Raw genomic sequence first — 557371 nt, forward strand, 5'->3', positions numbered from 1 at the left:
AGTGCTGTTTACCAAATATTTCTGGCTTTCTATCTTCTGGGCACATGGTAGTGTCACACTTCTGGTTCTCTTGTGGTGGGTACAGCCGTGTCACTGGTTCTGGCCCATGATTTGTGACTAGAAGTGATATGAGTCACTTCTGGGCCAGAGCATTTAAATGCTCATGCCAGACCCAGAGTGCTTTTGCTTGGTCAAAATGGCAGACATTTAAGATGGTGGCTGCTCTGTCATCCTGGGTTTCTGAATGACTATGAGGGGTATAAGGCCTTTGTGACTTCAGGCCACTGAGATTTGAGATTGGTACTGCAGCATGATATGGCCTACCCTGGTTAACATGTGAATTGTTGTTCATATTTCTAGGATATGCTCCTCAAAGCATTTTAGTAGCTCTTTTGAAAGGTCATCAGCGGGACTTGGGACTTGACTTTCAGGCAGGTGACATATTATCCTCTCTGCACCCTCACCTGTGTGGGGAAGCCCCCTACTGGGTGCTCTGCACTCCAAGTTTTGTCAGTGTGCCTAGATAGGTCTCATTTTCCTAAATGGAAAGTAATAATGTGACTCAAAAAGCAGATTAACCGTCTTGCCATTAATTAAAAAGTCTTTGAGGGCCGGCCCAGTGGCTCAGGCGGTTAGAGCTTCATGCTCCTAACTCCGAAGGCTGCCAGTTCAATTCCCACATGGGCCAGTGGGCTCTCAACCACAAGGTTGCCAGTTCAATTCCTCGAGTCCCGCAAGGGATGGTGGGCTGTGCCCCCTACAACTAGCAACGGCAACTGGACCTGGAGCTGAGCTGCGTCCTCCACAACTAAGATGGAAAGGACAACAACTTGACTTGGAAAAAAGTCCTGGAAGTACACACTGTCCCCCAATAAAGTCCTGTTTCCCCTTCCCCAATAAAAAATCTAAAAAAAACCTCTTTGAAATCAGAAATTCCGCTTCCTGCTTACTTTCCGCTGCGTGAAGGAGAAGTAGCATAGGAATGAGGCTTCTTTGCTGAGGGTCTAAAGGGGCTACAGGTGGCCGTGTTTCAGGCCACGTGCCCAAGAACTCTAACCATGACAGAGACCCCCGATGGAGCCCACAGCTGGGAAGGATGGGATTCCCTCTTCTGCAGGCATCCGGTACCAATGGCTGGGTCACTGTTCCTCCCAGAACACCCACATTTCCGCCTCTGCGTGGAGTGGGAATGCTGGTGTTCTGCTCCCTCATTCAATTCCAACAGGAACTCGGAGGGTGGGGGACCTCACCTGCTTATCCTCACGTGCCCTCCCTCACCCTCCTCTCCCACTGCCACACAAAACTCGGTACCTGATAAGGCCCAGGAACTGTTTGTGAGATAAAACAACCTCAACTTAGGGCACTGGTCTTCCACCCAGGCTGCATATCAGAGGTTTTAAAAAAATATCCCAAGTTGGGGCCACACTCCAGGCACTTTCGGGGTGGGCTCCAGGCAGTGCATCTGAACATTTTCCACGTGATTAGAAAGTGCAGCCAAGACCCAGAACCATTGCACTCGAGGCTGTGACCCTATGTCGGGGGTGTTCAAATAAAATACTAATGTGCTACCCTTCTTGAATAATGTCTAATTTTATACTTGTATAATGCTTTGCAGTTTCCAAAGTGCTATGAACTTTTAACGTTTAATAGAGCTCTTGTAATCTACTGGGGGATAGAGATATGCGGCAAATAATACCAGGAAGTCAGCTGTGTGTGTGTGTGTGTGTGTGTGTGTGTGTGTGTGTGTGTGTGTGTCTAGGAAGGGGAGCGAGGTGGAGTCGGGGAAAGTGCTGAGCTCATCATTTGATGCAGCAGCCACTGAAAGGAAGCCCAGGGTGGCGGAAGGAAGCAGCATGAGATGGGTGTGTGTGTGTGTGTGTGTGTGTGTGTGTGTGTGTGTGTGACAGGCTCCTGCAGTGTCCCCCTGTGACTTGGGAGAGCTGTATGTGCCCATCTGGAGAAGGGGGATAGCACTTCCTGGGTTATGGGGTGGGGCATCATTGACTGCAGATCACACGGATGTCCTAAGTGTGGTACTGTGACTGAGGCAGGGCCAGAGGCTATAGCAAGGGGAATTAACTACTTGGGGACCCTTCCTAGAGCCCAGGCCGGGGTCTGGGCTCTTGAATGTTGTAACAACTCCTTGGGCATTGGTTGGCACCAGTATGAGGAGGTCCAGATCCTTATTTTGGAAAGGAGGCCCCTCCCTGATGGAGCCCTACCAACAGCCCCAGCTTCCTCTTCTGCCATTTGTCTCTGTGTCTCCCCCAACACTTTTAGCTGCAGGAAGACCACGCGTTTGCAGCTGCTGGGATCTGCTTCCTCCTCATTCCTCCAGCATCAGCTCAGGCTCTACCCCATCCAGGGTCCCTTCCCTCTTCTGGGCTGCGGACCTTCACCTGGGTCCGCAGCCTTGCTTGGGAACAGCCATGGCACTTCCTCCACGCGGTCCCTTTCCGTCCTCCATATCGCAGTAGGTACCCGCGCATCTTTGTGTTCTCAGCGCCCCCCTGCCTGACGCCCAAGCGGAGCCAGTGGACTGTGAGTGGGTGGGTGGAAAGCAAACGATGGAATGAAGGTGGGGGGTAGGTAAGCGAATGGATGACTGGCTGAGTGCGGATGAATGAATGAGGGTGAATGAGATAACACAGGATGCAGTGCATGAATGAGCCAGGGAGTGCGGGACAGGTGCGTGCGTGCGTGGGTAGACAAATGAGGAAGTGGCGAGAGAGCGTGTGCATGAACGAATGAGTGAGTGGGAGGGAGACTGAGTGAGGGCAGGTGGGGAGCGAACGAGAGCGCGACGGGTGCGGGCCGCGAACCGCCGGGAAGAGCTGCGCACGCTCGACGATCGGAGCGCGGGCTCCGGGCACGCGCCTCTCCTGCCCTAGACCGCGTGGCCGGGGCGGGGCCCGAGGGCCCGGGCGTGAGCGTGGGCGTGGCGAGGCGGGGAGTGGGCGTGGCGAGGCGGGGAGTGGGCGTGGCGAGGCCGGGCTGCGGCCGGGAGGGCGGGCGCGGAGGAAGTCACGTGGAGCGCGCTCACATGACTGGCGGTGCTATGGACCCGCTGCCCGCGGCGGCAGTCGCGGCCGCAGCTGACGAGGAGGCAGACGAGGAGGCGGATCCGCTGGCGGCAGGTAAGGCGGCCACCTGGGCTGCCCCCCCGGTGACCCCAGGGCCCTTGGCTCACTTCCTGCCCCCGGCGCCCCGCGCCCCGCCGGGTCCCCTCTCCCACTCCCAGGAGCGCGTGTGGCTCCGTGGGCCGGGGGCTCGGTCTGCTGCTGCGGGCACCTGTGCAGGTTTGCGCCTCGCGACGAGCTCCTGTGCGCGTCTCCCCGGGGTGGTCCAGACCCCTCAGGTCAGGGGGCCCGTCCGCCTCACGCTTCCTGCGGTGCCTCCCTGTCCTCCTGCGTGGGGCACATCCCCTGGACCTGCGGGGCTTCGGACAAGTAATTTGGCCGCTCAGGACTTTTGTGTTCTCATCAGTAAAGCGGGCATATTGTTTGTAAGTGTTTTTCTTACTAGATGAGCGTAAAAAGCTTGCAGGAGGCTTGGTTTTTGTAGGCTGCTCCTATTTACATGTCCCCCCTCTAGTCCTCTAACTGCAGAATAGCTGTAGGTGGGTGTCGGTGTGACTTACTGTTTCTTCTTGGAAGGGGAGCGCAAAGGTGGGAGACTCCTCCTGGGAGTCTGACTGGTGTCCCTGAGGAGGCCACGCTCAAAGTGAGACCTGGAGGGCTCTCAGGTTATTCATTAGGACGAGAAGGGAGGCGGGAGTGGGGATGAAGCTGCTGGGGTGGGGTGGGGGGAGGGGAGGGGGGAGGTCGTTGCATTGGCCTAATTGATAGAAAGACCCTGGGTGAGACCGAGTCTAGACAGCTGCCCCCACCGCCACTTGGTCTTTAGTTATTTTTCCTTTCACTTGGAGCTGTGTAAGGGGAAAGCATGTGATGGCTCTCACTGTTGATTAGAACATTGTGTTCAAGAGGTCCCCCGTTTGAGCCCACCTTAAACGGGTGCCAGACTGGACCCCTTGGCTGGGTCACACTTGGAAATGGGGGATGGTGGCTGGGTGGGAATACTCCTTCCCCTGGATGGCAAAGCAGTTCAGAGTCGCTGGATGTGGGGTCCCAGGGGTCTCTGCAGGCATAGGGGCTGTTCTAGCTGTTTCCTGCAGGACTCACCCGCCAGCTGCCTTGTAGAGTCATTCCCCGTCAGGACAAGCTCTCTGAGACTGCCCTCCCTGGACTTCCCGCAGTTGGCCTTCCTGGGGCCGCTGTGATTTTAGGCGTACTCATGGTATGGCAGTGCTGGCACGTCTCAATTTACAGAGCGCTTTCCTACAGCCTGAGGAGCCTCAAAGCGGGGTTCACACACGCACAGCGGATGTGGCCTGTCATTTCATTCCATTTAAAACCTTTCACCCAACCTGTGAGCCAGCAAAGTGGCAGAGCAGATCTTGTTTGTTTACACTGGGAAAACTAAGCCCAGAGGCGACTGACTTGCCCAAAGTGGACACGTTAAGGGGTGTGTCCTGCTGGGGGTCGAAGCCAGGTGGGCTGAAGTCAGAAATCCTGAGCCTTTGAGAGTGAGTATCTCCAGGGATGATGATATGTGTGTATCTCACACTTGAGCAAAGGTCGGTTTTGACTTGTTGAAGGTGTAATTGTGGCTTCTCCTCGTTGGTGTCATGTGCACACAGCCAGTGTCCACCGTGACTGTTAATTGTGGGGCCCATGAGCTCTCGGTCTTTGTGCTGCCTTTGGGACTGTCAGTAAAAAACCTCTCTGTTCACTGTGCTGTTCAGCATTAGGAGTCTTACAATTCTTTGAAGTGTAAGCTGTGAATGGTAACTACTTTCCTAAGAATTTAACTTTCAATTATGCAATACATGGACAAACACGTTTTCTTAAAAAAAAAAAAACCACTATAGATTAAGTTAAAATCTCCCTCCAACTGCAGCCGCCCCTCTTTACCAGGGGACACCATTGTGACCAGTTTGGGATAGATCCTCTCAGTTCTGTTTTTATGTTTCATGCATATGTGTACTCAGAAAATATACACCTCCTTTTGCACACCACCCGTGTATCCCTAGGGTAGAGTATTAGTTTCCTACTGCTGCTGTAACAAATTACCACACATTTAGTGGCTTAAACAACACAAATGGATCACCTCCCAGTTCTGGAGTTCAATAGTTGAAAAAGGTTTCCCTCGGCTAGAATACAGGTGTGGCCAGGGCTTGCTTTCCTTCTGGAGGCCCTGGGGGGGAATCTGTTTCCTGGTGTTTTCCAGTTTCCAGCAGCCTCTTGGATTCCTTGACTGATGGTGCCCTTTCTCCAGTACCCCGAGCCACATCTTTCTCATGCTGTCATGGCTCTGGTTCTCCCCTTGTCCCCTTGTCCCACTTGGAAGAACCCCTGGGGTTACATTGGGCCCACCTGCACAATCCACAGCTCTCACCCTGGTTTCAGGTCATGGGGATTAACAATCTGAATTTCATAGGCAACTGTCATTTCCCCATGTAACCTAACAGTCACAGGTTCTGGGGGTTAGCACGTGGATATCTTTGGGGAGCCATTATTCTGCCGACCGATAGTAGATGCCCTGGGAGTGGAATTGCTGGGTCGTAGGGTTTGCACACTCTGTTTAACGGGTACTGACCAAGCATGCTCTATGGAGGCTGTTGCCGATTTGTACATATAACAGCGATGCAGTGAAAACATCCTTTCCCCATAACCTCATCAACACGAAGTACCAACTTTGTATTGGTATTACAAGAAACTAAACCTCAAATACAAATTAAAACAAATACAAATTAAATACAAATTAAAACAAAAATGAAACGCTTCCTTAATTTTTCTAAGCTTCCTTGATTATCAGTGAGGTTTAGTTTCTTGTAATATTTTCACCTTGGGCGGCATCTCTGAACTGACTGTTGATATCTTTTGCCCATTTTCTTATAGGATTGTCTTTTTTCTTCTTGACTTGTAGCAATCCTTTTTGTATTTTGGACAGAAACCCTTTGTGGATTTTATATTGAAATGATAACTGTTGAAATAGCTGACTGACCAGAACACTGTGTTCCTTGACTGGGAAGGATGAGAGTTTATTTCAGGGCCTGTTTTGAAGTTATAAAGCTTAGTGATTGTGACTTAAAATAAGAATGGCAGAGAATGATCCCAGATAATAAAAAGCTCAAAGAGTTCATTACCGCCAAACCAGTATTACCAGAAATGTTAAAGAGACTTCTTTAAGAAGAAGAAGAAGGAATAAAATAACAAAAAATATGAATAAAATATCACAAAGGAAAACAATTCTCACCGACAAAGGCAAAACATAATAAAAGCAGTGGCTCACCCAACACTAAAGCTAGGACAAAGGTTGAAGGGCGAAAGCAGGAAGATCATGTGTCATTACAACAGTAAATCAAGGGATACACACACAAGAAGTAAAAAAAAAATGACAGATGTGGAGGGGGTGAGTAAAAATGGTAGTGATTTTATGATGTGTTGAACTTAAATGAACAGCAACTTAAAATAGACGACTGTAAACATAGCGTGGTGTGTATGAAGCACATGGTAACCACAAACCAAGAATCTACCTGACATACAAGAAATAAAGAGAAAGGAACCAAACACCACACCATGGAAAGCCATCAACATGCAAGAGCAGAGAGCAGGAGAATAAGAAAGGAACAGAGAAGAACTACAAAAACAGTCAGAAAACAATAAAATCAAGAATTTCTATCATAACTATCAATAATTACTTTAAATGTAAATGGATTAAGTGCTCCAATCAAAAGATGAGTAGACAGCGGCGGCCAGTTAGCTCCATTGGTTAGAGCGCGGTGCTCTTAACAACAGTTCGATCCCCACATGGGCCACTGCGAGCTGCGCCCTCCACAGCTAGACTGAAACAACTACTTGACTTGGAGCTGATGGGTCCTGGAAACACTCACTTAAATAAATAAAAGTTAAAAAAAAAAGATGAATGGATAAAGAAGAGGTGGTACATATAGGCAATGGAATATTACTTGGCCATAAAAAATTATGTCTTACCATTTGTGACAATGTGATGGACTGAGAGGGTATTATGCTAAGTGAAATAGGTTGGACAGAGCAAAACAAATGCTATATGATTTCACTTATATGTGGAATCTAAAAAACAAAATAAACAAACAGAAACAAGCTCATAGATTGCAGAGAACAAACTAATGGTTGCCAGATGCGAGGGGGATTGGGGAGCAGGGTGGAGAAGGTGAAAGGATTAAGAAGTACAATTGGTAGTTACAAAACCGTCGTGGGGATGTAAAGTGCAGCATAGGGAGTATGCAATAATGCTGTGATAACTATGTGGTGTCAGGTGGGTGCAAGGCTTATTGGGGGATCACTTTGGAAGTTAGAAATGTCTAACCACTCTGCTGTACACCTGAAACAAGTATAATATTGAATATCAACTGCAATTGAAAAATAAAGAGTGAAAAATAAAAGAATGGCTAAGAATGTGTGTGATGTGTGCTTGATTGTCTAACCTGATTTTTTTGGATTGCATCATGCACTGATAAAATATGTGCAGGTTTCCACTATGTACCCCAGCCCAAGCTGGCTTCCCTGACCTAAACTTGGCCTTTCCTTCTTTAGAGCAGCCCATTCTGTGGCTTTCCATTCATTCCATCTGGCTTCCTCCACCAGACCCATTTGTCTTTGCAAACCCTGGGGATGCTTCCTGGTTGTCTGTGGGAGGGTGGTGGGGGGTAGTGTAGTCGGGGGGTCTGGGGGGTGTCAAGTCAGAACTGCCTGTCACACAGCCCCCGCCCCGCCTGCATGCCTGGGTGGTCTCTATGCCCTGTGTGCTCCAGCTACCACCTCTGGCCCGCTGCTCTGCCCTTACACATGTCAGAATTCACCGAGCTGTCACTTAAGATGTATGCATTGGGCTGTGATTGAATTATACCTCAAAGCGGTGTTTGCATTCAGGTGAAAGACCTTCACGACCATCCCCCTCCCTCTCTTACGCACATTTCCCTTGTGAGCTCCTCACGGGCACAAACTGTTATCGTCTTCCTTTACATCTAGTATCTAGAACAGTATCTGCCATGTGGAAAGGGCTCCAATGTTTGAATAGAATTGCATTTTAATCACAAGTTTTTTAGGATGGTATCACCCTGTCATTTGGTAACAATGTGGCTATGTGAATATTAAGTTTGTGTTACTGGGCTTTACAGTCTCTCTGCTACACACACACTATTTGCAAGGTAAAATTGTGTCAATTTGAAGAAAGAGGAACTAACTGAAGCACTATTACGTAGAACAGATTTTGGCAGAATTTGTGGTTAGCAAGAAACTGATGTTCCGTGTGGGGAATTCTGGTTTGGTGTGTGTTGTCCTTCCTAAGAAAAACGCAGCACAAAGAGATGTTTTGCTCATCGTGTTTGCTGGGGTGGCGGCGAGTGGGGAATCACAGGGCAGCTGTGTGGGTTAAGGGGAGTCCACCCTGTGACTCAGGCCTCGGGGTGTGCAGGTGGGAGGCCACCCGATGGGACGCGGGGATCATGGTGCCCCCTGAAGAACTGTAGTGTTTTCGTCCTTTGCCTGTTTTTGTTACAGACTCCTCACGAAACCATAGCCAGGCTTAGGGTAAACGTTTTGTGTGAGAATTTCAGGGTTACAATGTCATGTGGGCCGGTGGACTCAGGAGGCTCAGGTAGGTGTTCTGTTAGTTGAGCTCGGAGGGTTGGAGGCCACACTTCCGGCCTTTCCGTTCTCGCTGGCTGGCTTGGAGGAGAACGCGATTGCTGTTGGTGTGTGTGGAGCAGGTGTTTGGGGCGTCTCTCAGCACTCTTCACCAGCCTGGAGTGTGTCTGCTGAGCAAGTACAAAGTGAAGTTCTGTGCTGCTTGAGTAATTCCAGGGAGGCTGGCAGGGACTGGAGAACGTTGTGGGTAGCACTGCCTCCGAGAAGGACACTTACAGTATTTTCCAAGTATCGTCCCTAACAATGTGTGCTGGCCGAGTTGTCTCCTAAGATGTCTTAGGAAGGAGGTGTAATCAAGCCCATGCAATTTCCTTTTAATGTGAATCGGTGCTTTGAGGAGTGTTGTTTGTTACATAAGTAATATGACCATCAGTACATTTGATAATAGAGAAGTCAACCATAATTCCATCTCTTACACAACCACTGTGTTTCAGTGCGTTTCCCTTTTCGTGTGCATGTACTATTGACAGAGCTGTCCTCATAGTGTATTTACACTGTGTGCCTTTTCTACACTGCTCAAAACAGCTTTCACAATTTTTTATTTAATGTCTGCATAAGAATGCATGGAGGAGTGTAATACATGTGCTTCTAAAGTGCTAATGTCATAAATGAGAGTCAAAAAAAAGTGTCAAAGATACTCTTGCCACATGTTTTCCAGAAAATGATTCTTTCATGGCATCAGTATTAGAAATTGTCCTGATGCGTGCGTTTGGTAACAGTCTCTGTCCCCCTAAAGTCGTTCCCCAGCCGAGAGGTATCCGCTATTACCAGCTGTGCGTGTGAATCAGTTTTAGTGGCGCAGTTATTAGGCGTAGAGCTAGGGAGGAGGCCTTGGGTGATCTTTGAGATGTCCTGCTCAGTGGCTTTGCAGATACAACTGAGTCTCTTCACCCTCCACTGAGGGTGTTGACAGAAGCCAGAGAAAATACTGTGTGGCCCCAATGTGTGTAAAGTTCAAAAACATGCAGAATTACCCAGGTGCTAGAACTGTGTGATGGGCGGGGGCGGTGCCACGACAACAATGCTGTGGTCCCCTCTGGTAGGGGAGGGGTTTCGAGCTCCAGGGGAGACAGGGCAAGGAGGCTTCCAGGAGGCTGGTGGTCTTTTAATGTTTGACTTGGATGGGGGTACCCCGTGTTTGGTATGTGATTTGTCAAAGTGTCCAGACATTTATAACTTACAAAGTTATCCCTTTGTGTATGTGGACTGTACGTTTCACAGTAGAGAATGTCGTGGGAAAGCCCAAATCCTGAAACAGTAAGTGGACTTGCCAACAACACAGCTTGGCCAGCAGAGGTGGGTGCAAAGGGTCTTGTTTTAAAATAGCTTTGTAGGAATCTGGGGCTCTCTTTGTTGCCACTCTCTAGTTAATATTGGAGGGATATTTATAGTGAAATACATGTTTCATCCCTCTTAGTGGAGACTCCTACACTTAATCAACAGGAGTCCCCTGTTTCTGATGTCTGAGTGTCGTTGACGCTGGCCCAGGGCACCCATGCGTCCAGCTGTCTCAGGGCCTCTGGCACCAGCTGGAAGCAGGACCCAGAGCCTGGGTGCCTCTGGCTTCTGTGTTGCAGCAGGAAGGATGTTTGGGAGCCTCGCCTGCTATTACAGTATCTCTTCGGCAGAGGCCATCTCCTGTAGAGGACAGTCAGGGGACACTCACTTTTAGCACAGGTAATTATCTGTAGGACCAGGATTTCACCTCCCAACTCCTGAGAAATTCCAGCCCAGACTGGTGGTGGGTCGGCCTTCCCAGAGGAGGCCCCCACCGCGGCCTTGTGCCCAAAGGGGATGGAAGATTCCGCTTTCAGCCCCTGAGAGTCTGAGGCTGGTCTGCAGGTGTGGCGGCGTGTGCGGTGCTAGTCGTCCTTCTTAGACAGGGAGGTGGGGACTCACGGAAGTCTGCAGAAGTTTGAAGTTAACTGTGTCATGTGCAGTGGCATGTGCCCCTGAGATGACTGTGTAATGCGTGTCAAGCATCCCACCTCCTGCCTGCTTGGTGGAAGAGATTGCCGTGTGGGGCGGGCTCTGCAGAGTACAGTGGTGGGGCGGCCGAGCTGGTAACTAGTAAGCCTTTTGGAGCACTGGCTGTGTGCCTCGTGTATAAAAGACCGTCCTCACAGCATCCCGTGAAGGAAGTGGTCGTATCAGCCCTACTGCAGATGGGGAAACTGAGGCATGTACCAGTCCCATCACTTGCTCAGGACCGCACGGCTAGTAAATGGTGCAGCTGGGTTCACATGCAGGTGTCTGACTTTAGTTAGGAAGTGGTCGGTGTTGTCCCTTTGCTGCTGTCACTCATCGGAACCTCACTTAAGGGTTCCCGTATCAGCCATTCCTGGACACGGAGCTGCCTCCTTTGATGGCTTTCTTACAGTGAGGTTGTTACATGTAACGACTGTCCTCACAAGCACCACCTCAGACCACTGTGCTGTGCCGTCATTCTTTTCAGAAAGGGAGTGCCCTTTACCATGACGAAGGGGACGTAATGAGAGACCTGTGGACCCGGAGTATGTGCTCTAGGGGTCTGGGGGGGCTGTTTACCTGCCTCATTTGAGTGTGGGTTTGCATTCCGCACCATGTCTACAGAGAACATTTGATTCAATCTGGGGACCTGGGTGTCAGGCTGAGTTTGTTTCCAGTCGAGTTCAGGGTCACAGCTCTCACAAAACACATCGCTTTGCTAACTCAGTGGAGCGCAGGCTGAGTTCCCTCATCTAATGACCCTAGTTAACCGACTTGGGAGTTTTGGGGCGTAACAGGCCCCAGGTGAGGATCTCTTCTTCATTGCATGGAAAACCAGGCCTCCGAATCCAGGGCGGATTTAGTTGTGGGGGAAAATGACTACATATTTTTCTTACTGTGACATTTTTCACAGTTCCTAATTTGCTCATGCCAGTTTCCAAGGCATTCCGTTTTGTGGTCGGTTAACTGCATTGCTGGGTGTCTATGCTTCAGGCAGCTGCACGGCAGGGTCCCTGTGACCCAGTCCACAGGTCAGTAAATGCTTGTTTAAATGGATTTAATTGTATCTCACTTGGCTCCTAACACTGGGTGATTGTTTCAGACTTTACTATAATCGAAGGAACCAATTTGGTTGCGAATGCAGCTTTTCCATTTAGTCTTCACTGGGATCAAGACAGTTAATCCTGTCAGCTATTTTGGAATATTTTCACTTTCATGTCCAAAGATCCTAGAAAACCTGAGTCACTTTCAGACTGAACAAAGCAGACCCAGGATGAGAGTTTAAAAAAAAAGAACAAAAACCAAAAACACGAGGATTTTTTTAACTTTGAATTCCTTTGAAAGTTATTCCAAGATTCCCCAGATTAGTTAAAATAGTATTTCTTTTAAACTTTGGAAAAAGTCATTGGGCCTCCCCACATATAAGCATTCCAACACGAGAGACCCTGGAGGCTTTCTGAGGAACTGACTCGTTGAATGGGCCCTTTCAGAAGCAGGGTCTGGACGACTTATGGGGAAGCAGCCGGCCTTGGCCCCTCTGCTGCTTCCTCTCGCTCCATCGTGAGTCAGGGGAAATCATCTGACAGGTGTTGGTTTTCGCCCTTGACTTCGGGTTTTCTGATGTCTTATGGAAACAAGCCAGTGGTGTTGTCCCTTCCCTTGGTCATCGGGATACTATCTGCGAACAAAATAGAGGCCTGCAGTCCTGGAGCCTTTGTTCTCACACTGGGACGTGGACAGCGTCCAGTGGACATAATGAGTAAATGACAGGCGTTAGAGCGCCGTGGCGGGAGGTGGCGATGCAAGCTGCAGTGGTCACTGAGTAAATGTCACCGAGAGAGTGATGTTTGCACCAAGATTCAAGGGAGGTGAAGGAGTCGGGCAGGAGGGTATCTGGGGAAGGAGTGTCCCCGGCAGCAGGGAGCAGGGACATCGGTACTAAGGCTCTAAGGTCAGCAGGTGCGCGCTCTGCTCTGTTCCAGGAGCAGCCAGGAAGCCAGTGCTGAGGAGCAGGGAACGCAGGGGAGCGTTTGTTGGCTGAAAGGATGAAAGAACATTGTGGGTGGCAGTGGGTTTGAAGAAGCCTTGCGTTGAATGCTTGTCCTTCCGACCCTCAATCAGGGAGACGTACATTTTTAGCTTTTTCCCTTTTTGATGCCACTAGGTGACCGCATGGCTCTCCGAAGAGAGTTTCTGAGGAAAGTCTGCCTCACACGTGTCTGTCAGTGATGTAGGGTTGTCTGTGTGGAAATAGAAAAGCCATTTGGGGAAGTGTCTGTTAACAGGAAAAGCTGGAATTCTCCAGGAATTGATTGTAAGGACTGGATTAAAAATACATCAGAATAGCTTGTGAATGAGGATATTATTCATGCTGTTTATAATAGCAGGAAACAGTTAGTAGGAGAAAGGCTGAATGATTTTCAGTTCCGTACCTAAGATATCATGCAATCAGTGCAGATAATAGTCTTACTGCGTCTCAGGCACATGGAACAGTGGTTGTGGTGTAAAAGGGAAAATCAGGATAAAGTGGTGAATTAATTGCAACCGTGTTAAGGAGGCAAACGGTTACAGGATGGCGAGGGGAAACGGACAGAAAATACTGAGCGTTGGCCAGCGTGTGAGGCAGCGGGAACCCTCGCTGATGGAGTGTAAATGAACTCAGTCAGCTTGGAAAACTGGAAATATTTCCTAAGCTGAACATATGAAACCCTGGGATCTAGCACTTTCCCTCTTAGGCGTGTGCCCAGCAGGAATGTGTCCACGTGTCCACGAAAAGACACGTGCTAGAATGTTCAGGGCAGCACCGCATGTAACAGGAAAACCCTGGAAACTACCCAGACGCCCAGCAGCCACAGAATGAATAGCTAGATTGTGGCCTCCTCACACATGGGTCCTGGCAATGAGAACGGACTGCCTGCGTGCAGCTCTGTGCGGCACACGGGTGGGTGGCACAGGCACGCTGAGGGGGAGAAGTCAGAAACAGAGGAACTCATGGTTTGAGTCCACTTAGGTACATAGAAACAGGCAAAGACGACCTGTGGTGATAGAAGCCAGTGGTCACCCTTGGGGCGGGAGCGATGTGAAAGGGACGTGAGGGGTGTGGGGCACTCCTGATGTGGCGTTTCTTCTGGGTCCTGTTACACTGCTGTGTAAATTCACTGAGCACAACAGTTTCGATATGTACGCTTTTCTGTATGCTCTATTTCACTATGCACAAGTTTTGAAAGCCAATGGGAGAAAGAAAATAGTCACATGTTTCCTAGATATAATCAAATATAATATTTGCATGTGTTTTATGGGTACTTATGTAGTGAAAATGCAGAGACCTGCCTGGAAGTGATATCCGTCAGATTTACGACACTGGATACTTTTGAATGGGGGGTGGGGATGGGGAGGGTGCCTCTGTGACATTTTAGATATTTTCCAGAAACAATGGGGCAGAGTGTCATCTTCGGTGAAATCTCCTGGGTTCTTAAATTGTCCATCCTTTCATGGATGTTTTGAATATTTACAATGAAACCAAATGTAAATGTTTTTAAAAGACATATAAGGAGAGTGAGTGGGAGCAAAACAGTCTCACAGTGATTATTTGAGTGGCAGGCGCTTAGGAGGTTCTTGCTTCACAGAAAAGTTTAAAGAAAAATGCGGTTGTGCTGAGACATGCTTGATACTGAAAAAACCGTCTGTTATAACCCTGTCTGTGTGAGAGTAATGTGCAAAATTGTAGGGTCAGAGTGAGTTTCCTCATTTCAAAATATTGTAATGTTACATAAAATAAGGTACTGAAAGAAAGAGAAGCCTTACGTTTCATGAAATTGAGGCCAGAACAGTTTGTGTTTCATTGAGTTGCTGAGTTGGTTAGGGACAATCAAAGGATTGACTCATGACGGGTCACGTTGTAAGGAGCGCTGCCTGCAGATGTGAGAGACAGCCCCGTTTTGCGTCTTGTCGGGGGCATGCCTGCCGTCCCCTAGCCAGCCAGCTGCTGAATTCTCATCTCTGAGGTCACGGCCACGCTGGGGACCAGGAAACTTGTGCTTCCACTTACTTCCTGAGAACAGTGTGTTCACTTCAGAAGGACAGTAGCTTACAGACGTTTTTAAATCAAAGGTAGAAACCGTTTCATGAGCCTAAGCAGGAACATTGATGTTGAAAATGTGGAACAGCTACTGACCCCATTTCATGTTGTCTTGGTGGGAAAGCTGTCGTCTGACAGGTCACCCTTCAGTCCCCCGTCTGTGACAAACACGAGCAGCGTTAACGTGCACCTGGTTCTTGTTAGATTTGGGGCGTGGATGTGGCGGAGGCGCTGTGTCCCTTCCCTCTGCTCGCCCTGTGACAGTGCTTCTCAAGCTGTGGCCCCTGGGCCAGCGGCCTCACCTGGGAACTTGATAGAAATTCAGACTCAGTCCCTACCCAAGACTCTGGGGGTGGGGCCTAGCAGTTGGGTTTTCTTTTTTCTTTGTTTTTAATTGTAAAATACACATAAAATAAACGTAACCATTTCTAGGTGTGCAGCGCAGTGGCATTAGGTGCATTCACGCTGCTAAATAACCGTCCCCACCGTCGTCTCCAGAACTTTCCATCTTCCCAAACTGACACTGTCCCCATTAAGCCCTGTTTCCCCTCTTCCAGCCCAGACACCACCTTCTACTTCCTGTCTCTGTGACTGTGACCCCCAGGTCCTCATGTCAGTGGGATCACACAGTGTGTCCTTTGTGACTGGCTGGTTTCATCAGCACAGTGTCCTCAGGGTCCATCCACGCTGCAGCAGGTGACAGTGTCCTTCCTTTTAAGGCCGAGTAACGTCCACTGCATGGCTGGACCTCAGTGTGCTTACCCACTCACCTGTCAGTGGACACCGGGCTGCTCCCGCCTCCTGGCGCCTGTGCACAGCGCTGCTGTGGACGTGGGGTGCAGGTATCTCCTTGAGTTCCCACTTTCAGTTCTTTTGGGCCCAGACCCAGAGGTGGGATCGCTGGGTCACGTGGTGGCTCTGTGTTTAGCTTTGTGAGGACCTGCCAGGCTCCTGCACAGCAGCTGCACCACTTTTCACAGCCGCACCAGCTACACAAGGATTCGTTTCCTCCGCGTGCTGCCAGCAGCCCTCTCCCTCCTTCCTCTTCCTTTGATGGTGCGGTCTTACCGCCTGTGTTTGCACAGCCCTCAGGTGAGTCTCAGGACACTGAGTCTGGAGACTTTGGCCCTGTGGTTGTGTCATGTCTCACTCGTCCTTGTTATCCACACGTTCTGGTGAACCTGCTCCGAGGATGGTGGTCGGGTACCTCTGTGTGGCATTGAACCCTGAACGTGCAGTGCATCAGAAGACACGTTCGACCCCACCCTGCCACTGATGGGGCGATAGGAACCTGCCTCACTGGCTCCTCACGGTTTGAAAAGCACTTTACACTGGGTTGGGGGGCTCTCTGCCAGTGGGGAGAACCCAGGGAGTGCCTGGGCCGAGTGGAGCTAGGGGACCTCCCAGTGCTTAGTGCAGCCCCTCCACTGGGGTCAGCATGAGTCCTGGGGGTGGCTACTGGGTGTGGCCGCCAGTGAGTGGCTGGCCTGTGCCCACTCTGCAGGGGGTCCCTCAGTCTGTGACTTCTGCATTCGCTAGGATTGGCTTAGATAAGGACACGCGTGACACTGGGCGAATCCTGTTTCCCAGCGCTTGGGGCTCTGATGAGTAAGAGCCCCAGTCGTTAGCACTGACAGACACGTGCAGCTGGACCTCTGGGTGTGAACTGGCTTGCTGCTGAAAGGCTGTGACGGACGCGTGTGGGGAAGGACCGCAGCTTTGTGTGCATGTGTTTGAAGTTTCATCGCTTCTGATTCATGACTTGGAGAATGACAGGATGTCGGAAAGGAATAAATATGAAATACTGCTCGTTGGTGGCTCCCTTCTCGTACTGCGGAGAGGCAGAGACATTTACGTGGCTCAGGGTGCGCTGGTGGCTGGCGTGGGAGGGACACGGCTCCCCATCGGCGTGTAGGTTTCTGTGACGCCTGCCGGAACCGATCTGTGGGCTGATGGTCCTGAATACTTAGTGTCATGGGTACTACGTTCCAAATGTTAGTTAGTGGGTTTCCAACATCTGTTTGGACGGCAGCAACATAAATCTGGAACAGGGAAGGGATTTCCTGAATGTTTCCTAGTAGCTAGTTGCTTTCAGCTCTGCGGTCTCACTCAGTTCCCACGATGGCCCTTTGTGCAAGGTGGTGTTACCCGAGGCACGCAGCCTGGGGGTCTGAGAGCTATGTTCTTGCCCAGCGCCTCCCGGATGTGAGTGGCATTTCAAGGCCAGGGTCTGGGTTGAGTCTGAACCCCACTGTAGAGTACTTTGTGCCACAAGTGTGCGCGCAGAGCAGGAAGGCTGTTAGATAGCAGGGGCTGGCATCCTGCCCCTTGTTTTTCTGATTATAAGCTCAGAGGTGGTCACTCACTAGGCCACACAGCTAGAAAATAACAGACTGGATTTCCGCCCCTGTCAGAACCCGCCCTCTGTCCCTGGCCTTCCTGGACGGGGCTTCCCCCTCTGATCTGTTCTGTCTCTGTGGGACAGGGAGGGTGGGCGGAGCATCGTCCAGGCACTGGTCTACGGGGCTGCGTCAGTTGGCTTAAGAGGGTGTCTGTCCATCTTCTCAGAGTATCGAAGTCCTCTCGGTGAACTTTAGTTACTCCGTAGCAGACCAGGCCCTTCCTGGTGTAGCCGACCCTTCCTGCAGGGAGCAGTCCATCGCGTGACACTGCAGCTTGTCTGAAATGATCCTTTTTCCTTTTAATACATATTTTTTGGAAATATGGCTGTCCTAGTTTAATTTAGTAAATTGATATGTAGAATCGTAGCTTTCTTATGACTGAAACTTCTCCAGAGGGGTGATTCTTAAGGTGGTTGAGACCAATTAAGGGCAAGAATAGTATCTTTGATTAAAATGTGTCGTTTGAGTTGTGTCTTTTAAATTCTCCTGTGATCAAAGTTCAAATTCTTCAGTAGCAAGAGATCACTTGGTAATCGTTACTGGGTTTACATTCTGTGTTGGACTATTATTTCTATCAGGAAAATCATCAAAATTAATACATCCTTAACAGAGCAAACCGTCTTATTTAAAAGTTTTAATAGAGACCTCCGGTACTCCGCCAGCGAGCTCTGCCCTACTGCCTCGCATTTTCCCCTCTACTCTTCCATTACTGCTTTACATTTTTTTTTTTTTTACATTAAATAGGTGTTTTCTGGTGTACCGTTGAATTCCCTTGTTGTCTCAGTTACTGTAGTTTTTACTTTCTTAGCGGTCACCATGGGAGTTATAGTGAATATTTAGAGCAATCTAGCTTGGACTCATAGCAGTTTAATTTCAGTAGTTTATAAATCTGCTCCCGCACGGTTCCTTTGCTTCTCTGCCCCTGCTGTGATCCTCCTATGACTTACATCTGTGTAAATTGCATGCCCATCAAAACACATTGTAATTATTACTTTATACAGTTGCCTTTAAAATCAGCTAGGACTGGAGTTACAAATCCAGATACATTTGTGCTGTCTTTTCTGGTTACTCACGTACTTAGTTACTGTCACTGGTGGTTTTTGTTGCCTCAAGTGGGTTCATGTCTTGTAGGGAAGGTCCCTGGTGAGGAATTCTCTTTTTGCCAGATGTGGGCTCCTTGGTTGACCCTTCTGTCTTTGGGCACTTCGCACAGGTTCCTGGTACGTCAGCGGTTGACCTCATCGAGGAGACTTTGCACTCGATGAGTCCCTTCTCTCCTGATGCTTTCGAGATTTTTTACAGTTTGAATGGTTATTATGGTGTGTCTGAGTGTGAACTCTGAGTTTATCCTGGTTGGGAGTTTTTTTGAGTTCTTGGATGACTTATATCAAACTTGGGGAAATTCTTGCCATTATTTACTCAGATATTATTTCCAGCCCTTCCTCCTTTTGGGATTCTCTTGGTGATCATGTGGGGACTCTTGACGGGGGGCCCACAGGTCTCCGAGGACCTCTTCCTTCATCTTCATTCTTTTCTTTCTGTCCTTTAGACTGGGAAATCTCAACTGACCGATCTGCAAGTCTGCTGATTCCTCTCTGCTCACTCAACTCTGATGTGGAGCTTCTTGTGAATTTTTCATTTCAGTTATTGAACGTTTCAATTCCGGAATTTTTATTGTGTTCTTTGTTATAATGTCTGTCTGTTTATTGATATAACCAATTGGTGACACACTGTTCTCATTGTTTCCTTAGTCCTGTACAGATGGTTTCCTGTAGTTCTCCGAACGTATGTAAAATAGCTGATTTAAGGTCTTTGTCTGATAAGTTCAAAGTCTGGGCTTCCTCAAGGAGTTTCCATTGATTGTTTTGTCCCGTGTTTGGCCATACTTCCTTGTTTCTTTGTATGTCTCATAAACTTTTGTTGGAAACCGGACAACTTAAATAATATAATGTGGTACCTCTGGAAATCAGAACTCCCCCAGGTGTTGTTGCTGTTTGTTGTTTTTTGTTTAATGACTTTTTCTGAACTAATTTTGTAAACTCTCTTGTATGAGCTTCCTATGGCTGCCGTAAGAAAGCACCCCAGATCAGGTGTGAGTAGGGGAGGGGCTCAAACCTACAGAAACATGTTGTCTCTCAGGCTGCAGACCAGAAGTCTGAAATCAAGGCGTCGGTGGGGTCATGCCCCCACTGGAGACTGCAGGGGAGGACCTTTCCTGCCCCTCCCAGCGTCTGGCTCCGGCTCTTTGGTCCCCAGGCTTGCAGCTGTGGCCCCTCATTCTCTGCTTCCATTGTCACGTGGACTCCCCATGTGTCTGTGTCTCTGGGTCTTCATGTGTCTTCTCTTATAAGAACTCCCATATGACCTTATTTTTAACTAAATGAATTATTACATCAATAAATGGATCCTGCATTGCCACAAACCTTTGCTCAATTTCCAGTGTTCTGAAAAAGCTGATTCTGACAGTTGTTGCCAGTGTTCTTGTTTTTGTAGAGGAGAGGGGTTTTGGAGGTCCTTACTCTGCCTTTTACTGATGTCAGCTACCTTTCATATATAAAGGGTTTCTAGCAAGGTCATTTATGTACCATACAAGTCACCCGTGCAGTGTGCAGCGCCGTGGTGTTTGTACATTGAGGTGTGCGCTCCTCAGCACAGTCGATCTGAGAGCGTTTCACCTCCTTGGAAACAGCCCCTTATTCTTCAGCGCTCGCCCCCCATCCCCCCCCCCCCCAGCCTGGCAGACACTGGTCTGCCTTCTGCTCCCGTAGATTAGCCTCTTCCAGACGCCCGTGTGTGTGGCGTCGTCCCATATGTGGTCTTTTGCGCCTGTGTCCCTCATTCAGCGTCATGTTTTCAGGGTTCATCCACGTCTTAGTGTGAACTGTCCTTTATGTGTTGTGATGGCCGGAAACTACTCCATTGCGTGGGTGTCCCCTTTCATTTCCCCATTCATCAGTGGGACGTTTGGGCGTTTCGTGTGTGGGCAGACATTCTCAGTTCTCTGGGGGATATTCCTGGGGGTGGAATGCTGGGTCCCGTGGTAACTCCATGTCTAACATTCTCAGGAGTTGCTGGGCAGTTCTGAAGGCAGCTGCACCATTTACACACCTGCCAGCATACGTGAGGGTTTCCCACATCCCCACCAACTCGCATTATAGTCTTTTAATTTATTTTTTGATTGGAGCCATCATAGCGGGTGGTATCTTACTGTGGCTGTGACTTGCGTTTTCATGACGGTTGATGATTTTGAACATCTTATGTGCTTGCTGGCCGTTGGTAAATCTTTACAGAAATGTCTTTGCAAATCCTTTGCCCATTTTTAAATGGGGTTATTGTCTCTCTCTCTCTCTCTCTCTCTCTCTCTCTCTCTCTGTCTCTCTTTTTTCATTGAGTTGTAAAAGCTCTTTATGTATTCCAGATACAAGTTCCTTACCATGTACATGATTTGCACATATTTTCTCTGATAAAAATATTCTCCCCCATCCCTTTTTAGTTGTATTATTTCCTGTTTTCCCACATAGTCAGTGCTCTAGTGAAAAGAGACTTTGCTTTTCCCTAGAGATGGTCTTTTTCACTCCTGAAAACACAATGGATGTCACTAAGTATTCATTCAGCAAGTGTACCTTGAGCCCCCTACTATGTGCCAGCGCTCCCAGCAGCCGGGGTGCATCTGAGAGCAGCCAGGGAAACCCCTGCCCTCCGAGTTGGGATTCCGGTGCTTGTGGGTCAGCCCCTTTCTCTAAATCTCAGGGTGCTGGAGAGTGGTGACGGTGACTCCCCTCCCCCTGGAGTGTAGATATGGACACCCTGTGCTTGGCATGGTCTGTAACACAAAGCAGCTCTTAGCTGAGTGGGCAGAAGATTCATAAGCTCAGCCACCGGTCCTGCCCCTCACTGCGCTCGGGAGCGGCTGCGTAAGAAACGCTTGTTGGCTCATCGCGCATCTCTGTGGTGCCTGCAGAATCTGTGTAAACACAGTTTTCAGGCCGTCACAACATTTTTACACAGAAAGGGGCGGGGTCCTTGGGATGGCTTGGGAGAACAGGTATGTTCTAGAGCTGTGGTCCCACACATTTTTGACCATTAGGATATTGGGCACTCCTAACACACACACACACACACACATACACACCCTGTATACACATATGCACACACTCATGTGCTCACTCATACGCACACTCTTGTACACACATACACATACACTCATACATATACTCTTGTACACACACTCAGACATACACACACACTCATACACACGTTCATGCACACATGCTCATAAACACACTCATAGATGTGCACACATCTACCCACATCTATATATATATATATTTTTTATTAAATTTATTGGGATGACAATTGTTAGTAAAATTACATAGATTTCAGGTGTACAATTCTGTATTACGTCATCTGTAAATCCCATTGTGTGTTCACCACCCAGAGTCAGTTCTCCTTCCATCACCATATATTTGATCCACATCTATATTTTAATCAGTTACATGCACGTGCTACTCCACTACTCTCTTACGTGCCTTATAGTAATGCCACAGAATAGAAATGAAAAAGGAAGAGATCAAAATACAGAAAGAAGTGCTGCTATTTTCCTGGTACCCTGGTGGTGGATTGTGTGCCCTCACTTGGGAGCTCACCATTTTCCAGCACTTGCTGCTTAGTTTTTGTGCGGGCTCTTCACGAGGCTTTTGGGGCTTCCCTAGTAAACATTGAGGCCTTAGTTTATTTTCTTTTGTAAACTTTAGGTCAGTTAAAGACAGCTACGTTTTAAATCCTCCAATGCTAAGGAATTTCACAGATGGAAATAGCCTAGTCATTAGTTCTGTTTAGGATGTGAGCTGGACTGTTGAACTGAAGTGTTACTTTCAGAAGTAAATTACAAAAAGCAATACAATCACATTAGAGAAAATTTGGTAAAAAGAGAAAAGAAATCTACAGTTTGTTGGACTTATTTGGAATAAGACTTTCCCCCCCTCTGGCACACCTTCATTTTTAAACATTGAAATGAACTTTTTTCTCTTTAGAACTCTTTGTACTAAAAACCAAACTGACTTTTTAACGTGATTTTCTTGTTTGTTTGTTAAGCATAAAATCTCCCTGAATTGTCTTCTGCTGCTCTATGAGTGACACATGGTGACTTCTTGTGTATAAGGAAGCCGAAATTGTTGGGCTTAATGCTTTGATTTGTAGGATCAGGAATCCTAGCTCTAAGCAAGCGTGTAGCTGTTCTAAAAATGAGACTGATTGTTTTGGTACATTAAAGAGTAGGTGTTGTACAAACATGGGGACGCGCAGAAAATTATACCAATTTGTTTTGTCTTAATCCCCTTTCTTGACTAGAGAAAAAGGAAGACTTCTTTCGCACGCAACGTGTAAATATGTCACTTCTTTTTCCTTCCCCATGTTGAAAAGGAGTTGTGACTGGTCCTAGAAATGTGAGTGTATTTACTGATTCACAGGCAGGTGGACGCCTCCTGGCGTAGTGATTTTTAGGAGCAGGGGCACTTGCCCCTAGGCATCCAGTCCTCAACCTGAAATGTGACCTGGCCTGAGTCCACGTGCTGAGCTAACCGTGGAGAGACGGAGAGCTGGTGGGGCCTCCACCTTCCGAGCGGCTGTTTCTATTGAGCACCCACCCTCTGTTCTCCAGACTTGCCAACATCCCAGGTCAGCGAGCGGAGGGACCCGGACCCCAGGCGAATGCAGATGCCGCAGGGGAACCCGCTGCTGCTGTCACACACCCTGCAGGAGCTGCTGGCCAGGGACACTGTGCAGGTGGAGCTCATTCCTGAAAAGAAGGGCCTCTTCCTGAAGCATGTGGAGTATGAGGTTTCCAGCCAGGTAACGGGCAAACTGTGTGTGTGCGCGGGCGGGTAGGGGAGAGGAATGGTGTGAGAAGAAGGGCCAGAGGGCTGCAGACTTGGTTTGCTCAGCTTAAAGGTAAAACCCAGAACTGGATGTCAGAGAACTAAGCTGCCCACCTTCATTTCCATGGCATGTGGCCTGCATCTTGTGGCGGCTCGGCCACGCCCCCAGCTGGCTCAGCCACGCCCCCAGCTGGCTCAGCCACGCCCCCAGCTGGCTCCACTGTTCCTTGCCATCCCTGGGCTCTGGGACCCTGTTTCTCAGGAAGCTCATTTGGGTGGACGGTCTGCAGAGCCAAACCTGGACAGGCCATCCTGGTGTAGTTTGCAGTATTGGACACCCCAGAGGATTAGAATGTGGACCCCAAGGACATGCATGGCCTCCGAATAGCGAGTCCAGTTTGCGGTTAGGGTGGCGTGTGTGGGTCTAACCCCATAGTAGCCTGCCTTCCCTGGTGGGCACCCTGATTCTGAGTTAATCAGGTGCCAGACAACTGGCACCAGGGTTGGCCGTGCATGTGCAGAACCGAGTGGCATCAGCAGTGCTGACCTTTCTGTCCCTTTGTCTACTATCTTTTCATATCCGGGTTCAGTTAGAATAACTGCGTGTGGGAGTTTTTATTCTTGATCCTGGGGCTTCCTAATTGATGAACTAAGAACACCTTTTGGACTGTGGCGTCCCGCTGTGTTTGTGGGGGACTCGCAGAGCAGCGCGGCCACAGGTGGGGCAGAGTGCCACTGTCACAGCATCGTCAGGCAGACAGGTTTGGCTGGAAGGTCTCAGCCCCCATCCCAGGTCAAAGGGCCGCTCTCAGAACCTCATGGGCAGCTGTCCCCTCATGCTTGTGCTGTGCCCAGTGACAGTCAAGCATCACGGGACTTGTGCTTCACTGTGTTTTCAAGCAGCAGTGACAAAAGCCTGGGGCTGTCCTAATGCTGTCAGCTGTGAGTGCTGCTCCTCGGTGCAGTTCTTTCCTCCAGTTAGTCCAAGGACGGCGCTGCCGACTGGCATGGCCGTGGCTCGTGGCCTCTGGGCTGCTGAGCAGCATGAGAACCAGCCGTGCCTGGTGGGGCACGGCTCTTCCTCCTGGGGCCTCATCCCCCGAGGGCGACGGGCTCCAATGTAGGAGGCGCTGCTGTCCCTGTACGTGCACCCGTGCTGGTCTTCTCTTCAGTCTCCTAAAACGCCCCGTTCCTTAAGTTAATTGATGGCTTCACAATGAACATTTTTAGAAGGTGGTAGTTTTGCCCAGGTTACCTCTGGAAACGTGTTTGAAGGGGCGAGCCTGCTCATGTGTGAACAGTGGGGCAGCCTCCGGGGCCACGTATTGTCACCATTCTCGCCAGAGTCTGGAGTAAATACAGCGTGGCAGAATGCGTAGGTTCCCTAACAGAAGTGCACACACCTGACTTCTTGGTTTTTCTTCATGTAGCATTATTTAATGTTTTTTGTAGACTTGCTGGTTTGGGGCAGTTTTATGTCACGGCAAAACTGAGCAGAAGGTGCAGAGATTTCCGATTCCCCCTGACTCCACACATGCACAGCCTCCCCCACATTGAACACCCCCACCAGAGTGGGGTACTTGTTACACCTGATGCACTTGCAGCAACACGGCATTGTTACCAGGGCCTGTAGTTGGCATTCCGTGGGTTTGCAGCAGGGCATGTGGCCATCATGACAGTGCCACACACAAAAGTTTCACTGCCCTCAAAATGCTCTGCGCTCCACCTGCTCGTCCCCCTGAGCCCCGGGCGACCCCTGATCTCCATGTCCCCATAGTTTTGCATTTCCAGAATTTCCTGGAGGTGGTGTCACTGTGTGTAGAATACTCAGATGGGCGCCTTCTGCTCAGGAATGTGGTCAGTAATCCATGTAGCATACTGAGTGCTAAAGACAGCTGCTCATGCTCGTTGCTCATGTGAGCTCTTCGGGTTCACCCAGACCAGGTCACTCTGTGCACAGCATGCTGGTCTCGTGGAGCTCGCAGGGTCATCAGTGATGGGTCTACAGGGGATTTGTTGGCCCCTTTCACTGGAGTCCACCGTCTTCTGCATTTCAGTCCATAGTCAGGGTTTGTCTGAGTTTAGACAGTCATTGGAGGAGGGACAGGTGCTGCTGTGTTAGCCCTGTTTGAGGGTGTGTCTTGAGGATGTGAAATGAAGTAAAGTGCTCCCTTTTAAGGGCACTACGGGCGCCCACCGCAGCAGCCGACAAGCCTGTGCAGTCATGTCTCTCAGAAGATCCAGAACAGTAGAGCTGGTCATGAGACGAGCTGTGCAGTGTTTAAAGGTTGCTAGCAAACCTTAAGGCCTGGTGAGAGAAGTGCGGGCTTTAGCAGTCCTGTTGCCGTGGGTTCTGGTTAGAGGTCGAGAAGGTGAGGGGATGGCGACGTGTGCCGGGTGTGGTATCGCATCTGAGTGCTGAACCTTTCCCTCATTTTCTTCACAGCGCTTCAAGTCATCCGTGTACAGACGCTACAACGACTTTGTGGTCTTCCACGAACTGCTGCTCCACAAGTTCCCCTACCGCATGGTGCCCGCCCTCCCACCCAAGAGGATGCTGGGAGGTACAGCGGGCTTGCTGGAGGTGGGGGAGGGGGCGACGTCCGGGAGTTCCTGGCTCCGGGATGGCAGCGGGGCTGCAGTACCAGCCCCTCGGTTATCCTGGGTCACAGCTGTGCCTTAGCACCCAGGCCTGGTGTGGGGATGGCGACGTCAGCTGGTACCCTTGACCTACACGAGTACTCTGCTTGGTAATGGATGTGTAGGGAGGCCCCTGTTGTGCCAGGGAGAAAGAGCATACCCCAGTTCTCCTTCCTGGCCACGGCTCCTGAGTCCCCACTCCCACCCCCGAACCTCACCCAGGTGCATGGTCTGTTTTGCCCGCTCTTGCACCTCAGCAGAGGGCAGCACCATGGCATTTGGTGGTCTCTCGGGAGCACGGAAGTAAATGCAAGTGAGGTGACCTACCCTACCCTGCATCTGAAAGGAGATGGAAAATGCCACATGTTTGTTGCTTCACCTGCGGTTACCGGGGGCAAAGCGAGACCACAGCTTGCAGGCCCTCTGGCCTGGCCTGCTCCTCCCAGGCCTGCAGCGGTGGGGCGAGGGCGGCCCTTCTCGCGCTCTGAGCGATCCTGTCCCACTGCCCTTCTCCCAAATTCTAAATAAAACTCAGTGAGAAACGAGTGCCTAAAGCCGACCAGTTGATTTTTCTGCCATTTTCCCAACAATCTAAGGAAACGATGTACTTGAACCGGAAATAGCTTGGGATTTAATGCAGCAGTCCAGTTGTCAGCATTCTGAAATGTCTTAAAATTGTATGTAAATACCTTTGCCTCTCACTGGTCACTGGCCAGCCCAGTCTAGAGAATGCAGTTTTCTTACTGGCCCACGTGAGCACCACAGACAAATAATATCCTATTGAAAGGGGAAGGAACGCTCAGGGCAGTAGAGATAAAAATGTCTTGGGGTAGGTGCCTGCTTACTGAAACCCACATGTTTTGGACCTGGAAACGGGGTGCAAATGCTTCACTGTGTGGCTCAGGGTTAATGACAGTGCACCTTCTGTAGAAGGGTTCCTGCTGGTCCCGAGGGGCATTTTTCAATAACTTAAAAGTAATATTTGAAATACTATTTCTGTTTGTGGTCGGACTTAAATACCCTTAACGTATCAGTATACACTTCTACCTTTTTTCCTTGAAGTGAAAATAAGCGACCCGAATGAAAGCAATTAATAATCGGATCCATTGCAGAGTGAGTTCTGAGTAATGTGAATAGAGAAACGGGTGAAACAATGGGTGCAGCAGAACCCACTTGCTTACAGAAGGCTTACAGCAGACCTCTGTAATTGAGATGAGCCGGGTGGGACTCAAACACTGTTGATTGAAACAAACGGGCTGTGTGGTTTTCCTGGGCAGTTCCTGACTGGTGTGTCTGCAGGGCAGGGCGAGGAGGTGGGGACTGTCTCCCTCGGGAGTGTTGTCCGGGTCCCTGGGTGGCTGCCTGGTGTGCGCACAGCTCCTCTCAGCGTGGCCCACGTCCGGCGGAGGGGCGCGTGCACCAGGCAGTCCGGTGACCGTGCTCCGTCCTCAGCCGACAGGGAGTTCATCGAAGCGCGGAGGAGAGCGCTGAAGCGTTTTATCAACCTGGTGGCCCGGCACCCGCCCTTCTCCGAGGACGTGGTCCTCAAGTTGTTCCTGGCCTTCAGCGGTCCCGTGAGTACATGAGAGCCGTGGGTAGGGCCCGGCTTCCCTGGGCTTCTGTTTTCCTGATGTTCTCTTATTTCTCTGGTTTGCTGCCCTGGAGTCTGTTTTGCACGTGACTACCATGAATAAGATTTACTGTCTTCCCAAACAGCAGGTTGAGTATGATTTTCAGAGGCACCCAGGGCTTGGCTTGGCAGGTCTCTGCATCCATGTGGGGGCTGGGGTGTCAGTGTAATCCCGTGGGAAGCCGGTACCCAGAAGGCCGCTTGGTGTGGAGGGTTCCTGAATGCTCTGGAGACTGCAGATAGGAATGAAAGTTTACTGAAAAAGACCACACTGGGCAACGTGCCGCTGGAAACACAGCCAAGTCTCTTTAGCAGAGCTGGAGGCAGAGGCAAGGTCTGAGGAATGGTCTCTGCACGTACAGTAATTTCAGTTAGAAACTAGAGTGGCGGTCTCTGCCTCCAAATTGCTGTGACGCAGCTGAGATGCGAGTCAGGAAGCTGAGGCAAAGCCTGTTCCCTGTTGAGGAGGAAGACACCACCTTGGCAGGCAGCTTGTCCCCAGGACTGTCAGCTCTTTCTTAGGAAGAGGTCTTCTCCTTGCGAGGTGGGGTGGAGGGGGCTCCAAGGGCCCATTGCCGGTGGGACCTGGGAAGGGGCGGGGCCCGCACCCTGTCTGCACAGAGGCCAGGGTCAGAGGCGGAGCTGGGCGGGCACTGCTTCCTTTCCCTCTCACTTCCTAGAGCAGAAGCGGCCTCTGACCCTTAGAGAAGGCTGCGGGCTTTCCCACTGTGACCCCCGGGGGGCTGTGGGTGCTGCCCCCTTTAGGGGACCCATGCCAGGCTTTAGCGAATGCTTGCTGCGACCCGCCGGTGAGCTGGGAGTAAGTGTGGGGCTTTTGTTCCCTGTGGTGGGCAGGTTCCCTTAGAACAGGGAACTTGATTGCCAGAGAGGAATGTGGAGGGACGTGGAGCTGAGCTATAAGCAGCTCAGGACAGGCAGGGGAGGTGCGGCGGGCGCAGAGCTGGGCGACGTCCCGGTCAGGACGCGTGGGGCTCCCCTTACCCCTGGCCGTTACACAGACAGGGCGTCCCCCGAACCTCCCCAACTCCATTGTGTTTTTTGGTAAAATGAGAGGATTAGGACAGATGACCTTCACGGCATCTCTGCAATTCTAGGTCACTGACCCATAAACAGCTGCCTGTTACGGTCTCTGTAATTCCCGGGGCTCTGTGTGGGGTCTTCTCTTCTTACACCACGACTTTCGGGAGGCTGGGCTCAGGACCCCGATGCCGCCCTCTCTGCCATCAGCTCTCCCGGGGGCTTGAGGTCGCGGAGGCTGGGCTCAGGACCCCGATGCCGCCCTCTCTGCCATCAGCTCTCCCCAGGCTTGGGGTCGCCTGTCCCGTGGGGCTGGTCACAGGAAGGAAGAGACCTCAGCATCCATCTGTGTGTCCCATGTGGACCTAACAGGACGTAATGAATCGGACATCTGTCTGACGTCCCGGGTCTGTACATGGGCTACCATTTTCCTGGAGAGAGGGCGCCACTCAGAGCTGGGGTTAAGTCAGGCTTTCCCGTCTACAGACAACCACCGCCCTCAAGCTTAATTAAGCTCAATGGAAAAAATGTCAAACCAAAGACAGTGAAGAGATTACTGAACACTTACGTTAAAGTGAACACTTGGAAACGCATTTTTCTTGGGGGAGGAGTGGATCCTGCTTTTTACTGACTGCTGTGGTGGAGGTAGAGGGTCAGGTTTTCCTTTCTTCCTTTTGCAGGATGTACAGAGCAAGTTAAAGGAATCAGCTCAGGGTGTTGGCGATGAATTCATGAACTGTAAGCTGGCTACTCGGGCCAAGGTATTTGTCCAGTTTCGGTTATGACTTCCCCTCTTAATCAGGGCCGTGATCACTTTCACAATTAACAGTGCTTGCTTGGTATCTTCCATGTGCCAAGATTATGCCCAAATCCTGTCACGTTCATTTATGTCAACGGCTCTGTAACCTGGTGGGTGTCGCACCCACGTGCAGCCGACGGGACAGGCGGGGAGGCTGCCACCGGCCAAGGCTGCAAACTTCTGAGCAGGAGGGGCTGTCTGTGCATGGAGCCCACTGGCTCTCCTATTGCGTCTCGATGCTCTTGGTGACACAGGTGCACATGTGCTTGGTCACCAGCTTTTCAGGTTTCAGGGGATCGATTGTTGCATTAATTATTTTAAAATGTAGTTAATCTGGTCTTTTTCTCAAAAAGATTAAGGTAGCTATTGTTTTTTTCTTTCTTAAACTGCTTCTCCATATGAAAATACAGACTCCTTTTATTTATATCTTCATTTTATTTCCTACGCTTTCTGTTTTCTAAGCATGACACAGTCCTAGTTAAGATTGAAGCTGGTAAGAAGTCATTCTTAGGGTGTAAATGAGGAGTGGAGGCCTCCCCTCGGCTGGAGAGCCTGTCAGAATTCTGCCTCACCCTTGAGAGCTGGAAGATTATTCTCTGCATGTTTCTGGCAGGGCCTCCAGTTTGATCCAGGTTCAGTGGACGCTAGAGGCGTAGCCTCAGGGACCACCCAGCTTAGTGTCTGTGCTGTACACGCCGTGATGTTTCTGTTTCTCTCTTAGGTGAGGAGGGAGGTCCAATGTAGGTATTGGAGGAAGAGCAGTAGGGTCACAGGCTGGTCTCCACACGACCTGGACTTGGGATTCTGGGCTCGTGACCTGGGCTGTTCAGTCGGATGGATCGTTCTGCCTGTGGGCCTTCCTCGCTGAAAGGCGTTTCCCGTGTGGTGATACCCAGTTTTCCTCTCCTCACCCGTCAGGACTTTCTCCCAGCTGACATCCAGACTCAGTTCGCAGTGAGCCGGGAGTTGATCCGAAATATCTACAACAGCTTTTATAAGCTTCGCGATCGGGCTGAGCGGATTGCGACGAGGGCCATCGACAATGCCGCTGACCTTCTCATATTTGGGAAGGAGTTAAGGCAGGTGGCCCTGCTGGGGTCCATGGGCGGTTAGGTGGGGAGGGGTCTTCAGACTGGTGCTGCGCTTGGAGCAGACTGTGCATCTACCATAATAACCCTCATTCTGACCTGTTTCACTCCAAAAGGGGAAGAAGAGGGTTGGACAAATGGGAGATTTGAAGAAAAAAGATGGAGAATATGGGCAGAAACATGTGGCTTCCCAAACACACAAATGCTTGCCAATTTCTCCTGTCATTTCCCCCATTGGCAGGATTAGACATAGAAAAGCTTGATTTGACCTAGGCAGGGACACTGCCCTGGGGGAGAGGCGGGGCCGTCAGCCAGGACTCTGCCCTCCGGAGCAGTCTCCCAAACGTGCTGCTCAGACCTACCCTCGCACACACATCAGTGAGGGTTTTGTGGAGAAGATCGGGCGCAGTAGGTCTGGGGGCCGAGATCCCTTCGTCCTAGCAGGCTTTCAGGTTTCCCCTCGGGATAGTGGAGCTCTAGGTCAGGAGAGAGTTGGTCACCCTGGGATGACACGGTGTTCGGGCAGAGGGAGGTGTCAGTTGGGCCGCTGGTCATCTTCGAGGCCTTGAGTGGGTCGTTCCATCTTCCTCAGTGCTTTAGGGTCTGACACGACACCGCTCCCCTCCTGGGCCACTCTGCACAGCAGCACGTGGGGGTCCCTGAAACATGCACTGAAAGGCCTGTCTGTTGAATTTGCACTGCTCGCTGACAAGGCTGCACAGCAGGTGAGTGAGTGTGTGTGCGTACCCGTCCGGAGTGTGTGTGTGTACCCACGGGAGCGTCTCCTCCTCACATGGTCGCTCTCAGAGCTCTGAGTCCTGAGTGCGTGGACCGCTGCCCTCAGGTTGGGACTGCACGTCCCCATCTTTCCAGGTGGCTCCCCACGGCCATTTACGCACTTCAGAGGGTTGCTGATGACAAAAATAAATGGGGTTCTGGTCTCTTGAGACTTTGCTGAGAAGTTAGAATCCGCCCTTGAAAAGGTCATCTTGCACTTGACTTTTGGGTGGACCGGATCAGTATTTGGCCACTCAAGCTCCAGTGCTTGAGAGGCTCCCTCCCTCTGTCACACTAGGTACCTGATGACCTCTGCAAGCGCTTCGGCCGGATGCGTAGGTGCTACTTGTAGAAATCTGCAAAGAGCCTATAGTCACCCGTGGTTGATCTGAAGGCAGTGTTTCCTCCAGGCAGGAGGGTTTGTCTGGGGCTTGTCTGCTGTACAGCTTACCTGAGTCTGAGAGTGCGAGTTGGCTGCCTGACTCCTGGGGAAATGGTCTTTAGGCTGCTAGTGGGTGGTTTTAAATGGATCCCACCAATGTGGTGGGAAGCCCTTGCTGCTTGCCTGAGAGATAAGGCCGCTCAGTGGCAAGTCTGAGAACCACGGCAGCAGTGCTGGCTCTGTGACTGGGACTGGGGGCTTTTCAGGTGCACGTTGGGGCGCGCCAGTGCCCAGGACGTTTGTCAGTGCTGAGAAGGGAACGTGAGCTCATTGCTGGTCTGGAAAGTCCTGGGTCTTCTTTCTCTGTGGTCCTGGTGCCTGTGTGTTCCCTTCAGAAACAGTGTGGTGTGGTGTTGGCGTCAGAATTGGCGCTGGACCTGGGTCATGTCCAGGTCTGACAGGTGCCTGTGTTTCCATGGAGGGAGACCGAGGCTGTAGAGAGCGGCGGGCGAGCTCAGGGCAGCCTAGTCTGTGCTTGGCAGTGTCTTGTGCTGGGACCTCAGGCAGGTTACTGTGGTCCCTGGGCCCGTTTACCCATCGATGAAGAGCAAACGGATTGGACTGGATCATTAGAAATCCTTTCAGTTGAATCTGTTGAATCTGCTCAAAGCTCAGTCTGTGAAACACGGAAATGAAGCTGTTCTGGTTGCAGCCCCTCTTCCTCCCACAGGGAGCCTGTGGGGCTGGGTCAGGTGGCCAGTCCCCACGCGTGGGAAGCCCTAAGTGGATCGTTTCCAGGGTCTTTTCTAGAAGAAGATTCAGTTTTGGATGGTATGTGTCCACTTTGATGAGGCGGAGGGGTCAGGCTTGTGATGTAGCACAAGTTTGCAGTTTGCCAGGTTCTCTGGTCTGATTTTCATGAAGGCTGCTTTGAAATGAATGTCTGAAGAGCAGCCATTTCCCAAATATTGAAATGGATAGTTTTAACATGAAACTGGGTCAGACAAACGAGCCATCAGGACTTCCTACGCAGCTAGAGTTCCATTTCACTCTTGCTGAACAAATAAAGACACTGAGGGCACGTTTTCCTAATTCTGTTTTCACGTGTCCTGGTTTTCTTCTCCCAGATCTGTTAGGAGACCTAGATAACGAGCCTGGCCAGACAAATGAGACTCACGTGGGGCTGTTTGTTCTATGGTGACAGGATGTGTGATTTTGGGTTGGCTTAGGGTCTTGTGCAGCGTGAACTAGAAATGGGACTTGTTAGCAAATGACATGAGCAGCGGGGACCCCTGAATCCCCGCTGCTACAGACCGGGGGCCGGACCTCCATTCTGTGCCCCTCTGTCCAGTCCAGAGGACCTAACGCACCTGTGGCCAGTGGGGACTTGCCTTAACCTTATTGGATAGATTATCTGCTGTGGGAGTGGGGTGGAGTGGCCTGGAACCTCTGAGCTCAGTGGGCCTGAGGGCCCAGGGTCCCCGAGTTGGTGCCAGAGCCTGGGCAGGAGCACCTGGCTCCCAGGCCAGTGTGTGCTCCCCCCTCGGACTGGTCCTCTTCGTTTCTTCTCGCCTTCTGCTTTCTTCTGGCTGCCCCCTTCCTGTGGTTCATGGCCTGAGCTTTCTCCGTCTGTCATAGCTGGAGCTCTAGGGCCTGTGAAATGGACCTGGCTTCCCAGAGGAGCTGGCATGGTACTTGGGAGAGGTGCGCGCCAACTGTCACATCTCTGTCCCCAGGATGCTGTGGGTGACTCCAAGAGGGTCACCTCACCAACTCCCTTCATTACCAGGGACACACATTCCACCCACAGGGCCCCCACCCCCACCCCTTAATCCACTTTGGGCCTCTGTGGTTTCAGAAATGAGCTGTGCGGCTCTCCGCACGCACCTGTTGGTTTGTCTCGATTGCTGTGTCTGTCGCCTGTGTGCAGAGGCATATGTGGCTCCAGACGCCAGCGCCTGTCAGGCCCTCCCCTCCTGTGCCATGCAGTGTGGCCGCAGGTGGCCCCTTTTTATCTCCTGTACCAGCCTAAGCACTAGCACGTCTTTGTTCACTGTGTCAGCTGTCATCTTTCACGTGCACTCCCTCTGCAGCTGTAGATTGTCCCCTGTCCCCTCTGGGCCTGTGCACCTTTCCCTTGTTAGAGCTGCCATGACTCCCTCAGTCCCACAACAGCCCTCCCGTTTGCTTCCCCTTTCTCATAAGCTCCCAGCTTCAAGTGGAAACTTGGCTTCCTGCAGTGTCGGCAGAGCTGCTGGCGGCCACGGGGGTGGGAGTGCCCCGCTCTCCTGGCGTGCGTGTCGGGGACATGTTGCTTCGGAACACTGGGAGGTCATGCACGGCGAGCACGAGTGGGCAGGTGGCCTTGGGAGCCGAGGCCCTTGTTGTCGTCACGCTGCCGGGTTCTGTGTCTTCTCTGCCTGGTGGCCGGGGGCTGTTGTGTGGGAGGGGTCTGTTCTGCAGGGCTCGCTGGTGCTTGTGGGGAAGGGCAAGCCGTGGCGTGTGCTCCCGGCGGGGTCTCCGTCCTGTGTGAGCTTGGCCTTGTTCGACCCGCGCTCGTTTTCTAGGGCAAACAGGAGGAGAACGACGTGGTGGAGAAGTTGAACCTCTTCCTGGATCTGCTGCAGTCCTACAGGGTGAGTCTGGCTGCTCCCTGGCAGGCGCGGAGCTTCCGGGGTCCTGTGATCTTACCGGGTGTGGCGCCAGGGCAATGGCACAGGACTCGGGGAGACGGCCTTGTGCAGTGTCCCCGTGTCATCTCCCCTGGGCGGGCGCTGCGCGGTGCTTTGGGCTGTGGCCCTGCCCACGCAGATTGTTTCACGTGGGGTTTTGGTTTGTGGCGCCAGCTCGCACCGCGACCCTCTCCGGGTCAGAGCCTGGGCCCGCTGCTCCAGGTGCTGTGCCACGAGCACGTCAGAGCGTGCAGCGAGCAGGGCTGCGTGTGAGTGGGTTTTTAGGAGGAGCCTGTCCCAGCACCGCCCCTGCCTCCCGTAGGACCTGTGTGAGCGGCACGAGAAGGGCGTGTTGCACAAGCACCAGCGGGCCCTGCACAAGTACACCCTGATGAAGAGGCAGATGAGCACCGCCCTGCACGGCCGCGAGCCCGAGTCGGTGGAGCAGCTGGAGTCGCGCATCGTGGAGGTGCTGGGGGCAGGGCACAGGGGGGCGGTGGCCTGGGACCTGTCTCCTGGGGGCCTTTCCACTCCTGGCTCTGCTGGACTCTGGAGCTGGAGCCACACTGCGGCTGCCCTCGGTGCCTCTGGACGCGTCGCTGGGCTGTGTGGCAGTTACACAGAGGGAGGGCTGGAGCCCCGGGGCCCCGGAGGACAGCAGTGTGTTGGCCGTGACTGTCTACCAGGCCGGGAGCAAGGGAACCTCTTTGCTTTGCAGCAGGAGAACGCGATCCAGACGATGGAGCTCCGGAACTACTTCTCCCTGTACTGCCTGCACCAGGAGATGCAGCTGGTGCACACGTACCTGCCTCTCACCTCCCACATCCTGGGGGCCTTCGTCAACTCCCAGATCCAAGGGCACAAGGAGGTGGGGCCCCTTGCCCCCCCCTCGCCCCGCGCCCCTCTCTCTGCGCTGCCCCTCCTGCAAGCCTGGCAGCCCTCACAAGCGACCTTGAAGAATGACTTAGGAAAGTTGGTGGGGTTGGGCTGAGCACGGGATGGAAAGCATCGTCTACATCTAGTCTCACACGTGGCCAGAAAGCTGACATTGAGGTAGTTCTCATGGTCCAGGGGGAGGGGTGGAGGGAGGAGCAGAGCAAGCCTTGGCAGGAACCACTTCCCATCTGGAGGAACCCCCAAAGTTAGGTAGAGCATGCAGGATCCCCAGGAACTGGGAGAAGTAGAGAGGAGAGACGGTGGGAATCAGAGCGCAGGTAGGGGACCATAGCTGGCGTGTCCCCCTGAAAACCCTGGCCAGCCTCACCACATGGGGGCTCCTGAGCCTGTGGGGACAAATGAATGTTGTCATTGTCCTGAGACGTTGCCGGCTGCAGCAGCACTTGCCTAGCCCGAATTATTGGAAGCCATCCACTCTAGCTTCTGTCTCTGGGTCTTGGCTCGCCCTTCTCAAACAATGACGTGTGTCCATTGCCAAACAGCCTGGGGTCCTGTGTCAGGCCAGGGCTGGAGAAACCCTCACGAGATCCCTGTCCGGTCCTATGTTTGCTGCTTCGGTGCATTTCTGCACTCTCCCGATTTCTGTTTTGGTCTATCCTGGTTCCTTCGTGGTAACCTTGGGGTCACAGTCACCTTGTGAGAGGGTGCATCTGCTGGTTTCCACCTCCAGCTCCCTGACACAGTGTGGGGAGCTTAGGCTCAGAATTTCTAAAACCCTGTTTCAAATCCCAGCTCTGCGACTCTTGTGAGCTCTTACGGCTTTGGTGGGGCATTTAACTTCCATGGCCCAGTTTCCCATTCTGAAAAATGGCATGAAATACAACCATCCCAGCCTCCCCGAGAGGCCTGGGGATTCAGTGGGAACTGGGCTGCACGTAGCCAGTCTGTGACAGGTCTGTGGCTGTGCTGGGAAACCCTGACTGGCCTGCAGGCTATAGAGGAACAGGCTTCTCATGTCCTGACGGAGGCCTGGGCAAGGCCTGGGCAAGGCGGGGCAGGGCAGGGTGGGTCTTCCATGCTGCAGCTCTGCTTGGGAGCCAGGGAGCTTTTTGTGAGCAGTGCGTGGAAGGAACTCAGATCTGTAGTTCAGAAAGGTCATTGGCACAGCTCGGAGAGCGTGTAACTGGCTAGGAGATGGAGGTTATCAATCCAGCCGGGAGGCGGTTGTGACTGACTGGGTCAGTGGATAGCCGAGACTCTGGTGCCACAACCACCTGAGTGTTCATTCAACACTCAGATTATGGGGTACAGATCCTGCCATAGCCCTGACTCAGACTCCCTGGGGGCCAGGATTCAGGAAGCTGTGCTTTTAGTGGGACACCTGGTGACCGGGATGGGAGGAGCCTAGGGGACACCAGGTGACTAGGATAGATGCCTAGGGGACAGCAGATGACTGTGTGTCCCACCAGGGTCACGTCGTTAGGACCCTGACCCTAGATTATCTGTTGTAGATGACTGACTAGTCCCGTCTCGTAATGTGGACACGACTCTGCTTCATGTGCACGGTCGCAGGGCCACACTCTGCTTTTCTGTTGTCACATGAGCCACTCTGCCACCAATGCTGATCTCGGACACGCCGCCCACTGCCAGAGCCTCCCTGCTCCTCTTGCCCATGGTCTCCCTTTGTCAACCTGGGTACTGAGTGCTCGGCAGGCGCTGGCGGCATGTCCTGTTCCTGCTGCATTTCGTTCGCTTGTGTGGTCACTTGGTGGCGGTTGTCTTGGTGTCTGTCCTGCTGAGCCAGAAGGCCAGCGCTTGCAAAGCTGTTGGAGAGCGTGCTGGAAATGATGCAACAGTGATTCTTAAGATTCCCGTCTAACAGACTTGTGCCCCTTTGGTCTTGCGTGCAGGGGCCAGAGGGACCTCTGGTATTGGGCCCACCCCTTATTTGGGCTTTGCTGGAGGAGTGGGCTGCAGAGCAGGGCGTGGGAAGGGCGGCTCTGCGGGAGGCGACACACAGGTCTGTGGTCGCATGTCCCCTCCCACCCAGCCACTAGACAGGCTGTCTCGAAGCATGTGGTTGGTGTCGTGTGAAGAACTGGTGCGTTAGGGGTGGGCCTAACGCCTGCCCCACCTGGCTCACCTGCTCTCCTCTGTCTCCTCCAGATGAGCAAGGTCTGGGACGCCCTGAAGCCCAAGCTCCACTGCCTCTTCGCTGGACCCAACAGCACCCTGACTCCGCCAAGGTCCCCGAGGGACGGCCTGTCTCCTCACTAGTGCTGAGAGGACCCCGGGGCGAGAGCTCCCGGTGCCCTCACTAAAACTTATTTCCAAATGGTGTGTCCCTGTTTAATTCCCTTTGGGTGGCGGCTGCCCCCCCATGCCCCTTGGGCTGCCGCCCCTCGAGCAGAAGAGCTGACGTCAGGCCCTGGGGCCAGGTGCCATGGCTCCCCTCCCCGTGTGGGGTGCAGGGCCGAGGGCATGACCCCAGGCCTCTGAGTGTCCCTGCAGGGTATGCTGTGGTTGTCCCTGACCCTGGACCTTTTTAGTCTGCTGGTGAGAAGTGTTAAGGTGCCCTGGGTTTCTCCCCATACCCAGAGGGCAGGGTGGCAAGGGTGGCTTTCCCAGCAGATGGTGTTGGGGGTGTGTGCTGGGGTGGTGGGAGGGGTCTGGATTAGCTGAGCCAGGAGAGGGCTGCTGAAACCCTATGGACACCATGGGCAAGACATGTAACTGGTCAGTGAGGCCAGCAGATGGCCCAGGGTGGGGGTGCGGCTGTGTGTGCGTGAGTGGCAGCAGGAGCCAGAAAGGTGGGACCTGGGGCTCTCTGGGCGCACAAACCCTGAATTTCCAGGGGATGAGCTCTACTGAGTGCCCTGGGGGCCCTGGTCTGGGACTGGCTTCTAGGGCACTGTCGCATGACCCTCCCTACACGTGCGCACGCGTGCACAGGCACACTGTGCCCTGAGGGGTGGGAGACAAGGTGACCTGCTGCTTCTGCTGCCGGTCCACGTGCCAGCAGCTGCTCTGTCCTTGTTGGGTAGATGCCCTTCCTTGACTTTGGACGGTTAGAGCAGGGGAGGGAGCGTGCCCATCTGTTGCTGTGGGAACACTTTAACGCGACCCCACTTCTGGGCGAAGAGAACCCTCCTCCCAGCCTCTCTTCCGCACTTGCAGGCCCAGCCACCTGCTTCAAGGGGCTGAGGGGACCTGCATTGCGGCAGCTCCGGGGGTTCGAGTCCCATCTGTGTGAATGTGGAGCACACTGGCCCCTCGGGTACCCTGGAGGGCTCTGGCCGTGAGCCAGGAGAGGTGCTGGACAAGGTTGACACAGGGTTTTCTGTCTGCTGTGGGTCTGACTTCTGCATGTGTCATCTGGGGGCATGTAGGACCCTGAGATGCAGGCGGGGGCTCTGGGGTGACTGCACCATGGATGGGCTGACGCATCTGTGCCCAGCACAGTTTGGCTGTGGGGCGAGGCCAGCTGTGCCGCCCAGCCTGAGGCCCTGCTGTGGCCATGTGCCTTCCTGGGCAGGGGGGCCGGGCAGCGTGCCCCCTAGAGCCCGACAGGCGGGGGCCTTTCCGGGGCTGTGTTTGCCTTTGGATCCTTCTGTAGAAACGGGTTCTCAGCTGCATTGAGCAGATCTGAATGGCCCCACAGGGCTGGTCCCTCCCAGCACCGCGTACACTTGAGCCATAAAGCGTGACCTACAGGCTTCTTCTGTCCTTTCAGTGGCTGCGGCTCATCTGCCTGGGGCGTTGTGGGTGGCAAGGGACAGGCCACCACCGGATAATGAACTATAGACACTCCAAGCAGGCCCTACTGTGGGGGTCGTGGGGGACAGGCACGGCTCACGCTCTGGGGGCAGCAGCTTGGAGGGGGTGACAGGCAGTGTGTCCCACGCAGGCTAAGGCACTACTTACAGGTCACTGGAGAATTCAAGCAGCGAGGGCTTCAGTTTTTATAAAGGGAACTTCCTGCCAGCCTCTGTTCCTGGTGGTGTCTCCCTGCGGTGCAGGCTTTTGGGCGGCCCTGGCCACATTTTCAGAGGCTCATCTCGGTGGGGGTGCTATCTAGTCTAACCCATCCCACCCTGGGCTCTGTACATGTCAACAGGAAGATGCTCAGGAGTGACGTAGGGAAGGTCGTGTCAGCTGGGCACGGCAGAGCCCACCTTTTCCCACAAAGGCCCTAAGCTGGGGCTGTTGGTGGATTCTCAGCTGGAGGCTGGAGTTTTCTGCTGTTTCGTCCTGGGGAGGGTGCGGAGAGCCACTTCCAGCTGCAAGGTGGAGGCTGGGAGGGCGGGTGGCGCTGCACGCCTCCGCCCTCCTGCCAGCACTGTCCCATGTGCCACCACAGCCTTTCCTTGCTTGGTGGAAAGGACACTGCATTATACCAATGGGAGCCTTCCTGCCACTCTGGGGAGGCTGGAGTGAAACTCAGCGCTGCCTCTGCCAGGCCTGCGGTGTGGGAACAGCCTGCCCCCAGCTCCCTCAGTGGTGACCAAGGACACACTCGTCACTGGCCGAAGATGCAGAACTGGAAGGGAAGACGGGATCTGAGCCCTGAGCAGCTGGTTGTCAGAGGCCTTTCCCCTGCTTTGCTGCCTTAGTTTTATGTGTGAAGCACTTTATCAGGCTCAGGAACCAATTATGATTACGACAACACCCAATAAACTGGAATTGTTTACAGACAGTCTACATCCCAGATTTTTCATCAATAAACTAACGTGGACTATTAAACATTTATAAAAGTTGGGTAAAGTTCTTAGTTCTTTGTGTCAGTGGGTGGTGCCTTTATCCCCCCAAACCCCCACCATGGTCAGAAATCGGGACCAAAATGGCCCTGTCCTCTCGGGCTAAGGGAGGGTGGCTAGGTTGCGATGTTAGCCTGGGCCCCGTGCCTCAGTTTCCCCTACTATAAGATAACCACAAAGGGGGTCGTGAGGACACACCCGCTAGCCCACCTCCATGATCCCAGCCAGAGTCCATGGCAGTGAGCAGAGCAATGCTGGCCACCCCTCCACCAGCAGTCCACGGAGGGGACAGTCAGAAGAGCTGTCCCCTTTATCTGTGGGCCTGTATCTCCTCGCCTCCCGTTTCCAGTGGCGTGGGTCACCCCAGCCTAACTAGTAGCTTCCTGAGGACGGGCCAGGCTGGCTGTGGTGGGGCTAGGTGAGGAATGTTGAGAAGGTAAAAGTGGTATTTATTTTCTTTCCCATCTGACCATGTTCCAAACTGAAAGTCCTAGGCTGTGTTTCGGTGCTTGGGAGCTAAACAGGGTGCCTGCTCGGCAGCTGGTTCTCTCCGGAGTGGGGGTGGGGGCGGTTCTGCCTGTACACGTGGTCTGCCTGGCGCAGAGGGGGTGGTGGTGGTTCTGCCTCTACACGTGGTCTGCCTCACGCAGCGTATAGTGCACGATGGTGTCCTGACCCTGGAACAGGAAGTACCCGTGGAACCTCTTCTTCTGAAGCAGGAGGGGAAACCAGTAGCGGTCATCTGGCCACATGTCAGCGAAGGGGATTTGGTCCAGTGGGAACCACTGAGGCCGCATTTCTGTAGCGGGGGGCAAGGAATAGCAGGTTTAAAGTTACTTTATGAGCAATGCACAGGGCAGTTCTGCGTGAGGAACGTGACAAACTTTTACACTTGATTGTCGTGACTCACGTTGCACAGACTAGAAGGGCTCAGGGTTGGGTGCTGGCGCGAGGCGGAGCCGGCCTCTCAGGCATGGGGAGGAGGTGGGGCTCCTCACCGCGGTGGAGAAGGGACAGGCCTCGGGACTCACCCTCGCTCTCTGTGGGTGTCCCCTGGACGCTGTCTGTGCAGAATATGTGCACGTCCATCCGCTCCGGCTCACCCACGAACTCAAACACAATGTGGCCCATCTTGGTCAGTGTAGCCGCGGTCAGACCGCTCTCTTCCTGCAGCTCCCTGCAACGAGCCAGTTGGAAAGGGGACAGCTAGAGAGGTGACAGCTAACACAGGACCCCCAGAATGGTGCTGGGAGAATGGGGGGGGAGCTGTACATGTGTGGGGCCAGGGAGCCGCAGAGCGAGAAGCCTGGGCTGGAAACCCACGGGCTGTCATTTGGACAAGAGGGGATCCCCACTCGGCAGAGCTTCGTGTTATCTGGGACCTTTTTAGAAGCTGATTTGTTCAGAGGTTCTGTGGAGGAGTCAAGGTTGTGACAGCTGTTGCTTCAGGGTTCACAGGCCTTACCGGTGAGCACAGCTCTGGCCCACGCAGCAGGCCAGGCCTGGCTGAGCTCAGCTGCTTGGTGGTCTTGTGGGAGGTGCTGGTGGTAGAGCTGGGGACCCCGCAGCCCGTCCGTCGGCTCCTGCTCTCCCATGGAGGCCCTGAAGGGAAGGCTTTCTGCCCAAATAATCGTCCTTGCTCATCCCTGCGCTCCGCACAGGATCACACTGCAGGTTCCTACTGTCTCTTTCCGAAGGCGGAGCTGTTGTTTTAACTTCTGTTCCACCAACGAGACCCCTCACCCCTCCAGCCAACTCTTCTGCGGTTGGTCCTAGGGCACGGCGCTTTGCCTTTCTCCCTGCGTCCCCCATTCTCAGGATGGCTGTGCGTGGGGGAGGGGGAGGGTCCGTCTCACCACCGGCACAGCCAGGATACCCCCTAAACACGCCGGTGCCGTCACCTATTTAAAAACATTTCTAATTAGATGTTCATTGCAGACAGTCTTGCGAGCACTTCTGGACTCATCACTCAGAAGGAAACTTGTTACCATTTCAGCGTTTCTGCTTTGTACACCTCTGTAAACTGCAGACACATCACACGCACTTTGGACCTGTGTCTTTCACACACAGCTGAGCAATACTCTGCACCTCAAGGAATTCAGCCAGTTTCCTAATGGTTGTGTGCTGCGGAATCAAGTTTCCGCTCATCACGAAAGCCCTGCCATGAGCTTTGGCAACACACCAGGTATCACCGCCTCCTCACCCTGACAAGCTACGGGGCATGTGCTCCCCTAGGGCTGCTTGTGGGTCACTCGGCAAGCGCTTTCTGGAAGACCTGTGCTTGGGACTCTGGGGATCCCCAAAACCGCTGCAACCGTGAAACTCAGAGTCTGCGCCTCCCTTTAGAGACTCTCACTTCCCCACTGCCCTATATTTATTTCTGTTTCTGTAAGTGTTCTAATTATATCTGACCATTTATAGTTGGATATAAAAGTATTTTTAGCTTTGATCTCCACGTGAGGTTAGGAGCACGATGCAGTGACTTTTGGGGCCTGCAGCGAGCAGTCAGGGAACCACTCTGCATTAAACACACACTCTTGGATTAAACAGTCCAATTTAAGCAGATGCCCTCAGCTTGGAGTCCACCTTGACCTTCCTGTGAGACCTGGAACCACTTCCGCCTGCTGCCATTTCAGCTGGAATTCATTCACTGAGATGGTTAATTAAAATTAGACTTGACCTAAAGGAAACTGAATGTGTTATCTTCACTTGGGGGTGGGGGAGGCAAATGGCTCCCCAATTAAAGTAGCAGAAGTGCTTGGTGGGGCCTCGCTCACCTCTGGCAGCAGGCTGCTGGATCTTCTTTTTAAAAATGTCACCTCCTGATTCAATGTTTGACTATCTTGGGTAACTTCCCCAAGCACAAGGCAGTGTGTGAAATGACAATCTCCTCAGTGGCAGCTGAAGCTCCATTTCGCAGGCTGGATGACTCGACAGCTGGAGGTGACAATGCCGCCATTTTGGTCATGTGTCTGAGTGCCGTCTCCTGGACGGCAGATGTAGAACAAGATGTACAGTAACACATTAAACTGAGCAGCACCCCAGTGCTGGTGGGCGTGGGGCATGGTGGCCTCCTCTGGGAACGCTGGGCACATTCTGGAAGGGATGACCACTCGCCCACGCCACCCTGAGCCCACAGTTGAGTGAGGCTCTTGAACTGGGGCCACTTTGGGTCCGAAAAGGGAAAAAGGGCATTGCAGTGGATAAAGCAAGAGCCAGACTCACTGCTGAGGCCCCAGAGACTCACTTGCAGGTCGGCAGCGGGGACAGCAGGGCCTGGGGCTGATGAGGCCTGTCTGCTGCTGGAGTCCCGGGGCCTGGGTCTTGTCTCAGCCTGCCCTTTACATTTGAGTGCACCGTCCGGCCTGCCCCTCACCCCGCAGGGAAGGGGCATAACGTCCGTGGTCCGAGGGTGTCCTAACCCTCAGCTCCATCCTATCCGTCCTACACTCCGGGCTGGTTCCCCAGTGCCCCTTGGGAGAGGACACAGGGGTCCTGGAGAGAGCTCCTGGAGCTGCCTAGAACGTCCTGGGGTCAGCGTGGTGCCATGCGGTCCTCGGAGCGGACTGGTCTCAATCAGGAGGGCAGTGTGAGGCCCTGGGTGCCGGAACCTGGGGGTCTGGCTCTCCAGCTGGAATCCTTACCCCCTGCAGAAGCTGGTCCCTCCCTCACCTCTTGGCCCCGTCTTCAATGGTCTCTCCTTCTTCAACTTTGCCCCCAAAGCCATTCCACCGGCCGGCCCCGAAGCCTCGTTTCTTCATGCCCAGGAGAACTTGCTGAGGCTGTAGCACTAGGACCAAGGTGTAGAGCCTGGATGCGCCCATGGTCACCTTGAGTTCTAGGAGGAAGGCAAGAGGGCTGGGTCAGCCTGACTTAGTGCGACAGGGTGTGGATGGAAGCATGTGTCTTGTGGTTGCCAGGGGCCAGGTGGACCAGAAGTGTGCTGTAGAAGGCGGGCAGGGGAAGCCGGCCAATGAACAAATGACCTGGGGTAGAAAGAGGCCTGGCCCTCAGATCGTGAGGCAGCAGATCAGGCGATGGCTACACCTTCCCTTCCCCACTCCCTGGCACAGGGCTGGTCTAGCTCTGTGTCTAGCCTGTCTGCACAAGCCGGAGGACAGACCAGCCCCCGTGTCTAACAGGCACCAAGATACGCATCAGTTTATCCAATGGTTCTGGGGCAGGGTTTTGGCTTTGGCTTTTTCCTTCCTGGGACCTGGCTCCCGCCTCTCTGTGGTGAGCTGCTTCCTTATCTTCAGGAAATGCAGAGTTAACCGGGCGAGGCCCACAGCAATTCATGTGCTCACAACGGTTGCTGCTGTGGGACCACAGGGCCCTCCCGCTCCAAAGAATGTGCATGGTCCAGAGGAAGGCTCAGGAGAGGCCTGTGTCACTGCTGCAGGACAAGGGTCAAGTTCCTGTCAGTCCCTTCCTGTCCCCGCCTGGGCCCACTGAACATATCTCATGCTCTGAGGGCCACAGGGGGTGAGAGGCAGGATTCAGGACCAGGATCAGATCCTACGGGGTCTGAGAAAAGGGACCTACGGCTGGGTCCTGGGGGTGGGGTAGGTCACGCAGGAGAAGTGGGTCTCTGATTGAGCCTCCCTTCAGGCCTGCGTTCTTTGTCTGCACACTGACCTGTACCCACCCAAAGTGCTGGCTTCCTCAGTAAACTGGGATGGTGAGGAGGAAGAGGATAGGAGGAACGTCAGCTCTCAAATATAAGAATTGACCATATACTTCTTTCCAAACACGATCCCATGTACTAGACCCAACAAGTCCATGAACTAAGACTTGCCAACTCCACTTTCTGGCGAAGAAATTGAAGCTCAGAGAGTCTAAGTTTGACCCTGGATCACACAGCGGAGCCAGGACCCACACGTGGCTCGACTGGATGTCCAGTCTGGTTGGCCCACAGCTCCTCGGAAAGCCTACCTGCAGCCGGGCCGGGCAGGCCCACCTGTTAGCCTTGCGACCGCTGAGTCGGTCATCTGGAGACTGAAGCGCCTTTCCACGGGTGACAGAGACCATATCCGGAGAGCACCAGGCTCGTCACGCAGCCCGCGGGCTTGGCAGATGCAGGTTCCCTGGCCACCCGGGCCCCAGCGCCCCCGCCCCCCGCCCCTGACCTGGCTGGTGCCCGCGTTCTCTGCTCCTCTCCCCGGCTCCCGGGTCTCTCGGTTCAGCCCGTCCGCGTTCCGCGCGCCTCCGGAGCCCGCGCGCCGCTTCCGGGGGCGTGTCCTCGGGCCGAAAGCGAAGCCGGCACTTCCGGCGGCGCGAGCGGGTGGTGCCCATGGCGGGGTGAGCTTTGGGGGGCGAGGGTGGCGGCGGTGCGCGCGCGGTCGGGAGCTCAGCTGCTGGCGTGCGGGAGGCGGGAGTGGAGGGGGCGGCCCGCCCAGGCTTCCTCGTCCGAAGGGGCGCAGATCCCACCTCCGTCCTGGCTCGGACCCGGTCGGCCGGAGAGGTGGCCGGAGGAGGACTGCGAACACGAAGCAAACAGCCGGCGAGGGTCCGAGGAGCGACGAGAAGGCAGAGCTGTAGAGGGTTTTAGGAAGAGAGGGGCAGGTGAGGGGGCGCTGCAGGTAGAGAGGAGGGGCAGGTGAGGGGGCGCTGCAGGTAGAGAGGAGGGGCAGGTGAGGGGGCGCTGCAGGTGGAGAGGAGGGGCAGGTGAGGGGGCGCTGCAGGTGGAGAGGAGGGGCAGGTGAGGGGGCGCTGCAGGTGGAGAGGAGGGGCAGGTGAGGGGGCCCTGCAGGTGGAGAGGAGGGGCAGGTGAGGGGGCGCTGCAGGTAGACAGGAGGGGCAGGTGAGGGGGCGCTGCAGGTAGACGGGAGGGGCAGGTGAGGGGGCGCTGCAGGTAGACAGGAGGGGCAGGTGAGGGGGCGCTGCAGGTAGAGAGGAGGGGCAGGTGAGGGGGCGCTGCAGGTAGAGAGGAGGGGCAGGTGAGGGGGCCCTGCAGGTAGAGAGGAGGGGCAGGTGAGGGGGCGCTGCAGGTAGACAGGAGGGGCAGGTGAGGGGGCGCTGCAGGTAGACAGGAGGGGCAGGTGAGGGGGCGCTGCAGGTGGAGAGGGGGGGCAGGTGAGGGGGCGCTGCAGGTAGAGAGGAGGGGCAGGTGAGGGGGCGCTGCAGGTGGAGAGGAGGGGCAGGTGAGGGGGCGCTGCAGGTGGAGAGGAGGGGCAGGTGAGGGGGCCCTGCAGGTAGAGAGGAGGGGCAGGTGAGGGGGCGCTGCAGGTAGACAGGAGGGGCAGGTGAGGGGGCGCTGCAGGTAGACAGGAGGGGCAGGTGAGGGGGCGCTGCAGGTAGACAGGAGGGGCAGGTGAGGGGGCGCTGCAGGTAGACAGGAGGGGCAGGTGAGGGGGCGCTGCAGGTAGACAGGAGGGGCAGGTGAGGGGGCGCTGCAGGTAGACAGGAGGGGCAGGTGAGGGGGCGCTGCAGGTAGAGAGGGGGGGCAGGTGAGGGGGCCCTGCAGGTAGAGAGGAGGGGCAGGTGAGGGGGCGCTGCAGGTAGACAGGAGGGGCAGGTGAGGGGGCGCTGCAGGTAGACAGGAGGGGCAGGTGAGGGGGCGCTGCAGGTAGAGAGGAGGGGCAGGTGAGGGGGCGCTGCAGGTAGAGAGGAGGGGCAGGTGAGGGGGCGCTGCAGGTAGAGAGGAGGGGCAGGTGAGGGGGCGCTGCAGGTAGAGAGGAGGGGCAGGTGAGGGGGCGCTGCAGGTAGAGAGGAGGGGCAGGTGAGGGGGCGCTGCAGGTAGAGAGGAGGGGCAGGTGAGGGGGCCCTGCAGGTAGAGAGGAGGGGCAGGTGAGGGGGCGCTGCAGGTAGAGGGGGGGGCAGGTGAGGGGGCCCTGCAGGTGGAGAGGAGGGGCAGGTGAGGGGGCGCTGCAGGTGGAGAGGAGGGGCAGGTGAGGGGGCGCTGCAGGTAGAGAGGGGGGGCAGGTGAGGGGGCGCTGCAGGTAGAGAGGGGGGGCAGGTGAGGGGGCCCTGCAGGTAGAGAGGAGGGGCAGGTGAGGGGGCGCTGCAGGTGGAGGGGAGGGGCAGGTGAGGGGGCCCTGCAGGTGGAGAGGGGGGGCAGGTGAGGGGGCGCTGCTGGTGGAGAGGGGGGGCAGGTGAGGGGGCCCTGCAGGTGGAGAGGAGGGGCAGGTGAGGGGGCGCTGCAGGTGGAGAGGAGGGGCAGGTGAGGGGGCCCTGCAGGTGGAGAGGAGGGGCAGGTGAGGGGGCGCTGCAGGTGGAGAGGAGGGGCAGGTGAGGGGGCGCTGCAGGTAGAGAGGGGGGGCAGGTGAGGGGGCCCTGCAGGTAGAGAGGAGGGGCAGGTGAGGGGGCGCTGCAGGTGGAGAGGAGGGGCAGGTGAGGGGGCCCTGCAGGTGGAGAGGAGGGGCAGGTGAGGGGGCGCTGCAGGTGGAGAGGAGGGGCAGGTGAGGGGGCCCTGCAGGTGGAGAGGAGGGGCAGGTGAGGGGGCGCTGCAGGTAGAGAGGAGGGGCAGGTGAGGGGGCGCTGCAGGTAGAGGTGAAGCTTGTGAAGAGCACCACAGGCCTGAATGCTGTGGCACAGGGTTTCAGGGCTTCGGGGAAAGGAGAAGCCGATGAGGTGAGGGTGTGGGATGGGGCTGGAGGGCAGCTGCCCAGTCAAACTGTGTAACGCGTTTTCATCCTCTCTGACCTGGGATTAGCCCTGGCGCCCACAACCACTCTGTGTCCCTTCTTCCATGAGACCTTCTATGCCCTTTGAAGGCAGAAATTCCTGAGTTACTGTCTCCAAATCCTGTCAACATACTTTGGTGTTGAAAGGGCTTTGGCCTGGAGCTGAGGGGATAACAGTGGCTGTTTTCCCATCCGAAAAATAGATCTAGAACTTATTTTGCAGGTCTGAGTTCAAGGAAGGGAGGTATGGATAGCTCCTGGCAGTTGAAAAACTGTTAAAAACCTAACTTCCAAAGAGACTTGGATATTGCCCTTCAGCTATCCACACAGGATGAGTTCCGTTTTGTTGAGAAATGTGACAGGTCCGGCTCTGCTAGCCCCCCACCTTGCTTACTAGGGAAGGGCCCATCTCACTGGGTTTTCTCACAGTCTCTCAGAGCCCAGTGAGAATTTGTACCAGGTGAGAGAGTTACTTTCTTCACTTTATCAGTACTGTTAAGCAGTGCCGGGAAAATCTTGGTTGATACAAAGAAGGTGACTGTCACTGATGTCAGAGGTTTCCTTCAGGAGAGAAAAACACTTGGTGACTGAAGGGTGGCTGCCTGCTGCGTTAGCTCAGTAGCCATGACAAGGCGCCAGACTGAGTGGCTTAAACAATAGGAATTTATTGTGTTGCTGAGCTGGCGGGTTAGCTGTTGGGATCAAGGGCTGGCAGGGCTGGTTCCTCTTGCTGCCGGTCCTTGACTTGTAGGTGGCTCTCCTTCCTTCCTGTGTCCGCACGTGGTTGTCCCTCTGCTCGTGTGTGTCCTAATCTCTTGTAAGGACACCAGTGCTACTGGATGAGGGCCTACCGTAATGGCTTTGTTTTACCTTAATTCCCTCTTTAAACACCAGTCACATTTTGAGGTCCTGGGGGTTAGGACTCCAACATGAGTTTTGGGGGTTTACAGTCCAGCCCATAACACCTGCTTTCTGGCTGAGGCCTTGTCAACGTGCCTCCCCTCTTGGGCTTCCACGCCCACCCCTAAGAATGCCCGGGCTGTACCAAGGCCCCCACTCAGCTCGTGGCCTGTGGGTGTGCGTGATGCCATGCGGCCACCTGCCTGCTCCCTCGCTCTCTCATCAGCTCCTGGAAGCTGCTGGCCTGGGCTTCCTTTCAGCGTCAGAGCCTCCACACCGCTGGGCGTCACTGCAAGGCTAGGAGCGGCGCCGAGCACCTGTGGCTGGCGCGGCACTTGAGGGACCCGTTTGTGAAGGCTGCCAAGGTGGAGAGTTACCGGTGTCGAAGCGCCTTCAAGCTTTTGGAGGTGGACGAGCGTCACCAGATCCTGCGGCCTGGCCTCCGGGTGTTGGACTGTGGAGCGGCTCCCGGTGCGTGGAGCCAGGTAGCGGTACAGAAAGTGAACGCCGCAGGCACAGGTGCGCCTCTTGCTGCTCTTGGGGCCACCACGAGTCTGGAGTCTGCAGATGGCAGCCAGCAGACAGAGGGCAGAGGGCACGAAGGGGTTGGTGGTTTAGTAGTAACAATGATAAAAATAGGACACTGGCATCTTCAAAGTGAAAGACAAGGTAGAAAGGCATCATGAGAATTAAAACGACCCAAATCACACCACATGGAGAGGTACATGAAGGTGCTGGGGTGCGTCCTTCCAGAAGAGGCTTTTGTACACGTCCTGTCATCCATACCTTCTTTCAGAAGGCTCTTCTCCCACAGTCTCGCTGCTGGGAGCCATATGAGCTCATGGCACATAGACAGCTTTCCACGGCAGTACCCCTGACTCACCCCTCAGGTCTCCAGGCCCAGGTTCTGCTGGGGCCTCTCAGCCCTGTGGTTGGGGCTCCGGATTTCCACTCTGGCTCAACCTGAGGGACTCAGCGGTTATCTGTCTCATATTTTAGGATTTTGTTTATCAAAACAGCCCCCCCTGGTTAATAACAAACCAGCCTCCCATGCAACTGGAAAGCGGTTTCCTTTTGAACAGTTGCATGGTGCTGCAGATGATGGCGCTACTGTGTTGTTGGGGAGCTTTCCAGTCTCTTGCCAGCATGCCCAGTGCTGCAGGCGGTGTCCTTGACACCTGGTACCTTCTGTAAAGTCTGAGGGTGCTGCGTGTCCTGGTGTTCTGCGACATGTGACAGTTCACAAAGACCTCTCCCAAACACCTTAGGGTGGGGACATTTATGCCCATTTTCCTAATGAGAAAATCGAGGCTCAGAGTTTGGTGACCTGCTGAAAGTGCTGGCCTGGGACCTCCGCTCCGCTGGTTCATGCCTCGGCCTCACCACGTGGCTGGGGGGCTTGAGAACAGCTTCGAAAGCTTTTAGCTCGAATGTCCTTGACTAGGTGAATGACTGTCAGAAACTTCAGTTCCGTTTGCCACCGCAGCCTGTCCCTAGACCTGCTAACGGCTGCTTTCAGTGGTCCCTGTTCCCCAGTTGCCCTTCAGGAAAGGCAGGAATGGGCCAAGTGTAACTTGTAGGGAGAAATGGCAGAAGCAAAGTGTGCATAAAGTGACTCGGTTTCTTCTCTCCCAGAAGTTGCAAAACTGCACCCCATTTGCCTTTCGTGGACACCGGAGGTTGTAAAATGGGGTGTTGAAGGAGAGGGTGTAAGTACCTGAATGAGATGTCAGATGTCCCACTGAACAGGGCTGAGAATGGAGGGTGTGGACCTTTGGAAAATGTGCTCTGCAAAATACCTAGACTTCTAATCTTTAGATAGAAATGAAACACACATTTCCCTCCTCCCCCAGTGGAGCAGCCTTTTTACTAAACAGACTGAACTAGCGAATCTGTGACTGTACCCTTATCAACCCTGAGGGGTATCAGCAGAGCAAAGCCCTCAGTGCAGGGAAGTGACGCAGAGAGTGGGTGCCAGGGCCTGTGAAGACTGAGGCCTTGAATGTGGGTCAGCCTGAGAGGAGGGGAGGTGGAGTCTGGCGACAGCAGTCGTGCAGGCAGCAAGCTGCTTTAGGTAAGGTGAAACGGTGACCTTGAATTTCACGACTGTTATTACTCAAATACGGGCAAGGTAGCAGTGTTTGGACCTTAGTTTGCATCTCCCCTTTCCCCCCCATCTTGGCTTGTTTCTAGCAGTTTCTACATGGAAAGAAATTGGATTAAGCTGAAGAATGGATTTGTTGATTTAGTCCAGAGGCACTTTGTATACTAGTTTGTCATTATCTGTTTTAGTTTATCAAGAAGCGCACTCAGAGATAAGAACGCTTAGGGAGAGCAGCCTCGGGGAATGAAATGAAATCAGAGTTGGAGTGGAGTCCTGGGGTGTGGCCCCAGGTCTGCATTCCGCTCTGGGACAGTCGCTTTGCCTCTCTGGGCCTCAGTTTCCTCAGATGGAGAGTGAAGGACCATCATTCCTCCACCATGTGTTTTTGTAGGATGTATAGAAAGTGGGAAAAGGCCTGTGTCCACATATTTGCACATTAGCTCTTTTCCTTGCTCCTGACTTTATTACTTTGTTGCATGTATTTTTGTGGGAAGAGGCAGGGTGTAGATAAATAATGCACTCACTGTTCCTTCCTTAGAGCCCAGCGCTCCTGTTGGCTTTGTGCTTGGGGTAGATCTTCTTCACATATCACCCCTGGAAGGAGCAACGTTTTTGTGCCCTGCTAATGTGACTGACCCAGGAACCTTCCAGAGAATCCAAGAACTGCTTCCTGGTGGGAGAGCAGATGTGATTCTGAGTGACATGGCACCCAATGCCACAGGGATCCGGGGCCTCGATCACGACAGGATCATTGACCTGTGCTTGTCCCTCCTGGACATGGTCCCGGACATCCTGCTCCCTGGGGGAACACTCCTTTGTAAAACCTGGGCTGGAAGTCAGAGCCATCGCTTACAGAAGAGACTGACACAGGAATTCCAGAACACGAGGACTGTGAAACCAGAAGCCAGCAGGAAAGAATCATCAGAGGTGTACCTCTTGGCCACACAATACCGGAGAGCAAAGGGGTCTGTGAAGAACTGAGGCTTCTTCTGCCATTTCTGGTCCTTTTCACTGCAGATGTAGGCTGTGCGCTTTCCTGAAATGTGGCTGGGGTGGGGCGAGGTCCGAGCTAGAGCCGGGATGCAGCAGGCAGGACAAGTGGGGGACCTTTTGTAAAACAAAAACATAGGACAGACTATGTTCAGTGGCCATGACAGATGATAAAAAAACAGACTGAGGGAAGGATAAAAATGAGTGTGCTGAGGCAGAGCTGGAGATAGACATGAACACCTTCATGCCACTTGCTCATCTTACAGACTTAGCTAATTACAGAGAAGCAGGTTTCCACCATTGCTCTGAGAGCACAACACAGGTTTCCAGTTGTTGTTTGGCTATACAGTATTATGTGGAAAAATGTGAAATTTCAATCTGGGGATTAATTTCCATCTCTCTAGTGAATGATCTGGAAACACATCAGTTCGTTAAGCAGCAAGAATTCCCAGAGCAATTAGGGCAGACATTCGGTATGAATTTATGCGTGGGGCGGGTGCGCTTTCATTTTGGCTGGAAATACACATTGCTGTACTACTCCAGGCTCCCTAGACAGTAAAGGTAATTGCCAAAGCAAGCAGCGATGTGGTGTTGATTTATTTTCTTTTACTCTTCCAGGAACTCAGTACAGCTTCATAAAAGAATATAGATTGTATTATCTTAAGGGATTTCCTAGCTTTTAGTTTGTTTGTTTTAATTTCTGGTTTCTTCATAGCCATTTCCTGGAGGTGTGCTCATCCCTCTAGTAGTTTATCAACTATGATGCTGATTGAATCCCAAGGAGCAGAGGGGGAAAGGATACCCAGGAGTTTCCGTCAGGGTCCCAGCTTGGTCCAGCTGCCTGGAGCACACTGCAGGCAGCAGTTTTTTGTTTTTCATTTTCGGTTGCAGCCAGCTACTTAAGTCCAGGGAACACTCTGTCCTGCCTGCACCACAAGCTCTCGCCATCCCATTCATTGTGGGCCACACAAATTTCTTTTGTCTTCTGGAAGAAGGGAATTCAGTGAAGACACTGGGCAGGTAGTCTGTAGCCCGGGATGGGCAGGAAGAGGGGATGGAATTCAAAACCGGGCGGGACACGTGCTCCCGGACAGACCGAGATGCAGTCATTCCAGGAGGGGCCCCTGGCTGTCGGCTGCCTGTGCCCTGGACAAAGGGGGACCCAGACGGGAGCCCGCGCCTCGACGTGGGAGGGCAGTCTCGTAGCATAGCAGTTTGCTTTTCCCAATGGCTCCAGATAAAAGTGAAAGAACGCATTCACTCAAGTAAATACTGTGCTAGCAAGATTTTGGGACTCGCCAAGTCCGGACAAAAGTTTGGCCCTACGAGGACCCTGGGCGGTGCTATTCTACAGAATACGGTGCGAGGCAGCTGCCCGAGTGGAAGCCTGTCCTGCGTGGAGCGGGGGCAGCCCCCTGCCCCGTGGGCCGGCCCTGGGTTCCGAGTCCTCTCGGACCCGGGTTCCCAGGCGGGGCGCGGATCCGGGAGCCTCCGCGGAGCCTGCAGGACCCGGCGGCGCGCAGCCCCGCAGCATTACGGCCGGCCGCGCCCAGGTCTCGCGAGAGCTCAGCCTCACGTCTCGCGGTGCGCGGGAACGCGAGCAGAGGAGGGAGATCCGAGCGGCGCCGGCGGCCGCGAGCTGACGGGGCCGGTGAGGTGAGGTCAGGTGAGGGGCCGGGCCCGGGTGGGCGCCCGGGAGCCGGCCGAGCCGGGGTGTGGGGGGTTGTGGAGCGGGGCGGCGCCGAGGCCCGGGACCGGCGCTGGGCTGCTGGCCGAGGTCAGCCTGGGCGCCGCCCCCTGCGCCCCGGCACCGGCCGGGTCCGGAGCCGGCGCCCGTCGGCGTCCCCGCTGCCCCGCGTCTGCCTGCCCGCGCCCTCGGCCTCTGCCCGCGCGGCCTCCCCGCTCCGTGCTGTCGTTCGGAGCCTCTGCCGGGCTCCGAGCCCCCGCTTCCCTCGGCGTCCCCGCGGCCCCCAGGCTTCCTCTCCGGGAAGGAGCAGCCGGCGCGGCCGGGGCCGGCGGGGCCGGAGAGGGCGCGCGGGAGGCAGCCACGGTCGGGGGCTCAGCTGCCCGGGCCTGAGGCGGCCGGCGGCCTCCCCCGAGGTGCGCTTCCCTGGAGAGCGGCGCCTCAGCCGCACCTGCGCGGCCTCCGGGCCGGGTGGTTTCCCCCTTCGTGCCCGTGGGAGGACGGGGAGCGAGCCGCCCAGTCCCCGCGCCCCAGCCGAGCGGCAGCTTGCACGGCGTCCGAGGCAGAGGCCGCTGGAGCGAGTGGGGACCGTGTCACAGCGCAGGGGCCCGGCCGCGGGGAGGCGGCGTCCTGGTCGGCCTTCCGCCCGGGGACACGCGCGTTGACAGGCGTGTGTCCAGACGCCCCGCTCGGGGGCCCGCGGAGAGCAGTTGACATTCAGTGGTTGGGTGGCCGGAAGGTGGGAGGCGCGTGGTCGGGAGGCCGAGTGGGAGCTGCCGCCTTGTCACGCCGGCCGAGCCTGAGCTTCGCGGTTGGAAGTGTGTGCGCGTTTCACTCTGGTGCTGCCTGCGTCGTGCTTACGGGACACGCATCGCGAGAAGAGCGTAGATTGGCGGCATGTCCTCCCATCAGGGCGAGGGAAGCGTGGCCCGGCCTAATGGGGCGCACGGCGGCGGGAGTGCTGGCTTTGCAGGGCAGGCTCTGCTGTCCCCGCCCCGCGCCAGGCAGGCTGCGTCTGCGGGGCGCCCGCACTGTGGCTGCCCTTGTGTTGTCTCTTCCCGTCGGTTTCCGTTTATAGTAGGAATGAGAGGGGGACGGGACAGGTGCGTTGTACAGGGAGGGAATACAGCCTGTGGAAGACGCGGTGCAGGAGGCCAAGGTGCTTGTGAAATGGGAGATTCAGAATCAAACTGGCGTTCCTCACCTGTCTTTTGGGAGGGAGGTGTTTTCCACGGAATACTCGGGGGGATCAGAGAGAGCCAGCTTTTCCTAAGAGAAAAACGTTGTCACCTGTAGGAATTCACACCTTTGGGCTGTGCCTGGGAGCCCCCCTCCATCCGGCAGGGCTGGTGGACAGGCTGGTGTGAGGCCATAAGCTCAGGTTTGGGGGTGCAGGTTGTTTGCTGGTTCTTGTCCTCAGCCCTCCATGCATTGGCTGTGGAGCACACTCGACCTTTGGAGCCACAGGCCCAGGTTCCAAACTCAGTTCTGTAATGTTTCGAAGCCTCGTTTTGTCTCATCTCTAAAATACGTGCAAAAAGACCTAATTCATCCACCTGTGGTGAAGATTGAGCTGTCATATGTCAGATTACAAGCAGAATGACAGTCAAACGGTGTCAACAGTTGCACCATCTGCCACTTGACGACTTCCTACGGACACTGCAACCTTCACAACTACTTGCAAACGTGGGTTTCATGACCTCAGTTACAGAGGAGGAAACAGGCTCGAGGAGCCTTGCTGCCCTGTATATGTCAGATACCTTTCTGTTGGTACATGGGTGAAAATAGTAGTATTTTATTAACGTCATTGTTAGCAGATAGTTAGCATTGCTGTGCTCATCATCAGCGTTATTGCCACGGTTGTGTGCTTTGTTTCTGATTCCCAGAAGCTAGCTTTTTGTGAGCGCTTAGTGGGAGATGTACCAGCTGACTGCTGACCGCCGTCTCCTGGGAGCTGTCTGTCTGTTCTGCTGGTGTGCAGGTCGTCACTGACAGTCAGCGGCTTGGTGGCGTGTTGCCTTTTTATGCCTCAGTTTCCTCTCTGGTACATCAGCAGTATGGGCTCCCAGTTAACCCTGAAGAATGTGCTTACGGACACTGGACTGTTTTAAGGGCTCTGAGAGAGCGTTGGGGTGGGGTGTCTGGGCCGCTGGCAGAGCTGAAGTTGTACGGAAAGGCTTGCTGTGACCCCTCCCTTCTCTTCCTCCACAAGGGACGTGGCCATGGAAGACCTGGGGGAAAACACCACTGTCCTGTCCTCCCTGAGATCTTTGAACAACTTCATTTCCCAGCGAGTGGAAGGAGGAGTTGGACTGGATGTTTCCACTTCTGCCCAAGGTTCTCTGCAGATGCAGTACCAGCAGAGTATCCAGGTGAGTGCCGTGTGTCGGGGTGGGGGCTCTGGACCAGGACACCTGTCCTCTGGTGGGGCGTGTTCAAGTTCTGTGTGGTGCAGGTGAGTGCCGTGTGTCAGTATAGGGTTCTCTAAGTGTTGGGACTGGGGTCTCATAAGTAAAGATGCTTCCCCTTAGGTAGGAACTGTTCAAGTTCCATGTAGTTTAGGTGAGTGCCATGTGCTGCAATAGGGGCCTCTAGGTAAAGAGTCCTGACCTTAGATAGGCTGGTTCAAGTTCCATTCACAGCAGGTCCTCGAATAATGTCGTTTGTTGTGACATTGATGAAATGTCGTAGGAACTTTTGTTTATATCAGTTAGCTTGTGGTAAAGCTGGCTGGTTTCATTACGAGTCGTTTTGCTCAGTCTCAGAACCTGTGGATGACGTGAAGTGAGGACTTCCTGTCGCTGAGGCAGGCCAGTGTTTTCTCAGCCTGGAGGCCAGCTGGCTGTTTCCCAGATCTCTAATGTGGGGATTCATAGTTTGGGAAGAGAGTTGGAATCCGTTGTCTGGCCCTGAACTGTCCTACTTAAAAGTCTGATGTATCAGCACCCAGAGTGGGTCTGGCGCTCAGTGTGGCATTCACATTCATGAGCTCAGACACTGACGATCGGATCAGAAGCCGGTTCGTTCATTTAATTGGGGGAAACCCAGACTGCCTGACAGCATGACCACTGATTTTCCAGCCAGCTGCTGGTTCCCCTGAAGGGGTAACACAGGGGAAGGCTGTGTTGTAAACACCGGTCCTTGGTCAGCCTGGTGGGAAAGCCATGGCCGTGAGCGAAGGATTGGGTATGTCATGGTCTCAGACTGTGGGGGCCATTTGCAGATCTTGGCTTCCGTCTGCCATGGGGTGATTTTTACAGTTTTACTCTGATTCTAGTTTTCTTTCACTTGGTTCCCAGTTCTTGGCAGTGCTCAGTGTAGACACAGGTGTACGGGGTCAGGGCTCCTGAACCACTTCCGGGTCAGGGCTCCTGAACCACTTCCGGTTCTAGAGAGTTGTCAGTCCCAGTGGGGCGGCTCACTGGGTCTGCGCGGGGCCGGGTGGGGTCTGCAGCCTTGCCAAGGACAGCTGTGGAGGTGGCCCTGCTGTCTCTGCTGCGGTCCTCCTTTCCTGTCCACCCCACTTGTGCTGTTGGAGCCTTTCTAGCTGGTGTCCTCTGTTGGACATGGTTTCCTGTTGCTCCGGGAGCCCCGACGAGGCCCAGGCAGAGCGAAAGCCAATGTGTTTGTACGCATCTATAGCATGGAATTACCATATGTTTGTTAGTGGACTAAGTTGCTTACCACCATTTTTTGGCCAGGACTGTTCTTTATTCTGAAATTAGGTCTTTTACTTTTGCTTTTGGTGTTAAAAAGCTTTTCTGTAAAATGATAGTGGTAATAGATTGTAGTTTTCTTTGGATCCTTGCTCACTGGTCCAAAAAATTTATAATTTTATTGATGCAAATGCCTGGGAACGTTTGGCCTGTCTGTTAGCACTACAGAGTCTAGAATTTTGGAGGTCACAGCTCTCACTCAGCTAGTAGTGCTCGAAGGCTCCCCCAGGAGGGGGTCGGTGAATGAGTGGCAGAGCCAGAGTGAACTGGGCAGTCAGGCTGCCCAAGTACCTGCCCCAGGACCCTGACCTGTCCCAGGACTTTGGTCAGTGGCTCTGGCCTTCCTCTTGTGCCTTCCCCAACTGGCAGGTGAGGGAACTGAGAAGCTGCAGGTCTGGGGAGCCTGGAGGCAGAGGTCAGTATTTCTTGCCCACCAGGCCTCTCCCCTTCCCATTTTTTAAGGTTCCCCTTTCCGTTTGATGGTGTTTATTGTCTGCTCTGGTACACATCAGTGTTTGTGCAAATACACAAATAATGTTTCAGTTATTTTCCTTCAAATACAGTCAAAACACAGCCCATGAATCACTGGCTGTGTCTGTGGGACTCCTGGTCCCTTTGCAGCGGTGCCCCCTAGAGCTGAAGTCCTAGCTGCAGACACAGTGAGACGAGGAAGGCCCTTGAGTTTGATGAAGTGTAGAGCTAGGAACCTCCACCAAATGTCAACAGGTGGGCATTGAAATGAGCAAGTATCAGAGGGTAAAGGAAGTGTGGACTTGGATCCCCAGCGAATGTGGGGGAGGGGTGGAGAAAATGCCTCTTCTCTGACCGTGATTTCTCACCCTTGGCATTGTTGACACTTTGGGCTGGATAATTCTTTGTTTTGCAGGACTTCTCTGTGCATTTAAGGGTGTTTAGCAACATCCTGGACTCGACCCACTAGAGGCCAGTAGCCAATACACACGACCGCCCCCTCTTGTGCCCAGCAGCAGTGTCTAGACGTCACCAGGTGTCCCTGATTGATTGGAGAACCACTTGCTCTAGCCCAGGTCTTCTCAAATTTTAATGTGCATGTGAATCCCTGAGCATATGTCTGAAAGGAAGATTCTGGTTTGGTATCTCTGAAGTGCAGCCCAAGTCTCTTCCTGTCTGTTAAGTGTCCAGGAGGTGCTGCGTGCTGGGCTGCAGACCATTCTTGGAGTGGTCACACTCCAGCCTCTGAAAGTTGAGGCCCTGACAGACAGTGATTCTGTGTCTTCTGAGGCCCTTCAAGGCCGGAACTCACCTATATTTACCTGCCGGCCGAGGGAGGCGGACTTCTCAGATGGCCTCTGGTGGGCCACACTCTCTCCCACTTAATCAAACAGTTACTAGGTGTTGTGGCAATGGAATTTGCAAAGATAACTAGGGTGATAAATCAGTTAACCTTAAGGTAGGGAGGAGCTGGGTGTGCCTGCCTCCGCAGGCGAGCCTCTGCAGTCTGGGCTGAGAGATCAGACCACGAGGTCAGGTGCAGAGCAGGAGAGGGACTCACACGTGGGAGAGTGTCCCTGTGGCTTTGGAGCTGGAGAGGGCCACATGGCAGGGAGTGTGGGTGGCCTCTAGGAGCTACAGCAGCCTGTGGCCGACAGCCAGCAAGGAAATGGGCCTCAGTCCTAAAGCCACGTGAGTGTGGATGAGAATCCTGAGCTCCGCGGAGAATAGCCTGGTGACTGCCGTGAGCTTGGCCTGTGAGACTCTGCTCAGGGAGCCTGGCCGTGTGCGCCAGGCCTTCAGGCCACAGCTGGCGGCTCAGATTGCGGGTGTGCTGTGCGGCTCAGTGTGGTCATTTCTTTCACAGCAGTGGGAAGCTAATGCACCCTCTTTTTAAAACCAAGCCTACACACTGTCATCTTGGAACTTGCCCTCGTCTTCTCCTTTGTCATCCATGCGCTTGCTGCCCCCCGGGACCATCGCCCAACTAGGAACCCAGCTTCTTTATTCTTCCCCGGGGCTGGGCGCCGGCCTTGTTGGGAGCAGGTGCCCAGGAAGTGAGTGCTGAGTGAGCCACTCACCCGTTTGACACCTACTGAGGACTATGTCTCTCCTTTGGGTGTGACCCACCAGCTGGAAGAGCGAGCAGAGCAGATCCGTTCGAAGTCTCACATCATCCAGGTGGAGCGCGAGAAGATGCAGATGGAGCTGAGTCACAAGAGGGCTCGAGTGGAGCTGGAGCGCGCGGCCAGCACCAGTGCCAGGAGCTACGAGGTGGGTGAGGCCAGCCGGCCTGGGAGTGGGAGTTGCGCCCCAAACCTGCCCCTGCTTGAGCCTGAGCAACGAGCTGTGCTCTTTAGGACATGGATGTCACTTCAAGGGGGGAAGACACGTGCTGGTAGCATCTCTCTGCGGGGCCTCCTGCTTTCCCCTCCCTCTGAAAGGTCTGGCAGAAATACCGGTGGCACGGGGGTGACAGGCTTAGAAAGTCACCAGGTCGCACAGGGTTCTTGGGTCTGCTCACATGGTTATAGGGCCTCAGAGCGAAGAGCCCCAGTCTTGGGGCTGCATCACGTTGCCCCCGACTTGCGCACAGCAGGTGGGGAGAGCCAGCCCGTGACCCAGAGGGGTCGGATTGTACCCTGTGTACACATCCCTCCTCCCTTGCTTTGAGTCACAGCACTTTGCAGGTTTGTCAGTAAGTGCTGATGCGGTGGGCAGGGTGTTGGGCCTCAGAGCCTCTGGCCTCTGCGTCCCCGAGGGCGAGGCTTGACCCGCTCTTGCCTCACGTGGCACATCGGCATGCTCTCCGGGTCCTCGAGGGTGTGCTGCTTGTTGGCTGTGTGTGAAGCTGGCAGGCAGGCTTCTGGCTGGGGCGCCTTGTGATGCGGCCTGTGGTGGGGGCCGCAGCCTCGGCACTGGCCCTGTCCCTGTGTGAGGCGGGCTGTCACTGAGGTTGTGCCTTGTCCTAGGAGGGACGCTGCTGGGCGGCCCGGTGTGGGGAGAGACCTTGGCAATCTTGCAAGTCTCGGAGTGCTCTATTAGGGGTCGGGAGGCGGCACGGGCCAGCGGACTGCGGGAACTAGTGTTGGTGGCGGGTAGCACTGCCCGGGCTCCCAGGCAGGTGGCATGGGATGTGCAGCCGTTGGCATTTCCTTGGCCCGCGAGTCCTTGAGGACGGGGCCTGGCCTTGCTGCCTTGGATCCCCAGTGTCCCGCGTAGGCTGCGGCACCTTTAAGGTGCTCAGAAAACACCTGAACAGCGAGGAAGGCTGCAGGGTCGTTGAATGTCTTTCTCGGGGAAACCCAAGGGTGCAGAGCTGACTGAGCTTAACCCTGGGGTCCCTCACTAACCTGGGCCTCTGCCTGAGAGGCCTTCGTTCCTTGCCATAGACAGGGCTGAAGGCAACCCCGGGGCCACTGGAGCCAGTGATTTTCAACTTATTTCTGTGACTCTGGGGCGTCTGTAGTGGTTTATTAGGAACTGTCAGTTTGGCAGTGAGTGGGGAGGACAGTGAGTGGGAATCTCAACCTTCCCACCTGGAAACACCTAGTAGATGGGGAGACGTGGTGTCTGGGGACCCGCCTGGGCTGCCCAGGTGTGCTCAGCCGGGCAGGCCGAGTGGAGGCGCCCTGTTCCTCCCCAGGAGGTGTGGAGCTGGGCTTGTGCAGCTCCCGCATTGTGGACGGCGCCTTTGCTCGGGGCCACCTCACTGCTGCGCTGAGGTCCTGGAGTGAGCACTGGCTCTGAGCACGGTGGGCCCTGGCTGTGCCTGGTGGTCCTTGGAGGGAGCTTCTGCAGGTCAGCTCCCTGATGAGAGGTCAGAGGTCAGCAGGGGCTGGCTCCTGCTTTGTGGTCCCTTTGCCCCTCATGCTGACAGTAACCTTCTCAGTGGCCCAGATGCCTTTATGACCCCCAGGGGCCCCCAGGGTTCATCCGAGTGAAGAATCTCAGCTCTGCCCTCCCTGCCTCTGAGGGGACGAGTGCAGGGGGCTTGGAAGGTTTGTAGGAGATGCCGTGCCCTCATGGCAGATGGGGGCCCTGGGTCAGCTGTGCCTGCCTGCAGGCCACCTGTCTGCACCCGCCTGGGGCATGCTGGCTCGTCGTAGTGTGGCTTGTATGTGGTCAGATGAAAGCTGCTGGTGCTGCCACAGCTTGGACCTTTTTCCGAGGTCGAGTCTGAGTTTGGGGTTTTCACGCCCCAACTCCCTGCAGATGGTCAAGTTGGCTAATGACACTGGGGTGATGCATCTAAGTGTCCTCCCCGATCTCTGGGCAAGAGCCGCGTGTTATTGACTTCGCTCCTGGCTCCTGGGCGGGTCTTCTCTGGGCCTTGGTCCTGGCCTGAGGGCGGGCGGGCGGGGTCTCCTTGCTCCCAACTGCTCTCACCAGCTTCTCCCTCTTGGCAGCGGGAGGTGGACCGCAACCAGGAGCTCCTGACGCGCATTCGGCAGCTGCAAGAGCGGGAGGCAGAGGCAGAGGCGAAGATGAAGGAGCAGCTGGAGCGCAACAGGCTGTGTAAGCAGAGCCTGGACACGGCCAACAAGAAGCTGCGGGAGAAGGAGGACAGCCTGGCCCAGGCCGGCGAGGTGAGGGGACGCCTGCAGGACGCCAGAGCACCACGGTGTTGTCCGTTCTTAACCCTGCGTCCCGCGTGTGCGCCCACCTTTCTGGGCATAGCTGTGATTGTAGCAGAGATAGTCGTTTTCTATTCTATGGTTTTCAGCTAAGAACTTCTTTAGTCTTTGTAATTATGATTGTTAATGGTCGGTGAATCCATTTTGTGACCTTTTCCAATGCTTTGGTTTCCTATACACACACTCCCTGCCGTGCAAACGTGTGTGTAGCAGATGGCTTCATGCATGTGCCTCGGTGACGCAGGCTCATCCTAGGAGCGGGGCTGTCAGCACCAGCCACCTGTTGCTGTCGTCCTGACGCCATTGCTGAGTATTCTAGTTCCCCGTGGCCTTCCGTGGCATGGTGGGTGGTACCTTCTGGAAATACTCGTGTTGTTTTGCTTCCCATGAAGATGTAAGTAGGTGCCTCTGGATTTGCATTTCTCTGACTGTTAGCCAGCATCTGAGAGTAGCTTGGAAACCAGAGCCCAGACGGACTGTAGTGTCCTACTGTCTCTGTCAACTGAAGGTTGTATCAATTTTAGAAACAGAACCCAAACGTTGATGCTGGTGGAAATTGGACTCTTCTGACCTTCCCTGTCCCTTGCTGTGCAGTTCGAGATCACAGGTGCTGCAAGAAGAACGATGAGCCGCTGCCGGGGGGCAGGGGGCGTGATTGTTGGCATTCTCGTCTGTGTGGCAGAGCTGCGGAGCGGACCCCAGGTTATTTCTGCCTTGGCAGCACCGGAGAGCATGTTAGGGTTGTTTCTGCATCTGTCTTGTGCTGCGGATGTTGGCAGGAGAGGAGCCGGGATCGGCCTCAGCACAAGGTCCCCTCCCGTCCTTGGTGTGCTCGCCTGTGCTCATCCCTGCCCTGTGTCTGGGGCCCACGGGGCAGATGAGCCCTGCACGCTATTCAGTGAAGGGCAGGAGGGGGTCCTGACCACAGAAGTTACAAAGAGGATGCCGAATGGGGCCCAGGGTGGGAAAGGTCATGGCCAGTTGGGATGCAGGATGACGAATGGCGCTTTCCTCCTCCTTGGAGAAGCCTTCCCTGGTCTCTCGGTCTAAAGTCCTAACCCTGCACCCCTCCCCCCAAGTGCCTCTCTTGTCACGGTGCCCTGGTTCCTCTGCTCACCACTCACTGAGGTCATCTCGTGATGGCCTGGCCTCCCCATAGCCTTTGTCCTCCCTGGGGGCTGGCTGGCTGATCCCGGTGTCCCACCCTGCACAGCGCCTGGTGCCATGTGCATTTTCTGAGGTCAGGAAGGCTTTTTGAGCACTTGCTCATTGTTGAACATATTTTAGTACCTTCGTTCTCTTTTGGTTCCCAGATTGGGAGTCAGTGTAATAAAGCAATAAAGCAGACTGTACAGATGGATGGGGTTGGAGGCGTGGACGCTTGTGTCAGCCTTTCTGGGAGGATGTGGGGTGGAGGGTGCTCATGCATTTAAACGAGTCCCGGGTTGGACAGGTGAATGAGTGCAGTGGCCTCCTTGTCTGCAGAGGGTGCCCCCAGGGACTGCCAAGTGTCACTCACTGCGGTGAGTCATCAGTCGGTTTTCTCGCCCTTGCTTGTAGGATCCCTCGGGTTGACTTCTGGCTCCCAGAGGCGGATGTGGCAACATCTCCGCAGAGTAATTGACATGTCCTTTCTGAGTGGGCTCGCCTTTCCTGTTGGCTTGACCGGTGTGCTCTCTTCCCCTAGGAAAACCACAACGGCAGTGCAGTCCCCTAAAGGCTGCCTGGTGGGTACAGTCCGAGCTCAGGCTGGCGGTTCCACCTCCGAATGTCAGTGGCTCGCTGTCCTAGAGGCTGTGCTCTGGGATGGCCCCCTGCGCGTTGGCTTTCCTTTCCAACCGCTTCCAGCCCGGGAGCGCTGGAAGCGCTGGAAGCGCCTCTGGTAGCTCCTCCCCATTCTGTGTGACTTTCGTGGCATCGTTTTGAGGATATCCTCAGTTCCCCATGTCTGGCTTCTTGGGGGGCACCTGGCTGTGGCGTACAGGTGGCATCGTTAGCATGTAGCTGGAGTGGTGGCATGGTGTGCGGGGTTAGAGCAGGAATTCCAGGCTGAGAGATGAGAGCAGGGTGTGGAGGGAGAGCTGTGCAGAACACGCCAGGGACGTGAGTGTCCACGTGGTGGGACATGGGGTGTGTGGATGCTCCATGGACGGGATGTCATGGGGTGTGAGGCCCCGGCCCGTCTTAGCCAGCAGCAGTTCTTGTTTCTGCGGCTGCTGTCACCATGACCCGTCTCCTGTTACCTTGTGGGAGACGCAAGGAAGGCTCGGGCTGCTGCTCTGGGGCTGGGCTGGGGGTGGTGTCTGGTCATGTTCCCAGAAGGAGCAGATGGCTCTGTCCCTGTCCTCGGGAGTGGGATGGGGGGGGGGAACGACAGGCTCTTGTGAGGGCGTTTGTCCTTCTCTGTGGGAGGCGCAGGTGCGTTCGTGCCCAGCAGCCCCAGTGACGGGCCTCAGTGATGGTCTGTCCTGTTTGCTTTCAGACCATCAGTGAGTTAAAGGGCAGGATCTCGGAGCTGCAGTGGACTGTGATGGACCAGGAGATGCAGCTGAAGGGCCTGGAGTCGGAGAAGCAAGAGCTGCAGGAGCAGCTGGGCTTGCAGCAGCGGTGAGTGCGTGTGGAGGTGTGTGGTCCCCATGCCACGGGCACCTGCCCCCCTCGGCCCTGGAGTTAGCCTGTAGCCTGCGGGCGGGAGATCAGCGACATGGAGAGCCAGGCTGGTGCTGTGCCCTCTGCCGGGTGAGCGCCCAGCCTCTGTGAGTGTCGCTGAAGCTCCGAGGTTTGGCAGGTGTCCTCAGATGCTCTCCCCCCCATGCACAGACTGGCTGGGTCGGACTCTGAGGCCTCTGAGGCCAGGACCGGAAGTGCCAGAACAGAGAGGCATTTAAAGTCCTGCGACCAAGAAGGGGGGGCAGTCGTGGAGAGAGCTTCCAGAGCAGATGTTAGCTTTGAGCGAGGTTGTTGAGACTGTGTGTGGCTGACGTCTCCTGCGGCGGGGGAGGTGGGTGGTAAAGGACAGCCCCGGCAGACAGCATTGTAAGCAGCAAAGCACAGGAGTGGGAAAGGACCCACAGAGAGGAGGTCGGAGGACGGAATACTCTCCTGAAGAATTCGGCCTTTGTCTTGGCAGATGTTGTCCAGGGAGAGTTCTGGCTGCTCGGTGGAATCCGAGGGTCAGTCACGAGTGGGTCCTTGGCTGTGGCTGTACCAGGGCCAGCCGAGGCTGCAGCTGTGAGCAGCTGTGGGGAGGGAGGAGAAAGGACCGTGCATGTGGTCTGGACTTACCCACCCACCCTGTCCTGGTGAGGAGACCAAGGCCACAGAGCCGCTGGCAGGGACTAGAGTCCGGGATCCTGGAGCTGTCCCTGCAGGGAGTGCGTGGTGGGCGTGTGTGCATGCGTGTAGGTGTGAGTGTGTGTATGTGCGCATGTGTGTGAGTGCATGTGTGGATGCACGTGGGTGTGAGTGCGTCTGTGTATGTGCGTGTGCACAAGGGCATGTGGGGGCGCATGCATGTGTCTACACTGGAGAACTTTTAGTGTGACGGGAATTGTTGGCCTCACCACATACCATATTCTGCACGTCATACGCATTTCTCTGAATAGAAAATGGCAGGAAGCTAATCAGAAGATTCAGGAACTCCAGGCCAGCCAAGAATCAAGGGCAGACCAGGAGCAGCGGATCAAGGTGAGTTGCTTTGTTGCACCCCCGGCCTGTGTCGTAGGCATCACAGCAGTGGTCTCAGCCCTCCTGCCATCTGTAGGTGTTTCTGAGCTGGGTATGCGTGGTGGCATGTGGGGACAGTTGCTGCCTGTGTCCATTGTGCCATTTACACTGATCGTCTCCTCGTGTGCCAGGCCTGTGCTAGCTGCTAGGGTTACCACAGTGAACGGGGCATGTTTCTGCTCCCAAGAAGTTCACGTTCTAGTGGATGAAGACCAAAGACACACACACACGAAGAAGAAAGTAAACATGACAATTCGAGTAGGGACGAATGCTGTGAAGGTGATAAAATCGGCTTGGAGAGGCCACGCAGCTAGCGTGTGACTGAGCCGTGTCTCAGAGCAGGTTGACCTGACAAGTTCTGGCTGTGCTGCTTCACTGAGGGAGGAGGATGCTGCCAGGGAGACCGTGATGCAGGTGCCTAGGAGGGCTGCCCACTGCCCTGCGGCATAGCTACACCTGTGCCCCCCAGAAGCTGGCTGCTGTGGCCTCCCAGCTCCATCCTGCCCACCTGCCTTTCAGCTGTGCTCGCCGCTGTGTCAGTTTCTAGACTCCCCTCTCCCTCTGGCCTCTGGTCTTTCATGTGCTGGTCTGGCTGCAGTGCTTACCTGCCTGTCCTGGGCCTTCCCTGCTGGTCCTCGCCACTTCACATGTCCCCGTTACACCTTCCCTGTTCCTTGTCCTGTCTGCAGCCCTGGGCCCACTTCTTAGGGTTCACGTGCCTGTACCCCCTGATGAATGTCTTTTACACCAAACTGTAAGCTCTTTCTTGCAGAGACCTCATTTGTTTTCTGTGTCACCCTGTCCTTTCTACTTGACCCAGTCCCTGGTACAGAGAGGGACTCCATTAGTGTTTGTTGAATGACTAGTCAGTCCTGCTCTCATACTCAGCCTGTTCTGTGACCTGTCACTAATGGATGCCAGCTGTCTCCATTGTATCCCAAGGGGACTAGAGATGGTACGGAAAAGGCCGTCCTCACTATGGAAAAGACTCTGTTGTCACATGTGCGTGTTAGAGTGACAGAAGCAGGTCTTGCATGGGGAGGGGTGTTTTACTGGTGTGTTTATTCAGGCAGCCTTCGCTGAGCGTCCTTGTGCCAGACGTGCACTAGGTTTCTGCCCCCAAGGGCCGCTCCGCGCAGCGGCATGACGCTGTCTGGGGGTGCACCGTGGGCGCTGTGCTGGAAGTGAGTGCTGAGGACAGCACAGGCATGGGGTGAAGGCAGGGCAGGCTTCCTGGAGGAGGGGATCTGGAGGTAACCAAGGACCTGGGCAGTTGGCGGTCCACGACTCTTCTCTGTCCCTGGCCTCAACCAGGATTTGGAGCAGAAGCTGGCGCTGCAGGAGCAGGAGGCTGTGATTGTGAAGAACATGAAGTCGGAGCTGGTGCGGCTGCCCAAGGTGGAGCGGGAGCTGAAGCAGCTGAAGGAGGAGAACGCCTACCTGCGGTGAGGCCGCGCCTCCTGGGGCTAGAGCTTGGGTGTGTGCGTGTGCGGCTGGCACTCCTGGGGCTCGTGCTCGTCCCCAGGATACGTGGCTGTTTGAGTGACTTTATTTCTGGCCCTGGCAGGGAGATGCGAGAGACCAACGGGCTGCTCAGGGAAGAAGTAGAGGGGCTGCAGCGGAAGTTGGGGCGTCAGGAGAAGATGCAGGAAAATTTGGTTGACTTGGAGCTGGAGAAGGAGGTGAGGGCCTGAGCCGCTGAGCTGTTCTCTGCCGGGGGTCCTGTCGTCCAGAGGACTCTCGATGTTTCAGTCCTACGTTCCAGCTGGTCCCCTAAAATGTCTAAGTGCTGTGCTCGTGTGAGCAGAATGGTGGCGCCCAAAGATGCCCATGTCCTGATCCCCAGAACTATGAGTCTGTTATCTTGGGTGGCAGAGGGGCTCAGCGTGCTGGTCAGCTGGCCTGTGGCAGTAGGTCGGCTCCCAGGCTTTGCCAGGCGGCCAGTGTGATTGCAGGTTTTCACATGTGCAAGAGGGCAGTGGAAGCCGTCGCAGTGATGTCATCATGGGAGAAGGATTCCACCTGCCGCTGCTGCTGCTGGCACCGAAGGTGGGGGAAGGGGCTGTGAGCCCAGGCACGTGGGCACCTTTAGGAGCTGGAAAAAACAAGGAAAAGATTCTTCCCTTAGATCCTCCAAAAGGCACCAGCCCTGCTGCCACCTCACTGAAGCCCAGCGAGGACCTGGTGGTTGGACATGTGACCTGCAGAGCTGCTAGGTAGTAAATCTGTGCTGTTCTAAGCCACTCAGCAGTAGGAAGACTGATACAAATGGTGCCTGAAAGAAGCATTGTTCCCACGGGGGCCCCTGAGATACCGTGTTTCCCCAAAAATAAGAGCTAGCCAGACAGTCAGCTCTAATGTGTCTTTTGGAGCAAAAATTAATATAAGACTTGGTCTCATATAATGTGATGTAAGACCGGGTCTTATATTAATTTTTGCTCCAAAAGATGCTTTAGAGCTGATTGTCCAGCTAGGTCTTATTTTTGGGGAAATACGGTAAGTTTCTCCTCCCTTTGTCTCCCTAGGATTTCAGGTGGCATTTTGTGGGACAATGCAGAGATGGCCTAGGATGTCAGTGCTGAAAGCGTCCTAATTCCCCTGTGGGCACCTGAGCCTGAGGTCAGAAAAGCCCTCTGTCTTGCCCAGGACACATGAGTTGGACCAGCACTGAGGCCTCTGGCCAAGGCTGTTCCTGTCCTTCTGTACAGCTTCTCCATGGTTGCATTCTATGGCCTCGTGTCTCTCTCTGGTTTGCCTGGCACGAACTGTGTCACCACTCCCCAGTTGTTGCCAGAGTTTGGGAAGAGTGTAAAGTTACAAGTCATTCACCGTCTTCTGTGCTTGTCAGCTGCCCGACCCATCGGGACCGGCTGCCTCCTTTGAATGGTGCCGAGTGCTGCCTCCGTTTCAGAGCTCCCGTGCCGCTCAGGCCCTGTTTGGCCCTTGAGCCCTTGTGGCTGTGGCTGCAGAGTAACCTAAGCCCACGAGGAGGCTCACTGTCAGCCTGAGGCACCTCAGGCGTGAGCAGGGTTCCTCTCAGATGTTGGCTCTTGTAGGAACTTACCTGAAAAGATAGCTCTGGAGCTGAGCAGTTTCTTCTCTGGACATAGTGTGTTTTCAAATTGGTTAAGATTTTGGCTGTTAAGAATCACTCTGCCTAGTTTAAAATCCTGCCATGGATGTTTGCTGGCTGTGTGACCCCGGGCAAGTTACTTAACCTCTCTGTTCACCTGTGTGATCAGGAATAAGGAATAGCAACATCGGCTCTAGCGACAAAATTACTGAGTGTGTGCCTGGCACTAATAGGGGCTCAGGCGCTATGTGCTTGATGGAATGAACGCTCTCAGAGCACTGTGCCTGGCTTGGGGTGATGGGGACAAGAGGCACGTTGCTTATGTTCTAGAAGCAGAGACTCTAGAAGTGAGACTCAAAGGGCTTCCTGGGAGATGGGTCAGTGTGGGCAGGTGTGTGAAATACAACGGTGGGCCGACCTGCGGGCCTGTTACCACCACCCCGCTCTTCAGGGCTGGCTCCCCCTGCCGTGCGGCCACGGGGACTGGTCAGTCGGCCATGTCAGTGGGACGAGTTTGGCTGTTGGGCTCCATCCATCTGCCCTAAGGTTTGGTCCTGAGGAGCGCCTGGAAGATGCATGAGTGGCAGCCAGTGCTTGTGGGCCCAGACGACTGCAGGACCAGCCAGAAGGCTGGTTTCTCCCCCATTCTCCCACATTCCTTTCAGCATCCTGCTGGGATCTGACAGAATTATGGCTCCGGGAATGAATGAGGTGTAAGCTGCCGAGACTGGAAGTGACCTGTGTGCTTTGGAGCCGACTCAGCTTTTCTGTGTCACCCCAACTCAGAGAAGGGCTGGCTCCTCCACAGCGCTGGGGCGACGTAGGCGTCATCGTCATGGCAGTTCCGTGTGATGACGTTGGGCGTGAGGGACAGTTGCTGGTGGTGATGGGGGTGAAGCGGGACAGCGGGAGGGCTGTGGGGTCTGTGCACCGGAGGCGATGGGGGCACGGTGCTCTGTTCCACCTTCTTTGTGTTTTCAGAGGCTGCTCGCGAAGCTGCAGAGCTGGGAGAGACTGGACCAGAGCACGGGCTTGAGCATCAGGTAGGCGGAGGGCGCCTGTGCCTGGGTGTGTCCCCCAGAATGGGCCCTGCCCCCCACTCTCCTGGTGGCTGCTGGGGAAGCTTCCTGCGCAGGCCAGGCCGCTTAGGTGTACTGAGGTACTTTCACAGTGGGAGGGAAATGAAGGCAGTGCCTTTCCCTGCCCATGTCTTCATCACCTCCTCATTTGAAGCGGAAGCAGGGGAGGGCCGGAAGCCTGGGGTGTGCGGGCTGAAGGGGCGCTGAGTGCTCTTGGCCTGGCCCAGCGCCTCCTGCCCAGGACTGGTCGGCAGCAGGCCGTGGCATGAAGGCTGCCCCTCAGCAGCCTGTCCTCACGCGGTACACTTCCTTCGCACTCCACCTCCTGGCCCTGTCTTGAGTCTGCTGAGCGAACTGTCAGGCCCACTGGCAATAAACGAGCTCTGCTGGAAGACACAGCAGAGGGTTCGCAGCCTGCTGCGTTGCTGGACTTTGCAAAGGACTCTGGGTGTCTGAGGAAGCTGTCTTCTGGGGGAGTCACTCCTGGGAGGTACCTGAGATGAGTGCCGATGAACTGAGCTGTTAGGGGTGAAAACAGGATGGTGTCCCCGTCAGGCGCCTGCAGCAGCCTCCCCAGCTCGTCTGTCGGTCTTGTGCCAGCGGGTGTGGCAGGATGCAGAGTGGGGCGCCTTCTTCCCTGGGGGCAGGATGGGCATCTTCACACCACCTGTCCTTCTGGGGGCCACGGCCCCTCTTTCTCCCGTGTCGCTTCACTGCTCCCAGCGCCTCTGATCCCTGCAGTCTGACTCCGCCTCAGCAGCTCTGGCTTTGCCGGGTTGCTCCAGGGTGGGGTGCGGTGCTGGGGAAGGCTGATCGTCCTGTCAGTCCTGGGGCCCGGGGCTGTGGGGTTTGGAGGGCCTTTTGTTGTTTTACCTGCTTGTGTGGCTTTAAGACTAGCTTCTTGGTTGTCTTTCCTGGAAATGGGGCCAACAATGAGAACGTTCTTTAAAGAGCTGTGCTGTAATTACACCGTCGACTGCTGGTTCTGGAGCCTGTGGCTGTCCCAGTTGGCATCGACTCCAGTTGTCCGTCACTTGGAAATGCCTCCTCGTTTTCCTGCTGCCTCGCTGAGTCACAGACGACACATGAGGCTCTGTTTCCTCCTGAGCTGCACCTGCAGAACCCCGACTCACGTCGGGCGGCCCCAGCAGGGCCTGAATGTTTTGTGCTTCCTCCTGTTCTCTGGGCTTATTAACTCCCGGGAAAGCATGCGTCCTGCTCCCAGGGAGACTCGTCAGAAGAGGAACCTCCGTGACTTCTTTCTTGTGTGGAGATCAGAGACCCACTTATGCCTGATCAGTCGAGCCTGCTGGACTGTTTGAGGGCTGTGTGTGCCATAAGCACTCGACCTCTGTCAGGCCGTCAGGCTGGTGCACAGCCTGTTGGAAAGTGCAGCTGCTCCTCGAGCCCTTTGGGTCCCACTTGCAAACCTGAGCCCCTGAGCGGGGTCGGCATGTGGGTGAGCCGCGTTTGCCGACTGCCCGCCAGCCCTGCCAGCTGGGGTGGGGCGTCTCCCAGCCAGTGTTCTGGGTGGGGCCCTGCTGGTACGTGCTGTGTGCTCACTCACCCTGCCCTCAGCGGCCAGGCCCTCCGACGGAGAGGAGGAGGGTGGTCTGCAGGTGGGGGTCGGACAGGAAAGGAGGGGCCTGTGTTTGTGGTGGCAAATAGGACAGCAGAGGCTGGGGTCCCGGCCCACCCTCACGTTAGCGAGGGTTCCCCTCTTCACGTCCACACTGCTCTGGGCCAGTCTTCCCATCATGGGGAAGGGAGTGCCGTGCTGTCCTCACGGTGCCTATGGAGGTTAAACATGACCGTGCACTTGGGAAGTGCCTCATGAACTGTAGGGCGGCGGTGGCGGCGTCCCTCTGGCAGCCAGAGGCTGCCTTCCCGAAAGGCAGGTGGAACGTCCTCGCAGCCCTCGGCTCCCGGGGCCTCTGTGAGGGCAGGTTTTCTTTCTTGTGCTTTGTGGTTGGTTGTGCCTGGGCCACCTCCGGGGGCCTCTTGGATCCCAGCTCCTCCTCACCTTCCCCGTCTCCACTGGGACCTTGGGGGCAGTCCTTCCCCTCAGGCCACTTGTGCTCCACTGAAGTGGGTACGTATGTCGTATCACGGGTGGTAGGTCTCAGACGTGTGTGAGTGTGGCCGTCAACGGCATCATCTAGAGCAGGGTGTCCAAACTTTTTTCAACGTTTTTTACCAAGGGCCATATGCGGTAAAATACACAAACAGCCGGGCCACTCACTCGAGGTGAAGTACGTATTGCCTCACCTGGTTTATTTAAGTAAGCTAAATATATTTTCGGAATTTGCTGCGGGCCAATTAACAATGGATCATGGGCCGCAGTTGGCCCGCGAGCCGCAGTTGACACCCCTGACCTAGAGAGTTTGGCACAAATGCAGACTCGTGGGCTAAACCCGGGCCCGGTGGGTCAGCCTCTCCACACCCTGGACTTGAGTCTTGGGTTGACCTTAAATACTGTGAGGGTGGGGCTGCCTGTCTGTCTTTGCCATGTTTTGGGCAGTTCTTAGAGCTTTCTGAGCAGGGAGGGTGACTTGGAGAAACGCTTGTTTAATGACATTGGAAGTAGGGGTGGGAAATGGGCAGAGGGATACAGGACGCAGGGAGAGTTGGTGGGCACTGCTGTAGCACGGGGTTGTGGCAGGGAGAGGTGGCGCTGTTTTGGGAGGCGATGTCCTGGGTGCCTGGGTGGTTGGAGGGGGTCTGTCAGGAGTGGGTGTAGGCTGGATGCTCCTCTTCATCCTTGTGGGGTTCAGTGCAGCAGGGGTGACAGAGGGGCTGTCTCAGACCCTCCTCAGCTGTGGGTAGACATCTGTCAGGCCCCAGCTGGGCCCCAGGTGTGTGTGGTCTCTTATGCCTCAGCTTCCACATCTGTAAATGGAAGGGCTTTTCTAGAACACTGGTTTCTCACCAGGGGTCATGGGTCTCCGCGAGCCTGATGAAAATCACAGACGTTTTCCTCATGAAGGAGTATGATCGTGTGTGGACACACGACTGTGCTAGTTCAGGGGCTACTCCCCGAAGTGTGATCAGCCAGCTCTAACAGACAGCAGTTAAGTTTGGGTCCCCAGACACCTGGAAGAAGCCTGGCCTGGTGGGCCTGAGTCTGGTCGACCTTTAGGCGGAGGCACTGCCATTGTTTGGGGACTGAGGCACTCATTTGGGGCACGTCCGGACTTCAGGCTCTGGCCTGTGCCCAGTGTGTCTGTTGGTTTCTGAGAGCTGCCACCACTAGGTGGCACACGCCCCTTGGTGATCCTGGCTCCCTGCCACCTGGGGAGCCGTTGGTTCCTGGAGCTGCACAGGGTCCCCCTGTCTGCATTTCTGGGTTTAGCCCTGCTGCCTGCAGCTCTTCCTGGCTCACTTCCGTCCCACCATGGGACTTCCTTACCCAAATCAGGGTTTGGTTGTGCAGGGGTGTGGGTGTCTGTGGTCTGACAGTTCCTGCCTGCCTTAGGGTGGCCAGCGAGCCACTGTTGACTGTTTCACACCTACTCTGTTCTTGACCAGACCCCTTAAACCCCTGGGGTCTGTGATCGTGTATGTTCTGCCAGGGTGCTCCTCTGTGGACAAGACTGGGGGGTCTCCCAGGTTCCCAGGGGTTCTGTGGGAAGAGTCGGAACAGAGATCAGTTCTGTCACCTGGAGAGACCAAAACCCCCAGAGTCCACGTGGCAGGACAGTGGTCACCCTCCTCCAAATTTGGGGTTTCTGACACCCCGAGGAGCCTAGAGATAGTGGGAGGGGGGGTGGGTGAGGTGGCTGGTGGGTAACCAGTGGAAGCCGATAGCGAAGCCCCTGGGCCGAGTTCCCTCATCTGCCAGAGAAACCTGTGCTCCCTGGGGATGCCTGTCACCTTGTCTGCGGCACATAGGCCACGTGGGTCGGAGGCAGGTCGACTCTCAGCACTTTGAGAGTCTTGGGTGCGAGGGAATGCTGGGCGTGGGGTGGGGCGAGTGGGGGCCTGTGTGCTGGGCAGGACACTGGTGGGTGAGTTCAGTGTTTGGATGGTCTCCCAGGGCTTTGAAAGGTGGCCTGAGGGACTTTGTAGCAGTGTGGGGAGCTGTGAGCAGCGTGGTCAGCCTGGGGATGATAAGAAGGTACTGAGTGAAGGGGGACGCCAGGAAGCACCTTCCATGCGTCTGCCAACCTGGGAAGGACACCTGGGGTGCTGAGAAAGAAGGAGTAGCAGAGAGGCCGACTGGACAGATGGAGCCAAAGTGAGTTCGTCTCCGGAATGCAAGGATGCTGAGCCTCACAAAATTCATTAATGCAACTTACTGTTTTAGTAGAGGAAAGGGGAAAACACGATGGTGTCAGCAGATGCAGAAGGAGCATTGGTAACAACTCAACAGCCGTTCAAGATGAAAAACTCTTAGCAATCTAGGAGTAGGAGGGGACTTCCTCAGCCAGATGGAGGTCATCCACAAACGCCTACAGCTAGCACGAGACTCTGCTGCAAGACGCGTGCTCCCCCAACACGGGTGAGATGAGGCTGTGTGCACGCTCCTGGTGTGCAGTGTCAGAGGTCCTAGCCGGTGCAGGGAGGTGAGAAAAGAGAGACCCGTGTCTCTGTTTGGAGATGACGTGATTATGTAGAAACCCCCAAAGAATCGATAAGAAGCCACTAGAACTAAGTGAGTCTAACAGGTGCACAGGGTATGAGCACAATGTACGTAGAGAGCGTGGCTTCCTACATACTGGTAACGAGCAGTCGGAAGTGCATGCTGGTTACAGTAGCATCAACAGACATGAAGTCCTTGGGGATAAATGAGCAAGAGATGTGTAAGATCTCTCCCTTGAAAACTAGAAGATGTTGCTGAGAGAAAGTAAAGATAACTTAACAGGAATATAAATAAATGGAGAAAGACATTGTTCGTGGATTAGAAAAGTCAATGTTGTTAAGATGTCAGTTTGCTAAACTCAATCCCTACATTCATTGCAGACCCAATCAAATCCCCGCAGGCTGCTTTGGCACAAATCGGCCTCAGCTGATTCTGAAATTTCTGTGGGAATGCAGGGACCTAGGAGAGCTAGAACAGTTTGGAAAAGAACAAGTTACAGGGCTTCTAAGGGCTGGGAAGACACTGGGCTGTGCATTGATCAGGCACGCGGCAGGAGAGACCGCTCACTCAGCGGGACAGAGAAGGTTCAGGAATAATCCAAGAGTAGAGAGTCGATTGTTGTCTGAGGTGACACGGTGTTTCAGTGGGACAGTCTTTTCAGTCAGTGGTGTAGAAACAACGGGTGTCTGTACGCAACATGCAGAGACCTTGTGCCGTACACCGAGCTTGACTCAGTGGTGCTTAGGCCGAAATGTAGAAACCGAAACTTCTGGAAGCTTTGGCAGAGTTCCTAGGACATAACAAACCTGAACCGTAAGGGGGAAAAAAAATGATGCGTTAGTCTCCATCAAAATTAAAGTTTTGCCCTTAAGAGATTTAAGAAAAAGAAAAGGCAAACCATGGACCAGGAGAAAATATTTGCAATGCATATGTGTGACTGAGGCCTTATATCCACAACATATAAAGGATTTTTCCAAATCAGTAAGGAAATGACCAAATTAGAAAAAATGGGCAAGAAACTTGGAGCAAATAATTTTACAAAAGCAAACATACAAATGGTACCATGTTTCCCTGAAAATAAGACCTAGCCAATCAGCTCTAATGCGTCTTATGGAGCAAAAATTAGTATAAGACCCAGTCTTATTTTACTATAATATATGACCCAGTCTTGTATAATATAAATATAATACAATACAATACAATTAGTTTTTGCTCCAAAAGACACTTTAGAGCTGATTGACCGGCCAGGTCTTATTTTCGGGGAAACACGGTCAATGGAGAGTGAAAGCTGCCCAACACCATTGTCATTAGGGGCCTACGAGGTAAGATTACGGGAAGCACCACTGAGCCTGCAGGACGGCTGAAATGAGGCCTGACCACACGAGCTGTTGAAGGTGTGAGGCAGCTGGGAGTCTCCCCCGGTGCCGGTGCGTGTGGAAAACGACACAGCCACTGCGGGGACCGTCGGCAGCTTTCTGGGCATTTACAGTATGACCCAGCATTTGCCCAGGAGAGATGAAAACGTGTGACTCGCAGCCTTGCAGTGCATGGTCATAGCGGTGTCTTCAGAATCACTGCAACGCGAAACATCGGGAGTGCCCTCAGCATCGGGAGGTGAGTGCATCAGTGGACCTCGGTGTTCCTCCCGTGGGATCTGACTCAGCGGTAAAAAGGGACAGGCAGCTGCTGCTGCAAAGAAACGCGACTGAATCTCTTTTGCTGAGTAGAAGAAGCCAGACACATTGAGTTCACACCATATGGTGCCACTCACCTGAAATCTTTAAAAAGGCAAAACTGACCTGACGTGACAGAAAGCGGATGGAAGGTTCTTCAGGTCTGGGGCTGGGGTACGAATGGGGCAGGAGGGTCCCTCATGGGTGCTGGAGGGCGCCTGGGCCTGCTGGCAGCAGCTACAGAGGTGTCTGCACCCTGCACCCGCATCACTCAGCCAAGCCGGGCCGAGAGCCCTGAGCGCTCTCTGAGTGGTGAGCTGTGAGGGGGAGGCAAGGCCTCGGAGGCGGCTTGGACGAGCGCAGCGCATGGGGTACTTTTTGCAGCCTTCATGGTGGGAAGGGACCCTCCCTTGAGCTTGTCAAAGGCCTGTGGGCAGCAGGGACCAGCCAGACTGCCAGTTTGCCTGGGCCTTGGGGACTTGGGGAGTGCCAGGTGTGGGCTGCGGGAGGTCATAATTTCATGGGGTTGATGATGACAGAAGGGAGCAAGTGTGGTGGGCAGGCTCCACAGAGGGGGCCTCGCCCAGGGGGCCCTGTCACAGCTCCCTGGCCATCGCCATGTGCTCAGTGCTGCCTGAGGGGCCATTCCCTGAGAATGGGACTGACGGCTGTCCCCAGAGGTGGGCAGCTGGGTGAGTCGGCTCTCCCCTCGTCCACCCTTCTAGGCAGTGCCTGGTAAGTTCCTGTGTATCTTTCTAGAATGTGGGTGCACACACGAGTTTTTGTGCACCGCTTTGCGGTGGCAGTCCTTCTGGAACACTGCTCTGCACGTAGCTTTTTCCCATTGGTTCCTGACAATGTTTTGGCTCCAGCACAGACAGCTGTGTGCAAGGATTTTAAAGAGCCATGTGGTGCTCTGTAGTGTGGATGACCTCGGACTTTCCTCAGTCCCCTGTTGATGGTTGTTTCCAGTGGGTGTATATTTTCCCCCAATAAGCAGTGCTGTATTGGCTGGATAAATTCTTAGAAGTAGGGTTTTTACCTCCAAAGATACATGCCTTTGCAGTTGACAGATCGTGCTAAATCGCCTCCAGAAACGCTGTCCTCCTTCCCGTCCCCATCAGGCTTTGGGCAGGCGCTTGCAGAGGTCTCGCAGAGGATAGGGCTGTCCAGTGCTTCGGCCTTTACAGCACTCATTTGGCAGTCCTTCTGGGGGGGCCTCACTAAAGAAGCCTGGAGCGCATGTTGAGTCCCTCTGCAGGCGTCCTCTGAGGTCGGAGAGGCCGTCACTGGCTCCGGGTTGGGCTTGTTCTCCGTCCCTTGGTGCCTGAGCCTGGCCTGGTTGCAGTCAGGCTGGGAGGGTGTAATAATGCCTGTCAGGATGAGTGCAGCTTGGATGTAATTGAGGGGTTGTAGAGGGGCTGGCGTGGGGGAACTGAAAGGCAGGCGGGTTCTGCTGGCTCTGAAGCCTGCCAGCTGCACCCCCTGCCTCCCCGAAACTGCTGACCCATCACCTGGAGTGAAAGTTGGGAACTGACAAGTGCTGACCGAGACATTTCCCCAAAGCATTGTAGGCTGGCCAGATGACAAGTCTTGGGGACCGCTTTCCCCTGATGTGTGAGGCCAATTAGGATGACAGCGAGGGGGAGTGCACGCCCTCCTCCTAAGAAAGGGTCTTATTGACCCGCCTGGACGTTTGATTACCCCAGTGCCTGTGCTCCCGATTTCTCATTAGCTGGATACGGGCTGATCAGTCCGCGAAGCGCTTTGGTGCTTGGGAAGGTGGCTGAGCTGTCAGGTGCCTCGGCCTCTTTTAATTGGTCGTGTTTGCTATTCTTTGGAGGTACGGGGGAGGGGTCGGGGGGGGTGGAGGGGAATGTTGTACCTTCCGGGCACTGTGAGCCTGGCCCTTGTGGTTTGTGTGCTAGTGCCTCGGTGGTCTCAGCCGAGTGCCTTTTTGTTGCTCATTTGTTTATTCACTCATTCATTCATTCACTCACCATGAGCTGTCATGGAGCCGAGGGGCTGGAGAACTCCATGCAGCTCTCCCTCAGGCCTGCGCGTCTGTGTTGTGTGGGTTCCCAGGCCCCTGCCGCCCCAGAGGTGCGAGGTTTCCTGCCCCCAGGGCTGTGCCAGTAGGGCCCGGACTGCTGCAGCCCTTCCCGTCCCCACGGAGGCTAACAACAGAAGCAGCTGTCCCCATGTGTTCACCGTCGTCCTTGGAACAACCACGCCTTGTGGTGGCTGAGGACCGCTTCTGCCTGCCTTGGAAGTTGTGTTTTTCTTTACTGGTTGTTCTCCAACTGAAGACTTGTGAATGAAGAGCAGGGGTCCAATGGGCATTTTATAAACGCTTGGTGAGTGAGGGAGGGTGTCACGACTGCTTTGGTGCATTTGTGTCTAGTTGGTGGTGACTTGGAGTGGGACCTCTCTTGGCTTTGTGGCTGCTGTGACAAGGCCCCTGTGTTACCCACGCTGTTGTGTCCCTGTGGGAATCAGAAAACAAGCACAGCAGAGCGCTTCCTGATGGCTGTTGTTTTTCAGTGGCAGCCCCATCCGGGGCTCGGAGCAGTCCTGTCGTCGCTGGCACATGGTTGAGGTTTCAGTGCGTTAGCAGCCATGACAGCCGGCCTCTGCCCCCTGGCAGCAGCGCATTTGTGCGGTGGCACTGCTTGTGCCCATTGGCCCCTGCGGCTTTGCTCCAGGTGGATTTGGGCGGCCGCAAGCTCTGTCGGAGACCCCAGGTGGGACCCCAGCAGTGCCGTCTGCTCTGACTGTGTACGCTCAGAGCAGGCCCTGTGGCTGTCGGCTCCATAGCATTGTAGGGAATATGGAAGAGAAGTGCTTTCTAGAAGACCCTCGACCTGACTTGAAGAGTAGTTTCTTTGAAGAAGTTGCCTGGCTTCTTCCTTTCTCCCTGCATTACTTCGCAGTCTCTCGCGGTGCCGGGTCCAGGCTCAGCTGCTCGTCAGCCCCTCCCTGGAGCCCTTGGGTGAGTCTGGTTCATCTCATCACTGGGCCTGGTGCATTGAGCCTCATGAATGTCCGTCGTGGGAGCAGCCAGCTGCCCTGCAGGAGGTGGGTGCATGGGCAGCTGCTGTTTGATCTGGCTGTCCCTCCTCAGGCCTGAGTCCAGAAAGCTTCAAGGTCAGGGGCCTGGAGGTGGTGCCGGGGGAGCTGTTGGCTTCTCACCAGTGGGTGCTCTTCTCAGGCTGCTTTCTATGTGTGCTTTGCAGGGAGACCTGGCTGTTGGCACCTCCTCCGAGGACCCTGAGCTCCTGGGACCTGCCAGCAGCTGGGGCTGCAGAGGGTGTGTCTGTCCTGCCTGTTTAGACACTGCGGCTTTTTCTGAGACTCCCCAGTCCTGTGGCCCATGGTGGGAACTAGGTCTGGTCCCTGCGCTTTCTGGCCTCAGAAGCTTTGGGCAGCCCAGACCCCGTCTCAGCAGCCCAGCATTAGAGCAAGATGAGGGCCGCGTTGAGCCCCGCGCACCCGCCCCCACCGCCAGGGCTGCCAAATTTCAAATCAAGTGCATATGGGAAGGGTTTTATAAGGTGTCAGACGCTCTGACGACTTTCGGAACTGACTGGGCACAGTGCATCCATCCCAATCCGTCCCTTTCCTGGGGGTTGAGCAAGGCATGGGACCTCCTTGGCACAGTCTTGGTGGCCAGTTGACTGAGGCACGGGTTGCTGCTCCTTCGCTCTCATGAAAGGGGAGAAGGTTTAGCTGTCCAGGGAAAGCAGTGCGTTGTATGGTCTTAATTGTAGCTGGCTCAGAAGACCTGGGCATTTATTTTAACGTGTGCAGCCTTTGGGCATTGGAGACTTTCAAACTTAACTCACATGGGAGAGTTGGGGAAGCTTTCCCTGTTAAATGGATATTTTAAAAGAATGATCAAAAGGGGCTACTGGTTGGCTATTAAAACTACCTTTTTTAGTAACTGAAGAGCTTTTGCAACAGTCAGTTAAAAAAGTAACTTTTGGAAGTAGCTGAGTGCTTTTTTATAAACCAAGAAGTTGCATATGCTCTTAGCACTGAAATAGCGGGGCGGGAAGTGGTCTGAGTGGGTCTTACTTCTTGGGTCCTCAGTGTTGACACTCCCACACTCCCACTTGTCTGTACGTGCAAGTCCACGGCAGTGGAGATGAAGGGGCGCTCACTCCTAATCCTGAGGCAGGCGTGGCCTGAGTCCTGCTTTGGCCCAGGCTCTCTGAGGCTGCGTGGTGCTGGTCGCTGTGCCCTGGGACCTTCAGTCTAGGAAGCAGAGGAAGACGCCCTGAGGGCATGGCAGCCCATGGCGCCCTGTGGGGAGCGTGGGCGGGGCCGTTGTAGCTGGGTGGCAGGGGTGGCGGTGGCGCGCAGGAGCACTGCAGAAGCAGGGTGGAGGTGTTGAGGGCAGGTGGCGTGTCGGCGAGGGCGGTGGTGGGGTGGGAGTGGGTGCTTAGGGAGGGCATCCTGGGCAGGAAGATGGCATGAGCCGCACTGCGTAAGGGAAGTGTGCTGCCCGTCTGGGGGGCAGGGCGGTGTGGGCAGTAAGAAGAAGCCTGTCCGGATTCTGGGCGGTAGAAGGAGCTTGAACCTCCCGCGCTCTCCTGTCTGGTTTTGTGTAGCAGGTGTCACACTTGGTGGGGAGGTAGTGTCACGTTCCCACCACCTGAGGCGGCTTAGTTTCCCAGGTGCTCTGCATCTGCAGTCTCACTGTTTGTGAAGGTTGTGTCTTGAGCGTCCCCTGCTGCTGTGCGTGGCTCTTCATTGGAGGGCACGTCTGTTCATGGACACGGCACTGGCAGGCATAGTCGGAGGCCAGGCATCTTCGGATGCGAGTATGATGCCTTGGGGTAGGGAGGCTGAGGGGTGTCCTCCGGCCTTTGGGGGACGGTCATGGGAGACTCGGAGCATTTCAGGTCTGTAAGGGCTGGAGAAGCTGTTAGCAGGGGAGGCGTTCACGTGGCTTGGCATTCCGGAGACACGGCCTCCTCTGCCCTCCGCTACCAGCCTCCCTTCCGCAGGTGCCGGCGTCACTAGTCTCTGGTGCGTTTCCCAGGGGCTGTGTGCATCTCTCAGCCTATGTGTGTGCCGCTGCGCTTCCTCCTTACCCCCACTGTGATGCTTACATGCGTGTTCTGGAGCTCTTTCTGCGTCACGCGCTCCACTCTCCACGCCAGCAGAGAGCTCACTTGGTAGCGGCACTCAGTATTCTGTGGTATGGATAGTGTTGAGTTAGGGGCTGGTGCAGGAGACTGCCCTCACACCTGAGTTTGGGGGGTCCCCAAGCCACCCACCATAGGTTTGGTGATTCAGTCACAGGGCTCGCAGAGACAAGCTCTGTGCTCACAGTTACGGCTTGTCACAGGGGAGGGCAGAATCGTGTTGGACTTTGGGCAGACCCAGCTCAGGTGGGCGGGGGAGGTGACTCGTCTTCGTTCGCACCCTGAATTTAGTGCAGTCAGCTGCACTTCTAAGGAAATAAACCTTGTTCCAGCCAGCTCGCTTTAATGACTCGTTCATTAACACCAGGAGAATGAGGCCTTTTCTCTGGAAGCCTGCTTTTTATTCGTCAATAATTCTGTCTGCTTTATTGGCAGTGTGTTTTCTTCTTGCCTGTGGAACGGCCCTAGAAGCCTTTGCTGGAAGTTGTACTCCTATATCATGTTAGTCTGTATTAATTGGTGGTAGGACTCCTAGGCCACAGGTTGTCCTTGCGGAGGGTCCCCAGTGTCTGTCCCAGCACACTTGACTTGGGGTTCCCATGAGCAGAATGCTTGCTGGGCCTGAGGAGGTCTGGCTGAGCCTGGGCCTTACAGGGCAGTGGATGTGTCCTGGGCACAGCCAGCCCTGGCACATGGTCCTTGCCCTCGTGGGAGGTACACGCTCTTGAAAGCATCACACACACGTATGAAGCGGCAGCCAGAGCCAGGAGAGAGGTGTCCTGTGCTCCAAGGGCTTTCAGGGGGGCCTCACCTAGGGGAGGGGGTGCTGCGGGATGTCCCAGAGCAGACTTCCCTGAGGACAACACCGTGGGCTGAAACCTGAAGGGCAGTGTAGATTGGTGAGGAAGGGAGCTGCCTGAGGGCCGTGGGGCGAGCGGGAAGGCTGCGCATAGCACAGGACAGGACAGAGGCCGCCTGGGCAGGCCGAGAGGCGGGGACAGCAGTCCAGGGGCCCACCTGCGCACTCGCCTGGGCGCCATGCTGCGGTTTGTCTTCACTGACGGCCATTGAAGTAGTTTACCAGCTGCGGCGCCGTCAGCTTTGGGACACACACTGGGCACGCGCTTCCTGGGAGGTGGGACATCGACTTTCTTTGGGCCGAGCTGTGTTCCCTCTGGATAGAAACCTTCCTGCCTGTTCTGTCACTTACCTGTGTCTTTGAAGGTTGGAGGTGTCGCAAGGCGTTAGGGTGGGCCAGAGAGCAAGTGGGCCCACCCCCAGAGGAGGGCACTGAGCCTGTGCACAGGCTGGGGGCTGTGGCAGTGACATTCCTGAAGGCTTGGGCTTTGAAACTCAGAGGGAAGGTGATAAGACCCTAATGGATTTTTGGGTTTCCAGCACAACCTGGGGTCAGTTAGCTTCCCCGTGGAATCTTGAGAGCGCTGACCTCAGCTCTTAGCATGCATCTAGCTAGCAGGGCTGTCTTTTAACGGAGGAGCATTTCCCAGGGCCTGGCGTGCGTGTTTGTATGTGTGTCTGCGCGGCTTAGGGGGTGGCATCCCCAAGCAGGGGCGGTGGGACATGCGCCTGAGCAAAGTGTTGGGAGTGTCAGTCGCATTTAGGGACGATCAGAGTGGAGGTGGTGGCTCTCCCTGCCCTCAGGCCGTTGGACTTGGCCAGGTGTGTGTGTTCAAGGCCAGGCTCTTTCCAGTCTGTCCTTCCATTTCCTCTTCAGGCAAATGCCTGTTCCCTCCTGACCCCAGTCCCTTGTCAGTAGAACTGCGGTTTTGGAAAACGTCATTCACATATCCATTCTTTGAACATTTGCTAGAGGACCTGCCGTCTGCCAGACATTGGCCTGGCTCTGAGGATGGAGACTCAGCGCAGCTTCTGCCCTCCCAGGGCGTGGACAGACGGGCGTGAGGAGAATAAAGCAGGAGCCTGGGGCTGGGGAAGTTGAAGGTGCTCCAGCAGCGCTTTGAGGGAGTCCCTAACTTAGGTGGAGACAGGCCTTGGCTGTACCTTTGCTGGGTGTGAAGGATGCTGGTGGGCAGGTGGCCAGACGTCTTCTCTGGCCTGGACATCAGTGGCTGACAAGAGGCTCCAGAGCTTCCTTTTTTAAGGACATTCCCGGTTCTGAAGAGGCCTTCACCTGCCTGACAGGACGGCTGTGCGTGAGGCTCTGATCGCCCTGGAGAGCGATGGAGAGCTGGCTAAACCCATTCATGCTTGGTGTCTTCCTTGCGCTTCCTCCCAACTCGGGGGGTGAGGCCGGGAGTTAGCGCCACTTGGCAGAGGGGGCCCAGAGGTTCCAAGAGGAGCTCACTGGCCAGGGTCATCTGGTGAGCTTGTGGCACCTTGGTTGGATTGCTTGGCTGGTCCCGGCGCATGGGGGGCAGTGCCCTCCATAATCTCCATCCACCTGGCTGGCTGCATGGTGCCATGCGGCTGGAGTCCTGCGGTTTTGTGAGCAGATCAGCCTGCTGCTGGCACGACGGTCTGCTGTTGGGGCGCCGCCCGTCCGTTTAGCCGGAGCAGCATTAGGCGCATACACGGGCTGGGAGCCCGTCAGCTGATGTCAGCCCTTTGAGACCTGATGGCGGCTCCCAGCACGACTTCGCAAGGAGGGCCTGCCAGTGCGCTGGGGGGCTGACACGTCCCGCAGGCCCTGGGGTTCGCTGTTCAGTGGGGGAGGCTCTGCGAGGGAAAGCGAGGCAGTAATCACTTGGGAGGGGAGGGTTAGCGTTGGAGGAGGCAGGCAGCTGAGTTAGAAGATTAGCAATTAGTTTTTTATTATGTGCAAACTACACTTCAGTTTCGTGGAACCAAACAGCCCTCCCACAGCGGGGGTGGGGCGGCTCCTCCCTCTTGTAGTTTTCCAGACTCTGTTGTGGGTCTGCTGTGGAACTGCTTATGAGTCTGTATGGACGACATGTCGACAAAGTTTTCCGTTTTCCCATTTGCTCTTTCTGGCTTCTGCTTTTTCTGTATTGCTGGAGTTCAGTACCCTTGGGCCTTGGGAGGATGTTTGCTTTTATTAGGATTGCAGTCACAAAACGCAGCTGTCACTCATCCTGTAGCACAGGGAAGTTGTAGCATGCTGGTTTGACAGCAGTCTTCTTTAAATCAGAGCTCTTTTTTTATTGACTCTTGAGGGAAGATTAGACTTCATTTTTTTACTAAATTGAGTTGAGAAGAGTCACTGGTAGCTATTACTGGTATTTCTTGTGGTTTGGGCAGTTTTATTGTTTATTAGAGCTTAGCTACAGTGTCATTGATGTCTCAGTAGGAGGTGCTACCAAGTTAGGTTTGATCAGAAAATACTATGGTGAATATTTATTTATTTATTTATTTATTGAATATTTAAATAAAAAAGATTTGTTGCAGTGAAAGACACATTGCCATCAATCCCCCTCAAAATACTCCCCCTCACTTCGATTGCACTTATCTCTTCATTCTTACCACTTTCTGAAGCATTCTGGAAGACCTCTTTCATGAGTGTCTCTATTTCATCCTCCATGATGATAATGCTCTGTGTCACTTGTCGCTCTGGTACAGCAGTTTCTGTCAAATAAAAACATTACGGTGTGTCCTCTTCCACCTTACTGACCGGATCTGGCACCAGGCAACTTCTGGCTCTTTCCAAAGTCAAAATGATTCAGGACATCGAGGCAGCCATGACAGCTCAACTAAAGACACTCATGAAAGAGGACTTCCAGAGCTGCTTCAGGAAGTGGCGAGAACGATGGGATAAGTGTGTTCAAAGTGAGGGGGAGTGTTTTGAGGGGGATTAATGGCAATGTGTCTTTTACTGTAATAATTTTTTAAAAATTTAAACACGCACCGTATTTTTTGATCAAACCTTGTGTCTAAGCCTGAGTCTCAGGCTACAAAGACTCAAGGACAATGCACTTTGTCTTGTTTTATCCATTTAGTGGGCTAGGTTTGCTTTCTGACTTTTCATAACTAAACAGTAGGTACCTACCTGTGACAGGATGGATAAAGGATAAAGGCTGGCGAGTTTTTTTCCATGGAGGGTCAGGGAGTGAATATTTAGGGTTTTGTGGCCTGTCGGGTCTCGGTTGCATGCACTCAGCTCTGCTTTTGTACCTTGGATAGGGAGACCAGTCCTCCCTTTTGGCCTAGTAGTAGGACTTTTCACACTAAAACTGGGACCATCCAGGACAAAGCCAGGACCTGGTGGAAAAGCTGCCTCAGGCAGTATGCAAATGAATGGGTGTGGCCATCGGCCAGTAAAACTTTATTTTTAAAAACAGGTGTTGGGCTGATTTGGCTCAAAGGCCACATAATGCTGACCCCTGCTTCAGGGTATAGGACTGGTCAGCCAACTCAGAGCCCTGCTCTCTCTTCCCTACAACTTGTTTTCCATGTGGCTTGCTGCACACACAGGATCGTGGCAAATGCTTTCTTTCCTCTTTCCTGGTGCGGGAGAATCTGGTCGCGGATGTGATCTTATTCGAGGGTGGTTAGTGGCAGTGAACCTACTACTTGATCGGGTGCGCGAGTCACGGGTTTAGCGCCTGCTCCGCTGGTCTTGTCCTGCAGTGAGCCTTACTTGCTGAGGGCCCTGGAGGCGTCTGGAGGACCTGACTCAGAAGGAAGAGGCACATACAGACGTTCTCCCAGGGCTGAGAAGGGCTCGTTCCTGTCTTCCCTTCTTTCCGGTAGCTGAGAGTTCCCAGACACGGGTGTTGTGCTTGTATCTGTTCCATTGAACAGATATTTGTTGAGCAGTCATGGCCTGGCAGACCCCGAGTTGGAGATGTCACAGAAAACAAGGCAGTGTGGTCCCCGCACGACTGACCCCGACAAAGCATTGTTGTTCCAGGGTGCTGCTAGGGACGGGGGTTGGGGAACCTTCCAGGAGGGCAGGCAGTCTTTCCAAGGTGGCGGGCCACCTGGTTGCATCCCCTGATGGCTGCGTGGGTGAGGGAGCTGGAGTGGGACCAGGTGCCAGCGACCCGTGGAGGAGCAGAGCCGCACGTGTGCAGCACTCCTCTCCTGGCTGCAGCCGGTCAGCCTCGGCCAGGCCCCTGGCGGCCAGGCCGCTCTTGGAGGGGGTGTGAGCCTTACTGCTGCCCGGCGCCTCTTCTCCCAGGCCACCCAAAACGTTCTGACTCTGGGGTTGCTTCAGAGCCCGTCTTCCTGCTTCTCGAACAGTTACCACTCCTTCTCAGTGAGCGCTGAACCTCGTGTCTGTTTGTACAGTAAAGGAGCTGCTTTTGTTTCCATCAGAAACGACCGTGGTTTGGAGCGCTTCCATTAACTGACAACCCTTGCCAAATTAATTTTATTTAATTATCTCCCAGGGCCAAGCTTGAATACATTTTGTGTTAAATTCACAGTTTTCCCCCTTTCTAAACGAAATGGACTTAATATCCTTGTTAAAATCTGATTAAAACTAAAATTGAGTTTTTTGAAGTCTGATTATTCCACGAAATGGAATTTTTAAACCTAATTACGGCTGGATTTGCATATACTTTTCAGCACCATTGAAAAGAAAGTTGAAATAAATTTATTAATGACATCCTTTTCTCTCATTCCCTTGGGGCATGACATTCGTGTAGGAGCAGAGGCAGGTGGGAGAAAAGCGACCCTTGTCCCTACCCTCCTGAGGAAGAGTTTGTTTTAAACTTCCCTCCGAGGGGTCTGGGCTCAGTCTCACTGTCATTCTGTCCCTTGCCGCTCCCCCACTTCTGAGGGTGCGTGAATTCCTCAGCTGTCTCCCTCTCCTCAGAGCTCTTACCTGAGGAGGAGGATGCAGGCAGGGAATGATTGCAGCCTCTGAGGACCTCCCCTGTTGGCCCCAAGTGTGGATTTGTAAATAATGAGCTACCTCCATCCTAATTCTGGATTGCACTGGTATTATTAAAAGTGAAAACAAACTCACTCTTTATAACCACCTAGAAATAAACAGGGGATTTTCAGAGGCCCGCCCCCTTATTCTTTGAGAAACACTGCTGTTCCAGAAAGGATGGTTTCCTGTGTTGTGTCGGATTCATACTGCCTGTTCCGACTTCCTAGCAGACCCCTCAGCCTGCCCTGTCTTCAGGCGGCCCATCACCGTCGGTACCGCCCCTCTGTCTGCCCTTCACATGAATACTCCACGCCTCGTGGGTCTTCTACCACAGTGGACGCTGGGCCAAGCATGACTTACCCACGTGGTCCTGGGGACGGTAGAGGGATGAACTATGGCCAGGCGTGCCAAGCCCCAGCTGGCGGGGCTAGCGTGAGATACCCCAATCTTCAAGAGAAGCTAAGCATATGGATTTTTATATGAAATGTCCTGATTTTAAAAACACTTGCCTGAGCCCATTAAGCCATATTCGAAGGTCACCCATTTGCAGTTTGGTGAGGCAGCGTGGGTGCAGCCTGTGTTTCAGCCACGGCATTCACCCCTCCCACAAGCCCATGTTCTAGCCACGTGCTCTCTGGGCCTTGTGGGTCCTAAGCTGCCCTGTCTCTAAACTGTTACCCATGCTCTTTCCTGCTGGGGACACTTCAGTCTTCCTTCTGGGTCTGAATTACCCAGGGACCTGGGTGACACTTCTCGCTATCACAGGAGTTGAGAAGGAAGCCCAAGCTGGACCCGACGGGATCCGAGCTTCCTTTGCCTCTCTTTTCAATGTGCTGTAGCTCCTAGTGGGGGACTGTCCGCAAGAGCGGGGGCCGAGGCCTGGGGCCTTGCGTGCTGTGGTGGTGAGGGGATGCGGGTTCAGGGTCTGTATGCGGGGCTGCACCAGCGAGGATCGCATCTGCTGGTCCGTTTTCAACTTGACCTCTTGGAAGTGCCTTGGGGCTTCCTGGAGAGTGAGGCAGAGTGGGAGGATGGGCGGCCTGATAGCAGGCCCCTGGGGGCTGAGTTCATCCTCTGGAGGGAAGACGGCAGGAATGCCACTCCTTGCCTGGCTTCTTGGGGGACATTAGACATGACGTCTCCGTCGGAGTTACCTCTGCTGTGTAACAGGTACCCCCAGACCTAGTGGCCTCCAGCAGCAGCCTTCGTTACTTCAAGTTTCCGTGGCTCACAGTCCGCGCCCGGCCCGGCTGGGTCCTCGGGCTCTGGGTCTCAGGCTCGGCGGCAAAGGCTGCGCTTCTGGCTCGTGCTCACACGCCGGACCCACTTCCTGGTGGGTTGGCACCGACGCCTCCCTGAGTGCCTGGCCACGTGGGCCTCTCCATGGAGCAGCCTACAACACAGCAGCTGCCTTTTTCAGAGTTTGCGAGCCAGGGTGCTCCAAGATGGACGTCAGTCTTGGTTGGCTGATCACACGCGAGGCAGCCTTTTGTCAGTGCTCGTTTTACTGTTCTCGTGGGTGTGTTCTCGTGGGTGTGTAGCCATATTTCACTGTGGTCCTCATCCTCGGTGACTGTTGAATGTTCTCTCATGTGTGTTCTAGTTTCATATCTATGTATTTCTTTTGTGAAATAGCTTTTCAGTCTTTGGCCCGTGTTTAAATTGGGAGCCTTTGCTGTCTGTCATCTATTATTGAGTTGTCAGAGTTCTGTGTATGTTCTTCTAGAACTTGCCAGATGTCTGGTGAGTATTTTCTTCCAGTATGTGGCTTGCCTTCTCATTTTCTTAACAGTGTATTTTGAAAAATAAAAAGGTTTTAATTTTGAGTCTGATTTGTCATTTCTTTTCTTTTATGGTTTGTGCTTTTGTGTCTGCCTAGCTCAAGCTTCTAGAAACTTTCTAGGTTTAGCTTTTATGTTATTTTGGAGTTAATTTTTGTGTGTGGTGTGGTTATAGTTGAGTCATTTTTTAAATATTGTCGTTTGTCCTTTGAGTTACCTTGGCACTTTTGACGATCATCAGTTGACCTTATATACACGAGTCGGTTTCTAGACTATTTTTTTCCAATGATCCACATGTCTGTCCTTTTGCTAGTATGTTAGTGTCAGAGTTACTGTAACTTTATAATAACTTTTAAAATAAGACAGGAAGCCTTCAACTTTTTCCTTAAAAAATTGTTTTGGCTCTTTTAGTTACTTGGCATTTTCATATAAATTTTAGAATCAGCTTTCAGTTTTTTTCTTTCCATATGCTTTTTATTTCATTCATTCGCTCATTTGTTCATTCATTCATTCCTATTTAATTTTCTTTCTTGCCTTACTGTACTCACTAAGACCTCCAGTACAATTTTAAATAGAAGTGGTGAGAATAGCCATCCTTGCCTTGTTGTCAATCTTAGAGGGAAACGGAAAGCCTTCAGTTTTTCATAATTAAGTATGGTGTTAGTTTTAGATTCTTGGGAGAAGGTGTTTTTTTCCAGTTGAGAATGTTTCCTTTTGTTCCTTCTTTGCTGAGAGTTTTTTAAAAATCATGAATGCGTTTTGAATATTACAAGATGCCTTTTCTGCATTATTGGGATGATACGGTTCTTATTCAACATTCTGTTAACATAGTTAGTATGTTGATTGATTCTTTTTTCCCCAGTGCTAAGCCAACCTTTCATTCCTGAGATAAACCTTCCTTGATCATAATATATTATCCTTTTTATATAGTAGATTTGATTTACTACTATTCTAAGGGTTTCTTCTGTGTTTATGAGGCACATTGCTTTGTGGATTTCTTGTAATATCTTTGTTTTGGGTATCGGTAATCTTGGCCTCATAAGATGAGTTGGGAAGTATTTCCTCTGCTTCTATTTTCTTTGGCTAGTTTGTATATAACAGGCATTATTTTTTCCTTGACTGTTTGGTAGAATTCACCAGTGAAGCCATCTGGACCTGGAGTGTACTTTTTAGGAAGGTTTTTACTACAAATTCAATTTCTTTAATAAATATAGGACTATTCTGGTTGTCTGCTTCCTTTTGAATGAGCTTCCTTCTTTTCCTTCTGTCTTCCTAGTTCCTTTCCTCCCTCCTCTCCTTTCCCTTTCTCTTCCTTTCTTCTCTTCAGTGTGGTTATGAGACTTATTTCAAGTAACAATTAGGTTTACTTTCTCAGTTTGCTTTTTACTTTTAGTTATTTTTTAATTCCCATTCTTATTTATTGAATTTAACTTTTTGAATATATAGAAAATTGATATGTTTTAGAGTGTCAAAACTATACAAAAAGGCACATGCGAAGAAGTGTCTTTCCATCCTGTATTTCTCTAGTCTATTCCTCCATTCCCTTGGAGGTAACCAGTTTTATTTATTTATTTATTTCTGGTCTATCCTTTGTTTCTTTTTGTAAAAATAAACAGAAATATGTATGTTTCCCCCCCTGCCTTTTTTTTCTCACGTAGAAGATACCATACTATATATACTATATATACTTTATATACTCTTTGACACTTTGCTTTTTCACTTAGCTCTAGAAAATCACCCATTGTGTGTATATATTATAATTTATTCAGCCGTTCTCCTATGCTTAGATATTTAGATTGTTTCAGATATTTCACAATTATAAATAATTCTGCAGTGGATAACCTTGTACATATACATTGACGTACGTATTGGTGTTGTATCTTCTGATTAAATTCTTAGAATGGGGTTGCTGGATCAAAGGGTATACCTCATATGTGTGTGTACTTTTGTTAGTTGGAAAGTTCTCAACGGACTGTCCCATTTCCCGTCCCTACCGACAATGTCTGCAAGCGCCTGTTTTCCCACAGCCAATGGAGTGACTTTTAATAGGCTTCTCAGGTCATTGTGAGTTCGTCTTCGGTGCTGTTCGAAAACAAGTTGTAGTTTTTCCCCCCCTTTTTTTATTCTGATAAAATATGAGTGACATAAAATTTACCATTTTAACTATTTTCAAGTTCTGTGGCACTGAGTGCACTCACACTGTTGTGCAGCCGTCACCACCGTCCATCTCCAGAACTTGGTCATCTTCCCAAACCGACCCTTTCTCCCCCTTAAAACAAGAACTTTCCACTCCCCCAGCCTCTACCGGCCACCGTTCTACTTTCTGTCTCTGAATTTGCCGACTCTGAGGACCTGGTATAAGTGAAATCTTCCAATCTTGGTCCTTTGTGACTGACTGACTTCACTTAGCATACTGTCTTCCAGATTCATCCATGTTGTAGCACGAGTCAGCCCGGGCTGCCTTTGTAAGGCTGGAGAGTAATATGTTGTACGGATGTGCCATGTCCATTGTATGTGTAGCCGTCATTTGTTTATCTGCTTATCCGACGGGACACTGGGCTGCTTCCACTTTCTGGCTGTGGGGAATAACACTGTGAACAAGGGCGTGCGGTGTCTCTTCCAGACCCCACTTTCACGTCTGCTAGTGGAACTGCTGGCTCCTGCAGTCGCTCTGTGTTTAAGTTTGAGGAATCACCACACTGTCTTCCTCACTGGCCGCACCACTTTACATTCCCATGCGTACAGCACAGGGTTCCATTTTCTCCACAGCCACACTGATCCTTATTTTCTGTGTTTTGGTGCTTTTGGTAGTAGGCATCCTGATGGGTGTGCGGTGGCGTCTCAGCCCATGTCCCTGATCAGTGACGCTGAGCAGCTTTCCACGTGCTTATTGGCCAGTTGTCATTTTGTTTGGAGAAATGTCTATTCAAGTCCTTTGTCATTTTTCAATCGGGTTATTTATTTTGATGTTGAGTTATGAGAATTCTTTATACGTTTTGGATACTAGACCCTTATCAGATGTGTGATTTGCAGATTTTTTTCCCCCATTCTGTGGGTTTCCTTTTCACTTCCCTAATAGCGTCCTTTGTGGAAAAGCTTTTAGTTTTGGTCAAGTCCAGCTTAATCTGTTTTTTCTTTTGTTGCCTGTACTTTTGTGTCATGTCCAAGAAATCAATGCCAAGTCGAATGTCAGGAAGCTTTGCCCTATGTTTTCTTCTAAAGTTTTAGTTCTTATGTTTAGGTCCTTGATTCATCTTGAGTGAATTTGTGTGTGTGATGTGAGGTAAGCATCTGACTTCATTCTTTCGCACGTGGACGCCCAGTGTTCTCAGCACCGTTTGTTGAAGAGACTGTCTTTCCCCACTGACTGTTCTTGGTACCCTTGTTGAAAATCATTTGCCCAAATGTGTAAGGGCTTATTTCTGGGCTCTCTGTTCCTTCCGTTCCACTGGTCCATGTGTCTGTCTTTGTGCTGGCACCACACTGCACCTGATATTGGGCTTTGTAGGAAGTTTTGAAATCAAAATGTGAGTCCTCCAACTTTGATCATATATTTCAAGATTGTTTTGATTATTCTGGGTCCCATGAGATTTCATATGTCTTTTACAATGAGTTTTTCTATTTCTGCATAAAACATCTTTGGGATTTTGATAGGGATTGCATTGAATCTATAGATTCCTTTGGGCAATATTGTCATCTCCACGATATTAAGTCTTTCACAGGTGGTAGTGTCTTAAAGGTTAATTGTAATGTGAGATCTGAAACCCCATCAATGGGGCTTTTCAAACTGTTGCATTAAAACTCATTGGTCTGTCTTGCACTTTAAGTGGACTTTTTATCCATGCATGGTTATGTAACCTCATACATTGGTCATTTGAAAAATACTGGTTTACTGAGGTATGTACATTTTCCAAATGTTATCATATTTTATTATACATTATTAAACAATCACATGCGCTAACATCACTGCCAGTTATTGAAAAATCTTTTACTATTAGGAATCTGTCAAGCTTATGGTGGCAGATACACATTTGTACAAATTTAATTTATGTTTGAAAGCTGGAGACTATCATTGGCAGTGAATATTTTTGGTGGTTTTCTTTCAAGTAAAAATCTTAATTCATTTTTGAGAAAGTGTCTACCAAATGTCCGAGTCTGAGTAACTGTCATTTGTCAGCCATTTTTTCAGGCAGAAGCTTTTCTGTAAACAGTAGCTCGTTCGGTCCCCACCTCAAACCTACAAGTGCTTTTCTTCAAGACAGCTGTCACCCCTCGGTATGCAGCAGGAGCCTTTTATGTGCACTTCCTGTCCCCACAGAGTATTGAGATGACGGCATTTTTTTACTGCTTCATCGAGGACATTCTTAACTGAAATGCCCTTTGTTTTTGGATTTTGAGTGTGTGGCCATGAAGAATAAAATGGCTACTAGTATATCTGGTGCCACTGGTTGGGTTCACCAGCATGTTTTACCCACCATCATTGCTTTTGTATCTTCAGTGCAAATGTCAGCACAGGAAAAAAAAGATAGTATAATAGCTCTGTATTGTTCTGGAATTAGTTTTGAACTTACCAGATTGCCTGAAGGCGTCTGCAGGGACACTGGGAAAGGTGTCCTAGCAGTTAGTCTTTCATGGCAGAAGGAGAAAGCTCAGGAATGGAATTTAAACTCGAATGCGATCACAGTTCTGTGCCAAGTTCTAGTTCTACGACCAAAACTGTACAAGTGTAATATGAAAACATGGTCACTGTAAAAAAAAAATTCAAACAGTAGAAAATTAAAGTGAAAATTACTCATATCTCTCTGCTTTGTCAAATTCTACTCAACCCCAGAATTAACGATTTGATGTAAGTCCTTTTAGATAATTTGTGTGTGTGGGAGGGCATTTTACATGAATAACATGGCTTACGCATCTCTGTTGTTACATGATTTGTTTTCCCTTGGGTTGGCCTAGGAAAGCTCAGCATTTACACATAGGCGTATGTTCACTAGCTGTTATTCCATCATAGGAATGAATACCCATATTTTACTTGACTGCTTCCCTATCAGTGCACTGCAGTTACTTCTGGTTCCATTGATGTGATCCGTGATTTTAACTTTTGCCCTTTGCACTTGAAAAAGCTGCTATATTCTTAAATCTCGGTGCTTTACAGGATAGCTTTAGATGGCAGTCCTCAAATACTTGGAGCTGCCGTGGTAGCTCTCACGCGGCCATGTCAACTGGGACCTGAGGCTCTGGGAGAGCTGTCCACCTGGCCCAGGGCCCCCTGCTCTGAGCAGCAGGTAGGCTGGGGCGGAGGCAGGAGGCCCAGCTGCTGCCTGGTGAGGATGGAAGTGCCCTGCAAGGGAGGCAGACACCTCTGGCCTTTGTTGTGTTAAGGGCTCCAGTCCCCAGTCCCACTGGCTTCCTGGGGTTAAAGGTGACCTCTGCTTTGAGGAGCCCCATTTCAGAAATCCACAAACATGCGGATGACTTGGAAGAGGGCCTTTGTGTGGCAAGGTCTAGTTCACTTACTCTGACAGCGGTGTTCAGTGTGCTCTTAAACAAAACAGAAATGAATGACACTGATCTCCAGTTCCTCTGCATTTTTGTTTGAGGTCATCATTACATGCAGTGAAATGGACAGGCCTTCCATTTTGAAAATGTGCCCCTGGTACTCGTCGGGTGAGTTCAGTGGGAGGAGGTCCCCATCGCCTCAGCAAGTCCCCCGTTGTCTCTTCCCCAGGAGACACCGTCTGCTGCTCCCTGTTCGTGCAGGTTAGTTCTCTCGTTCTTCAGCTGTAAATCAGTGGATTTACTTGGGCTGTGTTCACCTCCTTCTGTCGGCGTTTGCCCGGGGCTGAGATGAGGACACGGCCGGCCGGAGAGGCTGGGAGCTGCCTGTGCAGCAGCAGTGAGGTTCTCGGCTGAGCGCCTTGGGCTTCTCCTCCCCTCACCCGGTCCCTGCCTTTGCCCAACAGCACACCTTTGACATTCAGCCATGTTTTTGGTTTCTCAGTTCATTCTTTTTTACCGCTGAGGGGTCGCCCTCTATGTGAATGTGCCTGTTTGTTTCTATCTTCTGTTTGTGGACATCTGGGTTGTTTCCACAGCTGCCGTGGACGTTCCTGTTCCTGTTCAGACGCAGACGTTCCTGCGTCCTGCCTGTTTTCTTTGTCTTGAGTCAGTGCCTAGGAGTACAGCTGCGTACTCTTTAGTACGCCAAACTGTTTTCCAGCAGGTTCGTACGGTGTTACATTCCTGCCTGCAATGTACACGAGTTCCTGTTGCACCGTATCTTCACCAATTTTTGCTGTGCTGTTTGAAAACCTTATTTGATTATTCCAATGGGTGTGAGATGGTATCTGCTCCTGGTTTTAACGCTCATTTCCCTAGTAACTACGTTGGACTCTGTTTCATGTGTCTACTGGCTTTGGATATGATATTTGGCAAGTGTCCGTTCTAAGAGTTTTACAGTTTTGTTGGGTTGTTTTCTCTTTGTTATTGACTTTTATGAGTTCTCTGTATATTCTAGATACATGTTCTTTACGTGTCCAAGTATGTCTTGCCAATATTTTCACCTAGTCTATGGCTTGGCTTTTCATTTTCTTAATTAAAAAAAAAGTTGAACTATCATTCACGGTCCATAAAATTGACTGTTTTAAAGAATATAATTCAGTGCTTCTTAGTATATTCCCAAGATTGTGCATGTGCACTACTATCTGATCCCAGAACATTCTCATGACTCCAAAAAGAAGCCCTACAGCTGCGAACAGCCCCACCCCAGTCTCCACAGCTCCTGATGTGCGTCCTCCTGTGTGGATTTGCCTGCTTGAGTGTTCCCTGACGGGACCTGAGCCTTTGGGTCTGGCTCCTGTCACTTAATGTTGTAGCATGTCTCTGTACTTGATCCTTTTATGGGTGAATAATAATCCGTGGGGTGGATGTACTGCATGTTGCATAGTCATTCATCAGTTGAGAGACATTTGGGTTTCTAGTTTTGGCTATTGTGAATAATGCTTCTGTGAGCATTCGTGTACGGGTTTTTGTGTGGACATGTGTTCTGGATTCTCCTGGGTAAGTGCCTACAGTGGAATCGCTGGGTCATATGGTTATCTTTATTTAACGTTTTGAGGGACCACCAAAGTGTTTTGCATTGAGAAACAACGGCTTGAACCGGAGTAGGGTGGGGGGAGACGGAAATAAGGGGAAAATATATACATAAAAGATCAGTTGTACTTTCTTACATCAGCTACGAATAATCTAATAATGATTATCCTTCGAGATACTTTGCCTAGTGTTTTAAATTGCCTTTATACCCTTGTTTTCTCATCAGTTGTGTTATTCTTTTGTAAAACCTCACCAGACCTTTCACATTTGAAAATTATCAGTAATACATTACCCATGACCGTTAAGTCTCTGATGTCTTAATGGCGTTTCTTGATTTTTGATTAAATCCAATTTATCAGATTTTTTTCATTTATGGTTAGTGTTTTCTGTGCTCTAAGGAATCCTCTCCTATTTCATGGTTGGAAACTAATTTTCCTGTGTTTTTTTCTAGAAGCTTCTATTTTAATTTTTTATGTACAGGTTTATGATCCATCTGCTGTTTGGTCAGAGGCTGGAGTCAAGGTTCATTGTTTTCCCCTCTACTTTTATCAAGTTCTAGCACCATTTTTGGAAAAGTTTCTCTTTTTCCTTTGAACAGCTTTGTCAGTATTGTCAGATAAATTTAGCGTTTATGTGGTGGTCTGTTTCCGGGTTCTGTTTTAGTCCTTTGATGTGTGTCCTCATGCCAATTCTAGACTTTCTTAATTGCGATACCTTTATAGTAAGTCTTCAAGTCTGGTATTGCAAGTCTTCTAAATATGTTTTCCTTTCTTAATATTGTTTAGCTGTGAAAGGTTCTGCTTTTCTATACAATATCTATTTTAGAAATAGATTATCAGTATAAACACAAAGCTGTTGTGATTTTTGTTGATTTTGCATTGAATTTGTAGAGCAATTTGGAGAGAATTGAAAGCTTAGCACTATTGACCCCTCCAATCATGGTACATCTCTTCATTTAATTTTTTGCAGCAATATTTTGTAATTTTAAACATAGTGGTCTTTAGGTTGTATTTATTTTTGTCTAGAGGTGTCAAGTATTTTATTTAACTCATTACTTAGTGAAGGAACTAGTAAAATCTTGCAACTGGTCTGAAGTTGAGTTCAAGTTTGATGTATTTCTCAGCGGAGAGACCAGTGTCATGAATTCACAGGTAGCTGCCAAGTGGGGGAAGCTGTCAGTAAGCAAGTCCTTTGTGTGGCTATCAGCGTCTTCTCCTTACCAGTGCGTAAACTAGCTTAAAGGTGGCAGAAGTTAGAAATAACTTTAGTGGGTAAGCTGGACAGGACACCAAGTCACCTTTGTTTGCCCATTTATGTTTTCTTTTCCCACCCTCTTTGTGATTATAACAATCTCAAAGGAAGGTTGTTCTTGACCACAGAATAAGGCTGGTCTCAGTGGGGTCACCCAGTTATATTTATGAGGTGTACTGAGAGTATCCACTTACCATACAGGCCTTCTCTTTGGCTTTGCAGAATCTTAGAGCCATACCGTTGTGACCAGTTACAAAATTCACTTCCCTCTGGAAATTGACATGAGGAGTCTCAGACTGGACTTTTAAAAGCTTTTATTGTTTGCTGTCTCATGGTTGGGAAACCAAGCCCCGTAAATCCTCTCCACCACACTTCACCTGCAGTACCTATAAATTTGGGTGACTTCCTCGCTTCTTGAGGTTCCCCCCAAGTATCCTAAGTTTCCTGACCTTCCTAGAAGTGTTCTTACCACCCATGAGGTTGGAACCCTGTAAGCCTCAGGGTGCTTTCCTCTGGGTTTGTTGGCATTGGCTGCATAAGTACTGTGTTTCACCCGAAAATAAGACCTAGCCAGACAATCAGCTGTAATGTGTCTTTTGGAACAAAAGTTAATATAAGACCCGGTCTTATTTTACTATAATATAAGACCAAGTCTTATATAAGACCGGATGTAAGATAATACAATACCTAGCCTTATTTTACTATAATATAATATTTTACTATATAATTTACCATGTACTTTACTATTATATAAGACCCGGTCTTATATTAATTTTTGCTCCAAAAGACACATTAGAGCTGATTGTCTGGCTAGGTCTTATTTTCAGGGAAACACGGTACAGTTGTCCTTTGACCCGTAAAGTGGTTTGCCATGCTCTGTTGACTGAGCATTGTCAATTATAACAGTCTAGGTAAGGCATAGTTGGTACATGTTGTCAAAATCTGTCCTCTTCAAAAGGCGGGGAGAGTCTTGGTGAGCCTGCAAATAATGGATTGCCACCGAAAACCAAGAGGACTCAGTAAGAGTTTTGAATTCTGAGTTGTCAGTGAGGGTCAGATATCATTTGAAAATGGTTTATTTCATTTTCATCAAAGCTGAGTTCTCTAAATTGTTGTAGGTGAGATGTCTTATGAAGAAAGAGTCTTAACTTCCTTAAGTATTCAGAAAATAGAACTTACAACCAACATCCACAAAATAACCTCAATAAAACGTCCGTTTTTAGTTCATTAGTTCTGTGTAATTAATTCTTCCCCTGTGAGATCTTGGGTTAGCAGACGTCTGAAACCATCTGCTTCTGGACTAAAAGGAAAGAGGAAGTCCTTCGTCAGTCTGTTGGCACGTCTGAGCTCCTTTCTGAATGCTGTCAGCTCGAGGCCTGTCTGTGCCGTCTGCACACTGGGGGCCAGTGGTTTGGGATGTCTGGTCCATTTTTCCTTCCATGAGCCTCTGAGACTGTCCTCCTCTGTTGAAGATGCAAATTGTGGCCTGTGGTTTATACACAGCTGCCAGGTAGGCATCGGAGTAAAACAAAAACTACACACAGACGACAGAGACTTAATGGCTTCAGTTAATTTATTACCGATAATTTTCAAATGTTAAATGTCGATGAGGTTATTATAAATGATAATGCACCTGCCGAGGAAATTGGGTTGTTTCTGTGGCACCCAAAGCAAAGACAGAAGGAATTTAAAAAATCAGACAAAATACCTGTCAAGATAATGATTGAGCCTGCTTTCAAAGAAGGCAGTGGATGTTAACATCTGATTCATCAAATGGATGAGCATAATTTTTATAGAGGAAACAATCATGCTATAACATACAGTAATCCTGAGATGAAATACCCCAGCAGTGTCCCAGAGACGCTCCATGAAGAGATGCGGTAAGTCTGGAATAGTGCCAGCCATCTTTGTTCTTACAGAGCCCCGCGGGCTGCTCTGGCCTGCACCCCCAGTGAGAACCACTGGCCTGGAAGGCTCTGGATTCAAACGAAAGAAGCAGTGTGTGGCTAACCAGCATTTTCCCTGACAGCTGAAGCCGCGGCCTGAACACTGTCATTAGCACCTGTAGGGCTCCAACACAGAACAGCTCGGCAGAACTCTGACAGAAGAGTTTTGATCAGGGTTTCTCCTGAGGCGAGACCTGCCTTGGAAAGTAGAGGCATGTCAGATCTGCACAGGGACTGTCACTGAAGCGTGCGGTTTCCTGGGTACTTACTAATAACATTTTACTTGTACAGACTCAGCCTGGAGAATTCTGGGCAGCTCTTCTGTTTGGACAACTTGCCACGCAACTCACCAAACAGTTATTTCTAGCATATCTTTTTATAAAGAGGTCTTGCACCTCTTTTTGATAAATTTAATCTTAAGTATTTTATATTTCTGATGCTATTTTGAATAGAAAGTTTTGAAAATTTCACTTTCTAATATTTGCTGCTAGTTGTTATACTCTGTGTTTCCCTGAAAAATAAGACCTAGCCAGACAAACAGCTCCAATGCGTCTTTTGGAGCAAAAATTAATATAAGACCCAGTCTTATGTTACTGGAATATAAGACCCGGTCTTATAATATAGTGATTAAATGAACGTATGCACAACTGATACCAAGGTTACCAGCCTTCGTGCCCCATTTGGCTCTGAGTCCTGGCAGTGTGACCATTGTCTTCTAAGCTAGAGGTCAGAAAGCCACCCTGGGGGCGCCTGGTCTACTCAGGAAGAGACGTGAAGGCACTGAGATCTGAGCTTCCCAGCTCCTGCTGTGGGGAGCTCATGGTGAACACGGCCCAGTCATTCGTCCACAGCCCACCAGACAGCAGAGGAAAGTCTCTAACAGGGAGAGACCAAAACAAATGCACGGATAGAAGCAGCTCAGAGGAGGTGCAAATCGTGTAGGAATAAAAACTCTCAGAAGCATCCTCAGGTAGGAGTGGCTATTTCAACCCGTAGCAAGAAAAGGATTGTGTAGGAAGCTCATGCAGTGGACAGGAGACGCTTTGGGAGGTGAGGCTGAGCAGCACAGGACAGACAGTCTATGAGGCTGGGGAGGCCGAGGAACTTGCCCAGAAAAGCGAATGGACCAGAGAACATCAGAAAATCAGAGGACCAGTCCGTGTGGACCATCTTCGAGTAAGAGGACTTGCCAAAAGGACAGCAAAGGCAGAGGGAAGGAGGTTGTGAGACGGTTCACACTTTTCCCCAGAACTGAAGACATTATACTCTGGACTGAAAGTGGTCCAGACAGTGGATGAGCGTGTGCGCTCACTAGGGCAAGTGGCTGTAGAATGTTAGAATTTAGGGCAAAGGTACGAATCTGCAAGTGCTCAGAGGATGAAAATAGATTTATGGGGAAATCAGGAATCAGAAAGTCTTCGAACCTGCGAATAGCAGCATTGGAATCTAGCAGAGAGCAGAGTTTTAAGGAAAATAATTTTCCACCTAGAATTCTATAACCAGTCAAACTGACAGCTCTGCAGGAGGGCGGACTAAGGGCATTTTGGGATTTACAAAGTCTCAAGGTGTATCTTCCTTGTCTCCTTTTCCTAGAAAGCTACTGGGGGATGCATCTGACTAGAACAGAGAGAGTAACCGCTGAAAGAGGAAGAATTTGGACGTAGGGCACCAGGGCATCGGTAGCAGGAAGCACGAGAGAGCCTGAGGTGCCATTGTGCCCTAGGGAGGAGGGGCCTGGGGCCTGTAGCGAGAAGGAAGTTTCTGGGAGTCCTTCCGGAAGAGGAGTACACAGGCGGCCCCGTACATGTGGGCCCCTTCCGAGGAGAGCTGCTGAGTGTACTGAAAATCAGGCAAATGAAAGAAGGGCCGCTCACGAGCCTCAGGGAACAGAGCAGTGCAGCAAATGGGAGCAGGGGTTTCCTGCACTGGTGACCTGTCAGGAGCGTGACTGCTAGATGGTTGGTCTAGCCAGGCTGGAGCGTGAGTTGCACTGGAGCTGTGGGAGAGTGAGAGCCACAGGTTGAGGGGTGGCGGGGAATCGTAGATAACACGTCAAACGGAAGGAGTCACGACAGCTAGCAATATAGGCCTGTTATCTAGACGTCATTTCGAAATAATTGGCTCAAATAACTCGGAGTGTTCTCCTCTGGGGCCCAGGGAAGTGGTTCAGGGCCGAGGGCTGTGGATTTCCATGTCAGGCCCTCGAGGCTGACCGATGAAAGGACTTTGAAAATGGGAGGAAAGGACAGTCTCCCGAGAGGGTCAGGGCTTGCTGGCAAGTGCTGGAGCTTCACTGCAGGCCTGTGTGCCAGCCCTGCTCTCCGGGCACGCAGACCACAGTGCCCAACAGGGCGGCCTTGTTGCGCGGCTGACCCCTGACCTCCCCCGTGGCCCAGCCACATCCATGCAGAGATGGGACTGTGGCCAACCAGGGGGTCTCAGCTCTTGGGCTGCTCATTCCTGGGCCCCGTCACACGAGGCCCTCCTAGGTGCAGGTGAAGGCTTCCCCGTGCTGTGCCGGCAGGTGGAGCTGCCCCGTGCCCGTGCCCCAGCTGCAGGCATCCTGACTGGCGGGCGGCTGTGCCTTCTCGTTTTCTCTTTGGGAAGCACATGACTCACACAGTGTTTGTGCTTTTCCCAGAAGATCCTCTTCCCCCAGGAGGCAGGAGTGTTCCCTGTGGAGGCAGCTTCTGCTGAGGCCCGGGGTCCCTTTGCAGACTCAGAGTCATGCTGGGGTGGGGGTTAGCCTGAGCTACGTCTAGAGCTCAGACAGAGCTTCCTAGCCGTGTGGCCTTGGGCAAGCTGTGCCCCTCCGACCCTCTGTCACGGTTGTGTGGGAGGCACGACCCAGCTGGCAGCGCTCCCCAAGGCCTGTGTGTGCTGCTTGCTGCTGTGAGCACTTCTGTGTGTGAACTCGCTGGACCCTCCCTACAGCCTTCCAGGCGGTGGGTGCTGGTGTCAGCCCGCTTTATGAGTGAGGGCTGAAGGCGGGAGAAGTTAGCAGCCAGCCTTCTTGGGGACACACAGCCAGTGAGTGGCCCAGGTGGGGTTTGAACTAGGGTTCTTGACTAGCGCACCTGGCCCGGTGCTGGCCCCAGAGCCAGAATTCACCGTGATTCCTGGTTACGAGCTGTGCTCACAGGCCCTTGCCACCCTCAGTGACTTAGGACACGAGCGAGGCCGCAGGAATTCACAGGGACAGTGCTTAGAGGGCGCCCAGTGCGGCATCAGCTGGCTGGTCAGTAGGTGCAGCATAGCAGCGCTGCCACAGCCTTTCCTGCCTTCTGTATCTTGAGGAGACGAGAGGGCGTACTGTGGCCTGCCGGGCCCTGACTTTGGCCAGGTGACAGAGTGCAGACAGGTCAGCGCGATTCACGGTGGCCTGGGGAGGTCACCACGTCTGCCGCTCACAGCCTCGCGAGGCCGCTTTTGTTTGTTTGCGGAACGTCGGGTGTGTGGGAGATGAGAACGTGAAGCCAGGCCTGGGACCGGGCTGTGGGAACAGCAGAGGGAAACACAGTTGCACCCCAGCGTGAGCCGACGGGGCTCGCTGAGCCTGCGTGAGTGTCCTTGTCCTCAGGGGTCGGGGACGTGGCCATGTCCTCACTCACCAGGTCCCTCAGGACAGAATGAGCAGCGTGGCCTTTCTGTGCCGTCTGCTACTTCCCGCCCTGAGCTGTGGGACTCACACCCTCACAAGGAACAGAACATCATCAGCCCTGCTTTCAGGCCTGTGGAGGGACGCAGACCAGGGCCCAGGTACACTTTCCTCCAGCTGCTTCCTTCCCTCCCTCGTCCTCCCACGGGGCTGGGTGAGTTGACTGGCGGTTTGGCACTGTCTTGGAAGAACTTGGGAAGGGATGGCACCTCACTGTCTGTTCAGAGGACAGCTGGGCCGGGGAGGGTGTGGTGAGAGAAGCCTTTGTTTACTGTTAGGAAGGAGGACCCTGCTAAGCAGCCACTGGTCACATGGCTGCCCAGAGACTCAGTGTTCTCATCTGTGAAGTGGCCACATCATCAGCCATCTTTCCTGCTTGAGATGTGGAGGCACCCATGATTAGTGGTTCTTTGTCCCCATTAGATGTAAGTTCTCATGATATAATTTGGGAGGTAGCGGTTTGCTCTTGGACCCTAAAGGTTCCTTGGACCATGCACCTGAAAGTGTCTGGTCAGGGAGGTGGGAGGAGAGGAGAGTGGCCTTCCAGATCTGAGACCACCCTCCTTTCTGGAAGCCTTCTACGAGCCTCTCCTGCCCCAAACTGTATTACCTGCCTCAGGTGTAAACACCCCCACGGCCCTGAGGCCCCCATTATGGCACTGGTACCAGTGGCTGATTGTTCTGTGTCCTTGTACCCTGATGCCGTGGGGTTCCTGTCACCTGTCCTGTGGTTGTGGGGTGAGACCTGGCCTGCTGGGAGCCCCTGTGTGTGTGTGTCTCTTCTAGCCTGTGTGCTCTCTGCCTTATTGCACAGGAGACGAGATGTTTTCCAAGTAAATACAATTTATGTTCTGAAACATTTGGTTTTCTTGACAACAAAGTGGCTGTGGAACTTTGATCCTAATTTTATTTCACAACTGATGTTCTTTACAAAGTAGTAAGATTCAGATAAAAAAGAGAACACAATTTCTTACAGTCCCACCACTGAGAGGAACCACTCTTAAGAGACTGCTCTTATCTTTCTAGATTTTCAGCGTCGATATGTGGCGTTGAACAAATAGCCCCATGCACGTGGATGTGTAGTCTTGTCCCGTGTGTCAGAAAGCTTAGTGTACTTCCCTAGACACGCGTGTGTGGCCTCCAGGTGGGCCGTCCTCTGGATGTCCTGTCATCCTTGCCCTGCTGTTGGGAGATTTAGGTGGTTTCCAGTTACAAACAACACCGGGGGAACGTTTGGTACGCACCTCTTTGTAAAACACAGTTTCAAAACAAATCAGCAAATACGCCCGTCTTCTGCTGCTTACCCGCTGTAGTAGCTTGTTCTCAGACTTAGAATAAACCCAAGTCTGTCTCGGCCCGGCCGCACGCCCGCTCTGCTCTCTGCCTCCCCTGGGACTTGCAGTGTCGTGATGTTCCGAGAGTCCCCTGGCGGGATTGTGCCTCAGGGACTGCCTGGCAGTTTTGCGTCTGTCACTCCTCACTGGGCTTCTCCCACACTGTTCACACCATCACAGGGAATAGGTTGTTAGGGGACTTGGACTTTTAGAGACAGTCCTAGCTCTGGATGAGAGCGCCAGTTCCCCCAGGCACTTCCTCTCACTTAAGGATGGGTGAACCCAAGTTCAGGGAGGGGTGGCCCATGTGCAGGGCCACACAGCCTGGTTTCCCACCTGCCTGCTGCTTTCCCAGGTTCTGAGACCTGTTTTTCCCAGTGGGAGAGCATCTTCCTGGGGAGGGCTGCCTTCTCCGGGAGTCTGTACCCCAACAGCCCTCTGTCCCTGTGCCGTCTTTGCTGTTTCCTGGAAGCCGGCTGGCGGGATCCATAACCTGCGTTCTCTGCTGAAAGGGATCCTTGGAGGTAGGCGAGGAGGGGCAAGTGGGGGTGCTAGATGATCGCCTGAGGGCTTTTCTAGTTCTTGCACACTGAGCATAGGTGTCAGGAGCACCTCTGAGGTCGCCGTGCGACTGCTGGGAGTGAGCCCTGATTGGCCCCGCGGTTCACAAGCCTGCTTCCAGCACACCTGTTGCCCAGGTGAGATGCCCGTGTTCAGTCTGGGGTACCTTCAGCCCATGGCGCTGTGGCTGTGTGAGCTGCAGTTGCTCCTGGGTAACGAGGTGCTGTCTGTTGGCACGCATGCGCGCCCAGCCCCCACAGCCCTAGGCTGCTGTCTGGAAGCGTGCTCTGGAGTGCAGGTCGGTGCAGGCGATGGCCGTTCCTGAGGCCAGCAGACCTGCCCATGGTGCACCATGTCTGGGCCTCTTCCTGCTGGAGGCCCTCATGGGGCCACCTGGGGCTTGATGGTGGACGCACAAACCTGGCGGAGGCCCTCAGCCCTGCCGGGCTGGTCTGCTTGGACCCCTCCCTGCTCAGCCACTTTTGTCCCACTTCTGGTGTGGACATGCCCCTCGTGGACCCAGGCCGCCGTGCCCCTCTCCTCCAGGAAGGTGGCCTCTTTGTCCGCTTGCATCCCAGGCCCTCTGCTCACTGGCCTGTTCTGAGCTCCTGGCTGAAGTTGTCTTTGGGGCCATGATCCAGCCGCCGTTTTGAGTGTTGAAAGTGTTCACAAGATCAACTGTTCCAAAGAGTGCGTGAACAGGGAGAGAAAATTATGGCGTTTGTTTGAAAGGTTCTGAGCTTTTTTTAGCTCAAACTGTTCAAAGAGCGCCTCTTGTTAATCAGAAGAATATTCTAGCCTCCCTGGGGTGGTCACACGGCTTAATTGGAACCCAGGCTGCTTTGAAGCCCTTTTAATCCTGCCTGAGCTGGGAGAAAGAATTTGAAGGCAGCAACTGTAAGTTTGAAGTTTCTTCATTTTATTTTATGCGTCTGGGGACCCGTGCAGTTCGTTTTCCTGAGACAGTTAAGCCGAGTCGCTGGCTGGTGGGCAGCCGGCTGAGATCTGGGCTTCGTGAGGCTGGAGTGGCCACCAGTCCCTGGCAAGAGAGACGGAGACCCAAGACGCCTGAGTCAGGGCTGCGGCGGCATCCGGAGCCTGGATGGCACGGTTGGTGGCCGGCCCTGCTGACCACGGCCAGGGCGTGGTTCGCTGGGGCGGCCGTCCTTGTGGAGATTCCACATGTGGGAGAGCTTGTGGTTGTGCACGAGTCACCTAAGGGTGTCCTCGTGACCCCAGCAGCCCCGACTGAGCCATCAGCATGTGGACTCAGGGCCTCCTCTTCCACAGCGGAGCGCAGAGTTCTCCAGCCACAGGCCTCACCGACTGGGGACTGAACTGGTCACGGTTACAGGTGTGTCTGTTAGGCTGACCTGTAGGCATGCGTGCCGGCCAGTGAGCCCGGTGCAGTTAACTGCAGGTCCTCGCCTGACCTGGCCCTTAGCCCGTCCTCTCTGTGCGCAGGGACGCTGCCCACTGCCCTACAGGGCCCTGGGTGCCCTTCCCAGACGGCCGCTCTCCACACCTGCTCCAGGGCTCCGAGATGCCTGCGGCACAGCGGGTGCTTGGCCTGTCGGCTCACCTGAGCTTTCCCAGTGTGCACTGCATTAAACAGCAAAGGGTGTCTACAGAGTACATCAGGCCCCCGTGTCCCCATGTCCCCCTCAAGCTGAGAAGAGCCGTTCCTTTGGAAACCTGCAGGCCTTCCCCAACTCCATCCCATTGCTCCCCCCACCTCCCAAACCAAGCCCTGCAGCTGGTAATCTTTTCGGAAGTTGCTCACTCAGCCGCTCCCAGGAGGCGCTGTCGGCCCATCCGAAACGCATCTGTTTCTGCCAGTTGCACATGTCACTGTAATTACATAATTTAATTAAATATTTTAGAGGCTGATGAAAAATAAATGTCTGAAGAAAGTAATGTTTCTGAGAGAACAAAGTCAGTGCTTTGGAAAGTCTCACAGGAAGATTGTGTAAAAAATTGCTGTTGAGTAAAGCTATTGACTGTAAAAGATTAAGAGGAAAAATTGTTACATTTAGGAGGATTGAAGGTATCCATTTTAAAGAAACAAAGCTGAAATCATGGATTATGTTTTGTGGTTTATGCAAAAAATTTAAGATGGAACGCAAGTTAGTGGACTCAGATTTGAAGAAAGTTTGCAGCTTGGAGAATGATTGTGTATTTGTAATATTTTAAGTTAAAATGTTTGATATATAAACATTTCATTCCCCACTTTCGCCAACTTTTGGGGTCAGTTGCCAATCTTGATTCTTTTACGTAGGAAGCCTTTTACTAGTATATTTGTGTTCCATTTATAATGTGAATTATTCTTATTGTGATGCGTAATAAACATCACTTAGGAATGATATATGTTTGTTTTGTTATAAGTGGTTATAATTACATTTGTATGCATTAACTCATCATGGAATAATTATTTTCTTTTTAAAAAATTTTTCTATAATAGCTGATTCTGCACTATAAATTTATAACACTAAGCTTTAAAAAATCATTTTCTGAAGAGGTATATTTCCTTGGTACAAATATTAAAGCTTTTAGAAAAGGTGCATAGTGACAAATCTCCTGCCGCCCACGGGTAGCCCGTTTTTGCCTTGTTCATCCTTTTAGACATTTTTATGCACACAGAAACCAGTATAGCTATGCTTATTTATTTCCCATTTCTTTTATACAAATGGTGGCATAATATACTCGTGTTTCTTTTTTATTTAGCAATGCATTTTGCAGATCCTCGCATATAAACATAAAAAGATTCTTCATGCTTTTCCCTTTATTTTAAACATTCCATTCTATGTATGGACTGTGACTTATATAACCAATAATGCTAAACTTGTAACTAATGGTTGGAGTTCAGACTTTGGTAGAATTTAGTTGCATAGATATTGCTCTGGAAAAGTGTTGTGATATTCTGTTCACTCAATTGATATTTATTGAAAGCCATCTGTTGTGCCAGGTAATATTCTAGGTTCACGGCCAGTGAAAACACAGAACAAAATAAAAATCATATCTTGTTCTTAGGAAGCTCGCATCCTAGTTGAGGCAGAAAGACAACAAATAAGTAGGTAAAACATGTACGCGTGGCATCTGAGAGATGATATGTTCTACGAAGGAAAATAGTGCAGGGAAGAGTGACAGAGGGTTTGGGTGGGGAGGGGGCTTCCAGTTTTAAACAGGATGGTTGGGGCAGACCCAGTGAGCACCGCGGTGATGTTGGAGCTCCATGGAAGGAGTCCCTTTCTTCAGGAGAACGCCACTGCCTCTCCTTGTGCTGGGGTGTGTACCAGCTCTTATCTGAAGTCAGTCCTTGGTGACACGGGTCCCTCCAGACCCCAGCTGAACCTCCCTATACAGCTGTATCACGTGACCAAGAAAGACGGGGTTATAGGGACAGCTGTCGCCCCTGGGACTGCATGGGAATGCCTGCCCTCCTCTTGGCCTTCAGCACTGAGCTTTGCTATCGGATGTTGTCTGGTCCTGGCTCTGCACACTTTTTATAGTAATGAGCCCTCCAAGAAGCCCCCCTCGCTTGGGTTGTGCCCCCTTCTTGCAGGGTCTTCCGGCTGAAGCCCACCCAGGGATGGTGGCCTGAGCCCTGTGGGCTGCTGTTCTTCGGCGAAATAGCCCCGTGGGAGAGAACCTGAGGCTTCTTGGTTGCTAGTTAGTTTGTGGCTGTGGCTGTTTCTCTCCTTGGAAATGGGAGTCCTCTGCACCTCGTGGTTCCGATCATCTGCACGGCGCTTGGGGCTGCAGCGAGAGCCTGCACCTGCTCTCAGGAGCCTCGAAATAGCTGCTGCTGCTGGGCTGGGGCTGCCTTTCCTTCGAAATAGCCCCGGGGGCTCCACTCCCCCGAGCCTCGCTGTTCTGCACGCAGCTGAGATTGAGTCAAAATTCAGCTGCAGATGGAACACAAAGACTCACCCCCCCTTTAAAGCCCACTAGTTAGAGTCCAAAGGCTTCGCAGCTGAAGCCCGAGTTTTAAACAGCAGATGTCACAGCTTGGGCTGCAGTTGGAACTGTCGCTTTCCTATCATCTCCGAGTTGGCTGGTCCTGCAGCCCTCTGAAGGCCTTCACTTGTGAGGAGCGGACGTTTAGGATGCGGTGTCTTCCCATCCGAGAAGCCTGTGCTATTTCGGGCTGTAATGACACTTGGCCTGACTCCTGCTAGCCGTCAGCATTTAGCTAATCCCCAGAGCACCTTGGTAAACATCTCTGAGTAGCTCTAACCACACTATAGGTCGAGAGGTTTCTGGAAAATAAACACTCTTCCTGCCAGTTGGAGGTACTCTGGCCTCTGGTCGTTGATTTGATGTGTGGGGAAGGCTGCAATTGTTTAATAATCCTCATGATTCAACAGCTCTTCAGGAACTTTCCTCCATTTGCACTTGGACTCACGACGGGCGGGTGGAGGTGACGCTGCAGCTCGCTTCCCATGGGGTAGAGCCCGAGTCCAGAAATGCAGGGCTCTGGCCTGTCCCTCCTCCTCTTTGGGTTCGTGCTGCGCTGCGCCCCGTCCTGTGAGCAGCCCCGCTCCTCCCAGCCGGGAGCGTTCACACAGCGTGCTGTGTGGGGCGGGGTTCTTAGTTTCCGTTTGTGCTCGTCCACGTGGTCCACTCACTTGTGCAGGAATTTGCGTCGCAGCGAGTTCAAGTGATGCACATGGAACTGAAGACCCTGGGTCGCCGCCCCGTCTCAGTGCTGACCTGTGGGTGCTCGTCGGTGCCAGTTTTGGGTAAATCTTTGTTCTTTACACTTACATATATTCCTTGTACCTAGAAGTAAGTAGTTGTAGGTCAGCTTTGGGTATGTAGCTGGAAGCAGGCGGTTGCACTTGAACCTTTCCCCACGCGCCTGTGCGACTGTTCTTTCTTCTGGGTGGGGGCGGTGTGCTTCGTGGCGCTGGCCGAGGCCCTGCCTGAGGGGCCAGGTGCTCCCTAAGGTCTGAATAAGTGAACTCCCTACTCGTGGCCCAGAAGTCAGCATCCAGCCTTCCGGCTCCCTCTGGCCTCCTCTTGTCCAGGTGTGGTCGCCTGTCCCCTCTCAGTACCTCACACACTCACCTTTACCTGAAGCGTGGCCGTCTTGCCGTGCCTCTGGGGGGTGCTGTCCCCTCCGTGTCAGCTCAGCCCGTGTAACGCGGAGAGCGTGGCATTGAGAAGCGCACACAGCATATGACGCACAGCATTTGTACACACCTTCGTCATCAAGCCAGGAGGCCGTGAGGAGCTCCCCACACGTGTCTCGTGAACTGTGCTGCGTGCATAGAACGAGGCCAGAGCAATTAATTACGTCGGTCCCAGGCTGTCCTGTGCTGGTCTCCCTGTGGCTGCGGCGCCACGGCATTTGGGGGCTCCTCGTTGGAATAGCCCACAAAGCCACTCTGTCAGCCACATAGCATATGTGGGGTCACCCTGTTGGAACTGCGCACTGTGGCCCCCAAGTTTCCACACCTAGAATATACAGTTTACAGGAAACTGTTGGTGAGAAAAGTTCTCGCAACAAAATTATAGACTTTTTGAAACAAGAAAAAATATTAGAAGTTCTGTAACTGTAACGTGACTCTTGTTTGTTAATAAACATTTTCTTCCAGTTCTTATTTCTATGCTGATATATTTTTAATCTAGTTTCACTTAGCCATTTTTGCTGGTTTTGCTTTATTCAGAGAGAGAGAGAGAGAGAGAGTGAGAGAGAGAGACTGACTGTGTGTGTGTCGTTAGAGCCAAATGTATTAGCATTTAGAAATATTTTTTCATGTCACTTACCATTTTAATGGCATTGCGTGTCTGTCACAGTTCGTGACACTAGTCTGAACTTGTTGGACATGACAGCGTGGCCTCAGAGCCTGGCCATCTGGCTTTGGGTCCCGGCTCTTCCAGCTGCTAGTATAACTGCACTCTGGGCTCGCTGCCTAACCTTTCTGCACCTCAGCTTCCCCATCTTTAAAATGGGGTTAAACAGTGTCTACTTCATAAAGCTGTTGAAAAGATTAAACTGTGTAATCCATGGAAAGTGCTGGCAATAGCGCCTGTCTCCATTGTGCAGTAACTTTGTGACGTGGTGACTCCATCTCTGAGGAGTAACATTCCGTGAACAGTGGACGTCCACCTCCTACGGCCATGCAGTGCAGCAGCCCGGCCGTGCTGTGTCATTACTTATTTGTACTTTTTGTATTGCGTTTTGCGTTGTATTATTTATTACATTTATATTTGGAAGATGTTTGATTACTTATCAAATTGGCAAGAAGTCTGGTAACCTTTCTTGCATAGTAGCCAAAGCAGTCACTTCATTTTAAGTGTTAGTTTCCAGAGTTCTTGCGATGACATTTGTAGGCAAATCACTTTGACTTGTCTTCTGGGATTCTTTTAGCTTGGGACCAAATTCTTGAACCTAATATTTGTCCACCAAATTGACAGAACCTCAGAGAATGTTTTCTTTGTCACACGTACAGTAGGTGGTGTGCTTGGTGGCACAGAGAAAAGTTTCTGGGTGACCTTCCCTCCAGTGCTGCGTGATTACTCACTGCTTAGGCCCCTGTTTTATTCCTGCAGCTCATCAGTGGTTCTGAGTGGAGCCCCGGGTCCCGTGTTCTCAGGCCCTGAGCCCATTGAGAGGTGGGTAGGTGGTGGTGGCAGTTACTCCAGATGATTCTGCTGCAGTGTCCATGGATCACTCTCACTGTGCTAGACATGCCCCCACCCCGTCCCCGAATGCCCCGCTGTGAAACCACAGGTGTGTGTGTCTGCTCTTCTCTGCATGGGGGTGGGACGGGAGTATGGGAAGCCAGTTTCCCGCTTGCTTTGTTTGACTGTGGAGCCAGGCCCCTTGATGCTGTGGCCACTTCAGAGTGGCAGTCAGGTGCCAGCTGGCCTCAGTGTGAACATTAAACTGAAGGGCGTGTGAGGCCCGGCGTGCGGGGTGCGGCCAGCACTGCGGCCTCCTGTGTGCACTGGCCTGGCAGGTGCTCCGAGCCGTCAGGGAGGAGAGCATTTGGAAGCATGGCGTATTACTTCATTGTTTTCTTCATTTGAATGGTTCCCAATTTCCCCCTCATTATTAAATTGTTACATTTCAAATGATCTTTGCTTCAAAGGAAATTGGAGAGCTGTGGTTTACAGTGAGTCTGGCTCCCAGCTTTGCAGGGCTAATTTGTACCTCAGAGCAAGACTCTTGTTTCCAAATTGGTACCACATGCCCCTGAGTCTGCTGAATGCTCTCCGCATTCCAGGAGGGACAGCCGCCATCTCAGAATCCTCTAGAGATTCTGGGGTTGTCTGTCTGACAGATGTCTGTCCGTGGGTCCGTCCCACTGCCTCAGGCCCATACAGATGGGGTCTAGCCATGAGGAATGGGGCGGTCATGGGCACAGCTCTGCGTCACTACTTGGGCTGGTACGGGGCCCACGGGAGCGAGAGGCCTGCAGCTGGGGACAGGCACCATGTTTTGTTGATTTCTTTTAAATGAACTCTTCCCATTGATTTAGTAACAGTTTACATACCCCTTTGACTAAGACAGAAAAATACAAAACAACTTAAGTATCTCTTTAAAATGTTTCAGAAGAAAATAATCTCTTGGCTTGGAAAGATATACTTATTTTGCTCAGTTATTTTTCCTCCCTGATGTTGGAAACTTTAGGCGGCTCTGAAAAGAATGGGAAGTGGCATTCAAGGCTGGTTCAATCCCCGGCTGCATTTGAGTTTCTCCAAAGGTCTTTTACTGATGAGCGTCTTTTCAATGTAACCATTTTCTCATCAGCAGAGCTGCCTTGTATTTAGGGAGGAGTTTGGGTAGAAATCTCCCGTTCAGTGATGGAGTGGTTGAATGGCAGTTGCCCCTGCGCGGCCCTGGCCTGGGTCCTTGGGGCTGGTCTGCAGGGCTTCAGGTCGCCCACCAGTTGGCCACCGTGCCAGTGAGCCATTTGCTTGCCCGTCCCATGCTGTGTTTCTGGGAATGTCCTTTCCACTGAGTGCTTTCTTGAATGACATTTCTGATGTGTGTTCTCCCGAGCTAAGGTGTAGAATCAGAAGATGGGCTTCAAATTAAGGATCAGTGCTGCTCAAAGCGGAGTGGACTTTGAACCAGCCGTCTGAGTCTCAGTTCCCTCATTTGTGAAGTGGAAACTGTAACAGGGCTGCTCTGAGCATTAACTGAGATAATCTAAAATAGTTTTAAAAGTTACAAAGCATTATACATGTGGGCATCTGTTATGATTACTTTTACTGTTATGCTGTTGTTTATGTGGGCTTTGAAGGAGCAGTGAGGAAAGGAGGCGGAAACGCACCGAGCACCTCCTCTGTGCCACGTGCCTGACAGGTGCTCTCGAACGTCCTTTCCTGGCCTCTGCATAGTGACAGACACTTTGTTGCATAGCGACCCTATTTTTACAGGTGAATTAAAACCAAGGCTTGTAAAAATCATTTCCCTGATGTGCTGTAGCTGGTAGCGGGCTGTGGTTTGAACCCGTGCTGTGTGACAGTGCCCTGGGCACCTGGCCCGGGTCTGTGACTCATCAGCTGCTGGCATGGCTTTTGGCGGCCACCCAGTACGCACAGCCAGGTCCCCTCCAGGAAACCACTGGCGCTGAGTATGTGTTCTTGACCCACAGGACCCCGGAAGACCTCTCCAGGTTCATTGTTGAGCTGCAGCAGCGAGAACTGGCCCTGAAGGACAGGAACAGCTCCCTCGCCAGCAGGTAGGCCCAGTGCCCGCGTGGCACGGGGATGCGTCTGCTTGGAAAGCTGGGTTGGGGGAGTGTGTGCCCCTGGCTGGGTTCAGGAACAGCTGTGCCTCCCATGCAGTCGGCTTCGGCCTGAGCCAGCGGCAGCTGGGGCTGCAGGGTGCACGGTACCCCCTGTTTCTGCCCTGTGGCTGTGAGACTCAGCTGAGGTGGCATGATGCTGTCATCCCAACAGCGTGCCAAGTCCCGCTGGATCCCTGGTGGCCGGCTTCCTGGTGCGCAGGGTCTGAGAGAGGACATGTGTCCCCATCAGAGCGTTTCATCCTGGCGGTGGTGTGGGCTCCAGTGACCCTGTGGTGGTGTGGAAAGCTGGCCTGGGCCAAGTATGTGTGCTTGTGTGTGTGCACGTGTGCACTCCGGGAAGGTCCACAGAGACAGGCAGAACCGCCGGCATGCCCTTGGCTTTAGCAGTAAAGAGGTTTTTCCCTTCCGAGCGGGAAATCCAGAGGCAGGCAGCTGCGTGGCTTCTTCCAGGGCTCACTGTTGCTTTTTTCCTCCTGACACCCAAGGTGTGCTGCGCTGCCAGCACCATCTGTCCAGCGCCCAACACCAGCCGGTGTCCTGACACTAACTGCCCGAGTCGGCCCAGGCCCCACAGGCGGACGGCTCAGTCCCATAAGGCCGTCCCCGCTTAGGCTCCAGTCACGTGTACCAGGTTCCCAGGTTACCCGCACTTCTGACTGACTTCACATTTAGGGTCCCCTCATTCCCCCACCCCCCATTTGATAATTTGCTAGAATGACTCATGGAACTCAGGAAAGTACTTTACTCAGGAATGTGGGTTTATTACAAAGAATGCAGCTTTGTGCGGCAGGTGGGAGAGACGCTCTTGGTGAGGCTGGGGGGAGGGGTCCCCGAGCCTCGTGGGCACACTGCCCTCCCAGCACCTCCATGTGCCCACCAGCTGGGAAGCCCTCCGCACCTGGTTAGGGCTTTTTACGGAGCTTCCATGCCTGATTCAGTTATTGGCTGTTGGTGATTAACTCAACCTTTAGCCCATCTCCCCTTCCTGGAGGTTGGGGTGGAGCTGAAAACACCAACCCTCCCATCATGTGGTTGGCTCCTCTGGCATCCAGCCCCCCTCTTGAACCTGCCAAAGGACCCACCAAGACTTACTGCGTGCGCACAAACTCAGGTGTGGTGGGAAGGGCGTGTGATGAACACCAAGAGATGCCCCTTTTCCCTAGGGGACCCCAAGGGTTTTAGGAGTCCTGTGCCAGGAATGGGACAAAGACCAAATACGTGGTCCCCCTATCCACAGGCAAGACATTCCAAGACCCCCAGCGGATGCCTGAAACCGCGGATAGCACCAAACCCTGCGTATACTGTGTGTTTTCCTACACGTGCACACCTGTGGCGGAGTCTGATTTATAAACCAGGCACAGTAAGAGATTAACAATAACCGAGAATAAAATAGGCTCGTTATAAGCACGCCCTGTAAGGAGAGCATGTGAATGGCTTTGGGGCCATTAAGTGAAATCAGGGTGACTCGAGCACAAGCACTGTGATCAGGGACCGTAGACCTGATAACAGACGAGTCCAAAGTGACCCACGGGCGGGAGTGTCTGCAGCGTGGAGATGGCGGCCGAAGGGATGAGTCACGTCTCGGGCAGCAGAGTGGGCCGGTGCAAGATGTCATCACGTTACTCAGAGCGGCGCGAAATGTAAACCCTAGGGATTGTTTATTTCTGGGATTCTCCATTTAATGTTTTCGGACTGCCATTGACTGTGGGTAACTGAAAGTATGGAAAGTGAAACTGGTGCTTCTTATTAAACCACATTTGGGCTTTCCTGTGTCATCTTCTGCCATTCTCTGGTTCTCAGGCAGGGTGGCTGCCTGGGTTCTGGGCGTCACATCTGCAGGCAGGAGAGGCTGCCGTCTTGGGTTTCCTTTTTGGAACAAGGAAACCTCTGAGGACCCCACTGCCAGCAGAGCCCCCCTCAGCCTCACTGGCCCAAACGGGGTGGTCTGCCGACAGGGTGGGGTCCGCGTGACGAGCTTAAACTAGTCTGACTTCCACTTGAATCACTCTAGGAGGGTGGACAGCTGAATGAGGGCGGCTTCTTTAGTGACAAGGGCTGGGAGGCAGGTGACAGCAGCGGGGCCCCCGGGTGCTGTGCACGTCCTGACCGGCCTGGGGAACTTGTGGCTCTCTGTTTACGCACTGCAGCTACAGTCCCTGCAGATAGTGTGTTCATAACTTATTAGTAGCCAGGAGGAAGGTTTTCTTGTTTGGGGGCTTGTGTCATTTTGGAAATTGGCTTTTAGAAGCGTCTGGTTACGTTGGACGTAATCATCAATTTAGTTTAAAAACCTCACATGATGAAGATTGCGTTTGCTTTCAAAGCTCCTGTCAGATGAAATGGGCATGAAAAGTGATTTAAAATGAAAGTTTTAACGTTTTTCCAGGCGGCCTTCTTCATTTTACATTGAATTTGAAACAGAATGAACTATTAAGGGCATGGAAACTTGTCTGGATTTTTGTCCCGCCCAACTGTGAGGTACCTCCTCAAATATCCGTTCTGACCCGCGCAGGAATATCCGCCTGTGTATCCAGAGATCCACGAGCCAAGAGCAGCTCCCTTCTGAGGTCCCCCAACCATTCTGTCGCTTGCAGCTGAATGTGTCAGCCGTCCCACCCCTTTTCTGGGGTTGGCTTAGGAATGACCTTACTCTGCCTCAGGAAGTGGTCCTCCGCGGCAGGCAGGTGGCCTGTCTGCATGACTCTGGGCCTCTTGTCCACCTCTCAGGACCCCTGGTTTCCCTCTGGGAGCTGGTGGTGCCAGCCTGGGATCAGGGGTGAGTCTTGGGTACCCCTGAAAGAGTGCTGTGCTTCACCTCTTCTGCACATGGTGCCTGCCTGACAGCTCTCAGGAGGTGAGTTGAGGTGTGATTGCTCTTGGTGCTTAACTCAGCCTCTAGCCTTCCTTTGGCATCCAGCCCCCATCACGAGTCTGTCCAGGGACCCGGCTCAGCTGAACACACATGGCACAGGGCCTGGGGACACACGCCTGTCCCTGCTGGGGCCGCTCGGTGACTTGCCCTGTCTGGTCTGTGCTATGGGTGGTACCTCTGGGTCTGGCCACTTCCTGGTAGGACTCTGGGCTGTCTGTCACTCTGCCTTCCACCCTGTGTGGCATTTTAGCCCGCTGCCCGGCGGCTGGTGTGAGACACTCCACGGAGGAGAGCCTGCCAGTGCCCGGGGTGTGGGGGGCCCCGTAGCCTGGCTGCTGCTCTGCTCCTATTCCCTCCTCTTGGGAGAGGAGGGCGATGCCTTCGGGACACCATTCAGTGTGAAGACCCCCGGCTCCCCTGAGTGTGGGTAGCAGCGACTTCCTCTGACTTCGGAGTCTCGTCCGCCTTTGTGCCTGTTCCCTGTCCCTCTCCCCAGCTGGACAGAGCTGCTGGAGGTCTGGACTGTGGACAGTCACTGTACTTCCCGTGTCCAGCAGAGACCCTGGCCTGGTGTGTGTTTAATGAACGGGGCATCAGACCGAGGCCCCACACCCCACACAAATGCTGTCACGCCACCTGTGCTTTCCGAGTCCCGGGGCCCATCCCCCAGGGCCCGGGGCAGCGTGTGCTCCTTCTTCATGACTGTGAAGCCCTCTGCTCCCCACGTACTCATAAATCTGCACCCCTCTTCTGTCACTTACACTCTTTCCTTCAGATGACCAGAATTTGTGTCACTGTTTTTGTCCTCCTTCCGCCTCCCCCCCCACTCTGGTTCAAGCCGTTGTGTCTCAGTCTAGTTGTGTAGGACACAGCTCCCTGGCCCACACTGGGGGTATTGTGAGCCTTGCGCTCCCTATGGCTGGGGCAGTCGGTTGCCAGTCGTCGGTTGGCCGCTCATGGCAGCCCACGCGACCTCCGGCTGCTCCTGGCAGCCCAGCTCCAGGGAGAGCTGTTGTTCACAATCTTAGCTGTAGAGGGCGCAGCTCACTGGCCCATGTGGGAATCGAACCAGCGACCTTGGCATTAGGAGCACGGCGCTCCAACCACCTGAGCCACTGGGCCGGCCCCTGTGTCATTGTTTTCCGTCTACTTTCCACTAAGCTGTCTGAGGGATTCTTGTTGAAATGTCAGCCAGGTGTGTTGCTCTTTACCCAAGCCCTTTTGTGACTTCTGGTCTCTCAGGAGTGATCCAGCCCCTTCCCTGAGTCTGCAGAGCCCTGGGAGTTCCGGCCCCGCCTAGTTTCCAGCCCCATCTCATAGCGTCTCCGGTTCCTCCCGCTTCTGCTGAGTTGGCCCCCTAGTCCTGGACACCTGTCCCCATCCTGACATCGTCTCCCCTGTTGGCACGGGCTCTTTGTTCAGGTCTTGGCTGAGTTCACATTTCTCAGATGCCCTGCCGACGCCCATGTAAATGAGCCTTCTCCTTAGGTTTTGTGTGATTGTTGTCTTCCTGTTACGCTAATTCCTTCCACTTGTCTCCATTAGAATCGGGGACTGTATCCGGGCTACGTATTCACCCTGTGATTCGGACCACAGCATGGACCCACGGCTGCAGCAGACACTCAGTACAGGCTGCATGAGTGTGCGAGGGCGTTCAGTGCCCAGTGCGTGTGTGAGGGCGTTCAGTGCCGGGTGTGTGAGTGCGAGCACGTTCAGTGCTGAGTGTGTGAGTGTGCGAGGGCGTTCAGTGCCGTGTGAGTGTGAAGGCGTTCAGTGCCGAGTGTGTGAGTGTGCGAGGGCGTTCAGTGCCAAGTGTGAGTGTGAGGGCATTCAGTGCCGAGTGTGAGTGTGAGGGCGTTCAGTGCCGGGTGTGTGAGTGCGAGCACGTTCAGTGCTGAGTGTGTGAGTGTGCGAGGGCGTTCAGTGCCAAGTGTGAGTGTGAGGGCGTTCAGTGCCGAGTGTGTGAGTGTGCGAGGGCGTTCAGTGCCGAGTGTGAGTGTGAGGGCGTTCAGTGCCGAGTGTGAGTGTGAGGGCATTCAGTGCTGAGTGTGAGTGTGAGGGCGTTCAGTGCCGAGTGTGTGAGTGCAAGGGCGTTCAGTGCCGAGTGTGAGTGCGAGGGCGTTCAGGCCGAGTGTGTGAGTGCGAGCGCGTTCAGTGCCGAGTGTGTGAGTGCGAGCGCGTTCAGTGCCGAGTGTGTGAGTGCGAGCGCGTTCAGTGCCGAGTGTGTGAGTGTGCGAGGGCGTTCAGTGCCGAGTGTGTGAGTGTGAGCGCGTTCAGTGCTGAGTGTGTGAGTGTGCAAGGGTGTTCAGTGCCGAGTGTGTGAGTGCGAGGGCGTTCAGGCCGAGTGTGTGAGTGTGAGCGCGTTCAGTGCCGAGTGTGTGAGTGTGAGCGCGTTCAGTGCCGAGTGTGTGAGTGCGAGGGCGTTCAGGCCGAGTGTGTGAGTGTGAGCGCGTTCAGTGCCGAGTGTGTGAGTGCGAGGGCGTTCAGGCCGAGTGTGTGAGTGTGAGCGCGTTCAGGGCCGAGTGTGTGAGTGTGAGCACGTTCAGTGCCGAGTGTGTGAGTGTGAGCGCGTTCAGTGCCGAGTGTGTGAGTGTGAGCGCGTTCAGTGCCGAGTGTGTGAGTGTGCAAGGGTGTTCAGTGCCGAGTGTGTGAGTGCAAGGGCGTTCAGGCCGAGTGTGTGAGTGTGAGCGCGTTCAGTGCCGAGTGTGTGAGTGTGAGCGCGTTCAGTGCCGAGTGTGTGAGTGCGAGGGCGTTCAGGCCGAGTGTGTGAGTGTGAGCGCGTTCAGTGCCGAGTGTGTGAGTGCGAGGGCGTTCAGGCCGAGTGTGTGAGTGCGAGCGCGTTCAGTGCCGAGTGTGTGAGTGCGAGCGCGTTCAGTGCCGAGTGTGTGAGTGCGAGCGCGTTCAGTGCCGAGTGTGTGAGTGCGAGCGCGTTCAGTGCCGAGTGTGTGAGTGCGAGCGCGTTCAGTGCCGAGTGTGTGAGTGCGAGCGCGTTCAGTGCCGAGTGTGTGAGTGCGAGCGCGTTCAGTGCCGAGTGTGTGAGTGCGAGCGCGTTCAGTGCCGAGTGTGTGAGTGCGAGCGCGTTCAGTGCCGAGTGTGTGAGTGAGGGCGCGTTCAGTGCCGAGTGTGTGAGTGCGAGCGCGTTCAGTGCCGAGTGTGTGAGTGCGAGCGCGTTCAGTGCCGAGTGTGTGAGTGAGGGCGCGTTCAGTGCAGTGTGTGGGAGGCGCTGTCTGCTATGAATAACACCCCCTCACTACTGGGCACGGGAGCTGACTTAGGGCCCCTCTTGGCTCTTGTCCTTGCCGTGCTCGGTTAAGGCACAAGGACCCCACCTGCAGGGTGTGCCCACACCTACACTGTCCCTCCCCCACTGATCCCTTGTCCCCCTGATCCCGAGGTCACCCTTACTACTCTCTGATCTGCTTTTGTCCCCACAGTTGGCTCTCTTCTGAGCACTGTCGTCTGCACCTGGGTCCCACAGTGGCAGGAGGAATCCTTTTGAAACGTGTGTCAGGTCATGTCACTCTGTAGGCAGAACCTTCTGCTGGTGTTTCATCTCACTCATTTTCAGTAGTGACTGTGTTCTCACCACAGCCCCACCAGGATTGGGGCAAAGGTGGCCTTGTCACTCAGTTGTGACTGTCCTGCACACAGCCCCACCAGGACTGGGGCCGGCGGGGCGTCATGCAGTGTAGACTGCTGCTTCCATTTCTGCACGTCCCACCCAGTGCCTCCCTCTCCTGAGGTTGGCTTCCTGTTTGCCCAGGTGCACAAGCCGTTAAGGTGGATGAGTTGGCACATTCGGTTGCCTGTGGCTGGCCTGGCACCAGTGCCCTGGCTCCTGCCACCCCCTCCTGGCTGTGGTGCCTGTCAGCCCCCTGTGGTCAGCCCTGCCTCACGCTGTGGCAGGTTGATGCCTAAAACCGGCTGGACAGTGTCCTGCTCGAGAGGGAGGGTCGCTGTCTGGCTTAGTACCTGAGACACGTCGCCTAATCTTCCTGCATGTGGCACCTGGAAGGAAAGCTGGTGTCCAGGTCTGTGACTGGTGCCCAAGTGCAGACGCCCGGTGTTCTCAGTGTGGCACCCGCTAGCGGGCATCTGTGACATGGAGATTCATGGCTCTGCAAGTGTTTGTTTTCTTACCGTGGTTCTGGAAACCTGGACCATGTGCCTGTCGAGTGCTGTGCGGTGAGTGGGACGCAGAGCACGGTCCATGGGCGGGGCTCGGCGTACACACACACACACACACACACACACACGCGCGCACCCCCCCCCCAATATGGAAGTGCTGAAGAAGCATAAGGGTGTTCGGTGGGAGAGATGTGTTTATTTTCTGGCTCCAAAGTGGATGAGGGAACATTTCTTAGAGGTGCCATTTGAGTTTAGATCTGGCCAGAATTGTGAAAAAGAACAAAAACAAAACCAGAAAATGGACCTGCTGGCCCAGAGGTGGGACGTCTACGAGAGGGTGACTGCTTGCACCTGGGTGCTTGTCCTGCCACGTGCTGGCTCGTGTCCGTCCTGGGAAGGACGCACATAGCAACGCCCGGACCTTGGCTGTGGTCTCTTAGAGCCGCGGCCACACAGCTGCGGCCGGCTGCTCGGCCCTGCGGCGTGTGCGGGCGAAGCTCCTGGCCGTCCTCTCTGTGTCCTGTGCCCCCTGCCCTTCACACTCACACCCAGCAGCCTGTCTGCCCCGTAGTGGACACGTCGTGTGTCTGCTGGGGCACAAGGCGCCACCTCTTTGCGCCAGGCAGGCTGACGACCAGAGGACACAATGCCCGTCTCTGTCCACGGTGCAGCCCCTGCCTGGGGCGGGGCTCCCTCCGGCTTCCTTTTCTTCGTCTCCACAGCGGGTCCTGAGTGTCCACTCCCCAAGCTGCTGCTGATCGTGCCAGCTCCGAGCTTAGTGCCTGGCCAGCGGCCACAGCCTGTATCAGCTTTTCTAGCCGAGAGGGTTTCCTTCTCTATAGAACCTTCAGGAAGCTGCCCAGGGCCCAGTGGGCTCACTGTCCATGTCTAGTGTCAGGCACACGTGTGCTGACATGCGCCTTTCAGGAAGTCAGGGTTCGTCTCCCTCACCGGTCACATGGGAGGACCTGTGACCGATGCCCCAAAGCTGTGTCACTTGGGACATCAGAAAGCAGCCTGTTGGGGCTGATGCAGAATTGCTGTCCTGCCGTCAGAGTACTGAGTGTGGGCACAGCCTCTGGGGTTGCCCAGGGCTTCTGGCCATCTGCTCAAGCCTGCCCTTCGCTCCTCCTCTTCAGCCTCCTTCCTTCTGCTTAGCACTTGGGGCAGGAAGAAGAGAACCCAGCAACCCCTGTGACCTGTGACGGAGTGGAGGGACGCTGGGCCTTCTGTGGCTGGCAGGCCTGGAGGGCGCTGGCCCCTGCCTGCAGTGCCCGCGTTTGGACGTGAGGTGGTGCTGGCAGCACTTGAAGCCGTTCCTCCTGCTCAGTCCTGGAACTTCCTCTGCGCCCTCCCCAGGGTAGTGCTGTTCCCAAGGCTGTAAACTTGGTGGCCAATTAGACAGCGTGGGCGAGGCAGGAAAGCAAGAGGGCAGTGACTGAGGGACGGGTGAGTGGTTCTCTTTCCCAGATGCTTCCCTAGAAATTGCGTTCCCGTCCTCTCCTTAAGCAGGCATGTCTGGGTCCTCCAGTTGCTTCCTAACCACTGCTGCTGAGACCCTGCAGACACGCCTGCCATACAGCACTGGCGGTCTCTCCAGCATGACCCAGGGACCTTTCGAGTTGCTCTCATTTTCCAGACACTAACCTTCTGGCTCTGTCCGCACGCCCCTGTCACCCCTAGGCAAGAACGCAGTCCATCCTGGGGCCCAGAGGGAAGTCTGGGCCCAGATTCACCCCCTGGCAGTGCCTCGTGTGGACGAGTGGCTCCTGTGGGGAGAGCCTGGACCTGGGTCTCGGGACGTGACCTATGGAGACTGTGGCTTCAGAAGGCTGGTCAGCTGCCCTGTGCCCCGTGGAGGAGAGCAGTACTGCTCCCAGGCTGGTGTTGAGAAGAGAGAGCTGTGTGTGGACGTGGGTGGCCACAGTGGGCGTGGGGGGTTTAATTTCCTGAGGTCGCTTCGGTGCAGCTCCCCTTATGGAGCGCGGACTTTGTTGGGCCGCTCGTCGTGTGACTGCTGCAGGGTGAGCGCTGAGTGTCACCTAGCCCAGCACTGTGCAGCTCAGGAGCAGCACCTGTTGGACACGCGATGTGGGTTCTGGTTCCGCGGGTCTGGAGTAGGGACCAGGTTCTGCATTGCCAACAAGCTCCCAGGTGGTGCTGGTGGTTCAGGGACCACAATTTGTGTAGCAAGCACTTCGCAGGCCGTGTGCCACAAGTTCTTGGCAGATGGAGGGAGGCCTGGTCACTCCTTTTCCCATCGATACCTGGCAAGAAGGTCCTTAAACCCTGTGAACTCCCTGGAGGGAGGGTGGCAGAGTTCCCTATCAGAAGACTGGCTTTGTCGTGCTGGGGGTCATTGGCCTCATGCTTTTGGGGCTCTCACTTCTGGTGGACCCGTTCAGAGGTGCTGGTCCCTGGAGGTGGCATGTGTGTGACCCACTGCAGGGCCTGCCACCTGAGGTCTTTGGCTGACCTCCGGGTCCTTCCCTCCACATGCAGAGGAGGTTCTGAGCCTCTGGACGGGACCAGTTTGATGAGCTCCTGCCCAATTGGCCTCTGACCCAGGAGGTGTCACTGGGCCCACTGCTCCAGGGCCCACGGAACATCAGACTCTGGAGACACAGCCCCATCCTTGCTGGGCTCCCGGTCCTGGCGAGGGAGAGGAGGGTCTGAGCTCTCTCTCTGGTGCCCTTCCCCCCACTCTACCCAGGGCTGGGCTACTGGCCCGGTGTCTGAGGTCGCACTGGTAAGGACACTTGATTTGATCCCTGTCGCTCTCCCGCTCTGGAGGGGAGAGCGTCGGAGCAGAGTGGCCAAGAGGTGGTGGCGGGCGGAAGCTCCCTGGGCAGCCAGCACAGGGCAGGGCAGTGACGGGCCTGGGCTGGGTTGGGCCCTGCTCCTCCTGACTAGCCCAGCCGGCCTCTGCAGCCAGCTCCTGTTGTCTCTTTTCAGCAAGATGAGATGCCATTAATATTTCACACCCAGACTGTTTTCTTGCATGTTTTGCATTTCCATATTTAAAACAGCATTTACATATTCATGGATCTTTTAAATAAGTTTTTATTGTTAAGGGATGTGGAAGTGGATAAAATGTGAAACTCCCCCTTGTATTCAAGCACTGGGAAAAAAAAGTTCATCCCCAAAATGAAATCAATTCCTGAGTGGTTAGTTCTGCAGCATTTGCTGTAGGAAAATTACTCCGGAAGGCCAGGCATCCCAGGGTTCATAGCTGTCCCTCTGTGTGGGGACACACTGGGCTGGGTGGTGTGTCCGCAGCTGTCCTGGAGACCGTCACTTGTCTCTCGGCTGTTTCCTCACCTCCCGCAAAGGTGTAGGCCAGCTTTCCGGGGCGTCTTCGGAGGCCAGGCAAACCCCGCGTGTAATAGGTGTCCAGTGAGCAGAGGTATGTTGTCCTCTCAGCTCTGATGCAGCCCTGGGGCTCGGCGACTGCTGCGACGGACGGAGACATGAGGTGACAGCTGGCTCTGTGGAGGGGCTGTGAGCTTAAGGCTGGTGTTTGCCCCACGTCCCTGCCTTTCATTGGGCGTCGGTTCCATTTTGCAGTAAAATCTGTTTTGAACCTCTCTGTGCTGCAGTGCTTGTCTCCGCGAGCCATGTGGCCGCTGCTGCTCCCCTCCCCTCATGGGGTCGAAGGGGTTCTGGTGTGTGGCTTGTGCAGGGGACCGTCTCTGCCTCGAGTTGGTTGAAGACACTGCCGGCTGGCAAGCAGGAGCTGGGAGGGGGCAGGTGTGGGCAGAGATGGTGAGCAGGGCGCTGTGGGTGTGTGTGAAGAAAGACGGGGGGCGTCTGTCTGGGGGAACGTTCCCATTTCTGTTCTTCCTCCCAGGACCTGTGCTAAACTGTCCTGCTCTCGCATCCCTCTGTGGCACGTTTCCTCTCATCCCTGGAAGTCTCACAACAGAGTCGCTTCGGGAGGCAGCGTGGTGTGGTGGTGGCACACAGTGGGGCAGAGGCCTGGGCGCACGTTCCGGCTGTCCCCTTGCCGGCTTTGTGACAGCAGCACCAGCCTGCCCTGCCCTGCGTGTGATCATGGACGCAGAGCACAAGGGAATCTCCTAACGGTGGCTGCTGTCATGGCTGTCACTGCACTGAGATGTCACTGTGTCCCCAGCACGCTGCCTGCTTGGCTTCCCTCTGTGGAAGCTCCAGGGACCGGTGGGGCACAGCTAGGAACGCACTGGCTCAAGGGGACTATCCCCAAGGGGGCTCCCGTTTTGGGCTGCAGGGGTCAGGGGTGGCTCTGGGTGTTGGAGCCCAGCACAGCATGGCAGGGGGACCCAGAGACTGCGGGAGAAGCTCGTCTCTTCCTGCCTGAGGTTTGTAGATGTCACCCCATCACTTGCCCGTCCTCACCGGGGGGAGATGGTATTGATAAGCTGTCACTGTGGTTTCGGGAGCTGGGTAGAGCAAGAGGGGATTTGTACAGGGCGCAAAAAGGGAGGGTAAAGGACGTGTGTGGGATTCTCAGGTCCTTCGTCTACTTTGCGGGGTTTCCTTGAGAGAGCAGAGCACGCCCAGTTTCAGCACCCCAAGTGAGAAAATGCCATCTGGGGAGCCAGTTGGTTGAAGAGGCACCTATCACCTCCATCCTCTGGAAGAGACAGAATCTTCTTTATTGGCCCCGGAAGGGAATCTCGATCTCCCCACACATTTGAACAAAAGCGGAAGTGAGCCATATCTGAACGCTTGCTGTTGACTGAGGGACGTAGTGGAAGAACCCTTGGACGGGCTCTGCATCTCTGGTGCCGTGATGTGTCTGCTCCCGGGTCTGCGTTGATGGCGCTCGCGGGGGCCAGCCCACCGGGCAGCAAGGGCCAGAGCAGGCAGCCAGGGCTCCTTGGTCGCTGTCGGCAAGACCGAAGATGGGCTCCCCATCACCAGAGCTCAGGGCTCCGTGTGAGAAGACTCAGGCCTCTTCCTGACGCGTCTCCCAAGTTCCCTGATGACTTTGTGTGAACTTGAGAAGCCCTGAGCCAGAGAACTTCCTTCTCAGCCGTGAAGCCCAGCGCTGCTGGCTCATTTGAACGAACAAGCCCAGAAAAACACACATATTGATTCTCGATGTACAAGTGAAGGATGACAGTAGTCTAGTGTCGTAAGCCAGTCTCAGCACACTCTCCGGCCTTGTTTGTCAAAGCATTGAGACAGTCTGGGCTCCCTCCCTCAGTGGCCTCAGCCCAATAACCCAGCCCAGAGGCGGTTGGGGACGTGGGACAGAGATGAGGTGGCAGAGCCTCCTCCCTCTGAGGACACGGCCTGGGGCCTCAGTGTCTGTTGAGCACACTTAGCGCAGGTCAGCGTGTTGGAGAACACGGGCCTCTAGAAGGGTTGGTTCTGCTGAGGGGTCTCTCTAGAGCTTGTTAAAAATGGGTAAGACAGAGCAGGAGCAAAGAAACCTATATTTACTAAGCACCTGTGGTACCAGAACCTTTACATGCATTGTCTGCCGTAATCCTTGCACCAGTCCTGCACACTAGACATTTTCCGGCAGTTTTCCAAGGTCATGTGATTGCTTAAGTTGGTGTCTGGACATGAACTCAGGTTTGTCTGTTTCCAAAACCCATACTCTCTCATTCCTCTCTCTCTCTCTGTTTTGTTCCTTCCTCTCTCTGTCTCTCTGTTTTTCTCTCCCCTGCCGCCTCCCCACACACACGTGCACGTTGCCCCTCCTTGGATGGTGCCTGTTCACACTTGGTGAGGCAGGGGTTGCTCCTGAGGGTCGTACAGTCCCTGTTCCTGGTCTTTCTGATGCTGAGCAGAGAAACACAGTCTGGCCGACTCCACAGGGAGAAGTGTGACTTCTTACGACTGGGTAGATTGGGGCAGGCCCCCGGCAGGGCCCGGCCACCTACTTACACTGCCCTGTCCTGGCACCACACGCATCCTGCAGGGAGCAGGAGTCTGGGCCCTGCCCAGGGGGAGCTTCCCTCCAGCCTGGGAAGACAAGATAACAGGGACTCAGCCAGAGAACGGGGAGGGTTGACTCGGCCATGCTTCCCAAGTGCCGGAATGTCACAGGTTCCGGCTTGGCTGCTTAAGCGTTCCATGGCAGAGACCGTCCTGGGACGCATCTCCCAGAGACACGGACTCAGGATTCTCCACTAGCACACGTGTCACTCGTGTTCCTGGTCGGCACTTATGCTGTCATTACGAGCCGAGCACAGTGTCGACCGGGGTTTGGGCTCCTCACCACCGAAACACGGTGAACACCCGGGACCACTCTGCACAAACAAGGCGCTGGCAGCAGAGAGCTCCGGTGGGCAGGGTTCAGCAGTCCGTAGTCACCGTCTTTGAAAATTAACAAATGTTTAGAATTATATTTATAATCTTATTAAAAAGAACTCATGACTTCTTCATATAGAAGATATTTATGAAAAGTATGTTTTCTAAAACAGCAAGATTTAATGAAAACAGTGACCTTGTTTGACATGTTTGCATGTCTGTGTAAAGCCTGTTGAATAGAAGGCAGCTGATTCTCATACCTACTTCTGCATTCGCTCGCCTGTGAGGTGCCGTTTGGGTTGAAGTATGTGAAGACAGTGTGGCCCCACACAGATCTGTAGCTGTAAGAAGGAGCAGCGGGTAGGTCCCCAAAGGACCTCCTTGATCTGCGGCACCAACCGCCTCATGGTTGGTGCCCAGAACTCTGCGTGGAGGGAGCATGCAAGGCGTGAACACCCCTTCTGTAGCTGGTCTCATCGCTGCTGTGTGGTATCTATTTGAAATCGTGATTTGCATTTAGAGGGCTCTTTGTGATGTGTCTCCATGTGAAATTCAAGAACACCAGTCATTAAACATCTGGGAAAATTTCCTGAGTTCTGGTTTTTCTTGGGAAGGTGTTACTCGTGTCTCAGGGAAAAGGCCCCCTCTCCCCACATGTTGGGGTGGCTGAAAGAGGATGTCTCCGTTCTCATCAGCAGAGCTGGTTCTCCTTGCAAGTGTTCTGTTCTAGGTAATCAGTGTGCAAGACCGGCTGGGCTTGAGGTGCTTCCCAGCTAACTTCTGGTCAAGTTCAGAGCTCGGGCAGCCTTCAGATGCGTTCTGGAGTGCGGTAGGGCTGCCCTGTGCTCTGAGAGCGTCAGGCTTCGGGGGTCCAAGAACGGTCCTTTATGGGAGAGAATCCCGACGGACACGTATGACTGTCAGATGCACTCGGGCTCTGTGGGGACTAAACGGGCACATTCTTCCATTGTGGTAGAGAAGCTGATTTCTTGTTGTCACATGTTTCCATCTTTCACCCAAATGAGAAACTTAGATACTTTCCTGCCAAGATCAGGAACAAGTCAAGGGTGTTCAGTTTAACTTTGTCTTGGAAGTTTTAGCTAATGCAATAAAACAAGAAAAGGAAACAAAACGTACACAGTGGGAAGGCAGAAATAAAGCTGTCTTTGTGGGCGGATGACATGATTGTCTACATAGAAAAACCCCAGAGAATTAACCAAAAAACTCTTGAACTAGTAAGTGGTTATAGCAAGGTTGTAGGATCCAAGGTTAATGTGTACAGTTCAGTCGCTTTCCTATATGTCAGCAATGAACAGTTGGAATTTAGAATTAAAAACATAATACCATTTACGTTAGCACACACCTAAAACCCCCCAAAACCAAAACAACAAACCCGAACAAAAAGAAATACTAAGGTATTAACAAAATATGCTCAAGATTTATATGAGGGAAATTATAAAACTGATGAAAGAAATCAAAGATCTAAATAAATGCAGAGATGTTCCGTGTTCATTGATAGGAAGACTCAGAATTGACAACATGTCAGCTCTTCTTATTCTGACCTGTAGACTCAGTGCCATTCCCCGTGTCAAGTCCCAGTAAGTTACTGTGTGGCTGTCGACAGCCTGATCCTAAAGCTCCAATGAGTCGCCAGAGACCCAGGGCAGCCAGTGCAGTACTGAAAGAGGAGAACAGAGTTGGAGCACTGACATTACCACACTTCAGAACTTATTTATAAAGCTGCAGTCGTCAAGAAGTGCAGTATTGATGAAAGAACAGACAAGCTGATCAAAGGGACAGAACCGAGAGCCTAGAAACAAACCCCCATATAAATACAGCCACTTGCTCCTTGACAAAGGAGCAAAGGCGACACCATGGAGCAGAGATGGTCTCCTCAGCAAACGATGCTGGGCGACTGGACATCCACGTGCTAAACAAGCAAACGGAAGATGTAGACATACTATACTTTCCACAAAAATTAATTCAAAATGAATCGTAGACCGCAATGTAAAATGCAAAACTGTAGAAGTCATAGAAGGTAGCAGGAGCAAATCCAGCTGACTTTCCGTTTGACGTCAGAAGCACGATCTGTGAGAGAGGAAGTTGGTAAACTGGACTCTTCATTAAAATGGCAAACTTCTGCTCTGGGAAAGATACTATTAAGAGAAGGAAAAGACAGATGGGCTGGGAGGAAATATTTGCAAAACATGTATCTGGTAAAGGACTTGTATCTGAAACACACAAAGAACTCTTAAAACTCAACAGTAAGAAAACAAGCCATTTAAAAATTGGACAGAAGATCTGAACAGACCCCTCAGGAAGGAAGCCACACAGATGGCAGTAAGCACCTGAGAAGGTGCCCTACGGCACGTCACCAGGGAGATGCAAACTGAAACAACGACACCTCCACACACCTGCCAGCCCGGCCTCACCCCAGCACAGTGACCTCACCAAGTGCTGGCAGGACGTGGGAGGGGGGCAGCAGGGACTCTCAGTCCCTGCTGGTGGGGACGCAAAGGGCACAGCCACTTTGGGTGACAGTGTGGTGGTCTCCTCCAAAACTAAGCACATTCTTACCATACGACCTGGTAGTCACATTCCTTGATATTTACCCCAGAGACGTGGAAACTGATGTCTACACAGAAATCTGTGTGTGGATGGATCGATCCGCTTTATTTACTCATGTTTGTCAAAACTTGGAAGCAACGCAGATGGCCTTCAGTAGGTGAATAGCCTTCAATAGGATAAACTGTGGTCCATCCAGACAGTGGACTCTTACTCAGCACTAAAACGAAACGAGCCATCAGCCATGGAAAGAACGGAGGAGCCTTCAGTGCATGTTCCCAAATGATAGAAGTCAATTCGAGAACGCTACACGTATGGTTCCGATTCTGTGACATTCTGGAAAGGGCAAAACTCGGGGGACAGGAAAAGATCCGGGGTTGCCAAGGGCTTTGGGGGCGGAGGACAAACAGGTGAAGCACAGGGGACTTTTAGGGCCGTGACACTGTTCTGTGTGGCACAGTCATGGTGGATACATAGCAATACACATTTGTCAAAACCGGTAGAATGTACAGAGGCAAGAAGTGAACCTTGATGTAAACTGTGGACTTCAGTTAAAAATAATGTTTATTAATTAAAACAAAACAAACAGAAAGCAAGTAAATGGGCCTAGAGAAAGAGCTCGCTCTCCCAGCGCTCTCCCAGCGCTCAGACTCTTGAGGCAAATGCAAATGGGTTTGTCCTTTCTTCGTGTCTGTCTGATTTTCCTGGCAGCATGGAGACGTGAGAGGACTGTGATGAGAGCCAGGAGTCGTGCTGCCGGCTCGGTATTAATGTGGGCACATTACTTCACCGGCGTCGGCTAGAACACCTGACTCGCCCTGACGTCATGGGCTCTGGTTGCAGGTGGGGTATCAGGCCCGTGTGTGTGGAGATCGTAGGACTTCTGTGACGGCCAGTGACTGTTTCCTTGGGATGTGCCACGTCAGCTGTGGGAGGCGGGTGCTGAAGCGGGGTAGGGGCTGGAGGCGGCCAGTGAAGGAAGCCCCGGAGGAGGGAGGGTGACGGGAGGGGACACGCTGGGTAGGTGGGCGCAGTTCAGGCCCCACTTGTGAGCGTGAGCTAGGAGCAGCATTGTTCGGTGCTGCGCTGTGTCCCCGGGGACAGGGCTCAGCAGGAAGGAGAAGTGGGTCTTTGAATTTGAAATTGGTTTAAATTCCTTTCAATGTAGCAGTCTTGGCTGTTCCTTGTCTGCTCCCATCGGTGAGCCAAGGATGTTTAGCGTCCTCGTTTCTGTGCTCGGCTAATTTTATTGACTTTCCATATTTTCTTGCCATAAATGTTAACAGATTTTATTATGTTTAAACCATTTTTTAATATAGTCTCATAAAAACCAGAGAAACAACGGGGATTTTGCCTCGCCAGCCTGCACACACTCGTCCCTACCGTGGGCCTGCCTGACGTGCCCTCTCGCTGGCCCACATGGCCGGCTGTGGGGACCTGGCAGAAGCTCACAGTGCAGCAGGAGACATGCGGCACCGCTGTGTGAGTTAACGTTTGGAAAACACTGCGTCCAGAGAGGGGTAGCTCGCTCCAGGTCAGGCCTGTGGCCCAAGGCCGCAGGGTTCCCCGGCTCCTTTCCGAGTGTCCCATCCACGCACCGAGAATCGCTTCTTAGTTCCAGGTGCCTGCGGTTAGACTCCAACATTTCTAGCTCTGTTCCCTCAGTCGCCCATGGGTGGACCGTGTCTGGGGGGGCGGCCAGCGGGAGGCTGGGAGAGAGGAAGGAGCTCAGGGTCCCCTTTGCAGGTGTCCTGGCCAGCCTCGCAGCTGCTCCGGCCCCAGAAGGCAGTGGCTTCCGCAGCTACGCGGCCTCCTTCCCATGTCGGTGCGCACGGCTGCCCCCCAGAGGCCTGGCCAAGGGGCATGCCATCCGGGAGGGCTGCCCACAGGGACATTTTGTGGCAGTTGCATGATTTATTTAATGTACATTTTTTTGTAGTTTTCTCCATAATCTGTCTTTAGTGTTGATCACAAAATTCCGTCAGAAGTTAGACGGCGAGGAAGCGTGGCCCTCCAGGACAGCACTGCCTCCGGTGTGCCTGGGCCCCTTGCAGGGCCTTGGAGCCATAGCGCAGGCCGCCTGCCGGGCCACACCTGGTGGCTGGTGTGTTGTGTGTCCTCCCGTCCTGGTGCTCAGTGCCCCTGGCTGTGTCCAGGACGTCTCTAAGGTCCTGGGCTTGGCGGGCAGCGTCCTCAGGTGTCAGGAGGGAGAACAGGAAGCAGCCGGGGCCCAGGGACCCAGGTGCTCATTGAGCGTGTTGTGCCCCCTCGTGTGCTGGCCTGTGGGTGGCATGGACACGGTCAGCCTGGCGGAGCGTGCGATCCAGTGGAATGTACCCAGGTGCGCGCTGTGAGAAGAGGGTCACAGCTCCTGGCAAAGCGGAGTCAGAGGGCGGTGGGCTGAGGCCCATGGAGGGGGTCTCACCACTGGGCCTGGGTCTCAGAGGCTGAGCAGCTGGAGGAGGGCTTTGGCAAGACCCGTTGCACTCCGTGGAGGCCACGCGCTAACGAGGGGCTGCCTTGACGTGGAAGCCCACTGGGGAGCCAGCTCCTGCTGTTCTGTCAGGTCCACCTGTGGGGGGGCGTCGTCTTCCCTCTTCTGTGGGTCCTGCTCCTCTGAGATGGGTTGGAGGCGTGGGGGTGCTGGGAGCCCCTGCTGACAGTGGTGGCTGCAGATGGGGGGAGGTGTGGGGAGGCCATCAGCTGGGCTGGGGCTGCAGCGGGAGCTCCGGCTCCCGTCGCGCCTGCAGCCTTTCCGTGGACGGCCTCGTCCGTGTGTGCAGCAGTAACTCGCTGTTTCTCCGATGGCGGGCAGAGTGAGCGGCGGGCCCTGCTGTGTGCCCGTTGTGCTCGTCTCCTCTTGTCAGGGAGACAGTGTGTCTGCCTGGCCGTCTCTGCAGACCTCTGGAGGCGTGGATTGCCTTGTCTGTCTTCCTCCCCGTGTGAGAGGAAATGCGAAGGGTTTCATGTTCTGGAGTTTGTTTACCACTTGACCTTGAGAAGCAGAAGTTTCCTTGGCATCCTGTCATCAGCAGGTAGTGAGTGGGTATCGACGGGAGCCGCACGGCGCCCTTGGAAACAGCACACAGCTGTCCTGTGGAGAGAAACCTTTCATTTTCCATCCGTATTAAAACACATCCAGGTTTCCAATCAGGTCTGGCCCTCCTCTTGTGGCAGGCGACCCCCTCCTTTCAGGCCCTCGTGCCTCCCTGCCTGCTGCCTCCCTGCCTCTGGCCCGGCCCTGGAAGCGCGGAGAGTCTCTGCCAGCTCTGCCCCTTCTGCACGGGTCCTGCCAGGCCTGTCACAGAGATGCCGATGCCCTCAGCCCTGCTCTTTTCAGCTGTCCGGCAGACTTCCCACTGGCTCTGGGCCTAGAGAAGATCACAGTGCTGCTTGCCTGCAGATGCAATTTCACCCTCTGCAGGGGCCTCCCCTGAAAGCTGGCAGGGGAGGGGTTCATATGTCGCCTCTGCTCAGGCCTATCTCAGCGCCTGGTAGCACTTCTCTCCCTCCCTGTGATCCTGACACCTCTGAGCAACATGCGTTTTGTGCCACCCTCCCGCTGGCATCCTGTTCCCCTCCTCGCTCCCTACCGTAAACTTACCCTGACCAGCCTGCACGGGAGGGCAGATGGGGAAGAGAGTGGTTTCAGCTAGTGGAGACCAGAGTGGGTGGTGCTTCTGCTCCAGGGCCCGAGGGTGCCGGGTGGGTCCCAGCAGCTGCCTGTGCTGGTCCCCGGAGTTCAGGGGACAGAGGGGCTCTAGTGCCAGGCAGGCAGCCCAGCTGGTGACTTCGGGAGTTGAGTGGAGTAACCATGCCGTGCTCCTGTTGGCCACCGACCTTGCGATGGTCGAGGCTCCAGGCCAAACCCTCAGCCCTCTCTGACAGAGGTTAATTGTATTGTATTGTCTCCAGCTGTCTGCATAGCAGAGGTGACCTGAGAGGCCTCCAGGCTGGGCTCTCTGCTAAGGACTCTTGATCAAATGGCTCCCTTGGGAGAGGTCTCTCTAGCATCCCAGCAGGTCATCCGGAGCTGCTCTCAACCAGCATTTTCTCCAAATACCCTTCACAGTTTTTGCTTTTGGCGGGTCCTTTTCTGATGAGTAGATTGTCTTATGAAAGTTGGACCACCTCGGTCCTTGGTGATGGCATGGCCTCTTCTGCTTCCAGCCACCAGCCCAGAGGGTGGCCACTGTCACATTCCAGGGACCAGTGTCACCTGGCCCCTGGGACTGACAGTGTTTAGGCAGAGCCATCTGGGATGTGTGCAGGGCTCCTGGCTCCAGGGGGCAGTTAAGCCAGCTGATGACAAATGGAGTTCGGTTACAGAGATGTAAAGTATGAGTCTGGTAGCAGAGGACGGTCAGGAATCTGCCGAAGGGAGCAGTTTGCTGCCTTCATGAAAACCAAACTAGTTTGGAAGCAGTTTGGGGACAGCTCCAGCCGCAACCGGGACACTCAGAGGCAGACAGGCCGGCCAGCTCTTCAGCCCCAACCAGATGCTGAATTTGTACATTATTTGTGAATTACAGTACATTCTTGTTACTGATGAGTGTGATTAAAAATGCGTTGTTTCGATCGATGGCCATCCCGAGTCAGGAACTTGACAGGCATTACAGTGGTACCTCAGTTTTCGAACGTAATCCATTCCGTAAGGCCGTTCGAGTTCTGAAACATTCGAAAACAGCTGACAGCTCCCTGGCTTCTTCCCTCCCTCCCTCCCTCCCTCCCTCCCTCCCTCCCTCGCTCCCTCCCTCCCTCCCTCCCTCCCTCCCTCCCTCCCTCCCTCCCTCGCTCCTTCCCTCCCTCCCTCCTTCCTTCCCTCCCTCCCTGGCTCCTTTCCTACCCCCCCCCCCAAGGGTCTGTGATCCTGGGCTCCTAGCTTGGAGGGCTCAGGGCTCAGTGAGGTAGGTGCTCCCTGGGCTGCCCATCATCATCCTTGCGGCCACCATGGTGCCACAGGCACGCTGCTTTGCTGGGGCCACCACAGCCAAGGCCACTTTGTCACCAGCCTTGCCCTGATGTCCAGCCTGTGGCCCGGGACAGGTGGTGCTCTTGTTCTTGCCTGGTGATGCTGGTTGCTCTTCCCTCTGTTCCTCTCTCTGTCGGACAGACTCCAGAGAATGGCGCAGCAGTGGTGCTGGGTGCTGTCTTCTCTGCTGCGCCCAGGTGGGGCTGGATGCACCATCCACGTGGTGTGTCTGCGTGTTGGGGGCCTCCAGTCCTGCCAGCTCTGTCCCAGACCCTTCTAGAGCCAGCTGAGGAGGGCATTTCCATAACCTCATCCCTGTCAGGGCTCTCAGTTCTGCCCTCCCCGCCCGGGCAGTGCGGTCTGGTTGGCCGGCTGGGCTCTGGCCTCCACCTCAGGGCAGGCAGACCCTGCAGAGCCCTTCTCCAGAGGTGCTGACGCCTGCACAGCCTGGGGCCTCCCAGTGCGGTAGATGTGGGGTCCTGGAGTCCACGTCTGCAGCAGCCCCCTGCCACCCCCACGCCACCCCAGTTCTCTGTACACAAGAGGGTCTTCAGGGCACTCGTACCGTGGAGAGTTAGGACGGGGTGGAAGGCCTGTGTGGCTGGGCTGTCCCTCCTATATCTCCCCTCTAGTTGTGCTCCCAGGAGGAGGTCCTGGCGCCTGTGTCCATGGTCCTGAGGCTGCGTCTGCCCGAAGCTGTCCCCCATCATGTTGCTGCTGGCTGGCGTTGTGGGCCGGAGCCACGGACTGGCCTTGGTGGCTGCTTCATAGCAGGACGTCGTAGGGTGTGTCACTATGAGCCTGGGTGGCAGTGGCCCAGCTCATCTTGCTGGTGCGGTCATCCACCTTATTCCCTGCTGAGTCCTCCCTGGCCCCAGTTGAGGAGTTTTGTCTGGTTTCTGATGGCTTCTCGGGTGAGGTGGACTGGGGCATGGCCCCACTGAGTGACCACCCTGCTGGGGACGGGCGTGTGAGTGGCTGGTAGCCACATGTGACCTTTCACCTGAGAGCTGGCTCCACACTTTGCAGAGTGGGCTGTAGGAGAAGATGGCCGAGCATGTACTCGGGGACAGGGCTCCCTCCAGCTGGCACCATAGAACCCACCAGTGAGTTGGTGAACACTCAGCCTGGAGGTAAGGAGCCTGGTCTCAGAGCCAGCCCAGCTGGTGGCACGTTCGCCCCAGGGTCTCCGGTGCTCTGCGAGAGCAGGGCTCCTGCAGCGTCTGCCTGGGTGGTGTGGAGCCTTCACCTGGGCCCCTGGGGCTGAACGCCTGTGTTCCCGGCTCAGAGAAGTGGCCCACCGGCTGTGGAATGCCTCCAGGGCCATGCAGCCTGCAGGCCGGGCCGGCTGCCATCAGGCTCTCTGCATCCGTCTCTGCCTTGGGGGGGAGTTGTGGAGGGCCGTGAGGGGCAGTGGCTTTCTCGAAGTAAGTAAAAAGCTTTTGCCGGAGTAACAGGGTGCTGACTAATTGGTGCCTTCATTTATTTATTTCCCGGCGTCGATGGTAAACAGCTTTGCCTTTCGGCTCAGCGGGAACAGATCGGGAGTGTTTGCCCGATTGATTCTTTACCTGCGGGATGCACGGCTGGAGGGATGTATCGATTTGGCACCTCCTGCCAAACCTACTCTGAAATAGGCTTAATTGCCGCGAGACTAGCTTCCTAGCACCACACAGTGGCTTGCCGTCATCACTCAGCTCAGGCCGCCCCTGCCCCCGAGATTGAAGCCTCTCCCAGTGTGTGTCCTCGAAGGAGCCAGGCTCCTGCTGGCCCAGCCTCATCTGTGGCCCAGAAGACGTGCCGGACCACCGGCTGGGTTGGGTACGTAGCAGAGAAGGAAGCCCATTAAAACCGACGTAAGCAAACAGCACGTCACTTGTGTCGTGGCTGGGGACTTGGCGTCTGCCTCTGTCGCACACAGAGCCAGGGTGGCACCGGGACCCCCTGCTGCTCCATCAGCTCCTCGCCCATGTCACTTGCCGTCAGGCTTTTCTTGCACCAACCAGTTGGCCTGGAGCCTCTGCTCTGGGGTTTGTTACAGAATTTCATTTGAGTCCCTGAGCTGATGCACTTTCAGCAAACGAGGATGGGGCAGCACGACCGTTGTCGTGTTTTATGAGCCTTCCCTGCGGCCAGCGCGTGCTGGTCAGGCAGCGTCACAAGACTGGGAGGGGCGGCAAATGGCCAGCCCCCATGGCAGAGGAGGGCTCCCGACAGACCGTCCTCCGCACCTGCCTTCTGGTTGTGGGATGTGAGGCGCTGGGGTGTGTATCTGAGTGGCGTTCCTGCCTATCCTTTACCAGCTGGCACGGCTGGGGGGCTTTCAGCCTCTTCCTCTGTGCACGTGGGCCTCACGACACCCATTCTTACCTGCCGGGCCCCCCCACAGCGGCTCCGGGATGGGGTGCTGCTGTCAGGGCGTTGGGGCCATGCCTTCTTCAGCAGCTGGCTTCTGTCTTGACGTGACTTAGACTCTGCTTTGTGGTTTAGGACTCGCTGATTGGATTTTTAAGTGACAGTGATCAAATAGGTAGGAAATATTACTTAAAGTATTTTGAGGTACAAGATACAGAAAGTGCCTAAATGAACAGGTCTTACCTGGAGAGCTGAGTTTTTACTTGGCTGCACAGCTGTGTAACCTGCACCCCGTCCAGAGAGAGCATTCCCATCCCTGAAGGTCTTGTCGTGCCCCACGTGCCTGCCAGGTGCAGAGATGGCCACTGCTCGGCCTTTTCTCGGTGATTCCTCTTGTGGATGAAGTGGACAGAGAAGCCCACTATGTGGCCTGGGGCTTCGACCTCATCCTGATGGCTCGCAGCTGGGAGGGACACAAGTGCCCTGGGGCCTGGGTCACGTGAGACCAGTTCCCGCAGATGCTCCCCTTCTGCAGTGAAATATTTGTGCATTTCCTCTTTCTCATTTGATTATTTAATTAAATATAGAAAAGTAGAAAGTACTCTGCCCCCACCCCCAGATGACGTGTGCTGTTAGCAGTGGTAGTTCCATCGCGTCAGTCTCACCCCCTGGGGCAGCCGCTTGTAACAACAGACTGTCCTCATGGCTTTTATTTGTGTGTATCTGTGACTCCCTGAGCATCCGAGTGTCTCTGTCCACTTGTCTGCATGGATTGTGTGTCCCGGGGCACCGCTAGTGGCAAGCAGTTGGCTCATACTGGGGGCCAGCAGGAGAAGGGTCCCTGGCTCCCGGGGCTCATAGGCCAACCAGGGAGGCAGGCGTCTGCTCCACAGAGATGCTCTCCCCCATGCGAGTCCCATGGAGGTCCTGGGACTCTGGTGCCAGTGGGCCACATGGTCGCAGTTCTGGGCCTGCCCTGACCCTCAGCGTAATCCTGTGCCTGGTCCCTCCATGTTGCAGTCAGAGATACTTACCCTGGAAAGAAGAAGAGAAATGAATCTGCTAGAGCTTCTCAGGTGGTGCCCTGAAGCCCCCAGCCCCCACATTGGGGCCCCAGGTGCGAGGGGACCTACTCGCGTCCTGCCTTCTCCCTCACAGCCACCAGTGGGCTGAAGGGTGTGGGCTGGGGTGGGGGGCGGGGTGTTGCTGTGCACAGAGGTGCGGGAGCAGACACAGTAAACCATGCATCAGGCTGTTCCACTCCCCCGAGGCGCATCCCCTCACTGTCCCCAGCGCCTGCGCTCAGTGTGGAAACTGGTCGCTAATCGATTTGTGGGGGACAGTCACCATGAACCCTCAGACGTGGAAGGGCCTTCAAAGCCGTCCTGGGTGTGGTGCCTGCCCTCAGGGAGCCGGTGGTCTGGGGTGGCCCTGTCCAGTCTCGCCGTGAAGCCCCAGTTGTGGAATGTTAGCACCTGTCTCAGTCCCACGTCACGGGCTGCGTGCTTCTGCGAGTGTGTCTGACGGGGGCTGTACTTCGTGTCGTCTCCCCGCTAGACCATGGGCTCTGTGCAAAGGCGGCTCTGGCCCCTTCTGCGTGCCTGTCACTGCTCTCTGCGTCGCCATGTAGCAGGCGTGCCAGGTACTGCTCTGCCTGGAGGCCACACAAACCAGGTGAGCCTTGTTTAGCCGCAGCCCTGAGGAGTTGGAAGGCAGCTCTCGAAGCTTCTGTTCGGGCCACACCCCCCAGCACGTCTGTGTGATGTGGTTTGAGCCCGCGTCCCCCACCACCCTCCCCTTTCCCAGCATGTGCTCCTGTTGGCACTTCTCCCTTGGAACGATGCACCAAGATAATTATAATGTTTTGTTTTACAAAAGCCTTGGCTTGGTGTTGTGGAGAAACAAAGCGCTGGGAGACAGCTCCCAGCCCTGGGGTGGCTTCTGCGAACCAGACTCGTGAGCGGCACGGAGGGCCAAGCCGAGGCGGGTGGCAGGCCCCCCGCCACGCCGAGGAGGACTTAGGCGGGTGTTTGGAAGCCCTGCCCGGCCCGCAGGCCTCTCCCCGCCCATCTCAGACTCATGCGGGCCCTGTATGCAGCTTGTCCACAGGCCAGACCCTGGCAGAGCTGCGTCAGTGCTGGCACACTGGGCCGTAGTCTCACTCTCTGAGCGGAGAAAGCTTGTGGCCAGGATGGGGAGAGCCTACGGGGAAGTTATGGAGGGTTTTTCAGGGTGTGTGCTATGATCAGAACTCCACTTTGTAACAAGATGTTATTTTCTGTAAGGTACAGGATGGGTTGTTGGGGTAACATTGGGCTGGTGGGAGGGGGGAGGTTGTTTTGGAAACCAGCTAGGCTCTCGGGAAACAGTCCTGAGGGTCCGGTGATGGGGCAAGCACGTGCTGTGGGTGGGCAGGACGCGGCTGCCACTGGGGGAGGGCAGAGAGCAAGGCCAGCCCTGGGACATCTGGCTTTTGAACCCGGGCGCCTGTAATCCAGAGACTGCAGGAGGAGGAGTGGGGTTGCCCACGGCCTTGGGCTTCATTTGGACGTGTGGAATGTGAGGTGGCTCCTTCAGCAAGATGAATGTCATTTGGGACAAAAGGGACCCTGAGACAAAAACCTATGGCCTGCATTGAGGATGGAGAAGAGGGGCTTCAGGTGGCTCATGGCTGAGGGACTCGGGGCTTCCACCCTAGTCAGTGGGGTTCCGAGTGATGTCGCTGGATTGTGACGTCAGGAGTAAACTTGTTGGGCGGTATTAATAGGAGCAGAGTATCACAGGAGAGGAGGTGACAGTACGGCTGTTCCCTGGCTCGCAAAGCCCCATGAGGCCTGCCTGACCTTCGGGGCACGGCTCCTGACCCGGGCCAGCAGGGCACTGGACCAACCGTGGGAATGGGGACAGTCTGTCATTCGTCGTAGGTGTGCCCGCCGTGTGCATGGGACACAGCGTGGTCTCTGATGTGCAGTGTGGTGGCTGAAGGAGGTTTCAGGAATGTTTGAGGCACGATTTTTCTGGGGATGGCGGTGGGTGTGGGACCTGGGTAAATCGTGTCAGATCAGTGAGTGGAAGCCTTGGAAGAAGGGCCTTGGTTTCACCTGCAGACGTTCCTGTTGCTTTTGGTCGCCTCATGCACCTCACTATTCCACCCTGGGCTTTGGTGACCCCCGATGTCCCCGTCATCACTGCCCTGACCCTGCGCCGTGGAACAGCAGGCGATTGTGGTTAGTAACTGCAGGACTCGTGTGTGTTCAGCAAGGACCCAAATGGATTCACAGGAATAATTAGCGTATCCTGTAAGATAGGAATCTTAATTCCTAAATTACATATTTAGCAGATGGTCCAAAATAGCACTTGTAATGGCAACATTCAATTAGTGAGTTTAAAAATGTATATTATTGCAACACTCTCCGTGGGTTTTATTTAGAGGTTTCTAAATATAGAGCTATAAAAACATAGAAGCGTTTCAAACTATTTCGGCCCACGACCGTACTGAGCTGTGTGAACAACCCGTGTCAGGCGGAAGGATGACTGGGGAGCAGACTGGGTTTCCTCCTGTGTAGGGACAGGAAGCACCACAGCTGAGGGTGTCCCCTGGGCTCATGAATGCTGACACAGCCCTGGGACCCCCCTTCTCAGTGTCCTTGGTGGGGTTGACTGACACGACGTCCCTGGGGGGGCTGATTTCACTTTTTGCTCAGTGCACGGTCGTGCGATCCTCTTTCTGCACCTCTGGCTGTGCCTCCAGTGGCCCGTGGGCAGCGTAGCTCAGGTGGCATGCACACTGACAGAGGACACCGGGGCGTGGGGAAGCCACGCGTCTGGTTGGCATGAGGGCACAGAACTTGGGGCACCGCCTTTAAGTAAGAATTCTGTCAAGGTGGAACGGGAGGTGATGGTCCCAGAGGCAGGCCTGTCCTCCGGGGGACTGTGCGTGGGGTCTCTGAGCTGAGGGGCTGCGGGCGGGCAGGCAGGGGAGTTCAGGGAGCCTCAGAGTGGCCAGGCTGCAGCCCCCACTGGGTGATGTTGGTGACCTAGCATGTCATGTCCCCATCAGCTGGCATAGTCACAGGCCTTTGAGGGAGGGATGGAATTAGATTGAGCCGCCGTCCTGCAGACCCCGCATGTCCCCTCCTGGCAGTGGCTCCTGCCTGTGTCTCTGCCTGGGACCGAGAAGAAGCGCTGAGCCTAAGCAGTACCTTGGGGGGTGGGGGGGCCGGGGGGAATGGGACCTGGGCTGTTCCTACCCTGAAAACAGGGAGGTTTCTCACCAACTCAGGAGAGAACCAGAGTGAGCCATCCCCACCTGCCAGCTTCTGGGTCCCTCTGAAAGGCAGGCCTTCCTGGGGGTCAAGTGTTGGCAGAGGGGGCTTTGTTCAGACCCTTTCTGGGGCTCTTGTGTTTAAACAAACAGCTTTTAGGGCCTAAACACAGATGTTCATTTGAAAATGAAAAATCAAATTAAGCAGAACCAGCCTTTGAAAGTTAACGCCCTATAGCAAGTAAAACAAAGGGAGAGAAACACTGTGTTGTAAATTTCACTTCCATAACTTTTTATTTTAGATAAAGTTTTAAACTAAAAAAGTGTCATTTGAATGCTGCTCATCTTCCTCTCTGTCCTCCAAGGGAACATCTGTGCTTATTCTGAGCGATGAATGACACGAATTAGACAAAAACCGTCGGAGTGCTCTTTTTACCATAATTACACCTTGCCCGTGTCCATGAAGCGCCAATTACGCCTGCGATGTGAATGAGACGAGGCTGAATAGGGGATTACAGCGGACATGAATCCCACCGGAACTGGTGTGATAGAAGCCCCGAGTTTGCTCTGTTTTAGCAGGAATGTTGTTATACATAATGAGAGTCTCCAGCATTTGCATTTATTTTACAATGATCCATTTTGGGGATTTTTTTGGTCAGCAAGTTTTAAATACGTGTTTCTGAGCGCCTGGATACGCGCCGCCTCCCCTGTGTGCCAGGTGAGCTGGACAGGACACCTCAGTGGTCACTGGTATCCCCGCTTGCCATGGGCCTGGGTGCTCTGTGGTGCAGGCTCTGGGGGTTTCCGGGTGGACGTAGCCTAAAGACAGCAGTGACCAGTGACCGGCACCCAGACACCGCCCCCAGGACGCTGGCTCCCGGTCTGGGGGTGCAGCTGAGATGTCCATGTTCCTACCAGCCCCAGGCAGCTGGGGTACACATCTGGGCTCGAGACCCTTGCAGGGGCAGAACCCTGGGGTTGTTCTGTCAGCTCCTCAGGGTCCTTGGACAGGCCTCCCGGCAGCTCGGCCTCAGTTTCCTCATCTGTGAAGCACGGATGTTGGTACCGGCTTGGGTGGCTTTGAGTGGAAGGAAAGCGAGACTGGAAGGTGGTGCGCTTTCTGATGCTGGAATCGGGGCCTCGGGGAATCCTTCTTTTCTGTGTTTTTCTGCGTCTGATGCTGAATAAGCTCTGTTTAAATTCTTTCCGAGGATGAAGCTGTCTGGGTTTTCAGTGTCTTAAACATGTTTATCGAGCGCCCGCAGGTGCTGAGGTGGTGTCAGCGAGCAGGCAGGCCTGGCGCCCGACGCAGGGCTGCGATGTGATGGGGAGAAGAAGGCAGGGGTGAGGCTCTTCTCCCTGTGGGAAGGCCTGGGAGCAGGGCCCTCCGGGGTGAAAGAGCAGCTGCAGCTGGACTAGAAGGAGGTGAGAGAGGCTCGGGGGAGAGGTGGGGAGCGACGACAGAGCCGCCAGGGCCCGGTGCTGCGCTGCTGGCCAGAGTGAAGGGTCGGGAATGTCCGTTGCAGCGTTCGGCCACTTAAGGATTAAAAGTATAGAGTGGCAGGATTTAATTTACATGTGACGATCAACCTGGAGATACGACTTTTCGGGGTTGAGAGCAGGACGCTTGTTGGCTGGCGTGGACGCAGTGACAGACGAGGCCTGTTGTGGGAGTTGAGGTGGGAGACGATGGAGTAGCCAAGCTCCCCCGTAGTGACTGGCGAACCCTCAGAGCCATGCCCACCCCGGCCTCAGGCCTCTCCAGTGTGTCCTCTCTGCTGCTCAGGTCTCCGTGTCTCCTGGACTCCTGGCTGCCTCTGCTCAGTCTGCAGTGGCGTCATGCTAACTCAGAGCGGACTGGGGGAACGGACAGGTTCCTGGAGACCCGCGGTCCCTGTACCTTCCTCCAGGCTGTCGGGGGGCGGGGATCCTGGGCTGCAGGTGCCGGGCCGTGATGGTTTGTGTGAGTGTGTGTGGAGAGCCAGGCTCCCCCTCCTGGAGCCGGGCTGCACGGCCCGCCCTCCGCAGGCGCCCCCCAGGCCCCAGGCTCACACAGCACGTGTGCCAGTCCTACCCTGCTGCTTCACTGATGAAACTCTTCAAAGGAAGGAGTCTCCAGGCTCTGGCACATGGCTGGTGCCAGGTCTCCATCCAGAACCTGGTTTGTCTGCCGGCGAAGGAGGGAGAATGCCACAGCGGGACCCCTTGTGGGCTGGGGGGTGCCCCACTCCCCCGCTGAATCAGCCAGGCCGTGGCTTACAGGACTCCCAATGCAAGTGCGTCCTGACAGCATCCCCGTGATAACTCAAAGGAGGCTGAAATGAGGCTCTTTCTCTGAGTTTTGGCCTACATTCCAAATCCCGGGGTTGGGGTTTGATGACCACCCCACCCCACCCCACCCCCCAGGGCTTGGGAGGAGAGGGACCTTGCCATGTGCATGTACCGCATGGGGGGGAGGGGATGTGGGCAGGGGAGTCGGCCTCAGGCAGCCCCAGGGTGGGAGCTGGGCTGATTTATGTGCCCCGTGCACACTGGGCTCACCTGTGGGGTAATTAACGAGGGATTTGGCTGTGTCGTCTTCCATAGCAAAGGCATTAGGGTGGCAGAATGAGCCCTGTAACTACAAAACAGTTATGTTTTCAGGTTAAGAATTAAATGAGAAGTAAATTCATTTAAACCAAAGAGCTGACTTAAGGGGCACTTTCTCCATAGAAACACATTGTGTGACTTCTGGTGGCTGACGTGTTATTCTCCCCAGACAGTGTGCTGTGTCTGTGTGGGGGCGTGGCAGCCACTCCTGTAGGCGATGGTGTAGTTGACATGTGGATCCAGGACCCCCCCCCCCCCAGCAAATGGCCTCCTGGGCCACATCACTGTCCCCCCCGCCCCCCCCACCCCTGACTGTCTTCAGCGTCTGTGATGGGCCAGGTGAGGCCTAGAGGAGGCCTGGGGAGCGTGCTGTCACCCTTGCTGTCATCCTGGCCTGCCTGGCTTCGGGCCAGGTTTGGAAATCAAACCACAGGGACTTTAATAACAGCTCTTGCCTGTTGAGCAGCCAGGCTGGACAGCTCCGGTCATTACTCATCTGACTGGAGCCACTTTTGCTCAAGGCAGCTGAGGAACAAGCACACTTCTTGTCTTCATGAGTGGTTTGCAGACACTGGCTGCATGTTTAATTCTCTGCTCGCTGCTTGGGGGCCTCTCTCTCCCACTCCTGGGGCGGGTGTTTCATAGCTTGTGATCGTGACTCGGTGCCTGGTCTTCCCCCCACCCTGTGCGCACCCCACTGTGTTCCCAGAGTCCAAGGCACCTTCTGGGACTGTCACTCTGCCTGGGGACGCTGCGGGTCTCCTTGCTGGGTGGTTAATCTACGGTGCCACGCTGCAGGCTTCTCTGGGAAGGGAGCGTGCCCGTCCCTCTCCTTCCTTCTCGCTCGCTCACTCCCGTTTTCCTACCAACAGTCCCGTTTGGGGCCTAGTCCAAGTTTTCTGCTGCCCGTGGCTGACAGCTCCTGAGAGAGGCCTGAAGCCTCCAAGCTCAGTTGGGCCTCGCAGGCCCGTGGGTGATGGGCTCTGCCTGGTCCCCCCCAGCTGCCGCTGCCTGATGACAGAGCCTGGGAGGTTGAGGGCCCCCCCTTGGGAAGGCAGGGTCTCACTAGAGCTTGGTTTCTTCTTCCCCCCCTCCTCTCATTTCCTCCTCTGTTTGGTCTTTCACACAGGAGCAAACCCCCTGCGCATTCCTAGGTGCTGTGTGCCGCCTACTCAGGCAACGGGACCAGGGCGGCCGGGCGCCTGCTGAGTGTGTAATTCAGTGCGGGGTCTCATGCTGAGGTGGCACAGCCGAGGGCCGTGTGCCTGTGGAGGGACCTCCTTAGCCGGCAGGGGGCTTTCAGGGACACCCCCTAGGAAGAGTGGGACAGTGGGGCACAGGTAAGAGTTCCCCATCTGTGGGGTTCCCGGCAGAAGGAGCACACAGGCAGAGAGGCTGCATAGCCCGGGTAGGCCTGTGTGACTGGGTCGAGACACAGCCTCTCCCTCAGCTTAGGGGGCTGACGTCCTAAGAGGGACAGTGGGGTATCTGCAAAGCCTGTTCCAGACATCGGCCTTCCATTCCTGAAGCAGCAAGGGAAACGCCGTCTCTGGTGGTGAACCTGGGGATGGTGTCTGGAGTGAAAGTGTTTGCTGGTGATGGTGATGGTGGTGGTGATGGTGGTGGTGATGGTGACAATGATGGTGATGGCGGTGGTGGTGGTGGTGGTGGTGGTGGTGGGGGCCTCACCACAGCCTTTTGTGGCAGGTACCCTCTTACTCCTTTGTGACAGAAGAGGGAGCGGGTGGCATGGTTTACCCTCCCACACCGGGCAGCTGTAAGGCTCCAGGCAAACAAGGCCTTCCCAGCTCCTGGGCCTCTGTTCTCTGCACTAGGCCACATGGCTTCCTCCTGCCTTTTTCCATCTGATGCATGTTTATTGAACACGTGTCAGGCACGGTGCTGGCTGGGGCCACAGTGGGGCCTGTGCACGCAGAGCACATAGCCCCGCGGATAAGCACAGTAGAGGCCGCTCACCGTGGTGAGTTGATGGAAGGCAGCTTTGTTCCTTCTGGCCTTTCAGTGGCTGGGTGCTACTTGTATCTGAACAGCCTGCAGGATGGAGACTGCGTTAGGAGTGGAGCAGTCTGCCTCGTGTCGGACACAGTGGCTGTGGGGTCTCTCCCTGGTGGCCAGGTTCCCATAGTGAAAAGGGCAGCGTTCACAACCCCTGTAGTCGGGAGGAGAAGTTCTAGTCCCTTATGACAAAGGATTATAAGTCTTTTTTGAATAAAAGAGCGAATATCGGAGGGTCAGAAGAAGGAGCTGAAAAATTGGCAGCGCACTCCCTCCTTTTGCTGTTGGGGAAAGTGGTTAATTAGGTGATTTTTCTCTTCCTGTGACACGTGCAGATGAGACTTTGTTAATAACTGAGCTGTTACATAAATGATAAAAATTTAATGCCAGTGTCAACTTTTCAGGGGTGTCTAGAGAAGGAAGGTGAGCTCGAAGGCGGGGTGCCTGTGGGTTCCTGCTGCTCAGTCCAGACGGCCCGACCCTGCAGAAATCCCTGGGGCTTTGCTGTGGGTGGGGGTGGGGGTGGGGCATTCACCTCCTACCTCAAGCCCCTCCCAGGCCAGAATATTTACTTAAAACAATGATAAAAGCAGAATGTGTTGCCAAGATGAAGTTATAATGTGCAGCCGGGACCTGGGGTGCAGCCACACTTGGCTTCTCCGTTTCTTAGTTCCTCACCTGCTTCCTGTGCGTTGGTCGGGGCAGTGTTTCTGAGGACTTGCCCATGGGCAGCCAGAGTCCAGGCCCACAGATGGCACCCGGGCCCGGGCTCAGGCCAGTGCAGGTCCCTGGAGGGGGAGGCTCTGAGGGCGAGGCCAGGAGTGATGGCAGATGTGGGTGGGAGGGGTGAGCTGGAGCAGCCAATCCACGCTGTGTGCTGGGCAGGTCAGAGCAAGACGGGTAGCACTGTAAGGCCAGGTGACATTTATTACCACCCTCCAGAAACGGGGTTTCGCTCTCAGACGTGCCTGGCTGTGACATTCTTTTAAATCTCTTATTCCTGCCACAAAGCTAGAATCCAAAAAGCTGCTTGTTTCTCTCATAGGGTTTCAGGAGTGAACAAGAACCCAGATACCAGTCAGGTGGGCTTTGTCAGCTCCGCTCCCTGTCCCCTCCACTCGTGAGCAGAGGGCATTGGGGTCACTTCTCTGACCTTGGGAAAGCTTTTGTGCATCTGTCTCTAACAGCTCAGCTGTTACATGGGGTTTGCTTTAATCTTCTTCCCAATCTAGCAACAGGTAGTTATTGAACGTCTACGTCCCCCAAACTCTTCTGGGCTTTGTGAGGCTGGAAGTGAAGTGTGGGGGACTCTTCCCTGCCAGAGCCCACAGCCAGCGGGGGAGAGGTGCGTCAGAAGTTAGGGGGGGCTGGATCCTCGTGTGGCCCATTCACTCCACAACCCCAGGAGCTTGGGTGCCCTGAGCATGGTGCTCACGCGGAGTGGCTGACGGGAGATCCCTCCCAGTTAGCAGCCAGCTTTGTGGGGTGTTGCGTGGCTAGCGTGGCCTCCAGGGCCGCTTCCCTGAGAACCTGCAGCTCATGCCCCAGGTCTGTTGCCAGGAATGAGGCAGGTGTGAGGCGCTTGGAGGAGATGCGCGCCTTCTAGTCCAGGTTTCTGGGGCTTTGCTGTCCCCCGCCTCCCTTGTGTTCTCTTCCGTCGCAGTGCCTGCCTGCCTGTGGGTGGCAGATTGTTAGTGCAGTGAAGATGAGTAGCTGTCTCTCTTGCAAATCTAAAATGAGATTTTATATTTTAAATAAAAGGAAGAAAATGCTTGAACACTTGCAGCTGGGAGATAGTGGAGATTGGAAACGTTACTTATCTCGATAGCACAAACGAAGGCGCAGAGGAGCGTGGGTTGCCGTTGAATGCTGATGAGGCGACGGCTACAGGAGACCCCCGAGGGGCTGGCTGCGTCCAGGCACGGGGTGAGGACCGGGCGGGCATTCTGGCTGCGGAGCCAAGTGCGGAGGGCACGCGTCTCAGTCTAAGGTGGCAGAGGCCCCCAGGCTGCTGGCCTGGGGCTTGTGATAGTTCAAGGCCGGTGCTCAGTGGAGAGCGGACGTGGGCAGGTAATGGCTCCTGAGTGCCTGACAGGCGGAGCCCCGCCCCCGCAGGTCCAGGCCTGCAGCACAGGCTGGCTTGCCCCGTCGCTGTCTCAGCCGTGTCCTCCAGCCCCACGAGGCTGCCCTCCTTTCCTTTCCATTTCCGTCCTGCTTTTCTCCCTCCCGGGAAGCCCCCTGCTCGGTTTAGGAACTCCAGCTCGGCCCTTGAGGTCCAGTACACGCGGTGCCTTCCCTGAGCCCTCTGGGCCTGCCTCTGGGTGACACCAGCAGCTGGGCTGCTGTGACCGCTGGCCTTCTGGGGCAACACATGACCTGTCTGATCTTGTATCTCCCTTCCCCTCAGCTGGCAGCCCGCCCTGCGTAGCTGCGTGGTGACACCCCACTTGGTAAGGTGGCATGGCTTTGTGGGTCTGTCTGTCTTCCAGCCAGTGACAGCTCCTTGGTGACTGGGCGTGGTCACCCTTTGTTCCTAGTGCCTGGAGCTGTGCTGGGCGTTGCACAACTTGTGCCTTCTTTTGAGGGTGGTCCTCCAGCATGGCTTACTTTCGTAGCCTTTAACCTGGCGTGACACACGGACACACATAAACAGAGGCATGCTGCCCCGTGACTTGGCCCTCTCATCCTGTGCTTGGGTCACTGTGGGGCTGGACACCGCCCACTTCTGTCAGGTCCCAGGAAGCAGTGCGGCGCCACGGCCTACTTCTCCCTCTCGGCAGCCCTGTCACTCATGGCGTCTCTTCCCTGTCCTCAGCATAGTTTGTCACATGGGTTTAGGAGGCGCTGAGCTCCCTTGTTCCTCACTGGACCGAAACATCTGGGCTGAGGCAGTGCTGTGGCCTCACTGCCTCCTCTGTGGCAGGGGCCAGTATTGACGTGTGTGTGGAGCCTGACTGACGAGGCCACACTGGGGCCAGCACCACACACGTCAGTCACCCACCCTGGACCGAACGAGCCATTCTGAAGGCTTCAGAGTTGAAGCTGTTTTAAGTGTGTCTTCAGATTAAGGAGGAAACATGACTGACTTGCCTTCTGGACCCCAGGAGGTGGAGCTGTGGAGAACGGGGTCCCCTGCACTGCGATTCTGCTGTGCCCTGGTCACGGATGAGACTTCCGCTCAGTTCTCTTCCTTTCGTCTAAAAAGCCAGTAGGTGCCGGGCTCGGCCTGCTGTGGGTTTGGGATGCCTGTCAGCAGAGCCTGTGGCAGCTGAAGGAGGTGTCACAGGTCATCCATAGCCTGTGTTGTAGAAATGACACCGGGCGTAGGGCTGCTCGGCTCGGGCTGGCTCGGAACCCCGCGGGCCGCTGGCCCCTGGCGGTCAGTAGAGTGGGGACTTAATGGTGTGTTTTATTATACCAGGGGTAACTGCTGGGCTTGACCGGACCGTTTCCATGTGAGTGGACTCCACGCACATGTCTTATTCCCTGTGGTCGCAGAGAAATCCCGATTGTGGACAAAGAAGGCGGCTGGGAGCACAGCCCCTGGCCCGGAGTCGTACGGCCAGAGGGGCTGCGGAAGGGCTTGGAGCCGTGTGCTGACCCGCACGCTTTGCTGCACACAGTGCCCTCCGCCCAGCCCTGGGCACAGCAGTGGGCCTCTGGCATCTGTCCATGGGCACGCCTGTAAGTCCCTGGCAGCCGAGGAGGCCTCTGTAGTGGGGTCCAGGTTAAGTGACCCCGTGCTTGGTCCTGTCGTCTGCTGAGGAACTCCGTGACATCACTGCTGCACGGGAAGCTGGCCTGGAAAGCATCTTCAGTTGGAACGACCCTCTGGGAGCTGCTCACATGCCCTCACCCCTCGCCTTCTGCACTACAAAGGAGCCGAAGGTGCGGGTGGTTTTACGGCACTGGAATCCCAAGAGGGCCGTGGAAAATGCAAAATGCAAAACCCCGTAAAAAATGCAGCATGACGAAAGACATGGGCTGTGGAGAGTGTGGAGACTCTTCACGTTCAGCCATGGAGTCGTGTGCGCCCAGGGCTGGGTCTCGTGTTAGTCCACAGGTGGCCGACCGCTGGGGAGTGGGCACGCACACATCACGCGCCCAGGCGGGCAGGCTTTGTACCTGGTGCCCAAGGAGGGCACATCCTTTTTCTCTCTGGGAACCTGGGCTTGGCCAGCTCGGACAACCCTGTGATTGGCAGGTCTCTTGGCCCGGTCCTTGGGCCCTTCCTGCCCAGGTCTCAGCTCCCTGCCTGGCTGCCCAGGGCGCCGAGCTTTATCCACGTGCTAGCTTGGTTGTGGTACTTGCTTTTTTTGTGTGGTTTCCAAGACAACGTTACAGGGTCAGATCTCAACTGATGGAGGCATTAGATTTATGTGCCACTGAGACCCTCGGGAGGGTCGCCTGCCCCCTCCTCCAGACCCTTCCCACCAACGTGCTGTTCCTCGTAGAGCCACACCTCACCTTTCTCTAGCACCTCTGTTCGTACTTTGCGCTGCCACCAAGCGCCCTGCAGTGGCCTCCGTGGGCGCTGCGCTCCAGCACACATTCTCCTGCTCCTCTCTCCTGGGTGCCTCCTGGAGTCCTGTCCACGTCCACCCAGCCCGTGCTTGTGTGCACGCGTGTGTGAGTGTGTGCATGTCTCTGCCTTCACCCAGCAGGCAGGTCATGAAGGCAGCTAACGGGGCTGGGCCTGTGTTGCTGCCGTCTCTGTTCGCTTTCGTAGTGACGACCAGTGCCGGTCACAGCTCCCTCGCCAATAAATTGTCCTTATGTTGCCTTCTCTTCCACCCGTGACCGTGGCCTCGGGCCACAGCTGGTCTCTGTCTCCCTGAGCACACTCTCCAGCGTGGTTTGCCTTGCTTCTGCTCTGTGCTTTGCAGTTCAAGGAAGAGTGGATGGAGGAGAAGGAACATGTGCGTTTCCTTTTAAAAAACTGCTTCAAAAGATTTTGTAAAAATAATTTTTAGTTTACATTTTATTTTACAATAATTTTTGCTATTTAATGAGTTTTCAGTTGGAGGTATTAACTGTGTTTTCCTAACTTTTTATTGAAGTGTAGCATACCCAGATTATTGGAGAACAGTGTAACAGCCCCCAGATCAAGAAACAGATCACCAGCCCCCGAAACCCCTCCTGTCCTGGGAGCCACCCGCCTGCCTGCCGGCCTCAGAGATGAGTCTCCCTGTCTTGGTCTTTATGTCCCTGGAACGATGGTTTCATTGCTGTAGACTACCGTGTTTCCCCGAAAATAAGACCTAGCCGGACCATCAGCTCTACTGTGTCTTTTGGAGCAAAAATTAATATAAGACGTGGTCTTATTTTACTAGAATATAAGACCGGGTCTTATATAATCTAATATAAGACCAGGTATAACATAATATAATATAATACCTGGTATAATAATAACATAATGTAATAATATAACATAACATAATATAATACTGGGTATAAAGTAATGTAATAAAATATAATATAAAGTAATATAACATAATGTAATGCCGGGTCTTATATTAATTTTTGCTCCAAAAGACTCAGTAGAGCTGATTGTCCGGCTCGGTCGTATTTTCGGGGACACAGTAGTGCGGAGTAGGTGTGTCCAGTGCCCCCATCCCATCTCTTTATGAGACTTGTGCGCTCATCATCCCAGCTCTGGGATCTTTATTTTGTGAAGACACCATAGGTGTTTGAAACCTTCCTACTGTCAGGCGTTTGGTTAGCTTTCGGCCTGGGGCACCTCGGGATGGACGGGGTTTGCTGCACGTAGCTGGCGCTCGTGTAGGGAAGTGCCTTGGACTGGCGTTGCCAGATTTTCAGACACTCGGTTGCTGAGCAGTTTTCCAAGCTGGACTGTCCGCTCAGGCCCAACAGCAGCAGGAGCGCCCTGGCTGCCCGGCACCCCCACTGTCGTGGGCTCTCCAGGCTCTTCAGCGCATCCACCGGGCAGGTAGTCGCATCTCTTCTGGCTCTGCTTTTCCAGTTCTGGTGACTGGGGCAGGTGCGCCCTTTTTGTGTGTCCTGGGCCGTCTGCACAGCCGTGGTGACGCGCATGGCCCTGTCTTCTGCCCATTTTTCTGTGGTGTCGTTTGCCTCAGACTAACTGATGTGTAGAAGCTCTTGACGAAACACATGCACCCCTCAGCTGCCTCTAGGTGGCTTCCTTTTTAATGCTCTCATCAGTGTCTTTTGATGAAGAGAAGTTCTTAATTTTGAGTCCAATGTATCATTTTTTCCTCTGGTCACCTTTTTGTGTCCTCTTTAACAAACCTTTGGTTATTTGTATCAGAAAAATGTTCTATCGTGTTTTTTTATTTCCCCCCCAAAATTTATTATCTTGCCTTTCACATTTAGATCCAGTTCATCTGAAATTTGTGGTAGGGTGTGAAGTGTGGTTCAAGAATAATGCTTTTTCCAGATGGATAGCCAGTTGGCCTGGTCAGTTTTTGAAAAGACCACCCTTTCAAAACGTTATTATAATTAGTCAGCTATATGTGTAGGTCTGTGTCTCTTTTCTCTTTCCTTAGTTATCAGTCTGTCCTTAGCTCCCGTTTCCGTCTGATGGGTGTCAACAGAGGAAAAAAGAGGGCGGAAGACAGCGGTAGTTCTGAGGCTGGACGTGAGGAGGAACAAGTGAGAGACGGAGGTGGGGTGTCGGTGAGGGTGGTCTCACGGGGTGGGGAGTGGCCACTATGAGGGCACTGCAGGTGGTCCGGCAGGATCCCAAGTCACAGAGTGGCCTTCCTGGTGACCTGGACGGTAGCGGGTTCAATGACCCGCAAGTGACCGTGAACTTGCCCCTGAGTCGGCGTGCTTGTGACCTCCTGGCAACCTTGGCCCTGCCCAGGGCTGCCCTCCTGCGTTTAGACTTGCCTGAGTCCCATACATTTAGGAGCCATCACCTTTTTCCAAGGTGGCGCTTTCCGTTTTATAGTGGTTCCTGTGGTTCCATTTGTACTGTCTGTCTCTGCAAATCATATTAGTGTCTTTGGGAGCACTTTCTAGCTATACCAGCTGGTGACCTGACATTCTCATCCTGTGCCTTTCCATCTGACTGAGCTCTTCCTGGGGCCCCCCAGCCCCCACTGTGAGTTGGTCAGCATTCTTGTTTCTCTTGGCAGTCTCATTCTGTTTTCCTTACATTAGCCAGCACAGAGCACTTCCTGAATGTCCTGTGTGGCGGGCGGGCCGGCATCTGGTGGGGAGGGTGCAGGGGACAGACAGCTGATCTAAGGGGGTGTCTTCCTCCAGGTTTGCTGTATCTGCTGGGTCCATGCGCTGGAGTGGCTTCCACACCTGGAAGGAAGGAGGAAAGGAAGCGAAAGAGATGTCAGCATTTTATTTGAGTAACTTTTTAAGAATTCTGATTACAAAAGGAATACATTTTCATTTAGAACATTTGACAATGTAGGAGAAAAAAACAGAACAGACGAGAATAAAGGTTTCCCATAATCCTTCTGCCCAACAAAAGCTACTGTGAATATGTTGGCTTAGAAGATTCCTGACATTTATCTGTATATGTATCAAATACGTGTTTTCCTGGTGCAGTTTTTAGGAAAAATGTAATGCTATGTGCACGGTTTGGTTTGGGTCTTCTCGTTTTGTTTAATCTTTTGTGAACAGTTCCCACATTAAGTATTCTTTTAAAACATAACTTTTGGGCTATAAACTACATTCTTTATGAATACTTGATTTAGCTAAACTCTTATTGTTAGATATTTAATTGCTTTTTTTCCTCCCATTATTCTATATAATACTCTGGCTAATACACATGTCCCTAAATCTTTTTTTTGCATCACTGATTATTTTTCTAGGAGAAATTCTTAGAAGTGGAATTGTTTTTCAAAAAGTATGCACATTTTTTTAAAAAGCCAACAGTTCTGAACATTTAGATTGGGCCAAGTGCTTTTATATACAGAGTAGCTTGTTGAACTCTAAGAAAGGCTCTTTGATCTTCTACAAGAAAATATTCCTATATTTTGTCGTGACCTTGGGCTTGACAGTAAGGTTTTAGATATAACACCAAAAAGTACAGTCCGTAAGTGTAAAAAATCGATAAATTTGCCTTCTCATTAAAATTAAAAACTTTTGCTTTGTGAAAGAGAATGGAAAGATAAGACACAGGCTGGGAGAAAATATTTGCAAATTACATGTTTCATAAAAACTTGTATCCATAATATATACAGAACTCTTAAAATTCAGCAATAAGCAACAAACACCCTAATTAAAAACGAGTAGAAGGTCTGAGCAGATACTTCACGGAAGGAGAGACAGAGGACAGGGAAGCCTAAGCCAGGAGGCTCCAGGAGGGCATTGAAACGACAGTGTGGGGTTGCCCCGTGCACCTGCCCTCTTTCCCCCCAGGGCAGGCTGGACTCAGTGACTCCTTCCGAAGCGCCCTCCCCGCAGTGCAGACAGGAGGAAAGGTCACCCGCAGACCCCACCTCCATCAGGTGACGGGGGTGACACGGGCAGTGGTCAGTCTGGTCTGTAGCGTGTGCCCTGATTAGATGCAACGATGGGGCACTTCACCTCCGTGGTCTTCCCAAACCTTCACTCCCGTCCCTCGTGACAGAGACACTCGTCAGACCCTGAGTGGGGGACATTCTGTTGACTCAGAACCGTCGGGGTCGTGAAAAACAAAGGAAGACAAGCACTGGCATAGACGAGAGGACAGCAAGGACGTGACGACCGTGGTGTCCCAGGTGGGACCTGGAACAGCTCAGCCGCGCTCAGGGACAGCCTGGGCTTAGGTGACAGCGCTGCCAGCGTCGTAGTTGCTGCCTAGACAGGTGTGCTGTGGTGACATCAGGTGGTCACGCTGGGTGGGGAACCTCCCTGTCAATCTGAAGTTCTTCCAAAATAAAAGTGTACTAAAAAATAAAAGCCCCTGGGACCGGGATGTTGTTTGCACTTTACAGGTGAGGATGTGGAGGGCTCACAGGTTTAAGACTCTGGCCTGTGACGGGCAGACCTGCCGGGGACCCCTACTTAGTGCCGTCTGGCTTTCCCCTCCATCGTTTACCCTGTCCTCCCCCAAGAGCCCCCATGGGAGGGACCCTCCATGACATCAGCCGGCATGGAGACCTTGGTGACCACTGTATTTGCAGAGCAGCTGGCTAGGAATGAAATGAAAAAACGGTCGGCCATCCCAGGAGAGGGAGAGAGCCCAGTGTCCTGTCACCGTTCTCCTTGGCCACCAGCTGGTAGGATGAACCGATAACTAGGGGTCATTTCACTTGCCCCTTTGGAACGGTGACTGGTCCAGACCAAGGTTCTTTCTATAAGGTAGCTTTGGATGATTTAGGGGGAAAGCAGAGCCTTAAAAAGTTTTGCTATTATGGCAGCTATGTATAAGCCAAGAGTTGAACTTGATTTTTGAAACAGATGTTATAATATCATTGTTTTGACAGCTTGTTTGGGGAGTCTTACTTTGGAAGGTGTGTACTTCAGAACTTAAGGAGGGTGAACTTCAGTGGGGAGTTGGGTTGTGCATGTGGGCTCTGGGGCAAGTGTTAGGGACAGGAGTGCTGCTTCTGGCTCTGAGCCCCACGACATCTGTGTGCAGACTCTGTCCGTGTGTGACAGGCCACTCATCTGCCCCTTGCTCAGCTGTCAGTGGGGAGCCCTTGTCTGGGGTGAGTGGCCCTTCCTGACAGAAGCCGTCCTTCCTCCCCCTGCCTTGGGGTGGGGCTCTGCAGTGGAATGCAGCAACACAATGGAGAAGCCCCTCTTCCTCACCACCCCCTGCCTAGGACATGGTGGGATGCAGCGGGGCCTCTGCGTCTCAGGCTGAAGTGCTTCTGCTGATGGGGCACCCAGCTTGGTGTGGCCGCTTGTCTAGGAGGCAGAGGGCAGTGTGCGGAGGCGACGTTCAGCACCCCAGGCCCCCATCCCCTGCACGAGCCTCAGCTCTGCCTCTGGACTGTCACTGTACCATGTGTGCGTTGGTGGGACGAGCACGGCCGGCGCTGCGGTCTCACCGCTTGTCTTCAGGGGTCAGCTTTTTATCAGTTCGCTTTCTTCACCAGGTTGAGATGCCCTTTGCAATTTACTAGGAACGTTTCCATCCATCCAACCATCAGTCCGTCCATCCTCCATTCACCCGTCCACCCACCCCTCCTCCTCCTCCTCCCCGCTCCTTCCCTCCGTCCCTCCCCCCTCTTTCCTCCCTCCCCCCTCCCTCCCTTCCTCTTTCCCTCCCTCTCTTCTTTTTCTATCTCCCTCCCTCCCTCCTTCGTTCCTCCCTCCCTCTCTCTCTCCCTCCTTCTGTGTGTTTTTCCATCTGTCCCTCCATTCATTCAGCATTTGGCCCTGTGAGCATCTGCCCTGTGTAAATTCCCTTGTCAAGGGCTGAGAGTGAGTGACTCACCTCTTTGTATCACTATGTTCGTTGCCTCCCAGACCTAACCAGAGATTGACATGCAGACATATAGCTGAAATCCTAGAATTGTCCAAGGAAGTGACTGAGGTGGGGGGCGGTGAGGGAAGGCCTCATTGTGGAGGTTTAACTGCTCCGAAACCTGCAGTGAGAGAGGGAACAACCCAGTAGAAAGTAGGAGAGGCTAGGACTTCGTGAACGAGGCTGGGCTGTGAGGCCTCCGTGGGAGCCAGGAAGCAGACCACGCGGGGCCTGGCGAGGGCACGGCATGTCACAGCAGCTGGCAGCGCTGGCGGGTGAGAGCAGCCCACCAAACTGCCGGCCAGGCTGCCTGCACAGCTGTCACACCATCTACACCCCACTGGCACGCGCACAGTTCCAGTTTCCCCACATTCTCGCCAACACTGTTGTTGTTTTTATATATGGATTTTTAAAGGGAAGAACTTGAATGCAGGGGAAGTTAGATTTCTAACTGGTCGTCGCATTGCTACAGTTTCCTCTCTCCTCTTCTCAAACTCGGTCAGGAGCCTTGATCGCACACCTGCCCACGTGGGCTGGGGACCAGATCCGTGAGTGTGGAACGAGCAGAAGTGGGCAGCCCTGTTGACTGTCACTTAGTGTGGTGGAGACCAGCTGTGTGACATGGAATGCGTTTTCCTGTCCTCACGCACTTTGTGGTGGTTGTGTGTGTGCTTTCTCCTGACAAGTCAGTAAAGCGTCGTCCACGGGCCAGGCCTGAGCAGGCCGCAGTGTTTGCCCGCTGCTCCTGCATTGATGGTCTGTGTGGTTTGGTCAGTGAGCTCGTTAATGCCTGTGCACTTCTGGTTCCTCGTCTGCGGGCGGGCATGCGTGGAGCCCCCTCCCAAGGGTGATGGGAGGTAGGAGAGAGCAGGAGCCGGCAGCCGTGCTGGCAGCTGCTTACATGACAGGCGTGTGGTCGCCGAGTGGGAGGCTCCCGCAGGGCGGCTCCGTTCTTCCAGTGGACGGGGCATGTGTGCGGGGACACCGTCTGTCCTGGACGTGACTAGGTGCTGGGCCGGCTCGGCGTTGCCTCCTCAGCATGCTGCGTGAGGAGCACGTCGTCCTGGTGTCCCAGTGCCCTGCTAGGAGAACCCGCCGTACCCTGGGCAGCCTGCTGGTGGCCATGGCTACCCGCGTGCATTCGGAGTGGTGCCCTCTGCCCCCCTTCGCAGTGCTGAGGGCCCACTGGTCTCCCGACCCTGCATGGTCTGGGCCCAGCCTCCTCCTGGGCCTGAGTGGGCAGCCCCACCACGCTCCTGCTGCTGCCCATCTGGTCTCCCAGCCCGGGGCTCTGGCTTCTTTGTCTGCTTTTCGTTTCTTCAAAACATTTTTGCCAACCCCTCCCCGCCCCAGGTGTTAGACCTTGCAGGGCCCTTATCCACCTGAAGGTACTGTCTCATGGGGACAGAGTGAGTGACATTACAGGGCTTGCTGTGTTGCAAGGAGGGCAGCTGAGGTGCTGTGGCAACGTTTGGAGCTGGATTTACCTCAGTGGAGCTGGCAGCCAGTCTGGGGAGGCGTCTCAGAGGAAAAGGGGAGAAGAGGAGAGCCCAACGGGGAAGGGCCAGGGCCTCGGAAGGAGTCGGGGCTGGAGGAGAGACTGGGGGGGCTGCAGGCAGGTCCCCCCCCCCGCCCCCCGCTCCCCCCCCCCCCCCCCCCCCCCCCCCCGCCGTCGGGATTGGGTGGTGCCCGCGCGGAGCCTGTCACTGGCTGACTGCACTCCCTACTACTTTTCTCTTCCCTCAATGACTCGCCTCTGGTTCTCCTTCCTTCACAGCCAGAGGAGGCCGGCTAAGGAGAAGCCTGCCTGCCGGGTAGTCACTTGCTGCCCGGAAGCCCCCAGAAGCTGTGGGGTGCTGTGGGGATCTTCTTTCTGTAAAATGCTTCCCAAGCACTTCACATTATTATCATCTAAATGGGGCTTTTTCTGCCACTGTGATGAAGTTGGGGCTGCGAGCCTGGCTCCTTGTGCGCTGAGGGGCTTTGGGATGCTAATCTCAGACAGATGGCCACTTTGAAATCCATTTCCTATGAAGAATTTGTGTGCAGAGAAGCACTTTTCTTTGTCACCAGCCTGTTTCCTCCTATTGCTGGTGCTGTGCGCCTTTGGGATTGCTGAGCCGGCTTCCTCTGAAAGGAGCCGTGAGCACAGGAGGAGCTCCGGGGGGAGGAGGTGACTCACCCAGACCAGCCACGGCTTTCCTTTCCCGCAGCGGCTCTTCCCAGTGTCTGTGGGTCGTCCCCTGCCCTTGGCTGTCCCTGTGGGCCTGCCCCTCGTCTCCAAGGGCGCAGGGACATGGGCTCCGGCGCATGTGCCCGTGCTTCTGGATCTTTCTCACCTGCCACTCAGCTGTGCCTGACTTTTCTAGTAAGTTGAAGTGTGGCCCCAGCATCGGTGTGGTGATGAGCCAGCACACAGATTCGGAAGGCCTCACCCATGGTGCCTCGTGTGTCTCGAATGTCGCCTTGTTTAAGCCATGCCCACAGCGGTGGGTTCAGTCACCTGCTGTGAATGCAGGGCTACAGGGGACACTTCATGCGTGTCATTTCTTGGAGTTTGTGCGAGAAGCTCATGAGCTTAAGATTCTTTCCTGTTCACGGCAAGGGAGTTTAGGCTTGGGGACGTCTACAGAACACTCCGCCCCCTAGCAGACTGCCCGTCTTCTCCAGTGCACATGGAATACTCCGCAGGATAGAACATGTGTTAGGCCACAAAATATGTGTCGTTTCAAAGGTTCAAAGTCATGCAAAGTAACTTCTACCACAGTGAAACGAAACTAGAAATTAGTAACAGAAGGAAATTGGGAGACTCACAAATAGGTGAAAATTAAACAACATACTCCTTAACACCAATGAGTTGAAGAAGAAATCACAGGGGAAATTAGAAAAAAATACTTTGGGATGAAGGAGAGTGAAAGGACAGCACCCCAAAAGCTGGGGGGTGCAGCCCAAAGCCAACACAGCGGAAGTGCCCACATGAAAAAAGAAGAACGATCTCAAATTAATAACCCAATTTCCTACCTTAACAAGCCAGAAAAAGGCAAACTAAACCCAAAGCAGGTGGAGGAGGAAATAATCAAGATCATTGACGAGCAAAATAGAGAATAGAGAAACAGTAGAGAGAAATAACAAACACAGCGTTAGTTCTTTGAAAAGATGAACAAAGTTGACAGACCTTGAGCTAGACTGACCGAGCAAACATGAGAGAAGTCTCCATTAAGCTCAGGCGTGAAGTGGGCACGTCGTTATTGACCATACAGAAATATAAAGGATTATACGGGACTACTAGGAACGTTGTATGCCAACAAATTAGATCATGTAGAGGAAATGGCCGAATTCCTATATATACGCAAAGTACCAGAACTGACTCAAAAGCAATAGAAACTCTGACTAGACCTTTAGTAAGTAAGCAGCAACCAAAGTATTCCAACAAAGAAAAGCCCAGAATCAGATGGCTTCACGGGTGAATTCTGCTTTACGGTAAAGAAGAAATGAACTCTGAGCTTTCTCAAACTGTTCCAAAATAGAAGAGGAATTACTTCGGGACTCATTTTATGGTGCTGAGACAAGTTCAGAAGAACACATTTGGACCCTCCCTTAAACCAGACACGAAGTCACTCACATGGATCAAAGACTTACAGTGTGGGAACTAAAACTGTAAAACTCTTAGAAGAAACATTGGTGTTGTAGATCTTTGTCACCTTGGATTAGGCAATGGTGTCTTAACTGTGATACCAAAAGCACAAGCAACAAAAGATAAACTAGCTTCATTGAAATTAGACACTTAAATGCGTCAAAGGAGACCATCAAGAAAGTGAAAAGTCAGTCCACGGAGTGGCAGGGAGTGTTTGCCAGTCAGGTATCTGATAAGGATCTAGTGTCCAGAACATGTAGAGAATTCTTACAGCTCAGCATCAAAAAGACAGCATCACTTTCAAAGCTCAACATCACTAATCGTTAGGGAAATGGGGACAAACCACAGTGAGAGGCCATCTCCCTCAGGATGGCCACTGTCAAACAGCAGGAATAGTCGTGCTGGCGAGGAAGTCGAGACATGGCAGGACCTGTGCCCCGCTGGCGCGGGGAGAGGGGGTGCAGGTGCTCTGGGAGACTGTGTGCCCTCAACGGGCACTTGCACAGGCATGGTCAGGGCATCACGGTTCACAGAAGTCAAAGGTGGAAGAGCCCAAGTGTCCATCAGCGAATGAACGGACAGCGGAAATGTGGGCCGTCCCCACGGTGGCATGTTACCCAGCCTTAAAGGAAGGAGAGGCTGACACGTGCCCGATATGGACGGCCCTGAGGACACTGTGCTGATGAAGCCAGCCAGTCACAAAGGACACACACTGTGTGGTTCCTCTTACATGAGGACCCAGAGGAGTCATTCCCAGAGACAAGAAGTAGATGGTGGGTGCCGGGTTAAGCAGTTAGCATACGACCAAGCAATTCCACTCCTAGTTGTGTACCCAGGAGAACTGGGAACATGTGCTCACACAAAACCTTGCCTTTGCGTGTGCACAGAGCCTCCATCACAACAGCCAACGATGGAGGGTCCATCACTGATGAGCGGATAAGCATCCACTAAGAGAAGCTCTGACACCGGCACAGTAAGGATGAACCTCAAAAACGTGGTGCTAAGTGAAAAAAGCCGGTCGGAGAGGCCACGTAGTGCATGGTTCCATTAAGGGGAGGTGATTGAAGCAGGCAAATCGTAGAGACAGAAAGCAGGTTAGTTGTGGCGGGGGCGGAGGTGGGCAGTGCCTACCGATGGGCGGGCTTCCTTCTGGGGGTGAATCTTCTGGAGTTAGTGTTGGTGTTTGGATGGCATTGCGGATATGCTAAAAACCACTGACTAATTCCCTTTAAAATGGTTAAAATGGCAAATTTTATTTTGTGTCAATTTTATGTCAGTAAAAAGAAGTCAGTTATTTGACAGATGATTTTGTAACATTAGTTAACACCTGAGAACAAGGTGAGGCTCGCTGAGCGATGCCCTGCAGTAACTTCATTTCCTCCCTGTAAATGGGGGACGCCCCGGCTCGAGCAGGCTGTTGGGGACGGGATGAAGCGCGTGGAGGGCGCCAGCCCAGTGACGGGTGGGGTGAAGACCCGAGCACTCTGACTGCAGTGAGCAGAGTCTGCGCTCAGCGCGGCGCAGTGTGCGCAGGAACCCAGCCGTGGCGCAGGCCCCGCACGCTCACTCCCTCAGTGCCAGCGGGGCGTCACGGCGGGCGCTGGCTAGCTCATTTTGCCTTTGAATTTCCCAGTTGTGTGATTTGCCATAAAGGGGTCATTTCAGAGAAAACACTTTTGTTACAAGTTCCAGTATCTGATACGAGGTCAGACAATTATGTTTGCGGACTTGTTGCAATGATGTTGCTAACCTTTTTTGATATCAGAGGGATTATTCATTATGAATTTGTACCAACCGGACAGTTTACCATGTTTACTATTTGGAAGTGCTGAAAAGTCTACATGAAAAAGTTAGACAACCTGAACTTTTCGCCAACAATTCATGGCTCTTGCATCATGACAGTGCACCAGCTCACAAGGCACTGTCTGTGAGGGAGTTTTTAGCCGGTAAACACATAACTGTATTGGAACACCCTCCCTCCTCACCTGATCTGGCCCCCAATGACTTCTTTCTTTACCCGAAGATAAAGGAAATATTGAAAGGAAGACATTTTGATGACATTCAGGACATCAAGGGTAATACAACGACAGCTCTGATGGCCATTCCAGAGAAAGAGTTCCAAAATTGCTTTGAAGGGTGCACTAGGCGCTGGGGTTGGTGCATAGCTTCCCAAGGGGAGAACTTCTAAGGTGACTGTAGTGATATTCAGCAATGAGGGATGTAGCACTTTTTCTAGGGTGAGTTCGCGAACTTAATTGTCTGACCGCGTATGTGGGGTCATCTTTAAGGTGAGCTCTGGCCGCACAGGAAACAAACACAGGGTTTGTCCTGTCTGGACATCAGTCTCCCTGCTTTGGTGGCAGGTCTCTGTGTTTGGTGCCCGCTCGAGTCCTAATGTCTGTGGGAAAGCGAGACTGGGCCCCTGTGCGTGTTAGGACTTCAGAACCTTTTGCTGTCCTCTCGGCCCCTGCGGTAAGGTGACCTCTCTCTCCTCTTCCTGGCTGTGGATACAGTTGACGTTTGTCTTCTGGCATCTCCGTGCCAGCCCGGTGGGGTGTGCCCACTGCGGCCTCGGGCTGTCCGCACCAGGCCGTGTGGGCGAGCGTGCCCAGGCAACATGGTTAGAAGGCTGTGAGGAGTAGCCCCGGGAGGCAGGCGGCACCCCACTCCCGTGGGGCCAGCGCAGGGATGGTGATGGAGGTGTCTAGTAAGTGGCGCAGGCCGGATGCTGCTGCCTCTTCAACCCTGCTGCCGGGCACACATGGGGGCGAGCGTCTTGTGATGTTTGGAGTCTCCCAATTGCTGCCCGTGTCCACCTGCATGGCCCAGACCCACCTCGGGACCTTCTCTCCCCTGGCACCTGGCGTCACCTGTACAGGTGCGTTCAGGAGCCCGGTGGTTTACCGAGCACTCCCGTCGGTAAGCGGAGCTCACTCTGCAGCTCGCCCAGCGCTAACCCTGCCTTTGAAAGGTCATTTCTGTCTCAGTCAATTCTTAAAGTTCAAGAGGAAATAAACTGCTTAGAGCTGGCATTTCTCAAGTCCAGTGTGGAGCCGCGGGCCCCTAGCCGGGTGAGGAGGAAGTGGGTTAACCAGTGAGGTGCTGTGTTGACACAGTGACGGGTGAGCAGATGCTTCCCTTCCCCTCAGCTCTCACTAAACACAATAGGAGAGAGACTAACAACTTTTCAAAATCACATTTTCTCCTTTCATTTTCTTACTCTGGCATGGGAAATGCTTTAGAGATGTTTATTAGTGGAGTGACATTGTTTAGAGAGCTTGTTGGCCATGGTGAGCTGGGGAGTCACACGTGTGGAGAATTCACTCCTCCCAGAGGAGCCCCCCTGTGGCCCCCGCGTCCCGCACACTGGTGGGGGCTCCTGACTCTTTGGGGAGACCGAGATCCTCCCGGAGAGAGCTGACGTCTGCCCCCATGCAGGTGCCGCACCTAACTGGGTATTGACTTGTGCTTTGGGTCGAGGACAGCAAAATCAATGAGAAGATAAACAGGCAGAATGGGCTTTATTAGTCATTAGTCAGGCAGCACCCAGGAGCTGGGCGGCTGGACCCGAGCGCAGGCGTCCATCGGAGGCGCTGAGTGCACTCCCCAGGTGGGTCTGGCTCTGCCATCGATTGTGGGGACGCTGGCACCTCAGCATCAGACTTGCTAATTGGACTCGAGGGTGGCTCCGAAGACGGAGATGCGGGTGGTGAGGCCGCCCCGCCTCTGCCCGCCTGTCGGCTCCACTCAGGCTGTGCCTCGTTCTGCACTCCCGGGCCTGGTCCTTGCTTGTCCGGCTTCAGCCCAGCGCTGCACCAGGCCCCACTCCAGCAGGCGTGCCCTCCGCCCCTGCTACCCGCGTCCTCTCACCCTGTCTGTGCTGCGGCGTGTCTGGCGGTCTCTTGCACTAGACCGTGAGCTCTGTGAGGACAGGAGCTGGGACCTTCTAAAACGTCTTTCCTTCTGACCTCCTTGTTGGTGTTGTGCATTGCCGACCCCAAGGCTGGGCACAGGTGCTCCAGCCACACCCAGGCCTGCACAGTGGGGGTCTCTGCCGCCACTGGCTCAGCTCCGGGCCCTCGCTGGCCCTCCTGCAGGTGGAGGGAGGAGATGCAGGGGTGGGAACTGTCTGCCTTTCTCTGCCCACAGTGTCTACTGTTTGATGATCATCTCATATCTGCTTAAATGGTCTCATTTGAGTGTGAGGGTTGATTCCGTGCCAGTGGGGGGAGGTGGACGTACCGTTCCAGCAAATAAACGGTGAAGCATCGGCGTTTCCCGAGCCCGCCACGGGACACGTGCACATCAGCGTCACCCCGCCTTGGCCTGTGGGACTCACCTGCAGGAGCTGTCAGGGCTGTGTGTCACCCTGTGCTCCCAACAGCGTGGCCTTCTGTGGTCTCTTAGGGAAATGGGATGATGGTGGGTCCCAGCTCGGGGTCTTGACACACCTGGAGCTGGGCCCGGCAGAAGTCGCAGGCGCGCCCGAGGTGGGCGGGCAGGTATGAGTGTTGGCCACGGGGATCCTGGGTGGAGCCCGCCCAGCACTCACCTCTGGCCCCACCACACTCAGGTGCCTCTGTGGCACCCAGAGCCCTTATGTAGGTGTCCACGAGGTCTGCAGAGGGACAGGCCTCTGAGAACGGGGCCTGGGGCTGACGGTTCTGAGCTCACTGCCCAGCTCATGCATGTGTGACGTTTCTCATCAAGACCAAGGTCATTCGGCTGTGTAAAGGCAGAAGCTTCTGCAGGGCCCCAGACTCCCTTCCCTCTTGTCTTTTTACCCTCTCTGCCTTGGAGCACCGGGCACATTTTAGCTTAGTGCTTAGTGCCTGAGGCTTAGTAGTGAGTACTTGGAGCTCGGTGCTTAGTACCCGAGGCTCAGCACTCAGTGACACTGCTTGGACAGGGACATTGGAGTATCCTTCCAGAGCTGTTTATGTGTGTGTTTACCCAGGTCATCTGTCATGGGCCTGCTCTGAGTGTTTGAAGCTTGTTTATTCGCATTCCAGCCTTGTAGTCCTGGGCCTCTTTCTGTCCCCTCCTGTTCCCTCTCAGAGTGGAGGCTGCTCCCGGCGTGCCCCACTGTCCCCACTGCCTGAAGCTTATCCACAGCCTGCACCCAGCACACCCGCCAGCCCAGCTGGGTGTGGCTCTCCACTCGGGGGTCTGTACCTTGGAAGGAGCAAGCGCCCTGCACTTAGCGTCACAGGGCCTGGCTTTATGCCTCTGGCTGGTGCTGGAGGCAGTGACCTTGGGAAGGCCATTCCCCAGCTTCAGTGGCCCCGACTGAAGAAGGCACGGGAGTCAGAGTGTAACTGAGCGCGTCAGGAAGAACACGTGGGTCTGCCGCTCCGGGAGCTCTTCCTCGGTGCCCTGCTGCCCACGCAGCAAACCTCAGCTCTGCCCCGGACAGACCACAGTGGTCGACGCCATGTGGGCACGGAGGGTGTGGCGTCAGTCTCAGAGCCCCTTGAGTCTTATAGTAACTATACACCAGAAGATCCCTGGAGTCTGGGGGTCTACACAAAGGCGTGGGTGTAGGTGAGGGGACAGAGAACTCAGGAGGGGTCATCTTTCTGGTAAGGAACATAGCAGTCTGCGTGCCCTGTGGCCCAGCCAGGCTGCCAAGAGCTTCTGCAGCTGTCAGCCCCACTGGTGGGGGAGCACGCGGGCTGGGGCATCGGTCAGGCTGGAGGCCCTCTCTGTCTCACCTACCTTTGCTCGTCCTTTCTAAACCTTAGGGCGGGCAGCTCTGCCGGAGGCCAGTGACTGCAGCCTGTCTCTGTCAAGGGCCAGAGAAGAAATGGTTCTGTTTTTTCTGTCCACACAGTCTCTGCCACAGGAAAGCAGCCACAGGCACCACGTAAATGAGTAGGTGAGCTGTGTTACAATAAAACTGTATTTATAAAACCAGGCAGTGGACTATTGGCTGAGTCTGGGTGTAGGAGCAGGGACACGGCCCCTTTCACTGGGCTCCCGGCCTGGTTCTGCTGCCTGCCAGTGGGGTGACTGTCTCCAGGGCTTGGTTTCTGAAATGACCTGGGACAGTGTGCACAGACCCTCATCCCAGGGGTGCTGGGAGGCGCCATGCAAGAGCCATGTGAAGCCCTCTCCCCGCCCCGAGAGGTAGCACTGCTGTCTCCGTGGCACTGGGCCTGTCACCCTGGGTGTAGGGATGCCTTATATCCGTCTGCCATTGTTTTCTCGGGGGGGTTGCTGGCTCCTGAGAGCTGCAGCCCGGGGTACAGAGCACTTGCCCAGTAGGACTTGCCCTCTGGTTTCCACCGTGTCCTCATTTCCTAAGTCTCAGTGGCCTGCGGTGGGAGCTTGTTCTGCTGTGGGCCTGGCACCCCAGCCCCGGGCACACAGAGCCAGCCTCACCTGGGCCCCCCACCCATGGTTTGGAGACTGCCCCACCATGCATGACAGGCTGGTAACTGATCAGCTAAATTGGATTACTCATTATGGTTGGGATTGAATTGAAATTGCAAAGGGTAATTTTCCTTCTCACATCTCAAGGTCAGATGAGAGTATTTACTGTGTGGCCTCTGTTTATCTGGGAATGCAAATTGAATTTGGTGATTCGAATTGATGAGATGTTAGGAATGGAGCTCATCAGAGGCGCGCCGGGAGAAATGGCCAGGAGGCCAGACTACAGCTCACGCTGCTCCCTCGGCCGGCCCTTTGATTGGTAATTATTTCAGCCTTTGCTTTTCTGATTCTCGGGTTTTGTTTCCACTGTTTGGATTTTTATTTTTTTCAGAGCACTGTGTAGTGACACTTGGAGGCATTTAAAATTGCAGTTAGATGGCGTAAATAAAGACAGCTGCGTGCCACGCAGGCCCAGACGTGGTGGGGTGACAAGGCGGGGCTCTCGGCTCCCACGCCAAGGCAGCCGCGTTTGAGCCTGAGCAGGACCCGGGGAGCAGGGTCGCCCACCCCCCGCCCTCCTCTCTGTCCTTCCTTCTCCCCCCACGTCAAAGTGATCACGGGGCAAGATGACAGAGCCCGTGGACCCACTGCTCCACTCCAGGCCCATTTCAGCATGTTGGTCAAGGCCAGTGCGTGGTGCGAGGGCTCCGGGTCTGAATCGGAGCCTGGCTCGCCACGTCGCAGTTGCAGGAACTGCGCAAGACTTGTCCCCTCCTCTGGGCAGTGGGGCCATGGTGTGGCAGCCTGTCCTCTCAGGCCCCTGGGGCCCCCGGCACCAGTAGGCGTGCCTCCTGGGCAGCGCAGAGCTGTCACGCCGGGGCAGCCGGTGTGCCCAGGAGGCTGACCTTGGGGTTCCGACTCCCACAGAGAGCCTGGCTGCTGACCGCCTCTGCTGTCTCTTTCAGTCCCACGTGAAGCTTCCGAAAAATGAATGGTGCCGTGAGCCCCAGCCCGCTCTGTCAGGGAGGTCTTGTCAGGCGCTCGAGGGCCAGACACTGCTCTGCCCAGTGATTGCAGATGGCAGGTGGGGGCAGGGACGTGGGAGGGTCACACTGACCTGCAGCCAGTTGCCCTCCTGTGTCGGTCCAGCCGCCCTTGCCCACGAGCCACAGCTCGGACCTGAGGTCCGCCCGCCCTGTCCTTCCCACGCCCTTCCCTTCCAGTCACTGGAGAAGCAGGTTTCTAGAATCTTCAGCTTCTCAAGACTCCCTAATGAGCTGAGGTGGAGCCAAGACATGTGGCCCTCCTGCCGTCTTGGGGCTGTGCAGCCTGGGGTGGGGGCGCAGGAGCCGATGTCGGAGCGGGAGGCAGGACGGAGCGCGCCCCCAGCGCAGCGGCCAGGCCTGTGCGCTCCTCTCCTTCCTCACGTCTTCTGGCCCTTCCTGCCGGGCAGAGGCAGCACTCGTCACCTGCCTGATGGTGGCTTGGCCGGGCCTGGTGGGGCTCCGACGTGGCCCAGGGCACAGTGCTGGAGAAGGTGGAAGTCAGGCGTTCCGGTGTCCTGGTCGGAGCAGAGGGCCTCGTGTGGGTGACCTGGCCACTTGGGGCCTGAGTTTACTAGTCTATAAGATGGAGAAGCTTAAAGACCATGCGTGTTCATGGGTTTCGGTCTGTATTCCTCAGAGCCCTAAGGAGAACGACGCTACAGGGGTTTTCCAAAGTGTGAATGAAACTTTATTAACATTTTCCTCGTACCAAACAGCAGTGTAGTTACTAAGAACCACCGCTCGGAGGCCCCCCGGGTTAACTTGTGCTGTCTGGTGAAGCTCCCCGCGTAGGCCGCTGTCCAGGCTGGTACCCACAAGGTCTGCTCAGCGCGGAGCTGTTCTGCCTCTGAGTTTGGGTCTGTCTCTGGCCACCGGGCTTGGGGACGAAACCTGGTGTGGAGCCCGAGCCAGTGCTCCCCAGAGGTGACTGTCCTTCCTGGGCTGGACAGTGCCACCCTGTCCTTATCCTGCCCTGTGGGCGAGTGTGACAGCTGCTGGTACCAAGGCCCACCCTGGGCTTCATGAATGCTGGGTGGCGAGAGGGTGGACAGAGGTCGTGCGAGGGCATAGCCGGCGTCAGTGGTGTCTTGAAGAAGGTCATTAAAATGTCTCCTGCTGCTTCAGAGCGTGTTGTGTCCTTTCGTTGTCCTTGAAAGTAGATAGTCTTGGGCTGGGAATTTTCTGGTGAAGAGTGCTAGAGTGGCTGCCGTGCCCGTCGCAGCTCAGAGATGGCTCCTCACAGATCAGACCGCGTTTCCTCCTGCACACACCCCGTCAGAAAGGCACAGATCGATCAACACGCCAACTTGGCCTCTAAGAAGTCAGGACTTCGCTTTGAACTCCTAAAGGTTCTCGGAAATGCCAGCGACCTCAGAGGTCAGTGGGAGTATGGAACTAGCAGCTGAATGTTTTATGAGTTTTCTTTGCTTCACAAGAAAGGCTGAGCTTGAACGGAGCGGACAGAGGCATCGGTATAGGCGCGGGGAGTGTGGACCGGACGCTGGGGCTCGTGGCCCCAGTGCTTCCTTGCTGTAGGGAGCTCACACAAGGGTCAGTGGGCAGAGCTGCATACGTCCCTTCTGGCCCCAGGCCCAGCTCGCTGTCCGTCGGCAGCATGCCAGGATGGGGGCACCTGTTGGCAAGTGGTTGGAAAAATGAGTCTGGGGCACTTTGGACTGGACTCTGGAAACTTCAGAAAACTTGGCTCCCGGGGAGGCTGGTCCTGTGCCGTCTTGTGGCTTCTCTCCAGCATGATCAGGATGACCCCACGCCGCCCCATAGCCACGTGCTGGGACGCTGCTGCCCATGGAATTTACACGTGAAGGTCAGACACCTGAGCGCTTCTCCTTCCCAGCTACCAGCCAGTTTTTCTGCTTTCCGTTTGGCTCGATGAACGTCTTGAGAAAATCGTCTGTACTTTGTCTTGGTTCTTCTCAGTGTGTCTCTTGCCGCCTTCCTCACACAGGTCCCCTCTCGGCCTGCCCCCCCATGTTCTGCCCTGACCCCCTCCTTCCCCTGCCCGTCTGCCAGTCTCTGCGGGCTGCCTGCCTCTCTCCCCAGGGAACAGATGCATCACCTCTGCGCTTCTCCCAGCGACAGCCCTCAGTGGGGATCCCATGTGAACCCCCGTGAGATCGCTGGTGCCTGCCCTGCCCTGGGGCCCCTTCGCCTGCTTTCTTCCGCCCGCACCTCTCACAGCGACAAGCGTACGTTCAGTTACCCGCCTGGTGCCTGGCGCCCCCGCCATGAGGGGCTGAGGCCACGTGTGTTTCCGGGCCTGCAGGGAGCTGGTCGCCAGCAGACGAGGGTGCAGGTGTCCTCTGTCCAGACATGGCCCCGGGCAGCAGCAGTTTGGTCTCTCCACAGGTGGACAGTTACCCCGTGGCCGTGTGTGCTTATACCTGCCCTGGTGGGGAGGTCTCCAGTGTGACCCCACGTGGATATGAGGGCATCGTGCTCCCCAGACTGTGGGGCTTGGGGTTTGTCAGTCTCCCCAAGGTTGTCCCCACCCAGCCGCCTTGTGCTTCGAGCAGCCCTCCCCCCGAGCCCGGCCAGGCCTGATGCAGTCCTCCATCCAAAGGAGCGCTGGCCACCCCCTGGCCTCCACGTGCATGAGCACGGGCGTGCAGCCACCCTCCTCATTCAGGTGCCGAGTGAGCAGCTTCCCACCGGACGCACTGACAGTCCCTGATTATTAAATTGGCCTATGAATGGTATTGAATTGAGGTAGAACTCCAAATAGCCTCTTAATATGTCCGTTTCAGACGAGTATTTGATTTTATGTTTTGGTTATGAAGTACCTAGAGGTGGCAGGTGCGGTTGACCAGCAGTACCATTGGATGAAAATTAACGTGAGACTTTCCAAGATGGGTGCATTGAAACCAAAGGGCCAGGCCCTGGAGATGACAATGTCGGTTCTGTTCCCGTGGGACCCTGAGGCCTGTGCCAGGGGCCTGGCTGGGGTGGCCAAGATCTGGGGTGCTCCATCCAGTTGCTTTTAAAGTTCTATACATGTGTAATTCCCATTTAGTTTCAAATTATACTCAGCTGTTTAAAGAATTATACTCAGTTATAATAAAAACCTCTCATACTCAGATGTGAAATAGAAAACATTAGCTCAGTGGAGACCACCTCCAAAGAAAGCATTACCTGCCATCCCTGTGAATTAAGCTTTTCTTGAAATCGTGTAATCAAAGCAACAAAGAGTAATTGGATACCAAGTGTGACATGAAACGGCAGGTGTCACCCATAACCCCTCATCACACACTTCTGTATTTTCAGAGCAGTGTCAGTCATCATGGATCATCACCTCGGGTAAACGTTACAAATGTCACCTTATCATGTCACCCTGATAATGCTGTTTCTGTTTTATTCTTTTGGGATTTTAAAGATTTCCTTTGGGAAGAGGTTTCCTCTACTTAAAGAAACAGTGTGATCACTGTGTTTTCCGCCCACACTTGGAGTCGCCCTGCCCCACGCGCCCTCAGCGCACTTGCCTCCCTGGATGGCTTCCCTCTTGCCCCGTCGACGAGATCCCTCCTGGGAGCTCTCCTGCCCATGTGCTGAGGCAGAATTGTGGGCGCGGAGAGTCGGGGAGCCCTCGATTCTCCCCATTAGAATTGCACGGTGGCTGCTGCTTGCCGTGGCTCTGGGGCTGGCTCCTGGTAATGTATAGGAACGAGCGGGCATCGAGGAAAACCCTGGGCTGGCTGTGAAGGGCCAATGGCATTTTGGGCAAAAGAGTCAACACCAAACTCAGAAGGCACTTCACTGCCCGGCCCAGAGGCTGGAGGTCAGCCTGTGGGTGTCCGGGAGTGCGAGAAGCCTCTAAATCACGTGTCCCTCCTCATCTGGGTCTGAAGGGACGGCTGGAGCAGAGGCTGTGTGGTAACGCGGGCGCATGGGTGCGTGAGCTGAGGGGCCGCTGCGAGCATAGAGGCAGGATACTTAAGAGCAGACTCCAGGAGAAGGTTAACTGGCCGGGGGTCGGCAGGAGCGGCCTCATGGAGCCTGGCCTCTCGGCGCAGCCTGCCTGCAGGGCCGGGGTCTGTGTCAGAGCGCTGGCTGGGGTCTGGCTTTGCAGGGCGTTGGCAGAATGGGCGGGGCTGGGGTGCCTCCCCCTCCCCAGCGAGCTGCACACCTGCCGGCTGACTGGGGAGCGTGGGCTCTGGTAATGGAGCTCATTCAGCAGAACCATCCCCACAATCTTCCCTATTGTGTGTCCAGCCACACGCCTGCCCTGCCGCCTGCAGTGCCGATCAGCCTGGGGTCTGTTTGAAACCCAGGCTCCTGAATGGCTCTGAGTAGCTATTCAGAAGTGAGGAAATGACAGCGAGCGGGCTGCACGTGCAGCTCTATTTTGGGATCTGAGTGGGCCCGCCGCGGGGCTGCGGTCCTGTGGGCCAGGCCTCACTCTCTGTCCTGTTCCCTTCCCCCGCAGTGCCAGAGAGCTGGACAAGGTCAGGCAGCAGCTCCAGGAGGAGGCCCGCCAGCTCGGCACCCAGCTGCTGGAGGAGAGGAAGAAGCGCGAGACGCATGAGGCCCTGGCCCGCAGGCTTCAGAAGCGGGTCCTGCTGCTGACGAAGGTACGGGCTCGGGCGGGCGGCCAGCATGTGCTCCGTCCAGGTCAGCAGCGCCCGTCACACCCCCTGCGTGCAGCCCTCATTGTCTCCCTCCCGGCCCCCACGCCTGTCAGATCACCACCAAACCACGCGCACTGTCACCACACACCAGCTGGGCCTCACCTCTGGGTCAGAGTGAGTCGGCGCAGGTCAGCGTGCACGCTCCTCGCCAGGTCGGTCGTGGCAGTTTAGTCAGGCGTGTGCTCTGGTTGCCAGGAGGGCCCTGACCCGCCCCAGAGACGTGTCCAGCCCGGGTGTGCCTGCTGGGCTGAGAGCAGCGCCTTCCTACACAGCGCCCAGACCCCAGCGTGCTCTCCTGGGGGTGTCTTTCCTTCCTTCAGCGCCCAGTAGATGCAGGTAAACTGTGGGTGTGTGACCGGGCTTGGTTGGGAAATGTCACCTGTGTGCAGATACGCTGGGCGGGCTCGTTCTTGTTCCGGCCTGGTCTGTGTGGCCGGGGCTCCCTAACGGGTCTGTGCGGCCGGGGCTCCCTAACTGGTCTGCAGCCGGGGCTCCCTAAAGGATGTGTGCGGCCGGGGCTCCCTAACGGGTCTGCGTGGCCGGGGCTCACAAACGGGTCTGCAGCTGGGGCTCCCTAACTGGTCTGCAGCCGGGGCTCCCTAAAGGATCTGTGCGGCCGGGGCTCCCTAACGGGTCTGTGCGGCCGGGGCTCCCTAACGGATCTGTGCGGCCGGCCGGGGCTCACAAACGGGTCTGCGTGGCCGGGGCTCCCTAACAGGTCTGCGTGGCCAGGGCTCCCTAACTGGTCTGCAGCCGGGGCTCCCTAAAGGATGTGTGCAGCCGGGGCTCCCTAACGGGTCTGCGAGGCTGGGGCTCCCTAATGAGTCTGCGTGGCCGGGGCTCGTGAACGGGTCTGGGCCTGAAGAGCCGCTGATGTCGGCTCCATAAGCAGAGTTCACTGGAGCGTGCGTTCAGGTTCTGTGTGAGAGAGTGTTATTTAAAATGCTGCTGTGGACGCTGAGGTTTCAGAAGGTGAGGAAAGCACAAGCCCGGATCTGTGCCCAGCTGCTCCCTAGGCAAGGGTGGGTGTCGGCCTCTGGGCACAGCCCCCAGCCCTGCCCTGGCTGAGGCTGCGGGGCTGTGGGGTGCCCCCATCCCAGGGAAGGACGCTGTCTGACAAGTGTTCGCCTGCTCTTGGTCGTTTCTGATGAAAACCTAGGCTCTGGACGCTGGGGCCTCCGATGATGGAGCTGTAAGAAACCGTCGGGTTTTAGCTACTCAGGCCGCTGTTGTGTGTCTTCTCCAGCACATTTATGGCCGTGCCATGCGCCCTTAGCCAAGGCCTCACATGTGCGTGCCTGGGCATCACTCGGGCCATGGCCCAGGGCCGCCCTGTCCACATAGGCCTCAGGCGCTGCCCCTGAAAGTGGCTGGCAGGTGGCCCCACATGACAGACATTCTAGCAGAATCCTCCCCTTGCCCCGACACAGAAGAGGCGCAGTGCTGTGCCTGGTCAGCTCTCCTTGGTCACGTGGACCCATCTTTGTAGGACCTCCCTGCTCTTCCCTTCTCCCCCACCTTGGTTGTGGATCTGCCACGTCGGCTGGACGCGAAGGGCCGCGATACAGATGTGTCAGGCCCTGATGGAATGTATAGTCTGGCGGGTTGGCAGGCAGGAGAGAGAAAGCCACATGTGTGCTTGCCAGCCGTGACAGCAGCGCACAGTGCTCATTACACGGAAGGAGGTGTGCAGGGGCTGATGGTCAAGCTGAGACTTGCGTGTTCACTGTTCACGGAAGGTGCATGGAGAACTTAGCCTTACTGGTGGAAAGCCATGGCTAGAGGACGGGCAAGGTGCTGACGGTGAGACACGCGGAAACAGGAGAGAGTGAGGAGACTTGAGCTCAGCAGCCTGTTGCCGGGGGCCCAGCTCGCAGGCAGCTCAAGGTGGCGCAGGGTGCCCGCCTACAAGGCCTCCTGGTCAGACGGAGGCGCTCAGGGCCAGGGGTCCAGTGGGGTGTCTGCACTTGATGTTCCGTGGGTGAGAGACGGATGGTGGGCTGTGGTCCCTGCGGTGGGAAGCAGAGCTTTCCTAGCATGACAAGCACGAGGAACTTTCTGCGTGACCTTAGAAAGGTTGCTGGGTCTCTCCGGGTCTCCATCTTCCCATCTAAGAACAAAAGGCTCAACGTGGATGCGGTGGGCGACTCGTCTGAGTGTGCTGTGACGTCCCACGCTGACGTTGCCTAGTGCCTGAGCCTCATGGGCTCCCATTCGGACAGTGCTCACGAGGCTCGGTGGAGACCAGAGTGAGAGCACAGGTGGAGGCCCCTCCACGCATGGGGCACGGAGCTGCCCTGCAGTCGAGCAGGTCACCCTGAGGCACGTCTCCGTCTACTGCTTGCATTCTCCTAACAGGACATTTAGCTCTTCTCCCCATTTATTTGTTCAGTCATTTATTTTTATCAATGGACCCATGGGTATTTATTTTACACTTTGGTTTCAACCCAGCGCCATTTATCTTGCTGGCTCTCCTTGCTTCCGGAGTCTGCCGCGTTCTTTCTCACGCCTTCCAGTGGCCCGTCCAGCAGCCGTGGATCAGGACCCTCTCACGCTTCCAATCTCCCCACCTCCTCCTTTTGCCCATCTGTCTGGCTCCGCTGGAGAAAGTTCTCTGCTCTGCACAGCTAGGCGATGCCACTGGCTGCCCGGACAGCCCAGGGTAACCTCCTGTTTTAAGGTCCGCAACCTCAATTTCACCTGCAAAGCCCCGTTCCCGTGTCATTACTGGCCTCCCTCCCACGTGCGGTCAGGATGGGCAGCGTTGTGGAGGCCGAGATACCCGGGCCTGCAGCATGGGTGCGGGCACTGGCCTCCCACAGGGCCCTGGGCGACTTGAAGGGCGTGTGCCCCCCGAAAAGGGCAGCGACTCTTAGGCTCCTGGTCCCATTGGACTCTTCTAGTTTTTAAGGGAGGCCCTCAGTTTGGATGTTTATGTGAAGTGTTCCCATTTATAAACCACCCTGTGGACCAAAAAAAGTATTATGTTTTTGTTTGTTTTAGAAGTGGTAGTAATACTAGTTTTGCTTAAGCATAGTTCTCGGAGAAACAGTTACGATATGGAATTCAGGTTCATCCTCATGTTTACCATGGGGAAGTAGCCCTGGGGAGATTGGGCCCCTTGACTGTCAACAGGTAAGGAAAAAAGTGGGGTGTTCGTGAATTTGCATGTGGCCCTTTGGCAGGGCTGCGCTGCCCTCTGCAGCGTGCTTTGTGGGCCGGCCTGGCCTGCAGCCATCAGCCGGGACCCCTACTTGCTTTACAGGATGACGTTGGTTCAAGATAACATGGACGTTCAGACCCCCGTCTTGGTTAGAAATCCCTCCCAGCTGGAGCTGGTCCAGACTGCGTGTCTCATATTTGTGAGGTGTTGCCTGCTTCCTTCTTGGGGATTTTCTGTCCTTGAGGTACACTGCTCTGGGCTCCCAAGCAGGACATTTCCACTCTTGCCTTCCAGGCCCAGCACGTTGGAAGCAGATGGCTCTTTCTGTCCCAATCCCGCCCTCACCCCGCCCTGCCGTGCTCAGGCCGGTGTGTGACTTAGGCAGACGGTGGGTATTGACTGCTTATTATACCGACTGTCTCGTGGAGCTGTGCTTGGGACGGACCGATACCAATCGCCCGCACAGCCTGGGTCTGGCACTCGGGGCCCATCTTGCCAGCTGGCATGGTGAAGCACCTCGTCAGGCTGGTGTGTGGAGGGTGGCGAGCTGCTGCGTCCTGGTCAGTCCCACGTGTACGGCCCGTGCCCGTGAGCCCGCCGTGCCTGCTCGTGGTCAAGGAGCACCTCCGTCCAGGCACCCCAGGGGCGCGTCTGTCAGGCCTCCGCAGTCGCCTGGCTCTCCAGGCGAGTGGGGAGGGTGGCGCCCCCACCCTGCACTGAGGCTGGGGGGCCGGGCCCCCGAGGCCCTGCTGTTGTGCTTGACATTTCGGTGCACAGTGCATGGAACGTGCAGTTTTATTTTGAGACCTTATTAGGCGGCTCCAGTCTAAGGGTTTAATTGTTACTGATAGCTAAGAGTATAATTACCTTGGTAAAATACCAGGACTATTTTAAGCAATTGAAAATTGGCTTCCAGAACTGGGTGAACACAAACCATTTTCCTATTTGAAATGAGCTATTTCCCGTGTGCCCTAATATTGCAGTGTGGTTACAGAACCTTGTAACTTATAGCACCTGCGCAGTGAAAGCTAACTTTGGGCATGAAAAAGTTTTTAATGAAAGGGGAAGCTTCCCCTGCCCTTCCGCCCACCCCAACCACACAGTTCCAGAGTGGAGTGGGCCTTGGAGAAGGACACAGGTCACTGGTCTTTCGTGCTGCGAGGGTCAGAACGCGTGGTTTGGTCGTGGTGACACCCCGCCCTTGGTAGGTCCCTGCGTGGGGGGATGAGAGGTGGCACTGTCCACAGCTTGGGACGGAGATCCGGGTGCTGAGTTCTGGGAGCGTGTTGGACCAGAGCAAAGTAATCTCCGGCCCCTTCCGTGGAAATTGGGGTCGATCATAATTGTCGCTCCATTTACGTCGTCCTGACCTGCTGGGAGGATCGATATTCTCACACCCTGAGAAATCCTCTACAATGAAAGAACTTTCCAGCAACACGGGGTCACCCTACAGTGTGAAGGGACAAGATGGCCCGGGATGGACACTGCTTCCTCCCCTGGGGACAGTGCAGCAACATGGGGCCATTGGCCACCTTATCTGCAACGCACAGTTCAGATAGAGGTCTCTGAGGAGCATAAAGAGCAGATTGAGATCGGTCAGGGGAAGTGGCTGGGGCTGCATAAGCAGGCGTGGACTACATGGGCAGAAGACGAGCTTTTGGGAAATGGGGCGGCCAGTACAAGGGGCTGTCTCAGGGGACTTCAGAGCTCTTCCTGCCGCGTCTCCAAGAGATGTCCTGGGAGAAGGCTGCTGTCCACCTGGTTTGCCCAGGACCCATGGGCTCCTGTGCGCCCCGCCGGGCAGCCGTCCTTGGGCTGGAGGGCCTGTTCTCCAGGGACTCCGCCAGGACTTGCTCCCTGCCTGGGGCTGCTGCCCCCGTGTGGCGCCTAGAGTCTCCGTCCTTTCCTGGCAGAGGGGCTCTGGTGGGCACTAGTGTTTATGTTCCTCAGAGTCACCTGGGAGCCTTAAAAAATTTCCCGTGAGCATTAGCCACTGTGTGAGGGTGGGCTGCCCTCACGTGGCTTCTTCTGTGCTGGCTCGTCCAGCTGCTCAGGGTCCGCGTCTCGGCGGCAGGGAGGCTCAGGCTCGGAGCAAGGGCGGGGCACGTCCCTGCTGTTCTCTGCTGAGCCTCGTGGTGGTCAGAGCCTGCCAGCAGGCGGGACATCTGCTGGGCATCACTTTTGTCCGTAATACAAGAGAAGACTGCTCTGAGAGCCCTCAGTTCCTTCCTGATGTCAAGTGACTGATCCCCTGCAGGGAAGGCGACAGGTCCCTCATTGTGCGTGGAGGAGTCAGCTGGAAGCAGTGGGGAGTGGGGGTCCCAGGTAGTTCTGGGTTGGAGTGGCTGCTGGTCTCCTTGCATGCCGTCCTGGACAGAAGAGGATGGGCTTTCCGTAAGAGATGTAGGCTCGTAACAGGTGGTGTGTCCTAACGTCTTTGTGCCCCTGGCAAAGGCAGGGTGGGTGGTGATCCGCTGGGAGGGGCGGGGTGGCCATGGCCTCCTTTCTGTCAGGCGTGTGGCGTGCTGGCTCACAGAGAATGTCCCGCCCGGTTTCATTGAGGCACAGTATCCGCCCCAGTTTGCCGCGCCAGCAGTGTGTGAGCTCTGGCTCCTCGGGGGTCTGCCCACACCTCGCGGTCTGGAGTGAGCCGCTGTGGTGGGGTATGGCAGTGCCATGTCCTTGTTTGAGAGCCCCTGGGGCTCAGGGAAGCTGAGCAGCTTTCGAGGGCCTGCTCAGCACCCTTCTTGCCCGCCATGTGGGGGTGTAGAGGCTGTTTGCCCTTTTCTCATTGTGTTGTAGGGTTCTGGATGTGAATCCCTTGTGGGAGATGCGTTGCCAACGTCTCCTAGGCTGTGGCTTGCTTCTTTACCCGTGATTGTCTCTGTTGACAAAAAGCTTTTAACTTTAGTGCTGCCCAGCTTATCAATTCTGTTACCTTCACGTTGTACTTTCTGCATCCTGAAGAACTGACCCTTGCCTGCCAGCCCCGTGACTGTTTCCTTCTGAGCCCTTCATTATTTTGTCATTTACGTTGTGAGCTAATGCGCATCTGGAATCTGTTTTGGGTGTGACGTGAAGCAGGTGTCAGAGTTATCTTTTCTTGCTGAATATGTGACAGTCCCAGCGCCGTATGGAAAGACCATCCTCTCCCCATGTATTGTCACGCTGCCTCGACTGTCCGCTTGTGACTTTTCACGGGTGGTTCTTCTCCTGGGCTGTCTGTACTGTCCCCTGGATCCTTTCTGTCTTCTTTCCAGTTCCACCTTGTCTCATTATCACAGCTTTATAATGTTTTGATATCTGGTAGCAAAATCCTCCAAATTTGTTATTGTTCCTTAACATTGTTGGGCTAGTTTTGGTGCTTTACACATCCTTATACAGCGTAGAATCAGTGTGTGCATTTACACCAGCATCTGCTGCAATATGATTAGGATGGCGATGAATTGATAAGTTTGGGGAGAAAGGACATCTCAGTGGTATTTTATCTTCTAAACCAGAGCATATGTTCTTCCATTTTCTAAGAGCTTTAATTTCAGCAATATTTTGTGGTTTTTAGGGTAGAAGTCTTCCATGCTGTATTTCCCTTCTATTTCCTATTCTTGATGCAGTTCTAATAATATCTTTCAGGAATTTCGTCTTCTGTTTGTGACTGGTCTGTGGAAATACGGTTCAGTGTCATCAGTTGACCCTGCACCTACCAGCCTTGCTCAGTGCACTCACTGCAGTGGCACTTTGGCCGTAGCCCAGCCCGGCCTCTGTGTGTGATGCCCATTTCCTGCGCCCTTGCCCACCTCATGCCTTTCCTTCGCTCCATTCCCTGTCTTCTCGCTAGAACCTTCAGAGGAATGTCAGGACAGTGACAGAGATGGGTGTGCTCGTCTCCTGCTGAGCTCGGAAGCTTCAGCCATCAGCACCGAGTGTGGCTGTGCTGTGTGTACATGCTCTTTATTGGATTAATGAAATCCTTTTCTGTTCATTGTTTTCTCAGGGTTTTTATCATAAATACCTACCCCATAAATTTTGAGGCAGGATATTTTTATTATTGTTTATTATTTTCTCGCATTCTCTGTGGATGTTTGAAGGCTGACCTTCAAGCAGGGTTTCCCATGCTTAAAGCACATGTGGTCGGCAGATGGAGAGCTGAAAGGGAGTCGAGGCACTGCCCTCACGCAGTGTCTCACTTGCTCCTTCGTTGTTTCGTCCCAGATTCGTACGGAGCGTCTCCTGTGAGCCAGGCTCTATCCCAGGCCGTGTGGGGACAGCCGTGAGCTGAACAGGCCCAGGCCTCTCTGAAGTTGGTAAGACAGCGCAAAGCAGTGAGCGAGCAGGGCCGTGAGGAAAGGGAGGTGTCACGGGAAGGTGTCCAGGGGGCCTGCATTTCGCCTGCAGTAGGTGACTTTGCCAGGCCCCAAGGGACCCAGGCAGGGAGAGCACGTGTGCACATCCGGGGCCAGAGTGCGGGTGGGTTTGCTTTTCGCTGTTACAAGTAACTGCAGACCTTAGGAAGGAGTGAGGATGGTAGCGAGTCCTGCGTGTCTCGCACTCAGCTTCTCCCACGGTAACGTCTCAGGCGATGGCAGTGCCACCCCAACGCCAGGCATTGCACGTTCATACAGTGTGTGCGGTTCAGTGTCACCTTGTCATGTGTGACCCAGAACTGACCCAGCCCCTGCTGCTCTGAAGCCTCGCCTGCCCTCCTTGTCCCCTAGTCTGATTTCCATCTCGGGTAACTGTGCATTTCAAGGATATCGTACAAATGCACCATGTGGTGTGTGACACTTTTAAGTTTTTAAGTTAACAGGCATCAGTGTTTCTTTTAGGCCTACAGAGCAAGTCAGCAGGAAGTACAGACATCCGGCGGTCCTCTTTCCCGCCTTGCGTTTCCCTTACGGACGCCCTGCGTCAGTGCCCTGCACGTGACAGTGGGTCACGTTGTGTCTGCGCTGCTGTTCACTGAAGTCCAGACCTGACACGAGGCTTCACTCTATTGTCCCGTGTGTGGGCTCCGACCGTTACAGGGTCACACAGAGCAGTGTCACTGCCCCAAACCCCCTCCCTCTCTGCTCCGCCTGCTCACCCCTCCCCCAACCCCTGCAACCACTGATCTTTTACTGTCCCCAGAGTTTTGTCTTCTCTGGAGTGTCATGGCATTGGAATCAGACAGCGTGTAGCCTGTTAAGAATGGCTTCTTCCACATAGAGAGATGTTTTCAGGGCTCCTCCACGTCTTTCATGGCTGACAGCTCATCTCTTTTCAGCGCTGAGTAATACCCCCGTCGGATGGACCGCACTTTGCTTACCCATCACCCACTGGACAGCTGAGTAGCTTCCTCGTCTCGGCAGGTTTGAGAAAGGCTGCGGTGAGGTGTGTGCAGGTTCTGTGCACACACGCTTCTGCCCTATGTACGCGGCTCGCACGGTGAGGGTGTCCCCAGCTCTGAGTGCCTTCAGCCCGGCCACCCTCTAGTGAGTCGTGCCCTCCCTTGTGTGACACTTTCCTTCCTCAGTGTGACAGGTCCCTGGGGTGGGCACCTCTGTTTTACAGACAAGGACCTGAGACCCAGAGAGCAAGGGATCAGTGACGCTGAAGTCAGAGCACACGTACCAGAGTCCTCTGCTCGTGTCACCTCCGCTCGTGTCACCTCCGCTGGTGTCTCACCTCTGTTCGTGTCACCTCGCTCGTGTCACCTCTGCTAGTCTCCTCTGGGAGCTGGCATGTGTTCAGGGGGACTCTGCTTTTCCCTGGGTGACTGTTAGGTGGGGCGCCCCCGACAGCGGGACCAGTGCTGTGCAGGCAGGAGCTCCGTGTGTGGGAGCTCTGGGCTGTGAGCCGGTCTGAAGCAGCACGGCGCCAGCCCCTGGGAGTCCCTGGTCACTGCGCTGTGGTGGGACTGCTCTCAGCAGCGGCGCTTTGTTGCTGCTGCCCCCGCCCCAGCCCAGCGTGAGCCTGCATCTGGCACTGCCCCCCACCCCGGCCTGAGCGCTGGCGTGTTGCTGACGGCCCAACATCGGGGCCTCTTACCTGTGAGAGAAGCAGACTATGTCCGTTTCTCTTATGAAAAATCGTAAATGCCACCAGCTGCTTTTGATCACTCGTGTGCCTTCTCTCACATCCTTCCTTAGAGTCTGTGACTTTCCTTATTTTATTCAAAGGATTTTTCTTGTATGCCTTCTTTTTAATGCGGAAAATGTGTGGTCTCAGGTAGCACTGAAGGAAATACTTAAAAGCTCTTTACCTGCTCTGTCTTCTGAGGAAAGCAGTCCTGGGTAGGCGTCTAGCTTGCTGTCTCAGAGCACTTTCTCACTCCTGCCCGTTTGCCACCCAGCGAGGCGTGGAGGCTGGGCACCATGGCCCTGCTTCCAGCTGCGCACATCGAGGCCTGAGAGCGGCTTGGAGACTGGCCTGGGCCGCACAGCTGGTAAGGGTGCAGCAGACACATGGGTTTTATCTGTTGTTTTCGTGCTCTGCCCCCACCCCCACTTGCACCCCCAGTCTGAATCCAGCCTCGCGCGTGGTTACCTCTACCTGGTGGTGTTTGCAGGTGGGCAGGATGCACCTGGGGTGTGCAGGCCTTTGGGGCCTCCATCACTTCCCAGTCTTCCTGTCCCTGCTAAACTGAAGCTGCCCATTTGTGAGAAGGAGCCACAGCACTCTGAGCCTGCCTCTCCTCCTCCGTGGGGACCCTACTCTCAGGGTTTCTCATATAAACCACAAAGTGGGCCCTTTGTGATGACCTGGGCCCGTGGTCTTGGAGGTCCTGCCAAGGTGTGCTGAGCTGAACTTGACTCTTCCATCCCTCCGACTTGAGGTGGCAGAGGGGCTCCAACAGCTGGCCTCAGCTCAGGCTTGACCATGACCGGACCTCCTCCTGGAGAACCCTGGCCTTCATTGCACCCCCGGTGTCTGATGCCTGGCCTGGCCTCGCAGTGCAGCCTGCTGTGCAAAGGTGGCTTGAGGCAAGACTTAAAAGAACCCCCCGCCAGGCCCCAGGGCTCGGGCACTGGTGGTGAGCGCGTCTCCCAGCCCGGGCCAGGGCTTTGCAGAGCAGCCATGGGGATATGGCAGTAAGCCCAGAGGAGCAGCGTGAGGTGGCACTGATGTGAGCCCCGCTGTGTGTGTGGCAGGTGTGTGCTGAGTGTGTGCGTCACTGCCCCACGCTCTCCACGTTGGAACTGAGAGCCCGGCAGGAGAGCTGGGTCCAGGGCCTCGGCCCTGGTCTGACCGCACCCTGCCCGCTTCGTGTAGACCTTTTAGGGCAGTGGCATTACCGTGCGCCTGGAGTGAATGTGGACGTGGAGTCAGAAATCCTGATGGCGCCTCAGCTCCTGCCTGTCTGTGTCCTCGCTGCCACGTCCACCCGCAGAGTCTGGCTCGTTTCAGAGACGGGAACAGGGACCGGTCCCAGGCCTGGGCCGCAGCATGGACAGGGCGCTGTGTGGGGTCGCGTCCATCCTCACAGCGCTGCTCCAGGTGACTGATGGGCGGGTCGCTGGTCAGTCTGTGAGGACATCCGTGGGCCTGGCCTTGCTGCTCGTCGGCTCCAGCCCTGTGCTTGTTCACACCCTGCCCCCCTCTGATGGCCGCAGCCCTGTCACCTCTGCTTCCTCTCAGCCCCCAAGGGACACGCATTCTGGTGTGTTCTGTTCGTTCATTTACTCATTTTTAAATAAACACAGGTCTCCTCTGCTGTCGGAAAGTAGAGCATTCCAGTGAAACTTTTCATAAGCCTGAACAGCAAAAGCAAAGAAGCAGTTATCATTAATTTATATGGCAAATTTTTTGAGCGTTCCCAGACTCAAAATTGAACACGCACATGATGTCTTCATTTCGTTTACCATGATTGAAACGCTTCATTACGTCCAGTTTTATCCTCAGTGTAACACCCGTAGGAGCTTTCTTAGGATTTCTGATACTTTAGGGCTCGTCTTGCTGCTGGCTGCACAGAGTCCATCGACGTAAAGCTCAGAGGCTCCCGACGCAGCTCAGAGCTCTGGCAGCCTGACACCGAGACGCCCAGTACACAGTAAGGCCTCACTTCACGTCCTCGATGGGGCCTGCGATTTATGAGAAACAGATCCCGAAGTCCACATTTTCCTACAGGCCACTTGGTATAAGTAGCATCTCATTGTCACAACGAGATGACTGCGCAAAATGACCTCATTTGAGGACCTGCTGTGCTTCCTGGGGAGCTTGGTGGGGCCACTCTTGTTGTTGTGATGCACGCTGCCTTTGTAACGCTCACTGCAAAACAAATGCTGGACACAATTTTCGCTTTTTGACCTTTTTTTGTAAAAGTGAAAATCCCCATCAGATTTATTTTGGTTAACAAAAAGGGGGTGTTTTGTAAAAGCCGAGTGCCATGCCTGCCGTGGGGCTTTTGGAAGGGGGACACCTGTGCATGCTGAGTGCCACCTACGTGCCAGGCCCTGCCATGCCCACTCCACCTGCCGCCTTGCCCAGGGTACTGGCTCCTGGAAGGCAGGGTCTTCGCAAGGCTTCCTCCTTCATCCTTCTCTCAACCTCTGTGTCCGGTGTGCACCCAGTTAAGGGTGGGGTGGGGGAGCAGGTGTTGGCTTCTGCTGTCCAACCTGGGATTGGAGCACCGCTCTGCTCCTTGGTGGCCATCTGTAAAGTAGAGTTGGTGTTCTCTTCTGAAGTTTGGATCTGGGAGCCTGGTCACTTTGAGACGTCCCGAGGAGCAGCCGCCCTGTCCTGGGCTTGCAGCCTGCCTTCCTGGCCCTGGGTGTTCACACTCCCCTGTGTGTGTGTGTGCATTCACATTCTTTAAACTCTTGTTCAGATTCACACCCTGTGTTTTTCTTACTTAAAATGCCTCCCTCCGCTTTTGCCTGACCGTCAAGACAAGTCTAGAGGGCAGGGTAGTGAGATAGCCCGCCTCCGGCCACAGATGGGAAGGACCCTCTCGGCTTTAAAATTTAATTTTCCGATGTTAACATATTGTCCTTTCGGGTTACATTTCTAGGCTGACATTTCTGTTATATCCATTTAAGCAAAAAAAAAAAAAAAAAAAAAAAAGCCCACCTGTTTTGTTATGGGAAAATGCCATTTGCAAAGTTATTAGAAAGCCAATCTTGTCACTAGTATTATTGCACGATCCTGCCGAGGGGGCAGCTGAAATTGGGTTGCGGCAGAGAAAAAATTCCAGAAGAGTAAAGCAATTTTAGGAAATGTAATGAAATCAAAACAAAACGCCTTTTTCCTTTTGCAAATTGGAGATGTTTATTGAGATAGGGTGTGAGGAGAGGTGCTGTGGGCTGCCTCTGCCCACTGCTGAAGATGTGGGGGGGTGCCTCCCATGTACTGCCCTTGGACCAGAGACGTTGGCATCCTCTGCCTCTCGCCCCAGTCTTTCCCGCTGCCCACCTGCCCACAGGCCTCCCTCCCCTGGCCCTGGTTGGGGAGGTTTGGAAGCTGCATTCTGCTGGGTTCAGATAAGCCATCTTTATTGTCCACTAACTTTTACACACTCTCAGAAGAGAGCCCGGCCCTCACCCCGTCTGCCACGGTCTCCTGGGCTCCAGAAGCCTCGGGGGTGTGGGGAAGGCTGGGTGGGCCCAGCAATACCTGCACGGAGGTCCGAGAGCACGTTGGGGGAGCTGGGATGGGAGGTATTTACGGCCCAGGGAGCCCTGGCAGTTGGCACAGGTGGTCCCTCTGCCAGTGGCCTGTGGTGAGTAACGTTGCCTAGATGGCGTCACGTCCGCAGCTGGTAGAAGTGTCCCCACTGGGTCTGGGCGCAGGAGCTCCGGTGAGTACCCTCGGAGGCTCTGTTTGAACGCGAGTGATTATCCCTGTCCCCGTTTCATGATAGCAAGTGAAATCGGAGTGGCTCATGAGGCCGTACCTGGTCGGGCCCAGCTTCGCTCGCTGCAGGTAACTGACCACGCCCATCGCATGAGACCACTAGCCTCACACCACCGCCCGCTGGCTTACTCGTGCCTTGGAACTGGAATGCACTGCCTCTAACCCAGGGCCACCGGGTCTGCTCCCTGTCTTCCTGGCACGCCCGCCTCGTGCCCCCACTGACAGGTGCTGTGCAGAGGTGTCGAGGGAAGGGGTGCCTTTGCAGATGCCTCTCCCTTGCCCTGGGTCCTCTGCACTCACTCCTCCCCAACCTCTGGCTCACCTGTCATCTTCCTTTTGTGTCTCCTGAGGGCACAGGCCTTTGCTGTGTTGTTCACCAGTCGTTGTCATAAAGTAGGCATTTCGTATAGTAGGCGCTCAGGGAGTGTCTGTCAGACATTCATTTACACGGTGAGGAAGCCCAGGCCCGGGACCAGGGTGACGGCCTGGAGCTGCAGGAGGAACGGGGCAGCATCCTGCCCGACCGGCTCCCCACACTGTCGTGCAGTGTCGTGTGTGTGTGTGTGTGTGTGTGTGTGTGTGTGTGTGTGTGTGTGGTGCCCTGTGCCCTGGCCCCTGGCTCCTGGAACAGGCAGCCCTGTGGCCACCCCTCTGGCTGCCACCGAGGGGTGTGGGGACATCAGAAGTGCTGCGGCAAGGTAGCAGATATAGGTGTGTTTATATTGAATGTTGTGATTTAAAATTAGCAACTTGGAAATGGTCTTAGTTGCCTTTCCCCCCAAACAATGGGAGTTAAAAGAAATGCAGCTCCGGGTGGCAGAGGGCAGGAAGGTGAGCGTGGTGGGGGCAGGGGCACAGGGTGGGAGGGGCCCGGCTACACCCCGGGGCGTTGGGGCTGGAGACGCCCCTCTTCCTGGAGACCTGTGTTGGTGTGTGGGTCTCAGATGCCCTCTGAGCTTGTTCCTGCCCCTCCAGAGTCCTGGAAGGTGGCGCCATGTACAGGCTGGCCTCCTCCCCGTGCTGTCACCTTCAGCTCCGAGCGCTGGGCTGTCATCGCTTGTCGTCGCTTTCCTGCCGTGTCCTCAGATTTGCTTGATCGTGCACCCCTTTGTAAATAAAATACAATATGCACGCCAGTGTGTGCATATGGGTTTTACCAGCAGACGTGTGACCCGTGGTCAAGGATGAGATATGAGCATGTTTATTTAAGACAGTTTTTAAACACAAAACTAGCATGAGTAGGCTTTGCACTATTTCCCCCTCTCCCCTGAGCTTTCCTGTAGCCCCGGGTCGCAGGCTCCCTGCCTGTCAGGCCTGAGGGCTGGCTGCCCCCAGGGCTGGGGAGTCTCTGGGCCCCGGCATCAGATGGGCCGCTCCCACCAGCCTGCTGCCTTTGCTCGTGCCCTCGCAGGACGAGGCATCCTCTTGGACTGCTCCCTGGGCATTTGCCCTTGACCCCGACCATCTCGCTTTGGTTCTTCCTCCTCTGAGGTCAGCCCTGCCGCCGGGCTGGTCCCTGTGGGGTGTGGGGTACAGCCTGGTGGCTGCCTGTGCTGGTGGCACGTGGCTGGCAGAGATGCTTTCCGCTCACGTCTGTGCCAGCCTGTGCCATGTCCATTTCCACAGGACGCTTATCCTTCCAGATCCTCCTGAAGAAAGGTTTCTGCAGTGAACTGGGTCTATTAAACCCTGCATGCATGGCTTGCCGCGTCACGGTGCCAGTTGACTTGTTTATGGCTCTGAGAAACCCCACAAGCGGGGCTCCTACAGGACAGGGACGAGGGGGGCATGCAAGTGCTGGGGTCTCATCTTCCTTTGCAATGTTAATATGTTATTGGTGGGTTAAGTCTCCGACATGCTGCTTTAAAATACTGTCTCGTTCAGCGAGCTGTTGGTACGGCCTTGAATCTCCTCCCCTGGCGAGTGCGTCCTCCCCTCCCCACTGCAGGCCGCATGCTGGCCACTGCTCACCCTGGAACCCTGGCCACATCCCGAGCGAGGCCTTAACTAGAAGAGGGGTGCCGTCTGCAGGCTCAGGGCTCTGCCTTCCACCACTGGAAGAGCCTGGGTGCAGGGAGGAGCGCGCCATGCGGGCGCAGCACCTGGCCCAGCCCTGCACCCAGCACAGGTGGCCGTCGCCTGCCCGCAGCTGGGTGCCGGGGCAGAGTGTCCTGCAGTCTGAGGGCACCTGGACGGCCTGGGGGACCCGGCTGTGCTGGCCGGCCGGCGTCTTGTTTACGCTCGAAAACCCCCTCGTTGCTGTTGAGACCTGTTCTCTTTTAACTCAATTTCGAAGAAATCCAAATCTTTGAATAACCTTCATCCTGAAAGGAAAGGAAGTTGGCTGCAGGTGAAAATTGATGGTCACGCGCAGAGCCATGGTTCCCCGCCAGGCAGCCTCTTGAGTGTTAAGGCTAAAAATAGCCTCAGCCTCTTGCTGCTGCTGTTTGAATTGTCTCCAAACCACTCCCGGTGATTATCTGAGATATTCGAGGTGCTGCCAGCCTCCTCTGGCTGCTCTTGGCTCAGGTGTGTCCGGGGTGGAAGGGCCCAGTGGGCCTGCTGAGAGCCAGGTCTGCAATTTTGGTGTATGGGGCTGCTCTCTCCCGTTGACTTCCGTCCCTACTGAGTTGTCCTCTGTCCCCGAAGAATGAATCTTGGAGGCCCCCGTGCCCTCCATCTGCAGGCTCTGGCTTTCACCTCAGCCCAGGCTGCCTCCAGCAGCCCAGGGACCAGGCCCTCAGCATCCCTGAGAACCACTTCCAAAAAGGGGATCATTTCTGGCTTGTTAGCTCACCTGAGAGCTGTGGCAACATGGCAGGGTAGGTTTAGTGAGGGGGGTGAAGCCTGCAGTGGTTGACTTGTCCTCAAGGTGACAGCGACATTGAGGTCTCTGGTGCCCTTGGTTCTGCCCTGACTCTGGCTGGGAGGTGGCGCCCATACCTCCCACAGGGGCCCTTGGCCACCCAGCCTGCTCCTCTCCCTCCTGCTCTCTGCAGACCTGTTTTTCTCCACCTGCTTTCTTGGGGACATAGAGGCCCTCTGGATCTGTGAGCAACTCTGGTCCTTTTGCTGGGTTTTCAGCCTGGGTGGGCCTCACTGCAGGAGAAGAGGGGGCACCTAGGTCGGGAGGTGATGGTCCTTGGACTCCACTCCACCTCTCTGCTCTGGGGCAGAAAGAGCCTGGGCAGGGACTCAGAAACCCTGAGTGGGAACCAGAGCTCTGTCGCTTTGTACGTGGCATCTGCTGCCAAGACTCCCGGCCTCTGTCAGCCTTCACTCCTCTCCGCAGAAGGAAGCACATGGCCACCCTGTCTCAGGGCTGATTACAGGAGCAGGTACTTCGAAAGTGTTTTTAAATTGTAAACTGACATTCACATAAGTGAGGTTTTAGCTCAGCAAACATTTACCATCAAATCTGCTATACCGCAACACGGGTGTCCCTAAAATCACACGCTATGCAGTCACTCAGAAACGTCATCAGTGACACAGTAAGAGTGATAGGAACCTAGTGAAGACAGTAGCACAGCGACGCCCTTGGTCAGTGGTCAGGAAATGGACACACACTCAACAGGTACGGCATGTTCCCTTGTCAGCACCTGAAGCTGCGTGTGGAACAGCGTGGCGGGGGCGTGGCAAAGGCTGCAGCCTGCGCGTCATTGTGGAGGGCGGGCCCCTGACCCTGGAGGGAGGCAGTATCCACAGGTGTGCCTGGGCGCGGACCCCACCGCGGGCTGGGCCCGGGCACCGGGTGTTGGGGCGTGTGTGTCCGCTGTGCATGCCATGGGGCCCAGTGGTTTCCGGTGCTCGCCTGGTGTGGCGGTGGTCCTTAACCAAGGACTGATTTCGCCATCACTCAGCATCCTGTGGCCGACCTCTCAGTTTATCAGCAGTGTCCAGATGAGTCCGTGTTCTCCAAACGAGAGCCCAACTGCCCATGTGCTCACTCTGCTAGGCCCTGTATGGTTGGTGGGGGCTCTGTCCTAATGAAGATTCTTTTCTAGTAAACGTCTGTCAGGTACATGGGATGCGGCCTGGAGCAGGCAGGCAGGCATCCAGTGAGGAGTCGTGACTGCTCACTTTCCCTAAATCACCGTGTTTTCATTAACGGTTTTCTAATAATCCCATTTAAAAGTCCATTTGAAAATTCTGAGCTAGTATTTGCAAAATCCTAGCTAGTATTTGCCTATTCATGGCAGAACAGTCTCTAGGTGCGGGGTTGGGCAGCGTGCCCGGGAGAAGAGGTCAGACACAGCTCTGCGCATGCCCAGCTCAGGCCTCTGCCACCTGCTGACCTGAGCACCCGTCCTGTTAGTCCCCTCACCACCCCTCGTGTCTGGCAGTGGGGTGTGAGCGCACACTGGTATGTATGTGTGACTGCATGAGTGTGCGATTGCGTGCACGTGTCAGAGTGTGTGCATGCATTGTGTGCAGCTGTGCACGCATGAGTGTGCATGTGTGTGCACGCATGAGTGCGTGTGTGTGCAGTGTGAGAGTTGTGCATGCATGCATGTGCACGCGTGAGTGTGTGCACGTATGAGAGTATGCACACGTGTGTGTGCAGGTATGCACACATTAGTGTGTGCACATGTGAGTGTTGTGCATGCATGTGTGTGCGCAGGTGTGCAGGCGTGAGTGCATGTGTGTGCACATGTGAGTGTTGTGCATGCATGTGTGTGCAGGCGTGCACTTGTGAGGTTACATGTACGAGTACACATGTGAGTGGGTGTGTACGTGTGTGCATATGTGAGAATGTGTTTTCGTCCTGGGGAGCCTGTTTTATGCCATTTGGCTGCTTTTCCCACAAGCCCTCATGGAACATTGGGCCCTGTAGACGAGGACCGGCCCTGGCCGTTGTATAGTTATTAAATAGCAATAAAATGGGTTCTGTATTTACAGACGCAGAGTGTGCTTAGGCTGGAAGGTATTAAATATCATCCGTCATCAAGTGGAAAACAGTCAAGTGCGGGGAGTGTGGTTTGCAGTCAGTGTTCCTTTGGTGAACTGCCCCCGTAAAGGTCCAAACTGCCCATCAAAACACTAAGGAGGAGGGGAGCTGTTCCTCCAGACCAAAGGCGCCCCACCCAGACCTGGAATTTGGCTGCGGCTTGCCTCGTCCCCGCGGTTTGCAGCACCGCCAAGGTGACCCAATGCTCTGGTTGTGGGCAGAGCAAGGGGCTCCTAGGTTATTTCCAGCTTTGTAGTGTGTCTGGAGAGCGACAACACGTTTGCCTGCAGCGCCTGTCGGCTTGGGAAGGGAGAGGGTGGCATGCAGTGCAGATGAGCTTGGAGGTGCCCTGGGGGTCTGTGGTGCGACCCGGACCTGCTCCCCGACCGCCCACTCCTTTACTCAGTCTCTGAGTCTTGTCTTCTGCATCTGTCAAATCGGGCCATGTGAAGGTACTGGCAGGTAGCACGTGCGACCACGCGTTGTGCCCAGCAATGCCTGGCTTCCGGGTAATTCAAGTGGACGTGGGCCAGTACTGCTGTTGTCTGTGAGGGAGTGACTGACAGCAGGTCCCGAGAGCCGTCCTGTCTTCTCTGGCCTGCCGTTGGCCTTGGCTCCCTGCTCCTGGCCTGACCTGGGCGTTATGACGTTACTTTGTGAAGTCAGAGTATGTACAGTGTGAATCAGGTATGTACGGTAGGGCCTTGGTGTTGTTTCTGCTGTGCCAGCGGTCCCCACAAGGGGATGAAGGCTCGGGAAGGTGTTCCCACTGCTGGTATACATGCAGCATCCCTGAACAGGGCCTGCTTTCTAGAAGGATATCAGAGAGTCTGGACAGTTCCTGAATTTGCCCCTTTCCAAGTTCTTTTAATCTTTCTAGACTAGAAATTTCAAGTTATTGATAGTTGTATGGTGTTTAAAGGTTTCTGTCCTCACTGCCATCGAGTGCCTGGCTAAGGAGGGGTGGTGGCCTGGCCAAGCAGATCTGCTGTGCCCAGTGCCTCTGAGGGGAAGACAGCGGCGCAGAGGCCGGGGGCGGGTCAGGCGGGGCTGGCTGGCGGCGTGTGCACCACTGGGAAGCCAGCTTCCGCCCCCATGGCTGCGCTGTCAGCTGGAGCAGGTGGTGCTGTGAGCTGTGGGCCGCTGCCCCGTGTGTCCTCAGGTGGGAACACCTCTGCTCTGGAGGGCCGGCACCACGTGTGTCCGAGTGGCCTGGGGACTTTCAGAAGCAGATTCCAGGGTGGCAGCCTGGGGGTTGGCATGGCTGCAGGAACACCGCCCAGGTGCTTGTGAGGGGTGCTGGGAGCTCTAGGGGTGTCAGTCAGGCATACTGGGACCGCAGAGCATGTTTGCATTTCCTTGTGATTGGACCTGTCCCGTGCTCTGCCACCCTGGAGCGCGAGGCCTGGGGACAGACCTTCCCCTAGTGTCTGGAGCTGCCTGGGCATCTGTCTTCCTGGACCCAGCCTCTCAGTGGGTCTGGCTGAGGATCAGGCACTGGAGGTGACAAGTGGCCCAGTTCTCTGAGGGATTGTTAGACTCTCACTTTGCTCTGGGACCTGCCAGTCTCAGTAAGTGACACTCTCTTCTCCGGGCTTCCTCGGGGCTCTCTAATAAGCCTTTATCAAGGACTTTATCTACAGCTTTCTGAAAGTCTAAGTAAATCAGACCTGCTGGTTAGCCTTCGCCAGTGATTTTTATTAACCTCCCGTTAAAGAAATATTGCTAGTTACGGGAGCATGATTTACTCCTGTGTGCCAGCCTCGTTTCGCCAGCTGTGAGCCTTGAGAGGAGTTGCGCTGTGCCAGCACAGCGCCGGGCTGGTGACTGACGACCAGCTTGTACAAGGAGGATGCCTAGGGGCGGGAGGGGCCCCTCCCTCCTGCATGAAGTGACGGGCTGCAAACCCCTCTTCTGCCATCAGGTCAGGAGCACTGAGCTCTGCTGAGGCCGTCTTTCCCTGGCCAGCGATGGGGGCACACTGGCTGTCCCTGGATCGGACCTGTTCCTCAGATGCCAGATCCAGGCGAGGGGACCGAGCCCTGAGCCTGGAGAGCAGTGCAGACCGCAGAGGGTTTAGGTTGGGGCGGGCGGGGGGGGGGGGTGTCAGCGACCCACCCTGGGATCCCTGGCTCCTGGTCGCTCTGCCCCAGGAAACTGTGTAGTCAGAGAGGCCTGGGTTCAAATTCTGACTGTACCAGCCATGTGGCTTGAGCATGTGACTTTCCCTCTCAGAGCTGGGAAAACAGAACGGGCCCAGCATGGTAATGCCCAGTCTGAGCCCTTAACCTTCCTCACGGTGCAGTGACTTCGGGAATAACAAACGTGTCCTTTACACGGAGAGAAATGTCCATAAGCCTCCTTGCCTGGCACCCTCCTGTGTCACTGAGGCAGGCGAGCTTGCTCTCTTCCTTCTGCCGGAGTCAATGAGGGGACTGGAGCAGTGGGCACCGCTTAAACCCGTGCAAGGGGAGGACAGCCACAGCCCCGAGCCGAGGGAGAGCTCGTGCCTGCCTCGCCCCCACTGCCGGCGCCCAGCCAGCTGTCCGCCGCGAACCCGACCTGTGATCTCCTGCGTCGTCATCCGTTTGTCCACCAGTCTCCCGGGACCTGGGGCTTGCGGTAACAGTGTGTCTATGGGCATCTCCCCTCCTTCCAGCACAGCCCAGGTGGCTTCTCTCTGACGTCTCAAACCCCATGTGGCCAAATGTGACTTTCTGCAGTGGCTGGAGCCGAGGGCGGGTGCTGGAACCCAATCTGGCAGGCACTGCCTGTAGCGTGGCCACCCTCTGGCTCGGCCTTCGGCTCTCTCATCATCGGAGAAAACAGGGTTTTTAAGGCACCTCCTCGTGGGGTTGTGGGCAGGGCGAGGGGAGTTCCAATGAGCAGACAAACACCTCGGTGAGCGTTTGCTATGACTCGTGTTATTTCCGGTGGTTCCCTCCAGCTCGGCCCGTCCCATCCAGCCGGCCTTGGACACCTGCTCTTCCTGCACTGCCCTGTGGGTCCCTGCCTATGTGCTGTCAGTGATGTGCTGGAAGCTTGGCTGTCCCCACGTCGCGTCTCAGCCCACAGCCCGCGCCAGCTCCCTCAGCTGCAGGAAGAGGTGCGTGGCGTCTTCAGGGGCTCCATCCTCCTTGTTCACCTGTGGCCAGTGACCATGGACTCAGCATGGTGGCTGTACGGGCCGTGTGGGTGCTGGAGAGCAGGACACAGTCAGATACTGACCCGAGAGCTCCCTGGGGCCGGGCAGAGGCCTGGGCCGTGCTGACCCGTCCCCTTCAAGGACAGTCCGGGACCTACCTGCGGGCTGGTGCTGAGGGCTGGCGTGACCAGAACGGGGCTTGGCGAGTGTGACGCCACCCAGCCCGCTCCTGCCCGCTCAGTCCGCCCAGGCTTGACTCAGGGGGTCCTCCCAGAATTCCAGGTGACACCGTGGCACAGATACCCAGTGTCACTCTGCCAAGCTGGCCCCCTGCAGCCACCCTGTCAGTGCTGGCCTGGCAGGACTCCCCAGCCACAGTGAGGGCCCCTGGGGAGGGCCTGGGGGAGCTGTCAGAGCAGATTGCTGTGTAGATTTTCAGAGGATTAAAGTTAATTAAAAAGCTCTTTTTTGCTTTCATTTCCTTGTATCTGCCAGCTATTTACATGCTAATGCAGGCCCCTCCCACTGAGGAAGGGAAAGGTGTCGGCGCATCATCGTGCAGGGAAACAGTGGGCGTAAGAGATGAGCCTACTTTATATGTGTATGTTGTGTCCTTATGGGTGGTGGGGGAGCGCGACTCACACGCATCGGAAAGTCACTGGCAGTCTTTTTTTTCTTTAATATTTTCTGAGCTGTCTCTATGGCTGACTGGAATTTTCTCCATTAAGGCTACATCTTACACTGCATAATTGAATGCCTTATGCATGGTAATATCTTCACATAAGCAATTTTATAAATAGAGAGCATGCAGAAAGTAGGGGCCAAACTTTCTAAGTAAAGCGCTGTCTTTCCTTCCTTGGTGAAGGTGATGCAGTCTCCGAGGGTCAGCTGCTGGCTGGCCTGTGGCCCTCAGTTCCACTGTCTGAGGAAGGAAAGGCATAGTGTGCAGAGGAGGCCTAGGAAGGATTTATTGGGTAAATGGGAATGTTGGCGCCGTGGTGGGGTGTAGCTGCAGTGGTCCAGAGGCCTGGTTGGGGGTGTGTGGGGGGGTGTCCTGTTCTCCCTCAGGGACACACACCACCCCAGCAGCTTTGCTCGGGGACCGCTCTCCTGACCACTGGGGCTTTGGTGGCAGGTTGGTGGAGGAGGCTAGTTTCTCCTTCAGCACTGTCCCCACCGTGGGCCACCTTGGTGGTAGATGGCATCTTTGTAACCTGGAAGTAGTACTGTTTTTGATGGAGTCCTGCCTTCGTCAGGCAGAAAGAGGGTTTAAGTGACCCGTCACTGAAATAGACGCCTCCTAGCCCTTTCTCGTGTGGTGTCACTCACATGTATTGAGTGTCACCTGTGAGCCAGGAGCAGTGTCAGCTACCAGTGTAGTGACCAAACGAGCTTCCCGAGGTAGCATCTCCCTCAGTGTCCAGCACATAGACACGGGGATTACTTGCTGATGAGTGATTTTAAAGAGCAGCTAAGACTTCTGTTTCCAGGAAGGTGGAGGAGACATCCTTTGCTAAGTACAACTAGAAACCCTGGACATTATGTATAAAACAAACATAAAAGACTCAGAGAGTGGGGGCTGGGGACCTTGGAACTGAAGAAACAACATGGGGTGAGTTTTTCCCCCTTTTATCTCAGACTCCGAGTTCAAAAAGTCTGCAGCCCAGAAATGCCAGAGGGCGCAGGCAGAAATGTCCCTGACAAAAGCCAGAGCCCTTTAGCCGAAGGACCAGAAAGCAGTGTACTTGCCAGACACAAGCTTTAGACAATAATTGGGAATACAGAACTGAAATAAGAAAGTAATGGATGAGACAGTAGTGAAGTGGAAGGGACAGAGGAGAGAAAGAGTGAGCTGGGAGATAGAACAATAGAAATGGTCCAATCGGAGCGACAGAGAAATATACTGGAGGAAAAACGGCAGAGCCTGTGGATCTAACAAAAGCGCGGCCATTGGTGTCACCAGAGGCCCAGGAGCGGGGAGACAGACCTGGGCTGGAAGCACTGCCACAGACAGCAGGGAGGTCTTGGTGGCGAGTTCATCCCTTTGCTTGTTACAGGTCTGTGCAGGCTCTTTATTTCTTCTTGACTCAGTTTTGGTAGTATGTGTCTTTCTAGGAGTTTGTTCATTTCACTGAGGTTGTTTAATTTTGGCCTATGATTATTGAGAGCGTGCCTTTATAACCTTCCATTTTGGTAATGTCGGTGATACTGTCTCTGATTTCTGACTTCATTAATATGAAACTTTTTGTCATTCTTTTCTGGGTCAGTCTAGCTAATGGTTTATCAATTTGATTGATCTTTTCAAAGAACCAACCTGTGGCTCAGCTGATTTTCTCTATTGTTTTTATACTTTTTATACATTATGCTCTAGTCTTTATTGTTTCCTTCCTGCTTGCCTTGGGTCAACTGATATTTGAGAACAATGCAAAAGCAATTCAATGGAAGAAAGGTCACGTTTTCAATAAATGGTGCTGGAGCAGTTGGCCATCCAGAAGCAAAAAAGTGAACCTCGATCTAAACCTCACATTTTATACGAAAATTAACTCAAAATTATTTATAAACTTAAGTGTAGAACGTAAGAGTATAAAACACTTTCTTGAAAATAAAAGAAAATCTTCAAGGTCTAAGGCAGAGAGGTTCTCAGACACGATGCCAAAAGTATGTTCTATAAAAGGAAAACTTGATAAATTTGACTTTATAAAAACGAAAACCTTTGCTCTGTGAAAAGATCCTGGTAAGAAATAAAAAGACAAGGGACAGGCTGACTGAGAGAGGATCTTTGCAAACCACATATCTGACAAAAGACTTATCTGGAATATATAAAGAACTCTTAGCACTCAATAGTGATTAAAAAAATCTAATTAGGAAATGGGCAAAAGACACACACACAGAGAGCACATGATACATGGAGGTCAGCACGTGAAAAGATGTCGGCGTCATTAGCCAGTAGGAAGGTGCAGTGAAAACCACCTGGAGATACCACTGCACATCTCTCAGGGTGGTTACGCTGTGAAATGGTGACAGCACCCAGTGCTGCCGAGGACACAGAGAAGGTGCCCATGTGACCCAGGAGTTGCATGCTGGGTGTTCATCCCAAAGAAATAAAACTTGTGTCCACACAGATCTGTACAAGATCGTTCTAGCAGCTTTCTACGTAAGGGCCAAGACGGGAGTGAGCCCATGTCCTCCAGTGGTGGGCGGTTAAAGCCAGTGGTGCGGCCACTGCAATGGGAGGTTGGATCCAGCTGACCTCTCAGCAGTGCCTCCAGCCGATGTGTCTGCTTCTCTCCCACACTGTACCCGGCAGTTTCCACCCTTGGCATGATCGCATGGGTGGTTGGCCCACCTGCAGAACTTCTGTCCCCTCCTGAGCAGCTGCGGTGCTGGGTGAGTCAGGAGTGGTGGGCAGGGTTGGCTGATGTGTCTTGAGGGGCCATGTAATCCCTGACTCATTTACGCCGTACCGTGCCTCTTCCACCAGGCAGGTGGCAGCCCGGGCCTGCAGCTGCTCCTCTGACCCTCGCCCTCACTTGACTGTGAACCGAGCTGGTAAGAACACCTACCCTTGGGTGGCCCTGAGGTCCGTAAGGGCTCAGCGCCCCGGCACAGAGGGCCCTTAACCCCCTAGGGGTGCTGGCTCGCGCTGAGCCCTTCCCACTTGAGGCGTCTCTTCTGATAGCAGGTTTGGGAAGACTGGACCTTCCTGTGAGTTGACCAACAGTCACACTCAGTGGGGACTTCCTCCTTCCATGCCCTTGGCCTTCCCACTGACCCAGGATGGCTCTGGTACCAGTGCTGCTCTTTTGTGCCGTGGCCAGCTCTCCTTGTCGTCTGGTGTCTGGTGTGGCCAGCAGGCTGCTGTCTGGGACAGTGACTCAGTGACACATCCGTGCTCAGCGGACTGAACACATCTTGAGTGTGAGCAGTTCTGACTGCTTCCTTCTGTGTGATCCTTGGGGGCTCAGTGGGAGAGGCCCCGGCCCACTGTAAGCACGGCAGCTGCAGCCGTAACACTGCGGCTTTTGGTCCATGCCAGAGACCTGTCTGTCCACTCACTCCCCGTCACAAGGAGTGCGGTGTCCCAGGACTCAGTGACTTGCCTGAGGGAGCCTTGCCAGGAAGTGGTCCCGAGTCCTGTGCAAAAGGAGGGGGGTGTAAAGCAGGGAGCGTGGCGTCCCACAGGGTAAGCACGTCAGGTGTCAGTGGTCACCTTGGCGATTGCTCCTTCACTTAATGAGAAGCTTCAGTCCGGCACTTGGAACGGCAGCACCGTGTCGCGTGTGAGCTGCTGTCAGAATGACTGGCAGTCCAGCGGGCGCAGCGCTGCGTGGCCTCGCGTCCGCCGGGGGCCCTGTGCCCAGTGGGAGCGTTTAGTTCGGTCCCCGTGAGGTCCTGGAAGCACAGTCTGCTGTGACTGCCAGCCTCCCTTCAGGTGGAGGGTAGGAGGCCACCACACACCTGTCCTGCCAGCTGTCTTCAGGGAGAGAGCTGCGGAGAGTAGAGCATTTCCAGCCTGCAGTGTGCAGAATGGCGGTGAGACGCCCCGCTCCCCGGCTGCGGCCCCAGGACATGGGGCCCACTCTGAGCAGGAGCTCTTGGCAGCGAGTAACACAGCAGCCCTTCCCGCTCCCTTCCCTGAACCCAGTCAGCAGAGAGCCTTCGCCCCCCAGCAGGGCAGCCTGAGTCGGGTTTCTTTCTCCTCTGGTGCTTCTGTCTTGTGATTCATCTGTTCTTCACGTCCAGTCTCAGTTGAGTTGGGGTTAGAGCAGCATTTGCTCCTGAGCTCTCTGGCCCTGCTGCCCCACTCAGGACTGTGGGGCTGGAGGGCACCAAGTGGCACCTGGGTCCCCTGCCGCCGGGCTCCACGGGCATCACCTCAGAACAAGAGCTGCTTTCTGTGACAAGTGTGGATGGCAGTGGCTGTCGATCCCAGCTCCAGACAGAGCTGGTGCTGGGAGCGGGCGTTGGGTTTCTGAGCCTGTCCTCCTGGCAGCGCCAGTCTCCTCTGATGACACCTGCAGATCCCGCCCGGAGCACTTTGAATAGGGGGTATTGAGTGTGGCGGTGGCGCCTGTCATTCAAAGAAGCACTCAGGTAGATGTGTAAAGTCAGGTCTGGCACTCACTTGTTGTGGGTGCTTCCCCCCGCCCTGAAGGGCCTCCACCCAGAGCCCACAGCTGCAGCAGCCTGAGGGCCAGCCTCCCACTCCTGCCCTCCCCCTTCCTCTCCTCCCCCCATGCAGTGGGGATGGCTTCTCAGGGCCTCCCAGGCTGCTAGCCGCATGGGCCCAGCCTGAGAAGCCATCCTGTGGCTCCTTGGCCCCGCAAGTCCTGAACTGGGGGGATGAGGCACAGACAGAGTCCTTCTGGGTCCTGCGATTCATTTAGCAAATATGTTTTGTGCGTCTTCTCCTTGCCAGGTATTGTCCTGGGCGTTGAGAATAGAGCAGTAAGAGAAAGTCTGTCTCACTGGGCCGGGCAGGAGCTGGCCTTCGGGTTGGGGAGGCAGGCAGAGGGTCATGGGGCAGATACGAAGCCGTGATAATGGCCAGAGAGGGGAGCAGAACGTGTTGGGGCACCTGCGGAGCAGGGACACCCCTCTCTGGGGTCCTGTCTGGTCAGCAGCTTGGCAGAGGCATCCTTAACCTGCCAGGGGAGGTTAAATTGTAATGACCAGGTGTTTGTTTTGTTTTTTAATAAGGGGGAGCATATTCCAAGAAGGTGGGACTCGTGATAATAACCAACAATATCTGAGATGTAAAAGTCGGCATTGCAATTCTATGTAAATGACCTGATTTGGTGCTCGAAGTAATGCTGTGATGTGAGATCTGTTCTCTTTTATGGCTGAGAAAGCTGAGGCTGAGAGAGGCTTAGTCACTGACAGCTGACCTGAGCGACACCGGCTTGAGCTGCGCAGGGTGCTTACATGCAGATCTCACTGGGAGAACTTCTGCAGCCGGTCTTACTACCCTGGTGCAGTGGTGCCACTGGGCTGCCAGGAAGTGCTCACATCGCACGTGAATCATTACACCCGTGGAGAAGAAACAGGAATTTCCTTCTCCCATTATCTGCTGGATGTCTAGTGTTAGTGGTGCCTAGTACGGCATCCACGGTGTTCCGTATCACGGACAATATTGACATAGGAACTGGCGGACAATTCATCTTGTACAGACCACGTAAAGCTTCCGTATGGATAAATACAGCAGAGCACTGAGAGTGTTTTCTCTTCCTTATGGTTTTCTCAATAACATGTTCTTTTCTCTCCCTTACTGTATTGTGAGACTACAGCATAGGATACAACACAAAATACGTGTGCGTCGACTATCTGTTACGGGTAAAGCTTCAGTCAGCATAAGCTGTTAGTAGTTACATTTTGGGGAAACCAAAAGTTCTACGTGGCCTTTTGACCACGCAGGGTCAGCGTCCATAACCCCTGCGTTGTTCCAGCGGCAGCTGTACTCACGCCCTGCACTGCTGCCTGGTCTGGGATCTGGGTGGTCTGACATGGCATGTGCGCAGAGCTGGCATTGTGTTTGGTCTGTTGCCTCTCCCCTGGCACAGGCTGGGTAGCTGAGGACGTTTGTTGAATGAATGACATGGGTTGAGTTGGGTATGAGCTGTTTGGTGTCCTGTGTCTTGTGGTGGCATCAGCAGTGTGTACCAAGCCCATGACGTGTGAGACCATTTGGCTGTAGACTCGTGATCCGGTTGTCCTTGGGAGCCCAGGTATGTGATCTGTGGGCCCATGTGCACATCGGTGACATTGCAAGGTAGAAGGCGGGGCTCAGAAAGGCCTCAGAGGCACTGTCCCTTCCAGGGCCTTCCTGAGAGGGGCCTGGTTCAGGGGCCCCAGCCTCCAAGGCGCACCCCGTGTCCTCCATGTTCTTGTCTGCGTTCTCTTTTCTTCTTCTGATAGTCACATCTAACTCCTTCCAGGCTGAGTTCTTGGAGAGCAGGGCAGCCTCTGCCCTTGACAGTCCGTCCAGAACTAGCCTCTCCTTGGATGGGTGCCCATGACACTGGACGTGAACTGAAAGTGACATGCTGGACTTTCGGTCTGGACAGGAAGCAGCACAAGGCTTTCCTTTGGCCTCGATGAAGACTCTGCTCGGTCGGTTGTGGTGCTTCCCCGTCTGATGCTTGGCCATCTGAATGGAGGAAGCACCAGGTGAGCCGATGTATGGAGAGTGCCAGGTACAAAACCCCCCACCCCCTGGTGAGGACAGGCAGTGTCTGCCGCGTGTCATCACTTCAGTGAACAAAGCCACTGAGACTTTGCAGTATCATCGTGTTTGAACTGTGGTCCACAAGTCCATCTACTTCAACCCCTGGTTTGCAGGGAGGGAAACTGAGGCTAGAAACGGAAAGGGGCTCCTCTGACTGGTGGAGCTGGCTTGTCCCATCTCTTCTTTCTCTGTGTCCTGTCCGATAAATCGTGCTTAACAAAGAGCCAGGCCACACCAGATTTCACTCTTGGCCTGTGGTCCTGCACACTCCCTGGGGGAGGGCGTGGGGAAGGAGTCACGTCCCCTGCCTGGTGCCGGCAGCCCTTCCCCCTCCTTGCCGTGGGCGTAGGAGCGCGAGGCCCTGCTGGTGGGGAGCGTAATGCTGGGGAATGCGTTACACAACCAACATAAATGAAATGGAGTTTGTAAGAGAGCGTGTGAACGCTAAGTACAATCGCTTCAGGAAATCTCAATTGATTCGCACTCCTCCTACGATAGGTGTCGTAGAGCTTTTTTATCAGGAGGTGGAAATTGCGAGAACATGGCTTGCTGGCGAGAAGCACAGAGGAGCACCCCCACCGCCTCTGGCAAAGTGGAGGTAGAAGAGGGGCGGTTGGGAAGGTGACACAGGATGCCGGGCAGCCTGGGCCTGCAGTGACTCACCCTGTGCCTCTGGCAGACAAGCCTGTTCTCTGCACCTGGTGCCTGGTGTGGGTCCAGGGCAGGTGAGGGAAGCTGGATGGCCCTTCTCTGCTGCCTGCAGGGGCGCTGGAGCACCTGCACAAGAGGCCTGATGGGTCAGGTAGGCCTGTCCGCTTATGGGCTGCTCTGAACCTGGTCACCCTCAGAAAGCAGCTCAGTGAGCAGGAGACGTGCTGCATTGGCCGTAAGCGTGCCTGTAATGAGACTGATGGAAATGGAGGGCATGAAGAATACAGAACAGCAGAGAAGAAGGTGGTACGGGGAAACTGAGGAAGGAAGGGTGGTGTCAGGTATTGAACAGGTGAGCCGGGTGACCAGACACAGCGCGGCCACTGGCGGTCATGTACCGCAGGCGGGGAGGGGGGGGTGGCCCCAGAGGAAGCGCCACGACAGGCCCTGGGTGCAGGCGCTTACAGGCCCCTTCCTCACGCGCCCGTGAGAATCGCCGTGTTCAGCACGTGTAGTTGGCGTTTATTATGACTAACCAGCTCATTAGAAAAGGTTAACATTTGTCATTGTCCTCAATTGGCTCTGAGTGGGGCAATGTCTGGTTTGTTTTGGAAGCGTTTTCATCAAGCACAGGCCGCTTTTGGAAGGCCGACGCTGCCTTCCGAGGAGGTCCCGCTCTTCGTCCTCTACCTCAGGGACCTTGGGGACACCTGGTGTGAGTCTGACATGGTTTCATCTCCTTACCAGGAAGCCAGGCAGGAAATGGATTCGGTAACACTTTATTCAAGTGACTCTGGAAGTTAATAGACTTGCATTCTGTGAAAATTACCTCTAAGCCAGTCAGTGTCAGCTGATGAACCGGCCTTTCACCCAATTGCCTGGGTTCTGACTTGGAGAACTTTGGTCACAGGAGCCTTTGCCCTCGACCCTGGCTGTGGGCGCATTATCGGGGTCTTTCCGCTTGTTTGGGTGGGGGTGGGGGAGCCTGCTGTGAGCCACCTTCTCTCTGCCGCTGTCACTGGGGTGGCCTGCAGAAGCACGCTGGCATCCTAGCTGCCGCCTCCACGGAGCCGTTAGTCCCACGTGCTCATTGGTGTGTCCCTAGGAGTGTTTCAGGGCCCACTGGCCTGTGGAGAGAATCTTCTCCGGAGGAAGTTGGGGACTTGGGCAGCAAAGAACAGCCTTTTCCCGGCTTACGTTGGCCGGTCTTCATCCTTTTCTGTTCTGTCCTCCCTATTTCCCCTCTCGCCTCATTGTAACTATGGCTCCTGGATTAATCTCCAATCTTCATGTTCAGAAACCTCTGGGCTCCCCATTTTCCAGACCATGTACTGCGACATTTAGCAGCCCTGGGGCGTAGGCCACCCGCACTCTGCCACCTCCTGTCCCTCTTGCACGGAATGGCCTTGGCAGCCCCTGTGTCCTGCCTGCGCCGCCAGGGTCAGTGCTAGGTCGGTCTGGATGTGTTTTCCAATAAGCTGTTTGTAAGTGTGACTGACCAGCCATAGCTCTGCTTCTAAAACTACAGAATATCTTTCTTAAAAAATATTGCCCCAAGTTTTTGTTGGAGTATAGCATACTCCGATCTAACAGCACGACTCTGAGTTATAATAACGTCAGCCCATTTGTGTCGCCCCTCCAAGGTCAGGGCCCCATGGCTCCCTCACTCCTCTTAGCTGCGGGCTCCCCTCGCCCCCAGTGACCACCCTTCTGGTGCCAAGGCTACACAGTAGTCGTGCCTGTTTCTGAACTTCATACAAATGGCATCGTCCAGCGTGTAATGTTCTGTATTTGGTTTCTTTTGCTCAGAATCCTGTTGCCGTGTGCGCTGCTTGTGAGGTGGTGCTGCATTACGGGTTTTCATTCTTCTGTTGATGGACACTTGAGTTTCTGCATCGCGTGGTGACTTGTCTCTGGGACACACGTGTGTGATGTCTGAGCACACCTGGGAGTGTCAGTGCTTAGCCATGGCGTGTATAATGTGCTCACTTTTACAGTTGGTGTCAGTTTGCCAAGGTGGTGGTGACATTTTGCACACCTGCTGGCAGTGAGCCAGCTTTCCTGCTGCTCCAAAGCCTCACTCACTCTAACACTGTCATTTACTGAAGTGCGTGCTGTTCCGGGGGGCGTCATGGTGCCTTACGGTGTTTCAGTTTGCATTGCCCAGTGTTACTGAGGCCGAATCTTCCTCATGTTTATGGGCCAATCGGAGATCACTTCCGTGAAGCCCCTTTCAAATCCACTGCTCCCTTTTTCTTCTTCCTTTTTCTTTCTGATTTGTAACAATTCTTTATACAGAGGGTGCCAAAAAGATGTATACACATTTGGAGAAAGAAAAACTGTATTAAAATTGTAATACTCAATATATACCAATAACAAAAGAGGAACACAAGTCACGTTTGACTTCTGCCGTTACAAGAGGTGCTCAGAGTGGTTACATCACCGTCTAGACCAGGGGTGTCCAAACTTTTTTCAACGTTTTTCACCAAGGGCCATATGCGGTAAAATACACACACAGCCGGGCCACTCACTCGAGGTGAAGTACGTATTGCCTCACCTGGTTTATTTAAGTAAACTAAATATATTTTTGGAATTTGCTGCGGGCCAATTAACAACGGATTGCAGGCTGCAGTTGGCCTGTGGGCCGCAGTTTGGACACCCCTGGTCTAGACACTTCTGGTTACAGGGAACTACTGCTTGAGCAACATTGACCAAAGTGTTTACATGTATACATTTTTTTGGCACCCCCGGTATATTCTGGATGCTAGCCTTTTTTTGTAGGGTATTTGTATTGCAAATATCTTCTCAGTCTTCAGCAGTTTTTCACTGTCTTTGACAGAAGTGCTTAATTTTAATGAGATTGAATTTATCCATTTTAAAATTCCTTTATGGTTATTATTCTTTGTGTCCTGGAAACCTTTGCCTACCCCACGGTCACTGATGTACATTTCACAGTCATCTCCTTTATTTATTGTTTTGCTTTTTCACATTTACCTCGCACTGCGAAGCTCTGTTGTGTGTGGACGCTCCATGTCCGTGAGTTGGCTGTCCTGTTCACGCGAAACCATTGATTGGAAGGCTTCTCCTGCCCCCCGCTCCTCGGAGCTGTTCATGTCATACACCCAACTGTCCCGGTAGTCGTTGGTCTGTTTCTGGACTCTGTTGTTTCATCGGTCTGTTCCTCTTTTTGCCAAACCCGTTGCCTTGATTACTGAGACTTTTATAAGTCTTGTTATCTGGTCGAGGCTCCTGCCCTCCCTGTCTGCTTGCAGAACTCCTGGCCTGTTCATGACCCTTTGCATTTCATAGTGTAGCGCTCAGCCTGCCCATGTCTACCCAATGAGCTTGGTTTTTGAAAGATTGACCATTGTATCTAAACTTTTAAATTTATCTAAACTTTTAAATTTGTGTAAAGTTGTTCAGTTTATCCTATTATATTTTTAAATATTTTTATGGTCTGTAGTTATGTCTTTTTTTTCAGTCTTTTTGTTTATTCTGTCCCTTGATTTGTCTCATCAATAGCATATCAATTTTATTAGTCATTTGAATGAATTACCTTTTGGCATCATTGGTTCTGTATTATGTGTATTGTTTCATTAATTTCTATTTTTATATTTATTATTTCCTTCTTTGATTTAGGTTGTTCTTCTAATTTTTTGAGTTGTATATGTAGCTGATTGATTTTTATCCTTTATTTCTTCTTAATGTATGCATTTAAGGCTGTAAATTTAAATCATACTTTAGTTTTGATACGTTGTATTTTTCTTATCATCCAGTTAAAAATATTTGTCAATTTCCATTGTGATTTTTTTTTTTTTTACCATAGATTATTCTCAAATAAATTTCTTAATTTTCAAACTTTTTGTGGTTTTCTAATTTTTGATTTATGACTTAATTTCATTATGTTCAGAGACTGTCATCTGAATGATACCAGCCCTTTGAAATTTGCTGAGACTTGCTTTATAACCCTGTAGAAAGTCAGTTTTTGCAAATGGCCCATGCACACTTGAAATTATGTGTGTTATGCTGTTGGGGGGGGCAGTGTTGTCTAAACAGCTATGAGTGTTAGTCTCACTGTCTCCATTTTTTGTGTCCTCACTGATGCTGATCTCTTTTCCTCTCAGATCCTGAGTGAGTTATATTGACATTTCCCAGTTGGGTCGTGCGTTTTTCTGTTTCCTCTTTTAATTTTGTCAATTATTGTAGTGTATCTTTGGATGCTATCTTATTAGGCCCATACTCATTGAAAATTGTCTTTCTGGTCAATTTAGTCTCTTATTATTATGCATTATTCTTTATCCCTGTGAATCCTTTTAATCTTTAAAGCTCCTTTATGTGATATTAATATAGACATATTAGCTTCCCTTTTTTAACTTTTAATACCTTTTACTTTTTTCACTTTGAAACTTTCATTTTTTATTATAGATGTGTCTCATATGCAGATTAGAGATAGATCTTGTATTTTTATTCATTCTGAAAATCTTTGTTTTTTTAGTTGAAATATCTAATTTAGTTGCATTTAATACAATTAATGACAGATTTGCATTTAAATACACCATCTTACTGTTTGCCTCCTGCCTGTGTTCTTTCTTTTTTCTTTTATACTTTGTTGTAGAATAAACCATTCCCGTCTCATTCTTTTGTAGTTTTATATACACTTTTATATGATTTTTTTAGTAGTTATTTTGATGATTGTAACATAGCCTCTTTAATCAAAAGCTAATAAAAATTAATGCTTCTCTCTCTCTTCCAGATGATTCAAGGGCCTTAAACACCTTGCATCCATTTCCCTTGTTCTCCATGTACAGGCTGTTACTGTTACACACACACACACACACACACACACGTGCACGTGCACATACTCCGATTTGAAGATATTTTCATTACTATTGTTTTGATATGTTTGTTTATATTTATACATATTTATTGCCCTTTTTATTGCTCTTATCACCGCTATCTCTCAGTGTCCACCTGGGGTCATTTGTCTTCTGCCTGCAGGATACCCTTTAGTATTTCCTTTGTTGTGGGTCTCATGCTGAGGAGTTTTTCTTGGCATGAAATATATTAAAATTTTAATTTTGAAGGATATTTTTGCTGGGCATAAAATTCTAGGTTAGCGGCCACCCGTTCACACCCTCTAAATTTATCCTTCTCCTTTCTTCTGACTTCCATTGTTTCTGTACAGAAATGAGCTATCAGCTCAATCATACCCTCCCCTCCCTTCCCCTCCCCTCCCCTGTCTTCCCCTCCCCTCCCCTCCCCTCCCCTCCAACAGGTCTCATCGATTTTTTGTGGGGTTTTTTTGAGGAGGGTTATGTAAACGTTCTTTTATATCTAAAATTATTTTTTTAATTAATAAACTTTGATTTTGAAACAGTTTTAGGTCGACAGAAAAATTGAGAAGATGGTCTAGAGCTCTCATATTATTGTCCCCACCCCCTAGTTTTGCCTAATAGTAACGTCCCGCGTTCATGTGGTACATTTGTTGCGTAATGAACCAATATTAATACGTTATTATTAACTAAGGGCCGTTGTTTAAATTAAGGTTTACTCTTTACAGTTCTGTGGGCTTTGGCAAATGCATAATGTTGTGCCTCAGCCATTTCAGTATCTTACACAAAATGTATGTGTGACTACTTCCATTTTCTGGAAGGGATTTTAGAGAATTGGTATAATTTTTTTGCTTAAATATTTGGTAGAATTCACTAGTGAAACCATCTGAGTCTGGTACTTTCTTTTTAGGAAGGTTATTAATTATTAATTTCTTTAATAGTACAGGCCTACTCAGATTTTATGTCCACGGATTAGTAGTGATGGCCTCTCTCTCCTGATATTAGTGATTTGTGTTCTCTCTCTCTCTCTCTCTCTCTCTCTCTCTCTCTCTCTCTCTCTCTCTCTCTCTCAAATCTTGGTTAGCCTGCTGGAGGTTTTTCCATTTTGTTGATTGTTTCAAATAACCAGTTTTTAGTTTTATTGATTTTTCTCCTTTTCAGTCTCACTGATTTCTTTTCTACTTGTTATATTTTCTTCTGCCTGCTTTAGATTACACTGCTCTTCTTTCTTTAGTTCTCTAACATGGGACCTTAGATGGTTGCTTTTAGATCTCTCCTTTCCTAAAATATGAATTCAGTGCTATAAACTTCTCTCTAAGCCCTGCTTTTGCTACATCCCACACATTTTGATAAGTTTTATTTCCCATTTTCATTTTGTTGAAAATATTGTTAAATTTCTCTTAAGACTTCTTTTGTGATCCATGTGTTATTTGAAAGTATTGTTTAATCTCCAAATAGTTTGGATTTTTCAGTTGTCTTTCTTTCAGTGATTTCCAGTTTAATTCCAATGTGCTCTGAGCACTTACTTTGAATCATTTCTGTTTTAATATGTTCAGGTGTGTTTTGTGGCCCCAAATGTGGTCTGTCTTACTGAGTGTTCCATGGGAGCTTGAGAAGAATGTGTATCCTGCTGCTGCTGTTGAAGTATTTTATCAGTGTCAATTAGATCCGGTTGATTGACGGCACTGTTTGGTTCAACTCTATCTTCACTGATTTTCTGCCCGTTGGATCTGTCAGTTACTGACAGAGGGGTGTGGAAGTCTCCAATTGCATTGGGGGATGCATCTACATCTCCTCGCAGTCCTGTCAGTTTTGCCTCACGTATTTTGACCATCTTTTGTTAGGTGCGTACATGCAAGGATTATTATATCTTCTTGGGATTATCAACCTTGAATCATTATGTAATATCCCTTTTCATCCCTGCCACCCATCTTGTCCTGAAGTGTGCTTTGCCTGAGATTAATAAAGCTACCCCAGCTTTCTTTTGATTGAGGTTAGCATGGCATTGCTTTCTCTATTCCTTAACTTTTAAAGCTGTTTTTATATTTAAAATGGGTTACTTATAGACAACATATAATTGGATCTTTCTTTTTTAAATCCTCTTTGACAGTCTCTTTTAATAGGCACTTTCAGATTATTCACGTTTAAAACGATTATTGATATAGGCTTAGAATCTGATGTTTGTTACCCTTTTCTATTTGGGCACTTATTCTTTGTTTCTTTTTTTATCTTCCTCTCTTATCTGCTTATTTGGTTTTAATTGAGCATTTTATATGATTTTATTTCATCTCTCTCATGAATTATAACTGATAAGTAAGGTGTTTACCCCACCTCGGGCTTCTTTTAGAGTTTCTCTGTCTTTGATTTTCTGAAGGGTGAGTATGATATACTTGGGGTACAATTTTTGGTATTTATCTTTCTTGATAGTCTCTGAGCTTCCTGCATCTGTGGTTTGGTGACTGTCATTAGTTTTCAAAAATCTCAGCCATTATTACTTCCAATATGTCCTCTGCTCCATCCTCACTTTCTTTTCCTTTTGATGCTCATATTATGCATATCTTATCCCTTTTGTGATTGCCCACTATTCTTAGATATTCTGTTGGGTTTTTCCCCCATTTTTCTGTTTACATTTCAGTTTGGGAAGTTTCTGTTGACATATCTTGATGTCTTTGTTTTCTCTTTTAATCGTTTATGCTCCTGTCCTTATTATTTTCATTCTTTGGCTGTTTGCCTGTGTTGTTTTAGTCTTATTGTTTTTAAATTGGTTAGTTAGGTCATTAATTTTCAGCTGTTAGGTTTTTAAATACAAACAGTAAATTTATGTTTCCTTCTAAGTTCTTTTCTCTAACATTACAGTCGGTGTTACCCCAAGTTGTTTGGGACAGTGTTCTATAAATGCCTTTTGGATAAAAAAAAAAATTTAACAATGCTATCAGAATTTTCATTTCTTACTCTTATTTATCTGTTCAATCTATCAGTTACTATTAGACATATACTAAAATTTTGCCATTTTATCAGTGTTTGCTTTATGTATTTTGTAGTCTTATAAATTTAGAACTCATATATAAATTAGTTGAACCTTTTCTCATCATATGATTAGTGCTTTACCTGTGGTGAAACTTCTTGCCTTTATTCGGTCAGATATTAGAACAGCTGCAGCTTTCTTTTGTTAATGTTTTCCTGTGTTTTTTACTTTGAATCTCTGTGGTTGTGTTTCCTATAGATGCTCTGTAGCTGGTACTTGTTTTTCTTTGTACATATGATCATCCTTGTTATTAGAAAGTTTCCTCTATTTATGTTGCTTATTCTTCTGATTTATTTCATTTAATTTCTTCCATCTTATTTAATACTTTGTGTTAGTCTCATTTTTTGTTTTGTTTTGTTATTTTCACCTCTTCTTGCTTCCTTTGGAATTTATTGGAACTTTTTCTCATGTTTCTTTTTATCTCTCTTTTATTTCTTTCTCTATTTGTTTCTCTTTTCTTTTCCTCCCCCTTTCTTCCGCCTCCCCCACCTCACTCCGGTTCAAGCCGTTGTTTCTCAGTCTAGTTGTGTAGGACACAGCTCCCTGGCCCACGCTGGTCTTATGAGCCTTGCGCTCCCCGGGCTGAGGCAGTTGGTCGGCCGCTCACGGCAGCTCATGGCAACTCTCGCCGGCTGCCAGCCTGAGCCGCCGGCGCTCACGGCAGCACACGGTAGCCCGCAGCAGCTCACACCGACCTCCGGCTGCTCCTGGCAGCCCAGCTCCAGGGAGACCTGTTGTTCACAATCTTAGCTGTAGAGGGCGCAGCTCACTGGCCCCGTGTGGGAATCGAAACAACGACCGCGGCATTAGGAGCACGGCGCTCCAACCACCAGAGCCACTGGGCCGGTCCTGTTTCTCTTCTTTCAGTTGTTTCCATGTACATTTAAGTAGTGGATGGTTAATGATATCTTTAACCTCCTCTGGAACAATTCAAGGCTCCAGGCTTCCCTTAAATGTTTTTATTATATTTGAGTTCTTTTATCCTGAATTTCTATTTTTAATTTGTATGTTTCCAATAGATACTACATTCCATGGATGATATAATACATATTACAAAATGTAAAAGTTGTAGAGTATACAGTGAGAAGTACAATGTCTTCCTACCCTGTCTGCCAGCCATCTGCCTTGTTCAGTGCCTGGAGCCTGGAGGCAACCAGGTTTCTTGCTTGTCCTTCCAGAGGAGATGCATGCGCACCACAGGCATTTGTGTTCATACGCGGTGTGACAGCTAAGTTCGTGAACTTGCCACCATGCCCTTACAGTGGCAGCGCTGTCCACACAGCTCGGGAAGGTTCCATAACCTTGGTCCACCTTGGTTTGACCAGTGTCCCACAGCTGTGTTCATGTCGACGTGTGGCGGTGTCTTGCTGAGTGGTGGTTAGTTAGCTCATTAATTTTCAGCTGTTGCGTTTTTGTTGTTGCATTTTTGTGTGCTGTTGCGAGAATGTCTGAGCTTGAATTAGAGCAACAAACAAACATTAAATTTCTTGTTAAACTTGGCAAAAGTGGAAGTAAAGTCCAAGTTTATGGGGATGATACCATGAGGAAAACGCAGTGAACAAATGGATTAAATGTTTTTCTGAGGGAAGAGAACGCATCACTGATGAAGAGAGGTCAAGGCAGCCAGTAACGAGCCGAACTGAGGAAAACATTGCAAAAATTTCTCAAATTGTACATCAAAATTGTCGGCTGACTGTGAGAAGTATAGCAGACCAAATAAATATCAATAGAGTAACAGGAAAATCTTAACTAAAAATCTTGACATGAGAAAGGTGTGTGCAAAAATGGTCCCAAAGGAACTCACCAATGCACAAAAGCAAAGGAGAGTCAAAGTTTGCCAAGACCTTTTGGAGAGGCAAGATGATGTTTTGGGCCATGTTATCACTGGTGATGAAACATGGATGTACCAATACGACCCTGAAACAAAGCATCAGAGTGCGCAATGGAAGTCAGCCAATTCTCCATGACCAAAAAATTCCGTCAGTCCAAATCAAGAGTCAAAACGAATTTGCTAACCTTTTTTGATATCAGAGGGATTGTTCATTATGAATTTGTACCAACTGGACAAACAGTTAACCAAGTTTACTATTTGGAAGTGCTGAAAAGGCTGCATGAAAAAGTTAGACGACCTGAACTTTTCACCAACAATTCATGGCTCTTGCATCATGACAATGCACAGCTCACATGGCACTGTCTGTGGGGGAGTTTTTAGCCAGGAAACAAATAACTGTATTGGAACACCCTCTCTACTCACCTGATGTGGCCCCCAATGACTTCCTTCTTTACCCGAAGATAAAGGAAATACTGAAAGGAAGACATTTTGATGACATTCAGGACATCAAGGGTAATACGATGACAGCTCTGATAGCCATTCCAGAAAAAGAGTTCCAGAATTGCTTCGAAAGGTGGACTAGGCACTGGCGTCAGTGCATAACTTCCCAAGGGCAGTACTTGGAAGGTGACCCTAGTGATATTCAGCAATGAGGGATGTAGCACGTTTTCTAGGGTGAGTTCGTGAACTTAATTGTCAGACCTTGTATGTCTTTAATAAATCTATTACTACCTTTTTTCACGTTCTCTGTAACTTCTTTCTATGTATCTTGTAGGTGTTTAAATACAGTTGGCCCTTGAACAGCTGGACTGTGTAGGTCCCCTAGTGTTGCAGCCCACTGCTTTTCAGAATGCGAGGAGCTGCCTCAGTGGTGTCTGTTTTCCACTCCGCGAGTTAGGCACGTTGGATTCTTACAGAGTCGTCACTGTTTAGATTAGCACGTGCTTGTTGCTGTACTCATCTTTCTTTCTTGTTTCTCAAACCTTTCTTCCATGGCCATTTTCCTTCTTCTCTCTGGTGAGCCTGTGAGGCTGGTGGCCGGCTGATTTTCGTTTCCTCTGACTGGTTTGACCACTGTCCGCAGACTTGCTGCTGCGGACATGTCGGCATGTCGGCTCTCCGGCCACTTGTTTTGCTTGCGATGAGTCTGCTGGTTGATTGCTCCACGGTGTCCCAGGTGCTCTGCTGTTTCACTGGGATGTGTCTAGGTGTGCACCCACCCCCACCCCACACACACACCTGCTTTGGCATGTGTGATGGTTTCTGACTCAGAGGGTGGTATTTTTTATCAGTTCTGGAAATTGTCACTCATTATTTCCTTGATTGTTGCTCCTTCCTGTCCTTTTTGCTCTTTTCCCACAGTTTTGGTAGAAACCTGTTAGACCTTCCCATCCCGCCTTGTGTCTCTCCACCTTGTTTATTGGGCTCAAAAGAGGGAGGAGGCTTTGGCTGGAAATCAATGGCCACGAGTTAGTCAAGGGCCTTAGGGTTTGCACATCAGACGTGTGTGTGTGCGGATGGTCACCACCTGCCCACTGAGTGTCCTCTCGGGCTGCAGTCGCTGGCCAGCCATGCCGCCGTCCTCCTGTGAGGCTCAGGCGAGCGAATGGGACCTCTGTGCCTCCATTTCTCTTCCAGGAGACTGGGCTGGCCTTGATCTTAATTCTTGCCCACCTTACGAGATTGTCTCTTTTTACAGTACTTCTTAGCACCACTGAGGCATTTCACTCCCTAATTTCCGTAAAAGAAATAAAGAAGCATTTATTTGCCAAAACCCTTTTTGTCTCTGCTATCCTCCAGTTCTGGGCTCTTACTCAGCATATTTGAGCTTCCAGAAGACCCTGTCCTTGGTACTGGCCTGGTTGCACTTATAAGCCTTGCAGAGCTTAGAGTGAGACACGGGTGTGGGGCAGGTGGACTGGCCTTGAGCCATCTGTCTCTTCTGGTGTCCTCATTGGCGATTCAGAGGTGCTGCCAGGCTACTCTTGTCCCCAAGTCAGGCATTGGCTCGAACCCCCTCTGCAGCGGGTGGCTGGGAGACCAGAGGGGTGGGCATGCTCGCCGGCCACTGGCCCCCAGGATGTGGACAGACCCTCTGCTGCCCAGCCGGCTGGCCAGCTCCTGGCCGAGCAGGGTCTCGGCCACGGTGTCTGTTCTCTGGGTGAGCAGCCCCGAGTGGCCGGGCCTGTGGGTCAGGGCCCCTCTCTCGACCCCCCACCCCAAGTCCTCAGCTCACTTCTCCATGCACGGTGCTACTCCCAGGCTCTCTGAGTTGCCATTAATTACGTGGCAGGCAAATGTGGCCGCTCACAAATGCCGCTCTGCAGCCAGGCAGAGGCAGACGCGCTGGAAACCTGCCTGTTCCGTGCTTCTCCCGCGAGCCCCTCGGCCTCCTCTGCCGACTCGGCGTCTGCTGTTCAGCGATTAGTCGCCGGCACTTGCTCAAGTGGAAACGAAGTGAACTTTTCCACAAGTGGAATCAGTCATTAAAAAGCCGTTATCTAATCAAAGCAGCACAGCGCCTGCTCTTTCACTACTAATGACAAAACAATTTCTCTAAAAGGTACAAACAACAAACTTTCCATTTTACATTTTCCTCTCTGCTGCCACTGCTGCCTGGAGATGTAACAGAGGAGAAGCTAGTGCCAGGCAGCACCGAGATTTATTGGCCAATAAAGGAGGCGATTGCAGCTTGTTGATGAAAGGAAGCCCCTCCCTGGCCCGGAGACAGTCCGGTAGTGAGAACTCGGTAACCAGCTCGAAACCATAAAAGTCAATGGGAAGATAGAGGATTTCAATAAAATTATGACACTCAATAAACCTTCCTGGAAACAAATTTTCCACGGATCTGTGACCAGTTCCAGTTGGATTTGTAACTTTAATTTCTCACTTATTGAATTTTTTGTCATCAACTAATTATGAAGTCCATGTTGGGCGACAACTGAGTCTGCAGCTCACGAGGGAGGAGCGCTCAGCGGCAAGGGCCTGACAGACTCTGGGGATTGGGGGGGTGGGTGCAGGAATCCTGCAGGCCCCGCACACCCCTCCAGGCTCACCTGAGAAGGAGGGACCTGGGTGGGGCTGTCAGGGGGCACAGTCAGGCCTCAGCTCCTGCCAGCATCAGCCGAGAGACCACCAAGCAGAGGGGCACCATGGCCCTATATGGGGGGGGGCGGTGCCCGGGCTCTCACCCCCCAGGTCTGAATTTGCCCATGAGCCAGGGCTGGTGTGGCTGACCAGCTGGGGGCTGGGGGAGGCTGCACCACCCTTTCCCCCGCAGCTGTCCCAGAACACGTCTGCTGGAAGAGGGGGTGCCCGCCAGTAGATAGAGGTCTGTTTGCCAATGAGATCGCCCTGCGGTCGCGTGTGGGCCTTAGCTGCAGAGCAGCGGCTGGATGCCTCTTCCCTGGTGGTGGTGTCCTCATAGCTTCCCTCTGAGACTGGCCAATGACCCACCTCATCAACGAGGAAGCCGGGGCTCCGGACGAGCGCTGGCCCAGCAGGTCTCCCGGACACCACCTTGCCTTCCTTGGCTGTGCTGGCCTCAGGCAGGGGCTGTGCGTGCTGACACGCCTGCAGGCGCCCTGTGAGCTTTGTGGAGGATGGAGCTTACTGAGGCCAGAGCCCCTTCAGTGGGGATCCAGGACCCTCAGAGAGTTCTGGGCAGGTGGAAAGAGGGGCTGGTTTCCCCGCCCCATCGGGATGACTGCTGCCTCTCTGCCTAAGTGGATCTCTCCTTCCTCAGAACCAAACTCTGTGTGGTACTGGGTCAAAGGTCAGGCAGGGGTCATGAGCCTGGGCCCTATTGATGAGACTCAGGAAGTCACACTACTAACCCAGGACACTGGCAGAAATCGGGTAGAGGCCTTCTGCCCAGTGGGGGGCACAGACCACTGTTCCCCCCTGCAGCTCAGACCACTGTGGCCACTGCAGCTCAAGGCCAGGCGGTCGGGGTGAGCACCTAGATCACAGCCGGGCCGACTCCCTGGGCACTGGCTGTGCTCGGTCCTGGCCTGGGCGGGCTCTGTGGCCGGTGTGAATCGAAGCTGCTAAGTGTTCAGCCTAAACCCTTTGAAGACTGTCTGAGCCCCCATGACAGCCTGCTCCCTGCACTTGATCCCGCGCCCACACTTTGCTCCTGTCTCCACATGGCATCTTGCGTCACACGTGTCCCTCCAGCGTCATGCCGCCACCCCTTGCCCATCCTGGGCCTGACCACCTGCCCTCTGTGCCCACAGGAGCGGGACGGCATGCGCGCCATCCTGGGGTCCTACGACAGCGAGCTCACCCCAGCCGAGTACTCACCCCAGCTGACCCGGCGTGTGCGCGAGGCTGAGGACATGGTGCAGAAGGTGCATGCGCACAGCTCCGACATGGAGGTGAGTGTGGGGGGACAGGTGTGGGGGGGCAGGTGGGGGGGGACAGGTGAGGAGGGGCAGGTGGGGGGACAGGTGGGGGGGACAGGTGAGGAGGGGCAGGTGGGGGGGCAGGTGAGGAGGGGCAGGTGGGGGGGCAGGTGGGGGGGACAGGTGATGAGGGGCAGGTGGGGGGGACAGGTGGGGGGGCAGGTGGGGGGGACAGGTGAGGAGGGGCAGGTGGGGGACAGGTGAGGAGGGGGGCAGGTGAGTGTGGGGCAGGTGGGGAGACAGGTGGGGGGGACAGGTGAGGAGGGGCAGGTGGGGGGGACAGGTGAGGAGGGGCAGGTAGGGGGGACAGGTGAGGAGGGGGGCAGGTGAGTGTGGGGCAGGTGGGGGGACAGGTGAGGAGGGGCAGGTGGGGGGGAACAGGTGGGGGGGACAGGTGAGGAGGGGCAGGTGGGGGGGACAGGTGAGGAGGGGCAGGTAGGGGGGGACAGGTGAGGAGGGGGGCAGGTGAGTGTGGGGCAGGTGGGGAGACAGGTGGGGGGACAGGTGAGGAGGGGCAGGTTGGGGGGCAGGTGGGGGGGACAGGTGAGGAGGGGCAGGTGGGGGGGACAGGTGGGGGGGCAGGTGGGGGGACAGGTGAGGAGGGGCAGGTGGGGGGGACAGGTGAGGAGGGGCAGGTGGGGGGGACAGGTGAGGAGGGGCAGGTGGGGGGGACAGGTGAGGAGGGGCAGGTGGGGGGGACAGGTGAGGAGGGGCAGGTGGGGGGGACAGGTGAGGAGGGGCAGGTGGGGGGGACAGGTGAGGAGGGGCAGGTGGGGGGGACAGGTGAGGGGGGAGGGGGCAGTGGCAGGTGGACATGCGGGCGGCAGGGGCAGAGGTGCACGCCCACCGCCCCCTCAGCCACCTGGCTGTGTGCTCCCAGCCAGGAGGGGGCCCCGGGGCCGGGCGGGGGGAGCTGCTGCACGGCCGTCAGCCGGGTTTTGAGGCCGCCCCAGCTGCGCCGAGCTGCTCTTCTCCATACGATGCATCAGTAGCCACTGCATGGCGGCACGTTTGCTCCATGTGAAGCGTTAACGAGGAGAGGTGTGCAGGGCAGGCTCCCTGCGACACTGCCAGCCGTGCCCGGCGTTTCTCACATTGAACTATTTCTCTGTGTGTGTGCCATGTGCACTCTAATCTGTTCATTACGAGGCTGACAGTCCTGACACCTCCTGTGCCATATGTGCAGGTGTTTGTACGCCTGGTGATGAGGGGCCATCAGTGTCCTCAGAGCTCGTTGCCTAGCGTGGTCCCTGTATCTTCCGTCGCTCATCCCACACATCTGGCCACAGCCCTCCCGCTGATGCCACTCAGAAACACAGTGGCGTGCAATGGGCGGGCCCTGGCGTCCCCTCCGCCTTCCCTGCCACCTGTGCAGGGCCGCTTGTCCCAGCTTGCTTGGGTCGGTCCCCGTGTCAACAGGGAAGGAACCCCACGTCTCCCCTTCATGATCACAGTGCAGTGGGCGGTCCCCTAGCCTTTCCATCCTCCTCCTGGAGTGACGGGAGAATTCTGGGAGGTGGAAGATGCCCCATGCTCGGCTGGCTTCACCACCTGTGCTGGTCATGGCCATGGGTGCTCGTGTGCCGTCCACACGGGGCTCCCGTCACTCCCATTTCCTCCTGGACACTGCTGCTCACAGGCTCCTCCAGAAGCAGGCCGGCCCTTTACTGGCTTGCTCCCCTCCACGCAGGCCACACTGCCCCTGCTTCCTGAAACCCTGTGTCTTTGGGGCTCGGGTTGCCCCAGAACCTAGCCTCAGTGCTCTGGGTGCTGGCCCTGCTGAGCACGCAGCTGCTGGAGAGGAGACCCCGGCCCCCCCAGAAAAGCCATCCCCTGACCAAGGGGCCATGGCTCTTGGGGTCTGTGGGTGGGACCCTGTTTTCTGGCCATCTGGCTCTTCCCCACACACCCTCTGCACCCCATTCTGCACAACAGGCCCCCTTTAACTCCCACAAGAGCCCCACCCTGGCCTGAGCAGCTGCCTGGGAAGAGGGGGGAAGCATAGGGAGGTGGCCGCAGGCATTCTCAGGCCAGGCCAGCTGGTCAGTCTCCTGGCCTTTTTGGAACATCAGCAGATGGGTGAAGAGAGGCTGAGAGCCTTCAGGTATTGAAAATAAGCAGCCCCACCCCCTTCTGGAAGTCGGGGTACTGACTAGAATATTGTGCCCATGGGGGTGAGGCCTGGACCCCTGCCCAGAGGCCTGGGGCCACTCCTGTTGAGAGCTGTGCGCCTCCCGGCATCCACCAGGTGGCAGCAGACAAAGCCCACTGGTCTTGCTGTCAGCCAGGGTGGGGTGGGGGTTGTACCCAGGGAGCAGGGGACAGACTTCTCAGCTTGGGTTCTTTCCCCTGCTCATCGGAGACCCCTTCTCTGTTGGAACTGAGCTGGGAGAAGGATGTCATCCTCCCTCTTGCCCCTTCCCCTCTGTCTTCTCCCCCACCCTCTCCCTGGGTCCTCCTTCCTGCTCCTTCCCCTCGTCCACCCCCCATCACCCCCTGACCTGATCTGTGCCAGGCACCGCTGTGCACAGGCCCCGGGAGCTCCCAGCCAATGAGGAGTTGGTGGGAACAGCCATGTGGCAGGGCTGTGAAGTTTGCCCAGAGCCCGGCTGCTTGGCTGGGGAGAAGCTGCCTCCACGGGAGGCTGAAGGGGACCATCTGGTGATGTGGCTGGGCCCCGGTACAGGGTGTGGTGAGGGGTCCTGGGTCGGCTGGGTGGTGACCGTGTCCTGTGCAGGGTCCACAGTGCTCCCACGACAAGGCGCAGATGGCTGCTGCCTGTAGGTTGGGATGGGTGTGGCTTGAGGGAATGAGTGGGGCTTGTAGCTTTACCATCAGCTCTCGGTCACTTTTCAGTGATGAACGTCATCCTCGTGGAGAGGTCGGATCACTCTTGGCGTCTAGTTGTGGTCACAGGTGGGGCCCGGGTCTGTGGCAGCAGGAGCAGTGGCCACCTCATCACTGGCCGGGGGTTTCTCCCAAACACTTGAAAGCATCACAGGAGTGAGTGCAGGGGACACACGTAGCACAGGGCTCTCCAGTTTGTGGGTGGTGCCTCTGTAAGTGAGAGTTTGGTGTGGCTGTGGGGGGGCCGCAGGGAGTGTTGGCCTTATTCCCATGCATTAGCCCATAACCCGGCAGCAGCGCGGGACCTGCTCCCCGGGCGCACCCCACATGTAGCGTCGTGGCTGTTCTCACGTGGTCTCTGGGGGGGGGGCTCCGTGAGCATCTTGGAAAGTGTGCAGCCCTGAAAGGGAAGGGTCGAGCTTCGGTCCAGACCTTCTGTCTTACCCAGCACCACCTGGCCAGCCCACAGCGCGTGCCTGTGGCCCTCCATGCTGAGGCTGCCCCGGGCCGCACAGCTCCCTGGATTGGTTGTCACCCTGGGAGGAGGCTGAGTTAGGGAGAACGGGCAACCCCCCTCATCTTCGAGCCAGCCGCTCAGGAGCTGGGACTGGGTCTGACTTTTGCATTTGAGGAAACTGAGCCCACCCAGAGCAGCGCAGGGAGACCAGTCTTTCTGAGCCTGCATCTCCCGCCAGCTCCCCACGCCGTCTCTGGAGCACTCATTGTCTCGGTGGGGGCTGCGCTCCAGGAACAGCCCCAAACCTCCCTGCACAGGCCCTGGGCGCTCACCCCGCTCACCAGCCTGAGGCTGTCACCTTGGCTGTGCCTTCCTGTCTCAGGGGGCCCCTTAGCGGGCAGGGAGGCCCTCTGCCCGGTCCTCCGGGCAGCCCTGGGAGGGGCCTGCGGCTCAGTGAGGGGAGCCAGCCAGCTGGACTGGGGCCATCACGGGCCTTGTGCAGGTGTCGCCTAGCGCTGGTCCAGTCCTGCAACGCCCAGGAAAGGCACAGGCTGGGAGGCATCCCTGGTTTTGTCCTCACCCTCCAGGTCATGGCGGCCACATGCTGGACCCCAGGACCTGCAGGCTGCCATGCTGGTGCCCTCCAGGCTTTGGAGGGGGACGGGTTTTCCTCCTCCAGTCATTAAACAGACTATTTATGTATCAGAAACTCAGAACTGCCCACACTTTCCGTAGTGCCTCCCAAACACCTCATCTGTCACTCGTGCTGAAACAGGAGCACTATTTGGGTGTGCACGTGGCACAGGGCCAGCAGCGGGGCACCACTTGCTCCCTGGAGGCCTGAGTCCCGTTTGCTCAGCTGCCATAAAGAGCCACAGGGAGCTCACCCCACAGCCCACCCGCCGGGTTTCGGAGCAGGTTAACAGGCTGCCCCCTCTGTCTGTGTGGCCCTGGTCTGGAAGAGGGACCAGGGACATCAGAGGGAGGGGATGTCACTGGCCATGTGGGCACTGGGTGTGCTAATGGATGTGGGCGCACTGGCCTCTCTGCCTCTCCCCCCTTCACCCCCCCACAACTCTCCCCCCCCACACCTCTTCCCCCCCCACACACACCTCTTCCCCCCCACACACACCTCTTCCCCCCCCACACCTCTTCCCCCCCACACACACCTCTTTTTTTCCCTTCATTTCTAGCCTCTTCCTTTCCCTTCCTCATTCTCTCTGTTCTCTCACCTTTCTCTGCCCCTCTGTATTCCTTGGCCTCTGTCCCACCCACGCCTCACGCCCAAGCTCGTTTCTTCTCACTTGGGGTCAGCAGGCTTCATCTGTGCAGGGCCAGACGGTAAATGCTGTGTGTGGGCTGTGCCACCACATGGTCTTGGTCCCGTCCACTCAGCTCGGCAGCTGTGGCTGAAAAGCACCCGTGTGCCATCTGTAAATGGTGGGTGTGGCTGGGTGCCAGTAAAACTTTACTGACAAAAAGGTGTGGGGGGGTGGATTTGCGTGCAGGCTGTAGTCATCGGACCCTGTCCTACCCCCTCTTTTCCTAGGATCCCAGAGCCACTGCAGGGACCTACGTGTCCCTGATGGGAAAGGAGTGGGAAGCACAGGTGTGGCACAGGGAGTCTGAAAATCGCATCTAGCTCTTTAGCGTCCGTACAGCTCCCTCATTTAGCCTAATCACTCCGTTCTGATGGGGAACATGTTTTGATTCCCGCAAAAACATTTCCGTGAAACAAAGTGGAGGTGTTGTGCTTGGGAGAATCCCAGTGGCCCATATCTGGTGAAGTCTGTGCCATTTTGCATGGGGTTTATTTATTCCATTTAATAAAGTGGCTGCAGAAGTCGGTAGCATATGTCCCGAGTCCTCCTCTGCCGATGGGCTATAAATATGCAGCGCGTGCCACCTTGGTTCAACATCTCGGCCTGATTTGTTTTTCCAATTTATTTAATTAAAACAGATTATGGTGCTGCTGGCTGCATGGAGGTTTGTGGAAAGTCCCAATTTCAGATTGCAGCGGATCTGAAATAACTTCTGACTGCCAGCTTAGGGGGAAGTGCACACCATGAGGCTTCCGTGTCCCTCTCCTCCTTCCAGGGCTGCTGTGAGGGTGCAGACGAGGCATCCATATCGTCTCCGCTTCTGGAAGAGCCCCCGCTTTTGAGCCCTAGGTGGTTCACCAGGTCCAGGGCCTTTTTTTCTTACATACTCATGGATGCATTTATTTACTTACTTGAAGAACTTGCGGTGACTCTTCTGTAAAGAGCATAGATGAAACAGTGAAGCATCTTGAGACTAAGTGAGAAGATGAGCTGTGTGGGAAATGGAAGTAGAGGGGAAAAGGGTAGATGAAGAGAAAGTTGCCCTGGGTTCCGGGAGTGCTCGTGCGTGAGCACACTGTCTGAAAGTGCAGACGGCAGGCCGGAAAACAGGGCTGTGGGGTGGGGCGGGGTGGCCGTTCTCAGCTCCTGCTCAGGGCAGAGGCGTCTTTACCTGACATGCCTTTCAGGAGAAAACGGTGGCTGCCAGGTGCTGAGCTGCTGTGTTGTGCCACATTCTTTTCCTGCTTGTTTGTTTAATTCTCACAACGGCTTATAACAGCGGTACATTATGCACTCAAAGGTGAGAGAATGAAAGCTTGCAGACTCCGTCATCCCCCCAGTTTTACTGAGGTCTGATTGGCACACTGTGTATGCAAGGTACACAACGGATGTTCTTATTCACCTGTGAGCAGTGAAATGAGCACCACAGTCCAGCTAACTGAGCATCCAGCACCCGCATAGCTCATCTTTCTTTTCCTTTTTGGTGAGAACGCTTAGATCTACTTTCTTACCAGATTTCAAGAATCTATGCGTTATGGTTAACTCCAGTCATCGGGCTATACGTTAGGCCTCCAGATCTTACTCACTTGATAACAGGAAGTGTGTATGCTTTGACTGCCATCTTCCAATTTCTCCCTCCCCCACCCCCACCCCCACCCCCCGCCCCTGGCAACTACCATTCTACCCTCCGTTTCTATGAGTTCAGCTTTTTCAGATTTTTATATATAAGTGATATGATGCTGTGTTTTTCTTTCACTGTCTGGCTTATTTCTCTTAGCATAATGTCCCCTGTGTTCATTCATATTGTCACAGATGACATGATCTCCTTTTTATGGCTCAGTAATATTCCATTATGTATGTATCACCTCTTCTTTTTCCGTTCGTCCATTGACAGGCACGCAGGTTGTTCCCATGTCTTGGCAGTTTGAATAACACTTCAGTGACATGGGCTGCAGATATCTCTTCAAGACAATGATTTTATTTCTTTTGGCCATATTCCCAGAAGTGGGATTGCTGGGTCGTATGGCTCATAGCTCTGTTTTAATTTTCGGAGAGCCTCCGTACTGTTTCCCATCGTGCCTGAACCTGTTTACGCTCCCACCAGCAGTGTACAGCGTGTCCTCACCCACACTCCCTGGTGTCTTGGTGATAATAACCCTCCTAACAGGTGTGAGCTGGTAGCTTGCGGTGGTTTGGTTTGCATTTCCCAGGTGAGGAGTGATGTGAGCACCTTCTCAGGTAGCTGTTGGGCATTCGTGTTCTTCTTTGGAAAAATTTCTCTTCAGATCCTTCGCCCATACATTAATTGGGCGTTTATTCTTTTGCTATTGAACTGTAAGAGTTCCTTATACATGTGGGATATTAATCCCCTTTTTGATATATAATTTGCAAATATTTTCTCCCATTGCCTTTCATTCTGTTGATGGTTTCTTTTGCTGTGCAGAAGCTTTTCAGTTTGATGTAGTCCCATTTGTTTATTTTTGCTTATGTTGCCTGTGCTTTTGGTGTCATATCCAAAAGATCATCACCAAGACACATGTCAAGGAGTTTTCCCCTGAGAGTTTTATGGTTTCAATCTTTATTTTGAGTTGATTTTTGTGTATAGTAAAAGATAGGGGTCCAGTTTCATTCTTTTGTGGTTGTCTAGTTTTCCCAGCACCATTTATTGAAGAGATTGTCCTTTCCCCATTGTGTATCCTTGGCATCTTTGTCAAGTATTAGTAGACTGTATATGCATGGGTTTATTTCTGGGCTCTGTATTCTGTTCCATTGATACACGTGTCTGTATTTATGTCAGTGTCATGCTGTTCTGAAGACTATAGCCTTGTAATATAGTTTGAAATTAGGAAGTATGATGCCTCCAGCTTTGTTCTTTTTGCTCAAGGTTGCTTTAGCTATTTGGGGTATTTTGTGGTTCTGTACGAATTTTAGGATTGTTTTTTCTATTTCTGTCAAAAATGCCATTGGAATTTTAATAGGGATTACATTGAATCTGTAGTTTGCTTTGGGTAATATGGACATTTTAACAACATTACTTCTTCCAATTCATGAACATGGGATGTCTGTCCATTTATTTGTGTATTCTGCAGTTTCTATTATCACTGTCTTATAGTTTTTAGTATATGGGTATTTTTACTTCCTTGGTTAAATGTATTCCTAAGTATTTTATTGTTTTTGATGCTATTGTAGATGGGATTGGTTTGTTTTTCAGACAGTTCACTGTTAGTGTATAAAAATGTAACTTGTTTTTGTATGTTGATTTTTATATCCTGCAATTTATTAGTTCTAGTAGTTTTTTGGTGGAGTCTTGTTTTCTATGTATAAGATCATGTCATCTGCAAACAGATAATTTTACGCTTTCTTTTCCTGTTTGGATGCCTTTCATTTCTTTTTCTTACCTGATTGCTCTGGCTAGGACTTCCAATAATATGTCACCTAGAAGTGGTGAGAGAGGGCATCCTTGTCTTGTTCCTGATCTTAGAAGAAAAGTTTTCAGTTGTTCACCATTGCGTATGTTGTTAGTTGTGGGCTTGTCATATATGGCCTTTGTTACATTGAAGTACATCCCTTTGGTACCAATTAATTTTTATCATGAAAGAATGTTGAATTTTGTGGAATGTTTTTTCTACATCTATTGAGATAATTATAGGATTTTTATCCTTCGTTCTATGAGTGTGGTATATCACATTGATTGATTTGCAGATGTTGAACCATCCCTAGAATAAATCCCACTTGGTCATGGTGTATGATTTCTTTAATATATTGTTGAATTTGGCTTGCTAATATTTTGTTGAGAATTTTTGCATCTGTGTTCATCAGGGATATTGGCCTGTAATTTCCTTTTCTTCGTGGTGTCCTTGTCTGGCTTTGGTATCAGGTTTATGCTGGCCTCATAAAATGAGTTTGCAAGTACTCTTCAATTTTGGAAGAATTTGAGAAGAATTGGTATTAGTTCCTCTTTAAAATTTACCCCTGAAACAGTCTGGTCCTGGACCTTTCTTTGTTGGGAGATTTTTTTTTTTTAATTACTGATTGAGTCTCTTACCTGCTATTGGTCTGTTCAGATTTCCTATTTCTTCCTGATTCATTCTTAATAGGTTGTATGTTTGTAGGAGTTTATCCTTTTCTTTTAGGGTATTCAATTTGTTGATGTATAATTGTTCACGGTAGGCTCTTGTGAGTATTTGTATTTCTGTGGTATTCAGTGTAATGTCTCCTCTTTCATTTCTGATTTTGAGTCTTCTCTCTTATCCTTAGTCTTGCTAAAGGTTTGTCAATTTTGTTTATCGTTTCAAAAAACCTGCTTTTAGTTCCATTGATTTTTCCTATCCTCGTCCATGGGTGGTTGTCTGAATCGATGTTCTGTGGGGGGGACGACAGCTGAAAACCCTTACTCTGCCACTTTGCTGACGTCCCCAAACACGTCCTTCGTTTCAGGTGACACTGCTGGAATGTGGAGACTTGGGGACTGGTCTCTGGTTGTCTGCCTTCCAATTAAAGCCCTCCAGCAGTGGTTCTCAGGCCTGGTGCACAGCCACGTCCCTTCCAGGACTTGTGAAAGCACACATCTGCTGGGCCCCTCCCCAGGAGGTTCTGACTGGTCTGAAACACTGACCTTGTAACAAGTTCCCAGACGATGCTGCAGCTGGGGCCCCCAGCCCACACTTTGTCTGTTAAATGGGTGGCCTGAACCCCGCACAGCATCCCAGTGTACACCGCAGCATGCCCAGCTGGCCCTCTCAGCATCCCGTGAGACCCAACACGCTCGAGGTCTGGGAGAAGAACCAGCCGCTCCCATTGCAGCCGTGGTCCCCACAGGATGGCAGCCTCTGTCCTGACAGGCTGCGCTGGAGCCTGGGTCCCCGTCAGCCCTAGGTTCCAGGCTGAGTGCCTGCCGCTCATCTTGTGGCTGCCTCCACGTGGGGAGGGTCCTTCCTGGCCATTGGGGTCACTGCTGGACAGAAGCCATTAGTGGGTCTGGGTGCTGCCGCCTGGAAAGACCCATTGACGACCAGCGGGTGTTGTGTCGTCCTTGTTCCACTTGGTCACGTGTGAAGAAAGGCAGGAGGCCTGAGGCTTCCTTCTTGTTCTCTCCATGTGACCTGTGACCGTGAGGGTCCTGGCCTTCCCAGGGCTCCAGCCTCCCCACTGTAAGCTATGTGGGGACCGTGCTCAGTGCTCTGGGGTCCTCCCCGGCCTGGGCCCACCTGCAGGGACGGCCTCTCCGCTGTGCTGGGGCTCCCAGAGCAGCTTCTTGCTTCAGGATAAAAATGGCAGTCTTGGCACAGCCTCCACTTGTCACGCGCGTGTGCCCGGTGCTGTGTCTGAGTGCGTGAGGTCCCGGGCCCGGCTGGAATACCAGTGTTCCCGACCAGGAGGAGCTAGCTGTGTGGGCCACCTGACACGACTCTGCGGTCACTCACTCGGGCAGAATGTGGCGTCCCCGCCCCACAGTGCGCCCGCCTCCCGCAGGCGGCCATGTGTGCGGCCCCCGCTGGAACGCCTGGGCCCTGCATCTGCGGCCCTGAGACGGGGCGGCTTCCTCCTTCTGCGTCTGCTCCACGCGCTCGCCCTCCCAGCCAGACCGCACCCTCTTCCACCGGGGTGTGGGGTAATTGAGGGTCCGTGACAGCCCTTCAGAGGCACCACCCATGGGCACCCTGGTCTCCCGCTCAGTCTGAGCCCCTTGTAAGGCCCACCCCTGCAGGGTCCTCATCATCTTGGTGTGCAGGGTGCCGGCGTGGTGACCACTGACTTCCTTGTTCTCCTCTCCCCGGCAAGGGGTCAGGCAGGGCCACCTGGAGGGAGCACCGCCTGAGTGCTGAGTGCTCCGTGCAGGGTCGAGCCTGCGTGAAAGGGCACGTGTGTGCCTCTGCAGGGTGTGCCCTGCTGCCCCCCCACCCTCAGTTGCTCTGCCCATGCGTGCTGGGAGGGACCACCCCACAGCAGTCCCTGGTCGGCACCCGGCGTGTAAGGGAGGAGGTGCCTGGGGCTGACGCAGCCCGGCAGGACTTTCCAGAGGGGTCAGTGTGGGACCTGGTGGGGGGGGCGGGGCCCTGTCGGGATCCCGTGGAGCCCAGAGACTTGTCGGGGTGTCGAGCAGACACAGCAGCATTTGGAGGGCAACCCTGCCTTGTGGTTGCTGTCCCTTCCCTGTCTCCCCTCTCCTGGCAGCAGCTGTGGACATGTGTGTTGCCATTTCTTCTGTTTTTCTATCCCTGGCGCATTTTTCTGGAATGACAGGGAGGGAAGAATCCAGGCTTTCAGGATGCCTCTGTGTGGGCACTGCCGGGTGCCGTGGGGCAGAGGCCAGGCCAGGCGTTTGGTGTCCGCGTGTCTTGCTCTGCCCATCCCCACCCCCCACCCTGGCTTAGAAAACAGAATTCCCTGCTCTGGGAGCCTTGCATTGTGGCCGCTTGTGTGGCCGAGCCACAGTGTCATGGGTCTGTCTCCTTGAGTGGCACCAGGTGTCCTGTGTCCCTCTTGGCAGGAGCCCTCTCTCTGTCCTTCCCAGGACAGTCCTCCCAGACTGGGGATTTGCCCTGAGGGACGTCTGTTAACCCCATTGCCTGTCCTTTCTCTGGTCCTCTCAGCCATGTGGCCATTTGGCTATTGTCCCCCACCCTGTCCCTTCCCCAGCCTAAAGCCCTCTGCACTCTTAAGATCTCAGACACGGAAGGCTGTTATGTGGCGTCCCACTTGGCTGTCCTTGGGGACAGTGTGACAAGTTGTCTGATGGTATTCAGTGATGACAAGCTTTCCGTTCCTTTTAGGTAGCAGAACTGTCCCTCTTTCTCCCTAATTTGTCCTCCAGAGTGCAAGAGTGCATACATTTCAAATCTGCCTTTCCATTGAAGTGTAACATCCACACAGATGCACGCATTGCGAGGGTACAGGCTTGATGAATTATCGCACAGTGAACAGAGGCAGCGTTCTCAGTCCCCCGCAGTCCCTTGTTACCTGTAGATGGGACTTCTTTGTACTTCAGTATTTTGATAAGATAGCTCCTCACTCTCTAGAAGCTTCTTTCTTTGTGGTTAAGCAACTTGGTGTGGTGTCCCCTGCTGCCATGACCTCCTTAGGACACTGTAGTTGGTCAGTGTCAGCCTTGTGCTGGGGACCTGGGACCCAGCATAGCTTCCACCCTGGCCTGGCCGGATGAGCCAAGCCGCTGCTGCTCTGGCCACCGGGGCAGACCTTGCCTGGCCCCACTCCCTGGGTTGCGTTTCTCCTAAGAACTGCTCCAAGGCAGGGCTCTCAGGGTAATGCCAGTAGCGCTCCATTCCAAGAGCAGTGTTGACTCTGCTCCGAGCCCGGCTTCTCCCGATGTCCTGACTCTCGGGGTCTCTGCATCTGAGTGGCCTCCACATTGGCGATCCTTCCAACCCCTGCGTCAGGTGGGATCTGCGAAGCGCTTTCTGCATTTCTTCCACGTCAATGGCTGGGAATGGTGGACAAAACAGGATGAGGCATCTTGGGTTGGCACCTGCCTGTTCACCAAAGTCTGCTGTAAGTTGGCTGGCCAGTTGTACATCAGCCTGTCTCTGCGCCCCATTGCTCAGCTGTGTCCTGGCAGAATCCGTGGCAAAGTGTTGCACAGTCATCTGTGTGGTGCCCTGGCCCAGGCGCCTGGAGCCCGCCACCAGTCTGGGGTCACCGGTCCTGCTCTGAGCCCTGCCCTGCTGGCAGGCCCCGGGTGGTTTCAGGTTTGTGCCGTCACGCTGAAGCTGGAGAGGGTGTGCGAGCCTGTGCACACAGGCTGCGGGTGCAGTTACTGAGTCAGGGGCGCAAGCGTTCGACTTCAGGGAAATCCAAGTTCTCTTCCAAAGGGTGGACTAGTTTTTCTTCCCACCATCAGTGTAGAAAAGATACAGTTGATTTGCATCCTTCACAACTCTTATTATTGTTAGAATTTTGTTCATTTCTGCTAATCAAATGGATGCAAGTAGCTTCTCGTGGTGGGCTCGATTTGCATTTTCCCAGTCACTAATAATGTTGATACCATTTCCGCGTCTGTGTATCCTTTTCTGGGGAATGTCTGTCTGTATCTCTTCCCCTTTTTTCTGTCACATCATTTCTTTTTTCTCCTGGTTCTCCTGGCATGAACCGTGGAGAAAGCTGTGGATTTCTGCCTGCTTCCCCTCCACCCTGGCCTGAGGAGGGAGGGGGGCGTCTTCTGTGGGGAACCTCCAGCAGCACAGGTGTGCACTCTGGGTGCCCTCAGAGTGTGGTGAGGGGTCACCAGGCCTGGAGCCCCTGTCCTGGGCACTGCCGCTGGGGGGGGTGACGACAACCCACAAGCCCGGGCCTCGCTTTCTTCCTGTGTAAGAAAACCTACCTGCTGCACGAAAGGCGACATGGCCGCAGTGTAGGGCCTTCCCTCGGCTGACCTCCCTCGCTGTGTGGGTCCCGGAGGGCCCGCCCCTGGAAGGTCACCCCCAGCACAGGGCTATGCGCTGTGCCCTCGCGCTGCCCGGGCTGCTCCGTCTCAGAGGACTTGTGCGCCTGCCAGTCAGCCAGAGTGGGCCCCCAGCTGGCTGGCTGGCCCTGTGGTGTCCGTCTCATCATCTGTGTGTAAATGTTTGTGCACCGCCAGCTCTCGGATGGTAGTGAATTTACAGACATTCCGCGATGGCCCCCTCAGGTCCAGGGTGGGTGTCCCCTTTGCCTCCTCTCCCGGCCTTTCTCCAAACATTACCCGCTGCCCACGAGGACGGCCTCCGCAGTGCCTGGTGAGGTGTCATGCCCACCAGGCACCCAGCTGCCTGTTTCCTGAGCTGAGGGGAGGCTGAGGCAGGTGACCAAGGAGGTGTGCAGCACCCAAGTCCGCAGAGCAGCCCGAAGGGGCGGCTTGGGATTGGGCGTGTGGTCTGGTGCTGTAGGTGTGATTTCAGAAGCCTCCTTTGTTGCAGTTATGACTGTGTCCTCCTCCTGGCCTGCCCGTATTTCCCTGTCCATGACTTCGGGAACATCAGCTCATGTGGGCTCGCTTTCAGTGAGCACGCTGGCCTCCCTGGTACAGCGGGTTTCAGGCAGGGAGCAAACATGCTTGGTGGTCGGGGTTGGCCAGCCTATAGTTGTGACAGAGAAGCAGGTCTCCCCTCCTTCCCACCTTCAGGCTGGATGTTGTGGCCTCACAGAGGGGCCCTGAGAGAAGTGGCCATGAGTGTCCCATCTGTGTGCCCACTGTCCTGCCGCTCGGGGAAGGGATGGGTTCCCAGGCCGATGGTCTGTGTCTGGTGCCCTCCTGGAGTCGGGGCTTTGTCGTCTTGGCTCCAGGCCACGTGGGTCGCTGCCTGGGGACCAAGTGCGCGGTGCCTCTGCACAGAGGCTGCACTCCCCACGCGGCGTTCATGGTAGTGGCCGAGTGGGCGGGACCTCCCCATGTCTGTCCGCTGGCTGGGGAGGGGGAAGGTGTCTGCCTGGATCCTGGAGTCCTGTTTGGTGGGCCATGGTCGGGAAGTCGGGACTTCCCTGGGTGTTGGCCTCTTCATCACTTCCTCCAGAACGAGAGGAGGAGGGTGCTTTGCTGCTCCCCATCCAGGGTGCTGAACCCCCAGCCCCTGTCTCCACCCACAGCTACCTCCACGGTCGCTTTCCAGCCGCAAGTTAGGGGATACACTTTGTGGGTGTCATGTTTCCCAGCTGCCCCTCAGTTCCCTTCTCCAAACAGTGGGAATTCCAGGCTCCCCCAGGTTCTAGCTCCTGTTTTCCAGCCCTCCCCCTGCCCCGCTCTCCATGAGGGCGGCAGAGATAGGGGAGGAGCAGTCCACTGACTCTGCTTTCTGTCTTGCCTTGAAGGCTCAGCTGTCAGAGGCGCTGGAGGAGCTGGGAAGCCAGAAGCAGAGAGCGGACATGGTAAGTCCCTGAGACGCATACCCTGTGGCTGGTATCCGCGGCCAAAGGGAAGCCAGGTTGGGGGCGTCTGAGTTCCTGGGCCCCTGGCAGAAGATCTTGTCCCCACTGTGACTTAGGCTATGGCGCAGTATGTGGGTCCCTGACAGCCATGGTCCTTCTTGTCATCAGAAACACGGGTGGAATTAGTGCGTGGGGTTTGGAACCTGCGTTCTGGCTCCCCAGGGACAGATTGCTGCTTGCTGCGAGGTGGGGACAGTGGCATGCTCACTGCCCAAGGTCAGGACCCGTCCCCCACAGGCCTGTGCTGTCATGAGATGTCACCCGCACAGTGTCCAGGCTGAGGGGCCTCCAGCTGTGTGGATATGCTGAGAGGCAGGTTTGCTTCAGCTTCCGTGCGGGCCTGTCTGTCTTGCTGTGCTTTCTTCTGGTACGGCGTCAGCGGGGTGCTGGTAGGCGTGGGTACATGTGGGCAGGTGTGGGCACATGTGGGCAGGTGTGGGCACATGTGGGCAGGCGTGGGCACATGTGGGCAGGCGTGGGCACATGTGGGCAGGCGTGGGCACATGTGGGCAGGCGTGGGCACATGTGGGCAGGTGTGGGCACATGTGGGCAGGTACAGGCAGGTGTGGGCACATGTGGGCAGGTGAGGGCAGGCGCAGGCAGGTGGCGGTGGGCGTGGGCGGGTGCTGGCGGGTGCAGGCAGGTGTGGGCAAGTGCTCCTAGCCTGGGCACTTGCTCCTGTGTCAAGAGGCTGCCTCACCACCCTGTGGGGGCAGATGGTTTGCTTCTGAAGTCCGTTTGTCGTATGCAGACTGGGAGCCGCCCCGCGCTGCTCCAGTCCTGGGTCTGCTCTCTGAGAACAGGAAAACCCGAGGGAAGGCTTGCGTGTGCTGCCCCAGACCCCACGCCAGCCGCTCTGGGGGCCCCAGGACAACGCTGTCGTTGGCATTGGGCTGTGCTCCCGGATCTGCGACGTGGGTCCGAGCTCCTATTGTGGTGTCAGCACTTGTCACCCCCTGACCTCGAGCAGGTCGTCTGGCCTTCGCCTGCAAGTAGGCATGCCCTCCACGTTGAAATGACCTGTCCGTGTATTTGCTCTACCCGTGTGAGCAGCCCCCACAGCCTTGCTGTCCACCACCACGTACTGGAGGGCGGGGCTGGCTGGACCAGAAGTTGGCACACGGGGCTGGGGAGTGGAGATGGCACCAGAGGTGAAGCCCGGGCGCCAGCACCTGGGAGCCCGCGTTTGGCTGTGCTCAGAGCTCCTGGCGGGTGGGAGGTGCGTGGATCGTCATGGTGACGGATGGTCAGACTGGAGGCAGACGCAGATTGGGTAGAGAGCATAGGTGAGGGCTCAGGGTGTTGTCGGGGTCATGGGGATGGGAAGATTGGGGAGTGCGAGTTTGGAGGGGAAAGGGGTCTGAGACGCTGTTGGATGTTGGGTGCTGGGGTCTGGAGCTCCAGAGTCAAGGCCAGGGAAGCATCAGGTGACCTCACGTCCTCAGGAGGGAGGGCAGGTACCGAGAGGTAGAGCCTGCAGCGGGAGCCCTGTCAGGTTCCAGCATCCACACATTGGCCTGGACGGGGTGGGGGCGGCGGCCAGGTGTCAGGGATTACAGGAGAGGCAGTGCCACCCACAGAGACTGCTGTGTCACCCCTGTAACAGGAGCTGTGAGAGGAACAGAGAGTCCTGTGGACCTGGTGACGGCATTTCATCCACAGTCCTGGGGCAGCAGGAAAGCACAAAGGGCCCCCGAGGTCTTTGCACACGTGAAGCGAGTCTGCATGAGGTGTTGGGGCACAGAGGGGTGATGTGTACCCCTGGGAATAATCCAGTAGAGCAGGAAGAGATGGTGCTGTAGGGACCGGGTAGTTTGGGGGGGCAGAGAGGGCTGAAAGCAGAGGGTCCCTCAGGCCAAGTGGGAGGAAGGTATGGGTGTGAGGTCGCCCAAGCAGCTGGGGCGCTGGAGGGGGGAGGGCAACGTGCTTGTCCTTCCCTGTGCGTTGAAGGCCAGGCTGGTCACTGCCATTGGGCTCAGGTCCCCCGTTAGCCAGGTGTGTGTAACAGGAGAGCGGGGGTACCAAGATGCTTTGCTAAGCGGAGGAAGAAAACAAGCTGTAAGACAGGATTACAGCAGGATGCTGGGGGGTGGGGGGTGTCACCTGTGTGTCAGCCATGCTCGTCTTCAGGCTGTAGGACGTGCCTGTGGGTGAGTCTGACTGCAGGGAGCATTCTGCTGATTGGTCTGAAGGAGAAGGTGGGACCTGCCATTCACTGGGAGGCCAGAGACTCAGTGGATGGCCTCCACCCTCACCCAGGGCTGGGATCCCAGTGAAACACGTTCGATTTGGGCGGGGGAAGTCCTGCTCTGCTGGTAACCCCTGAGTTGGAGTAAGATTGGAAGGAAGCAGAGGTCAACCCCGGCCTGGCTGTGCGGCCTGCCCACCCATACTGGTAAAAGCCTTCGGATGGGTGCCCCAGGGGTGTCTCTGCTTCTAGGAGAGTGGGGCTCGGGTGGCCTCTGAGTCCAAGGGGCCGCCGACCCGTCTTCATGCCTCTGTCTGGTTGGCTGGCCACAGAGAACCTGCACCACCTCTCCCAGCCCCCCATTCCCCCGCCTGTTGTTTTCAAAGTCAGTTCGATATTTAGGAAAGGAGAGAAAAAAGAAAGAAAAAGTTAAACATCTTTAGCTAATTACAGATGTCCAGACGTAGGCAGTTTGACTTCTTATTAATTAGCAAACCCAAGGTAATTAGTAAGCATAAGCACGATTCATGCCTTTTTCTTTAATGCAATTAATACCACAAGGAAAGAGGTCCGGACCGTCATTGTGTAGTTAACAGATGTCACCCAAATTAGATATGGCGGCGGCGCTGCAGAAATCAGTGTTTTATTATAACAACAAAAAGTCCTACAATGTTTCGTATGCTTCAGGGAGTGAGAATAGAAGATTTTTTTCTGATTTAAGAGGAATTACACCCTCACAACTTGTCCTCCTGGAGTCCCTTTTTTCTTAATGGTTCCGTTGTCATCCCCTCCTGGCCTCCCAAGGGAGCCCTGCCGAGGGCCAGCGTGGGCAGGGCTGTAGCCAGACTAGGGCGAAGTGGACCAGCAGGGCCTGGCAGACCACTTCCCATCGCCCTTCCTTCTGTGTCCTAGCTCTAAACGGGCAGGGTGACGTGGCCACGCAGGTGAGGCCCAATGAATGACACGTTCTTTACAGATGGAGTCTACGGTCTGACAGCAGTCCAGCAAGGCAGGTCCCGTTGTCCTAGGGCTGGGTCCCCTAGGGGCCTGTCTCGCCTGGGAGCATGCAGTCCTCTGGGCCCTTCTTCCACGTGGCCTGTCCCAGCTCAGGTGCTCACCCAAAAGCACCAGCAGCAGCTGTGCTGGCTCTGAGGGGCTCCTGCCGGTGAGCCCCCTGCGAGGGCTGTGCACACCCCCGGGGGCCCTGTTGCCGCTTCTGCCATTGTGAGGGCCAGCAAACCCTCCCAGGGAGGCGTGTGAGTTTCCGTTGTTTGATGCTGGCAGCCTCGCCCCTCTGTGCCGCCTGCCGCAGATCTGGCCTCGTCACAGAGTGCCAGTGTGGCCGGCTGTCTTCCAGTAAATGAGCAAGAGACCGTCCTGGCTCTGCGACTGACCGCAGCTGGTGTCACCAGGATCCATCTTGCCGTGGGACCAAGCACCAGGCTGGAGGAACATCTGCCATGACCAGAGAATTGGTCCTCAGGGCACGCTGTGTTGGTAACGGCTCGAGGGAGGTGACCAACCGCTGGGACCAAGAGGAGGGGTTCCCTGGAGGCTGAAAAGATGGTTTCTTAGTCTGGAAAATACATTTCTAATGGTGTAATTTCTGGCCCTCGATTGCAGAAAGGTCTCCCTCCACAAAGGAGAGAGAGCTCCCCAGGCCGGAGGACACTTAAGTGTGTCCGCCTGGACGACCGCGTTGGCCGTTTAAGTTGTCAGAGGCTGTGATGCCCGACGGGCGTGGCCTTTCTGTTTGCTCTCGGCACTTTCTTAGCTGTCTTCGTTTTCTCTCCCACGTGAACTTTGGAGTTAGCTTGTCGGGTCTCGTGCAGAAATCCCATTGGAGTTGGCAGTTTGCGGAGTAACGTGGAAAAGGGGCCCTCAGCATAGTGACTGCTCGCCGCAGCGGCGTGCATCGCTACGAATGGGTCTCCTGTCCCGTCCTTCACTTGGGTTGTCATTTTCCTCCAGTTAGACTTGCACGCGTCTTGTGAGGTTTATTGCTGGCTGTTTTATTGCTTGCCCCTCACACGCTGCTTTTCCTCTGGCTGCCAGCTCCATGTTCACCACGGGGTCCAGGGAAGGTCCAGGAGCAGTGGGCACTTCCGAGCTGGACAGTGAAGCCCCCAGTGGCCTCACAGCCAAACCGATGTAGAGTGAGAGTTAGTCTCAACAGCCACAAAATAGAAATGGGTTAATTTATCTTTGGGATTGTGGGATAATCCCAGACAGGAGAAATCCTGTACACCCGCCCTCCTGGCCCCCGCCAGGTCTGAGCATTGACCGTTCATATCATGCGAACTTCTCATGTCTCAGCAGTGACTGTCTGTGGCTCAGCTCTCAGCTCCCCTCCCAGTTCTCACCGTGCGCCTGGAGGGAGTCTGCCACTTTACTGTCCGATCCACAGCATGGTCCCCGGTCACCATGAACGCCCATGTTTGCCTTACACGTGTGTCCAGGTAGAGCTGGGGCAGACGTCCTGCCTCGGTGCTCCGGGCTCTGAGCATCCTCGGCTCCTTGCCACCAGGGTCTACTCTGCCACTGCTTCCCTGTGGAGAGGACCAGGCCCCGTGCCGGGCGCACCTCTGCTGCCCTGGGGTGGAGAATTGCACGGTCACTGCGTCTCCCTGCTCGTCTGTGCCCCGTGACTGGGAAACATGGGCCCCATGTTTCTCTGGGACTCAGTGAAAAGCCTCAGGGAAAGGCCATATCTGCAGTGAAACCAGTCAGATTCAGTCACTGCTGCTTCAGCAGGAGTCCGCACTCTTCCTGCATCGTGGAGACATAGGGACCAGCAAGCCCTTGGAATTGCAGACTTCTGCTCTGTGCACGCATTTTCTGCAGGGGTTTTCCACTTGCACTGGGTTTTCATAGAACTTCTGACACCCCGAGCCCAAGGCTAACGGCTGGTCCCTGAGGAGGCAGCCTTGCTGATCTGGGTAAGCCCCTAGCCCCTGTTGTAAGCACAGTGCAGGTACCGCCCACCTGCGGGGGCCTCGAAGCAGCTCCTTTCATGGGCAGATGGGGATGGCTTCCAGCTCTTCGAGGAGCTGAAGCGGCCCACCATGACAGGTGGTCGTGCCCTGCCAGACGCCCAGGAGGTGAGTGGCCTATACCGCTTTCAGACCTGTGCAGCTTCTGGCTGTGTTTCTGTTTTTCAGTTGAAACTAGATTTCTACAAGTCTGCCTCTTGGGTCCTCCCTGCCCTCTGCTGCCTTGGAGCTGAGGCCCAATTTGCTCACCACATACCCATTGTGGCAGTTGGGCTGCCCTGGAGCCTCTCCAGCCCTGGTGATAATGGTACCAGGCGCTCGCCGGGATCCTGTCCCTCGGCGGGCAGGCTGGGGATTGCGTTCACGTTCGCTTTCTTGGCAAATGTGCTGACAAGAAATAATAAACTGGCCTTCTAGATGAAAATTCAGCTGGGCTTCTCCTCTGAGGTAAAGGCAGGTGACCCCGTGAGCAGTACAAACTTCCTGGGGAGCCATCCGTGGCTGCCGTCCCCCTCCCCTCCAGGCTGGAAAGGATGGCGGAAGGGGGCCGCTCCCCAGGAAGCAGCAGCCACACAACACCTTCACAGAGGCTGGTGGGTCCTGTACCGAGCAGGGCTGCCCTTTGAGCAGCATCCTCCCTTCTCTGGGAGGCCGGAAACCCACCCACATGGGGCTCTAGGCGCTCACGAAGGACCGGGGCCTCAGCCCCCGTGACTGTGATGCTCGGTGCAGGTGGGACCTGAGCTGTGTGAACGGGATGAGCTGGCTTGGGAGTGTGAGCGTCCTCACTGTGCTCCGCCCAGTAGCAGCCATGTGAGTTAGAATTGCTGCTGGGGAGGGGAGAGCGTGCTTTGTGGCCTTGGCAAAGGCCCCTGGGTGGAACCTGTATCCTCTCAAGTTGGCTGAAGTACACGGTCTCCATGTAAAGGCTCTGCTGTACTAGCAAGCTGCCCTCTGTTCTAGCACGAGCGTTTCACAACACTGTTGCTGTGAGTGAATCGGGCAGGTCCAGCCTCCTCGTGGAAGAGGGAGGGACCTTGTCACCAGACTGACACATGGCCCTTCAGAAGGCTGGCCCCCACAGACCTGGCGCTGCTGCCAAGGCGCCGCGTCTGCTGAGCTCTGTGACCGTCCCTGACCTTGGTGAGCGCCTTCGTCACGTGTCCGTCACGTGTTCCTCTGCTTCCTGCTTCCCTCTCAGGAAAATGCCTGTTGCCCCAACTGAAAGGAAGAAGTTTTTCATCTCCGTCACACTTACAGTTGAGTTCTGTAAATGAGACCAAACTCTGGTTCTTTGAGATAACAAAATTGGTGACCCTCTAGCCAGAGTAATCAGAACAAAAGCAGAGAAGACCATATTACCAATACCAGGAAAGAAAGGGTAAAAATAACATCTGTAATTTTCTTTTCTTTTTAATTAGAGCCACCCTAATGGGTGTGAAGTGGCGTCTCATTGTGGTTTGGGTTTGCTTTTCCCTGATGGCCAGTGAAATTGAGCTTTTCTTCATATTTTGTTGCCCATTTGATGTCTTCTTTGGAGAAATGTCTGTTCAGTCCTTTACCATTTTTAAGTTGGATGGTTTGTCTTTTTGTTGTTCAGTTGCGAGTGCCCTGTGAGAGGTAAATTCTGTGAGTTCTCTATGCATTGTGGACACTAGATCCTGATCAGACTTAGGATTTGCAAACATTTTCTCCCACTCCGCAGGTTGTCTTTTCACTCTTGATAATGTCCTTTGGTGCATGAAGGTTTTAGCTTTGATGAAGTCCATTGTATCCCTTTCTTTTGTCATTTATTTGTGTTTTAGGTATCAGAGCTAAGAAACTGTTGCCAAACCCAAGATCAGGAAGATTTACTCCTGCTTTTTTTTCCCCAAGAGTTTTATAGTTTTAGCTCTTACATTTAGGTTTTGACCCATCTTGCTTCATTTTGACTTAATTTTTGAAGGTGGTGTGAGATAAGAGCCCCCCCTTCCTTCTTTTGCCTGGGGGTGTCCGGTTGTCCCGGCACCATTTGTTGAAGAGACTGTCCTTGGCACCCTTATCAATCATCAGTTGGCCATAGACGTAGGGGTTTATTTCTGGGCTTCTTCTAGTGCATTGATCGCTGTGTCAATCCTTCTGTCAGCACCACAGTTCTGATAACTGTCGCTTCACAGTAAGTTTCGAAATTGGCAACTGAATCCTCCAACTTTCTTCTTCTTTTTCAAGATCATCTTGGCTATTTGGGATCTTGCAATTCTGCATGAATTTTAGGATCAGTTTTTCTTTCCGTGTCTGCAAAAAAGGCTGAGGATTTTGACGGGTTTCATTGACTCTGTAGCTCACTTTGAGGGGAATTGCCATCTTAACATTAAGTCGTTCAGCCTATGAACACAATGTCTTCCCTTTTATGTGGGTTTTCTTTAGTTTCTTTTAACGATGTTTTGTAGTCTTCAGTTCTATTCTCTTTGATGCTATTGTAAATGGAATTGTTTTCTTAATTTCCTTTTTAATTGTAATTACTGGTGTATAGACATGCCACTGATTTTTGTGTGTTGATCTTAATCCTGCAACTTTGCTGAATTCATTCAACTCTTAATAGGTTGTGGTTTATTTTTATTATTATAATAATTATTACTATTGAGGATTTTCTACATATGTGATCGTGTCATTTGCAAGTAGAGATAGCTTTACTTCTCCCTTCCGATTTGGATGCCTTTTATTTCTTGTTCTTGCCTGACTGCTCTGGCTAGGACTTCAGCACAGTGTCGCTAGCAGTGGTGAGAGCGGGCATCCTTGTCGTGTTCCTGATCTTAAGGGAAACTCTCGGTCTTTCCCATGGAGGATGCTGTTAGCTGTGGGTTCTAGTAAGTGCCCTTGAGTGTGTTGCGAAAGTTCACTCCTATTTCTAGTTTATTGAGTATTTTTATCATGAAAGGGCATTGGATTTTTGCCAAGTGTTTTCCTGCCTCTATTGAGGTGACCATGTGGAGCTTTTCCCTTTGTTCTGTTACTGTGGTGTGTTTGATTGTTACACGTTGAGTTCCCCTTGTGCTCCTGGTATAAACGCCACCTGGCCGTGTGCATAATCCTTCTCAGGTGCTGCTGGGTACAGTTTGCGAGTGTCTTGTAGAGGATTTTTACACCGATATTCATAACGGTTATTGATCTTAATTTTCTTTCATGGGATGTCTTATGTGGTTTGGGGTGCAGGGTAACGCTTGCCTCGCAGAACGAGTTCAGAAGTGTTTCTTCCTCTTCATGTCTTGGGAGGATTTGGGAAGTGTTGGCGTTAATTCTCTAAATGTTGGTAGAACTCACCAGTGAAGCCATCTGGTCCCAGACATTTCTTTGTTGGGAGGTTTTCAGTTATTGGTTGAGTCTTCTTACTTGTTACAGGTCTGTTTAGATTTTCTGTTTCTTGAGTCGGGTTTGATAATTTGTGTTTTTCTAGGAATTTGTCCACTTCATCTAAGTTATCTGAGTTTTTGATGAACAGTTATTTATAGCATCAGCTTATAATCCTTCTTTCTTTAAAAGTCAGTAGGAATGTCCCCAGCTTTCCCTTCTCTCTTTCTTCCCTGGTCGGTTTCACTAACGGGTTATCATTTTATTAATCTCCACTTTTTAGTTGACAGGGCTTTTTCCCTTTCGGGACTTGAAAGGTGTTGTTCTCCTAACTTCTCGCTTGCACTGTTTCCAGTGACAGATCTCTGTCATCCGTCTCATTGTATCTCTGTGACATGTCTATCTTCTCTAGTTGCTTTTGACATGGTTTCTTCATCACTGGTTTCAAGCATTTTGACTATAATGTGCCTTCATGTGCTTTTTGTGTGTGTGTCTCTCGGGGGTTTGCATTTCTTAGCTCTGTGGGCTTGCCTTTCTCATCCCTTATCCTCATGGGTCCTCCTGCCGAGACGCCAGTTCACCACGTTTATGATGCTTGCACCTGTCCCAGCACTCACTGTGCTCTCTTCATTTTTTAAAATTCTTTTTCTCTCTGGTTTTCATTTTGAATTGGTTTCTATTGCTGTGCCTTCAAGTTCTCTGATTTTTTCTTTAGTTAGTATCTAACCTTCCAGGAAGATGATTTATACATTTATGGATTTTAGGCGTTGTCGTTTCCATCTCCATAAATTTTGTTTTGGTCTTTTTTCTCCTTCCATTTCTCCACTTAACTGTTGAAAAAATGGGATTCAGTTGTATTCATTCTGACCCCTGGCTGGCTGGATGCTGCACACTTTGTAACCTATAAACATCCTGAGCGTGTGCAGGGCTGCAGAGAAGCTGCAGGAAATGGTCGCAGCTCTCTGTGGCATGTTATCACGTGCCAGCTGACCTGGAGCAGTGCTTGTCCTAGGGCCAATTATTGCCATTCCTGGGTCCTGGCTGTCCAGGGTGCTCTGCCCAAAGCGCCGTGAAAATGTCCTCACCACAGCAGCCAGGCCGCGAGGCCCGCACGGGAGCGTTTGCTCTGGGCCCTGCGCTCTGGACATGTCTGACCCCTGGTCTAGGAGATACTGAAAAGCAGTGCCACCCTGCAGTTCCTGGACTCCATCCACACCAGGGACTGCCTTCGGGGTGTCTGTCACTAGAACCCCGAGCCCTGCCGCCCTTTCTGAGGCTCCCTGACATGCCGGCACCAGGCCCCAATGAGGCGCTGCCTGCCTCCCAAAGACAGTCCCCAGGGAGCTGGGTGGGAAGTTTCCAGGAGCCCAGGGCCCCCAAATCCTGGCTATGGATAAAGCAGCAGAGACCCACAAGGCAGCGTTCCCCACTGCTTTTGCTGTCTCTGTGCATCTTAGCCGGGGTTCCACGCACTGTTCTGCGGTCACTACAGCAAGGCTGGCCAGGCCTGGCATGGGGTCCATTCCTTCCTACACTCACCTGCATGGCTGGGCGTGGGCGCATCCTCCGTGCAGGCCTCAGATGACCAGCACCCTGAAGTCAGCAGGCCCGCTGCCGGCCCAGCTTGTTTGGCTCCAGGAGGCAGTGTGGACGCAGCAGTGAATGTGAGGCCCTCCATTAGCTTTGAAAGAATGGGTGCCTCCCGTGGCCGCAGCTGTGTCACCTCAGAGTGAGAAGCAGGGCCTCACGAGGGGCTGTGAAGACAAGCCCTGCTGAGCCAGGGCCTTCCCCAGCTTGTCTGCCTTCCCCATGGAAACCCCCGCCTGCCCCAGTGCCAGCGCAGCCTGCTACCGTAGGGACTCAGGGCTCTGCCCGCCTGGCAGCTCCCTCCCAGGGCAGTGGTGGCCGCTCGGAGCTTCAGGCCTCTTCCCCAGGCTCTTGATCCATGTGGAGCAGGCACTGCTGGTAGTTATGCCTCTATTAGGAGAGCCAGCTCGGGAAAGGAATCTGAATTTGTTTGGAAACGGGCAGGGCAAGCCCTCTCTTGGCAAAGCAACGTGGAGACGTTCAGGGTAACATTGAGAAGTGGCTCTACACTGGCAGGCCGAGGACCCTGTCCTGTCCCTCTCATGGGCCGTGCCTCGTGCCCGGCATGCCGCTGCTGCAAACAGCCCCTCAGAAAATAGTTTTCTTTGCAGTCCTTTGTGCTGGGAGGTAAATTTGCTTCAGGGTGGGTTCTAGAATAGTGTTTCATGGTTCTAAGTCATTTGTCGGGTCTCTCAATCCAGTTAGTCCTTGTGTCTTTTCTTAACCAGCTGCGTGCGATCTTCTCGGTGATCTCATGGAACAGGTAGTTACAGGGCGCAGTTTTCACGTCTTCCCAGTGCTCTCTGCTTCCCAGGACTCCCTGGGCCAGCCAATAGCAACGTGGCTTAGCTTCCACTGGCTGACGCCAGTCTCTGCCTCCCAGTCGGGCCTGGCCTGAGGTGGTCAAGAAGGGCACCCCCAAGGGCTCCCAGACCACTCCCCTACGGTACTGGGGCCAGAGAGGGAGAGACAGCTCAGTCACCCTGAGCAGGTATGTGTGAGTGTGTGTTAGGAAGAGTATGTATGGGAGAGTGTGTGTAAGGGGGAATGGGAGTGTGTTAGGGGTGGGTGTGAGAGAGTGCGCGAGAGTGATCTGTGAATGTAAGAGTGTGTGAGGGAAAGTATGTATGGGAGTGTGATGTGAGTGTGACGTGAGACGTATTGGGTGTGTGTGCGTGAGGCAGTGTGGGAGAGTGCGTGAGTGTTTGTTGGGTTGGTACTGCTGGGGGAGGGGCTGTGGGGGGAGGGGCTGTGGGGGGTGGGGCTGCGGGGGAGGGGCTGCGGGGGGTGGGAGGCTGTGGGGGGAGGGGCAGCGGGGGGAAGGGGCTGTGGGGGGAGGGGCTGCGGGGGAGGGGCTGCGGGGGTGGGAGGCTGTGGGGGAGGGGCTGCGGGGGGGAGGAGGCTGTGGGGGGAGGGGCAGCGGGGGGCAGGGGCTGCGGGGGAAGGGGCTGTGGGGGGAGGGGCTGTGGGGGAGGGGCTGCGGGGGTGGGAGGCTGTGGGGGAGGGGCTGTGGGGGGAGGGGCTGCGGGGGGGAGGCTGTGGTGGGAGGGGCAGCGGGGGGCAGGGGCTGCGGGGGAAGGGGCTGTGGGGGGGAGGGGCTGCGGGGGGGAGGCTGTGGGGGGAGGGGCTGCGGGGGGGAGGAGCTGGGAGGGCTGCAGGGGGAGGGCAGGGAAAGGGGCGGGGGGGGGGGGGTAAGGGGGGCAGGGGTGCTGAGGGGCAAGGACCCTCTGGTAACCTTGATTGACGTTTTCTCACTTAATGCTTGGACCTCAGAGGTGGAAGGTGCTGTCGCCACCTGACAGATTAAGCGTCTGCGGGAATGATCAGAGACGGGTTTTATGCCCACCCCTCGTGGCAGGTACTGGTTCCCAGCCAGCCTGGTAACAGCACCTTCTCACTAATCAGCCCGTTTGACCCCGTCAAAGCCTGTTACTGTGAGAGAGTGTGGGGCGGGCCCGGGCTTCCTGGGGCGCCTGTGGCTGTGGAGCCAGCAGGGCCTGCAGTTAGGGTCCGGGCGAGGACTTGACTGTTCCCAGCTCACCCAGGTCACCCCCAAAGCCGTGCTACTCATGCTCGTCTCCTGACAGCCTTTGTCTAAACCGGACTGGGTTTTCCTCCTTTTAAATACTCATGTGGTTACATCGTTTCTTAAACTGGGTGACTAGTAGGTAAACAGATTCCAGATCTTTTCTCCTTCTGGGTTGACTCAGTTCCCGGTGTATTTACTCTGCTGCCCCAGAAACCGCCCTGCGCCCTGTTGCTCACTGTCCCCTGGCTGGGCTGTACTCGGCTGCACACACAGGAACGGTGACACCTTCACTGGCACCCTCATCTCCCACACGCCCCCCGCAGCACTTCCTGTGCGCTGAGTTCCGAGCTGGCAACAAGCTGAAGAGTTGGGTAGTGGTGTGTCAGCCTCCAGGGTTCCCAGGCCCGGGGAAAGAAAAGGCTTGTACATCAGTTGTCGGATTTCACAGTCCAATACATGGGTGCTGGCACCTCCAACTTGGGGAGAGTTGATGGCGAAGGTGGCATCTGAGGTGGATTGAAAGGTGGATAGGCCTTGGGGCACAAATGGAGAACTGACCTGTAGACACATATCGGGTGCCTTGCTTGCTGGCCACCGTCCTGGGCTGTGGACGGGAGAGGTGCAGGGCACTCCCAGGAGGGCAGGTGAGGCAGGCCCTCGGGCACCCTCAGCTGTGTGGGCGGTAGCCTGGAAGAGCCTGGGGGGTGTTGGGCTCAGTTGGGTCGGAAGGCTCAAAGTGGGGGTGGGGGGTAAAGTTGGAAGCAAGTTAGTTATCCATCCAGGGTCACAAGTTAAAATAATAGGGCCCGATTTTTGCTTTGAACCCTCTCGCATGTCAGCATTTCTCCCTTCTTTCCTGGAAATCATCCAAAAATACCAAGAAGAATGAAAATAAAAAAGGCAAACTTAAATTGGAGCAAAACAGAAATACAGCTATAACCCAAGCCCCTAAATGGGAGGAAGCAGGGCCTCATCATTGGAAATAAGCAGACATGTGTGCAGGGAGAAGCCGAGATGCAGTGCCAGAGGGAAAGGACTCTGCCAAGGTTGGAAGGAGCCTGAGGGAACTTCTCACCAGCCAGGGACACACATGAGAGAAACCCTGCACCCCAGGATTGCAGACAAGCCCTGCACCCCGTGTTTGCAGACAAGCCCTGGGCCCCATGTTTGCAGACAAGCCCTGCACCCCATGTTTGCAGACAAGCCCTGTGCCCTGTGTTTGCAGACTAGGGAATGGACATGGTGGCTAGAATAGAAGCTTTCTGGGCCTGAACAAGGATGCATACGCGTACTTCTTAATGTCTCCTTGACTTCTTGAGAAAGGACAGGAGAACGTTTGCTTTTATGGGAAAGCCCACAGCTTCCTCTTGCCAGTGGGAGGTAGTGAAGGCAAATGGGAATCCAAAACCATCTGCTCAGATTTAGAAGAAAAGAACATGCCTGTCCATTCCACAGATGAGGCCTTTTGCAAGAAGCTGGATGAATAAAACACATCTTCAATATGAGTAATAAGGCAACATCACACGATTTTGTAAAACCAAAGAACAAACAAACAGTAAAAAATTTCACAGAAAAAACGTTTGACATTGAACAGATGAAAACTGTTTGGGAACATGTTGCTGAGAAATAACTCTTAGCAATCTGGTAGACTCCATGAAGCTGGGGCGCACTCAAGTGCTCAGAGACGAGATGGTGAGAGCGGAGCGGCAGAGGGCCAGGGGCCAGCGACTGATGGAGAGTCAGGGAGAAGTGCTGGAAAGGAAGGACCTGCAAGAGCAAAACTGGTGTGGGATGCAGGGCAACAAAACAACGTAAATACTCTGTGTTCTGGTAATGTGGAATTTAGGCATTTCATAAAAATTCTTGGGAAGGGAGGCGATGGGAGAAAACACAAGAATATTGGGTTTCCCATCATTATTAGCTGGAGCCGACGTTTAAAACATGCTAATTCAAGATAACGTGAAGTGGTAACAGAATGTTTAACTATATAAAGGGAAACAAGAAGGGAAATGTATTGGACTAGTTAGGTGCTCAGCGTAGGACTGTGATAGAAACTGCCAGAACCAGAAAACAATGTAGGCAGTACAGAACGTTAAGAGTTACGAAAGCAGCCACTAGAACACAAAGACAAACTTTTCTAAGTATCAGGAAAATTTCACACAAAATAGCAAACAAGACAAAAAGACCACAGAATGAAATGGTTATAAAAGTTAGAAAATGTAACAAAATAATACAACAGAAATATATCCACACATACATCAAAATATAAATGGGCTAAAGTCTTCTATTAAAAGGAAAAGCCTTTCTGATGGGATTACAAAGCAAAACCAGAGAATGCTGGGAAATTGAGGGTGTGCAGGCGCTGCACCCATGAACGCAATTAACTGAATTCATGCCAAAGAGCAGCGCAGAAAACAGGGCTGGGTAGTTTTCAACAGGAAAGGTGCAGATAAACGTGTGTCAACTAATAGAGCATCGATGTTGAAAAACAAGCAAAAATAAGCGATTCAACAGAAAATCATGAAGGACGCCAGTAGTAGGAGAATTTATTTTACTTCTTAATCCATGATACAGCAAGTGGGCAAAGAATACTCATAAGTAATAGAAAACATAAAAGACCTGTTTTATGTACATATGTAAAAAAACCCTAACTCTGAAACTGAAGAACAACTCTTTTTAAAAAAATGTTCATAGAAAACATTCACAAAAAATTAATCATACATTAGATAATAGAGAAAACCTTGTAAATTCAATAGACAGGAGTAATGCAGACAACGCTCTCAGGTCATGATGTGATGAAATTTGAAATTAAGGACAAAAACCAGAATAAGAAAAAGCTCCTAACACTTGGAAATTAAAAAAATAAAAAAACAAACAAACAAACAAAAAAAACAAATAGAAGAAATAGAAACAAAAACAGAACAAAAATCTCTGTTTTAAACAGTTCAAAGAAGAAATGCAATTCAGAAAATCTGGACAATAATGTAATGAAAACACTGACCCTCAGAGCCTGTGGGAAGCAGCTAGAACAGTGCTCAGAAGAAAAATCACAGGTTTAAATATTTATATTATTGAATGAGAAAGAATGACTATGTATAGATTAACATTCAGCTCCAGAGGTCAGAAAAGGAAAACAAAATAAACCATAGTAAAGCAAAGGTAAGAATTTGTAAAGATCAAAGCAGAAGTTAATAATAAAGTGAAAAATGGTAGAAATAATAAATCCAAATACCTGTGCTTGGAAAGAAAACCAGTAAAACAAATGAATTATTCATGATCATAGTAAAAAATTAATAGAAATCATCACCATCCAAAACAAGAAGTAAGAGTAATTACCATGGAGGTATCAGCTGGGGGGGTGGGGTGGGGGCGAGTGGGAGTCTGGGTGTCGAGAAGTCTCTGTTTTCATGTGGATGGTGGTTCCACAGGTGTAGATATGTGTACAGTCATTGAGCTGTACACCTGATTTATGCTTTACCATGTGTAAGCTTTACCTCAATGGTAAAGAAAGTAAATACAAACAAAAATAAATCTAAAGACAATTGCGAGTCCTACAGGAATTCTATTAAAAGAATTATGAATTATATTACAACTTGAAGTAACTTTTAAAATCTGAATGAAATGAATAATTTTCTAGGAAATTATAATATATGAATACTGATTCCAGAAGAGATAGAAATTTTATACAGACTGGTTATTCTAAAGTTTTCACAAAGTAGCCATTCCTGCCCTCCTCCAACAAAAAGAAAACACAGAAAAGGAATCAAGCTGAGTCAGTTTCGTGGAAAAAATCCTGCTAGCTCTTCAAAATGCGGGCGCTGTCCCCACTGTAGCACCATCCTGGAGCGTGCAGAAGGGGGAAAGCTTTTGGAAAGAGCATTGTATCGACAGCAGCCACTGCGAGGACCCCACCTGGGTTGTATGTGTGCATGTGCACACGTGCACAAATTGCAGACCAGTCACGGTGCCTGGAAGGAAATCGGACACCAGCATACACCACATGCTGGCAGGGTACTGCAGGAAGGATCTGGGTTGATTTTAGGATATCAAATTATAGCGTATCTTCTTTACATTGGCTGAAGTCCAACACTCACTATTGAAAATTCTTAATAAAATGTAAATAGGTGGATAATTTCTCAGTAAGATAAAATATATCTATTTCAACCCAAAACTGATACGCTATAAATAGATTCAGTTCCAGTGACCGCCACAAAGAAGGGTGTCCAGTATCACAACTGCCATTTAGTATATTCTACAGATATACCAGTCCTCAAAATTAGACAAGAAGAAATCAGAGGTATAAATATCAGGGCGTTATCACTCTTTACAGCTGACGCGATTGTAAGGACTGCAGTCAGCCACCTAATTTAGTAAAGGGTGGAAAACAAAAGTTACAAGGACACAAAAACAGCAAGATAGACAATAAAAGAAAACTATGTGAGCCCTGTGTATCTTTGGGTTCTCAGGGGGAAAATGTTATATTGTTGCCAATGTGTACTATGTAGCTAGGCTCAGCGCATACAGACTTTTTTTTTCTTATCTTTATTCCCTAAATGATACAGTATAACAACCATTTCCAGAGCATTTACATTGTATCAGGTACTGTAAGCATTCTAGAGATGATTTACAGTAGATGGGAGGGTGTGGGTAGATTGTATGCAAATATGCCATTTTATATGAGGGACTCGAGCATCTGGTTTTGGTATCTGGGGGGAGTTCTGGAACCAACCCTTGGATCCTAAGGGATGACAGTACTCCCATTTACATCAGCAATAACAGAAAAATGCAAAAAGATAAAATACCCAAGACTGAGGGCCTGTAGGGGATGGGTGAGAGCTGAATGGAGAGCCCTCCTACAGGCCCTTGTGAGTTATGCAAGACGACTGGTTCCCATGAGGGGACGTGCTGTGGCGGCAGCCCAAGGACACCTGCAATGCTAATTCTCCAAGCTCGTCTCCACATGCTACACAGTTCCAGTTTGTTTATAAACTTGTTTTTATGGTTGAAGGATAGCGTGGGGTGGGACAGAGAGGATCCTAAAATTGTGTAGACAGAGCAGCGGAATGGAATAGGGCTCAGAAGTAGACCTGGTTACAGACAGGAGCTCGGTGAGAAAGGGCTGTCAGTGGGGCCCCGTCGGACTGCTTTATAACCCGATTGGGTCATCACCCTAAGGGTGGTCTGGCCTGTGCTCTTTGACTGTGGTAAGGTTCCTCAGATGAACTTACACGTGTGGGAACCCGTGTGTCTGGGAGCCCACCCAACAAAGACCATTGTGAGCTGAACCTCGCAGCAAAGGCAGGGACCACCAGCTAGATAAGCATCTGGGTGGCGTCGGGAAGGAATGACAAACCTGGACGGTCCAGAGACGAGGAACAGGCTGGCTTGGCTCCCCTGCGTCTGCATCCAGCCTTCCGCTGTGGAGCGTCGGGGGTGGCAATGGTGGGAGAGGCCCGTGGACACAGTGGCACTGCTCCTCCTTGAAGAGTAACAGGTTCTGCTCCACGTTGTGACACCATCTTGTAATGCCACTACATGGTCACTTAATGCTTGCTCTGGAAAGTGGGCCATCGCCTAGTGACAGGGCATGCTGTGAGAGGCGTGGTCACCTGTCAGTGCACGCGGACAGCTCAGCGGTGCTGGCACCGGTCAGTTGTGGAGTGCCACATGTCACTACTTCTGACCCTTTCCCTCTGTGGGCTTTGCCAAGGTTGTTCAGGAATGTGGTCCAGACAGTGGTCACTCCTTGCCGTCACTCCATGGCCAGCTGGCTTGGGGTCACACGGTTGTGTATTAGTCCCATTTGGGACCTCGGTGATTAATATTGGGGCTTCATAGACTGGATGCCTTCAGCCCAAGTATTCTCAGATCAGGTGTCCCCAGGAGGAGCTGTGCAGGAAGAGCCCAGAGAGGGAGTGGGCAGGAAGAAGGCACAGTGGGCACCGGCTGTGCCCCCAGGCACAGCCCGTCATTGCGTAGAGGAATTTGATGTAGCTAATGAGTACAACACACGGCTATTGAAGCCGATCAGAGCACCAGTGAATTTAGAGTATGTTCTTACAGCTGCTGTGCTCCCTTCTCCTCGGATTCTGACCCTTGCCCTAACGTGCCCCAAATGACCGGACGACTGTTGTGGAGACAAGTGCTGAGAGAGGCAGTTGTGTTTGCACAGCTGGATACTGCAGGCTCTGGCAGCCTCGGAGCCTCCCAGGAATGAGGGGCCAGGAAAACGGTCTCCCCACCAGCTTCCCTGCATGATGGGGACCCTGCCCGCACGCTCCCAGGGAGATCGGATGCCCCCTTCTGGATTTCTGGGGCTGGCGAGGGTTCCTGGAAGGCCCGTGCTGAAGGGACTCCAGCAGCCCGAGCCGACCTCGCCCTGTTTCCTCGCAGCTGGAGCTGGAGCTGAAGATGCTGCAGTCTCAGTCGGGCCCTGCTGAGCAGAGCGTCCTGTTATCCAGGGAGGAGGTGAGCGCGCTCAGGTATGTGCTCGCCCCCCAGCACCTCTGTCCTCTGTTGCCTTCCAGGAGGCTGCTTTCTTTTTAAGCCGTCCTGTCCACTTAGCGTCCTCTCTGCGCGGAAACTTGTCTCCGCTGGCTTGGGCTTTTTCAGCGTCCTTCTCAGGCCGATGTTGACAGCTGGGCCTCTCAATGCCCCAGTGTTCAGACGTCACGGTGCTGTCTGGTGGGAGCTGCAAGCCCATGCCTTCCACACTGTTCCAGGGGCAGCCAGGGTCTGTGCGCAGCGGCTTGTTCAAAGCCGATTCCAGAGGAGAATTGCTCACAGAGCCACGACCAAACCAGACACGCTGCCTCCCGCGTGGTGAGCGAACTCTTCGGGCTGTGTCTCAGGTGGCTTCCTGACAGTCCACGTTCCCTGTCGAGCGTTGTCTGGGTTTCTCCCGACTGCCCCCCGCACACAGCCCTTCTCAGGAGGAGAGGCTCGCTTGGCGGGGTCCCTTTCCAGAACCTTTTTCCTTGCCTTGCCCTGGAGAGACAGCCTCCCCCATAAGTAAGATTTTGCAGGGAGACAGAGCTGTGAGCGGCCTGCTGCCGGCTCTCCTTGGGTCTCCTGGTCAGCCCTACCGGGTCAGTGTGTAGTTGGCAAGTGGCCGATGGGCAGGCTGCAGTGTCCCTCCTGAATGTCTGGGTGTCCTGGCTCACCTCGTGGCTGTGCCACACCCTCCTACGTTCTTGTCACCAGAGGTTGAGTGGCCCCGTTACCTGTGCTCTGGGTGTGCCCTGGCCCACAGGTGCCCAGCGAGTGGGGTCACAGCGTCTCCTGGACCCGGTCCTCACCATCGTTTCCTCAGCATTCCTTGTGTGTGGGCTTTGGCCTCATAAATGGCTGTCTTTGGGGACCCACCAGGTGCTGCCGTGGCTTGTGTGCTCACATTCCCTCAGTCGTTCACCCGTTGAGAGACTGCGCTGTGGGCATCCTCAGGGCAGCGCGTGGGGTTGAGATAAGGCAGAGGCACGACAAGGCCTCTCTGTTTGGAATTTTACAGTTTGAAGGGGCCTTGGGGGTGTTGTTCAGATACAGTCGTGCCTGTGGCAGGGGTGCCACTCGCTCGGGCAGGGGTGCATGGGAGCGAGCCAGGTGGGCTGGGGACCAGGGGAGTATGGGGAGAGGAGCTGTGTGTGAGGACGCGCCACGTGGGGCAAGTCCCTGGGGTCACAGGAGATGAGCAGGAGGCTGGGGACCAGGCAAGGGCCAGCTATCCGAGGCGCCGGAAAGGATGTGGCCTTGTTCCCAAGAGCAGGGGGAAGCCACCGCAGGTGTCAGGCCGAGGAGTGACATGGTCACTCTGGCCTCCCAGGGCGTGGAGACAGAAGAGAAACGTGGCCAGGATGGGCCCAGCCTTCCTGCTGCAGCCCCACTATGGGGACACCTTCCCGGGTGGGAAGGTCACGCCTCCCTGCAGCTGCCGCTGGCTCTGCTGGCGTGGACGAGAGAGACTTGGGAAGGCTTCCCTCTGAGTGTAAAACCAGTGATCTTTCTAATCTCCGACTCCTCCTGTGGAGTGTGAAGTGCTTTTCCTGCAAATCTTTTCTGAAATTCACTGAGCAGCGCAACAGCGTTCCTGAAACGGTTGGTTCAGGTTGGTTCAGGGGAGGGCGGAGTGGACCGCCCCCTGCTGCCGTCCGCCACCCCTCCCCCAGCCTCGCAGCCAGCACCCTGCTCCCGGGCACGGCTGGCATGGGGGCCTGGTCCCTTCTTCCCAGAGGACAAGGATGGCACAGGCTGTGCCTCTGTCATTCACACACGCGCACACAGATTGGCTGTGTGTAAATTAAGCATGTGTGAAATGGATAACTTACTGAGTACATGTAATACAGTAAATGTATACATCTAAAATACACGTAAGAAACATCACTCTTAACGATGAAAACCAGGGGGAAACTTCAGTAGGTTTAAGTGGCAGCAGTGGGAGGACTGTGAACTGGAACAACCTGGGCTCCTGTTTTCTGCTGTCAGGGCAGCTCTAGCAAGTCCTGAGCGCCGTCTGTGGGGTTAGCCAGTGAGGCGACCCGTCAGCCCCGAGATGCGCGTGTCTGCCTGTACCTGCCGTCCCTGCCCAGCGCCCTCACTGCCCACCGTCCTCCTGGCGTTTCCAGCCACGTGGAGCCCCCATCTTCGGGCTCGAAGACCTTGGCTGATGGGGGCACAGGAGACATCCCCCCCTCCCCCCGCATCAGAGGAGTGCAGGCACAGTAGCCTGTGGTCCCACCCAGACTGCAAGATGAAAGGCTCTTCTTTCTTTAAAAAGATATTTCATTGACCAAACCCTCGTTAAACACCCACGAACCTGCGATCAGGAAGACACAGCCTTGGGGGCCCCTGAGCTTCCAGGGCGGTTGGTTGATCTCCGAGACACGGCACCAGCCCAGCCTGGACAGCATAGCAGCTTCCCATGTTTCAGCCTGTTGCCTCCGTGGGCCCGGGGCCCGGGGCCCGGATGATGTGGCTCTCGGGCTGAGGGCTGTGTCCAGAGGGCGCAGGTCGTGAGCTCCCAGCAGCACTGGTGGCTGAGGTTGGATGGGGAGGCTGGGAAGTGGGGGGGTGGGGGAGCTCCTTCAGGAGGCAGCGAGGGCCCCCCTGCCGGCCACTGCCCAGCTGCCAGTAACAACTGGGTGTCCCCAGCCTGGGCTCTGCAGGGGGCAGCTGGTGACCACATCGGTGGGCCTAGTCCCCACAGGTGAATGCCGCCACCCCTCTGCTCCTGGCACCGACTCCACAGTGAGGCATAGAGCCTGTCAGGCCTTGAGAAAGCCCTTCAGAGCGGGTCCTTCGCATGTGCCTGCGCTCTTCCTGCTGAAGCCTAAAGAAGCTTCACCTTGTGCCCGTGTCCTAAGGGTCCCAGGGCACACGCTGGCGTGGGCATGTTGTTTGGGGCTGTGCTGGCGGCCAGGGCCTTTCTGTTGGGCGTCTCACCCTGCAGTCCTTGTGATTTCTCTTGAATTATTCATTGATTATTTTTTCTCTTTCATTGTCTCTATCCTTTTTGAAATTTATTTGGATGGTGAACTTCCTGAATTAGTTCTGTTTTAAAAACATTTTTTATCCTGTTTTCCATCTTTTTGTTCTACTTTCTGTAAAATTTTCTCAAATTTATCAATCTTATTTTACTACTGCTGTTATATTTTAGTTTCCTGAGAATTTTGTTGTTTTGTTATTACTTGAATATTCTTTTATATGTAAAACATATTGCTGGTGTTTTATGAACAATCTGTTCACTGTCTCTGATGTAATGTGGGACTTTCTGAGGTTTTCTTCTCTCCACAGCATGTTTCCTCTGCATTGCTATTTTGTCAGCTCAATGGCTTAGCCTTCCTTCCATAGGGACGCCCTTCTCAGTGTGAAGTGGTCTTTTCTCCGGGAGACTCCTGTCTGGAGGGTGTGGGTGCTGCCAGCTTCTGGGAACTGAGGGCACAGCCTGGGAAGTCAGCATCACCATGGAAACGTCCCATAAGCCTCTGTTCACCATGTAACTTTGCCCTTGATCTGGATCCCTCAGCCCACAGATCAGCTGTTTTCCCTCCCAAGACAGTAAACGTCTGGTGTCCTTCAGAGACAGGGAGAGACAACATACAGTGCAGAAGAGGACATGGAGGTGCTGGTTTTGAAAAAGGTCTTCAACTTCCGGTTCTGGTCCAAGGGAATAGCCCCATTGCTCCCGGGCCCTCCTCACAACTCAGAACCCTGACCTGACACGGCAGCAGGGAGACCCAGGGAAGTGCTGAGAGGATCTGTGTGCTGGTGGATTTCCTCACTGCTGCTCATGGACCTGGACCAGCCACACACGCACACATGCACACGTGAACACGCATGCACACGCACGTAGTTCAGGAAAGGCCTGTCAGGCCTGCCCTCAAGAGGGAAAGCCTTTCTGAAAGCCAGCCCACTTTAGCCAAATCCCTTGGAAAAGCATGTCCCTTCTCACGCGTGCCTCATGGCAGAGCGCAAGCAGCAGCCCTCAGTCCCCACCCAGCGGCATCAGCTGGGTCCATGGGGACTGGCCGTCCACCCCCAGCTCTCCGAGCAGGCAGTGCCCGTGCCCGTGTGTGCGCTGGACTGAACGGGAACCGACCTTCCACGTTCTGATCAGTGGGCACATCGGGGACCCCGAGCCCCACCCTGACGCAGTGGCATCAACCAGTCAGAGCACAATGGTGACAGGCTGGTGCCCAGGCTCAGCAGAGAGCTCCAGCCCGGAGCAGCCGGTGGCCCTCATGGCCCCGTCCCTGGTGTCCACGAGACCAGTGGGGAGCCTAACTTCCACCCCACTGTCTGCAGGGCCCAGGGGTAGACTCCCACCTGAGCAGGGTAGCCGCCTGCCCAAAGAAGGTTAAAGAGGATGCAGGTCTCACGATGTGATGCCCAGAGTCCAGGCTGCAATAAGCATCTCATGGTGCCCAGGACCAGGACAAATGACAGTCAACAGACACCAACATCACGGTGACTCCTGTGGCAGAATTACCTGACGAGGTAATTTGACGCAGGTGTCACAAGACAAACAGGAAACCTCGGGGAAGAAATGAAAAAATGGTAAACCTCAACAAAGAAATAACAATTCTTTTTAAAAAGAACGAAACAGAAAGACCTGGACAACACAATAACCAAAATAAAACCTCACTGGATAGGTTCACCAGTCGATGGGAGATGAGAGGAACAGTCGTGAATGCAGAGACAGATCGGTAGACATCACCTAATCACAACAAAAGGGAGAAGCAGACTGAAACAGACAACTGAGAGCAGAGCCGCAGGGCTTGGTGGTTCAGTGACAGAAGACACGACACTCATTTAATTGGTGCCTCAGGAGGGGCTGGAAAAATAGCTGAAGAAATAACGACTGAAAATTGCCCAAATTTGGTGAGGGACATGAACCTACAGATTTAGGAAGCTGAGTGAACCCCACACCGTATAAAACCACAGAAGTCCATATTGTGATACATGCTAATTAATCTTCTGAAAATTGAAGACGAAAAAAATCTTGAAAGGAGCTAGAGAGAAACACTGTTTTATCTACAGGGAACACCAGTTTGAGTGACAGCGAATTCCTCATCTGGAACTGCAGAAGCCAGACTGAAGTGCACTACATTTTTCAAGTTCTGAAAGAAAAGAACTGTCAGCCAGTGAAAATACCCTTCAGGGACGAAGGGAAAATCAGGACATTCTCAGACAAAGTAAAACTAAGAGAATTTGTCACTAACAGACCTACCCTTAGCGCATGGCTAAGGAAGCTTTCCAAATGGAAGGGACATGTTCACAGAAGGAGGCTCGGAATTTCCACAGGGAAGAACAACGGAGCGGGTGAAAGCAGGGATGCGTATCGCAGCCTGCCATCCTGCTCACCTTTCCCTTAGGTCGCACTCCCTGATTCCCACCTGTACCGCCACGTGACGGCGGCGCTCGGCGTGCAGCGGAAACTTGTGAGCCTGCGTGCTAACACGTCTGCAGCGCGAGGCTGAGTTGCATGTGTGTATTTTAATCGTGTCCATTCACTTGCTGGAGGACGTTTGTGTTGTTTTCAGTTTGGGGCAGTTGTGACCGGAGCTGCTGTGAACATCTGTGTCCGGACACCAGTGTCCATTCTCCAGGAGAGATAACAGAGTGGAATTTCTAGGTGATGCGTTGAGTGTCTGTTAGTTTGGAAAGGAGTTTGGCGGTTTCTTGATCAGAAATTGTGAGGGCGTGGGCTTCTCCACACCTTCCTGTCAGCACTTGGTGTGCTCGCTGTGCAGCGCTGTTTCCCCAGTGGCTGCCGTCTGCTGATCCCCTGGTGGAGTGTCTGCAAACCCATCTTTCAGCCAGTTTTCTTATTTTCACTTACTTTTAAATTTTGCAAGTTCTTTATGTATTTTGGATATATATTTGTAAAGTATGTGACTTGCAAATATTTTCTCTTAGTCCATAGCATGTTTTTTCATTCTCTTATCAATGTCTTTAACGTAATAAAAGTTTTTAATTTTGACAAAATCCAATTTATTAATTTTTCCTTTTGTAGAACTCCTGTTTTTAGATGTTGAGTCTGAAAACTCCTTGCCTCGCCCTAAGTATCAGAGATTCTCTCCTGTGCTTTTTTTTGAAAGTTTTATAGCTTCACATTTTACATTTAAGACTCTGATCCCTGTTCAGGTAAATTTTGTGCATATGTGAGGTTTAGGTCAAGGTTTATTTTTATTTATTTACCTAAAGGTGTTCAATTGCTCCAGCACGATGTATGGTAAAGGCTGTCCTTTCTGCATCGAATTGCTTTCGTGCCTGTGTCAAAAATCAGTTGGGCATGTTCCTGTTTCTATTTCTGGAGTGTCCATTTCACTGTATTGATCTGAGGATCTATCCCATCACCACTGTCTTCATCACTGTCGCCTGACAGTAAGTTTTAAAATCTGGTAGTGTGCGTCCTCCAACTTCATTCTTTTTCAAAATTTTCTCTAATTGCAGCTTCAACTGCACCTCACAAATTATGACATGTCATTCTCATTTCATTCGGTTAAAAATACTTCCTGATTTTATTAGTATTCTTTATACAATGTATCATCATGATGTGCGTTGTTACGTTTCCAAATGTTTGGAGATTTTCCTGTCTGTTATTGATGTCTGCTTTAATTCCATTATGGTCTGTAAATTCAGTTTGTATCATTTCAATTTTTAAAAGTCTGTTAAGGTTTGTTAAATGGCCCAGGAATATGATCTGCCTTGGAGAAGGTGTTACCTGTACTTGAGAAGAGTTCTGACGTCAATGGGTGGTGTGTCCTGTAAGTGTCAGCTGGGTCTACTTGTTGGACGGGACTGTGCCGTCCTGCTGTGTCCATGCGGATCGCCCGTCAGCCTTTTCTGTTGTTGCTGAGAAACGAGGTTGGAAGTCTCCGGCCAGTCTTGTGCGTTTGTTGGCTCTCTCCTTCCAGCGCTGTCGTTATTTGCTTCACGTAGTCACGTGTCTTCTTGGTGAACCAGGCTTCTCACGTTGGTGCCCTGCCCCTTGTCATGTGGCACTTGTCTGATTATCTGTGCGGACGTTGATTTTGTCCGATATTAATGAAGCCGCCCCAGCTTCCTTCTTCCTTCCCTCCTTCTGTTCCTCCTTCAGCTGTCCCTTTTGGTAGTTGTGGGTTGACAGGAAGGTTGCAGAAATAGTGCCCCTCAGTTTTCTCCCGTTGTTTCTGTTGGTGGGTGTGCTGCTGTCAAGTCACCTGCCACCTTTGTTGGGACTCTGGCTGGTTTACCCAGTAGTGACCAGTGCAGGGCACTGTATTGAGTTCAGTGTCTCGGCTCTGCCGCCTTTGGTCTGTGCGAGGTTCCCAGGCTTGGTTTTCGTGACACAACAGTGAATGTCCCCAGTCTGTGTGTCGGACGTGTTTCATGATGAAACTGGAGGAAGAAGACCACAGAGTTGGGGTGCTTGCTCGTCACATCAGAGCAGAGTCCATAGCGGTGACAGCCCTTCTTCAGCTCACCTTTCAGTATACATGTTTTTAGAAGCAGGAGGGACCGAGCCGCTCTTTCAACACTTGCTTAGAAATCTCATGTGGTGATGGAAGGAGAACTGACTCTGGGTGGTGAACACACAATGGGATTTATAGATGATGTAACACAGAACTGTACACCTGAAATCGATGTAATTTCACTAACAATTGTCACCCCAATAAATTTAAAAAAAAAAATCTCCTCAGCTCAACAGCCCATTTTAACCATGTGCTACTCCTGCCTCCACAAAACACAAGAGCACAGCCAAGTTCTTCGTGCCTTTATAAGAAAGATCAGCTTTTCCTCGTTTTCAGTACCATGTTCTTCATTTCCACCTGAGCCCTCCCCAGAGCCCCCTTAAGCCCCTATTTCTAGCACGCACCTCAGAACTCTTCCAGCCTCTACCCCTTAGCCAGGTTCAAAGCCGTGGCCACACAGCAGGTGTTTGCTCTAGCTGTCCCCACCTCCCAGCACGGCCGTTACCAACGCCACAGGCTGGGGCTCAGGAGAGAGGCCTGAGGTCCGGGCGGCAGCATGGTTGTCGGTGGAAGACTCCTCCGGGCTGGCAGACGGCCACCGTGTCTCTGTACCCTCACATAGAGGACAGCCTCCAACACAGGAATGGGGTGGGGGACAGAGACATTCAGTCCAGAGCCGGACCCCCCGCCCCCCAGAACAGGTGTCGTCACCCTCTGCGCTCCAGTCTCCACTGAGGGCTCTGCAGTGCGTTGTGTAAGGACATGGTCACACTTTGCTCAGCGCTGGAAGCACAGGCCGTCTGATGAAGGGGACGGAGATGCCAATGGTGACAGGTGGCGGCAGCAAAGCCCTGAGTGGGCTGTCAGGTCTCGGGGCGGCCAGCAGGGCGGGTGCGGGTCTGGGGCCAGCGGCTGGTCAGCCTGGGCAGTGGCATCATGACGGTGTGCGCCCGTTCCAGCTGCGCCCCCTGCCCTGCCGTCCGCCCTCCAGGCCCCTCGCAGCCCTCCCTCGGCCCCCCGTTACCCTTTGAGAAGCGCCACGAAAACAGTCATCTCCCCCTGTTTTCCAGGGTGTGTGGGGTGTTCAGTGTGTTTTAGGCACGGTAACAACTACCCCTTTGTAGCTGCTTTCTCCGCTCGCACGCTCTCACACACACTCACACACACACGCTCACACACACACGCACTCCTATTTATTCCTTCTCTTTCCCTCTCTCAAGTAGGTAACAGTTTTCCTGAAAAGTTACCTGTTTTAAAATGCACAGCGAGTGTTATTTCTGTGGGTTTGTTCTCTGACAGCCAGGATGGATTGTAGCCATCCTGCTAGTATGTCTGCAGCTACATACAGATGCTTATTTGAATTTAGCCCTCAAGTACATTCGCTCATGAGCCTTTAGAATCCATGGTACCCTGTTCAGAAAGGGGCCGGCCACACCTTCCACCCAGCCTGTCCCTAAGATGCACTAGTCTTCCCACAGAAGGAGCTTTCTGGAGGACACCCTGCCACACTCACCGGGACGCCTCCCTGAGGCAGGGGTCTCACCTCCGTGTCTGTCCCCCTGAGCAGCACTGATGGGCCATAAGGGGGCAGCACTAGAGCCCAGCTGCCAGGCTCCATACCCCACGGGCCACTTCCCAGCCGTCACTTAACCTCTGTGAGCCTCAGTTTCCCCCTTCCAAGGGTGCTTACCTGCGGGATTGGATGGGAACTGCGTAGAGCACTGAGCCCTCCGGAGTCCAGCAGCTCCCCTCTAGTCAGTGGTCCCTGTGCCCGGGGGGCACTGCCACCCTCCGCCACATGGCAGCTCTGTGCTCTCTGTCGCTCTGATCTGAGAACAGTTGCTTTTGTGTTTGAAAGATATTTTCACTGGTATAGAATTCTAGGTTAATGTTTTTGATTGTTTGAGAGATTTAAACTGTCTTCTCATTTGCCTTGTTTCTGATGAGAAATCTGCCTCGTTCCTCTGTATGTAGTGTCTCTTCCTTTCTCTGGCTGCTTGTAAGATTCTGTTTCCTTATCCCTGGTTTCGAGCAGCTGGACTGCTATGTGCGTCAGGGCTGTTTCCTTCACGTTTCTGGAGCTAGGAGTTTGTTGAGCCTCTTGGATCTGTGGCTTATACTTTGCATACTTCCTTGTAGTACTTTTCTGTCCCTCCCTCCCTCCTCAGGGACTCTGTTGTATGTCTATTCCACTTCTTGACGTTGCCCCGCAGCTCCTGGGGCTTTTTTCAGTTTTAAAAGTTCATTTTCCTCTTTTACTTGGCATAGTTTTTATTGCTCTGTCTTCAAGTGCTCGAAGCTTTTCTCCTGCAGAGTCTAATCTGTCGAGAATCCCATCCAGCGTTTTTCATTTCCAACATCGTGGCTTCTACCTCCAGGAGCCCCGCCAGTCTCATGTGTGTCTCCCACCTGTTTCAATGTCCTCGGATGCGGATTTGGTGTCCCTGAAGTTCCTGGCAGGTTTCAGTGGACTGGTCACTCTCCTCATCGTGGCGCCTGTCTTCCTACTGCAATGTTTGCTGGTCTCTGATTGGGTGGCAGGCATTGTGAATTTCAGCTTGTTAGGTCCTGAGTATTTTTGCATTCGTATACATTTTCTTAAGCTTATTTCAGAGATGCAGTCAGGTTTCTTGGGAAGGGTTTTGTCCCTTCAGACCTTTGTGACTTGCTGGGCCACCCTGGAGCTGCTATCAGTCCAGGATAATCACCTCCACTCGTGAACCAGGGCCTTCCTCAGTACCCTGTGAACTGTGACTGTCCATCCGGCTGGTGGGGGCTCTGTTCCTCACCCTGTGTAAGTGCCGGCGTCGCATCCTTGGCAAACCTTTAAATTTTAAACCATATGAATACAGTACCTATCCAAAAATTGTGTTTAAAAATGAAGACAAAAATAGGCACTTCCTTACAATGAGCTGCCTGGGCCACTGCTGTTGCTTGGCCTCTGCACGCATACGGGAAGGGACTGCCGTCCCGACCCCGAGCCTCATCCCGGAGTCTCCTCCCTGGCCTGCAGCTGGCAGTGTCCGAGGCCCCACTGAGATCTCTCCCTGTCTTTTCATTGTTTTGGAGGCTCTCTGCATTTTCTTATTTTTTTGAACTTATAGTTTCTTTCTTTTGTTTTGTTTTGTTGGGTTTTTTTGTTTCTTTTAAAGATTTTTTTTTTTTTAATTGGGGAAGGGGAATAGGACTTTATTGGGGAACAGTGTGTACTTCCAGGACTTTTTTCCAAGTCAAGTTGTTGTCCTTTCAGTCTTAGTTGTGGAGGGCGCAGCTCAGCTCCAGGTCCAATTGCCGTTACTAGTTGCAGGGGGCACAGCCCACCATCCCTTGAGGGAGTCGAACCGGCAACTTTGTGGTTGAGAGGCAATGCTCCAACCAACTGAGCCATCCGGGAGCTCAGCGGCAGCTCAGCTCAAGGTGCCGTGTTCAATCTTAGTTGCAGGGGCGGAGCCCACCATCCCTTGCGGGACTCGAGGAATTGAACTGGCAACCTTGTGGTTGAGAGCCCACTGGCCCGTGTGGGAATTGAACCGGCAGCCTTCGGAGTTAGGAGCATGGAGCTCTAACCGGCTGAGCCACCGGACCTGGCCCCTCTCTTCATTTTCTTGATTCTCGGGGTTGGTCCCCTACACTGTGCAGTCACCACCTCCGTCCGTTGCCCTGTGTGCCCCCTTCGCACAGAGTTGGCAAGGGCTCCCTCCCTGGCAGGGCCACCCCCGTCAGAGCCATGCCCTTGGTTGCACTCCGCCACGCTGTGTTTGGTGTTCTTACAGTTTTTTCCTATTGTCATCCCTTGACGTCATAGTTTCATTATCTTTGGGAACAGAACTTTGTACCCTCATCTCGTTGCCGTGCCCCTTTCTTCTCCGGGGGCAGCACTTCCCCGCGAGGGCTGCAGCGGGTATCCTGCCACGGTCTCTCTCCTTGCAGGCTGAAAATTGAGGAGCTGGAGGGGGAGCGGAGCCGTCTGGAAGAAGAGAAGAAGAAGCTGGAAGTACAGCTCGAGCAGCTCACCCTGGTGGTAAGTGCTGGCGGGCGGCCCCCTGATAGCGGTTTGTCCCAGAACTAGTGTGTCCCTCTGCTCTCTGCCTGGGTTTGCATGTCTGGGTTCCTGCACCCACAGACATCCCATTTGCTGGCTCAGACGATACTGAACTGGGGACCTGCCCCCACACACACCGCAAACTGGCCGAGAGCGTCCAGTGCCCAGCAGGCAGGGCGTCCTGCCCTCAGGCTGCGCTGTCACCAGCCCGGGGTCCTCCCCGCTGAATTGGCACCCCCCTGCTCCCTCACGGCCCAGAGCCCACAGCCTGTCTGTGCGTCGCCCGAGGCGGGGTGACGGCTGTGCGCGTGTGGTGCAGAGGCCCACGGACGCCTCTCCGTTTGGTTTGGAGTTGATGTCTGCACCCATCCCCCTGCAGTCGTAAAGTTGGACTGCTGTTTACAGTGTCTTAATTTTACTTTGTTTTTTGTTTTTGTCCCCTTGTCTGAATTGTTCCATGGCAAGAAACTTGCAGATTTGTGATCACCCAGATTTGGGATAGGCCATTGATTTTACCTTGACACCCATTAGAGGTAAATCAAATCGCATTTTTATTACCAATTCCTGGAGACGGTGGAAATGACAACTTTGATAAAGCGCAGCGTGCGGTGAGACGCGGCTGGACCGTGTTCAGCTCTAGGACCTGTCATCTCGTACCGTTTAATTGGGCTGCAGGGCTGTTGGCAGGTGACTCCCCGGCCGCCTGCCTGCCCATCAGCGCTGCTGTGTCAGACGGGGTGGGTGTGTGTTTCTGGCTCTTTGTCGAGCGTAACCTGGGATCACGCCCGTGGCTGCCCAGGCCCCCTGGCGACCGGGCGTCAGTGAGTGCAGCTGAAACCACTCTGTGTTCTGCTTCAGGCTTCCAGGCCTTTCCGGAGGGCTGGGGGCTGCCATGGCTCCTGGCATGATTGTTGAGGGTCACGTGAGGTGAGCCCTGAGCCCAGTGGGTGTTTGCCACCAGCACCAGGTCCTGGGGAGGGTGTTGGCTATGCGCTCCCACCTCCAGTGTCCCTGCGTCGTCCCTCAGGGTGGGCGTGATGGAGGGTGGCCCCAACCCCTATTCCTCCTCGCTCACCACTCAGTAGCCGGAACTCCCATGAGCCTCTGCAGGGCACCTTCACTGTGCTTCCGGCGCTGTGCTTTCTCCCTAAGTCTCTTCTGATGGGGGTCCTACTGCTCCACTCACTGAGGAGGACACTTCAGCTCAGGGAGCTTTAGCATGTGGTCGCGGGCGTCAGCACAAGGAGCACAGCTGGCCTTGAACCCGGCACCCACATCCACCTGCCCCCCTCCCCACCCTGCGGCTTGGAACCCAATGCCGTCGCCCCCTGCCCCCACCTTCACCCCCCCACCCCACCCCCGTCTTCCCCCCTGCCCTGCTCCTTGCCCGAGTCCCTGACAGCCGACCGCCAGCCCCAGTCCCAGCCCCAGCGCCCAGGACCGCTGGTCCGCTCCCGCCTCAGCACTGCCCACACCTGCCCGGCCGGCTGCCAGAGCGCAGAGACGCTCACGCCCACAGCTGAGCTGTCCATTCCAGGTGCTGCCGACCGCCCTGTCACAGCGACAACTCCTGTCTGACCCTGGCGCGGGCAGGCAGAGATCACCCACCGCCGCCACTTGTCCCGCATGTGAGGGGTGCCTGTGTGTAGCCTGTGGAGGCTGTAGGACGTGGGTGGGTGCTGCTTCGGAACGAGGGTGCCCACCAGCACCCAGACGCCTGCAGCACAGCCAGGAGCAGGCCGACACTCAGAGGGAGGCGACGGCCTCTCTGGTCCTGGCAGAGTGGAGACAAGGAAGCACTAGTGTCCGGCCCAAGGGGCTGGTTCCGGCAGCGTGGAAATGGGTCCGCAGGTGACTTGGGCTCATGGAAACGGGGTGTCTTGGGGGGATCAGGCATCCGAGGCTGAAAACCTCAGCTGCAATCCAGCCCTGCCCCTTGGCCAGATGGTCTCTGGCATGTCAGGGCTTTGCCACCTGAGCCCCCAGTGTATCCTTTATAAAGTCAGGGATAATGATGCCCCTCGGGGGGTTACAGAAGCCACATCTGTCTGTCACACCTGGCACACGGCAGATGCTCAGGAAACGCAATGGCCATCTGTTGCCACTTTTGCCTTTTCTGAACACTCGGAAGGTGAAGACCTGTTCCCCGTCCCCTCTGCTCCTGGGCCTTGGAAGCAGCAGGAGAGCACATGTCCCCTTCCAGGTGGCCTGGCCGCAGCTCTCTGCCTTGGGGTGAGCCCCCTCGCCCTTTCTGTGCCCACCTCCGAACTGCAGCGCCGTCGTGGCCATGGCCATGGGTGAGGCCAGCGGTGGAGGGGGCTCCCTTGCATTTAGCAGGGCCTGGTGGTGAGTTTGTCAGCTGTGCTTTTTGCTGGAGCTTTCTTATGCAAACACCCTGCCTGCGCCCCCCCCCCCCGCCCCCCTCTCTGGAGGAGAGTCTTCAAGTTGGCCGCTTCAGGAAGATTGATTAAAATCAGCTGCAGTGTGACACAATTGGGAACATATGCTTGGAGAGGGCTCGCACTAGTTAGTTAGAGCTCTTGGTAATTGGTGAGGAAACAGAGCTGCAGCCGCCGCTCCGAGCAGGGCTGTCTGCTGCCATGCATTCCTCCGGGGCCTGGACAGGGCCTGGGAGGGAGGCCACTGGCTCCTTCCCTGGCGTGGCCTGTCCAGGTCCCCTGAGAGTCCTCAGCTATTCCCACACTCATCTGGGGTGAGCTGGGTACACATCTAATGTGGCTCAAGGAGGTGGCACCTCCCACCAGCTGTCAGGAAAATGGGTAGTTTGGGGGCCCCCACTGAGAGATGGGGAAACTGAGGCCATCGTTAGCCAGCACATGAATGACTGACTCAGACACACCATTTCTAGTGGCTGAATGGGCCTTTAAAATGTTGCAGTATTCTCGAAGACTGAACTTGAGCAAACCATGTGGAACTCTGAGTCCGGAGATGGGGTTCTATGGTTCTCAGTGTGGCTGCAGGAGTCAGGGTGGCTGTCATGCGGGGTCTCTGGTCCTGCTCCCCACATAAGAATGCAGGATATAGTGAGGCCAAAAGGGAAACACCCATGGAGCCATAGGTAGGGGAGTCACACCGCTACATTCTCACTGGCGGCTGGGCTGGAGACACAGGAAGCAGGAGCCACACGATCCACAATCCACCGTCCACTTCTCTGCCAACCCACCAACCTGCCAACGTAGCCACGGCAGTTATATCAGTGGCTAATGGCTAACCGGTCACAGCTGATGGCCATCTACTACCCGAGCCAGCACCTTTCCACGTGAGGCCGAGAGCCTGGGAACTGCTCTCCTGGGACTCTGTCCCCACACAGGGACTCTGGGAACCAGACTGAGTGAACTCGTGAAAACAGTGGGAAACACATTCCTTACGCCCCAGGCCTGCCACCCCCAGCCTGCCCACCTCCACCCAGCTGTTCCCAGCGGTCCGGTCCCCCCCAGTCCAGGTGTGTCTGGGCCAGTGCCTTGAAGGGGGGCTGCCCTTGGTCATCTGCACCCTCCCAGCCCAGCCCTCCTCACTCACCCCTCCACTGGCCTAGTTTCCCAGAACCAAGAAAATGCGGAACAGCAGTGCAGAGGGCATTCGCGGCATTTGTCTGGACAGAGTGCCAATGCCCCCATTAGTGGGGGGGGCCTGGGTGTGCTGGTGGCTCTGTCCCTCACCAGCCGTGGCCCTGCTTGCTCTGCTCACCTGAACACAGAGCTGACTCCACTTCCCTGCAGGCCACTTTAGGAGAACACGGCGACAGCTCCCAGCAAGGGCACCTCACACACCTGGTGAGTGGTCGCCGCTGCTGCCGGTATAGTAACCGCACTACCATGCTCACGTGGCGATGATCCACGTGCTTTCCCACATTTATGCTTCTCACGGGCCACATGCTCCCGGAGCTTCCACCGTGTACAGTCCAGAGAGGGCCAGGCACACGGCGGCTCTAGGCCCAGCGGACGCTTGCCCATCCGGCAGCCTGGACCCAGGCTGGACCCTCCTCACAGCAAGTACGAAGCGCTGTGCCGCGTCCCCGGTGGTGATGGTGGAGCCTAGCAGATTTTCACCAGCATTCTATGACTGTTCTCAAACTACCACAAAGTTGAAAGAGTTTTACACAAACCCCACTTACCCACCACCCCGATCCTGTCACAAACGTTTTACTGTGGTTGCTGTATGACGTATCTACCCACCCCACTTGCACCCATCAATCCTTTTGAATTATTTTGGTGCATTTTAAAGCAAATTGCAAACATCTGTACCCTTCCCTCTAAATGCTTCAGGACGCGTGTAATTAAGCAGAATTCATCTGCAGGGTTTGAGCCCACGTGCTCTGTCCCTCAGAGTTGCCCAGTCACGGTGCTTGTTCAGGAAAGTTGGTGGGTGGGTGTGGGAGCCCCATGGGAGCCGCCCACCCTGCTGCCCCATGCCAGCCTGCGGTGCTGCTCAGGAAGGGGACCAGGCTGCAGCCCAGTGACATTTTAAATAAGTGTAAGTTTTTTGGAAATGGAGTGGGTAGAAAATGACTGGGTTCCCTGTGAGCGGAAAGCTCCTGGTGTGCGTGGACTGTCCCTGTTCCCGTCCCTGCGTCACCAGGCAAGCAGCGCTGTCTAAGCATAGACTCTCCCTGCCTTCTTCCCTTTACCGAATATGGGGGCAGGGAGGCTCTTTGCCACTCTTCTGTCTCGTCACCCCCTCCCCATTGGTGTTGTGACGGCCGCCAGGACCCCAGTCTACTTTCCACACTGCAGACCCCTGAGCCCCTGCTGGTTCCTTCTCGCCCAGCCTGCTGCCCCCGGGGCACATTTGTGAGTCCTTGGACCACAGTTCCCTCCCCACCCATCTGTTCTCACTTGGTCTCATCTGCCGTGGAGCCCCAAGCCCGAAGCAGGCCTCACCTCCGCTTCTCAGAACCTGTCTTGTCTCTGATTGTTCCCCAGTGGATCCTCCAGCGGCTGACCAGGCTCTTGGTACATCCTCCCCCACTATACAGCCTGCTGCCCACACTTCTGGAGTGTTCTCTGGGCGTTGCTCCCCGGAGAGGGTAGAACCCTGCAGGCCCGAGATGACTGGGTGTGGGGCACGCCCCAGCCATTGTCCCGCGGTGGAGGTTGGGTTTCCTCAGGTTCGGAAGGCTTGGACCCCAGGGTCTGATGTCACTCTGAGAGTGTGTCCTCAGTGTTGCTGACCACCCGAGCGCAGGGGAGCTCGATGGACAGCAACCATCGCTGCACCATGGCTGCTGGGCACTGGTCTCCGCTCACATCCCGTGCTCGAGGTAACTCTGGGCGGGCTGCTCTGCGGCCGGGCACCACGAGCGCCTTCTGGGCCTGACCCTGCTGGGCATCTTCAGTTACCGCCCACGGGCGCTGGCGAGGGTGCCATCATTCCCACTGTGCAGGCGAAGCAGCCCAGAGGCACAGGAAGGAGCCAGTGTCTGCCCCATGTGGGAGGTGACAGTCATGTCCTCCACTCACAACTGAGACCTGGGCCTCCACCTCCCCCAGCAGCGCCCAGGCCCTCCTGCTCCCTCAGCTCCCATTTCTGCCCCGAAAGCTGGGGACATCTGTGAGAGGTGCACACGGTGCTGCGTCCCACCTCCCCACCCGCCATCGTGGGGGAACCAGGGCTGTAGGAAGTCAAGACGAGCTCTGCTGGGCCGGCCGTGCTGCCCTGGTGGCTTTCCCCGTGACGTCTGCCCTGCATCCCACCCCACCCCCAGCCGTGGCCTCCAGCCCACACGTGCTCCGCAGCTCTCACACATGCCCGTTCTTTGGGGCCCAGCTCAGACGTCTCCCCTCAGAGTCTTCATGCCCAGGACCTGTGTGGGGCCAGTCTGGTCCTCTGGACTGTGAGCTCCGACCTTGCCTCAGTCACCTGGACACCATCAGCCTCAGGCCCAGCTCCCAGCCCGTGTTCTCAGGGTGCACATGGAGTGAGGCACTGTGGGTGGCGCCCTCTGGGCCCTCGGGGACATGCTCCTGACGTGCTTTTCCGCCCGCCGCTCACACACTTGACCCTGGGGAAGCCGCTTCACCCGAGAACCAGCTCCTTCTTAGAAAATGAGGACCCAGAAGAGAGGTGGTGGGACGAGAGGGCACCTGCGTTGGTTAAGCCGCTGTCCGTGGCTGTGTGCGTGTGTCACTGCCCGCGCAGGACAGTGCCCCCCAGCTCCTCCAGCGTCCCGACTGCCTCTCCCAGAGTCGCCCGCAGACTTCCAGATGTTTCTCGTCCAGTAGGTGAGCGGGGTAGTTCCGTGGAGTGCTAACCTTTGGTCCCTTTATCATATACGAGAGGACGGAGTTTCAGTACATTCCTCTTGTTAAGTCCTTGGTCCATTTTTCAAACAGTTGTTGATCCTTATTGATTTCTTGCAGCTCTTTGTATGTTAAGGAGTTGAGCGCTTTTTGTTTTAATTTGTGAATGTATTTTCCCAATTTTTCTTTTGTCTTTTGACTTGGCCTGAAGTATTTTTTTAATCAAAGTAGAAGTTTTTATTTTTCAGTTTTTATGTAGATGCATTTACCCACCTCTCCTCCCCAACCCCGCACCCCCCAAAGTCTGGGCTTTAGATCGTGTTTCTACTTTCCTTGTGTCGAGGTTATAAAAGAATTCCCCAGGGTTTCTTCTCATTTTCCAGTGGCTTCATTTTCTACATTTAAAGCTGACTAATTAGAATTTGGTTGTGATTTTGGTGTTTTAGAGGGTGTAAAACATGATCTCAACCTGTTTTTTACAAAGACTCTTCCTAGTCTCCCCCAAACCACTGCTGAAGCCTGTTTTGCCTCAGGTTGGAGGTGTCACCTGCCTCCTGCACGAGACCCCATATGTTTCGGGGTCTGTTTGCTCGGTCTCCTTCATAAGCCGTATGTCCGACCAGGGCCAGTTCTGGGTGTTTTAACTGATGCTTCAGTGTTTCTGTGCCTGATACGTCTCGTCCCCCCGGCCCCCACGACTTCTTTACAGACCCCCCAGCGGCTCTCGTTTATTTGTGTGTGGACTTTAGAATCAGCACATCCAGCCCCCTCCCCGTCGGCTTTGAATTGTGCTGGATTCCTAAACATGACGACGCGCGTATGGAGACAGACACTCTCAGGTGTGGTCTGCGTCCACCAGGACGTCGCTGTCTCCCGTGTGTGGGGTCCTCCGTTGTGCCCGTTGGGACTTTGCACAGAGACACATTTATCCTGCACATTTCTTGTTGAGCATGTGTCTCACTATTGCATCTGGCTAGTCTCTGTCATCAGTGGGTCTTCTCTGCAGTTTCATTGCCTCACATTCACAGGCAGACTCTGGGTCCCACGTATGGGGTTTGTAACCTACCTGATGGTGGCCGTGGCCGTGGCCGTGGCCACCCTGCACTGCCCTTCATCCAGCCGCACTGGCCGCAGAAGCCCCTGTGGGCACGGTGGAGCAGGGGCTCAGCGTCCAGTCCAGGGCCTGCCCTCCCCCTCTCACGTGTGTGAAACGGGACCCGCAGTAGAGGAAGAGGCCTGAAGCCCGGGTGGCTCCAGACGCTTGTGTTTGTTGACGCTGCAAAACACCCAGCTCGCTGGTGTGCGTTCGTGTGGGGAGATTTCCGCAGGCGCTGACTTCTTTTGATTTTTTATGAGAAGAAGGACGTGTCCTGAATATGAAGCCCGTTCTTGTCGCATGGGCCCTGGAGCTGGTCCTCAGACCCGCTGGGCCTGTTGTCCCAGCACCTCAGTTGCAGACGAGGCTGCAGGGCACCCCCGAGGGTCCCACTGAGTGGCTGCCTCGGGTCTTTTCACCTTGTGACCCTCAGGGGACTGGTCCAGCCCCACTCTGCCACTGGCTGTACTCAGGACCCAAGAAGCACCGGGCACAGTGAGTGGAGCCATCGCCGCATGGTGGCTGCGCCTCACGCCCTCTCGTCTCCCCTGGTTCTCGATGCCGCGTCTGGCTGCGTCAGCTGTGGCGTCTCAGACTGCTGCTTTGATGCCGCTTGTTATCTGCATGTGGTCCATGCAAGGCATTTCAATGAAAAAGTTAGCGGCCCAATACTTTACAAACCTAGACATCGGGCTTGGTAAGAAATAATATGTGACTCACGTTTAGGCAAAGGTCCTGGCGCGCAGCTCTTTGGGCCCTGCAGGTGCCCCGGGGCTGCAGGGACCAACCTGCCATTCCTGGGCTCGGCTGGGCAGGCGCCACTCCGACCGAGGCGCCGTGAAGGGTGATGCAGCCAGGGTCCCGGCTTTGATGAGCTTGTGTTCTGTGGGGAGAGAGCCAACAGTGGGCTGATAATACAGACACGCAGATCGACCGGACGGTACGAGGAGGAGGACACAGGCCATGGGGGAGCCGGCTCAGGGAAGGGCGGGAGGCAGCCTCCCTGAGCACCCGCCGCTCTCCACGCAGGCTCTAGAGCAGTCGAGGTACAGGCAGCCTAGAAAGGAAATGCGGACCCATTACATAATTCCCCGTGTAGAAAAGACGTCCGTGGAGGGGTATTCGGACAAAACGCTACATTCTAAAAGAACCGTCTCAAAAGGAGACTTTCTGACACCCCACCACAGATATTATAGCTGATCTTTAAAAGTTGCTTTGTTTAGCCACGTGTCCCAGCAGTCTGACTCCTGGGTCTGCGCCCAAGAGAACCGGAAGCGGGGTCTCAAAGATACCTGCACCCCACGTCCACAGCAGCGCTGTGCACAGGCGCCAGGAGGCGGGAGCAGCCCGGTGTCCACTGACGGGTGAATGGCAGACAAATGTGGTCCAGTCGCACAGTGGATGTTACTCGGCCTTAAAAGGAAGGACACTGACACCTGCTGCAGTGTGGATGGACCCTGAGGACACTGTGTGAAACCTGAGGACACTGGATGAAACCAGCCCGTCACAAAGGACACACTGTGTGATCCCACTGACATGAGGACCTAGGGGAGTCAAATTCACAGAGACAGAGAGTAAGAGGGTGGGGGAGGGGAGGGGAGTGAGTGTTTCTTAGGGACAGTCTCAATTTGGGAAGATGGAAAGTTCTGGAGATGATGGTGGTGATGGCTGCACAATAGTGTGGATGTGTTTAATGAACAATACGCTTAAAAATGGCTAAGGTGGGAAATTTTATTTTATGTGGATATTACTGCGATTCAGAGTTTTTTATGCGGCTTGGTTAGGCAGCTCTGGTATGGCTCAGGCTTGGGGCAGGGGAAGCAGGGCCCTGGCGGCCGTGCTGAGCGCGTGGGGCGGCTGCTCCGGGGCTGCTGTGCTCCGCCCGCCCCGCCAGGCGCGTCTCCTCTGCCAGCTGACCTGCCAGCCCGGACTGGCTTCGGCACGGTGGATTTCGGCTGCCAGCTATTGTTTGCTCTCTGAGCAGGAGATCGTGACAGCCGAGGCCGGCTGATTTCAAGGCTCACCTGCCCAGTCGAGCAGGGACGTGGCTCGCACGGTTGGCAGGCCCCGTGACGTGCTTGTGGAATGGCAGGGGCGTAGGGACAGTGGTCTGCAGGCTGCTCGGGACATGCACAGACGGATGAGTGCGTGTGGCTGGTGTCAGGGCCTAGGGGCCCAGGTGAGTGGCTGGTGTCCCGTGGACTGCAGAGAGCTCCACCCGATGAGACGGAAGCTTGGGGTCAGCAGAGTCTCTGCCCAGCATCAGGAGGAGGGCCTGCTGGCTGGGTGAGGAGTGGGGCGGCTGAGCCAGGGCTCAGCCCAGTCGTCAGTGGCCACTGCCCCCACACTTACCCTCCACTGTCCCTCACCCTGAGTTTTGCCAAAGCTGCCACCTGTGGGGCTTGCGGGACAGGGCCTGGGAGAGGGCGGTGGCAGTGGGCAGTGGGGAGGAGCCAGGTCAGGCCGAAGCCGTTACTCAGCCTGGACGGCCACCAGCCAGCCCTCCTGACAACGAGAGCTGCCTCTCACCCCTGCCCGGCCGGAAGGGCACATTCCTCTCACAGCAGGTCGTTCAGGGCGGCTGGGGTGGGGGTCAGCGGGTGACTGCCAAGTGCTGTGACTGGCTGTGCTGGCTGTCCCCTGTCTGCTGATTAGAGCCTGGGGTCCGGGGACTTTGATGAGGGCGTGCAGGCCAGCGAGGTGGTACAGGACAGGTGAAGGAGACGTGTGTGGCCTGGCGTGGGAGCGGACTATGGACGGACGGGGGCAGGAGGGCTCTGCTCTAGGCCCTTCCCTGCCGGCCGCCTGCCCCGCCTGTGCTGTGAGAGCCTGCATTCCTCAGCTCCAGGCGGCTCTGCTGGGGGCACGCATCTAGGGAACCTGCCCAATCACAGCGCGTAGCTGACAGAGCCGGGCTCATCGCAGGCTGGCAGGACGCGAGCATCCGCTGGGTCCCCTGCGTCCGCTGCCCGGTGTCCAGCTGAGGCCCTCATGTCTGCCTGGTGGGGACCCTGCCCGGGTCTGTGCAGAAACCACCCCACCCTGGACATCTCAGTCTCCGTCCACCTGTCCCTCTGTCACCACTAGGTCTGCCTGAAGCTGTGGGGCACACGTGGGTATGATGGCCCAGGGGCACATGGAGGCTTCGAGCCCCTGTGGGGACAGGACAGTCCCCAGGGGCCTGCAGCTGGGTTTCAGGAACCCTCGGCTTCGCTCCTCACCCCCCAGTGAGGGGTCCTGGGTGGCTGCATGGGCCTCGTGTCCTCTCTGGACCTCAGCTCCTCACTCCCTAAGCGCTCCCAGGGGTGCAGATGTGGGGTCCGGCCGTGCTGATCCCTGTGCCCCACGCTCGTGCCCTGCTGTGAGCACACGCCCTGAGGGCCCGCTCGGGGGGACTGGGCCAGCTGTGTCCACAGCTGCAGAGCAGTAAATGTCCTTGAAAGCCCACTGAGTGCCGAGTGAGAGATAGGCACGTTCACTCCAGCTGGGGAGGCGTGCAGGGCACAAGGACCTGCCTGAGGTCACACGGCTCCTGGGCACCGGGCTGCGGGCTGGGGTAGCAGCAGGGGTGAGGTCGCTGCAGCAGGGCTTGGGTGGCTGCCTGACCCCATCCTGCCCTGCCTCTCGGACCCAGCAGGGACCCCAGAGCTTCCCCCACACCCCCCTGAGCTGTGCTTCCTTCAGCTGGGAGAAGTATTGATTTAGCTTTCAGGCCGGTGACTTATAAATATGCATGAGGATGGGCGGTTATTTAACCGTGCTTTTTAATTCTCCTTGCGCATCTCTGCCTCTTACCAGCAGGGTCTCTTAGTATGCGTGTCAGGCCCTGGGTGGCAGGCACCTTCCCCCAGGGGTGTGGCCAGCGGGCAGCTATGCCCCGCCCAGCAGTCCATCCACAAGCCGGGGCGGGGGCTCTGGGGCTTGTCCTCTGTGCGGGTCTTTCATGCACCAGGCCCAGAAGGCCCTTCACGACCAAGTTCAGCAGCCGCACGCTTCCACAGGTGGGAACCTGGGGCCCAGTGCGCACAGGGGCTCAGGGCTGCCGGCAGGTTAGGAGCAGGACTTGAACAAAACAGGAGTAGAATAGGTGCCGCCTGCCGTCCAGGCACCTCCCACGGGACTCAAGACGCTGTCCAGTGGTCCTGGATGCAGAGGGACATGGCCAGTCACTTGGCCTTGCACAGAATCTGAGTGACAAAAAGAATCCATGCAGTGGAGAGGAGGCAGGAGCCTCGGGGCTCCCGGGGGGCGGGCAGGGCGCACAGGCCCATGGGGGAGCCCTCCTGGCCCCAGCCTGTCCCAGGTTTGCTGGTGATTTAGGGAGAGTCTCTTGCCCTCTCTAAACTCTAGACACCCCCGTGTCCTCAGAACATGGGGCTAATGTTCCCTGAGCCCCGAGCCCCTCACACGGCACAGACCCCTCTGTCACAGCCTGTGCCAGGCGCCTGCCTGCTGGGGCCCTGTCCCCCAGGCACAGATGGGGTCTTCTTGCTTAACTGCGCTCAGTGACAGAAGCGCCTGGTCTGCCGCCCCCTCGGCACGGGAAATATGTTGGTGTGGTCAGTCATCGTACCAGCACATCAGAGGAGGTACTGAGCTGTTCCTTCTGAGATTCTCGTCGGCGTCTCAACAGTTTCCTCAGCGGTGGATCAAACAAGGCAACACATTTTTAGCAGAAGATTATAGCCATTTCCCCCTTCCGTCCTCAAAGCTGTCATCTAGCAGCAGAGCTCAGCAGAGTCCTCGCATCTGCTCATCTTCCACAGAGCAGCCCCGACGTGCTCCTGCAGACCCACGCGGGTGCAGGGTGCCGGAGAAAGGCTGGCTCGCCTCCCCTCATGGCCGGAGCGAGAGCACTGGCGGGGTGAGCTGGTGGCTACACGGCCCCTGTCCTCACATTACTGTCACAGCTGGGCCTCTGGTTTCTAAGCTCGCGGGAGCCGTCCTGGTGTCGTCCTCGTCGGGGATTATTATCCATTCTTCAGCTCGGCCTGGGGGAGCTGGGAGCAGGAATGGGGGACACAGGCCATGTCTCCTGTGTCCCTGGCACTCGGGCTCCCCTGGAGACTGGCCTCCACACCCCCAGCACATCCCCTGGAAGCCCCTAGGTTTTCCCTGCTGCCTCAGTCAGGCACGTCCTGGAGGTCAGCACAGTGGGGCCTTCCATGGTCTCTGCAGTTGGAGCTTTGCGGGCATCTGGCGGCTTCCAGCATAGTGACACACGTGACTAGTGGCAGCAGAGGCTTGTACGGCTCCCTCCCAGAAAATGACCGCTGGCCCCACTTCAACCATCTCAGGAAGTGGGCACAGGCTCAGCTGCGTCTGCCAGGACCACGGGCTCACGTGGAGGGCCGGAAGCGGAGGCCGAGCCAGCCTTGTCTGTCTCGGCCTTCGAGGCCCCGAGCCACCAGTCCCGAGCCGCTCTCAGCTCATTGCCCCTAAATGATTTTTGGTGAGGGACCAGTGCAGTCGTGGGCGAGAGGCCGGTGGTGACCGAACGGGCACCACAGCACAGAGCCTTCTGAGTGGTGCCTCGATGCCCATGGCTCAGGTGGGATGCCGCAGCTTCAGCAGCGGGAGGGGCCTGGGGCTGCCAGCTCGGGATGGCTCCTGCCCTTCACTTCACCCAGCGCGCCAAGTGCATACTCTCAGTTACTGCAAAGAACCGCCATAAACAGCACCAACACAGCTGTGTGTCAGCATCGTGACTGGGTCAGAGTGGGACCCCTCGGCCCTGTCTTTACCTTGGAGAGTCCCGAAGGCACTGGCCCAGCGTCCTCCCAAGAAGCCTGCCCCCCAGGTGGTTGGGACCAGGAGGCCCTTGGTGCCCCCATCTCGTCTCCTGTGTAAGTAACCTCCTCCAGGGGGCTGCATCAGTTACCTGGGGCTTTGTATTAAAGCAGCAGCCATCTTGTCTCCTGCTGGTGGGCCTGCTGGGCTGGACCCACTCGGGTGGCTAAAGAAACGGCCTCGCTCCTTGTGGCCTTCCGTCCCAGGGAGGCCCCATCGCGTGTTCACGTGCAGGCTCAGATGTGTCACAAGAGGGCTTGCCGACCACCAGGGGCTTGGACCTCACACGTGCCACACCAGCCTAGAGACAGAGTGAGGACTTCACAGGGAGGTTTCTGGGGACAGTGGCTGTGATGTGACCCTGTGCCCCCACTTCAGCAGTGTGCTGGCTGCACACGTGAGCAGGCCCTCGCCCGCTGTGCTGCTCGTGCCGGGTGGAGACCTCAGCCTCAGCTCTTGTCGGTCCTGAAATGGGACAGCTGTGTTGGATGCTAGCCCTCGGGCGGGAGCAGAGCAGGCGAGAGTGGTGTCGGCAGGTTCTGCCTCTGGCTCACTCTTCAGTTTGAAGGTAAAATGGAAAGAAGAAGGTGGGCTGAGAGGGGCAGAATTGCTTTGCCATAGGCTGCGCTCGCAGGGCATGTGACATCCTCTCGGCCTGATTCTTTCTGCAGGGCTGGCCTAGTTCAGGGACACTCCCCTCATCCGAGACCTCGAGCTGGCAGACGCAATGCCACTTGCTCCCACCAAGCTGAGGAGCACTGGGGCAGCCCTGAGACTCAGCCAGTGGCTGTGCTCGGCCGTTCCGAGCCTGCCCGAGGGTGGGCTCCACGCCAGCGGTCACTTCTCCTCCTCCTACCATCTCAGCAAGGCCTGTAGCCTCCTGGGCCTTCATTTCCTCATCTTTACAGCAGGGCTAGGATTCTGGGACCTTAGGCATCACGCAGGACAGGGCAGGGCAGTGAGCAAAGGCGAACTCCCCCCGGGGAGCCCAGTGAGCCTGTGGCTCCCGTACCCCACAAAGGACGTCTGTCCACTGAGAAGCCTCAGAAACCGCCTCCTTCCATCTGTCGCTTCTTTACCAAGTGCCCATGTGTCTCGGCCACTGCTCAGGGCTAAAGAGGGACCAGGATGTCACTGCCCGTGTCCCCATGGGGTTAGTCTCTAGCGTGAGGAACTCATGGCCTCAGTGGGGAGATGGACGTGTATGCAGTTACCAGTGTAGGGTAGGGAGGGCTCTGAGAGGACGCAGGGACCAGCCAGCTCAGGGGTGGTGGTGGTGGGCAACCGGCTGGAGGTCAGTGGCAGCCCCCTGGGTGTAGGAGACAGTGGGAGCAGGACCCCAGAAGCCCGGAAGCCTGGTGGTGTGTGGTGCGCCTGCTGGTCCATGGCGGTTGGTAGGCCACCGGGCCAGCAGAGGGACAGGACCAGACCTTGGGGGATACCGAGAGCATTTGAAATTCATCATGAGAGTTGTGCACAGTTATCAGTGTCTGAGTCTGGGACGTGAGGCTGATGACGTCTCCCTGAAGTGGCAGCGCCGTGACAGTGGAGACTGTGCCCATTCACCTGTTTTCAGTGCTCGGCAACATGCCTGGCGCACGGGCTGCTTGTTCGTAGGTGGGTGTGGGTGACTGCCACGTGCTGCCCCTGGCTTTTGGTCACAGCAGCGTGCCTGGAAGTTCAGCTGTTGCCCCGGGCCGGTCCAGCCCTCCACCTTAGGGATAGTGCCACCTGGAGCAAAGGGCTGGCACCACCTGAGCACACAGGCATGGCCCTCCTCCCAGAGGAGCCAGGAGTGACCCCTGAGCTCCGGCCTGGGCAGTCCTGGTGGGAGGTATTGGGCTACTTCTGACCTGGCTGCCCAGGGCCTAGTGCTCAATACTGGATGGAAGGAAGAAATGGAGGGGAGAGGGAGGTCAGAAGGATGGATGGATGCAAGGGAGGGAAGGAAGAAAGGGTGGCTAGGAAAGGTCCGAAGGAAGGGAGGGAGGGAGGAAGGGTGGCTAGGAGGATGGGTAGGTGAACTGATGGAAGGATGGAAGGAACCCAAGGGTGACAGTCAGTCAGTGAGCCAGTGTGTAGGTGAGTGAGGGAGAGAGAAACTGAAGGTGAGGGAGGGAGTGGTTCAGTGTGGGGGAGACACGGGGCGGTCGCAGTGCCCTGTCATCTCCAGAGGGCGTCGCGTGAGAAGCACACGTGACACAGAAACGGAAACCTCAGTGCAGACTTGGCAGCCCCTGGAGTGTTTCAGTCGACGTCACCCCGTCGTGCTCAGCTGTCTGAGGAGTGGTCGCCCTCATTTGCCAGGGGAGGCGCCCAAAGCCATGCTCTGCAGTTCAGTCGGCAGCAGAACTCAGTGCGGCCGTGGCCCAGGCCCTCCGGTCTGTGTGGGCGAGAACCAGGACAGAGCTTATCCCACTCCAGCCGTAGTGCTGTCTGCCAACTGAGCAAACCTCTGTACACACAGGGCCCCTGCGGCACCATTTGGGGTGGGTGTGGCCCTGCTCCCCTGTGGCTAGAGCCAGAGACTTGGGGACCGGGAGCTGATGCAGCTTCATCCCCAAACGGTGGAAGCAACTTGTGTTGTCACCAAGTCAGCGGATGGACCTCAGTGCCCGGTCCACTCATTGTGACACCTAGAGCTTTCACAGGCCCGTCATTTCTCCCAGTCCATCAAGTCTGTGAGAACTGTTTTCTCTCCTACTCTGTGCGGTTGGTTTGGTTGAGCCCTGCTGATCCTCAGTTTGATCCTTACCTCCTCTGACACACTGACGCGTTCTCTGTGCCTGCAGCTCCCGTCAAGGGGAAAAGCTCACCCACAACAGAGCCAGTCACTAGAAACCGCGGTCTTGGGTGGCAGCCAGGCGCCGTCTCTCCTGAGTCTGGTGAGACTGAGCGGCCTCCACATCTGCTGCTGTGCCCAGCGCCCTGTGGGACCCCTCCCAGGTGTGGGCAGTGGGGTCTTGGGGATCGAGGAGGAAGGGGTGGCCAGCTCGGACCCACAGCTCAGACCCCAGACCACACCTGCTTCGTGTCCTGAGGGAAAGAGGGAGCCTTCACTCTCTGACTTGGGAAGTGAGGGGTGGATCCAGGCCAGGCCCAGCCTGCCAACCTCTGCTTTTTACATTTTTAAGGGGTGAGAAACTGCATTTGGACACTTGGGGGTGATAAGAAACCCAGTTTGTGTTCCACGGTGCACAGCACACTCATTCTCCGGTAGCCCCCAGGTGGCTCTTCTCAGGACGGAGACAGCATGACGTGAAGCCTGCGCCCCTCTGACAGTGTTTGTTCTCCTCTCCCTGTGGTGGACGCCTCCACTGTGCCCTTCAGCAAGGGGCCGCCAGGGTTCACACTTTCCCTGCGAAGTGGTGTCAGGAAGCAGTTTTACCTGGGGGGGGTCTTGCTGCCCCTTCCCACCTCCCCTCCTTCCTCCATTTTTGAGGTACATTCTGAGGGTTTGGGGCTCAGGCTGGCTGAGGGCGGAGCAGTGGCTGCACATCTGCAGCAACTTGCAGGGGCGCTCCCCACAGCAGCCTGAGCTCCCTGCTCTTTCCCCAGAGGAGTTTTGTGATCTGAATAAAGATGCCATTTCCCGTTCTCCCTGAAGAGGGAGGAGAAATGTGTGTGCAGAAGGCACAGGCTGTGGGAGACTGGATTGTCAGAGGAGAAGGGGTCCCTCGGTGTCAGAGCTAGAGGGGGCAGGTGCTTGTCTGCTCGGCTGTCTCAGGGTCCCTCGTTTGCAGAGGCGGACAGGGTCCCAGGGCCACCAGCTCTGGGGACGCCGTCTCTCGGAGCACTTGGCCAAGGGAGACCCCAGGCCTGTACGCATGTGTGTGCACCGCCAATCTTGTGAGCCCACGACCACCTGTTGGGGCGGTGCTTCCTCAGCATGGCACTTCTCTGTGGCAGGCTCCCTCCCTTACCCTGAGGTGGCCCCTGGCTTGTCAGGGAGGCCCAGGGAGCTGGTGGCCAGAACAGCTCCTGCTGTGACCTCCTCAGGGCCTCAGAGCCCTGTAGACCCTCCTCCTGGCCGAGGACTGCAGGGCTCAGAGCGTAAGGGCAGCAGCCTCCCCGTCCCCTCCCACATGGGGTCTCGCGACACCTGTGCCCTCGGGAGGGAGGGGAGCTTCCTCTTAAGGCAGCGAAGCTGCTCTGTGTGCCATTGTGATGGAGGATGCATGACACTGCGTTTGTCACGGACAGTAGAACTCAACGGCACGAAGAGTGAGCCTGCAAGGATGTAGAATTTTAGAAATCGCCCAGGAGGATGGAATCCAGAATGTGACCAAAGGTCTCGCGTAGGTGATGGGAAACAGCCTCACTGCAGGGGGACTGTCAGGTGCTGGGAAATGGGGGGGTTTGTAAACTAACGGCAGAAAGAACTGCACGCTGCCCTGTGCTCGTCGACTGGTTCCACAGAGATGGGTCAACATCCTCAGGCTGCTGTCGCGTGTCCCAATGGAACAGCCAGGCCCATGCACAGTGGGTGGGGGGAGCCAGGCTGTCACTGCTGGAGGCGGTTAGAGTCCCCATGTACTGCAGGCTCCGGTGTGGACCGGGTGCTACCTACAGAAATGTCCATAGATAAGCGGATTGACACAAGGCAGCACACACGTCGCGTGCACACACTCTTCCTGGCTCTGCCTGCTGAGAGGCCCAGGAAGCAGCAAGCACACCAGCGCCCAGATCCTGGGTTCTGGCTCCATCTCCAGGCAGTGGAGCCCCAGCCCCGTGTGGACATCGCTGGCTCTGGGACGGAGCAGGAAACACACAGGCTGAGCCTAGAACACTTTCTAGTTCCAGAAAGGAAGGAAGTGCCCGAAAATGTACCACCTGGATGGGGCATGTCAGGGAGACCCAGGAGCCAACAGAGCTCCAGTGGCCAAAGCAGTAAGATGGGGAGCATCAAATAAATGTCCAGTCACCACTAGTACCAGTAAGGGATTGAATAAGTACGTGGGGAGAAGAGACAAATCTCAGGTGTGGCTGCACGATGACTTCTGGCGCAGTGTAGGCAGGGCAGGAGAGCCCCTTCCCGTGGGCAGACCTGCACCACACGCAGCCAGGGACCAAGGTCGGAGCTGCACCTGAGGGGTGATGTGTGATGGGCACTGCACCTCTGGGCTCTCCTCCCCAAGCCCACACCCCCAGGCAGTCAGGAGGAGGACATGGTCCCAGCGGAGGACGCTCTGCAACACCCCCGGGCAACACTCCTGACAGTCAGGTCATCCGAAATGAGGACGGTCTGAGAAACTGTCACAGCCCAGAGGGGCGGAAGGAGATGTGATGACCAAAAGTCACGTGGGTCCCAGAACAGGAAAAGGGCGTGAGGAGAACTGGGAAATGTGAAGAAACGCATCAGTATTGGTGTGCGAATGGCACCGAGGCGGCACGGCGCTGCAGCGTGTAATAGGGGCTGCGTGGGGCACCTGGGACCTCGGCAGCGTTCTCGCTGATTCTGTCGCCTGTTTGTTTTGGCTGTACGGGCCCTGCTCCGAAGGGTGAGCAGCCGGCCCAGGTGGCGGCCCAGGCTGGCTGGCGCCCCGAGTCACTGCAGTATTTGCCGACAGCATGTTGAAAAGCGTCACACTTTGTAAAAGATGTCGCCTCCGTCTCTTTGTACATTGGGTGGTTAAGACTGAGAGGAGGGGCTCGTGTGTGCTGAGCGTCTGCGATGTTCCAAAGGTGCGTCGGGCAGGTTCTCTGCTTCCTCCCCCATTGCTTCCTTACACCCTCTGGAGGTAAGTGGTGGCAGCGTGCCCTCAGTGAGGGGCACAGATGGCCAGAGCGGTGACGTGCCTGGCCGAGCTATGCACATGGAGGAGGAGGGCCGAGAGCTGGGCCCCGGCCGCCATGTTTGCCACACCCGACCCTGACTGTCACCCTCAGATGACAGGTGTTGGGCGCCGCAGACCTGAGCGTCTGTGTCCTGTCTTGGCCGCAAAAGCCGTGGCTGTGCTGACGTCTGCCCTTTGGTCCCGCAGGGTGACTACGACCAGAGCAAAACCAAAGTCCTGCACCTGGCTGTGAACCCGGCCAGCGAGGCGCGGCAGGGCCTCCGCCAGGACCAGGCCCGGCTGCAGGAGGAGTGCGCGCGGCTGCGGACCCTGCTGGGCGCCCTGGAGAGAGGCGGCCCCGTCCCGGCCGGCCTGGAGGCCTCGTGCCTGCCGTCGTCCAAGGAGGTGGCAGGTAGGCCCTCCCTGTCCTTGACAGCCAGTGGGGTGGCTTGAGCGTCCGTCCATCCGTCCTGTGCAGGCAGCCAGGCCAAGGGAGGGCCAGGACCGAGCATCGCAGGGGCTGTGCAGAGAGTGACAGAGAGGCTCCGGCGGCAGTGGGCAAATAAGTGGCTGAAATCTTTTCAGACGCCAAGAACAAGTTAATACCATTTATCAGTTTACATGGGCCCATTCATCACAAGCAAATCCAATGCTCCATGGAAATAGGGCCGTCTTTCGCTGGTCTAAGTGCATTTCGCAGGACCCAGGGGCCCTCTGCAGAGGCCACGGGAAGCCGCTTTCTAATCCGCGCTCACCCCGCACGGCGCTCTGTAAATCAGGGAAGCGACCTGTGGCCACAGGGCTCGTCATCTCCAGTAAAGTAACTGCTGGTGTCTGTCACTCCAGGCCTCAGAGTGTTACAGTCGCCGAGTCCTGTCCTCAGAACGTGCGCTCGGCAAGTGCAGAGAAAAGCAGGTCCATTGATGCAAAGGAGGGGACCCTTTGGGGGCCCAGTTTTCCCGGGGTCACCGGACACAGTGAACCCTGTGGGGAAGCCGGATGGCCAGAGGGGCACCTGCAGCCTCTCTGCTCTGGGAGGAGCTCCCCGCCCGGGCCTTCCAGGAGCACAGCACGCACGCCCCTCGGCTTGTGTCTGCTGAGGGCTCTCCCTGCCTGCCCTCGGTGATGTTTACAGGACGTCTGCACTGGGGCGAGGCTGCCGCTTTCGGACATTTGCCTCTTGCCTTTCTGAGTGGTTCCTCCTCCTGTGAAGCCCATTCCTGCTTCCTTTCATGTGTCTGCCATCCCGGTGCAGGCAGGACACTTAGCGTGAGCATCTGGGGTGGAAAGGGCGTGTCCCGTCATCTTACCCGTGACATGCCCCATCTGGAACCACTCGCTCTCGGCATCGCTCCTTTGTCTGGGGTCTTGGATACGGTCCCCTCTCCCTCCTGCCTGCTCTGTCAGCCATCCATGGAAACTGCCTTTTGCACAGGCAGCGGTCGTAGCCCCTGAGACCTGGGGGCTGGTCCCGGCTCTGGCATCAGACTTTGAGTTCCCAGTTGTGCACCTCTTCACATCGTCACCCTCTCGAAGCTGCAGAGTCTCTACTATAAAACCGAGACTGACGAGCCTATAGGAGATGGGCCTCAAAGCCCCGACACAAGCCTGGTGCATAGTAGACCCCATTCTTCCTCTTAGTCTTGTCACCTGTTCCCACGACTGTCGTTAGTGTGTGATGGTCCCCAGCACCCTCGGCCCAGTGTCTTCTGTGGGACCGGGGGCCCGTGCACCCTCGTGGGGCCAGCTGTGCCCAGCAGTATGGAATTCAGTGGGACCCTGCGGCGTCCGCCGCTGTGTGCCTTGGACACTGGGTAAGGCTGTGTGCGCGCCGGGGGCTACGTCTCCATCATCACCACCGAGGTCTTGGACGGGGAGTGCAGGGCGTGTGTGTGCAAAGGGCTCGCCGTCGTGTTCATGCACATGGTACACTCTGTCACACGTGCACGTGCACACGTCACACACACTCATGCCTCACGTCAGCCTCTCCCGTCCTGTTTTCAGAAGTGGGCTTTGGACCTCTGTGCGGGACTTAAATCGAGTCCCATTTTCTGTAGCTATGGAACTCTCTCTGTTCTGATGATTGTTTCCTGGTGGAGCAGAGAAAACTGCTGACGCCAGGTGACGCCCGCCAGAGCGCGGGCCTCCAGCACGCCACCCTGGGAGCTGCTCTGCCTCCCGACCATGCAGCTGGCCCACGTACTTCCAGTCTGTCCACCTGCAGCGCCGGCCCCTGGAGGCCGCTGGGCAGCAGCCAGGGGAGAAGATTCTGGAGTCCTGGCACACAGAGCACACAGGCTTTCCAGAGCACCCATCCCCCACTGTCTCCCATGAAAGCCTCCTGTGAGCTCACTCAGCCAGCAGGGCATCGTGCTGTGGTTTCCAAGGTCCAAATTCTTGCCTCCTCCCGGGCTCCCTCCAGCCCCACGTTCTTGAAACATCCATGAGCTGAGCTGGCAAGCGGGAGCGCTTTCCGGTGGTGTGTCCTCGGTGAAAGGGCTCACACGGGTCCCTGCCCTCATCTGATACGGTCAGTCATCCCTCATGGCTGTTGGCTCTCCGTGGCCAGCGCTCAGCAGGAGGACATGCTCGGTGTCTGGGGAGGGTGCTGTGACCGGACCCAAGGCCTAGTGGGCGGGGCTTAGAGGAGGTGCTTCTGCGTCACACTGGGGGAGGGCGTGGGTTGGCTCTCTGGAGAGACCTTGGAGCATCAGTCAGGCCCCAGGTCACCTAGAGCAGGGCTCAGGAAGGGGGCAGCCCTGGCCCAGCCTGTGTGGTTCAGGTGTGGATGGAGAGGAGGCCCGCGGGCCTGGGCACCCAGGCACAGACAGCTGACGACGTGGGCATCTGCTCTATCCCCCTCCTTGAGGCCCCACTAAAACCAGAGTAAGGGGATTGGGGTTTTGTTCTGTAAGAGTTTAACTGACGAGAGAGGATCCAGCAGCAGTTCTTTGGAATCTGGGATCCCGCGGTGGGAAGCTGAATGGTGAGCAAACCCAGGAACACAGGGCTGTGAGGGTGGGAGAGCCGAGCACCACTCCCAGTTACGCCACAGAACTCCCCAGAGTCCCGGATTGGCAGCAGTGGCCCTGGGGGAGGGGTACTGGCTGAGACAGGAGAGGTATGGCTGCTCCCTGGAGAGCGTCATTGAGAGGCGGTCAGATCCCCACGTCTCCCGTCCAGCTGCATGCAATGGGCAGTTGCCTCTCCCCCAGCAAAAATGAAAAGTGGAAGACAGAGCAGTGTTTTCTTCTCCTGGAGCAGTGATTCCAGAGTGGTCCCTGCTGGCGGCAGCCTCCAGGAACGTGCAGAAATGCAGGGTTTTGGGCTCCCGCTCAGTCATGCTGGGTGAGAAATCTTGGGGGTGGGCCAGCCATTTGTGGTGACAGGCACCACCTCACGTTTGTGAACCGCTGCTCTGGAGGGAGCTGCAGAGGACCCCCGCCCAGTGCACAGTTCAGCACTGACAACTTGGGAGCCAGAGTGGACAGGTACAAATGGATCCGACACCCACCCAGCCCCTCAGCCCACACCCGCTCCGTTCACCCCCCAGGGCAGGCTCCTCTCGGGGCCGCTGACCAGCCTGGCAAGACCAAAGGCACTGGTGTTGGGGACCCCAGAAGACAGTGTGGCCTGTCACTGCACAGGGGGACCCGCTTGGAGGGCCCTGAGAGCTCACTCCTGATTATTAGTGGGTAACCAAGGACTGCCAGACGCTGAGAAACAGAGCAAGATGAACGAGGAGGGAAAAACGTCACTCGGCAGGAACACACCCTCAGAGGCAAGTAAACCTCCGGCGAGTTGTACCAGGGGACCCTTGGAGGTGAGGAAGGACGTTGCGGCAATGAAACAAGAGCAAGAACGAGACGGTTTAAAATGCTTTCAAACAGAAAAAAAATGTACTTTGTAAGTTACAAATATCAAGAGTTAAATGAAAACCTAAGTAGAAGATTTATAGAATAAAATAGGGAATGTTTATCTGAGAAGTAGAACAAAAAGACAGTGAGATGGAAGACAGGAGAAAAAAGGTGAAGAAACTTCGAGAAACAGCCGGTGAGATCCAAAACCCAAGCAGTCAGAGCCTCAAAGGGGAGCGTTTCCCGGAGGGAAGGGAGGTGACTCTGCCTGTCATGTGGGCACTCAGAGGCCATCCCCACCAGGTTCACGTGGGGACAAGGGGGAGACCCTGAGGACTTAAGGGAGGAAACGCAGGTGACTTGTCGAGAGATCAGGAGTTGGGATGGCCTCGTTCTTCTCCACAGAGGCCCTGGAAGCTGGGAGGCCCAGATCTGTGCCATGGGGGACCCGACTGCCGCCCCAACCCCCATGAGTCTGAGGACAGCTTCTCATGTTCAAGGTGTGAGAAGGTTGAGCTCCCCGCCCCCATTCTCAGGAGGCTGGGAGAGGATGCGCTTCCGGTAAAATGAGGGAAGAAACCTGGAAAGAAGACGTGAAATGCAGAGCGTCTGAGCACCAGCCCAGGGCAGTAACCTTGGCAGCAGCCAGTGCAGACTGGTTCTGGCCAGAGGTTCTGGGACTTCGTCAGAACAGAACGGAATGCTTACAGTGTCTGGAGAGGCGATGTGGGCCGGAGCTTTCCATGCCTTTCTGCCCCGTGTGGCCGCCGCACAAGGCTTGTGGAGGCCCGGCGGGTGCCAGGCCATCCAGGCGCTGGGCTGGCAGGGACACGGGCCCGCATGGCCTCAGAGGCTGGAGCCTTGGGGGAGGCACCTGGGCCCCAGGGAGCCTGAGTGGGGCACGGCCGTAGGGTGGAGGGTGCCTGGGCTAGACCCAGCTGCAGGTGTCTGACCCGGAAGTGTGAGTGGTTCCGTCCTTGGGGCACAGGGGACCAGCCATGGCCGTGGTAGGTGGGGTGGGACATTTCTTGGGCCAGGTCAGTCAGGATCTTCAGGTTGAGGACATGCCCCCATGTGGACCACCGGCCACCTTCACAGAACCTGCACCCTCCTTCTCGCAGGCTCGCGGGCTGCTTCTGTCTGGGGCAGGGGGGCAGCCAAGGCATAGAGATAAAGACCCCTGCCTGAGGCCGGGCGTGTGACCCCGGGCCAGTGCCGCCACGGGCACTACAGGCCACTCCTCCCTGCGCAGCAGCCGTGTCCCCAGAGGGAGCCTGTTAGGACAGCCAGACGCCGTGCTGATGGCCCTTGTGCTCAGGTAGACAGATGGCGCTGCCACTGTGAGCAGTCCGCTGGTGTAGACCCAGCACAGTGACAAGATGCGGCCTCTGTGGTGGCTGTGTTTGTTTATTCCGCCTGGTGGCTCTGAGTTGTCAGCAGCCATGACTCAGCACACCTCCGCTCCCCTGGGCCTCCGCTTCTGTCTCCAGCAGCAGGGGGACCAGGCTCCTGGGCTGTGACCTGTGACCTCCCCTAGGTGCTGAAGCCTTGGCACTGGTCAGCCCCTGACTAGATTCTCTGGCGCCCAAAGACACGCCCTGGCAAGTAGGGCTCCAGGGCCTTACACCACCAGCAAGTGTCCCGCCCCCAAGACGCTGGACCTCAAAGGCCAACAGGTCCCAGCAGCACCCAGGCCTGTGGTTGTGAGGACAGGTGTTGCTGGGAGCAGCGGGCTTGTTGTGACCTGGGCCCCAGGCCAAGGCGCAGAGATGCTGCGCGAACAGACACGGTGGCCCTGCCCCTGGCTTAGCAGACCATGGAAACCGTGGCCAATCCTTGACGGGGACACGAAGGGTCCAGTGGTGCAGATGGGGCCGGTCTGCGGTGCACAGTGACTGGCCTTGGAGCTGGCCTTCAGGCGGGCAGGCACGCGGGGGCCCCACACGGAGCTGGTGGCAGAGGCTGCCCCCCTCCCACCTCCTGTTGGCTAAACAGGAGGAGAGCGTGTCCCGCTCCCTGCCAGCATGCTGGGGCCGCTCTGGGCACCCTGGTTGGGGTGAGGGGCGGCCACCTCCCGCCGCTATCTACTCTGAAGGTGGTTAGGCAGGAAAAGCTCTTCCTGAGGTTTTTCTGCTGGATCTTTGTCAAAAGAATTGCTAAATCATCCATATCCATGGCACGGCCCCTGGGTTGGCAGGAACCTAAAACCTCAGCCCTCACCCCCACCCCCTTGGCTCCTCGCATGGCTTCCCTGCCTTCTCCAGGCTGGGCCAGACAGATTATTAATTACGGTTTAATTAGGTGATGCATTAATATTAAAATAACCTAATCTTATCACAGCGACACTTGGAGGGTGATCCGATTTGTCACTGCCTGACTGTGGGCACCGCTGATCCTGGGGTGTCTCGGGAGCAGGAGGGAAGCTGTTGGGGCACGGGGAGTCCATCTGCTCTACCCTGAGAGGAGGACTCCCGGGAGGGCCTGGACGGGCTGCTTCCCTGGGTGGCAAGTGCTCCAGGACGGCATGGCTGGGAGGGAGCCTGCTGGGAGGGGACCCGGCGTCCCTCGCTGGAGCCGGCGGCCCTCCTGGGGTGGGCACTCACTCAGGACGAAGGAAGGTTCCAGCCACGGGTCACACCTGAGGACTCAGGCTCCATGTGATTTGTGCCTCGCATTCGGTGACACGGCCAGGCCTTACTGTGGCCCTGTGGTCTGGCTGTGCCATCACAGTTAGATGGGGCGGTGCTCAGCTTTGGGGGCAGGTAAGAAGCCCCGCTTCTTGCCCAGCTCCTGCCCCTCAGCTATAGGGGGGATCTCAGAGCTGAAGGGCATGAGACTGCCGGAAGGGGACAAGGAAGGACCCACTGCTGGGTGTCCTCCAGCTGTCCCTGCTCCATGAGTTGTCCCCTTTTCCAGTACGGCACTGAGGGCAGCTGGGGGCTGTGTCCCAGCCTGCGTCTTTCCTTACCTTCCTCCCCTCTTCCATAGAACAGTGTGGTCTAAGCCACCTCCCAGCCTCGCAGAAGGAGGGGAGGGAGAGCTGGGTGGGCGCTGGGGCCTTTGCAGCAGCTGCTTGGTAGGTGGTGTGGCCGGCTCGGCTCGCAGAGCTGGGCAGGTGCCCGGCCAGCCCCTCCGGAGAGCCCGCTCCTCACAGAACAGCTGTGATTGGGCACCAGTGCCCTTGATCCCTGTCGCGCTCTTGCATTCCCAGCAGCCAAGAGAAGCTTTGTGCAGAGGCCCGTTCTGGGAAGGAGGTGTTCTCTGTGCTTGTGCGACAGGGGGCTCTGTGCTTTCACAGGACAGCTGCCCCTGGCCGAGCCGTGGAGCCAAGGGGCCGGGGTGAAGCGGGAGAGAGGTCTAGACCCCAAACGCAGGTGGCCTGGGCACCAGCATCTTCCCTGAAGGGAAGAGAAAGGAGAACAATTTTTGGAAGATCCAAACGGCGGCAGCCAAAGTACACAAAGACCAAATGGGTCCCTCCCAGGCAGGGCCGAGGGCCAGCCGGCACCCAGGTGGCACACACTTGGGCGACTGAAGACTCTGCAGAGGCTTCCAAACCAAGCCTGCAGTCGACCCCAAGCCCACGGGAGGGGGGTCAGACACCCAGATACACTGGTATCAAATGCCGAACAAAACAGCGGAGACAGAAGGGCCGGCACCGGCTCCTGTGTGGGGCCAGTGCCCGGGAGTGGGACCGCCACGTCCGTGGTCAGTGTGCACTTAGATGTGCGAGAAACAGCCACGTGTGAAGTCCCGTGGCTGCACACCCGCTCCAGCACTGGTGTCACAGTGTGTGTGTGGTGGGCTTCCATCACTTGTTATGTCACGTCGCCCTGGCGTCTGAGTGTTGACCATCTTCTGTTGCGTGTTGGCCATCCCTGCATCCTCTAGGCTGGAGTCCGTTCAAGTTTTGGCCCATTTCTTGATTAGACATGTTCTTTGTTCTGAGTTGGGGGAGTTTCCTCTTCCGAGTGTCTTTCTCAGAGCAAACCTTTTTAGTTTTGGTACAACTCCGATGACCAGTTTTTCTTTTACGGGAGTCAGAGCTGAGGCTCTGCCTGACCCAAGGTCAACATACTTTTTTCCTATATTTTCTACTAAAAGTTTTTTAGTTTGACATTTAAATCTGTGATCCATTTTGACTTAATTTTTTTAATATGATATGAGATTTAGATTGAGGTACTCTTTGTTTTTTGGGTTTTTATATGGATGTCCAATTAATTGTTCCACCATCATTTGTTAAAAAGACTATTTTGCTTCCATCAATTCCCTTTCATTCTTTGTCAAATCAATTGACTAATGTGTGTCTGTTTCTACACCCTCTCTTCTGTTCCGTTGATCTAATTGTGTCCCTTCGCTAATACCACACTGTCTGGATACTGTAACTTGATAGTAAGTCTTAAAATCAATAGCATAATTCTCCCAACTTTATGCTTCCTTTTCAAAATCATTTTGGTAATTTTAGTTCTATTGCCTTTCGTATAAATTTTAGAATCAGCCTGTCTGTAGCTACAAAATCCCTGCCGAGGCCTTTATGGCAATCTCATTACATCTATAGATCAGTCTGGGGAGAATCCGTATCTTTAATGTGATGAGTTTTTCCAGTCCAAAACACGGTACGTCTCTCCATTGATTTAGGTTTTCTTTTAATTCTTTCATCAGCATTTTGTGATGTTTAGCACGCATGCTCACGTACACATATACTACTACATGTTTTGTTAAATGTATACTTAAGTGTTTGATTGTTCTTTCTATTTTTAGAGTTATTTTAAGTGTTTTGTTTTTTACTGTTTCCATTTGTTCTTTGCTTGTATATAGAAATATGACTGGTTTTTGTGTTGGTCTCATACCTGCAACCTTGCTGAACTCACTTACTAGTTCTGGGAGGGTTTTGTTGTTTTGGGGGGTATTTTATTCTTGGTAATCATGTCATCATCTGTGAATAGGGACTGCTCTATTCAGTCCCGTAAAACTGGATACCTTGTATGTCGTGTTCTTGCCTTTTTGTCCTGGCCGGGGCTGCAGGCCAGTGTTGGACAGGAATGGGGAGAGTGGCCTCTTCCTGCTCCTGATCTCGGGGAAGGCAGGCAGTCAAGTGCGCGTGTGCTGCCTGTGCGTTATTTGTCGCTCTTCCTTTAGCAAGTTGAGGAAGTTCCCTTCTATTCTTAGTTTGTTGAGAGTGTGTATCATATTGGACGTTGGGTTTTGTCAGATGCTTTTTCTGCACCAGTTGATATGATCATGTGGGTTTTCTTCCTTAGACTGTCAGTGTGGTGGATTATTTGTGAAATTTTTCAATATTGAACCAGACCCTGAGCTAGCTCCCTTAGTAAATGCTCGACGTGCACCTGATAAGAAGGTGTATTCTGTCTTTTATTAGGTGTTTTATAGACCATTTATATTTTATGTAATTGTTAATACATTTGGATTTAGGCCTATCATTTTATGACTAGTTTTGTTTGCCCTCTCTGCATTTAATTTCTGTTTCCCTTTTTCTACCTATTTTCAGATTATTTGAACTTTTTTTTAATATTGCATTTTGATTTATCTTATTTTTTATTATATCTCTTTAGATACTTTTTAAAGTGATTTCTCTAAGGACTCCAATATACATACATACGTACTTGACTTTTCACAGTGTACTTATAATTGATATTTTACCAGTTTAGGGTGATAAAGTGGTTCCTCACCACACCCCATCTGCTGTGAAAATCCCACTGCAAATGTTACAGTTATTGCTTTTAACTGTCACACATATGTTAAAGGACATACGAGAGAAAAATAGTTTATGGGTTTTGCCTAGACATTTAGAACCCCTGTCACTCTCCCTTTGTTCCTGAAGTTCCAGATTTCCCTCTGGTGTCATCTCCTTTCGTCAAAGAAGCTTCCTTTGGAGTTTCTTTCAAAGCCAGCTGCTGGTACCGGACTCTCGCAGTCGCCCTTCATCTGGTAGCTCTTAATTCTGTCCTCATTCCTGAAGGACGTCTCTGCTGCACGTGGAATTCTGGGTCAGTGGTTCTCTTCTTTCACCACTTTAAAAATCAACATCATTTCTCTAGCCCCGGCCTCCGTGGTTTCTGATGAGTAAGCCGTCCGTAGTCATTCAGGTGATCGTCCCGGTGTGAAAGACAGGTGGCCAGAAAATGGGACTTGTGAGTTAAAAGGGAAGGGATGAGAAAGACATACTGCACAACCACAGCGTCTGGTGGGTTTCAGTGTGTGTCCCTGCGATGCATGTGACAGTGACGGCTGTGCTCCAGTTTCAGAGGTAAAACACTGTTTCTAAGTAGCCTGTAACAAGCCAAGCACATACTTTGTGGGCACCACGTCTCAGATTGTCGGACGATTCTAACATTTCCGTCGTCCTAGCTTTGGTGCTTCTGGCTTTGTTTTTCCTAACAGTTTGTCTTTTCCTGGTTCTTTATCTGTTGGACTGTATTCGGGAGATTTTGAGGATCACGTCTTGAGATTCTAAGTCTTTCTGAAATTCAGTGGAGACTGTTAACCTCTGGTGGTTGGTTGGTTTCAGCCGGCTGCTGCCACCACCTCCCAAGGGCTGTGCTTCTCCGGGCAGCTCCGCGTCGAAGCCTCCTCTGTGCTGCTGGCACCCCCAGCGCAGGCGTCCTCGGTGCGTTGGGTCCCGGCAGGGTCTGGCACACAGCCAGGGCCTCGCAGCCTTTGCTGAGCTATATAGAGTCAGACCCCCACACGCCCAGCTCAGAGATACAGTTAGGGGTGCATGCACCGCTGTGTGGGAGCATCCCCCAAACTCCCCCTCCCTGACCTCCAATCTTCGCCCGTTCCCTGAGGGCTCCCTTCACAGACCTCTGGCCAGAAACCTGGGTTCACTTGCCCTGCTCTCCACGCGCTTTCCACTGCTACATTAGTGTTCCAGGCTGACAACCCCTGGGGACAGAGCAGGAAGCCACAGGGAGTCACCCCACTCTCTTGGGGTCACAGCTCCACAAGACAGAAGGTTCCTCCCTTGGGATTCTGGGTACCTGTCCAGCTGCACCTGCAGCCCCCAGGACTGTCTGCATACGTGGATAGAAGAGGATGGAAGAAAGAAAAGCGGGGTTTCTCCTAGTTCTTTCTTGGGCCACAACACGAGGGCTTCTCTCCACACTCTCTGTCTGTGTCTGGGAGTCAGGCGCCTTTGCACCTGGGCCAGGTGACACCAGAGTCCGTCCAAACAGCAGCAGCAGCAGCAGAGCTCAGGAAACAGGCTGAGCCCCACCTCAGCCAGTATGAGGCGGTCCTCTCAGTATTGCCACGACTGGTAAATACATGGACTCCATCGTCAAAAGCTTCCAAACAGGAACTCTTCTAGGCCTGGATGGTTTCACGGGTGAATTCTGCCAAACACACTCTTCAAGAAAATGGAGGAGGGAACTTTTCAACTCATTTTATGAAGCAAATATCAACCTAATTTCAACACCAGTGACAAGACAGAAAACGAAACCTATAGGGATTTATTTTTCTTTATTTATTCCAGGAATGCAAGCCTGGTTTGGCATTCAAATATCAGTTGATATAATCAACCATATCACCTTGATCAAATCAACTGATGGAGTAAAAGCATTTGACAAAATCCAGCACCTCAGAAACTCTCAGCAAACTAGGAAAAGAGGGGAACTTCCTCAAATTGACAAAGAGCATCTACAAAATCCCCAATCTGGCATCATGCTTGTGTGTGTGAGACCCCCCCCAACTTTCCCCTGAGATGAGAAGCGAGGCACAGACGTGCCCTCGCACCCCCCGATTAAGCACATCGGAGCCCCAGTCAGGGCGGCAGGAAAGAAAAGGCACACGGTTTGGAAAGGAAGCAGCAAGGTTTTCCTCCTCGCTGATAGCATGACTGCTTATATGGGAATCCTAAGAAGTTCAAAAACAAACAGAAACTATAAGGAGAGTTCAGCTTTGATTTTGTGCACTGATCTTGTATCCTGCACCCTTGCTGAACTCCCTTCGTGTGACATGAGTGCACGTGTGTATGTGTATGGTATGTATGCATATTACCTATTACATACTAGCAACAGCCCTGTGAAACTGAAATGGAAAGCATGATACCATTTCTATTCAATTCTACTTACTGCATAGTGTTTTTTAACTTAAATAAAAATGGTACCTCTTGTAACGTGCATTTCTCCAATTGCCAGTAAGGAAGAATCTTTTATTTCCTCTTTGCAGAATTGTCTCATCGTGACCAGTGCTCCTTTATCTCTTTTTAAATTCATTTTGTGTATAAGCTTAACTTTTAGTTTATCCTTATGATTATTTTGTACAGAAAGTTTTAACTTGAGGGGAGATCTCGTCTGTTAATTCTATTATTTTTAAGTGTAGAAAGTTCTTTAGTGATAAATAGTTCTAGTTTCTTCTGGGACCTTTTGGCATTTTTTAATATTTAAAGATTTAATCTACTTAGAACTTATTTTCGTATATGATATGAGGTCAAGATCCAAATTGAGCTTTTCCCAGTGCCAGTTACCGTATATTATAATCCTTCCTTGCCCTGTAATTTATGTGTCCTTATCTTTATTAAATTCTTATACATAATAGGACCTGTATTTATGTTTTCTGTTTTTCATTTCATTTACGTGTACCATATTTTTAGTAATTTTAACTTTCAAATGTTTTATATCTGGTGGAGCAGGCATTGCTCTCTTTTTTCACTTATTTTCTTACCTGTTTATTATTCTAAATGAATTTTAGAATTACTTTGTCAAGTCCAAGAAAAAACCATTGAGATTTTGGTTTTTTATTGAAATTGCATAGAAATATAAATTGCTTTGGTAGGTGAATTTTCAGCTTCACTGCATCTGTGTGTCTGGGGAGGGGAGTGTGGGTCTGTGGGAGGACAAGGGGTCCCAGGCATACGCTGGTGTGGCAGGACCCCCTTCTCCGGGCCACGGAGCCAGTCTGCCGGCACTGGATCCAGGTGGTGTGGGCCTCCGGGCCTCCGTCTGCCACAGTCTGGGGTCCAGTCACCTCCCTTTGCCAGGTGCTGGTGCCACTGGCTGCCAGGGCCTGGTCCCAGCCTGTGCACCCTCTGGCCTCTGCATTACTCACAGGGTGCAGGGAAAGCGTCCCCCCAGCCTGCTTTTCCCAGGTTCTGGGTGATGATGGCCTGCCCAGCGCAGCCCCGCCAAGTCCGGGTCTGCTGTAGGGCGGCCCATCCGTGCCCCACACCTGAGCACGCGCGGCCTCCATTCTGCCCTCCCCCAGTGTCACAGTCCAACGGGCTCTGCGGCCTCTCCAATTGGAGGCCACGCCCGAGAAGGGCACATCGCCCTGGGCGGACAGACGGACGGTGAGAGGCGGCTCCCAGCCTCTGGGCCACTTTGAAACTTCAGCTCCCTCCCCAGGCCTGTCTTCATGAATTTCTTTGTTTGTTTACCTTGGTTTTTGGCCTCTCCGCTGCAGGACAGGGGTGGTGCTTGCTCAGCCTAGGAGCCTGGGGCTGTGACCCTGGGCTCAGGCAGTGCGCGCTCCTGGGGTTCCTGTTCCGTGGGTGCCGCAGCCCTGACATGAGGCTGAGCACACAGTCCCCAGGCTGTGGGCTGTGTGCTCAGGAATGGGGATGCTGGCAGCTGCTGCCGTCGTCATCGGCCCCAGGGGTCGAGGCAGAACGCTCTCTGGGAGGAGAGACATACACGGCTGCACCCGGAACAGTTCCACAGGTGATGGCCAGCAGCTGGACGGGACGCCCACCTTCACAGGCTGGAGCCAGGGCCCTAGGAGGGGCGAGCGGGCAGACAGCACCCTGGAGCGTCCAAGGACCTGGATGCGAGTCTTGCTCACCACCTGCCAGCAGGGCGGCCTGGGCAGGGCTTATCCCTCCTCTGAACTTAGCTCCCCCATCTGTGAAGCCTGGCGTACAGCCCAGCTCTGAGGACGCAGGGAGGCAGGTGGGGCTCGCTGACCTGCTGGCCCGGAGAGTCAGGCAGGGCCACATTGGCATGAGGGCGTGCCACTGCCCAGAGCTGCCGGAACAGACGTCCCTGTCACTGACTGCAGCTTGTCCAGAGCCCCGGACGAGCCAGGCAGGAGCCGAGCCGTGTCCTGGGTTTCAGTGGTCCCGGGCCTGGGGGCGCCGCTGAGGTCAGCCCACTGGTGTGTGCAGGAGCCAGGACGTGTGTCCCCTGTCGGGCCCCGCCCCCCAGCTGCTTCCAGACTTGGGCCCTGTGGAGAACTGGTTGGCACTTTAATTACTGCGAGTCCCGGCCTGCTCCCTCTCCACACTGTTTGTTTATTCTTAGTGTCAGGTAATAAAGGAGAACACCATCAATTAGGTGTTTAATTGGAGTTGTAAAGAAGGCGGGTAATTTAATCACTGGGTGTGCAGGCAGGCGGTGCAGAGGAAGGGGTGCCATCCCTCGGTCTCCCGGCTCTACTGCGTGCACACAAGTGCCAGCGTGTCCCGGGCCCAGCCCGGCCTCGACTCTATCCGTGGGCTAGGGCCTGGTGCAGTCTAGGGGCCACACCTCCTGTGTGGACACCAACCCACCCCCCCACCCCTCCCCAACCTCTCTCCCCACCACTTTGGGGACAAGGTGGTGAGAGCCAGTGGAAACGAGGCTGCCTCAGCGTCCCTGACAGCCGGCGCAGGAAGCGCTGTGACGTCGTCCACAGAGGTGCTGTGTCTGCAGGGTCCCTGCGCCTCCCTGAGCTCCAAGGGCTGCCTGACCCCTGCACGCACTTCTCTTCGGTACCGCACAGCAATGTGTTCAAAACAACGGGACGTCACTACAGACCTGCCAGCCGGCCACACCCCAGCACACTGATGTCACCAAGTGCTGGTAGGACGTGTGGCAGCAGGGACTCTCAGTCACTGCTGGCGGGGACACAAATGGCACAGCCACTTTGGGAGATAGTCTGGCAGTTTCTTCCAAAACTAAAACACTTATCATACGACCCAGCAGTCACGCTCAATCATAATTTGCCCAAAGGAGCTGAAAACACAGGTCCACACAAAACCTGCTCACGGATGTTTACAGCAGCTTTCTTCGTAACTGCCAAAACTTGGAAACTACTGAGGTGTCTTCAGTGGGTGATGGATAAGCAAACTGGTCCATTCAGACAAAGAAATATTCAGTGATTAAAAGAAATGAGGTGTCAGCCATGAAAAGACACGGGGGAACCTTACATGCATGTTACTAAGTGAAAGAAGCCCCTCTGAGAAGGCCACATGCTGTGTGATTCCAACTCTGTGACGTCCTGAAAAGGGCAGAACTGCGGGGACAGTACAAGATCACTGGTTGCTGGGGTTGTGGGGGAGAGCACAGAGGGTTGTTGGGGTCGTGAAAATACTCTGTGTGACACTGCCATGGTGGGTACGTGTCATTGTACATCTCTCCAGACCCCTGGCACGTCCCCCACAGTGATTTCTGGTGAGTGACAGTGGTGCACAGCCATTGCCACCTCTAACTGGGGCATTTCCGTCACCCCTGAAGGACTTCTCCTCTGGCTCGCAGCCAGGGCCTGGGCCCACTCAGCCCGCAGCCGCAGAGCTTCCCCTGTGTCCGGGGATATGGCCCTGGGAAGTGTCATGGGAGGGGCTCTGTGTCTGGCTCCCGCCACATAGCGTGATGTTTTCGAGGCCCACTCGTGCTGCAGCGTGTCAGTAGTCACTTCTTTGTGTTACCGGCTAATACTCCATTGGCACACCGCGTTTTGTTTACCCTTCATTGGTTGAGGACACTCTCTAGCTGTTGGGAACATTCGGACCCAAGTCTTCCATGGACTTAGGTTTACGTCTCTCCTGAGTGTGAGTGGAATGGCAGGGTTGGTTGTACAGTACGTATATGGCTAAGTTTTTAAGAAGCTGTCCAGTTGTTTTCCAAAGCGGCCGCCCCGCTGCACACTGGCCGTATGGGGTTCCTGGTGCCCCACCCCCTCCCCAGCATGGGTTCTTGTTCCACTTGGTGATCTTAGCTGTTCTCGGGTGTGAAGTAGCGTCTTCTGTGGTGACTTCTCTAACAGCAACAGAGTACATTTGCATGTGCTTCTTAGCCATTCATACGTCTTCGGTGAAATGTCTTTGTAAATCATTCACCCATTTTTTACCTGATTGTTTTCTTCTAATGATTTTGTAATACAGTCTTTGATAAGCAAAAGCTCTTAATTTTGATGAAGTCTCATCTATACATTTTTCTTCTATGCTTAAGTGTTCTGTTTGTCCTAAGAAAACAGTGCTTACCCAACGTTGCAGTCTCCTGGGGTAGAAGCTTTTACATGTAGACCCTTGAGCCACATCAGATTAATTTCTGTATTGGTGTGAAGAAGGTGTTAAGGTTCATTTGTTTCCGTTCAGATATTCAGTTATTCCAGCACCATTTGTTGGAAAGACTTTCCCCATTGAATTGTTTTACTGCTTTTTCGAAACTGTTGACAGTGTACGTCTCGTTCCAGGCTGTTCTGTTGCTCTGTTCCCTGTGTCTGCACGGGCACCCTACAGCCTTGAGGACGTGAGTCCTGCCACCTCATTCTTCTTTTTATCGACTTCGCATTTCCATGTGCATTTCTGAGTTGACCAGCCCGCGTCTTCTGTTTCCTGAATTGTCCCAGCACTCACCCGGTGCGGTTTCCTCTGCCTGCAGTGGGCTGCCCGCTCATGCCAGCTTCCCCGAGGACTGCTGAGGCTCAGCGTCCCAGTGAGTTGCTCCTGGCCAGCTGTCCCCACCCTGGCTGCCTGTCCCGCCCCCACTTCTTGTTCTCCATAGCGCTTACCAGCTTCTGGAATACTACCTGTCTGTCCTATTCATTATGGGTTTTATCTGTGTCCCCGCTGGGCCCTCCAAGCCTAGGATGGTGCCAGACACACAGCACACTCCCAAATAACCAGCCAGCGTCTCCAAGCCACTGGCACGGGGGCTGCTCGGTTCACGCTGCTGGTAACTGGCAGGGCAAGCTCAACTCTGAAAGCCAGAGGGCTGATACCCTCAGAAAAGCCACCCCTGTTAGCTTCCCATGGCTGCCGTGACCCATCGTCTCCTCCTGGAGGCTCCGGGCAGAAGCCGTTTCCTTGTCAGTTCCAGCTCCTGGAGCCGGCCACAGCCCTTGGCTGCTAGCCTGTCCCTGACCCTCCCTGTGAGTCAGCAGTGCAGCCTTAGATCTGCTGCTGTCTTCCTGGAAGGACCTTCACGGTGATGTTGGGCCCATCTGGATAACCTCGGCCTCCCTAACCACTTACACCTTTTGCTGGTTGAGGAGACTGCCTGGTTCTGGGAGGCGATCCATCCATTGCTGTAACTTCCTCCCTCTGACTCTCACCTTTTAATTAGGACTCAGGGAGGGAGTGTGTAGCAGCAGTGAGCGCAGCTAGATGCCCAGTCCTGGGACAGATACTGTGGCCCCGGACCGTCCAGCAGTGGGCCTGCTGGGGGCAGGGGTGGGGGGCGCTCTGGAAGCCATGCCACCCATGGGCGGCAGCCCCCAGGCTAGGGTTCGCCCCTCCCTCGCCTCGCTCTGCCGTGACAGTGGAGGGTAGTGCGTGTATGGTTCTGTGGCTCTTGTGTGGTCAGGGTGGACTGTGCTGGGCCGTGGGGAATTATGAAAGGGGGTCATATGTGCTGTAGCTGGTGGAATTCCCAGGACACCAGGGCTGCTGTCCAGGCCAGACAGGGGCCGAGCGCCTCACTGCGGTTTGTCCTGGACCGTGAGGCGCTCACACCCAGGCAGCCCCCTCCTGCGCCCTCCCACTCTCAGGCTGGGTGTGCTTTGCCTGGCGCTTTCTTCCTGACCGGCAGAGCCAACCTGCTTTAATCTGTTCACTCTCCCCACGCGATGCCCCAGGGAGGCCATCTGCAGGCCAGGACCTGCCAGGAAGACTGCATCCTTCCCCTCTGGCCCCTCAGGGAGCCCCCTGGCCCCCGGGAGCCCCTCTGTGCTCCCTCGCCTTCCCTCCTCCCAGAGCCTTCTCCCATTGGCGGCTGCAGCTGCTCAACCCGTTCTGGCGTCCTGTTCCTTGATCTGCTGCTGCCTGAAGGAGTCACTGCATTCCAGGTCGCGGCCTGCTGCATACATTAGCAGTTTTAATAGACTGCCTTGTCTCAAAGGAAGGAGAGAGAGAAGATGGAAAACTCTCAGAAAGCAGGCAGATTGACTGGGAAGGGACTCCGTCAATACAAGATGAGCTCCAAAAGGCCTCCCTTTTCTGAGGGGCAGCTTGACTTCCAGGGCTCAGGCTTCGGGAAGCCGCTGTCGGAACTCAGTGACACACACAGCCAGCGCACAGGCTGGAGGCAGCCAGAGCACCATGCACTCCGTGAGCTCACCTCAGCAGGCGTGCTATGCCGGCCGGCATCGCCTGCCCTTGTCCCCCAGCAGTGACTACTAACCTCTGTGCTGCCCAGCCAGCCCGACAGGCCACCTGCTGGGCACATGCAGAAGGAAGGTGCTGGAAACTGGGGTCAGGCAGCGGTGTTTTGCAGTTTACATCACGGGAGTCTGAGGCGTGATGTACCTCTTGTGTGCTTCTCTCCGCTGATGGTGTCTGGCTCTGGTGGGTGTGTGAGCCTGGCCGTGTGCTGGTAAACCCCAGAGAAATGAGTACAAATAAGTCAGAGGTAGTGAGTTCTGTGAAGGTACCACACTCGGGGGTCCAGAGGCGCCCCTGGTGGGAGTTGGTAGGGAGGCCAACCTGTCCCACCTGAGGCAGTGACCAAGAGCGGGTCCTCAGGGCAGCGCTGGTGCTGCCCGCCGGCCTTGGGGACCCATCCCACCCTGCAGGCTTGAGTGTTTGGCTTCTCTGCTCCCTCACTGGTGACGTTGAGCAGGGCACTGACCTCTGTCCCCACATCTGTCAGAGGCCTGGGTAAGGGGCAGGCTGTGCCCTCCCACCAAGACTCAGCTGTCCCTTCACTCCCCAAAGGGCCCACAGTGCTGGGAGCCTCTTGCCCCGTTAGGCTCAGGGCGAGCGTCCTGTGGGGCTTCCACCGCTCTGTGTTCTCAGCAATGGGGGAGGGAGCCTTCCTAAGAATATGATGTCACATCAGTGCCTGCCTGTCACCCCGGGACTCTCCCACCCCATAATCTGGTGGGCTGTAATTGCTAGTGTCTTTTCAGATCATTTTTGTGCAAGGTGACAAGCTGTTTGCCGGAGTGAGCCGTTAATCACACAGATGCCCCTGTTGAAAGCCGGCACCGAGCTTACCCAGGCAGCGTCTGCCAGGCAGCCTGGTGGTGGCACACGCACTGCTCATCTGCATATAATTCCAGAGCGAGTGTCTTTTTCTCGTTAAAACGTGCAATTTCCGGCCCAGCGGGGGGACACTGGTTCATAGTGGAGACTGGGTCCCGGGGGCTGCGGCTTCAGACAGTTGGGCAGCAGAAGGCGCTGGGCAGTGGGCAGTGGGGTCCGGTCCACCTGTCGCTGAAGCCAGCAGCTGGAGACCATAGTGCCCTGCCATGCCCTTCCTTGGAAAGGCCTCCCTGCCTGAGTGGGGAAGGCGTGCCGGGGGACCTTGAAGCCGCCCGGCTGGCACAGGCACGTCAGGATCTCGGCAGACTGGCACGTACCCCTCGGTGCCTGCCAGCCACCCTGGGTTCTGCCCTGAAATGTGGATTTGGGACAGGAAGGCAGCCTCCGAGAGGAGCCCAGCAGCATGCTGGTGCCCAGTCCTCAGCGGCCCCCTCGGCTGTGCACGGTGCCTGGGGCATGGGTCCGGCCCACAGGCCTGGCCTGTCCTCCATCCACATGGCCTGCCAGGACCCGGACACAGACCCACAGCCACAGGCTGCAGTGCCAACTCCCACAGCTGCTAATAAAACTGCATAAATATTTGATGCCTAATTATTAAATATTTAAAAATGTAAAACTGAAATAGTTTAGGAGTTGCGAGACATGAATAATTCATCCCTGGGAACCTTGGGCCTGGCAGAGCCAGCCCTCCCCACACCTGCCTGGGAGGCCCAGGAGCGCCATGCGGCCTGGTGTCACCTGTGGAGCCCGCAGCACCATCTCAGGTCCCTGCCTCCCAGCACTGGGTGAGGGTGGGCTGAGCAAGGTAAAGACCTCTGCAGCACAGGGGGGTCCCTCTGTCTTTGTTCTGCCACAGGGACCAACGCACAACAGCTGGTTTTTATTCCCCCAGGCTCCCTTCCCAAGTTTGGGGACACCTTTGCCTTCCTCCCTGCATCTGCTCCAGACCCAGCACGTCACGGTCTTCACGGGGGACAGCTGCTCCTGTGTGGCCTCATGTCCAGTCTCATGGCTTGAGTTCCCACCTAGTGATGGCCATCCCTACTGTGTGTCTTTTCTCCAGATCTTTTAGACACTGAGTGGTCACTTCCCTCTGCCTGTCCTGGGCACCTTGAGCCTGACTCAAGTGACAGCACCGTCCTCCTGTCCCCTGGAGCATGCTGTCTGCCCTGAAGACCCCTTCAGGCTGGGAGGCAGAGATTGGCGGGCAGTGGGCCTTCCTGGGCTTGAGCCCAGCTAGAGACTGCTTACCTGGTTCCTGTCAAAGTGCAGAAAGTGCCCCGCGCCCCTGCAGCCTCCCAACTTGCCCGGCTGCCCTTGGCAAGGCCTGCATGCGCCCTAGCACTTTTTGTTGTGTTTCTAAAGCCCGAAAAATCTCCGCATTGACTGTGTTCTTTATTCACTTTTCAGAAAGAAAAATAACTCTGTCCTGAGTCCCCAAAGGGAAATTTCAAAAGCTGCTTCCAGGTCCCGTGCAGAGCGCTGCTATGGAGGCTCCTCTACTCTGGGCTGTGGCCTGGGCCGCGTCCTCACCCCTCCTCTCAGCTTTCCTCCCGGGGACGTCTGCCCAGATAGCGAAGGGGTGGGGAGGGTGGGGCATCACCGACATGTTTACTGGGCTAAGGAGCAGCTGCCCCTGCAGACTCAGAGGCGACATGCAGCCCCGCCCTGCTGGCCCCCCGTCTGGCTGCACAGCCTGAGCTCACACAGAGTCTATTCCCGGCAAACCCCCCGGGTCCTGCGCCCTCCCTGTGGGTGCAGGCCTGGCCCTCAGATGCTAGGGCAGTCCTTAGTCTGCTCCTAGCCCTGTTCTGGAAGGCACGTCACCTTGCCCTTTAGCTCAGCCTAATGTCCCTAAACCAGGCACTCGTGTCTCCTCTTCAGGAGACCAGGGCCATCACCTGGCGGGACACGGAGCAGTGTTGACGCCCCTTCTGCAGACCCTCAGACACCATCCACGGGGTTCCACCCATACTGTTTTTTCTGGTCCTCATCACAGCCGCTGTCTGTGGCCCTCTGGCATCCCCACCAGCCAGACACTTCCTGCTTTCCAGGACTACCGAGTCTCTTCCTCGCCTCCATCTGCTGCTCATCTCCTAAGACTTTGTCCACCCCAGATGCTGCTGCCCTTCCCCCCACTGTCATCACTGGAGGGAGAGGGAGACACACGTGTGTTCCGTCCGTTGTGTCTCAGGGGAGGTCTCGTGTGCTTTACTTTTGATTAAACTGACTACAAAGCTTCCCTGGGGGTTGTGATTTAGGGTTTATGGAGAAATGGCAGTAGTACTTTCCATGCTCCAGGCTTCTTGCATTTCACTGGGGACACAATAATGACGAAGAGACTTGGCCTTCACCTCCTCTGAGCTCACTGACCCCTGGAAGAAATAAGCATTAATGCAGAATTTTTATAATACTCTATTTTATGATAAACGCTATGAAGACAACGCTATGAAGAAAGACGTGGTCTCACCTGGCAAGGGCGTGGGCTGGTCACTCGCAAAGGCCGTAAGGCCACAGAGTGGACATGGGGTAGGGAGGACATAGGGCCTGACCCTACCCCCAGGGCCGGCGTGGGCCGAGGCTGCTCGGCTCCGTGGCGCAGCCCTGGAGTCCGGCCACCCTGAGGGCTGGACCCAGCTCCCCACTCGGGGTCTCCACGGCTTCCATGCCATTTGCCTCCATGTGAAGGGCTGGCTTCCCCACAGGGTGTCTGAGCCCCCATGGCACCTGCTGTGCTATCACCATCCTTCTGGACTCACGTGGGCCAGACCAGCGCACCAGCGGGGAGCCGTTGCCTTGCAATGTCCTAGGATGGATGCAGAGGCCGCGACACTCGGAGTGGGAGGTGGTTGGCGGTGTGTCTGTCATCCAGAATTCAGCCATGGGACAGGGCGGCCACTGCCAGCAGGGCATCCGGGCAGGAGCAGACCCAGTGCCTTTTGCCCACGGCCCAGCTGACCATGGCCCGGTGCCATCTGGCCTGGCTTGGGTGTAGGCACAGCTCAGGCCCACAGGAAAGAAGGGATGTGGACAGTTGACCACAGGGGCTGCCCTCCTAAGAGCCGTTTGCATCTTTAAAAGTGTTTCTGCTGCTGTCTTGTCTGCATGTTCGTCTGAACACTCTGAAGAATAAGCAGAGTTTAGAGGAAAATGCTGGCAGTGCTGGGTGTTTGCGCCCCTTCTGCAGGTCCTGGCCGCGAGTGGGGGTCGCCTTCCACTGGTCTGAGAGCCAGATGAGCTGCTGCGATGCTGGCAGCCTGGGACTGAGTAAGAGCGTGGAACAGGGACCGTTTCCGTCGCCCACCCCCACCCCGCTCCCTGCCCTTTCGCCTACAAACTGGCAAGAAGGAAATTGAATCACTGTGGTGTGTGTACTTTTAGTGAAACAGAGGCACAGTTGGGCTCTGTGGGCCAGTGAGACCACGTGCGGGGACCCTGAGAGACCAGGCTGGGCCTGGCATGTGCTGTCTCTGCGTCCCTGCAGCCCCCCTGTCTGTCTGCCTCTCACCCTCCCCCCCCCCCCACGATAAAGCCATTGTCCAGATTTCAGGCTGTGAACTGGATCTGCGGAGACGTGTGCGGTAAACGCTCTGCCCTGAGGCCCCTCCCTCGGGGGGGCCTTTCTCTCGGCTAGCCTCTGTCTAACAGCGTGATTTATTTTGGTTCTGAATCCTGCCCACGGAGCTTTCCCAGCTGCCTCTGAAATTCCAGGTGCCAGGTGTGGGGGCCAGGTGGAGGCGGGGTGGAGGTCAGCTGTCAGATGGCCCCTTGGCCGAGGCCGGAGCAGCCAGAGAGCCTGGCCCAGGCCGCACGTCCGGGCAGAGTAGCCGGTGCTGCTCAGGAGCCCTGGGCTCGCTGCCCGCTTGGCCTCCACGCCCGTCCCCGGCCCGCACAGCCTCTGCCTGCCCCTCTGCCATCGCGTCCTGTCTTCCCTGATATCTACTTGTCCACTGCCTCCTTCCTCCCTCCCGCCCCTTGTCCCTCACCAAGTACTTACAGAGAGTCCACACAGAGGGCTGCGGAGAGGGCAGGGGGTGCAGGGGACCTCGCCAAGGACAGGTGAGAAGGGAAGACTTGGACAGACAGGAAAGGTGGTGGTTACAGGCGGTGTCCTTGGTCAGTGTGCCTGGCGGGCAGGGGCCAAAGAACAGGAAAGGCAGGAGAGGCGAGGGTGCATCTGGGCCTCAGCAGGGGCTCAGAGAGGGTCGGCCTGATCCTAGGGCTGACCGTCCTGGAGGGGAGCGGATGGGCACGCCTTGGCCGGACTCCCCAGAGCACGTGCGAGGTCTTCACCCCGAGTGGCCTGGGACATGCACACAGGGTGAGGTCCAGTGGACGGCCCGGGAGCTCATGGAGCTTTCAGCAGACCTGACAGCCAGCTGTGTGCCCTGCTGGCCCTGTCTGCCCGCATGTGGTCGTCACCAGCTGCCAGGCCTTGATGGAATGGCTGCGGGGGCTGCAGAGGGGTCACCGCTGGCCCTTGGCCTCTGGGCTGAGGAAGCCGTGCACATTCTGGTGGAGGCTACATCACAACAATGCCATGCCAAGGCGGAAGGCCATCTTTTATTTATGTAATCCCAACCGTCATGTGAATTATTCATTCACATTTATGTAAGCGATTGAACTACAAGAATAATGGCGGGGTCAGGAGACTGACCGCTGTGTCCAAATCAGTGACAGCTCACAGCTTCCCTCCCTGAACTCACTTCATCAAGGTGGGCTTGGCCTGAAAGCTGCAGCCCTCAGGCCTCCCCAAGACCAGGCAGACGGCGTTAGGCCCCTCTTGACCTCCACCAGGCCGTGTGACCTTGAGGACCTTGCCCCGTCTCCAAGCCCCCATATTCTCACGTGTCAAAGGGGACACGATACCTGCCTTGTAGCAGTGTGAGGGCTGTGTTGGGTGAGGCGTGGGCACTGTCCCGGGTCCTGGTGCCTGGCTCCCAAAGAGCGCGTGTGGCCGCACCCGCCCCTCAGGGCAGGGCACGTCCCCCCAAGAGGCGAGGCCCCCACTCCCCACTGAGGCCATCTACCTGTGGGAGTCACGCACCGCGGGACAGGCAGGCAGCACTTGGATATCTGGGCAGCGCGGCTGCTTCCTTCTCCAAGGTCAGGCTGCATTTATTACCAAAATTTAATTTTCCATGTTGGACACCTGAGATCCGTTCAAGGCCATGCAGCTTCTGACAAGGGTGAAATATCGCTGCGCAAGTGTGGTCAGTGGGTGTTTCCTGCTGGAGGAGGGTTTCCGCCTGCTGACGGATCCATCCTGGGTGGGCTGGTTGCACAGCTCCGGGCCGGGCACTGGGGTCAGAGCTGCCAATTACCCTTTGGATGTCATAGTCTGATTACTCGATTAATCAAGGGCTTTGTGCCCACATCCCCAGTAGGGAGGCTCTCAGCTTGCGAATAGCAGTGTCCGCCAGGGGCAGCGGAGACGGTGATGAATGGGGGGCAGGTGAGGGCAAGGCGTGTGGCCAGAGGGGCAGGCGCCGACTGCGGCCCCGCCATGCGCCGTGGAGAGGCCGGCAGGCACAGGGTCCTGGTGTCAGGAGTCCTCATTCAGAACCAGAGCACGGCCAGTACCAGGCTGCCCACAGAGCGGCAGGCGGTATAGACAGAACCTCGGGTGTGTGTTCAGAAGCCGGCGTGTTCCAGAGTGTGAGAGGCTGTGAGGTAGTTGAGAGTTTGGTCCTGAAGTTGAACAGCCCAGCCTCTGCCACGTGTCTGTGACCAAGGGGTAAATCTCGGTGTCCCTGTTTGCAAAACAGGGAGAGAATCTGCCCCTGCCCGCCTCACAGACAGGTAGCCAGCTGAGCTCCCGCCATCGGTAGGCAGAGCTGAACCCGCACAGCACTCACTGCCCTGCCCCCCTGGACCTAGCACGATCCTCACAACAGCCCCTGAAGGTGGCTACATGTCCCACATGCCCCAGTAGCCGGAGGGCTCGGCGATGGGCTCGTGGCCGCAGGTGGGAAGGGCCTCCACTGGCTTTCTTTCCCTGGAATGCAGGCTCCCTGCCCCTCGTCTCCCTCCCCTCTTCCAGGGAGTGACCCTGACTGAGCGCTCGTCTTAAACTGGCTGACTTGACCCTGCCACGTCTCAGCCCCGCCAAGGAGCTGGTGGTGCCCCGGCCTGCACTAGATGAGAGCAGCCACACCGCAGGTCCTGTGACAGCCTGAGGAGGAGGGACTCTTGTCCCTGTCACAGTGGGGAGTCCTGGGGCTCACAGTCCACAGGGAGGGCAGGACTCCAATCCGGGGCCCAGAGGCCTGAGGCTTTCCCACCGCCTGGGCCAGCTGGGCTCCCGTCCCGCCAGGGCCACGCCGAGGCCCTGCAGGGGGCTCCTCGTCCTCCTCCACACGGGAGCCCAGGAAGCATGTGGCTTTGGAGACAACTGCATGTGCGTGTGTGTGAGGGGAGCCAGCTCGCTCATTAATGGGGACTACATCGGGCTTCAATCACTGGGACGGCACCTTGGGTGAAGGGTGCGTGGTAATCGCTGTATATCCTCCTGATGGCTTCGCACGGCTGGGTTCTCCTGTGGTGGCTGTAAGCTGGCGGGAATGGCAGGTGGCTCAGGGCTTCTGCCTTGTGCTGTTCAGGTTGGCCTGCACAGGGTTGACGGTGGGCCCGCCCAGACCCTGCCGCCGAGGGAGCCTGTGGCCTCATGTCTGGGTGACCTGCAGGGGACCGCAGGGCAACACGACCTGAATGACCTCTGCTGTCACGCCCCCCGCATACCTGGCTGCTTCTCAGCCACAAGAACTGGGTTGCAGACCAGGGAGTGTCTGTCTGTCACCAGGGCACAGTGCGTTGCTGCTCTGAATCGAATAGCTTCATCACCCTCACCACCAGAAGGCCAGGCTGTTGGTCCCTCAGTGCTAGGCACACGTCAGGTCTTGCTGACATGGCAGGGCTCTCTTCCTCGCCCTGCAGTCAGTGCCCTCTGCCCCTGGCACCCTGCGACCCCTCGTGGCCTGTGAGCTCACCTCTCCTCCCTCCACAGAGCTGAAGAAGCAAGTGGAGAGCGCAGAACTGAAAAACCAGCGGCTCAAGGAGGTCTTTCAGACCAAGATCCAGGAGTTCCGGAAAGTGTGCTACACGCTCACGGGCTACCAGGTGGACATCACCAGGGAGAGCCAGTACCGGCTGACGTCCATGTACGCCGAGCACAAGGACGACTGCCTCATCTTCAAGGTAGGCCTGCCTGCCCGCAGCCGGCGCCAGAGCCTCGGAGGGCACGTGGCTGGCGCACCTCGCCAAGGGGCAGGGCCAGACCGCTGACCCTCGGCCCCCATTCTGACTCCTCTCGGTGTCTGCCTGCCGCCCGTGTGTGTAGGTTGAAGACGATGGCACTGGCTTTTGAGGGAAAGAAAGATCCTTTATTACTCTTGGGTCACTGCAAGGAGACTGCAAACACCAGTCAAATCTGTCTCCTCTATCCAGGGTCCAGGCCGGGTTTTAAGGGGCTTGGGGGACAGGGCTGCAGAAGTGCTGGGGGCAGGTTTTCATGGGAGGACCTTGGACCTTAGCGTGAGGGGCTTCAGCACCGGACCCCCAGACAGCAGCCTCTTGGCTTCTGAGGGGGCTGTGTGGCCCAGTCCCGGTCCTGCCCGGTCCTGTGGCTTCGGGGATAAAGAGAGGCCTGCGCTCTCCTGCACGTGCTTCACCGCATGGCTTCAGTTTGGGGTGTTGTCTCTGAAAAGTGGCCGTCTTGTCAGAAACAGGACCACTTCGAGCTGGTTCTGCAGTCACACCTTCCACCTGTGACTGTCGGCCCGTCCCTGGAGGGTGGGGGTAGCAAGGTTGGGTGGTGTCAGTGTTGGCAGTGCCCACAGGGGGCTGAAGTAATGGGGTGAAAGCCATTGGTGGGCCAGGGAGGTATCCTCGATGCTGCCAAAGCATGCAGCTGGGCCCTGGGAGGTGAGCGGAGCGCCTCCCGGCCCCCCAAACACTAGAAGCACCAAGCCTCCAAGCTCCTCCCGTGGGCCAGGGCTGTCTGGCTCTCAGGGGCCCACGGGGGCTTGCTGGGTGCTGAGAGGACAAGTTTGGAGCTGCCAAGCCTTCTGGTAGGAAGTTTCTGACCAGGGGACCAGAGCTGATGGTGCTGGCAGACCCACCTGTCGTCTAAGCTCTGTGACGGGAGGAGCATGCTGCCCCCGGCTGCTGCCCTCCACACGCTCAAGGCCTGGCACACAGAGTGCTCCCTGAGGATTTATGGGTCAGATAGACGGACAAAAGTGAAAGGAAAAATATAGAGGGCAGACAGCAGATTGTGGGGCCGAGGTAGCTGCCACTGCCTGCAGATGGTCACTGGCTGCCAGGGACCAGGCGAGGCAGCCCATGTCCCAGCATCGCCCAGAGGGCACGAGAGTCACCCCGCCCTGCGCAGCTGCTGACCCGGGTGAGTGCCCTGGCCGGCCGCTCTGCAGGGCTCAGCTCCCGCCGTAATGAAGAGCTTGGCGCAGACGCTCTCTGGGGCCCTTCTCACTCTGCCTTCTGGATTCAGAAGGTCCTACTCACTAGGGCCACCAGAAGGGTCTCGAGTGCGCTGGCGGCTCTAAGCGGGAGACATTGAGACGGGGTGACCACCAGCTCATGCCGCGTCACGGCCTTGCCTCCGGGGAGAGGGGGCATCAGGCTGGGGCAGTCTCCTGGCCGCTTCAGTCTGTTTTGTTTTCCCAAAAACGACTTTTCAGCAGGAAGGGGGCTGACAGCAGAGTCAGAAATAGCTGAGGGCCGTTCAGGTTGAGCGGGCTCTGCAGACGTGCCCCGGGATAATTGAGGGCTTGGGCTCAGCCCGCGGGCTCTGCTGGAGGACGCAGCTTCCGGCAGCCACGCCTCGCTGCCGCTGTCGTAGGTGGGGGAGCAGCCGCCAGGCTCCATGCTGACGGGCGGGAAGGCTGAGCACCTGCTGGTCACACGCATACACGCGTGCTCACACACACCCATGCTCACACATCTGTGCTTGCACACACATACACGTGTGCACACACACCCATGCTCACACACATCCGTGCTCACACATCTGTGCTTGCACACACATACACGTGTGCACACACACACCCATGCTCACACACATCTGTGCTTGCACACACACACACATGCACAATTGCGCACACTTGCAGTCTGCTTCTGTCTGGTTGTACCCAGGTCAGTGCATCTCTGGGGCTCCCCATGGGCACCTGCTCCTGAGAAATCAAATTATAGGGAGCAGGAAGGGTGGTGGGAGGAGGCGCCGGGTCCCCTCCTGTCCCAAGAAGAGCAGCCTGAGTGGGTGGAGCCCGGAGGTGTATCCTGCAGACAGAAGGAGACCAGCCGGGCAGCTTCCCCGCACCCCACACCTGAGGCCCTGTCACTCAGGTGCCTCTCACAGCAGGTTCCTCCTGGGCCGGCTCGGAGGCCAGCAGGGCGGCTCCCACCCAGGATCATCCAGTCCGGGAAACAGGTCAGGCAGACGGCCCCATGTATGGCCAGCTGCCCGTGTCCCCACGGCCAGTCCCTCCCCAAGCGTCTCTGCTTGTCTCAGAGCCCCTTCCCCTGCCCTCCTCATGTGGTATGGCCCTTGCCTGGGGGGGGGGGGCCCTGGCCGCCTGCTGGGGCATGTTGACACAGGCTCAGATCTGCGCTGGGTGTATGGCGACCTGACCGAGGAAGTATTCCGCTTTGCTGCCTGGGGAGTAGACGTGACCTTCCAGCTGCCTCGTCCTCTCCTCATAGAGCAGCCTTGTGACTAAGCTGTGCACATCTGCCCGCCTGCCCCCCCCCCCCCGGTGCGGTCATGATGGGTGCAGACTGCCCCGCCGTCCCCGCCTCACGTGGCCCTCTAGGGGCCCTCCTCTCTGGTGGACGCAGACAGACCACCAAAGTCCTGCGGCTCGCTGAGCCAGGGCTACTGAGGGCCAGCGGGGCAGCCTGCGAGGGGTGCTTCGTGGAGGAGATGCGATGGGCAGCAGGTAGGGACGGGGCTCCCAGGGTGGTCCTCTGCCCCCTTCCCTGCCCTGGAGTGGGGGGAGCAAGAGACTTGGGCGAGGAGACATGCTCAGGTGTCCGCGTGGCCCAGCCCAAGCGGCCTCGGCAGCCTGGTCTTGCTGGCACCTTGGGGTTGCCATAGCAACAGCTCTTGGCTGGACGAGGGAAGAATTAGGGCCTTAGATGGCCCAGCCCTGCCCTGGAAGGAACCCCTCTCTGCTCACGGGTGTCCTAAAATAAGGGGCTGCCTCTTCTATCCCCAAGGACAACTGCCCTGGTCAGATGTAGACCTAGAACCCACCCCTGAGACACCCGCTGCCCCACGCGGCCTTGGGTAACTGATGGCGGCGAGGTTCTCCGAGCACACCTGGCCTTGGCCTGGCACGCACAGCGATGGCCTGTGTGTCTTTCTTCCTCTTTCTGCACAGCACAGTTAGGACACAGGCTGCTTGGGGGTGAACTGAGAGCAAAGGGTCTGAGACAGGCGCACTGTGGCCCCCTGGCCTCTTGGTGGCTTGGCAGTGGGCAGGCAGGAGGCAGCCCCTCACGGAGCTTGGCAGAGCAGGGCTGGTCTCCAGGCCAATGCCCTGGACAGCAGCTTCCTGGAAAGCGCTCTCAGCACATTGGCCTTTCTGTTGGGAGAGGGGCCAGTGCGAAGCCGGGACCACCCCTTATGAGGCTGGAGCAGGGGGTCCCTCCATGGCGCCGCTGTGGGCCTCTACCCCATGTCGGTTCTGAGGCCCTTGCGTTGGGTTCACAGCTTGAGGGCGTTTGGGTGGTGGGAGGAGTCTGCCTGCCGTCCACGTGCGTCTTCCGACTGTTCATGCCGGCAGTTCCCCACGCAGTTGTCCGCACGCTCATTAGCCCCTGACTCTAAAGCTGAGATGACCCAAAGTTGGGAGAAGGCGGCATGAGGGACGGGCTCCCACAGGCACGAGCGTCCCCAGACTAGTTTTGTCCATGAGTGAGGACCTCCTGTCCCAGCAGCCTGGCCCTGGGCGCTGTCTCTGCTGTCGCCACCATTGCCTAAAGCCCTGTCATCCACGTCCGACTCAGCTCCCACCTCTGCTGGTCAGCCACCCTCAGGCTGCTTTAGCCGACACAGGCCACTCGCTGTCTGGTGTGCTTTGGGATCTGGCGACACTTGGGAATTGGAATGACGTGATTGGGCTGGGAGGCAGGCATGTGAGATGCAAGCACAGACCCAAGGAATGTCGAGCAGGCGACTTCCGGGCCTCGCCTGGGCTGGCGTGCTGGCCGCCATGTCTGATGCGTGCGGTCTGGGCTCCCGAGCACAGCTGCCGACGTGCGGCAGGTAGGCGAGCGGGGTGGACACTCCTCAGCCTGCCCCTCCCTGCACACAGGTCCGGGCAGCTGAGGGACAACACGTCCTTGGCTCTCCCCTGGGGGCCCCTGGCCCCACCCTGGGTGGAGACCGGCCAGCGGGATGAGGTCAACCCTGGGTTTAAATCCCAGTGCTGCCTCTTGTTGGCCAAGCCACTGAGCCCCCAGCCCTCATCTCTCCCAAAGGTGGTTGTGAGCAGCCGGCGATTCAGTGCAGGGAGGTGGCTGGCTGTGCGTAGCCGGCAGGTGTGAGGCGCGTGGCCCATGTGTGCGCTGTCCTTGGAGCCTGAGTGTCCAGCAGGCACCCAGCCCGAGCCCAGCACGTCAGGACCTGGAAGTCCAGTCAGGCCACAGGCTGTTGTACCTTCCCCGCCCACCATGGTTTAGTCTCGGCTTTTGTAGAATGATTGATTCCAGGGTGCTGAGACATGTCCTCTGCTCTCACCCCTTCGTTCCGTGGACCAGGAGGCAGAGGTTGGGGGGGTGACTTTCCAGTTGCTTCACACAGTGTCCAGGCGTTTGGATCAGTTGCTGAAACTCAGAGTCACAGGGTCTGTTTCTGAGCTGTCTGAGTATCAGAGAAAGGGTGTTTGGCTTTGGTTTCTTTTGTTTTCAAAGCAGAAGAAATACTGGCCATTAGAGCACTCAGACTTTTCTGTGTGAGCCTGGCCCTTCGTGTCAGCCTCCTCGTGTGACCAAGTTGTAGCATGTCCTCTTCTGCTCGGCCGGAGGAGACGTCTTGTACCCAGGGAGCCTCGCCCAGCTGGGGAACCAGGGCCGCGAGCTGTCCCCCTGCCTGGTGCTGAGCTGAAGTGCAAAGTGAGGGTGTGGCCTCCAGGCCCCCGCCAGTGAGTTGCTGGGTGCTTCCCGGGAAAGGGGGCTTCTGTTGACTTGGACAGCTCCCACCAGACTCAGCTCTGTGGGCCTTCAGAAATGCTGCTCCTTCTAGAAGAAGCACCAATAATGAGTCATTTGTGATGCAGCCATCTAGTTCCCCACAGACCAATAAGTGGATAAAACTGCCAGCAGTCCCTGGCCTCCGCTCCGACGGCAGATCTGAACCACAGACCGCCAGGGCAGCGGCGAGCCTCAGGGGACCACAGGTCCACCAGGTGATGGGCTACTGCCAGGGCCACAGGCGAGCCAGCCTCGTCCCTTCTCTGCACTGTCCTTGTGGGCTGTGTGGTCAGCTCCAGGCCCAGCTGAAGGAGGATGGAAACAAACCTGTGTGTCCAGGAGCAGCTCTGCAAGAGAGTGCAGGGCTGACAGGGTCCCTGGGAGCCCAGGGGGCAGACTGAGGCGCTTTCTGCTTGCCAAGCCCCTGCGCCCAGGCAAGCTGCCCGCAGAAGAAGCCGGTTGTCGAGCGTTCCAGTCTCCTGCTGTAACAACAGGATCCAGACAGATACGTCAATTTGAATTTGACTTTTGTGGGTCCCCTGCATTTCAAATGCAGTTGCTTTGAATGCATGATGACTTCCAAACCTCTCTCATTTCTTCAGCTAGTGGGAGGGAGGGGAGGTTGAGCAGGCGCTGGGAGCGCAGTGACTCAGGAAGTCTGAGTCGCCAGCAGAGTGTCATGGCTCCCAGCCCCTCTGCATGGACACGCTTGCCCCTGGGGACAAGAGGGACAGGCCAGGGCTCATGTGTATGGGGGAGGGCGCCAGAAAGAGCTGCGGCTTCCCAGTGTGCTGGCCCTTCCGTGGACGAGGGGCTGTGTGGCTTGGGAGACATGGAGGTGGGTCTGGACAGCTCTGGGGCCCAGGACACAGCCCTCGGCTCAGCACACGGAAAGACTTGCCAACCTCGGGATGAAAATAGATGAAGATGGATAAAGAACTGGCTGACGTGGTATAGTGAGTGCTGCGTTCCCAGTCACTGGAGGCGTTCAAGAGGTTGATGACTTCTGGGCAGTACTGAAGGATGGAGCTGGGTTGGACTAGATGACAGCTTCTTCCCAAGGAAGTGACGCAGCTCCGTGCAGCGGTCAGTGGGCCTCACGGCGGCAGACAGCATGGTGCAGTGGGAAGAGCTGGCTTCGTTCCAGCAGGGGCCTGTGCTGGCCCGTGGGCAAGGCGGGGGGGTGGGGGGCTGAGCCTGAGGGATCTGGAGGGGGGGGCGTGGTCTGTGGGAAGGCTGGCAGGGGCAGGGCCATGGCCCCCGAGCTGCAGCGCAAACCGTCCTCCAGAACTTCACAGTGGGGACGGGAGGGCGGCACATGGGGGGAGTGCTGGCGCCCGAGGCTGAGGACTCCGTCCGAGCCTGGGCGCCCATCGCCTTCCTGGCCGCCAGCCACACTGGCCTGGCGACCAAATGGGGGTTAACAGGATCTGTGGCTTCCTCGTCCTGAGTGCAGTTGTGGGAAGTCTATCCAAGTGCACTGGATGCACAGAATAAAACTTAAAGTGTCACAGTCCCGTCACCAGTGACGCCACCTGCTCCGTTAACATCCCGTCATTGTCCTCGGCCTGGCCTTCCAGGTTCATGTACATGTTCCTGCTAAGTGGGGCCATAATATATAGTTTTATTTCCTGCTTCATACATTGAACACTGTGTCATGGGCATTTCACACTGAATTAAATGCTCTTCACAGTGATGGTGTTTAATGGTTGCACAATGTGCTGTTTTGTGGCTGTGCCACAGTTTGTTTAACATGCTTCCTTGTTGGGCATTTAACTGGTGCCTCTCTTTTTATTTGCTTATTTGTTTATTTACTATTGTAAAACAGCATTACGATGCTCATGTATTCACGTGAATTCTCTCTGCATCTCGGATTCTATCTGTAGAGTAAGTGCCTAGTAGATTATTAGTTTAACCCGATTAGATTCCTAGTTCAAGGGCATGGCCACTTTCAAGCTCGATGCCGTAGGTCTGCAGGGAGCTTTAGGGTGTCCTAAATTACGGTAAATAATCCTAATCAAACGCACTGTAATGCAGTGGGGCAGCTCCTGTTACCCCACCTTATAGGTCAGCAAGCTGGGCCGGAGACCCCACAGGTAGGCAGAGGCTGGTTTCTGTTTCCCGGGAGAGCCTGGCCTAGAGGTGCCGTGGCCTCCCCCACCCTGGGCTCCACTTCCTGTCCCTGTGCCGCTGTCCACACGTTGTCCCCACAGATGAGGTGGGGGTGTGAGGGGTCAGGCCAGGGCGTGTTCTGTGGTAGGAGGGGTGGGGCAGGCAGCCTGGCCTGACGGAGAGTCGTCGCTGAGGACGCGGCACCTCGTGGCTCTCCCAGAGCCCAGCCCAGGCTGCAGGCAGGGCTCGGGGCCGCGGGACTCAGAGGGGCCGCGGGCCAGCCCCTGTCCTGCACCCTTTGTCCACAGTTCTCTTCTCTGGGGCTGCTGTGGTTCACTGAGCTTCTTGGATTTATGGGTTTATAGTTAATCAAATTTGGGAAATTCGGGCTATCACTTCTTTAGATATTGTTTCTGTACCCCTCTCCTCTTTTCTGGGGCTGCAGTTACACATATTTAAAATCACTTGGCATTATCCTGTTGGTCACTCCCTGCTGCTCTGTTCGTGTGTGTGTGTGTGTGTGTGTGTGTCTGTGTGTGTCTGTGTCTTTTTTCTGTTCTTTAGTTTGGATAGTCTCTGGTACTGTGTCTTTAAGTTCACTGACCTTTTCGTCTGCAGTATCTAATCTGCTTAATCTCATCCAGTGACTTTTTCATTTCAGATACTGTATTTTTCATGTCTAAAAGGTTCTTAGTCCTTTGTTTATATCTTAGTTTTCTCCTTCATTTTAGTTATCTGTTGCTACATGACACATTACTCAAACTTAGCATCCTAAAACAAGAAGCGTGTGTTACCTCACACAGTTCTGAGAGGCAGGGGTCTCGGAGCAGTTCAGCGGGGTGGTTCTGGCTCAGGGTCTCTCGGGAGGATGCAGTTAGGCTGCTGACCAGACACTGGTCCTTCAAAGGCTGGGTGAGGCCCACAGGGCCTGCTCTCAGACTCGCTGCTGAGGCTGCCGGCAGGAGGCTCACTTCTCCCATGTGGCCCTCTCCATGCAACTGCTCATGGCCTCAGCAGGGCAGCTACATTCCCCCAGAGTGAGTGTTGAGCGAGCCAGGCCAGGTGGGAGCTTCATTGTCGTTTATAACCTCAGCTTGGAAGTAACCACTGTTACTTCTGCCATCTCCTAGTGGTCACACGTACAACGTGGAAGGAGGCTGCACACGGGTGTAAATCCCAGGAGGTCGGATCATTCAGGGAGGTCTTGGAAGCCAACTATTATACTCTTCATTGTGTTCATATTTTCTTTGAAATCTTTGAGCATATTTATAATTTTTCTTTTAAAGTTCTGGTCTGTTAATTCCATCATTTCTGGATCTACTCTGATTGGCTCATTTTTTTCTCTTGGTTGTAGGTCACATTTTCTGTTTTTGCGTGCTCAGTGATTTTTTTATTGTATGGTAGATATCAGAGATATGATGACGTGTGTCTTCCTTTGAGCAGTGTCAGGCTTCTTTCCGGCAACAGTGAAGTTACTGTGGTCAGTTGGGTCCTTCTAAGGGTTGCGTTTAAGCTTTGTGAGGGCTTGTCTAGATTTGCTTTTATTCTAGAGCTAATTAAACCCTACTACTAAGACATAACCCTTCAGGGGTCTCCAGCAAATGTCCTGGGTGCTCACTAAAAACTCCTCTCTGGCTGGTAGAGCTCATGTGTCCCCCAGCCCGTGGGAGCTTCGGGGTATTGCCTGGTAGCTCCCTCTTTGTCAGGTGCGTGGAGTTGCACCCTGTCCACTTGGAGCTTCCTGTTCAAAGGGACCTTTCTCCAGATTGGAGAGCCCTTCCCTGTTCAGCTGCATCCTCTGCAGGACTCGGCCTTTGGCGTCCAGCCTCCGTAGCCTGAGTCCAGAGCCCCCTGCTCGACGCAGCAAGACGGCAAGACATGGCTCCCTGCTCCACAGCCTGGAATGTTCACCGGCTCACCTCATTCGTCTCCTTGCTCAGGGGTCACTGCTGCCACTTGTCGGATGTCTGTAAACAGATGTTGTATATATTTTGTCCATTGTTTTTTTGTTCATAACGTAAGGGTAATCTGGTCACAGTTTCTGGCAGGAGTCCTAGATTTATGTTTGAGGAAAGCAGTTGGTGCCTGTAACTCCAAGCTGGAGCTCAGCGGGTGGGGGGAGGGAGACAGGAAGGACCCCCGCTGCAGGGGTGGCTGGGGACCTGCTCATTCATGATCTGCGACTGGGGCAGAAAGAAGGGACCTTCCCCAGGCAGGGGTCTGGGTCACTGCAACTAAGGAGCTGACACCAGCTGTAGTTGCCTAGCTGCCCTGTGGGGGAAGAGGGAACTCAGGTTCTCCTTGGTGGCCCAGGTCCCACACGCCCTGCAGAGCCCCCAGCCCAGGAGCTGCCCCACCAGCTGCAGGCGCCCTGGGCCCCCAGTGGCCCTGGCGGGAGGCAGGCCACTTGGCCGGGTTTGCTCACGGGCGCTCCAGCCGGCCTGCCGCCCCCTCGCCTGCCCCCAGCCTGCCCAGGCCTCTCTTTGATTGAGCAGTTGGCAGGTGTGTCTCGAGATGCTCTCCCTTCCTCCGCCAATGCCCAGCCCCCCCGCCAGGGTTATGCTGATGGTGAGACCGACTCAGCACCCCTTTTGTTTCTAAGGAAACCACGCTCAGCCCACACTGCAGACTGCTGGATTATGAGGATCAAAGAGCCGGTCCTTTCTCCTCCTTCCCCCAGAGACCCGTAGCCACGTGGGGGCGTCCCGCTCCCTTCATGCTCTGGTTCTGCATGGGCCTGGGGGCCTCCCACTCTGCCTCCAGGGCCCCCTGGGAGGTGTGCTGGCACCCGAGCGGAAGCCGTGGCCAGGCCGGTGGGTGCAGGTGGGAGCTGGCGCAGCACGAGAGCTCTGGCCCCCGCCTCACGGCCGGCGGGGGTGGCAGTGTGATTGACTGTGCAGACTTAATTAGTTCCCATCAAGGTTTGTGGAAGGCCTCCCTCGGGGAGCTGTGCGCGCAGCTTCTGGTTACCAGGAGGCCGATTCCTCACCGAGGTGATGGTGTTAATACTGAAGCCCCCCTCAGGTGTCCAGTTCCTCCCGCGGCGTCATAGACACGCCATCCGCCTGTCCTCTCCCCCACACGCTGCTGTGGTAAATAATAGTGAGCAGTTTTTCCGAGGAGACCAGAGGGAGCGTGGGGATGGAGCGGGCGGGCATCCTGAGGCCTGCATGGCCCTGGTGCCCGCACACAGGGCGCCACAGAGCGGGAGCCCGGGGAGGGGCTGGGGCTCTGGTCTCTGTCCTGGGAGGCCGGCTCCAGTGCGAGGGACAGGAAGGGGCTTTGTGGAGCCCTGCATCCAGGACCTCGGACACGGGCGTGGTGTGGCCCTGGCGTCCGGCACCGCTGGTCCCCTGCCGCTGGTAGCAAGCGGGCCTGAGGCTCAGTGCCGCTGCCTTGTTTCTGTTGAATTCATCTTCATAGTCACTCTGTTTATAGAGCATGGCGTTTGTTTTTATGTTCTAGTGCTGATACAAAGCTGCCTTTTAAGCTGAGTTTATTTAAATTAATGACGAGAGTTGGTTTAAACAAAAATATTAAGTAAATACTAGACCTGGCAGGCACAGTGTCACACAGGCATCGCCACTTGGAAAACTGCCATGGGTGAGCGTGTTTACTCCTAGCAAAGCCTGCAAAGGCGGCGTTACTCATTTTACCCCGCAGGTGAGGCACCTGACGGTAGAAAGGCCGGTGCGAGGCAAAGTCAGGACGAGGCCAGGCGCTGGGGGCTGCGGGGCTGGGGTTCCCGCACTCAAGGCCTGAGGGAACGCCGTGTCCCAAGCTTTGCCGCCTCTGGGCGCTGGTTCTCAGCTGGAGTGATTCTGCCTCCAGGGGACACTTGGCAGTGTCTGCCATGTTTTCAGGTGTCACAGTTGGGGTGGGTGAAGTCGGGGATCCTGCTCAAGGTCCTACAATGCCCAGGACGGCCCCTCACAGAGAGCGATGGGGGGCAAATGTCCATGGTGCCAAGGTTGAGAGGCCCTGCTCGTGGGGAGCTCCAGGTACCCGTCGGCACTGTGGGGTGCCCGGCTTGGCCGTCCTTTAGGCTCTGTGAGGTGTGGGAGGCCTTGGGGATAGAGGCGGCCCCTCCAGTTCGCTGCGTCCTGGGGGCGGTAGGATCAGCATGGGAGGGCGGACCCCCGGCCCCTGCGTTCCTCAGCAGCCCTGCAGGAGCCTTTGGCTGAGGTCTGCAGTCTGCTGAGTCCTTGCCCCAGTCTCCTGAGCTGAGCAAGCACAGGTTCACACACGTGGAGCCCCTCGCTGGGCTCGGCTGGGGAGGGCCGGCCCCGTGCCCAGCTCAGCCCCACAGCTGCCTGCAGCCCCCACACCCGGTGGTCCCCATCTGGACAGGCAGGGAGGCTGGCACAGGAGCAGCAGGGGACTGACTGCATCTGTAGGCTGCGGTCTTTGTGGCAGGGATGTGGGCGCGTCCTGTGGCAGTGTGGGGTGGGGACAACCGTCCGCTGCTGGTGGAGCACCCGGCCAGGCAAGAGCTGGAGCTCAGCAGGAGATCCGGTGGTCAGTGCGTGTCTGCCATGGGCTGCAGGGCACATGGAGGCAGCATCTGCTGTGTGCTTTCCTTCATGAGCAAAACCTGTGCTCGGGTCTCGCCACATTCGGAGCCCCTGTGCTGTGGCGTGTGCAGGGCACTGCAGCTGGTGAGGGGGCAGAGTGAGTCCAAGCAGCCCTGCCTGGTCTCAGGTGGGCCCCGTAGGGCGCTCGCAAACCCAGGCGCACCCAGCCCCCCCCACACACACACGTCCCGCCCCGCGCTCCAGGCAAGGCACGTCAGCCCCTGGCGCCCCGACTCAGCACACATGCACTGCCTCAGGACCCAGGGCCTGCCTCTCCCATTTCCTGGGTCCCCGAGGGTCACATGGCTCATTCTCTCGCCTCATTCAGGGCTCTGCTCAAAGGTCACCCTGTGGACAGGCCTTTCATGGCCGTCCTCTAGAAGAGAACCACTGTCTCCTTGCAGGCCCTCCCCCACTTAACATTTTGACATTGTATTGCATGTATTTTGTCTGTTCCATTAGAACACATACACACTCCAAGAGCAGTAACATTGTCTAATTTATTTCCAGTTGTGTTCTTAGCACCTAGAACAGTGCCTGACACATAGTAGGTACTCAGCAAATATTGGGTAGATGGGCAGACAGGTGGATAGGTGGGTGGAAGGACAGGTGGATGGACAGACAGGTGGGTAGATAGATGGATAGGATGGGAGACAGGGTACATAGGTAGAGGACCCAGCACACGCAAAGGCCTAGGACCGGGAAGTACGGAACGCCTTTAGGACGGCTCGGGTGTAGGGTATGGCTTTTCTGTCCGTGGCACTGGCCTGTGTCCCAGGGACAGTCGAGCTGTGGGGAAAGCAGTGGGCCTTCTGGCCGGCAGGGCACTCGGCCCTTTGAGTGGCTGCTCACTTTGTCCTCTCACTGGGCTTTGAGGTAGACACTGACCCTGTTCACACGAGGGGCAGAGGCTCAGAGAAGGGTCATCTTCCCAGGGGAATTGGAGGCCACACTTTCACCTTTCGTCCCCGCGCAGACCCCTGGCAGCTTCGCTAGTCCCGTGTGTCCCCTCGCAGAGGGACACCTGGGCCCTCTCATCTGAATCTCACCTTGCCGGCTGGTGGTGAGTTCTCAGAAACTTAGGGCTCAGCACGCAGAGCCATGCAGAGGTGCTGTAAGCCAGCAGGCCGCTGAGCCAGCTCCCCTGAGGGCAGCGCCCATGGTCAGCTCCGGAGCTGCCGGGTCTGACTGGGCTGCAGCTGCGCTCCCTGCACTCTGCCTCCTCCCCCAGAAGCCTAGAGAGGAAACTGGGGCCAGGTCCCTGCGGCCGCCACTCCCTCCCACTCCCAGGAAAGTGTTGCCAGCACACTCACTGTGGCACCCGGCGAGCAGTGTGTACTCCGGCATCCCCACCGTTCCTGACGGGTGCCCCGGTAACGATGACCCCACACTCAGCCCGACCCCGTGCTGAGGAAAATCGAATTGAAATTAAATCAAATTTCAAATGTTAAACCAACCTATTAAAAAAAAAAGCAATCACATAGAAACATGGGTTTTTCAAAACACTGTTGTTTACTCTGTCGTAATTAACGTATGTGGGGGAGAAAGTTTGGGCTCTGTAGGCAGCCTGCCCCTGCTTGGGCACGGGCTCCGTGACACATCCCGGCCCTGGGCAGGTAGCAGCCCGGCCCCAGAGCCTTCCTCTGACCCCGGGCCAGAGGTCCCGGCACCGCCTGCATTTCCGACTGACTGGATGGGAAACAGGGGCTGGAAAGCCTAGTCTGGGGAACGATGTCTACCTGCACCTCTGACCAGGCCCCAAGTGTCCTCAGACAGGCAGGCCCAGCGCGGCCCCAGAGCAAGGCCAGGTCCTCGGTCTTGAGTTGCATCCTCTCTCCCTGCAGTTGTGGGCCAGCAGCTCGAGCCAAGGGTCCAGGACTTGTCTATACTTGTGCCCAGCCCACAGTGAGGCAGGGGCATGGGTGGCAGATGGGCATGGCCTGCTCCACCCTTTAGAGAGGCACACGAGCACGCCTGGAGGAGACTGGGGTTAGAGCGCATGTTTGTGCAATACAGAGCTGTGCTCACTGGTCAGGGACAGCGAGGGACACAGATGACAGAGCTGTGCCCACCGGTTGGGGACAGCGAGGGACACAGATGACAGAGCTGTGCTGCGGGATCACATTACGCCTCCAAACCTGAAAGATTTGGTGTCTGCCTTTGGCGCCACCACATGAGCCGTGAGGCAGGAGCTGGTTTGTCTTTGTCGTTGGCCTGTTTCCGTCCCTTCCGTGCCTGTTGGGAAAAGACCGGCACAGGAGCCGCCATCCTGGATGAGCAAGCGCTGGTACAGGGTGTCCTGGGGGGTGGGGGGCCAGGCAGTGCACCCCGCGGACCCTGGGTACTCATGGCCCCTCCTGCCAGTGGGCTCAGAGCCTCACACGGAGGGGCCCAGGGTCGCTCACTGGTGGGGGGAGTCGGTGGCAGGCCAGGAACCTGCCTGTCACAGGTGACAGAGCGACATGGTTACCTGCTCACAAGCTTTTCATTAGACTTCCCCTTTTTCCTTCCAAATGTGCTTTGGAAATAAACACCTGGGGCTCTTACACTTCATACATGCAGTTTAATTAACTTTTAAATCACGTAATGTCACCTGGACCTCACTTGAATGATGGCTCTCAGCACCACCTGTGCAAGGTGCTGGGGTGGCCCACATAATTCAGGGTGGGCCTGGGTGCTTGGAGCCGGCTGACTTGGGCCCTCCCTGTCCAGTGGACGGTGATGCCCACAGCCCAGGGCCAGCCCCAGGCGCCGTCTCACCACAGGACTGGGTGTCAGCTCACAGCCCAGCAGGCGGGCAAAGTGCAGCCTCGCGGTCACCCTGCACACACTGCTGGGGGGTCTTCCAGAGCAGGTCTTGTGACGCAGCCTCTGCTCAGGCCCCTTCTGGGTCCCACACTGCCTCAGGCCGGCGTCCCTGTCTGCCCCCAGCTCTGCCTCTGCACCCGCCCAAATGGCCTCGCTGCCTCAACTCGATCTCTGGCTTCTACTCCCAAGTCTGCCGAAGGTCCTCAGGCTCCAGCCAATGTGCCGAGCGCTCACTCAGTTCCGTCCATCACCGGGCAGACGGGGTCCTGTCTCTGGGCTGGCTGGCCAGGGGCTGTCCGCCTGCCATTGTATGTGTTGTTCAGGACCCTGACCCTCGACCCTGGCTGGGCCATAGCGGGCATGAGTCGTGCGAGGAGGGAGAGCAGGACGATAACAGCCGTGTGGCCACGTGGTTGTCACAGTCGCACGGTTGTATGAAGGGCATCCAGCATGGGGCCGGCCCATAGGAGCCCCTCTGTCATGCTCCTGGGGTCCCCCAGCCTCATCTCACCCGTGCCAGCGTCCCCCTTCCCTGTTCATGACGAGCGGCTGCTCCCAAGCAGGCCCCCGTGGTTGGTTAGAGACCCACTGCTGGCAGCAGCCTGCACTGACCGAGCGTGGGTCTGGCCAGGCTGCCGGGGCCTGGCACGTGGGAGAGAAACTACTACCTGGGGGGAGGGGAAAGCACAAGTCACAGAGACCGCAGGCTGCCCCCTGCCTGGGGCAGGTGTCACTCTGGACCCAGAGCCCGGCTGCTGGCACAGAGGACGAAGCAGGTCCCAGTGAGGGTGGGGACAGGTGTGCTGGCTGAGTCGTCAGGCACGGGCACTGGAAGAGCTCATGGGTTAATTTGTTGGACATTTACCGGGTATGTGTCCTGTTGTGGGCGCCAGGCATGAGAAGGGATCAGACGTCACCCCTGCTGTCCACTGCCATCGGCAGAGAAGCTGCGGTTCTGAGGGAGGTGAGCTGCCGGCTCTGTGGCTGGGAAGACTCTGCAGCGGTGCGGTCCTCCTCTTCTGGGAGGGTGGGTGCTCACGGCTGCAGGGGCGCTGAGTGCAGGAGACCCGCTTAGAAGCTGTGCGCCTGGATTCTGCACAGATGACAACGAGAGGTGTCCTGCTCGTCACTGGGACAGAGTTGGGCTCTGAATCGTCCTGAACGGCCCACTCTGCTGCCCTGAGCAGCCGGCCCCTGCAGGTCCAGCTTGCTCAGACATGTCCCCAAGGAAACCTGGTGCTTACTCATCGAAACAGGCCAGGCTGAAGGGGGAAAGATCCGTGGCCTTCAAACACCCCAAAGAGAAGAGTAATTTCCCTTTGCCAGGACAGATAGGAACATTCGAGCCCTTTAAAGAATCATTTCTGAAATTAAATCACAGAAAGACACCTGCCGGATGTGAGGAGATGATTTGTATTCCATTCTTGGGGCCAAGGAACAAATCGACTGCAGAATGTGTTTTGAGATTTCTTTTTTAAATGAATATTGTCAATGAAAATGCAGAGCTATCAGCAGGACGTGAAATCTCCTTTGCAGGATGGAGAAAATCCCGTGATATCATTCAAGCCCATGAAACGGGCCTGAACACGAGGCGCTCCACAGCGCCCGAGCAGCTGCCGGGACGGGACATGCACATCACACTGTGCGCACGCAGATTGCGTCAGTCGGGGTAGTTTTGCCAAGAACGAAGCCCTTCCTCCCTTTCGCTTGATGGTCTGAGGGTGGCACTTGGGGCAGGCGGGCGCATGTGTGTGCTCGGTGGTCCCTGGCTGCACGGAGAGCGGGGCCACTCTGCCCAGGTCTGTTGGACACACAGCGTCTCCTCTGGAGGGCCCGGAGCACGTGGCCTTCCCGCAGGTTTGCCGGCCCCCAGGTGTAGGCCGTCACTCCGGTCCTACGTCCTCCTCATGCCCTCAACCCTCTGTTGGTCCAGATCACCCCTGGGTTCTGAGCAGCCCTTCAGTTTGAGGACGCCTTGGGTATGAGTAACTCTTGTTTGGTTGGCACCCTTGGGTGTGGGTACACCCTGTGGCTTTGGTGTCATTCACCTTGGCGGTGAGACGCCGTCCCGAGAGGGCACACCGCACCCCACCCGGGCTGTGCTCCCAACTTGCCTGAAACATAGCGAGTCTTTGGGGAGCTGGAGGGAGGGGCAGCTGAGAGGCTCGGCCTGTTGCCCAGCGACATCCGGGGCTGCCCAATTAAAGGATGGCGCCCCTGGGGCAAAGGGCAGCCGAGCACGGGCCTGGCATTGCGGCGGTCGCGCCCGCCTGTCTGCAGAGGACGTGTCACCCCCCGCCCGCCTTCGTCTGTTCCCTGCTCCACAGCGTAGGATCTGTTTGGCTCCACAGTTCCAGGCACTGCTGCCTTGGACAAGTCTCCAAGGTTAGCCACGGAGGAGGGCTCCCCGACTCCCTGTCACTCTTGCGAGGGGCCGAGCACGTTGGCCCATCTCTGTGGTCGTGGGCTGCACTCGGTGCCAATTTAGGGCTCCTCCTGGCCCGTGGGGAGAGTGCAGCTCTGCACACCTCTGCCCGAGGTAATGGCGGCCTCTCCCTGGACCTGGAGGGTGTGGAACCTACAGGATTCTTTTCTTGGTAGAGGCCGAGCTGCCCGTCTTCTGGTTGGCACGCTCCTTTCCATGAGCCAGAGTTAAACGGGCTCAGTTGGGTTCCAGGCCATTATTTTTTGGTTTGTTGACGCCTGACCGTCAGGACAGTTGAAGGAGTTGGCCAGGGCTGTCTAACTGGCCAAGGTCACAGCCATCAGCCTGTCCTGCATTAGTATTCTGTGCACAGCCTGTGTGGGATCAAGTAGTACTTTAGAGCGCACGTCCCTGCGTCGGCATCAGGAAAGCTACAGACGGGCTGGGAATAGATAGTGGGGCCTCCCGACCCCCGGGCCCAGTGTGCTGTGCCCAGGCAGTGGGTAGCATCCAGCGAGGCGGCCACAGCGGGTTGGCCACGGCGGGTCATGGCGGAGCTCTCCCTGCAGGCAGCCCCTCCCCCCCGGCCTGGGCAATGCCCTGTGCTCAGGGTGTGCAAGACGGCCCTGGGTGTCACTGCGGTCCCTCCCTTCCCCCGTCATGCTGTCACACGGGCTCAGAGTAGAGGTGACAGTGGTCCTGGCTCCCTGCCCACTCACAGCTCGCGGCCAGGCATCCTGACAGCAGCCTGCGGGGCAGTTATCTGGCCACAGCATGGAGAGGCGGACTCTGTTGGAGCCCGGAACCCACAGTGTGTGGACCAGAGCCCCAAAATGAAGGCAGAGTGGGCATGCGGCCCCTCCTTCTGCCTCAGGGGAAAAGTCAGTGTTAGGGGAGGTGTTGTGCCTGCTTAGCGAGAAGGTCCTGTGTATGCATCCTGGGGGCACCTTCCCCGCCAGCCCCCCCTTCAGCTCCCTGCCTGCCGCTTGCCAGGCCTTGTGAAGGCTCTCTGGGGTTTGCCTGTTGGGTGCCCACTGGGTCTCCTACCAGGCTCTGTCTCGACGTCCAGCCAAAGTACAGGGGCCAAGTGTGAGCCTGTCACCCCGCAGGTCATGGAGGGTCTGCAGAATTCCTCCTGGGGCCTGGCGGGCTGGGCAGAGCCCGGACGCGGTGCAGACTTGAGCAGGGCAGCATGGGCGGGGTTCAGCCACTCCAGCCAAGTGAGATGCATGCAGAAGTTCCAAAATTACCGGCTTTTTAAGTTTCCTTTTCAGTCCCGGTGAAATTACACTGATTTGCATGAATATTCCAGCTGCAGGTCCTGCTGTCACAGCGCGTCTCTGCTGTGGGGTGCGCGTGCCCGATCCCCTGGCAGGACTCTGGTCAGGCTTCCTGAGCACCTCTCGCCACTGTGGCCGGCGGACGGTGGTGGCTGGAACAGGCAGCAGTGCAGAGACTGGAGGGAGGTTTGCACGTCACGACAATCGGCTGCAGCCCAAGCTCATCTGGTGCAGCCCTGGCTCCGCTGGTGGGAGACGGCTCAGCCGTCCCCACGTTTGGCTTCTTCCCAAAGCAGGCTCTCGCCTTCTCTCCAGGAAGGCCCCTGCTGGCAAAACCTGCCACTTCCGAAACAAGCCTGGAGCCAGAGTCCCCATCACCATCTTGGCTTCTGACTAATTCATGTCAGGAAGGGAAGCCCAGTGGGAACTGGGAGGTGTCCTAACGGCATCTTAACATAGAATTGCAGTAAAGAACATTAACGCATGACTAACTGATTGGATTGCAGGAAGCCCCCCGTGCAGCCAGCTCAGAATAGCTGCCCACTGGTGGCATAGCCCTCAGGGCGGGCATGAGGGACCTCCAGGCGCAGCCCCGCTGTGCAGGGTGGCTCTGCTGGCCTGTGTGGTTGGCTTATTGCCCATTAGGAAGCCCCGTCCTGCAGGTTCAGCGAGCGGCCGGCCTGAGGGTGTGGGCAACCGCAGGTCTGCAGACCCTGTACAGAGGCTCTGGCACTGTGGTTAGATTCCTGTGCCGTCCTGACGGTGCCCCTGCCCTGCTCCCGTCGGAGGCCCCCCAGGACTTCCGGCGCTACAGGCCACAGACACGGAGGCCGGGACTGTGTTACCTGGGGCCACCTCTGCACAGCTGCCGGTGAGCTCTCTGGAGCCCCCAGCTCCGGGTTCGAACACGTCATCCCCCAGTCGGATTTCACACTCACACAGCCTGGCCTGCCCTCCAGGGGCCTGAGTCTGACCCCTCTCTGCAGAAAGCATCAGGGCAGGGGAGGGTGGGGAGGGCAGACCTAGGACTGGGAGGTCGCCCTGGGCAGGTGGCCCAGAGGCAGTGGTCTGGGGACACGCACCCCAGTGCAGTCAGGATTCGTGGCTGAGGTGTCCACTTCTAGTTCCCTCCCCACCATCCAGAGCCTGTGACGCAGCCTGAGGGGACAGCGGGTGGCTGAGGGTTGGGGTCCTGGGCGGATCCACCTCAGGCCACCCGGCCAGAGCCCCAGGACACACGGGAGCCGGGCACTGGTGGAAGGGCCGCGCGTGTGAGAGCTGCCTCCCTCCTGCTTAATTACCGGCGTGGCAGTTGCAGAGTTGAAATGCAGCTTTAAAAGCCTTTGTGAGTAATTAGTGTCAAAAACACAAGATGTACAAAGCCATAAACTCAGAGCTCGGTGATCTTACTGAGCTCTAATTAAAAAAGAAGAAAGAAAACACCCTTTCATGGTCAGATTTCCAGCCCTGCCAAAGGAAAAGCAAGGCCATTGCAGGTGATATGGGCACCACAGGGTGAATGGCGTTGTCGTGACAGAGATGGCGGCAGGATTGCGACTGGGGGGGCCAGGGCTGTCCTCGGGCCTGGCTCTGCTCCTAGCAGGTTCCGCAGGTGTGCCTGAGTGCACACCAGCTTCGCATCCTGAGACCCCGAACCTCCTAGCACCCTCCCTCCTTGCTCCGGAGCCCTCCTCAGAGGAGTGAGGCCGCAAGGCCCAGCTTCCTCGTCTGCTTCCTCCCCCACCTGATGGTCAGCCGAGAACTACCGTGTGTCCCCGAAAATACAACCGAGCCGGACCATCAGATCTAATGCGTCTTTTGGAGCAAAAATTAATATAAAACCGGGTGTTATGTTATGTTATGTTATGTTATGTTATGTTATGTTATGTTAGTTATGTTATGTTAGTTATGTTATGTTATGTTATGTTATGTTATGTTATGTTATGTTATGTTATGTTATGTTATGTTATGTTTGTGATGTGATGTGTTGTGTTGTGTTGTGTTGTGTTGTGTTGTGTTGTGTTATGTTATGTTATGTTATGTTGTTATGTTATGTTAGACCCAGTCTTATTTTACTACAAGATTTTACTATAAGATTTAACTTATAGTAAAATAAGACCGGGTCTTATATTAATTTTTGCTCCAAAAGACGCATTAGAGCTGATGGTCTGGCTCGGTCTTATTTTTGGGGAAACATGGTAGACAGAAATGGTGCCACTGTCAAAGCCGCTGGCCTGGACATTCCGGGGAGCACGGGCTGCTGTCACACGGGCTGACACTGCTTTCCTCTCCCGTGGTCACGGCGTCACCGCATACCGAGAAGTTGGGGTGGACGTCTTCCGGGTGTGTCAGCACTGACACGAGCCACAGTCCCCGTTCCCACAACAGTCGCCTGCAAGCCCTTCTGTCCATTTTGCTCAGACGCAGGAACAGCTCCAGCTGTCGGGCCTGCTTCTGCCACGTGTGGCCCCTCTTCACATCAGTGTGACTGCGGAGATGGAACTTTCTGGAAGCCCACAGCAGTCACGGTATTTTTAACCCAGAGCCAGCCACATGCACTGGAAGCACTGCAACAGCATCAAGGACTGGCAGGCACCCAGACTGCCAGTCACGTCACACCTGCCGCCCGTGAAGTGCGGGGCTCATGGGAGCGTCCCCAGCCAGAACTGCCCATCGGCTGCAGACGTGTGCATGACCGCGACCCAGACCACTCTGCACACACGCCGGGCCCCCCTGGCTCCCCAGCCAGTGACCCTCCCCGGCTGGCCTGCTGTCCCCTGGATTGTCCACTCCCAGCTGTGTCTGTACCCTGGATCTAGTCGGGGCTTGGAGTCAGTGTCCAGCGGTGCTGGCGGAGGGCAGCAGTGTGGGTCCAAGCAGGGCAGTGCCCGCTGGCCCGCCCAGGTTGCTGTGGATGAAGTAAGACCATGTGTTTAAGAACCCTCTGCTGCTGGGTGGCTATGCTGTGGGTTTATGCTGCTGCTGCTGCTGGAAACACTGCAGCCCGGTGTGGAAACTGGGGCAGTGTCGCCCAAGCCTCACGGGAGCACAGAGGAGTGGCAGGCTTGCAGAGGAGCGTGAGTGGCCCGGCGTGGAGAAGGGGGCTGTCTCCAGCCAGGACTGCATGCCTGGAGTTGGGCACAAGTGTGGGGCATGTTGGGCAGGGCCCACAGCCCAGGGCACAGGGTGAGCCCCGGTTTTGTGCCTCCTCAGAGCTGCATTTCCGTATGAATTTTAGACTCAGTGTGTCCACTACCCTGAACCTGCTGGGGTGGTTAGGGTTACGTGTCCTCTTCACATCGGCACTTCCTCTAGTTTCCTGGGCACAGGTGTCTCACGTTCCTTGTCAGCTTTAGCCCTAGGTATTTCGTGTTTTGATGCTATTATAAAAGGTATTGTGTTTTTTGTGTGTTTTTTTTTACTTTTAATCTCTTTTTGTTGTTAGTTATATACAAAGAGTTTGTTTTTGTATATTGATCTTTATTTTATCATCTTGCTCACCCATGTATTAGTTCTAGTAGCTTCTTACTGTTCTGTTGGATTTTCTACAGACCGTGCTGTCAGGAAAGACAGTTGTGCTTCTACCTGCCAAACTGGATGCTTTCTTTTTCTTCCCTTGTTTCCTGGCTGGACCTCCAGAACAGTGCTGGACAGAAGTGGTGAGAACCAGTACCTGTCTTGTTTCAGACTGAGCGAGAAGCATTTGTTCCCAAGCCGCCCGGCGTGGTGTTAGTCGTGGTTACTCACGTATGCGCCTCGCCGGGTCACGAATGTCCTCACCCCACACGCCCGGGTGTTTTCAGGAGCACCTGTTGTGTTTGCTCAGGTGCTTTGTCTGCGTCTACTCAGACAGTCACATGGTTTATCTTTTTTGTTAATCTGCTGAATTACTTTGTTTTTCTGGGAGCAAACCACCTCACATTCTTGGGCTGGGCTCCACGTGGTCGTGATGAGTTACCCTCTGATACGCTATTGCACTGCACATAAGTAACGTGCCATTTTGTTTAGAATTTTTACATCTGTATTCCAAGGCTTATTGGTAGCTTTTGGTTTATTTCCTTGTAACGCCATTGTGTGATTGTGGTATCACAGTCATGCTGGTCTCGGAGTGAGTTGGAAAGCCTTCCTCGTCTTCCCTTTTTTAAAAGGGTTTATATAGGGTTGGTATTATTTCTTCCTTAAATGTTTGATAGAATTCGTCAGCAGTGCCATCTATCTAGCCTTGGAGATTTCTTTGTGAGAAGGTTTTCACTACAAATTTAATTTCTTTAATAGATAGGACTCTTGGCAGGTTATCCCTTTCTTTTGTGGCGAGCTTTGGTGATTTGTGTCTTTCAAAGAATTTGTCTGTTTTGTCTAAGTTGTCAAATTTATTGGCATAAAGTTGTTCATAATGTTCCCTCATTGTCCTTTCAACATCCGTAGTTTGTACTGCTGTCGCCGCTGCCATTCCTGACACTCGTGATTTGTCTTCTCTCATTCTTTCCTGATCAGTCTGGCCGGGGGTTACAAACATTTTATTAACCTTCTAAAGAAAACACTTTGGGTTTTATTTATTTTTTCTATTGCTTTTCTGTTTTCTATTTCACCGATTTCTGCTTTGATCTTTATTTCCTTTCTTCTGCTTACTTTGGGTCTAATTTGCCCTTTTTATTTTAGTTTCTTAAGGTGTCGATTTCAGACCTTTGTTCTTTTCCATGTAGACATTTGGTGCTTGGGGCCCCTTGAACTTCTTGATGCTGCCAATTGACAGCTTTCGTCACCTTTCAAATGTGTTACCCATTATTTTTTCAGGTATTTTTGCTGCCCACCTGTATTGGTTAGCTATCACTGAAGAACAAGCTGTCCCCAGGGTTAGTCGCCCACGGTTTCAGGAAGTTTGGAATGTGGGTCCTCTTATCAGGGTCTGTCACAGGCTGCAGCCACGTCAAGTGTCCTTCGGGGGAGGACCGGCTCCCGAGCCCACTGGGTAGTTACTGGCAGCTTCCAGCTCCTTGCGGGCCGTCGTCTGGACGCCCTTCCGTCCCTGGCAGGGGGCACTCAGAGCGGCAGCTCGCTTCCTCAGGGCTCTGGGACCCAGACAGCACGAGACAGACGCCACAGTCCGCTGTAACAAAACTTAGCAGTGACAGCCCAGCACTCTGCCGTGTTTTTTATTAGAAGTGAGTCACGCTCTAAGTTTGGGTGACCCAGGGTGTGACGGTCAAGGCTGGGCTCCCACTGCATGGACAGGCCACACCTCGCTGACGAGCTTCTCTTTGCTTTTTGCCCTTTTCTCTCTCTTTCATGTTGAATGGCTTCTGTGCTCTGTCTCCAAGTTCACTGATCATTTTCCCCCAGTGTCCAATGTGCCGTTAATCCCCCCGCTCCAGGACACTTCACCTCATGCATTTTAGTTTTCACCTGTAACTCTTTTAACATGTGGAATAAAATTGTAGTAACCGATTTAATGTCATCAGCTAATTCTAATGTCAGTATCAGGTCTGGATCGGTTTCAGCTACTGATTTTCCTGGTTTGGGGCATGCCTGTCATCTCTGCTGGGTGCCACACATCGTGAATTTCCCCTTGTTGGGGGCTGGGTATTTTTGTTTCCCTGAGACTGTTATGGAGCTTTGTTCAGAGGTGTGGTTAATTACTTGGGGACAGTGTGATGCTTTCAGGTCTCGGTTCAGCTGCAGGCTGATTTGGCTGGCATTAAGGTGAGACCCTTTCTGGTGCTCCGCTCATGTCCCATGCCTTTGTGGGTGTCCGGTGTGGCTGTGGGAGCCAGGGACTGTTTCCCACTGTGTGAGCGTCACTGTGCTGGTGTTGCTCTGATGCTCATGGGTGTCCCTTCCTGGTCTCACGTGGTTTCTCACACTCATACGCTGGTCAGTGCTCTGCCAAGTAGGTGGGGACCCTCTGCTCAGTCCCCTCTCTGTGTGTGCCCCCCATCCCTGTACTCTGTCCTGCTCACTCTGCCCAGGAAGTCTCCCATAGGGGCCAGTGGGGCCTTCATAAGGCTTGTTCCCCTTTGCGGCCCATGGCCCTTCATTCCCTTGTGTCCTGGGACCTGGTTCCTGTTTCATAGACTGTGCCTCATGTTATTTCAGATGGGCAGGTAAACCTGTCCCCGTTCCTCCATCGTGACTAGAAGCCTGCAGAGCATTTTGACGTGTGTTGTCACCTGAAGTGGGGACATAGGCACCATGTTCTCATTTACACTGAGGAAGCGCTGGCTCAGAGTGGTGCGGTGACGTGTCCGTGGCCACACAGCGGACAGGCCGCAGCAGGATGGGCGCAGTCTTTGGACTCAGTGGCCGCCGTCCCGACCTCTTCGCTCTCCGGACAGTGGCTTCGCCCCGCGCAGCTCCCATCACTCCAGGCGGGCGGCTTGTCTGGGCGGGACAGAAGGGGCAGAGCCTCCTGAGTGTTCTGTCACTCCTTGTCACCGCAGTGAATGCTGGCCCAGCCTGCCAGAGTGCTGGTGTCACTCTTGACCTTTCTCTGCCCGCAGGCCTGGGCCGGGAATGGAGACACTGGACTGGGCCCGGCCCTGCCGCTGGGTGAATGGTTGGCCTTGGGTGCCCACCTGTGATGGGCGGGGCTTGCTGGGATGACCCACGTGTCCTCGCTGCCCCACATGCGCCCTCCTCTCCCTGCCTCGTGAGGCTGTGGGAACAGCTGCGTGTGGATCTGAAATGGAGCACCCGTAGGAAGGATGGAGCGCTGTATAAATAGAATAATAATAATAATTGTGGGTTTGAGATTGATCTGCAACTGTTGGGGTGCCTGGCCTCGCCCTCCCCACCAATCACTCGGAAAAGGTCACCCCTAGCTGGGGTCGGTGAATTCTAATAACTCCGGTATAATTAGAACACGCCATATTTGGACGTTTTTTCTCAGTACAATTAATCAGGAATAATTGGGCGAGCTATTCTCCCCGTGCTGGACATGCTTTTTGCTTCTGTTCTGGGAACTTCATGCCGGGACAGCGTTCTCAGCATTCTGTGCAAGTTGTCCTGACCCACTTGCCACCCTGCTCACGCGTGTGGTGCGTCTCAGGCCTCCTGTGGGTCGGCCTGTGCTGAGCACAGGGGCGTAGAGAAGAATGGCCTCACCTCTGTCACCTGCCCTGAGGGACACCGGTCCTGGACAGGAGGTGAGGGTGTGCAAAGTGCCGTGGGGATGCAGCTGAGGGCAGCGTCAGGAAAGGCTTTGGGGGAGCCACAGCCAGCCTGGCCACGATGGATGGGGAAGCATCGAAGGAGGGGACCAAGCTTTGACAGTGGCCAGGATGAGTTGGCATGCTCAGCAGAGGGCCCGGTGGCCTACGTGGGGCTGGGACAGGGTCATCAGACCTTAGGAGCCATTGAAACTGAGGCGAGAGCTTGAAAGTACGTCTCAGTGGCTGCCTGAAGGGGTCCCCGCAGGCCCAGAGCACCTCTGTCCCTGCAGAGCACAGGCAGCCAGGGGCGTGCAGTTTCACCTGTGTCTGCAGCCCCGTCCAGTAGACAGCTGGAGGCCCTCAGTGTGTGTGAGAGAGTGAGTGAGTGTGAGTGTAAGTACCTGTGTGACTGTATAGCCCCAATGCAGACTCGCGGGCTTTCTCCAGTGCGGAAATTCAAGGCCGATTCCTGACGGACATGGCCAAGCCCCTGTCCCCATCAGCCTGTGATCATGAGAGCGCCTGGAAGCGTCAGATTCATGGCTTGAGAACCAGATGCTCTTTTGAAGACAGGTGTGCTTTGGTTTGCTCACACCCTTCACTTGGCTCCGGGAGCAGGTGTCCCCAGGGACCAGCTGGTCTGGGGGAGGCCTGGAGCGGGGCTGTGGGGGCTGGCGGGACGGCCTTAGCCTGGCAGCCCCGGGCCTTGCAGACCGGACCGAAGCAGGTCACCACTGTGCACATGTCCCTGGACCTGTCTTTTCTTCTCAGCCACGCCCAGTTTACAGGCAGGACCCAGAGAGGTTTGTCTGTGTGTCCGGAGTCACACAGCCTCTAGGTGTCAGGAGCGAGGTCTTCTGACCTCAGAAGATGGCAGTGGGCACGTAGCATTTGAGTGTGAGAATGGCTTCACTTAGCCCAGAAGGACTGGCGGGCATGAGGGCAGCAGGCAGGTGGCTGCGGGCAGGTGTGCTGAGCTCTCACTGTGCCCCACACAGGGCGGGCCTCAGTGGTGACTGCTGGCGGAGGGCCTCGGCTAGGAGACCTTCAAGTGGCCCTGCGCGCCCTTCCCCAGGGCTCCCGCCCTCCCAGCCCCTTGCTTCCCAGGCCGTGGAGAACGCCACGGAAAGCAGGGCCGCCTGGAGCGCTCCAATTAGGTGCCTGTCGCTCACAGATGTGAACATGAAATTTTCATGCCGCTGTGAAAACAGCCACCAATCAGCCCACCAGCCCTGGGCCTCGCAGCTCCCAGCTTCCATCTGGGCCCAGGGAGCGTCTCAGCAAAGCCCATGCGGGAGCGCAGAGCAGGCCTGGGTGTTGGGGAGTCCTGCCTGCAGCCTCCCCACCGTGGCCCCAGGTGACCTCAGTCAGGTTACCTGGGCCTGCCCTCGTGAAAGCCGTGGTGGACAGACGAGAAAACCACAGCCACTAAGGGGCCGTCGCAGCCGTGGCAGGTGCTGGGAAGGAGAGCTCTTGCTGGCCTGCTGTGTGCAGCCCCGGGCCAGGTGTGGGCGACAGCCGTGAACAAGACAGGCCTGTGGACCTGACCTTCCTTCCAGGAGGGAGAGCGAGACATACGCTCCAGTCCTCAGGCAGACCCACGGCCTGCAGGCCTTTGCTCCTTTCGAGCGAGCGCTGTGATTTGTGATTTGTGATTTCGTGCGGGCCCAGCTTTCCATCTTATCTTACGGGTTGTGCTTTTGGTGTCACGTCTAAGAATTATTTGCCTAGTCCTGAATTTTTTCTGTTTTAATTTTTATAGTTTATGTTTTACTTTAAGTGCATGATTCATTTGGAGTTAAGTTTTGCGTGAGGTGTGTCTGAAGTCGGGGATATCCGACTGCTCCAGCTGCCTCTGTGCAGAAGGTTACCCTCCTGCCGCCTGCTTTTGCACTTGGGTTAAAGGTGATCTGGGCGTGTTAGCACGGGGCTCTCCCCAGGGTCTCTGTTCTGTCAGGGTCTGTGTGTCTGACCACCAGTAAGGACCACTGTCCTCTCGGCTCCGTGTCTGCCTGTATTCTGTGCCTGGTTTGCCGTGAGCTTCATCGTGAATAGATGTTGAATTTGTCGAATGCTTTTTCTGTGTCAGTTGATTGGACCGTGGGACCTTTCTCCTCTAGCCTGTTGGTGAGGTGGGTCACACTGATGGACTCTAGCATCGAGCCCGCCTTATGTAAGGACAGATCCGATTAGTCACACTGTGGTGTCCTCTTCATGTGTTACTGGATTAAACTGGCTGATGTTTGTGGAGGATTTTGCATTTACGTTCCTTCTTTGTGTGTGTGCACTGACTGTCTGGGTATCAGGTTAACACTGAGGGGGCGGGGCCTGACTACTTCCTCTTCTGTTTTCTGGGATCGTATAAAATTGATATTAATTCTGTTTAAATGTCTGATACGATTCTCGAGTGAAACCGTCTGGGACTGGAAGTTTCTTTTTGAGGAGCCTTTTTAATTACAAATTCAATTTCTGTAGTGGTTATAGGCCTACTCAGGTTGTCTGTTTCACCTTGACTGCATTTTGATATCTTGTGGTTTCAAGGAGTTGCCCAGTTCTTCTAAGCTGTCAAATTTATGAGCATAAAGGGTTTTTTGTGGTATTTTCTTATTGTTTTATTAATAGCTTCAGGATCTGTTTCATTTCTGATACTAGTAACTTTATCTTTCCTCTTTTTATCTCTGTCAGTTTTGCTAGAGGTTGACCGATTGTGTTGCGGTTTTTCAAAGGGCAGCCTTTAATTTCATTAGTTCTGTCTCTCGTTTTCCTCCTTTGCATTTTGTTTTTCCTGCTCAGCTCGTCAGTGTCTCCCCTTCCACGTGCATTGGGTTCACTTTGCTCTCCTTTCTCCAGTTTCTCAAGGTGGAGCTTAGACCCCTGACGCGAGGCCCCTCTTCTCTAACACGATCACCCAGGTCTGTCCCTGCCCCTCTCGGCCCCGCCCAGTGCATCCCATGGCACTTTCATCTTCTTCAGTCCCTGCACGTTTGTTTCCTGCGCGATGTCCTCTGGGCCCAGGGTGCATTTGGAAGTGTGCTGCTTAATTGCCCCATGTTTCAGGATGTTGCTGTGGTCTCTCTCTTGCCAAGTTCTGGCTCCTGTGTCCTGGCTTCTGGTCACCTCTTTCCTTTCGGGCACCCCAAGGCGCTCCCACTTCCCAGCCCTGCACCCACCACCAGCTCGAGAAGCAGTAGGGACATTCTCGTTAACGTCCGTCACATGCAAACCTCTGGAATAGAAGCGTCTACATCCTCCGGCTGTTTAATATTTCTGTTGTGTTGCTTCAGTTTTGTGGGTTGCGACTTGGGCCCACACCTCACTGTGTGCTTGACCCAAGGGGCCAGCCTGCTCCGTCCTCACTGGGTTTTCTGCAGCGCCCTCGGCAGCAGGGACCTTGCACGCCTGCACTTTGCTCCTTGCCCATGAGTCCGAGCGCCCCTGCAGTGGGACCACTCGAGGGACAGGGGCGTCTCTGCGCAGGGCGTCCTGACGAAGAAGCATCTGCCAGCATGGCCGGCAGGAAGAGACGGCATTTAACAAGCCCCTTTGGAGCCAAGCATCCCGTGCACTGCACAGGGACCATCCCACACTTTTCATTGAAAGTGACGTGGGGGCAGAGCCAGGTGGGGACCCTGAAATCTGGTTTTCCCGCCCACAAGGCCCCCACGGCCCCTGCATATGGCCCTTCTCCTTTGCTGTCGCCCTTGGACAGGGACACACGCTGTGGCAGCCTGACCCCCTCCCGCCTCTGGGTCTGCTGGAGCCTTCAAGACAGGCCAGCCAGCCCGCTCTGCTGTCAGGTGGGAGCAGGGGCCCGAGGCGAGCCAGGCCGGGGTCGGAGTGCAGTGACCGCCAGCCCAGGCAACAGGCCGACAGCTGGGGGGCATCTTCATTATGTCTGAGCGTCACCCCCCAGGGTGCCTGCAGGCCACACCACAGCTTGTCACTTCCAGACGCTGGGGGCAGAGGAAGCTCAGACACAGCAGTCGGCTCATAAACATTTCCAGCCTCAGCCAACATGTCTTACTGGGCAATTTGCTTTTTAAAAAATTGTGCTCAGATTTTAAGTGAGCAGGCCTAATTAGAGTGATTTACAAGGTACCTGGGGACCGGGTGGTATTTGAACAGGGCAGAGCGCCAAGCAGAGATGGATGGGCGCAGCGTCGTGCTATAGCACGTTCTGATAACGCTGCAGCTCCGGCCTCATCCCAGTGAGGACACAATCCCTCTGATGGAGTGGGAAGTACTGGGGGTGGGGGGTGGGGGGTGGGGGGGGCCGCGGGGAGAGGCACGGGCATCCCAGCAGGGGTGCCACCTGTCAGTGGAGGCGGGTGGGTCACAGACCCTGGATTGCCTTGGTTTGGGTTGAGATGGAAAACAGCGCTGGTCCCCCTTCCTTCCCGCATGTGCCCCCTTGCCCCCCAGACTCCAGGGCCCGGCTGGTGCCTCTGTGGCCTTGTTCTCCGCAGAGCAGGCACCTTGGGAGCGCTGGGCGGGGAGGGAGATCTGCAGTGGGCTTCTGTTGTTAGACTTCAGTGGAGCCTGTTTGTCCCAAGTAGCGGTCCCCAGGGGCTTGGGGAGATACCCGGAGGACAGCACCTCCCTCCCCGCAGGCAGGGGCCAGGTGGGGACCCAGAGGTTGTCGCACTGTTCCCCCCACAGCTGAGGAGAGTCAGCCCCTCTGACATTTAGGAGGAAATTTTCAGATCAAGAGCAGAAGGCAGAAATGAAAGGATTTCCTTGGGAAAAGGTCACAATGGTTTCTCTCACTTTTGTTTAAAAATGGTTTGTGTTGAACTATGACAAGGCTAAATGTATTAACAGGCAGCAAAACACAGCTGGCTGCCCAGAGGGGCCGGGGCCAAGGCAGACACAGGGAAGTACGCCAGCTAACAAGACTGGCCACAAGGAGAGGTCGTGGGGCCGGAGGTCAGAGGGCAGGGGCTGCCGAGCTGGACCCGGCTCCTTCACTGACACGTCTGAGCAGGAGCCCCCACTGCACGTCAGACCTGCACCAAGCAGAGCCTCCCAGGTTCCCTCTGGGCTGTCAGGCGGCCCTGCACGAAGGAACACCTGCCGGCAGGTGTGAGAGCTACACCTGTGACCAGGTCAGGCCAGGCTGGGCATGAGGCCTACTCAGGTGCCGGGGACAACTGCTGGGCCCAGGCTTGGGGACTGCAGGCGGCCCTTGTGGTTCCTGGGGAAGGGATCAGCCATTGGGCTACTGAGCAGAACAGACCTTTTTTTAAAATAAACAGCTCTATTGAGATGCAATTATTCACATATTGTGCAGTTCACCCATTACTGTGTACAATCCAGTATTTTAGTACATTCAGAGTTGTGCCGCCATCGGCACAATCTAATGCCAGAACACGTCGTCGCCCACAGAGAAACCCGTCTCTGGTAGCAGTCTCTCCCCGCCCTCCCCCTGCCCCAGCCCCTGGCCACCACTCACCCACTTTCTGTCTCCCTGGCGGTGCCTGTTCTCGACATTTCCTGTGAGTGCAGTCATACAAACATGGTCTTTTGTGTCTGGTTCGGACGTGTTTTCGGGTTCATCCATGGCGTAGCACGTATCAAGACTTCATTCTGAGTCACAGTCCCGTGGCGGCCACACCCGTTCCTGCTGCTGTGCCGACTCTGAGCACACACGTCCGGGTCTCTGCGCAGATACCTGGCAGGGGGGTCCCCTGGGTCGTGTGACTGAGCACCCACCCAGTGCTCCCTTGGTGCTCACACGTACCGTGCGGTTCTCGGCCCGCAGCGCACGGCACCGTCAGCACGTCCTGGCCGGCACGTGCTCTTGTCTGTCTCATCGTTGCGTCTTGGGCTGTGAGCTGGCGTCTCGCTGGGGTTCGGTTTGTTTCCCTAACGACTCCTGGAGTTGAGCGTCGTTTCATGTGCTTCTTGGCCAGAGGTGTTGTCTTTGGAGACCTGTCCATTCAGATCGTTTGCCCGCTTTGTAATTGGCCATTTATCTTATTACCGAGCTGTGTGAGTTGCAGGTATGTTCTAGATACGAGTCCTTTATCAGATGCGCCGTCTGAGAGGGAATGTGTGTAGGATTTCTGTGCGCTGGGAGAAGCGTTCCCACCTCCGGCCCAACCCCGGGGCTGCACTGCTGGACGCACAGGACACGTACCAGCCCCCTGGGTGGGCAGCAGGGACTGTTCTCATTACTGGTTGCTGTTCTGGGAATTTGGTTCGGGGGCACCTCGACGTTCGTCTGTGGAATGGGGCCACTCCAGGCACTGCAGCCTCGGCAGGCTGCGGCAAGGAACCCTGCAGTGGCCTCGTGTGCGCTCAGCATGGCACCTGCACGGGGCACCCAGACTGTTTGACTGTCATCCCTGTCACCCGGCTGGGCCCTGAGGATGGGGAGGGTGGGCTTGGAGGACCTGGTGAGCTGGAGGCCACACCCCAGTCCTGGCTCCTAGATTCCAGAACTGTGGATGAGACCCCTCCCATTGGGACCTGACTGGCCCCACCCAGGAGGCCCTCTGGGAAGTGCAGCTGCCCTGCCCTGCTGTCCTGCCCCGCTGTCCTGCCCCGCTGCCCAGCCTCGCTGTCCTGCCCCGCTGTCCTGCCCCACTGTCCTTCCCCGCTGTCCTGCCCCGCTGCCCAGCCCCGCTGTCCTGCCCCGCTGCCCAGCCCTGCTGTCCTGCCCCGCTGTCCTGCCCCAGCTCTGACAGCCCAAGGGAAGTTGGGACAGTCGGCCTGTGGCCTCCCCACCCGCCTGAGCCACTGCCAGGCCAGCCCTCTGGGACAGCAGGGCCTCCTGGCTCCTCCCTGTCTGTCGCTGGAGGGGCCTGTGGGGAAGGACGGGTGAGACCCCTGGCCACCAGCCCGCTAACTGCGTCCTCCTGTCCCCCGCCACCCTGCAGGCCACAGGACCCTCGGGCACCACCATGCAGCTGCTGGAGACGGAGTTCTCACGCACGGTGCCGGAGCTCATCGAGCTGCACCTGCTCCGCCAGGACAGCATCCCCGCCTTCCTCAGCGCCCTGACCCTCGAGCTCTTCAGCCGTCAGACCCTGGCCTAGCCATGCCCTCCGCTCTGAAGGCGGGGCGGCTGCAGCAGGAGCTGCATGGCCGGCTCCCGCCCCACACAGCCCGCCACTGCCCTCGGCCTCCTGGGCCGCGTCAACACAGAGTGGGGACCCATAGCCGCCCTGTCGCCCAGCCCGAGCCGCTCTGCAGGGAAGGGCTTCCGCCCTCCTCCTCCCCCTCCATCCTGGAAAGCGTGCAGGGCTGCTCTGGGGCCTGCTTCCTGCCCCCTCCCCAGGTACCCCACCACACACAGCTCAAACCTGGCCTTGCTGGGGGCCTGGCATGTAGACCTGGGCCTCCAGGGAAAGACCTGGGACTGAATAAAGTTTTCCCCTCGGCCACCCGGCCTGCTCACTGTGTGGTCTGACCCCTGAGTTGACGCTCAGTCTGGCCCCGGGGCAGCCCCTGGACCGTGGGGTTAGCGCTGGAGCCACTGCCCCCAACAGAGGAAAGGGAGCCGAGCGGCAGCCCGCTCATCCGGGGTGAAGGCCTTCCCTGCACCCAGCGCCTTCTCAGGCACCCACCCAGCCCCAGGTTCCCCACCTGCCAGATAGACCAGTGACCTCCGCACTGCGGCCTTGGCCGCTGGCCAGGAAAGTGGCTCCAAGCGCTTAGAGTGGGTGCTGGCAGCAGAGGCTGGCTGGGCCTCTCATGGGGGTGGGGGGCTTCCCCTGAAATCCGGGGTACCCATGGGAGAGGTCGCTAACTCCACATGAGATCTTTTGTTCAGTGACCTCAGGCCCACGTGCCGAGGCCCCCAGGGCCAAAGTGGGGTTCATGGCACACGTCTAGGTGCAGTCCTCTCCCCACACGCCAGGGTTCGGGGCACCCAGGGATGGGGGCTGCCTTCCTGAGGGGCGCTCCCAACAGAAGAGGCCCTGGGGTGTAGCCGGCAAACCCCAGACAGACTTTGGCTTCAGCTCACAGCTCTGGCCGACGGCGGAGCTGCCCCCCAGGGCTGGGGAGCCGACAGAGCCTGTGGTGGTGGTCCCGCCCTGGCGCAGTGGGCACAGGAACAGATTTCCTGCAGCCTCACTGATGCACAGCGGCACTCCAGGCCTGTCAGCCGTCACAGGAGGGTGGGTCCTGACATTAGCGGCTCCTGCAGCTCACATGGCACAGTCACGGATGTGTCCTGCACAGGGAGCCCTCCATCTGAGCCCAGCGAAGGCGGTGGGAACGGCTCCGGGGCCCCTCACCCAGCCGGCTCTGCCACAGTGGCCTGAGGCTCCTGCCAGGGAGGGCAGGACTGGGCCACCTGCTCCCTGGAGCCCAGGGCCCTGGGGGTGTGTGGCCCCTTTAGGTTCATTCCTGGGGAGGCTCAGGCTGTGCTCCACCCCCACACAAACCTGAAGGCGACTCGCGGTGCCTTCAGTCACTAGAAGCATGAACTTGGGCTCAGACAGAGATGCAACCCAGCCAGGCTGGGGTCCACCCACAGCTGTTTGCGCACAATCCGGCCTGGGGGACTTTGCTACTCCCACTTCACAGATGAGAAGGCTGAGGCTTGGCATGGTGCGGTGGCTTCCCAGGGCCAGGGCTGGTCAAAACTGAGGCTCATCCAACTTGGCCTCTGCACTTCTCTTATCCCAGAGCTCCAGGCTCCTCACGCCGTGCTCTGCAGGGTCCCCAACACTGCCCTGTGGGCGCTGGAGGCTCCCATGGCACTGTCAATACCAGAGAACAGCAACGAGGCTCAGCTCCAAACTGCTGCCCCGACTTGGAGGTTGGCCAAGCCAGACGGAACGCTCCCCATGGGGAGTCAGGAGGGAGCTCCCAGGGTCCCAGGCCTGCAATGAAGACCACCAGTTGGAGGCTTTCAGGCAGACGCCAGAGCGGATTCTTTCATTCTAACCATTGCTGAGCAGTTGTCCCAGGTTGCCAGGGTCACGTCAGTTCCAAGTGGACCCCTAGGGAGGGTGGGGCGTTTGGACAGGAGGCCCACAGACCTCAGCTCTGTGCTTGGTCCTGTCCGCCTCCGCTCACAAGCCCCAGCCCTGCACCTCTATGGGGGGAAGGGCCCCCCAAGGATGCTCTTGGGCCCCAGGCTGAGAGCGTGCGGAGTCGGGAGACCAGCCCCTTCTCTGCCCCCTCCAGTGCCCCAGGGAGCAGCTGGGGCCCAGTGTGGGTGACAGTGTGTTCAAGTGTCCCAGCCTTCCCACCCCAGGCCTGGATCTGGCTGGCCAGGAAGACGGGTGTCAACTTCTGCTAAGTGGGCAGCAGAACGAGTCATCAGCAGTGAGCCTGCAGGGGAGCCAGGGGCCACAAGACACCCCAAAGGGGTGCTCTCAGTTGCAAGGCCTGAACTAAACTGGCCAACCCAGCCAGAGGAGGAATGTACTGGAAGGATTTGAGTAGGGGCTAAGGAAGGGGGCACAGAACTGGGAGCCGCACTCCGTGACCCAGCCCCAACCCCCACTGGGGGCCTTGGGCCCCACATACCCGCTGCCCAGCATGTGCCATGAGGTCCTATGGCCACAGGACTCCAACATGATTGCTAGCTGTCCCTGAGGCTTTGTGTCACCTCTTGAGTTAGAGTCCCTGCCTACATCTTGGGTTGCAGGGCCTGGGCCACCTGCCACCACCCTGTCCCCACTTCTGTAGGAAGGGAGGTGTGTACCAACAAAGGCCCAGCCCCTGTGGGTCTCTGCCTCAGTCTCCCCACCTTCCCCCCCACACCGAGCGGGTCTCCAAGGCCCCTTCCCCTGGAAAGCCCACGCTAGGCCTTGCCCACCCAGCCAGCGCTGACACGGTGCGGGTCCCTGAGAGGGTGACAGTGGTTGACTAGTCCTTTCCTGAGAAGAGGCAGCCAGGGCCAGCCACTGTCCTGAGGGCCTGTCTGGTCCCGCTAACATTCTCCCGGCTGAGTCAAGTCCTGCCAGCCGGGGGAATTGAATGAATTTGCTTGGGGAGCCCATGTGCACAGGCCGCAGAAAGTTCTGGTCCTGGCACGTCCCCACTCCTGCCAGCTCATTAGTGGGTGCCGGTGCTAAGTGGTTCTTAAGCCCTAATGACTAATTGTGAGGATTAGTGCCGCCACGATAAACTGTAATTGCCAGGAGGCAACAGGGTTTGGTGTGCAGCCGGGCTCCTGGCAGCCTCCCCAGGCTCCTGCGAGGACCCAGCCTCCTGCTGGGGCCTCCACGGGGCTCCCGTCTTCCCCCGGGGACCTCCCCCCCACATCCTCACCTTCACCCCCCCCACCGGATCTCAGCCCCCTTCCATCCAGTGTCAGGCTGCCAGCACAAGAAGTGTGCCATTTTATCATTTCTCTCTCCCTTCTGCATTCATCTAATTCGTGTTCTGAAAGCGAATATGTCCTGGGTTTTCTCCAGCCCCTCACGACTCTGGGTGTGGACCATGGACCAGGAACTGGTAAGAAATGCAGGTTCTCAAGTACCCCAGACGGCTCGTGTTTCCCGGGCAAATCTGCGAAGCTCTCACCCGACTGAAGACCCCGATTTACAAAGCCCCTTCCTGCCTGTGAGCTCGTCCCCATCCCATAATGGTCCTGCGCGCTGGGTCTTGTCAGGGAGGGCGAGGCCCAGAAAGGACAGGGACGTGTCCCAGTCACATGCCAGCCTGTGTCAGCCCTGGATCCCACACCAGCCCTCCCGACCAGTCATGGCCCCTCACCACCCCAGCTTCTGGGTCAGACTTGGCCTGAGTCCCTCGTGGTTCATTGCCAGGACATCAGAGCCTCTGACCGGTGGCAGCTCCCGCGGTTACTCAAGGCCAGGGGTGTGGAAGCTAGAGCTGCATGGGCAGGAATGTGCACGTGTGTACATGCGAGACTGCACGGTGAGGACAGGTGCCTCGCCAAACTGCTCTAAGTGCCCGTTCAGGCCCAGAAGGGCAGGGCCCCCCCAAAGTCACACAGCACAAGAGAGCCAGGTAGGGCACCGGGACCCCGGTGCAGATGGCATTTGGCCCAGCCTGCTGCCTGTCGTGTTTACGTTCTCTTTTAATTCCTTTCTTTAACTGCACGATGTTAATGCATTTTCAATGTAAAAAGAAAAACCTTCCAACAATAGACATGTGGAGTGAACAGAAAAGTCCCCCTCGGCCCCTGTCCCAGCCTCTTCCATCTGTGGATGCGTTCACACACCTAACATATGGACAGAAAAACACATTGTCTGGTTCCATTTGGTTTGTGTGTGGTTTCAGGGTAACTGTGGACCGTTCTGCAGCTTGGTTTCCTCACTTAACAATTGTCTTGGAAATTTTCCATAAAAGCATCCACTGATGTATTTCACTGGGCCTTTTGTTGTTATTTCCAAAACACTTAAGAAGTTTTATTGAAAACAATAACCTACAGAAACGCCAGATTCTCATTTTAAAGTAAAATTGACAGCATCTCTCAGAACTCCCACAGTTCTGAACCATTTTGGTCATTACTTTAAAAAAAAAAAAAGCCAAAACAAACAAAAAACTGAGTTTCAGATTCAAATTAACAGATGTCTTGCTTATAAACCTTTTTCTTGTGGTCTGGTCTCCACCCCACTCATGGTGCCATATTTTCCAACTGTACCTTTTCAAGAACAAGCAGTAAGTTTTGGGTTTTTCTAACTGGTTAACGTTTCTGAGCCCTGTTCTCGGTGCTCCTTGAACTTGCTAGGCCCGTCCCCCTCGCTGTTGCCCCCGTCTTTCCTGTCCTGTCCTCCGTGTGGGCGGAGCTGTGTCCCCCAGTCCCTATGCTGAAGCCCTAACCCCCAGCATCTCAGCATGCGACTGTATTTGGAGCCTGGGTCTTTACAGAGGTGACAGCTCAAATGAGGCCACTGGGAGGGGCTCGAGCCAATAGGACTGGTGTCCTCAGAAGAGATTAGGACACGCACGGAGGAGATCGCCGTCTACACGCCAAGGAGAAGCCTTGGGTGCAGCCAGCCCTGCCCACGTGGACCTTGACCTCAGACTTCCGGCCTCCAGAGCTGGGAGAAAACCCATCCTGTGGTTTAAGCCCTCAGCTTATGGTCTTTTGTGACGGCACCCAGCTGACACCCTCACCTACGGGGGGGGGTCCCCCCCACCTCCCGAGCTTCATTCCTCCATATGCCACTCGCCACCACCTGGCAAGTCCTTTGTGCATATTTGACGTATAATATACATGCCAAATATAGAATAAACATCCTTTTTCATCGGTTTAGTGTCTTCTCTAGAATTTGTACAATATCGGTGTCTGATAGAAATAGCATGCAAACCACATATGTGATTTGAAATCTTTCAGTAGCAACACTTCAAAAGTAAGAAGAAACAGGTGAAATTAATTTTAATACATTTTATTTACCCAAATATATCCAAAACTTTATCTCAAAATGTAATCAATGTAAATGATTAGCCATTCATCTCACCGTCTTTTTAACTTGCAGTCTTGGAAATCCAGTGTCCTGTTTTATACTTACTGCCCATCTCGGTTTGGACCAGCCGCAGTGTAAGCGCTCGGTAGCCACACGTGGCCACTGGCCACTTCCAGGTCAGGACGCTCCAGAACACCAGCACCACGGGGGGTGGGCGTCCGGTGGGTCCCAGGCCCAGTGCTGGGCGATGTATGAGCGTGTTCAAGCCACTGTCTTTGTCTCACTCTTTGGCTAATAAGAGAAGTGGCTGTCCCAGCAGGTCACCTAGGCATTCACAGAGATGGTGGCAGAGCCAGGAAGCCGTGAGCAGTGCCTCCCCAGACAGGCAATGTGCAGGCCTGCAGGGCCGAGCCTGGCTGCTTCCTCCAGGAAGCCCCCTTCTCCCACGGAGCTGGACCTGGATGCCAGGGCATCAGTGCTGGCTCTGCCCCACCCAGCAAAGGGCAGTCTCCCCCACTGAGCCTCAGTCTCCACATCCAGAAAATGGACTGGTGGCCAGACCTCCAGGAGGGACGCTGCTGAGGGCCCAGGCCCAGCCTCTCCACCTGGCCGGCTCTTTGGCCTCTTTAGTGTAGCACTGTAATTAGCTCAATTACCAACAGCCTCCTTGAATTCTTTTCTTTTTTTTTTTCAAATTTAAAATGGAAATTAAATTTTGCACCAGGTTTACAGGCTGTTAACGGAATCCACTAATCAAACCCCAATGCCAAGTCCTTGAAAATGAGAATTTAAAAAGGTCTTCATTTACATATTCATGTTTTTAATAGGGTTCAGAAGGTATATTTGCAACTGATGAAAAGGATTAATTACATCTAATTTGCATTGGTGGAGCATCTTAACCCCCTCTGAGCCAGACAGCACTTAGGATGGCCCAGAGGGCCAAAGAGGAGAAACAGTCCCGGGTAGGGGGCCAAGGCCTGCCCCCTCTCCTGCACCCCTTTCTGGTGGCCTTGTGTCCCTGAGAACCCACCAGCATAGGGAGCCAGGCCCATGTCACACACAGGAGGTAGCAGTGCCGTTTGCTTAAAAAGAAACATCTGGGGATTTTCGTTCTTATAGCATTCATACCTAGGCGTTGTAAAATATTTGGGAAATGTAGGAAAGTCTCAGGAAGAAAATGAAAATCACTTATTAGCCCATCACCCACAGATAATGACGTCCACTTCTGACGTCTGGTCTGCAGGACCTTTCCCCACGTGTGTGTGCGTGTGAGTCCAGTCGCCTCCTCGCGGGGCCTGCATCTCTCAGACGCTGTGGTCTGGCCACACCTGCATATGCTGTTTCGTGCTGTTTCTCTTCTTACTGAAGACCCCACCCAGCACCTCTCCGTGTCATTCTGTGTCCTCAGCAGTGTGGCCCAGTGGCTGCAAAGTGCCCCTTGGGTGCTGGGCTTACCTGCCCCTTTTGTGGGGAAATCGGGTTTCCCTTTCATCGTTAACACTTCTCCTCAGTCACCAGCGAGGCTGCCTGGAGCCTCTCCTCCCCTGAGGATGTCTCAGGGTCAAAGGCCAGGATGCATGGAGGCCGTTGCCAGGCAACCCAGTGACCTTCATCAGTTCACGCTGCCACGGGCGTCCTCCCGGACATGTCAGCACAGATGGGCGAGTGCGTGGTAAGTGGTGTCTGCGTTAGCTTTGGTGTCAGCAGTGTGGGGCTCCAGCTGCCAGGTGCGGGGCTCCCCGACCTCACCCAGCCTGAGTCTCCAGCACCCGCCTGCCCCTGGCCGTGGGGAAGCAGACGCGATGGGTTGGAGGCGGCCTGTCCTCAGGGGTGTCAGGAGTGTGCCAACAGAGCAGAGGTGCCAACTTCGGCTTGTCGCCAGGCGGTGCCTGTGTTAGCACCAAACAAGAGATAATAGATGAAGGGAGTTCCTTGGATGGACTTGAGTCGGAGAAACCACGGCCGCACTGGTCCTGAGGAGTCAGCACAAAGTCTGTGACTCAGGGAAGGAAGGACAGTGTGAGTCATGTCATTGCTTTAACTGATTCTGGGACTCGGCCACACGCAGACCCAGGAGGTGCCCTGGGGCATCCATCCAGCCACGTGCGGCTGAGCTGTGCAAGTGGAGGGCGGTGCCAGGAAAATGAAGGAGCCGGCCCAGAACAGCAGTGTCAGAGCCACGAAGCAGCAGGAATAACCAAGGGGGGAGCACGGACATAATATGTGGGCCCGAGGTGGGTGGGGCACAGGCCAAGGAGGACGCCGGGGCAGGGACAGGACTCGTCAGTGACCCTGAAACGAGGAGTAGCTGATGGTCACTGGGTGGCCATGATCATGCCCAGCGGGGCACACGTCCACGTCCCTGACTAGGTCCATGGCTCCTGGACGTGGCTGAACCAGCTCTCCAGCCGCCCACAGGGAGGGGCGGCATTTCAGGAGACTCGTGACCAGGAGCAGGGCTCACCGATAGGCACCCAGTGACTTGCGGTATCTCACTGCGAATTAGTGGCTGAGAACCAGATCCCGCAGGGGGCCGACGGGAGGGCGTGCTCTTTCTCTGCTGTTTCTGGAAGGTCGCAGCAACCTTGGGAGGGGAACTCAGGACGGGATGATAATGACAGACAAGGGAGAAGCCCATGCAGGTCCTGGGTGGTTTCTGTAAGGGGTTTCAGGCTGAGCGGGCGGTGAGGGCTTGCTTTCTTATTGAGGTGCCTTCATAGACAGTACGCGTCACTCTTTGTGGCCTGATCATGAACCCACCAACACATCTCTCCCTGGCCCCAAACTCCCCATTCTTACGTCCTCGTGAGGCCCCAGTCAACTCAGGCATCCGTAACCAAACACCACAGACGGACGGCTGAAACAGCACAGCTACTTCTCGCAGTTCTGCTGGCCAGACATCCAGGTCAAGATGCCCGGACGTCAAAGCCAAGCTGCCGGCAGGGTTGGTTTCTGGTGGGGCTTCCTGGCTGGCTGTGTCCGCCCAGGCAGAGGGGCTCTGCTTGCTCTTCCTACGGGATCAGGGCCCACCTTGTAACCTCACTTAACCTGACTCGCCTCCCAAATGCCCCCTCTGAACAGTCACCCTGCATGTGTGTGTGTGTGTGGGGGGGAACATTCAGCATGTGGCTTTTACCTCGTTGTAAAGGCGTTTAAGCGATTTAAGCAAATCTGACTCTCTTAGCTTGTGATTTTAATTACACATTTAGAAGCATTTGATTCAAGTTTATAATCAATATCTAAATATCTGGGAAGTTTTATTGGTTAATTTTTTCAGCTGGGATTCATTAATTGTGCAAGTGTTTAAATATTTAGGGGAATATCCTTCCTAGATGCGTAAGATTAGCGAATCGATCATCAGAGGACGCGCAAAAGCAGGAGCCTCCTCCCCACGCGAGAGCCCCTCAGTGACGGGGGCCCGCGGCCCACCCAGGGCACGGGTGTCCGGAGACAACGTCTGAGCCTGGAGCCGGCGCGTCTTCATGGACGCTGCCTCACCGTGCACTCGTTTCTCTGCTGTGGTGGGCGTCCCCTTCATCCCAAAGGCAGAGAGGGGACACAGACGTCACGCACAAACCACTCCCACGGGCTGTCCCTCCGAGCACTCAGACCGCCCCACCACCCTCGTCCTCGGCCCACCAGGGGCTCCTGGAGGCTCCTTTCTAGTGTCCTGACTGATGAGCTGAGGAGAACGCTATTCAAAGGTGACGTCTTTATTCACAGCAAACGATGAGATGGAAAATGGGAGGATGAGGCACGGAGTCTAGGAAATGAGACCAGGGCAGAACGGAGCGGCCCGTTGGAGGCCGCAGAGGGCAGAGCAGAAGCTGGGGGACGTCGGGTTGCTGACTGGAGCCGCTGTCCGGATGCAGAGGGTGAAGGAGCTGCCATGAGGACAGTATGGCAGGAGAACGTGGAGCACCGTCAGTGACCCCAGAGGGGCACGTCCTGGCAGGCACCGCGGGGGACCCTCCCCAACTAGAGGAGGCCCGTGGGTGACGCCCCTGCATCCAGGAAGACCCCAAACCCACGAGTTTCTTGAGCATCTGGGCTGGAAAGTGGACTCCTTGCTGGGAGCGGACCCTTCAGAACTCAAGGCCAAGCCACAGCTGAGCCGAGTACAGCGTCGACAGGAGGAAGTTGTGAGCCAGGCTTTCAGAGTCAGAGACGCTGTGTTTCACATGTTCGAGCGAGAGACGCCCCGGCACACGGGCTCAGAAAGCACGCCCACCTTGAGTGTTCCTTGAGACGTGTTCTGACGGGCTGAGAGGCGGAACACACCTGAGAGCTCGGGGATGAGCAGCTATGGTGGGGGCACTTAAGGCAGTGCAAACAGAACGAGGTCTGGACCTCGGAAAGCCTCTCCGTTCAGCTGGATGACGCATTAATCATTCCCCTTGAAAGAGGAAGTTGTGGGTCAGGCGTGAGTTGTTCCCTGATGCCTGGGCTTTCATTTCTATCTGTAATTAACTTGGCCATGTGTATGTGACACCCACTAGAGAATATGTCACCTGGTGTGTGCCTTGGGGCACCATGGCACAGCAAGCCCCCCAACTCAGTGCCTGCATGGTTATCAGTCTTCTTGTTTTGTTCGTGGCTGTTACACACATACAACGCTAAGCAACGCATGGTTTAGTTTGCCAGCTTTTGGATTCACTGTATGTAATCTACATAATTTTTCCCACCCAGCGTGATGTATTGAAGGTATATCCATGCCACCTGCATTGCAGTCAGTCATTTTCACCAGGGTGTGAACTTCCATTGTATGAATGTAGTAAAGCTCTGTTAAGCCATTTATCTGTCACATGGACGTTTGGGCTGGTTCCGGCTTTTTGCCGCTAAAAGCCCGTGCTGTGAGCGTCCCAGAGCGCCTCGGGCTGGGGAACAAACCTTTCTTTAGGATCCAGCTAGGAGTCGACTGTGGGGTCATCGCGTCTGCTGAGATGGAGCTTTACAGGCCAGAGCCTGATTCTTCCGTGAGGCACCCAGACAACCGCATGTCCGCCCCCTGCTCACCCGTGGGACCCACCAACTGTGCGCTCAGACTCTCCAGGCCGGGGTGGTGGGCGCTGCTCGGGGCTCCGGCCTCACCGCCAGGAAGCTCAGTGCCTCTTCCTGCTGTGAGCAGTCACGTCCCCTCTTGTGGGATGCTTGTTCCACCTGGTACCCGTTTTTCTATGGGTGGCGGTCTCTTTCCCACTGCTTGGTCTGCAGTTCTCTCGGCTGACACAACCCCATTGCTGCTTTCTGTGTGCAAACATCTCCTCCCACTGTGTGACCTGCTTTTGTACCCTGCGTGTCACGTTTTGATAAACAAAGTTCTCGGTGTTAATGTATTAATAGTTACACTGATCAATCTTTTCTCCGGGCTTGGCACCTTCTGCGTCTTGTTTAAGCACGTCTTCCCAACACAGTGAGGTCCTACAGAATGAGCCCCCACGTTGTCGCCTTCCAGGGCGTTTTATTTATGGTGGGAGACAGAAATCCAATTTCACTTTTTCCACACGAATGGCTAATTGTCGCGGCAGATTTGTTAATGGTCTCTTTCCCGATGAACACCTCTGCGCTGCCATAAATCACATTTCCGGGGATGAGCACGTCTGCTCCGGACCCTTGCTCTTCCCGGTGGCCACACGTCCATCCTGGTGTCAGTGTGGACGGGGACGCAAGGGCATCTGGTTCTGGCAACGATTCTGTTGTTGAGAGAGAGAGAGACCGCCTCTACCGCCGCACTCACAGCCGGTCGGTGGGTGACAGGTGGCGCCGTTCACTTGTCATTTGTCAGGGCGAGGAAGTGCCAGTGTGTCCCATCCCCTGGAGTCCTGTGACGTCACAGGGCGAGTGGGGGGGGGTATCCCACTTGAGGTTTGCCCATTTTTGAAATTTATATAAATGAAATCAGACAGCATGATTCTTGTGTTGTCCGTGGTTGGTGACACATCCGACCGTGTTGCCGCGAGGTCATTCTTCTGCCAGTCTTTTTCACGGAAAGGTGAAAGCACGTCACAGGAAGCTCGGGCACTCATTAGCATGTCCTTGCCTGCGAGTGAGGTGCACATGTGCAGGCCCTTCAGCATCTGTGAGACCAGCCAGAGCTCGCTCAATGGTTACAGTTTTGCTCTTTTTTTTTTAAAGATTTTATTGGGGAAGGGGAACAGGACTTTATTGGGGAACAGTGTGTACTCCCAGGACTTCTTTTCTCCAAGTCAAGTTGTTGTCCTTTCAATCTTAGTTGTGGAGGGCGCAGCTCAGCTCCAGGTCCAGTTGCCGTTGCTAGTTGCAGGGGGTGCAGCCCACCATCCCTTGCAGGAGTCGAACCCGCAACCTTGTGGTTGAGAGGACTCGCTCCAACCAACTGAGCCATCCGGGAGCTCAGCGGCAGCTCAGCTCAAGGTGCCGTGTTCAATCTTAGTTGCAGCGGGTGGAGCCCACCATCCCTTACGGGAGTAGAGAAATTGAACCGGCAACCTTGTGGTTGAGAGGATGTGTTCCAACCAACCGAGCCATCCGGGAGGCAGCTCAGCTCAAGGTGCCGTGTTCAATCTTAGTTGCAGGGGGCGCTGCCCACCATCCCTTGCGGGACTCGAGGAACCGAACTGGCAACCCCGTGATCGAGAGCCCACTGGCCCATGCAGGAACCGAATCGACAACCTTCGGAGTCAGGCGCATGGAGCTCTAACCACCTGAGCCACCGGGCTGGCCCTAGTTTTGCTCTTTTGAAGTGACATTTACAAATGGAATGTAAAAACCCGAAGTGACGAATGTGTAAGCTTGTGTGACCCAAACCCCCAGCAACATACAGAACATGGCCACTATTCCAGAAAGTTCCCCTGCTGCCCTTGTAAGGCACCCTCACCTCTTCCCTCAGGAGGCAGTAGCCGTCTGGGTTTTTCCCGCTTGTGGAGCTATAATTGCCACGTACCATTGTGTGAGCCTCAGGTGTACCAGGTGACAGTCTCACGAGGTACATGTGTACCGATCCCTCACCGCACACATCATGTCTTGTGGTGGCAAGAACCTTCCAGGCAGCAGCAGTTCTCCTTCGTCATCAGCACAAGGGAACTGCCTTGTGTGAGCAGGTCACAGTTCCTCCACTCTGCTGTGACGGACACATGGCTTGTCCCCAGGCCGGGCCTCAAGAACGGGACCCCGTGAGCACTCCTGCCGAGGCTTTTAGAGAACGTAAGCGTGCATTTCTGTTGGTCAACCCCGGAGTTAAAGGGTCCTCATCCAGAAGTGTCCCCAAGGCTGCCCATGCCACCGGAGGGGCAGGGAGAGTTCCAGTCCCTCCGTCCTGTGAGGGCAACTCACTGGGTGTTAGTTGGTGTTTGCTGGAGGTACCGTGGTTCTGTCCCAGACCACTGCAGAACGCGGGTTGTAACCCTAGTGCTGGTGGAGGGTCCTTCCTCCATCACCTAAAAGGCAACACCTGTGATGTGGGAGGAGCCGGGCCTGTGTGGCTGCGTGAGCCTCTCTTTCACTCAGAGCCTCTCGACCTTTCACGCATCCAGCCCTCAGGTGAGGCTCTGGAAACGCCCACAGGAAAGGCTCCTTGAGCCTCCTCGGAAGAACTGTGCCCGGCCTTCGAAGGCTCCTTCCCATCCCCGGGGAGGGCGTTCCCACACTCACTGACAGAACCTGCTGGGACTCTGGGGTTAAATCCCACAGAAACGCCCGGAGCTATGGGGGCAGCCACTTCTGCTGCTCAGTCTCGGAGGGTAAGTTGTCATCTCTGTGTCCCGTTTGGGGACAGCCGCTTCTCCCGCGACCTTACCTCTCTGACGACCCTAAAGGCAGCTGTTGGTTTTCAGTTTGTTCAGCTCTTTCATTGTTGTGCGGACAGGGGACGACTCCAAGCTCCTCATATGCCCACAGATGGACACTGGAAGCCATCTTTTTGTGCATTTTTAAATTGGGTTATTTTCCTTTTTCGTACTGATTTGTTGGAATGTTTATATCTTCTGGGTACGACGTCTTTGTCAGATACATGTGTACACATACCTTCTCCCAGACTGTGGGCTTGCTTATTTATTTTCTTAATAATGCCTCCTGAGGAACCAAAGTTGCCAGTTTTAATTAAGCCCAATTTATCACTTTCTAACAGTGTTTTTTGCATATTATAAGACATCTTGGTGTAGCCCCAGATTATGAGGGTATGGCTCCATATTTACTCAAGAAGCTCCCTCATTTTAGGACCCACCTGAAAATAATTTTATGCACGGTGAGGTCGAGGTTCATCTTTTCCTCCTGGGAACATGAGGTCACCTTCCCCTGCCATCCCAGGTGTCCCGGTCCTAAATCGGGGTAAATCGAGGCTCTGCATCACCCACTGATGACCACTGCACACTCGTAATGACCGTAGCTTGAAATAGGCTGTCTGCTGAATTGTTCTAAATTCGTTATTAATTCTAGTCACTCACAGGCCCTTTTGGACTTACTGCGCCCATAGTCACGTCTGAGTAATGTCCGTTCACGTCCTCCAATTCCACGTTTGTCGTTTCCCCTTTCGCTGCCTGACTGACGGGCGGCCTCTCCTGCCCGGGTGTGGAGACGGAGTGGTTGGGCCTGCTCCTGTTTTGTTTTCAAAGGGGGCAAGTGTTCACTGTCTCACCGTGGACACGACGTTGTAAGTCATTTTCATTCCCTTGTTTGACTTAAGAAAGTACTGCTCTAGCCGTACTCTGAGCATTTTACTGATGACCAGTTGTGGGGCTTGAGCGCAGGCTTTCTGCCTCTATTGAGGGACCCCATGACTGATGTTTAAACGTTCAACCCACCTTTCATTCCCAAGATGAACCCCACTCAGTCGTGCTCTGCTGTCCTTTTCAGACGTTGCTGGATTCAATTTGCTAGATTTTAGAAAAGGATTCTGGGGTGTACATTAATGAGCCATATCCTGACATTTTCTTGTAAGGCCTGTGTCTGGTTTTGGGGTCAGGGTAATGCTGGCCTCACAGATGAGTGGGCGCGGCCCTCCGCTCCCTCTGAGCCGTGTACTCTCGGTGTTGCTTCCTTCGCTAGTTGGTGGAATTTGCCAGAGAAGCCACGTGGGCCTGGAATTTTATTTTTGCAGTGTTTTTAAGTATAAATTTCATTTCCTTAATAGATAGAGGAGTATCCAGTTTATCCATTTTTTCTGGAGTGAGCTTTGGTGTTTTGTGTCTTTCGAGGAGCACGGTCTTCCAAGCTCCAGCACCGTGAGCACATGGTACCTGCCGCACCGTCTGTGGGGACCGTGACGGTGGCCCTTTAATTTGTGGTGTTGCTGGTTTATTCTTTCTCCTCCTCCTTTTAAGTCTGGCTGGGGATTTATTATAAATGTATTGACCTTTTCAAAGAACCAGGTTTTGGTCTCATTGATTTTTTTTTTTGTCCGTTGTTTTTCTCTTTCCAATTTCACTCATTTCTGCTCTTTTTCCGTCTCCTTCCTGCTGCCTGTTTTGGGGTTAATTTGCTCTTATTCTTCAAGTTTTCATCTGGGTCCAGAAAGACAGAAACCACACAGCAATTTAAGCCGCAGACATTTAATGTAAAGAATTATCGTGCTAGGATAGGAAAGTGCCTATAGCAATGAGAAGAGAATGCAAGGACACCCCAGGGCTCAGGAAGGAAGGGCACCCAGGGCTCACTGAAGTGTGGGTGCAGTCCCTGGGGCAGCAGGAACCCTCCGGGTGCAGGCAGGGAAGGCAGGAGGCCCAGACCAGGAAATGCAGACGAGCCATGACGGTGGGGGCCCCAGACGGGGCAGGTGAGCCGGTGCCACTCAGGCTGGCTCCATGTGCAGCAGCCCAGGGCACGTGCGTGACGCCGCTCGCTCTGGCTCAGCAGTGGCTCCCCACGGGCACCTGGTCCAGGGACCTGAAGGGAGAAAGCTGGGGAAACCACAGACTCACTCTGGGGGGCAAAGAATAAGACAAGTGAGAGAAAATCTGAGCACTGCAAGTCATAGGATTTATTTCAGAGAAGTGTGTTCTGATTGTGTTTCATTCAAGCAGAGAATATACCTTTTGAGTCCTATGTAACATTTAGGAAAATTGACAGTATATTGAAACAATAAAAAAATCAATATTTACGATATGGACCATTTTCTCAAAGAGCAAAGCACTATAACTCTAATTAGTAAGTGTTTTATCATTAAATTCGACTTTAAAAATATTCTCCAAAACTCGTAAGTCTTGAGTTGAAGAGGAAATAAAAAATTGCACTTAAACTTTATAACGATGAAGAGAATGTCAGCCATTTCATTTATGGCCAAGGCTGAGGAAAGAAAAACTTACAGGATTAAATGCTTTCATTACTTAACAAAAAATAATAAAAGCCAAGAACTTAGCCATCAGAACACACCTAAAAGGAAAACAGGAAGAAGGAATTAATGAAAACCAGGATTTATATTAAAAGACAGATTGTTAGTGAAATGTGTAAACTCTAAAGCCGATTTTTTGAAACCAGTGTTAACGCATTGCTGACAAGTGTCATGTTTTCTCAGTGACACTGGAAATTCCACATCGCGTTGTTGCAGGTGTTAGGGGTAAGTGCAGTGCGTTTGCAGAGGCCTCGTGGGATTCCCACACGCTGAGCTTTGCAGGTGTCCACGAGAGCTTCATTAGCTCAACTGAGAACACTGAAGTGGGGGTCATTCTGGGCCGTGTCCTCCAGATGTTCCACCACAGGAAAAGGTGAACGCGCTCCCAGCGTGGTCCACGCACCAGCAGTGGGCAACAGGAGACCTTGTCAGAAATGCACCCTCTCTGGCCACACTCTGGCCTGAGTCTGAAACCCTGGCGGTGGGCCGCCCAAGCATCTGCCTGGGCCACAGACCCTGAGGGTACCCCCTGCAGAGCACATTAAGTGGGCAGAAAGAAACAGCAGGACAGTAGGGAAGTTCTGGGGGGAGGGGGGTGGAAAGGAGAGGGGCCGAGCCCAGAGGTCGCACGTGCTGAAACGGCAATACCCAGAGCCACACTGTGCCTGGGAGCATGGGACACGGGGCGTGGATCAGAGCCCTCGCCTGACACCAGGGCTCGGAGGTACAGCCGCAGGCCAGGAAATGGCCAACCCCAGCCCGGGAAGTTTGCTTTCTTTAATCCCCTGGGACTGTGTGGCACTGGCCTACCCTAATGTGGGTTTGAACCCGGAGTTTTATACCCTTTGCATGATCCCAAAATGGCAAGGAAAGGACTATAATTACAAGTGGAGCTGCAGTGCCCCAGGGACCTGCCTGAAGCAAACACAGGTTTTTCTGGGAAGGAGCCACCTCGCCCCAGGTCTGGGGATTCCTGCAGTCAGTCCAGGTCAGACTCTGCTTCCTTACGTAACACACAGAGCGGCGTCCCTAAGACTTTGGATGTTGGACTCGGCAGAAGCAGGAGATGGAACAGCCGAATGTTTAAAGATGTGAAAGAAGGAAATGAAAACAAAAGAAAGAAGAAGAGAAGGACAAGTTACAGAAACAACTCACCTCCACCAGCATGTGCTGTGTGGGACACGGCCCCTCAGTGACGACAGAACAGCCGCGAAACGTCAGTTAGAACTTAGAAGATTTGAACGGGAGTAACAGGCTTGATCCCTGACGTTTTGCAGAACCGAGCGCGCAGTAACTGGGGAACACGCTCCCATCTGACGTGCACGGGGAGCGTGGCCGTGAGCCAGTGACAAGGAAACCCTAACACCTGAAAGTCTGACTCTGGAGATTTGAAAACATACTTCTAATTCCTCACGGGTAAAAAGTCTCATAAGGGAAATGTTCAAATACTTTAAACAATCATGAAAATATCAAACAATGAAAATGAACAGAGTATAATGTGGTACGTAGTGATTTGTAATCATAAATGCACATATTAGAAGAAAAAGATAAACTGAAAGTAAATGAGTGACGTATCTAACTTAAAATGTTAGAAAAAGAACAGCAAAATGAATCCAAAGAAAATGGAGGAAATGAATGAAACCAAGTAAAGATATGAGGGGGAGGTGACAGAGACGAAGTTGGTCTTTGGAAAAGACTGATCAGCTTTCAAAATACTTGTGTAAGAAACACGCAACTCTTAGGCCTGGAAAGGTGACGCAGCAGTGAGGCGCCGCCACCCCGCGGGTCCGTCACACACACGCTGGGCCAGCAGGGGCCAGGCTGAAGGCTGCCGCCGTGGCGGGGCGGCCGCGGGACGGCTGGAGGCTGGAGTGGGGAGCGTGACACAAGGTCAGCTCCACGGAGTGTTTTCGAGGTGCTGGAACTAACGGTATCTTGATTTTGGGAGGTTGGCTGCCTAACTCCATGCACTTGCCAGATTCTTAGACTTGTGTGCCAGAAACGCTGAATTTTACTGTATGTAAACTAAAGCCTAAATTTAACAAAGAAAAATCATTTTATCTGTGCATTACCAATAACCATTAGGGTAACATGTGGGATAAGAATCAAAATAGTAACAGCATAAAGTTAGAGCTACATAAGGTCTGGGGGAAAGCTATACCTTGAGAGGGGCCCTCAGGGGCGTTCCTTGGTGCCCAGGGCCCTCCCCCCGGGAGCGTGAGTAGGTTCGCAGGACACCTTCACGCTGTCCCTCCCGCCTGGTGGCCGTGCGCAAGCCCCCTCTCTCCACCAGGCAGTGGCAGAAGGCTGGAGCTGTGGCCCGCTGGGCAGACGGACCCGCTGTGCCAGAGCCTAAGGACACAGGCTCGCGCGTGTGCCATCGCTGTGGCTGGAAGTGGTGGCCGCTCGGCACGGCAGTGGGAGAGGCAGAGGTAGGGTCCGGCGGGGATTTCAAATCCATATACAGCCGATTGCAGTCCATCTGCTGTCTTGTTGCCGTGCCCTGGCGATTCTAAACCACACCATACAGACACTGTCCAGAAAAAGCCTTCTCGTTGTGTAAGTTCTAACCAATTGCTGCCGGCACTGCTGAATTTTAATAATAACATGTCTGTTCTGGGGTGAGTCATGACCCCAGAAGATGTTAAAATCCTAACTCCCAGGTCCTGGGACCTGCAGATGTGATGAGTTTAGAGGAAGTCATCCGCCTGACTAATCCAGCCTAACTGGCGTCCCTGTGAGAAGGGGACACGCGGACACAGAAGAGGGAGCACACTGTGCGCGTGAGGCAGAGATGGGTGCTGCGTCTCCAAGCCCAGGAACGCCAGGGAGCGGAGGCAACCCCCAGAAGGCGGGATAAGACAAAGCCTGGGACAGACCCTCCCTCTGAGCACCCAGAGGGCCCTGTGTCACCGTGACCTCAGACATCAGCCTCCAGACCTGAGAGAGCATTTCTGTTGTTAAAACCGCCAGCAGGTGGGACTCGGTCGGGCAGCCCCAGCTGATTCCTCCGATATGGAGCTTCCAGCGCCTGAGACGCAGAAGCATCCTTCAGCAGGTGGCACCTTATGTCCCACAGTGGCCATTGATCCTGTTTTTCCAACATGTAGAGGACATGTCTCTGGGGACCCAGGAGGAGCACGTAGGACCACTGCCATCACCATGAGTGTTCCCCATCACCCAATTTCAGGCCCGGGGTCTGGGGACCCTGGTTCCCAGAGACAAGAGGCTTCCAGGGGACAGGATGACAGTCCCAGCAAACGCAAGCTGGGCCACTGCCTGCTCACTCTGGACTCCTTTTAGTATGATAGAAGCAGGCAAGAAAAGCCGCCACCACACTGGCGGGAGAAAGGAAGGCGGAGCTGGACAATGGGGACAGCGAGGGGTGTGCTGGACGCTCAGGTGGTGTCTGGGGCATCTCAGTCCTGCCACGTCCAGTTTAATGCAAATGAGAACCTGAAGTGACACTGGCCTGACTGGGTCTTGTAACCAGACACTTGGACCTCTCCATGTTGAGGGTCTGAACTACCATCGGGTCAGCCGTCGGGGCCAGCATAGGTCTGGACGAGGCCGAGGGTGTCCAGGACAGCTGATGAGCGCCAGTTATGGGCTCAGAGCCTACGGCCCTTCTCCCCTAAATGTCCAGCAGCAATGAGCCTCGCAAATCCGGGAGAAGCCGCGACGAGACAGAGCAAGTCTAACACGAGGGGCGAGTGCGAGGGCCGGCTGCACCAGGGGCTGTGGGCTGGCTCCGGCCTGGCTCTGCCCACTCCAGTGCTGCCCGGCCCCAGGGGACCGCCTCTCATGGGGCTGCCTGGGCACCCAAGCCTCTGGGCACACGCTGGCAGCCTTTCTCAGCGGGAGGTCTGGGAAGAACCGCCGCCTCTAGCAAATGCCTACGGGACTATCTGCTCTGGGCTCAGCAGGGCTCGTCCAGCCCCACCTGGACCCTCTGGGAGACGCCCCAATGCACACAGAGCTCATCTCGGCTGAGACCAGAAGCCACTGACTGTCGCTGGGTGGCTGTCCTTGTTTGAGACGCAGTCCCAGGACAGGAAGAAGCACACTTTGGGCTTAGGACCAGGCACGGTGCACAGGAAGGCTCTGTGCTCCAAACAGGCGACGTGAAAGTCCCGGGAGCAGCAGCCAGGCCCACGTCCCCTTGTCTGTCTCCCAGTGGGCCCTGGGGAGATTCGAGGAATCTGTTTTGGAGAAATGACCAGAGATAAAAGATTTGTGTACAAAGTGCCAGATCACCCTACTTGGCCTCCAAGCTGGCAAACCCCGCTGGGCACAGGAGGCCCCAGTGAGCTTGTCCAGGTGTCATTTTGGACATCCAGGGAGCACCAGGACGCAGCCGCCATTGGAGGGATGTATCTCACGGCAAACACTGACATAAACAGGAAAAAGGACCCATTTAAAGTTAAAATTACAATTCATATCTTCAGCGAGTTCAGAAAGCTATGTTTCCCAGTGTGGCTAATTAGGCTGCGTGCACCTGGTGTAGCCAGCCTGGTCCTTAGTCAGCACCTGTGCAGAGAGGGCCGTAATTGTTTCGATTGGCCAGTTCCATACTATTCTAGTCTCTAAGGATTCTGAATATCACTGTCTCTGTATGCTAAAAAAAATGACGCATACAACAGAAAAATCACTCGTCATCCCAAGAAGCAGAACAGTCACAACTTGGGAGAAAACAGACACTGACACCAAGTTGACTCAGACGTTTGGCTCACCTGACAGACATTTCAAAGCAGCAGGTGTAAACGACCAGGAACATTCTAGGAACAGAGGAGAAAGAAAATACCTGCTAACAAACAAGGTATAAAAATGAACCAAATGGAAATTACAGAACTGAAAAAACAACAACAAAAACTAAAAATTCACGGGACAACCGGAATAGTAGATTGGAGACAACAGAAGAGAGAATCAGTACATTTAAAGACATATAGAAATCACCCAGTCTTAACAACAGAGAGAAAAATAAACTGGAAATAAATGAACAGAACCATGGAACAATAACAAAAGATCTAACATTTGTTTCAGCAGAGTCCCAGAAGAAGAGGAGAAAGGGTGTAGGGCTCAAAAAATACATATTCTTTGGGTTTTTATTGAGCTATAATTGACATATAACATTGCGTTCGTCCGAGGGGTACAGCACAGTGGTTCAATACTTGTGTCGACTGTGAAATGGTCACCACAACAAGCCTAGTGACCATCCTACACCTCACAGTTACAAAGCTTTTTCTATTGAGTTGTATGAGTTCTTTATATATTTTGGATATTAGCCCCTTATCAGATATATGCCTTGCAAATATTTTCTCCCTTTCTGTAGGTTGCCTTTTTGTTTTGTTGATGGTTTCTTTGCTCTGTAGAAGCTTTTTAGTTTGATGGAGTCCCCTTGTTTGTTTTTGCTTTTGGTGTCAAATCCAAAAAAACCATCATCAAACACACATGTCAAGGAGCTTACTGCCTGTTTTCTTCTAGGAGATTTATTGTTTCAGGTCTTACACTCAAGTCTTTAACCCATTTTGTGTTCACTTTTGTGTGTCATGTAAGATAGGGGTCCAGTTTCGTGTTGCTGCATGAGGCTGTCCAGTTTTCCCAAGACCATTCATTGAAGAGACTGTCCTTTCCCCATTTTATGTTCTTGGCTCCTTTGTCATAAATTAATCAACCACATAAGCGTGGGTTTATCTCTGGCTCCCTGTCCTATTCCATTGATCCATGTGTCTATTTTTATGCCAATACCACGCTGTTTTGATTACTATTGCCTTGTAATATAGTTTGAAATCAGGAAGCGTGGTGTCTCCAACTTTGTTTTTCTGTCGAGAATTCTTTGGCTATTTGGGGCCTTTTGTGTTCCATACAAATTTTAGGGTTTCCATTTATTTCTGTGTTCATTTTCTTTCATCAATTTCTTATAGTTTTCAATGTACAGGTTTTTCCATCTCCTTGGTCAGATTTATTCCTAAGTATTTTATTCTTTTTGATGCAAATGTAAATAGGATTGTTTTCTTAATTTCTCTTTCTGATAGTTTATTAGTCTATAGAAAGGCAGCACATTTTTTTGTGTATTGATTTTGTATCCTACAACTTTACTGAATTTATTTATTCTAACAGTTTTTTTTGGTGGAGTCTTCAGTTTTCTATAGTATAACATCATGTCATCTGTAAATAGTGACAATTTTACTTTTTCCTTTCCAATTTGGATACCTTTTCTTTTCTTCTTCTCATCTAATTAGCCGGGCTAGAACCTCCAGTACAGTGCTGGATACCAGTGGTGAGAGTGGCCGTCCTTGTCCTGTTCCTGGTCTTAGAAGGAACGCTTTTTGCTTTTTACCACTGAGTACGATGTCAGCTGAGGGCTTGTGACATGTGGTCTTAATTATGTTAAAGTACATTCCCTCTGTATAGTCACTTTGTTGAGAGTATTTGTCATACATGGATGTTAACTTTTGTCAAAAGGCTTTTCTGCATCTATAGAGATAATCACATGATTTGTATCCATATGCTAACGTGGTGTATCATATTGATTGTTTTGTGGAGTTTATTCCTTGCATCCCTGGAATAAATTCCACTTGGTCATGGCGTATGATCCTTTCAATGTATCACTGAATTCATTTTGCTAGTATTTTGTTGAGTATTTTTGCATCTATATTCATCAGGGATGTTGGTCTGTAATTTTCTTTTCTTGTGGCAGCCTTCTCTGCATTTGGTATCAGGATAATGCTAGCCTCAAAAGAAAATTTTGGAAGTGTTACCTCCTCTTCTACTTTTTGGAAGAGTTTGAGAAGGATTGGTATTAATTCTTTAAATGGTAGATTCACCAGTAAAGACATCTGGTCCTGGACTTTTGTGTGTTGGGAGGTTTTGATTATCGATTCAATCTCCTTACTAGCAATCAGGCTGTTCAGGTTTTCTGTTTCTTCGTGATTCAGCCTTAATAGGTTGTATGTTTCTAGGAATGTATCCACTTCTTTCAGGTTGCACGATCTGGCGTGTGACTGCTCATAGAAGCCTCTTCTGATTCTTTGTATTTCTGTGGTCTCAGTTGTAACATCGCTTTCTTTTCTGATTTTATTTGAGTCCTCTCTCTTTTTTTCTTGGTGAGCCTAGTTAAAGGTTTATCAATTTTGTTTATCTTTAAAAAAAAAAAACAGCTCTTAGTTTCATTGATTTTTCTATTACTAGTCTCTATTTTATTTATTTCCGCTCAGATCTTTGCTGTTTCCTTCCGTTTACTGACTTAGGGCTTCATTTGTTCTTCTTTTCTAGTTCCTTGAGGTGTAGAGTCAGGTGGTTTATTTGATATCTTTCTTGTGTCTTCACAAGGTCATTTATCATCATGAGCTTCTCTCTTAGAGCTGCTTTGCTGCATTCCTTAAGCTTTGGTATATTGTACTTCCATTTTCATTTGTCTCAAGGTATTTAAAAATTTTTTTCATCTGACCCATTGGTTGTTCAGTAGCCTGTGGTTTAATACACAAATTTTTGTGAAATTTCCAGGTTTAATCTTATCATTGATTTCTAGTTTCATACTAATGTGGTCAGAAGTGATGCTTGATATGATTTCAGTTTTCTTAAATTAAGAATTGCTTTGTGGCCTAACATATGGTCTATCCTGGAGAATGCTCCATTTACACTTGAGTAGAATATTCTGTTGCTTTTGGATGGAAGGTTCTGTATATGTTTGTTAAACAATCTTGTCTAATGTTTCATTGCAGGTCAATGTCTCTTTATTGATTTTTTTTTCGTCTGGATGATCTATCCATTGGTGAAAGTAGGGCGTTAACATCCCTTATTATTATTGTATTGCTGTCTATTTGTCCCTTTAGGTCTGATAATGTCTGTTTTGTGTGTTTAGGTGCTCCTATGTTGGATGCAAAAATATTTACAAATGTTATATCTTCTTCTTGGATTAACCCTTTTATCATTATGTAATGACCATCTTTATCTCTTACTAGTCTTTGTCTTAAAGCTTATTTTGTCTGATATAAGTACAGCTATCTCAGTTTTATTTAATTTTCTATTTGCATGGAATATTATTTTCCATCCCTTCACTTTCAGTTTGTGTGTGTCCTTACATCTGAAGTGAGTTTGTTGTAGGCAGCATATACATGGGTCTTTTTTTTTTTTTTTAATCCATTTTGCCACCCTGTTCTTTTGATTGGAAAATTTATTCCATTTACATTGAAAGTAATTATTGATAGGTATGTAATTATTGCCATCTTGTTCACTGTTTTCCAGCTGTTTTATAATTCCCCTGTTCCTGTCTACGCTTGCTCTCTTCCTTTGTGATTTGATGGTTTTCTGTTGTATTATGCTTAGATTTCTTTATCTTTTGTGTATCTACTATAAGTTTTAGCCTGTGGTTATCATGAGGCTTCCATAAAACAACTTATATTTATAACAGTCTATTTTAAGTCGATAATAACAAGTTTGAACACATTCTAAAACTCTGCAATTTTACTTCTCCACCTCCTATGTTTTATGTTTTTGATGTCATAATTCTTATCTTTTTATCTTGTGTATCGCTCAACAAATATTATAGTTATTTTTTACTACATTTGTCTTTTATACTAGCTTTATGTGATTAACCCATCACCTTTATAACATTAGATTATTCTGAATTTTATTATATGTTTACCTTTACCAGTGAGATTTATACTTTTATATGTTTTTCTGTTACTAATTGCCACCTTTTTTTTTCAGCTTTAAAAATTCCCTTCAACATTTCTTGTAAGGCTGGTCTCGTGGTAGTGTAAACGTTTAGTTTTTGCTTGTCTGGAAAATTCTCCTTCAATTCTGAATGACACCTTTGCTGGGTAGAGTATTCTTGGTTGGAAGATTTCTTCTTTCAGTACTTTGAATATATCACGCCACTCCCTTCTGGCCTGCAAAGTTTCTGCCAAAAAATCTGCTCATAGTCTGATGGGGGTTTCCTAATACATGACATGTTGTTTTTACGATTCTCTCCTTGTGACATTTTAATTATAATGTGTCTTGGTGTGAAGCTCTTTGGGTTCCTCTTATTTGGAATTCTGGAGGCTTCCTGCATCTAGGTGTCTCTTTCCTTCCCCAGGTTAGGAAGTTTTCAGCCATTATTTCTTGAAATAAGTTTTCTGCCCCATTCTCTCTCTCTCTCTTCTCCCTTTTTGACCCCTGTCATATGAATGTTTAGCTGCTTGATGTTGTCCCATGAGTCCCTCAAGCTATCTTTACTCTTTTTCATTTTTTTTTCTTTTTGCTGCTCTGATTGGGTGAGTTTCACTGACCTGTCTTTGAGGTCAATGACCCTTTATTCTGCCTCATCTCATCTGCTGTTGAACCCCTCTATTGTATTTTTCACTTTGATTATTCTTCAGCTCCGTGACTTCTATCTGGTATTTCTTATACTATCTATCTCTTTGTTGAAGTTATTACTTCGTTCGTCCATTCTTCTCCTGAGCGTGGTGAGCATCATGTTGACCATTATTCTGAACTCTTTATTAGGTAAATTGCTTATCTCCATTTCATTAATGTCTTTTCTGAGCTTTTATCTTGTTGTTTTGTTTGGAACATATTCCTCTGTTTTTCCACTTTCCTTGACTCTCTGTGTTGGTTTCTCTGCATTAAATAAAGCAGCCACCTCCCCCAGTCTTGAAGTATTGACCTCATGTAGAGGATTAGCCATATTGTTCAACCTTGCCCCAGCTCTTCGTTGTCTCTGATGATGATAAAATGTTGACACCAGTAAACTGCGATAACTTATGTGTACGTATAGTGTAATATCTAGAGCTAGCCACTGCTAAAAATAAATTACACAGTGAGGTAAACTCAAAAACACTATAGGTCAGTCAAAATGTAATTATAAAAAAAAGTTTAAGTAGCTCACAGTGAGGCAAGAAAGAGGAAGCAGAGGAACAAAAAATAGAGGGAACAGAAGACAAATAATAAAATGTCAGTGTTAAGCCCTAACACATCAGTAATTATTTTCAGTGTAAATCATCGAAATACTCAATTAAAAAAGATTGCCAGAGTGGATTAAAAAACAAACGAACAAACAAACAAAAAAACCCCACATTACCCAACTATATGCTGCCTACAGGAAATTCACTTCAAATATAACTGTGTAGATAGGTTGAAAGTAAAAGAATGGTAAAATATATACCATGCAACCATTACTTTAAAAAAGCAGGCATGGGTATATTAATACCAGATGATGTATACTTCAGAGAAAATAAAATTATCAGGTAAAAAAGAGACATCACTTAGAGTGAGTTCACCAAGGTTATAGTGAACAAGATCAAATATAAAAATCAATCATATTTCTATATACTAGCAACAAACATGTGAAAACTGAAATTTAGAATACAGCACCATTTACGATATCTAAAAAAGATAGGTATAAATATGTCCAGGATTTGTATGCTGAAAATTACAAAGTACTGATGAAAAAATAAAATAATATTCAAATAATTGAAGAGAGATACTATATTTATGGATTAGAAAACTCAACATAGTAAAGATGTCAATTCTTCCTCAATTTATAAGTGTATCACAATTCCTATTAAAATCCCAATAAGATGTTTTATAGATATAGATAAGCTTATTCTAAAATTTATGTGAAAAGGCAAAGGCATTTGAATAGCTAGAAAAAAATTTAAAAAGGAGAATATGAGGGAGGACTCCACCCCATGTGACGCTTCCCCACAGAGCTGCGGTAAGACTGGTGCGGGTGAAGGGAGAAACGCAGATTCACAGGGCAGAATAGAGACCCAGACAGAGACCCACACCAACACACCCAGCTAAACTTTTCCAAGGGGGCAAAAGCCATTCAATGGAGGTTTGATAGTCTTTTCAAAAAATAGTATTAGAGCAACTAGACATCAATAGGCAAAAAATAAATAATAAACAAACCAAAAGCTTTGACGTAAACTTCATATCTTTTACATAAATTTATTCAAAATAGGCTATGGGTTTAAATGTAAAAAGTAAAACTATAAATCCTCTAAAAGAAAACATAGAACATCCTCAGGACCTAGTGCCTGGCAGAGTCCTTAAATGTGACGCCAAAAACACAATCTAGAAAATAATAAAGAACTCTCAAAACTCATCAGTAATGAAAACAAAACATTCAGAAAAAATGGGTAAAAATGAGGAAATATTTCATTAAAGAACAGATACTGATGGCAAATAGCACATGAAAAGATGTTTGACAACACTAGACATTAGGGAAATGGCGGGACGCAGACTGTGGCAGCCGCTCTGGAAAACAGTGGTAGCTGCTTCCATTCCTAACCATGCACTCGCCACACAGCCCAGCAACTGCGCTCCTGAGCACCAGTCCCAGAGAAATGGAAACGTAAATTCACTTGAAAACTTGTATATGGATTTTCATAGCAGCTTTATTCGTAACAGCCCCAAACTGGAAACAACCCAGATGTCCTTCAGCGGGTGAAAGGTGAAACAAACACAGGTGTATCATCTACACACAGGAGTACAATGCAGCAGTGAAAAGGAAAACGCTACTGAGACACGCGACAACCTGGACGGATCGCACAGGCCTCATGCTTCGTGAGAGAACCAATATCAAAGGTTACATAGTGTATGATTCCATTTATGTACCATTCTCAGAATGACGAGGATGGAGACTAGATTAGTGGTGCCAGGGGTCCGGGATGGCGTTGGGGGCGGGGTGAGTATAAAGGGCGGCCTGGGGGAGGCTTTGTGGTGGTGGATCAATTCTGTATCTTGACTGTGGTGGTGATCACACAAACCTATACACAGGATGCCTTTGCAGACCACACACGCACACGCACATGCACACACACACATACACACACGTGCGCATGTGAAAGCTGCTGAAAACTAAGATCTGCCGTCTAGTTAATGTAATTTTCCCAGGGGCCCACACAGCTCCCTCGTCTTGACGCTGTGCTGCGCTCACCTAAGACAGTACCACTGTGAACTATTTTTGCCGCTTCTGTGAACTAGCCAAGCCTGTCATTCCATGAGCAGTGACCCTCTTACTCACACACGCCCCCCGCGATCCTCTCTCACACTCCGTTTCCTTCCCACTGCGTCCCACAAACTCCCTGTCAGGTCTCATCTCTGGGCACCACACCTACACCCCATCACGGGGCACAGAGGTTCCAGAGTAAGGGAGGCCGTTACAGAGTGTAAAGAGCTAGTTCTTGGCATGGGTGGTGTAGTGTGTAAATTCCAGCTCTGCTGCATTTATGGAGAAAGGACTGGAAGGCCAGATACCAAAATGGTAGCCGCGGTTATCTGGGGTGGTGAGAGAGAGTGATTTCTACTTTCTTTTTCACCTTTAGCTGTGTTCTGAAGTTTGTCTAATAATGGGATTACTTTTGAGTTAGGAAAAAAATCAATACAAGTTATTAGTCTGTAAAATACCACCAGTGCCCCCCCACTGCCCACAGCCCACCCTGATTTCTTTACACTGGCAAGGCAGGCCGTCCGAGCTGGCTTCACTGACTTCCCTGGTCCCAGCAGCCAGCTGGCCTGCGGCCTGGGGTTGGGGTACGGGGGGCACCTTGGGCTCTGTCCCTCTCTGGGTGGGGGTCCCTTGCCGGTCTCCCACCGCCCCACCTCTACTGCGTCAGCTATTGTTTGTCCCCGAGGTCTTGAGCGCTGCTCCCTGAGAAGTCTGCAGACTCCACGGGGGAAGTGCTGGCTTCTTGCTCTGTGCTCCCTAGCGCCCGTCGTTGCACGTCGGGGGATCAGGCCAGTGGCCGCGTCTTCTGAATGGGCCCAGGCCAGGCCTCTCCCGTTCACCCTTCCATGTTTCTCCATACCTTTCTTACTCGCTGTCTCTCCATGGTCTGAACGAGAATGGACTTCTGCCTCCTGGTTTTCTGCACATTTGGCCAAAGGGGAGGCCCCGCAAGAGCTGGGCGGGAGGGTGGGAGGAGAGTGGCGTCACCTCAGGCTGGTGGTCCTGCACTGCAGGCCACCCCAGGGCCCAGCAGCTCTGTCCAGTCCCTCTCCTTCCAGCTCCTGCCCTCGTCCCAGTGCGCTGTCAGCTCAGCTGCTGCTCTCCTGTGGGTCCCCCACACCCTCACACTGGAAATGGTCCTTTTGTGGGCAACCCTCCCCCCTTGAATTATCCTATTTGGGGGCATCACTGCTTTCCCGTTGGGACTGTGACTGATACACTCTCAAGGGGAGGAGACAGATTTCACTGATGTCCCTGGCATATCTGGCACACAGTAGGCGCTCTGTAATTGTACGTTGAATGAATGGATGGATGGATGGATGAATGAGACCCTGGGAACCTCTGTCTTGGAATTTCTGCTCTCTGTGCTGTGTTCCACCTGGTGAGGGGCAGCGCGTGGGCTCGGCCGTGTACTTGGCCTCTGGTATCGGATGGTGCTGACTCCCCTCCCTTGTGCATCCATGCCACATGCCACATGCCACATGCCACTGTAGATGGGGTGACCGTCCACCCCTTGAGGGAACTCAGCCATGTGACTTGCTCTGACCAACAGAAGGTTAGCAGATGTGACCAGGAGGGCTTGCTCTCTGGCCATTACCTGGGCTGGATGCTGGAGAACGAGACAGGTGGACCAACGCTCAGTCCTCCCAGTGCCCCAGGCCCCACCAGCCATCCCCAGACAGTGGGCAGGCTGGTACGTGAGCAGTGATGTGTTGGGGTTGGTTGGTGAGCGTTATCGGGCTGACAGAAAACTGATACACACCCACTGTGGTACCTGCAGCCTCTGGCTCCACAAGCCATTGGAGCATCTCGGCAGCCCAGTGCTGTGGGGTAGGGGGCCGAGGGCTCAGCGACCGCTGTGGCCACGCAGTCACAGTGGCAGAGCTGGGTGTGAGCCACACTTTGGGCCCCAAACCCTGTCTCAGATCACGAGCTGCCCTGTGGAGCTGCCCCAGGAAGCTGGATGCCAGTTCCAGCCCAGGGTGGGGCTCGCGCACAGATTTCCTCCATCCTGCACTCAGCTGGGTTGGAGCCCACAAGGACACTGATGGCTCTGGGCCTCAACCTCCACCGTCCTCCCTCACTGTGCTCCCCTTCTCAGACCCGCCTCCAGCCCAGGAAGCCTTCCAGGCTCCTGCTTCCCCAGCCACGCTGAGCTGGACCCCCTGCCTCTGCACTGAGTGCCCTGCTGGCCCGGGAGCTCCTTGATGGGGGCCAGGGCAGGCCCCTCGCTGCGCTCCGTACGGTGATTGGCACAGAGCCCTGCACAGCAGGTACTTAACGCGTGTGCACGTCTTCTGCACGTCCACTCCTGTCACCTCCACTGTGACCTCCTTCAAGCAAGGGCACAGTGAGATGTGTGTGTGTCCCCAGGACTGGCCTGGAGCTGGACAGCTAGCGCCGCCTCTGTCCAACCCTGGGCATCAGAGAGGGCTGGGCTCTGGAACTGTCCTCTTGCCACTCAGGACCCCATGCCTCTACCCCGTGCCCTTCTCCAGGTCTTTGCCTCTCGCCTCAAACCCCTGCTTGGTGGCAGCCTTCTCAGCCTGTCCCTCGCACACACCTGGCCTGTCTGGCCGGTTGCCACGTTTACCTTGGGCAGAACCTCTACCACAGGTCCCCTGTTCTCCAATTCCCTATAAGTAGCCAACTGTGTCTCCTCAGTGACAAGGAGCAGCAGGTTAAGGCAGCCTGGCCCTGCTTCCGTCCCACGGCCAGGACGACGGCCAAGCTCCTGTGTAACCTTGGGCGAGGCAGGTCCCTCTCTGGGCCGCCACACGCCAGCCCTGGGGGCTGCCCCACCCCTGGCCACTGCTGAGTCAGGCTGGGCCACCCCGTCCTTTCCTGGTGACTCCCCAGACCCTGAGAACCTGCCACCATCTTTGTTCCTGTTCAGTGTCTCAGGGCTCCCTATGGCGTCTGGGCTTCAGTTCCAGCCCCCACTCATACTTTACTGGGTCTTTGTCAGAAATTTAGATTGGGAAGGGCTTTGCCCTGGATGGAGGGGGTGGCGTGCAGGCCTTTGAGGGGGAAGGGAGGGGCCGCTGGGCCAGGTAGATGGTGGGGCAGGAGGGCCCAGGCTGGGCACAGGGCCCCAACCTTGCTGACAGGTGGACAAGGGGCCCAGAAATGACACCTTATCCTCAAAGCGTTGCTCTGGCTGCGGCTCCTGAGGGCAGGATGAGAGGGGCCGTGGCTCAGGGGCACGAAGAGAAAAGGGACTTCCTCTGGGCTGGTGCAGGGACGTGGTCTCTGGAGAGCCCTGGAATAGGTGCCCTCAAACCGCTTGCTCACCGTGACTTTGGGGCCATACCAGGCTGGGCAGGGGATGGTGCGCGGGGCCGAGAGGCTGGCTCAGGGCTCCAGCGTCCCAGGGCCTGCGGTACGGGGCTCTCACGGCTCTTTCCCTGCAGGTGGGGCTCCAGCCATCACAGGACACCACCCCCCAACACCCCCTCCATCTCACCTATTCACATGGGACCCACGCCATCCACACCCCATCACCTCTGCTGCCCACAGGCCCACTCCCGCCTGGTCCTGTGCATACACACCTGGTCACACACACAGACACACGTGGCCGAGGGACGACCAGGCCCCGCACACTCCTCCTTCCTGACCTGCCCGCACGGCTTCTCAAAGCCGCTGCACACTCTCCAACCCCGTGCGGGCTCCCCACCGCCCCCACGGGCTCTCGTGTGCCTCCTGCCTGTGACGTCTGTTCTCTCGGGACGACAGCTCAGTGGTGACCCACGTGTAACCTGAACCCACCCCAAGGCCCACATCAATAAAACCACCCCCTTAATGGACACTAAAGAAACCCCAAGTCTTTCCCTAAATCCCACAGTAAAAACCTAGTACAAACAAGTGTTTGGGTTTTTTTCCTATGCAGAAATTTTTTTAGTAGACATAGCCTTTTTTCTTTTTCTCATTTTACAGCAAACATTGCAAATATAGAAATACTTTCTCTGTACAGTAGGACAACAGTGTACAGTGGGGACTGGGCTGCGTCACACACTCCCAGGCCTGTCCCCCAGCCGTCCACAGGCACACCCCGACCCCTCGAGTCCCCCAGGGCTCCAGGACCTCCCACGCCACTCGGCCGCCTGCATTCACTCTTCCTCTCTTTGGTGGCCTCCAGAGGTGGCAACGAAGACACGGACTGAAGAGAGTCCACAGAAAACCACGGACGGAGGAGACCATGCGAGGAGCCAGGTGGCCACGCTCCCCACGTCTGGTGTTTTATGTCTTAATTTTTAAGAGAACTTTACTTTTGTTATTTAAAAAAAAAAGGAAGAAAATAGAGAGGAAAAGAAAGGAGACAGAGAAGAATCGAAATAGGAAAGATACTGGAAAAAAAAATTCCCCTCCCCCACCCCATCCCTAAGACACAGTTTTCCGAAGTCCCGTGTGCGTGTGTGTGTGCGTGTGCACAGTGTGTGTGGCGGGCCGCTCACACCGGTGAGAAGGTCTCAGGGCAGGTCCGTGTACATGGCTACGGTCCATTTACTGTCAGTGTCTGCGCCCCCTCCCCGCTTTCTACGTGGGTCTTCAGGCTCCACAATGCTGCCGTGTGTGTGTGTGTGTGTGTGTGTGTGTGTGTGTGTGTGTGTGATGTGTGACAGGTGACAGTCTCTGGGTTACAAAGAGCTGCAGTGGGGCTTGGGTCCTTTTTGGTCCGCGGGCGTCACGGTGCCGGGGCTCAGGACTTGTGCTGGGCCGACACGCCCTTCCAGTAGTCCAAGATGTCGTGCAGGTCCTCATCTTTGGCGAACTGCACCTTCTTGCGCAGCGCGTGGCCGGCGGCCAAGAACTCCTCATGGTCCCTGTGCCGCCGGCGGCTGGGGCGGAGGCGCTCCCAGATGCTGTGGGGGGCCCTGCAGCTGTGCTCGGGGCTGGAGGCGTAGCTCAGGTGCTGGTACTGCGGGGACAGCTGCGAGTAGGCCAGGTCGCGGGGCCGCGGCCGGGTCAGCGGCTCCAGGATGGACGCTTTGCGGCCACCCAGGCCTTCATGGGGAGGGGGCACCGGAGGTGCGGGCGGCTCGGCCGTGTGGGAGCCGGGGTACGAGTGCCGGTGCTCGCCGTACTGGCGGCTCTTCTCGGCCTCGGCCCGCAGCACAGCGGCCGCGGGTGTCACAGTGAGGATGGCGTCGGCTGCGGGTGAGCTCTTCTCGATGTATTTGGCCTCAGTGGCCTCAGCACGGAAGGCCCTGGGGCTGCGCGTGGAGCTGCTGGACGAGGTGCTGGCGCGAGGGGGCCCCGGGGCCGCCTCCACGCTGTGGTGCCGCTGCAGGCCGTGGCTGAAGGTGTCCTTGTACACAGGCGACAGGAAGCCATGCTTGCCGGCCAGCGGCTCGGACAGCAGCACCAGCTGCGGCTCGGCCGTGGACACTGCGCCCGACTTGCCGCCCTGGAAGGCGGTGGACTCGGACTTGAGCGCGTCGATGCAATTGTTGATGATCTGGTTGACCCTGTCCACCTCCTTGGCGATGGTGGAGATCTCGGCCACCGAGCCCTGGCTGTCAGGGCCCGGCCGGCCCGGCTCACAGTCCCTGCGCTCTGCTGGCTCCCCGGTGCGCACCTCCATGTAGGTGCCTTTGCTGGCCTTGGGCGTCTCGCTCTCCACCAGCTTGTATGGCTCCACGTCACTGGCGGCCGCTGGCAGATACGGGATGCGGGTCACGGTGTCGGGGCCGAGCAGTGGGCCCTGGGACAGTGGGGCCAGGCCGGGCGCCTCCAGCTCCGGCCCGTACTTGAGCTCGATGATGGTCTTCTTGAGGCTGCTGGCCGCGGCCGCCTTTTTGTGCTTCTCTTCCTGGCGCCTGCGCTTGCGCAGACAGTAGTAGACGGCGCCCAGCACCAGCACCATGCCGAAGAGACAGCCCAGGATGGTCATGATGTAGTGGGTGGCCGTGGAGGGGCTGGGCACAGGGCCCGGTGGGCTGGGTGGCTTGGGCAGGCAGATGGTGAGGCAGGTGTGGTTGTGGTGCAGCCCGGAGCTGGTGGACACCACGCAGTAGGTGTAGTTGGTGAGCGTGTAGAGGTTGGTCAGGCGGATGTCCTCCTGGGGCTTGGTCAGCCTGGACACGGTGGACGACTTACTGTTGTTGAAATACTCCAATGTGTACATGCGGTTGAACGGGCTGGGCAGCTGCACCGTGATGGTGGCCGAGTTCTGGGTCAGCTGCTTGACCCTGATGAGGGGCCGTGCCTCGGCCTGGGTGGCCAGTGTGGGCAGGGCCACCAGCGGGGTGGTGCCGTCGCCAGAGAAGCACTCGTCCGCGGTGCAGGGGGCCTCGCTGGGCTCCAGCGGTGTGGGCGGCACGCGGCCCGGTGGCGACCGCTCTGGCACCAGGCGGGGCTCTGCCGCGTATGCGCCATCGGTGCACACAGACTGCAGTGTGGTGAGAACGCTGCGCTGGCCGAGCCGGCCCTGGCCCAGCAGGAAGTAGCCGGAGTAGTGCGGCGGCGACTCGCACTGCATGCGGTCGTAGGTGTGCGTGGCGTTGGTGAAGGCCGCCAGCCAGCGCAGGAAGCCCAGGAGCTCGCAGGAGCAATAGAAGGGGTTGCTGTACAGCTCGCAGGCCGACAGGCGGGCCAGGCCCGCGAAGGTGGCGCTGTGCAGCCGCTGGATGCGGTTCATGGACAGGTCCACGTTGACGATGTTGGGGCACTCCCAGAAGGCGCCGGGCGTGACCACCTCGATGAGGTTGGCCTGCAGGTACAGGTACTCCAGCTTGCCCAGGCCACGCAGCACGCCCTCCGTCAGGTTGCGCAGACGGTTGTAGCCCAGCTGCAGCACCTGCAGGTTGAACTGGCCCGAGAAGGCACCGTCCTCGATGTAGGCGATCTCGTTCTTGGTCAGGTTCAGGTACGTGAGGTTCCCGAAGCGGCTGAGTGCGGCGTGCTGCACGCTGCGGATGCGGTTCTCGTTCAGCCGCAGGTCCACGATGGTGCTGTTGATCTGCTGCGGGATGGCCTCGTACGGCGGCTGGTTCTGGCTGCAGATGGCCAGCCACACAAAGCCCTTGTCGCCCTCGATCAGCCAGCAGTCCCCGCGGGCCAGGCCGCCCGCGTGCAGCAGGGCGGCTGCCATCACACACACCCACAGCACGGCCCCCGGGCCCCCGGCCATGGGGACTGCCCTCTCAGGAGGCCGCACTCAGCCTGCCAGGGACACCGGGTGGGGGGCTGGGGGGCGCCCCCGGAGGGAAGGAGGGGCAGGAGAGGAGGGTGCCCACACACTCAGGGGTGTCCTGTCCCAAACCACATGGTCGCACAGTGCGAGAGCGGGGAGGGAACGCGCCCCCTCACTGCCAGCCGCCTCTCATCGTCCGCCCGCTGTGTGCTGCCACCACCATGGCCTCCTTGCCCATCGGCCTGGGCGTCCGGACAGCTCCACCCTGCACCTCCTCCAGCTCACCTGCGGCAAGACAAAGGAGAGAGCCAGTCAGGAGGTGGCTGGGCGTCCCCCAGGCCCCAGGGTCAAGTGTGAGCCTGCACACAGCTGAGATGGGCGGCCTCATAAAACCTGAAGCCACACAGCTGGCGAGTGACCAGACGCTTTGCCCTGCCGCCTGAAGGCCCTGTTGTCTGTCCCCAGAGGGCCAGGCCACAGCATTGCGGCCGCCTGCAGGGGGCGCTCTGAGCTCCCTTCAGTGACGCGCAGGACACCAGTCAGGCATCCAGGACTGGTGAGCCCTGGGCTGAGCCGTCCTGTGGCGTGGCCTGGGCACATCGTGCCACTCTGGTCCTCAGTTTCCCCAGGTGGCCAGCTGGATGGTCCCTGTGGCTTCCCTCGTGGGCAAGGGACCTGGAGGCTGCCTCACCCCACGTCGGCGGTCCTGGCAGCAAGGCCTGGAGGGGGGAGCTCTGCCAGGCTCCCCAGGCTCAGATAAGGACCTGACCCTCCCCCTCCCACCTCTGACCCCCTCCCCCCCTCCTGCCTGAACAGTGACTTGACTGTCAGAGTGCCTGGCCCTGGGCCCCTCTGTGACCCCTTGCCTGCACACAAACTGAGGATGGCACTGTGGGGTGCATGCAGGCAGGGGCCAGGCTGCGTTTGGGGAGATGCGGCTGCACCCGCCTGTGGGCTTCTGGTCCTCCAGGGCCCACACCCGGCAGGAGGACCCCTGTCTGCGAGCGTCACTGCTTGGCTGCGTATTTCTCCTGCAGGACAGACGAATGGGTGTGTGTTTGCTTGTTAGTATTTGGATTTACAGTGGCCTCTGTAACCGCTGTGGCCTGGCGGGCGGCCAGCTGGGTGCATTTCACTGATATTGACGTTTGCAACTAGTCTGCACTGAGGCGGCTTAAATTAGGAGAAAGACGTATGATGTGAAATGGATTTTCCCCCTTGGAAACTTCATAAAGAACGGTTTTGATCTGGTGCCCAGGGCAGAGCCTGTTTCTGGTTTAAAGAAAGGGGAGCGATCAGATGGGCTGGGGCTGAGGAGAGGCCGTGGGGGCCTTGGCGGAACCCACCCAGGCGTGGCTGGAGTTGCTGTGTGACAGTCAACACTGGCTCTCTGGGCGCAGTCGGAAACGGCTCTGGGAGCAGGGCGAGTAGGCTTGGGTTTTCTTCCCAAAGGAGGGAGCCTGCTAAATGGAAGCTAGGGTCCGACCCTGCATGGTCTGGCTTGTGACATAAAATCGACAATCCCATGGGGGAGTTCTGGGCTCCTGAGAGAACTCGAGCCCTCCCTCGCCCTGCTGGGCAGTGGGCAGGGAAGGTGGTGCCATCAGTGGGGCTGAAGGGCTGGCTCCTGCCCCAGCCCCCAGAAGGGGTGCAGGGGGGGCCCACCGTCCAGAAAGTGCGGCACCTCAGTAATGCTGATCATAATCACCTCTAATCTCTTGCTCAAAATAACCCAAAGTCAAGCTAAGGAGGATTACAGGCCTAAAGAACCCTTATCACAGGCAGGCCCTGGCAGGAGGGGGACGGGCTCCAGGGCTCCCCAGGCCTCCCCACCCCCACGCCCAGGGCCCCTCCGCGCAGTGGTGGCCGCTGAGCCACTGCTGGGCTGGCCCAGGGCCCGAGCGCTCACGGGCTCCAGGCTGAGTACCTGTGGGCTTGCATGCACATGGGTGCCCACACGTGTGCTGGGGCTGCCTGCGTGCACAAGGGGGGAGTCTATTCAGCACACGTGTGGGCACCCATGTCAGCACATGTGGGTGAACTGGCACCTCTGTGGTCCAGCCAGGCCCTCCTGTGGCCACAACGGGTCCCCCCACCAGTGTGACAGGCTAGGAATCTGTGCTTCTGTCTTGGCACCTTGTGAGTAGCCAGTGGTTCTGGGGACAGTCTCACCTCCACTGTACACCCCCCACCACACACACACACACACACACACACACACACACACACGCTCTGGTGCTTCCTCCATCTGCCTGGCTGGTGTGGGGAGGGGGCCGGGTGGGGTTGTCACACCCTCTGGTGGGGTTCTGCTCTTACCTTGGTGCCTCACACCTGCCCCGCAAGCCAGGCCTGCGACGGGATGTCCTCCCCCAGCCTCCTGGCCTCAGGTGGGGGATCTGCAAGGTGGCTGTGACCCCGCTGGCTGACCCCTGCCCTGCGTGCCAGGCAGTCAGGTCCCCGCCCTCAGGAAGACATGCCTCTGCCCTTTCCATAGCCTCTACCACCTCAGCCTGGGAGGGACCCAGAGTTCTCATTCCACATCTCGCTTTACAGAGGGGAAACTGAGGCCCAGACAGACGACCTTGTCTAAGGTCACACAGTGAGTCACCCCGTCCTCCTGCTGGGTGTGGCTGGGTGGTGGGTCCAGCAGGTGACACATCCCTCCAGGAGGCCCCTCGCTGCAGGGCTGAGCTCCCAGGCCCTCTCAGAATTACCCTGGGATGGGGGGGCAGGATGTGCCCCATGGGGCCAAACACAGGCAGGGCCTCGGGAAACAGCCGCCCAGGGGATGGGCCAGAGCACCTAGAAAGGTTCCGATTGGGTCACAGACTGTCCTTGACAAAGCTCTTTCCTCTCGGGGGTCACACATACCTGTGCCCTGTGCACAGTCAGCCACACATTAAACAGCTGGTTCCCACACACCTGCAGTGCCCAGCCCTGCACCCCACATGCCACCCGACTCAGGATCCTGTCACGGGGAGGCATGGACACTCATCTGCCCCCACAGGTCCCCTGGCCCCACACTTCAGAGAGACCCAGGCTGGGCTACGTCAGGGCACCACCTCCAATGAGCCCACCACTCGAAAGCCCCCTCCCCCACGCCCGCCCATGAAACTGTGATGGCGCCAACCGTCTGTGTGTGTCCAACAGGGCAGCCACTGGTCACATTCAGCTACCAAGCACTAGGAATGCAACGAATGGCTGCTGGACTAGATGTTCTAGAACCTTCCATAAAAATAACACATCGACCTGAACACCCTGCAGCCACTGCCCACCTCCACCCCCTCACTTTACCTTTCTCTCTCAGCCCCTGCAGCACAGCCGCCCTCACCCATGCCCTCTGAGCCTGCGCCTACCAAGGTCACTGGGGACCTGTCCTTCCAGCTCCAAGGGCACACTCCATCTTGCTCAGCCTCGCAGCAGCGTTTGGCCTCGCTGCTCAAACACTTCCTGCTTTGGGTCTCCGAGCCACTGCCCTCTCCTGTCCCAATTTCCCTCATAGTCTGCTGTTCCCTGTGAGACCCTCTTCCTTAGCCCAAACTCTAACTGTCCCTCCCTGGGCATCAGCCAGGACACCGGTCCTCCGCTTTCTCATCTGTGAGGTGGGAGTTAAGGTGCTTCCTCCCTGAGGCATGTGGCTTCTCACTAACACTTGCCTTCTTTTTGCATTTTGTCAGGCCCATAAGAGCTGTCACCGCCCTCTGCAAAGACATAAAATGCCCATGTGGCCACCCGCCCCTTTCAGCGTTGGGCCACACCTGCTGGATTAGAAATGTGTGTTTGATGTCCTCACTTTGCAAACCATGGTCGCCCATGCCCAGGTGGACAGACCTCTCTCTGCATACATGGCCCTGGCCGCCCAGCAGCAGCTCAGAGCTCGTGAGGCAGGCCACACCCTCCAGTACCCTCTGGGCACCAGACTCCAGCCAGCGTCTGCCGCCCCCTCACTCACTGGCTCACAACAGCCCCTCAAGGTCACATGACAATGACCCTACTTCTTAGAGGACAAGCGTGAGGCCCAGCCTGGCTACATCGCAAGGATGCCAATTCTGTTTCTGGCTCTGATAGGAACTAGATGCATGGTCTCCGTTTCCTCATCTTTAAAATGGGGCCATTTCCCTACCTAGCAGGTTGGATCCGGGGCCCAGTCGTAGCTGGTGAGGCAGACGGCATGCCAGAACACACTGCAGGCCCCCCAGCTCCAGCAGCACCCTAAGTGGTTGGATTGGTCTGTGCACATCCAAGGCCAGCCTGTGTGTGGGCACCTCTGGGGCTGTGTACATGTGTCCATATACTCACAAGTGTGCAAATGTGTGTGCTTGTTCAAGCATGTGTCTGTGTGCACACACCTGTGTCTCAGCACATGTCGGTGAGTCACTGGAAATAGCCCTGGGAGAGGGGACATGGCAGGGCCCAGAAAGGGAGCTAGATTCTTGGCTACCACGAGAGTCATGACAAACAAGTCACCTTCAGAGCCATCACGTCGTTAAGTCTCCCCACAGTCCTACAAGGTAGGAGGGACATGGGACAGCCACCATGCTCTCCATGGCCCACATGAGAAGCCCAAGGCCCTGCGAGTGAAGGGACTTGTCACAAAGTCCCTCACAAGTCAGGTGGGACAAACCCACCTGGGCCTCTCACCTGCTGACTCAACAGCTACCTATCAGAAGTCGGCTCCGCACCCACTGATGCTGAGCTGCTGCTAGGTGCTCAGGGAGGGTTAGCACCTGGCCCTTCCCAGGCCTGCAGGGAGGGGCGGCCACTCACTGGGACTCCGTTCCAGGACAGCCCTGCCTCCCAAGGTCCCTGGTATCCACTGCAGTGTCCCTGATGGAACTGGCTGCCATTTAAAGGCACCTGATGGGGAGGACGGAGGGAACGGTTAAGAGGACCCTGCATGTGAAACAAATCTGCCTTTCCTAAAGAAGCACGCCCACCAGGACAGCGGACTCACTTAGACACAAGCACAGGACCAGCGGGCTACCACCCACCCACCTTGCTCTCTGAGGCTGGGCAGTGGGAGAGCCCTGTGAGTTCGTGTCTGAATCCAGGCACTTCCTCCACAGCCATGAGTTTTGCCAGGGACCCGGGATGGTGAGGTCCCCACAGACCAGTGGGGGCCAGAAGTCGTCCCCACGTCCCTCCTCCAGTTCTCGGTCCCTGCCTGTAACACATAAGGGCTGAGCAGGCACCGCCAAGGGTCTCCTGGCTGAGACGTCTGGGGCCTCGTGTCTCCCTGCCCAGGGCCCCCCACACCCCGTGCATGTCCTGACCCCGCATACTTCCCACTGCAGAGAGTACCTCTCGCTCCGAGGACGATGGGGATGGAGCGCGTGAGGCTGGCACCAAGTTCCTTCTGTCACATCAACTCTGCAGCCTGTGTCGCTGCTAATGAAATAAAGAAATATGGTGGTTCCAGGCTTTTAAACTTCTTATGACCGGATTTGCATAATTGTCGCAGCCGTGCTGGGACAGGAACGCATCTGTCTAAAAATACTGCTCCTCTCCTCGATCACAGAGCCCAGACCCAAGGCCAGGGCTTCTGCGGATGGCGTGGGCGCTCTACGTCCACAGGAACATGAGCCTCGGCTGAGGGCCAGGTCGGGAGGTGGGGGCTGGAAAGTTGTAGATAACTTTCCACCGTCCCGGTATTTGGCCAATAGATCATTCTTACTGCCAGCACCTGCCTGGCTCTGCCACAGAGCCCACGGGGCCGTGATGGATATGCTGGGTTCTGGGACCACAAAGCAGACAGCACGACGCAACCTGACCCGGACCAGCCAGAGCAGCCGTGAGGAGGGCCTACCTCCTGAGGGGCCACGCACATCTCAGGCTTTCTGTTCCTAGGCCAGGACTGAGTCTGGGCACTGCTATTCTCTGGCTGTGTGACCTTGGGCAAGTCACTTAACTCGTCTGAGCCTGTTCCTTCTCTACCAGGCTTACAGTGAGGACTATACAATGCTTATCTGAGGCTTCCGGCACGTGGCCTAGTCCAGACACGCCCTGCAGACACCCATTTCCTTCTCCAGCTGCTCCCTGGCGTCCCGTGGGTGCGGGAGGGGTGCACAACTCCAGGCAGCGTGGGTGGACGCAGCAGGCCTGTGGCATGCTCCCTGGTGCCCACATGGGGGGCCCAGTGAGGGCTGTCCCCAGGTCCTCACCCTCTAGGACCTGCCGTCTCCTTCCTGTTCTCTCCCTAGTTACCCAAGGAGGCTGGCGCAGGCTCCCAGCTCTGCTGGCTCAGCAGGATTCTTGGGACTCGGCCATAGAGTCGGGCCTGGCCAGCCCCCAACCTCCGCTGGCCCTGGGAGGCATTAGGCATAGGAACCATGGCCTGCACCTTTCCCCCCACCCCATAGGAAGTGGAGGTCGCAGGGCGTGGAAGGACAGGGCTTGGGACGGGCACTAAGAGCCTGACACACCTGCCAGTGACCACGGGCATTCCACGGCCTCGGGGCCTCCCCCTGTCTACCCAGAGGCTGCCATGAGCAGGACGTGTGCACACAGAGGAGACCTCTCATTTCCTCCAGAACCCCACACACGAGTGCCTCCTGTCTGCAGAGCACCTTCTCCATTGTCAGGAAGTCAGGTACCTGTGTTACCCCAGTTAGATGATGGGGAAACAGAGGCCCAGAGAGGGAAAGGGTTTTGCACAGGAGAAAGTCAGTGTTTGCCCCACCTGGGTCCATGGAGCACAGTGTTATGGTCCATCAGGCAGCTCCGGCCCCACCCCCGAACCCAGAGGGGCCCCGAGCTGCAGCCCAGAGGTGTGCACCCCCAGTGCTGGCCTGATCCAGCCAAGGCCACGGGCAGGGCTGGGGGCTGGAGTCCTGCATGCATCCGGGGATGACGCGGGCTGGCGCTAGCCCTCCTCCCTCCTCCCTCCAGGCCCAAAGCTCCAGGCTGAGGAGTTAATTAGGAACCCAAACACTTAATGGTCTGTTATGCTTCCACTGGGCATCTTCTTAAATTAAAAAACATGAAGTACAGCATCGTTGGAGGGAGAAATCACTTTGCAATGGTTTCCTGCTCCAGCGCTGAGAGGGACGTGGGGGAAAGGGTGGCTGGCTGGCCTCCAGGGACCAGGGACGACGCAGGACACTCTCCAGGATCACCAGTCCACCTGCCATTGCGAAGAGTGTCATCAAAGCCAGGTAAGGGTCTAGGTGACCCAAACACACCTGGCATTGTTCCCCATCACACCCTCACAACCCTGGCAGCTGGGAAGTTCTATCTTTAGTGTGACCTGAATCTCTCCAGTTGTTTGGAGGGATGGCTGATTTGAGACTCGAGGCAGATGGGCTTGTTTGGCTCTTCCTAGTAGAACCCTGACCTCCAAGAGCCTCCACCTCCAGGAAGCCCCTTCCGACCCCCCCTTCATAGCCATGATGCTGGCCTGGCGCCAGGACAGGACCTGGTCCTTGGACCCTGGAGGGCCCTCTGGGGACACCGGGACGCAGCTCCCTCCCCCGTCCCCCACTCCCCGGGTCCACTCACGCAGACGCAGTGACCGCTGCCAACCCCAGCACCCGGTCAGGCCTTTGCAAGCGCAGCTCCTGCCTCACGTCACCGTCGCTGTGACCATTTAATCAGCATACTTTCCGGCCGTATTAATTGTACTAAAGAGTTTGGGCATGGTTTTCAAGCGGAGGTGATAAATTAGCAATTAGCCCTCAAACATGACATTAATAAGGGAAATAAAATAGCAGGCAAAGTCCAGTCTGAGAAGCATGAGGGACGCCCCGGGGCTGGACAAGGTCGGGACTCATCCACCACACCCGGGCCGCACAGTGGGGTGTGCCTGGGGGGCCACCACGCAGGGGAGAATGAGCCACTGGGGGGGGGGGTGCTCCAACACAAGGCGGAAGACAGCCCAGCACGGTCCCCTAGGCAACCAGGTGTTTCCATGTCAGATACAGGGCTCTCTCCTGTGTGTTCTGGAGAGTTCTGTCACGACCCTGGGAATCCCTTCCTGCCACCCCGGGTTCTCTCGACTTCTGGAATGTTTGCTATTGCCATAGAGAAAATGCAAGACAGCAGTCAAACCCCAGGAGGCCCCTCTGTCACCAACCCCCCCACACACCAAGTGATCCCCCAGGACACCTGTCGGGAGGTGGCTGCCCAGGACACTGGTGTCCCAAGGGCAAAGGAGCCTTGTCTGGGCCCCTCCGAGCTGTGAGAACCAAAACCTGTCCTGCCTGAGCTGGCCGACTGTGGCCTCGAGCTGGCCTCTCAGAAAGGGGGCTCCTGGAGGAAGCCGGCCCTTCAGCCAGGCCTGGGCCCAAGACTCTTGCTACTGTGGGTGTCATCTAACCAATGCATCCCCTGCCACCCCCACCCCCACAGCTCCCACTGCTGTGCAGCTTGGCGGACCCAGCCTCCTAACACAAGATTCTATCCGCCTCTATCCGCTGGCGTTTTAAGGTTTGAATTCTGACATTTAACCCTCAATCAGCCTGGAAAGTATTTCACTGGTGTAAAGAAGGATCCAGATTGATTTCAGCCCCCGACAGGCAGCACCCTGCCCTGACACCATATACTGAATAATCTGGTCCCTCACATTCGCGTGGGATGCTCTAGCCCCACCCACAGGGCACGTCGGGTCACGCCTGGCCCCTCCTTCCCCTGCAGCCCCACAGGGCTCCCCACTGCCCTCAAGAGAGTCCACATCTTCAAAGGCCAGCCAGACCTTGGTGACAGTCCCTGCCTGTCCCCCACCTTGCCTAGGAGGTGATGGTCAACCTGCATTTCTTGCATTTTCTCTAAGATACTGCTCCTCCCACCTGGAACACCCCCCACCACCATCCCAACCCCCCGATCAGGCTGCTGTCCTGTCCCTGGATGGCAAAGGCAGCTCCCGGCCTCTCCCTCAGTCAGAGTACAGACGGACAGCTCCTGGCAAGCGGGGCCGGAGCCCGCACGTCCTGTCCAGGCACGGAAAGGAAATGGATGTGACTGAACTCATGGAAGGTCTCCATCCACAGACGCCTATACAGGGGGGTGACCCCAGGTCATGGTGTTCCTGGGACAGTCTCCAGTTACGCTCGGTGTCCCAGGATAATTTCTAATAGACCCCCTTTCACTCGCACGCTCCTTGTTGGGCCGATAACTTGTTGCATGGTCACCGAGGGATGCCTCTGTGTGGGACTATTGTGTCCCACTGAAAACCCCTCCCCTCTCTCCTGCCACCAAATCAGCACTGTTTAAATCCTTGGAACTGTAATATGCTTCCTCTAGTAGGAAAGACATCCACTGTCATCCCTCTTTCGTCGGCATGTTCCTTCCGATGAGTCCTTAGAATGACTTCATCCAGCTCTTGGAAACGCACGGCCGAGGTGTGACAGGGCTGCGTCACTCCTGTAAATTAACTTCGGAAGAAGCTTCAGGTTCATAATATTCCAACACAGCCCACTCCTGTGTTCTTCTATGTCTCTTGGGAAAACTTACAGAGTTCTTCATAATGAGCCTATATTTTTCTTGTAAATTTATTCCTGGGAATTCTGTGAGGTATTTTTTGTTGCCCTTGTGAGTGGAGACTGTTTATTTCATTATGTTTTCCAACTGGTTGTTGCTGGTACAGATGAAAATTATTGATCTTTATGTTTGTTTTATATCCAACCCAGGACCTTCACTGAGGTCTCATATTAAACTATTTTTTCAGTTGGTTCTCGAGTTTCTAAGGTCTCATATCATATCCCTGGCAAATAACTACAATTTTTCCCTGTAAACATTTCCATTTAATTCTGTTTCATGTCTTATTGCTATGTCCAGAATTTCTGGACAGTGATAAAGGGCACTGTTGGGTTTTTTTAATATAAAAGTTTTTGAATAGGAATCATTAAAAATCTCATCATTGAGAATGGCGCTGGCTGCTGAATTGAGACACAGATTCTTCACTGTGATACAGTATTTTGTCAGTTCTATTTTTAGCAGTTAGTTTAATACCAGAAACTGGCATTGGATTTTATCACACACCTTTTGTCATTTATGACCATGGCATTGTCTGACCTGTCAATACTACGTATTATGTTAATAGATTTCTCTAATATTAAGCCACCTTTGAATTCTCCCTATAAATCCTACATAATCGTGGCAGATTATCTCTCTAATATTTGTGGAATTGGATTTGCTTGTGTCTTATTGAGGATTTTTGATCCCGCATTCCTGGGCAAGATTTGCGTGAGGTTTCATTTCCTGAGCTGTCTTTGCAGAGTTTGGGGGCTGGGGCCATTCTCACTTCCTCAGGGTCAAGAAATGCTTTGGTGGAGGTCTCCTGGCTGCACGAGCTCAGGCCCCCAAGGCCATGTGCTCTGGATGCCATGCAGGAAATGCCAGGGACCCCCCTGTAAGTGAGCGGCCGTTTATCAGGTGAAATGTGCCTGCTTCAGCTCCTGTGCATCGCAGATTTCCATGATTCAGGGGCAGCTCAGAGTAGGCATCTCTGCCAGGGAAACTTGCCACAGCTCAGAGGGTACCTCACGTGGCGAGTCCTGGCCCTGGTGGGGTGGGTGATGCAGGTAGGCTGGCCCCAGGGTGGGGCTGCTCAGGGCCTTAGAGGGAGACCCCAGCTCCCTCGGTGAGGTCGGGATAGTGAGAGCACCCCTGGGGCCACCTCGCAGGGCCTTCCGCTCTAGGTTCCAAGCCATCCACGAGTGGACAGATGGACATCACAGTGGGGTAATCATGGGGGACACAGAGGAAACAAAATGAGTAAAAGCACAGACCCTCTCAGAACGACCATCCGGAGGAGAAAAACAGGACTCACACGAAAGTGATGAGGCTTCCGGCAGTGGCCGCTGCAGCAGACAGTGTTTCCAAAAGATGGCCGCGACTTCACCTTCCACTGCTCACGTGCGATGGGACCCTCAGCCTCCTCCACCAAGACACGGGTCTGTCCCTGTGCCCCTTGAATCTGGGCATCCCTGGGCCACTTTGGCCGGCAGCACTGGCAAAGAGAAGCTGTGTGCCCCTGGGCACAGCCCTGTTCAGCCTGGCCGCCCACTTCCTGTTTTGGAAGCAGCAGCCACCTAAGAAAGGCAACATCACCTGCTGGGGAAGCCAGACCATCTTCCCTGTAGGTTCACCAAGGGGTTTGCATAAGAAAACGCACGCACCACGGAGCTCTGTGGTGTTCCCTGCAGCACCTATGCTGTGAGGGGCTGTTGTAAGGATCCCGGGGCAGGCGGCGAGGGGAGGGTCTGAAGCGCGGCCCGCCTGGGGAGCCTGAGAGTTGGGGTGACGTCTTTCCTGGGGGACACACACTGTGCCCAGGCTGAGCAGGGCCCAGTGCCACCCACAGCGGCCCCCCTGCTCCCCGGGCCAGCTCTGTAAGCCCTCATCTCTCAGAGTCTATACAAAATCAAGCTAATAGCACAGCAAACATTAATTATAGCTGAAAGGCCAAAACGGGATTGATCTGGAAGAGGCTGGTCTCCTGTTAGTCACCGAGACACTTCGGGAGAGGACAGGCAGGGGCCAGTGTGGTGGCTGGGGGGCGGCACGGAGCCAGTGGGGTGGGGTCTCCCAGTCTCACCCCTGCTCAGTGAGCCTGTCCCCCAGCATGAGGCTGGGGCGGCAGAAACTGGAGGCCCCTGGGGTCTGGGTCCCATCCCGTCTCTCACTAGCCACTTGGCCCCAATAGGGAGCGTGCAAAGGGTGGGGCTTCCTCCTGATGCCAGGTGGGGCAGACTTGGCCAGGCCCCTGGGCTCTCATGCCCCAGGAATGGAGAATGCGCTCCAGTCAGCCCGATGGAATCAGGGAAGGGACTGGGGTGGGCGAGCTGAATGGGGGCATGAACTGAAGCCCCTGTCAGGCCTGGGAAGCCAGTCTGTGGCAGCCAGGACCTTCTGAGGGGGCCCGAGGCCACTGCTGAATGTCCCCAGGCCGTTAGCCCCTCTCCCTGCCCCTTGCATGGAAAAATGGAAGAGCAAAGGGAGGACTCAGCCTGGTCACTTGGCCCTTGGAAAGTCTGAGACTAAGGAGATACCCCCACCAGAATACAAGTCCTCGCCCCCATCATTCCCAGCTCCCCTGGGAGGGAGACGCTAGCTGGCAGCCCTGGGGACCCATACCTCCATCTGAGCCCTGACACCTGTGACTGCAGCCCCCTCCTACGGCGATCCGTCCACTGACTCAGTCACTCAGATTTACTGTCTACGCTACAAGAAGAGGACACGGCCGCTGTCCCCATGGGTCAGAGAGGCTGGAAGAGAACGTGAACTGCCGGATGACCCTGGACCTCGATTCCGTCACTGGCTGCTGTGCCTCCTGGGTCTCGTCTGTAAAATGACACCAGTGACTAAGTAAATGACTCGTGGAAAGAACCAACTATAGATCCTGGCTCAACAAACGTGTGGCGCGCACAGAGGAGCACGAGACGTGTTGTGAGGATGAGCAGACACTGCCCGTGGGGAGGAGGGTGCCCTGGAGAGGGCATCGCAGCGGGTCCCAGGGCCTGTCGCTGCTCACAGGTGGCCTGTCCCTCGTGGGTGGGACACACTGTCCCCTTAACATCACCCCTTCCACAGACCATCTCCTGGTCTGCGTTCAGGAGAGAGTAAGAGAAAAGGGCCACGGGGAACCCTCCTGGGCTACAAGATCCCCTTGGATGCTGGGGCCCCCTCTGCAGCAGTCTCTCCACCCCAAATTGCCGAGATCAGGGGTCCTGGAGCGCCCTGAGCAGCCTGCCTGTGGGAGGTGACCAGGAGCTGCTCTGAGAAAGGGGCTTCCACGTGGTCCCCGCCACTGTTCTAAGCACAACCTCTCTCCTGGCCTCCCAAGGGCCACGGGCAGTCAGAGTGGAAGGGAAGTCACCCAGCCGGGGCTGTGAGCCCTCTGCTCGACACAGGCACCGCCCAAAGGCCACTGGTGCCCTTGGGTCCCCATCCCAGGGCCATGGCAAGACAGCTTCCACGGGGGCCAGCATTTTGCCGCCTGAGACGTACTGGGAGGAAGTGTGAGTGTGACTGCGTGTGAGTGTGTGACTGTGTGTGTGTCCCTAGGTGTGGGAGGGGCCCCAGACTTTGCTCCTCGGCCACGGGTCTACCCTTGCCCTCCCCACTCTGCACTGCACACGCGCATCGCACACACGAGTATCTGGTTATCACTTCATGGCAGGCAGGAGTCGGACGACGGAGCAGCTGGAGGACGTTCAATTTTCAGTGGAAGTGACAGCACTGGAAGCCGCCTACGTGGGTCTGAGGACGCGCGCCTCTCGTGATCCATCTTTCCTCACCCACTGAGTCAATTAAACAGGAGGCATCCTGCGTGTGGCTGCCCGCACTGCCCACCGCCTCTCTGGGTCTCGGTCCATCTGTCCGTCTGTCATCTGAGACCACACCCTGTCTGCAGGCCACATGGGCCATCACGTGCCACTGGCTGGGCAGGCGCTGCTTCCCTCCTGGCTCTTCTCTCCTCACACGCCCTCCCCCAGTGTGGGGCCCCCAGGCTGCTGTGGCATCAGCAGCCTCCCTCCCTGGGCTCAATCTCACTGCACACAGTGCTCGGGCCCTGAGGCCCAGCGGGTTTGGGGGCCGTAGGGGCACCTGCGCCCCCAACCCTGGAGGGCTCCTAAAGGAGTCTAACACTTGGGACGGGGCCTCCAGTCAGTGCTGGGGCCATTACTTGTGCTCAGGTGGGGGCACCTGGCGGTGGGGTGACAGGATCACAGAGGGGGACACAGCGTGTCACTCCCAGGGCCGGGGCGCCCACAGGCGAGGTGGGGGAGTCTGTGGGCTGTGTCCCCACCCGGCCTTCACTGTGAGCAGCAGTAACGGACTCTGAGAGCCTCAAGAACCAGGAAAGGCACTGGAGGTCGGGACCAGGATCCGTGCCCCTCCCGCTGGAATAACGGGTCGCAGCACCTCCATGAATTATGTGGGGCGAAGGCCAGGAAAGGACAACAGAGAAGCATGGCTCCATGTCACCCAAGGAAGAGGCAAGATCAGGTTCCAACAGGTAAACGTGGTCCCTGAAAGGTAACTTAGGCTGTCTCCATAGAGATACAGCAGGGAGAATAGAGGAGGTGATCTAGCCCTGTCCAGCACCTCTCAGCTCACGTCCAGACGGTTTGGGTCCACACCCCCAGGGAGACAACGAAAGCGCACACTCATCCAGCACCGACCATGCAGCAGGCACTGCTCTAAGAGCTTTACATTTGTTAACGTTATTAACTTACAACCCTGTGAAGACGGTACTGTTACTCTCCCCTGTACAGACAAGCACAGAGACATTAATAACTGGCCTGCTGAAGCAGCAGCGAAGCCCTGGAGTTTGACCCCACAGCCCCTGTGCGTAACCAGACACCAGGCCAACAGGTCGCTGTGGGCGTGTTGGAAGGTGGGGAAGGGACGCCAACGGAGAATGGACACAAAGCCAGGTTGTCTGAGAAAAGGCAGGAGACGGCATGTCTGGTGAGGGGAAGGGCCTAGGGTTCCCACATCCCTGCAGAGCATAACACAGCAGGCTCCCCCAGGCCTGTGGTGGACTCACGTGTGACCGCATCCACCTTCCCGGAGAACCCAGCACAGCCTCACTGGGCCATGCGTGCCCCTGGAGAAGCTGTGAGAAGTGTCCCAGCACACACATGCTGGACCTGAGAAGTGCCCCGAGAGAACGGCCACAGCACCATGGGGCACGCGCCCTGGGGGCACCAACAGTGGAAGAATGTGAACGCTTAGCAACACGGCGCCCGATGCCAGCACCAGCCTCCACGGCCCACGTACCAGCCTCCACAGCCCACGGGTCTGCCATGACCTGAAGCTTGAGGAATGCAGACTGTGGGTTCTACACAGTCCCACAGAGAGCAAGGGTGTGACCCAGGTGCCAGAATAACCACCACAAACTAGCAAAGGGCTCACCTGGGGGGCAAGAAGTCTGGAGCTGGGTGGGGGTGCTTAATGCCACTGAGCCACACGCTCAGAATGGGTGCAATGCTGAGCTTCACGCTGCGTGCCCTTTACCGCAATTACCAATTTAGAAAGAAAGACAGGGAGGATCAGAGAGGGGCACGTGGGAGGCTTTGGCGGGAGGTGTGGGGGCCTTGAACGCAGGCCTCTTATCCCTTCCGAGCCTGCCTGTCACGGGGAGTGCATGGGGTTAGCTTTAAGCTGGAAGGGACAGTATCAGGTATTCATGGGACTATTCTCATAACTTTGGCTGTATTGAATATTTTATAATTAGTGAAATATTTATTATAGGTTTCTTAAATATTTGACACACCTTAAATATTTTATAATAAGTTTTAAAATGTTTTGAAAAGGAATGGACATCTGTGTAAGGCTGAGCTCCCCGTCTCTGGTGGTGTGCAAGGAGAGGCAGGGTGTCAGAGAGGGTACTCTCCCTGGCGGGTGGACAAAAGCAGTGGTTCCTAAACCAGGAAACCCGTCAGAATCACTCAGGAGCTTTACAAATTGGACTTCCAGGGCCCAGCTCTCGCCTGGCTCACCAGGTCTCGGCAGGGCCCCGTCGTGCTTTGTGCTGTTCTCTCTGGCCCCGAGGACCAGGCTCAGGCTACTCGGGCCCCTGGCCAGCTCGGCTGATCCCAGGGCTGGGGACAAAAGGCTGCGGGTTTCACAGCCACTGAGTAAAGGATGAAAGGTACCAGCCCCAGAACTTGACGCCTGGGGCTGTGGGTCAAGGAGCTTTGACAGTGATTCAGGGAGTGAACGAAAGCCTCCCACTGCACAGAGGGAACACTGAAGGCAGAGAGGGGAGGAAGGGTCTCAGGGTCTCAGGGTCACAGGCCAGGACGGAGGGAGGACTAGCATCCAAGCCTTCTCGTCTCCTTCCCACGGTGGCTTCCCTGTGCCCTGGGGACCGACAGTGTCTGGGCGCACCCCTCCCTGGGATGGCCCCCTTTGACCTCGAGCCTCTCCTGGCTTCGCCTGCACACTGAGGAAGCATTAGACCTTTGACGACTGACCGTGGCGGACTCGGCGTGGGCATAACCGGGCTCCTGCAAATGGTTCCCAGGAGGGCTCAGTCCTCCTCTCACAAGCCAATGGCTCTGACACCCTAGCCTTTCAGCATCCCGAAGACAAAGACCTTAAAGCACCTAGTACGTGCCAGGCACCATGCCAGGGCATGGCAGGGACAAATGGGGGACAATACGGCAAGGTGCCTGAGGAATCACATCAAGAGAACCTGCCAACTCTGGCCTCTGCCCACCAGGCCCAGAGAAGGGAAGGAATTCTCCCTGGGTCACACAGCAAAGTTGCAGCAGAACTGGACGAGAGCCTGACTTCCCTGAGCCCTCTCCAGGGGGCTCCCCGCTGCTCCCCAAGGACCCCATGGGGAGGCCAGGAGGAGGCTGGTGATCACTCTGCAGCTGGTTCCCACGCAACGTGGGAGCAGAGGGGCTCCCCCCACAGCGCTGGAGCAGAGGGGCTGAGAGCTTGTCTGCAGACAGGCTGTCACTTGCCAGATGGGGGCCTTGGGCACATCACTCCGTCTCTGTGTGTCGCTGCTTCCACCTTGGAAAGCCAGCAGGTACCCAAGGGCTGAGAGAACCAGTCGTAACAATGCCAGCTCACTGCTATCAAGTGTTTGATCCGACAAGTGCTGACACACATATCTAATGCCATTAAACGCAGTGAATGGGGAGCAGCACCATGGAGTACGTAATCGTGTCATGGCTCCCATTTACAGATGAAGAAACTGAGTGCTGCGAGCAAGTGGCGAGGCTGGGACTTGGGCCCCGGCACAGGGGCCCCAGTATGAAGGAGGGAATCAGAGAGGGTCCAGCCCCGGGAGGGAGAGGTGGTCTCCAGGGCTGGGGACATGGGTGTGTCCAGTTGGTAAAAGTTTATTGAGCTAAAGATACCTATGATGGTGCACACTTTTCTGTCTGTTACACTCTGATAAAAGGTGAGAGAGAGAGAGAGAGAGAGAGGAGGTCAGGTCAGCGTAATCTGCTGGTTCGCTGGAGAAAGGAGTAAATACTGATGGGGCAGCTGGGGGCTGGCTCTGCCCTTGACTGAGGTCGGGAGCAGGGGAAGGAGGGCCTGGCGGGTGGCGGGCAAGGCTGGGGCTGCGACAAGTTGGTGTCCTCATGCCAGGTGTGGGGTGCTGAGACAGGACAAGGGAGAGGCCCCAAGGCCTGCACTGGACAGAGACGACTGTGCGGGAGCTAGAGAGGCCAGGCACCACCTGTGTGAAGAGGTGGCTAATGCTGGGGGGGGGGGGGGGCTTTCCGAGGACCTACATCTGAGGAAACCTGAGAAGGAAGAGCCCAGAGGTGGGAGGGACTCTGACGCCAAGAACAGAGAAAAGGTTGTTTTAAGACAGAAGGCATGATCCATGACCTGGAATCTGGTGTCTGTGGGAACCCTCAGAAACAACAGGGCGGTGTCATCACGGTTCCCAGGGGACAGATGAGTCCCAGAGGACAGCTCAGAGTGCACCACATGGACCCACCATAGCAGGCACAAGCTGGGCTACAAAGGGCTCGGGATACAACAAAGGAGGGTGGTGGGGAGGGTGGTGGGGAGGGTGGTGGGGAGGGTGGTGGGGAGGGTGGTGGGGAGGGTGGCGCAGACAGACATGTGCAGGGAGACTGCGGGCTGAGGACGGATAGGGCAGGGGTGGGGGAAGGGAGCCATTATGCACAGTGTGCACCTGGGTGGGGGAATGTCCACCCTAGAGGAGGAAGGAGTATCGGGGCTGCCTGACCCGCACCTGGCCCTGCTGGTGGACAGGGTACCCCTGGGGTGTAGAGAGGAAGGAGGGGGCCGCGTTCAGCAGCCTGACACTGTGCAGTGGTCAGGACCCCGGACAGCTCCGAGCTGGCCCTGGATGCGGGAGGCCCAGATGGGGAGACCCTACCTCTTTACTGCCTCCCAGCCTGGTCCCAGCTCTGGCTGCTTCCTATGCTCTCAGCTTCTGGGAACCTCCCACCCTCAGAACCACTGAAACCCAGGGGCAGAGAGGTGGAAGTGCTTGGGGAGGGAATGAGGGCATGGCCAACACCCTGCTGTCAGGGGGTGGCTTTGTCCCGGGGGCTCAGTGCCCCCAACCAGAAAACAGACAAGATGGCCTTGAGGTAGGGACCACACATCCTGGTTTGACAGACATCCTGGTTTTAAAACCACCTTTTTCTACTCTTAACAGTGTTCTGATTGGGACATTATACAGTCACCCTCTGCCTCGGGGGCTTCTCCTTTCAAAATGTGCTAATGATTTCCTCTTGTTTCATAACTTTTAGCAAAGGCAAGGGTGGGCTTTCTGCCCAAAGTGAGGCGCTGGGAGTGGGCCGGTCCCTCCAGCCCCATTTCCCATTCACCAGCCCGGCCAGCGGGGGGCGCCCCTGCACCTGCTTCTTCCCACAAGGTCCTGAGGCCCCAGCACGTCCCAGAAGAACTCTTGCCGGTCACCAGTTTCTGTTCTCTTCTTCCTTCACTACTTAAACTCCGAGGTTTAAGCCTGACCCACATAAAGGCTACACTTCCCACCTCCCTTGCAGCTAGGCATGGCCTAGGACCAAGCACAGCCAGCGGGAGGTGCGTGGAGCTAAAGTCACCACTGCGGAATCACTCCCTGAAAAGGAACGGGCATGCGTGCTCCTTCCCAGTTGGGACGCAGGTGTGATGGTGGGAGCTGGAGCAGTCACTTTGGTCTCAGACACAGAAGTCAGGTGATGGTGTCAAAACTGCCCTGCCCGCCCTGGCCACTGACCTCTGGGCTGTTTTGTGAACAAGAAATAAATTTCCATCTTATTTAAACTACCGTATCGTTGGAGGGCTTTAACTCAGAAGCCTGCCAATACTAACGCAGATGAGGAGCGTCTCACTCGGGAGAGGAGATCACTAGGGAGGGGCACAGGACCTGGAGATACCCTGGGGGCAGGGTGGAGGCAGAAACACGCCCCCAGCTTGCCCCTGCCAGGCCCAGCTTACTGCCTCTTTCCTACCTCCCAGCCTGGCCCCAGCTCAGGCCGCTTCCCACACTGTGCACATGCCACGTGCTGTGCAGACACCGCTGTTCCCGCCGTTTCTCACACCTGGAGAGTCCTCTTCATTGTCCCTCCAAGTCCTGCCCCTTTCCCTCCAGGAAGTGGACTCTAACCCATGTCGTCTGAGCCCTGCCTACACTCACAGTTCCAATGTGGGAGGGTCGGCGCCTGTGGGAGCCATATCCCCAGCCAGGTCAAGGCTCCTGGGGTCGGGCTCTCCAGCCCCCTGGGTCCCCCAAAGGGCAGTCACACCATGTGCACTGCCCCACCTCCACCTGTCCCTCCACAGGAGCCTCAGAGCCTCAGCCTGGAACCATGGCCTGCTGATGTGCCCATGCGAGCAGCCAGGCTGGCGACAGCACATGTACAGGGCGAGGGCCAGCTGGAGGAGCCTGGGCCGGGACAAGCAGAGAACCCCACATGGGCAGCTCGGTGCCTTCCATCTCCATGCAGAGAGCAGCACGGCTGCAAGACGCAAGCGTGAGGCATGTCTCGGGGTGCGGGCTCAGGGCAACGGGGGCAACCGCTCTCCACCCCCGTTTCCCGCAGTCACTCAGGGCCATTGTATTAGATGAGCTCAGGCCAGAGAGGGCCTGCACACAGTAGGAGCTCACTCACTCCAGCCTCGGCTGGCACGCTTTGGCAGAGAAGTGTCTCCCGAGATCTGGGCCACGTTCCCCGTCCCCCTGCCCATGAAATCGTCAGTATGAAAACAAGGGTCTCTGCTACTTTCCCTTCTGGCTCCCAGGCCTGCATGCCCGTCACCTCCCGCCGTCCCCAGCCTTGGCCTCTTCCCCACCTCCCCTCCTCTGACATCTCACCCGCACAGCTGTCACGAACCTGGCTGTGGCACCGGCCTCCCTCCCCGGGCCCTCCTGCTCCCCGAAACCCCCGACCCACTTTGGCTGCTGGATTCAGTTTGCTGGGTGGGCTGGGATGGGATGGGGAGCCCGGCTGCAGCCTCAGCTGTGAGTCACTGGGGCTGAACCAGTGGAGGGGGCAGGGAGGGCGGGCAAAGACGCTCGGGGCCGGGAAACGTGTGCAGAGATGCTTACGCACACATGCAGAGGCGGGGGAGGGGAGGCCTAGGTGCCACGCTCCCTCATTGCCTGTCAATCTCACCAGCAGCTGCCGTCACCACTGTCACACCAATGATAAACACAGAGAGGTTAAGCGACTCGCCCCTGATTGCACAGCTGGTTAGCAATGGAACCCGTATTTAAATCTGGGGCCTGTAGAGGGTCCCCTGCCCTGGTGCCAAGGAGAGGGGTCAGCAGCCAGAGCAGGAGTAAAGTCTGTGAGGGGAGAAGGTGAGAGGGATCTCAGGCTGAAAGGCAAACGAAGCATGTGGCCGGGGTGGGTGCAGTGGGGCAGGCGGCACAACCCAACACCCTGGCCTGAAGGAGAAGGGATCCCCAGGGAGCCAGAGAGAGGCCAGAGATGGGGACACCCTGAGGCCCTGCCTCCCTGCGGCTAATTAAGTCCAAGAACCTGGGGGTGGGCATTCTGCAAGGAAATGAAAAGACAAACTGAGATCTAGGAGCAGAAACCCTGGCCCCCCACCAGGCGGAGACAAACAAGCCAAGAAGGGGATATGGGGAGCACAGGCCCAGGGCCCCAAGATGAGACGACTGTGGGGAGAAGAGGGCCACTCCCCTGGGCAGGGCAGCTCCTACAGGCAGACTGGGCACTTGACTCTGGATGCCCACACGTGCCAAGGGAAGCCGGGGTTGGCAGGCAGGGGGGTGCGGACTGAGGCAGGGCCACCCCTGAGAGGGTCCATTGTGGGCAGCAGGAGGAGGGCATGGGGGAGGGGAGGGGCAGGCCCAGGCCCCTGGGGGATGCACTGGGAGGGGCCATGGCTCATCTCGCATGTGCCAGCATGTGACCTCAGGAGCACCAAGGCAGAGTCTGCTGCCTCTAAAAGAGTAGGCACCAAGTAAATGTGTCACAAATAGATGAACTATTCGGTGAGGCAGTCGTGGACCTTAGTGGGCAAGGGGACAGGCTCAGGTGCCCACTGTGGAGACTTAGCCAGCACACTCCTTTCCCTTCACCACGCCCCTTTTCCTGCCAAGATGCAGATACAACAGCTGGAGGTGCAGCAGCCATCTTCAGGCCATGAGGACACTGTAAGAATGACACAGGAGGGAGGTACACGGAACGTCCTCAGGCTGTGCACCACCCCCCTCTTCACATGAGAAAAATGAATCCCGAGGTGGGGTTGAACCACACGATGCTCAGGTTTCTGTCTTGTGCAGCCAACTTCAATCCCTAGGTGACACAGCATAAAATAATGCTGAATGATTTTATTAGAAAGTTACTCTCAATTTAATTCTTTTCAGTGCTTCTGATTACATCAAAAAGAAAGTCTCGGATGGGGCTGGTAAGTCTTGAACACCCCTGTACACTTGCTGTTCTCCCTTTTTAATAAAGCGACAGCAAGCCTTGGGCTCCAAGCCTCCCCTGGGCTGTGGCATCCAACTAGAATTTAATAACATTGTTTTGTTTCCACTGAATTTATTTTTATGATTATGAATTCTATTTATGGCAAAGGAGGGTTGTTTTCCATTTGTAGTAGTGCTATAAAACTTCCCTTTTAAATAAACGTATTTAAGTTTTTAAAATGTGAATTTACTTAGAGAAAAATGGTAAGGACACAGTCAGAGGGACTGCAGGGGCACGTGGGCGGCTACTGCCCAGCCTGCATTCCGCTCTCTGCCCCTGGGCACAGGGAGGGAGGCAGGCAGGGCAAGGCCAGCCTGGGGGCTGAGTCTTCGTTGTCTGTCTGTCCATCCTGGAGCAAGGGGTGGATGGCTGGCCCCCTGGCACTGGGAACCTCTAGAAGGTGAGACCTCAGAGTGGCAGGCTAGGCGACCAGGAATGAGCCGTGCGCTGTCCTGGTAACCAAGCCACTAACTCAAAGTCCCAGGCTCCTTCCAGCCGCCAGTGTGAGGCCCAACTTCAAAAGCGGGCCTCCGGGAGCCGGCCTGACCTTTTCCTAATTAGCTCAGGCTGTTGGCTCCACAGCCGCCAGCTGATCTCTGGACAGCAGCTCTAACTGCAGCCACTGCCGCCTGTCACCGTCAGGCAGATAAATAACTCTGCTCCTTGGAGAGGTGGGGGAGCAGAGCCGGGGTGTGCTGGGGAAGGAGACGGTGGTGTGACAGTGCGCTGGGTAGCCTTGGGCGAGTCACCAGTATGTCACACCAGCTCTGCTGGGGAAAGCATCACCCCATTTCTCAGAGAAGGAAACTGAGGTCCAGGGAGAAGAGGGGTCTTACAGAGGGGACGTGGGCTCTAGCTCTGCCAGCTCCCAGACCCCTCTCTCCCCACAGGCCCAGGGAGGCTCGCTGGGGCTCTGTCCCTGGTGCTCAACACAGTGCCAGCCAAAGGCTGGGCCACTGCAGCGGGTCACCTGGGGTCAGCAGAACACACAGAAGTTTCCCCTGGACTCTTAGGCATTGTTTCAAGAGAAGCACCTTCTAGGGACGAGGCCCTAGGACCAGGAAATGGAGGAGGAGGGAGGCAGGAATAGAATTGGGAAAGTTCAAGTCACTGAATGACAAATGCTCTGTCTGAAAGGGATCTTGGAAACTGTGCCCAGCCCACAAGTTCCTGAAGAAGACCTAGAGTGACGTGCACACTGCTCCACGAGAGCCGCAGGAGCCAAGGGCCATCTGTTTTGCCACCTGCCTTCCTAGGTAGGCCAGGCTGCGAAACATGCCATCCATTCATTTAACAAACATCCATTCAGTGTGTACCCCGCGCCAGGCTGATGGAGCGAGCACACAGCCTCAGCGGAGTGACAGGGAGACCAAGCGGCACGGCCCGGGGCTGAGGCCAGAGGGCCTCCAGCAGGCTGCGGGGTCCCCAGGTGGGCCTGCACTTGACTAAGGCTGGGACGGACGGGACCTCTGGAAGGAAGGAAAGAGTAACAGTTATCTAACATGATGAACCAGAGACGGGTATCTCCCGGGCACCCATTGCATGCTTACTGAGCACCTACTGTCCACCAGGAAATTCACTCACCCCCTGTGTATGCTTACCTTATGGGAGAGGTCATTATCTCCATTTACAGATAAGAAATGACTTGTCCAGAGTTCCACAGCCAAAAATCAGCAGAGTGGGGTCTGTCTCACACCAAGGTCACTGCCCAGGTCCCCCTAGACTTTCTTGATGATGTCAGCTGAAGGGACAGGGGCCGTGGTGTGGAATGAACTATGTGTCCTTACCATCCTCCCTCTTTCTAGACCAAGAGCACCTCAAGGGTTGGGGTTCCCAGCACCCTGCACCAAGGCCTGGAAAATGGCAGGCCCGCACAGACGTCTGAAGGGCACGTGCAGGAGCAGTGACCAGGCAGCTTCACGTGCCCCAGCCTGGCCCTGCCCAGCTTTCGACCACCTCCCACCCCAGCCCTGCCCACTGGTTCCTTCTACCCCACCGTGCTCTGGTCCTCATGATGCCCTCGCCTCAAGCCCAGAAGCCCTGCTGCTTTGTCTTCTCACGGCACCTCCTCAGGCCCCCCTTCCAGAGCCACCTCCTACAAGCGTCACTCTAAAGCCACCGACACATCTGAGAGCCATCTGACCACAAGCAGGCATGCCTTCACAGTCCTGGAAGGGGTCTGTCCCACATAAAGTCCCAGTCCACTAGAATTGGCAGAGCCTAAGTATCACAGTCACTTGAAATAAACTCAATCTATAGAATCCTTTAACGCCAGCTGGCAGCAGGCAAGCTGTGAACCCCAAGCCTAAAAGCCACTCTTCACTGCACTGTCATTTACCAACAGCACCTCCTGCTGTCCGAGGGAGGTATTACAACACAGCTCCATCACACAAGGAATTCCTAGAGAGCAGCACCTGCACCAGCCAGGTTTGCAAACTGCCGAGTCTGTGACACACGAGGTGCCTCAGGCCTTGAGCCATCAGAGGACAGGTGACAGAAGAGGGCACAGTGATGATCTAAAAGCGTCAACAGGAAATAGCTCGTCCAGCTGCTTTTCAGCTGCAGGTGAGACTCCAGCAGACAGCACAGCTGGGTCACCAGGACAGTGGAGTGCCGTCAGAATGGCCACCTCAACCCCCTACCTCGTTCACTTAGGAATTCAATGCAGCATTTTAGACGGTTTTTCAGGGAAGAACCTGTGTTCAGATACATGTGAGTCAATGCTAACGTGTTCCGTGTTGTACACGTGGTGGTTTTACACTCACATACATTCCTACGTGGTGGGAGCAAAACCCATGACACCCCACAGAGCACCCAACTCATGAGGGAGGACACTGCACAGGCCACCACCCACTCAGACCATCCCAGGGCCCCCAAACCCTCTCGCCGTACCCTGAAGCAGTCTGTTCACTCCATTGGATGGGCAACTGCTCTGAACAAAGGTCGGTCCCTAAGGGACCTGTTGTGCAGGACAGCCGGCTCTGACCCCACACCTTCCAGGCCTGTCCCATGACCCCAGCACACCTGCCCCCCTTGCTGAGTGTCTGATGAGCAAGAGCATCCCTTACCTTTGGGTCAGGGCCTGCTGATGACCTGGCACATCCGAGAAGAACAGGCTGGCAGCTTCCTCCTCTCAGGGATCATAGACGTCTTCTCCTCATTTCTGGATACAGAGGAAGAGCAAGGATACAGCCGAAGCGTGGGGCAAATGGTCACCAAGGCAGCGTCCACTGCAGCAAGACACAGAGGGAGGAGGGAGGTGAGAAGGGGATGAGCAACGCTGCCGGCAGCCATGTCAGCTTTGGAAGGTCTGCAGGATGCAGTGCTGTGCACACGGACTGCATGGAAGTTAGACGTCCAGCAACGAAACGTGCAAACCGATGTCCCCATAGTCAAGGAGGCACACGGTGGAGGTGACACAGGCCGACAGACACAGGCTGCAGAGTGCAGGCTGGCTGTGGCCGCGCTGCTGGGGTGGAAGCCCAGAAGCCCAGGGACCAGCAGGTCAGCGGGAACATTCGAGGCACAGTGCGCCCACATCCCTCTGAGCCCCCTGACCTACGTGAGAGGGAGGTGGACAAACAACTGAGGCCGAGACTCTGGGTGGGCAGGTCCGACAGGGCTCTCTGGGGGGCACCCCCCTCCGTCCCGGGGCACCAGAGTCCAGACCAGGCCAGCGACGACGTGAGCCTGTGGTCTTGCAAGTCCGGTCTCCATCTGCCCACAAGGTCCGATCATTCATTCATTCATTCACTCACTCACTGGCTCAACCCCAACAGGCACTGAGTGTGGTGTTGGTGCTGAGGACTATCTAGGCATCACCTCCTTTCACACTCCCTCTTCATTCACTTGCCCCCCATTTTGTAGACAGGAAACAGGCTGAAGGGAGACCTCTTCCCAGGGGCACAGAGCTGAGACATAGGACGGAGCCATGTTTGGACAAAGCCTGGAGCCGTGATGCCACCACGCTCTGCATGCGTGACTGCAGGCACATAATTTAAAACTCAAGGTGGCACGGCCAGATGGGGGAAGGAGGAAGGGGTGCCCAGAGGTGATGGCATTTGGGGACAAGAGGGATTCTGGGAGCAAGGTTGGGGGGCTCTGGTTCACCTTGAGCCCCTGTAGCCAGGCAGGACCCTCCGGAGCCTGGGCAGGAGCAGGGCAGGGCACCACCTGCACCGCACATCCACTCGCCCCGGGTTCCTGGGCTGGGAGCAGGAATTGAAAGGCGAGAAGGAACCTGTCTAGCGAGGAAGAGTGTATGAGAGTGTGTGTGTGTGTGTGTGTGTGTGTGTGTGTGTGTGTGAATGTATGTGTGTGTGTGTGTGTGAATGTGTGTGTGCCCATGCACACAAATACATGAGTGAGTGGCATGTAATTACCTAAAATTGTTGGTTAGAAGCGGATGTAAATAACCAAAAAATATGTGGGGAAGGGGGGAATGCTCATCAATTAAAGCTAATTACTTAACAGCTAATTGAAATAATGATGGTCTGTATTTGAATATGCTAATGAGGCTGAACCTGTCTTGGAAAAGGTAATTAGAATGAAAATGGAGGGATCATGGGGAGCTCCAAGCTCCCCACCAGCCTGGCCTGGGGGGAGGCCTCCAGGCCGAGCTGCAGCCCAGGGACCAGGTGCCATCGTCCCTCCTATGTCCAGGCCGTTGCCCACATGTGCGCTTGCTGGAGGGCCCTCTTCCTGCTGTCGGCCCAGCAACGCCTGCTCTCGTCTCCCGGGTCCTGGTCCCCCTGACAACCCCAGCTCCTCTCAGGCTCTCCAGCCAAGCTGTCCAGAGGCAGAACGAATGAGGAGGCCCCGTGCCCCCATGCGTATGAGCAGAAGCCAGGCCACCCCACAGGTATCTCAGCGGTCCCTCTCGGTCTGCCAGTGAGTTCAGTGTCCTCACCTCACATGCTGGTCACCTGCCCAGGGCTTTCCACTCTCTCAGCATAACTTGCAGACCCACAGATTACACGTGCATGCACACACATGTGCACACACTCACGGCTCTCCACAGGCACATGTGGGCAGGGGTACCCTACATGCCCACTCTAGCCCCACTGAACTTCAGCCCAGCCCCACCCCCCAGGTCCTGCCCAGCAGCTGCCAGTGCACGGCCCAAGGGGCTAACCACAAAGGGGCCCCAGGCCAGAGACAGCCCTGGGGCCCACTCTCACCCTCTTTCCCCAGCTGGCAGATCTAAAGCATCACTCAGGGGCCGCCCTGGTGGGAGCCACCAGCTCCCCAGATTGTCTGTGGGCCTGGGGGGTGGGGTGGGTGGAGTGGCAGGGCCTGGCGCGGCTGCACGCCTACAGGAATCAAGGTGATCACACCATTTGAGGGTGGCACTGACACTACTACTGGAAACCCGCAGGTCTGCACAGCCATGCCCACGACGGATTTGCAGAACCACGACAGGTGGAATCCGCTGAAGCTGGTGACCTGAAATCAAGGGGTGTGTCCCTGGGGCGGCACATGAAGACGGAGCAGCTTGGGGTGGGGCTGGGGGGAGGTCACTGGAAAGGGAGCCGGCCTGCCTGCCCACGCGGCAGGGGGATGGGGGCGGGCGAACCAGGTGGCAGATGCTGGCATCTGAGAAACACGCTTACTGCGTGACCTCCACAAGCCCTGGAATGCTGCACCTCAGTTTCCCCCCTGTTGAAAAGAGACAATAGTGGCCACCTCTCACCAGGTCACAGCCCAGGCATGCCCGAACCCATAGGCCAGGGAGCCCCAAAAGCCTCAGAGACCACCTGGGCTGGAGGGGTCAAAGGTGACAAAACACCCTGGAAAGTGTAGCTGCATAGTGATGTTCGGGGCTTCACCTGGGCCCCAAAGATCATTTGGGGCCTCTAAGTGTCCATTTCACAGATGAGAATGCACCTGTGCCAGAATGCCACAGGAGGGAGACTGAAGCCCAAGTCCATTAATTGAATTGTTGTGGGACCAAATAGCACTGAGGCCCAGACACAGGACAGCTCCAGAGGCTGGTGGATCCCATGACACAGACAGGTAAACTGAGGCCCTGAGAGGCCAAGTGACGGGTCCCAGATCACATGTTAGGGTGGGGGAGGGTGTGAGGCCTCCGTTTTCTGGCACTGTGTGCAGCTGGGCAAGGGCTCTGCCCCCACTATGCGGTGCCCCTCACGCGGTGGAGGCCGCAGCTGTCAGGGAGCAAAGCCGAGCGGGCTCCCCTGGTGTCCGCAGGGGGAAGGGCACCCCAAATCCTCCTCCTCCTTCTAGGATGGGAGCGCTCCTCCACTTGAAATCGGGGTAAGAGGGGTGGAAAATGAGAGTGCCCAAACTTGACATTTGCATTTCAAACACTTATATCAGCAAAACAAATAACAGTAATTATACCATTTGCATATTTTGTGCAATGATTGTTTAGCAAGAAGGGGGAGGGGCTCCTGCTGAAGCCAGCAGCCCGGCCTCCCCGCAGCTGCATCCGCTGTGCAGCCCCACCCACCAGAGTCTCCATCCAGCCTGCCTACTGAGGCCAGGGACAGAGGGGTGCCCCAGGGACAGAGGGGTGCCCCAGAGAGCAGGAAGACACTGCCCTCTGTCTGGACAACCTCTCCCACTATGTGGGCCTGGACTGACAGAAGCCACGCACCCCATCTGTGAAATGGGTTGCTGCTGGCTGCTCTGGGGCGCTGCAGGTGTGCCCCCATTACCTGTCACCTCAGGCTATGCCCCTTCTCCTCCAGGTTCTGTCCTTCAACCACTCCAAGCCCTTTCTAACTCATCCCCCCCCCAGCACGTGGCCACCTCAGGACTTTGCACCTGATCACACTCCCACCTGGAAGCCTTTCTCCCAGGTCTACCCACGGCTGCTCCTTCTCGTCGGTCACAGCCCAGTTCCAATGTCACTTCCCAACCACCCTGATGGGACAAGCAGGGCTGCCCTCTCTGGGGCCAAGAACTCTGCTAGGCTCCACGTGGCCTCACTGCAGGGCCTAGCCCACTGCCTGGAACACAGCCCCCAGGCCCACCTCTCCCCAGGCGCTGCAGTAGGTGCAGCCTTCCTGGGCGCAGGGGTTCCCCACCTGGTTCTGAGCCAAGCCAATGCGTGCAAGGTCTGTGAGTGCATGACTCATGTCTGTTTCTGTGTGTAAAGTGTGTGTATATGTGCATGTATTTATGTGTGCATATGGATGTGTGTGCAAGTGTTTGTACTGAGTGTATATATGTGTGTGTACAAATATTTATGTGTGTATATGTGTGTGCATGTGTATGCACGTGTATTTCAGTGTATGTGTATGTATTTATGTGTGCACGTGTATTTGAGTGTGTATGTGATGTGTATGTGTGCACATGTTTGTATATGAGTGTGCGTATGTATGTGTGTATACATGTGTGTGCGTGTGTGTGTACTATGAATTCTGGGTCAGGAAGCAGCTGCCGGGCTCTGCATGCCCACCCCCCACAGCTCAGTCTCAGGGTGAGGTGGGGACGGGGCTTGCCCCCACCCCCATCAGGAGCTGGGAGAGGGTGGTGGCCCTGCACAGCATCCCATGGCCCCCCTACCCCCTCCCTATTCTCTCCCCTCCCCCCTCCCCATCACAGCTGGGCTGGGCCCCCCCAGAGGCAACACAGGAAACCCCCTCCCCTGGGGAGGCTACCCCTTCTCCTGAACAAGGATCATAACAGCAAAGCCATCACTGTAGTACCGTGTGGTTGGCAGACTCACTAAATGCCACGTGCATTTTCCCAGAGCCCCACGAGGTTGGAACTACATTATTACTATGTCTGGGTTCCAGACGGAGAAACTGAGGCTCTCTTGCCCAAGGTCACAAACATGAGCCAGGATTTGTTTGTGCTTTTTTTAGGGCAAAAGCCCCCAAAGCACTGACCCCTGGTGACAGAACTCAGGACAGGTGTCATTAGCCCCATTTCACAGATGAGAAAACTGAGGCCCAAACACATGACGAGACCTGCCCAAGGTTACCCAGGATATTGCTAAGTTGGGCTAACAGATCTTTGCTTTTGATTTAAAGTCAGGCAGAGGCAGCGAAGGGGACTGTCCTGATGGTAGTTACAGCTCCACAGCTCCCGCGCTGGCTGCAGGCAGCCACCTCCCTCCTCCCCTAATCGCTTCCCACTGGCCTAGGCTGGAGGCGAGGCAGAGCCCCGAGATTCTGAAGTGCAGGTAAGGCCCCTTTCCCTGGTAAATTCTGAGCAGTAATTAACTCCTTTCTTCACACCCCACAGCCCCACAAATTCCAGAGGCAGCAAACAGTTAAATATGAAATATTAAGCAATAAAAAGAGCAAGATGAAAACAGAATTCAATATTTATCAGTCCTCAGGAGGGAGACAGGCTTTCCGAGCTCCAGAGGAATAGAATAAATTGTAAAAGAAACAAGAGGCAGACTTGACCATATAAAAATAAGGAAAAGGACCATAAAAAATAACAAAAAGTAAAAGATATACAACATACAGTGGGAAATAGTCATGGCAATTGTAACAGAGAAATGATAACTATCTTCATTATGTAACAAACTCATTCAAATTGATGAGGGAAACACCAACAACGTATAAACAAATGAGTAGAAGAACAGACACAAACAAAATACAAGTGGTTAAAAATATATGGAACAATGTTCAACCTCTTGCATAATCAGGGAAATGCACATTTAAAAAAATACATTTAGGCTCATCAAATAAACCATGACCTAGCAAAAACAACCAAAAAATAAAACCTTTAAAAATAGATAATACCCAGTGCTGGTAAGGTTATGGTAAAACTGGCAAAATTCTTTTGGAAAGTCATTTGGAAAGAAATACAGATCAAAATTCCTCAAATGTGCATGGCTTACAGCAGACAACATACTTAGTGGTAAAACCAAAACTTTTCCTTTGAGATCAAGACCAACACAAGGGTTCCTGCTACCACCACTTCTTTTCAATACTCAGCCAGTGCAGTAAGGCAAGAAAAAGAAATAAAAATGATACAATTCAGAAAGGAAGAAACAAAACTCTAGTCATTCACAGCTATCACGACTGTGTACATAAAAATCCCACAGGATGTACAAATACAGTAATGAATCACACAGCTTCAAGCTGTGAACGTAAAATCCATATACAAGTGTAGAGTAGATTTCTATATGTTTGCAGTAAGTCGAAAATGCACATTTCAAGTCAACACTGCAAGTTGATCTGTAGATTCAATGTAATCACAATCAAAATCCCAGAAGATTTTTTTCTTTTCGTGGGACTTGACAAGCCGATTCTCCCATTTGTGTGGCCTGAGACAAGCCCGAAATGCTTTTACTCTATCAGACAATTATAATTCGTTACACAGCTATGGTAATGGAGATGGTGTGGTCTTGGTACAAGGTCAGAGAAGTGAACCCAAGGATCAAAACAGAAAACTCAGGAAGCGACGTAGGAATCAACCCTTGATACGATACAGGAAGCTCAGTAAATCACTGGGAAGGAAGAGCCTTGTCAATAAATTAGATATCTACATGGGCCAAAAGTGAACTAGAACCCCTCCCTCACGCCACATGCAAAATCAATACCAGGTTGATTATAGACAGCTGGGAAAAGAACAATATATTTTAGAAGATAATATATAGGCCAATATATTACACAAGAATATATTGATAAATTTTACTACATAAAAATAATGAATTTCTGCTCTTAAAAATAATGAAAACACAGGCCACAAACAACAGAAGATAGCCACCTTCTACCTATCCTGAGGGAATGTTATCTTATTCAGAATCTATAAACAACTCCTATAAATTAGTGAGAAAAGCACAGACACCTCAATAATAAAATGGGAAAAGGTCTTGAAAAGGCACTCCACAGACGAGACCCTGGCCGATGGCCAGAAAACAAAGCAACCGTAAAAGACACTCAGCTTTGTAAAGACAGAAGCTTCAAAGTCTAGTGAGTCTCATGTTGGGAGACGCGTGGCACAGGCGATGACGCTGTGCCCTGGAGCCCGACACGACCCCACCACGCTGGGAAACAGCATCGGGATCCCACCAGTGTGAACCATGGACTTGAACACATGCAACAGAACAGATGCAAAGAGGTTCATCATGGCCCCAAACTGGAAGCGACCCTGGAGCTGGAGTGGAATCTCTACAGCAATGGAAATGAACGAGCACCACAACCCACAATGAGTGGACAGAGTCCCCCCAAATCACGTCGACCCAAAGACCCAGGACAGAGAAGACTGTGTGCTGTGATTACATTTGAGTCAAATTCACAAACAGCCGCCCAAGAGGCCTGGCTCAGGTGCTGGCGGTGTGATTGGGAAGGAGGAGAGGCGGCCGTGGGCAGCAAGGAGCGCCGGGAGGCCCCGGGGGCTGGACACGTCCAGGTCCTCACACGGTGTGGCACAGGCCGACAGACTCTGCGGCAAGGAACCAAGACACGCTGAGCCCCGGGACCTACAGGCCCCGCGGGCACCAGACAGGCCAGGGGGCTTCAGGGCCGTCCCGTCTCTTGACCCAGACCTGGTTACGCCTTGTGCAAAACTCAGTGAGCAGTGCCTGAGGCTTTGTGAAGTTTTCCGTATGTCAGTTATACTTCAATTTGTTGTAAATTTTTTTAAGGGCCATGCCACCTCTGTCACAAACTCTCATCCTCAAAAGAAGAGCCCAGAAGGAAATTCTCTGAAGTGTTGACATGCTCCTCTTCGGGGTGGAACCACAGTTCGCCTCTCCTCCTTCCACACTCTCCTAACTTTCTATAGTGAGGAGATATATACACATATGGCTTTTGATATTGCAAAAGAAATAACATGCTAGTACACCCAATGAAATGCCAGGCCAAAACAAAAGCCCTGTGCTAATTTTGTTTTAGGCACTTCGGGTGCCAGGCTGGCTGGCGCTTTGGGAACCTGGGCTGAAGCTGGCACTGGCTCGGACCCCCACCTGCTCTCCTCGCCGACAGGAGCTGAGCTGCCTGCCATGTGCCCAGCACAGAGAGCTAGCTGGGAGGGAGCAAGGCAGGGGAAGGAAACTGCAGCAAAGGGCGACAGCAGTGCTTAGAGGGCACGGACCTGCTGCGCTGTGAGAGCCGTACATTTGATAAGTGCTTATTAGAAATATGAAAATGAGGCTGGAAATTTGCTTGTCTATGAAATGAAGGCTGAGGTTCCCTTGGACTCTAATCGGCTAAGAATTTGGTGAGATGGTCCATCGCAGGCACAACATAAAAACGGCATCTAGACAAATGTGGAGTGTCCAGGTGAGCCTGGAACAGTTGTGCAGGGCACACTGGACAGTCGCCGCATCCCTCACACCCTCCTGCCATCTGTCCAGGGACTCCTATCCCTTTCTCAGGCATCCAGGCTGCCCTCGCAGGAAACCTGGACCAGCCGCAGCATCCAGCCATCTGGGTCCCTGTCCCCCCTCCCTTTCCACACCCACTGACCACTAGTCTAGCACTGATGGTGATGATGGTGACGGCAGCTGTGACAGTTCACACAGCACCGACTACATTCCAGGACTTACTTCCCATTTCCCTTCACCCAGCCCCACGAGGTGAACCTGTCCTTAGACCCATTCTACAGATGGGGAAACTGAGGAGCAAAACATAACTCCCTGAGCAGTTACCACCCTGCTCAGCAGTCCCCTTCGCTGCAGGTGGCCTCCCTGGGGGACCGAGGCATCTGGCAGGGAGGCCTGTGGGCTCCTCTCTGCACCCCTGTTCCCAGCCCAAGCAACATCTGTTCAGGTGAGTTTGCTGAGCGATGACAAACACCTCACCGTGTTCCCGCCTGAGCAGGCAGCACCGATAAGAAAGAGGGAAAGAGACATTCACAGGACTACAGGGCTGGGCGGGGGGTCACCGAGAGGAAGCACTGTAGGTGTGCGGCTCTGATTTTCTCGTGCTACCAGGGGAGATGGGAGCCCTTCTGAAGTGGAAGAAACAGCCTGAGGCCCCTGAGGCCAGTGGGAGGGCAACTGGGACAGACCCCAGACCCCAACACTCCCCCACTCCCAGGTACTCAGCTCCATCTACAGGGCGGGCAGTGAGGGCTCACTTAGCCTCCTTCCTGCACACGACTTCTCAACAGCCTAGATACCCACCGTGGGAGAGGTGGGGGCAAAAGAGGCAGCCATCCCAGGACTGTCGGGTCTCAGGCTCACCTGTGTCCTGGCTGGAACCATGAGCATGAGACCCTCCCCACTGCCCCCTCTGGAGCCTAACTCGCACCTCTCTCTCTGCCAGGAGGAATGCCATCCGTCCTCTCACCCTCACTTACAGCAAACTCTCCCCCACACACCGACACACACACAAACACACACACACACACACACACACAGTACCCACCCCTGCGGGGAGGCCAGACTAGAGAGGATAGTGGTTTCTGCAAAGTATCAAAGTGGGTAGGGGAGGGGGCTGAGCCCTGGACCCCAGCCTGGATAGCAGTGCCACCTCCTCCGAGAAGCAGCTCAGTCTGTCCCACCTAAAGGAGCCACCAGGAGCTGCCAGCAGGTCACCCATGGCCAATTCTGCAGAGCCCTGGCTCTGTAGCATTTTCCTCACTTTGCTTGTTTGTGTCACCCCCACTGGACTGTCAGCTCTATAAGGGCAAGAACCATGTCTGTTTCCTTCACTGCTGTACCCTGGCATCTCTCCAGCACAGGGCTTAGCACACAGTAGGTATTTAATAAATGTACGCTTCATAAGGCACAGACTTTGTCTTGCAAGCTCGGGGCACGGGGTAGGCCCAGGATCTGCTGAGTGACCATCTGTGAATGAATAAATGAATGAACAAATGAATGAATGAATGGGAATCAGTTAAGCCAAAAGCATCCAGGCTTTCAAAGCGGGGCCATGGCGGGGCTGTGTCCACCCCTCTGCCTCTAGGCGGGGTTGGGCCTGGGCCTGTGTGGGCCTGTGTCATGGGCTGCTCCTGCCCTCCACCTGGGTGTCTGAACCCTGAGTGTGTGGCTCAGGGGAGCGGATGTGGGCTGGTGTTGGGAAGGGTTGGACAGGGCGAGTGGGGTCCCCATCACTCTGGACCAGGGCCCGGGGCTTGCCCAGCATGGAGGGAGTGAAGGGTCCCCCCAACCCCATGTCAGCAGGAGTGTGTGAGTGGATCTGATGAGCTGAAGCAGAGCGTCACAGCCCTGGCCTGGCGGTGGGGGGTTGCAGTCATGGGGCCAGTCCCTCCCTCGAATGTCAAGTGCACGCAGACCCTGATGGCCTTAGCCACAAGGTGCACTGTACTGTCTGTGATGCAGGATGAGTGAGGGACACAGATGCAGGTGTGTCCCCCCCACCCCGCCGGCACTAGGAGCGCACAGGGGCCAGCAGCTGCACCCCTGGCTTACAGGAGGCTAGAGTCAGGGAGACAGTCTTGCAGAGGCCCCACCTCCATGTGACAGAAAGGTTGATTTTTCTCTGGAAAGGACCTTACGTAGTTCCGATGAGACACCGAATCTCAAGTGCGGATTCCAATGCCTCTCCCCAAAGGGGCAGCTGCCCAGTGGTCCCATGGGACCGAAGTGGCCCTGGGGAGGTACATAGCAGGCGGCCCTCAAAGCTAGTCTAAGTTTGGCACAGAGCAGTCGGGAGAACCAGGGGTGGTGACCATGACAGTGTGTCAGTGTCCCTGCCTCGCGTCTGTGCCCTCCACCCTTCGAGGGTCTCTGCAACTGGGTGGGTGGGTGTCTGAGTGCTGGGGGCCACCTCCTTTGAGAGAGCCGTGGGGGACCCACTCCAGTGTCACAGCACATGGCTGTGGGCGACTGAGAAGCCTGGAATCCCCTTCTAGGCCTCACCTCCCTCCCTCCAGCCTCCCAGGCCCTTTGTGACGGAACCACGGTTGCCATGGAAACCTGTGGCTGAGCGATGACTTCACAGGCCAGTGCAGGGGGAGAAGCTGGGCTGGGCCTGCCTGGTCTTGCAGCAAAGGGAGCAGGGAAGCCTCCTGGCAGAGGCGGGGAGGTTCAAGGCAAGGGCACCCTACCACGGGAGGCACCATCCCACTCCCTGAAGGAGGCAACAGGCCAGGGTCTGCCGGTCAGGGCTGGCGGGGTGGGCGGCCGAAGCTGCTTCAGGCCTCAATCTCCCTCTCCAGAGTGGGAGGGGCACCACTCTGGGGTGTTGGGCCCACGAACACGCTGCTCATGCTGCTCGGACCCGGCCAGGTGCACACACTCAATGCTTCACACCCAGTCCTGCTCACAGGGGTTTGCTGGCGAGGGGAAGTACTTTCACCTCTTCTACTGGCTGGGCCACCTCCAGGGAGCCCATCACGTGTGCCCTACCTGTCACACCAATTCACATCTCCCCAATGCCTGCTCCGTGCCTGGGGTTGCCATGGGGATGAGCTGGGCACACCTGTGTCCACATGGGGCTGTGGGCACCACTGCAGTGTCCACACGTGCTGTGCACACAGGTGTACAGGGGTGCCCACACCTATGCACAGCTTCCATGTCCACACATGTGCACACACATGCGCAGCTGCCAATCCACACGGGCTGCGCGGTCTCACAGCAGGACATGAGCCCCACAAGCACACATCATCCGGGGTGCATGTGGCCCAGCCAGACCGCACACAGGCGCTGACCACTGTCCGCTACGGCGGGTGTCAGGAGGCAGTGGATGCCTCTTTCCCTTCTCTCCTTTGATTTAATCCACAGCTCTATGAGGCAGGAATTCAGGAAGCTTTCCCCAATTTCCAGGGGAAGAAATAGAGACTCAGAGAAAGAAGGTAACTTGCCCAAGGTCACTGAGCCCTCAGAAAGTTCCAGAGCTGGTGAAGAGTGGTAGGGGGAGGGCCAGGAGGGCATCAAGAATCCTGAAAACTTCCTTGGCCAGCAGAGCCTCCCCTGCCCCCTGCACCCAGCCAGAGGCAGCTGTAGCCTGGGCCAGGAGGTCCCTGGCCCCGAGCGTTTCCTGTTTATGATTCTGCATCTAATACCCACAATGAGAAGCCGCTAATGTGATGGATTTTCCATGTTTACAGCATCGTGGCCGCCTCCGCTGATTAGCAACCATTTTTCTTGGCTGCCTCTTCCCCAGCTCCACCCCTACCCCAGCTCCCGGCCCCAGGCCACCCTCACCTCCCTGCCAAGGGCCCTCCCCCAGGATGGACCATGAGTGGACTCGAGGCCAGAGGGAGGGGGCCTCAGCCCAGGCCCACAGAGCAGCCTGGCCTGTCCCTGCAGCCACTAACGGGGCTACCCGGGTCCTCTGAGAGCCCAGTCTTGGCCGGTCAGGTGCACAGAGCTGTCTGGACCCCAGTGACCAGCCCTGGGGTTAAGGAGTGGCTGCAGCACTGGGGGAGGCGGGTGTGGGCAACCCCATGAGAAAGACCCGACACCCTCAAGCGGCAACAGTGCCCTTGCCCACCCTTCACAGTCGCTGAAAACCAGCTTCCACTTCCACTCTGCCTCCCACTTGGCAATCAGGTCACGGTGCAAGTGGAGAAACCGAGGCCCAGAGTCAGAAGTGGCTTGTCTAAGGTCACAGGGCCAGGAAATGTCAGGCACCAGGAGGGCTTGTCCTAGAATCGGCCACTGCATGCAGTGGGGACAACAGGACTCCCTGGTGCCGGCACCACCCCAGCCAGCCACCCTGCCATCTGGGTGCCGTGGGCACCTGTGTGCCACCCAGCCAGGGCCAGTCGTGCTGGGCTCACAGGCACATGTTGCTGGTCTGGAACGCAGAAGTGGTCTTTAAACACTTCAGTGGTTTCATGTGGTGGCATCTCCCTGCATCCCGGCCACCCACGGCGCCAGGCCACACCGCTGAGGCCTAATGAGCAGTGAAGGTCCATTTCTCAAAGGTAAACATTTCCCAGGCTCCCTGGCCAGCCTTTGGACACAGCCCGGTTAACACCCTGGGTGCAGGGCCAAGACAGGCACTTGGGGAAACCGCCGTCCACGCAGGTTTCCACAACCCCTCAGCTCTCACTGCCCACCTGAGGCCCACAGAAGACACACCGCTGGTTTAGACTCCGCCTCTGGGGGTGAAGTGGTAAAAGGAAACCTGCATTTGGGCTCAGGCCAAGTGGGGCTCAAGCCTCAGTTCTGTTCCTCCCTGGCTCTATGAGCTTGACTGAGCAAGACACTTGTCCGGCCTCAGTGTCCCCATCTGTCATTTGATGACATTAGCCTCCTGAGCTGGGGTCTTCCACACTCACATCTGTTCCAAGCCCCTGTCCATACTGACATTGTCTTTTTCCAATCCCTGTGTGTATATCTACCTATCATGCATTCATCCAACTTTCAGCCATCCATTGATTCACCTCTCATCCTCTATCCTTTTATTATCCATTTTCCATTTTATCCATCCATCCATCCACCTCCCTCCATCCATCCATCCACCAACCATCCATCCATCCATCCATCCATCCACCATCCACCATCCATCCATCCATCCACCTCCCTCCATCCATCCATCCACCCACCATCCACCATCCATCCATCCACCATCCATCTATCCATCCATCCATCCACCTCCCTCCATCCATCCATCCACCAACCATCCATCCATCCATCCATCCATCCATCCATCCATCCACCATCCACCATCCACCATCCACCATCCATCCATCCATCCATCCATCCATCCATCCATCCACCTCCCTCCATCCATCCATCCATCCATCCATCCATCCATCCATCCATCCACCTCCCTCCATCCATCCATCCCCCTTCCATCCACCTATACGCCCACCACCTTACCCATCTACCCACCCATTTATGGACATATAAAGAATATATCAAGCATGCAATGTGCCAGTTCTGGACCAGGCCTAGAGCCCAGGTCCCAAATCCTGACCCAGTATGCTTTTCAGGATGGCAGGTGCTCAAACAGCTCAAGCAGTACCCATTCTGTCACTGGCTATAGCTCTGAGCCCTGCCTGCTTGGGAAAGAGCTCCTTTCCCCTGCTCTAGGTCTCTTGGGAACAAGCAAAGCTAAGGGATGAGGGACGCACCCCGCCGACCCTGCTTCAGGGCCGCGTGAGCCTGGTCAGGAACCTCATACTCTCCTGCAATGGGCACATGACTGCAGAGACTTGCAATTGGTCCACACCAGGAAACCTGGTGGCTCAGAGGACTCCGAATGGACAATGGAGTTAGGGGACTCAACAAAATGATTAAAATGAGAGGCACAGGCTACATTTTTCCCTTGCCACCAATTCCATAGCTTATCAAGGGTCTGTGCTGCACCAGGTTCCAGCCACGAGCTAAGGTGGGAGTAGGCCTGCCCAGAGGAGCCCTCAGCAGATCCCAGGACAACCAAACACCCCAAAATATATCCACGGTTCCTTAGCAACCCACGGCTGTGGGGACTGAGCTGGGAATCTATGCTCTTCCCAATGTGTCCCTCTATCCTTTGGTCCCCTCACTTGTCCCTCTGTGCTCTCAACCCAGACACATTAGATGACTGGAAAGTGACTAAGGTCCTATAGAGCGCTGAAACTGTGCTTACACACTCACTCTTGCAAGCACACACATGTATGCATGTATGCACACACACGCATACACGCTATAGACAGTGTGCCGTGTAGAGGGGCTAGGTTAAAAAATAATGTCACTAAATTAAGAAAAGAATATACTATTAATAAACATAACAGTGGCACAGGCGGTTGGAGCTCCCTGCCAGTTCAATTCCTACATGGGCCAGTGGGCTCTCAACCACAAGGTTGCCAGTTCAACTCCTCGAGTCCCGCAAGGGATGGTGGGCAGTGCCCCCTGCAACTAAGATTGAACACGGCACCTTGAGCTGAGCTGCCTCCCAGATGGCTCAGTTGGTTGGAGTGTGTCCTCTCAACCACAAGGTTGCCTGCTCGACTCCCACAAGGGATGGTGGGCTGTGCCCCCTGCAACTAGCAACGGCAACTGGACCTGGAGCTGAGCTGCGCCCTCCACAGTTAAGATTGAAAGGACAACAACTTGACTTGGAAAAAAATCCTGGAAGTACACACTGTTCCCCAATAAAGTCCTGTTCCCCTTCCCCAATAAAATCTTAAAAAAAAAAATAAAATAAAATAAAAAAATAAAAAAAATAAGAACTTGGATGACTCCCCAGCAAATTTTGCTGAGTGAAAAGAAATCCAATCCCAAAAGCCACATACTGTGTGATGTCACTCATGCAGCACACTTGAAAAGACAAAATTACAGAGATGCAGAACAGGTGAGTGTTACCAGGGTCAGTGACAGGGTTGGGGGGCAGAGCTGAGTTTGGCCATAAAAGGGCCAAAAGAGGGACCTCTGTGTTGGCGGGAATGTTCTGAGTCTGACTGTGTCACTGTCAATATCCCACTTGTCAAGACTACAGTTTTGCGAGATGGTACCACTGGGAGAACTGGATAAAGGTATGTGGGCTCTCTCTGAAGTATTTCTCACAATTTCATGGTACTCTACACTGGTCTCAAGATTAACATTTTAATTTTAAATAAATAAATTAAATAATGCCATTGAAAGTGGTATTTTTAATAAAAGGTGTAAGATCAACTGGATTAATATATGTGGGAAGAACTGAAACTTGACCCCTATTTCTCACTGTAGAAAAAAAAATAATTCCAGGTGGACCAAAAGTCTAAATGTCAAATGTAAAACAAGAAAGCTTCTAGAAGTTATGATGGAAGAGCATCTTCAAGAACTTGAGGTCAGAAAAGATTTACTTAGAAGCTAACAAAACACACTAACCATGATGGGTGACTTGGGCTACAGTAAAATGAAGACCTTCTCATCAAAAGACATGATTGGAAGAGTGAAAAGTCAAGGCACAGAGTAGAAAATATATGCAACCTGTATGTTCAAGAATGGGAAAGTTTAAAGATACACAAAAAGTTCCTACAAATGTATACGATGAAGACAGATATCTCAATAGAAAAAAGGGTAAAAGTTTTCAACAGACACTTCCCAAAAGTCAACATCCAAATACCCAAACTTATGACAGGTGCTCACCCATCGGTCTAAAATTAGAAAGACTGACAACAGCAAGTGCCGGCGAGGATGGGAACAACCAGCACTGAAGCAGGGCTGGCAGGCGGGGTGCGCGCCCGGCAGTGTGAACTGGAACGACCACTTCTGAACACTGCGTGGCGCTATCTGCTGACATTGAACATAGGCCCAACCTGTAGCCCCACTGCTAGGCGAGCTGGCTGACAGCCCTGAGTGCACATGCCCACGAAAGGTGACTACAAGGATGTCTACAGTGACGCTCTCCATAAGTGCGGAAGGCCAGGAAGAACCCAGACGTCCATCACAGTAGAAAAGCCAATCCATGTAACATTCAACATCAACAAAGTGTATCGACAACACCAACATTGGTTGTTCTGCTCTAAAGAGCACATCATGTGTGGTTCTGTGCATATAAGGCACAAAAACGGGAAACACTAATCTATGGGATTGAAAACCAGAAGTGTTTCCCTTTGAGGAGGAAAGAGGGGTAGCAATCATGAGGGGATCTGCGGGGCATCTGACATGCAGGTAATGTCTTCTTTCTTGACCTACATGGTTCTTATACGAATTTCACTTTGTGATAATTCACAGAGCTGTATATGTTACATTTTTTTAAATTTTGTTCTTAGAAGATAAAACCACAGGAGTGACATTTCTTGCATGCTGTAGTGAGAAGGTCACCAAATCCTCTCCCTCAAACAACTATAAAACTAGTCAAAGACTGATCAAAAATTAACTATTTCAACATCCTAAAAATTAACTATTTCAACATCCTAAAATAACTATTTTAACCAAAGACATTTCTTCATGAAAAACTACTGACCTTTGAATAAGAAAGGGGAAATTTCTGGCGTTCTGACCTGGAACTTCCATCTCCCCACTCCCAGCTCAGCGGGTGCATCACCCTAACTGGACGGTCCAGACTGTGAAAACCAGAAGCCTCTCTGCCAGAGGCTGATTTGATTCGGATCAGAAGAAAGAACTTGCGCTCAGCAGCAGTGATGTGAGCAATAAGTAGCAATCTCAGTGGCAAGTGAAGGGAAATGCCAGTGATTCTACCAGGCTGGGATTGTGATCCTGGCTGGGGCTGTAATAGGGCAGTGGACTAGCTGGAAATTTGACACAGGGAGACACAGAATGTGACAGTAGCAGCAGGGCGCTTGGGTAGCATGCATGCACAGGGGAGAGCAGAGAGGACCCGAGAAATCCACACATCCCTGACCTACTGAGAGCCTGCAGACGTGCCCAGAGAAGACATAGGAGGGTCTGGCAGAATGTAAAAGCCAGGGTAGACTTGAAAACTGCCTGGTTTTTAAATGTGCTCCTTAACCCACACACAGATCCATCAGCAGAAAATGGAAGCCTGACTGGCTCAAGGTGTTTGCACATAACCTCTGGCCAATTGCTGCCTGACCACTAAGCTAAGAAGATGCAGAGATGATCCCGAGAAAGCCAGAATTGAAATAAAAAATAAAAGCATATGTATAAAGGGAAGCAAAACAGAGACATCAACAGTCGTGCATCAGGGAAAATGGATTTCAAATTTTAGCTGAGGCAAGTTACTCAGTAAACAAACAAACAAAATAGCAACAATTACAAGTCTCGGGGAAAAATAAGAATCCAGAGCTGCTACAACATATTACCTAAAATGTCTATTTTTGACACAAAATTACAAGACATGAAAAGAAACAGGAAAGAGTATCTCGTACTCAGAATAAAAAGCAGTCAATGAAAGCTGTCACAATGTCACAAGATGTTGTGGATAGCAGACAAGGACTTCAAAGCACTGATCACAACCCCGTTAAAAAAAATCAACAGATAATCATGTTTAAAGAATTAGAGGAAAGTATGATGACAGTGACTCAAAATAGAGAACCTCCATAAAGAGACAAAAATTACTTAAAAATGGAAATTTTGGAATTCAAAAGTACAATAAGTGAAAAATGTATGAGAGGCTCAACAGTAGATGTGAAATGGCAGAAGGAAGAATTAGTGAACCTAAAGACAGCTCAGAAGAAAATATAAAGAACAGAGAGAAAAAATAAAGAAAAGTGAAATGAGTCTCAGATGTCTGTGGGACAACATCAAGGGCACCAACATACATGTGCTGAGAGTCCCAAGAGAAGAGGGAGAAAAAGGCAGGAAAAACATTTGAAGAAATAACGGCTGAAAACTTCCCAAGTTTGATAAAAACATTCATCTAACAGATGCCAGTTCAACAAACCCCAAGTAGGATGAAAACAAAACCATGCACACCTAAACACATCATAATCAAACTGTTTAAAGACAAAGAGAAAATAGAAAGAAAAAGGTTATTCATCACATGCAGAGTTAAGGTAATACGAGCAATGGTTAATTTCTCATCAGAAACTATGGAGGTGAGAAGGCAGTGGAACGGCATATTCAAAGTGCTGAAAGAAAAATATCAACCAAGAATTTCATATCCCACAAAACTATCCTACAAAAATGAAGGCAAACTAAAGACATCCACAGACAAAGACTGAAATAATTTGGTGCTAGCAGACCTGCTTCAGAAGAAATACCAAAGGCTGAAAGGAAGTCATTGCTGATGGTGATTGAAATCAACAGAAAGAATGAAGAGCACCAGACGTGGCAAATGTGTAGATGGATAGAAAAGACTCTGTAAATGTATTTTCTCTTTCCTTCCCTTCTTTTAAAAACATATGAGCATATAGGGAAATAATTATAACCCTATATTGTTGGGGTTTTAGCATTACTGATGTAGTAAGTATGACAGTAACATACAAAAGAGAGAAGAGAAAATAGGACTATATTAAAGTTTCCCTATTTACCATAATTAGTGTTAATCTGAAACCATTTGTAATGAGGTAAGATGCATATTATTATCCCCCGACCAATCACTAAGAAACAACCCAAAGGAACAAAATTTTAAAAATTTAACCAAGAAATTAAAACAGTACACGAAAAGTACTTACCTAACACAAAGAAGGCAGCAAAGGGGAAACAGAACTAAGGGGGGGAAATGAGATGTGTAGAAAACAACTAAAAATGGTAACCATATCAAATAAAAAAATTACATTAAATGTGAATGGACTAAACAGCCCAACCAAAAGGCAGAGATGGTCAGACTAGGTTAAAAGAGCAAGACCCAAGTACATATTGTCTAAAAGTGATACGTTTTACATTCAAAGTGTTGAAAGTAAAAGGATGGAAAAGTACATGCAAATGGTAATCATAACAGAGCTGGAGGGGGTAAATTAACGTCAGACAAAATAGACTTTAAGATAAGAAATATTACCACAGGCAAAAAGGGACATTTCATAATGCTAAGCAGGTCAATAGCTCAGGAAGATATGACATTTATAAATGACTATGCCCATAACGAAAGAGACCAAAATACATTCATTAAAAATGGACAGGATTGAAAAGACAATTCAACAACAGTTGGAGATTTCCATACTCCATTCTCAACAACTGATAGAACAACCAGGCAGCAAGTTAGCAAAGGCATAGAAGAGGTGAACACTATTACCAACTTGACCTGACTGAAATTTGTACAACATTCCACCTTGCAGAATCCACATCCTTTCAAATGTACAGGATACATTCTCCAGGAATCACATGTGATTGGCTGTAAGACAAACCTCAATAAATTTAAAATGAAGGAAACCATAGAAAGTATATTCACTAACCACGATGAAATTAAATTAGAAATAAACAAAGAAATAAACCTGAGAAATATTTGGAAAATAAAAAAATAACCCATGAATCAAAGAACTCACAAAGGAAATTAGAAAATGTCTAATGAGAGAGAAGAAACAAATTACCAAAATCTGTTATTAAAGAGGAAACATCACTACCAACCCTGTAGAAATTAAAGGGAACATAAGGGAATATTATGAACTTCATGCAAACAAATCAGACAACTGAAGGGAAGTGGACACATGCCTACAAAGACACAAACCACCAAAACTGATTAAAAAAGAAACAGAAAACCTGAATAGATGTATAACCATTTTTTAACTGAATGATTAATTTAAAATATTCCCACAAAGAAAGGCCCAGGCTCAGATGGGGTTTTGTGGTAAATTCTGTCAAATATTTAAGGAAATAATATTGAACTTTCACAAACTCTTCCAGAAAAATAAAAAAAAAGGAGAAAAACTCCCCCACTCATCCTATGAGACCAGTATTTCCCTGATACCAACACCAGTCAAAGACTTCATTAAAAAATAACAGACCCATAAACCTCATGAACACAGGTGTAAAAATCCTTCACAACACATTAGCAAACCAAGTCCAGCAACATATAAAAAGCAGGGGTTGCCCTGGGTCCCTGGACCCCACAAGCCCCTCCCCTAGTGTCTGACTCAGGGCAGCCCTGGCTGCCCCAGCAATGAAGAGCCAGAGCTGGTTACTCATGTCCCCCACCCAGACTCAGCACTCCCATCTGTGAAATGGGCAGAAGGGCTGCAGGATGGGGCGAGGAGGGTCAGAGACGAGCAGATCGGGGTTCTGGCACTTGTGAGCTGTGAGTCTGGGCAGTCAGTTCACCAATCCATGCCTTGGTCTCCTCTCTGTGACGTGGGCACACAGCAACCTCCCTCCTGGGTGTGTGAGGGTTCTCAGTGGTGGGCAGGGTGTGAGCGAAGTTCTATGGTTCTAGGAGTCCTCAGGGGACAAGACTATGGCAAGCAGGGTGGGAGAGGGACCAAGGGTCCCCTGGAGGGCCTGCAAAGGGAGCAGATCCCCCCCTGAGTGACCCTTGACTCGGAAGCAGTGCCCCTCCCCTCTGCCCCACCTGTCTCCCTGGCCCTTGGCTTCCCAAGGACCCCCCAGGACACAGCATGACCACTGACTCCTGGCCCTGAGCTCTGTGCAGTGCCAGCTGGAAGGGAAGCTGGGGTGCGACTCTGGGAGGGGGTGTCCCACCTGCACGAGCCACCCCAGGAGCCCTCCTCCCAGCCGTGCCACAAAGAAACATCAACTGCCGTGTGCCAGCACACACGGGACACACCTGGACCTGTGTGCCTGCTGGGCCCTCACACAGAGGGCGTGTGAGTGGATGTGTCTACAAGAACACGCTGGGACATGTGTCAACATGTGGAGAGGCGCCCAGGGGTTGGGTGTGAGGGCTACATGTCACTTTAGAGTGGCTGGGCACCTCTGTGGCCAGTGAAGGCGAGTCTGCACGTTTGTACATGTACCTGAAAAGTTATCACATACACACGTGCGATGTGAGCTGGGCGTGCATCCGTGCCTGTCAGAGTGCAGGTGTGACAGCCTTGTGTCTGCATTTCAGTGCAGCTGGGACGTGGCCCATTTCAGCCCTGACTTGTGTGCCCTAAGGCCAGTGGTGACACTGGATTTCTACCGCGTTGTCTTTCTAAGAAGCCATCTCTGGCAAATCTCATCCTTCAGATCTAGCATGTTCTTGCTCTGTGGGGACCCCGTAATGAGGAAACCAAAACGAGCCTGGGTGTCGTCACACAGCAAACAGTTAGGAGCCGGGGTTGGCTGCACCCCTGGCCTCCTCCCCAGACACGCTGGCCAGCTCCAGACCCACGGGCACTCCACGCAGGCCCCCGGGAACCCCTGGGGGCTCTACACACACCCTTCATTTCATAACCTCTGTCCGCTGCACTGAGTTTGCAAAAACTAAAAAAGCAGGCAAATTCATCTTACAGAACTGAGGAATCCGGCATCAGAACGCCCCCTGCACTGGGGAACGGGAACTCATGAGGGCCGCATCCGCTGCCTGCTCCCCGAGGCGGAGGGGCAGTGCCCCCGGGAGGGCACACACACGCACACACAGTACACCCCCTCGCGCACCCATGCCCAAACCACGACAGGAGCAGTCCATCTCTGGAAGGAAGGGCACCTCCGGCTCTGGGTGGCTGGGGTTCCCTTTCCTGGCACCCCCAGGGCTGGCGCCAAAGCCATCTGTGGTCCACACCAATCCATTGGGGGGCTTCAACCCCCCCCCAGGCCCTCCCAGAAAGACATCTCGGGAATGTTTCGGATGTCAAAGGCAAACAGGACTTGCTTGGCACGACCCTGTCCTCCACACGAATGCGTCCCTGATTCCCATAGGTGCTCGTATAAATGGGAAACGGGCTTTGCTTTAGACAACATTTTTCTCTGTAGGAATGCAGCTCTGCTGTTTTAAGCAATGTCAAAATAGATGTCGCGTGTCTCTCCGTCACCAGCGTCATCAGCCCGGTCTAGGTTCCCTGTTTCCCCAAGACACGGCTCATCTCCAATCGTGCCCCTGAAAACCCTTCCTCCCCTCCAGCAGCGGGATCTTCTAAAGCTGTAAGCCAGCCTCACCTCCCAGCTGCTCAGACTCCCCAAACGCTTCCCAGGGCAGAGAGGATGAGCCCAGCCTTCCCCAGAACCCTGCCACCCTCTCCCCTGGACCCCAGGGGCTCCCCCACTGACCTCTCTCCCTGGAGGCCGCCCGCCCCTGCCCTCCCTGGAACGTGCCAAACTTACTGCCCCCTCTGAGCCTTTGCATTTGCTGCTCCTTCCCCAGTACTCTTTCTCTGCCTCCCTGCACAGCAGGGCACAGAGGGACACAAAGAAGCCAGGGCTGAGGGCCCCGAGGGACAAAGCCAGAAGCCCTGGGATCCCGGGAGCATCAGAACTTACAGACACAGCTCCAGCTCACCTCGCTGTACCCTGTCTTCCCCGGCACCCTCCTAGCAGAAGGGAGACAGGCTCAATGAGGGGAAGGGACAGTCTCCACAAGCTGGGCCTCCACCTGGGACCACGGCACCCCTAGACTCTGCTCCCAGCCCCACACCCCTGGAGGGGGTTGTGCTTTAGACCCACTTGACAGACAAAAGCACCGAGGCACGAGGGGAGGTGGCCTGTGCCTGCACACATGGCCAGCTAGCAGCACAGCACCCGACCTACAGCTTCTGTCGGGCTAGCAGCGGAAGGAGACATCTCCGCGGAGATGGCAGAGGCCCCGGGGAAGGTCAGCAAGCACACCCTGAGGGTTCCCAGCACCTTGTGGAGGGGTGGGGTGGTGGAGGGGGCCTTGAGGGGAGCCAGGGCTGGGTATCCACGCTGCTGCCATTTCCGGACGCTGGTAACACCCTCCCAGCCACTCTAGGCCCTATCTCAACACAGGACCAGAAACGAGGATCCCTCACTGTGTGCTCAGCAAGCCTGCTCTCCACAGCACCTACTGTGTATAAGGCCCAGAAAGCCCCTCCAGATGCGGTCCTTGGCCCTCTCCGCTCTCCCCCGCAGTATAGGGCAGCACGTGGCTGCCTGTCTGTGTCTCTGTGTTTGTTACATGAAAGGGAACTGATGACTAAGAAGAGGGGCCTGCATTTGATCTGCTGAAAATAAAACAGTAGGGGCGGCCGGTCAGCTCAGTGGTTAGAGCGCGGTGCTGGCAGCACCAAGGTTGCCGGTTTGATCCCCGCATGGGCCACTGTGAGCTGCACCCTCCTTAAAAAATAAAAAGAAGAAAACTATAAACACAAGGGAACCCCACCCCCCCACCCCCGGCGGGCCGTCATCTCCCAGGGCTGCTACCCTCAGACGACCTGGGCAGGACCCATCTGCTTCCCAAGGTAGCACTACCATGACCCCAGCTCCTCGTACACTTCCGGGGCAGGGCCCGGCCTCTGCCACACCTGTCCACACCTCCAGGCTGCTGACAGCTCTCCACACGGCTGTCCGGAAGCCTCACTGTCCCATCAGCCCGTTTAAAGAAGTAGCCACTGGAGGGGCAGACCAACAGGGCTGTGCTTCTTGGGGGGGGGACCTAAAGGGGTGGACAGAGTGGGCCAAAGGCTGCGGGGGGTGATGGCCCTCAGCCCCAGCCTGTCCACTGTGAGCACCTTCCCCACACGGGGAAGCTGCAGGCAGGGCCTCTGTGCTCCTGTGCAAGAAGATGAGGGTCTGCAAAGATCATGTGCTCTCTCCAAGGGGTGTGGAAGGTGTGGTGCCGGGGACAGAGTGTGGGAGCCAGGCTGGGCCTGAACGCTCCTGCCAGCTCTGCCACTGGCTTGCTGCTGCTCGCCTATCCGGGCCTCAGTTTCCCCATCTGTTCAATGGAGCCTCTATCAGGAACAATCGATCTGTACTGATGGCCTAGAAGGGCACTGGGCAGGACCGCTGGATGATCTCCCAGGCTATGTCCCCCACCCTCCTCTTCCCCATGGATGCCCAGACTGGCCTCTTCCTGCGCTCCAGCCTTGTTTTGGGGTCCTGAGGCATTACAGATGGTGAGGCCACACCCTGTACTGTGGGAGCCCATCCAGAAGCCAGCAGAGGGAGGAGCCCGGAACCACACAGCCATGGTGGGGGGGACACACCCTCACTGGCCCAGCTGCTGTTTAGCCCCCGTCCCACCCCTGCTCTGCTCCCAGCCTGGATGCCTGTCCCTTCCTCCACGACTATCTAAATGCTGCCCATCCCTTAAAGGCAGGCCAGAGCCCTCCTCTGGGAGGAGCCGTCCCCTAGAAGGAGCTTGAGGCCTGCTCACAGGGGAGGGGGACCCTGAGGTCTAGTCTGCCTGGAAGTCCTGAGGAACTGAGGCTCATTGTCAGGCAGGCAGGGCGGCATCCCAGACAGGGCTGAGTCAGAGACTGGGGTCTCTCACCATGCCTGGGGGGGAGGGGGTGCTGCCACGGAGAGGCCTGGGTGCAGACGTGGCCCAGTGCTCAAATGCTGGGCCAGCCTCCAGGACTCAGTTTCCCCACTGCTCCTCCTCACCCAGGGCCCAGGGCAGGAAGTCAAGGTAGGGCCCATCCTTGACCCTCTTGGGAAGGCCATCAGGCTCTGCTGGGCCCCCCACTGCTCTGGGCCCCTATTTTAGCTTTGTCTCCAAGCCGAGAACAGTCTGGTCCTGGTTCCCAGGACTCCAGCTGTGGCTCCACCACTCTCTTGCTGTGTGACCTTGGGTGAGGCTGCACCCATCTGGAAGATGGAGCTGCCCTCCACGAGAAAGGACCATGTATATGTATTTCTGTTGGTGGTATCGCGGGTGTCCCCAGCCCTGGACACAAGCTCCGCCAATGCCAGGGTCCCATCCCACTCTTGTCCCCTGGCTCCAGGGAGAGCACAGAGAAGGTCCTCAGTGTGTCTGCTGAATAAACCTCCAGGGACTCTCCCAGCTCCAAAGGCCAGGACTCTCAGTCCCTGTCCCCAGTGGCCACTGGGTCACAGGGTGGTTTCTCCAGCCCCTCTTCCCCTACCCAGAACGTTTGGTAAAGCCAGGTCTCAGCCAGCCAGGCTTGGTGGGGCTGGGGAGTGGAGGGTGATGGACAGGCAGGCCCAGAGAGAGGAGCTGAGTGTGCACAGCAGCCACCCCACTTCTTGCTCACCTCCAGGGCCACCATCTGGCATAGGGTACATGGGTACGGGGGGGTGACAGGGAGCAAATGTCCCCAATAGCCGAGGCTGTGCCTACCCTGCTTGAATTACCAGACCCGAACCAACACAGCAGGAGCACAGGACCCCCTTCCGGCACCCTCTCTGCCCCCACGCACTGCGTGACCTCAGGCAATGCCTCAGTCTCCCCATCTCAGGGGGTGCTGGGCTGGATGACACCAAGTCTCTTCCACATCAAGACTCCTGTCCCCTGCGTAGGCTCTCCCATCAGCCACCCCAGCAGACACCCAACCAAGGCCAGTGGACACCTGAGCTTCTGCTGGAAGAAATCGGAATCCATGACAAGACAAAAAGGGAAGAAAGGGCGATGTGGAGGCATGGGGGTGACAAATGTACCCAATGTGCCCACGGCAATGCCACCATCTGCTCCAGGTTCACGCCCGGAAATTTATGGCCCCGTCACCTGGCCCTGGACATCCATCTCCTCACTGCCACTCACTGGCATTTTTCCTGTGCCCTCCCTCCACAGGTACCACCCACCAGCCACCCACAGCTACAGGCTCTGCCTGTTTGCTTCCTGCTGAGATATGGGAACACCCAGGGTCCATGCACCACAGATCCTCTGCTGATGGGAACTGGGCCCCTAAGGGCTAGGGCCAGGCGTGGGGGGAGGCTCTGACCCCGGGCTCAGACGAGGAGGTTTTCCTGAGCGTTTAGAAAACCCACTGAAATCTGCTTGTGTGTGTGTGTGTGTGTGTGTGTGTGTGTGTGTTAGACACGCAGATGTGGGAGCCAGGCAGACGCTCCCCTGTACCCGCTGGTCCAAGTCCCTGTCATGACTCTGGCCCTGCTGATTGTTCTCTCTTGGAGCAGGCAGGTGATGCTGACAAGGAGACATCTACGGACCAAAGTTCAAATTTCTACGAATCTAAGGGTCCAAGCTCTGACCCGAGGCTCTCCCAGGAAGGGGCCACCTGTTTCTTTGGGGGGCTGGGTAGGGAGGTGGGGCCCAGGTGTGGCGCGCCACTGCCCAAGGCACTGGGAAGAACTGCTGAGTTTTTCAGCGAGTCCTGTGGGCAAATGGGAAGGGCTGCCTGCTGTTCCTCCTCCGGCCCCAGGTGCTGTGTCTGCCACATCCCTTCCCCGCCCCCCTCCAGGTGTGCCAGACCTCAGGATAAGAGCTGCCTGCTCCAATCAGCCTGCCGTGTCAGTCTGAATGGTACGCAGGCAGCAGGCCAGCAGCAAGTAGGGGGGGTGGGGCTGGGCTGCACCTCTGGCTGCAGGAGAGGGTCCAGCTGATGGGAGGAGGGTATGGCTGCCAACCTTTGTGATCCAGGGACCCTCAGGTCTTCTGCCCACCAGAGGGTTTCAGACCTCTCTCAGTATGTACGCAGGACAATGAAAGACCAAAGGGCTGGAGTCCTGGCTTGGCGTCACTCATTAAGTTCAGAGTAAAGGTGGGCATTCTCCTGGGACAAACCAGCCACCTGGAGCGTGTCCCTTTATCTCTGGGAGTGTCTCCTCTTCTGATGAAGTGGGACACAAACCTGGGAGGGGGTGTGCACCTGTCCTCCCACGCTGTTCAATTAAAAGATGAAAGTTGCAAAGACCCAGGGCAGAGGAGGCCAGGGGGCCAGCTAGGCAGGAAAGACAGGAATATTTGTGGCTTTAAAGCAATATAAGCCCCATTTGCTTGTTTCCTCTGGGGCTGTACAGAGGCTGGGGGCCTCTTTAAAAATGGCTCCTGAGAGAGACAGAGTGGGGTTGGCTGCGCTTTATACTCCCCTATTTCTGCCCCCTTCAAAAGCTCTTGTCCCCAGGGCTTCCGGGATCACATATCCTGTGAACACTTCCTGCACAGACCCCAGCCCAATGCAGAGGGTGAAAGGGAGACACAGCGGCATCCAAGCAAGGGCTCTGTGACCACTTGCAGGAGAGAAGACACACCTGAGGCTCTGCTGGGGCTGCAAAACGGTCTTGGTCCCCCAAGCTTAGAGGAGAGGCCTCCTGGGGCAATTTCTGTGCTAAGCCTTCACTGCAGATGGAGCGCCTTCCACAAAGTACAGTTACCATTATATCCCCATTTCACAGATGTGGAAATTGAGGCTCTGAGAGGTTCTCTGGCCCAAGGTCACACAGCCCACCCCTGTAACAGTATGATTTCGATGAGGCTGTTGGTCTGTGCTGGAGGGGAAACACCTGTGAGGACCCACCCTAAGAGGCAAGCAGGCGACTTGCGGATTTTAAAGGATGGAAGTGACCCGTCTTTAGCAGAGCTTGGAGCACGGAGGCTCAGCATCATCACCCAAGGAATGACGCTGACAACGGGTCCAAGGTGGGGGTGGAAGGGGGAGAACATCGACCAAGTTCAGAGCAAAGGCCCCCACCCCACGCCAGGGGTTTGACTCCTCCGCCAATGAACGCGGCCCCTTCCAGGTGTGTGGCTGGACCGTCCCCGGTGTCGAGTGAGGCGGCGCGCAGCAACCGGAGGGCGGGCAGTCGGGGCGAGTGAAGCGGCCGGGGATACGGGTCAGGGACCACGGCCGCGGAGGGTCGAGCTCAGGGAGCAGCAGGTTTGGGGCGTCGCGCCGGGTGCGACGGCCCGGGGGGGGGGCCGCCGAGGGGACACAGGTGCTGGGGAAGGGGCAGGTCCTAGCTAGGGCACCGTTGTGCGGGGTGCAGCCGCGACCGGGGCGGCAACGGGTGGGACCCCGACCCAGACCCCCGCTCTGCCGGGCTCAGCCGAGCGTCCGCTTCGCCGCCAAGTTCTTCCAACTTTGCCTGCTGCGCTCGGAGGACTCGCCGCCCCGGGAGTAGCCGGAGTCCCGCGCCCCTAGCCCGGGCCCCGCTCGGACGCGGGCTCCGCACTTACCTGCCCGCCGCCGCTGTTCTGGTGCTGCGCCCGCCGCCGCCGTCCTTCAAGCTCCAACTTCGCTCCGGGGATTGAAATTCCTCCCCAGCTTCGCCCATCGATCCGCGCGCGGCCCCGCCCCTTGCCTCGCCGGCAGGGGGGCCTCGTTCTCGCGCGCCCTCCCCCTCCGCTCCTCCCTCCCCCTCGCTCCTCCCTCCCACCCCTTCTCCCCGCAGGAGTCCTGGAGTCCGGCTCCGAATCTCGCCCTCGCCCTCGCCCCCTCCTTCCCGAAGCCCCTCGGCTCGCCTGGCCTCCCGGCCGCCTCGCTCCTTCCCTCCTCGGCCTTGGAGCCGAGAGGGGGAGGGGGGCAGAGCAGGGGGAGGTACTAGAAAGCGCAGGAGGGTTCCTCGCGGTCCCCCCTGCCCTTCCACCCACCCAGTGGCGGCGGAGGCAGGGGTGGCACTCGGGGTGGGGGAGCGCGCAACAGCCGTGGCCTGGATGAGCCACCCGCGCGACCCCTCCACATGAAACAAAGCCCAGGCGTTCTCAGGACCCGGGTCGGCGCGGCCCACATCGGAGAAGGCAGGGACGCAGGGGCAGGGAAGGGAACGCAGGGGGCCGATGGGGACACGCCGGCCCCCCTCCCCAACCCTGGCCCCCTTCCTTCCCTTACTCACCCCACCTCTGGGATTACTCCGGGACGCTCTCGCACACTCTACCCTCTTAGTTTGACCCTCACAACCTGCGTGTGCGGAAGCCCCCCTTTCCACACGTTACAGGCGAGGAAACTGAGGCAAGAGAGGCCCCGAGGCTTGCCCCACGCCACTCGGCGCGTGCGAAGCAGAGCGGGAGAAGCAGTCTTGACCCCCAGGACGATCCCTCCACCCCTCCGGACTCTGCCCCGGCAGTGCCCTCGGCCAGCCGGGCTCGGCGGCCGGCCCGCGCCTCAAAGCCCACCCGTGTCCCTGCGCAGCCCGGTCAGTCCCCGCGGCGCGCGCGCCCCCTCCCCGCTTCCTGTCCCCCGCCCGCTTCTGATTCTCGGCCTCAGTACCCCCGGCACGCTCTCCGCTCCCCGCCAGCAGCTGGGCAATTCACCGAGCATACAAAAGAGTTGACTCAATTCAAAGGCAGCAAATCAAGATAAATCCTATAGTGTGTGGGGACCGGAGAGGGATGTGAGCGAGCAAGCACAGCACACGCCAGCCCTATAGACTGGGCCCCCCACCCGGCATGCCTGGGCACAGAAGGGTGGCCAGGTACAGGGAGTGGGCGCTGAGCTGCCCTCCCTTCCCAGGCCGGAATTCAATGCTTTGTGCCCCCCTCCTGCTTGCCAGGTGGGGCTCCTTTGAGGGGTGCTGAGCCATAAGGGGCTGTTGGGACAGAAGCCGGTGTGCCCCATGATTACAAGTTCTGGGGCACACATCACAGCTCGGGGGCCGGGGGAGGCATGCGGGGAAAGGCAGTCGGGCCATTCTGGGCCTCTGAGCGGCTGTGCTCTCCTTGGACTGCCCCCATTCTGACCCCTATCCCAGCAGGTGCAGGCCAAGGGCAGGCCTTAATTGTCACCAGACAGATACTGCAAGCCTCAAATGTGCCAGGTCTGGGCATAGGGAACTGAGTGGGTGGTGAGAGGGCTCCCCTTTTCTCCCTGATGTTTAAGAGCCCCCACCCTCACCCCACCCAACCCCGCAGCTGCAGCTCCCACTGAGGAGAAACTGGTCACTCTCAGAAGGTCCAAGAAAGCAGCCTTCCAGCCTCTGGCTTCACCAGCCCTGTGACAAGGAGGGACTCACTGCCCCAGGGCAGCCTTTCTTAGGCAAACCCCTGCCAGAGTTGGCTGACTCCCCCTTTCCAGCCGGTTCCCCCAGGCCTGCCGGCCAAGCAGGATAGGGTTGGCATTTGATGGGGGTCTCCAGGGTACCGGGAACTGCGATGGGTGCCTGCCCAGAGTTATATCACGACCTCCTCCCTACGCCCCAGGCCCAAGGGCTGTGAGCCCATTTCTGCGGTGTGCAAGCTGAGGCCAGAGGCCCTTGAAGCGCACTGCCTCACTCCGCCCTGCAAGTATGTGACCACCCAAGGTCAGGGTTCTGTGGAGGGGCTCAGAGGTCAACTGGAGGGGCGGTACCGGTTTCCGCTGGAGGGTACCAGTACCCAGCGGATCTGGGAGCGGGTGGGCTCAGAGAGCTAAGCAAAGAGTTGGGGGCACAGCTGACGGGAGCTGGGACCCAGCTTCAGAGGCTTTGCCCGCAGTTAGGCACCCCTCCCTGAGGTGAGGCTTCGCCGTCCAGCTGCGACCTCATCCCCTGAGTCTCGGCTAGGTCGCCCCTCCCCCGTGGCCGCCGATTGGCAGCCTGCGTGTAAGTCATTAATTCTCTTACAGAGACCCGGCGCCGCCACCGCGAGGACATCCGTCAGGGACCCCATCTGCGCTCCACAGGGGGGTGGGCTACCTCACCCAGACCCGGAGCAGGGGGACGATAGTCACCTCGCTCACTGAAGCTCTGAGGTAGAGAGAGCCCGGCAAGCGAGCGCTGGAGGGCGCTGGGGTCCCGGAGGTAACGGAGGGGGCGGGGCAGGCGACCAGCCCTGGGAACCAAGCCCCCCCCCAAGCTGCTACCGGGCTGGACTTGCAAACGGGGTGACGGGAAGAAGTACCCTGGACCCCGCCTCCAAATCCTCAAATCAACTGAAGCTTCGGGTGGGGTTGGGGGGACTAAATCCTCCAGGGCCTTCTGGGAGGCACAGGAAGACGACGCTGGGATGGGGCCACCAGGACGTTGCCCCTCCCTGCACATGCAGCGGAAGCTACACCCCCAAACCCTCGCAGAAGCCTTGCAGGCCCCTCTGCTCTCCACCGCGACCACCCCGTTCTCCACGGCCCCTCAGAGGGGCTGGTGACCGGGCAGCGGTGGGTGTGTGTGTGTGCTGCGCCCCTGAGGGTGGGGTGGAAGGAAGAGACGCTGATGTGAGCAAATTCCCGCTCATCCCCAGGCAGTGTGGCCCCAGGGACCCACACCCATCCAGGAGGAGAGCTCGGTTGGGGACTATGCTGGAATCATGCCGGTCTCGCCCCAGCCTCTGGCTGATGGGGCAACCACAGGCCATACAGGGCAGTTTGAGAAGAGAAAAAGTTGGGGGCACACCCCGAGCCTGGAGAGGAAAGAGTGGGAGGAGAGCAGGGGACTTGGAGGGAAGAGCGGCAGGCTGGGGACCATAATAGCTGGGGAGGGGTCAGCTCTGGGCCTGGGGTCACATCCCAGCCCGCAGCCAAGCCCAGCTCCGCGGCTTCCCCGGCGGGGAGAGGTTCGGGTCACCGGCGCCTATTAATAGCTGTGAGCGGATCTGTCCCGCAAACTCGGCAGCAGCAGAGCGACAGAACCGGGGGAGGGGGTCCTGTAACCCCCTCCAAGGGCTCCAGCGGCGCGGGAAGGAGCTCTACCCTACTCGCGCCGGAGGTGCGAAGGCTCGGCACCCACAGTCCACTCCCTGGGTGCCCTCTACTACGATATGGGGCTCCAGATGGAGGGGGCAGTCTCCGCGCCAACTTGGGGCGCCGCGGATACCAACGTACACTCGCAGATAAGACCAACCCCCTCCCCCGCTCCCTACCCAGCCCGCCTTCGCTCTCACAGAGCTCAGGAAAGTTTCGGGGTCCCCACGGCGCCTCCTAGACCGAGGGGTCCGGCGTCCCCACCCTTTGGGCCGAGGCGTCGGGGAGGGAAGTTTGTCCGCCGGGGCTCGGCGACCGCTAACTTCGGGTGCTCCCGCCTCACAAGTCGGGGGTAGACGAGGAGCCCAGGCACCTTGGCCCCAACGCGCCGCAACCGAAGCCCGGCGGGCGGGGGACTCGGCCCCCGCGCGGCCGCTCAGGGCAGGGCGCCGGGGCTGGGGCGGACGGGACTGCGAGAGCCGCCGGGGACCTGCGCCCGCCCCCGCTGCCGCCCGGAAGAGCATCTTCCCCGCCTCCCCCAGGGGCGGAGACCCACTGGCCCCGCACCTGCCGCAGAGAGGACCCCCGCCTCTCTCAAGCCCCTCCCCCACAAGCCCCTTCCTACCTGGGCCGGGGCGCTGGCGCCGGGCTTCAGGCGCGGGCAAAGGGGAGCGGAGCGCGAGTGCTCAGGTCCCCGGAGCGCCGCGGCGGCTTCCCCTGCTTCTTCCTCCTCTTCCTCCTCCCGGCTCGCCGGCTCCAGACAGATCTCCTCCCCCTCGCGCCCAGCCCGCCCCTCCCGGAGCCCGCCGGGCTGGGCTCGGCCTGCGCGGGAGAGCCGAGAGGAGCCGGCGGGAGCCGGGCTGCGGCGCTCACTGCGTCAAGCGCGGGGCGAGCGCGGGGCGGCGGCGGGGACCGCGCGCTTCTTGTCCGGGGCTGGCCGGGCAGGCGGGGCAGCCGCGGCGCGGGCGACGCCGCGGGGCCGGGTGGCTCCGGCTCGGGCTCCGGTGCGGGCGCGGTGGCGGCAGCGCGGAGATTGTAGCGCATTCTTTCTGAGCGCGATCGAAGGTTTCGTGTAGGAGCGGAGCGGGGAGGGCTGGAGGAGGAGCGGGCGGCGCTGTCGCTCCCGCACGTCGGTGGACTGGGGGTGTCCGGAGGGTGACACGGGAGGGGAAGTTGGAGCATGCCGCGGGGGCGAGGTGGGGAGCCCGGAGGCAGCCTCGCCCCCTCCCTCTGGCCCGCCCCGCGCACCCCCTACCCCCGCCCCAGGCCACCGCTTGGAGCAGAAGCCGCGGAGGTCTGGCAGTCAGGACACTTGGTGGCGTTGGGAGGTGGGCACGGGGGGCGGGGATGTGCACGCGCTTTCGGACACTGCCATGTGCACACACACCCGGGGATCCGCGTGAAAGTTGACCCCAAGTCAGACCTTGTATGGACGCGCGCGACCGCGAGTGCAAATGCTCAGCCCGCAGGGGCGCGCGTTTCGGGGGGATGGGGAAGGCCGTGCACATTCAGGGGTGGGGACTGGGGGGTGGTCCGGCCCTCAGGGACTTGCCCTCTCCCAGACCGCGGGCCCCCACACACAGGACCCCTCCTACTGCTGGTTCCCCTTTCCACTGGGAGGAAGGAGGGGTCAAGGGATTGGCCGGGCCCCTTCTAATGCTCTGGAGGTTCAGTTTAGCGGATTTCCCTCCCACTGATCCCCCTTCCCCTGCATTCGCCTCCCGAATCCCCGGGGGTCCGAAAACGCTCGGTCGGCCTCTAAACTGGGTTCTAAACCCGCAGCCCCCTGGTCGCCCCGAACCCGCCCTGAGCGACCATTACGCCTGCGGGGGCGGTTCCCACAGCCGCCCGCCCCTGTCCCAGCCTGCGGCGTGCAAGTTGGGTGAAAATTCCAAACCAGGCTCAAGAGCGCCCCCGCCCGGCACGGTCTGCACACCGCTTCCCCAAAGGCTGGGTTCGGAGCTGCGGAGCCGGGACTCCGGCGGGCGGACGCCGGGCGCGACCCCCCAGACATCGCCCCCTGCGCTGCTCCACTGCGGGGCAGTCCTACGCTGACCGGCAAAAGGAGGCAAAGGCGGCTGGGCCGGACTGTGAGCCTGGGAGCGCGCGCGCAGCAAAGGGGAGGGGACCGCTGGAGGGTGAGGGCGGCATCTGGGTGCCCCTCCCGGAAAAGGCCCTGGGACAGGCGAGGGAGTGGCGTGTGAGGCCGCGAGCAGCGGGGCCAAAAGCTATCCCAGGGGAGGAGGGGAGTGCAGGGCTCCGGCTCGGGGTCGGGTCCAGCGGCCTCTCCGCAGCCCATGAACTCCGTCCAGGCTGCAGGGCCGGCCGCCAGCCCTCTGCCCTCCTCCCTCCCCACCCTACGCCTCCGCCAGACTCGACGTCCCTGCGGGACAGCGGAGAACCCAGGCCCCAAAGGGGGTGGGGTGGAGGAGATGCCACCACCTCTCCCCACTCTCGGACCCAGAGGATGGCTGTCAAGAAAGGACGGAGCCATTGTCTACGGGCTATCCTGCCCTTGAGTCCATGAGGAGGGGGCGGAGGAAGGGGCAGATGTTGGCCTGGGGGTCTCTCCTGCCTACGACCCTAATGGACGTGCATTGCCTCCATTGTAGCCGGCTGTGGCCCAGGCCGCAGCGCAGCCCCTTTTGCCACTTTCTCTTTTTCCAAAGTCCCGGATCTGGTCCCAGGAGCCGTGCTGCTGCCAGAGGGGAGCGGCTGCCGGACATCCGGGACTTCTGTGTTTCCCCTCCAAGTCCATCTCCATCTCCTTGAGATGCTGACTGAAATATGCCTGTGTTTTCTGTGAGAGGGCAGGGGGTCTGCTGCCGTCCAAAAGGCTTGACAGCCCTCAAGCGGGAATGGGAGTACCTGGGCAGCCCCCACGATGGCGGGGTGGGAAGGAGGCTAAAGGAAGCCGGAGCTCCTCCAGTGTGTCTGCTGGGAGGCAAGACCCGCTCCCCACCCCCCTCTCTCCTTCTCTCCCAGACACTCCACTCCTCCTGAACCACCCCAGCTTCTGTCGTAGACACACATCACACCCGCAAAGTGCACGTGGACACACAACCCCAGTCTCGCCCCACGGCCCATCGCCCACCTGGATTCATCTGGTTAAGGACTGAACACCCCATACCCCCCCACACTCACAGAAGCCCAACTTACATTGTAGCTGGTATAGCCGGTTGTAATGGCATCCTGCTCTCTACACCCCCAAATCAAGTACACCCAGTCCACACCTAAGTCCCTACACCCATGTACAGCTCAGGCCCACATGTCCAGCATGTGCTTGCTGCTCGCACCAATTCAGTTTGTCCTCACAGCCACCCTGTACGCGAGTGCTGTCAACAGCACTTCACAGGAGACCAGGACTCTAACTGTACAGGAACCGGGGCAGCAAGAGTTGTTTTCCTTCAAACCAAATGCCAGCTCAGGACCCACTCCAGTGCTCTCTGCAGAGAGGCAAGCTGGGCAGTGGGGGCCCTCAAGGCCTGGGGTTATGGGGCTGCCATCTTGCCCACTATCCGGGGACCCCTCTGTGTCTGTGCCCCCAGACACCCTTGGATTCTCTGGACAAGCACTCAGCAAGTTGAGTCTTCCCCCAACTGTGAGCTCAGAAGGCAGGGCAGTCGGACTCACCTGAGTGCCCCACACCTGACCAGCACACAGGTGCTGACTGAGCGCTTTCAGAATAAATGAGGACTCACCACATGTCTGAATAGCCTGCGTTGGCCCCCTTCTCCTCTCAGGGTGGGCTGGTTGGGAGTAACTGGCCCAGAGAGGTCAGTCAGTCACCTGAGGCTGTGCGTGGAAAGGGGGGAGGCACACAAGTGGCTGGGGTTCACGTGGGGAAGTGTGCTCCCCACACACATCCTGAAAAATGGCAACAACCTCTTCCTGTGCCCAGAACTTAACAACAGATGCTCATAAAACCCAAAAGCCATAAAGGAAACAATGTGTCCAACTTATATCCCAAGCAAAGAGCCAGTGTCCCCATATGTAAAGAGCTCTTACAAATCAACAAGAAGAAAAAAAAACAAGAGGAAAAGCATGGTCAGAGGTTATGAATGGAAAAGGAAATAAAAAGAGATACTTAGGCATATGAAAAAGTGCTAAGTCTCTCACTTAACAGCAGAAATGCCAATTTAAACTCCAATGAGAGATGATTTTTCATTCATCAGATGGGCACAAATTATGAAGTTTAATACACATCCTGCTGCAATAGTGTGGGGGAGGGTGAGGGGGTGATACTCTTGGAACCTCGGAAACAAAGTCAAAATTCCAAATATGTGTATCCTTTGGCCCAACATTTACTTCTAGGAATCTGTGTTCCAGACTCTGCTCACAATGGGGAAAATGACCTGTTACTGTGTACAAGGTTACTCACCAAAGCACTCTGTAATAGCAGCAGATCAGACCATCCTCCATGCCGGCTAAAGGGGACGCTCAGATGCATCCGGGCATCTGGAGCCATCCGCAGGCAGCCGTGTAAGCACCGCTGATTGGAGTTCATCTGGGAGTATATTCTTCAGGGGGGAAAAGTGTGTGTAGCACATTCTTTTACACTTGTGTACAAAAAGCGTATAACAAAATAACATTTTATTGCTTCTGTGTGCACAGACAGAGCTGTGGGAGGAGACCCACAACTAGAAACAAGGTGCCTCCTTAGGGAATTGGAGAGACGGGAGGGAAGGGATTTACTTCAATGTATTTTCATGAGTGTTATTTATTGACAGTGAAATTCATCGTTCTTGAGGGTACAGTGCTATGAGTTTTGACAATTGTATATACCTGTGTGATCGTCACCCCAGAAAATGAGGCTTACTTTTCACTGTGTCCCCATGTCTAGCATTTCAATTTTGTACAATGGGCATATGTTTCCTCTTGTAATAAATTTAAATACAAAAGTTAAAATGAACAAAAAAAGTGTTTTCACATCTGTTGTGTCATCTGGTCCCCACGATAGCTCAGGAAGGCAGATCTTTCCAACCCCATTTTACAGGTGATAAAACTGAATTGCATGGGGTGACTGAGACTTGACTAAGGAGACCCCAGCAGGGTAGGTCAGGACTTGAACTCAAGGCTATCTTTTTTAAAAACAGCTTTACTGAGGTACAATTTACATAGAATACAATTCACCCATTTAAAGTGCATGGGTTTTAGTATGTTCAGAGATGTACAACCACCACTACAATCTAATTTTAGAGCATCTTTCATCCCCAAAGGAAACCCCCTGGACCCATCAGCAGTCACTCCCCTCCCCGCTCCCATGCCCAGCCCCAGCCCCGACTATCTCCACGGACTTGACTAGCCCAGAGATTTCGTACCAATGAAATCGGGCAGTGTGTGCTCTTGGGACTGGCTTCTTTCACTGACCATTGAGTTTTTGAGATTTATTTATGTTGTGTAGCATGTGTCACTATTTCACCCCTTTTAAGTGCCTAATAATATTGCATTGGTGGACGGACCTGATGTTATTATCCGTTCACCTGTTGATGGACATTTGTGTTGTTTCCATCTGGGGCTATTATGCATATGTTGCTATGAATACTCATGCACAAGTTTTTTGATAAACATATGTTTAAATTTCTCAAGGATATACACCTAGGAGTGGAACTGTTGGGTCCCATGCAGCTCCATAATTAACATTTTGAAGCATTCCAAAACTGTTTCCTAAAGTGGACACAACGTTTCCCATTCAGTCCAGCAATGTATGAGGCTTTCTCGTCCTCACCACCACTTGGTATCGTCTATCTTTCTGATTCTCTCCACCCTGGTTGGTGTGTAGTGGTGTCTTCTTGTGGTTTGACCTGCAGTTCCCTGGTGACTAACGAGGACGTTGAGCATGTGAAACATGCTTCTTGGCCATTCAGACGTCTTCTTGGGAGAAATTCAGATTCTTTGCCCATTTTTAAATTGGGTTTTTTATCTTTAAGTTGTGAGAGTTTTTTATATATTCTAAACACAAGTCCCTAATTAGATATATAATTTGCAAATAGTTTCTCCCTTTCTATGGGATGGGTTTTTGTTTTGTTTTTTTTTCCACTTTCTTGGAATTATTTGCAGCACAAAAGTTTTTATTTTGATGAAGTCCAATTCTTTCTTTTGCCACTTGTGCTTTTGGTTTTATACCCAAGAAGACTTGCCTAAGCTGAAGATTTACTTCTCTCTTTTCTCCTAAGAGTTTTACAGTATAAGCTCTTATATTCGGTCTTTGAGCCACTGAGCTGATGTTTTAATATGGTGTGAGGCAGGGGTCCAATTTCATCCTTTTGCATGTGGACATCCAGTTATCCCAGCATTATTTGCTAAAAAGTCTGTTCTTTCTCCGTTGAATTGTCTTGGTTGGCTCCCTTGTCGAACATAAAGTGACCATGAACATCAGGGTTTGTTGCTGCACCCCGAGTCCTCCCCACTGATGTACATGCCTACCCTCCTGCCGGTACCTCTGTCCTGATTACCGCGGGAAGTGCCGGCAGCCAGATGCGTGAGTCCTCTGACTCGCTCTTCCTCTTCAAGATCACTTAGTCTCTTCAGGGTCCCTTGCTCTTGGACCCTGTGCAAAGCCTGGCTTGTCACTCAGCCTCCCTGAGCAGCTGCAGCACATGAGGCAGCCCCAGTAACTCAGGGCTAAGGGGTACTACCAACAAAGTGCACGCTTATTAAGCACCTACTGTGTGCCAATACTCACTGTGTGTAAGTACTTGACAAGCATTATTCTTTCATGCCATAGGGGTCACAACTATCCCCATCCTCCCCGACAGTGACAACACTGAGCCACCAGGAGGCTGAGAAACTAGCCCACTGCCACACAGCCGGTGACCTGCTGCCTCGTTCCAGCAGTTTGTCCACAGAGCCCAGGCTCTTTGTAATTATTTTTCACATTTAATTTTGAAAAATATTAAACATATAGAAAAGCTGGAATCATTTATGGTGAACACACCACACCCACCACCTGGGCTCCCCATCTGACATCCTGCTGCCCTGGCTACGGGCCCGCCTCTCCTCCTCCTGCCATCCAGAAATCAACCATTTCTCCAGCAGGCTGCAGACCTCAGTGCACTGCCCCTAAACAGGCAGCAGGCAGTGTGAACAGAGTCCGATATTTGTTACAAATTTTCTAATTCTTTTGAGCACAATTTATACACGACATGTGTAAATCTAGGGGGAAGGGGCACCATCGAATGCTCTAATGTCTGCAGCCCAAACCGCTACCAGGATACAGAACATTCATCACCCGCAAAGTTCCCACATCCCTCTGCTCCCCGGAAGCCACCCCAGTTCTGACTTTTCCCACCATAGGTTGGTTTCATTTGTTTTAGAATGTCACAGAGTATGTCCTCTCTGCGTCTGGCTCCTTCCACTCTCGCACGTGGCTGCGTGTGTCACTAAACGGCACTGCGTCGCAGGGGGCCCCACAGCCTGCTTGAGCCCTCCAGGGGGTGGGCACCTGGGCCCTGGCTCTGCACCACCCACCATATCGTTCCTCAGCAGAGGAAGGCCGAGAGAGAGGCTTTAAGCCTTGGCACAGCCACGCTGCTCCCCATGGCGCTGGCCTGCGCGCTGCTCACCTGTGTGAGCCACACCGCCAGCTCTACCTCTCTGCAGCTGGCTTCCCCACCTGCGCTCAGTGCTGACCTTTCAGCTGCACAGTCATCAGAGGGAATTGGGGTGATGTCGCCTCCGCAGAAGCCAGAGATTGCAGCCGTGCACGCCCTTGTGGCTTCTTGGATCTGGGATAAGACACATGACATAATGTCAGGTGGAGAAAGCAACAGATTATAAATCACATAAAAAGTCTGACCCCAATTCTGTAAAAAAAAAAAGTGCACAGAAGAAAGACCTGGCAGAATGATGGGTGGTTGTGTTCTCTCTCTTATTTCAGTTTCTGAATTGTCCATATTTACTACTAAGAATGTGGATTGTGATGGGTGGGGGTGGCACGGCACATCGAAGCTCACAGGAGAGTGACAGGGCGTGGGGCCCTCCTCCAGGGGCATCCTGCCCCCAGGGGCCCTGAGCCACCAGGTCTGTGTCCCTACCAGACCCCTGGGGCCTGACACAGGCCACCATCAATGACCAACCAATGTTTACAGACTGGATGAAGGCAGGAGGGATGGGTGGATGGACGGGTGGGCCTCACGCCTGTGTCAGGCCATTGCATCTTCCTGTTCCCAGAGGTAATGGCCGCATTTCCCGGGCTGAGACGTGGGGTGGACAGGGTGGGCTGGGAGAGCCACCTCCCCGCTGTCCCACAGGGGCTCACACCCCCTCGGATTTTGAAGGCCGGCAGTGCTGAAGACCAAGGACACAGAACTCCGGGCCCCACCCACTCAGACCCCTCTGATTCACTGACCAAATGAAAAATAGGCCTTAATTAGAAAATAACAAAAAATGACATTTTGCAGGCTTTTAAGTGCAACAAGGGGTATTTTTACTTCTTAAAAATAGTTTCGTCCATCAGAATTTCCTTCTTGGAGGGAAAGACCAAGCATGTCAGGGGTGGCCAGTGAATGGCAGAGTACTTTCCACCTCATGGCCCTGTGGGGTCCCCCAGGTCCTTCCAGCGGCTCCGCGATGGAGGCGGCTATCACAGGCCACATGTGGATGTGGCCCCTCCTGCTGTCATGATGACAAGCCACAGCATGTGTGCTTTCCCCAACATGCCATGAGCCCTGGGGTCAGCACTGGGCTGATAACCACGTCACCTGTGCACGCAGTAGCCATCCACAGTAGGTACTCTGGAGCTGAGCCCCCAAAGCCATGAAAGCCTCAGCTGCAGGGAGCCGCTGGTGGGGACTCCTCCTGGAAGAAGGCCAGTGCCCTTCTCCCTGGCTGAGCTCCTTGCATCTAGCCCGATCCAGTTCCGGAGAAACCACTCCTGCTGGGCTGCTCCTGGACCCGAGCTCAGGGCCAGGCCTGCAGTGCTGTCCTGCCCTGGGCCTCCATTAAAGCACTAATTAGGAAGGAGTCAGGATGGCTATGGGGGTTCCAATCCTGAGACCCCCAAAGGTCATTTCTTCTACTGCTTACTTCCAGGACTTCTAACACCCCCAATTACTTTCAGTAAAAATAGCCCCACTTTGTGATGCTGGCCTTTCCACTTCTCCCATGCAAGGCTCCTCACCAGTGGGGCATCAGGATGTGCTTGATTTCCTCCAATGTCAGGAAGCTCACTACTGCCCAACGCTCGTGGCTTCTAGCTTTATGCAGCACTATGTCCGAGCGGGCTGTCTTGGGAAGGGCCCTCAGGCCAGCCCCTACTCGCCCTCAGTCTGTCTCAGGGCAGCCTGTGATAGGTCCACCTCCAAGTCCTCCTGGGGGGGGTCCCAGCCCTGCCTACCTCCCTTCCATGTGGCTCCCCCACCCCCAACCGCATCACCTCCCTTGGATCTCTGCCAAGACTCCCCCACTCTGATGGTCATGCATCCAACCAGCATCACCCCGGGAGCTCATTTCTCGGGCGTCTTGGCTAGGAGGGCTCTGCGGGCAGCAGCCCTAGACAGGCCATAATGGACTCTGGCTGGGCCGGGCAGGGACCCAGCTTTATGACAGACTGCCAAGTGGGCAGCAGATAAAACGCCTACCCAGTGTGACAGAAGCAAGATATAAAAAGCCTCTGAGATGCCTTTTCATTGACTAGAAATCCTGTGTTTCTCGTCCCATTATCTCCCAGGCTAAAAGGCCACACCCTGGAGATGGAGGGAACTTGGGTCTTGGCCACAGGGAGACCCAGGCTCCTAGGGCAGCCCAACCAGACCAGCCCTGGGCCTTGGCCCCGACAAAGCCTGGGGTCTCCTGGTTGCCCCCCAGGTCTGTGCCACCCAGGACCTGTCTGACAAGGTAGATCCCTGCCCCCTGACACACTTCCTATTCCCTCTTGTTTAGGGGCCAGCAAGACAGGACTACCCCTCACAGAGGCCACATGCAGCGAGGGACTTGCCGAAAGCCAAGCAGGATGAGCTGGAGTGGCGTGGCCTCGCCGCGGGGCAGGCAGCCCCAGGGCCCCGAAGGTGGGGCGCTGCTGCACCACCATTCTGTGGGTGGGGTGTGAAGCCCAGGGGCTGGAAGGGACTTAGCCAGCATCCCTGCATTTTGGAGGTCGTCCTGGGCTCGGGACCTGGGTCTGTGGGACCCCAGAGCCTGAGGGAGCGCCGGCGAGATCAGGCTATGTCTCCAGCGCCTGCAAACATGAGGAGCACAGCTTGCCACGAGATCAGGGTCCACGGCCAAGGCCCAAGTCTGGGGGAGGGAGAAGGAGGACGCTCACACCCGGAGGCCGGCTACGCCCAGCAGGCCTGAGGAGGGGCTTGCGGGCAGCCTCAGCCTGAGCTGGGTCCCCGGGGGTCCCGGCTGCCCACGCCCTGCCTGGAACCGAGAGACGCTCTGTACCTGCCCTGCGACGCTCTGTACCTGCCCTGCACCAACCCCTCTCCCAGTCTCCTTGGGCAGGTGGCAGCTGCACACTTGCTTCTCCTCGCCTGGCCCAGTACCCCAGGGACCGCACTGAGCTAGAAACGTCTGTGGCCTCAAAGGAAGCCAGGAAGAAATGCGTGTTGAGCTAAACGAAGGGCCGTTTCTTCCTTCCAGAATAGCTGGGACAGCGGCACGTCCAAGGAGCCTGGGGCTTGGGAGCCAATTGCAGCACACGGAGCCAGTAATTAATAAAAATGGGTAATGATAGCCCATCTGTCTCAGCCCGCACTCCATGGCGGGGCCACACTGAGCCCTCATTAGGCATTCCTCTGCCGTGTCCCCACAGATGTTGGCAGTGGCCGTGTGGGTCCCGAGGGAAGAGGGGGTGGAACACATTTAGGCAGACAGCCTGGAGCATGCTGGGTTTCAGCAACGGAGCTCACACAGGTCAGCCCGAGTGAGTCCCACTGGCCAGGTGCCTCTGTCCTCCACCCACAGCAAGTGGGGCTCCACTTGCTCCTTGTGTGACCTTGGCCACGTACCAACCCTCCGAGCCCTCACTTCCACACTGCAGGGGGGTCAGGACAGGGCTGCAGAACAGCGGACAGGACCCCATGGCCTTTCCTCTTCTCCCACACAAGGACTCAGCCTCGCACAGGGGCCACTGTTCACAGAGCCCCAGCACCAGAGAGCTAGGCAGAGCGCCCAGCAGTCAGTGGGCAGCTGGACAGCAGCACATGGCACTGCCCCTAGCCCAGAGGAGACAGGCTGGGCACCCAGAGGCGTGGGGACCCAGAACGCCCATGGCTATTAGCCCAGTGAGAATCAAGAAGCAAAGAGGGAGACACAGGAAAATTGGGGTTCAGCATGGGGAGTGGCACCCTGGGGTAAAGGACCAGTCCGCAGTGAAGCAGAGACTGCAAGGGCAGGGGACTGGGGACAAGCGGGAAGTGGCCTTGCAGAATCTCGAAGCTTTGGGCTCTGTGGCTGTGTCATGGCTCCCCAAGCTGGGTCCCCTCTAGACACCACCAAGTGCCTTCAGAGTGGGGCTCTCCCACGCAGGGCCATGGTTTCTTGGCCTCGACAGCCAGGGGAGACATGCACAGAAGGGGACACGGAGGCACAGAGCTGAGGACCTGTCCATGGTCACGCAGCACGAGCAGTGTGGCCCAACTCCCTCTGGGCCCCAGACAGGCAGGGCAGGTGCCAGCTCAGCCTGACCCTCCTGGCCCAGGTCTCCCGCTCCTTCCTCACCCCACCCCGAGCTGCTCAGATCTCAGCACTCCCTCTGCTGTGCTGCAGCCCCCGCTCCCCACAGGCCGATGCCCTCCTCTGTCTCTCCTGCCCCAAGGGACAGCGGCTGAGCAGTCCTGGCCACAGCAGCAGTGACCCCTGACCCCAGGCCTCTCTGGTTCCCCATCTTGGGTAACAGCCTCTGGCCTGGAACACCCTCAGGGAATCCAAGCCTCCAGCTCTGTCCCCAGCACAAGGGAGCCCTGGAAAGTGGAATCAGAGAGGACATGTTTGCTCCTGGGGCGCTCAGCCTGACTGCACCCTCTGGGGTCAGAAGGGCCCGTGGAGGCTAGAAGGGAACGGAGACCCAAGGAGTGGATTCACCGTCGAGAGGGCAGCGTAGCCCTCCTGAGCCCAAGGTAGGGTGTCCTTCCCACCCCAGGTGGGGATCAGCCAGGTGGTTACTGTAAATAGAGGGAAAGCTGCCTGCAGGTCCGCGTCAAGGAAGAGAAAAGGGTGCCGGGAGTTTAAAGAGCTCTGGAGGTACCCGAGGGCAAGGGGGAGGAGGGGAGGAGCAGCACCTGTGTGAATATTCATAGAAGAACGTGAATATTCATAGGAGCTCCTACCACTGAAGAAGGAGGAGCTGGGCTCCTAGGCCAGCCTTGGGCCAGAACCTGGGACAGTGGCCCCAGCTTTGGAGTCCATCCACCACAAGACCCAAGAGGGTCCCCTCTCCAAAGATGGCTAAGGAGCAGGGGCCACTGAGGGCTGGGCCAGGAGTGGGAGAGACATGTAACCTCTGCCTGCCATGCACTTGGGCTCTGGATACCTGGGCATGGCAGGCTGGGGAAGAGCAGTCTAGAGCTGGGTGCCTCAAGACAGGCCTGGCTTGTCCAGGGGATTGGCAAGCAGCCTCAAAGGAGCTGGGAGAGTCTGCGGCTATGAAACAGGATCCCCCGGAGGCTGATCAGGAAGGGATGATATCCAGCCGAGGGTGGAGGCAGCCCAGAGAAGGAAAGCCAGGAAGAACCTGAGAGGGTCAGTAAGTTGCCTGAGGTCACACAGCAATATCATGGGGCCGCCCAGAGCTCCATAGGTGACTGTGTGTGAGGGCAGCAGAGGCTGACGAGCAGGAAGGTGGTATGAGCTGGGCCTGCCCTGGGACAAGTGTGGAGCTATTCCCGGCACAGAGCAGGCCCTCCGTTAGCATTTGTTGGATGAAGGAATGATCCACAACTGTAAGTTTAAGGATGGGAGGGCTGAGTCTCAGAGATGAAGGGTGTTGCTGGGAGGAGGTGGTGGGCAGCTTGCTTTCCTCAGTAATGTCCACAGGTTAGACGGGGTCTTTGTGCCCTCAGGAACCCGGCAGACTCCACGGCCTCATGTGGGCTCAGTCCTGCCCAGCCCTGTAACCACAGCCCCTTCTGTGAAAGGTGTGCAGGTGACACTCACCTGAAGGAGGAAACAGAAAAACTCAGAAGACCAGAGGGCAGCAGGGCTGGGCTGACACGGGATGGGGGGGCCCAGGAGGGGCCGGAGGCCAGTGGGAGGCCTGACACACACACTCCCACCCACCTGGGTGACAGAGCAGGCGGGAAACCGTGGTGATGAGGAATCAAACCAGGAGGCTGACAGTTAGCAGGAAAGCAAAATAATCATAAATGATGGTTTTTATTAAAAAATATCACTGGGAAAATGTATGCTCATTGCAGACGCCCAAAAAGAGCCCAAAATGTAATAAGGGGGAAGAGAGGGGATGAAGAATGGAAAATTAAAATCATGAAAATGGCCCAAGACAATCTCCCAGTATCAGCCGGGAGTCACAGCGCAGGAGGGGGAGGGGAGGGCGTCAGTGTTGTGTGAAGTGATAAACATTTCTGTGCAACGGGAATACAAGAGCGGGCCGCTCATCATCCCGCCGCAGCAGGGCGGTGGGTACCCTGATGGTGGGCGGGCTGCTCCCCCCAGAGGCAGATGCAGGGCAGCCAGCTGCAGTTACAGGTCTGGGCCAGAAAGGTCCTGCCGTGCATGGGATCCAGTCCAGACAAGAGAAAGGAAAGAGGCCCAGAGAGGGGAAGGCCCAACCCAGAGTCACACAGCACACAGTATCCGCGGTGGGCAGGCATGAGGGGAACACAGGTCTCCCTGGGGGCAGGGCTGTGGTGAAGGAGCAGCACCCAGACCCCCCCAGAACTTTGCTCTTCCACAGGAAGTTTCCATCAGACACAAGAGGAGTGTAATACAGGGTCTCAGCTCCCGCTTCCCGCACAAGAACGCAGGATAAGGTGAGGCCAAAAGGGAACACCCACGGAGCCATAGGTAGGGGAGTCATACCACTATATTCTTGCTGGCGGCTGAGTTGGAGATACAGGAAGCAGGATCCACACAATCCACAATCCACAATCTGCTTGCTAACCGCACTTGCTAGCTAGCCGCAATCCGCACTTGCTAACCATGCTTGCTAACCGTGTCATCTGCAATCCACTGTCTGCTTCTCTGCCAACCCCGTTGCCAACATAGCCACGGCAGTTATATTAGTGGTCAATGGCTCACTGGTTACAGCTGACGGCCAACTAGCCACAGCTGATGGCCGTCTACTACCCGAGCCAGCACCTTTCCACATGAGGCCGAGAGCCTGGAAACTGCTCTCTTGGCTCTGTCCCCACAGGGAGCAAAATCTCCTTCTACCCAGAGACACCAAGACCCCCTGGCCACCCGCCTGTCTCTCGGGGACTCAGCCCCTTCCTGGGATTGTCCATCTGACTGGATAAACTGCAAACAGGCGACGACATGGGTGGAGAGGCAGGAAGCTGACCTGCGGTCTGTCCAGGAAGGGCTCCATTCACCTAGATCAGGGGCAGCTGTGGCCCCCAGCATACCCCGTCCCCACTGCCACCCCCACCCAGACCAGGGCGGTCTGGATCCAGGACCCCGGCCCCCTCGATGTGACACAGGCCTCCCCATCCCTCACATTTCCCGAGGGCCAATTGAGATGTCTGGAGTTGATTAGACTCTGACACTGATGAAACCCAGAGGTAATTAGCGAAAGGAAAAAAAGTTCTCATTAGTCCTCAGCATAATTCTCTCCAATTATTCAAAGTTCATGCCTGCAGGGGGTGGAATATCTCCAGGAATACTATTTATATCCCAGTTTTTTCATCAACTTTGTGAAGCTAGTTAATCATCGGGCCTGAATTGTTAGCGTGGAGACTCCGGCAGGGCCGAGCGGCCCGGTGCTGAGGGGCTCGGCCAAGGGACCCTGGAAGAAAGCCGGGGCCTCTGCCGACGCGCACTGGTGGGGTTCACCTGCAGCCGGGGCTTATGGTCATCTCACCTCCCGGGAGCCCTTTCTGTAGTTAGGACGAGCAGTGCCATGGCCAGGTCATACGGGAGGTGGCTCTCTGCGGTAGGCCACCTCGTGGGGCTGACCTCCAGGCACAGGTGGAGGGGGTGCTTGGCGATCAGAGCCGCCAGGCCCTGCCCAGCCCCTCTCTGCTCTGCCCAGGTGCCCAGGACTGAGAGCCACTCCTGGCCTGTCCACAGTCCATAGCCACATGTAGATCCAGCCTTCACCAGGCTCTGCACCCCCAGACGGTCAAGGAGACCCCTACTTGGGGCTTAAGGCCCAGGCCAGCACCTGCTCCTTCAGCAGCTCTTCGTCGCTTGCACACAGGAGAATCTGTGCTGGACACTAGGTGAAGGCGACATGTCCCCAGCCCCCTTCACAGTTATGGGGCATGCATGGACGAGCCGGGTCCACCCAGCCTCGGCCAACCTCTCCATCTGGGGCAGGACCCTGGCAGACCGAGCCTGATGTTTGGGGAAAGGCCCAGGGCAGGTATGAAGACACCTGGTGACCCCAGCTCACTGCCAGTTAGCGATTCTGAACTCAGAGAGTGATGTTTGGTTACTGGTCCACATTAGCTACTCGGTTTCCACACACCTGCCTCGGCCTCCTGGGGCGCGCACCATCAGGGACCACATGAACGAGCCAGCGAGGGAGGGAGGGGGCAGTCTGCTCATGAAAGGGGAAAGCACACATTGAAGAAAAAGGGTTTGAACTGGCAGAAAAGCAGGACAGCCGCTGCTAAGGATGAATGAGGCCCCTGTGCTCTGGCCCGGCTCCACCCGCCACTCCCAAACTCTCCGCTTACAGGATCACAGCCTTCGCTGTCCCTTTGCAACGTGAGTCCAAGGGCGTGGAACCCATTTGCCCTCAGAGGCTGTGGGGCGCAGGCTGCCCTTCCAAAATCCTTCCAAAATGCCCACAGCGATACTTCCCCATCCCACACGCCCTTCCGAGACCTCCCCGCCCCCTGCCAAGACATGGAGTCTGTGCCCAGCCCTGAGTTTGCGAAGGCCTCCTCCCTCTGTATAGCAGGGTGACGTGATGCCCTGGGACTTCTGAGGCTCGCTCACAAACGGCGGTGGTATGATTGCCACCTAGCTCTCCTGGAACACTGCCCTGGGAACCCAGACACCCTATTCTGAGGGAGGCCGGGCCAATGCACAGGCCCACAGCCAGCCCACTTGAGTCGCCATCTGGAATGAGGCCCCGTGCAGAGCTGCATGGGGCAGACCAGCCTCCAGCCCCACGCCGCTCTGTCCAAGGTGCACTTTCAAGAGATACGTGAATGTTGCCTCAAGCCACTGACGTGGGTGCTTTGTTCTGCAGCAGCAGCAGTCAGAACAGCGGGGAACAGGGTTCAGCTCCCCGCTGCCCAGCCCCGACCCAGGCCTAAGCAGCTCTGGGGTGAGGTGGGACCAGGATGCCTCTGCCTCCTTCAGGGGAAGCCAGAGGGTGTCCCGTCCTCACTCAGGGGCTGAGGCCCATCTGCAAAGCAGGTGCTCACAGCTCTCCTTCTGCCTCTTTTCTGCCACTGTCACACTGCCCGTGAAGAGCTGGCCTCAGCAAGATGGCTCTCTGTTTGGGTTAACTTAGCCCAAACCAGCAAGGGGGCTCAGCTGTGCTCCCGGTTTGCCCCGTTCGCATCACCCCAGTCCAGCCAAGAGGGGAATTTGGGGCCAGGAAATGTCCACAAGTGGGGCGGGTGGGGCGGTGAAAGGCCTGGCTGCGGGTTCGGCTTAGACACACCCACTGGCTGAGCTCTGCCAACACCCTGCTCTCGCTCAGCCTCAGTTTCCCCACCTGCACACAGATGCAGTTGGGTGAGATGAAGACCACACAGGAGACGCAGCTACAACAGCACCAATTAGCCAGTGTTTCCTGTGTGCCAGGCGAGTCAGGGCATCCACCCACGAACCTGGCCTCCCCACAACTCAGACGGGGTTTCTCGTGTTCTGCGCATTTACAAACAGAGCTGCTGTGAACAGCTCAAGTTCATGCACGAGTCTGTGCAACATGCACGTTGGTCCCTCCTGGGTGAGTAGCTGGGACAGGACCACTGGGTCTTCCGGCAGGTGTGTGTTTACCTCTGAGAAACTACCAAAGCTGCCCAAAGGGGCCGCCCCACGGCACACCAGGCCCTCGGCAGTATGGCTGTGGTCAGCCTTCACTGTGGCCACCCCCACGGGTGTGAGGTGGTGTCTGGCTGTGGTTTTCACCCGCCTCTTCCTAAGGACCAGTGACGCCGTGCCCCATTCTATGTGCTTGTCAGGCTTTCTTCAGCGAGTGTCTGTGCAAACCCCTGGCCCATCTTAGCAGTCGGGTTGTTAGTCTCCTGTCGCAGAGCTGTAAGAGATCTTTTCTATTCTGAGTACAAGTCCTTTGTCAGATGTATGTTTTGCAAATATTTTCTCCCAGCCTATGGCTTGCCCTTTTATAGGGGAAAATCTTAGTGACCTTGGGTTTGGCAAACATTTCTTAAATGTGACATAAAAAGCGCAGATGGTGAAAAGAAAACGCACTAAAGTGACTTCATCAAAATGTAAAATGCTTGTCCTTCCAAAGACACTGTGGGGCCCATTTTAAAGACAGGAGAAGTGAGGCTCCGGGGGCCGAAGCCTCTTGCCTTTCCTAGATGAGTCTGGGGTGGGGAGTACTTTATGCGGGTGCAGGGGCTCCTGCTCAGTTCTGTGCCAGCAGCAAGTGTTCCCCCTGACTGGCTGCTGAGTGGAGGCCAGCCATGCAGCGGTCTGGCCCCAGCAGTCAGATGAGGGGATGGACATAGTTTTCACTGAACTTTGGGGTGACTTGCCATGCGGCAATAGCTAACACACAAACCATTCTCTCAGCTTTGTGAACCAAGATAATAGGAATAATAATAACGTATCTTTGCAGGAGCCTGATTGGGGCTCCTCCCCTGGGGGTGCCCCCACGAGGACGTGGAGCAAGCACAGGTCTCCCGCACTGAACCCCCAGACTTAGCAGGTCCCCATAAGCCGCCTCCACATGGCCTCACCCGGGCAGGGGCCAGGTGGGGGATTCGGCCCCTTCCCAGCCCCTTAGTCCAATCATTGCCCCCCTTCAGGCAGGAAAAAGGCCTCCCACGGTCTCCCCCACTTTCTGGCTTATGCCAATAAAGTCTGTGTTCTCACTCAAAAACCCTTTCTTTCTCAAAAGCTCTGCTCTTGCAAAAGAAATCCTCTGCGCTTTCAGTATATTGCCTCTGCTGTGAGTTTTAAAAAATTCACCCAGAAAGTCAATTGATTTCTTTGTTCTTAGCTTGTCTGCCTCCCCCCGAGGCAGCCAGGGCCCTGATTCAATGGGCAGAGGCCACAGAGCAAGAAGAAAACTGTGGGAAAGACAAAAACCTCCATTATTAACTCCAAGCTGTGCAGTGTCACCACCAGGCCCAGGCTGCTGGGGAGGGTGAGCAGGGCAGCCCCTGGAGGGCAGGGGGGAGCAGGCGGCAGAGAAGGGGTCAGGTGCCTCCACCCACCGGGCCACCCGCCTTCCCTCCACCTGGAAGGCCCCGCCCATCCGGGACGCTGTGCACACAGCCTGGCCAGGGCACAGGTGTGCACAGGTGAGGTGGAGCAGTGTGGGCAGAGCTCTGACAGCGCTGGCCAGAGCAGGGCTCCAGTTCTGACGAGGTGTCAGCTCAGAGGCTTTGGACTCCATGGGTCTGGGCCCCGCCCTGGGGTCAGGTAAGCCTGGGGTTTCCTGAGGTCCTGCCCTGTCTCAGGGAACCGTGGCCACAGTGGTCAGCAGGAGCCTCCTGCTGGACATGACAGCGAGGGACAGCCTCTGGGTGCCTGGCTAATGCCACCGCAGCCAATGGAGGCCATCTTTGGGATGTCCGCTGTGCTTGCTTTGTGACGGGACCTCGCTTCCTGGGATCTTGAGTCAAATAGGGGTAAGTGGTCATCTGTGTCTGTCCCAGAGGCGTGGGTGTGAGACCCGCCCTCTGATCTGGCCCAGCTCCGCGTCCTCCTTGGGACCTTTGATGAGATGAGGGTTGTAAAGCTATGAAAACCACAGTATAGTCCATAAAATGAAAACTAATAAACGGACATCATCAAAATTAAATACCTCCTGTTCTTTAAAAGTCACTGTGAAGACAATAAAAGGACAGCTCACAGACTGGGAAGAAATATTTGCAAATTATATATTTGACAAAGGATTTGTATACAGAATATAGAAAGACTTCTCAAAATTCAACAAGAAAACAAACAACTCAGTTTAAAAATGGGCAAAAGATATGAACAGATCCGTCACCAGAGAAGAGTCCAAATGGGAAATAAGCAGCTGACAAGGAGCTCAAGGTGACTGGTCAGTAGGGAAATGCACATGAGAGACACAGTGAGCTGCCTCCAGGCCCCTGGCAGCGAGCTCCAATTAAAGAGACTGACCGTATCAAGTGTTGGTGAAGTTACAGGAACTGGAACCCTCAAAAGTGCTGATAGGAATATAAAATTATACAGCCATTTTGGAAAACAGGTTGGCTATCCCTGAAAGTTAGAAGTTCAATATATACCACCAAGAAAGTGGAGAAACAACCCACACAATGGGAAAAACGTATTATCTGGTAAGGGTCTAGCGTCCAGAACACAGAAAGAACTCTTACAAGCCAAGACCCTAAAGACAAACGACCCAATTTTTAAAAGGAGCAGAGGATCTGAGTACACATTCATTCTCCAACAAGGACACCCCAATGGCCAACAAGACATGAAAAGAGGCTGGACATTATCAGTGACCGGGGAAAAACAAATCGAAACCCTGTGAGACAGCGTCCCACACCCACTGGTTTAGCCATAACAAACAGGAAAGAACAGCGTTGGTGAGGACGTAGGATCAGGACCGCAGACAAGCGGCCGCCGTAGAAAGCATTCCGGGCGGCATGGTGGCAGGTGTGCGTGTGAGGGGGCTTTGAAGGGCTTTCCCTCTGAATGAGCTCGGACCAGGGGGTCCTGCAGAGCCCGAGAAGGAGCCCAGTGTCACCTGGCCTCCTGTTTCTTTTTGTTTCCTAAAACAGCTAGAAACAAGATATTAATGTAAAATATCTCCATTTTAAATGTTGGCAGCTGATTCTAATATTTTAAAAAATATTGTGCTTTCAAACCAAGCCCATGTCTGGGACACCGTTTGGGACCTCTGGTGAAGGAGTGAGAGTCAGTGACCATGGTATGCCCTCAAGGTCAGGAGGAGGTGCCCAGTGCCCAGCTGTCCTGCAGCCTTAGCGGGCAGCAGTCCCGCCTGGCATACCTAATCTCCACTGACGACAGCAGGGCAGGCTGCCAGGCCCACAGGAGCTGGAAGAGGGCAGCCACAGGGGTCCTGGGAGGGCTGCCTTCCCCTCTCCACACCCAAGGCTTAACCCAAGGAGCCCTGAGTCCTGCCAGCCCAGATCCCATTGTCTCCTCCCACCCACACCCCAGGCCAAAGCTCTTGGGCTCCAGACCTGGTTACAGCCCAAGAGACAGCAGGTAGGGAGATGGGCCCACCAGGGACCCCCCCCACACTTTCCTGGGTACCACACAGCCAGACCCTAGCTGTGCAGCCCCCCAGGGCTCCTCGGAGGAGGGAAACTGGACCTAGCACGACTTCAGGCCTTTCTTTTCCTGGCTTGGTGGGGACTGGTCTTCCTTGATGGCTTAACCTGGGCGCTAGGGAAAGTGTGGAGCCCAGGAGAAGCAGTAAGCCCCAGACACTGCGGAGAGCGGCCTCCGGCCCTCACAGAGCCGTACAGGGACAGGGCAGGTCGCAGTCCTCCGTCTCAGCAGAAGGTCGGCCTGTAGGCGGTGGGAATGTGGCCTCTGTCAGTCTGGTCTCCCCTCTTCTCCCTACAAAGTTGGATCAGTTTTAAAATGTGTGTGTGTTTGGGGGCGCTGGTTCTCAATGCCACTTGCCACTGGGGGCACTGCACCAATGGCCGTTGGGTACAGTCCCCTGTCTTCAAAGGCCCCCCCCGAGGTCTCCGCGGCTGCCAGGGCTCTCTGCTCCGTCTGCTGCCTCCCACCACGCCTGCAAGAGGGACCCGGGCGCTGCCAAAGGCCTGTGCACTGGTCTGCGCCCCTGACGACACCATCACTGCACACAGCACGCCCTACGTCCTATGCCCCCCGAACCCGAGTCCCTCTCCCCAAGGCTCGGTGAAGGTAACGAGGGCCAGGTCTCCTTGCGGCAGACCCACCACCCCCACAGTCCACCCTCACATTGCTCCCTCCCTGACCTCGTTATAGGCTGAACTGTGTCCCCTAAACTCATATGTTGCAGTCCTCACCCCAGCACTTCAGCCTTGTGACTGGAGATGGGGTCTCTACAAAGGAAATTAAGGTTAAATGAGGTCATATTGGTGGCCTGATGTCGTTATAAGAGATTAGGGCACAGACACACAGAGGGACGACCATGTGGGGCCGCAGGGAGAAGACGCGTCTGCGCCCAGGAGAGGCCTCACTAGGAGCGGCCCTGACCTCAGACTTCCCGCCTCCAGGACTGTGAGAAAGCAGATCTCTGCAGCCATCAGGTCTGTGGTGCTTTGTGATGGTCACCCAGGAAGCTAACCCCCAGGGCTCCCATTCTCCAGACCTCGTAGTCGCTGGGGCAACCCCTGGTTTCCTTGTGTGAGCTGGGCCATGTCCTGTGATGTGAGGCCCTGGGGCCAGCGGCTGAGTGAGAGGGGGGACCTCGAGGGAGGAGGGAGACGCAGGAGACAGCCTGGCCAGGGGTTTCTGAGTGTCCCCTCCCCACAGGTCGGGGCGGCTGTCCTGCACAGGCCCCGGGAGCCCACAGTCCTGGGTGTTGTCCTCACCTTCTAACCGGCCATGTGGCTTTGATCCCTGGCCCCCTGGGGGGCCTTGCCCTGGGCTGGGTGACCCTTGCCAGCCGGTGGACAGTGAAGCTGGGGCTCATGTAGAGAGCTCCCCCACACACCTCTTTTCACAGGTGAGGAGCCTGCGACAGGCTGGGGGCAGGCCTAGCCCTAGGTCACAGGGTCAGGGCAGGTTAGGAAGGCAGAGCACTGGCCCGGGGGCTCACCACCCCAAGCCTGACCCTCAAGCGAGGCCTTTGTGTGCAGTTTTGGGGATAAAGGAAATTTATTTCACAATGAAACCCGAATGTTGCGGTCCCTTCTGACAGGCTCCTTTCTCCAATTAATTGTTTAGTATTCCCACCCACTCCTCCTCTAGAACCTCCCACCTGCCACCTCTTCTCAGACCTACCACCTACACCCTGTGGGGCCTCCTGGCGCCTCTCCAGGGCCTTCCGGAAACTCAAATCAACCCCATTTACCAGAGGGAGGCGTTGAGCAGACCAAGCCCCAGATGGCAGACCACACAGAAAGGCACGTGCAGGACCCGCTGGGGGCAGCTACATTAGTCAGGGGGAGACAGAGTACGTGACCGGTGGGTCTGGGGAACTCAGCTACCCAGGTGGAAAACAGCACAGGGGACCCCTACCTCACCCCGTTACAAAATCCATCCTCGAAGGGTTGAGCTGAAATGTGCACAGCCAGCTGTCTCACCATCTCCGGGCAGGGGGAGCTCTTAAATGCAAAAGGCAGAAACCATGAAGCCCAAGGGTGGTGAATGCAACCTGGCAAAATCAGAAAGCTCTGTGACAAAGCCCGTCGTCAGCAAAGCAGTAAGACGACCACACACACACCAATGGGGGACGTATGGACCTCTGCTTCAATACTGGCGGATGAGCGGCCCACCAGGAAGAGCGCTGGCAGTGGGAAGAACCAGCACGTCCCAGACGAGGGTGCCTGGTGGCGGGCTCATGGGTCATAATCCGGGAAATGCAAACTAAAACCTCAGTAAGACACCCCTCCAGAATCACCAGATGGGCAAAAATTAGAGTCCACTGGGATGGAGTGTGGGTGCGGACGCGCCGGCGGGAGCTCAAACTGGTGCAATGATGTCGCAAACTGCTCAGCAGTGACTCCTCCAGGGGCACACACAGCTCCTCAGGCCCAGCAATGCCACTCCTGCCTGCCGCCTAAAGAACCCAAGCACGTGTGTCTTAGAGAAAGGGCACGAGCCCGCTCCCGGCAGCCGCAGTTGACATAAATAGACGGTGCATGAGCCACACTTACGGACAAAGTATCAACACGGACAAAGCTCGGAAGGTTAACTCAGCGTAAAAGCAGGCGCTGAATGTCAGGGACAGCAAGACACCATTGATAGAAAGTTCAAAGCTGAACTCCCTGGGTTGTTTGCATATAAGCACATGTAAGTATATGAAAACACGGCAGGATCGAGACACCTTGAGGACAGATTACACAGAATGTGTCAGAATGTTGTCATCTGTCCCATCTGGGCAGGTGCACGGCTGTTCATCATGTCACTGGCTGTGCTTCTCAGCCTGCATGAGCAAGTTCCCGCTTGTGCCGAGACACCCCCAGCTCAGCCCCAGGCCACCTCTGCTCCAAACGCCTCAGTGCCCCTGCCCAAAGCAGGGCCTCCCTCCCTCGCCCAGCCCACCCTGCAGCGCTGAAGCCTCCGGCCCTGCACACAGTGAGGAGGGACTTCCCATCCCGGAGGTGCCATGACCCCACCCCCCCTTTAGAACACAGATATGTCCACATCAGACCTGGGCTCACATCGCACTCGGTTTCTTCTCCATGTGCCTCTGGCCACCATGCGGAGACAGACAGCACAAGTGCAGGAGCCTTATTGAGACCGCCCCCGCTCCGACCCTAACAACCCCCAGCCCCTCACCAAGGTCTGGGGAGAGAGACACAGGCCGTAAGGGTGTTCAAGGTGTGATGTGTCCCTCAAAGCAAGTCAAATGAGAAGGGTGGGCCCCAGGACAGCGACCAGGAGAGGCTGGCTGCCAGGCGGGCCCTAGAGCCACAGCCCAGCCTGGGCTATCCTGTCCGGGAGGAGGAAACCGGGAAGATACAGTGGGGAGTGCCTCGGGTACCTGCCCCACCAAAGCTGCCCGCAGGCAGGTAGGGCTAGCTGCAGATGGGGACCCACTTGGCCAGGGAAGCCTGAGTGTGGTTGGTGGCCACAAACCTGCAGAGCAAGAGATGTGCTCCCATTTCACAAAGGAGAACGCTGAGGCTCATCTGAGGCCACACTCGGGTGGGAGGAACTGGCCTGGGTTCAGACGTGGGTGCTCTGTTCTCCCCACAACCACCCAGCACCTCCTGGCTCCTGTGGTGCTGATGCCTCTCCCTGCCCAGCATCAATCCAGCCCCAGCCTCTCCCAGACGTTCAGAGTCCACACATCCACTCAAACGAACGTGTCCAAACCAAAGCCACATTCTCTCTGCCTCAGCACTGGCCCCAGCTCTCCCAGTGGCTCAGGCCAAACCCTGAGCAGAGCTCTCCCTCTGCACCCTCCACAACCCAGAGGCAGGTCCAATAGGCTCCCCGTCCACGTCAGCGCCCACACCCCACCCTCCACGTACTGAACACCGCCCTGGGTCTCTCCAGGGCACTTTTCCACACCTGCCATTCTCCAGCGAGAATCGGCTCCATCTTTCAGTCACTCCCCAGCTGAAACTTTCGGTGGCCTCTCACATCACCCCCACGGTGGCCTGGGAGGCGGTCGTCCTGCTTCCTTTCTCTCCCTCAGTCCCCTCAGATCCTCACGCTCCAGTGGCCACACCGGCCACACTGCTGATTCCACCAAACTTGTCTCCGGCACCTGCTGTTTCTTCTGCCTGGGAGGCTCTCCCTCCCAATCTGCACATGGCCTTTGAGACGCCTGCTCTGACCATCTCAGCTAGAGTCCCTTCCTGTCACGGCACTGTGCTGGATTGTCTGCAGAGCACCTATGGCCGTCTGGAACGATCTCATTGGTTTATTATCACACCTAGTCGATTGTCTGTCTCTCCCAGTAGGTATACAATGCCTGGCACATGGAACAGACGAGTGAGTGTTAGGTAGAGGAAAGAACAGACTCCAACCATGCAGGTCTGACGGCAGCTGCCACCTCCCCACGAGCCTTACTCTACGGCAGTCGCAGGACAGAACTCATGGCCCAGACCCATCAGGAGGTGAAGGTTTGGCTCACCCCACCCTATGGACCTCCTTTTAACTGAATCACCTCTGTCAAGGCACTGACTGTCTCCTTCTGAGGGAGTGAGGGCTCGGGCTCTGACATGCATTCTAGGGGGACACGGCTCGGCCCACAGCAAGGGGCCACCATCCTTGGCTCTGGGGGAGCACCGACTAATCACTGTCTTTCCCCAGGACTTTTCCAAGTGGAGCTCGAGGGAGAAAAGCCGGTCCCGTCTGAGGCAGATGGCATGGCGTCTAGGGCTCTGGGCCGTACCCCCAGCCACTCCCCACCCTGGTGCAGGAGGGGACGCTGTGCCGAGAGCAGCACACCAGACAGCAGTCTGGCAGCAACTGAGCCTTCCTTTTATGTGTGAAACCCTGAATCCGGTCTTCAATAAATTCATTTCCTGCCTCAGCAAATTCAAGTCAGGTCTTGCTATCTGCAAATGATAAGGAGCCCTGATGGACGCAGATGGAACAAGCTGTGGTGGGAGGACTGGTGGTCTCCTTGTCATAAATGGGCCCAGCGTCTCATGTCTGCTTTAGGGTCTGGAGAAGGTCCACCTCCAGGGTCTCTCCCGCTGTACAATGAAGGGGTAGACCAGATGGCCCCTCGTGGCCAAGTTGGATGGAAATGTAACATTTGGAGCCATCTCCCAGTAGACCTCCAATCAGTCTGGCCCATTGCCCCCAGGAGAAAGGACACTCATGCCTAGATCCACGCTGACCAGTCAAGAGACAGGCCCTTGGCAAGGCTGGCTGTGCCACGAATCTGAGGCCAATTTACCCCAGCCCCCTGCCTGGCAAAGCCCCTCCCAGCTTGTCAAAGCCCCATAACTGCCCAGTACAGTCTCTGTGGCATGGACAACTGCTCAGGGGGCTCTGAGACTCCCTAATTGGATTCCTGACGATTTGGGAACTAACGATATGCTCAGCTCCTTTTTAATTGGCCTGATGCTGGAGATGGCGCTGGCGAGAGCCAGGGGGCGAGCTCTGACACAGAGCCGTCAGCAGAGCTCCTCAGGCAGCACTCCGCCATGGCAGCCGCCCCTCCCCTCCTAGAGCCATCGCCCCAGAGACCCTTCTCCACTCCACCTCCCCCCTCCTCTCCCTGCTGCTGTCCCGGGGCTCTGTCTGTCTGTTCCCAGGCCTGTCCCCACATAGATGCATCCCCCTGGTCAAATCCTTGGGGGCTGGGGGGTACCTCGTTATCAGTATCTGCCTCCCTGGCTCAGCCTCAGCCATTCTGGTGTGCGGGCAAGCCCACCAGCGCTTCCGAGCCTGCCTCCGCTCGCCCAAGATGCCCGCTCCCCTGGTCTAAGTTCCTGTCGCCGGGTGCACAACACCTGCCTCTGTTCTGAGCCTCACGTTCCTCATTTCAACATGGGGACAAATCGCTGGCTCAGCCTCACCCTGGACTCGCTGGCAGGCAACATGCCGTGTGTGGCCTGGCCATGGAAAGATGGGTCTGGGCCCTGCCATCCACCTCCTTTGGGGGTGTCCAGGCTGGCCACGCATGCACGGTCACTCTGGGTGACCCACCAGGCAGCCCGAGCCCAGTGGCAGCCCAGCTCAAGGGGCCCACAAGGAAGCCCAGGGCTGTGTCTTTGAGATGCACTGCTCCAGGAAAGGGCTGCAAGGCATGCTGGGAGCACAGGGAAGGCACCCAGCAGACTCCAGCAGGGGTCCCGGGGAGCCTGCCTGGGACCCTGCTCTGAACCCATTGGGCTTGCAGGGCCTAATGTCCATCTCACTCCAGGCCCCTCTTCTCCCAGGAAACCATTATCTCTGCCTCTGCCACCAGCCAGCTCCGCACGTACCAAGCCAGGGCCATGAGTGGACACAGGGTCCCCAACCCAGGCACTGACGCTGGCTGCCCACATTGTCCGTCTGCAGACTCTCTTGTCCCTGGCTCCACGACATCGCTGACCCGGCCAGCAGAGGCTACAACCCCTCAGGACCCTCCTCCAGGCCTCTCACATGTCACCCCCCCCCCACAGGGGGCGGCCCTCAACCTCTGCTCTAATCACCTCCCCACAGGCCATGCCCAAGTGGCTCCCTGCCCTTGGCGCCCCCACATCCTGCAGGCGCCTCCAACTCAACAGGCCTGAAAAGGAACTCACCACCTTTCCCTGAAAGCCTTCCTCTCCCTCTGCCTCCCCGCCTCAGTGAATGACACCACCATCCAATCAGCTGATCCAACCAGAACCCTAGAGATCAGTTCTAGATCCCACCCTCTCCCAACACCTGCCAATCCTGCCAATTTGACCTTCTAAATGTGTCTGGGAGCCACTCATTGCCCTCTCTCCCCACCCCCACCCCAGTGGGCTGGGCATCAGTGTGTCTGGGGCTCCACCCGCCCAGCACCGTGTGGTCCAGTTGGGGCTGTCAGGGGTGGTGCCCAGCCCCTCTCCAGCAAGTGACCAAGCTGATCCGCTGCAGAACCGTTCTCCTGGCCATAGTGACTGGTTCAGGATGGCACGTGCCTCCACCTCTCCCAAGGTTTCTCTTCGAGAGATAATGACTGCCCTTGCTTTTCAGGCCAAGACACACTGGGAGAGCATCACGTGAGAAGTCCTGGTGGCCACTGTCCCTAGCTACATGCAGGAAAGGCACTCTTAGGAAGACAGGGACTCGGAGGAGGCGAGAACGACCTTAACTGAGCCGGTGGATCCAGCCGCACCTAAAGCCCTGGGTGTCCCGGGTGGTGGCTGTGGATGGCCATTTCCTTCTGTTGTCACTGTCGTGCTCCCTTCACAAGTCCTAGGGGCCCGACTGCTCTCCTGCCTAAGGAGCGACCCCTAACCCGGTCTCCGAGACCCTTCTAGGCCACAGACCTGGTCCTCTTGCCCTGCCTGTCAACCCCAAGGCCCCACTGTCCACAGACAACCCACTGTCCCCACCTCTCCAGCACATGTGTCCCCCCTGTCCCCTTCATGCCAGAGGCCCAGATGGGAAGGAGTGACTTGCAGTCCACCAAGGACACCTGACCTTTGAACTTGCTGTTTCATCAGCTTAGAACCTTTCTGCCACGTCCCATGCCTGTGGCTTGGCCAACTCCTGGCCGTTCTTCTTGAGGACCCAGGACAGGGCAGGTCACAAGGACCTTGCATGCATCCCTGTAGTCCCTGGCTTTGTCCCCTCAAGGACTCACCACAGGGCAGCGTAACTACCTGTCAGTGTATCTTTCTCTCCCCTTCCGCAGCTCCGCCTGGGGGTGGGGAGGGCTCCCCTTGCCCCTCAGACCTTGTACAGCAGGCGCTCAGTGCAGCTCTTGAACAGTCGAGAAATCCTGCGCTCCAGAACTCAGCAGCTCCGGGTCCCAGCCACTTCCTGGACAGCCCTGTGCCTGGCACACAGTAGGTGCTCAGTAAAGGTGAAGGCACGCTGGGCAGTGCCATCAGCTCCCAAAGGAGGCCAAGCACCCAGCCCTCTTGCCCCGCTGGAGGCAGGGTGACTCAGCCAAGCCGTGAGTACTCAGCTCCGGGCAGACCTGGAGGGCTCGGTGAGGATTAACATTAATATGCAACTTCTGGGACAGACACCTCCTGCTCTCTGTGGTTCCACTTTTCCAAATTCCCTCCTTCCCTAGTTCTGATTTTCTTTTGTTGGATTGCTCTGGCTTTGCCCTTGTGAAATCTCATTTTATTCCTCTAATTTACTCAAAGTTGGATAGTTTTAATCTCATCTAAATTATTAGCTATTCTGTCAGTTTAACAACAGCACCTACAAATGTTTGCCCATGGATTCACCAGCCTGTCTTCCAGGTAAGAAATCTACAGCTTCCTGGAGGCAGCCCCCTGCCAGGGTGCGGCAGAGCCCTCTTTCCTGGGGCAGCAGGTAAGAGACGGGAGGAGAGGGAAGGAGAGAGGGGGAAGGCGGAGAGCCCACTGTGGGGGTGGCGGGTGCCTCAAAGGTGACTACTGAAACCACGAACAGAGGTGTCTGTGTCTGAAACCCAGATATTAAAAGAAACAAAGGGATGAGTGGCTGTGGACGGTGTGACGCAGGGAACTCCCACCAGTGTCCTGGGGCCCCGCCTGTCCTGGCCCAGCAGGCTTCTTGGGGGAGGCAGGGTTTCAAGTGCTTAACAGGAATTTGTTACTTCTTAACAGCTAACATTTATGGAGCATTTCGCATGCGCCGGACACTATTTTAGCTATTCTCTAGAAGATAACCAATGTGCCTGACCAGCCTATGAGGTGGGCACTGTTGTTTAGCAGCTTTGTGGAGGTGTAGCTCACACCGCACAATTCACCCTGTAGGAGTCTCCGGTTCCGTGGCGTTAGTAACTCACAGCTGTGCAGCCACCACCTGATGTTAGAACACACTCACACCCCAGGAGAAACCCTGCCCGCCTCAGCCCTCAGCCCCAGCCCTGCTAACCACACACCCACTTCCTGCCTGTGAATTTGCCCCTCATGGGCATTCCACATATGCGGAATCACACACACATGGCCTTTGTGTTTGGCTCTTTCACTGAGAAAAATGTTTTCAGGATTCACTCACATACATATCAAAACCTCACTCCTTTTTTCTGCTGTTGTGAAGGTGGGTGCACAGACTTGTGTGAACATGTGTGTCCACGTCTCGTGGGGAGACACCTGGGGTGGGAACCATCCGAACCGTAAGCTGTTTTAAAATGAGCCTATTTGGAAGATAAGTGAAAGGACACTGAAGAGCGATGCTTTAGGACACAGCCTACATCTGTGGGTCCCAGGATGCTGGGGCTTTTCTCTTTCATTTCTGTATCCTCTAGCACTGAAGGGACCTTCCATGAATGGATGGATGGATGGATGGATGGATGGATGGATGGATGGATGGATGGATGAATCCAAGGGATCTGGGAGAAGAGGAAATAGAAGAGAGAAGCGAGAAGTCTTGTTTTCATGGCTGTGACGTGGAGCTCTGGCTTGGGCTGGGGCACTGAGACCACCTGGCCCAGGTGGGTCCTGGAGGAGACCTGAGGGAGTGACTCTTGGCCCCCACCAGCAGCTCAGCCACATTTCCCCTTGTCCACATCAGGGCATCTGCTTTGCTCTGGGAATCAGAGCTCAGAGCGACTGCCTTCATCGCTAAGGCACTCTTTCCCAATCTTTCTCTTAACAACATCTCCCAAAAACTGTCATTTTGTTCCACACTGTCCGAGATGGCTGTGACAGCCTGTTAAACCAAGTAATGAGAGGAATAAAACCCACTCAAACGCAAGGCCTCCTGGCCTTCAGCGGCGGCACACAAATCCTGAGGCAGTAATTTAGTGGGAGGGAGCTTGGAAGGGTTTTGTGGGGGGACCACAGCGCCAGGCAGCGGGAGAGGCAGAGCCAGGAGAGCCGGACTACCCGTGGGTCCTGGAATCTGCTGTGGCCTGACCCGCGGGGCCCTGCCATCTCCGAGGCTGAGCGGCTCCCTCCAGCTCCCAGGCTGCACTGTTTGCATTCAGAAGCTCAGGTTTGAGCCTCTGCTCCCAGGTGGTACGTCTACAGCCCAAGGCCCATGGGGCTTGCTAAGTCTGCACGACAGGCCAGCCTGTCACTCGTAGGCCTGGCCCGGCTGGCTCTCCGTGGGTGGCCTTGCTCCTCCTCTTCCCACTGTGACAGGCAGGTTGCTCCTCTCACAGCCCCCCCTCCCGCACTACCTGCCTGAATCCCAGTCTTCCAGAACCTTCCCACCAACAGGTGGGGCTTCTGTGTCCCTCCCTTTAACCTGGACAGGCCTCTGTGATCACCTGGATGAACAGAGCAGGCAAAGGGAGGCTGTGTCAGTCAGCGGGAGCAGCTATGACAAAGTACCACAGGTGGCAGCTTGGACAGCAGACATTTGTTTCTCCCAGTCCTGGAGGCCGGACGTCTGGTGTGGGCAGGGCTGGTCCCTCCAGAGGCCTCTCCTTCTCCCTGTGTCCCCACATGGTCGACCCTCTGTGCGTGTCTGTGTCCCGGTCTCCTCTTCTTACAAGGGCAGCAGTCAGATTGGAGTTGGGCCAACAGCCTCATTCTAGCTTGGTCACCTCTCTAAAGACCATTCTCCAGATACAGTCACATGCTGAGGTCCTAAGGGTTAGGCCTTCAGCATATGCATTGAGAGGACACAGTTCTGCCCCTAACAGGTGCTATTGACTTCTAAAGGCTGGAGTCAATAGGTGATACATTTGCCCCTTCAGCCCAGCAGTCAAGCTGTGAGGGAGCCCAGGGTGGGCATGGGGCGGGGCCCCGGGGCAAACAGGACAGCTGGGCCACCATGGGCTGGTGGGTTTGTCCTAAAACCAACAAACCCCATTAGAGTCAATGCCATTGCTCGACTAGACTCACCGTCCTGCAGGCTGCCTCTCCTGCCCTGACCCCCAGCAGTGAGTGGCACAGGACTGGCACATGGGGCTTCTTGGTGGACATGGGGCAGGTGGGCAGGCGTCTCATGGAGCTGTGGTGTCCAGAAGTAGGAGAACAAGGGGAATCTCAGCTGGTTAGTCAGAAAAAGGGATGTTGTGTTTGATCCCAAGGGCCTCACTCAGGGTCACTGGCAGACCACAACGTCCAAGGGACAGGACGGTAGGGCCTGGACATCAGTGGGGGGACATGTGGTTAAGGACTTGGAGGTGGTCAGCAGCAAAGGGAGATGAGGGGCTGGTATGAGGAGGGGCACAGGAACGATTCTGTGTCTCCAGAGGGCCAGACACACAATCAACACTGACAGACTTCTCACAGCCAAACCTGACCACATGCGATCTGGCTGCTCTGATGGGTAGTGAGCTCTCCGTCATTGGTGGTATTCAAATAGAAATAGGGTCAGGGACATCCTACAAGGTGAGCAGTTGGGCCTCGTGCTCCCTTGGGTTCTTCCCTTCTGATTGCTGCTGTCCCAGCGGGCTCTAGGGAGAGAGCGTGCATTTCTTTCGGTCTAAAAATGAATCCTTGCTTCTCATCTTCTCTGTCATGTTGAGTCCTACAGTAACAGCTGTTAAGAAATCACATTTGTACCTTCTCAGGAGCTCTCTTGAACTTGGAGTGCAAATTAACTTCATGTGATCTGAAATATAAAAGGTCGCTTCTCGCACAAGTTAAAGCTGGGCGACGCTTGCCAAGCTCGTGAGCATAGCAGCTTCTGCGGGGAGTCAGTGGGGAGGGCGGGCGTCCTCCAGCTGCCACACTCACAAGGACGTCCTCTCCCAAGGCCACTGGCCCTCAGTCACAGTGTCCTCCCAAACGGTGGCCTCCTCATCCCTGAGAGCCGCATCTGCTGATCAGCCAGCCTCCCGGGGACTCGTGTCCTCTCTGTGGGGCTCAAGGCACTGAGCCCAGGCTGCCCGCCATGTCCCTGGCTGCTTCCCGCAGGCCCTTCACCCAGTCACGCTGGGAGAGGGCAGGGCAGAGGAGCCTTCAGTCTCCATGCTGCCTGGGGACCCAGCCCTACCCTTCCAACATTTGCACATGTCCCCACATGCAGACAGATGCTTCCAGAGCCCCTTGGACCTGACCCCAGCTGTGAAAGGGGCAGGGGCGCTGGCTTCTCCCCTCCTCCACCTGCTGGCCTTTCCCCAGCACCCGGACCAGACTCCCTTTTGCTGCACCACGTCCGGGTTGAGACTCCAGGACATAACTAGCCGGACCCCTGAAGTGTTAAATGGGAGCTAAAGGAATTGAGAAATTCTTTCCTCACAGGCCCTGGTTGTCCCCCGTTTTTCCCTTCCTATGAGCCCCAGGCAGACTACTCACGTGTCTGTTCTGCGTGAGATCCTCCCTCCTTCCCACCCTGGGGTCTCCAGGCTCAGGGCTCAGCCCTGGAGATGAGAGACTTCAAGGCAACATGAGAACGTGATGGTTTTGATACTGTCAGAACGTTGTGTCATCGCATATGAGTGGGGCTGATGGGCGCTCAGTGTGGCTGCAACGCCACAGTGTGGGGTAAAGCATCCAGGCTCAGAGGTCTGCCTCAGCAGGCCTCCGGTTTCTCATCCACAAACAGGGACCAGACGAGCCCACGTCAGAGGCCTTGTAACTGAGACAGTGTGGAGAGTGTAGCTCCACACCTGGTACCCGCTGAGTGACCAATGCAGGATGTGAGGGAGGGGGCCCCAGGGTGGGGCCCAGAAAGCCTTCACAGTGTCCGGAGAGACTAGGGGGTGGGGGGATGACCAGGGCACACCTCTGCAGGGAATCCTGCTCCAGCCACACATCCATCTGGGAAACCCTAGGACCCCGACTGCGGGCAGCCATCCCCTCCTGGGCAGGAGCGCCCAGGTGCTGGGAGAGGGATGGAGGAGGAGGGTCCAGCAGGAGTGGCCGTCACCCTAATGAAGCCATCTCACCGTCATAATGAAGACCTCATGTACCTCCAGTGACACTTAGCAAATCCGGGCACAAATAAATAACCCAAGTCCAATTGAATTAACCTTCAGCTGATCAGCACAGCTAAACAAATTATCCCGCAGCCCAACGAGATTACAAGCCCAGCGCGGATGGGCTCACTGGGCGGGAGGGTTCATTGGGTTTAACGAGTTTACGCAAATGTTCTTTCCCTGGTTTCGGGCCACTTAGCTCCCAGTGCAGTCTTTGGGGCCACGGCCCGGGGGCTGCAGAGGAAACCGAGGCATGGCATGGGCCTGACGGGGGCAGGGAGACACCCTTTCACATGCAGGAGAGAAGATGCAGGTGGCCCTTGCATGCAGTGCCGGTGCCTGTGATGGAGCCAAGCCTGATTGCCAGGGACACAGGCAAGTGTGGGCGGCAGACACCATGCGACCCTCACAGCCACCTGTACTTAGACCCGGCCACCCCCGGAGGGGCCTGCTTTCTAAGGTCCTGTCTGTGCCGGGCCTCATGCAGGGGCTAGTCTCCCCACTCAGTTGGAGGGTGGAGGAGCCCTGAGGGGCCCCACCCCGCAGTGGTGCAGGCTGGGTATTTCCACGCCTCCCCCACCCCACGAGGCCAGTCTCTTCCCAGCTGCCATCACACATCCACCACCACTGCACGTTTCAGAACAAAGGGCACGCAGCTGTCTGCCACCGCAAAGCAGAACGGCTGCTGGCTGCAGGTGTGTTTCTGGCCCTCTGTGCAGAGGCAGGAGCCAGGAGGAAGAGCGGTACAGCAGAGGATGTGCCCATGAGAGCAGCGGCCGCAACGTGGCAGCAGACAGCCAGGTACATTCCAAAAGAACCAGAAGCGGGGTCTCAAAGATACAGGCACCCTACATCCCAGCAGCGCTGTGCACAGGCGCCAGGGGGCGGGAGCAGCCGGCGTTCCCACTGTGGCCTTGACCACATAGTCCAGCTTCTATTTCCTGGCTCTGACTGGCCTGCTCACGCTGGGGTCTGACCTGTAATCCTGCGTGTGGCCTGTGGGTGCCTGGCCGTCTCCCTGGAGGATGCAGCCTGGCTGTGACTCCATGCCACCCCTGCTGTGCCCAGCACAGGGTCTGGCCCTCAGCATGTCTGTGACATAAATCACAGATGTCAACACCTCAGCAGGACAAAGAGCTTTGTCATTAGGTGACTGTTTGGATGGGGGAGGGAGACACCCCGAGGAGAGAGACAGAGAAAAGAGACAGAGCAAGAGAGAATTGGCGGCTGCCCTCCTGGGCAGACCAGCGAGCCAGCCCTAGCCAAGGACCAGGTGGGGAGGCCTGAGGGAAGGGGGAGCCCTGAGGGAAGGGAGAGCCCTCTTCCCCCAAGTAAGGAAGACAGGACACCTGGGTTCCTCCGCCCACACTGGGCCCCCCCCTTCCTCATCCCTGCTGTCACCTGCAGAGAGCGTGTGCCGTGGGCTCTGCTGCCCCCCAGAGGGGCTCGTTAGTAGCACAGGCGCTCCCCGCCCAGCTCTCCCTGGGGGTGGGGGGGCCCCTGCGGCCTTTGGAGCAGCCCCGGTGATTTCCCTGCCAAGACCCAGCTCAGATCCCCACTCAGATCACCCGAGGGCTGTGGGTGCTCCCACACAGTGCAGGACCCCCTGGCTACAAGGTCGCAGGTTTCCTGCTTTCCCCTTTTCTTTCTTTCTGATCATAAAGGTTTCTAGCTATAAAAAATATAAACAGTACATAGATGTGTAAAAATGAAACTGAAAGCCCCACTTAATTCTACAACCCCACCTGCCCAAAACGGCCTCTGGGACACACAGTAATGATTGGCTCTTTCACCAGGCAGTGGGTCTGTGTTTCCAGAACTCTGCTTACAGGTCTGTCTCCTTTTTCACAGCTGTTTTCCTAGAGGAGTTTTTCTCCTTCCTTTCAACCCTCTCTGAAACCCCTGCCTGTTCCATCTGTTGGAGGCGGATTATTCCTGTCCTCACCTGACTCTGCCCTGCCCTGCAGCTACCTGCTCATCATCTCACCTCTGGGGGGAGGCCCAGACCCGCTTTTAGCAGAAAACGTTCACTGAGTGAAAGACCAAGCTAATGTTTCTTTCCTGATGACAGACACCCATGTGAAACCATCCTATGCCCAAAAGGAGAACAGATGGGCTCACACAGCTGAGAGACCAGCGGCTCACACAACTCTCTGTGGATGGTGGATGGGTGGATGGGTGGGTGGGTGGATGGATGGATGGATGGATGGATGGACGGATGAAGGATGGATGGATGGATGGATGGATGGATGGATGGATGGATGGACGGATGAAGGATGGATGGATGGATGGATGGATGGATGGACGGATGAAGGATGGATGGATGGATGGATGGATGGATGGATGGAGGATAGATGGGTGGATGGATGGAGGATAGATGGTGATGGATGGCGGATAGACAGGTAGGTGGATGATGGATGGATGGATAGTGATGGATGAATGGATGGCTGGATAGTAGATGGATGGGTGGTGACTTCAGCACCTTCAGAGAAAGCCCCAGCAATGCGATGAGGCAGTGGAAAGCAGACCTGTGTGCGCTGAGGGGTAGAGGGTGACCGTCTGGGCAGGCCCCTGGCAGCACCTGCTGTGGAAGGAGCTGACTGCACATTTTAAACCCCTTTGTGTTCTGGGGTATTACAGGCATGCACATTGCACCTGTAATGCCTTGTCTGTGTCTGCCTCTCCCTGGGCTGCAGGACCAGGCCCTCGGGACTCCAAGCACACACGTGGAGCCTGGCCCGGGGGAGGTGCCCAACACAGGTGTTCAGCAGTGAGCAAAAGGAGGAGCTTCTTCCTGTAAGCTTTCCAGTGCCACACACAAGTCCCAATCTCTGCCCACCCTTTCCCCACACAGGAGAGAGGGGACAGGCATGCTTTTTCTTGGTGGCAGGAAGTGAAAAATGGGTTTGAGGAGCCTGTGTGTGTCCAGGGCTTGTGGGCACAGCAGAACACCGAGAATTCATGGCCTGGCCGTGCACAACGGATGACCATGCTGCTGGGTTTGGGGTGACAGTGGGCCTCGGAAGGCCCAGGTTTGTTTCCATCTGTTACTATCATTTATTCTGATGCTCAAATTGTCCTATATTTGGCCACTACGAGCGTCTTCACCGAGCTATTCTGTGGTAAAATACACAGAAAATTTACCATCGTTACCATTTTTAAATGTACAGCTCAGTGGCAGTAAGCACATTCACACTGTAGTGCAGTCGTCACCACCGTTCTCCAGAACTTTCCATCTTCCCCAACTGACACTGTCCCCATGAAACACTCCCTCACCATCCCCTGCCCGCAGCTCCTCACCACGTCCTGCTTCCTGTCTCGGTGAATCTGACTCTCTAGGTCCTGTCCGCGGGATCATGCGGTGTGTGTCCTTCTGTGGATGGCTGATTTCACTCAGCATGACTTTCCTTCCTTTTTAAGTCTGAATATATCGGTACGGGTCCCCGTGTGTCATCCATCCCTCCACTGCTTCCCCGTTGGCTGCTGGGAACAGCACTGCCACGAAGGTGGGTGTGCAAGCACCTCTTCAGGTCCCTGCTTTCATTCCTTTCGGTATAGACCCAGAAGGAACTGCTGGATCATAGCATAATTCTCTGCTGGAGTTTTCTAATTTCATGTAAACTTAAAGCCACCATACTATTTACCACAGCAGACGCACCCTTTTACATTCCTCCTTGCAGTGCACAAGGTTTCAGTTTCTCCACATCCTCACGTCACTGTTGTTTTCATGCTCACAACACTGAGGCTCCCACCCGCTGGGTGCGAAGGGCCTTCATGTAAAGCGAGAGCCTGGGTTGGAGGTGGGTTTTTCCATCAATTACATCTGTTGTTGTTTGTTTGAATTATTCATTCACTGTTTTTTATTTACATACGCCACAGTTCACTCATGACGAACAGTTCTAAGAATGTGGACAAATACGTACATCATGTAACACCACCCCAATCATGATACGGAGGTGCCCTCCCCCAAGAAGTCCCCTCGCCCTGTCTGCAGTCAGGCCTGCCGTCGCCCAGCCACTCACCTGTCCCTACACCATGAAGCAGCTCGTGCAGCAGCAGCCACTTGCGCCAGCCGCTTGCACCGAGATCCAGGCGTGCGCGTCACCAGTAGCTTAGAGAAGTGCCCCCCCCTGCACAAGGCTGTGAGGGTCGGCGTCCTTTCACCTGTGAAAACATCAGGGTTCTGTCCAGTTTGGGGCCACCACAGAGAAGGCCACTATAAACACTCACGTCCAGGTTCTTATAAAAAGCAAACTTTCATTTCTCCTGGGGCGATACCTAGGAATGGGGTTGCTGGGTGTTTACCTTGGTTAAGAATCGCAGAAGCTGCTTTTCCAAGTGCCTGTGCCACCTGCATTCCCACCAGCCCCACAGGATGCTCCCGCTGCTCCCAGCTCTGGCCAACACTTGGTGTTGCTGGGTCTGTTTTAGTGTTTTTTTGGAACATTCTCATAGGAGTTAATAGTATCTCACTGCGGTTTTCAGCTCAACCATGACGTACAGAACTGTAGATGTTCGGATTTGGGAAAGCCTCCAAAACTCTGAGTCCAGCCCCCAAATGTGACCCCTCTGTCCTGAGTCCTTGACCCAGATGACCGCCTGGTCGCAATTCCTCCAAAGGAAGGAACCCCTCCACAGCTGCACCCCCTCCCAGTGCAGGAGCTCGGGAGTAGATTGGAGGCACCCACGGGCCATTCGACAAACGACAAACGACCAATGAACGAACGGGAGGCCCAGGCCGCGAGGGGTTGTCCAAGGTCGGCAGCAAGGTGGCATCCGAGCCCAGGAGAGGGCCTGCTTCCTCCCAGCCCATCCTCCCCCCACCCTGAGCCCTTGCTCAGCACAATGCAGCTGAACAGACGTCGGCGTGGCCCCAGGATGTGCAATGCTGCCTCCGTCCTCCCCCTGTCAGAGCAAACAGGGTGAATGAAGCACAGCGGGCCTCCATGTGGACCTGCAGCTTTGCGCCGGCTCCACATAGGGCAACGACAAGATGGCTTCCTCCCTGGGAAATCATTTCTTAAGATACTGAAAGAAAGGCTTTTGGAAATTGTGAATGGGTTAAGGTCTCACTTATTAAAGAACTAACCGAATAGCAGGAGACGTGAGTGTTGGGCAGCGTTCAATGCTTCTGATGAGAGCGGCAAGCCTTGCGCTGGGACGAGAGTGTCACGTTCAGGTTTGACTCAGTTCGGCAGAAAGCAGAGTGACACACCAAAGTGTCAATTCTGGGCCATGATGGCATTGGTTCAAAACGGCATTTTCTTTGTGTTTACTCTGTGATGGTAAGTGAAAATACTCCCATCAACATATACCTCCAACCACCCCCCGGCCACACAGACCTCGCCAGGCCGGGCTGAATCCCCCACAGCCAACAGGGAACACCACCGGCCTCCACAGGAAAAGGCTGTTTTCACTTCTGCCCCTGCACTGCAGGCATCTCAGAAGCAATCTTGAAATGCTCCCGGGGAAGAGGGTTGGTTCCCTTTCTGGATGAACTGCTCCTTACAAACTAGACTCAGCTTTAACGGTATTTGTTAATTTCCCTTGGGAAAAATTTGAATTTCACATAAACTGGAGTTTTGTTTTTGTAATAAAATATATGTGATCTTCAACTGGTTGCCTTTAATTTCTTTTTCTCCAAAAACCTCAGTGGCAAATGTTTTCTTATATCCTACCCCCTCCCTCAACTTAGACATTCCTCATTCGGAAAAAATCATTCGCTATCTTTTCCCAGATAACTGGGTGCTGCTAAGGTCAGCCTGTGTTATGGAGCACCCGATTAAAACTGTTTCTATTTCTGCGCTGCTATTTATTCCAGGGTCTTTGTGACCACTGTGTTGGGGACACTGTGCCATATAAGCAGCTCTGCAGGCAGGCAGCCCTGCCACCAGATTCAGTCACACCCACGGCGGCAAATAAAGGGCAGCGATGAGGCTGCGGTGAACACGGGGGTCCCCAGGGCACAAGGTCTCTGTCCTCAGTGGGAAAGATGTACAGACATAAGGTTGGCCTCGGCCTCCTGCTGCCGTGGCAGCTTTTCGTGCCACTTACAGACTGACGTCCTATATGGCACGATCGGCTTCTGTATGTCCCAGCCTTTCTCCAGAGACAGGACTGTGGCATTACGACCTCACAGCCTGAATGAGAGTCAGAGGCTGCTGCGATATTTACCAGACCAGCCGAGGGGAACTGGGGGCCATGCAGACTGGCTAACACTGCCACTGCTGGTTCTTCTGCTCCTTGCAGACGCCGGTGTGTGGAGAGCTTGGAGCCACTGATCCCGTGAGGGCCTCTTATGTGGTATCGCCCCTGGATTTCAACGACCCATGGAAAGAGGGAAACTATTAAACACCCTGCATGTGTCAGGCCCTAAATTCAGCCCTTCTGCAAATGAGATGTCATTTAATCCTCCCAATTATTCAACATACAAGAATCGGTTCCTCCAAAAGAAATGACACAGATGAACCTCACGATGCAAAGTGAGAGAAGCCAGACACACAGCCACACCGTGTGCGTACACTTACAGGAAATGTCCAGAACGGCACGTCCAGAGACAGGAAGTAGATGGGTGGTTTCCAGGGGCTGGAGGGAGGGAAGGGCGGGGACTTCTAAGTACTTTATAACTTCCATTTATGATTTCTTCTTCGACGTACGTTATTTAGAAGTATGCTTTAACTCCCAATGCAGGGGAAGTTGCTTTCACATTAACTTATGTTTTAAATACTCATTATCCAGGGCTGGGCATGTGACCCAGAACTGGCCAACACATGGATCCCATCTCCTGGCCACAGTGACTGATTCAAGGTCAGGCTCATGAACCAGGCTGTTCTCCAGAGACTCAATCCTGGCACTTTTACTGGGAGAACTGGGAGAGAAAAGCTACTGAGGTGTAGAAGCTGGTGATTTTACCACAACACAGGGACAGCTCTGTGAGAAGGGAGCCAACACGACGACTGCAGAGTGAAGAGATGGGGAGAAGCTGTGTGAGTCTCTGGTCTCTTCAGCAGTGAGAGCCCACCTACCACCCTTTCGGGCATGAGATGGTTTCACAGGGTGTCTGCCACCCACACTTGAAAAAACCCTAGTGGTACATCTTCCCTCACTCTGTAACCCAAATATAAGAAAATATCCATATCTAAGGCCCATGTCTCAGGCCTGTACCATAAATGTCACCTCCCACTGTCTGCTACCAGCTCCTCTCAGAGCCCGATAAAGGACGTGAGCATGATAATCACTTATATACGGTTCCACCTCCTACTGCATCTCACAGACACCGGCGAGCGGGTTGTGTCTGCAAGACCGTGACTCAGGCAGGCCCTGCACAGAGCGTCCTGCGAGGCCGGACACCCAGGCCACAGGCCAAGGCAGCGAGCGGCGCCTTGAGTGTGACTCCGTCCTAATCCCGGAGTTTGACATGCGCCCAGCTGTCCCCCGGCTGGCACCCTTACTGAAGGGTGGGAGAACAGCTGGCCAGTAACAAATGTGACAGCTACACTCATAGAAGCCTGGTGACCTGCTGCACGTGGGCACCTCGGCCATCAGGCAGGCGCAATAGTCATCCCCAACAAAGCTGGGAGACCAAGGGTGACTGGGCAAGTTACGCAAAAGTGCAAAGTGACGTCCAAAGAGGTTGATTGTGAAGGTGGAATTCTGACCCATTCCAAGACTGTCACACCCTGTCGGTCCCTACTGCTGAAGTTTCCATTACCTGAGTGCCTGCAGTCATGAGGCTGCACAGGAAAACAGAAATCGTCGCAACGCCGTTGCACTAATGAACTGATTGTTTACACATGGGGCTCTGCTCAAACCTCCATTGGGGGTAGATTCAGAATCTCACACGCGCATACCCAACATTGGAAGGCCTGCAAGTCACACTGTGACGCTGTGGAGTCCAGTGCAAATCAACTGCAAAGTCAAACTGTCAACCTCAAGAAAAACGAAAGATTTAGGCCACCCATAACTGTCTGACTGGGGGATGTTCAGATGGAGCCCAAAGCCATGGCAGCTGTCGGGGGACCTGGAGTGCTGGAAAGGTGTGCAACTGAGAACACGGAAACTGACAAGGCTGCTGACAGGATGGCACTTCAACAAGAAGTGAGCTGAATAGCAAAGGATTAAGGGAGGCTCTTGGGAAGGTTGATGGCATCGTCATACGTTTCAGCAAAATCACTCCTATGTGTGGGGCCAGGGACTCACAGTGACGCAGAATGTGTTGAGCTATCAGTTTGTTGGAAAATTATGACCCTGCCAAATTGACACTTGATTAATTCTTTGTTGGTTCTACAAGTTAGCATATAATTGCATTCATAACCTAAAAGTCCTTGAATATAAGACAAATTCAAGATCTTTTCCCCTTTTTTATTTTTCAAGATGAATTCTCAAATTCTCTTTCCCCACTATTGACACCGTTACAACCTGATTTCCTTTTTAAGTGAATTCACGTAGGGATCTTTCCAGTCCAATGACTACCTTGCGCTGGAGAACAGTCTATAGCAGGCAGTGAGCTGTTCCACAGTTCTGAGTGATGCGTTCTGCCCGCATACCCAGGAGGTCCCCAGGAAGCCAGCCCCTGTACCGCCACCGCCACCGCCACCGCCACCGCCACCGCCCAGGCCAGGACAGCCTTCCTGCCTCTCGCTTCCTTCCTGCTCAGTCTTTAGCAAAGATCTACACCAAAAAAAGTAAAATGAAAGCACTTACGTATTTGCTTAAGTGTCATCCAAACATCGCCCACTTTGTTCTTCAGTATCTCTTTTATAAAGGTGATAGGTCATTTCAGAGTTGGTATTGGGGGGGCACCAGATTGCTTGTGTCTATTTATCTATAGAAAGAGAACGCACAGTAAGTAAATAAAAATGAATGAACCTTTTGAAGGTTCCACACAGCAAAGCAATACATTGGCAATTTGATTTTTGAATGTGTGGGGGTGGATGTGTTTAAATTTAGAACCAACAAAAACTTGGACTCCCTGAGAAATTATATGCTTTCTTCTTTTTGTGTTATTGGAACCATGAAACTCAGAATCTTTCCCTCTGTGAACTGGCTGCAAAAAAGCTCAAAAACAAGTTACCTCTTGATTTTCGTGTCTGTTTTCACCATGTTTTGTATACATGCCTTTTATTTTAGGCCACCAGAAATCATTTTAGCAGGAGCATGCCTCATTGGATTTGATTGGGTTTTGTAAGGAGTTAAGTTACTAGAAAAAGGAGTAAATGGTGGCCAAGGCTCCCTAAGGGGTATGCGGTGTGGTCAGGCTGGGCTGGGGGGGTGCGCCTTGATGAGGCTGGACAGAAAGTCGTGAGTGTGGGGTTTCAAAGGGATGTTAACCCCCGAGGAAGACTCTCAAGGCTCAGATTGCTGTGGTTAGCACAAGACCCCCTCCCAACCCTGCCAATAACACTTCCAGTTTGGAGGAGGATGAGCATTGGTGGGGGATGGAGGTGCTCTCAGGGGTCCTGGGGAGAACCAGAAATCATCCTGCTACAGGGGCAGCACTGTTCTCTCCTCTTCCCCTTTACTTGGGCATATGTGACATGAGACCAGTAATTAGGGTAAAGGTTTGCAGCTCATATCCAGGCCTATCAGCTTTGCAACCTTGGGCAAGTTCTCAGAACCTGAACATCCTGTCTATAAAATGGAACAATAGTGTTCCTACTTAATGGGGTTAAAATTAAATGGGTTACTATATATAAAGCTCTTACAACAACGTCTCGCACATACTAAGTACCAAATAAACGTTAGCTGTTCTTGTTATTGTCTTGGGCACAAAAGGACATCCCAGATGGGCTTGGGGGTGCAGAGTCCCCAGCACCAACTGGGCGGTTAAAGGGCTCTGTGTTACTTCAGGGCAGAGCGCTTTGACAAAAATTCTCTCCTAGACCGGACTCTACTGAGACTCCCCTGACCTCTAGTTCAACTAGGCCTCTACTTTTGGACTCTGTGTTGTCTCTGCATTTTCCAATTTTAGCAAGACTCTCCCTTCCTCCTTATCTGACTAGCCTCCCCCACCTCCCTGGTGGTCTGATCACCTTAGCCTGCCTTCAGCAAGACCACTGCTAGGCTGGTTCAGCTAGACTCCCCCCACCCCTGCTGTTTTCTCTTAGCAACTTCCAGCCCACTGACCCCTCCCTGCTCCTCAGCTGTGGATTCCCACTGGCCCACGTTGTAGCTGGGATTGAGATCGTTCTATACCGAGGTCTCTCGTGCCCTAGTGCAATAGTCCTTGTGCAGGAAAAAGGGTTCCTAGGGAAAGTAACTTCACAGGGTGATTCTATCATGAATTGCTAACTGAGCCGGTCATGGTGGGCAGTCACGTCCCCCGGGCATCCGACTTTAGTAAAAGGTTTACCTCTGCCTTAAGCAACCCTGCCCACCTTCCTGTGCATCCAGGCTCACACAGCTCCGAGACAAGCGAGCGCGTCATCTAAACGCCCCTCGTCCCGTCCCCACCGGGCTCCCTCCCACCTGCATGTCAGCTTCCTTAGTTCGCGCCTTCATTTCAAATTCATAAAAGAAACTGCAAACTGTCTCTCCGGAGCCTATGAGACCTTGCTCCCCGGCAGCTGTCATCAGTTTGGCTCAAATGAACGCTTATAGAATTCTCTGCAGGTTTGTGCGTTTTCTTACGTGCACATCCTGAAAACTTTCAGCAGTTAAACTGTCCAGCTCCGGCTTTTCTCTGACAGCGCCCTGTGCTATTTAAGGCTCCCCCAACCACAGAGGTACAGGGTCCCCCTCAGGAGGGCTGGAGGGCCCCCTTCCGCAGAAGCCGAAGTGCCTTCCCTGAGGGCCTGCGGCCGAGGCCATGGGTAGGGGCCGCTGTCCCTTGCCCCAAACACCCGGCGCCGTGTGTAGAGGCGCCCAGCCAGGCCCTCCTACGGAGCACGGAACCCAGCGGCTCAAGGGCCGGGAGGCCGGGCCAGCGGACAGGCCAGGGCACCGGAAGTCCCACAACCTGAACTTCCGGCGGTGGGAGCCGGATGAGTGGGCGGGCCTGGGCTCGGAAGGTGGAGGCGGGGCCTGAGGGGCGGGGCTACGCCGCGCGGGGCTGGCCCCGCAGCGCCCGCGTGCGTCACTTCCGGCCGCGGTGAGCACGGTGAGCGCGGGCGGCGTGGCGGTGGGGGGTGCGTGCGAGCGGGATCCACAGGGGGTGGGTGTCCCCGGCGGCCCCGCCTCGGCCGCCCTCTGCCCCGCGGCCTCCGGGTCTTCGTCCGCCGTGGGGGTGGCGCCGCTTCTGGGGGGCCGGCGGTTTCCCGAAATACAGAAAGTGAGACCTCAGGGGGACCCCGAGGGGCGGCGGGCGCGGGCGGCGGTGCCTGCGCTGCCCGGCACCCGCGGAGCTGGCTTCCGCGCGGGCGGCGGCGGCCCGACCCCGGGAGGCACAGCGGCGCCCTCAGGCCGGGAGCGGGTCGCGCGGCGGCGCGGGGCGGGCGCGTGGGAAGCGCTGCTCGGGAGGAAGCGAGGGTCCGCGCCGCGCGCCGCGCACAGAAGCGTGTTTGCACGGTCCGCCTTCTTGGCCTGTCGGTCTGTGCGCGTCTAATCAGCGACTCTGGGACGTTCCGGTGAAACCTGCGTTGGGCAAACGTTTGCCTTTAATGGGCCCCCGCGGGTCTCTGGTTTAATGCCAAACGGTGCTGCGTTGTAGTCGCGCGGCCGCCCGGCGCCGACTGACTTGCGCCTTCTCCTCTCCTCCTCGCCCTCCCGTCCTTCTTTCTTACATAAACCGAAGGTGCCGTCGAAGGGACTCGACCATGGAGGGCACGCCGTTGGTGACGTCAAAGCAGAAGACGGAAGTGGTGTGTGGGGTCCCCACTCAGGTGGTCTGCACGGCCTTTAGCAGCCACATCCTGGTGGTGGTGACTCAGGTCGGGAAGATGGGTACCCTGGTCGCCCTGGAACCCACCAGTGTGGCCAGTGACGTCAGCAGGCCTCTGCTCACCACTAAAGTCCTCCTTGGACAGGACGAGGTAAAGGGTTGGGAAGGGAACCCCGTGGGGAGGAAAAACTGCCTCCTGGGCTGTTTTGTGAACACAGACCCGCAGTCTGGCCGCCTCCCCGTGCCATCGGGTGACAGCATTTTCTGGGGCCTTTGTGGGTGTGAGGGCATCCACCTGCCCAGAGTTGACGCTTTTCCCAGCCCATCGGCATTTCACTCAGCAGATAAGTGAAGCTATTGATTTTGTAACATGGGCCTCCCTCCTCAGGTTGACCCTGTCACCATACATTATGCTAATGAGTGGCTGACTTTGCTCCATTGTAGAAAGATCCTCTGTGAGATTTGACAGTTTTCCTCTGTGCGTTTGTCTTTCTTGAGTCCTCCCAGATTAGAGATAGTCGGAAGAGACAGCAATCAGAAAGCACTGAGAAGAGAAATTTAATGATGCCTCCTTAGCAGTGTGTTTATATGACGAGTGCTGAGTCTCGTTAAACTCTGAATCACTGTCGTATCGAACTTCTCAGATGGCGATTTAATGGTGGTGTGGGAAGCCGGTCTGGGTTCCTGGGGGATACTTAATGAAGGCATTAAGGAAAACAGATTTCTTGCAGTTAAAGTGGTTTTCTCCCCTTCCCTTCACCAGCCCCTCATCCACGTCTATGCAAAGAACCTAGTGACATTTGTGTCTCAAGAAGCTGGAAACAGAGCGGTCCTCCTTGCGATGGCTGTGAAGGACAGAAGCATGGAGGGGCTGAAGGCCTTGAAGGAGGTGATACAGACATGCCAGGTGTGGTGACCCTGGAGTTAGCGGCCACACCTGCTGCTCAGCGGGGCCATGTGGAAACTCAGACCCCTCCGGGTGACTTGAAGACCCTGCCTTCGGTCCATCGGGAGGAGGAACTGGAGCCAGAAGAAATTCTCATGTCTCCGGCAGACTTCTCTCTGGCTGCCGATACCATCCATGGATGGCAGGAGGATGTGGGTGTTGGGAGAGTCGTGACTGGTCCTCACCAGGGTCCAAGGAGTTGCACATATTTGATAATTGAAAGATGGTCGTGCCAGTTGATGTGCAGTATCAGTTATTGGAGGAAAATTTTTTTGTACAAATAAGTATATAACCCAGAATACCTCAGCAGCCTTCTTACGGGTGGTGAGAACCTCAGTCACACGGCCGAGTTCAGTTTGGTGTGCCTTAGGTGGGGGCCAGCCGGGGAAGACTGATGGGGCTGACTGCCCCGCCCCGGGGGCGGGGGGCGCCGTGGAGTGGGAACCCTGCATGTGGGAGAAGGGCGTTTCCCCCAAAGGCCTGGAGGTAGGAGCACGGGGAGGGCAGGCAATACTGCTGTCAGGCTGCAGGGTGTCCAGGCTGCCTGAACGTGACATCCGTGGTGGGACAGGCGGAGGGCTTCTGTGCTGTGCAGAGGCCTCTGCTTGATCCTGAGCTCAGTGAGGAGCTGCTGGAGGGTTGCAAGTCAGGCTGGGTCTGCCATTTGGAAACAATCCCAGGAAATATTCCCAAGGATTGGCAGGAGCTTGGGTGATGCGTTGGCTTCAGATGGCATTTACACCACGGAAGTCAGCTTCTGGCTGCCCAGGCCTCTGACAGTAGCCTGGGACCCACCTGGGCTCCGTCATCCCCCTGGTCACAGTGACGCATGTCGCTGGTCGTACGAGAAACCAGAGGACAAGTCTATACCATTTGACTCTTAGTCTCCCAAGAAAATAGGGGCCACTAGAAAGTTGAGTTAGGAGATGAGGTCTGGAAGCAGGACCGGCTGGGGTCCCCAGAACGGAGCAGCACCGATGACACCCCTCCTGGGAGTTCAGGGTTCACATAAACACCTGAGAAGCGCTCTGTGTGCTCTTGGGATTATTGGTTTCTCTCAGAACCATCAGCCTCTGAAATCTGAGTTTCTTGATTTTAGAAGCCCCTGTCTAGGTCAGGTGACAGACCAGCTGAAACTGCTGGTCCAATTTACAAGGAATGTAGAGCGTGGGTTCCGGTGCTCGGCCTGTGTCCCGTGCAGAGCTGTCGTCCAGGGCACAGACCAGCAGCAGGTTGACACGGCAACCTTAGTGTTAGGCATCTCGCAGGCTTCCCACCAGGGCCTGCGTGCTTTGGGACACCAGGGAAAACAGGCAGGCCCATCCCTGGGAGACGGGACTCAGCTTTAGCTCAAACACTGCAAATACCTTCGTCCCTGCCCAGGCAGCAGGGCTCCCACCTACCTTCTTTCTGCCCCCAGTGACTTGTATGGCAGTCTGAGACCCCCACACCTTTGAGCTCCCTCTACCTGCTTTTACACCAGCATGCCCCCTAATAAGATCCTACACAGTGCACCCCCCTTAGCGTCTGCCTCATGAAGGACCAGGACCGACAAGTCTTACAGGCACAAAGGAGCTGACACGAGAAGGGAAGGGACTATCCACACAAGTGAGGAACCCAAAGATGACTTGTGTGTCATGACGACAGGTGTGGGGGCTCAAGTCGCTGCTGGGATAAAGGAAACGGGTAGGAAATGAGAACGCAGTCTGCCTGGTCTGGGAGCAAGGGCCTGGCATCATCGGTCACACTTAGAGGGCACACTCAGGTAAATGCCAGTTCACTGGCTTATCATTCACACGTGTCATCTAAAAAACGTGTTTGTCCGTGGAACCCTGGTTTCTCTCAGTTCACAAGTGGGGAACCTGAAGCCTGGGTGGGGTTCCGATCTGAGTCTAAATTCAGATTTGCAGCATTTGGAGCTAAACGCATAACTGAGATCAGCTCACACTGCCTATGCCCTTTTCACCTGGTGACTTGCCTAATTCTCGCAACAGCTAGGTGAGGTCACTGCTGTCATCTGTGCATTACAGATGAGGAAACTGAGGCATGGGGAGCCACATAACGGCCACTGAGGGGCAGAGCTGGGCTCCTCTTCTGAGCTGCGACTGCAGCAAGGACCCTGTCCCGGCCAGAGGCACTGCTGCCTCATATGGTTCTGGTCCGCTGAGCAGCGCCTGTGCCATCTGCCTGCCCTTACCAGGCAGGCAGGCTGTGGAGAAAATCGAGGCCCAGGTGAGGCAAGCCTCTCAGACACAGGGTGATGGGCGGTGGCCCCGGGATGTAAACACAGCTGTGCCCATGTCATTTGCACGTCAGCACGGTTGCCACCCAGAAGGTGGTGGTGTAACGAACATAATTGAAACCAGGGTCCCAGACGCCTTCTCAAAGTCCTACTTCAGCTGCCTGAAGCTGCCTGGTAGCTCTTAAAAAATACAGACTGAGACTAAATGCTGTCGTCAAGCCAGCGCCTTGCTACTCTGCTCTGTCTTATAAATCAAGACATGTGACTCCTGTGAAAAGGCCCTTGGCCTCTGCTTTCCGCGGTGCTCTGCTCCCAGCTGCTGTCATTCAGGGGGAGAGGTAAAAGCTCCAATAGACAGACCTACAAAGCCAGCAGTTTCCACAGGCAGGGCTGTCTGCTTTGTGGAAATTGTTATTCCTGTAGGTGGAAAGGCTGCATATGGCGCTCGCACGGTGATCAAACTGTAATTACAACTCAGCAATTGATGGCTGACTGTAAATAATGGACACTGGGCTAGTTTGCCAGCCCATCCAGCCGTACATGAGGTTCACTTGTTCCAGGCTGTGCCCTTGGACCAACACAGTGTGTGTAATTCGTCCAACACGGTTTCCTGCTGAGCTGCATGCAAAGGCCCCCAAGCCCCCATCCTCTTCCTCCCTCCCTTTTCCTGAGTGGACGTGGGGATGCTGTTCCAAACTCAGAGCCAAGGACGAACAGGGACCCTTCGATGTCAAGAGAAGGCAGGGAGGACATGTTGGCGAGTGGGAAGCAGGCCCAGGCAGGCCTTGGGGCTTTATGAGAATCACGGCCTGTCCAGGGCTGGGGCTCCCTGGGGGGTCAGTGTGAGCAAAGGAGTTGGGAAGCAGGGTGGCGTGTTCCAGGGGTCGATGGCCTCACCCCGGACCCTCCCGTGCCCCTGGGGGACCCTGGACGTGGATGAGCCTCTGAGTCCCCCGTTCCCACATGTACAAGGGCCTTGGTAATTCCAGCAATACCTGCGGGGAGGGTTTGGCGGCACAAAGGGCCAGAATGTGCCATCTCAAAACAGCACAGAGCAAACAGCCTTCCGGTGTGCCAAGGTGCGTGGACCCGTTCCTAACCAGAGTGGGGCCAAGACACAAGTTGAAGCCCCCACCCCGCAGTCGCCTCCAGACCCTGAGTAGACGAGCTTCTCGGCAGGGCTCTCCAGCATGGGGCTGACGCGGGGCAGGTGAGTCAGACCCCCAAGCAGGGCTCAGCAACCCGTCTGTCACTCCCTGTCCCCCCAAAAAACAGATGTTTCCAATGCACCTCTTGGGGACTAGGCTTTTTAAATTGGGGTGAAATTCTCATAACCCATTTTTTAAACCCATTTTTAGGGCATTTAATACATCCTCAATGTGCGACTGCTACCTCATCTCCTTCCAGAACTTTTCATCCCCAAATGGAAACCGTGTCCATCCTGTAGTCACTTCCCATACGCCCACCCCCCAGCTTGGAGCCTGCACTGTGAAAGCTTCCAGCCCAGCTCGGCCCACTTTGACCACCGCAGACCCCTCCCACCTGTCTCAGGCCCAGGCGGCAGCTGCCTGGCAGGCAGGTGAGGGCACCTGGCGGCCAGCGGGTTCCTGCAAGCCAGCTGTCGCTGAGCAAACCAGGGAGGGATAGAGTGTCCACAGCGGGAGGGGACAGCTCTGCTCCGCCCCCTCCTGCTCAACCCCTCCCTGCAGCCAGGAGCTCCGGTGGGCCACCCTCCACAGGCCTGGTACAGCCTCCAGATAGCCACCGTGTCCCCGCAGTGGGGCCACCAGGGAGGGCCGCAAGCCCACACCTATGACCAGCCAGGCTTCCCTGAAGGCCGGCCTCCCAGGGCTGGGCCGGCAGCTTCCTGCCTGAGAGGTAGGCGCTGGGCCCTGTGCCCAAGGCTAGACGGAACGGGGAGGCCGGGACTGGGCCAGGAACGTGGGAGAAAGCCAGTGCCCAGTGCCCCAGCAGGTTGGCAAATGGCTGAGAACAGGTATGTGGGGCTAGTGGGAGGCAAAGCTGGGCACCCAGTCAGGATGGTCCCAGGGAGCCTGTGGGTGTCAGGCTGCACCCCCTGTCCCCTGCTGCTGCAGGCTGTGCCAGTCCGGCCTGCTCCCCAGGTGCCAGCCCAGGCAGGCCAGGCAATTAGGGCTTCCCCATTTCCCCAGACATCTTTGGTCCCTAAAAAGCGTGCTCGCCATAAGCCCAGAGCACCAGAGGTGAGGACTGCCCAGGTCATAGTTGCCCAGGAGGCTGAGCTCCAGGAAGAAAGCAGCCCCGTCCCAGGCCTTGGAGCCCCGTCCCTATGCACAGAGGGCACCTAGGGTTGCTGGGAGTCAGAGGAAGTGGGCAGAGTGGACTCCTGCAGAAGGGACAGCGACCAATGCCAGGGCAGCCCTGGGCGGCTGCTGGCCAGGAGGAGCCCTCCCTCCACACTCCCCCGCCCTTCCAGGCTCCGGGCTGCTTCCAGCCTCCAGAACACCTTCAGTCTCTCCTCCCTGCCTCTGCAGATGACTAATGCCTCAGGGCTCCTGAGAACAGCCGGTGCCCCCCTGGTGTGGGCAACCTGGCTGCAGCCCAGGCCCCTGCCAGCCATGCCCGCTGTGCCCACCAGGCTGCAGATGGACCGTGTGGGGAACAGCTCCCAGGGCACCTCCCAGCTATTCCTCACTACGGCACTGGCCCGCGGCATCTCAGGCATCTTTGTGTGGACCGCCCTGGTGCTCACCTGCCACCAGGTAAGCCCTCCTATCTGCACCTCCCTCAGGACCTCACTCTCTGGTGGACGTGGCTACAGCTCAGCCTGGCTCTGCTGGGATCGTGGGGCCTAAAGCGATGGCTTTGGTGCTGACATCAGAGGCTAGGCTAGACAGCACAGTGCCCGGGCCTCTCAGAGGGCATGGCAGGATGTGGGGGAGGGGAGGTGCCCTCTCCAGAACGTGGCAGGGGCAGCTGAGCCTGAAGATGGAGGTCTCTTCCAGGCAAAGGGCAGAGGGCGCTTCACCCGGTGGTTTTCATCAGCCCCTGAGCCTGTTCTCTGAGGTCAGCAGTACTGATCCATATCCCAGACGAGAAGACTGAGGCTAATAGAGGTCGGGGGTCTTTCCAAAGGTCCGCTTCTTTCAGAGGCATGGCACCGCGGGAGCCCTGGGAAGGCTGCTAGGACTTGGACTGGGCTCTGTAGGGAGCTGAGAGCGGGAGCAGGGTCTGAGTGTGGCTGGAGGGGCTGCCCCCTCACAGTCCTCCGGAGGGAAATGGGACAGACGCAACATGCTAGCGTGGAGCAGTCACAACTGGGGAGATGGGGCAGCCCCCCAGATGGAGAAGCACCAGGTCCAGCAGCAAGGAAGAGTCAGGGAACGGGCAGCAGGAGTGGGGTGGGCCCCAAGCACAGGGGCCTGGTGTGGGGGTTCCTGAGAGTTCTCAGTATTACAGGAAGGTGCAGAGGGACATGGCTACCCTGGAGAGGCCACCACAGGGGTGGGAGGCAGGAGCTCACGGCAGGCCAGGGAGATGGCCGTCTGGACTAGAGGAGTCAGGACAGACACAGGAGGGGCCTTGAACGTCAGTGTGGGGGTATGACCTTCAGCCGGAGGTGCTGGGGACCCAGAGAAGGCTGTTGAGGGGAGCCACGAGCAGAGCTGCCCTGGCACTCGCCAAGGGAGTGGACTGGTGGGTGAGCCCAAGGCAGGGGCCAGTCAGGAGCCTGGCAGGCAGGGAAGTGGGTGGCCCTCTCAGTCAGAGTCACCTGCTGTGTGGCCTCAAATAATTAGATATAATGTAGTCACAACAAGTGTGTCAGGGTGGGCCAGGTGAACTACAGTGCAGCTGGGGGGGCCAGCAGGGAGGACTGCCCGGGGGAGGCAGTATTTGCACTGTCTTACCCAGCTGCCCTCGGGCATCTGACTGGTGAACTGGACAGGTGGGTGGCATGTTTGTATTTGCATGGAGCCACGCCTTGCTGCCTGGTGGCAGAATGGTTTTAGGTCGGAGTAGGCTGTGACTTGTAGGACAAGGAGCAGGAAGGGGGACAGGACAGGCACCAAGCATCCTGGGTCGGGCAGTCGCATTCCCAGCCGAGTCCGGGCCTTGGTCTCCCGCTCTGTCTAGCCGGGACCTTCTGTAACTTGGGGACTGGCTGTGTGTGTGTGTGTGTGTGTGTGTGTGTGTGCTTCCTGGGGCCCCATTGCCTAGACGGGCTGACAGAGACACTGGGCTGCAGCTCCCAGGCCCCACCGTCACCCTCCACTCCCACGCACCCCCCACTGCCAGGCCTTCTGCCTATCCAGAGCCCAACAGGACAGAAGGGGACACAACCCCCCACGTTAGGAGAGGACAGTGGCTTGCCAGGGCCACCCAGCCAGGCGTTGCCGCTACCAGGAGCAGAGTTCAGGCCTCCTAGTGGCTGGTCATGCTGTGCACTGCCCACTGAACTAACTGGACAGTGAGCTGCTGATAAGGAGCCTGTTCCTGATGCCAACTCCCCCCATGCTGCACCCAGGAAGCTGGGCACACAGGCCTCTGCACACACCACTCCTGCTCAGCCGCCCTTAGCCCACCTTCTTTCCACCTCTGCTCACAGCGCTCAGGGAAGCCTTCCAGAGGTGCTGTGAGACCACAGCCAGCCACCTAAGCACCCGGCTCCCCAGTGCATTTTCCTCTTAAAGCCCCTGTCACTTTCTTCATGTTCTCGTAGAAAATGTAAAAAATCTAGAAAGGTTTACAGATGAGCTGTCATAACCCGTATTTCCTGTTATCGAGGAATAAAACAGCGCTGTTTTTCCTTTCATTTTGCCTGTGCATTTGCAACATACTTGGGGTCCTACTTGGCTTGTGGTCCTGACATTTTCATGGTGCATTCTGTCGGAGCACATCCCCATTTTCCTGGCTGTGTGACTCCTCTGTGCGTGGCGGCTGTGCCATAGTGTAATCAGACGGCCACCACGCAGTGTAGTGTTCACTGTGTCACCAGGACAAACCCTCGGATACACACCCCTTCTTCATTTGAGTGAATCTCCATTGGGGTCAAAGGGTACCATCCCTTTTCATGTCCCCGTCGAAATGCCAGCCTGCCTTCTGGGATGTGTGTGCCGACAGGGGCCATGAGTGCCCCTTGGGAGAGTCTCCTTGGGTGAATGAATGAGTACATGCACGCGTGAGCCTCCGGTGTGTGAGTGCCCCCCCACCGGCCGGCAGCAGCGCCGGCGGTGGCGGTGGCGGGGGCGGCGGCGGGGGCGTCGGCGGCGGGTGGAGGCCCCGCGCCCAGCCCGCCCTCCCGCATGCGCAGATCTACCTGCACCTGCGCTCCTACACGGTGCCCAGCGAGCAGCGCTACATCATCCGCCTGCTGCTGGTGGTTCCCGTCTACGCCTTCAGCTCCTGGCTCAGCCTCCTGCTCCTGGGGGGCCACCAGCACCACGTGTACCTGGACTCCCTGCGGGACTGCTATGAAGGCGAGTATGGTGTGCCTGCCTCCACTCAGCCACTGTCAGCGGGGTCGAGGCTGGAGCGGGACCCGGGGAGGGGTGCCCGGGGCAGCCGCCCTCCGGGCCTGAGTCTGGCTTAGCCAGGGCCTGTGGGAGGGGCTGCCCCACAGCCGGAACCAGTGGTGCTGAGGGGGAGCTACTGGACATGGGGTACAGGACTCCCAGGCTCCCCAGTGGGGAGCTAGGGCTGCAGCCGGGCCTACCCAAAGCAGGGAAGGGAAATAGGGCCCTGGACAGGGTGGGCGGGACATCAGAGCCATAGTGACTGCTGTGGGGCACCGGCAGTGCCACGTGGTCCCAGAGCCAGGCTGGGAGCCCCCAAGAGGGCAGAGTCCTGCAGTATCACCTGAGCCTCAGCTTGTCCTCCGTGCAGCCAAGGGATTCTGTGTAGGCCAGACGTCGGGGGCGGGGAGCCTCCATGCGGGCGGGTGCCTGTGTGGATGCCCAGGCTCACTGCCCACCTGCCTGCCCGTGGCTCCACAGCCTTCGTCATTTACAGCTTCCTGAGCCTCTGCTTCCAGTACCTGGGGGGTGAGAGCACCATCATGGCTGAGATCCGAGGAAAGCCCATCCGGTAAGCGCCTCTTCCCAGAGTCCCCGGCCCCTCAGGCCCAGGGCAGCGGGCAGCCTGGGGCCGTGTCCACCGGAAACAACTCAGGAACTTGCACACCCAGGTCCAGCTGCCTCTATGGCACCTGCTGCCTTCGGGGCGTGGCCTACTCCATTGGGTTCCTGCGCTTCTGCAAGCAGGTAGGTGGCGCTTCCAGCCACCCTGACCTCCCTCACTGCGCAGAGTACTGCCCCTCCCGAGCCCTCGCCCCTCACTCCCCTCCCCCACTCCCAGGCCACGCTGCAGTTCTGTGTTGTGAAGCCTGTCATGGCCTTGGTCACCATCATCCTGCAGGCGGTCGGCAAATACCATGATGGGGACTTCAAGTAAGGCTGGCAGGGAGGGGTGGGCCTAGCTGGGAGCACACGAGAGGTTGACAGGCCTCCCCTCCTCTCGGGACACTGCCAGGGTGAGGCCATGCTGGCATGCAGACCCAGAGGACTGGGGCCTTGTCACACGTGCGCCCGAGGACGCCAGGACTGTGTGGCCCGGCAGCCATGGGCTCTCCCCAGCCCCACTCTGCAGTGGGCTGGGTCACTGCTGGCACAGCTGACGAGGTGGGGAGGGCACAGGGGGCGTGTGGCCCACCCTGACCCTAACATCGGCTTGTATCCCAGTATCCACAGTGGCTACCTCTACGTCACCCTCATCTACAACGTCTCTGTCAGCCTGGCTCTCTATGCCCTGTTCCTTTTCTACTTCGCCACCAGGGAGCTCCTGCAGCCCTTTGAGCCCGTCCTCAAGTTTCTCACCATCAAGGCTGTCATCTTCCTCTCTTTCTGGCAGGGTGAGTGGAGCTGCTGAGCCCAGGGAACCTGGTCCCAATTCCACCTCACCCTGAGTGCCCTCAGTTTCCCCAGCCATAGCATAGGTCAGTAACGCAGCCCTCTCCATGGGAAGCTGTACTGCCTGGGCACAGGGCTAGCCCATTGTGGGTGGTGTGACAGGCAAAGTGGCAGAGGAGCCCGTCCCCACACTTGGCAGAGGAGGACAGTGAGGGTTGGGCCCAGGTCTGGAGTTGGGGAGGTCAGGGTGACACATGGGGAGTTCTTGGATATCCGCTGTGCCCAGACCCCAGCTTTGGAAGCCCCTCTGAACCTCGGTCCCTGCTTCGTGGAACGGGACCCCGTGGGCAGGATGTCCCAGGCCAGCCGTGGGAGCCCTGCAGATGCCTGAATCTCAGGTCCCCGCAACCCACGAGGCCGGCATCAGTGGGATTTCTGGCTGGAGTCAGCTCCAGTCCAGACTCTGGTCCAGGGCAGTTGCCTACATGGCCATCACCGCTCCCTAGGAGTGCTGCTGGCCATCCTGGAGAGGTGTGGGGTCATCCCCGAGGTCCAGGTCCTGGATGGGAGCCGGCTGGGGGCCGGCACACTGGCCGCAGGCTACCAGAACTTCACCATCTGCATAGAGATGCTTTTTGCCTCCATCGCCTTGCGCTACGCCTTCACCTGCCAGGTGTACTCAGAGAAGGAGGATAACTCACCAGGTACACAGGCCCTGCCAGCTGGGGGAGGGGCGTGTGCAGCTCCTGCACCAGCACAGCTACAGTAGGGATGGGGAGACGGGGGGGTGGGGGGGGCAGACCCAGCCTCCTCTGGCACTCTTGGCATATCTCTCCCCCATACGGGCCCTGGGAATGTCAGCTCGATGAACAGCGAGGACCAAGCCCCGGACAGGTGCCTGGTCTGTACCTGATTCAGGCAGGCTGGCAGCAGAGGCTGGTGGTCTGACCTCTGAGATGGCTGGACCAGATGTTGGGCCCCAGGGCCCCTGCAGTAATGGGGGGGGGGTGCCACCAGAGCCTAGGGTTCCCCGCCCACCACACCCAGGTACCTGGACCGGCCTGACAGTCAGGGGGCAAGCGCTGGCAGGTGCTGGCATCCCTAGTGAATGGCCTATTGGGGCAGAGATGGCCTATGGCTGCTCCTGCCAGCCTCGAGAGAAGGTAGGAGCCAGCCAAGGTGTTCTTTCCTGCGGCCCCAGTCGGGGCTGGGACAGCCCCAGGTGGAAGACCTTGGCTGGCATTTGGGGGTTTTGGGAGTCCCCCTGCTGGCCGAGGCCAGGAGCTGGAGATGCAGGAGCCCAGCCCTGGGCAGCCCAAGGCCGGCAGGAGTAGGCCATGTGCCAAGGCTGAGGGTACGAGGTGGAGAGGCCCCACTCACTCACACACGTGCCGCTCACGCACCCGCCCGCCCGCAGCCCCCACGGCACCCATGCAGAGCATCTCCAGCGGCCTGAAGGAGACCATGAGCCCGCAGGACATCGTGCAGGATGCCATCCACAACTTCTCACCTGCCTACCAGCACTACACGCAGCAGGCCACACAAGAGGCCTCGGGGCCTGGCCAGGTCGGGCACCCCTCCCCCATCACCCACCCCAGTGTGGCCGGTGGGTCTGGCGGGGACAGGAAGAGTCACAATATGGAAAAGAGGATGCTGATCCCCTCAGAGGAGCTGTAGCAGGGCCGGGTGGTGCAGGCCTCTGCAAAAAGACAGGGCCCATCATCGCCCACCAACCCTCTTGCCAAAGGTCAAGCCTCTCCCGGGAGCCCCCCTGCCAGGTGCGTGCAGCCCACTCTCCATCCTGCTTGTGCCAGGTCCGGGAGAGGGCACCTGAGCTTATTAGCGCAGACGGCTCAGAGAGGCAGGAAGCCAGTGTGGCCTCCCTGAACAGACAGATCCCAGGCTGGGCAGCTTCAGGGAAGGACAGCCGGGGAGAGCTGTGCAGCAGGCCCGAGAGCGCTGCAGCTGTATGTATTGCACGCCGGCAAGTCTGCACAGGCTGCAGGGGCCAGGCGACTCCGCTGGGCCTGGCTGTGGCCCTCCTGGGTCCGTGGGAGAGGGCCAGGGCTGCTCCATACACCTTCCAGCCACAGGGAGCCCTGACCAGCCCCCCAGCACAGGAAGGGGGCCTGATGTGGGTTTGGAGGTGTCTGGAGCCACCAGTGGTGCAGGCAGGGCTTCTGGTGACCCCACTTATTTATACATAAACACCTGGTTTTCTAGTGACTCTCATGGCCTGTTTCTGCAGCGTCGGTGCCCTGAAGGATGGACTGTGCTGAGGTGGTCAAAGGAGGCCCACTGAGCTCAGTCTGGGTGTGCGGGGAGGGCCCCCGCTCCAAGCAGGGCAGGGCAAGGAGCTCCCCCTGAGACTGGATGCCCTGCCCTATGCCACGTGTGACACGGGCACACACTTCCCCCTCGGAGCCTGTTTCCTCCATGGGTGGGCCTCATGCCAGCCCCGCCCTCAGTGATCCTGAGGCCACATATGCAATGCCCAGAGGGCACGGAGGGGCTCGGACCGCCTCTGTCCTCTCCCTCTGAGTGCCAGGCCATGCCTGGAGAGCTGGGACAGCTAAGCCTGGGACACAGGCCCCGCCCTCCAGAAGCAAGATAACATGGGAGGGAACAGAAGCAGCCCAGCTGGGGTGTAGGGGGCCTCCTGGAGCACTTGTGGTCTGGGTGTCTGGGTCACCTCATGGGAGGGGCATTGCAGGAGGGCGGCAGGGGCCAAGTGTAACAGCGACTTGCAAGTCTTGGTCCGTCCTGTGTGTCTGGGCGCTGAGCAGGGTGGGGTGGGAGCTGGGGGAGAGGCACAGGGGAATGGGCAGCCGCCTGGGCAACAGAGCCCGCAGGCACGGAGGCCCAGCAACCACTTCTCCCGCCCTTTGGCCACCTGCTCCCATGTCATCAGGGAAAGGGGGAAACACACCAAGGGCCTCAGACAGAGTCAGCAGAGTGGGACCTGGCCAGCAGTGTCCCCAAGAAGTGGGGTCCCTCCTGCCCCCTTGCTCCCTGGGCCTGGGGACGTGGGACTCAAGGCCAGCAGCCTCTCCCAGAGCCAGCTGGCTGCCTGATAAGATAGGCCGAGCCTCCCCGCAGCGCCTGCTGGAAACTCCCCCTCCTGCCTTATCGTGCCCTCTGCAGCTGGCAGGCCCCCCAGTCGGGCCCCCATGTGGCTCCACGACCCGGCCACCCACAGCTCAGTCAGCAGGTTTGGGAGAAGGCACAGCACTCCCCGAGGACCCCCCGACCAAGGACTTTTCTGGAGGCTGCAGGATAGAGGCAAGATGCCAGTCTCAGCTGTGAGCGAGGGGTGTATTGCTCCCCAGACCCCTGCCCAGGCAGGGACCCCTGAGGGGTCTGAGTTGCCCAAAGCTGTGCACACAGAGGGTAAGAGGGCTCCTGGCTGCAGGGCACCCTCGGGCCAGGCCTGTGCACAGGGACAGACAGCCCTGTTGGGCTTGGTGCTTTGGGAAGCAGAGCAAGTTGGCGTTTTCCAAACAGTGTGCCAAGGACTGGGCCAGGGTCCTCACGCACATGTCACCCTCATGACAGCCCAAGAGGTAGCCAAAGCCCAGGGAGGCTGAGCCACTTGCCCAAGGTCGCAGAGACAGCCAGAGATGGGCCAGCTTCACAAAGTCCAGCTCGCCCCTTCCCGGCCCCCGTGACACCTCTACCTGTGGACAGAACAAAGTACAGCTGTGAGGACAAGCTATGGCGCCCAGCGCTCCTGCCATGTGCAGGGGGAGCAGGGCCACAGGAAGACCCAGGAGGCTCCCTGGGCCTCGCTGGCCTCGCCTTCCTGAGACACCGCATGCGGCCAGGAGTAGCCAGGCAGGCAGGAGTGCCTTGTCCTGGCCTTAGTGTTCTCATCTGTGAAATGGCCCCAGTGATTCACCCCAAGAGCATTCAGGTGGTCCAGGGAGCCCAGCCCGGGGCCAGGATCTGTGCCTCCCTAACTCACCACCAGCTCCAGGCATGGTGCCACTGTGCTAAGAAGTTCATCCCCATACTGGATCGCAAAAGGGAGTTTGGGCTTGTAGAGGGAAGGAACGGACCAGGTCACACAGCTATCAGGCTGGGACGTAAACCTGCGTGGCTGGTACAGCTCAGGCACAGCAGGGCAGGAGGGCTGGCCAGTTTCAGAAACCCTGAGATGCAGGGCTCACTTGCAAGCCGGACCCTCTTTCAGACCCGTCTGGCCCTGGGAGGGGCTGTGGGGGCTGCTCACCCCCCTGGAAGGGCAGACTGGGGTGGGGCCCTTGGTTTTGGCTTTTGGAGGCAGAGTGGCTTGCTTTGTCACCCTGCCGGGCACTCTGCTCTCTGCCCCGCCCCCAAGGCCAACCCCAACCTCCTGCAAGCTCATCTTAGAGACCCAGCAGACAAAACCAGGTGAGAGGGCTGGCCCAGCAACTGGGTGCACCCCGCCCTGGGGCCCAGGGGCGCTGCTAGCTGCAGAGGACAGGCTGTGTCTATGGGCTGGGCATCCTGGTCAGCGCAGAGGGGGTCCTCAGAATCCTGCCCACACCCAGAAAGTGATCCCAGCTGTCCCTTCCCACCCCGGGGCCATCTCCACGCAGCACCTCGCAGCCTGGGAGACCCACTCACAGCCACAGTGACGGAGGGCCAGGCAATGGGGTTGCAGCACTCAGTGGCCCAGAGCACCAACCACAAAGTGAGATGGATCTGAAACCAGAAAACTCTTTATTGCAAAGGTACAAAAGCGTCACAGCAGAGATGTACAGCAATAAATTAGCTGGTGGCCGTGGGGACAGGGCGGGCGCGGGGCATGTGCCCTACAAGCGAGGGCCACCACACAGGGTCTCTTCTCAATAATTTATATCATGATAAAAGCAGCACAAAAATAAATATTGAAATGAAACAGCTGAGTGGCTGGAGGCAAAGGGAGACAGGGAGACGGGTGCTGAGCTCAGACGGAGGCCCTGCCACGGGACAGCCACGGGCCCGCATGCTTGGGGAAGGACTCGCGACCTGAAGCACAGGCGACGAAAACAAACCCACACAACAAAGAGGCCCTTGCCTTTTCTCTTAAATAAAAAACTCCATATATTAAATTGTGACAATGAAATTCCAATGATCTGAAAGGAAAAGAGGAAAAACATGAGGGACTGCGCCTGTCTGTCTTCCTTCCATGGCCCCTGGTCCCCAGAGAGGGGGAGCCCTGGCCCACAGTCCCTGGCGATAGGAACTCGCTCGGTCCGGGGATGAGGGGCCCAAGCCCATGCTCGCCCGCCTGCGTCCCTCGGGACAGGGCACTCTGGGAACCCAGGCAGCCACCAAGCAGGACACCTGGCCAGGCCCCCAGGCCCAGGGGACCCAGTGCTGTCAGCGGGACCCTGTAGGGAAGAGCAGGACGACAACAGGGGAGCAGGGGGGTGCCCAGGGAGCTGCCAGCCGGCTGACATGGGACTGGCTGCTGAAGCCCACTCCCACCCACTCAAACTGTGGCTCTGCTCTAGATTTACAGTATCAAACAGGAAAAAGGTACAAAAACTCTGTACGATAAAATGTGTATATACTTTTATATATATATATATATACTTCTCTCTCTTAAATATCTCCCACGGCCCTTACTGATATCCAATGTGGATTACGTACCACGGCTATGGCACCGACAGCTTCCTTTACAAAGCAGGACTTTGCTCTGCAAGGACCAAGCACACCCCAGACCACTGCCTTCCACCAAAGGCCCAGTCACCTTCTGTCCACTGCTAACAGATGCAGAAGCAGGACGGAGGAAGCCCTGGAGACCATCTTCTGCCCCCTCCTTTGCAGCTTGCTGGGGGTCTCACTGGGGGCAGGGAGCTGGAGCCCAGCAGCCTCGGGCCAGTGGTGGGGCTGGGCTTGCAGCTCACCCAGCACCTTCTCAGGATGGCAGAAAGGGCCGGGGCCACACCTGGCCACATGGGAGCCCCTGCAGCAGCTCTCCGGGAAGGAAACCCCAGCAAAGGTCACCAAGGTCATCAGGGGCTCCAAGCGCCCAAAAGGGCAGGTGAAGGACCCAGGCAATGACGAAGCACCAAGGATACAGAGCCCCCGTCCTCTGTGCTGACTGTCCTCTGTGCTGACTGTCCTCTGTGCTGATGGTGTGCCCAGGAGACTGGTCCGCACGCCCTTCTGACCCCGTGCCCCCCTCATCCTCCACCCCCACCTGTCATCCTGCTCTCCTGTCTCCTCAGCAGCAGGAGCCGGATGCCACCCAGCTCCACTGCTGCTCCCGGGACTATGGGCGACCTCACGCCTATTCCACCCAGAACGTGCTCCCCTTCCCCTCCCGGCTCCGTGCGCCAGGCTCCACCTTCCCAGGACTCTGTGGGCTATGGCAGAGCGCTGACTACTGCTCCATGCTGGAGACCTCCCTCCACTCACCCCGACACTCACGGATAATTCGTAACACTTATGCAACTCTCACACGGACCCCACAGGGAAGAAGCTGCTTCTCCAAGGCCCCCAATGCTGCTGGTGCCCTGGTGTGACGGAAGGCATGCCCTATGTGCACGTGCACACAAGCGCCCACTCAAGAGCCTTCCTCCATCGGCTTCCTGGTACGGGCTCTGGCTAACGCTGAAGCAGGGTCAGGGTGTGTTCCAACACCAGGAACGTAGGGCTCCTCCTGGGGCACCGGAGCTCAGTCACGGCAACGAGGGGGCTTCTGTGCTGGCTGGTGGGCCACGGCAGGGGACAGAGGTGCTGACACATGATGACAGGCTGCTTACGGGAGTGGAAGACGGAGCCCCTGCCATTGGGCCACAAGGCCAGGAACCTTCTGAGGACCTTCCCTCCGCACATCCCGACTCCCCTGGTGCAAGACACAGGCCTGAAGCAGAGTCTGGAGAGAGCAGGGCCCAGAGGAAGGCCGGTGGCGTGTGGCGTGTGTGTGTGCGTGTGGGAAGGCGTGCGGCACACAGGCTCACAAGACTCAGTTCATCCAGCACCCACAACCGTGGCCCCACCAGGTGCCCCGCCGGGCCGGCGTCTGCACTTCGACTCGGGTGTTAAGGGTCTGTCCTCATGGGACCGTCAAGCACGAGGTCCACCTGGCGTCCTGCCTCCAGCACTAGGAAGCAGCCGAGAAGGGCACGGAGGGGGACTTCACGATGGTGATGACGCTGGTGGTGGCCACCTTGGTGGGCGTGACGGGCCCGCGGGCCACCGTGCGCGCAAAGGTCTGCAGGGCCTCGTACTTGGCACGCAGCGCGTCCAGCTCCAGCTTCATGCTGGCGTTCTCCGACGCCAGCTTCTCCACCTCCTGCTGCAGCTCCACCCGCTGGCGCTCCAGCTCCTCCTTCTGCGTCACGCGCTTGATGCGGCAGCTGGCGGCGTAGCCGCGGTTCTTGAGCGTGCGCCGGCGCTGCTTCAGGCGCACGACCTCCTCCTTGGTGAGGCCGCGCAGGTGCTGGTTCAGCTCCCGCACCGACATGGACACCAGCTCATCGTCGCTGAGCACCGGGGCGTTCTCACCCGCCTCCTTCTTGACCTGTGGGGCCACGCACGGGGTCAGCGCCGGGCCGCAGGTGCAGAGGCCTGGCGGGAGGCCGCGCCATGTGACCGCAGAGGACGGCTCGGCTGTCCACGCGAGAACAGACACTGCACGGACAAGAGCCTGGCTCCGGGCCGCTGGCCCTCGCTCCTCCACCAAGGAGTGGGGACAGTCACTGTGGGGTCCTTGACATTGTGCACACAGGGCGGGGTCATCAGCTACCCCAGCCGTTAACTGGTCACTGTTGGCCACCCAAACTCAGGGAGGCCGCAGCCCACGTGTGCACAGGCGACCCTCTGTGACTCTCCAGTGCCTGGTACAGGGCTGATACAGGCAGGTGAGTGACAGGAAGGCATGGCAGCCCATCCTGGGCCTGGTGGGACGGGGCTACACTGACCAGGGCTTGGAGAAGCACAGCCCACAAATACACGGAGATCCCCACTCTGCTCCCGAGACCAGAGACAGTGGCCCAAGGGCCACGCCAGCCTCAGAAGCTGAAAGGGCCAGGGAGGCGGCTCACGCAGGGACAGTGAGGACCAGACCCCAGGAGCTGGAGCACCACCGTTCACATGTGCCGTGCCAGCAGTTCTGCAGGACCAGGGCCATACTGACCATTCCTGGGTGCCAGACTGAGGATGCACCTACCCCACCACCCTCCACACAGGAGTCACCCCCTAGACATCAGAGCCAGTGTCTCCCAAGGCCACAAGCCCTGACTGTGTCACCACCTCTCTCAGTGAACCGTCCTCCATCCAACAGTCCCCGACCCTGTTCCAGCTAGCAGGGTTTCCTTCCTGACACTCTGAGGGTGGTCCCGGCAAACGGGCTGCCAGGAAGTGACAGGGCAGAGACAGAGCCTGCCCACTGCACCCCCGCTTACCTTTAATGCCTTGTTCGGTTTGGGATTAGTCGTCATAACCTGGGCACAGTCACCCGGACAGAACTGCTTGGAAACTGTAACTAGAAAACCACAGAACACAGGAATGAGCGTGGTGAGGCCCACCGAGCTGGGGAAAGGGCATGCTGCATCACCAGTGACCCGAAGAAGGTCCCCACTGCAGCGAGGCTGAGGAAGCTCAGCTCCTCCTCCCTGCTGTCCAGTCACGGCGCCCAAAAACCAGGCAGGCCCCCGCCTGTCCTGAGGAGCTCCCCCAAGGTGGGCATCCTAGCCAGGCCTGGGCCTCTGCCAAGGGAACCCAGGTGCATGCCCAGCCGCACCCCCCACTCCAGCATCAGCCCACGGAGTGGCCCGGACCCACCTCATCCAAGTGTCTCCACCCCCCCCAACCCAGCCTGTGCCGGAAAGTGCCAGCACCTTGGGGTGCCGGCGGGCGTGAGCAGCTGTTGCTTCCTGTTCTGACCCTCCGCGGAGTTCACACGTTTGCACCTGTGAAGCACAGGATGCCATGTTGAAGCGCCCAAGTGTGCACAGCAAAGGCCTCCTGAGAACGACTGCACCTGCCACCTGAGGAGCTGCGGGCCCCGGGGCAGCACCTGCCCTGGCAAGAGCCCCTGCTGCCACTGACCTCGCCTGCCTCTCTGACAGAAAGGGCCCCTTCGGGAGACCCTGCCCTGGCCAAGCTCACCCCAATGGGGGGGCCGGTGGAGCCCCGCCACCCGGCCCCACCCTCCCGGCAGGCCTACCTCTGCCAAGGGCACTGCAGCTGTGACATCACCGCCTCCACCTGGGCTGCCCCACAGCCATGACCTGAGGCCCAAAGGGTGGGTGGGGGCTCCCTACAGCAGCCTGGGACCAACCAGGGGGACCGGGACAGGGAGGTGGGGAGTCGCTGCCACGCCAGCTCACCGACTGTCTGGCGGGAGCCGTCCCTTCCGCCCGCCAGCCCCGCCAGCCCCACCGCCCGCCCTTCTCATTTTCGCGTCTGCATTGTGTCACACATTCTAATCATTCATGAAAAAGCCAGCCAAAGCATCCCAAGCATGATTCCCCTCTGATAGTTGCCATGGCGACCTTGGGAAGTAGCCAACCTCTGGTGGTCGTCATGGAAACAGAGAAGCCCACAGCAACAATGGCTTTGGGCCGAGAGTGCAGACATCACAGGTTGTGGGACAGTAAACAAACCCCTCGTGCCCCAGCAGCTGGGGGGCAGGGGGCACAGACATCAGACTCGCGGGTACACCGTGTCATCAGTTTACAGAGTCAGGCTCTGCCTCCGATGTTCCAAATACCAGACAAGGTGAACAAAGCAGAGGGAGCAGAGAAACACACCCAAGGAGGGTCCCTGGGCCCCAGACACAGTGCCGCATCAAAGCCTGCATCTTAGGGAGAACCAGACTCAGGCCAGTGGGTGGTCTGCACGCCGCCCGCCCCCATTCACAGCCCCAGGACGCTCGCTGTAGTACCTCCCAGACCCCCTGCCCACTGGCCCTGCCTCCGATGCCTCTGTGGGCCCGCTGGCCCCTCACCACCAGAGGGTCTCAGCACCCAAGCCCGCAAACCCCTTATCAGTCCTTGTGCCCCGGCCAGTCCTGGACGCTAAGGATGGGCAATGGGGGGCAGGATTGCTGCAGGGCCAGACCGGAGGGCTCCACTGCACCCCTCACATGGTTCCACACGTGTGCCCGAGACGGACAGGCAACAGTTTGGGGCGATGCTAGCAGGGAGGTGAGAGCTGCTTCCCGACAGTGGCTGAACCCCTGTCATCTGGGGGGGCCCAAGTGCCCCACTGCCCGTCCCTCCCTTTAGTGCTGGGGTCCAAGACCCCTGGGGAAGCCAGCAGGGGGCTGGTGGGAGCCATGAGAAACTTTTCCACGTCCAGCAAGGAGGGGTGGTGGGTACCATTCCAACTCACAACCGAGTCGGGAGCACGTCAGCGCACGAGGGCCTGGAGCCGCCAGGCATAGCTGGCCGGTGAGTCACCAGCTGTTTACAGAGCAAGAGCTCACATTCCCACAGACCCGGAGCCCCGCCCACCCGAGGACCCGCTCAGCTCGCCGGCCTGCCCTGCCTGCCGCCCTGCGGTCCTGCTGGAGGGAAAAGGAAGGCCCTAGGGAATGAGGGGCCTCGCATAGAACAGGCTGCTGTGCCTAGAACCAGCTCAGCCGAGACAGGGGGCCTTGGGGCAGAGTTCAGGGCAGGGACACCTCCTCCGGGGACCCACCAGGGTTACCCCATGGCAGGATGCCCAGGTAACCTGGACTTGTGGGCTTGGCCCCCTTTCCTCCGCCACACCCACAAGGTCAAGGCTGAGCCCACCCCACCCACCTCCATAGGCTTCTGGGGGCCCAGGACCCCAGGGGAGGAGCCCAGGCAGAGACTTGAGAGAGGGGCCCAGGGGTTCCCCCCCCCCGGGTCTGAGGGAGGAGCACCCCTCTCTGTACAAAGGACATCATGGTGGGATCTGACCTCAGGACCTGCCTTTAGCCCTCACACGTCAGTTTAAGGACAGGAACTGAGGCCTGAAGGCGACCATGCATAAGCAGGGGTGCTGGTCATCACCATCTCCAGATCACATTGGGGAATAACTAAGTAAACCCTTTCTCTCTGTGAGTCTTAACCTCCTTCTGAAAGACTGAGGGATCAGAAGCAAGGGGCCCCAGGGTCCTGTCCAGCTTCCAAAGGCCTCAGCTGGGCCAAGTGGTGATGCCGGGACAGACCGACTTGGGGCTCTGCTCCCAGCCCCCCAGGGATTCCGGGCCTGCTCCAGGACCCCCCAGAAGAACCAGAGGACAAGGGGAGATGGGGAGCCTGCGGCAGGAGCAGACACTGTCCCCGGCTCTGTGCTGGGACACCCCGCTCTGCTTCAGGCACATCACCCCTTGGCTTCTGCCCACTCTCAGGGACCCACCCCACTGATCTCGACCACCTGCTGGAAGACTCAGCAGTCCCCTGGCCCCCAGCACCCGGAGCTCACCCGGGCCCTGCTTCCTGCCTCTTCCGTGAACTCAGCACGCGGACAAGAAGGGCATCATTACTTCCCTCCACCCAAACTGCGCACAGTACACGTAGTACTGACCTGACGTCACCTCAGACGTTAGAAGAACAGCTTGGGGAAAGGTTCAGAGAAGAGTTCTGTGAGACGGTTTGTAATACCACTGATTGTAATACAACCGTCCTAAACACAATGTGTACACCACTGAACATCGGTGACCTCGGCAGCCCCCAGAGCACACAGGGAGAACCTGGCCGGCATCCAGGTGGGCTTGGAGACAGTGGTCGTGAGGGGCCAGGCCAGGCCGGCGCGCCGGGGCCTGCAAGAACGCGCCGTGAAGTCCATGGCCCCTTCCACTGTGGCCAAACGCCAGCATTACAGCATCAGCAACTGGTCAGCACCAAAAAATGCCCTTCCGGCAGCTTCCCGGGAGGGTGCTCCAGGCACTGTCCCACGTCCCTCGACAAACAAAACTCCAGCCACGCAAGGAGCCCGCATCCCCGTGCCAGGCTGGGAGCCCAGGAAGGCGGGTCTGCACTGCTGCTGTGGACGCGCACCCACCTGAGGGAGGGTAGTCGTGTCACCCCCCACTCCACGCCCTGACGAAGCTGAGCCAGAGTTTGCAGTCAGCACTGACCCCGTGGGACACCTTTTAGGTGATCATCCCTCTAACTGAAGAGCTTGGTTTTCAACCCGAAGCGAGAGACTTCACTCTGATGTACATCTAAGCAAGGTTAACAGGAAAGGCCGTTTCCTCTAAAAGAGAAGGAAACGCACCAGCAGCCCAGAGGGAGTCAACTCCAGTGACTGCAATTTGGAATAAGTTAGGGAGCTGGGCGTCGTTCCCCTCTGGGCCCTGTAGGAACGGGCAGGAGTTCCACCCCAGCGTACCCAGGAGGGGAGGGCAGGGCAGGGAGCCCGGGCTCCACAGTCCAGGACTGCCCTTCCAGGAGGCAGGTGAGCTGGAGGCCAGGGTCTCAGACCCCTTCTGGGTCACTTTTCACTTTAGAACTGCCAGCAAACACCGACTGCTCACCCATTGCTCTGCCTCAGCTCATCTGGGGCAGTGTGCAGCCCTGGCTGTCCCTGGTGTGCCCCAGCCCTTGCTGGGCTGGGCCCAGGTTCAGGACTCCACGGGGACGCTTTCTGCATCAATAAAGCCAGGTGGCTGAGGGAAGCATGACCCCACCCAGACAGCCCTAGGTTTAGAGAATCCAGCAGAAAAGGAGGTTTACGATTTCAAAGGGCTCCAGTTCTTACCGAGACTAAACAAGCAGCCACCCAGCCTAGACCGTGAGCCTCATGCGGGCAGGAAGCAGAACCCGGGATTCAGCATGGGTGGGCTCTCAAAATTATTGTTCCTGTTCAGTGTGAAGGCAAGGCGGCGGCCAGTCCTGGAGCCCGCCCATCACCCCCCGCCCATTCCGGAGCACCCCATCCATTCTGTTCTCCCGGGTCTCAGAGAACGGCAGGTCCAGGAAGAAGGGGCAGGGGCAGGAGGAAGACCAGGGAGGGAGGGAAGGGGTTCCATCCTAGGGGAGCAAGCCCCGACTCCAGGTCACAGAGACCGGCTGATTCACCCTCACCACCATGATGTGGCCACCTCTAGGAGGCGGAGGGGCCATTTTCACAAGTGACCCAAAGCCGAATGCCCCTCCCAGCTGCTGGCCATACACATGGTGGCGCCGACACAGCAGGCACCTGTCAGACAAGCACGTCACCCAACCGCAGACAGCGCGCAGAGCCAGGAGGGCTCCCACCACCCCACCCACTCCAGACTCCATCCCACAGTGCCGCACTGGGCACCCCACCGGCCCAGCCCACACCCAGCTTGCAGGCTGCCCCTGGCTGGCTGCCCTCCAGCAAGATATGACTGTCTGCCGGGCTTGGAGGACATCTGGTCACCTTGCCTTTGCAGTTTGAGGAAGCTGTGTCATCCTGGCTACATCCAGAAGTGACTCAGGCGGCTGCTGGGCTGATGGCAGGCTGAATGCCACACCACCCCGGCCGGCTGTGCCCTGGCCCCTCGCTCCCACCACCCAGCTTCTGGCCACACCTGCTCCCCTCACACCTCTGGTGGTCCTCCCGCCTCGGTTCCCCTACAGAATCCTGTCCATCTCATGCCGCCCAGGGCTTCAGTCAGCCCAACCTCCACGTCCAGACAGGATCGTCCCCTGGAAAACCTGACGCCCTACACCTGCCTCCTGTGCTGTGTCTCCAGCTCACGTAACGCCCTCCATGTTATTCACCCAGAAATCACCCCCACAGCCTCTCCTCTCCTTCCACACTCACTAGCTGACCCAGGCTACCTGGCCTCGGCCCGAGTCTCCCTGCTCCAGCCCTGCAGCACTGCCCCAGCTCAGGTCCCCAGCGTCTCCTATCTGGACTCTGATCTAGGTCCCCCAAGTGCAACTCCCACAGGCAGGAAGAGGGACCCCCTCAGCGTCTCTCTCAAGCACCCCCCCCCCACTCCCCTGGCCACCTGTTGCATTCCAGGCTTCCACCTCTGGCTTCCTAGAGGCCCCCACAATCTGCGCTGGGCTCCCACCCTTCCTCCCCATCGTCCCCTGCCCTCCACACCCCCAACTTTTGCCTCATAAGGAGGCCCCTCCTGCCCTCCGTATGGTAGGGGGTGCCCTCTCCCGAGCACACATCTGGGGCTGCACCAAGACCAGGTCCTGGATGGACAGCAGGGGACACTCAGCCCTACACTGCCGCACCCCCCCCCCCCCACTGCTGGCAGATACAAGGTTTGCTGCATAACAGATGTGTCAGCACTGCACTGAAGGGAGGAAGGGGCCTGGGGGGTAGCTTCCACCCCAACACCTCTCTGCCCCCCACGCCCAGGCACCCAGACATCAGCACAGAAAAGCAAGCAGGGTGCTGCACGAGACCCGGACTCCACTGCCACGGACCAGGCGAGGAAACCCTGGCTCGGTTCCCTCATCTCCAGTGGGGTGTGATTCCAAGGTTAATCCACACCTGCCCGGAAACGCAGCAGCTTTCAGATGATACTTGGGCCACTGCCACCGTGAGGAAGAGGAAGCACGACGACTGTGTGACTTATGAAAAGCAAAAGTAAATTCAGAGCAATGCATCTTCCACTAGCGGAGAGCAGGGCTGAGGTACTGTTTACAGCGCTGAGGGGCACGGATCGTTCCCAGCTGGCCGGGGCTCCAATTCCCGTGTGGACCGGACCGAAATCCAGAAAGTCCACTCCAGAAACCTTTAGACTCAGAAACAGCCAGGCTACAGGCAGGGCTTCTCCCAGGCTGCCCCAGATTGTAAACAAATGCTCCCACACCACACAGTCCCAGAGTGAACGCACACACAGCTGCCAACGACGAACGGCACCGAAAGCCACCACACTGGCTCACGGCAGCCTTGGGGCTGGAACACAGCAAGTCCTCCACTCAGTAGGACCCCAGCTCCCCACTGGCCTCGATTCAACTCCCATTTTAGCAACCACCTTGAAAGTGCATGACGCTGAACTTGGAAGAGGTCCCTTGAAGTCCAGCTGTGTTCAAGCACAGAGGCCGACATGCTCACTTCTGGGAGAAGCCTCGCTTGTGTTTTCAGTCAAGACATGCTTTATTTTGGAATAATGAGAGTCTAGCTTTAGGGTATAGGGGCAGACCCTCTCTATGGAGCTCCAACTCGAACATTCCCACTGGGTTACCTGGAGAGGGAAGTGACTGTCAAGCACCTCAGCTACCCACAATGCAACAGGTGGCAGGTGTGCCCCACCCACCCACCCGCAAGCCCACCATTCACTTCCCAGACCCCTCCCACTGGCTGAGACTAATACTTCTGTAAAAGCTCCATTCCCCTGAACACGGGTTTGGAGTCAGGGCTCAACGGCCAGCACACACCATGTACAGCTGCACTTTATCAGGATACCTGTGTGGCAATCACAGTAACAGAAAAATCTTATCAATGCCAATAAAGTGATGGGGGGGCAGTTGGGCAGCCAGGCCACCAAACAGAAACCCACTGATTCTATCACCCTGTGTTGGGCATGCACCTGGCCAAAGAAGGTGGCTGGCTGTGTGTTGGTCAACTGCTGAATGAACTGTTAGGCGGAAGATCCCATTTCTGCCTCGCTACCAGGACTGTGTGAAAGGTAAACAAGAGTGTAATCATTAACAAGACCAGAGCACGCAACTCCCAGCAACCACCACCGCCAGCTGCCCAGGATGCGGGCAGGTGTCTCGATGAAAAGACTCCACACCTGCGCTGAGTGACAGTCCTACCAGAGACAGGGCCAGGCGTTTGCTGCTCCTAGGAATCAACTATGCGTTTCCCGTCCCCTCCCCTGTGAGGCGCCAGAGAAGGTGTGGAAGCGGACGGTCCTGAACTCAGCAGCATCACATTCAAAGTCAGAAGAAACCCCATTCACAGATGAGAAAAATGAGACGCGCGGGCCACCGGCGTTGGGGGAAGTGACACCAGCGCCCCGTCCCCCTTCCCACCCAAAGCTTCCCGATCAAGGCCTCCCTTGGGGAACCCCTGGCAGGTCAGCTGCTCATAACGTGACCTCGGCCAGTGAGTCCCCCCCACCCCGGATCGGTATGGACCTGCCGCGGGCACAGTGGGAAGGGGCCGCAGGGCCGGCCGGACAGCACAGCGGGAGCGCCCAGGTACCTGAGGCCGAGTGGCCCTGCGCGACCACGCGCACCCTGCACGTGGCCGTTTATTTTCGCCCTAGCCTTCCCGCCTTGGAGTGGGTCTCCGGAGGGTAAAGGCAGACAGGTGGGTGGGGAGAGGGAGCTGGGACACGCGGGCAGCACCCCACCCCACCTTGTCCGGGCTCCAGCAAGGGGCGGGGGGTGCGCTCCCCGGCCGCGAGAAAGGAGGCGACCCCGGCCCGCGCGGCGCGCTCCGGCGGCACACCTGAGCGCAGGTGCGCGGGGCCGGACCGGACCGAGGACTCGGGGTCCCGCCCAACTTTGCCGAGGGTTCCACGCGGCCGTGACTCAGCGGAGCGCGGCCCCCACCGCGCCCCCGGCCCACCCCGCCGAGCCCTGGTGCCGCTCACCTTATGTCGAGCGGGGAGAGCGGGCGCGCGGCTGCTACTCGCGGGCACGCGCTCTCGCGCTCACTCTCGCGCTCCCCCTGGGCCGCCGCCTCCGCCGCGCGCTCCGGCTCCGACTTCGCGAAGAACAACAAGTCCCCACCGCCACCCGCCGCCAGCGCGCCCGCCCGCCCGGCTCCCCAGCATCTGACACCGCTTCCGGGATCGGCGTCGGGCACGTCACGCCGCCCCGCCCACCCCGCCACCGCGCGCCCCATCGCCCCGCCCATCGCGCGACAACACCCCTCCTTCCCGAGGCCCCACCCCCTCGCAGGCCCTGCCCCGCCCCGCCCGCCCTCGGACCCGCGGGGTGACCGCGGAGTTCGCTTCTCTGGATCCCGCGGAGTCGGGGCGATGGGAGCTGGTGGGGTGGCCCGAGGCTCCTTCAGAGCTCAGGGAGCCGCACCCGTGCTCACCTGTGCAGGGCCAGCAGAATGCATCTGTGCTGCTGCAGGTGTCTTAGTGCACCCCACGTGCTGGTGGCCCTTGTGCGCAGTGAGCCCCGCACGTGGCACAGGCATCCCGGTTGGTCATACCGAACCGGGATCACCCCCTTTCCCTCCTCGAGCGCGCCCTCCCTGGGCTCGGGGATGAGAGGGTGGGCTCTTCTCTGGACCCCATATGCATATTACCTGGGCGGGCCCCACTGCATCCCTCCAGTCTCATCAGAGCCTCGGGAGACTCTCCCATTCCCAAGGGTGGCCCCAGGACAATACTCAGAACATTACAACCAGGTCACAGGGTCAGGTGGCTTTACCACAAGAAGACATGGACACATACAGGGGCATGCAGAGTTCTCTGCCAGCTGCCAGGCTGCCCTGCTGAGAGGAAAGGGTGCCTAACAGCCCCTCCTGAGGACACCCCCATCTGTCTTTTGAGATCTCATTTTTGACCAACAAATGTGTAAACAGAACAAGTTCTCTTCTGTAGGAACGCCAACAGCATAATGTGACAAATGGCTTTGACACACAGCTTCAGTGTCCAGGGCTCTGAGACACCAGGGCCCCCAGGAACAGTCTCACCTAAAGCACCCCCCTCTCCATGGCGGCCATGGGGAGGCTCTGAGTGGTGCCTGGCCTCACATAAGGGCCCAGTCCTGGAGAGGGGTGCAGCCTCCTCCTGTCACAGATGGAGAACAAAGCTGGTGCAGTGACCAGTCCAAAGTCACAGGGCCTGGCCCACATCAGCAGTTGGATGGGAGGCCGAGCCCCTTGCTGGTGTTTGGACCCCTTCCAGATACAATGAGCTGCCTCCATGAGGCCGCACATCTGAGTTGTGAATAAAGAGGGAGGAAAACCCGCCAAGCCTCTGGGAGTGCCAGCAGACCTCCCATGGGCACAGCTGCCTCTACCTAAGTGTGTCCACGGTCTCAGGCGCCTTCCAGTGGATCTTGGGGAACAGACAGGAGAAAGTGCCAAGAAGTTTGTGGGTCTTCCGTGTGCAGTTAGCCTGGCAGCATGGCTCGGTATTTAGGGAGCAGCCGCGGCTTCTTGCTGCGGAGGACAGGGGCTTCCTTTCGAGAGCGAGCTTCGGGCTCGTTGGGCTCACGCCACTGTGGGCCCACCAGGTGCCCAGGGGTTTGCTGCCGACAAACTGACAAATGAAACAGCAGCAGTAGCTACACCATCCCATCTCCCCGGTAGGTTTTCAGTGTGATCTTCCCCCTGCGACTGGAAGCGTGGTCCCCTTTCTCCTGCCAAACCCTCTGTCATCAGACGCAGAGCTCTCGCTGCCCCCTTTGTGGCCCCTCTCTCAGACTCCGCAGTGGTCTGGTATAATTTAGTTTCTCAATAGTGTCCTCATTTCCCTAACTCGATTGCAGTCTTTTCACACTAACTTTTGGTTAGAGTGCGGTCTAACTATTCTCCTTAACTCCTTGAAAACAGGTCATCGAGAGGTAGGAATTAGGCAGAAGTGGGAGATGCTGGTCACACTTACAGTGACCTAGGGGAGGGGGTCTCTTCCTGTCACCTCTCTGAGTCTTAGTCTCCTCAACTTTAAAATGGGCTTAATAAAATAGAATAAATGTGGAGTCTCATAAAGTATGTTGGGGCAACATGGTAATCATTTAGAAAAAGATGAAGTTGGGCCCACAGTTTATCCACACCATACAGCAGTATTATACATTTCAAGTTAGATCAAAGATTTAACATTCTTAAAAAGAAACCATTAAATGACGAAAACATTCCGCAAAAGGATAGCAGTGAGGGCTGCACAATAACGTAAGTATGCTTACTGTCACTGAACTACACACTTAAAAATGGTTAAAATGGTAAACTTCATGTTATGTATATTTTACCACAAAAATAAATTTTAAAGAAACCATTAAAATAATTGAAGAAAACGTAAGTGACTTCCTTCAAAACTTTGAGAGGGAAAAGATTTTTTCTAATCATAAGTAAAAATCCAGACACCATAAACAAAGAAAAAAAAGAAACTTAAGGCAAAAATCACCATAAGCCAAGTCAGAACACAAAGTATATACTCGGAAAAAATATTTGCAACCCACACCACAGAAGATTACCTCCCTAACACGCAAAGGGCTCCTGGAAATGTAAAAAGGAAAGACAAATAAGAAGAAGCAAAAACTGTGAATAGATGGCTCACAGGAAGAGGAATCTAAATGACAAACATAGGGAAAGATGTTCATAACAAAGAGAAATGCACATTAAAATGCCATTGCAATGCCATTTCTCATCTATGAGAATCCAAGAATCAGACCACATCCTGTGATGGCAAGGCTTGGGGAACAGGCACTCACACACACTGCTGGGCCGGGGGGCGGGCAGAGGGGCATGAGCAGCTTCTTCCATACTTATGTTACTTACCTTACTTGTCCTCAGACCCAGGAATCCCACGGCTGGAAATCGGTGCCACAGACACTCCTGTTCATGTGAGAAAATTGGGGATATACGAGGCTTATCGTCGTGGCATCAGCTGTAATAAAAAGTCAGAAACCACTGAGCTGTCATTGTTAAGGACCAAGCTAAATACAGTGCAGGACAGAAACATTTTAAGAAATCAAAACAACAAAGACCAAAAAAAAGTGAAAAGAAAAATAATAAGTAAACTGGGACACCGTGGGTGTGGTGGAGTACTATGCAGCCGTGAATAAGGAACGCAGCCGATTTTTCCTGTACACAGACAAGGAAGGCTTTGCTGCGCTGTAAATGAAAAGGCAAGGTTGTATAAGGTGCTCCTTTAGTAAGGAAGGGACGGAGATAGAAACGTGTATTTGTGTTTGTCTTGACCTGCAAGAGGAAGGTAAACAAGCTGGGAGGTAAACAAGCTGATAAAAAAGGGTTGCCTTTGGTGGGTGGGGTTGGGAGAGAGATGAGACTTCTTTGTGTAAACCTCTTTATGTTGTTTTGCTTTGACTGCTGGACTGTGTAAGTGTATTACCTGTTCAAAACTATAAAGTTAAGTTAAAAATGAAATAAAATAAAAGGAACCACGCAGGACTGTTGTGAGGATTCAGTTTCAAAACAGCCGTGAAGACCTCCACGCGGTGCCTGGCCGGCCTTGATAAATGGCCCCCTTTATTACAGCTTTATGGCAGCGGCAGCTGTGGTTCTGCCCGATAAGCTCCCCTCTTCACTAGGGAGAGTCCTGTGGCGGGCAGGGCCTGAAACTGGGGTAGACCGGGATCTGCCTGCCCTACCACACAGCTGTGCAGGGCTGCTTCCTGGGGAGGGGCCTGGGGCATGCTGTGAGGGGCAGGGCCCCTCCCTCTCTCCTGAGAGGTGGAGGTGGGCAGTGCCCTGGGTGGACTAAGGTGGCCCTGGCCGAGGTCCAGGGAAAGAGGGGGACGCTGAGGCTCTGAGTTCAATTACAATGCAGGGAAGGAGAGACACAGGGACTAGCTCTAGCCCTGAGGGGGCAGCTGGTCTCCCTGAAGAAGCCCCCGGCAGTCACTACCCAAGGGCCCCCACAAAAACCCCCAGGTTTGGGGGGTTGGAACCTTGGACAGGCCAGACTTGGGGACATCCTGCCACACGCTCCCCCATGGGCAGGCAAGAACAGCTGTCTAGGAGCTGAGGGGGCCAGCCCATGCACCCCACGCCCCGCAAGGGTCAGCCTGCAGACGGATGTTTGCTGACCATAGAACAGATGACTTGTGTTCTGCTCTGCCTGTCCCTTGTCCAGCTCTGCCCATGCCCACCCTTTGAGGATAAGGAACAAGCCTTGGAGGGACAAGCACTTGCCCAGGCGAGTGGCACATGCTGGCTGAGCAGAGGCGGGCCACACCTCCGCCTGGACAGTGCCCTGGAGTGTGGGTGTCCAGCCCGGTACCCTGCAGCCAGGGCCCTGCAGGCTGGGGCCTCTGCCAGGAAGCAGCTGATGGCCACGGTGGGGGTTTTCAGGGGATGGTGGGAGCCCCTGTCTGCTTGCCCCCACCTGGCTTCTGGGGTGAAGGAGATGGTCGACTTGGGGAGCAGCCAGGCATGAAAGCACCGGTCTGGAAATGGTCTTTCTTCCTCCAGCAGAGGGGAAAGGGGCCCCTCCACATGTAAAATCTGGGAAAGGGGCAGGGGCCCCGCAGAGGGAGGAAGCAGAATGGGGCTTCCAAAGCACCCTCTGCCCTTGGCCAGCCTGTGGCCCTGGGTGGGCCAGGGCCCATCTCTGAGCCTGCCTCTGCATCCCTCTGCCGGAAAGAGGGTTGACTGACGATCAGACGGGGAAGCTGCCAAACGAAAAGGCTGTCATTGTCACAGTCATCATTACTGTACTTTTTATTATTAAGACAGTTGATTTCTGTTCACAATTGGAGAGCAATTCGGTCAAGATTCCTGAAGAAAATGCTTCTCCTCACCCCTCCCTTATTCCCAGGATGGCAGCCATGTCCTCTCTGTGAAGCACACCCCCAGGCAAAGTCCCTGCTGCTCCAGTTAATATGTACAGTCCATCAGCTGCCAGCAGGCCTGCTGGAGAGGGCACGTCTGCAGCCGCCACCCCAACCTGGGGCCATAGCCCGCATATTACATGACTGCAACGTGAGAGCTTGGTTCCATTTTCCAGGTGGGCACCTGAGACCCAGGTAATTGCGCAAGGCCACCAGTGTCCCACTCAGACACTCATTGCTTTCTCTAAGTGCCTGTGACCAAACTCCTGTGAATTACAGAGGAGGGGTGGGTCAGCTGGGGAGCCCAAACCATCCCCCTCCACCTGGACAGCTCACCAGGGGCCTCTGGGGCGGGGTAGACGTGTATTCTGCACATAAACACGCCATTCTTGCCTATGGAGCTTAGAGACGGTCTAGGGCTGTGGTTATCATCCAGGGGTGACTTGTCCCCCAAGGAACATTTGGCAAAGTCTGGAAACATTCTTGATTGTCACAACTTGGGGCAGGGATTGCTCCTGGCATCTAGTGGGTGGAGGCCAGGGATGCTGGTAGACATCCCACAGAGCACAGGACGGCCCATAAAACACAGAGTCACCCAACACAGAATGTGAGTGGTGCTGTGCTTGCGAAACTGCTCTCAGGAAATGCAAGTCACGACGTCACAGCCGCCTTCCCCCCACCCCAAACAGCAACAATGATATTAGTAGCTGTCAATTTTGTGAATTTTGAATTGCTTCTGTGCGCCGGACACTGGGTGAGGTACTTAGCATGCACTCATTACAATCATCTGAAGACGCCAGCAAGACAGCACTGTCACCTCCAAGGTAAGGAGGATGAGAGAACCAGGATGGCCTGGCGATTTGTCTGCAGGTGACATCGGGTTCAAGGGAATGGCCTGTGCACAGGTATCTTTTCTGGTCTTAGTTGTAATCTCCCCAAACCGAAACAACCCACATGTCCACCAGCTTGTGGGCGTGGCTTGTTACCGGATATTTGTGGTCTGTTGCAGGCCAATAGCCAAGTCACCATGCTGTTATGACTGTAGTGCGCTGTTTTCCAGAGATGGCTGTCACAGTGTTATCCACCAAGAGGTCGAGTGTGTGTGGCCGTGAACTTGGCCAGATCTTTATGACAGCCTTGGCCAACAGAGGACAGCAGAAGTGCCATCAAGGCTAGGTCATGAAAGGAATGGGTTGGTTTTTCCAAACACCAACTGGGTGTCCTACAATTCAGTCCAATTCTGCCACTAACCCAAGCGTCTGCACAGTCCCCACAGGTCAAGGGCTCAGTCCCCCAAGACAGTTCCCACAACTTCAGGTGCCATCTCAGGTCCTGGAGCCCAGGTTACCAGCACTTCTGCCTGTCTAAGTACAAACTCGAGCGTTTCCGTGATCCCCCATCTCAGGCTCAATAACTCACTAGAACAAATCACAGAACTCAGGGAAGCGTGGACTTAGGGTACAAGTCAACAATCTGCAGGTGGAAGAGATGCTAGAACAAGGCAAAGGTGTAGAGGGACACAGAACTTTATGTCCCCCCACCCCACCCCTGGGGAACCACCCTTCCAGCACCTCCGTGTGTTCACCAACCGGAAGCTCTTTGAAGGTCTTGTTCAAGAGTTTTCATCCCAGTGTTATTACATGGGCATGACTGATTTAAGCCGCTGGCCACTGGTGATGAACTCAATCTCCAGCCACCTCCCCTCCAGGTCTGCACGTGGGACTGAAAGTTCCAACCCTCTAATCATGGTTAGGTCCTCCGGTGACAGGCCCCCAACCTGGAGCTCCCTGGAGGCCCCCTCCCCAGCCACCTTGTCAGCAGAACCTCAGGCATGGGTGGGAGGCACTCAATCTGGAAACGTGCTCCCATCACCCTCATCGCTCAGGAAATGCCCAGGGTTTTAGGAGCTCTGTGCCAGGAACCAGGACAAAGACCAGATACCTCTGTGTTGTTGTGTTGTACTGCACGACAACGCAGATTCTGCCTGGCTCTGTCCCTCAGCCTCCTGCTCTGGGAACCCAGTGCTATGCTGTGAGGAAGTCCAAGTGACACGCTGGTGGCCCTGCTATGGCCCCTGCACGGCTAGCACAGCCTCCAGCCCCAGCCACCACCCATCTGCAACTGTGTGCTAGACCCCACAGGAGTCGCCCAGCTGACCTGTCAACCCTGGGCCATGACAGGTCACAGCACAGGACCTCTGTGAATAATGGAGCTTGTAAACAACTGATATATGTCAAATGACTTGATGTTAGATCTCTGCAAATCGGACACTCCTCTCTCTCCACTGGCCTTTCCTCAGCCTGAGACTCATCTAGACCAATCCCACCTGGGAAAAGTTGCCCCTGACCACAGTTTCTGAGCCAAAAGTCAGGACACTGATGTAGTGTGAGTGGGTGGTGGCAATTCTCAGTGAAAAACACTGACTGGGAACCACGAGTAGGACCTGGGTTGGATTTCTGGGATATTTATTTATTTACTTTTAAGGCAAGTGCATGAGGATATTTTTCTAATTTCAAACATAGTATACGCTCTTTGCAGGAAACCTGAACAAGCTAAAACAAGGAAACAAAATCCTCTGTAGCAGCCCCATCCCTTCCCCACAACAGTGTTGGGGACATTTTGATCGTGTGTAGGGACAGTGAGACAGAAGAGGTAAAATCAGGTCGTCCCAGTGCCCTACCCGAGAGCTGCTTGCCTGAGCCTAACTGAACAGAAAGGGAAACTGAGGCCCAAGGGGTTTGGCCCCACCGTGGGGGCACAGGTGTCAGTGGGAGGGAATGTCTCCCACCCAGTCAGCTTGTGCCCAGCACATCCCAGGCCTGGAAGTCCTGTCTTGGAGGGAGCGAGCCACAGTTTTTCCCACAGCAGCACACCTGGGGGGCAGGTGAGGTGCTGGCGCCCTAATCCTGCTTCCTGAGCTTCACATCTCCAAACATTTGGGGTGCGGGTCGTCGAAAACTGGAGGACTCAGGGCCTCTTGGGGTCAGAGACCTTAGGTCCACCCCCTGCGAAGCAGTCTTCCTGCTCTCGCTTGCTCCCTTCCCGTGATGGGGGACTCATTTCCTCGTGAGCCGGCCTGGTCTATTTTCAGACAATTGTTGGAAAGCACTTCCCCGCCTCCAGCCAGAGGCTGCCTTGCTGGAGCTTCCGTTCAGCCGCCAGGGTCCTGGGCACTGGCCCATGAGAAGTCATTGTCCCCTCCCCCTGCTCTGGCCGGGAGCCTCAGCACAGTGGCATCTCCTGGGCAGATTCCAGTGGTGACACCGCACCTCCCCTCCCCCCCAATGCTCATCAACAGAGGAAATTCTAGAAACTTCCATTTGAATGTAGATGGGTCTCCACGTTCCCGCCCAGGAAGGGGCATCTGAGTCCTGATAACTGCTGACTCACTGCTTTGAAACTGTCACTGAGCTGATGTGGGGCTTCCAGCACGGGTGAAGCAGTTACTAAATTTAGGGGACGAGGTAGTTGGGAGATGACCAGCCGCACAAGGCACCCTGCGGTTGTTCCCCCAGAGTCCCCCACCTTACCCCCACTCCCCCCAGTGCTGGGAAGTGCCAGGCCTGGGCTGGGCAGGGACACCTGACCCGCGCAGGGAGGCCTGGGCCCAGGCCACGCAGGTGGGAGCAGCTGCTTCCTGGCCCAGAAGCCGTTAGACCCAAGCAGCTGCAGACCTGCCACGTCACCCATCTCCCCTTGGGGGCCTGGGGCAAGTCCTTGCTCACTCTGTCCCACCCTGCTGGCTGCTCCAGTCTGCTCTCTACTGCAGGAACTCCCTCCTTCCACCAGCAGTGAGGGGGAGCCCACCACACAGTCAGTAGGCCAAGGTGGGGGGGAAGGTTCTCACTGTGGCTGGGGGGTCACAGCAAAGACGACCAGGGACGGTGGGGGTCCGAGGCCTGATACTCCCCTCCACGCCGGACCGAGGACCTAGTTCCTAACAATTATGGCTCCTGTATGGGACCTTCCGGGCTGAAGGCTTCACACTCATCCTTCCCTCATCCCGCCCACATCTACTGAGTGTGGCAGGGCCTCTGGGCCCAGCAGGCGACGGGCAGACCAGGTACGGCTGGTGGCTCACTGGTGGCTTACGTTGGGCAGGGAGGCAGGCTGTAAAGAAAGAGACAAATAAGGGAGTAACAGGATCCCAGGGGTGGCAGTGTTCTAAAAGAAGGTGTCCAGTGGGGGCTGGGGCCGTGGTTACGGGGACAGGGCAAGAGGAAGGCCAGGCAGGGCGAAGGGGCCATGGGAGTGCCTGAGGGTCCTGACACAGGAACAGCATGAGGACAGGCCCTGAGATGAGCAAAATGCAGGTTCCAGAAACTGCAACAAGACCATGGTGCTGGGACAGGACAGCGAGAGGAAGGGAGGCAGGTCCCAGGCCTAGGGTCCTTGGTGCAGAGCTGCAAGCACCCACACGGACCCTCAGGATGGACCTTATTTGGAAATCGGGTCTTTGTACATCATAAGGATTGAGGTTGTCCTGGATTAGAGTGGGCCTACCTCCAATGACAAGGGTCCTTATGAGAGCCGGAAAAGGAGACACACACACCGAAGGGAGATGGCCCTGTGACAATGATGGAGGCAGGAAAGACAGTTCCCTAGAGCCTCTGCAGGGAGTGCCCTGCAACACCTCGTCTCAAGCTGAATCAGGCCACCTGGCCTGGGGTGCGGTACAGCCACCCCAGGGAGCTCACACAGGAGGCGTCTGGGGGAGCCTTGGTGTCCCCCACGAACTGCAGCTACTGAGGCCCCTCGCTGCCCTTCCTCCTTCCTGGGCTGGCTAGGCTGACCCCTCAGGGGAAGCAGTCCTCCAGAGCTGCTAGCGAAGTGTCCATCTGACCCCACGCCCTCTGACTGCCATACCCAGACCCAAGCATCCAGGCTTCTCTGGGCTTTGCTCTGCCAGCTGGTCCTAGGGAGGCACTGCCCCTGAGCACAGCAAATGTCAATGACAGAGGGGCCAGCAGACAAGAATCCACTGCCTGCTGGGGTGGGGCAGCCTGAGGGCTTCACGGAGGATGGGACGTAGCTGGGAGGCTGGGCTTTGAAGGATGAGGAGGAGATTGTCCAGTGAGAAAGAGCAGAGAAAGCCAGCCAAGGAGGGGCCAGCACAGGCAGAGCACCGGCCGCCGCACTGCCTGACTTGTCCTGGGCAGGGGAGGCTGGGACCTCAGCGGCCGGCCGTGGGAGGGAAGATCCCGTGACAGCCCCACCGGACAAGTGCACTCTTCTTCTTTTCCTAGTGGAAACAATTCACATAATTGCGATACTGAAACAGAGTGAATGGATGGCATGCATGGCCCACCCTCCCCGTCACCTCGGGAACCACTGGGTGTATTTCTTTCCAGAATTTGTTTACTTTTAGATAGAGGCGGTCACTTTCTACACACTAGTCCATAGCGAGCTTTTCTGCTGGCCGTGGACTGTGTTGCTCCATCACGGAAAAGTTGTTTGGTCCTTTTGCAGCAGCTTCTGAGAAGAGCGCTGACGGGATGCCCCGTGGCTACACTGACAGTCCAGGTTGCTGCACACCTGACTTTGGCCATTACCAGCCAGCAGACACAGCTGGTCCAGCGCATGGACAATGAGCACTTTTTGTGAGTTCTCATCTGATCTCCGCCCCGTTCCCTCTGCTCCCTCCAAAGCTCAGCTTGCCCCCACTGCCAGCAGTCACTCAACACGATGTTTCACAGCTTTAACCCATGCCCAGTGCCGTTTACCTATGCCAGCTGCCTTTCTGCAGCGCGTGATCTGTTAGGAATGTGCTATGTCTTTACCTGCATCCGTCTCCTTTCACGCGGGCTTCAGCTGTTAGGGAGCCCTCAGGGCTTCCCCACAAGGAGGTCACCCAGCAAGTGGCCAGGCTGCAGGCAGGGCTGTTGCTCTCAGTTCCTTGTTCCTGGTGGGGAGGTGGACTACAGCCAGAAGCCCCAGGACTGCTGAGAAGCTCTAGGATGGGTGGGACCCTTAGCACAGGAGGGCATGAGCGTCTCCGTGAGCATGGAGCCCCCGGCCTCTGCATCGGGAGCCTTGGTGACTATGACAATGACCCACTGTGCAGGCCAGGACGCCGAGTCTCTGATTAGGGCCTGGCCTCCATGCCCCGAGGACGGGCTGGAGTTGGCAGGCCCCTCCTGCTCTTCTGCACTGTGCCCACTCCTGGTCCCTGGGCTCCCTCCTAGCCTCCCACCTTAGGGACCCCAGAACCTGCCCTTTGACCCATAAATGGGAGAGCAGGACTCTGGAGGACCAGCACGTGTGTATTTGAACCCCGATGCCACCCTTCCTAGCCGTGTTTCCTTGGGCACGTCACTAAATCACGTCATCCTCACCTGCAGAAAGAGGGTGACAGCTGCCTCCTCTCTGGATAGACACAAGCGGCAGCGAGGCCCCGCCGACCTCCCGTCGCCAGAGGGCGCTGCAGGCACCGCGCAGGCGACGTGGCCCATTTCACCGCTCCGCCCGCCCTCCTCTCGCTGCGCTGTTTTGCTTCCGGTTATCCCGGAAGTCGGGTCTCTGAGGTCGGTTTCCGGTTCCGGGGCGGCCGGGGTGGTGGTGGGGCGCTGGGTACCGTGGGCCACTTGTAGGAGATCGGCGGCAGCCGGCGAGATCGGCTCTCCCGGCGGATCCGAGGCGGCGCTCACGCAGCCCGTCCGGACTCGCTCCGTCCGGCGGGGCCCGTTCGCCCCCAGGCCCCGAGCGTCAGAGGAACGAATGAATGAGCGCGCAAGTGGAATGAGCCTCGGCGCTGGTCCTCTCCCGGTGACGCGTCCGCAGCGAGGAGCGGCGAGGGGAAGGGGCCGGAATGAACCGAGCCAAGCCCACCACCGTGCGCAGGCCCAGCGCTGCGGCCAAGCCGTCAGGTGCGCGGCTCCCACCTGCGGCGGGCGGCGGGGGCGTAGTTGCTCCCCGGCCACCGTTTTTCCGGAATCGGGGTCGCCTGGCCCTCGGTCCGGGGCGGCTCTCTGGGTCCCAGGGAGAGTTGGGGCCGCTGTGGCTGCCTCCAGGACACTGCTGGGCTCGTCCTGCATCCCAGGCAGTAAAGCAGCTGAAGGAGCTCCCGGGCCCGGAGGCGGCGGCCGCACCGGCGCAGTGGTGTCCGGGCAGGCGAGCCCGCCGGCCTCTCGCTAGCTGAGCTCCCTGTGCCTTGTTTTCCTCTGTAAAGGGAGAGGAACGATGCCCCTCTCAGACGTTGAAGATGCAGCAAACACGCGCATCAGACATGGCCTGGCTTGTAGTGAACATGGTGTGCGTGACTGTCAGCATCGCCGTGACTGTCACACTAGTCCCAGCTCTGCTGTGGACGTGCTGGGGGACTTGTTTCTGCTCCTCTGAAACAGCGGGAGGTTGGATTCACCTCAACCGACATGTAAAGGTGCACATTTCTCACCTCCCTCCTCTGCAGGGCACCCTCCACCAGGAGACTTCATAGCTCTGGGCTCAAAGGGTCAGGCCAATGACTCGAAAACGGCGTCGACCCTGCTGAAGCCCGCCCCTTCCGGCCTGCCTTCCGAGCGCAAGCGGGACGCTGCGGCCGCTCTGGCCGGTGCCTCGGCTCTGACTGGCCTCACCAAACGCCCCAAACTCTCCTCTACACCCCCTCTGAGTGCCCTGGGGCGCCTGGCTGAGGCTGCAGTGGCAGAAAAACGCGCTATCTCTCCCTCGATTAAAGAACCATCTGTGGTCCCAATTGAAGGTAAGGTTGGTCCCTGGACTTCCCAGAGAATGTTTCCCACACCTTGTCAGCCCAGCAGGGCTGCAGTGAAGGCCCATTCCAGGCTTCGTGCTGTAAGGCTAGCAGGTTCTTGGAGAATGGAGAACAGGGGTCATCTGCGAGTTTGTTCTTCACGGTGCTCCTCGCACAGGGGACTTTACCCCACGTGTGCTTCCAAATTCTGGGACAGGGATGAGGAACGTGACCGGGGCAAGAGCAGAGGGCAGGGACTGGGTCTGGGGCCCAAATGTGCTGCTGCTGCGTGGCAGGAGCAGGCATGGACGTTGGGCGCGTCACGGCTCCGGCCTCAGTGGCCTTCTCTGGGAGGCTGGCTCCTTAAAGTTGAGCAGACCAAGCACATGGCAGTGCGTCATCACTGGGACGTGTTGTACCATTGGGTTGTCTCCCCTTTGGGGAGGAGCTGCTGTGAGAGTCGATGCAGATGGCCAGCAGCTGTACCCCGGGAATGGGCTGGTTCCTCTGGTTCAGTTGTCCGTCGGACGTGTTTGTTGGCCCCTCCTTTGTGGCAGACTGTTCTGAGCACAGGATACGCGGTGCCGAGGTTGACCGGGTGCTGTTCGCTCGGGCTGTGTGTCCTAGTGAGCTCCTCTCTACCTGGGATGAGGAGGTTTGCTTTCCTTTTTCCTTTCACCCCAGACACAAACAACGAAAAGTTTACCACCCTCGTTTTTTTCCTTTAGCCAAAAAGGTATTAATACAACATTAAAGGAAAATCTGAAACGTACCTTGATCCTGTTGTTTACATGAAGCTTCTGGTTCTGCACACGTCTGAAACTGCCTCTGCTTCTCTGCCTCCTTCACATTGATTATTTCTGGTGACCCCATGATGTCCTATAGATCAGATCTGTTAGGTATGTAGCCGGTCCCAGGTGTTCAGGAATAGGTACTTAGCTGACAGCTTTGGGAGAGAGAAGGCTCATCAGGAAGTTGTAACGTGACATTGGCCTTGAAGGATTGATTAGATTTTCAGAGGCAGTCAGGGATGTTGGAGCAGAAACCACTAAACAGAGGCCTGTGTCCTGGAGGTGGAACTGTGCTCAGGGCACCGGCTCGTGGAGGCAGCACGCAGAGCAGTGGCGACAGCACTGGGAGCCCCGAGGGCGTGCAGAGTCGAGGATACAGCTGGGACTGTGCTTTGGGAATGAGTCCAGCGGCAGCTGCCTCCAACCATGACCTTCGATTCAGGGGCCTTAACCTGTGCGGCCAGTGCTGATGAAGACTGAGCCCTTACGGGGCTGAGGTCCAACTCAGGCCACAGCTCTTTGAGTTACTACCTGTGCTTGTTATTCCTTCCGTAAAAGGTGGTTTTGAAAATTAAATAAAATATGGTTATTAAAAACATTCTGAACGATAACATACTTCACAAACATCTTTAGAAAGCAAAAGGCTGTTTATCATGTTTGGCATTTGGAATGTCTTCAAGGCAGGATCTGCCGTAATTCTAGTCCATCCGTCCGTCTGTCCCGCGCATTTGTCTTTTCTTCCTGGCATCTGGAAAGCATTCAGTGACTGTTTCTGGGTGTCCTTGGTGCAGTGAAGTTAGAAATCAGTAACAATACCTCCCTCCACATGTTTGGATATTGAGAAGCATAGTCTCAAAAAACTCTTGGGTCAGAGGAGATAAAATGAAAATTAGAAAATGTCCAAAACTGAACAGAAATAAGTGCCATGTAAAGGGCATGTGAGACAGAGCCGAGGCACTTCTGAGAGGGCCTTAGAGAAGCATGTGCTGGCTGGTAACTAGGGGAGGCCGATGACCAAGTAGCCAGATGAAGTAAGACAGCAAATGCATGAAACCCAAAGAAAGTGCAAGGAAGGAATATTAGAGGAGAGTAGAGGGTGAGAGCATCCTCTATCTAGAGGGTCAGAGGCCAGGACCAAAGGGGGCCCTTTGCAAGGACTGTTGAAACAGAAGAGCCTCTGGGGCTAGGTCCAGAAAGAGGGAAGGCAGGATAAACGTGTTAGGAAGAGACGACCAAAGAAGCAGTGCAGCTGAAGGGAAAAGTCAGCCATGAACAGCATTGTGCCAATTAATTTGAAAACTTAGGAAAAAATAAATGTGTTGTGGGACCAGGTAACTCCGGGTAGCCGTGCGGGACGCAGCAACGGGGGCCTGGAGGTGGCAGGGCACCCGGGGCCATAGGGCTCTACCTGTGCGTGGCCACCATGGCCTTCATCATTGGTGTGAACTGGGCACACCGGCGGTGGCTGGCACTGCTGTAGCACCGCCGTGGAGGCAGCCAGCTGTGGCACAGCCCTGAGACCCTCACTTGCTGTGCTGGTGGCTGCCCCGTTGTCCTAGGGCTCGGGGGCGGGGTGGGACCCTGATGGGCAGTCTCTGCTTGTGACTGACGGGCCATGTGTACCGGTAGTTCCACCCCCAGTGCTGCTGGACGAGATTGAGGCTGCCGAGTTGGAGGGCAATGATGACAGGATCGAGGGGGTGCTGTGTGGGGCCGTGAAGCAGCTGAAAGTCACCCGGGCCAAGCCAGACAGCACCCTGTACCTGAGCCTCATGTACCTGGCCAAAATCAAGCCCAACATCTTTGCCACGGAAGGTGTCATCGAGGTGAGGGCTGGGCGTCCCCTCCTCTGTCCTGGGAAGGGATGAGCAGAGCCGGATAGTCCTCCGGCCTGTGTCCCTGTCCCTCTCCCTGGCCTCCCCTGCGACATGCGCTGTCCCTTGCAGGCTCTGTGCAGCCTCCTGCGGCGGGACGCCTCCATCAACTTCAAGGCCAAGGGGAACAGCCTGGTGTCCGTGCTGGCCTGTAACCTCCTCATGGCCGCGTACGAGGAGGACGAGAACTGGCCCGAGATCTTCGTCAAGGTGAGTCTGCCTCCCTGGGGGGGGGGGCCTGTGGGACCCTGGGAGGGAAAGACGCAAACGGTGCGTTCTCTCGGGGCTGTCTGCCTGGTGGCCCTGCACATCCTGTCGCCTGCACTGGCCGCTGGGGGCTTCCTGGGAGTCCCTCCAGGCAACTGGGAGTGTTCAGGGCTCCTTACCACAGCCCAGCGGGAAGCAGGCCCCAGCCCTCGAGCACCGGGGCAGGCAGAAGCGAGCTGCCTGCAGGGCCTGGAGGTCGGCTTCCTCACGGCAGGTGTACATAGAGGACTCCTTGGGGGAGAGGATCTGGGTGGACAGCCCGCACTGCAAGACGTTCGTGGACAACATCCAGACGGCGTTTCACACCAAAATGCCCCCCAAGAGCGTGCTCCTGCAGGGGGAGGCGGCGCGCAGCGGAGGGGACCTCAGTGCTGGTGAGAGGAGCCAGCCGGGTGGGGCGGGACGGGAGTCTGCAGCAAGACGGGAGGCCTGGGTCACCTCCCGCCACAGAGCCCAAGTGGGGGAGCGGTGCCCACGGGACGGCCGGGTGCATGTGTCCACGAGTCCCCCGCTCTGCAGGGAGCAGCCCTCACCCTTCCCTCACTGAGGAGGACGACAGCCAGACAGAGCTCCTGATTGCTGAGGAGAAGCTGAGCCCCGAGCAGGAGGGCCAGCTCATGCCCAGGTTGGCACCGGCGAGGCTCCCTCCGGCGGGCGTGGCCCGTGGCTGGGAGGCGGGGGTGGGCCCCCGGGGAGGGCCTGCCTTCCTGCTCCGTCCTCCTCCATCCTTCCCTGGCCTAGGTATGAAGACCTCGCAGACAGCGTGGAGGAGTATGTGCTGGACATGCTCCGGGACCAGCTCAACCGGCGCCAGCCCATCGACAACGTGTCGCGGAACCTGCTGCGGCTGCTCACATCCACCTGCGGGTACAAGGAAGTGCGGCTGATGGCTGTGCAGAGGCTGGAGATGTGGCTACAGAACCCCAAGGTGAGGGCGTGGGACACAGGGTGAGGATGCATGGGGCTCCAAGGGGAGGGTGTGTGGAACCCCAAGATGAGGGCGTACAGAACCCCAGGGCGAGGGCGCGTGGAACCCCAAGATGAGGGCGTACAGAACCCCAGGGCGAGGGCGCGTGGAACCCCAAGATGAGGGCGTACAGAACCCCAGGGCGAGGGCGCGTGGAACCCCAAGATGTGGGCGTACAGAACCCCAGGGCCAGGAAGTGTGGAACCCCAAGGTGAGGGCATATGGAACCCCAGCGCGAGGGCGCGTGGAACCCCAAAGTGAGGGCATGTGGAACCCCAGGGCGAGGGCAGGGCATGCCGGGACGAGGGTGCAGGGCCCGCCTGTGGCCCGTCTGAGAGCTGCTCGGTCCCTGCAGCTGACGCGGCCAGCCCAGGACCTGCTCATGTCCGTGTGCATGAACTGCAGCACGCACAGCGCCGAGGACATGGACGTCGTCTCCCACCTGATCAAGATCCGCCTCAAGCCCAAGGTGCTGCTCAACCACTACATGCTGTGTGTCAGGTGCGGTGGGCAGGGTGCAGGGTGGGGGTGGCTGTGGGCGGCCCAGACTGTGCTGGGTCCCATTTGCATGGCTCGTGTGCAGGGAGCTGCTGAATGCCCACAAGGACAACCTGGGCACCACCATCAAGTTCGTCATCTTCAACGAGCTGTCCAACGCCCGGAACCCGAACAACATGCAGGTCCTGTACACCGTCCTGCAGCACAGCTCGGAGCTGGCGCCCAAGGTGGGCTCTGCGGGCAGCGCCGGCGCTGGGCGGGCTCCGGCCTGCAGTGCCCGCCTGCAGTCAGCTTGCAGAGGCACGCGTGACGGTGGCTGCGCTGCCCGCTGTGTGGGGGGAGGCGCTTGGGGGGCTGTGCCAGTGAGCTCCAAGCACCACGCCTGCCGTGCAGTCGGTCCCAGGGCTGTCTGCAGGCTTCTGTGTTGCCCTCCTGGCGCTGCCGCTGCGCCTGGCCATGAGTCCCTTGTCCCCGGCGTCCCTTCTGAAGAGAGCTGAGAACAGCAGCCCGTTGTTACCACAAGCCAGGCTTTGAAATGGCTCGGGTGTGTGAAATGTCGTGTCCACACAGTGCCAGCCCTCGCAGTCAGCCCTGTCGCTTGTAGCACCCGTTAAGGGAAAGTCGTGGTTCAGTCGTCCGGGTGGAGGTTGGGGTGTGGCAGGCCGGGCCAGTGTGTTCGTTCGTCCCTATGGCTTGCGTGCCTGGCAGCCAGTGTCTGTTGACACATATGTCCCCTCGTTTCACAGGCACTAGGTCCCCACAGGCCAGCTGCCAGGAGAGTAGTAAGAGCAATCCTGCTCTCAACAGAGCACGGCCCATGCAGCGGGCAGGCTCGTGCCCATTGTCTGGGGACAGGTCAGCCTGTGAACATGCTGCCTGTGTCAGAAAGGCCGGCACAGGAACCTTTCCAGCAGGGCTCTGGGGAGGCTGCTTGTAGGACCCAGCAGGTCCTGATGGCAGGTGTGGGCCAGGGCAGGGTGGAGGCTGGTGGCGACTGGCACACCCCAGCAGCGCCCAGTTTGGTCTCTGTCTGCCCCAGTTCCTGGCCATGGTGTTCCAGGACCTGCTCACCAGCAAGGACGACTACCTGCGGGCCTCGCGAGCCCTGCTCCGTGAAATCATCAAACAGACGAAGCACGAGATCAACTTCCAGGCCTTCTGCCTCGGCCTCATGCAGGAGCGCAAGGAGCCCCAGTACCTGGACATGGAGTTCAAGGTGCGCGGCTGCCCCTCGTGCCCTGTGCAGTGCGCTGGGCTCTGCGTGGCGCCCCATGTGGGCAGCGGTCAGTCCCAGACGTCAGCGGGGCTCTGTCCTGTGAGAGGCCCAGGGGAGTCAGTAGCCGCCGGGCTGGGCGTGGAGGTGGGGTCAGAGTGGTGTCCGGCAGAGCCAGGGGAGCCAAAAGGACTGAGAGAAAGCCAGGGTGACGCCGACGGTCTGCCCTGGGTAGGTTTTGGAGTGCGGGAGGGGGCGGTAGAATCGGCCCGGTTGTGGGGGCCTCCAACGCCACACAGGTAAGTTGGCAGAGCGCCAGTGGGGGCGTGCTCCTTGGGGTGGTGGCTTTGTCAGCTCTGTTGGCTGAACCTCCTGTGGCCTGTCCTGGTCTTGCTGCCATCAGGCTCTCGGCCTCCTCCTCCTTCCTGGCTCTCCTGGCACGGTGGTCCCCAGACACTCCAGCCCAGCTGCCTGTGTGTGGGGGCGTGGGTGACGCCTCTGGGGCACAAATGCTGCTGAGCCAGGCTGTGCTTGCAGGAGCGGTTCGTGGTCCACATCACTGACGTGCTGGCCGTGTCCATGATGCTGGGCATCACGGCCCAGGTGAAGGAGGCTGGCATCGCCTGGGACAAAGGAGAGAAGAAGAGTAAGGACCCAGGCCCGGTGGCAGTAGGCGCTCCCGGGGCAGCAGGCCGTGCCCAGGGCCCAAGCAGAGGGCAGGAGCAGGGTGGCCCCACAGCACAGCTCCCAGAGACTAAGGGAGCTTCCGGAAGCGGCTCCGTCTCGTGTCTTTTGTCCCCCTCTGTGACCCACAGATGGTTTAGAGATGGGGCTGTGCCCAGTGCCTCGTGGCGCCCAGGCCTCCTTGTGCCCAGCCCTGGACTGGACGCTGAGAGGTTTGTTGCCCCAAGCTGCCTGCAGACACACAGTAATCTTGCTTGAACCTTTCAGACCTTGAGGTGCTGCGGTCCTTCCAGAACCAGATCGCCGCGATCCAGCGGGACGCAGTCTGGTGGCTGCACACGGTCGTGCCCTCCATCAGCAAACTCGCCCCCAAGGACTACGTGCACTGGTACGGGCCCAGCATTGCGTGGCACTCGTGGCCCTAGAGAAAGACCAGCAGCCGCTTCCCTAGGCTGGCTGACAAGTGACAAGGCTCCCCGAGCACAAGCCTGTGACCCCAGAGGTGGCCACTGGCTAACCCCAGCCTCATGGGAGCCACAGCAGGGCCATCCTGTGCTGTGGGAGCCGCAGGCAGGGCTTCCTTGTCCAGTGGAGGTGCGGTCCTGTCTGGCTGAGGCTGGTGCTTAAGAGATGCTGCTGCTCTCACCTCTGCCAGTCCCCTGCCTTGCCAGGGGGAGGGGTGGAGGCTGGAGGCTCCAGAAGGTGCCCTGGGATCGCAGGCCTCAGGGTAGGCAACTCCTGAGCCGGGGACGTGTCTGTCACCTGGGCACCCACACCTGATGCCCTCTCTGCCTCCCTGCAGCCTCCACAAGGTGCTGTTCACAGAGCAGCCGGAGACCTACTACAAGTGGGACAACTGGCCACCTGAAAGTGACCGCAAGTGAGCAGGCCTGCCGCCGTGGCTCCTGTGTGCATGGGTGGGGCCGCTCCAGGAAGGAGCCGCCTGCCCGGTCCTGCCTCGCAGACCCTGGTGTGCGTGGTGTCTGCACAGTGACCTCCACTCCCCCAGGCTCAGCCCGCGCCCTGCAGCGCAAGTGACACCCCAGCGACTCCCCACACCACTCCCTTCCTTGTTTCCAGGCAGCTGCACACACACGTCCTTCCTCCCTTGGCCAGTGTCATGGCTGTGCCTCCCCGAGCCCAGGGCTACCCTGCCCCGCGCGTCCCACCTTTGGATTCTGCTGCCTAGTGCCTGTTCCCGCTCTTCCCCCCCCATCAGTCTGGCCTGTGCGCCCCCTGGCCTGAGCCCTCTGAGGGCCGGGCACCTCCCCACGTTCCTCCTCAGGATGGGGAGGCTGTCCAGAGAGGCTTCAGAGCAAGTCACCGTGGGAGGGGGTGGGTGGTGGCCCCGCCTCCGCCCTGGTGCTTGGCGCAGGCCCCGCCCAGCCCCGCCCTCCGCCCCCCCGCAGCTTCTTCCTCCGCCTGTGCTCCGAGGTGCCCATCCTGGAGGATACACTGATGCGCATCCTGGTCATCGGGCTGTCCCGGGAGCTCCCGCTGGGCCCCGCGGACGCCATGGAGCTTGCTGACCACCTGGTGAAGCGAGCTGCGGCCGTGCAGGCGGACGGTAAGGGTCCCTCAGGGCTTTGTCCTGGCCCCTGCGGGTGACGGCCTTGCGCTGCCACGGTCCACTCCCCCCGCACCCCTGTGGAAGCCATGTGGGCACCCAGCTGGCCTGCACTGGGCTGGGCCTGCGTCCGTCTGCCCGGTCTTGAGTTGGCACTGCTTTAGTCCTTCGGTGGCTTCTGGGACCCGTCCTGGGACTGGCACACACCCTCCTATCGCGGGCGCTTCTGTCTGCCCCTCCTTTCACGGGCCGCTGCTGCTGTCTTGACTACAGCACCCCTGCTTTTAGAACGTGGCTGCCATCCCCGTGGGCCAGGATCTGACCCTTGGCCGCGGGGGCGCCGCCCACAGTGATCAGGGCTGCTGTCCTCCCCACCGCCTGCCACGCCGGCGCTTCTGCTCCGGACACCCCGTGCGTCCTCACGTCCCTCCCCTTCCTGTGCCCGCTGTGTTGCTCTCCTAACGGTCCTGCTTGCTCTCTAAAACCAGCTCAAACACCAAGTGAAAACTTGCCTCAGTTTCCCTAGGCTGGCTCAACAGCTGCTCTCACATTCCTTGCTGGGGCACGCTGGTCACATTTCATCTTCTCTCGTTGTGGCGACGTCAGTCTCTCCCCTCCTCCCCCAGCTTCTGGAGGGCAAGGCCCCCATCTCCTCTCTGACTCCTGTGCCCTGGTGTCCACTGAACGGGCTTGTGGACCTTGCGTTTCAGATGTGGAAGTGCTGAAGGTGGAGAGGGTGCAGCTGCTCGATGCTGTTCTGAACCTGTGCACCTATCACCACCCGGACAACATCCAGCTTCCTCCAGGGTAAGGCCCGGCCGCAAGGCCCAGGGGTGGCTGCCCCATCCTGGCTCCCATGGGACGGCTCTTGGTGGCCTGTCCAGCGAGTGACTGAGGCCTGTGTTCCCGCCGTCACTTGGGTTTTAGTGATTCTCCTGTCCTCCCGTTTGCTGTCTCGTGTTCATCAGCAGTCACACCTTATCCATCTTTGAGACAACACTGGGCTTGTACTGTTCTCTTAACCCCTTTATTGAGATGTAATTCTCAGATGCTCCACTCATTTAAAGTGTGTGATTCGGCGTGTTCAGTGCACACACAGGGTTGTGCAGCCATCGCCACCACGGAATTTCAGAACATTTCCTCCTACAAGACGTGTTGTCATTAGCTGTCACTCCCCATGCCCGCCCCCCACAGCCCTTAGCAGCCACTCATCTACTCTGTCCCTCCAGATTTGACGTTTTTGGACATTTTATGTAAATAGTCATGAAATACATGGTCTTTTGCGTCTGACCTCTTTCTCTGAGCGTCACCCACACTGTAGTGAGAGTCAGCGCTTCAGTCCTTTGTGGCTGAATAGCACCCCTCATGTGGACAGAACGGACACTTTTTTTATCCGTTCTTCCGATGATGCACTTGGGTCGTTTCCACCATTTGACTTGTTAACAGTGCTGCCGAGAATGTTCATGTAGAAGTTCTGTGTGGACACCTGCTTTCGGTCCTCCGGGGAGTACAATTGCTGGGTCACACGTTGCACTTTGGAGGACTCGCCACTGTCCTGTCCTGTTCCAGCAGTAACGGCGGAGGGCCCAGTTTGTCCACATCCTCCCCAGTGCTTCTCTTCTTTCCTGGAGCCGTCCTAGTGGGTGACGGGCATCCCCACCAGCTTTTGGGGTTTCCGTTTCTCTAATCACCGATGACGCTGCGCATCTTTTCACATCCTCTTGGCCATCTGTGTGTCTTCTTTGGAGAAGTGTCTGTCCACGTCCTTTGAACATTTTAAATGGGGTGTTTTCAATCTTTGTTGTTGGATGGTAAGCGTTCTTATTGAAAGTGTTCTGGGTACCAGGCCCTCATGAGATCTGTAATGAGCAGCTATTTCCCCCAACGTGGGGGTTGTCTTTCCACTCTCTTGATTGTGCCCTTGGAGGCACGAGAATTTAATGACTTTGATAAAGTCCAATTTAATCTATTTTTCTTTGGTTTCTTGTGCTTTTGTGTCTTACTTAAGAGACCATTGCCTAGTTCTGGGTCATGACGATTTACGCCTGTGTTTTTTTTCTAAGAGTTTTATAGTTTTGGTTCTTACATTCTGGTCTTGGATCCATCTTGAGTTCACTTTGCATACAGAGTGAGGCAGGGGTCCAGACTCGGGGAAGTGCAGTTGCCCCAGCCCGTTCACTGGAAGTCTTCCTTCTCCCTCTGATCCTATTGCACCTGGTCAGACACCGCTAACTGTAACCCGTGGGTTTATTTGTGGAGTCCCGCTTTTACTGCGCTGACCTCTTGAAGCATAAGAATTCCACCTCCGGTGAGGCCGGCTTCTCTCTCTTGGCTGTTTGGGCTTTGGTGTCTCACGTAGGAAACCACTGCCTCACCTAAAGTCACAAAGATATACTGTTTTTCTCCTAGGAATGTTACAGTGCTTGCTCTTGACGTTTAGGACTCTCACCCATTTTGAGCTGATCTTTGCGTGTGGTGCGAGGTGCAGGTCCAACTCCCTTGTTATGTGGACGCCCCGCTGCCCCAGCACCAGGAGTGAAAAGCTCCTTTTTCCTGCGGAAGGTCTGGCAGCCTTGCTGACCATACTGTGTGGGTCTGTTTCTGGGTTCTCAGTGCTAGTCCATTAACCTGTCGTCTGTCCTTACGCCAGTGCCCCGTCCCCATTCCTGTACCTCAGTGCTGAGTTTGAATTGGGAAGTATGAGCTGTCCAACTCTGCTTTTCCAAGACTGTCTGGCTGTTCTGGGGCCTAGCTTGTCAGTTCCCACAAAGAAGCCACCTTTGAGGAAGGCTCGCATTGATGACAGGTCATTTGAGGACTGTTGCCCGGTTCTTGTGGGTTTTATTAGAAAAGTAAGTCTTGCAGGCCCTCTGTTGGATTTCCTTTTTGCGGCTGTTCTAGTGCAGTTTGTCTCCTTGTTGCTGCTTTTCGGCCTGATCGTCTTCACTTGGCAGCCCGTTTGCGTCTCCCTCCAAGCCCGCACCTCAGGTTCACGTCATTCTCTAACAGCTCTGTCCACTTTCTCACCGGAAAGGGCTGCACTTGCATCATTCGTGACTTTTAAATGTTATCACATTACACGTTGATGGATTCGGGGCTTGTTTCAGGTTTCCTGACACAGAACAAGTATGAGAACTACCCATTACTGAGCATTTGTTACTTTGCCTTGTTCCCATTTCACAGATGGGAGACCGAGGCTTAGTCAGAGCTCAGAGCTGGAGGTGGGCATGGGCACAGAGCCCCAGTGCTGGACTCTGAGCCATGTCGTGGTTCCAACGTGCACTTACTGGGGGCACAGGCATTGCTGGAGGATCGGCTCTAAGGAGGGCACAAATCCCAATGTTACGATCTTCAAAGTAGTTGTCGAGTTGGTCCATCACTGAATCATGATGCCACCTGGCCTGGGCCTCTATGCCCTGAGGCTGAGCTATGGGCCCCCTGCGTTTCAGGTATCAGCCTCCGAACCTCGCCATCTCCACCCTCTACTGGAAGGCGTGGCCCCTCCTGCTGGTCGTTGCTGCATTCAACCCAGAGAATATCGGTGAGAGCCTCTGGCCAGCGCAGGTCACCTTGGCCAAGCATTGACATCTCTTCCTTTGGGCATCTTGCTTGTCAGGACCTGGAGTAGAGCCTGGCTGAGGACTGGATGACGAGCTGGGAAGAGGGGCCCCAGAGGCCAGTGGGGAGCTGTGCGGGGATGCTGTGTCTTAGCCGTCACCTGCTGTCTCCTTGCCCCTAGGCCTGGCCGCCTGGGAGGAGTACCCCACGCTGAAGATGCTCATGGAAATGGTGATGACCAAGTACGTCAGCACACGCTGCTGGGACAGGCTGCCCGGGGCGGGCTAGGCCACGCTGTGCCGAGAAGCAGAGCGCAGGCCAGGCCCCTGGCTGCCCTGGAGCCTGAGCTCAGCTGCCTCTTGGGCTCCCGTTACCGTGGGCTGGAGTTTGGGAACCTGAGCTACAGAGCTTCCTTCTGCTCCCCTTGCTGGGGGCAGTGAGGCTGCGGGGCCCTGGGCCATCCCGAGCAGCACTTGGTGAGACGGACGGGTGGTGTGGTGCCAGGAGTGACAGAGCAGAGCCGTCAGGAGCCGCATGGGATTTGGCAGATCGCGACAAGGGACCCAGTGGTCAGGGTGGTTTTCACAGGGGCAGATGTGAGAGCTGCTGGTGAACCTCGTCTGCACGCAGCGGGCATGGGGTCCCACCGCAGCCTGAGCGCCAGGTGCCACACGTAGTGTGGCCCCCTCGCTGCCACCTTGCGTGCTCGCGCCTCAGGAGCTGACAGAGCAGCTCGCGTGGCCCAGGCCGGACACGGGCCTGTGTGTGCACATGAGGGAGGCTCTGGCCTGTGTGGGAGTCCGGTGCATAGGACACACTGCTCCCGTCACACCTGTGAAGGGTTGTCCTGTGGCTGACAGTGGACTGACAGTGGCCTTAAGGACAAACCTGGGACGCGTGGGCATCACAGGAAGGCAAATTCGATTTTAGAATATGGGACAGGAGACTGCTCTGGCAGCAGTGGGCCGGTCCAGGGATGCCCTGTGTGTGCTGGGCCCACTGCCTGTGGGAAGGGGTTCCCGTGTGGAGTGTCCTGGACCACAGCTCTGGGTTCAGGATTCTGACAGCAGTCGGGCCTAGTTGTGGAGGTAGCTAGCAGACTGTCGTGGGGACGAGCAGGTAGCCAGGCATGGGCTCTGAAGAACGCTGAGCCCCTCACAGATGTCTGACTTTGCTGGCACTGCTGAAGCTGGGTGGCAGGGGGCAGCCCTGAGCGCCTCTGATGGCACAGTACCAAGCTCCTCCCTGTCTGGTCCCCAGTAATTACTCCTACCCCCCATGTACCCTGACGGACGAGGAGACCCGCACAGAGATGATTAATCGGGAGCTGCAGATCTCTCAGCGGGAGAAGCAGGAAATCCTGGCGTTCGAGGGGCATCTGGCAGCTGCTTCCACCAAGCAGACCATCACCGAGAACAGCAGCCTCCTTCTGTCTCAGCTCACCAGCCTGGACCCCCAGTATGTACTGGACCCCCAGCCCTCCGGCCGCTTTGAACCGGGGTGATGGGTCACACGCGTTGGTGGGTGGGAATGGGCAGGATGCCTGGAGCAGCCAGCCCGGGCCACTGTCCTGGGTCTCCTTAGAGCCCGGCTTTGGTGAGGCTGAGCACTCAGCAGCAGGTGTCAGCAGGGATCTGCTCCTGGGCAGGAGGCAGGCGGTCCCCTGCCCGCCCTCACCTGTGCTGTCCTGGGGGCTCTGTGTGGCTCTCTGACACGCCTGTGTTCTCTGGGACTTTCAGAGGGCCCCCCCGGAGGCCTCCCCCTCACATCCTGGACCAAGTGAAAAGCCTCAACCAGTCCCTCCGCCTCGGGCACCTGCTGTGTCGGAGCCGAAATCCCGATTTCCTCCTTAACATCATCCAGAGGCAGGTAAGTCTGCGGATGGGCCGGCGGGCTTCACGGGCTTCGCAGCTCTGGCGCTAAACAACACCGTAGCCAGGGGAGGGCGCCCGGATGGGTGCGAGGACCGCCCAGGACTGCGCCTGCCTGAATGGCAGCCGATGGGCACAGCAGGGAAGGGAACGCGGCAGGCTTGAGTCTGCGGGAGCTCAGTGTCGCCGCCCCTGCAGGCCTCGTCGCAGTCCATGCCCTGGCTGGCCGACCTGGTGCAGTCCAGCGAGGGCTCCCTGGACGTGCTGCCCGTGCAGTGCCTGTGCGAGTTCCTGCTGCACGACGCTGCCGACGACTCCACCGGAGAGGAGGAGGAAGAGAGCGAGAGCAAGGAGCAGAAGGCCAAGAAGCGGCAGGTTGGCCCCGCCCGCCCACCCCACCCTGCCCCTGGCCCTGCCGCCCACCCTGAGCTCCCCTTGTGCTTGCAGAGGCAGCAGAAGCAGCAGCAACTCCTGGGCCGCCTGCAGGACCTGCTGCTGGGCCCCAAGGCTGACGAGCAAACCACGTGCGAGGTGCTGGACTACTTCCTGCGGCGCCTCAGCTCCTCCCAGGTGGCCTCCCGGGTGCTGGCCATCAAGGTGAGCCCGGCGGCTGGCGCCACCCTCGTACTCCGCTCCCCGGCACCACTCGCGCCAAGGGGAACTATTTTACCCCCCCAGACCGCCTTCCTCGCCAGTTTCCACGCACAGAAGGAATGGTTCTAGTAACATCTGCCGGAGCCAGTCCCCCTCCTTGTCCGGTGTTCCTTCTCTAGTGGCAGTGTGACTGTCCCAGGTCACTTGGTGTCTGGTCCTGCATGTCTCGTCAGGCTTTGCTGAACGACAGTTTCCTGAAGGAACTGCTCGTGCTGCTGCTTCCTCCTTGCATTTCCAGCAGCTCTGACGGGACGCGGCGTCTGTTACCTGGCAGCCCGCGTGCCCTCCTTGGGCTTCAGGAACCAGTCTGTCCCCAGATTGGCGTGACCGGCCGAGCGTGGTGTGGAGGCCTGGCTTAGCACCTGTATCTGCTTGCAGGGCCTGTCCCTGGTGCTGTCGGAGGGCAGCCTGCGGGACGGGGAGGAAAAGGAGCCCCCAGTGGAGGAGGACTCTGGGGACACAGAGACGCTGCAGGGCTACCAGTGGCTGCTGCGCGACCTGCCCAGGCTGCCGCTGTTTGACAGTGTGAGGGCCACCACCGCCCTGGCGCTGCAGCAGGTGAGGTCCTCGCGTGGCCGTGGGGACAGGCAGTGCACTGTCCACGGAGCGCGCTCACACAGCCCCCCCACCCCAGGCCATCCACATGGAGACTGACCCACAGACCGTCAGCGCCTACCTGGTGTACCTGTCCCAGCACACGCCCGTGGAGGAGCAGGGCCAGCACAGCGACCTGGCGCTGGTGAGGGGTGGGGACAGCAGGGCCGCCCTCGGGGGGAGGCTCCTAGCCCCGGCTTCTTTTTTGGTGGCCTACCATCCAGAGCAGGCATCGAGTGTGGGAAAACTTGGTGCCAGACTAGCTGCTGTGGTCCTCAGTGTCTAGTGGCCTTTGTCGCTCTGGGAGGTGATTTGGCCACACCTAGGGGCACTTGCTCAGAGGGCAGGGTGAGGTGTGGGCCGGCCCAGGTGGCTTCCATAGCAGGTGGGCAGTTGGACTCAGGCACGTGCCCATTTCCTCTTCGATCACTCTTTTCTGGCCAGCTTTCTTCTCCCCTTGCTTTCCCGTCGGTTCATTCTGGGCTTGGTGACCTAGCGCGATTCCTGGGGGTGAGTGGGATGAGGGCATGGGCAGACAAGCAAAGGTCCCTGGACGGGGCTCTTCCCAGCCTGGTTCCTGCCAAGGGACTGGCCAGGCAGAGACCCTTGAGGCGTCACTCTTAGGAGCCTTTGGTGTGGTGGCTGGCGTGCCCAACACCTCTGCTGGGGTTCTAGTAGGGATGGTGCTGGCTGTTGGCAGACGGCCTTCTCCTTTGGGGCCTAAGAATCGCGCACTCCATGCAATCCATCAGTGGGCGCTCTTGGCTGGGCATGCGGTTGTGCCGAGCACGGTGGGGCACTAAAGGCAGCCTCACAGGGTGTGCCAACCTGTGGGCTGCTGGTCTGGTGTGACAAGGGGAGACAGCGGGGCTGGCCAACGGCAGGCTCCCACTGGCCCCTGGGAGCCCTCTGACGGCTGCTCGTCCCCAGGATGTGGCCCGGCTCATCGTGGAGCGCTCCACCATCATGACCCACCTCTTCTCCAAGCGCTCCTGCCGCGCAGAGTCAGACGCTGTGCTGGCGGCCCTGCTCTCCATCTTCTCCCGTTACGTCCGGCGCATGCGCAAGAGCAAGGAAGGGGAGGAGGTGTACAGCTGGGTAAGGCGGGCAGGGCCCCCACCCTGGACCCCACGCCCCCCCCCCCAGCCCAAGCCGCGGCCCTTCACCCCTTCCTCCCCCCGCAGTCGGAGTCGCAGGACCAGGTCTTCCTTCGCTGGACCAGTGGGGAGACGGCCACCATGCACATCCTGGTGGTCCACGCCATGGTCATCCTTCTGACGCTCGGGCCGCCCTGCGGTGAGCAGCCCACGGGCCGCTGTGGGCGGGCAGCTGGGGTGGGGGGCCTGTCCTGGGGCAGGCTTCCTTTATGCCGGTGAGACCTGCCCCGGCCGCAGGGGGTGCCGATGGGAGGGGCTCTGCGCCCACCCTGGCTTTGGGCAGGGCCCAAATGTAGATCGTCCTCTCCCTGCCTGTCCGAGAGGGTTCTGGGGAAGCGTGTGAGATCCTGTGCATGGCAGGACCTCCTAAACCGTGGAGACCCTCAAGTCTACAGGCCTGTGATGTCCAGTGACTCCTCCCTGCTTGGCCACATACTAGTGACGTCGTGAGATGCCTGTGGGCAGTGCCCGGGACACCTTCCTATGCCGCCTCCTTGCTCTCAGCCCAGCCAGTGAAATTCCTGGTTTCATGGTTGATTGTCCCCGGCCCAGGGCCTCAATTCCCGCTGATGAAGCAAGGATATGCAGTGGTCCTTCCAGCCTGACCGCCAGTTGTTCGCGGGGCCCAGGCTCTGGACAGTGACATTTGGAGGGGCCTCGTTGAGCCATCTCTGTTACTCACCCTGTCGTCTTTCCTGAAGCTGGTGACAGTGAGTTCCAGGCTCTGCTGGACATCTGGTTCCCAGAGAAGAAGCCCCTGCCTACGGCCTTCTTGGTGGACACATCGGAGGAGGCACTGCTGCTGCCCGACTGGCTGAAACTACGCATGATCCGCTCGGAGGTCCCTCGGCTGGTGGACGCTGGTACTGCCAGGCTGGGCGGGGTGGGCGGGCAGAGCCTTCCTGCTGGGCCTGGGCGTGAGTTCTTGCTGTGCTGGACGCGGGAGAGGACACCCTGCCGAGAGCCCTTACAGCCAGGTGTCAGGCATCCGTGTGGAGCGGTGAAGATGAGGTGGTCTAGGAATTTGGAGAGAAGGCAAGGGCCGGGGGCCTCAGGGTTGGTTCTGGAAGGACATCCCGCTGGGCGGCATGTGGGCAGGGCAGGCCGTTTGGGAGGCAGTTTGATGAGTAGTGGGGCTGCCTCGGCGAGCGCGGTGAAGGGCACACCCCAAGGAATCTGCCCTCTGTGAGCTATTGGGAGCCACTGGCGACTCCAGGGCAGCTGGGAGCCGGGAGGAAAGGAGCCGCGGGGCCTGCATGCAGCCATGGAGCAGGTGGGAGCCTCGTGAAGGTCCCTGGCCGCACCCTGAGCGACGCTTGCTGAGCAAGTGTGCCCCTCAGCCTTGCAGGACCTGGAGCCCCAGCAGCTGCTGCTGTTCGTGCAGTCCTTCGGCATCCCCGTGTCCAGCATGAGCAAACTGCTGCAGCACCTGGACCAGGCGGTGGGCCATGACCCCCAGACGCTGGAGCAGAGCATCATGGACAAGAGTGAGCCAGGCCTGGGCATGTGCCGGGGGGAGGCCAGGCCAGCACTGCCCAGTCTGGCACGCCCAGGCGCCAGCATGCCGTGTGGGGCAGTGAGGATGGGCGTTGCTTGGTCCTGGCCGAAAGGCCCCGTGGGCGGTTCTGGAGTCTCAGGGAAGCATGGTGGGCTGCACTGGGGTACCCATGTCCCAGGCAGCCTTCTTTGTGTGGCACAGGGAGCACCGCCACCATCCATCCAGGCTCCAACCCCTGGCTGCTGTTTTGCAGATTACATGGCTCACCTGGTGGAGGTTCAGCACGAGCGGGGAGCTTCTGGAGGCCAGACTTTCCACTCCCTTCTCACAGCCTCCCTGCCCGCCCGGCGAGGTACTGGCCCAGCCTGTCCTGTCCCACCCTGCTCAGCGCACGGCCGATGAGGCCTCCCAGGCCCAGTGGGAATGGTTGCCGCTGCCCAGTGTCTGAGCTCCTCTTCCAAGGCCCTGAGCAGCCTGCGAGCCGGCTCTTCTCTCTGGGTGGTGGGCCCCTGGCGAGACTGTCCCTAGGATGGCTGGAGTTTACAGCTGACACCTGTTCCCTCCCTGCAGACAGTGCAGAGGCACCGAGACCCACAAGCAGCCCGGAGCCGCCTCCGGGCCAGGACCGGATCCGGGCTGTGACTCAGGTGCGGGCACTCGGCCCTGAGGACGACTTGGCTGGCATGTTTCTGCAGGTACTGCCACTGTTACCTGGGCCGACCCTCTCCAGAAGCCGGGTGCCCCAGGACTCACAGCAAGATGGAGAGGGCTCTGAGGCCGGCCACCTGGGTCAGAACCCTGGCTGCCGTCCTCGGGGTTAGGTGACCCTCTCTGTGCCTCAGTGTGCTCCGTAAGGTGGGGCTTAGAGCGGTGCTTGTGCGGCGTGTGCAGTGTCCAGGCAGTGCCCAGAGGTGCCATCGCTCCCCCCACCACCTAGCAGTAGCAGCCTGGCCTCTGGGCCTGGCTCCGGTGGGCACGTGCTCTGCCGTGTCCATGTTGTGAGAGACAAGCAGACGAGCCTGTGTCCTCACACACGCAGCCCTCCCGGGGGACCAGACTCTGCTCACATTCTGTGTTTTTTGCATCCTCACTGAGACATGGTTCCCGTGCCAGCTGACGCCTGTTCCCTACGGGGTTCAGTCCAGTGATTTTCTGTGTATTCAGAGTTGTGCGGCTATAACCCTGGCCGAGTGGAGCTTGTTTTCAGCAGCCCAAGGAAACCCTGTGCCCTTCAGTACATATTTCTTGTGTCTCCTGGCCGCCACTGCTCTGCTTCCTGCTTCTGGGCTTGCCTCTTGTTGTCACATGTGTGTACCTGGAATCCCACAGCTTGTGGTCACATGTCCTCAGCCCTTACACACACAGCCACACTTGTGCAGAGTGTGCGCCCATCCTTTCACGCTTGCACACACCACCTCGTATCTCTGGGAAGGGTCCTGCTCCCTGCATCCTCGCTCCCTCTGCGGCCAGTGCGTCTGTGGTACGTAGAGGGGCCGAGGTGGGCAGGCTTTGGCTCGCCCTGCTCTCAGGCCAGGCTGGGACCCCCACACAGGCCCCTGTCTGCAGTTCTCGGCATGGACCGCGCTGCTCCCTGAGCAGGGAGCCCCCAGCACAGGCCTCAGGCCAGCGAAGGGACAGTGCTGGTGACGGAGTGCAGGGCGAGATGAGACTGGGCGCCACCTCTGTGTGCCCCTGCTGACCGCCACCCTTTCTCTGCTCCAGGTGTTCCCGCTGAGCCCGGGCCCGCGGGGGCAGAGCTCCAGCGCCCGCCCCGTTGCCCTGGCACTGCAGCAGGCCCTGGGCCAGGAGCTGGCACAGGTCCGTCAGGGCAGTTCCGAGGTGACGGGCATCTCAGTGCGCCTCCTACAGGCTGTCGCCACCCTGCTGAACTCCCCACACGGTGGGGCCCTGGTGATGGCCATGAACCGCAGCCACTTCCTCGCCTGCCCCCTGATGCGCCAGCTCTGCCAGTACCAGGTGGGTGCGGCCAGCGTCCCGGGACACGAGGCCTCCGCCGGGCAGGGACAGCCTCAGCCTTCAGTCCAGGCCCCCTGAGTGACGGGGTTGTGGGCAGTCCCTACCCCTCATTATGGAGACTGTCCGACATATGAAAGGGGAGGCAGTGGGCCTGCCGCCTGCACTCGGTGATTTTTCCACATTCATTTGACCTGCTTGCGTTTATGTGAGTGCGGTTTTTTGTTTGTGTCTCTGGGTACGTATGTTTCTTTAGTCTTTGTTCTTCTGAACCACGTGAGGATAAGTTGCAGATAGCACACCTCGCCACAGGGTATTTTGAATGATCTCTGATGTGCTGGGGCACCTGGGTGAGCACTGTGGGGAGGCCATGTGACCATGTCCCCTGGGCGGCCAGGGCGGGACCCTCTGAGCCAGTGGAGCCACGTGTTGCCTGTTGTCCCCACAGCACTACGTCCCTCAGGACACTAGCTTCTCGTCGCTCTTTCTCAAAGTGCTCATGCAGAGCCTGCAGTGGCTGGACAGCCCTAGCGTGGAGGGCGGGCCCCTGCAGGCCCAGCTCAAGCTGTTTGTGACCCAGTACTCGGCACGGCGCAGGCTCAGTGACGGTGAGCTGCAGGACAGGCATGGGCCAGCCAGCACCTGCCAGTGAGGTTCTCAGGCCGTCTGCTCTCTGTCAGGGCCATGACAGGCTCGTTAGCACAGAGGGTGGCATCCGTGTGGGTGTGGCCAAGGGGCTTGGCTCTTAGGGCTTTGGGGAGGCTCCCCAGGGAGGGAAGTGCACGTGGGGACCGTGGGGAGTCGGCAGTTCAGGGACTCGCTGGACAGTCCAGGCTGACAGATGTGAGGAGTAGAGGCCGAGACCAGGCCAGCCAGTCACACAGACGTGTCCTTGCAGTGCGGAGTGGGTTCCTGCATCTGGCGGAGGCCCTGGCATTCCGTGGGGACGTGGAGGTGGTCAGCTCCACTGTCCGGGCCCTCGTCGCCACCCTGAGATCCGGGGAGAAGTGTGGCGTGGAGCCCGAGCTTGTCAGCAAAGGTACCTGGGACCCGGGCCTGTCAAGATACCAGCCCTGCCAGGCGGGCCACGCCCTGTGGCTCCCCCAGCCCTCGCCCAGGCTCTGCTCTGGGGAGTCGTGCACGTGATGAGTTCACAGCTGGCGCTGGGCGGCTCACTCCATGGCCTCCCTTTACCCCAAGGGAAGTCCCCGAGCCTCTGCCCACTACTGGCCGGCCCAGGTGTGGGCACTCGAGGCATTGTTGGCACAGGGAACAGTGGGCTGTCTCTCCCAGAGTCAGGTGGTCTGAAGGCTGCCGGGCCCCTTCCCCAAGCTGTAGGGACACAGCATGGTTTTCTGTCCTCAGTTCTGCGGGGCCTCATCAAGGTGAAGTCGCCTCACCTGGAGGAGCTGCTGACCGCGCTCTTCTCTGCCACCTCTGCCGTGCCCACCTCCAGGCCCATCATGGTGGTGAGCTCCCTGCTGCTGCAGGAGGAGGAGGAGCCCCCCGCCCCAGGGGAGCAGGACGCTGACGGCTGCAGGTGAGCTGCTGGGGTGGTGACCAGCCCGGTGGGCAGCCCTGCCTGGCGTCTCTGAACTCTCCCCTCCCCCTCAGCCTGGAGGCTGTGCAGCTGGGACCGTGCTCAGGGCTCCTGGTGGACTGGCTGGAGATGCTGGATCCCGAGGTGATAGGCAGCTGCCCTGACCTGCAGCAAAGGCTGCTGTTCTCCCAGAGCCAGGTGGGCTGCCATCGGCTGAGAGCTGGACTCTCATCTGCCCAGAGGGTCCCATGGCTCTTCTGAGTAGTCACACCAACCGACCAGATGTGGTTACTGGGCACCGGGGTGGGGCGGGGTCCGTATTTTGTGGGCACAGGTCCTCACAAAGGGGACTGCAGTGCCACAGTTAGTGGAAGGGAGCGCGGAGCCCGGCACCCCCTGACGAGGAGGGACCCAGCCCTCGGAGTAGTCAGAGCCTGTGTCGAGGCCCTGCACAGAGCGGCTAGGGGCCCCCTGCAGGTCCCTAGAGAACGCTAGAAAGCACTGGCCGCCTCAGAGGGCAGGAGCTGGGAGCCTGGCCACGACCCTACCGTGCACTCACTCACGGGTCTGTTTGCTCCTGCCTGTTAACCTTAACTGCTTGTTGGTGGCTGTCTTGGAGAAGACCCCCAGGGGTGTGGTTTTGGTTTGTTCTCTCATTTTGGCACTTGTGTGCCCCCGTCTCCGAGGAGGTGGTTCAGCTCTGCACACATTTCACCTGGAGCTGTGTGCTGGGCCTGGTATGCAGGCAGCCATTCTGCTTCTCCTCCGGGAGCTTTGGGCTTTCCTTGAAATGGCTCCTTCTCTGCTGTCTGTGGCTCCCTGACCCCACTCAGCCGAGCCGGTCAGCCCAGCGGGATCATCCAGGCTTCCTTTCTCCCTAGGGTAAAGGTCACTCCAGCCCCCAGGCGCCATCTTTCCGACCCTACCTTCTGGCCCTCCTCACGCACCAGTCCAACTGGTCCACGCTGCACCAGTGTATCCACATCCTACTGGGCAAGAACCGGGAGCACAGGTGAGCCCCTCACCTCCCGGCACATCGGTTCCATCAGCTTTGCTGGAGGGCCCTCCGCCTGGCTTCCCCGCATCTCTGGGGCTCCCTGGGCTGCCCCTCCCTACAGTGGTGCCCCAGGAAGGGGGCCCTGTAGTGGGCATCGCCTCCTTAGGGTACAGAGCTTGCCTGATCCAGGTGCCACTGCTCTGAGTGCTCAGCAGGGCAGGCAGCCAGGGCATGGAATGGGCCACTCCTCGGATCACGTGAACGTCTGTCATCCACTGTGCCCACTGGGGGCACCAAATGACCCACTGTGTGGCCGGCAAGCCCGGAGGGTGGGCAGGGCTGGCATGGGGTAGGGAGAGGCCAGGCAGACGGGGTGAGGCACGTCCTCTACTAGCTGACTTGGGCCCTTAACTAGAGGCTCCTGGGGAAGGGGTGTTTGTGGCCTAAACCCACACAGAGAGCCTCTCACCAGGTGTCTTCTTTCTGTCCCCACACCGCTGCTTTTTAGTCTGTGCCCAGAAGCAGACAGGCCTCGTGCTCAGCCAGGGTTCCTTCCTTGCTTCCCTCCAGGTTTGACCCTTCGACCTCTTTGGACTTCCTCTGGGCCTGTGTCCATGTGCCTCGGGTCTGGCAGGGCAGAGACCAGCGCACGCCGCAGGCAGGTCTTGGGGTGCACCCCCCCCGCAGGGTGGGGTGGCGGTGCAATGAGCCTGTGCTGTCCTGAGGCTGATGGGTGGGCGCCTGTTGCAGAAGCGGCGAGAGGAGCTCGTGCTGCGGGTCCAGGCCTCTGAGCTCATTGGCCTGGCGGACCTGGTCCTGGCGGAGGCGGAGAGCAGGAGCCAGGACGGGGACGCCGCAGCCTGTAGCCTCCTCCAGGCCCGGCTGCCGCTGCTGCTCAGCTGCTGCCGTGGAGATGCTGAGAGCATCAGGAAGGTGACGGCACATCTGACAGGCTGCATCCAACAGTGGGGCGACAGGTGCGGGTGTGATGCCTGGGTTCAGGACAGGCCCCTCCCCCCATCCCCTTGCTGATGGGACTGGAGGTTGCCCCTCAGGTGCAAGCCCCATGGGCGGGAGCCCCAGCGCCAGCCTGCCCAGCCCCCCACTGTTTCTTCCAGCGTGCTGGGCCAGCGCTGCCGAGACCTGCTCGTGCAGCTGTACTTGCAGCAGCCGGAGCTCCGGGTGTCGTTGCCTGAGGCCCTGATGCACGGCAAGGGCGCCACTGCCAGCAGCACCTGCAAGGTAAGGGCCAGCGGCCGTGCTGAGGACCACCCTCGCCTTCGCTTTGCAGCTGGAAACCCAGACAGGAAACAGAAACACGTTTTCCCAGGTGTCCTCATCACCTGAAGGCAGAGCCAGCCTCGCCATCCCATCTTGGGGGTGGTCTCAGAAACGATCTTTCACCTTAAAGAAACCCTTTGGGTGTGGGGCAGAGGAGAGTGGGTGTTGTCCCCCATCCCCCATTTTTCCTTGGTAAGGGACCATCGACACAGAAGCTGTGTGATGAGTTTTGACATTCGTGTACCTTGAAACCGCCCACAACCAGGACAGGGAGCATCTCCTTCCCCCTCAGTGTGCCCGCCTGCCTGTCACCGCAGTTTAGCTTGCACTTTATGGAGTCCGTCAGCACAACCATGTGGCATGCGTCTTTGCTCGCAGAGTGACCATGTGGCACTCGGCAGTATGGCCAGGCGGCCCGCCTGTCCGCCTGGGAAGTGGCTCTGACGGGCGGCCCTGTGCTGAGCCTCGGGCACAGGTCGTGGGACATCTGCCTTCACTTCTCTTGCTGTCTGGGGCAGGGAGGCAGGCCTGGCACCCTGCTCTCTCCTCGTCACCTTGCAGACCTGCTGCCCGCCCTGCTTCTCTTGCAGTGGGGGGAACTGGTTCTTTCTGGCCATGTTTCCTTCCACTTTTGTGCATTTCTGCCTCGCTCAGTTGAGCTCATGCTTTACATGCAAGGCTGGTCTTTCCCAGCTGTCAGATCATTGTGGCAAAACTGAGCTTTGGTTTGGCATAGAGGTTGGCTTCAAACCCTACGTGTTCACGATTGCCTGGACTTGACCTGCAGAAGTGCCAGTGAGCACTGAGGGAACAGGTATCTCTGGGTCACTGCATGGCCATGCCAGGTCCTGGGGGCACGGGGACCCTTCAGGCTGGCAGCAGAATCTGGAGATGGGCAGCTGAGACATCAAGGCTCGGTAGCCCCCGCCTCTAACCGCTGACTCCTTCCCAGCTGGACGTGCTGGCGCATCGCTTCATCACCCTCCTCGCGGACACCAGCCACTCCCGGGCGTCCGAGAGCCGCGTGTCCGATGCCAACACGGCTTGCCGGAAGCTGGCAGTGGCCCACCCCACACTGCTGCTCAGGTACTGCCCACCATTCCAGGGCCCCAAGGGCGTGCTCGAGACAGCTCCCCTCCTGCCCCCACCCAGCAGGCACTCGGGGCCCCCAGGCCCTGCCTGCACTACAGATAGGGTTAGGGACCCGGTCTTTTGACACATGAGCAAAAGTGCAGGCATTGGTTGGGCTGTGACAGCCCAGCATGGCAGTTACAGCTTCGACTCAGCTGAGCTTGGTGGGAGGGGCGGGGGGGGGGCTGTGTGGCATGTGTGGCAGCCTTTCCGGATCCCTGGGGAGGGGAGGGTGCGTCTGCAGCCTGTGTCACCTGGGGCTCCTTCGAAATGCAGCCCCAGCCCGCAGATCAGACCATGGGTTTCGCCAGCTCCCAGGGCGGGCGGCATGTCCGTGCTTCTGGGTGGCTGGGACCACTGAGCACCGTCCCCTGTGTCCAGGCATTTGCCCATGATCGCCGCCCTCCTGCACGGCCGCACCCACCTCAACTTCCAGGAGTTCCGGCAGCAAAGCCACCTGACTTTCTTCCTGCACGTGCTGGGGGTGCTGGAGCTGCTGCAGCCGCATGTGTTCCAGAGCGAGCACCAGGGGGCGCTGTGGGACTGCCTGCTTTCCTTCATCCGCTTGCTTCTGGTGCGTGGCGTGACCTGCCCCCTGAGAGAAAGGCCATCCTGTCCGCTGGCCTCTGCCCTCTAGATGCCACAGCCTGAGCAGTGGGGCCCCTTCTGGGATGGCGCAGGGCCGGGACCCAGGAGCTGTGTGCCCTGACCCTCGCCTGCCTCAGCCAGCTGTCCCCCCATCTGAAATCACTTCCCATTCAGCTCGTCCCCTTCTGCCCCATTGCCCAGCACTGGAGGGTCCTGCCCCCGTCCAGCCAAGGCTGCTGGGTGAGGGCAGACACGGGCCACGGGACCCTTGCAGGGGAGCAGAGCCCCTTGGCCTGCATCAAGGGCAGGGCCAGGCTGCCCGCCCTGGGGACCAGCCCTCATCCGGGGGAGGTCCCCAGCTTCTCAGGTGCCTGGAGGAACCCCACATCCTTCGAAATCCAGTGTGGGTTCAGGGCTGCCTTCTCTGCAGTCGCTGTACCCCTGCTGAGCCTGTGACCCATCTCGTCACGCGCTCCAGTTGGGTATCTCCCTGTTTGCACTGGAAGTTCATGAAGGACAAGGGATCCTTAATGTCCCACCTGGTGGGCAGCAGGTGGTGGCATTGGTGGTGGCCAGGGTCCCTTGCGAGGCGTCCAGGGGAAGCAGCCTGGGCAGGACGGGCGCACCTGGCTCAGTGCCCTGTGTTGCTGCCCTTTGCAGAACTACAGGAAGTCCTCGCGCCACCTGGCCCCCTTCATCAACAAGTTCGTGCAGTTCACCCACAGGTACATCACCTGCAACGCCCCCGCGGCCGTCGCCTTCCTGCAGAAGCACTCGGACGCGCTCCAGTGAGTGTGCAGCGTCCCTCCGGCCGGCACAGGGCGGGTTGTCGGGGCTGTGCACCCCCGAGGCGGGTGGCTGCCAGGAACAGATACTGTCCCCAGGGCCAGCAGGGTGGCTCAGGCCAGGCTTCCCAGCCCCAGACGCACCGCTGTCCTGAACTGCTGCTGGCCACGCCCTGCCCTTGCACAACCCAGCTGCCCACACCCGGTGTCGGCCCTGCCCCGCCCCACCACCTGCGGCCGTGTCCTCACAGTCCCCCTGTGCCCTCCCCAGCGACCTGTCCTTCGACAGCAGCGACCTAGTGATGCTCAAGTCCCTCCTCGCAGGGCTGAGCCTGCCCAGCAGGGACGGCAGAGCCGACCGAGGCCTGGACGAGGAGGGCGAGGGTGAGTGGGCCATGGGGCTCTGCTGGGAGGGGCTGCAGGCCAGCAGCACGGCGCCCTCGGGACCATCGCAGGTGTCCCTGGGCGTGGCACGTGCAGGCCGCACTGCGTGCTGCCGCTCCCGCCCTTCCGTGGGAAGCTAGCCGAGTCCCCCTCCATCCTGTGTCCCTTACTGCCCGATGGTGACCTGGGCCCCGCAGGCAGGGCCATCGATGCTGCAGCACATCCAGTGAGCAGCTGGTGGATTAGTGAGCGAGCGACTCAGCCATTCTGCTGCCCGGTTTTCCCAAATTGTCTATGTTGAGTGTGACTCTTCGGTAGTCCATGGAAACACGTAGCACAGCATCCAGCACTCAGATGCCTTTATTGAGCGCCTGCTGTGTGCCAGGTGAGCACAGGAAGGGAACAGAGCTGGTGAGAGGCGCGAGGGAGAAGGGCCGAGTCCCAGTCTCGCCCTGTGGCTCGTTGCATCACGTTTATGGAGCGCCCATGGCACCAGGCCCGCTCAGCCTGGTGCGGTGCCCACATCTTCTGGGGCTGCTGGGCAGGATGGCCCGCGCTCGCCCTCACGAATCCTGGAGCCTTGGTGTTGAGTGTTTCCTGCACTACTCCCCCGGGTGTCCTTTGTGGACAGCACGCCGGGGGTGGCCGCCTCTCTGGCCAACAGCGTTGGCTTCCTGTCTTCCAGACGAGAGCTCAGCTGGCTCCCTGCCCCTGCTCAGCGTCTCCCTCTTCACTCCTCTGACCACAGCTGAAATGGCCCCCTACATGAAGAGGCTTTCCCGGGGCCAGACTGTCGAGGGTGAGTTTGGGAGCCGGGGTGCCACGGGCCCTGGCCATCCAGGCTGTCACTGCAGAGGCCCCCAGACAGCAGGTCCCTGCTGGGCCGCGGGGCAGGCTGGGCGGTTTCCTCATGGTGGGGGCAGAGAGCATGCTGGAGGAGGAGACAGGGACTCGAGGCAGGGGAGGAGCGGCTTGCTGGCCGGTCGCACGGGGAGCAGTCTCCAAACAAAGCAGGTCGGGGAGCCCCTGCAGTTGAGAGGAGACCTGTGGAGGGGAGGCTGGCAGTGGGCTGGCAGGCGGCCACTGGCGTCTTGAGAGAGCAGAGGCCTGGGTGGCCCTGCGGTGTTGGGCTGTTGGGCACCCTCAGAGGTGCTGGGAGTGCCCGGAAGTGAGTGTGTGTGGGGTCAGCCCCCCCTCAGACGAGCATGGGGGCTGGGCAGCCACATGGCAGGAGGGGTGGGACCAGGGCAGGTCTCCGGGGATCGCGCTACAAAGGCAGAGCCCTAGCCCCTCAGATCTAGGGGAGCAGGGTCTGGGGTGTGCACCTCGAAAGCTTCCCAGTTGGCCAGTGCCCGTCGTTGAGGGAAGCCAGCAGGACTCCTGGGCCTTACCAAGTGCCAAGGACAGTGCAGAAGGTTCCAGGAGGCACTGCTGCTGTGTTGTGATCTGCCGCTGTACCCAGGGAGCCTGCACAGAGGCTGGAGCAGGGCCCCTCGCGTCCCTGCGAGGCCCTGGATCTCTCTCCCTGCCGGGCAGATGGATGAGGCTCAACATGGCCCAGGGGTCCTGGCCTCAGGATGACCCCTTCTGCCTATGGGTTGTTGGGGGACAGAGGCTCACTCCCTGAGCCCTCACGTGGCCCTGTGCCCGTCTCAGATCTGCTGGAGGTTCTGAGTGACGTAGACGAGATGTCCCGACGGAGACCTGAGATCCTGGGCTTCTTCTCGGTGAGGGAGTGGGGGACCTAGGGGCGGAGCCGCTGGCAGCATTTCAGGGACTGGGACGTGGAAGCCCCCGGGGACCCTGGGCTGGGAAGCCTTCGGGGCGGGGGCAGCATGCATTGGAACCTGGCCCGTGTTCCCAGTCGAGCACGGAGCCCAGGCAGTGCCAGCCCTCTGCTCTGGCTGGTGTTCCATGCTTCCCAACGGGCCCTGAGGTCCCAGAGCAGTCCTGTGGTGGGGGCGGGCGGGGTTCCTGCGGGTCCTCTCCTGTGTGCCAGCCAGCTGCCAGGAGGCCAACGGCCTGAGGGCTTGAGTAACTCCCTGCCTCCCCCGCCCCAAGACCAACCTGCAGCGGCTGATGCTCTCATCGGAGGAGTCCTGCCGCAGCCTGGCTTTCAGCCTGGCCCTGCGCTCCATGCAGCACAACCCCAGGTGAGCGCCGAGCCTGCTGCCCCGCCTGTGTGGCAGGGCCTTGCCTGGCTTGGGCATGGGGAGAGGTACCCACTGAGTGTGTGGCTTTTCCAGCATCGCGGCCGACTTCTTGCCCACGTTCATGTACTGCCTGGGCAGCCGGGACTTTGAGGTGGTGCAGACGGCCCTCAGGAACCTGCCAGAGTACACCCTCCTCTGCCAGGGTGAGTCCACCTGTCCCCCACCCCACCCCACCCGGGCCCCTGGGGCCTCTGGTGGCTCCGTGTGGCCTGAGCATCCTGTCTCTCGCACAGAGCACGCGGCCGTGCTGCTACACCGGGCCTTCTTGGTGGGCATGTACGGCCAGATGGACACCAGCACCCAGATCTCCGAGGCCCTGAGAGTGCTGCACATGGAGGCGGTGATGTGAGCCAGCCATAGCCCGACCGACCGCATGCCAGCTGGGCCCTCGGCTCGTCCACTGTGGTCTCCCAGGCCACCCAGGAGGCCCCTCCGGGAGGCGGGAGGGCGCCGAGCCTCCCAAGGCTGTGTTCAGTCACGTCCAGTGCTCCCGCCGGCCGCTGGGGCGGGGGCAGTCTGCGCTGAGACTGCTTTGCCTGCAGCGACAGGGACGCAACCCTGTCAGCTAGGAGGACACGCCCTCCTGGCGTATCAGGACGATGGGTGGGTTTTAAATTAAATGTGAACCCCGAGTGCCGGCTGCCTTGTGTGCTTCCTCTGCCCTGAGAAGCCTGGCAATTGAGTGGGACCCAGGAGTGGGGAGCCCCACCTACCAGGCCTGGCCAGCCTGCTCCCGGGTGGGCATGTGGGGTGACATGGGGTGTCCATCTGAGGCAGGAGGACCCCTGCCGGCCTGTGCACACAGTCTCAGCTTCGCCTCAGGCAGAATCAGGAGCGAGGTGACCGTCCTTGGGCCCCTCCTGGCCCGAGTTCTCTGCCACAGCCCTGGCCTCTGCTGAGTAGGAGCCACGAGGGAGTGGACTTGGTGGGGGGTCAGCTGTGGAGCAGCCTTTCAGGGCTCATGCCGACCGGTGTCCCCCACAAGGGACCCAGGGTGAAGCCCTCGGCTGTGGGCATCTCTCCAGGAAACCAGGGCCGGCGAGGCCTGCTTGCAATGCTGGCTAAGGGACAGAGGCCAGGAACCGTTTCTGTCCCCACAGGCTCTGCCCCAGAACTTAGCCTTGGGGCACCGGCAGGGATGGGGCAGTGCCCAGGAAGTCAGCCTCTAGGGGGCCGGGGCCTGGCTGCATTGTTTCCTCCGGGTCTGTTTCCTCGCCTTTCCTTGGGGTAAAGCATCCCACCCCGTCCACACTCACAGCAGCCAGAGGATCCTTCCAGCACACAGATGTCCCCTGTCCTCCCTTCCGGCTGGTGGCTCCCTGCTGCCAGGGGCGGTCAGGATTCTAGCACTGGGTCCCTCACCTGCCTGGTTCCTGCTCAGCTGGGGCCACCAGGGGGCACTGTGGCTGAAACCAGACCCAGGCCCTTCCTGGTTGGGTGAGGCAGGACAGGTCCTGGCTTCTGGAGACTGACCCTCCGAGGGCCAGGAGTCACGTCCCCCCTCACCCAGGGGACCCTGGGGATGGGTCGGTCACTGCACCCTCCGAGCCTGGAACAGGCCTGTGCTCAGCCCCTCCCTCCTCTCCAGATCCTTCCTGTCAAGGGCGCCCACCCCATTTGCACTGCCTGATCTCCCCATCCTGAGCGCTTGGCCTGTCAGCCTCCAGGCCACTGCCCGTGTGATGGCCCCTCTGTCCAGCCATGGGAGTCCCAGGACCCCCGGCCCAGTGGCTTGTTTTCGGCCCTGTTTTGTGGCTCACAGAGCCTAGTTCGGGCATGTGGAGCTGGCCTGATGGCCACTCCTGAGGTGAGGGTCTCAGCCCCGATCCAGAGAGCAGGTTCTGAGTCAAGGAGCCAACACATGCCTCCTGCTGCCAGCCCAGGTGCCGTGAGCACCACGCCTTCCCACCTGCCCAGTGAGGGCCCCGAGCCTGGCCACCAGGAGCTACCACGTCCAGAAAGTCCGCTTTGTGTCATGTGATTCACACAGGGCCACGGCACGGGCAACAGCCACTGGGACACCCACGTGCCCCAGAGTGCTACCACGTCCCTCACCCAGGGCCCCACAGCCACCCACGGGCTGGTGGTGCATTCCATGGTGGTCTGGAGCACCTCCCGGGACAAGTGTGAGGGGCTCCCGGACCCCTCCTCCCCGCTTGCACCAGTATCAGAGCCCTGTGCCCACGTTGGCCTGACTCCCTCGTAGCATGGCAGCGTGGGGGTGAAGGGTTGGGTGAGTATGCAGGAGGGGCTCAGCCTCAGCAGGAGGGGAAGCCCATCAGTCCCAAGACCCCACCTCCCACACTCAGGCTGACCAGCAGCCAGCCAGCCAGCCAGTGACCATGGAAGGGCCCCATGGAGGGTGGTCTGGCAGCACCTACAGCCCATAAGGGTGGCCGGTTCGGTCACCACAGCATCACATGTGCAGGCCGCTGGCCTGGCCCTCGAGAACGGGCCGTACACGCCTGCACGCTGGCGAGAGGGGGTCGCAGCAGGTGCGCAGGGCTGTCTGTGCTTGCACGTCAGCTGCCCAGGCTCAGGCATCATGCCGGAGGGGCTCCTGGACCAGCACTGGCACTGAACGCCGGCCCAGCCATGCTGAGTGGCAGCCTCTGATTGCACTGTCCCATTTCACACACAAAGAAACTGAAGCCCAAGGAGGTGGGGTATTGAGCCCCCAGGTCACCAGCTAGCACTGGGCAGAGCTGAGTGCAGCAGCCAGAGTCTGCCCCCCGACCACTGACCACGTGCACCCAGCCCTGGGCCTGGGCCTGTGGTTTGTGCAAAGCGAAAGCCAGGAGCTGCCAGGCTGCCCCGGGAGGCAGGTGTGCATGGGGGTGGGTGACGGAGCACACGTGGGTGTAAGGACATAGAGGGCGTGCGTGCAAGCTGTACCAAGGGGCCGAGTGAGCCCCTCGCAGTGTCCCAAGTCACCTGGGTCTCAGGACAGAAACAGCAGGGGGCCTGGCCTGGCCTGTCTGCTACCGCCCCTCACCTGAACTCCAAAACCAGGGAGCCTTGGACCCTGCAGACCTGTGGGCTTGGCCGCTGAGGTGGGGTGGCCTAGCAAGTCGGTCAGAACCTTCTGATCCTCGCCCTTCTGATCCTCGCCCTTTCCCCCGGCTCAGCATCCCCTCTGAAGCCCAGACTTGGCCACGGCGCCTTGGCACAAGCCCTCTTTCCTGTTGCTGCACATTCTGCCAGCCCCCTTTCATATTCAACTCTCAGCTCTTGGGGCACCTCCTCCAGGAAGGCTTCCTGCACCCCACGGCAGCTGCCTCCTCTGCTGGGTTCTGTGTGTTTTTACTGCTTGCTGCTCCACACCAGACTGGAGTGGGGTCTGCCTGGCTGGGGTGCGCTGAGCAGGTGAGGGAGGTGCAGTGTTTGAGAGCCCAGAGCCTGGACCTGGGTGGGAGCGGGGGAAAGGGCACTGGCCCAGCCTGTGTGTCCCACCCCAGCCCTCAAAGCCAAGCTCCCTGGGGCTGCTCATGCCAATTCCAGGAAGTTGACCAGGTTTGGGGAAGGGAGTCCTTGAGTGTCAGGAAGGTGGTGAGGTGAGTGGGGGCAGGGTGGGGCCCACTCAGACTCCCTTGTCTGAGCCTTAGTTTCCCTCTCCTTAAGAGGGGCTGCACTCACCCACCCACTAGACGAGAAAATGGAGGTTATCTGAGCTGAGGTATCTCGTGAAACACGTGCTGGGTGGGCAGGTGGTGGGTGCGCCTCTGCTGAGCACTGAGGGAGCGGACAGCCAGGTCAGGGCACTCACACATCAGGCCCCTGGAGGACAGCCCCTGACCATCCCGGACAGACAAAGGGGACCTGGGCCAGGAGTGGGCGGCGGGAGGACTGAGGCAAAGGTGTGCTGCTCAGAGCGATGGTGCTGACCCGAGGGTGGACAGAGAGGGTGTGGATGACCAGTGGCCACAGTCTGGCCACGACCCATGCCCCTGACCTCCCTCTCAGCCCTCAGAGCTCCTCACCCGTGGCCACTCCCCACAGAACTGTTGGGCCCAGGGAGCAGCCGTGGGGAGGGGACACTCAATGTGAACCCCGAAGTGGGGTCCCTGTCTCTGCTCTGGGATCAGTGAGTGCCAGTGGCGTGCTCCAGGCCGACAGCTCCAGGGCTCCACGGGAGTCCAGCCCCAGGCCCTGCAGTGCCCTCTACTCTGGGAGAAAGGGTCGCCCAGGGGAGGAGGGCGGCCAGGTCCAGGCAGGGTGAAAAAGCAACTACTCATAGGTCTTCCTTCCCCAGGTGGGGAGGGTGGGGCCAGGTGTGGTGTTGCCATGGTGACAAGCTCACCTGCTTCCTTACAGCTTCATAGCAAACACCTGGTTTCATTTTCAGTTCTGGGAAGGAGTGGCCCCTGACCTTCAAACAGGTCAGCCAGCAGCCAGCTGGGCTGATAGGCAAGGCAGCCTGGGACCCTGGGGTCCCTGGGTCTCCCCATGGCAGCTCCCCAGGGCCAGTGCCCTCACGTCCACCCTGGGAGGACTGGCTGATGGCCCCACTTCACAGATGAGGGGGCAGGTGTCCAAGGTCACATAGGGTGGAGCTGCTTGGGGGTCCTGGTCCAGAATGCTCCCTCCCCCTTCGCCCAGTGTCTTTCCTCAGAGCGACTTTTAGCTCTGACCCAGTTAGTCCAGGACAAGCAGAGGTGGGGTCATTTCAGGTGTCTTGGCAGAGGAGGGTGTGGCTTGAGGCCTCCCCCAGGGGCTGCCACCCCTTCCCTCCTGGGGGAGGTGACCTGTTAGGAACACTCCTGGGAGGGCTGGCATACCGAGCTAGAAGTCCAGTCTCCTCACCCCAGAGCCCTCTCCGGTGCAGACCTGGTCCCAGTGCCAGGCCCAGGCTGTGCCTCCAGGGGGCCATACCTGGGGGAGTCAGAAAGGGCTGCTTAGAGAAGGTGGAATGGCAAGTGGGTCTTGAAGGGTGAATAGGAGTTTTCTAGGTGAGGATTCTCAACTTACCAACCTAGTTAGGGGCACATCTGTCATCACATGTGAGTGGTGAGCCTACTGCCCTGGTTTCCCACCTGTGCCCTCCTGGTGGAAAGTCCAGCCTGGAGGGGACTTAGGGCTCGGTGGGGAGCAAGGGGTGGTCTTGCACACAGTAGGGCTCAGTGGACATTTGTCCAGCAAATGATGTGGTTCCAGCTGCTCTAGGTAGGGAGAGCAGACCCCGAGAGGAAAATTGGGGGAGCCACCCCCCAACAAGGTTTGGTCGCCAAAGTCACTCACCGCATACAGAGAGGAGCTGGCTGGGTTAGGGCAAGACTTTGGCTGCAGAGCCCAAGGCCCCACTGACCACTCTGATGGAGGAAGCCGCCGCTGACCACCTGCCACCTATTCTGCACACCACGGCTGTGACTGCTGTGCTCAGTCTCCTGGGGGCCCCCTGAGAACACAGAGCTGGGGTGCTGTGGAGGGGCTGCTGGGTCCCAAACTCCTCAGGCCCCTTCTTCCCCGCTCAGCATTACAGACATCAGCCCAGGAGCCCACAGGCCAGAGTTCCAGCTGGGAGAGCCTTTGAGATGGCAAAGCATGTGGCTGCAGGAGCTGAGGGCTGCCAGGTCAGAGGCCAGAATGCAGGCCCCTCACCTCAGGGCCCCCACCTCGAGCACCCTAACCTTTGTCTGAGTTCCACTCCCTGAGTCCTGCAGTCCTGCTCCCCTTAAGGCCAGGGACAGCCTTGTCTGACCTCTCACCCCAACCTAGGACAGGTAGCATTAGAGGTACAGACAGAAACCCCTGGGTCTGATGCCAGCTCTCCATGGTTATGGCCTTGGGCAAATCCTCTCCTTTCCAGTCTGTAAAATGGGCGTGAACATAGCGTCCGGGGCTAAGGGCTGTGAGCAGTGCCTGACACACAGGAAGTATTCAGCAGAGGGTGGCTGTCTCTGACCTGTATGAACAGAGAGGTGCTGTGTCTGGCCAAGGACACACAGCGATCACAGGCAGGGCGGGGCTCCCATGCCCCCTGGCCACCCCTGCCAGCCCTGCAGGCTCCTCATCGGGAGCCGGAGGGCCGAGCCCCATTCCACGGGGTTCCTATAATGGTGTGAAGAGGATTAATAATGCATTTATAACACGTCGTTGTGGTAGCCAAAAATGATCTATAAATGGGCGGTAAATGTTTTATAATGTTTTTGTAACCCGTTATAAATGATAAATGGCAGACTATAGATGTGGATCAAATATTTATAACGCATTGTGTGCGACGTTGGGCTACTACAGTTCAGGAAAGCCATTAATAATAAAGTGGATGGAAATGTAAAAGTTGCAGACATGCCCAGCAAAGCCATTTATAATGAAATGTAAAGCTGGGCTGTTGGAAGCAGCCCACGAGCCCCGCGGAAACCCTGGCCGCTTTTCCCCGAGCCTGCGGAGGCCCAGGGTCTGAATTATTTGTGAGGCGCTCCGACGAGGATGTACACTGCCCGTAGCACGCGTATGAGTACCCCATTAACACACCCGAGGCGGCATGCGTTATTCATGGGGCCTAATTAATTAATGGTGGCCCCTCAAAGTGGGGTGTCACCGCCTCCAGCCCCCTCTCCTGCCTGGGGCCATGGCCTTGGGAATCGGGGGGAGGAGGGACATCCCTTGGATGTCCTGTTGTGAAGCCATTGTTACCCCTCAATGGTACTTCTGGGGTAGGTGGTAGGGGGCTGGTGTCCACTGTGGGGACTCTGCCCACCTCTCCCCAGTGTCCGCCTCCTACAGCCACGATTGCTGTGAGTTAGGCAGGGAGCTACATTTCCTTCCACAGGTTGGCCCTGGTGCCACCTTCCCAGAATGGCCTGGACGAGGGGCTGTCTTCCCAACAAGAGCAGGAGGCTCAGGAAAGTGAGTGGCCTAATGCAGGTCACGGGCCAAGCCAACGTCTGAGCATGGGTCCCAACTCGGGCCGCTGTCTGACTCTGAACCCTGTCATTTGCACAAGGCCCACTTCTGTTCTGTGCAACTCTCGTTGGTGACATGCTCCTGCAGCAGGGGTTCCACAGGCAGGTTGGTTGGGGAACCAAGGTGTCATGTGGCCACTCCCTTGGGGTGAAGGCTTGGACAAACACCTCCCTCATTCTTCTTTCCATCCCCCCCCCCCCTTCTCTCCTGGTTTGTCCCCCTCTGCCTCAAAGCACTGCAGGGCTGGTGTGTTTGGGCAGATGACCTGGATCTATTCTAGTTCGGTCCCTTGGCCTTGATCAAATCAGTTACTTGGGGTTGAATCTACCAGCTGAAGGGTCTACACTCCAAGGCGTGGGGCCCAAGCCCCATCACTGCAACCCCTTTAGGGGCCCAGAAGCCATCATGTCCTCCAGGAGCTAAGCTGATGGGCAAGCTGGAGCTGGTTTTGAATAAAAATTCATGATGCCTTTGGCCCTGCCTCTCCCTGGGTCCGTCCCAGCACTGCCCCTCCACCATCACTGAGGGTCAGGACACATGCTGGCAGCAGCAGTAGGGAAAAGAGACTGTGTTGCTTGGAGGTCCTGACCAGAAGGGTTGGCATTCGTGCAGGACGCTGGCCTGGGCTGACCCTGGCTCCTTGGGCCCTCACCCCGCGTTGGGGTTAACCCTCATCCAGGTTCTGCCTGGCTGATCAGGTCGTCCCTTCTCTTCTAAGAATCTGTCTTTTGAGTTGCGGAGTAGGTAGAGTGAACCCACTTTTAAAGAGTAGCTGTAAGTTTAATGAGAAAGTGGGCCCGAAAAGTGATAGAAGAGGCTGGAGGGGGCTGTCTGGACCCTGCTCCCTCCTCCCCACTTCCTCTGCCAAACTTCCATGGGCTTCCTTCCTTCCTCCCACCATTCCCTCTGCCTGCGAAGTTCTTCACATCCCCTGACACACCGACTTATCTTCAGGGCTTAGTTCTCAGGTCCTTCATGAAAGCCACCTTCGCCTTCCAGGCCAAGACAGAAGCCCGTCTTTCACCATTGAGTGGCACCGTGTGTCCCCTTGGAGCACTGTGACAAGTGCAGCACAGCATGTGTTTGTGTTCATGTGTCAGTCAGGGAAGGATGCTAGCGAGCTACTGTAACAAACAGATCCCAAGTTTCCAGCAACTGAACCCAGCTCACATTTATTTCTCACTCATCCAGAAGCCAGTATAGCTGTTCCTGGTCAGTGGTGGCCTCCGCCTGACCCTGCAGTGTCCAGGCTTCTCCATCTGTGGCCCTGTCATCTAGCAGGTCCTTTTCATCCAGCCAGAGGATGAGGGAAATGGAAATTCTGGAGGTGCACACATCACCTCCATTGGCTGGAACTCAGCCGCACCGCCCCATCCACCAGCCAGGGAGGCTGGAAAATTTGGTCCAGACAGAGTCCAAAAGTCCTGAGACAGGGACACAGGGGTGTTTGAGGGCGAGTCATAGGGGAGGTGGGAGAGGTAAGGACTGGGGGCAGGGTTGGAGAGCCCATTCTAAGGCCTGTGCTTTCACCTTGAGGTGGGAGACCCGGGAGGGGTTTGAGCAGGGTGGTATGCTCTCACTCCCATTGTTGAAGATTCTGTGTTGACAATAGACCAGCTGGTAAGGCAGAAGCGGAGCAGGTTAGAAGGCTCCTGGACAAATCCAGGCTCTCAGTGGGGGGTTGGGGACGGGGGCCATGGAGGGGTGGCAATGGTCAGTTTCCTCCTAGATCCAACGTGGCCAGCGAGAGGACAGGAGGCAAGGAGCGCACCCAGGCTTTTGACCTGAGTAACCGCCAAGTGGGAGTCACCATCAGTGACCCGTCTGCCAGCTGTGGGTGCAACTGGTGTGGGCTCTAGGAGGAGGGGGTGTGGCTGAGTGCAGGGACATTGGGCAGGGCCGTGGGGAGGTGAGGCCAGGACGCAGCAGGGGTGATAAAAGGCCTGAAGATGTGATAAGGTCCTGGACTTTATTCAGAGTGCTGTGGAGGCCAAGCAGAGAAGGGCTTGTCTGATTGGTTTTCTAGAACCCTCAGCTGCTGGGGAGGGGACTATGGGTGCTAGAGGGCAGGAGGGAGCCTAGGAAGACGGGCACAGTGGTCAGGGGCAAGATGGCCTGGATGGGAGGGGTGGCAGTGGGGAGAAGTGGGTTGACTGGGGGTGTCCTGGCTTGTGGGCTGTGGAGAGGAGCTGCCGACAGGAGGCAGTGCTGTGTGTGAGGTGCTGGTGGGGACACAACGACAGTGCTGCCTCTGTCACTGTCCCCAGAGGAGGCCACGTGGTGATTGGTGGGGGCAAGAATACAACTTAAACTTCTAAAAATCAGAGCTCGGGCTGCCTCCGCACTCTTCCTTCTAAGGGAGGTGGGTCCCAAGCCCTGTGCTCCGCACCCTTTCTTGGCCTTTCCCTTCCTCACTGGCTTTTCCAGTTCTCCTAACTGCTTCCCTGGGGGTCAAGAAAACCCAGTTGGTTCCTGGTTGGTTCCTGTTCAGGGACCAGCCACCAGCATGGCCCAACTGGCACATCACTCTTTGGCCTCTTGCTAGAACATCCAGCAAGTCAGGGCAGCCGCCATGGCCAGCTGCAATCCCAGGACACAGGGGCTCCCTGTTGACCACCTGCTTGCAGGCCCTGTGCAACAGGGAGCGTGCCATCTGTGCACAGGCCTCACTCACACGGTGGGGCAGGGGGTGTCCACACCTCGGGGTCCCGCTGCAGGAAAGCGCCAGAGTGCCACATGCTGGCTCTGGGCTGCACGACCTCAGTGTCTGCTTCTTCAAGTGGGCACAGAAACCATCCTGTCTCCTTGCCACAGGCCACTGTCAGGGAAACATGTTCCTCCCTGCGGGCCTTGACTGAACAAGCCCTGGGGCTGGGTGGCCAGGTGGCTGGGCTCTCACATTCACGGCATTTAGGGCTGTCCATCACATGGCCACAGACAGGGCTCCACGAGGAGAATGTGTAGGGGACTCATTCTGATAATTGAGGGCCCCCAAGAGGTGTTTTTCTTTAGTTACTTGTGTCACAGAAGCTCAAAGTGGGACACTGGGAAACACAACAGATCGTCGTGCCCCCCAAGGATTTTGTGCTGCAGAAGCAGCCTGAGTGGACAGGTCCCAGGAGGGAGACTCTTTGGTGTGCATCCTCCTAGCTGGCCCACCCTGGGCACCGTGCCCCTGTCCCAGCCTCAGTTGCCTCTTCTGTAAATGAGGAGTAAGGCCCGCCTTGCCTGGCACCCCCACCGGCATGAGAACCCCGATGGGAAAGACCTTTGAGAGGGGCTCAGTGGGGTGGGGTCGGGGGTCTCCCGGGAGACCACAGGCAGGCAGAGAGGCCAGCTCCATCATTTCCCAGGCATGTGACCAGAGGCAAGCGTCAGTTTCCCCTTCAGAAAGGTGGCCATGTCTTCCATTTCTTAATGAGGGTTGGTGGTGTGCGTGTGTGTAGGGGGGTGCTTGGAAAGAAACAATTTGAAAGCCTCCCAGGAGCACTGGCGGCCAGGACCCCAGCGCGGGCGCCTCCCCTTCCCCGGGCTGGCAACTGTGAGGGGAGGGAAGCGGCGTGTGGGGGCCCCGGTGGATGGGCGGGGCTTTGGCGAGACCTTGCTCTGGAGGGGCGGGGCCGTGGCACGGCAGGGGCGGGGCCTGGTCGAGGTCGGAGCCTGTGCCTGGGCCCGGTGGGGCGGGGGCGGGGCTTGTTGGGGGCGGGGCTGTGCGGGTGGACTCCAGCTGCACACCCTCCAGCGGCGTTCCCGCCCGCAGCACGGCCGCGACTCCTCGTCCTTCCAGCTCCGGGATCGGGCTCCTGGTCCTCTGGGGTGGCCGGCCCGCGGTTCCCGAGAGGCACCATTCGGTCTCTGCCGCCCGGGCGGCCAGCTGTCCGCATGGCCGCCATCAAGGCGCTGCAGCAGTGGTGCCAGCAGCAGTGCGAGGGCTACCGGGACGTGAGCATTACCAACATGACCACGTCGTTCCGCGACGGCCTGGCCTTCTGCGCCATCCTGCACCGCCACCGGCCCGACCTCATGTGAGTGCCCCGACTCCCATGGGGAAACAGACAGGAACTATAGGACCACGGCCGGGAAGGGGAGCGCAACCCGCTATGGCCCTGGAGGCTGCCCCTGATGGCCTCAGTTTGCCCATCCACCAAGTGGAGCTGGGTCGGAGCCACGACGTCCAGCCGCCCCCGCTGGCTTAGTCAGGCGGTGACTCAGTCCGGCGTCCTGGGCTCTGGTCACAGCCTCCCCTCCCGCTCACCTCCCTAGGAAGGGGACGGCAGAGTTGTCCGGCGGGGTCCAGACAGCCTTACTGTCCTGGGACCTGCCCAGCAGCTCAGGGGGTGGGGTCACTCAGGGTTTCCTGTGTGGTACTGCCCCTCCTCCAGCCTGTCCAGGCACCTTGAAGGATGCAGCTCAGGGACACTGAGCAGGAAGCCTGCGACCCCCAGGTCCTGTCAGGCCTCCATACCTTAGGGTGAAGGGTGATAAGCGATGAGGTAGAGGCGGGGTCCCACCTTGTTTTGGGATCTCATCCCCACCCTAGACCCACTTCCGCCATTATTCACTCAGCAAATGCTCTTTGGCTGGGACTGGGACCCGACTTGCTGAGACAGCTCTGTGTGGGGAGTCCCTGGTCCCCACCCGTCTCACCTCCTGTGAACTCTGGAGGGTCAAAGCTGCAAGGGGTGTGCCTGGGCTGGCTGGACAGAGGCTCTGGAAGGGCGGAGTGGGAAGGCCACCTGAAGTTCAGGCGCCTTCTGGAAAAAGCAGGCTTGAAGGAAGGCATTCATTCTCCAGAGAAGTCCAGGCTGGAGCCAGGGGTGGGTGGAGTGTGTCTGCAGGGAGGTCTTGGGGCTGGGAGAGGCCAGAGGCCACACTTTCTAGATGCTGCCCTCAGGCCTCTTGCTCCATAGGTGGGGAAACTAAGGCCCAGAGAGGAGACACCCTTGTTCAGGTCGCAGAGGATGTAAGGCAGAGTCAGGGCTGGCAGTTGGGGCTCCTCCCCGGTGCCCAGATATCCTTTCCACCCCAGGGATTGTCCCCGAGCACCTCACTACGAGGAAGCTAGTTTTGAGAGAGGCCTGCCTGCATGTAATTCCTCTTCCCGCCTGAGGTTGTGAAATGCATTTGTGGAGCCTCGTGGGGAGGCCCCATGTTGCAGTTGGGCAGCAACCTCTGCTTCCTGCCTGGAGAGGTGTTTGGTCACCACTAGAGGCAGAAGATGGGGCAGAATGTGCTTCCACATTGAACACCCAAAGCTGAGCTCTGACAGGTTGGGCTGAGGATGTGAAAACTGGGAGAGGGACCAGGAACAGAGGTGGGCAGGCTGAGCCCTGCCGGTGCTTGCAGAGTCCTGCATAAGGCTGGTGGGGGACTGAGCTGAGGCAGCCTGGACGAGGCCAGCGTGAGAAGTCTGTGATTGGAGGGAAAGATGGTGGTCTGCCGGCTCAGCAGCCTCGGGATGATGGCACAGATGTAACTGGAGATTTGGGGCCTTTCCGAGCCCCGGGAGCTTCCATCTGCTCCCAGTTGTGGTGGGTTGGAGGCTGTGTGTGTGTGTGTGTGTGTGTGTGTGTGTGTGTGTGCCTGTCCCAGCATGCACTGCCCATGGGTGAGCACAGGCATGCACATGTGGGTGGGTACACGAGCTGGCACAAGCAGGCATCATAGAACCGTTCATTTAACCATTATTGAGTGCCGGCTTTGTACTCAGTACTGAATACTTTACAACATGGCCTTGGCCCCTGCCTTAGTAAGTGACATTTGAGTCACAGAGACAGACAGTGAACAGATAAATGCCTAAAAGTTAAAGGCAACTCCAGAGAGTGGTGAGGGCCAGGACTAGGAAGAAGAGGAGGCCGTCCACCCTCCCCGTTACATGTGGGCATTGCATTATCTTGCTGCTGATTTGACTGTTGTTTATCTCCCCACTGGACTTTCAGCTCCAGAAGTGTAGAGGTGTCTGTTGTGTTCACGGCTGTGTCCCCCAGTACCTGGTGTGTTTGGCACATGACAGGTGGTCAGTAGCCATCAGCGTGTATTTGGAGGTCTACAGATAAGGGCTCAGTAGGTACGGCAGGAGTTCGGTGGGAGTTGTAAAGTAAGGCTCTGCTGGTGCGAGTGCAGAAGGGACGCGGAGGTGGCCATGTGACCACAGAGGCAGAGATTGGAGTGATGTGGCCACAAAGCTAAGGCAGGACTGAAGCCACCTGAAGCTGGGAGGGATAAGGAACAGAATCCGTCCAGAGCTCCAGAGGGGAGGGGCCCCGCGACACGGTCAGACGTCTGACTCCAGAACTGTGGAGAATAAATATCTTGTTTTAAGCTGCCCAGTTTGTGGTCATTTGTTACGACCAGCCCAGGACACTAACGCGGGCCTCGAGATGTGGTGAGGTGCAGTGGGGGCTCCATAGATCTGGCTGAAGGAGTACACGCATGTGCTATGGGTGTGTTCGCACTGGAGTGTGGGCACACGCATGTCCCTGTGCCCCAGCCCTTTGATGTGCCTGTGTCTGTGTCTTAAACACCTGTCCCCACTCTGGTCCCTGCAGTGCCTTTGGGCAAGTTGGTGGCCGGGAGGGGGCTGTCTCACCAGGAAGCCCTGAGCTGCCCGCCCCGCCCCCAGTGGTGAAGGACAACGCAGGGTGGCCATCCTCTTGGGGTGAGACCCACCCCCACACTGCCCATCCTGTGAAGACCCTCTGGTGGCAGGAAGGTGGAGATCCTGTCTCCGTATCGCCTAGCTTTGCCACCAGGAAGTCCTTCCCTTTGTCTCATCTCAGTCCTTCCTGCTGCATGGGAGCCCGTTTCCTCCTCAGAGGGAGAGCCGCTGTGAAGGAGCCGCTGGGCACTGAGCCAGCCTGGTGGGGCCTTGGGCTGCCTGACGCTGACTCCTACTTCTGCCTCTGCCCAGGAGTTCACGTGTGGCCCTGCTCCAAGAGGCAGTGTGACCTGCTTTGGTGGCCCCACAGGGACCCTGGGAGGTGTGCGTGAATCTCTGTTGTTGGGAGACAGGCTCCCCCAGCGCTGTCCAGCTGGGAAGCAGCCGGCCCGTGCCCACCCCACAGCTGTGGGGTTTCTGCATGTGTGTGTTAGGGTGCCTGCCACAGTGCTGGCTGCCCGGCGGCTCTGCCCTCAGAGTCTGTTTCCCCATGAGGCCAGGTGAGCACAGGAACCACCCAGAACAAACAAACTGTCTGGACTGCAGCAGCCTTCCGTGGTTTCCAGGAGCAGGAGGAGGGGCCGGTGCCCAGCTAGTGGCTGTACAGGGAGCACTTCCCAGCAGCAGTCACAGGGTTCCAGAGCTGGTCAAGGAAGGAGGCGCCATGGAGGCCAGGCCATGTGTGGCAGTTGTGGACGGCCTGGCTGGGGTGTCAGGAACGGGGCTGGAAGCCTGCTGGCCTCTGCAGCCCGAGCCCGAGCCCCAGCCCCGTGGAGGGACTGACCTGATCTTTCTCTGGAGGGTGTCAGGGCTGGCCAGAAGCAGGGGGCGGCCCCCTGACTGTCTTGTAGACGCGCCTGCTGTTGGGGGTCAGGGAGACTCACTCCCAGAGGCCCCACCCCAAAGCTCTGAGGCAGTACTGCTTCCCTTCCTGGGCCAGGCTGACCCCCTCCTTCATAAGGTCAGCAGGAAGATGCGTGGGACAGAGGCCTGCTATGCCCCAGCCTCAGGCTTGCTGCCCAGTCCCTGCTGCTGCCTTCCAGCCGGAATCTCCAGGACGGATGCGGGAGTGGTTGCCAGCCCCTCCTTGGGGGCAGTCCAGGGCCCTGGGGACCCCACCCCAGACCACTGCAGAAGGCCCAGGGCTGACCCCTCCTGGCTGGGCCCTGCTCTGGGCTGAGGTGGGGGTCAGGGTGAGCTCTGGCTTCGGGGGAGACCTGCAGTCAGGCAGCTGGCAAGGGGCCTCATTTGCCCACCAGGTGCCAGAAGGTGGGGGCCCTGGGACCCGGCCCTCTCAGGCCCCCTTCCTCACCCAGTGCTGTCACCCTCTCCTAGCATGTCTGCCTTGGGTCTCTTTCCTGAACCCCATCTCTCCGCCTCTGCCTTGTGGCGTCTCCCTTCTGGTGTCTGTCCCTCTCCATCTTTGTCTGTTTGTGTCTGTCTGTCTCCAGCTCTTTCTCTGTCTGTCCCTCTGTCTGTCCCCACACCCTCTCTGCTTCCCTTCCCGCAGGATTAACTCCAGATGTGTTGGAGGTGCCTGGGGAAGGCCCAGGCACTTTCCCTCTGTCTGCCCCGCTCGCCCGCCGCACCAGGACCACCCCCTATCCCGGGCTGCATTTTGTTCCAGGAAATAAGCAGCATAAGGTCAGCTCTCTGGGAATTTGAAAGGGGGCACACGTTCCCTAGAGCCCCCAGGTGCTTGACAGTCTGAGGTCAAATTGTGGCCTCATGAGGCAGAGCGGGCCGGGCTGGGCGCATGGTAGCACTCAGCAGACAGTTCTGGCATGCAATCACGCAAGGATGACGACGTATAGACCCGAGGCTATTCATTCCAGTGCTGAAATGATAAACGAGTGCCACGAGAGTCTGCTCACTCCACAAGCATTTATGGAGCGCCAGCTGTGTGCCTGGCCCCTGGCAGTTACCTTGGCATACTAGAACACACCTGATTATAAATTTTGGGAATTTGACTGAAAAAACGACCTAACTCGGAGGGTGCCCAGGCCCCAGCCCTCCTGGCGGCAAGTTCTGAGGCTCGGGCTGCCTCCCCGAGGACCAGCTGCTCACAGCCGAGCGAGGGTGACAGTGATGCACTGTGGTCCAACAGGGCGTTAAATGCAAGCCAGTGCCTCCCCGAGGTCCCGCCAAAGCTGGGTGTTCATCTGCTGAGCAAAGCACTGCAAATGGGGCGGTTGAGCACAGCAGAGCATGCAAAAGCCCGAGGTCGGGTGTCGGCAGCCAGTCCCTCCTGAGGCCTCTGTCATGGGTGTGTGGACAGCTATCTTCCCCGTGTCCTCACGTTGTCTGCCCTCTGCATCCCTCTGTTCAGACTTCCTTTTCATAAGGACAGTCATTTTGGATTACGGCCCACCCCAGTGACCTCATTTGTAGTTGATTCTCTCTGTAAAGATGCTATTTCCAAATAAGGTTTCATTCCAAGGTTTCGGGGGAGAGTACTCCAACATATATCTTTTTTGGGGGCACAATCCAGCCCATCCCACCAGGCTGGCAGAAAGCGTGTCAGGATGGACTTCCTGAGGGCCGGGCAGGGTCTCCGTGTCTCTTTCACTCCAGTGATTTCCACCAGCACTGGTCTCAGACTCCCCCCTGGCATCAAGGGATGTGTGCTTGGGACTCAACCATCCAAAGGCAGGAAAGTGTCCACTTGGGGATACTTGGAGGAGCCTGGTCCTGGAGGGCTGGCCAGGGTGGTCCAGTCCAGCGTGGACTTGGTCCTGAGGGGCTGCGATCCTTGAACTTGAATGGAAGAGCAATTCTGTGGCCCCGACTTGCTTACCTCTGACCCTGCCCAGCAGGGCTGGCTGGCCATGTGGGTACCTGATCTACCGGGAGCCCTGAGGCTCACTCTGGGTGTGGAGGAAGAGAGGGCCGCACGGGACAACTGGCCACCCCAAGGGACATACTGAGGCCCATGCAGAGGGCCGCCGCCTCTCGTTTGTTTGGAGACAAAACAGAACTTGCTATCTTGCCCTCCCACCACCGGGCATCTTGCTGAGGACACGGCGTTGGTCAGTGACCCAGGGCAGGTCTGGAGAAGAGATTGAGCTTTCAAAGGGATGGGGGAGGGGGCTTCCGAGCCCGACACCAGGGACGAGGGCCAGCGTGGCTGAGAGCCCCCAGGGTGTTGGATGGAGACCCGCGCTCCACGAGCCTGTGGACACTGGTGGGACACACTAAATGCACAGTGGGGGTGCAGGCTGTGCTGACCGATGCATCGCCCACCCTGCCCACTACTTCCGGTCATTTGTTCACCCAGAGACAGATCTGTCCACCATCTTGTCCTATGCACAAAAGCACCCTCTGTGCTCGTGGGGTGGTCGTAGCATCTGGAACACGTTACCTGGGAGGTGGTCCAAGCGGAAATGGGGTGGTTTCCGGAAGAGCCAGGCAGGCTGATGGACGGCGGGGCCTCTAGGAGGCAGGTGGGCAAACCACAGCCCTGGCCTCTCCCACTCCCCACTGTGTGGCTATGGGCCCGCCACTGCCCTGGCCTCAGTTTCCTCATCTGTAACAAGCTGCCCAGGGTTGCGATGGGGTCCCAGGCCAGGTAGCCACAGCATCACCCCCTCCGTTTGAGACTCCCTGGCCTTCAGCCAGGGCCCTTCAATTCATCACCAGAAGATGCCCTGTCCTCTTGCATGGGACACTGGGGCCCCAGAGAAGAGAGGGCTCGCCCAGGGTCAGACAGCATGGCCTGGAGGAGTGGAGACGCAGCTTTCAGCCTGAGCTGTCTGTGCTGTGAGGCTTCCAGAACAATCTAGGTCACACTGAAACGGCAAGGCTGCCATTCAGGCCCCACAGACACTGTTTAACCAGCCTTCCCGGAACCATCAGCCCGAGTCAGGCTGAGCGTCCGGGGGGGCTGCGTGCCTGCTGGGGTCCAGCTGTGCATTCTGCTGAGAGCATCCTCCCGTGTGTGCGAGGCCATGTGCACAGGGTTGCGGGCAGCCTGGAGCTGCCCAGGGCTCCTTTCAGAACGATTGTGCTCTTGGCCTCTCCAGGAAGTCCTGCTGTCCGGGTCGGGCCTGGGACTCCTGCCCCTGGGGTGCCCCACACCCCTGTGGTCAAGTGTGGGGTTGGGCAGGGGCTCTAATAGTCTCAGCCACGTGGGTGAGGGTTTGCCCCCTCAGGAGGAGGTTGGGTACCTGGTGAGCGCTTAATGCCACTCCCCAAATGGTTAAACTTCAAACGCCTGGACGCTAGGGCCCTGGCCTGGCTTTGGTCTTCCCGCTTGTGACCTCAGGCACGTCCCAGAGCCGCTCTGTGCCTCAGTTTCCTTATCTGTGAGAGGTGGACGTTGGCAGTGTGTACGGGTGTGAGCACTGAGTGAGCAGGTGTCGTGGGAGGTACCGGGGAAATGAAGTGAATGGTGGGAGGGAGATGGCTGAGCTCCATCCGTCACTGCACGTCGCTCTCCCCACCCTGGATCCCGCCACGTCCGTCCCGTGTTCTCACTGGCCTACGAGCTTCGCAGGGGTTGGGAGGCAGCCCTGTGAGCTGTGCCGTGGCTGGCACAGGAACAGTGGTCAGGACTGGGCTGCGGCTGTGAGGCCATCAGTGCCCAGGTCACTGGGGACACTGGAGCATTGCTGAGCCCAG

At 55.8% G+C, this 557371-nt stretch overlaps 11 protein-coding genes and 2 long non-coding RNA genes across 44 annotated transcripts in view; 8 read left to right on the forward strand and 5 right to left on the reverse strand.

The window, feature by feature from the left end:
• Positions 1 to 2980: 2980 nt before the first annotated feature.
• On the forward strand, positions 2981 to 39758 carry SNX8 (sorting nexin 8). 2 transcript variants are annotated; one of them, XM_019757560.3, is made up of 11 exons: positions 2981 to 3137; positions 22861 to 23051; positions 25524 to 25641; positions 27170 to 27291; positions 29066 to 29146; positions 30103 to 30263; positions 30865 to 30997; positions 33999 to 34067; positions 34426 to 34572; positions 34822 to 34971; positions 37167 to 39758. In XM_019757560.3, exons 1-11 carry the CDS (start codon positions 3044 to 3046, stop codon positions 37275 to 37277), a joined length of 1377 nt encoding a protein of 458 aa, XP_019613119.1. In that variant the 5' UTR covers positions 2981 to 3043; the 3' UTR covers positions 37278 to 39758. The 2 variants fall into 2 exon arrangements, with proteins under 2 accessions (XP_019613119.1, XP_074170109.1); XM_074314008.2 differs by having other exon boundaries at positions 3056 to 3505.
• Positions 39759 to 40185: 427 nt separating this feature from the next.
• NUDT1 (nudix hydrolase 1) lies at positions 40186 to 45035 on the reverse strand. 4 transcript variants are annotated; one of them, XM_019757563.3, is made up of 4 exons: positions 44887 to 45034; positions 43430 to 43595; positions 40789 to 40934; positions 40186 to 40556 (listed from the first exon to the last, which is right to left on the reverse strand). In XM_019757563.3, exons 2-4 carry the CDS (start codon positions 43579 to 43581, stop codon positions 40384 to 40386), a joined length of 471 nt encoding a protein of 156 aa, XP_019613122.1. In that variant the 5' UTR covers positions 43582 to 43595; positions 44887 to 45034; the 3' UTR covers positions 40186 to 40383. The 4 variants fall into 4 exon arrangements, with proteins under 4 accessions (XP_019613122.1, XP_019613123.1, XP_074170117.1 ...); XM_019757564.2 differs by lacking the exon at positions 44887 to 45034 and adding an exon at positions 44693 to 44861; XM_074314016.2 differs by lacking the exon at positions 44887 to 45034 and adding an exon at positions 44718 to 44860.
• On the forward strand, positions 44991 to 51953 carry MRM2 (mitochondrial rRNA methyltransferase 2). 2 transcript variants are annotated; one of them, XM_019757562.3, is made up of 3 exons: positions 44991 to 45058; positions 48509 to 48801; positions 50925 to 51953. In XM_019757562.3, exons 1-3 carry the CDS (start codon positions 45051 to 45053, stop codon positions 51365 to 51367), a joined length of 744 nt encoding a protein of 247 aa, XP_019613121.2. In that variant the 5' UTR covers positions 44991 to 45050; the 3' UTR covers positions 51368 to 51953. The 2 variants fall into 2 exon arrangements, with proteins under 2 accessions (XP_019613121.2, XP_088654927.1); XM_088798801.1 differs by lacking the exon at positions 44991 to 45058 and adding an exon at positions 47265 to 47329.
• A 922-nt stretch (positions 51954 to 52875) lies between these two features.
• Positions 52876 to 336625, forward strand: MAD1L1 (mitotic arrest deficient 1 like 1). 6 transcript variants are annotated; one of them, XM_088798795.1, is made up of 19 exons: positions 52876 to 53032; positions 55273 to 55432; positions 58880 to 59020; positions 61156 to 61335; positions 63866 to 63990; positions 64989 to 65070; positions 66424 to 66554; positions 66677 to 66791; positions 69164 to 69225; positions 112720 to 112806; positions 170781 to 170925; positions 213869 to 214009; positions 228464 to 228520; positions 247098 to 247186; positions 258584 to 258674; positions 277826 to 278030; positions 303684 to 303874; positions 325641 to 325748; positions 336119 to 336625. In XM_088798795.1, the coding sequence occupies exons 2-19, from the start codon at positions 55283 to 55285 to the stop codon at positions 336275 to 336277; spliced, it is 2259 nt and encodes a 752-aa protein (XP_088654921.1). In that variant the 5' UTR covers positions 52876 to 53032; positions 55273 to 55282; the 3' UTR covers positions 336278 to 336625. The 6 variants fall into 6 exon arrangements, with proteins under 6 accessions (XP_088654921.1, XP_088654925.1, XP_088654922.1 ...); XM_088798796.1 differs by having other exon boundaries at positions 52890 to 53042; XM_088798797.1 differs by lacking the exon at positions 52876 to 53032 and adding an exon at positions 53456 to 53476.
• Positions 170933 to 181847, forward strand: LOC148758310 (uncharacterized). The gene is made up of 3 exons (XR_016021414.1): positions 170933 to 171318; positions 178355 to 178446; positions 179406 to 181847. It is a non-coding gene; the product is annotated as an uncharacterized LOC148758310 (long non-coding RNA).
• Positions 336626 to 362331: 25706 nt separating the features above from the next.
• Positions 362332 to 428254, reverse strand: ELFN1 (extracellular leucine rich repeat and fibronectin type III domain containing 1). 3 transcript variants are annotated; one of them, XM_088798804.1, is made up of 4 exons: positions 427505 to 428254; positions 395427 to 395588; positions 376262 to 376348; positions 362332 to 371245 (listed from the first exon to the last, which is right to left on the reverse strand). In XM_088798804.1, exon 4 carries the CDS (start codon positions 370955 to 370957, stop codon positions 368525 to 368527), a length of 2433 nt encoding a protein of 810 aa, XP_088654930.1. In that variant the 5' UTR covers positions 370958 to 371245; positions 376262 to 376348; positions 395427 to 395588; positions 427505 to 428254; the 3' UTR covers positions 362332 to 368524. The 3 variants fall into 3 exon arrangements, with proteins under 3 accessions (XP_088654930.1, XP_088654928.1, XP_088654929.1); XM_088798802.1 differs by lacking the exon at positions 376262 to 376348; XM_088798803.1 differs by lacking the exons at positions 376262 to 376348; positions 427505 to 428254 and adding an exon at positions 423468 to 423633.
• A 34295-nt stretch (positions 428255 to 462549) lies between these two features.
• On the reverse strand, positions 462550 to 471156 carry LOC109455735 (uncharacterized). Of its 4 annotated transcripts, none has more exons than XR_012489943.2 (5): positions 470843 to 471077; positions 468917 to 469037; positions 466741 to 466798; positions 466388 to 466525; positions 462550 to 465490 (listed from the first exon to the last, which is right to left on the reverse strand). It is a non-coding gene; the product is annotated as an uncharacterized LOC109455735 (long non-coding RNA). The 4 variants fall into 4 exon arrangements; XR_016021415.1 differs by having other exon boundaries at positions 462550 to 464377; positions 465303 to 466525; XR_012489941.2 differs by having other exon boundaries at positions 462550 to 466525; positions 470843 to 471156.
• A 61-nt stretch (positions 471157 to 471217) lies between these two features.
• PSMG3 (proteasome assembly chaperone 3) lies at positions 471218 to 473217 on the forward strand. 2 transcript variants are annotated; one of them, XM_019747505.3, is made up of 3 exons: positions 471218 to 471311; positions 471945 to 472182; positions 472795 to 473217. In XM_019747505.3, exons 2-3 carry the CDS (start codon positions 471967 to 471969, stop codon positions 472945 to 472947), a joined length of 369 nt encoding a protein of 122 aa, XP_019603064.1. In that variant the 5' UTR covers positions 471218 to 471311; positions 471945 to 471966; the 3' UTR covers positions 472948 to 473217. The 2 variants fall into 2 exon arrangements, with proteins under 2 accessions (XP_019603064.1, XP_019603065.1); XM_019747506.3 differs by having other exon boundaries at positions 471309 to 471482.
• A 140-nt stretch (positions 473218 to 473357) lies between these two features.
• TMEM184A (transmembrane protein 184A) lies at positions 473358 to 483917 on the forward strand. 10 transcript variants are annotated; one of them, XM_088798806.1, is made up of 11 exons: positions 473358 to 476429; positions 476627 to 476798; positions 476929 to 477215; positions 477733 to 477960; positions 480510 to 480675; positions 481192 to 481282; positions 481383 to 481458; positions 481553 to 481644; positions 481936 to 482105; positions 482502 to 482807; positions 483521 to 483917. In XM_088798806.1, the coding sequence occupies exons 4-11, from the start codon at positions 477733 to 477735 to the stop codon at positions 483778 to 483780; spliced, it is 1389 nt and encodes a 462-aa protein (XP_088654932.1). In that variant the 5' UTR covers positions 473358 to 476429; positions 476627 to 476798; positions 476929 to 477215; the 3' UTR covers positions 483781 to 483917. The 10 variants fall into 10 exon arrangements, with proteins under 10 accessions (XP_088654932.1, XP_088654934.1, XP_088654931.1 ...); XM_088798808.1 differs by having other exon boundaries at positions 473358 to 475209; positions 475344 to 476798; XM_088798805.1 differs by having other exon boundaries at positions 473358 to 476798.
• A 2873-nt stretch (positions 483918 to 486790) lies between these two features.
• MAFK (MAF bZIP transcription factor K) lies at positions 486791 to 498735 on the reverse strand. Of its 4 annotated transcripts, none has more exons than XM_074314023.2 (4): positions 498536 to 498735; positions 490920 to 490991; positions 490485 to 490564; positions 486791 to 489601 (listed from the first exon to the last, which is right to left on the reverse strand). In XM_074314023.2, exons 3-4 carry the CDS (start codon positions 490518 to 490520, stop codon positions 489182 to 489184), a joined length of 456 nt encoding a protein of 151 aa, XP_074170124.1. In that variant the 5' UTR covers positions 490521 to 490564; positions 490920 to 490991; positions 498536 to 498735; the 3' UTR covers positions 486791 to 489181. The 4 variants fall into 4 exon arrangements, with proteins under 4 accessions (XP_074170124.1, XP_074170125.1, XP_074170123.1 ...); XM_074314024.2 differs by lacking the exon at positions 498536 to 498735 and adding an exon at positions 491249 to 495924; XM_074314022.2 differs by lacking the exon at positions 490920 to 490991 and having other exon boundaries at positions 498536 to 498733.
• An 8669-nt stretch (positions 498736 to 507404) lies between these two features.
• LOC141567329 (uncharacterized) lies at positions 507405 to 509571 on the reverse strand. Of its 2 annotated transcripts, XM_074314029.2 has the most exons (3): positions 509195 to 509571; positions 507918 to 508656; positions 507405 to 507524 (listed from the first exon to the last, which is right to left on the reverse strand). In XM_074314029.2, exons 1-2 carry the CDS (start codon positions 509437 to 509439, stop codon positions 507936 to 507938), a joined length of 966 nt encoding a protein of 321 aa, XP_074170130.1. In that variant the 5' UTR covers positions 509440 to 509571; the 3' UTR covers positions 507405 to 507524; positions 507918 to 507935. The 2 variants fall into 2 exon arrangements, with proteins under 2 accessions (XP_074170130.1, XP_074170129.1); XM_074314028.2 differs by lacking the exon at positions 507405 to 507524 and having other exon boundaries at positions 507790 to 508656.
• A 383-nt stretch (positions 509572 to 509954) lies between these two features.
• On the forward strand, positions 509955 to 539822 carry INTS1 (integrator complex subunit 1). Of its 2 annotated transcripts, none has more exons than XM_074314027.2 (47): positions 509955 to 510280; positions 510823 to 511113; positions 513525 to 513721; positions 513842 to 513979; positions 514251 to 514410; positions 514556 to 514661; positions 514778 to 514964; positions 515359 to 515504; positions 515587 to 515728; positions 516541 to 516717; positions 517252 to 517360; positions 517666 to 517786; positions 518201 to 518278; positions 518808 to 518965; positions 519676 to 519772; positions 522415 to 522506; positions 522705 to 522765; positions 523784 to 523981; positions 524263 to 524392; positions 524593 to 524769; positions 524842 to 524991; positions 525427 to 525606; positions 525683 to 525787; positions 526573 to 526740; positions 526827 to 526938; positions 527501 to 527662; positions 528140 to 528286; positions 528551 to 528649; positions 528868 to 528992; positions 530020 to 530274; positions 530720 to 530879; positions 531170 to 531310; positions 531637 to 531811; positions 531886 to 532009; positions 532693 to 532823; positions 533379 to 533466; positions 533559 to 533785; positions 533927 to 534050; positions 535042 to 535175; positions 535602 to 535794; positions 536469 to 536596; positions 536865 to 536977; positions 537663 to 537776; positions 538634 to 538704; positions 539039 to 539130; positions 539224 to 539333; positions 539424 to 539822. In XM_074314027.2, the coding sequence occupies exons 1-47, from the start codon at positions 510223 to 510225 to the stop codon at positions 539537 to 539539; spliced, it is 6567 nt and encodes a 2188-aa protein (XP_074170128.1). In that variant the 5' UTR covers positions 509955 to 510222; the 3' UTR covers positions 539540 to 539822. The 2 variants fall into 2 exon arrangements, with proteins under 2 accessions (XP_074170128.1, XP_074170127.1); XM_074314026.2 differs by having other exon boundaries at positions 510001 to 510280; positions 519592 to 519772.
• A 9983-nt stretch (positions 539823 to 549805) lies between these two features.
• The window catches only part of MICALL2 (MICAL like 2), a 19079-nt gene continuing 11513 nt past the window's right edge, over positions 549806 to 557371 (forward strand). For both annotated transcript variants that reach the window (XM_019747513.3, XM_019747514.3), the window contains exon 1: positions 549806 to 550118. In XM_019747513.3, the coding sequence (XP_019603072.3) occupies positions 549976 to 550118 (143 nt within the window). In that variant the 5' untranslated portion in view covers positions 549806 to 549975. The remainder of the gene's footprint in view (positions 550119 to 557371) is intronic.

The sequence above is a fragment of the Rhinolophus sinicus genome, chromosome 5, assembly GCF_057876585.1.
Source record: "Rhinolophus sinicus isolate RSI-liver-muscle chromosome 5, RSI-T2T, whole genome shotgun sequence".
Taxonomy (NCBI): domain Eukaryota; kingdom Metazoa; phylum Chordata; class Mammalia; order Chiroptera; family Rhinolophidae; genus Rhinolophus; species Rhinolophus sinicus.

Excerpts from the sequence above, each read along its gene's own strand:
- SNX8 (XM_019757560.3), top strand. The coding sequence starts at position 3,044 with ATGACTGGCGGTGCTATGGACCCGCTGCCCGCGGCGGCAGTCGCGGCC. Across the intron at positions 25,642-27,169 it reads ACCCAAGAGGATGCTGGGAG|CCGACAGGGAGTTCATCGAA; the intron begins GTACAGCGGGCT and ends CTCCGTCCTCAG. Across the intron at positions 30,998-33,998 it reads CTGACAAGGCTGCACAGCAG|GGCAAACAGGAGGAGAACGA; the intron begins GTGAGTGAGTGT and ends CTCGTTTTCTAG.
- NUDT1 (XM_074314016.2), bottom strand. The coding sequence starts at position 44,748 with ATGACCGACTCAGCGGTCGCAAGGCTAACAG. Across the intron at positions 43,596-44,717 it reads AGCGGTCGCAAGGCTAACAG|AACTCAAGGTGACCATGGGC; the intron begins GTGGGCCTGCCC and ends CCTTCCTCCTAG. Across the intron at positions 40,557-40,788 it reads GACACCCACAGAGAGCGAGG|AAATGCGGCCTCAGTGGTTC; the intron begins GTGAGTCCCGAG and ends CCCCCGCTACAG.
- MRM2 (XM_088798801.1), top strand. The coding sequence starts at position 47,280 with ATGCTGTGGCACAGGGTTTCAGGGCTTCGGGGAAAGGAGAAGCCGATG. Across the intron at positions 47,330-48,508 it reads GGAAAGGAGAAGCCGATGAG|CTCCTGGAAGCTGCTGGCCT; the intron begins GTGAGGGTGTGG and ends CTCTCTCATCAG. Across the intron at positions 48,802-50,924 it reads AGTGAACGCCGCAGGCACAG|AGCCCAGCGCTCCTGTTGGC; the intron begins GTGCGCCTCTTG and ends TTCCTTCCTTAG.
- MAD1L1 (XM_088798795.1), top strand. The coding sequence starts at position 55,283 with ATGGAAGACCTGGGGGAAAACACCACTGTCCTGTCCTCCCTGAGATCT. Across the intron at positions 66,792-69,163 it reads ACTTGGAGCTGGAGAAGGAG|AGGCTGCTCGCGAAGCTGCA; the intron begins GTGAGGGCCTGA and ends TTGTGTTTTCAG. Across the intron at positions 278,031-303,683 it reads GTCGTCCAAGGAGGTGGCAG|AGCTGAAGAAGCAAGTGGAG; the intron begins GTAGGCCCTCCC and ends CTCCCTCCACAG.
- ELFN1 (XM_088798802.1), bottom strand. The coding sequence starts at position 370,957 with ATGGCCGGGGGCCCGGGGGCCGTGCTGTGGGTGTGTGTGATGGCAGCC.
- PSMG3 (XM_019747505.3), top strand. The coding sequence starts at position 471,967 with ATGGAGGGCACGCCGTTGGTGACGTCAAAGCAGAAGACGGAAGTGGTG. Across the intron at positions 472,183-472,794 it reads TCCTCCTTGGACAGGACGAG|CCCCTCATCCACGTCTATGC; the intron begins GTAAAGGGTTGG and ends TCCCTTCACCAG.
- TMEM184A (XM_088798805.1), top strand. The coding sequence starts at position 477,733 with ATGACTAATGCCTCAGGGCTCCTGAGAACAGCCGGTGCCCCCCTGGTG. Across the intron at positions 480,676-481,191 it reads CCTGCGGGACTGCTATGAAG|CCTTCGTCATTTACAGCTTC; the intron begins GCGAGTATGGTG and ends GTGGCTCCACAG. Across the intron at positions 481,283-481,382 it reads ATCCGAGGAAAGCCCATCCG|GTCCAGCTGCCTCTATGGCA; the intron begins GTAAGCGCCTCT and ends TTGCACACCCAG.
- MAFK (XM_074314023.2), bottom strand. The coding sequence starts at position 490,520 with ATGACGACTAATCCCAAACCGAACAAGGCATTAAAG. Across the intron at positions 489,602-490,484 it reads AACCGAACAAGGCATTAAAG|GTCAAGAAGGAGGCGGGTGA; the intron begins GTAAGCGGGGGT and ends GTGGCCCCACAG.
- LOC141567329 (XM_074314029.2), bottom strand. The coding sequence starts at position 509,439 with ATGCAGAGGCCGGGGGCTCCATGCTCACGGAGACGCTCATGCCCTCCT. Across the intron at positions 508,657-509,194 it reads GTGAAAGGAGACGGATGCAG|GAAAAGAAGAAGAGTGCACT; the intron begins GTAAAGACATAG and ends TGTTTCCACTAG.
- INTS1 (XM_074314026.2), top strand. The coding sequence starts at position 510,223 with ATGAACCGAGCCAAGCCCACCACCGTGCGCAGGCCCAGCGCTGCGGCC. Across the intron at positions 523,982-524,262 it reads CTCACCAGCCTGGACCCCCA|AGGGCCCCCCCGGAGGCCTC; the intron begins GTATGTACTGGA and ends TGGGACTTTCAG. Across the intron at positions 530,880-531,169 it reads ACGGCGCAGGCTCAGTGACG|TGCGGAGTGGGTTCCTGCAT; the intron begins GTGAGCTGCAGG and ends GTGTCCTTGCAG.